At 46.5% G+C, this 574,910-nt stretch overlaps 1 protein-coding gene across 1 annotated transcript; it reads left to right on the forward strand.

Annotated features, from left to right (window-relative positions):
- Positions 1–15,016: 15,016 nt before the first annotated feature.
- On the forward strand, positions 15,017–351,422 carry AGBL1 (AGBL carboxypeptidase 1). The gene is made up of 23 exons (XM_068143395.1): positions 15,017–15,217; positions 39,769–39,832; positions 41,228–41,374; positions 42,718–42,849; positions 45,529–45,622; positions 70,483–70,520; positions 83,156–83,364; positions 87,596–87,761; positions 88,920–88,990; positions 92,608–92,724; positions 93,662–94,263; positions 95,800–95,883; positions 97,435–97,521; positions 98,161–98,309; positions 102,036–102,123; positions 109,114–109,258; positions 114,208–114,361; positions 142,708–142,888; positions 192,815–192,944; positions 198,734–198,865; positions 201,993–202,169; positions 243,835–243,995; positions 347,852–351,422. Exons 1-23 carry the CDS (start codon positions 15,167–15,169, stop codon positions 348,156–348,158), a joined length of 3,486 nt encoding a protein of 1,161 aa, XP_067999496.1. The 5' UTR covers positions 15,017–15,166; the 3' UTR covers positions 348,159–351,422.
- Positions 351,423–574,910: the final 223,488 nt, after the last annotated feature.

Here is a 574,910-nt window from a genome sequence, read left to right on the forward strand (position 1 = left end):
GAGACCTGAGCGAGGGGAACATGAAATGGGCTTTAATCTGATCACAAATCTCGCTTCTAGCGAGGAGAGCTAAAGGCTGCCAAGTGCCCTAGATGGTAGAGACAAGTCCCCAATTATGGATGTGCAGCCTCAGGAGGATTAAAGGAAGGAGCTGGCAGGTGATGGCATTGTGCTGTTTTACTGATGCTGAAGCCAGCTCTGGCTGCCCTATTACCCACATCACTGCCAGGCCTCTTGCCTTTGCATCACCCTTTCTTCTCCCTGCTGTAGGTGCATGGAGAGGAACAGTCAGGCTGCTTTCTTGCTTTAATTTGCAGTTCCTCTGTGATGTGTTTGGACCAGCTTTGTTTAGCTCATGCCATGCAGCCTGCCAATGGGTATCAGGTGGCAGGGGCACACAGTACTCCAGAAATCCCATGGCCAAAATGTCCAGCTTCTGAGAGGTGGTTTCCCTTCTGAGTAACTGCAATGCCTCCAAGAATAAGGCTGGGGAAAGAAAAAAGGGGGGGATTCAAATGACATAGCAGGAAGGCAAGGAATATCATGGGTGGTCCAACATCACTTCTGGGACAGGATAGAGCACTCATACTGAGTGGGTGATTGGGATGCATGTCAATACAGGAGTCAAGGGACCAGATTCCTGGGTCTCTCACTGAAGGCAGAGGAGTCAAGCAGTGAAGCTGCCTTGCAGGATATAGCAGAAAAGAGAATCCTAGGTTGTTTAGATGGACAGGATGGCCTTTGGTAGCCATGGGCAAAGGAACACAGTGGAAGCTGTCTGAGGGGGAGATTTCAAAGCTTCTCTTAATAGAAGATAGTGGGCTTGTCTTTGGGGAGAAACGTGTTCAGGGGTAAAGTGTGCAGCACTGGAGTGTTATGCTGCCATACCTTCAATGGTGGGTTCCCCTGGGCAGGCTCCATCTGGGCTCTTGCTCTCCATAATGCTTGTTGTTCACTAGCTCTCCGGTTCCCAGACAAAATTAACTGAGCCAGCTCCTAGTTCAAAGGCTCTGTTTGGAGCAAAACCTGTTAGCAGACATCCAAAGAGCTCACCCTGCTGCTGCCACACACAGGCATCTGGAGAGGCTCACTTTGCTTTGAAAAGTGCCTGTGCAGCCCTGGCACAGCAGCAGACACCACAGTGGGTGGTTGCCTGCAATCTAGCAGTCCAAGTAGACTAATGATGATTAGCCTTGCAACCAGACTGCTACTGCAGGCATCTTTGGTTTCCTCCCCAAGTGGTGCTCTAGCAGTGGTGAAGGGAGCAGCAGTGAAGCTTTATGCAGCTGCAGTTTCCCTACCTCAGCTCTCTGTGCAGCAGCTCTCCAGCATTGCTCTCTTAGGCTCTGAGGGGGGAAAACTGCATTTCTCTTCCCTGACCTTTAGATCAGATTCTTCTCCCCATACTGAGCTTATTGCAGATCAATGAGTTTTAAGTGCTGACATAAACACAAATATTACAGCTGGAGAGTTGGCAACAGAGACTGTTTATTACAGCAGCATTCCTCAATAATATACAATTATGTTTACACTTCTATGGTTCCTTTCAGCTAAGGAGCTCAGAATTGCAAAGGCTCAGAAGCCCATGTGATGCAAGTCTAATGTTATTGATGAAGCCAAGAAAGCTGGAAAAGATTGAATGTAACAGCATAAGAACAGCTCCTATGGCTCTGCTGGCTCAGACTGAAAGTCTCACTAGTCTAGCATTGTTTCTTCTGTGTACATGGCCATAACAAACTCTCTGTGACGCTCCAAATGTTCTTTTCTTCCAACCCATGACCAATCTGTGGCTCTGTAGCTGGGTTTTATGATATTAATAGCTTTTAATGGGATCTATTCACAGAATCACAGAATGGCTCAGGTTGAACAGCCCTCAGACATCATCTGCTCCAACTGCCCCACCATGGGCAGGGACGCCTCTCAGCTAGACTGCCCAAGGCCTCATTCAACACCCCCAGGGAGGAGGCATCCACAATTTACCTGGGCAAACTATTCCAGAGTCTTGCCACCTTTGCATTGAAGAACTTCTTCCTAAGCTCCAGCCTAACCCTGCTCTCCTTCAGCTTCAGACCATTTCCCCTTGTCCTGTCTCTAGAAATCTTCATGCAAAATCCCTCTGCAGCCTTCCTGCAGGATCCCTTCAGGTGCTGGCAGGCAGCTCTAAGGTCCCCCTGGAGTCTTCTCTTCTCCAGGCTGAACACCCCCAGCTCCCTCAGCCTGTCCTCATAGCAGAGGTTTTCCAGCCCTTGGATCATCTTTGTGGCCTCCTCTGGACTCACTCCAACAGCTCTGTGTCCTTCTTGTGTTGGGGACACCAGAACTGAAGACACTATTCAAGGTCGGGTCTCACAAGAGGAAAGACCATGGAGCCAGGGGGCATTGTAGCATTAACAAGAAGTTTATGAGGTAAGGCTTGGCCAAGCCATGTGGAGAAGACAAGCAGGCAGAAGCCTTTCCATTTCACCATCATCCAGTACTCTCACACAGGTATCAGCATTGCTACCTGGTTTTCTCAAGGGCTGGCAGACTCCACAGGAACTCTGTGGTGATGTTGGAAATATGGAATGGAATGGAATGGAATGGAGTAGAATAAAATGGAATAGAATAAAATGGAATGGAGTGGAATGGAATGGAGTAGAATAAGAAAAGGGAATAGAATAGAATAGAATAGAATAAATAGAATAGGACAAGACTAGACTAGAATAGAATTAACCAAGTTGGAAAAGACCTTTGAGATCATCAAGTCCAACTTATCACCCAACACCATCTAATCAACTAAACCTTGGCACCAAGTGCCTCATCCAGGCTCTTCTTAAACACCTCCAGTAGCTCGACACAACCCCCAGGCATATCCAGGAAGAGATTTGAAATGAAAAATTACGAGATTGGATTTCCAGAAAGTACAAAAGAGATGTAAAAGCCTTTTGAAACAGCACATTCTGTTCCTGGCCCCCTCACTTGCGTTCTCAGCTAGCACTGCCGGGAGAGGGCTGGGTAAATGAAGGTCATTGCAGCTACCTGCAAAAGTGTCTGGAGGGTTACTTCGAAATGAGAGGCAGCTCCTTTCATTTCTCTCTGAGCTATGGCTGAAGAGATCTGAAGATTGCAAAAGCCTGGGAAGGCTTTGCCCAGCATTGCCCAGAAGCAGGAGCTGAAAATATTTGACATTCTCCATATTCCAACCCCCAGCCCCCACCCCTTTTTCTTTTCTTTTGGTTGTGACTATTTTGTGAGCAGCACTTACAGAGGGCCACACAGCTCTTTGAAAATCAATTCAGTGGTACAATGAGAAGAGTAATTACAAAAATACAATCAAAAAATCCAAAGCCCAGATGATTTGGGAATATAAGAGAGTCTAAATATTCCCCTCTCTGTCAGGAGGTCACATCAACTTTTACTGCTTGGATATCATCAGCCATTAACAGACTACTTGGTTCTCAGGGAACCCATGACTGCACTGGGACATCTCCTCCTAGTTTTTACGTGGTGATGTCTCTACTACCACAAGTACCTCCACCCCCTGCAGGGTGTTGCTCTCCCTTCTACCTCCTTTTCCATGGAACATTTGGAGATCTCTTCATACATGACTCAAGCCAAGTTTTCAGTGTGCTGTGCTGATCTTCCACTGTGTATAGGCTTTCCTTCCTGAGATGCTGAATCAGAGGACAGGGATGCTGGAGAAGTCATGGAGAGCAGAGAGGAGCACCGCTGTATTTTATATCTTTAAAATAACATAATAAGGCTCTTGCCTTTAAGTCATTCTGGGGCCAAAGGTTGCCCCAGTATGAAACTACAACTGGGCCACCCCTCTAGCTCTCAGTTTTAGTGGAGAAACTAGGGTCTGAGCATGCTTTGAGGTTATCTCCTGTGTCACAGCACAAGTTTCAGCAGTACAGGAGAACCTTGCCCTGGTGGCACTGCCTGTGGGAATAACAGGGCAAATGTCAGTCACACAAAGCTTGTACATCTGACCCAGCTCACCAAGACAAAATTTGTTTTACAGTGTGAATAAATTAAGAGAGAAATGAAAAGAAAAAAAAAAGCCTGGGTGAGGATTAATTAATCATTTGGAGAGTCCCATCAGCTCTCAGGGCTCCTAGAGCATCATCAGTATGTTCTGAAAGGCAGCCAATGAGCAGGATCTGATTCACTGCCTGAATTAATCCATATGAATGGCTGTGGGATCCATTTGAAAGCAGCATTGAGAATTGGCCTATAAAAAGGCAGCCCCTTTTTGTGTGTGTGTGTGTGTGTGGAAGCTACTTTGGGAAATGAATGAGGACTTTACAATCTCCTTCAGCCATAAAAAACCATGCACATCCCACACTGCTGCTTGCCTATTTTAATTAAACCAATAATTAAATTTTAATGAAATGAAGGTTTTCCTGAAAAAAGAATCACCAGTGATTGAGGAGTTTTCAGCTGAAGGAGGGAGGTGGAGTAGATACATCAGGCTCCCTCTCCTAATAAAATGTTGGAGGAAATACATGGAAACTGGGTTCATGTAATGAGCTGAACAAGAAACACATTAATGAAGTTGAGAGGCAGCTTGTTTCACATGCCTCTGCTTGGCTGTGTGTTTGTTTCCCTGCTTCCCCCAGGATAAGCCTTTATTCATAAGGTCCTGACTTCTACCTGAGAGGCCAAGCCTGTCTCGACGCCAGCACTGTCCCACCGGCAGCTCCAAGGATAATCAACGCTTGGCTCTGCATTGCAGTGAGAGAGGTGGAGATATGAACCTCTGCAGTCACTCTTAATTGGGGCTGGCCTCTGAGGTGAGTTATCACTAGCAATGAATTGAAAACCTCATGATTTCCCTGAGCCTGTCTCCAGAAACAAGGCAGAGTCACACACAAGCTTGCTGGGACAAGCCAGCAGCTCGCCAAATGCTGCCCAAAGGACAAAGGGGTGCAGATGTTCAGCTGAGCACTCAGGCATCGGTAGTAATGGCTGCCTGCCTGCAATGCTGACAAATGCACACCTGGCCACAGTCTCTTTGACTTAAGGGAGAAAGATTCAACAACTGAATGGATTATAAAGTTTTCTTCTTTCAATCCCAGATATAATCACTTGGAGTTTCTCTGTGGTGGCACTGGGGACAGCGTGACCTGTATTGCCCCCTCTGCCTCCTCCCCCACTGACGCTGTGCATGTCCTTGAGAGACTCCTCCTCAACTTCACAACGTTAAGGCTAGAAAAAAATGATTACCTCCCTCCCTGAGAGCGAGCTGTGGGACTGGATGGATGAATAGTTACTGCATGTTGCACATGTCAAGAGCTATTGATAAGCACACCAGGGAATGTACCAGGCACATCCAGGGCTAAAAGGATGAGCTGCCTCAGCTTGAACAAGAGGACTAGCCTGGGACTTGTTAGGAATTCTGTCATGCTCATAGCAAGCACCATAGCTCTGTGCAAGAGGAGCCTGTATCACATCTGCGTTAGTAGGTCACAAGTAAGCATTATTGATTTATTCAGAGAGCATGGGAAAATGGCATTGAATGATTATTCCTCACATAGCTGTTCTTTAGTTTGGTTTCCTTTTGGAAATGTAGTTATTAGAATCCTGCCCTTTCTGGGTTTGTTCCCCTCACCCTAAAAAGCTTAGGAACTCCTCGACCTGTTTCAAAATGAGTTGAACAGAGAAGCAGGAGTCCCAAAGATGATGTAGCTCATAGTGTTTTAAGTAAAAATAGGTGGTTTGGTAAGAATGAGACACAACTCTCTGAGCCACTGATGAGGCAAAGGCTTTTCTAGTAGACTCTGGAGGCTCTCTGGGCCAGGAAAGTGTGAAAAACATTGCCCTATCCACTTCAGTTGGAAAGCTTGTGCTCTCAGACACAGCTGGTCAGCTGTGAAACTGCATTCAATAGCTTCAGTAACTCTGTTGCTTCCAGAAATTGCTTTTGCCCAAGACAATTTCCACAGGGTTTGCCCTTTGACAAGAGGACTCTGTGGGAATTGTATCAAGCCATCTTTAGCAGTCTACAGGGGCTCCTCCAGGAAGGCAAAAGACATCACAGTAGGGAAAAAGCCCCTGTGATGGCTCGAGGAGGCAGAGCCTGGAATTACAGAGCAGATCTGTGGGCATACCTCATGCTGCTAGTTAGTATTTCCATCAGGTTCATGGATGTGCGTACCTGAGCCATGTCTTTGGAAGTGCTTTCTTTGCAAGAAGCCACTTTCCTGCACAACTGAAGGGCTAAGAGGTTGCCCTGGTTTTGCTGGGACAGAACCCCAAGCCAGCCCCCACCTGCAGGCTGTTAGCAATTTTGGCTCACCCAGGGCAGCTGACCTGAATTGGCTACAGGTGTATTCCAGACCATAAACATCCCACTCATTATAAATAGCAGCAGTTTGCTGCACTCAGCATTTCTTCCTGCTTCCACTGCTCCTCTTCCTTCTTGTCCTGCCCTGAGCTGGAAGGGAGAACTCCTTGGCAAGCAGCAGCTCTGAGGCAGCGTTGGTGCGGTCAAGAGGGACGGCAGCAGACTCAAACCTGGTGTAGCTGCTACTTTAGAGAAGACATCAAGGCAAAGGGCTCCAGAGCTGAGGGTCAACTTGCAGCCTCTTCCTGAGGTGGCATAAACCATGGTAAGAGGGCATGGGTGAAAGAGTGAGAGTGTGCCCTAACCCTGCTGCCCTGAGGGGGACAAGGGAGCTTCCTGATGAGTGGCCGCCATGAGCGGGGACAGGAGGGATGGTGGCAGTTCAAACCCTGCTGTCACCACCATGTCACCAAAGCCACTGAGGTGAAGGGCTCCAGGCCAGAGGATCACCCATGGACAGGGGAGGTAGGGCTGGGCAAAAACACAAAACCAAAAGGGGAGGGAGAGAGGAGGCTTCAGCCCTCTGGTCCTGAGCAGGAAGAGTGAGCTCCCTGACAAGGGGCAGCCATGAGCGGGGACAAGAGGGACAGTGGCGGTTCAAACTCCATTGTCACTGCTATTTTAGCAGAGCTTCTGAGGCAAAGGGCTCCAGGGCAGAGTCACCCCTCATAGCCTTCCTAACACAGCAGAGCTGCACAAACATGCAAAGCCAAAAGCAGAGGGAGAGAGAGGCCTTGGCACTCCAGTCCCGAGCAGGAAGAGCGGGCTCCCTGATAAGAGGCAGCTGTGCGCTAGCATGGAGTAATGGCGGCCAGCACCTCCTTGCTCCAGAGTAATCCCTGGCTGGTGTGAGCTGCTAGCAGAGTGGTGAGGAGGCCTGGGAATCAGCGTGTGACTCAGCAGTCTGTGTGCAGCGCTGAGGAGGGAAGGAACTTCAACTTGTGGTCATCACCCTCCCAGGAGAGGTCTGACCTATGGTTTTCACTCTGCAAGCCATTGGCAGAAGGAGAGTGGTGACCCAGATGAAACCTGCTCACAAGCATCCAGCTATCCTGGTTGCTGGCTTTTCATCCTTGAGGAGGTTTCCCTAGAAGCAGTTGTCTCACTAAGGTAGGCTGCATTAGCATCACTTTGTCAATTCCTCTTTCTTATCCTAAGGTAAGCAATGTCTGCATGGCTTTTAAACCATCAGTCACCAACATGGCATTTGGGGACATGGTTTGGTGGGCATGGTAGTCCTGGGTAATGGTTGGAGATGATGATTTGGAGGTTTATTTCCAACCTTAATGACTCTATGATCCTGCTTCCTTCTTGCTTGCTATTGGATTGGATGTGGCACTTGGAGCCATGGTTTAGTAGTCAGGAGGTGTTGGGTGAGAGGTTGGACTTGATGATCTCTGAGGTCTTTTCTAACCTCATTGATTCTCTGATTCTATTCTGCTCCTGAGGACTGCTTCCCCAACTATGGTGACCACCATGTATTTACTGGGCTGGGTACAACTATATGCTGGCATTGGCATTAGTTTGGCTATTTAATTTCAGCCTGGGGGGCTCCTTCCCTATTCCTGATGCCTCTGCTCTGGCTAGGGAGGGGTCACTGGGTGCTAGAACAACTGCTGTAGTTCAGCAGATTCTACCTCATCTTGCACTGACACTTTGTCCTCACACTTCTGCATACTTTTAAATTAGAATAGAGACAATTTTTACCTGACAAAACAGTCACATGAAGTGACAAAGAAAAGAGAACCATGCTGTCAGGGCAGGAGAAAAGAATGGTTTCCTTTCACAAGCCATCAAAAAGCTTGACCTGCCTGTGGGGAAAATGGGCAGGAAGTTTGTCCAGCAGAAACATTTACTGAGCTGTAAAGCATCAGAACAAGAGGTCTTGGTTGCCTAGGGACCTAATGAAGAGGATTAGAGCATCCATGCTACTAATTTAACTCTTTTGCTGTTATTTCATCCTCCTCCCCTGTTTGTTCAGTACGTCCCTACCGCTGTGCTTCAATGTGAGAGTGGCATTATGAGCTATTTGGGATAGGCAGCCCCACACTGCATGCTCTATCAACAGCCAAAAGACTCAGCACCCCTGCAAGGGACTGTACCTGCCTACATTTCACAGATTCAGCTGCATAGCAGGTGACTCCTCTCCCACTGGCCTGGGAGCAATCAGTAACACAACAGGTAGACCTGACTTGGATGTTACTTGGAACATTCAGTAGAAGAGCAGATATTGTCCACCTGCTGTATCTGGGGTATTGGACAGCACAGCAAGGGGCTCTGTGAGGAGAAAGTAGGAACACCTGACAGTAGGCAAGTGGTTAAATTCATCTTGCCCAAGAAAAGCTGTATATGTGTATTTAATGTGACTGGCTTTTCACAAACTCGATTTAAATAAGGAGCCCAACAAAGTACATGTCAGAATATCTGAGGATCTGTCAGGCTATGAGAAACACAACATTTTCATTTGCCAAGTGGAATGTTTCTTAAATGAAGGAAAAACCAGCATGGCACTGAGTCAGCACACTTCTGTTCTTGGTTTATGAAGCAGTTCATGGGTGAATTCATCAACAGATCAAAGCTTGATTTGCCAAAATATTGTCCATTGCTATTCCAAAAGAGATCCAAAATGCCTGGAGGTCATCTGAATGATGTTTGAGCTTAGCCTGCAAAATCAGTATCTGTGTTCAAGCCTGGGTTAGTGTTAGTACAGTGGGGCTCTTCATTTGCTTTTATTAATGCTCTTAATGGTATCTGCTTTGGGGACCTGGAGACAAGTGGGAGAGCCTTACAGCATCATGTCTCTCAGCATTAGAGAGAACAGTGAAGCAAGAAAATATCCTGTTTCATATCCTGACACAGCACACTATATATCTACTGTAGCCTCCAGAACACTAATGTTGTAACCTTTCCTATCCTATATGCTTGGCCATAACGCTGCTGAAAATATGAGCCACAGTTTGGCCCCCAAGCTGATGCTCCCCAGGCCATGCCACTGCACAGTGACAAAATGAAAGGATGGATGGGAAGGGAGGTCTCCAGAGAAGCAAAGCTCTGATTAAACCTGCCTGATCTTCTCTCTGCCCCAGGCACTCTGTGCAGCACCAGCCTCATGTTAAACCAGTGTAACACCAGCAGTTACAAATGGACCCAGAAGATGCTGTCTTGCCACCCAGTGGCTGTAGGGTCACTGCTGGTAGCAGCTGAAAATCAATTGCAGTGTGATAAATTGTCTTTTCCCTTCCTTTTTAACCATTTCCCTACTGTAGATGAGCAGATTGTTTTGAGGGGATGATGTTGTTCTGAAGGATATAAACCTCCACACAAATGGAAGATCATCTCCACGTCCATGATATATTAACTTAGGTTTGCCAATCATGCACGATAAGCATTGTGCCTGAAAGACAGACCAGGAAAAGGAAAGGTTTGTTAGAGGAAAAAGCATCCAAATGGGGGAGGAAAAAGCAATATCCTCTTATTAAAATATATACATTCCTTGGCTACACATAACTGTGACAGGGGAACTCATTCCTCTATTAAATATAAATGAAACATGGGCAGTTAACTGGCTATTTTACGCTGATATTTCAATTGCATTTCATAAAACTCAGGCTGGCTCTGCAATGAATAATTTATCCAATTAGAAACTTTTTTTTCCCCCCTACCCCTCCCCTCTATTTTTAATGGAACCTGGCTGTCCTCTTATCCATCTTACTGGTTTAAAAATGGAAATAATTCTGCTGGAAACCAGGTGTGCAATGTGAGTCTGAAACTGGGCTCATTTCTTTTTTGACAATCAGGAGGATTATTCACAGGTTTCCAAGTTGTAGTGGTTGGGGTTTGGTTTTTTTTTTTGTCATTTAGACTTCATTTAATGTTAATGCTGAAAATTGGAATGGAGATCTGCATTCATTGGCATCAGCTCTGGACAGGAAATGTAAAGCTTGGCTGTGGCTGGCCACATCATTCTGGTGATGGTTTCTGGTGCCACAGTTCATACAATCATTGAGTTGTTAGGGTTGGAAGGATCATCTAGTTCCAACCTCCCTGCCATGGGCCAGGGACACCTCACACTACAGCAGGTTGCTCAGAGCCTCATCCAGCCTGGCCTTAAAGACCTCTAGGCATGAGGCTTCCACCACCTCCCTGGGCAACCTGTGCCAATGTCTCACCACCCTCATGGGGAAGAACTTCTTCCTCACATGCAATCTGAATCTACCCATTTCTAATTTTGTTCCAGTCCTATCACTCCCTGACAGCCTCAAAAGTCCCTCCCCAGCTTTTTTGTAGCCCCCTTCAGATACTGGAAGGCCACAATTAGGTCTCCTCAGAGCCTTCTCTTCTTCAGACTGAATAATTGTGTTTAAGTTATCCCTGGGCTAATTTTGCTGTAGGTTGTAAATGACTTTCAAATGTCGTTCTGTGTGGGGGCATAGGGTGTTCAAATGCATAAGAACAGGTGGAATTCTGTTTTGGAGGTGTTGGAATCAGTGGAAATGTGAAAATAACCCAGGGAAGAGTTATTAAAATGTTAAAATTTAGTATGGGCTTCCTACTCTTTAATTCAGAAATCAGTCTGGGTGGAGGACTTCTGTCCCTGCCCATGGCAGGGGGGTTGGAACTAGCTGATCCTTGTGGTCCCTTCCAACCCTGAATGAAACTATGAAACTATGAAATGTCCAGATTAACTCATCTGGGGTGGATTTTTAACCTTATTGCATTGGAATGATGTAGCTGAAAATTCATTTCTTGTTGTTATTATTTTGGGAGGTATAATGCTTCTGGGTGAAGGCTTGCAAATTGTATAGCTGTGCAATTCCATGAGGAGAACTGCAAACTTTCGCAGATAGAGTAAACACAGGAAGAAGTTTGTGGTTAATATATTAGCCTCAGTTGATCCATGGTCGTGGATTCTGCGTGTGCATGTGGAATGTGGCAATAATTGGACCAAGTGCTCTTTTAATGCAGGGAAAATGATCCTAAATGATATTCCCTTTGCTATGGACTAGGACTGTGTACACATTTACTGGAGATCTGATGGCATCTCTGGATGACATCTCTGTGTCTGAGCCCTGGAGCACATGAATAGGAAAACTATTGGCCATGGGAATGTGCTGCCCAGGGAGGTGGTGGAGTTACCATCACTGGAGGTGTTTAGAAAGAGACTGAATGGGGCACTTGGTGCCATGGTTTAGTTGATTAGATGGTGTTGGGTGATAGGTTGGACTCCATGGTCTCTAAGGTCTTTTCCAACCTGGTTAATTCTATTATCAGCCTGAGCTTGTGCAGCATCTGTGGAGAGCTCATAGGTCCTGCCTTTGTGCTTCTAATCCCCTCTGTCCTCTCCACAAGAACATTGACTCTGGCACTAGAAGGAAGCTGGAGTCATGAGTTTAACTTGCATTAAGTTTAAGGATCACACCAACCTGAGGGCACAGGGGAAGCAGCAGTGACATCAATATAAACTAACAAGCTGATTTTCACCTGGGTTGGCAGTGTAATAAGGCTGGGAAGGGAGACTCTGTATGCTTTCCTTCTGGCATTTCTCTGTGCAGCTTGCCTAATTTATTCAGCCTCTGTGTTGAGGTGGGACACTTCCTATTCTGGGAAACTTAACAACAAAATCAGAAATTCAATAAAACCTGGGAGAAAGGGCTATGTACTGGTAAATAACTAGAAACCTCTTGGATTTATAGCTGAGATCCTGGTTTCCAAGGGGTTCTGGTGTACATCTTGCATTGATCTAAACATCACTGTCATGTTCGGGGTCTTTCTTTAGAATTTTATCTGTTAATCACTCTTCTCATTGGGTCTCCTTTTCAAATTCAATTCAAGGTCCATAATTTTGTTATGCAACATTTTCTTGTGCTCTCTGGGAAAAGGCTAAGCTAATTCCCCCAATATTTTAAAGAGTTCCCCCCCAGGCTTTGTTGTTGATGTTCCCTTCCTTTTGGGCTGGCATACTTACAGTGAAATTCTTGCAATTGTTTCTTAAACCTTCCTCACATGGAGAGGAGGAATAAGGTCTTGAAGAAGAGACAATCCTGTAAGAGGCCAATGTTGTGTTTTATGTAGGGCAGAAAGCTAAACACTCATCTATCACCTCACAATGCAACAGGGAGAGATCTGGTTGGTGTGGTGTGGTAGGGGAGGCATCCAGGCTGCCTGCAGCTCTTGCCTGCTTACATCCATCAGCTCTCACTGCCTCCTGAAAAATCCACAGAGGGAATTAATAGTTCCATACAGCTCTAGTGACAGGTACAATTGTCACAAGAATGAGAATGAAGTGACAATGTGGAAGAGCTCCTTTAAACAGATTCTAATTAGCGCTGAAGTCATTTTCTGTCACTGTACTAATTTGCAGAAGACATAGTGTGTTGGCACTGCTCATAAACCCCATTCCCCACCTTCTTCCTACCCAACACATTTGAGGACACTGTGCCTGCAATCCCTTGGTTCTCTTTTCCCTTTATATAAGGTCTGTTGCTAGGTTTTATTGAGTCCTGCTGATGTGAAAGAACCCCCAGATCTTCACTGGGTTTGCTTTTTTGGTAGCAGGACAGCTACAGGGGTGGTGAGGGGAAAAACAAGGAGCAAGGATGGGAGAGAAACAACTTTTCAGACACCAACATCAGTGAAGAAGGAGGGGGAAGAGATGTTCTGAGTTCTGGAGCAGAGATTCCTCTGCATCCAGGGATGAGGCAGGTTGTACCCCTGCAGCCCATGGAGGTTAAAGGTGGAGCAGATAGCCCCCTGCAGCCCATGGAGGACCCTAAGAAGATCAATCCAGCACAGAAGCCTTGCCACAGAGTCATTTATCAAATGTGTTAACTTTTGGAGAATTTAAGACTGCCATTGGATGTTTCCCTTACCTTTAGGGTGAACCTTTTTGCAAGGGAGAGATCCCTCTGCGTACTTCCTGCACCGTCGTTTTTTCTGGCTCCCATAGGCTGCCCAAAATGCAGTGCTCTAACAGCAGGACACCAACTCTCTAGCTCAAACACACTATTTCATGGGCAGAATTTTTAAGTTAAAACCAAACTTTTCCAAAGAAAGCTAGGATCTCTGAATTGTCCTGGGAAAGGAGTCCATACACCTTCCCTTCTTGCTCTGCTATTTGCCTGTAGACCATCTTGTCCATCAATCAGTGGTGCTTATGATAGTCTCTCTGACAGGTCTGGTGTGTCTCCATAAATGTTTTAATCTGGTTTACTTGATCACTTGGTATTGACATCCTGGGATGCTTCTGGCACACACAGAAACCAAGGAATGTCATGCTTGTGCCACTTGTTCACACATAGCTGGGCTGAGCTGAAGAGGATTCGTCTTACCATTTGCCTAAAGCACTTGATCAATGAAGCTTCTGCAGGGTGTAATGATCACCACATGAGAACAGTCCTTGACCAAGAGTGAAGTGTTTTTATTCTTCGTTTAGCTGCTGCTTAGAAGATTAGGGTTTTATCTTCAGCCTATGATTGCTTCATTGACATCAGCAAAGAAAAGTCTGTGCACACTATCTAGTATGTCTGCGTGGTACTGAGCTCTGTAAGCATTTGCTTTGTGCTTGAAGACCAAGATTCATGTTACTGCTTAAAAAAATCCTTAGTTAATCATTCAAAGGGAAAAGCTTCTAGTAAAAGGACCCATGCCAGAATAAAGGATTTGAGAGGCAAAAGGCTGAAATTGATGTCCCCATAGTGGAAAGGCAAGATCTAATATTTGTCTTCTTCATATCAAGTAATTATCTCCACTGTCCACATCTCCATTGCAGTGTAAAGAAGGCTGAAATGAAATCAGTGCACCCCTGAAAAAGTTTTTGTTGCATTAGCTGGCATCTTCACAGTGGAAGCACTTCACTGGAAAACCTTTACCTGACCCTCTGCTCAACTTCTTGACATGCTCCTTCTTTACCAAGTCTTTTGTTACTATTCAGCTGAAGCCCAAGGTGGATTCCATGCCCTCCTAGGAATTCCAGCTATGGCCCTGCTAGAATGTGTCTTGTGTAGTGGGGAGTGAACCAGGCTCTGAGTGACTAAACTAGAGACAGGTACATGTGAAGCACTATGGTGGCCTCTGGAGCATGTTCTCCCCCAAGCTGTGCTTTCCAGAGGTGGCTTTCCTCCCTGGCTTGTGCTGTGCAGCCATGAGATGCCTCTCTGTGGGCACCGCCCGTGGCCATAGAGGCTGCAGCTGGGGAGAAGTGTTGGGTTTGGAAGCTGAAACCCCTCTGCAGGCCGTAGTGGACCCGCTCCACCTGTCCCTCGTGCCTGGTGTATCTTCCGTTTGTTGTCAGCGCTCGTTAAGACTGAGGGCATCTCCCTTGCTCTCTGCCTTCTCCATGTCTCTGATTTCACTGGAACAGAGTCAAAGGGAGAGGACTCTACACAGGGTCTGGAACGGATCAGCAGGTCAGCTGGGAATGCCTGTCAGTTAGTCAGCGTGCTCCCTCCCTTCTCCCTGGCTTTCTTTGAGGTTTGTAGCTCTTCTGCTTTCTTGTTGCTATTGCCACCCTCCCCTCGCTCCCCCTGCCACACACCAAGCACCCAGACCTTTCCTGAGCACTTTACTTAATCCCCAGGATTCTTTATATAGGATTAATCTTCTCGGCACAGTGGGAGAGCTCGGAGGGAGGGGGTACATTTATCTCTCCTGCTGAGGTCTAGAGTTGCATTGCTGTGATTATTGGTGGGAACAGTGTGCATGTGTCTGGGGATCTCTGTTTAGCTTCTTCGTTTCTTAAACGGCACAGGGGCAGCAGCAGCAGCAAGGCAAGTTGGCAGCTTAGCTTTCTAGCTGCATTGTGTTTGCTGCTAGAAAGAGGGAGTGTCAGTGGGGAGCAGCATGGCAGAACAAGAAGCCAGTGGCTTGCAAGTCCTTCTCTCCACCCTCCAGGTAAGAACGGCTTGAACTAATGAGAGAGGCGCTTGGGCTTGTTTTCCTCTTTAACTCACCGGCAGCGACTCGTTGGGCTGCGCTTGCTCGTCCGAGCTCCCTGCTGGCTCGTCTCTAAAAGCATCAGTGTGCAGGAGTCCTGACCTGCGCCTCCCACCCTAAACCAGCCTTTATGAAACGACGTTTCACTAGTCGGAGACGGAGGCTGGCAATTGCTGCTATACATCGCTGACGGAGCCCGCTCTGAGGGCAGAGCCTCGGCTCCCTGGACGCCGCTGGGTCGAGCGGGGGAGCGCGGGAGGTGTGGAACCGGCCGCGGAGCAATGAATGGGAGCCGCCAGCGCTGTCAGTCTGCGAGCTCGGCGAGCCCCAGCCGCGCACGCCGCCGCTCCCGGCGCTCAGGGGGCGAGTAAACAGAGCAGATCTGCCTGAAGCAGCAAGTGCCTCCCTGTCAAATTGTCTTCAGCAGGACCTTTAAGCACTCACGGAGAAGTGACAGTAACTCTTGAGACCGAGATCAGTGAGGTGCTGCAGTTGGGTGTGCTCAGTAAATGCTTCCGAGGAGCTCGGGGAAGGCAAATGTCCTCGTTTGGGATCATACTTGTTGAGCAAGCTTGACCACGGGACAAAAAAAGAGGTGCCCCCTCCTATGGTGATCCCCTCCATTCTATTTTCCCCCAGCATGGAGGTACTCTTCCCAGTCTTGCAGGAGATGATGTCTAAGCTGAGGCTTGAGCCACCCTATGCAATGGGGTGTGTCCTGGGAGGGAACCCGTGCTTTCATGAGCCATCGTTTGATCCTGAGGAGTGGGTAGGAGCTCCTTTCCCAAGACAAGAAGCAGCTTTTAGGTAGGGTGAGATGCTTAACTGTCTGTGCTTCTCAGGTGCCCTCAGCCCCTGTGTGCAGCTGTGCTGATGTGGGTCAGAGCCCCAAGGGGATGGGAGTTTCACCTCTGAGGCATCAGCATCCTCTGACTGCTACATGTGTTGTCAAAGCCTCACACATTAAAGCAGCAGCAGATAAGGGGTAGGTTGTGTGAAACACACTTAATCTTCTGGATCAGCCTAAGGATTCTTGTCTCCTACCCCTGCATCTCAGAAGGATTCTGTGAGCATCTGCAAGTGTATAGAGAAGGTTATAAAGCCCCATGATACACAAATGACTTCAAAATAGCAGTTTTGGTGCTGATCAGCCTTGACATTTTAAGAGCAGTTTAGAGAACTCTCAACAACTTTCTTCTGTCATTGTCAAACCCTGGTTTGCCCTCTGTGGCACCCTGTTGCAGTGAGTTCTGCAGGTAAACTGGCACACTGGAGGACATATTCCTACTGGCTTCCCCTCCACCCCCACTGTAACTTGCTTGGCCTATGCTCTTACAGCTTGTTTTATACCTATTTTTTTTTGCTAGGTCATGTTTTAGTTGTATTGAAGTTCTACTCCTCTTCCTGTTACTTTGGATAATTGAGAGCTGAGTGTACATCTCCTGGGTTTTGGTTCTTTTTCCCCCCCTTATGCTCTCTAACATTGACACTCTTGGTGCTCTCTGCAAAATTTGGGAATAGGAGTGAACAAGGAGTAAATTGGAAGCTGTAGCTTAAAACCACATATGCAATTCATTGGCAAAGCTACGTGGAGAGCTAGATTAGGAACAGTTACGAACGCTGCAGGTGAAAGCAGGTGGTGGTATTGGTAAAACTGCAAGGTAGCACAGCATTCATCCCCAGGATTACAAACTGGAACCTTGGTACAAACCCTTTCTTTCCAAAATTTCTGTATTCACTTGGGGAAGTGCAAGGGAGGGAGCTGGGGTTGTTTAGCCTGGAGAAGAGGAGGCTCAGGGGTGACCTCATTGCCCTCTACAACTACCTGAAAGGTGGTTGTAGCCAGGAAGGGGTTGGTCTCTTCTCCCAGGCAACCAGCACCAGAACAAGAGGACACAGTCTCAAGCTGCACCAGGGGAAGTTTAGGCTCGAGGTGAGGAGAAAGTTCTTCACCGAGAGAGTCATTGGAATGTGCTGCCCGGGGAGGTGGTGGAGTCACCGTCCCTGGAGGTCTTCAAGAGGAGGTTGAATGTGGCACTTGGTGCCATGGTCTAGTCGAGGTCTGTGGTGACAGGTTGGACTCGATGATCCTTGAGGTCTCTTCCAACCTTAGTGATACTGTAAAAGGCTTTCTTGTTATATCTTCAGCTAGGTGCAGAGGTTTGAGTGCTGGAGGTCAGCAAATCTGTGGTTGATGCCAATTACAATACTGGTGTGTTCTGATTCACCTCCTGCCTCCAGCCAACACCTCACCATCAAAATACTGTAACAAAACCCAGGTGATTAAAACAAACAAAAAAGTCATTTGACACAGTTGGAAAGCACTGGCCTGGGAAATAATAACAACTTTTGTTGATGTTTGCATTTACTGATAACATCTCTCCACACTTTATTTTCTGCAACAGCTGTCCAAAACATGATTGCTTTGTTTTTGTGTCCTGCTGGATGGTCAGTGCTGGTTCATGTTCTCTTACTGGGCAGGAAGAATGTCTGCTGCATTATTCTGCAGGATCTTACTGTGTGGCTTTCCATTTCTGGTAGCACCCAATATTGCTTTGTGTGTAGAAAGCTTTCAGGTGAGGAATGAAGGAACATTCAGCCACCAAGCCAGTGTTTATGAACATCAGCATAAGAACATCCTTTCTTCTTCAGTCACTCACAGAGGGCTAAATTCCTGCCTTTCTTTTGAGCAAAGACACAGATTAAGAGCAATTCTTCCACCAGAGACAAGGTCTGTCACCTTCAGCTGAGGATGTGACCTACTCTGTCTCTTCCTGGCATGGACTCTTACTCCTAGCCTCGCAGCCTGGCTGTGGTAAGGATGGGGTAACAAAAACAGAACACCATGCTCTTTGTAGCTGAAGCCCTGCTCTACTCAGGGCAAGAAACACGTTTGGTTTCTGAGTTCCTCAAAGCTGTTTCCAGTGTGATGGAGCATGATCCTCCAAAGACAGCTCAAGCCCCTGAAAATGCAGCATGTTGCAGATGCTCTGAAAAGTGACAAGGTGGAAAGCAAAAAAAAAAAACCCCACAAAACCCAACCAAGCAAAAAACCACCTCTGCCTTTGAAGTGCAGCTGCATTTTGTCACCAAAATGTCACTGCAGGGAAGATGTGACATTTCAGATCTCTAGGTAAAAAGTGCTTCATTGCTTACAGGGTGCAGCTTCAAGAAGTGAATTCTGGAATTCAGTAAAATATTTGTCTCCCAGGTTTTGTGGCAGTATGGCAGAGCCAAGCTCACAGGAGTTTGCTGGAATTCCTCATTCTGTTTCTACCATTGCTCTCCCTTCTTGGCTCTTCCCTTCCAATGTGCTCCTACAACTGTCATCTTCCACCCCTCTGGCTTTGATAGGGTTACCTCATCCTCTCTTATCTCTTACTGCATGACATGGAGGTCCTCATTTCACATCCAGATCTGCTCTGCCTTTCATACATGGACAATGCACTACTTAGTAACCAGCCCAGCCTTGGTCTGCTCCTCACTCTGCTCCCTGGCCACAGGGTGTAAGAATTAAACATCAGCTGCATGTGCAGCTTCCAACCAGGTAAAAACGCCTGACATGCCCCTTCACAGGCAGGCTTCCTAATGCAAAATCCCAAAGAGATTTGGGATTATATTTCTTGTTTCTTTTAATGCCAGGAGGAGGGATCTGGGCAGTAGTTAAAACCAGCTGTTTGTTGCTAAGAACAACAATAGAAGACCAAAGCCAGCCATTGTGGCCCATCTTACTAAATCCCTTGAGACTGTTCCTGCTCCTGGTTGTCCTGGCTCTGCTCTCACTCCATCTTCAAACCAATTACCTAAATAAGAAGCATTTCAATTCTTCCCCTGCTTCTTCTCTCTTCCTCACTTGCCTGGCCTGCTTGGTTAGCCCTGAGCACATCTCTTTATTCCATGGCAGTGTACATCGTGTTGCCTGAGGAGTCACAGATTTCCTGTTGGCTCTCGGCATGCTTTTCACATGCTTCCTGAAGCCACAGTCCCCGTTCACATAGCCTCCAAAGCTGGCAACCCCTGGAGCCGTTGGCAGATTTTTGGCTCAAACTGTGTGCTACTATGTTGGACTCTACAGGTTCCCAAATGCTCTTTCCCAAGGTAAGAGGTGACAATCTTAGGTATCAATGGAGGATGTTTGTGTAAAGGGATTCCTCTCTAATGGTGCCCAGCAGGGAACAGATACAGGATCCACTGTTTGCTAACTTGAACCTCTCTGCTCTGTTGCACTGCCTCTTTCAAGCTGTTCTGCTGGCTGGTTGACAAGGCAGTTCTATTGTTATCCTAAAGACAAGTGGGAAGCTATCTCTGCTGCTCCAGTGACAGTGAATATAAACGTATTTTGCAAAACACTCTTGTCTCCTCTGCATCCTGGCACTTATTCTGTCAGCAGAGCTGCCGAGGCTCCTGCCTTTGAGCAAAACAAATGCAAAAATCCCAGCAAGCACTCAGCAAGCAGAGTGCCCACTGCTTTGGCTTGGGGAATCTAGGAGCTCAGGGTCTAAAGCTGTGTTTTTGGGAGGAAGCTTGGCAGGCAGGGCTTAGTGGAATTGCTTTAGAGGGAGCAAAAAATCAATTCAAAACCAGATGGCCGTTTTTATGTGGTTCATTAACTGAGTTTTTACTGAGCTTGTTGTACCTAAAGTGAGCAGCGGTGGACTTAGTGTCCTCCTATTCCTTACAGTGAATATTCCAGCCTTGGAATGGTGAAAATAGTGCACTTAAGGCAGTGAGACATTCAGCTGCGGGGCTCAAGGGAAAACCCTTCATGGCCACACTGAGTGCTCCAGCAGCTCTCCTGTCTCTGCTGCCAAGGCTGCTGAGGCTGTGTGAGCCTGGTTTTTGCTTTAACTATGCAAGAAAAGGATTAATTCTCTGCTAATAGCCCTGCAGAGTTAGCGCAGGTCCCACTTCAGCTTTCAGGGTCATTGCCTACTCTTCCCATCTCAGTTGTCATCTCTTGCCTGTCCAAGCAGAAGCTAAAGGTAACCTACGGCTCTTTCCTATAATCCTGGGCTCACCACCACGGGGCACTGCTAAGCAAGGAAGGAGAAAGGAAGCTAACATCCATGCATTAACCCCAAATCCCTGCCACCGACCAAAGATTGAAGTTTGGTGCTCTCGTGAACCAGCACAGAGCACTAAAAGCCCTCAGAGGAAGCTGAGGCACATCTTGGATGCTGCTGAAACCCTTCCATCAACTAAGCTGGGACCTGAATTTCACTCTCTGTTCCTGGGCTGGCTGCAGCTGTTTCTGTGAGTGCACTGCCAGCTCCTCAGATAATGCCTCCAGTTGGGCTATCCAGAATTTCCTGTGCCTGCATTAATGAGAATTCAGGACCTCAGGGTGCAAAATGTACCCAGAGACTGATCTGAGTGGCAGCAGCTACAGCTGGGCTGAGCAAAAACCTGTGTGGCACTGAGTCTCAGCAAACCCTTCTCTGTGGAACAAGCAAAGTGGGCTTCAGCCTGTTTCCTGCTGTCCCTATTTCTTGCCTAGGGTGGCTGCTGCTTTGAGACAAATGAGGCAGTGTCAGGAATGTTCCTGGAGATCCTTTTATCCTTTCCTGCAGAAGTACAGATGTGACAGGATAGGCACGTTGTTAAATGAATGCATGTCTGGAGAAATGGATTATAGCACACTGCATTTGAGTTAATCATGTGTAAAATGGCTAATAAGCCCACCATCCCTCACATCACTGTTTGAGAAAGCAGACAATAAACACTAGGGGGGTGGAAAAAAAACCCCAACAAACCAACCCCAAAAACCCAGAAGCTGAAGCTGTGGTGACAGCACAGTAAAAAAAGTAAAAATATAAATTGCAGACTAAATTAATAATTTGTTTTCAGTGCAGGTCTTGGATTCTGCACAATAAATAATGCACAGAAGCACGTGATAAAGGATGAAGACAAAAAGCTCTACGGAGTGATTTTTCCAGACAGCAGGCACTGTTCATCCTGAAGCAGAGGTTTTGTGAAAGAGAATGAGTTGTCATGAAATTTCCAAGTGCAGTTACTTCAGGGGGGCAAGCAGAACAGCAGGAATGCCTTAAAGCTGCTGCATCTTAGCTGCTGAGGGCCTGACTTGGTCCTCAGGGCCAGGCTCTTTCACTTAGATTATTTGGATGCACTCTAGTTGCACATTATCCCATGTGAAGCAGCTTTATATTGTGTGGTTTTGGACAAGTAGAATAGAATTAATCAAGTTGGAAAAGACCTTTGAGATTGTGGAGTCCAACCTATCACCTACCACTGTCTAATCAGCCAAACCATGGCAGCATCCCATCCAGTCTCTTCCTAAACACTTCCAGTGATGGTGACTCCACCACCTCCCTGGGCAGCACATTCCAATGGCCAATCTCTCTTTCTGTGAAGAATTTCTTCTTAACATCCAGCCCAAACCTCCCCTGGTGCAGCTTGAAACTGTGTCCTCTTGTTCTGGTGCTGGGTGCCTGGGAGATGTTTGCCTTTGCAAACATCAACACCAGTTCTTGACACCAGAGTAGAATGAGGCAATGAAGAGCCCCTTTCTAATCAGTGTTTGGGCACCTGCCCTTGGCCAGCAACAAGTTGGGCACCACCTGCAAGCCTTTCTGCTGGTGCTGTTATGCTCCTGGGCTGGGCAGTTTCCAGGATCAGAAGGAAAAGGGTTGGAGGGATGGCTAAAGACTCTGTTTGGAGGGCACCATGTGTGTGGTCCTGTGGATTAATACCTCCCCGCTTCTCTGCCTGCCTCCTCACTCCTCACCACCTCCTTTCAAATCACTTGGAAACAGGACACTCAAGAAGGGAGACTGATTGAAATCCAATGGCTTTGAGCAGCCTGCTCCAGGGCAGCCCCAGGCAGGGACAGATACTACTCATGGTGGCAGTGTCCTGGCTGAAGTACCCAGAGTGGCTTCCTGTCCCATAGAGGATGGCAAACTCGGTGCCATTCTCCACATAGGTGCTGGATTTAGTGCCATCATACTTGTGGTGCAGGGAAGGAGAGACAAGGGGACACACAGCATTAGTGCTCCTTGGTGCCTAGGGCTCCCCAAGACCCCACTCCACACCAGCCAGCAAACAGACACTCAGCCACGTGAAGATGGCCCTGGACCCAGTGTTTGCCAAGCCCAAACTGCTCAACAAAGCATTTCCAACATCTGGGGGATTAGGTGGGCAGATCCCATTTGGCTGTTAAACATAAATACAAATAAACTTGCAAATTTAGTGATACAAGACATCAATATTTTTATGTCAGTGGAAAAAATTCTTCCTTCTCCTTGTCTCAGGCTTCAGTAATTTCCCTCTGTGAGATATATGAAGAGATGTTTTCACACAGGCAGGTGTTTGCTTGAATAGCTCTGGCTTGTGTTGCTTTGTGCAACACAATCTTGTTTTCAGTATATTATCCTGCATTTTCCTGTGGTGGCTCAGAGGTCTTTGCAGCACATTTTTCTGCTTGATGCTTGAGTCCAGACCTCTTGGCTTTTCTGTATAATGGGGGAAAAAATTATGTCTTTGGTGGAGAATATATTCATGGGCATCTTTCAGTTGAAGGTTGTTGTTATTAAGGTTATTTAGCAAAAAGAGAAGGGGGGTGGAAAAAAAAGTTCCTGGCATTAAAATATGTGCTTGCTGATAAGAGTTAACTTTAGAATTGTCTGTTGATACCAGCAGAGCTTTTACTGATGTGTATTAGCAGGGAGAAAACCATTTCATAAATGTACTAGGAATTTAAGACATGGGAAGGGATTTTGTGTCACTTGGCCTGGGATAGCAGGGTTGAAAAATTGCCTCTGGGGTTGTTGCTATCATAGGGATGCTGCCTTTGTGTGTGACCATTGCTGTTTGTGCCAGCACAGGTGACCAAACAAGTATCATCACTACTCTTGTGATGAACTCTGGGGAGGATATATGCTTTTGGAAGAGCAGGTAAAAGCACCTGCTTCCATAGGGCTCCAGGAGGGGTCAGTGGGAAGAGCAGAAGTAAGGCAGTGTTGGTTAGTAGCTCTTGATGGATTGAGTCGTGATTCTGGGAGAGGTGGCCTGCTTCTGTGCATGTTGGGGTTGGTGTAAGCACACCTGAGGCTTTCACATGTGTTTGAAAACCCAAAATGCACAGCCATACCATGTGCCCACATCTGTCACTGGGCTCTGTCAGACTCCAGCCTCGTGACTATGTTATTCTCACCAGACCAGGATAGAAAATAATTCCCTCTTGCCTTTCCCTGTTCTTTTAATAAGCACTTGTCTCACAGACAGTCTATTTGCACCTGTTTGCCCACAAGCCTCAATGGGCCATAGGGTAGAAGAGCTGATCCATCAGCCTGGGCCATTCTGCATGCTGCTCATCTCCACAGGAATGGATGAGGATCTGTGATTCTCGGGCAAAGCAGGCTGAGTTTTTGTCTCCAGGGGACTGTGAAGCCAGAATGCCAAGGGAGGTGATTCTCCCCATCTATTCCATTCTGGTGAGGCCCACCTGGAGCCCCTATTACAGGAAGGATCTGGAGGTGCTGGAAGGTGATCAGAGAAGGGCCACAAGCATGATTACAGGGCTGGAGCTGCTCTGCTATGAGGACAGACTGAGGGAGTTGGGGCTGTTCAGCCTGGAGAAGAGAAGGCTCTGAGGAGACCTTATTGTGGCCTTCCAGTATCTGAAGGGAGCTACAAAAAAGCTGGGGAGAGACTTTTTAGGGTGCCAAGGAGTGATAGGACTGGGGGGAATGGAAAAAAAAAACCACACCTAGAACTGGGTAGCTTCAGATTGGATGTGAGGAAGAAGTTCTTCTCCATGAGGGTGGTGAGACACTGGCACAGGTTGCTCAGGGAGGTGGTGGAAACCTCATCCCTGGAGGTTTTTGCAGCCAGGCTGGATGTGGCTGTGAGCAACCTGCTGTAGTGTGAGTAGTCTCTGTCCATGGCAGGGGGGTTGGAACTAGGTGATCCTTGGGGTCCCTTCCAACCCTGACAATTCTGTGATTCTATAATGTGGCTGGAAATTTGCTTGGCGTGCTTCTTGAAAGGGAGCTACAACCATCCTCATGGACAACAGGAGCAGTGCAAAGTAATCTTATGAGACAGCCTCAGTTTTCCCTATTGCCAAACCTGCTGCAGGAGGTGAGGAGTGTTGGGGGGAGAAAGCCATAAGGTTTATTCTTGTACAACTGAATTGCCCAGCTCAGGTGCTGTGCCGGTGGGTCATCGGTGCTTGCAACCCCGGAAGCTGTGTGTGTGCCAAAGCAAGCACTGTTGTGCTGCTGGTTTAGAAGAGACAGGTTAACTCCAGGCAAAGTCAATTAAAAATGGCTTTGAACAGGCTCACGAGTCCAAACCACCCTCCAATATCTGTAGGTGTTTCCTGCTATAATAATAACAAAGCCAATGATTTAGAAATCTGCCTTTTCCAACCCCCGATTGCTTCACCTTTGTGAGAAGCTGACACAAACACAGTCTAGAGACATGCTTTGGGTGAAGACTCGAATCTCCAAGAAGTGGATAATCTTCTGCCTTTTCATACAGGGAAAGCAATTTATCTTAGTACAGTTTTGGGAAGGAAAGTCTGATATGATGAAGGTGGCCCCTTAAAATAAGAGAAACCTGCTCACTCTCTTCCACAGGTCAGTGGAGAGCCCTTCATATCCATGACATAGTAAGTCCTTTGATCTCTGGTGGTGTTATGCCCTCTGTTTTACTGAGACCCACCCTCTGCAGAAACCAGTGCTTCAGAAATCAAGACTTTGTCATTGATTTCCTAAGATGTCTTCCAAAGAGAGCAAAGATAACACAGCAGTGATTCTACTGGCCAGAGGCACCTACGAAGCTATAAAAAACAAAGAGAATGAATGTTTTAGACTGGCCATCGACGGATAGAGTAACACCTACTTGACAAGAGATTCCATGGCCAAAGCTCAGTTCCCTTTAGGGGGTTTAGAGGGCAAAGCTGTTGTTTTCTTTCTTTCTTTCTTTCTTTTTTTCCCCCTTCTCCTCATTGTCTGTTCTCCTGGCAGAACAGAAGCATCTATTTTCAAAAGATGCTGTAGGCTGAGGTGGAATTAATGAGAGCAGCAAAACTTTCATGATGATTCTTATTAGAAACTGAGTAATTTTCTGACACAGAAGTCCTGTGGGGGAAATAACTGCTCTATCAAAGAAATCTTGGCTTCCCCCCTCCACCCCTCCCACCCCCTTTTCAACAAGGGATGCTTTGAAACCGAAACAGGCATTTTCTGACACTGCAAACACGGAAGCACCACAGCATTGTGTTTTACTGTGATCAACTTCTGTGAAGCCTTTTATGCACATTAATTTTTGGTGTAATTTACAGGCAGAGGCTTCCCACTGGGCCCAGTGGGAATTTGATCCTTGTAGTAAACAGAGCCAGACTCTCCTCCCCTGGGCCCATCTGCTCCACTGCACTCTCTGCTACCTATTCCCTTCCTTTCAAAGGAGGGAATGGTGGTGTGTTAATGATTAAAGCAGGAGTTCCTGGGCTTTATTCTAGGACTGTTACAGATTCCATCAAAATTCTTTAATGTCTGTGCCTCCAGATTTCTCCATGTGGTCAGTAAATGGAGATAAAGCTCATCTGTCAAGCTAGGGCAAAGGCAGTCTCCATTCACATGGCTTCCCAAAGCAAGGGGCAGTAAAACTCGCTCTCTGAGCAGACAACGCTCACACAGCCTGAGTGAAATCAGTGCAATGTCTGTTGTCCTCTGCCATCCTCTGGTGTTTTGGGTGGGTTTTTTGTGGAATACCTGCTGAAAGGCCAAAGCAGCTGATTTGCAGTAAAGTTGGCTCTCCATTTTATTCAGGGCTAACCTGGCACGCAGGGGTTTGACAGGGAGAATAAGAGATCCTTCCAAAGCAGTTTGCTTGGCATGGTGAATGCCCACCTGTCTGCACTGCAAAGGAAGGGAGGAGGGAGGATGGTGCACCTGACCTTTCCCTACGATTAAAATTCTGATCTGATGAAGTCAGAGGGACAAACTGAACTGCCTCTCTCAACCTTCGGTTTTTCCAGGAATAAATCAGAGCCATCCACATGGAGACAATCTCTGGGGAGGCTAGAGGAAGGCAGCACTGCTACCCTGATTTATCTGGCCTCCTCTTTGGGAAAACCTTCTGTGTTTTGAGTGGCTTTTTGCCCCATGCTGAAGTTCTTCAAGTTGGGGAGAGAGCTGGAGGTGACAAATGAGAAAGCAAATATTTGTCTGATTGGCTTCGACAGTCTCTCTTCCAATAGGGCTAAGGGCATTTGATCTCCCCACAATGCACAGGGATTTCAAAGGGGCAGCTGGAAGCAGAGATGCATTAAAATGATTTGCTCTCTCAGGAAAAAAAAACCCATGCTTATTAGCAGTTTGTTCCAAAAGTTTCCAGAGCAGCAGCTGTACCTCACTGCCTGCAAACTCAGGAGGGTTTTGCCTAATAGGTGATCATCTGAGTGGTTGGATGATCAAACAGTTGGAAATCTTCCTAGCTGAGTTCTCCTGCTACATCCTAGCACAACCTTATTACACCAATAAGTCTCTTTGAGAAGACACTTAACTAAAAAGGGACATAATAAGTTTGTGGTAGTTTCTCCAGGCTGGCAGTGGATAGAGGTAGCCTGACACAGAAAGGTCTCTAGTAGGTATCCACTGAAGAATTCATCTTTCTCCCAGAGGCTGGCCCACTGTGACACCAAGACTGCATTTGCTCATGTCTCAGTGAGAGATGAATGGATCTATAGAAAGAGCAGAGGTCCCTTCCTATCGCTGTGCCAGCAGCAGAGGAACACATGGCTCCTGCCCAAGGTCCTCTCTTTTCACAAGACTCACATGCCAGCACATGCTGAGCCTGTTGCCTGTGACAGTGTCTTGGGAAGGACAGCCCTATGAGTTTGCTTCGGGGAACCCCACAGGAGATCTCAGTGGAGTGAAGCTAAGCAGTGTGTAGAGGGTGGCACGTGAGGGGACACCATGCTCCTTGGGTTAGGATGTCCTGGGTCAATGCTGTCCCTCAGACACTTGAGGGCACAGCGAGTGTCCAAGCTTGCTCTGCTACAGAAGCACCAGAGTCTGGCTGCTCAGAGAAGGGTATCAGCGGGAGCAAGAACACCCAATCACCTCCCACTTTGCAATGCTCCTGATCTACATTAGCCTGGATCTCAGCTCAGAAGCTTCTGAGAGGACAGTGAACTCATTTTTTCAAATTTAGCTCCTGTCACATTTTCTTGGAGGAAAAAAAAGCTGCAGTGGGCTCATTTACCGAGTTAATAAAATGCCTTTTAGCTTGACTGACCAGCACTTAGTTTGCAAGTGCTTCTGAGCTTCTGAATCGAAATAACAAGGGCTGAATAAAGCCCCAAACATATCTCTCTTTAATATGATAGCATTGGCTTGCTGGGTGTCTTGCACAGGGTGTAGACTAAAGGTAATAAAAAACTTTGTTACATCCAGGATGGAAAATGACAGAGCCCTGTCACACCTTTTAAAAACTTGGCAGCCTTCTCTGAGGACTGAGGGCTTTGCTTTGAAGAGATTGCTGTTCAAATCTAGACAGATGGGTCCCAGCAATGCAGTTAAACAGATATTCTGCTTTACATTAGAAGTAATAATACTTAGAATCATTAATAATCCTGAAGCAGTGTTTGCTATTCATTGTGGCTGCCGGGTTTTGTTTGTTGTTTGATTTTTCACTTAGGCTGGGTGGTAAAAATAGGTTCATCATTTCAACTTTCAGCTTCTATCTCTCAAGAAAATAAGCTGTGACTAACAATAGTCATTAGTGTTTTTTTTTTCTCCACTACCCCTACCTCAATCATCATTATTAAGAATTGACTGATTAAGGGCATTTTCACTGCTACTCTAGAAAGCATTTTTGAAGGTGGGGTAGAGTGACACCATAAGGACATTTGTCCTGGCAAGAGAAAGGGCTGGTGTTCTTCTAAACAGGCAGAGAGGGACCTGGAGGTGCTGGTTGATGGTAGGATGAACATGAGCCTGCAGTGTGCCCAGGTGGCCAGGAGGGCCAATGGCATCCTGGCCTGCATTAAGAACAGTGTGGCCAGCAGGAGCAGGGAGGTCATTCTGCCCCTGTACTCAGCACTGGTTAGGTCACACCTCGAGTACTGTGTCCAGTTCTGGGCTCCTCAGTTTAGGAAGGAGGTTGACTTGCTGGAATGAGTCCAGAGAAGGGCAACAAAGTTAGTGAGGGGCTTGGAACACAGCCCTGTGAGGAGAGACTGAGGGAGCTGGGGCTGCTTAGCCTGCAGAGGAGGAGACTCAGGGGTGACCTTATTGCTCTCTACAACTACCTGAATGGAGGTTGTAAACAGGCAGAGGTTGGTCTCTTCTCCCAGGCAGCCAGCACCAGAACAAGAGGACACAGTCTCAGGCTGCGCCAGGGGAAGTTCAGGCTGGAGGTCAGGAGGAAGTTTTACACAGAGAGAGTGATTGCCCATTGGAATGGACTGCCCGGGGAGGTGGTGGAGTCACCATCACTGGAGGTGTTCAGGAGGAGACTTGACAGGGTGCTTGGTGCCATGGGTTAGTTGATTAGGTGGTGGTGGGTGATAGGTTGGACGTGATGATCTTGAAGGTCTCTTCCAACCTGGTCTGGTCTGGTCTGGTCTGGTCTGGTCTGGTCTGGTCTGGTCTATTCTATTCTATTCTATTCTATTCTATTCTATTCTATTCTATTCTATTCTATTCTATTCTATTCCAGAATATACCTTACAGTGATCTTTTTGTGCAGCCTCTCTAAGTCAATGTCAAAGTGATGTGTAGCAAATGGGAGTGTTAGCAGTGGAATATAGATAGAAGCTCAGACACAGCATTATCCTAGGCAAGTGCCTGACCAGTCCCTCTGAGACCTAGGGAATTTTGTGGCTTTGCCAGGCCAAGCCCAAGCAGGAACATCACAGAAAATGGTTCCAGGCTGTGGCAGGGGAGGTTTAGATTGGATATTAGGAAAAATTTCTGTGCTGAAAGAGTGGTCAGGCATTGGAACAGGCTGCCCAGGGAAGTGATGGAGTTGCCATCACTGAAGGTGTTCAAAAAACAAGCAGCTGTGTGGCTTTGGGACATAGTCTACCCGTCATGAAGGTGATGAGCAGATGGTTGGACTTGATGATCTCAGAGGTCTTTTCCAACCTTAATCATTCTCTGCTTCTATGAAGCAGCATCTTCATTACAGCTATTTCCACATGCACACACTCACATGGCATTCCAACCCCGTGGTTTTATTAAACAAAACCAGTACACATGGAAGCCTTCCAAAGATCTTCCACACTTCTGCTTTGAAAAATGCTATTGCTTGGGAAAAAAAACACCCCAACAACTTTGTTAATTACCAAATGCACTTCTTCTTTGAAAGACAGAGTGTTCTCTGGATTGACACCCATAAAATCCCACCAAGAAAGATAGAAGCGTGCTTCATGCCGCTCCTCCACCATCAGTGGGAAAGAGAACTACGGCAGATGGGGAAAAATAGATCCTTCCCTATTAAGTCTGGGTGGCAGTTGTGTTAAGTAACTGTAACTGAGTGGCATTTGAATGAAACATTAATGTTTTCAAATAGTTCAGTAACACCCAAAGTAATATAAAACACAGGAATAAAGCCAAGAAACAGTAATGAACAGTAGGTGCTAAGATGCCTACAGAGACCATTGTGCAAGAATGGTTAATGCCTTGCAGAAATTTATGAAGAACTTGTGAAAGCTGTGTGCTGGCATAATTTTGGCATTAAAACAAAAATAGATTGAAAAGGGGGGGGGGGGGAGGGGGAAAGAGAACAATGTAACATTAAACCCAGGCAAAAATCTCTTGGTGTCACAGGTAACTTATTGTGAAACAAGAGCTAAAACCTGGGAGAATCTATCTGCAGTAGAAATTACAGCAAGAACATTAGAAACATTCAGAGGGAAGTCTAAAAGCCTTCTGCAGAGCATCACGTGTTTTGATTTATCTCAAAGTTTCCTCCTTCTCTTAACACTTCCAATTTGACAGAGGCATTTTAAGGTTGTATAATAGTGTGTTTTACCACGGGTTCTGCATAATGAAGTAATCACCCTATTACAGGTGCATTAGCAAGAGAAGCAAGTGACACAAAGGAACTCTGTAGCATGAGGAACTAGTGCACAAGGACAATCTTTTCTTGGAGAACACAGAACTTTGGCATGAAATAAAGAAATGAAAGAGAGAGGTTAAAAATAAAAAAGAAAGAAAAGAGAAAATTCATCAAGAGGGGGAAAAAGAAATGAAAGAGAAAAAGAAAGGAGAAAATAAATGAAAAGGGAAAAAATAAAGGAGAGAGAGAAAGAAAGAAAAGAGAAGCTAAATGAAAAGGGGAAAAGATATGAGAGAGGGAAAAAAAAGAAAATAAATGAGAAGGGGAAAAAGATATGAGAGAGAGAAAAAAAGAAATGAGAAACTAAATGAAAAGGGGAGAAAGATATGAGAGAGTAAAAGAAAACAGAAACTAAATGAAAAGGGAAAAAAGATAGGAGAAAGAGAAAAAGAAAGGAAAGAGAAAATAAACAGGGAAAAAAGAAATGAGGGAAAAAGACAAGAAAAAATAGATGCAAAGGGAAAAATATGAGAGAGAAAAAGAGAAAGGAAAGAAAAAAAGGGAAAAAAAAGATAGAGAGAAAAATAAAGAGAAAATGAAGAGGGAAAAAGAAATGAGAGAAAAAGAAAGAAAAGAGAAAATACATGAAAAGGGAAAGAGAGAAAAGCAAAGCAATTTGCTTTGCCAGCCCTCCCCAAGGTGTTGCATTTATCAGGGCATAATCCCTTCAGACATCTGGATGTGACTATGTTTTACAGTGTGGCACTACTGGTGTGCCACAGACATGTTGAGCAACCTTGCCCTGAAGTCAGCCAAGAAAGGAGCAGGTCATGGTCGATGTGCTGCTTAATTCCCATATGGATGAATTAAGTGGAGCGCCTCCCTCCTCCTTGGGCACAGGGATGAACTGCTTCATGAACAGGGCTAGGACCCACTAGCCCTGGAGGTGAGTAACCCTCCTTAGGACTCCTTGCAGAGCTTAGGTCTTTTCTGCTCCATGAGCTCCTGGGAAGCTGTGAGAAGAAGGCTGATCTCAGGGAAGGAAACCTCTGAACACCTCGCTCCCCAAAGCAGTGAGAGCTAGAGTTCTGTGCAGGCAGTGTTTCTGCTTCCTTCTGTTGGAACAACTCTCTGGGCTCTGCCACCAAGCTTCTTAGGTATTGGCTAAGTGAATTTCCCACCACAGGGTGATATTTCCCACCATGAAAAGTGAAGGACAAAGAATCTGAGCTTGGTGAGGGATGCAGTGGGGCAGGTGTTAATTAGTATTTGTGAAGAAATCTGTGATCCTGTGATGAAAGGTGTTATGTTAGTGCAATTTATTGCATTAAATATAGTAAGATTCCTTGGCACAGATGATTTCCACCATGTTATTCACCAAGTTATTTTGGCTAGGGATCAGCTCATGCCAAGCTGTTACATCTCAACACCTTCAGTGTTTTGAAGACATTCAGATGGAAGTTTGGGATTTGCCAGTCTCTGCTTTGAAGCAGTTTAGCCCCATAGAGCCTAGTACAAATCCTTTGAGAAGAAACCCTGACCTTCAGTGCACTGGACCAAAGTCCTGTACAAAAGCATTGGTAGAAGGTGGCTTTGAGATGCTACCTCTGCCCAGTCACCTGCACAAGCTGGCATCCACTGTGAAGGGTATGTGCTCTGCACACCCAGCAGCGGTCTAGGGTGCTATTGAAAAGGACCCTGCAGGTTATCACCCCCAACTGCAAACCAGGATGAGAAAAATCATACCTTCAGGTCACTGCAGGCCATGAGAAAAGCCACTCATCTGGTCACAGCTGACCAGGCAGAGGGACATTTTTGTGACTGCTTGCTATATTCCCTGCTACAGAACCCACAACTGCTGCTTTGGGCTGATGCGTTCGAGTTTGGCTTGGGTTTGGGCACCAGAAGGAATGAAAATGGCTGGTGCTTGGGTAAATGGGGTGCCAGCCATTAGAGGGCTGCACAGGAGCCAGCAGGAAGGACTCATCTCTGAGGTTGGGAACAAGATCAAGAACTTGTTGGACCACGTGTCTTGCTCTGGGAGGCCCCTTGGCTGCCCTGTGTACAGTTTGAGGGCTATGTGATCCCACACAGCTGCGAACGCCTTTCTTGCAGGATTAAAGAGGTCATGCAGGACACTACCCAAGCCTCAGGGTCCTCTTCTCTGAGTCTTTAAATAGCCCCTCTCCTTTCTATCTCTCCTTGGAGTTTCCTGACTTGCCCAGACCTATCTGATTCCTCAGCAGAGGAAACCCAGATTAGGCTAAAGAAATGCACTTATTGTTGACCACAGAGCATGGTGACACCTGCAGTGGTGCTGAGGATGTTTGGATGGGTGTTTTGGGAGCAGGGGCAATAGGACCATAACTTCTTGGGACCCTTCTAATGCTGGATAGTGGTAGCACTGCAACAAGGTTCTTCTGTAATGCAGGCATTTGGGCTGTAATCACTTCAATTTGAATACTCCCTATTCTGAGGCTGCCTAGTGACATTTCAGAGATCCCTCAACCCCTTTTCCCCTCTCAGAAATAACACTTTTTCCCCCCCTAAACTGCCATGTATCCAATTCTTTGGATAATAACCTTCCAAGGAGAAGAAATCACAGTTAGCCGGCTGGATATTGAGGCTGAGGATGGGAGCACACAGAAAAGAAGCTCTCCAGGGTATTTTGCTCTCTTATTTAAGTGTGAATTTTTAGCTCCACTTAAATTAGAAAAAACAATTTGCTCTGACAAGGCACAGAACATAAGGCACCAAACCTGGCTTCACAGTTATTGTAAAGCTGGATAATCAGCTGTGGGAAGAAGATCTCCAGCTGGCAAGTCCACAATGCCAGTGCCCAACAGTTGGGGCTGGTATGCACCTCTGCCTCACCAGCAGCAGAATGTCAGGTGGGGGGGTGGGGTGGGGTGGGGGTGAGCCTCTGATTTAAGCATTAAAACAGTTATTAGCAGCCCAATAGTTTCTAGAGGTCTCAGGAATGAGTGAGAACTAATGCTGCTCAGCTCCTACCCTAGTCTTGATTTTAGCTGGTGTGCATTTGCACCAGGATTTCTCTTCAGCAGGCTCGGAGTGCAGGGTGTGAAATCTTACTTGCAGATGCAAGACTCATTACACAGACAGTTAGCTTCTGACTGCTGCTATTTGTGTAAGCAAACTTACTAAGGGCAAGAGAAGAAAGGAGGATATATCCTGAACCCGTCAAACCCTGATTCCCTATTTAGAAACAGGCTATTTAGAAGCAAGCAAGCAACCAACCAGCTCCTGGAACTGGACATCCTAATCCTTGGTCTCCCTAAAAAACCCCAAACAACCAGGTGTGGAAGTTTGTTAGCCAAGTGCAGCTAAAGCTTTCCTTTCCAACCAGGCTGGGTTATGCAGTGCGTGGTTTTGGGTTTGTTTTCCTGAGCAGTCAGTTATGAGGCTGCCCTCCAAAACTAATTTAACAGGAGTATGGGTAGAAATCATGTTCTGCATTGTCTTGCAGGAATGACTTCTTTAATTTTGTATTGATTATTTTGTGTGTGTGAGTGGAATAACTGCTTCATATTTCTTTCCCCAAATCAAATATTTATTAGCAAATATCGTGCCGCACAAATTAATCCTCTTGGATTTCTTTCTTCCTGGGCGGCCTCCTTCCTTTCCTTCCTTTCCTTCCTTTCCTTCCTTTCCTTCCTTTCCTTCCTTTCCTTCCTTTCCTTCCTTTCCTTCCTTTCCTTCCTTTCCTTCCTTTCCTTCCTTTCCTTCCTTTCCTTCCTTTCCTTCCTTTCCTTCCTTTCCTTCCTTTCCTTCCTTTCCTTCCTTTCCTTCCCTCCGTTCCCTCCCTTCCCTCCCTTCCCTCCCCCCCCTTCCTCCCTTCCTTTTCTTCTTTAGCATCAATATTTAGACTCACAGCAAACCCTCCCAGTAGTTTGCATGTCTCATCTGAAGAAATACCTGCCCGTGGGCAAAAGACATGAAGGCCCAAGAGCTATATACAAGACTGGGTTTATGGGAAGTCTCCACATGGTGGTTTCAGGCTATGCCTTTAAAATTTAGTTACAGCTTTTGAGCAGAAAAGTCAAAAAAGATGAATCAGTCATCATTGGGGGTAAAAAGGAAAACAAAGGATTATTCTAAACGAATTCATTGGATAAATGTACCATAACAATTCTCTCTCTCCTGATCTCTGCTGTCTTGCTTCGCTCATGCTTTGGCTGGCCTTGGCTGAGCTGTTTAGTTAAGTCTAACCCCTGCTCTCTCTCTGCTCCTGTCCTCTCTTGGGACTGAGAGGTAAAGGGGGGCAGTGGAACAGCGTCCCTGGTCTCTGAGCAGGGGGATTTTGGTGCTGTTTGCTAATTGTAACTATCTGTATAATATTGTAAATCCTGCATGTTTTGTACACATTCATTGCACTCCATTGTAGAGTGCAGTTCCTGCTTGTAAATACAGCCTCCATTTGCTTCTAACTGAGTTGATCTGGCAAAGTTAATGCTGGGGGGAAACTTCAAGCCAGCGCACTTCATTTTAAGCCAGGGCTAAAAGGGGAGCTGCATGGATAGCTGCTGTTCTTCAGGTGGGGCCAGAGATAATCCCACCTGTGCTGGGTCCTCAGCTCTTGCATAAAACCTCCCAGGAGACTTCCCTGACCAAACAAGATTACTGTTACTGAGGCTTAGTTGCAATTTTATAATCTTCTCTGGAGTAAATAACAGCTTGTCTTGGCATTTTCCCAGGAGCAGGACAAGGAGGCAGAAATTCCTTCCCTGCTTAATCGTGGGTCAGCAAAATAACCTGAGCTGCCAGTCAGGAGGGTCTTGGGCTCAAGCTGTTGTCCTCCAAACCCAAAGGCACCAGCTAAGCACTTGTATATGATGTATCAATGGCTGTGTGCTGGGGTATACTTTTTTGTTTATTCCTGGCTCTCTCTGCCTCCTGCTGTTTATCTGTGAGGAGCTTCAGCCAAGCTAACTACAGCTCCAGAGTTTCAGGGATTAATTTCCAAAAAAAGCTCAGAGAGGAACTATCAGCTGGGGAGCTGATTAAACGCATCTGAACTCAGCCCTGTGATACTCTTGGCTGGGTGAGAAAGACAGCAGGCTTTGCTGAAGGGAGGCTAAGAAGGGGGGGGCTCTGGCCAAAGAGTACAGCCACGCTTGATATTTTAAGTGATGGGTTTTGCTGCCTTAGCCTTTGTCCAGCTGCAAGCCCTGAAAAGCAGCTCCAGGCTCTTGCTAATAGGTAACAATTTGGCTCTCGCTTTAAATGCTTTCAGCGAAGCCCTGCAGGAGGGTGGTGGTTTTGTAATCTAACTGGAGCCTCTGGGAACTTTGCGCTGCTCTCATAGCACCCATTTACCATGAATGCATCTTCATTAGCCTGTGAGCAGGGGGGATGTTCGCATCTAACATCCCTAAGTGCTGGCAGGAAGGGAAAATATTTAGCATGAGAAATTTTACATCCCTCCTTGCTTGGGGTTTGTTCTTGAGCCATCAAACACATCTTTCAATAAAAATAACTAATGTGTTTATTTTAACCAGAGCTGGGTAAGTAATTTGCATTAAAGAAATTACTCTATTCATCTTTTTTAGATCAGGCACAGGTTGTGATTTTCTCATTTCTACTTACTGTTCACCAAAAGATTTACTGAATGTTTCTTATGAATGAATTCATTGGTAATTCATCTGCAAACACTTTGCTATAAGTATTAATTTAAACAATTGCTGCTAGTAGAATTCAGTGTCCCAGTGTCTTTGATGACTTTGAAAATCTCAAGCTAATTAGTCAAGATCAGAGTTGTTTCAACAGGCAACAACAGCAAGACAACAGCAACTTTAGGGTTGGTTTCCCTCCCACCTTCCCTGCATTGTCTTACTGCTACAAGCTGGAGCTGTGTTCTTCTGCAGCATTCTCTATTACTCAGTGGTGCCACAAAAGTTTGTGGGGAATATGTTAGAATTTGTAATGGCATCAGAGTTTCATCCACTGGTTCAGCAAACACACAAGTCATCCAATTCCTTCACTTGGTGTGCTGGAGGAAGGGGAGCGATGGGGCACCAATGCAGGCAGGGGTTTGGAGTCAACATACCCACAGTAAACACTCAGGTAAAATATTTGGCAATATCAGCCAGCTCTAATTTACACATTCTAAAGGTTGATCTTTCCTGTCCCCTCAAGTCCTTTGTTTGCCCGAGCCCCTGGATAAAGCTCATGGAAAGTCAGAGGATATCTTATGTCATCACTATTTGTGTTAATGGCTTAGGAAACCCACAATCCAATCAGTTAAAATAAACAACCCGGTGTAATAGGAGCATAAATCAATGAAGACTTCATTACTGAAACCTTAATGTGTAATCCATCCACCTACAGAGGAAAGGGATACTGGGAGGCCGCAAGACAAAACCAGAGGACAGTCTGATTTAGGCAACTCTGATATTTGAAAAGGTGCTGAGAACAGTAACTCTTCCTGGAGTCACTAAATTTGCTGGATACTTGTCATTCTTGACAAGCCTGCCCCTGACTATTCAGTCCCTTTACTACAAAATGCCAAGGATCTCTCGGGAAGAGAGCTCTGATTGTGCTTTGCTTGCTCTGGGAGACTTGAGACAGTTCAGGACTGTGAAGTAGTGACCAAAGGCCTGAATTATCAAGATCAGCATATGGCCAAAATTCTCTGTGTGACCTAGGAGTAACAGGATGCAGAGCTGCTCTGACCCTGCTGCAGACTTTCAGCTCTGTGTGGTCCCTTGAGCCGGTAGTAAGATGAATCTGGACCCTTCTCCAAGGTGAGGATGGCAGTGCCTGCTGAACCCAGAATTACTGGATTTCATTAAAGCCACATATTCTGTTTTTCTTGGCTCTGAAAGGAGCAGTAATCCTACCACCCTGAACCTTTCCATTTCAGCACGGTTCATAAAAGGGCTGAACTTTTATGTTCAGCGCAGAGATCTCTGCTCGTTGAGTTAATACAGTAATGAATAGACACAGCAGGCTCCTGCTCTGGGCATGGGCCAGCTCTGAGATGGGAAGGAGACATGTGGATTTTAGCTGACAGCAAAAGCAAGGTGAGTCTTTAGAGAGGCAGCAGTGCTCACAGACCCTCATCCCCTGAGTCCCTTGCTTCAGAAGTGATTCTCTGTTTGCTCCAATCTCTCATCCTCACCTGAATCCTCTTTCTTCCTTCCCCTGACCACATTTTGTTCTTTTGTCTCACTCCCCTGCTGATACTCCTGTCCCTGTTGCTCACTTATACCAGCATGGAATGTGTATTGAGCAGTTAAAGTTTGGTAGCAGTGGGGACTGACCAAAAATGGATATGATGGGAGTTCTGGTTCTCAGAGATTTGGAATTTGGTTTTGGTAATAATTATGATGAAAGAATAATTAACTCTAAGAATATCTGATGTTAAGGATACAGAAGTGAGGAAACACCGGCACTGATGTAGTTCATGTGTGCAGAAGGTGGCACATACAAATTGCCAAAACAGAAGAAGGTTGGAAGGGACCTCCAGGGATCATGGGGTCCAACCCCCCTGCCAAAGCAGAACCAGCTGGGGGCAGGTCACACAGGAATGCATCCAGGTGGGTTTGGAAAGTGTCCAGAGAAGGAGACACTACAACATCTCTGCCACCCTCACCATACAGAAGTGTCTCCTCATGCTGAGGTGGAAACTCCCGTGGTCCAGCTTGTACCTGTTGTTCCTTGTCCTATCACTGGGCACCACCAAAAAGAGCCTGGCAGCTTCATCCTGACACCCACCCCTCAGATATTTTTAGATGTTGAAGGGAGCTGCCAAACATCCTGTGGGAATTGTGAGATGGAGGTGGAAACTTGATCCTCCAGGTTGACAGGCACCTGCTCTGACTGGGAGGATTGACCATTTTCCTGCTTCTTTCCCATGTCTCACTCAATGCATAACCCTCCCCCCACCCCCAACTATAAGAAAGGAGGAGGAGGTGTGATACACAGCTCCCTAACGAGCTACACAATCCTCAGCACTATGAAAGCTTGTGCTCTGACTTCAGCAGGGATCTACTGGGGGGGGTGGGGGTGGGGGTGGAAATAGGCACTAATAGCCATTATTACAGATCTGAATTCAATTTCCCTAATATTCTTTCTAGAGTTTCTTTTTCTTTGCTGGGTGTTACTCCTCAGTTCCTTATCCTAAATATTCAGCTGCATGATGTGAAACATATCAGAGAATGGTTGAATAAATTTGGCTGGTAAAATGATCTCATCTAGCCAGAATACAAACAAGTGGGCAAAGTTTCTGAAGCAGTTCAGCATTCTGCAATGGAGGAGCCATGAGATATTATCCTATTCTAATAATTTAATGGCAGGTAAAGTGGTTCTGTTAGGAGCTTCTGTGATCCTGAGGATCTTCAGGAGCAAGGAAACTTGTGCTTGCTTGTGTTGTATCTGTCTAAAAAATTAAGAAACCTAGAAGTTAACCCAGTTCCCTCATACAGGAGCACAGACTGGTGAATAATTCTTTGGTCTCAGCAGTGAAGTCTGGTTGTGGGAAGATTAAAGAAGGGGTCTAGCGTACCACAGAGATGGATGGTAGACACTATGTGCTTCCTTCTCAAGCACAGTTTGTCTTACTTCATCCAATGCAAAGCTTAAAGTGAACGTAAAGCAGAATGTGGCAGGTTAAAGTGTGGTGACTAAACCCAGGTTTAGGGCATGTTTCTGTTCCCCAAATTCCAGGCTTCCATGTGGTTGTAGATGCAAAGCTGCAAAAGCCTGCAAGAAGGATGCAGAGGGTCTGTCTCTAAAGGTCTGCAGAGACAGGATGAGGGGCAAAGGCTTCAAACTAGAGAAGAGCAGATGTAGATTGGATGTTAGGAGGAAACTCTTCACCATGAGAGTGGTGAAACACCAGAACAGGTTGCCCAGGGTGGTAGTTGAGGCCCCATCCTTGGACACAATCAAGGTCAGGCTTGACAGGGCTCTGAGCAACCTGATCTAGTGGATGATGTCCCTGCTTTCTTCAGGGGGTTTGGACTAGATGACCTTTAGAGGTCCTTTCCAACCCAAACTGTTCTATGACTCTGTGAAAGACAGAGGAATTTTCTTGTAAATGAGATGACTATAATTTAAAGCTATTCTTCTATGACTGCCAGTAATAAGGGGTGCTGTCATGGAAAACCATTGCACAGTTACCACTTCAGTGTGACAGAAAATGTCCTCATCTTTGAGGTAGCCAGACCAAGCCAAAAGAGAGAGATGTAATTTAGGATTGAGATGTAAAATCTGCAGAGATGCTACTGTCTGTTAAATATTGTGTAGTGTGATGAGGATGTCTGTCAGAGGCTTTAAAAAATATGTTAGCAGTATGGTTCCACATATTCACTGGCCAGATGGCACCAAAGGTACTCAGTATCCAAACAAGGATTTCAGTGCCTCTGGGCCACATGATGGACTGCAGCTCTCTGTGGCATGGTGTTCCTTGTTCTAAACTGACCCCTAAATTTGGTGTGTTTCCATTTCAGAGCTCCTGTGACAAGGATGTCATCCTGAATATCCTTGGTGTCCTCACTGACTTGCTCTCTCTGGGTAAGGAAACAAAGCCCTGGGGCAATGCATGGGAGCTAGGGCCAGGTAGGGAGTCCTCAAGTAGGCTGGGGAATTCATACCTTCCTAAACCTGACTAGGTGTTTGCAGGGTGAGCAATAACGTGGCTTGTGTCTGTAGATCAACAGTCCTTCTCCCTGTGTTTGGAAAACGGAGCTTTTCCAGTAAGTTAAAGAAAAAATAAAGAAAAAGGGAGGAGAAAGACAAGAGAGAGGAAAAAAAAAAACCATGTCCATTTCTTCCCCTTGTTTAAAAGATGCCTCTGAATTTCAAAGCACTTCATAATCTCTGGCAGGCAACCAGAATGCCTCCTGCATCCCCAACTCCTTGAGGCCCCGCCACAGACGTCACCTCTCCAGCTGGGCTTCTCTTTTGAAGCACTGCATTGTCATTCCTCAGCTAGATGAAGGATTGACAACCTGGAGGACAGGAGGTACTGTAAGCCCTCCAGGAACTGAACATGTGGCTTTCTCCAGCCACGGAGCCTGAAGTCGCTGCTGAAGTTGCCCACAGATCAATATTTGTTGACACAGCAGGGCTCCCATGATTAGAATGTGGTTTCTTTGGAGACCTAGATTTGTTTCAAAGCTGTCTCTGAAGCTTCCCTAGGATTCCTTCTCATTTGGCAGAAGCCCATTGCTTGTTTATTTTCCAGTATCTAAGAAAAGATCACTAAGCCTTCTGCTCCTTTGAAACCTGTTGATGTCTCTGCCTCTTCCTCTCTACCACATTTCAATGCACAACTAAAACCTCCTGCAGTATGTGGGTTGGTGAAGATAATGACTGCTGGAGGAAGAGGCAGCAGAGTGCATAGTTTCACATTGCAGCCAATAGCCATGTCTCCAGGCCACCTGAGATCCAAGATGAGTTCTGCAAATGTCTTGGGTTTTGTAGCAATACAACTGTACTCCATGCAGGGTGAGGGTCTGTGGTAGCTGTGGCTCAGGGAAGGGATCACAGAATCCAGAAACATTCAGGTTGGAAGAGACCCTCAGGATCGCCATGTCCAACCCAGAACCCTACTCTCCAAGGCTCACCTCTAAACCATATCCCCAAGCACCACTTCCAAACCACCTTAAACACATCCAGGGTTGGTGACTCAACCACCTCCCTGGACAGCACATTCCAATGCCTGACCACTCTTGCTGGGAAAAAATGTTTCCTAATGTCCAGTCTAAACCTACCCAGTCGTAGCTTGAGGCCATTCCCTCTTGTTCTATCATGAATAGACCAGCACCAGCCTCTCTACACTGTCCTTTCAGGTAGTTGCAGAGAGCAATGAGGTCTCCCCTCAGCCTCCTCTTTTCCAAACTAAATAGCTCCAGATCCTTCCATCCCTCTTCATGTTCTGAGCAGAGTCTCTCCTCTCTTTCCCAGGGACTGGCCGGAGAATCCAGTATGTGATCAGCAAAGGGGGCAGCGAGGCTCTGCTGCAGGCTCTCACCATTGCTGCCCAGGCCAAGCCCCCTGACCACAGCACCCTCCTGCCCCTGCTTCGGCTGCTGGCCAGGGTTGGCCAACGAGGTACTGCTCAGTGTGGGGGGGAAATTCTTGGGTTGGGAGAGTCAAAACTAATAGGAAGCCGCTGCAATAATCAGCCCAGGGATATGCCTGATAGACAGCTGAGAGTTTCTGTGTGGAGTGTGTTCATGTCTGTGGTTTGGCCAGATAGAGATTCTGCAGCAAGGCAGGGAAGGTGTGCATGCACTTAGAGCTGCTTCTGAAACAGGTCTCATCCTTGCACTTGGCCTTCTTGAAGTTCACTTCTTATGTTTGTTCAGGTCCCTTTGGAAGACATCCCCTCCCTCAGGTGGCAGCTGCACCACTCAGCTTGGTGTCACCTGCAAACTTGCTGAGAGTGCCCTTGATGCCACTGTTTATGTCATTGATGAGGACACTAAATGGCATTGATCCAGTATGGACCCCTGAGGGACAGCACTTATCACTCCATGTTGACATCAAGTCCTGGATCAGGGCAATCCACAATACAGGCTTGGGGATAAAGTGATTGAGAACAACCCTATGGAGAAGGGCTTGGGGGTACTGGGAGATGAAAAGCTGGACATGAGCAGGCAATACATGTCTGCAACCCAGGAGGCCAACCATATCCTGGGCTGGATCCAAAGCAGCATGACAGGCAGGTCAAGGGAGGTGGTTCTGCTTCTCTGCACCATTCCAGCAAGACCCCACCTGCAGTGCTGTGTCTAGCTCTGGAGTCCTCAGGAGAAGAAAGGCAGGGACCTGTTGGAGCTGGTTCAGAGAAGGGTCACAAAAGTGACTGAAGAACTGGAACACCTCTCCTATGAAAAGAGTTGAGAGTTGTTCAGCCTTGAGAAGAGAAGGTTCTTGGCAGACCTTACTGAGGTCTTTCGGTACTTGAAAGTGACAGTGAAGATGGGGACAATCTTTTTAGATGCGTCAGGACAGGGGGTGATGATTTTAAACTGAAAGAGGGGAGATTTAGGCTAGATAGAAGGCAGAAATTGTTCACAATGAGGGTAGTGAAACACTGGCACAGGTTTCCCAGAGCAGTGGTAGATGCCCCAGCCCTGAAAACATTCCAGGTGAGGCTGGATGGGGCTCTGAGCAACCTGATCTAGCTAAAGATGTCCCAGCTCCCTTCAAAGGGATTGGACAGGGTGACCTTTAAAAATTCCTTCCAAACTAAGCCACTCTATGATTCTGTGATTTATAAGGGATGACATTCACCTGTTTCCTGCGAGAATAGTGCTGATCTGACTCATGGATACATTTGAAAGCCTTTGTTCTGTGGCCTTGAGTTACAAGATTTGGTGCAAATACATTTATCAGCACTGCTGCAGAGCCCTGGTCTTTGTAATAGCTTGGCTCTTGCTTGCTTTGCACAGATAGGAAGTTTGGGCTGAAAGTGCAGAAGTCAGAAGCAACTGATATAATACTGAGCTTGGCAAGAAGAAACTTGGGCCACCACCTGCACCTCATCCATTGCCTCTGGGTCCTGAGGGTTTGTGCTTCTAATGGTAAGCATCTGGCTTTTTCTCTTTTCTTCTTTGTGACAGCCTCCAGAGCTGATCTTTTGGGGGGTCATTTCAGCACAAAGAAACATCATTCCTGATTCAGGCCAGCGCCTGCATGCACTGTTAATATACAGCATTAGGCCCAAAGGCCAGGGTGACCACAGGAGGAGGTCATTCCCCAAGGGATCCATCCAGCCTTTACAGTGAATGTCATGTGTGGGCTGTGGGAACAAACACATTCACAGCACAGGTCTCCTATTCTGGAATATAGCCAGGCAAGCCCTTTGCTTCAGACTTAGGTACCTAAGCATCCCTGCAGTTCCCACTGACATAACAGCCAGATATCTCTCTATTGTTGATTGTATTGATCCTCAGAACAGCTCCATGAGGAAGGAAAATACAGGTGGAGAAACACAGGGAGAGAAATCATTTACTTATTCATGGCCCCTCAGGAAGTACATATTAGATCCTGATCCAAGGTTTTCTTGCTCGACAGTGCCCTCATATTAAATGATTCAAACAGTGGGATTTTCACTGCCCTCTCCCAGGATCATTGCAGATCCATACACTCTTTCTCTGCTAGAGAGGACTAAGTTGCCAGCATAAACTTGCCTTTGCTCATCCTAACCCTTTCCTGTCCTTCCTCACTTCCCTCTCCTGGTGGATAATTCTTGATGGTCATTCTGTCTGCAGTGTGCTATATGCATCCTAAGATTTAGCACTCTTGGTGCCCAGCCCTGCAGGTCCCTTCTATCTGTACAGGAGCTAGCTTCATGCAATGAGCTTTCTCAGGCAAGCAGCCAAGCTTCAACATTCAACCCCTCTCCCTGTGATAAGCTGCATTTGAAAGGCTGAGTGGGACTGAAAATGCAGCCAAGGCCAGAAGCTGAAACGTGCCTTTATTTGGGTTTCACAGCTGTGCAGTGACTCTGTGCTGCCTCCCACCCAAAACGATGGGTTACACATTTCCCTGCTCCCTGCTTCAGTGCACCTGCACCTCCATTCAGCTGCAGCGTTTGCAGAGGTTTTAGGAAGCACACCACAGCCTGGGCTCCTTTCTGTTCATGTCAGACCCCAGAACCCCACCTCTGTGGCTTTGCTGGAGCATTCCCCAGATGTGCTTCCTCCTTCCAAGAGCAACTTGGACTTTGTGGGCTCTGTGGCCCAGCCGGACAGCTGCCGTGAGGTTAGGTGAAGGCCTGTGTGGATGTGGCACCAAACCAGGAGATTACATGCTCCCAGCCCTAAAAAATCATTTCTATGGAGTGGAACTAAAGAGGATCCAGAAGCACATAAACCTCTGAGAGTGCTTGGGAATGAAAGCAGAAAAGATGAGCCTTTGTCACAATCTCATGCACCAGTTCTTTGCTCTGGGTCGTTCCCTTCACAATCTCTGCCACCGCTTGTGCGTGGCAGCCCACGCCTCACCCCGGGGAAGGATGAGTTCAAGCAGCCTTGTACACCACCCTGTCTCTAATGAATTACCAGCTAGTGTGAAAGTAGCTGGCAAGTCTTGCAAAGCTTTCCATCACAGGACAAATTGGCAGGGACAGGGGTAGGATGCAGGAGATGATGGGTCCTCTGGCAGCTCCCTGAGAACCACTGGAAGGTATTTATAAAATAACCAAACTCCAGCAGTGGGCAAGCAGCCAGGCCTCCCTCTGCCTGCTGTTGATTAATTGATCCTTTCACCCTGTTTGCTTGCATTTAATATTTCAGGGCTGTGTTTGTCCCTTCTCTTCACAGAGATCCTGTCTCCTGATGGGGAGGTCTGGCTAAACACCCAGTTTATGCATAGGGCATTTTTGAAATGGATTGCATGATCTGGCTGTAAAAGTTCCCACTGCTTTAGGGAGTGAGGAATTAAAGATAAACTTGGCATAGCTGAAGTTAAGCTGCATTCAGAAGCACCCCTGCCCCTAAAACAGGGGCAGGCGGATGTTGGTCTCTTCTGCCAGCCAGCCAGTACCAGAACAAGAGGTCACAGTCTCAGGCTGCACCAGGGGAGGTTTAGGTTGGATATTAGGAAGAAGTTCTATGCAGAGAGAGTGATTGCCCATTGGCATGGGCTGCCTGGGGAGGTGGTGGAGTCACCATCATTGGAGGTGTTCAGGAGGAGACTTGATGGGGTGCTTGGTGCCATGGGTTAGTTGTTTAGGTGGGTTGGATTGGTTGATGGGTTGGACGCGATGATCTTGAAGGTCTCTTCCAACCTGGTCTGGTCTATTCTATTCTATTCTTTCTATTCTATTCTATTCTAAAAAGCACTCCCATAGTGACAAATAACAGCACAGAAAGAAAACTCTGACCTCCATGCACCTGTGAAATAAACTGTCCTCATGGAATTGCCCTTGGGAAATGTGGAATGAAATTAAGCCCTGTCATTTTGCTTGGAGATGACCCTCTTTAGCTGTGTTTTGTCCTCTGGAGAGTACAATACTTACAGAAAAAGGGGCTTTGGGGAACTCAGAGAAGAACTGCAGGACTGTTTTTGTGTCCACAGACAGCTTTGTGCTTCAGATTCTGTGGTTATAAAATGACCTGTGAAGTCCAGTTGGGAGACCAGAGAAATCTGCTCATAGCCCCAGGGGCAGCCACTCTCTTCCCTGCATCAACTCTATAAACACAGTGCTGCAGACCTCCTGCCTCAGATCTGATTGCTTTTTCTCTTTGTTGGCTTAGTTACCACAGGAGCTACCCTTGGCATCAATGGAGCCATGGAGCTGCTTTTCAAAGTCATCAGCCCCTACAGCAAGAGACACGTCAGGACGGTCAGGTAGGCAGCAGCCCCAGGGGAGCTCATCTTTCCAGGCCAGTATGAAAGAAATAAAATCTTGGTTCCACTTGAAGAGGCAATGAAATCAGAAATGGATGCACGATTTCCACTCATTGCAAATATCTGCAGGGTTTTTTAAGAGGCAGAAATAGTTCCCTGAGGGACATGGTAATGCTATGATTCATCAGATGATTCATGCTAGTGGCCTTTTATTTCTAGTGTACCCTATACTGCAATGGCAGCTTGATTGAGAGGTATTGTCCTTCAGTTCCCAGTCAGAACTGCCTTTTGAGGAGCATCTATCGGCAGCAGACAAACTGCTCCCATCTACCCCTTAGCAAGAACCTCCTGACACCACTGGTCCTGGAGCAGGTACAGCGGAGCGGTGGCAGTGCTGCTTCATCCTCCTTTTGCAGACAGTTGTGACCAGGTCATGATGATATTTTTGAAGTGTGACAGTTCTTGCTACTATGAATCTGGGTCTGTTTTCAATCCCATGCCAAATATTTCAGATAGCTTTTTTCTGAAGACAGCAAGTCCATTTTACACCTCCATCTCAATGCTGAACTTCACTCCCCAAGCTGTCCTTTCTGAACCCTTTGTCAGGTGCCTTTCAAGGCAAGATTTGCAATGTGGAAAATGTCCACAGGGGGACATAAAACATTTCTGTTGCTTGCTCATTACAAGAGGAGGAAGAATTTACTGCTGTGAGCTGTGTCCACACAATCATATTTGCTTAAGCAACACTGCCAGGGTGGTTGAACGTTGGAACAGGCTGCCCAGGGATGTGGTGGAGTCACCATCCTTGGAGGTGTTCAAAAAATGTGCAGACATGGCATTTGGGGAGGTGGTTTAATGAGCATGGTGGTGGTGGGTTGATGGTTGGATCACAGGACATTAGGTTATGGAAGGGATGTACGAGGATCATCGAGTCCAACCCTCCTGCCAGAGCAGGACCAGAGAATCCAGCACAGGTCACACAGGAACGCATCCAGATGGGGCTGGAAAGTCTCCAGAGAAGGAGACTCCACCACCTCTCTGGGGAGCCTGCTGCAGGGCTCTGTGACCCTCACAGTGAAGAAGTTCCTTCTCATGTCGAGGTGGAACCTCCTGTGCTGTAGTTTCTATCCATTGCCCCTTGTCCTATCACAGGGTGCAACTGAGCAGAGCCTGTTGGACTTGATGACCTTACAGGTGTTTTCCACCCTTAATGATTCTATAAGACACGCAGTGCTTTGGGGAGCACAGAGTCCCTACTTGTCCACACACACCTTAGCTTGGACATGGCAACATTCAGTCAGCTTTGGCTTCTGCACAGACCTGACATGGGTGCAGATCATGGCTGGTGATTGCTGTGGAAGTGGCTTTAGGCTAAGTACGGCGTGTAGGTGGGAAATGGGTGGACAGACATGGCACTATAGGTTGACCACAACTTGTTTAGCTGTGCTTAAAGTGGGTGCCAGTCATTGTGGACTGGTAAATAATGTCCGCTCTGCTGTAAACGTCAAAGGCTGGTGCCAGTTCTTGCAGTTACACAACGCATGGCATGGGTAGGAATGCGAAATGATTTCCATCAGCCGCAAGTTATGGACCTGCACACTGACTCATGGGACTGTTGGCTAAATGCAGCATCCTTCCAGCTCTGCTAGGATGTCTAGGGCTATAAAAAAAACCAGCTCTGAGCAGTTTGCTTTGCTAAATCAGATTCTGAGTGGGCCCAGCAGACACCCAGCTTCCTGCAGGTGCCTCGTTAATGGTAACCAGCTCAACGTTGCCTGCATTTTTGGCTTTCTAGCATAGTGCTAAGTACCTGGAGTTGCTTCACAGCTTCAGTTCTCTCTTAGCCAGGGCACCTGTGATTCCTCTACAGGGTCTGTCCAAAAGTATTGTCCTAGGATGTTTCCTACATAATGGATTGGAAATAATCCAACTGAGAGAATATCAGCACTAGGATGTTATTCCTAGGATACCTGAGCACCCTCCAAGATTCTCCCTCACATGATAAGTTCGGTCATTAAAACTCAGAGACCCTGGAGAACTGCTTTCTGCTTGACAGGGGTGCCCAGGGTTATTCAGACAGAGAGATGGTCTTGACTTCTGAAGCAACCAGAAGTGCCTGATGGATCCATGTCCTGTGCTTAAGTCAGTAAGCAAATTCCATTCACTTCTCTAGTTTGCTTCCTATGGAAACCTCGGCTGTGATCAGCCTGGTGCTAGTTCTACTGCTGTGATAGCCTTGCTGGACAGGATCTGTGCATGATGGAAGTTGAGCCTGTAGCTGTTAAGCAACAGGACTGGCTGCATAAAGGACTTCAATTTTGTGCAAAGCTGCCCTTTTGAAAAATTTTATTTTCCATTCACTTTTTTCCTCTGAGTAATGTGGAAATGTTGGTGTCTGACACACATTTCCAGCCTGGCTTTTTGCTGAGATTCATTTGGAGATGCAGCTTGTGCTGCTGAGGGTGGTAATGTAGGCTGTGAAGTAGACTAGAATACTCCCTTTTAAGCAGAAAGGGTAAGAAATAGCCTTCAGAGAAACGCACTGCTTTTGATTTCAATTATTCCAGATTGTCAGCCTGCCACATTTGTGCTTCTCTTACTTTTATCTGACGTGCAAGAATTGTTTTGAACTCTTCTGTGAGCTGCTGTTTCCACTTGGGACACGCACACACCTCCCCACCAGAAAATGGAAGCACAAAATTTCCCTCAGCAGATTTCAACTTTTATTGCTAATGAGGCATTCTGTTTATTGCTAAAAAGCCTGGGCTTATTTTCCCTTTGCAGAAAACATACACATTAATTGTTGTCTGCTTGAGCTTCTGCATTGCTAGCTCAGTTTCCTACTATTTTTCCTTCTTTTTCCCCTAAAAGATTTGTACTCTTCTTAAAACTTATTTGTCAGTGTGTAAATGGAGGTTAAAATCTTCCCTGGGACCTAGCTCACAGAAAAAGGTGATTTGGCTCCCACCTACACCTGGTTTAATGAACAAGAACCATAAATCAGCTGAAGCCTGGTAGCCACCGGGCTGGCCTGCCTAGGGCTCAGAGCTGCTTGTTTCATTTAATAACAAGGAGCAGCTGAGAAGGTCAGTGGCTCACTGGAGACAGCCTGTTTTACATCAGAAGCAGCACACAAACCTGTTTTGGTTTAAAAATCATTTGTAACCTATTTAAAGGCACTAGTTTCGCTTCAGCAGGGATTGGACTTGCTCGCAGTCTCTGTGGAAATGTTGCTCTCGCTGGGGAAAGCAGCTTCAAGAGATGGTGACAAGAATGCAGGTCCCCAGGAGCCCAGACTGTAGGGTGAGTTACAGCTCTTCATTCCCAGCATTGGTGAATGCCTGGGATAGTGATGGTCTGCAAATGCCAGGCATCTTTCCAGTTCATCAGAAGATGGAGGTGGGTACATGTGAAAGTGTCCTTGTATGGGTTTGAGCCGTCCCAGTTAAAAATTTGTGGGGTGAATGGGGGAAGAAGCTTCTGGATGAGTTTTCTGAGATGAGTACAAAGAACAAAAAGGAGTCATGTGCTTTGTCTAGCCCAGCATGTGCTCTTGATCATCTGACGCTGCTGTGGCTCTACTGAAATCTGGAGTAGGTTATTTTGGTGTAGTTAGTTGGTCCCCAAAACATCTGCTTCATTTTGGTGGTCAGTATGGAACTTGAAGAGAGCACTGCTCTGCAACCTGCCTATAGGGGAATGTCCTCCCAGCCAGTCTCCAGTCCTCCCTTTGCCTTTGCTCTAGATATCTCCTCTCCACTTCATAATTATGTGCCACCATGATTTGCCTTGCTGCTGGGAAGGAACAGCTGGCAACTGTGGGGGCTGGGATTATTCTTGTTCTTTGATCAGCTGCCAGGAATGCAGCATTGAAAATGCACCACATCTCTTGTGGATCCACCCGTATTGTCCTGTCTTGTCCTGGGCAGCAGCAGCACCAAGGTCACTTTAAGAATCTGCCCTGGAGAGTGCACTATGAGAGCTATTTATTTAGCCAGCTAAGATGTGGAAACAAGATACATAGTTCTATTTATTTTTCCCAGTGCTAAAGCTCTGGGTTATTTAGAAATAGTCTCCCATGCTCCAATTGACCTTCTCTGGGTGCATGCCAAGTATCTCTGATTCCCCTGGGACTGTGACTCATGGACTTTATTGGTCTTAGTTAGGCATTTGAAGTCTTCAGGTTGCTGGTGCCATAACTGTGTGGAGCTCTCCACAACTACCAATGTCTGAAGGAAAAGCCAGGCGAAAAAAATGTGAAACTTGCTGAGGTGTAGAGAAATCTTGAGCTAAGCACTGTGAAATCCAAGCACGATGGAGGCTCTAGGCTGTCTTGACCACCTCTCATGATGCTGTGCTGCAGAGAAAGTTTTCTGACACCTTTTATAGGGGCAGTTTAAAATAAAGCCAGATGATGTTCTGGTTTTCTGAGTTCTGTTTGTGTCAGTGGCTGGGATATCTGACACGAGCGTGCGTGGGATGCTCAAATCTTCACTCCATCAACACCTTCTCTAATGCAGCATCCCTGATGTCCCACGCAGTGCAGTGACCCCTGCTCCTCTCACCTTCCACCTTGTTTATTCCTCATATCTTCTATCCCTCTCCTACTTTTCATCATCCCTTTCACTACCCTTGCTCATTTTCCCAACTTAACTGTTTTGAGAGATCCTTGGATATGTTGTGGGCAGCTGGATGTGGAATGTGGCAGTGGCAGATGTTTGTTCTCTGGCCAACCAGCAGCTGGGTCTCGTTTGCCAAGTAGCCAAGCATCAGATATCTTCCCAAGGCTTCTAGCATGTCAGGCCAATGGCTTTGGAGGCTGTTTGTTGTTTGTGGTTACGTGTTGTTGTGCAAGACTCCTCAGGTTAGAGAATTTGGCCAGGGAGGTGGTGGAAGCCTCATCCCTGGAAGTTTTTAAGGCCAGGCTGGATGTGGCTCTGAGCAACCTGATGTAGTGTGAGGTGTCCCTGCCCAAGGCAGGGGAGTTGGAACTGGATGATCCTTGAGGTCCTTTTCCACCCTAACAATTCTATGATTCTATAATCTCTTCAAGGTAGTCATCAAAGTGACTTAAACTAGCAAACTGATTCTTTCAGGTGGGGAGGATCTGTGTTTTGGGGGATGGCAAAAGATGGTGTGACTTGTGCCTGAGTCCTTCCTTCAGTCAAATTGCTTTTTGCTGTTGGTAGGTGTTGGCAGGCAGTCTGACTTCTGCAGTTTGACTGAAATCAATTTAGAGAGTCTTTCCAAATGTCTTTGTTTCTCAAAGCTCTTTGTGAGCACATCTATTTACCAGACAGAGCAGAGCTGCCTAATGGGAAGTGTCTGCATAAAACTCATGCAAGAGATTGCATCAAGAATGAATATGTGTCAGAATTAAGCTGTTTCTGTGAATATTCACAAAACTTGGCTGCCTTCATTGGGCTGTTCCAGGAAAGTTTGACTACTTAATTAAAAGTGGAAAGTGAATAAAAGAGGTCTGGGAACGGTGCCAAATTAATTCACTAGAAAATGTGATATGCAGAAATTATCTGCCTTTGCCATGTCCAGCATTGCCCACTTCTGACACTTGATCACCAGTCTTCTTATGTTTGGTGCTTGCTGAATGGCCCCAGCTCTTCAAACACTTGTCAAGTAATCTCCTTTTCCATTAAAGGGAGGAAATCCTCTCATGTAACTCTCTCCCATCTGGGGTGGATATCTGGACTCTTCACATGCTAACAGAAAGAGAGGCAAGTTCACTTGTGTCAAATGTCTGCTTCTAGAAACTTGAGGTTGCTTGAAAGTGGTTTTTTTTCTCTCTGCTGAGTAGAGGATGAGTCTGGAGTGGGTGAGTTGAAAGTAGCCTGATGGGCATTTAAGATTGGGTCAGGGAGGTGACTGTTGAGAGAGATTTGGATAAATGCAGTTCTCTCCAGCAAGTGCCAGGGCTCAAAATCCAGGGGTAAATGGCAGCACCACACATGTCTGTCTTATCTTTGGTGATGTGAGCTCAGGGGTGATTTGAGGTGGAGAGTGACTTCTGAATCTGAAACGTGCAAGAACAACAATGACACTGTTGCTATGGTCGGGAAGTGATTCCTGTATCACATACTTCTCTCACAATGTAAGCTGAGGAAAATATTTTACTGGAGTACTGAAAGCAGAGCTCATGCAAGTGAAGAAAAGAATGTCCAGGTGATCAAGAGAGCAGTCCAAGTCTGAAGGGTCTGCAGTAGGCATTGTGATGATTTGACCAAAAAGAATACGAAAGCCCTGGAAACAGTGGTAGTGTAAGGTAAGAGGCTGCCTATGGCTTAGAACTAAACTTAGGATATAGGAATATTTATTACTTTTGTTTTCCATAAAACCTGTTTTGTTTGCCTACAACTGAGATGGTTTCCTCATCTTGGAACTGGTGCTTTTGATGCAAGATAAAATGTAAGTGTTGAGCCCGTGGTGTTGAAAAGTGACCGAGCTACCATATCGACAAATGCTTGTGAAAGTAATCTCCTGTGACCTTAACAACAGAAGAAACCAAACAGCAGTGGGCTGTGTCTCTTTTAGACTCAGAGGAGATGTGTAGCAAGGGTGACCTGAATGCTAGAATTATCTCCTCTGTTAAGAATGATGGAGAGATGTGTGGAAGAGAGCCAACTGCAAAGCCATCCAGGACCCAGAGCAGGCAGTTAGTTTCCCAAGCTTTTAATCCTGGATAACTTCTTGCTAGTAGGCCACCATAAATATTTGTTGCAGTCCCATCACCTGGATAGTCCTAAATTTTCAGCTGCCCTCTGTTTAAGCAGAAGAATGTGTTGCACAGCCTTAGCCACCACCAACATGGTGATTAGTTTCTCTGCAAGTTGATATTGGTAGCTGCTGTGGCTGGCTCTGAGGAATGCTCTACGTACAGCTTTATCCCTTTGTTTATTTGGCAGTGGTTCCTGATAGGAGATCAAAAGCAAATCATCCTTAATTCCTCTTGTTAGTCTGTGTATTGCCATTAATTGTGTTGAGCAGTTTTGGATCTTTAATTGGAAAGCCATACATGATTCTATTGGAATGTGGTCAGAACTCATCAATGCTCAGTGCCTGCTTGTTCTCAAATTGCTGTTTGGTTCATTTGATCTCTGCAGAAAATTCACAGGAGGAGCTGAAATATTTCTTCTGAGCTATGCCATGACTAAATGACATGTTTCCCATCTGGCCTTGATCTACATGGGATTTGCCTAGAATTCCTGCTAAATAAAACTGATTAATAATCTTCTGAATGAGATGATGCCAAGCTGGGGCAGAGAAGGTTCCATGTGAACATAAGGAAAAACTTTTTGACTGTGAGGGTGACAGAGCCCTGGAGCAGGCTGCTCAGAGAGCTTGGAAACACTCAAAACCCACCTGGATGTGCTCCTGTCTGACGTGCTCCAGGTGGCCCTGCTCTAGCAGGGGGGTTGGACTGGATGATCTTTTGAGGTCCCTTCCAACCCCTGTGATTCTGTGAAAAGGAGGGAAAGGGTTGTCTTTGCAATGCCTGTTCATACCAAATGTCTTTCCAACTTGACTAAACCAGCAGGTAACAGAGGGCAGAGATGGGTGCATCCCTGAGATAAGTGAATAAACCCTGGTGTTCAAACTTCATGCAATGAGCCATTGCAACAGCAGACATTATCTTGGAGCCAAAGGTGCCCCAGTTTTATGCAGTTCCTTCTTCTCTGTTCTTTTCTCTATTTTTTTTCTGCTCTGTGTGGTTTCTCTCAAAGAACAACCCTGTTGTAATATTAATAATAAGTTCTAAAAAAAACCAACCCTCTCTCATTTCATACTGCTGGTTTCTCAGTGCTGCTTTGCAGAGTAAACAGAGTTGCATTGCAGAGCTGAGGCTCCGGTGGCATTGTACCGTTAATAGCGGCAGATGAGGGAAACTGACAAATTAAGAGGTAGAGGCAAGGGGGAAAAGAGATGCTTTCAGATGAGACTTTCAAATAGATGAAGAATTGATGAGGCAGAGAAGAAGCCCCTCCACCCACACCAAGGATGCTCCAGATGGTTGGGCAAACGTCTTGCATCCAGAAACCCTGGCGCCATCTCTTGGTAGCCTCTGGTATGGCAAGATTGAGCGCAGCCTCCTCGGGGTGTCAAAAACCTGGACAAAGAGCACCACAGAAAGCAAAATCCATTTTCAGCTGTGCCTCGATGTGTCATGGGAAGGGAGGAACTGGTCTGTAAATGGGTTCACTTAGTGAGGCTTATTTTCAAAGAGATATTTGCTTTTTCCCCCCTTTCTTCTAGGTTTAGCTTGTGTTTCACATCCACTTCAGGTAGAAGTAAGAGTTTGGAAAAGAAGTGATGCTTTCAGCTGAAGGCCTTCCTTTGCTTGTGCATCATTTCTTCTCTCTAAGTGAGCTAGTGGGGTTATATTTGGAAAGATGGAATGAGGGCAAGCTGCTGCTGTTTTCAAGCTCTTGACTTTTTGCACCCAGTGGCTATGGCAGATGTGGTTTATGGCTGACCTCACATGAGGGCTTTGGGTCTGTCTCTACTGCAGGCAACTCTGTGCTTGTTGGGTGGGAGATTGTCTCTGTCCTAGCTTTAATTTACCTCATTCTACTAGCAACTGCTAAGGCTCACAGCAGGGCCTCTGGTGAGGGCTACCCAAGCTTCTTAGGACATATTATCCAGTCTGGGAATATTATTCATGTTGCCATTTCTGTCTCACTGTTGGTCTTTGTGCTAACTAGATTCAAGCTAGCACTTGGGTGCCTCATTCCTTTGCAGTCACATTGCCTCTTAGAAGCTCTCTGATGTGTATCGCTCATAGCTGGGGAAATCACTGTCACTCTCATCCAGATGGGAGGTGGGACTTGATTTCATACATCAGTTACATCTCAGAGTGTTTCCAGAGCTAACTGAATTGTTAATGTTAACAATGCTTCCTTGTAGCTGAGTATGACAGTCCTACAGGATAGGTCAAGGCTGGTGTGGACTGGTTCTGTTCTGCATTGTGTGAATGGCACAGAAGGATCAGAGTGGAATAAAATCAAGGTTTTTGAAGGGGGAAAAAAACCAAACAGAGCTAGGAGGATTATAAAGTATTTTGCAATCTAGGAAGCAATGAAGGGCTTGGGATATCTTCTGGAAGTGGACAGGTGGTCTGAGAGCTGTGGAGTAGGCAAACTGCTCCTGGAGGTGCAGTGGTGGAAGGGGTATAAAAGTAAAGAAGGCAAAAAACCCCTAAGGATAGAAAATATCTCTCATGTCTTAAGTGCTAATTTGAGGCTGTGTTGCTGTGGGCAAGCCACTTGATCAGACTTCTCATATGCTCAGTGTGTTCACTTAAAACCATGCCTTTGTAAAGATAGTGAAGGGGACAGTCAGTTGTCTGAAGCATTCAGTGAGGACAGGGAGGGGAGAGAAAAGCAGGAGTGAATTTGTGAAAGGTTTTATGCTTGAGCAGGATGCACTAGAAGTGGGCTGTGGAGTGAATGCAGAGCTGGCAGCATGAGGAGAGGGCTGCCCAGTGTGGTTTTGTGACCTTGTAAATATGTTTGAGGTGGACATGAAGGGGCTAAGGCTGTCAAAAATTATTAGCCAGACAGCACTGGGGACTGGGGCTGGAGGGAAGGGATCTCTAAGGAAAAACTGAGTTTACTCCTAGAGGTGGTGAACAGGTGCCCACCCAGCCCTGTTTGCATCCATTTTCCTGTGTCAAGGATACAAATAATCCCTTCTGAGAAGTCAATGATGTAGGTAATGACAAGAATGTCTAGGAGAGGCCAGAAAGTGAGGAGGTAAAGCTGAGGGCACTCACTTGTGTGGCAGCGCACATGAGAGCCCAGGAATTTCCTCTGCTTTGCCTTTCACTTGATTTATTGCCATGTCTCCTCCCACACCCAAGCCTCTTATCCTTATGAAGGGGGTAGAAAGTAGCTGTCAAATTCTCCCCACAAAAGCTTTCAGTCCAAAGGTAGATAAGGAAAATCGGATGGGAACAAGACTGAAAGGAAGCCTCAGTGCACAGCTCCTACAGCAACAGTTGTGGAAAAGGCTGGCTCCAAGCAGGTGCTGTCCATGAGGAAAACAACCATAAGAGTTTCCTGGGGTTGCTGTGGCTTTTTTCCAGCTCCACCAGTGCTGGCAGATGAAGTGTAAGCCAGTCTCTGGAACTATCAGTGGTTTTAAAGCACAGCAGTGATTAGACCTGCCCTGAGCAGAGTTATATCACACAGTGTCAAAGCCCTTAGCAACAGCCTTTCTACACCAGGATTCCCTGTTCTGATAGCCCTGCTGGAGCTGCACCAGCTGCAGCAGCAGCAGGGGAGCTTGGTTTAGCAATACAGAAGCAACACAGCTAACTCATTTCCAGTGGGCAGGAGGGAGAGAGATCCAAAATCTTCATGGCCTTTCAGGCTCTTTTGGGTAGTTATCAAACACTGGTTATAGAGAATGGAGGAGAAATCATAAATACCAGAGTATTTAGCAAGCACAGGTGGGATGAGTTTGTCTTAGGGTGAGAAGGTTTTGTAATAGCAGTGCTACAGATGCAGTGCAGATCTCTGGCTTGCTACCATTGGCAGGGCTCTTCTTGGTCTCTTTATCTGCAGGACAACACTTGGAATGGCAGCAATGCCAGTAAAATCTGTAAATAAACCTGGAGCTGAGCTGCTCTGGGATGTGTTCAGAGACAGGGCTTGGAAAACCTGAAAACTTGAGGAAGTGGCTGGTGAGGAAGAGCAGGGCTGCTGACTCCTAATATGGCTGCAGCTCCGGGGTTGGGAGTGGAAACTCTCCCTGGAGTGTAACCCTTGAGAAAGGTCATGGCTCAGAGGCCAAGCTTTTACTGTCAGCCTGCTGCAGAGCAGACAAGAGAAAAATCACCTCTCATCTGTGACACATCTAGTCCAGGTGTCTCTCTCCTCTGCTGTTTGAAATGGGTGTAACTGGGGCCTTTTGGGGACCGCAGGAGAGGCATTGCTGCGGCAGCACAGCTCGCGCTCTCTGCTCAACAGCTTCATTTCCTGCTTGTTTTCCACTGTCATTTGAAACCCACACTTCAATATTTGTGTGTGTTTTATCCAGCTTGCACCATCTTCCAGATTTTTCTGTGCAGGAAGGGGAAAAAAAAAAACAAACAGCAAGGGCACATGGAAGAACCATCCTGCTAATGATCAGAAGATTTTACTGCGCTCTTTAATTATTTATCCTCATCGCTTCAGTCTTATATTTACAGCTCAAGTTTTACCAGCCTTGGCTTTGATATGGTCTGTTTCCAAATGCCACAGTTTGGCTTGATTATATCAGATGGAATTTTTCCAATGAAAGGAGGGGGTTGGAATGTACTAAGCTTTATTACTTGGGCTTCTGCTTCACAAAGCCCTTGCAGTTATGCCAGTGTGGCACTGCAGCTTTCAAATAGCAAATATCAGGAGAATTTGAGTATTTGCTGCATTTTGGCTTTTTACAGGCTTTGCCTTCCTCCCAAATCCTCTAGCTAAATGTTGTGAAGATCAGGCACCAGTGCTAGGGTGTGACCAGATCGGGCACTGGTGCTAGGATGTGACCAGGTTATTGCTTAATAAGGAATTACGGATGAGTAACTGAAGGAGATCATTAGCTTATGGGTGGCTGGCTCAGCTGCAACAGCCAGGTGATGGCTTTCAACCAGTCTTGCAGGCTTGGTGGTGCAGTGACCTGTGTTGCACTGAGAAGTCATGTGTATGCTGCCTGCTCTCTCAAACCCCCTTGCTTGTGGATGCAGGGATGAAATGTGAGGCTGTGCTTCAGCTGCCCCTGGCTGTCCTGCTCATCCTCTCTCACATTTAATGCATCCTGCTTGTTGAATCTCAGTCACCAGCTGGGCCAGGTGCTGTGTGGAAGGCAGCATGGGTGGTCTGACAGAGAATACTTTCTCCAATTCTTGGGCCTGGTGCTTGGTTGCATGGTTTAGTTGATTAGGTGGTGTTGGATGATAGGTTGGACACGATGATCTTGAAGGTCTCTTCCAACCTGGTTTATTCTAGTCTTGTCTAAAGAAGACATGCTTCTTTCTTTCTTAGGACCCCTACCTATGCCATCTTATGTTTGTTCTTTGACATGCTAAGTAATGTGGTACTGTGGTGGCAGAAGCTCGCTTCTGACCTGTAGCTTGTAGGTTGCCTTCCCTGCTGCAAGATGTCCAACTTCTGTGCTGCCTGAGCTGCAGAGGTGAGGCACAGGGCAAGGACAAATTCACAGTGGGTGCTGGAGTGGTGGTTCATCCCCTGCTGTTTGAGCCTGTGGCCTTTGTGCTGGTGGCTCAACCTCCTTGCACAGCTACCTTCTGCAGAAGATGTGTCCTCGTTTGCAACATCTGTCCTATTTAGTTTGAATGTGATCACATGTCCTCAGGTGACTCTTCTGCCTTTCCAATCACAGCTTGGAGATTTTCTGTGCAGCAAGCTGCTGCAGGGCAGTGTGAAATCTGTTCCCTTTCTACACCTTGGCTCTTTATCCTGCAAAGATGTATCTCTGAGTTCAATGTACAACACTGCACTATCCTCATTTCCCTCTCCCACCTCTCAAGTGAGACAAACCACAGAATGGCAGAGGGAGGTGAGCAGCAGGGTGGCCTTTGCTCTGCTAACCCTTTATTGACAATCCCAGGCATGTTAATAAGCTTTCCTCCCTGCTCTGCAATTGCAACATCTGTGTTCTCAGAAGCTTTGTGCTTGGTGTACTTGCCTGCTGCAAAACCAGACAGTGTTTTGTTTCTGGCGTAATGCTACAGGTGTCTCTCAGCCCTCTGTTTCGACAGCACACAGTGGTTAAATCTGACATTCCTTTTGCATGCACTCTGGAAAACTGCTGATGAACTGGATGTTGGTGTGGACAGAAGGGGACCTGGGTCAGTGGCAACTGAGTTCTCTGAAATAATGTCCAGATTTTCAGAGCTGTTTAGATGTGTGATGATGAAAAGGAAGGCAACCACAACAGCAAGCCTCACAGCAGGTTAAAGGCTTCACTCCTGCAGTTAAAAGGTAATACTGGACTTAGTATATACAAAGCAGCTCTAGAAGAATTGAGTGCTAGCTGTGTGTTTAGACACCAAAAAAACCCATGCCTTTTAAATGCAGGTCAAGATATATAATGTGAATCTGCAGGAGAATGTTGCTTTGTTTCTCAAGAGTGTTTATGCATTGTTCTCAATTTGAGCCTGATTTAATAGTACCAATTAAGCTCAGTGATGTATACGCCGCGGCTTGCAAACAAACGTTCCAGTATTTCCACTCTTGTTGGTGTTTGGCAGCATCAGTTAGGAGCACTGTACTGAGAAGTGCCCAATTCACAAGAAATTCAGTGCTGAAGGCCAAATTATCTGTGTGAGGGAACAGAGTCATGGAAAGAGATAAAAAGTGGGGGTGGCTGGGAAACAGGAGAGAATTGGTGACAGCTTCTGCATGTGTTCTTCTACAAATGCTGTTGGAATTCACAGGAGGTTAGGGGTTGGAAGGGACCTCTGGAGATCATCAAATCCAACCCCCCTGCCAGAGCAGGAGCATAGAATATAGTGCAGGTTGCACAGGAATGCATCCAGATTGGTCTTGTAAGTCTCCAAAGAAGGAGACAACCCCTCTGGGAGCCTGTTCCAGTGCCCCATGACCCTCAGAGTGAAGAAGTTCCTCCTCATGTTGAGGTGGAATCTCCTGTGCTGAAGTTTATATCCATTGCCCCTTGTCCTATCACAGAGAGCAAGTGAGCAGAGCCTGTCCCCTCCCTCCTGACACCCAGCCCTCAGGTATTTATAAACACTTATTAAATCCCCTCTCAATCTTCTCTTCTCCAGAATAAACAGCCCCAGGGCTCTCAACCTCTCCTCATAGGGCAGTGCTCCAGTCCCTTTATCATCCTGGTAGCTCCCTGTTGGACTCTCTTGAGCAGATCCCTGTCCCTCTTGAATTGGGGAGTCCAGAACTGGGTGCAATATTCCAGGTGTGGCCTCAACAGGGCAGAGTAGGGGGAGAGGAGCACCTCCCTCGATCTGCTGGACACAATCCTCTTAGTGCACCCCAGGATCCCATTGGCCTTCTTGGCCACCAGGGCACATTGCTGTCCCATGGATAACTTGTTATCCACCAGGACTCCCGGGTCCTTCTCCACAGGGCTGCTCTCTGGCAGATCACCTCCTCTTGTATGTGAGCTTTTCAGGCAGCTCTAACTGACCACCCTCCTTTGGGAAACAGAAACCACCTAACCTGTGTCATAGCTAGGGGAGTGATGCTTTACTTACTTGGGGAGAGCAGGGGATTGATAAATGAGAAGTGTTGCATGCAAGAAGATTAACTGGCATTATTACCTTTCTGCCTAATGCAGATGTGATGCTATGTGCTGTCTGCTGCAGCTGGTGTGTGAACAGCTACTCTCCCGTTCAAACCATGGCCTGGGTCATGCAGGCAGACTGTAACTGGACACTTGCAAAAGGCAGAACTTAGTGGGGCTGTAGGGTTGTGTTAGGACATTGTTGCCAGTTCAGAGCCACCCAAGCTGCAGCTTGTCATGGAGCACAGAGAGTGATTCCAGTAGCTATGCTTGTGGGGAAACAGCTTCTTGCTCTGGCATAGTCAAAGTCTGCAAGCCAGCAATGTTCCCTTGGGGTTTTAGGCTTTAAGTTTCCTTCAGCTGGACTTTATGGATGTGCTTCATGTGAATAGGGCCAGAGGGGAAAGTGAAGTGCCATATAAACTCACCCTGATGGATCTATTTCCAAAGCTCTGTGATATGGGAAGGGTGCCATTAGATTAAGAAGAACAAACACCTTGTTTCATCTTGCATTCAATATCAGTCGTTCCTTCTTTCCTCCTGAAGCATCTCACTTGCTCCAAGGAGAGGCTGTCACACAAATCAGCCTTGCTTTTTGGTAGGGATCAAGGAAGGTGGCACTTCCTCAGTCCTTCAGCTTCACAGTACAGGTTGAGGCTTTTAAATTGTGCACATCTTTAAAAATTACTTTCCCTGGAAGACAACTTCTGTTCTGTTTTGTTTTAAAAAGGCCAAATAATCAAAGCCCCCAAGCAAATCAAACCCCAACCTGCTAAGCAGTGAAACTTAAGGAATGGCTGAAATGAGAACTCCAATTTCCCCTCCAGTGCAGCATCCCAGTTGCATGCTGTAAAGGTTTCATTTCAAACACTGCTGCCTTATGCTCAAGAGCACCTTTCATTACAAAGTGCTTTTTAAAGATGATGTACCCTGAGATTGCTGCTGCCGTAGAGATGGTTTGTGCTAACCAGTAGCCAGGGAGAACTACAGCTCTTAGCCTTGATTACTTTGAAACCAGCCTTCCTTTTGTGCTCTCAAATAGCTCTGGGCACAAGCAGTGACACGTTGGGTACCTGGCTGCCTGGGCTGTCAGCAGCACGAGCTGCCCTTGGGTATCTCAGTGCCAGAAATTGATAGTATCCATGAAATAAAAGTTTTGCAGTTGTTTGCAGGCAATATACTGTGAGTGCAGGCTCATTTTCTGGTGGCATAAAGTCCTGGATCACCCTCCCCCTCCCCCCCCCCCAAGCTCTACCTCCTCTCTTATAGTTCACCAATTGGGAGGTGATTGTCCCCTTGTACTCGGCTCTGGGGAGGCCAGACCTTGAGTATTGTGTCCAGTTTGGGGCACCTCAATACAGGAGAGATGTGAAGGTGCTGGGGCAAGGGCAGAGGAGGGCAAGGAAGCTATGAAGGGCCTGGAGAATAAATCTGATGAAGAGTGACTGAAGGAGCTGGGGCTAATTAGTATGAAAAAGAGGAGGCTGAGGGGAGACCTCATTGCTCTCTACAACTGCCTGAGAGGGCATTTTAGAGAGGTTGGTGCTGGTCTTTTCTCACGGGTAATTAGTGATAGAACAAATAGAACAAGAGGGAATGGTCTCAAGCTGTGTCTGGGTAGTAGGTTGAGTCACCAGTCCTGGATGTGTTTAAGGGTGGTTTGGATGTGGGTTAGGGGTAAACCCTGTAAATTAGGCTTCTGGGTTGGACTTGGTGATCCTGAGGGTCTCTTCCAACCTGAATGTTTCTGTGATTTTGTGAACTGGCACTCCCCAGTGGGAAAGCCCCTGCAGCTCCACTTCTCCTTGTGAGCACAGCAGCCATGGTTGCCCTGCTGAGATTTGAGCTGAGGGTTCTTGGGCATGTCACTAGCAGTGCACTTTGCCTTCATCATGCTGCAGGCAGGGTTCCAGCAGGCATGTGTCTATCTCCCTGCCTTATGAGCAGCATTCAGCAATGTTTGAGGCACAGCAACCCAGAAGCAACCAGAATGGGGCTGAGTCTCCCCTGTGTTCTGAGCGCCTACCTTGCTATGAGCAGGATGTACCTGGCAGTCCCTGGGGTCTCCAGAGGAAAAGCTGCTGGGGATGATGAACTTGATATGCTACGACTAAACTGAGAGTTAAGGAGTGAGCCAACAGACCACTGGATTCTTTCTAGTAACTGAACTGGGATTGGAAGACAGCTGTCTGGGGAAAGGAGAAGGATTTAACCTCACTCATTGACATGCTTGAACTTTGTACAAGGTGTTTGGTAGGGCTGTGCTGGGGCTTGTTAGCAGATGTGGCCTCTGAGGATCCTCACCACTCATCTTAATTAATCAAGGATAGCATGAGGCTCCTTTGTCAGTCCTACTATGTGTGTCCCTTGGGTGGGAGAGCTGGATTCTCACACTGTCAATGTGAAGCTGCCTGGGTGATGAATCTGTTAAGAATCCTCTTCCAGCCCCTTCAGCTTGATGTGAATGACAAGCTGTCACAGCCTGCCTCAGCCATACTGGTGACATCTGACCCTGGAGAGGGAGCTGACAGGAATGGGAAGTCTTCTGAGGTATGGCTTCTGCCTGAGGAAGCAGTGCCAGCTCTCTCCCATGCTGTAAGGAATGCCTGGGCGTTTTTTTTTGGGTGAGGATTTAAGTGCATTTCGTGTATCTTGTTCCCCTTTGTTACTCCTTTTGAGCTAATTTAATTTAGAGCTGCAAAGAATAGGTTGAATTTTTAGGACACAGCTGTCTCTCCTTCTGTACTTGTACACAGGAGAGCAGGATACTTGTAAGGATGCCTGGAGGATAACCCTGGAGTGACTTTTCTTTCTGGGAGGCAGAGATGAAAGAGGCTGGGAGGCTAAACCTTTTCATTGATTGTAACCTAACAGGCTCCAGGGCAAGCAGGGCTGTTTGGAAGATGCTTACACTGAAAGCTTTGAGCTGAACCTGGGAACTGAGATATGCTTATTATATCAGCCAGAGGAGCACGAGAGGACCTCACACTGGGGTTTCTGCATCACAGCTACAACTTCTCTACAAGTAGCAACATGTCCTCTGGAGAACACATTGACTTCAGCTCATCAAAATGGAAGACAGGGGAAAATGTTTGCTCCTGGATCTCTTTTAGAGTTAAACCCCAGGGAATCATTGCTCATTTTGCTGGCATTGACCTTGGCACCTGTGCACACTCCTCCAACCCCCCCATCTCCCCCCAACCTTTTTTAGAGTTAATAGTGACATAAATCTTTAAATATGGGAAATATTACTCATTAATTCTAGTCAGTGAAATTAATGGAGTCACAGAGAATAGGTTCCATAGGTGATGCTGATTTGTATTGAGGACTGGGGGGTTTTCCAGGGAGGGGGAGGAAAAGTCAGACTGGTAGCTGGACTTGAGGTAATTAGTGGAAAAGTGTGTGATTTGTACTTCTTTTCATTCCCTTTCTTTCATCAGTTATGTTGATAAAGATGTGCAGGGCAGTGTCAGGAGGATGGAGCCATGATCTGCTCAGTGATGCCTAATAACAGGGACAGGACTAGGGGCAAGCTGGAGCAGAGGAGGTGCCACAGGAACAGAAGGGAAAACTTTGTCACTGTGAGGGTGACAGAGCCTTGGAGCAGGCTGCCCAGGGAGGTTGTGGAGTCTTTTTCTCTGGCGACTTTCAAAATCCACCTGGATGTGTTCCTGTGTGACCTGCCCTAGAGGATGCTGCTCTGGCAGGAGGGTTGGACTGGATGATCTTTCAAGGTCCCTCCCAACCCCTAGCATTCTCTGGTTCTGTGATTCCATGGAAAGCACATCTGTGCTCAACAGGTGGATCTCCAAACCACCTGTTGGCAGGGCATGGAACGTGGCAGACTGAGCAGACTCTGCCTTTAGCCTGAGTTTTAATGCCTAGCTAGCAGTCTGGAATTAAAGTGGGCATGATGATGAGTGTTCTTGTGTAACTCCTAGACCAGCAGTGCTATGAAAATGCCAGCAGCCCAAGCAGCTTTTATCCACCCATATTTCTGAGACCTGTGAAGCTTCTGGTTTTAAACATTTAGAAGAAATTGCTGTGCAAGTGCCTGCATGTGTAAGATCTGTATTTCTGGGCCACAAGGGAAATGGCTATTCCAGGCATCTGTTTTGGATGAGCTCTGCCTTCTGCTAGGATTTCTAAAGCACCTATTGCTCTGGTGCATACATGTTGTCTCTAAATGTGTTTCACTTGTCAGATGTGAAGTTGTCTGTTGAATGAGTTGCTCTGGGAATGCTTAAACTGCAGTAGTTAAATACAGGTCCCAGGGGTTGGAGGCAAAATGCAGGCAGACAATATGTACACTCAAGGGCACTTAATTCCTCTCAGAGACAGGGGCTGTGGAAGCTTAGGAGCTTTAAGCCCTTAAGCTCCAATAATGGGGACCCTGACTTGAGGGTTCAAGGTGTGCTAGATGCTGTCCAAATATATATTGCGTGGTCCCTGCACTGCCTGTGGTATAAATAAACATGACAGCCACAAGGCAGTGCACTGAGACATGGCAGGGTGAAGGGCAAAAGGAGGCAGCATGGGCTGAAGCACTGGAGGTTGCCAGGCAGGGCCAGAACCTTTTCTTGCATGTCTAAAAATAGTGTTTTACATCTTTATTATCCAGGTGTGAGTGTCTCTTGGCATTAGTTCAGGCATCAAGCTGAAGTATTTAATGAAGCACTAAGTTATTAGCTTTCAATCAATAACTTGAAGAAGATGTTTTGTGTTTGTGCCTTTCACATGCTTAATCTCACAGGGGGAAGGAAAACTGGTTCAAATATTGGGGGGGGGGGGGGCTGATTTTTTTTAGATCATTTATTGGCTCAGCTGTTGGCTTCTCTGTTGTTCCTAGTCCCTGGTTCCAAGCTAGTCCTCAATGTCAATGTGACTGAGTCTTATCTTTCATGTAGTCCACCTTGCATCTCTGCTTTAGTCAGGTGTTTCAGAAGTTTGCTTGTGGTTTTTGTTTAGTGGTGGTGGTGGTTTGGTTTAATTACTGGCTTTGAACAGAAAACAATTATCTAGTCAAAAGGCAGACAGAGAGGCACATCATTGTCCAGCATACTGCCCAGCACTAAACCCTGTGAGGTGAGATTAGAGTAGGGAAGAAAGCCTGAGAGATCCTGACGCTTGGTCCCCTCTGTGATGGTTTCCTGCTAACACTGTCCAAGTAGCTTAGATGTCAATGTGTGGTCTAGGTCTAAGACTTCTTTGTCTATGGTTATTTTTTTTTTAGCAGCCCAGTTTTGGTGGCTAATCCAATTGTCTTTGGCTTGGGAAGCAGAGTTTTTCTTTGTTGCTGCTCCTGGTTCCTAAGCGCAGGAGCTGGAAGTTGCATTTGCCTGTCTGCTAGTTGTACTCCTGCCCTGTTATCCAAGCTGCTGACTTGGAAACACTTCAAAGATTTCCATTCTGCAGAGTGGCTGTCTCAACTGCTGCTATAGTACTACAGGGAGTGTTGAATGTGTTCTGATTATGGAGGAGCATAGGACAACTTATACATTTATTATTACCAAACCCAAACACAACATAAATGAGTCTCCTTTGAGACCAACCAGGACTGAAAAAAATCACCCAAGATTTTACTCATGTATTACCATGAAGAACAAAAAAAAAATCAGAGGAAGGCATCTGGACAGACTTAGCAGGTTTTTAAATGGTATCTTCCCCTCTCCCCCCTTTCCTTCTTGAGACAAGTGCAGAGTTCCACACTGGGCACCCTGTCAAATTCTGTGGTCTAACATATGGCTCATCAAGTCATCCTTCTTGTGCTCTTCAATTCTTCTTCCTCTTCTCATCTTCCCCCACTCCCTCATCCATGCTCTCATGCACAGTTTATGTCCTTTGTCTCTCCTCTTATCCCAGGTTTGCTCATCTTGTTATATCTTCTAATGCCAGAACATGCTGTAGCTTTGTCATGTGGGGTTGAGTTGCTGATGCTATCACAAACACATCTTGGCTTGCTGTAAGCCTGTTGCTGCACCCATCAGCTTGCTGCTGTGTCCAGTGCAAGTCCATCCTGCATTTTCTTCTGTGACTATTTGTTCCAGAGGGTGTTTTGTGCCACTGAATTTGTTCGACATCAAAGGGAGGGAATATTCTGGGGATACTTGTTGACAGCTGACTTGAAGTGTAAATTGCAGTGCTGATTTCAAGGCCAAAGTTAAAACGAGTGCAGGTAGACGACTACAAAGCGTAGGTGTGAACTCCATTCCCATGGACACTGAGAGTTTGCATAAGTTCAGAAGTGCCCAGGGAGCATTTTTAGCTCAGAGCTGATTTTTGCTTCCTGAAGGCACCATTGCAAGCTTAGGAAATCTCTGGACTGCAAATTGCTGGGGTCTGTTCTGGAAGTGCTAGCACCATGTACCTGCTGTGGTCTGACAGAATTCTCTTGGCCACTGCTGGCCACAGGGTACTAGAGCAGCTGGATTTTTAAGCTTGTGCAGCTACTCTTTTCCGGCCTGGCTAACCAACTTTGCACTTAAAATACCTCTTCCTCATTTCCCTTTTTATCAGTGATTAAAATGTAGTGACATAAGACCACAGCCATTCCTACTTCACTTTTTCCCAGACCCTTTCCTCTTTGGCGCTGAGCTTAACAGCCCCATTTACAGGCAATTCAAGCTCCCTTTTCAAAGTGGTTAAGCTGTTCAACCCATGGCTGCCAAGAGGATGTTTCAGAGCTCTTTTTTTTTTTTTCCCCAGTGCTTAAAACCTCTCCTTTAATTCCCAGTTTAAACTTATTCATGGCCATTTTACTGTTTGTTTGTCCTTGTGCCAACTTTTGTTCCTTTAGTTCAAGTAGCTTTATGCCTTCCTCTGTGTTCACTTCTCCCCCAACCAGTGTGTCTATAGGAATAAAAACCACTAGGCACTTCTCAAGCATTTTGCCAAAGTGATAAGAATGTGATCTTTGAGACTTCTAATAAGTTTCCTTTACCATGCATAGTTTCTTCTGAGTACTGCACAAGCCATTCAGGTGAAGCCTTGTATGAAAACAGGGAAGTGGCTCAGTTGGTAGTGCATCAGACCCTTAATGGGAAGGTTGTGAGTTCAAGACTGCAGTGGGCAGTAGTGTCCTCCCTGAGGAGGTCATGAGGTTTGTGGTGACAGGTTGGACTCGATGATCTTTGAGGTCCCTTCCAACCTTAGGAATACTGAACTAAAACACTCATGCTTTCCCTTCTCTGCTGGCAGTGGCTTTTCTAAGGCCTGATCTGTGCTTTTCATGGTTGCCACCCTGTGGGTCATGCTTGTCCTCATCCTCTAATGGGCTTGTCTATCCGGAGTGTCCTTCTACTCATTTCCAAACGATGAGCCCCTGCTCAAAGCAGCAATCCTTGTTAAACCCTTAATGTGTAACCTTGCACTTTGACTATTACATTTCATTGCACTTCTGTTGCTTTAGAACCCAAGAATATCCTCTTGCTCCTGAAAGATACTCTGAACTCTCTGCTATTGGCAGCAGCTCCTGACTTCACATGGTCAGCACATTTTATTAGTATACTCTGACTTTTTGTGCCAAGGTCGTTAATGAAAAGATAAAATAAGATCAGTCTCCACACATCCCTGAGGGCTTCCACACAATAGCTTCCCTCCAGATGGGTAATTCCTTTTTCAGCACAACTCCTGTCATTGCCTCTTTAACCACTTCCTTCCCCAGGTTGCAAATCTTACATTAATCTCCAGCTTGCCTAACAATTTCCAGTGTGGCACTGCACCAAATGCTGGAGCTACAGAGAAATCAGATCAACCACATTTCCCTTCTTACAAAAAAGGTAAATTCAGTTGTCTTCTTGAAGGAAGACATCAAGTTAGGCTGGCTTGATCTACTTGTGGTAAATCCATTTTAGACCTTAAACCTGTTCTATCTGTTTTGCAGTTCATCCTCATGTCTTTCCCTTCAAAATTTGTCCTAAAGCAATGAACATCATCAAAACCAGCCTGCTGGCTCTGCAGCTACTCATGAATAACTGTGGAGAAGCTGATGGAGGACATACAGAACACAGCATATTCATAGAGCCATAAAATGGTTTGGGTTGGAAGGGACCTCCAAAGGTCTAGTCCAAGCCCCTGCAGTAAGCAGGGACATCTTCCACTAGACCAGCTTGCTCAGAGCCTTGTTGAGCTTGATCTTGCATATCCCTGAGGATGGGGCCTCAACTACCTCCCTGGGCAATGTGTTCCAGGGTTCCACTACCCTCATGGTAAATAACTTCCTCCTAATGTCCAACCTAAACCTTATTGCTGTCTACAACTGCCTGAAGGGAGGCTGTAGCCAGGTGGGGGTTGGTCTCTTTTCCCAAGCAACCAGCACCAGAACAAGAGGTCAGAGTCTCAAGCTGTGCCAAGGGAGGTTTAGGCTGGATGTTAGGAAGAAGCTCTTCCCAGAGAGAGAGATTGGCCACTGGAATGTGCTGCTCAGGGAGGTGGTGGAGTCACCATCACTGGAGGTGTTTAGGAAGAGATTGGATGAGGCACTTGGTGCCATGGTTTAGTTGATTAGATGGTGTTGGGTGATAGGTTGGACTGGATGAACTCAAAGGTCTTTTCAAACCTGGTTAATTCTATTCTATTCTACTCCAAGCCTGGAAAAGAGGAGTGACCAGGGGTGGTTAAAGATGGTGAAGGATCAGCTATGGCATGGTCAGGAAGAATTTAGGTCCTCTAGGGCAAGTGTGATGAGGAATTGGAGGGAATGGGGACTCAAAGGTAGTAGGAATAGAAATTACACTATCTGAGACAATGGTCTGGGAGGCCCTGTGAGGACACATGAAGTTTGTGTACAGTGGGGTATACAGAACCCCCCAGGAAAGTATTGGAGAATCCTGATCTGCTGACTGTTTGGAAAGTTGGCTATCAGTGTTGCTATGACAGTGGCATAGTTCTATTTAAACTCTCTGCAATGTTCATAAGCACCCCCAAAATAAATCAGCTGCCTGCAGAAAATCCTTAGGTCTCCTCTGCTCAGAGCCAGGAACACTCTGGTCCTTTTGCTCTGCTGTTCTGGTATGTGATTAAGACATCATGTTAAGCCTGCAAGTGTAGGTATGAAATGCAATATCCTTTACAAGAGACATACTTGGGTGTGAGCTTTGGGAGATGCTCTGGATGGAATTTTTAACTTGCTTAGGGCTGTCTGCTTTGTTCCAAACTTTAAATTCAGGGAATGACTGAGTGATCAGTGCTTGCAGCAGATCCCTTCCCTGAGTATGCAGAGTAGCTGGCAGATGATGGTGTTCCTCCCACCAGCTGAACGATTGCTGTTGAGGTGGATTTAAAGCAGCAATGGCAGCAAGACTCTGCTTCCACTGCTGAGATTTTTTTTAGCTGCTGATTTTCCTGCTCTCCCTGTGCTTGTGTGCATGTCTTTTGCACTTTGGTTGCGATGCTGTTGAACTCTGACGTTAGGGATCTTGCCCCAGTGTCAGCAAGAACCAGCTTTGGGGCCTTTCTTAGTCTAAGGCACCGTTAAGACACACAATGAACAGCAGCTTAATGACAAAAAAAGTGTTTATTTCTTTTTGCTGCAGGATGATAATTGCCTCAGTGTGGAAGTTAATAAGATTTTATTTGGGGATTGCTTTATAAAGAGATTACATTTTAAGGAATCCTCGAGCATGGAGGCTTTCGTAGCTGTATTCATTTAATCAGCTGTGGGAACTTGAAACTTCACAGCTGTAAGCCACATTAGAACATGGATCTTCTTGCTTCAGCACAACATGACTGGAAAAGGAAGTCTTCTGTGGAGCTAATGGGGTGGAGATTATGACACACAAGGAAGAATCTTGCCTTCAGATGGTGGGGAGCGAGGATGACTCAGTTCAGCCTTTCAAGCTGCAAATGTCACTGACCAGCGCCCATTCAAACCAGTGCTCTGCTGATTTGGGCAGGTTGAGTTGCTGGCCTGCACATTGTAATGACACAGAAGGCCAAACTGAATCTCTCTGCTTATCTCTCCCCTTTAGCTACTTAGTCACTAAGCTCCAATGGGCAAGAAACCTTACCAGAGAGCTTTAGCATCTATCTTTCTTACAAGTCCTGATCTGAATGGGGATGCTTACATGCCACTGCATGTGATAATTGAATTACATTTTCTGCTGTTAGAGCTGGTGGGAGGGAGGACAGAGGTGAAGCTCATCTGGGGAAAAGGGAGGAAAAGGTGGAATTCAGATGGAAATACTGATGTGGATGTCCCAGCTCAATGGAGAAGCTATCATCTACTGATGCAGACAGAAGCACCAGTGTCTGGAGCGGGCATGTGCCGAGTCTCTGATCCGAAGATGTAGCTCTTGGGCAGCACTTTAAACACTTGCTTCATTACTTTGGTTATGTGGGTGTTGCTTTAAATTTAATGGTCACTACAAATCAGTGTAACACTAAAGCTAGAGGGCTAATGGTCCTTTAGAATAACTGAGTCAGCTGCAGAGACTGGATCCTCTGCTGGTATAAAACACTGCTGTTCTGTCGAAGTCCATCAGAAGCTGTCAATTTAGACCAGCTGGGGAGCCTGACCCAGAAGACTGAAAATGAAGGTTACAAAAATTATCAGAGAAACTGACATTATTTCTCCATCTCTCTTCTTTCCCCAGGGCAGCCATTGAGGCTCTGGCAGCTTTGCTGAAATCAAGTAAGCTTTTTTTCCCTTCATATTCTCTTTGACTTTCTGTCTGTGCTGTGCTGCTGGACAGAATGATCCTGTTGAACCTCCTTCTCCCTTGGTATTACCTCTTCCCCCAGTACCAAAAAGCATTGCATAGAAAACATGGTACTTTTCTGTATGTCCAGCCTCACAGCTCTATGGGAGATGCTGTTCTAAGTCCCTTGCTTTGAGTATTCAGGGAACAGTCGTAGAATCAATAAGGTTGGAAAAGACCTCAGAGATCATCAAGTCCAATGTATCATCCAACACCTCCTGACTAACTAAACCATGGCCCCAAGTGCCACATCCAATCCTTTTTTGAACACCTCCAGGGATGGTGACTCCACCACCTCCCTATGCAGCACATTCCCACAGCCAATTACTCTTTCTGGGAAGAACTTTCTTCTCACCTCGAGCCTAAACTTCCCCTGGAAGTCATTGTCCTGCAGCTTGGTACTGTGGAAACAATGAGGAACCTCTCCAGCCAGTGACAAATACTTGTTGCTTTGTCCCAGCATCACTTGAGCGTGGGGCCAGGACCTGTCTGTCCTGAGGGGCTGTTGTTTTCTGAGCTTACCTGGTAACAGTGCAGCTGTTGGCAGAGGCTTGGAAAACTTCAGTAGTCTGTAAGTGACCTTCTTCTCCCTTGCAAACTTGTCAGATCTGATAATGTGCAGACAGGGCTGAGACCTCCTGATTGCCAGGGTACAGCCCTGCTATGGCAGACAGTGCTTAACACTTGCACCAGCTGACTGGGGGTGTTAAAGACCTTAATGTGAGTTCTCAGTCACACACTGCTGGTGTGACTGTTCCTGAAATGAAAGTGCTACCCTTTCTTTTTTGCCTTTATCCTATCCAAAACCACTTAGCTTTTTATTACCAGAATTTAATAAAGCTTTGATGAAGAAAGAGCGCTCGAGTACCGCAGACAATACACTCGATAATAAATCACAACGCTGTATTGTCCTTCTCCTCACCCCTCCCCCTCTTTTTCTTCCCCTCCCCCTTCTCCTTTACTGACTATTAGGAATAAATGCATTTGTGAAAAATGGTAGCCCTGGAAGCAGTGCTTAAATGAATCTGCTGCAATGGGATTGTGCCTGAGATGCAGCAGCTGAAGTGATGAATCCTCAGATAATGCCTCAGTTTTAACCTTGCTACTTATATTTAAAGGTCACATTACTGCAACAAGGAAAGCACTTCTGGTTTGAGCATTAAATTTTACAAAGGGGGTTGTGGGGCAAGGCAGAGCTGCTTGCAAAACAAAAGCCCAACTAGAGAGAAATCAACAGGTGGGAAAGTGAAGCAAGAGCGGAAAGTTCATCTGGCAGCCTGAGCTTTTCTCCTGTGCTTCTGTTTTGTGGTAAATACCAGGAATGGAAAGTGAAATCCTGTTGTCCCAAGATATTTACAGGGTAGGTTTTCTACTTGGAGGCTTGTTCTGGGTCTGAAAATGAGAGCAGTGTATAGAAGTGGAGGACTAATTACCAAGAGAAGCTGTGAAATGTAGTCTCCTGGGGAGCTGTAAACATGTGTTGTGAAATTCTGGGGAGGAAGCGGAGAGTGATCTGGGGAATCTAAAAAGATTGGATACAGCTCAAAATTCTCCCAGCCCTTTTCATGCTGGAGTGTGGTAAGGTTTTTTCAAAGCCATTTAGACTCAGAAATGTACTGTGTGACTTCTCAGCCAGTTTAGGTAGCAAAGGCATCTTGGTTTGCTCTTCCTTTTATACTTTAGGAAGTGCTTGGAAGGCTTCCAGTGTTAGAAAAGCACACCTATGATTCTGCCTGTTTGGTTCAGGTGCTTTCACAGAAGGCACAAACCATGAACTCCAATGCACGTGTCTATTAAGTAAAGCAGTCCCTATCCTGTCACTCTGGTTGGTCACTGATGTGTAGATCAAGGTTCTCATGGTCATTTGTACCTCTGACCATTGCAAACCAAGGCATCACTGGGGAGAGGCACTTCTTTCTTTTGAGATACCCTTCCCAGTTTCCTGTTGTGTGCTTTCTCCTTTGCTTACAGTGGAACAACATTGTTGCAACACCATCAGCTACTGCTTCCCTGGAAAAGTGATTTTTAGGGAAACACATGGTCTGCTTCCATTCCCCCCAGTCCTTTCACTCCCTGACACCCTACAAAGTCCTTCCCCAGCTTTCTTGCAGCCCCCTTCAGATACTGGAAGGCCACAATTAGGTCTCCTCAGAGCCTTCTCTTCTCCAGGCTGAACAGCCCCAACTCCCTCAGACTGTCCTCATAGGAGAGGAGCTCCAGCCCTCTGCTCATCCTCATGGCCCTTCTCTGGGCATGTCCCAGCAACCAAGCAGAGTGCCACAGCCTGCTGGTCAGCCTCAGCTGTGGTTTAGACGCTTTCTGCAGTCTGATTCCGAGTGGTCAAGAATCTCTCTTACTTTGTCTCCTTGTCCTGTGGCTCAGGACACAAGAAGCTCCAGGCTTCTGGAGCTGACTGCTCTGGTAGCTGCATACAAATGAGCAGGCTGTGTCTTTTGGGAGGTGTGGGTTAGGAGATTTGAAGCCAGCTCTATTTCTTCTAAATTCTCTATGGCTGGAAGAGAGAGGAGTTGGGTGTTTTTTCTTTCATGATTGCATCAGGAGAGCTTTCTCTGTCACAGTTTATGCCCATGACCTTAGTCCTTTGAATGATTCAGGGCTTCTTAGAAAGCTCAAACCAGAATCTGGTGAATGCTACAGCACTTGAAAATTGCTTATGAAATCGAGGAGTAAAACTGTACATGGCAAAGCACCCAGAAGCCTGTTAAGCATGTTTTGGATGGGATGCAAATGAAGTGGGAGGCAGGAAGCCTGGAATGTGCTGCAATACTGAACTGGTGCACTGATTATCGAGATTTATTTTTCTTTTAGGAGCCTTGCAGTAGCTCCCTTGCTGGGAAACAATGGTGAGATTCAGTGTTGCTGGGAGTGAAGACTACAAAACACACAGGGCAAGGGCCCACCCATTCCTGAGGGTCTCCCTGTAGGGCTGTCTGCAGTCTGCATGTCCTTAAATGCTCCAGGCCAAAGGATTAGTGTTGTCACTGAACGTTAGGGGCCGGAAGGGACCTCGAAAGGTCATCTAGTCCAACCCCGCTGAGGTCTGCTAGAGGGTGAACGTCCCTCCTGCTTTTGGCAGCGGCAGCTGCAGCAGCAGGGAAGCAGGCAGTAGTGTTACCGGGAGCAGGCAGATGGCAGTGTGTCTCCCTGATGGACTCCAAATCAGCCGGCTCCAGCTCCTCAGGCGTCCAGCAGCTCTACTTGAGCCTGGCTGGCTAGCAGCTTTTTGGCTTCTGTCTTTTTTTTCCCCCTTAACAGAAGCTGATACTAAATGCCCTCCTAACAGGTGCATAACTTCTTTTCTGGCAGATCTTATTTCTTGAGGGCATCAGTGTGGGGAACAATTACTGCTCCCGGGAAATTGCTGCTATTGTTTCAGAGGGGGAAGTATAAGATGGTCCAAAGAAACAAGTGAATGGGCCAATACAAACCTGTGCTTCATCCATGACAGAGAAGAAATACTTGGAAAGCCAGTGCAACACAAGAGTGGCCTTGGCTGTTCTGTTCCCCTGTGTGCAGTAGAAATCAGAGATGGTCATAGGGATGATGAATAATAGAAGAAGAGAAGTTCAGGTCCCTTCTAAAGGCAGTGCTTAATCTTTCTATCAGTGGATTACCAAGAGAGAAGGTGTTTCTTGCCTGACCATCAGCCACGCTTATCCCTCACCTATATCTCTTTCCAAGTACTCTACCAATCCTTGCATGCTACTCTCATAATTGTTGTTTTCCACCTGCCATATTCAAACAGCAGCCTGTAGCAGGCCCTTCCTTCATTGCTTTGGTTGTCTTTGGGTTTTATTTTTACATCATGTCTCTCCACCATGCTGCTGACTCCCTCTGACTGAGCTACATTATTATACAGCCTGAATATGTTGCTTGGTGAGTACCTACAATGATGCTGAAGAGTCATGAAAGCATCAGGAGTTGTTTAACAGTTAAAAGCAAGCAAGCTTCCCCATGTTATACCTGTCCAGCCTTCCTCCTTGAGTTTCTAGGTGCTTACTGCAGTCCAGGGTGGGGATGTGTTGGTACATACTGTTAGCTATGGATAAACTCAGGTGGGATGAGGAACATCATCCTTCCCAGAGTCTCTTTCTCTCTGTCCCAAGATACATCTACTACTCTTTTTCTCAGCCTTCATCTTGCTCTAGTACTGTCTGAGGGTCCAGGAGGCTCACCACTAAGTCTTTCATTGCCTGCAAGAAGCCCAGGAAGGGAAGACAACCGGACATGTGCTCTGTAAGCACAGTTAGGTGCATCTCCTGGTGTGATGGAGCAGATTGGCCAGGGCCGCTCAGCCGCCTGAGCCATACGATGGCGATGCTGTCATAGGGATCCCTGCTCCTGCTGGTGTTTCACCTAATATTTATTTCTGATGAGTAATTTGTTTATCAGCAGGTTATTTGAATCTAATTTTGGTTGCATTTGTTATTCCTGGCTATCTGTACTTCTGAGAATTAGCAGCTTGCGTGCCTTTATGGGAGTTAGCTAGAGCTGGTCTCAGAGGCATTCGCTCCGTGGATGCTGGGGAAAGGGGCAGGGTCCTCCTTGCAATGCTTGCTTAGAAGAACTGTAATGAGCAATTTAAAGAGACAGGCTGTGGTGACCTCCTGATCATGCTTATTTCATCAAGACAATCCCGTGTGCTAACAGCAGTTATTGCTGATGGCCTTTCCCCTCTCTTTCTATATCTTTTCCTTCCTCCTTTTGTCTTCCTTATCCTTTTGCCTTCTCTTTTCACCCCCAGCATTTCATCTCTTATTTCCTGCTCTTTCCTCATCATTTTCTGTCAACTAACCTTTATTTAACCTTTCACCCACTCTCATTTTTTTTCCTCAAAGCATAAGGATTATGCCTTGTGACTGGTGGGATAAAATAATCAGTGTCATTCTCTTCCTTTTATGCTGGCATCAAGGAGGGGTAAGTAACTCTGTGAGAAACAGAAAGCAATGTTCTAGCACATAAGCAGATTATGGTTTCTGAAAGGCCTGCACCCTCTATGGCTGAATTCATTATACTCTGCACCACATCTTCCCATGTAGGTCTTTGATCTTGTGTCAAAGTAGCTCCATGGCTAAACCATGTCAGTTCCTGCAGCTGACATCATAACGTCTAAGATCTGCCTAATATTTCATCAGCTACTCATTTCTCACAATCAGTTTAAGACTTCATTAAACTGATTCAACTGCCCCTAGATTCAAACTGCACTACCACTCTGCCCCCAAATTGATGATAGCATGCTTGAAAGGGACCTCAGAGATATCTACTGCATCCTCCCTGCCATGGGCAGGGGCATCTCTCAACTAGACTCAGCTGCTCAAGACCTCATCCAGCATGGCCTTGAACACCCCCAGGAAGGAGGCAGCCACAACCTCCCTGGGCAGCCTATTCCAGAGACTCACCAACCTTCTACTGAGGAACTTCTTCCTTAGATCCACTCTAAGCCTGCTCTCCCTCAGCTTCAAACCATTCCCCCTTGTCCTGTCTCTAGATACCTTTACAGGAAGTCCCTTTCCGGCTGAATTTTGCAACCATCTAAACCAATTTCCTTTTTCTATTCCTTCTTCATGGACTTCAGCGTGCAGATAGTCTTGATTCTGTATTTCAGTTCTCTTTGAGAAGAGCCAAATTCTGTGGAAAAACAAAACAACCACTTGCAGTATCCTTTAGACGTTCTTCCCCCCAAACTGTTCTTTGTTCACAGACCTGTTCTAAACTTGAAGTTGTTGAGGTGGGTTGGATTGGTTGATGGGTTGGACACAATGATCTTGAAGGTCTCATCCAACCTGGTCTGGTTTATTCTATTCTAATCTATTCTAACTTGGTGCTGGAGAGAAAAAAGTTGCTTTCATTCCCTGGGGCATGGCAGTTTTCCACTGTCTTGCTCCTCAGGGTGGGTCTAACAAAACCAAAGTGTTGAGGAACTGCCCTAATCTGTTGACACCTTCAGCAGGGATTTCTTGGTGCCTTTCTCTTGGCATGGGCAGTGTTTGTGCCTCCAATGACGATGTGGCTGAATCTCTGAGGAAGTCTTCCTGTTCCAGTACATCCTCATTGGAACTCTTTCAAACCACTTTGGTCAGAAAAATCAAGCTGGAAATGCTGTGCTGGTGATTATTTTTTAAGTGTGTGTATGTGGATTTCCAGCTTTCTGTGGGGTTACAACCGAGGGGATGCTGTGAAGCTGAAAAACAAAGAAGGAAAAAGGAAATGGTTTTGGAAATCAGTCTCCTCCTGGAGTTGTTTCAGAAGTCTTGGAATGGGGTTGAGTTGCTTGCTTTTAATAGTTGTGGCAAGGGTGAATTAGAGAAGAACCATCACATTATAATGCAGTTTGTGTGACTGCCACTGAATGGGCCAACACCTGGAACCAAAACAAATATTTTGGAGTAGAAAGGATAAGTTGTGCTGAAAGTAATCTTGTGGGTGATTCCTAGTCAAGAAGCAAAACACAGCACTTGTAGTTGCTAGGAAATCCTGCCTGTGTTCTCTGTCTCTTGTGCCAGCCTTATTCATCTACCTTAAATGATTCAATAAATGCCTGGGCTCTGAATTTTACAGAGCACAATTACAAGAGTCTTCTGGCTTCCAACAAGAGTTGAGCTAATACCAGCTTCTTGTTGGAGCTGATAGAGCCCACTGGGTCTGAATTAACTCCAGTGCTTGATGGGTGACTGGGTACATCTATGGGGACAATTCATTTTGTTTCTACAGAGAAGCCTCATGCTTATTTCTAGCAAAAATAGGTTCCCAGTGACTGACTAAAGTAACAGTTTTCTCTTTGCTTTAGGACATATCTTGCATCTTTTATTCCCAAGAGGCAATCACCAGAGCTGAGTGGGGAAGTTGGAGATTTTCTCACTCCTTGTGCTGCCACAGGGTTAATTTAGCAGAGCATTCTTATCTCCAAACTGGAGCAATGGATGTTCTTGGCATAATGAATCAGCTGAATGGCATCAACAAAGAGATTTACGCAGATAGAAAGATAAATATCTCTTTGTTCTCTCTGCTAAACAGTGCATTGCTCATCACATTTCAGCTTGACTGTAACTCAGTTTTGTGATTAAATATGCTGCATGTTTTCCAGTGGTCCTTGTGCCCCTGGCAAACACTTCCAAGGGGACTGGAGTGTGAAGATGGCTTCAGAAATGTCCACAGAAACACTGGCAGCCATGAGACTTTTATCTACTAGACTGAAACCTTGGCTTTAGAGTTTGTCCTTGTCCTTCAACACAGAATCAGAATTCTGTAAGAGCTGAGGCTGTCTCTGCAGTGTGACCACTTGCTAATTTAATGCATCTTTAACCACTTGATGCTTCTGTGTATCCATGTCAAACGTTTCTGGTTAACTACACACATTACTCAGGCCAGATATTCCATGGTACAATGCTTAAACTTTCACTAGTTTAGCAGCACTGCCCAAAGGAGAGGGTCAGCTCTAAAAGTGTGAGGCACAAAGGTGACATTGAGCACTTCCTTGTTGCCCATCATCAGGCAGAAGGGGAACTCTTAGCTAAAACAAATAAATAGTGTGCCAGCAACAGGTTTGAGGAAGGGAGGGTGAAGGCAGTGGTTCCCTGTCAGAGATGCCAGAGTAAAATTAGAAAGACAAGCTATTGCAGAGATGGCTCAGATCTGACCTAGTAGTTAGTTTACTGAGTTTTTAGTCAGTAAATTAAGGCATGTAAAATAGTTATGAAGTGCAGGTGGATTGGTGGGCAATGTTCTACTATTTCCTGCTCTTAAAGTTAGTATGGGATACAAAGGTTATTGTTGAAGCTTACTGTATGTATATTAAATGTTACATGCATGCAACAAAACGTTACCAGCCCACCAATGCCTGCTGTCAGGGATCTCTCACCCTTGAGGGGTAATCATTGGAGATGTCCCTGCCCAGGGGGAGATCACTGCCACACATGGAGGGAGAGCTCAACAGCCCCTGATGCCTGCAGGCATTTATAGCATGAAGTGGTTGGTTTGTAGCTGTATTTTTCAGCTGTTAATGTGGTTTTGGTTGCTTATCAGCCCAGTCTCCAGCTCAGCTGTTGTTGTGGGGGTTTGGTGCAGTGTTCTCACTGCTGTGCTCACACACTAGGATTGACTTTGTTTTGGTTTGCTTGCTGAGCATCTGCCTACACCAAAGGTCAGTTAGTTCAGATGGAAGGGCTGCATCTGCCACACAGACCAAGCATGAATTGAAATAGGAAGGAAACACCATGCCTGGGCACTTCTGAAAGCTGTGTAGAAGAGGAACTTCCATTTCCCCTGGCTGCTATCCTGGGAAAGGGAACTGAAGAAATAATAGCAGGAAAAGGGTCAAAAGACTGAGGACGTTGTACCTCTTGCTACCACAGATCATGCATGCTCACTCCAGGAGGGGTGAGTTCTTGCTGCCTACAAATCTGTGCAGTGCTGCTTGTACCTGTATGATTCATTTCCACCATCTGTATTTATGCCAACATATAGATAGCTACCCATGCAGGTGCATCCCTAGATGGAGAGACCAACAGACACAGGCAGGTGGGGAGGCCTCCTTTTTCTCTTCTGCCTTCTGGAAATGTTGGCATGTTTCCTCCTTCATTTTATTCACTACTTTATTGACTATGCAACTGAAAAAAAATGGAAGGGGAAAAAAAAAAGACATAAGAACCCCCCTGACAAGACAGTAGATCAGAGAGGAATCAATGAAATCAGACAGAAGAAGGAAAATGAATGTTGGGGTTTTTTTTGCCCCTTCAGCAAGTAATTCTCATAGCTTCAGATCAAAGAGCTGAGGGAGCTATAGTCTTGCCTCTCCCATCTCCTCACAGAACAGACTGTTTTGGCCTCACTTCTCAGAGAAACAGTTTTGATATTAAAGGGGATAGGTTGCCCCCCAAATGAGGGGGAACCTACTGTGGTTCTTTATTCAGCTTCCTCCATGCTTATCCAGTGATAAAACTGTGAAGTGGACCAGTTGTGTGCTCTGGTCCCTATGGAGCTGGGATCCCAATGTGGTAGTCTGTCTTGAAAGACCTAAGGAAAACATCACAGACATTTGATGAAGATTCTTTTGTTAACCTTTTTCTCCCCCTCTGTAGATTCCCCAAGAAGCTTTACCTGCAGAGCTCTCCAATATTTCTTTTGTCTTATTCACACTGTCACAGACTTTAAGCACTCAATGCTAGGGGCTATAAATCCCTAAATCTAGTCCAATTTCTTCTACTTCTGAACAGTTCAAGGAAGCTCTGAGTCAGATCCAAATTGTCCCTACCTTGCATCCTCTGACTGTCGTCTTGTCATGTTTTACATACTTATTGACTTTTACAGAGCTTCCTGAGTCATTCTTCAAGGGAGATTGACTGATTTAAGGGGTTAGTCATCCTGCAGGTTGGTAAACATGACAGCTGGTTGAGGATTAACAGGAAATCATGAATAAAATCATTGGAATTGATAAGGGATTCTCAAGCAATTAAAGTTTTCTTGCTAGAAGACCAATAGTAAAACAAAACAAAGCAGCTGTGAAGGTCAAAGGAGTAAGGTGACCTTCTGCATGTTGGCAGCCACTAAGACCAGGAATGCAAGGTGACAGAGTTAGCATCAAATGGTTAACTACAAGGGGATTAAGTGCTAGAGAGAACTGCAGCTCAAGGTGTAGATCGGGCAGAGCTGTGTAGGACTGGAAGGGCTGTGGGGCCAGTCAGTGTGGACTGTGTCAGAGTGGTGTGAAGATGCAGAGCAGAATTAAAGTGAGTTAGTAAACTGATCTGGGGGTGCTGTTTGTTGCCTGCCTTGTGTTGCCTATAGCAGAAAACACTACAGAACTATCTTCTAACGCTTCTCCAGGAGAGAGTTTCCTCATGTACTGCAGAGAGCAGGCTGAAGTCATCCAAAGTGACTTCCTTCCCTTTGCAGCACCTTCACCTACATCATTGCTGGGATCGAGGCTTGGTGCCTGCTATCTCCTTCCTGCTTACACTCTCCATGGCTTCCCTTGTTTCTGCTATTCCTCATGCAGCACCTTTCTGTTCCCTTGTAACCTCTAGCTGCTTCTACTGTCCTGTAAATCCCTACTGATGACTTTAATGTTCCAGGTGTGAGGGGCTCTGGTGCTTTGTTTAATGAACTGGAAATGAATTGGAACCTACTAGCTCTGGAGAAGCCATACCAAGAGCCATCTGTTGTGAGCTGCAAGTGCTGATTGGTATTCAGGGAGCTGAGCTCCAGCCTTGCATATGCTGCCTGGCCCTTTGGTTGGTTATGGGCTTCCTGACAGCTTCTGCTGTGAATCACAGCAAGGAGTGTCAGGACCAGTCAGGAGGATGTTTAGGAAGGGGTGGTTTGAATGGAGGGAGCCTAAAGTCTGGTATGGCTTCGTGTTTGCCCTATGGGACAGGGTAAGAAGTGGAGCTGGGTGAAGGGAAGTGTTGAGGAACATTCAGCACAATTTGTATTTAATCACAAGTTTTATGATCTTCTCTTTTTAGTCTCATATCCAGGAGCTATGTGATTAGGGGATGTCAAGGGTTAGGGTTGGGCTGGCCCCTGTAAGAGTGACAGATGCTCTCTATTAACCTCTCTCCCTTCCCAAAGGGGAACAGAAAAGGAATAAGGCAGAGACACTTAATGAACTGGAAAAGCAAACTGAAGTGCATGAAAACAATAATAAAATACATACAAATAGATACAAGGCCAACACTGAACCCAGCCCCTGATGGCAATTAGTCACTGTCACCAGGCTGGACTCAGCAGTAGGTGGAAACGGGATTCAGGGCATGGTTTCTGGAGCTCATAGATTCAGGAACTTGCAGATGAGCAGAGGAATCCTCAGATGCTGGGCACTGAAGAAGAGCAGCTTGACCCTGGTGATCCTTTAGCTTTGCACTGAATATGCCATACATGGAATAAATCATTCATCAGTTTAGGGTCCCCTGTCCCAATGCTCCCCGCTGCTGGCATGGCCTCTTGCTCTGCACCCTCAGATAGCACACAGGGTGTAGCAGTGACCTTGGTCTGCCTAGCAGTCCTTGGCACTAACTGCACACCTGGAGCATTAGCCCTGCTAGAAGCAGGCTGTGTGAAAGCAAGCTGTTAATTTCAGAGCCTGCAGTTACTTAAACTGAGCTGAAAAGTAACACCACCGAAGGAAATGAATTCTGTTCTAACTCAAACCAGGGCAAGGCAACGTTGTAACTTTCCTTTTATGTTTCCGTGCCTCTTACTTTAAAAAACAAACAAATATACTTTCTTGTCTCTGCAGGAAAGCCTTTAAACATTACCTGAATGTGACCTTTAAACATCTCAGAGCTGGAAAACAACAGCAAAGCCCAAACTTCTGCTGCTCCTGTTGGTGTTTTGCTAATTTTTAAGTGCTGTGGGGTTCCAGACTCACTTGATGCATGACTTTGATTATATTGCTATGCGCAGGAGCACGTTCAGAGGTTAAACATAATTTCACTGGCTGTGACAGGATTGGACAGCTGCAAGGCTTCTGGATATGTTGATCTCAGCAAGGTGTTCTCTCAGCACCCCGATATAGCACTATGTGGTGATTGCATGAGCTGCTGTTGACTGATCTCACAGCTCTTTTGCTTTTCTCACTCATCAGGGGCTGCTTTAGTTTCAGGAATGTTCAGCACCATGAGCTGCTGCAAAGGGAATTAAGCTTACTAGCACTTGGAAGGAAGTTTAGGCTCTGCTTTTCTCACCACCCATGGTGTGGTTTATCTGGAAGGTTCTAGAGCAGTTGTTTCTACCTAGAAAGCAGAGAGTTTGCTTCATTAATTTTAGTTAGTTAATTTTATGTGCTGAGATCTTAGCTCGTGTGTAGTAAACACCACTCTAAATTGTTGCTTCCTTGGTATATTTTTTTGTTGTTCATTTGTTTTTCCCCCCCTTTAATTTCAGTTTGTTTTTTTTTTTTTGTTTGTTTGTTTTTAATTGAGTGTCACAGAAGGGTTTAGGTTGGGAGAGACGTCAGAGATCATCTACCCCAACCTCCCTGCTATGAGCAGTGACACCTCTCAACTAGACTCAGCTGCTCAAGGCTTCATCCAACCTGGCCTTGAGCACCCCCAAGGAGGAGGAAGCCACAACCTCCCTAAGCAGCCCATTCCAGAGTCTCACCAGCCTTATACTCAGGACCTTCTTCCTGTGATCTGGCCTATATCCCACCTTCCCTCAGCTTCAAGCCATTCCCCCTTGTCCTGTCTCTAGACACCCTCATGAAAAGTCCCTCTGCAGCCTTCCTGTAGAATGTCTTCAGATACTGGAAAGCACCTCTTAGGTCACTTTGAAGTCTTCTCCAGGCTGAACAACCCCAGCCCCCTCAGCCTATCCTCATAGCAGAGGTGTTCAAGCCCTTAGATGATCACTGGTCCTCCTCTGGACTCACTTCACCAGCTCTGTGTCCTTCTTGTGGTGGGGGCACCACAACTGGATGCAGTATGGGACTATTAAAGAAGGTGGTGTTAAAGCAGGTGTTAAAGTCTGAGCACTGAGCAGCCACGTGGCTATCTCACAGTGTGAGCAGGGGGGAGAGTTTAACTCAGCTTTTTCTCTTTGTTTCCAGAGTCTAACAGCCGCCGGGCAGTGCACAAAGGCTACCTGGATGAGTTGCTGAGGCTCTATCAAGACTGGCATCGCAACGACCTCTCCAACAACTACGTTTATATTCGTAGGGGTCTCCTGCTCTGCCTGAAGCACATCACCAACATCCAGCTGGGCAGAGAGACTTTCCTTGGATCCCGTGGTATGGAGATTCTCTTCACAAGCGTACAGGTGAGTGGTGCTTTTGTGCTGAAGTGAGAGGCGTTAGGAGTTAGTGTCGGCTTCTGCCTCACGCTGCAGGCAATGCCATGGTTTTGAACTGAATTTGTAACACATCAGTGAAAGAAACCTGATCATGTTAAAACAACTCCCCTGGGAGTCCCACTGTCTGCTTGGACTTCCTTTCCCAAGAAACAATGCAGTGTCTCCAGAGAAGAGCTGCTTAAGTGCTTCATGAGATGTTTTCTGTTGGGTAGCCAGATGGATAATTCAACCCAAGGATAATTCCACCTGATCAGTCTTTTACAGAATAAAAGGAAATGTTAATTTAGCCAGGCCTTTGCTCATGAGAAACCCCCAAGTATTTATCAGGAGGCCCCCTTTTAATCTTGTGAAGCACTGATGTGGGTTAATCAGGAAAGATGACATGGTCCAGAGGATGGAGTCCCGGTAAGATATAGAAAGAAGCAGGTACAGAACAGTAATGGTTTCCTCAGAGTGTCTCACCAAGGCTTCCTTAGCCTTGAGAAGTCACTTATGGAGAAACCTTCAGTCCTTGACCCATGTGATTCTACAAGCACTGTTTCCCAGTGTCACTTTTACTGCCTAGTGCATGATCTCATGCTAGCACGATCACAGAGAGAAAGGAAAAGCTGGCACCTTCTCTTCCAAAACACCTATTGCCCTATGATCCAGCATGTTTGCATCTTCACCTTCCCCACTGCTGGCCTGAACAATTTTCTTGCAATTGAAAGGTATTCTGCACTTCATTTCCCTTCTGAGGAGCTGCCCACTCTTTCAGGTGGGATGGGGTGGCCAGGACCAGCAGATCTTTCAAGGGAGTGTGGTCTTTGTTAATGAGAAGTCCCTGGTCTGTAGAAACTTGAATAGGGTGGATGACAACAGCTCCTTGAGGGTAGATGTCAGCTCCTTCCCTCTCAAAAGCCTTCTACAACCCATGCAGCTTTCTGAGATAACATCTCTTGATAGCTCAGCCTGGAAGCAACCCCATGGAAAGTGCAAGCATGGGGTCACCTTGGGTGAGCAAACAGGAAATGACACAGTAAGGCTGCAGTGAGCACTGATAATGCTAATCCTTCCAAAGGTTGGCAGTGGAGCAGAAATGACAGCTTCAGGGGCCTCCAGTTTGCTTTTGTTTTTCTACTGTGTGCTACTGGGGAGATCTTGGAAGGGGAGTTACCAAGGTTAACAACATCAAGGCTGAGCATTCCCTTAGTGCTGCTTTGGGATGCTGTCAGTCTTACAGTGCCCTTCCGAGACCCAGCGTCAGGAGGTATCTGACAGCCCTAGGAGGTCTCTCATGCTCTTTCCTTACTCCATCCTGAGGGAGAGGCTGCTGCTTCTACTAAATTCTTCATACTCTTCATGGTAGACAGAAATAGGAAATCTATTCTCCATCCATCCTCCTGAGAGGAACTGCAGGCTGTAGTAAGAGAGAGACTGAGACAGAACAAGGCAAACAACTCCTGCTTGAGAGAGCAATCCCTCTGTGATTTAGTGCCTTTAGGAATTTGCTGGCTGGGATGATTAGCCTTGACCAGACTCTGAGCAGCTAATGGTATTTTAAAGGTGCTAACAGCTGGCTGGAAAAGCTCTGCTGAAACCTCTTTTTTTTTTTCTTTTTCCCCCTTTTTCCTTTACATTTTATTTCAATCTTTTGAAATGGAAACAGTTTTGCCAAGATGGATTTGTTTGAAGAGCAAACAGTGGAACTTGTTTTTCTGAGGCTGGTTTTCAGATGAAACCTCTTCAGATGCTGATTGTAAGGGCTGATGGGCAGCTGAAATATCTGAGCTTTTAACAGCCCTTAAGCTTATATCTTTGCCCAGAGAGGTGGTTGGGGTCCCATCCCTGGAGATATTCAAGGTGAGGCTTGAAAGGGCTTTGGGCAACCTGATCTAGTTGAGGATGCCCCTGCAGGATGACGGCAGAGGGGGTTGAATTAGGTGACCTTTGGAAGTCCCTTCCAGCCCAGACCACTCTGTGATCCATACAGCAAGAGCCAGCAGTTCAGATGCTGTCTCCTTACATAGATTAGGAGTGACTGAGACTTTAGGGAGAATTTAGCAATGTTTTGGGTTTTGTTTCTACTTGGGATGAAAAATACTTGTAGGTAAGTATTTAATTTGTGGAAAGGGTGCTCTGTCAGCTCCCATTTCTTTTCCCTAGCCTCACTTAGACTTCCATGGTAGTCAGATGGTACAGTCATGTTAGCAACTGGCCAGCTTTGTGTGCAGTGATGGAGAGCTGCCTACTCACAGACAAGCAAACTTGTTTGTATCCCCTTCAGGAGAGCCTGGTGCAGAGAACATTATTTTGCTATCTCACTTATCCATCCAATGTCTTAAATCTCACCTGGTTTCAGCCTTCCTCTGTGTTCTACTCTAGGATAATATTATCTTATATTCTCTCTTTCCCAGTGGTAGCATCCATTACCATCACTATTTTTTTTGCCTTGCTGCTGTAGTGAAACCTTCTTTCTTTGTATGCATCACATACATCATCATACCCAGACCATTCCAGTTTCTGCAGAGAAAAGACTGAGTGTGGAGGCTAAAAAGCTGATCCCCTCAATTCAGGTTTGCTTTACAGGGGATTTTTGAGCTAAGGAGTCACTTTCTTCCTTAATTCATAATATGCCACCATAAAAATAAATGGGACAGTTTCCACACAGACAAAGCAGGCCAGTGGCACTTAAAAAGGCTTTTCCAATGCAGTGATGGAACATTTTCCAGCCACCTGTAAACTGTGTTGTCTTGGAATCTGAGAGCACTTTATGAACAGTAATGAAAACAGTCCCACACGTTCCCTGTAAGGGATCTGAAGGCTTGTTTGCACTTCTAATGTAATTTGCTCCAAGGAAAAGTGACTTTCAAACAGCATCATTGAACAAGTTCGCCTGTGGAAGTTCTTTGTCTGGATGAACCTGCCTTGTTCTTGACTGTCTCAGTTCACTTGGCAGTGGATTCAGAGGTCTGTCCCAAGGTGGGCATTTATGCAGTCCTGTGTTCACTGTTCTAATAAAACCAGAATAGCTTTACTAGACTGTTCAGGAACATTATTCTGTTCCCACTGTAGAAAAACTTTCCTTGTCTTTCCTTTAATAACAAGCAAACAAAAGTGACCACACACCATGTGAAAGAGAGAATAAATTGAAATCCTGAGAACAGAAACCAGTTCTCCTTGGTGTTTGCTCCAACCACAAGAAAACCTTCCTTGGAGATGCTTTCAAAATCATCTTTTCTCTCCTCCTTGTTCCTAACAGCCAGGGATCTAGGAATACACATTAAGATTCTTGTAGTGAGGCTTGTAAGTATGTCAGCTTTAGGTGATGTTTCTAGTCTCCCTACAGGAATCCTGGCTAATCCCACTGAATCTTATAATGCCATTCAATCACATGTAAGAAAACAGAATACAGTCTTGTACAGCCACAAAACTCCCAGTACAGCCTTCTGCCTGACTGCAATTAAGGACTTTCTTAATGTTCCTTGGTCATCTTCCTGCTTCTGCTGAGCACTTGTGTTGATATTTGTTTGTGGGGGTGGTTGGTTGGTTGTGGGGGTTATTTTGGTTTGGGTTTTAGCTTTTAGCCCAAATCCTAACCATGAGATGTGAGAAAATGGCACAAAGTTTCCATCCTGCTCTCTGGTCTGCTCCTCATCCTCTGTGCTGCAGGAATGCAGAAATCCTAGAATCACAGAAGGGCCTAGGTCCCACCATGGGCAGGGACCTGTGCAGAAGCACAGCTTTTGGCATATGGTGGCAGTCCAAAACTCTGCACCAGCTCTCTGCAGGACCTTTTAAATCCATGTTAAAGAACATATCTTTGCAGTGCTGCTGTTATCTGTGTTAGCCAGGATATTTTAGCTTATGCTGCTATCAGCAAGTCCAAGTGTCAGGTGCAGCACTTTAGCCACAACAACCCCATGCAGTGCTACAGGCATCTGGGTTTTGTTGGGTTGTGTTGGGGTTTTTTTGTGCATGTGGTGTGTTTTTTGTTTGTTTGGGGTTTCTGTTTTGTTTGTGTGTGTTTGGGGTGTTTTTAGTGTTAAAAAGGAGGAGACAAAACTGAGGGAGGAGCAGGGGGGAAAGAAATAGCACCCCATAAATCTGAAAACTTCACATTCCATTCAGAAGAGTGGCTCTGCTCTGGGGGACTGTGCATAATAGGCAGGACAACTGTAAAACACAGTTCTTACCATCGTGCTCCTTTGGTTCCTAGGACTGTTTACCTTGCAAAAATCTGGATCCTATCATAACCACAGCAATTCAGATTCTGAGAAAATGCTACCCCAAGGAGTCTCTGCCTCTGAGGAGTGTCACAAGTTCCTATGGCTTCCCTCTTCCTGGAAATGCAAAAGCTGAACCTCCATATGAGGGATCTGAAAGTAAGTGGCTGAAGGGTGAACTCAGTAGAAGGCAAAGGAGCATGACATGAGAATTGAATGGAAGGCTGGGGAAGGGAGGCTTGGCAGCCTCCTCCTCAGGTTTCACAGTTAAAATTAATCTTGTCCTACAGCAGAAAGAAAACTACTCCTAGGTGGTCTTGGAGTTTAGGCAATTCTGTTTGGAGAAGAAATGAGAGAAGATTAAAACAAGCAAGAAAAAGATGCTTGTGGGGATGGGAGGGAAGAATCCTTCTAGTATCCAAAAAATAATGGAGGAGAATGGGCATGGCAGAGGCTGAAGATGCCACTGCTACACAACAACAACAAAGAGATCATTGTGCCTGTGCATGACTGTTTGTAGGGGGAGCACTGCCCTGCTGCTTTGCCAGTTAAGAACTGTAGGAGGTGTTGTCCTTTTTGCTTTCTAAAAGAAAAGTGGCTAGCAGTCACTGCAGTATGAGGGCGGTGAGACCCTGGAATAGGCTGCCCAGGGAGGCTGTGGCTGCCTCCTCCCTGGTGCTGTTCAAGGCCAGGTTGGATGAGGCCTTGAGCAGTTGAGTCTAGTTGAGAGGTGTCCCTGCTCGTGGTGGGGAGGTTGGAGCAGATGATCTCTGAGGCTCCTTTCAACCTAAGCTATTCTGTGATGACTCTGAGTGAGAGACAGGAGCACCTACTGAGAAGCAGAACAGGAGCACATGTAGGATGGCAGGAAGGGGGAATGTCAGACTCCATGATACATACAAGTAATTTCTCTGTTGCTTTCCACTCCATATGGGAGATGCTCAAGTACTTTAATGATGATAGTGCAGTAAAACACCATAATTTGGATAATATAGATTAAGTGCATCCTCTAATATTATTGCAGCCAAGCAGAAAATCTCTGTATTGCTTTGTAATAGGAGCTGGATCTGTATTGTGGTGACATTTGTCATGGTTTTGATAGGCAATGCCCGAGTCCAAGAGCACAGAGCTTTGAAAAGGGAGAGCTTTTCTGCCAATTCACTTATATTAGATTAACAAATGGGATCTGCTGTAATCAGAGTTGTGGTGGGTTGCAGTTTGAAGGTGTGTGGCATGCAAGGAAGAGGGCCTGAGGAAAGGCATTAGTTTGAACATGTTTGCTTCTGCCTCCTTTTTCTTTTCTTCCTACTTTTTCAGGTGATGAAAGTGATGGAGAGGAAGAGGTTGAAAAATACTTGGATAACGAAGATGTGGAGAATAAGTATGAAGTAGGTATATGAGCCATAGACTCCTTAATCATCCACCTTCTGGAAAGTGAGCTTTTCTTTGTCCATTTTAAGTTGCTGATAAACTAAGCAGAGAATGTAGATGAGCATGTGGTCCCACACAAATACACTACATGAAGAGTGGGAGGATACTTGAAAGAAGTAAATGAGAATGGTTTGTCTGTCACTGAAGAGACTTCCTTGCACTTTTTCTTCTTAATTGCCCTGTCTGTTGCCCAGGATGGTGCTGGTTTGGTGGCTTTTCTGTTCTGCAGACTGACCAGTGGCTGCACAGCTGGGGATAAAGGATGCTTTTCTGATTCCTCCACATGTAGAGCAGAAATGGCACTCAGTAGTTGAAAAGTGAATTATCACCTGGGGAAGACTAATTCTCCTTGTTTTCATTCCCCATATTGGAGCATATTTGGGCTGTGTGCCTGCCTTAGGAAAAAGGTTGGTTCTCAGCCCCAGCTGGGTCATTTGAAGCTGTAGTCCTCCTTCATTTGCTGCTGCACATAAATAAGGCAATGAATTATTCATACTCTTCCAACTTCTCCCTTTTGCACTCTTCCTGTCACTACCTAAGTGGCAAAGCCCCCTGCCAGCTGAGGATGAACGCAGACCCTTTTGTTGTGGAAGGACATGTAAGCCCATAAACAAATGTGAAGCACTGGATGCTGCTGATTTAAGTTTTAGCCACAGGAAGTAGTTTGGGAATGCAAATTCCAGGAATGAAGTTGCAAGTATAGTCTAATTAGATATGATGGAGACTTCTGTGGAAGAGTGTTCTCATCACTTGCCCTCTCTTTTTCTTCTCAAGCATTAAACTGAAGCTGCCCAGTTAAAAAAATGAAGTTAAAAAGCCCCATGTGGGCTCAGTGTCCCAACTTGCCCCTGTCTGGATCTTTTTATCTGTATATTACAGCTTGTCAAGATGCTTATTAGCAATAAAATTCATAGTGAATTTATCTTGTTCTTTAATTAGTTATTCACTTGGAAACAGATCCTATATTCCTCTGAACTATTTCATTATTCATAAGGATTTACCAAGTAGATGTGAGCAAGGGGCTTTTTTTGTTGTTGTCTTTTTGCCCAAGAGCTTGCTCTGAATATGAGTTTTAACTATTGTTTGTCTGGTGTGCTGGTCACCTATCTCACATGACAAATCTTTCTACAATGCAAAAGGTTTCCTGGTATTGATGTGATTTGCAAACATAGACTGGATGTTAGGAGTGAGTCCTGCACCATGAGAGTGCTGGAACACTGGAACAAGTTGCCCAAGAAGGTAGTTGAGGCCTCATACCTGGAGATCATAGAATAAATAAGGTTGGAAAAGACCTCAAAGATCATCAAGTCCAACCTGTCACCACAGACCTCATGACTACTAAACCATGGCACTAAGCCTAAACTTTCCCTAGCACAACTTGAGGCTGTGTCCTCTTGTTCTGGTGCTGGTTGCCTGGGAGAAGAGACCAACCCCCACCTGGCTGCAACCTCACTTCAGGTAGTTGTAGACAGCAATAAGATCACAGTGTCACAGTATAACTTAGGTTGGAAAGGACCTCGAGGATCATCGAGTCCAGCCTATCAACACAGACCCCATGACTAGACCATGGCACCAAGTGCCATGTCCAATCTCCTCTTGAACACCTCCAGGGTCGATGACTCCACCACCTCCCTGGGCAGCCCGTTCCAATGCCGAATGACTCGCTCGGTGAAGAACTTCCTCCTCACCTCCAGCCTAAACTTCCCCTGGCACAGCTTGAGACTGTGTCCTCTTGTTCTGGTGCTGGTTGCCTGGGAGAAGAGACCAACTCCTTCCCAGCTACAACCACCTTTCAGGTAGTTGTAGAGGGCAAAAAAGATAGTCAAGGCGAGGCTAAACAGAGCTCTGGGCAACCTGATCTAGTTGAGGTTGCCTCTGCTGGCTGCAGAGGGGTTGAGACTAGATAATCTCTAGAGGTCACTTCCAACGCAGACCACTCTGATTGTCTCAGTTAGACAACACACAGCCATACCTATCAGTAATACCAGCTAAAATGAAAATGGGATCTTTGCTTCCATCAGGAACTTTGCAGAGTTCTATGAAAATCAAAATCCCTACATCAACTATCTGTCCTTCTCAGCCTGAAACTTCAGCAAGTTTGAGGCTGCTTATGGACTGTGATGCTAGTAGTGGCGAATCCTTTTAAACTGATCTCCTATTCTTTTGTATCTCTCCATAGTCTTCTCAAATAGGTCCTAGCAGCAGTTCAGACTCTGCTTTGCAACACAAGTGTGCCTCAGGGTTGGAAGTGCCATGGGCCCTTTTGCATTCAGGCAATTTTAGCTTTTTTGTTTTGATAAGGACTCGGAAATTAGTCTGTTTATCAGCTGCAAATCACTCCTTTGGTGTTTTCTTGAGCGTAATTACTACTGACATGTTGAATGACTTAAATGATGCTATAGCATAATGCCCAATCATCAATGCCACATCTTCAGCCTTCTCTCTTGCCCCATATTTTCCTGGTTTCTTATGCAATGAATGCTTGACACAGTTTGGCTTCGGTTCTCCTATCTGATATGGAGAATGCTGCACATCGGTGCACAACTGCCTTCAGTTGAGCATTTCAGATAGGGTTCTTACTCCTGATTCATTGATAGATGAGATCTGAAAACTGTTGTTTTGGGTTTTTTTAATAGATATATATAAAAATAGGAAGGAATTTGAAGAGTGTAGAAGATGGTTTGGGCAAAGTTTCACAGGTTTTTATAAGTAGCTTTGGGAGATAAAATACAAGCAATTGGTGTCTTACAAGTTTAATGATATGGACATGGGCCTTTCATGATTGGTAGGTCCTCAGAAACCATGTGCTTGCCTAAATCAAAGGCAGGAGTGTTAAGCTTTCTGCTTTTGTGAGGACAATTTTGGCTGCAAAATAGTTTGAGGATTTTCTTGCCAAATATGCATTGGTTTGGTTATTGTGCCAGGGGATATTTAGGCTTGAGGTGAGGAGAAAGTTCTTCCCAGAGAGAGTTGTTAGCCATTGCAATATGCTGCCCAAGGAGGTGGTGGAGTCACCGTCCCTGGAGGTGTTCAAGAGGGGATTGGATGTGGCACTTGGTGCCATGGTTTAGCCATGAGGTATGTGGTGACAGGTTGGACTCGATGATCTTTGAGGTCTCTTCCCACCTTAGTGATTCTGTGAATCTGAATGAGAACCAGCTGCATCTGGAGGAGCTGTGCCTTCTGGCTGACACAACACAAGCAAGGAGAGGGATGATGCACTCAGAAATAACTACTGGTTGTTGATGTCTCTTACTTTGAAACCTCCCAAGCTGAGGTGCTTATGAAAAGGTTCAAGTTTCAGCCTTGATGCTTTTCTTGGAAGCCATCTTTTCATGGTGTCTCTCCTTGCATCCTCAGACACCTAAACATCAAGCTTTCCTCTTGTGCCTCTCTATTTCCATTCCATAATATAAATTCCCCAGCCTTCATGAGTGCAGTGAGAACAGTTATATGGCTCATTAAAAATGTATGATGTCATTAGAAATCAAGGCTATTATGCAGAATGTTTACTTTAACAGTCATCTTGTGGGGAATGTTTGCTCTGCATGCTTTCCTAATTCTGCTTTTGTAGGATTACGACTTGGAGACAGATGTGAACAAATTGAGGTCACAACCAGGGCTTGACCGGCCGGAGGAGGAGCTTGGACAATATGAAGCTATGTGTCCAGAACTTTCCCAGAAGTTTCAGGTACTATCATAGTGTTGGTCTGCAAAACAGTCAGGAGTTTAAGTAGCACTTGAAAGGCAGCAACTGGATAGTGTTTGGAAAAGCAAACCTGGATGTTTCATAGGACTGGAAAAAACAAGACTAATACTTTATGCTGTAGTTTACCGGCATGGATCAAGAGTGCTAAGGCAGGGAGTGATGTAGTTTGGTGCACATTTGGCTGGATAGGGATTAACTGAGCGTTGCTGAATCAATTGCTACATGAGAAGGCTGTCAGGCAATAATTTATGTCTTTTCTGGCAATTTCAATGGCAATATCAAGATCAGAATGAGATGTGGAGAATAAATACTGTCAGGGAGCGGTTTGAAGGAAGGGGAGGAGATTGCATTGCTGCTGAGTGAAATGCACAGCTCAAATCACTGCTCTATTGCAGGGTGAGGCATGAAATGGACTATTGGGCTTATTGCATGTCTTGGAACTTAGAAGAGCTGAAAATAGGAGTCTGGAGAGGACCACTGACTTAGTACAGCTCCTGTACACACAATGCTGTGGCATTTATGATGGCCATGAGTAGACAAATGGGATTAAATTACACGCTTGGATGAAGAGGGGGTGGAGTTTTGCATGGCAGGTTGGCCTCCTTTGCTGTAATAGTTTTACTTTTAAATGCCTTGCAGATTATTCTCTCTAACTTGTTCAAGCAGTCAGTTGTGGTTGGAGATGACTCACCCAGATGACTTGATCTGATCCTTGTGGTTTCTGAGGACAGCTTTGTGGATAGAAAAATTCTGGCAGATGGTCCACGGGCTGATTTTACTCTGACAGTCTTGTTGGAGTAGTAGGGTTTGGGGAGACTTGTAAATATTTCTGTTCTTCCTTGAAAGGTTTCCTCTGGAAGGAGGCACAAATGGCATACAGTTTCCTTTTTAATTTCTTCTGCTTTTTTGAAATTTCAAGGTGCTTGAATTTGAGTCTGAGGAAGAGAACTGCTTGGAGAATAGGACTGAGAGCGTTCCCTCTATTCCCTCTAATTTCATTCCAAGTGCTGCTTCTGTCAAACAGTCAAATTGCAAGTGGAGAAACCAAAGTGGCACAGAGATGGGACCAGATCCAGGGAAAAAGAATTTCAAAGTCTCTCTTCAGTGCTGGATGAAGGAGGAGAAATGCAGATGGGATCAGACTGATGAAAAGAGAGACAGTGAAGAAGCAGCCCAAGAAGCAGACTCCTGTGAAGAGGAACATCCAGCCGGGAGCCACGTGCTTGCTTTGCGTCCTCTCCCAACAGATGCTGCTTGGTACAGAAAGATGTTTTACCCTGAGTGTGAGGCCTCAGTGAGCTCTAATCCTGGAGAGAGGCTGGAGAGCTCAGACTTGGTGACCAAACTTCTAGAGAAACACCAGGGAGATATCCCATTCCACAGCCCTAGTGTCTACATGGCTAGGGCCAGGAGTGTTAAGTCCATACCGTCCTACAAAGACTTGGCCTTCCCTGAATTCTGGGGTCACCAGCCACCTCCTCACAGCAAGCCCCTGCTGGAGCGCAAGCATGGGGTGCAAAGGTGATTGTGCTTGAGTATAATTGCCACCCTGAGAGCCCTTGGGCTCAAAACTGGTTTGTGTAGCTTCTGACTAAAGCACCTCTCTCTGTTTTGGGCAATTATAGAAGGAATTTTTGTTTATCAACTGAATGACTCCAAGGCCACACAGCAGTCTGGGCTTTCCTCCTGTGGAAAGGAAAATGTTCTCTATTTGGCTTATGAAGAGTCTTAGGATTCTCTCTGAGATGTACTTTCTGTGTCAGTGGAGAAGTTGTGAAGTTAGCATTGCTTGCTTTGTCTCATAGGTTGCAGTGACAGCCACTTCCAGTGCTTGCAACACTGGATCCCACCTGGCTTTTTGAGGGAGAATCCTTTCTGTCCTCTCTGTGGGAGGTTCTCAGGACTCTCCCTGTCTACTTTTCTGCTGTGTGCCTTGCTGTGCCTCTCACTCTTGGTCTGTTCCATGGGGTCCTCCAGAAGCTTCCTTCCTTAGCATGTACCTCTGCTTCTGGGATATCTGTTAGGAGGTAGCAGCAGTGGGTCAGAGTAAGTCCCTGCTGCCCAGCATACTTGGAGAGGACAGCATACACGGCATGCAACATGTAGAAAGGAATAAACCCAAGATCCCACTCTGGCACACTGCTAGAGGCTGCTGTTTTTCTCATGTTATTCCAGGTGTTGAGATGAGAGGAAAGCTGTCTTTTGAAGCTGTGCTAGGAGTAGAAGCTGCTCTTGCAACCGCAGCATGGCTGTGTGCAATGACTATGTTTCTTCCGTGGTACAGCAGATACCAAAGAGGATGGATTAAAGCTGATCCATGCTTATCAAATGGCATTTCTGAAAACCAACTAATTGCTGACCTCTAGAGAGACAATGGTTCTCTCTTTTTGCAGCAAATATAAAAGCTAAAAATCTGATTTAGAGGCAAAAATCACTCTACCATCTTCTCTTGCACTGTTGCTCTGAAAGCTTTGCTTTTATGACTCTAATAACACGTGTAACCATACAGCTAAAATGGGAATAATCACATCATGCTTCAGGGCATAACATGATTGCTGCAAAGGTCAGGAAGAATATCTGATATTTCCCATTTGATCATCTTTGGGGATCAGAGAACTTCAGTTTAATCATGAGGTGAAATTAGCTTGATTTAGAACCAAGATTCGCTATGAGAGACTAGCAGGTTGATAAGTTATGGCAGGTATTTCCTCACAGGGCAAGGCTGGCCATTTGGGAGACTGACATTGACTGGGAAGAACTGGGGATAAATCAAACTTGACAGAACACTGCAGAGAGAACACAAATTTTACACAATCAATTGTTTAACCTAAAAGGCAACTTCCTGTAATGGGAAGGGAGCAGGAGCTTTCCCATGGCAAAGTGTACACAAATTAAGCTCGCCTGGAATTGGCACGTGGAAGTCCTCTTTCTTCCCAGTCCTGCACAAGAATGTCTTGAGCTTGTTCATGTTGCTTCTACAACACCAGCCTGTACAAGGTTTCTTATTGTGACTACAACTTGCTTTATTTCTGTGTTGTTTTTTTTTTCCTCTCCTAGGGACAAGGTACTGGATGACATTCGCCGCCTAATCCAGCCAAGTGATGTGATAGGCAGAACTGTTTTTGATATAGATGAGCCCAGGTGAGTAACTTCTGTAATCAGGGGCAATGCCAGTGCTGGGTTAGGTAGAGAGATGTCTGCTTTTTTTACCTCTGATATAGAGAATAAAGAACCTAGAAGGTAACGGTTCGACAGGAAAAGAAGTACAAGAGGAGAAGATAATTTGTATGTGGCTCTGGGGAAAGGATTTACTGTGGAAGACACTGGAGCAAGAAAGCCTCTAAACCTTTTAGACAAAAAGAGAATCTATAGATCAGAGGCACTTTATTATGGCCCTGGATACATCTGAATTGCACGTGGTGACTTGGAACGTGTAGGTCGACTCTGGGATTTATAGCTCTGAATCCAGATGGAGCCTCTCTGCCCTGAAGCTGTGTTTCCCAGTGTGCACCTCAGTGTCTCAGGCTGTACTTGTCCCCTGAAAAGTGTGCCACTTAGAAAAGCCTTCTGAAAACAAGCATCTGCTTTTGTGAGCAGCTCTAAGTCCTCAACTATGGCCAGCAATTACAGGCTTTGGGAAGATGTAGTACACAGGAGTTGAGAGGGTCCTGAATATGAAGAGACTGAATTTAGAGGGAGAATGAGTGACTCAGGGAACATTCTTTTGGGGGGAGGGGGGGAAGTGAGGGACAGTTTGAGGTAGGAGAAAATTGTGAAGTTGTTTAAGGTGAAATTAAGGGGGTTTAAGTTTCAGGGAAAATAGCAGTTGTATAAAGCTGCCTCGTGCAATGGCTGATCTAGTGGGAATAATTTAGTGGGGAAAGCAACAGGAATCAAGAAGGTAAATGTGAATCATAGAATGGCTTAGTGTGGAAAGGACCTTAGAAATAACTTACTATGTCTTCCCTGCCATGCCAGGGATGCCTCTCAACTAGGCTCAGCTGCTCAAGGCCTCATCCAACCTGACCTGTAACACCCCCAGGGAGGGAGGCAGCCACAACCTCCCTGGGCAGCCTATTCCAGAATCTCACTACTCTCATACTGAAGAATGTCTTCCTTGGACTCAGTCTAACCCTACTCCCCCTCTGCTTCAAACCATTCTCCCATCTTTTGCTAGACACCCTTGTGGAAAATCCCTCTCCAGCTTTCCTGTAGGATCCCTTCAGGTACTGGAAGGCAGCTCTAAGATCCGCCCCCAGGAAACTGGAACAGAAAGGAGTATTGGGGGGAAAAAAAGATGAGGTTTCAAATCACTAAGCATGAGTAGAGAAGAATGTTGCATTGGATAGGAACAAGTTCTTTACCATGATTGTTCTGGAACAGGTTGCCCAGTGAGGTAGTTGAGACACCGCCCCTGGAGATATTCAAGATGAGGCTCAACAGGGCTCTGGGCAACCTGATCTAGTCAAGGATGTCCCTGCTGACTGCAGAGGGAGTAGGACCTTTGGAGTCCCTTTCCAACCCAGATCATGCTCTGACTATGGATTTGCTCACCTCTTGATGCTTTTCTGGACTTTTCTTACTTAAAGAAGTAATAAAAGTTGAAAAGCTATTTGAATGTACAGGAGGTGCTGGGGAAGGCTTGTCTTTGAAGCACCCTGCTGTAGCTATCCTTGCTTTGATCTCCTGCAGTCCCCCAAGCCCAGGTGTTCCAGGCTGCCTGACGTTCTTCTCCCAGTTTGAATCAGGAAACCTTCGCAAAGCCATCCAAGTGCGTGAGTAAGTACCCTTGGGGGGCGCTGTGTCCCAGCCTGCCTTCCTGCTCTGACCACAGTGTCACATGGGGGCCTTCCCCTGGCTTTGGAAGGGCTCCTTCAGGGAAGCAGGTTGTATGATGCAGAGCTTGTCATGCTTTTCAACAGCCAGGGGCTGGCTGCTCGAAGACACATCAAGTAAGTGATACCAATGGGAAGACTGGAAAGGGGGGGGGGGGGATTTGGGATGGGAAGACTGGAGGGGGGGGGGATTTGGGATGGGAAGACTGGAAGGGGGGGGGCATTTGGGATGGGAAGACTGAAACGGAGGGGATGAAAGGACAGAGTGTAGCCCTCATAGACTTAGATAATGGTTGGACTTGATGATCTTGGAGGTCTTTTCCAACCTAAATGATTCTGTGATTCTATGTCATGATAATAAACAGGAGTGAGAAAACGGCTCCAAGTGTTTTGAGGTGGCTAAGGCAGTGTTTGGTGAGTCTGGGCACTGCTGCTTTGGGCTCCTTTGGCTTTCACTGGATATTAAAGAATTTACTCATGGAGCTTGGTCCCCTCAGCAGGGTCAGTGGCAGACTATCAAGGTGTTCATGGCCATTGGTTATATTTTTGCTTTGATTTCTTTTCCTGTGGTCTTCCCTTCTAGGTTTGAGTATGACTTAATTATGAATGCAGATGTGAACAGCAACCAGCATCACCAGTGGTTCTACTTTGAAGTCCGTGGCATGAAGCTAGCAGTTTCCTATCGCTTCAACATTATCAACTGTGAGAAGTTCAACAGCCAGTTTAATTATGGTATGAGTCTGGGGGGAATTGGGGTAGCCTTCAATTCACAAGGATGTCTCTTTAATGTTGTAAAGGTCTTGGACTTTTCATATCTAGAAGTATAAGGGAGACTGCAAGTTTAATCTTATCTAGCCTAAAATCCACTGAAAGAGTTACTTTAGGTTTGTCAGAGGACCTTTCTCTATCCTCAGGAGGGCTTGAGGTGTAAGCTGAATATTAAGACCTTGGGGAGGATTTTTGAGGAGGAAAATAATAAATCATTTTTATGTGTTTAGAGAGCAGAACAGAGGGAGAATGGCACTGGGGTTGGGAGATGGGGGAAGGAGGGGGAAAAAAAAGATATTGGAATTGAATGAGCAGCGCAGAATTGGAAAGTGCTAAGATTTAAATAAATGTAGATAATCCTCAAGCAAATATTCATGATTCTTTGGCTTTATCCAGAAAGATATCTCTGCCTTCAGACCTGCTGAGACTTCTGCAGATATTAATGATTAAAGAAATTTCTGTTGCTTGCTGTCTTTGAGCTCTTGTCATAGTCTGTGGTTCAGGAGGAAGGCAGCATTACTCAGAAATAGGCAGGGCAAATCCTAGCTTTCAATGCCCATTTTAGAAGACAAATTATCTCTCCTGTGTAGAGACTGGGGGTTGAATTCTTAGCTGGCATGGGCTGGGTTTTTGATTTGTTTCCATGGAGCTGTGCTAATTTACACCAGCTTAAGACCTGACTCAGAATGTTTAATAAGCCCCTAATATCAGACTTTGCATTCTCCTCAAGCCCTGTGGATACAGCCTTCAACATCATCAGGAGAACACTCTCAGGATCAATGTACCTAAACAAATAGCACTAGGAGCTTGAATGGCTTGTCACTTGGATCTGTAAAGCTGGCCACAAATGAGGGGCAGAATGAATTATACAGCATTTGCTCTTGAACTCTGAGGGCTGGAGTTCAAGTATCTTACAGATGCCAAATGAAAGCAACTCTTGTGTTGTTCTCTTGGTTGTTTTGGGGGGGGTGGGGTGGGTTTTTTTCTTTGGTGGTTGATGTTTTGGTGTGTGGTGTTTTGGTTTTTTTTGTTTGGCTGTTTTTTTCCTCTTATTCTACTACCCTGAATTACCAAACAACTCAGTGTGCTGTGTCTGCTCAGAGCCTGAAAATGAAGTATGTCAGGCTGCTGCTGTAAACCCCAATACAACCTCTGATAACAGCCACCAGTAGCTTCATGGCTAGCGATTCCGGCTGTTGTTGGTGGAAAATTGCTTGTTATCTGCTGGTTTGGCTGTTGTTAGCATTTATAATCTCATTTTGTGCACCTGAAATTGTCCATGACTCATGTTCAAGCATGCAATGAAAAACATATTTGGAAGGCAAAAAAGACCAAGTGTCACCCAGCGTAAGGAGGGAGGCTGAGCCACGGCTTGCTTTGGCATGGCTTGTAGGTGGGATTGGCTGGTAAAACAATTCTTCTGTGGGTTACTTCTGCTCTGTGAGGGCAGTGGAGCTGTGGCTAATGTAGCTTGGCTGAGTGAGGCTCATTACCCCTTCCAGCACATGCATAATGTTTACACAGGCTGTCGGTGAGAAGCGCTGTGTGTTTGCTGCATCCCCTCTGTGCCTTCCTGGGCTAATGCCTGTGCTTATAATGCTGAAAGCTTCCAGTTGTGATGCAGTGCCAAAGTGCCATGGGTGGCAACACTTTGCAGCTCCTGGGTACTGATCTGGTTTTGCTTTTTGCCCTTCCCTTTTGCTCTTGGTTAGGTGGCACCCTGTAACTTTCAAATCAGCCAAAATGCTGTTCACTGCAAAAGCTGTGACTGGGAGCAGAGCAAGGCAGTAGGTGCAGCCTCCACCTCTCTCCTTTCCTCTTTCTGGAGGGCATCATTCAAAGAGCAGCTAAGGAAGCTGGCATTGTTTAGCCTGGAGAAGAGGCGGCTCAGAGGAGACCTTATTGCACTCTACAATTACCTGGAAGGAGGTTGTAGCCAGGTGGGGGTTGGTCTCTTCTCCCAGGCAACCAGCACCAGAACAAGAGGACACAGTCTCAAGCTGCACCAGGGGAGGTTTAGGCTCAAGGTGAGGACCAAGTTCTTCACAGAAAGAGTAGTTGGCCATTGGAATGTGCTGCCCAGGGAGGTGGTGGAGTCACCCTCCCTGGAGGTGTTCAAAAAAGGCTTGGATGTGGCAGTTGAATCCATTGTTTAGTTAGTCATGAGGTGTTAGGTATTGGTAATAGGCTGGACTTGATGATCTCTGAGGTCTTTTCCAGCCTGGTTGATCCTATGATTCCAACTTACTCTTCCATGAGAGATAAGGGGATTTCATCTGAAGCCTGGGTTCTGTTTGTTTTCTGAAACTGATTGTTTCCATGGGGGAGAGGTAGAAAGGAAAAGCTTCATATGTGTATTTATTGATAATTCAGGTGATGGCAGACCAGCATCAACCATTGCTCCCAGGTGGGTTGGGGGTGTGTGTCCCCTTTGGGCAGGCCTCTCAACTCAGTGTGGTCCACGACCTGGAACCAAACACAGAATTGCTGCTTGTGTGTGGTTTCTGGTGCTGGTGCAGGAAACAGCAACATTGAGATTCCTTCTGGCTGTACTCTAGTTAGCAGTTACCCCACACCACAGCCACAGGGGAGCTGGAAATGCTGTTCTGCTGTGACACTTGCCAGCTCTTAAGCAGCTCTTTAGTTTCAAACTCTCCAGTGCATTAGGGAAGTATTTCAGGAGTATTAATGATTTTCAAGCATTCCTTCTTGCAGCACAGGAACAGCCAAGAGGAGGCTCAGGGGGGCAAAACTAACATGCACAAATACTTGAGAGGGCATTTTCCCCTTTCTTAAGTAGGACTTTATAGACATTCTGCCTGCACCATTTGTGAGCTGAGCTGTGAGTGTGCTGTGTCCACTGGAGCTGTCTGGAACCACCTCGAATCAGAGGTCATCCCTGCAGCCCCCAGCTGCCAGCACCTTGCAAGGGGCACCCTGAACAGAGAACTTTGCTGGTGAGGACAGGATCCTTCCTGGGCCTGTGACAGAGCAGGCAGGTGTGGAGAGCAGAGGAATTTGGTACAAAAACTGCCTGCATTTGGACTGGCTTTGTGTAGCTGTGAGTAATGTACAGGCAGCTCCGTTCAGAGAGAGCCTCATACCTCGAGGCATAAAATGGTAGTATTTTGGAGGCCAGGAAGGAGTCATCTTCTGATATAAAACAGTACAAAGAAAGCTGCTATTGTTATCAGCATTTAGGACACACAGGTATTGGTTAGGTCTAATGACATACTTCAAACCCACCAGTTTGCCTTGCTGCTTTCTGAAGGCACTGGGCTGGATACACTGCACATCTCTAACCCTGTGGTAGGATTAAAGTTTCAATAATGGTGCAGTGAAGCATGAAATATTGGATTAAACAAATTACTGATCTCTTCTTATACCTTGACTCCTCTTCTTTTGTTTACCTTTCCTCTACTTGTGAACAGGGCAGCTTTAAGTCCTCCTTTGCAGAGGCCAGTAGGGATTTTTGTTTGTTTTCCTAATGAGCTCCATTCAGCTCATTTCTTCTTGGAGGTGCTTCTTGCACAGACGTGGCTGTAGCAGAGGCTTTGGGGAGTGTATTTACTTTGCTCTCCCTGCAGATAATTTATTCACAGATGAAACAAGGATGCTTCTTGTTTAGCCTTTACCCCCTCACCCCTGTCTTTTCCAGCCAGTCACTGGGAACTGTTGTGTTTCATGCAGGCATGCAGCCGGTCATGTACTCAGTGAAGGAAGCGCTCCAGGGCAGGCCCCGCTGGCTACGGGCAGGCCATGATATCTGCTACTACAAGTAAGTGCATTTCTTGGTGACTAATTTGTGGCCTCCCAGTCTCCTCCTGCTAACCACCTTGCTATTGCTGACCTCTGATCATCTCTTTCAAATGTTTCTGAATGGAGGCTGGCTCAATGTGCTTCCACCTTCAGCAAACGGCTACAAGGGAGACCTTAGAGAAGACAAGCATAGAGCTTGGGGTTTCAGCAGGTTGAATGAACCCTGGGTTTGTGTTCTCAAGGCTTCCCAAATGTTATCCATGGCTTTTATGAGTTGTTCTAAAGATGAGGATTGGAGGAGTTTCCAAGGCCCAGGGTAATTGGTATGTGCTGGATTAGAAAAATCTGTGCAGAGCTGAAGTCTGAGGGATAGAATCAAGAAGGTTGGAAAAGACCTCGGAGATAGAATAGAATTAAACAGGTTGGAAGAGACCTTTGAGATCATAGAGTCCAACCTATTACTTAACACCACCTGACAACTAAACCATGGCACCAAGTGCCATGTCCAATCCCCTCTTGAACATCTCCAGAGATGGGGACTCCACCACCTACCTGAGCAGCATGTTCCAATGGCCAATCTCTCTTTCTGTGAAGAACTTTCTCCTCACCTCCAGACTAAACCTCCCCTGGCACAGCTTGAGACTGTGTCCTCTTGTTCTGATGCTGGGTGCCTGGGAGAAGAGACCAACACCCTCCTGGCTACAACCTGCTGGATGACAGGGGGTACCATCTTAACTTGGGGAGACACTTCTGTGTGGTAAGGGTGACAGAGCCCTGGAACAGCCTGCCCAGAGAGAATGTGGAGTCTTCTTCTCTGAAGACTTTCCAAACCCACCTGGATGCATTCCTGTGTGACCATCCCTGGCTGATCCTGCTTTGGAAGGGGGTTGGACTGGGTGGTCTCTAGAGGTCCATTCCAACCTGTAATATTCTGTAATCTTGAATAAAACCTCATCTAATTACTTTTATCAGGAGTTATTGATGAACATGAGAAAAGAACACTCCCTAACTGCTTTTGCAGCAGGGCTTTTAGTGAGAACAACCTCAGAGCTGAAGGACAGTGGGTGGAAAGCAACATCCCTAAGGTGGCTGGGTGAGGCACATTGGCTGATCTTTGCTGCCATTCATCTTCACTGAGCATGGACAGCTCACTCACAGAGATGAACACTGTGGCACAGTTGTGTCATCACCCACCTTTCCCACGTGTCTCAGGAGAGGTTTTATGTTGAGGAGGATATTAGCAGTGCTCTTGTCAGAAGGAAGCTGAGTGACACTTCTGCTCTATTTTATTGTGAGGTGACAGGATGCCCCCATGATAAACAGAGCTGCAGTTACTATAAGATCATCTAATTCACTTGCCATCTTGGCAGCTTTCATGCACTGAATAATATTCCCTTCCCCAGCAAATTATTTAAGGAACAATAGGAGCATTCTGAATTGGTGACAGTGTGCTTGTGCCTTTGGTTTCATGGCTTGTTCTAAGCACATTACCTAACCTCCAGCTTTTGCAGACAATAGTCAGCTCACAGCTATTAATGAGGTACATGGAGTGCTTTGTTCTCACATCACCACTGAAGACTCTGCTGCTTGGTGATCATAGTGGTGTCAGAACAAGGTCTTGTCTATTCAGTGTCATTATAATCATACTGGATGAAATAATCATCACAGCACTAGCAGGCCACATTTCACTTGTAATGAAATCCACAAGAGGGCTGAGACACCAGTCTCACCTTAACAGTACCTGACCTTTACAATACACCTGAAGACCTTATTAGCAATATGGCTGTGGGAATATGCTGCTTCAGCTGCACCCTGTGATAGGACAAAGGGTAAAGTTATAAACTACAACACAGGAGGTTCCACCTCAACATGAGGAGGAACTTCGTCATAGAGCACTGGAACAGGCTCCCCAGAGGGGTTGTGGAGTCTCCTTCTCTGGAGACTTTCAAGCCCCATCTGGATGTGTTCCTGTGTGACCTGTGCTAGATTGTATGGTCCTGCTCTGACAGGGGGATTGAACTCGATCTTGAGAGGTCCCTTCCAACCCCTAACATCCTGTGATCCTGTGTACTGGGAATCTGTCTGCAGTCCTGACAATAAAGATGCTTTTACATGGATTTGGTCTTTGAAAAGGAAGTTGTTGTGCATCTTCCAATTTCCAATATGGAAGACCCCAAAATAACAGCAATGCCCCCATAAATTGTTCCATACTTCTTGCTTTATTGTATGAAGCAGAGTGTTGCTAAGGTTTATTGCACTTAGCTGCCTCGCTTAGAGATCACCAAATCAGGGAAAACATCTGGTTGGAAGAGACCTCAAAGCTCATCCAGTCCAACCTTTCACCCAGTTTAGGGTCAATCCTAAACCATGTCCCTAAGCACCAGGTCCACAACTGCTTAATCACCTCCAGGGATCATGACTCCACCAGATGTAAGAGGATCAAGACATGTAAAATGAGAGCATCATACTCCAGGTACTATGACCTTGGGCAAAGGGAGTGCCTCAGTAGATCAGAAGCAATAAATGGTTGACTTAATTTTGAACTCTGTTTTAAAATGGGCTGGGAATCTTGGATATGGTGAAGTTCTTTGGTCATTTCAGTCCAAGCTGATTCAACACCAGTTTCCATCATCTACCAATGTTTTGTGCTGCACTATGTGCTGCAGACAGGAGCTCTAAAGCTGAGATGACCAAGGAATGTTGTTCTTGAATCACTTGGTGCTTTTGAATTCCTGAGTTACAATCCAGCTTTACTGACCTGCCTGTATCTTTGCCTAAATGGCTTCAGCTATCTGTGTCTCTGCATCCTCACCTATAAAGGATGGAAAATTAGAGTCACTTATCTGCTACCCAAAGAATGGGAATAGATAAATGAGGAGCAAATTTTAATTAGATAATGCTTGCAGAGGCATTTAAGCTCAAAAAATTACCGTGCAGTGTAAGTGATAAGTAGCATTGTAATTATTATTAATTAACTTTCTAGCACAGCTGTGCTAGAAATACACTACCTGCACATTATTGCTGAAGGAGAACAGCAAGTCAAAGGATTTCACCATTACAAAGTGATTGAAAGGCACAGTAGGTTCAAGCTTGCATGCTGATTAAAAACCCCACACCTTGGTCTCTCATTCTCTTTCCAATAATCAGTGTATGAGTTTCTAGAGAGCATGTGAGCCTTTGAACTTTTAAAGAGAGAGAGAACACAAACATGGCAGTGAGGACTAAATGCTTCTGGGCTCTTTTATTCTTTTCCCCCTTCTTTGCTTGTTAATTTATGCTTCATGCTGGTGTGGTAGAATGTTGTGATGAAAGAGGAGGGAGAGAGCTTGGTGCAGGAGCTGAGGAGGTGAAGAGCCATCTTGGGGTGACAGCAGCAGAAGGAAAGAGAGGCAAAGAGGAATAATGCTTTTAATATGACTTCTTTCTAAAAGATTCAGAGCTGCTGCCTTGTGAGATGGCTTGTGAGAAGACTACATGGCTTGTGCAGTAAGACTACATCACCTCTCAGACTCTGTTTTCTCTTACAAGTGTTTCTTTTTCATGCATGAGTAAATACATTGAAGCCTCACATGAAAACTTCCTGTGACTACCAGATAGTTTGCTAAAGGTTGAAGCAGGTGTCAAGAAGTGATTTGAAAGTCTGGGAAATGCCTGTTCTGGAAGGGTGGTTTGCTGGAGCAGCAGAGGTGCTCACAGCAGGAGCACTGTGATCATGCTCTTCAGCGCTGTCATCATGAGATTTGAGCACTGTCAGGAGTAAGAACCATTGACTGCCATCAAGGTCAGAGGTGTCTGGTGCTGTAAAAGCTGTGGGTTAAGTGGCCATTTTAGAGAGGAGAGATGTTTTTGACTGCAGAATTACAGACTAGAGAGAGAACCTTTTACTGGAGCATCAGGGGCAGGTGGGAATAATGTGCATGTAAGATATTTAGGCAGTATCTATCTGCAAAGACCTGCTGCCTCCCACGCCGTTAACTACGGATGTGAATTTGGAGGGGAGGACTGAGATCTCAGCATTTTGTGACTGTTCTTTATGAAGAAGCTCATCTAACCACCTAAGTGACAGTGAATATAAAAGAGGCCATGGAGATGAGTGCTTTCCTTATGCCCCAGACAAGAAACGGTTCTTAATTATCTTTCACTGTCAGAATTGCCAGGAACTAGATCAAATGTCATTGTTATGACTCAAAGAGAGACTCAGATCCTGAATCCACTGAGATGCATAGAAGAGTTAAGTGGCTCTTTCTATATCTGAGGGTTCATTGCAAATTTTTTTCCCCCTTTTTGTCTGTGTCTTTGTCCAATGCTAAGGTGGTTTATTCACCAAATGAATGCTGGGGTGAAGGGTTCAGCTGAGAATAAAACTGCTAAGTTTTTCAGCTTGCCACTGGGACTCAGGGTTCCTGGACTATCTATTGATCCAGTTAGCATCATTCACCCTACGTGTTCCTGACTGTTAAATTGAGGTGAAAACCCAGCAGTGCTGTATTGTGCCTGCCTTATGAAAAAGAGATGATGATTTTGGAGGATTTGACAAGAATAATTATCTTTTCTCTCCACTCCTCTGAATAAAAATGAACAGCAGCAAAATAAACCAGTACTGTAAATTTCAGGAGCTGAAATGGCATTTTTTGGTTGCCTCTTCTGTTTTGCATTTTAATGCAACATTGATGATAACATTTGTCAAAGAAACCTCCCAGTCCTTCAGAATCAGGAGGTTCAGCAACAGCATGATTGGTGCACTGTGGGGGGAAAATATTGTTTGAGACGTACTTATGGATTCAAGTTGCTGTGAGGCTTCTTCCTACAGTGTCTCTTCATCTCCATGCTGAAAAGAAACAAACTTTCTTGCTCAACCTGAAGTGATCACTTCAACAGAGACAGTATCCTGCAAGAGATCTAGTTCTGGGACTAGACTAAGATGTTTGCTTCAAGGCTTTGTAGTTTTAATGTGGAGAGTGTCAAGGCCAGAATGGCAATAGGAGACCTTGATGATTCTAACCAGCTTCACCCAGGGTCTCCACCCTTACTCACTGTCCATTTTCTGTGCTTCGCTATCCACTCTGGTGATTTGGACCCTGACCCATCAGGTGGCCAGCAGGAGCAGGGAGGTCATTGTGCCCCTGTACTCTGCTTTGGTTAGGCTGCACCTTGAGTACTGTGTCCAGTTCTGGGCCCCTCAGTTTAAGAAGGACATCGAAACACTTGAGCGTGTCCAGAGAAGGGCAACAAGGCTGGGGAGAGGCCTTGAACACAAGCCCTATGAGGAGAGGCTGAGGGAGCTGGGGTTGCTTAGCCTGGAGAAGAGGAGGCTCAGGGGTGACCTCATTGCCCTCTACAACTACCTGAAGGGTGGGTGTAGCCAGGAAGGGGTTGGCCTCTTCTCCCAGGCAACCAGCACCAGAACAAGGGGACACAGTCTCAAGCTGCGCCAGGGGAGGTTTAGACTCAAGGTGAGGAGAAAGTTCTTCACCGAGCGAGTCATTTGTCATTGGAACGGGCTGCCCAGGGAGGTGGTTGAGTCATCGACCCTGGAGGCGTTCAAGGGGAGATTGGACGTGGCACTTGGTGCCATGGTCTAGTCATGGGGTCTGTGTTGATAGGTTGGACTCGATGATCCTCGAGGTCCTTTCCAACCTTGGTGATACTGTGATACTGTGATCTGGCTTGGCACAGAGCTGCTTCATCACTACAAGCTTGTCTGATGATCTGGTTGTGGTGTTGTCTGTCACCCTGGGCATGGCCTTTTCCAGTACTGTGGAGAGGAAACCTGGCTGGTGAAGCTTCTCTCCTGCTGGCTTCTATATTGAGCTTAGCCCTGCCATCTTTTAGGAGCATCTGGTCCTTGCTGCTCCCTGGCAGGAAGAGGCTAAAGTCTCCAAATACAAGGAACCCAAAAAAGGGATTTCATTTTAGTAGCTTACAAACCTGCAAATCTGTATGTGGTTGCTTTTTCTCTGTGTTCACTCTCTCCCCAAACCCACTCTTCCCCTCTTCCTACTCTGCAAAAAGCCTTTCAAGAGATTGGAAATATTTGTATGTGTGTCCTATTTATTTACTTCTATTATCCTTGGAATTTCTCTTTTTTTTGACTGATTGATTTGGTAGAGAATTCATGTCTTCTAAATCTCCAGGCTTTCACAGAATATTTTCAGGTGCCATTGTTCAGGGCTGTGAATAGGTACCTGCATCTCTGAGCAAGAGCATTTAGATGTTGGAAGCAATACAGCAGCGTCTGCTGAATCCATCAGTTTAAATATGTGCTATCTGAGCTAGTACTAGCTGGATTCTTTCTTGCTTGCACCTTCACAAACTGAAACTATTTTCTTATAAGCATGCTCCCATCCATCAGCAGTGACTAGCTGCACCTAGCTGTCCCCTGTGCTGCCACACAATTCTGCCTCTTTGCTCCCTGCTGATCTTTGTATACTGCACAGATCCCAAGCCCCCTTGGATATGGTGCAGCACCTTGGTCAGAGGTACCTGCCATCATAGAACTGTAAGGGTTGGAAGGGACCTCAAGGATCATCTATTTCCAACACCCCTGCCATGAGCAGGGACACCTCACACTACAGCAGGTTGCTCACAGCCACATCCAGCCTGGCCTTAAAAACCTCCAGGGATGAGGCTTCCACCACCTCCCTGGGCAACCTATTCCAGTGTCTCACCACCCTCATGGGGAAGAACGTCTTCCTAACATCCAATCATCATCTTATTCACATCACTGTCAAGTGGAGCTGTGGTTTCTCTAACCTTCCTTTCATAGAGCCCCAGGGTGTGCTGGATGTTGTTTAGCTCTGTTATGTTTTTGTACCTGTTCACTGCTGACATTGGATCGATTGTACATGCACCAGGGCCTTCCTGCTCTCGGTACAATGACTGCTTGATCTTGGAGCCCATGAAAGCTCATTAAGGGTGGATGTATCTCTGAATGCTTAGCTTTCTCCTGGCTGCTCTAAATGTCCATCCAGAAGTGAAAATTACCTGTTCCCTTTTCTTCTCTTTCCAGAAACCACTACCGCTGCCGGGCAGCTACCGGAGGAGGCATGAGAGGGAAATTCTACTACACGCTCACCTTCAGCATCAAGTTCCCTCACAAAGATGATGTCTGCTACCTGGCCTACCATTACCCCTATACCTACTCTACAATGATGGTAATACTGATATGTCTACCTAGCTGAGCTATGGGGCTGGACAGTTTGGAGCCGCTTGAGTGTGTGTAGATACTGAGATAGCTAGAGGAACGTTTTCACAGGCAGGTAATGATTGTGATGCTGCTTTTGCCTTGTTTGCAACTTCAGTCCCTGCCAGCCCTGAGGCCCAGAATGCTGTAGGGGAAAAAAAGTTCCTGTGTACAGTAAGATGAGGTGCAAACCATTAGGGCTTATGCCAGTCATAACATGAACCAAAGATGTCTCCATTTGTTTAGAGATGTAGGATACTTCTGAAGGGATGGGGAAGCAGGGAGCTAAAGCTAATGGCTACTCAGAAGTGAAAGCTGCCTGCTTTGTCCTCTGACAGGGTAACAGCTCAGCTTTCAGAGCTGAACCCAGCAATAGCACAGTGCTGGACCTCTGTTTGAGCGCTTTGTCAGCTGTTTTCTCTGTGCCAGCTGGAGTCTCAGTAGGCATTTGTGACACCCCTACCACTGTGTTCGGTACAGAAGCTTAAAAAGGATAAAATCTAAAGTGTAGATTGTATTTTAGTTTGAGTGGGGCCACACTTGATTCCTGGGGAAGGATTTGTTCCCTACAGCCTTTTCTGGTCAGGGGTAGATGGTGAGGAAATTTTCTGGGAAATGTGCTTTCTCTGTGACTAATGTAGGAAACCTCAAGGTCTGAAAGGAAGGGTGGATAAAAGAAGGAAAATTAATAGTTCTGGGAATAGCTTTGCTTTGTTGTTAAAGATTATAAAGGTGTTACTGAAAGCAGAGACACACTTCCAGTAGATCAGTTTCTCTTCCTTTTCCATGCAGTTTCCATTGCCAACCCTTTTTCTTCTGGGCAGTAGAGGCTGGTGTGGGTTGGTGGAGTTTGGGCTCACTTCTTAATGGTATCAGGTTGCCATTAGCAGATCTGAAAGGCTTCAAAGGAGACAGTGACCTCTTCCACTTGCTACCCATACTGCTCAGCATGCCAACACGGGCTTAGATTAATTCCCACTCAGACAACAGTCTCTTGTCAACTGCTTTGCATCCCATTATAGATGTTCAAAGAAAGTGCTCCCAGTATCTGGTAGAAAGCCAGTCCAGCCTTCACTGTCCAGAATAAGCTTGCCAGCTCACTTGTCATTTGGTTTATGGGTGCTATCTACTCCTCAAAATGAATGAGCAAAAGAGCATGCTCCAGTAGTGGGTCTGACCCCTAGCCTTGAAGGGATGTATATGCTAATGTCTGCAGGAGAAAAGACAAATGCAGTACTGAAGTGTTGGGTGGACTTCACCACCACCATACTTTATTACTGAAATGCAGTGCCTCATCATTCTTTTACTGGTATTGATTCCCATCTTCTGGCACAAAGCAAGACAGACTTGGAGAGTTTGTATGCTCTGGGAATTCCTGAATATCTCACCTACACCTGAATGAATAGAATAGAGATGAAAAAGATGTTATTCCTACTCTCCCAGGGCCAGGTCTTGAGGTATTTCACTGCCTTTTCAAATAAAATGCTCCTGGAAGTTAAAGGGAATTTTGCCCAAGGAAAAGTTTCATAGAATCAGTCAGGGTTGGAAGGGACCACAAGGATCATCTAGTTCCAACCTCCCTGCCATGGGCTGGGAAACCTCATACTAGATCAGCCTGGCCAGAGCCTCATCCAGCCTGGGCTTAAACACCTCCAGGGAGTTGTTTTAACCACCTCCCTGGACAACCCATCCCAGGGCTTCATGGGGAAGAACTTCCTCCTCACATCCAGCCTGAATCTCCCCACCTCCAGCTTCATTCCATTCCCCCTAGTCCTATCACTATCTGAGATCCTGAGCAGTCCCTCCCCAGCCTTCCTGTAGGCCCCCTTCAGATACTGGAAGGCCACAATAAAGTCACCTCAGAGCCTTCTCTTCTCCAGCCCCAACTCTTTCAGTCTGTCCTCATAGGAGAGGTTTAAATGAACTCAGATTCAGTGAGGAGCATGGGGTTTGGAAAATGGGAATTAGGGATGGAAAATACTGCTAGATTGTCATGGCCAGCTCTTCAGTCAAAGCAAAAAAATTATTGCAGGTAATAATTCTGAAGGGCTTCTTTGCTTAGAGTAATTTCAGATGTCCAGTGATGCAACTGGCACATTTCCAGGTGACTTCAATTTCCACAGTAAACAAACTAAATCAGGTTTGTGCACCGGTAGATTTCATTTTAAAAGCATTTGTCCACTGCTGAAGCAGCTTGGTTTTGCATATCAGTAATAAATTAAAAGTGATTACAAACCCAAGGGCTCAATTAAATACGTGGGGCTTTGGGGAAGAAGCTCAACTTGGATATGGAGTCAGTAATTTGGAGCTGTTTTTAAATATCATATATATTTAATAGTTGCAGGCATATTTATTGGAAATGCACATTGCAGCATCCTCTTTGAACTGGATGCACTCTGCAGTTCATTACTTTTTGTCCATTAGTAATTACAATCGTTTTATGAGCAGTAATTTGTCTGTTTTTACATCACAGCGTTAATTGTTTGGATATCTAGCTGAAATCTCTGTGGCAGCTCTTCACAATTAAGTTTTGCTGGGTCCCAGGAACATAAGTAAATGATGAGATTGAATTCTCTGTATTTATGAGAGATCATTAGATGTGGCTAATAATTGAATTTACTTTATAGAGCAGTATGTTAATTGTTTTATGACAGAGATGGCTGTAAATCTCAGTTCTGTGCTCGCAGTCAAATGGATACTGGGGAGAGCAGACTGAGAGATGGCAAGCTCCAAGGTTTGAGGAGCAGGGTGTAGAGTGGGTTGAGAGTAGCTCTGAAGAAGGAGGCTTGGGAGTATTGATGGCTGAGAAGCTCCCCAGGAGCCAGCAGTGCTCTTATGCAACCCAGAAGGCAGCTCTGTGCTGGGCTGCAGCCAGAGGAGTGTAGCCAGCAGGGAAGGAGAGGGGATTGTGCCCCTGTGCTCTGCTGAGACCCCACCTTGAATACTGCCTCCAGTCCTGGTGTCCCCAGCATAAGAAGGACGCAGAGCTGTTGGAATGAGTCCAGGGGAAGCCACAAAGATGATCCAAGGGCTGGAACATCTCTACTATGAGGCTAGGATGAGGGAGCTGGGGGCGTTCAGTCTAGAGAAGACTCTGGGGGAACCTAAGGGCTGCCTTCCAATAGCTGAAAGGATCCTGCAGGAAGGCTGGAGAGGGACTTTTCATGAGGGTGTCTAGGGACTCGACAAAGGGGAATGTTTTGAAGCTGAGGGAGAGTAGGGTTATACTGGACCTTAGGAAGAAGCTCTTCAGTACAACGTGAGATGCTGCAGTAAGTTACTCAGGGAAGTGGTGGCTGCCTCCTCCCTGGGGGTGTTGAAGGCCAGGTTGGATCAGGATTTGAGCAGCTGAATCTAGTTGAGAGGAGTCCCTGCCCATGGCAGCGGGATTGGAGTAGATGATCTCTGAGCTCCCTTCCACCCTAAGCCATTCTGTGGGTTTTGTTTACAGTTTTGCCCTGACTTATAAAGACAAAGTTACCATGGAAAGGTTGTGCAGTGAATTGGTTTGTTTCAGTTTGTTTCACTTGTTGTTAGGACAAGTGTATCTGCTCTACCATACCCATTTCTACCAACTGAGAGACAACTGGTGTTCCATGACACTTAGTAAAGCCTGTGCTGGGATTACTGACATAAATCTTGCCACTAGCAATGACAATGTAAACAGAGAACTGCAAAGTGGTCTGGTGTGTGGGTGAGAAGTGGCTCTGTGTCTAATGAGGCGATTGGAATTTGGGGGTTTCTTAGCTGCCAATTCCTTTTCTCAAACTCCTGAAGAAGCTGTTAGACTTGAGAATTGCTTAAAACTGCAGTAAACTTTGTCAGAGGAAGGAAGGCAGAAAAATCTTCTTCTTTTAAAATAACACTCTTCAAATTCCCCACTCCTGATGGTACAAAACGTTTCCTGCCAACTTTTTGGGTGCCTCTAGGGGGGAGTGGTCCCTGAATTTTGCTGGCATGTGCTTGACAGTGAACCAGCCAGCTCTATAAATACTCCAAAATGATGTTTGCTCATGTTTCTACAGAGTCTCTGTGAAAATACAAGGAGTAGGCAGGGCTCCACTTCATTCTCTTTGTGGAACTTTTTATCCAGGACAAGTAAATTCTTGCTGTAACTCTTTGAAAGGCTGAGATAAACTTGCTTGTGGATGATCCTCTGCCATGAGGACAGGCTGAGAGAGATGGGGTCGTGCAGCCTGGAGAGGAGAAGAGTCCAGGGGGATCTTAGAGCTGCCTTCCAGTACCTGAAGGGATCCTACAGGAGGGCTGCAGAGGGACTTTTTATCAGGGTGTCCAGAGACAGAACAAGGGGAATGGTTTGAAGAGGGAGAGCACATTTAGAGTTGACCTTAGGAAGAAGTTATTTAGTACAAGGGTGGTGAGACTCTGGGACAGGCTGCCCAGGGAGGTTGTGGATGCCTCCTCCCTGGAGGTGTTCAAGGCCAGGTTGGATGAGGCCTTGAGCAGCTGAGAGGTGTCCCTGCCCATGGCAGGGAGGTTGGAGGAAATGATCTCTGAGGTCCTTTCCAACCTAAGCCATTCTCTCTGATGTATGCACAGAAATTCCTTCATGCTGATAAACAAAACACCTAGGAACTGCCCAGGTAAAATCATCGGAGCAGAATGGTTTGGGTTGGAAGTGATCTTTCAAGGTGCCTTGAAGAGGAATACAATGAAATGAGCAGGGGCATCTTCAACTAGATCCTGATATGAGTAAATAGTCCTGTGCAGCTTCAGTGACCTGGGACCTTGTGCATATTTGGGATGGAGAAGGTGGTGACGTTAGCTTGCAGAGGAGAGGGGCTGGAAAACTAGCAAGAGGTGAAATGAGTGCAAATAGTAACATGCAGCTAGTGGATCAAAATCAGATCTTGCAGATCATGAGCTCATTTATAAGCCTGCTTCCTTCTTTTTCCTCAGTCCCATCTCGATCTCCTGGAACAAAACAGGAATCCCAAGAAGGTTTACTGGAGGCAGCAGACGCTCTGTCAGACGCTGGGAGGAAATGGGTGCCCGGTGCTCACAGTCACTGCCATGCCAGAATCTAAAACGGGAGAAGACTTGGAGCAGTTCTGTAAGTAGTCAAATGAAGCGTTAAAAAAAGACACTCTAGAGCTGTGCTCATGTCAGCAGTGGTAACCACAACCTGATTTGTGAATATGTTGATTTTTCTTGCCTTTCTCCCTTTGGGTGCTTAGTTAAAACCCACAGATCTGCACAGGAAGAGGAGAGAGCTGACACCATTTAGGACTTCAATGTTTTTCTTTAATCAGCTAAAGCAATTACAAAGTCCTCTATCAAATACCTCCCAACAGCAAGAAGCTGTGTTCAAATAACCCACAAAAAACAAAATAGATTTGACTTTTTATTTATTTATTTGGGGTGGGTGGGTGGAGGGGGTGTGCATATTGATGTGCCCTGTGATTTAAGGAGGACATTGAGACACTTGAACGTGTCCAGAGAAGGGCATTGAGGCTGGGGAGAGGTCTGGAGCACAGCCCTGTGAGGAGAGGCTGAGGGAGCTGGGGTTGCTTAGCCTGGAGAAGAGGAGGCTCAGGGGAGACCTTCTTGCTCTCTACAACTACCTGAAAAGAGGTTGTAGCCAGGTGTGGGTTGGTCTCTTCTCCCAGGAAGCCAGCAACAGAACAAGAGGACACAGTCTCAAGCTGTACCAGGGGGAATTTAGGCTGGAGGTGAGGAGAAAGTTCTTCCCAGAAAGAGTAACTGGTCATTGGGATGTGCTGCCCAGGGAGGTGATGGAGTCACCATCCCTTGAGGTGTTCAAAAAAGGATTAGACGTGGCACTTGGTGCCATGGTTTAGTTGTCATGAGGTGTTGGGTCATAGGTTGGACTTGATGATCTCTGAGGTCTTTTCCTACCTTATCGATTCTGATTTGTGCATTTTGAGGGCTTAAATTTACAAGGGGAGGGGAGGGGGAATCAAGATTATATTTTTTATCTCTTTTGGTGAAATTCTAGTGAAATTCCAGCTCCTCCAACGTGGTCAGTAGATCCACCTGGACACAGTATAGCTCCTTGTATTCTGACTCCTTACTGATGGTGCACTATCTGATAGTAAACATTCTAACTGCTGTGTTATATCTGGAGGTGGTTATTTTTCATTGTGAAAGCTAGATTTAGACTTTCAGTGGGCTTGATGCACAAGATTAAGATATGTAAGTTGTTCTAATGAACATCAAATGATAGATTTAGGAAGAAGTTCTTCACAGAAAGAGTTATTGCCATTGGAAGGTGCTGCCCAGGGAGGTGGTGGAGTCACCATCACTGGAGGTGTTTAGGAGGATGTTAAGCAAATCTCTATCATTATCTCAGTGAGATTAGGCTAGAAGTATCCATAGGGATTTATAGAATCATAGAATGGCTCAAGTTGGAAGTGACCCTAGAGATCATCTGTTTATAAAGTCCTGTAGTGATAGGACAAGGGAAAATGGTTCAAACTAGAGAAGAGCAGATTTAGAGTGGATGTGAGGAACACCATGAAGGTGGTGGAACACTGGAGCAGGTTGCCCAGGGAGGTAGTTGAGGCCACATCCCTGGAGATAGTCAAGATGAAGCTTGACAGGGGTCTGAACAACTTGATCTAGTTGAGGATGTCCCTGCTGCCTGCAGAGGGTGTTGGACTGGGTGACCTTTGGAGGTCCCTTCCAACTCAAACCATTCTATGATTCTCTGATCACCTACTCCAACCTCTCTGCCATGGGCAGGGATGCCTCTCAACTAGACTTGGCTGCACCTTTGGCTTTAAAAGGACTTTCCAAAAGATGTGTTTTGTCATAGGAAAGTAAAAAGACAGCTTTAATATCTCCATTGTAAAGCAGCATTCTTGCTTTCTGAGCAACCCTACAACATGCTCAGGTCTGCTGTCATCAGTGATCAGGAATAAAGAGTCTGGAAGAAAATCTCAGGCCTGCACCAGTAGAATTAAAGCAGGGGAGAGTTAAGAATGTGTTCATCTTTGGCACCAGAGACATCATTATTGTGCCAGGTATGGTACAGCACGAGAGGAACGATGGAGGACTTACATGCTGTATTGAAGGCAATTGGCAGGCACAGGTGTTGAAATGAGGATCCTGGGGAAAATTCAACACAGTACTGGCCAGTGAAATAATAGGGAGTATCATGATAGAAATGTGACAATATTAGGAGGCATTGCCATTTTCTGGAACACTGTATCCTCAGAGTGCAGCAGAATGCATCTTGGAGTGTTAAAAGAGAGTCTGACAGGCTTTCAAAGGTTGTTAGCCTGTCTGTGAAGTCAAGGCTTGGCTTCCTTATTCACCACAGAACTGCTGAAAGATTCATAAAGGATCTGGGAACAGTTTGGACAGATACTTGTTTTGAATGCTCCAGGCTGATGTAATATTCAGCATTTGGGTTCAGATTCTTTCTTCTTCTTCTTTTTTTTTCCTCACCAGAAATACTCTCTGGTTTGTGATATTACATGAATTCAGTGGGAGCTTGTAGTGCTGACCCAAATGTCATGAAATCATGTGCCACTAAACAACTCTTCCTCTGAAGCTTAGCAATGCAGTAAGATTAAGGACTGCCTAGATCTATCCACAAGCCAGTTGAATTCAATCAAAACAGAACATGAAGAAAACTCAATTGTCTGAACTGAGATAGAAACTGCTTGGGGAAAAGGCGGTGTCAAGGCAAGGCAACACAGTTTCAGGTTTCCAAGACTGTAGAAGTAAACACCAATACTCTTAGGTGATGAAAATATTTGTTGTTCTATCAAGAACAACAACAGCAGCGAGACAGCAGACCATGTTTTGTGCTGTGGGGATGCCTCTAGGCAGATTTGAATAATCACATGTGTGCTTATTTTGTTTAAGCAGCTTGGATAATTATGGCTTTTAGGGAGACAGCCTAATTGGTGCTGCTTTGTGAGGCTTTGATCAGCAGTTACTTCTCAGTTTCCTCATGTTGTATGACATGCCATCCTCTCTGTGAAGTGGTTTGGCTGGTGGAAGGACCTATTTGTCAATGTACTCCATGCTGAAAACGTAACTTAAAAGGAAAATCTTAGACCTAAATATGAAGGGAGCAGAAGGGGGAGGTTTCCCCAGCAAGAACTCAAACTGGTTTGTACAGCCTCCAGTTTGAGAAGTGATGTGGAGCTCTAGCATTGGGATCCTTGGCAATTAATTCATAGCCTTTTTTCTTTCCTCCTGGTTCTGGCCAATTCATAGTTTTGCTGAGCTAAAGTCATTTTACTTTCCCATCAGATGTATTTTTTTTTCTCTCCTCTGTGCATTTGCTAATCTGTACCTTGAGAGATTCTTTTCACCAGCAGGTAAAGCACAAAGCTCACCAGGACCTGTAGCTGTTGCACATGATAGTATTTCAGTAGTCTAAATCCTTCCCTAGTATAGACACATGGGAAATAGGAAACATCATTGATAAAGAGGTACTGGGTGAAATAGGAGCATGGGGAGGACAGCATGAACAGCTCAGTAGGAGTGCAGTGGGAAGGAGTTATTGTAGTACTGGAGGTGCTGATAGGGTGGGAGAGGCCCAGAGACAACGAGGGCATGGCATCCACTCTGTCAGCTGTGCTTTATTTTCCTTGCTCAACTCTTTCAGCTCAGTCTTGTCAGGCTGTTGATTAATGGGGCCCTAGGATGGCTAAATTTGTCTGAGTTAAATTTATTAACGTGCCCCTTACTAATAGGAAGCACAAGGTGTGCATGCTCACAGGCACTGCACACTCACCAGGTACTGGAGGGAAGAAAAATGGGCTGCTGCTTTCCTTCATTACCCCTTGTTTATGTCAGGCTTCACTGCACCTTAGGCTCCCTTCTCCTTCCTCTTTCTGTCACCCCTTCTTGTGCTGGTGGTGTACTGAATAACTTTTATTAAATGCTCAATTCTGAAATTGGTAAGAAGAGGAGGGAAAAAGGAGCCAGGAGCTCTTTGGTACCCTGTGCTTCGCATCTCGGCCGTGCAACAGCTCAGCTACAAACAGCACCGTTTCCAGTCACGTTTGATTGATGTCTTTGGGTACCTGAAGACTGTAACAAAGTCCAAGTCTGGTCAGAGGTCCTGCTGGACTTGTACAAACAGAAAGTGGGTGGGTCTCCACTGTTGTCTTCTGTTAAACCTGCTTTTTCTGCAATCATATGAAGACAGCATCCAGTAGGTAGAGATGTCTTTGCTACTCATTCTAACTGCAGTACCCTCCATAGGCTTGTGGTAAGAGACAGTCATTAATTTCCCATCCTCACTGTGTGGGATGCATCAATGACTGCCTTTTTTTGGTCTTTACCATGTTCCTCCTTATCCCTTATGACAAAGAGTTAGGGGATTTAACCTTCCATATTATGCACAATGCTTTTCCTCAAAACTGTAGTTCTTCTCAGAATTAAACTCCCCATCCCACTTCAAAATACCCCAACCTTTCTGCAAGCTTGTGTGTGATGTGCTTGCATGCTCCACCTGCCCTGGATGCTTAATCAATGCATCTGAGCCTTTGAAAAAGAAAAGTCAGGGAGTGGAGAAGAAAGAATGGTTGGGCACACATTTGCTCTTTGGTGGCTTTGTTCCTGGCTGTGTTAGATCTAATCTTGGGCACCACCAGAGGAGACCTGAAGCGGCTTTTGAAGAGAGAGCATTTCCCAACACCTCCCGGAGCATTCTTGAATGCAGAAACAGTGAGCATGATAAAGCTTGTGATCCTGGGGCCAGCAACCTGCTCAGTGAAGCTAATAGGGGATTGCAGAGCTCGAATATTCTAGAGCTTGCCATGCCCAGCTCTGAAGGCAGTGTTAGCTGCACACACGTGTGCTTAGTAAGAGTTTGCAAAGCCTTAACTCGTAGTGTTAGGCCGGCAAGTGTGCTGCCTGTGCCTGACAGACAGCTCACTAGACCCTGCAAAAGCTGTAGGATACTGCTTTAAGTGGCAGAACAAATGGACAGATTAACTCTTCAAAGAAGTGTGAGTAAAAGCTCCAAACACATGTACCCAGGCGATGATGAGATTGTCTTCCAGTTAAGAAGGCAGAGGATACTGATACCTTGCTAATGTCAACAGAGGGGTGGAGTTAAAACCAGCAAATGCAAAATGACTGCTCAGAAAGGGACAGTTTACACTGTGCTGTTCTGAGCTTGCCACGTGAGCCTTCCTCAGGAGCTGTTTCCTGGCTGTGCACTGCGTTTGGGGTGGATTAGCTCCTGCTTTTTAGTCAGAGAAGGGAAAGAGGAGGATCTCGCTGAAGTGATGTTGAGTAGGTCCCAATCTGGTTAGTGTTAGCAGAGGAATTACTGAACCAGTCCCAAAGGAATTCCTTGCAGAAATGGAGAAATCAATGGGTCTAGGGTGGTGCAGCTGAGGAGCATCAGCACTGCTACCTTCTCAGCTGAAAGACATGAGCACCTGCCATGGGGGTTAATGCAGCATCCCCTGAGAACAATGTCCCTGTGCAGAATGGGGTGGGATGCTTTCTGTTTATGGTATCACAAAGTAGTAATTATAAAGCTCTCTTCATGGCTGGCTGTTCTGTTGTAACTCCCATTAGTAATGCTGGTTGTGTTGGGAGTATTTCCTCCCATTCAACACACCTGATGAGTGTCTCTGTTTAAGCACCGTGTAGCATTGTGTGGCTGCATTGTGTGGCTGCATTGTGAGGTTTAAAGTTAAAGCTAAATGCCCCAGCTAATTAGCAGCAGTGGTGAGGGAAATGAAACAAAATAAGGCACTAGCAAAGAGATCTACACCTGTAATAGCTGTCACTTTGAGTTGCTTTTTCTGTCATCACATCTCTTTATGCAAGGTTAGGGGAATGCATTATGAATATTATTCTAAAGAGATAATGACATCTGCTGATCTTAAATGCAGATTGTTGGGGAGTTGAAATGCAGCTTCTCTGTGAGTCTAAGCATGATTCTAAAGATGGAAAGGGGCATGGTTTTGGGGTAGGTACGGTGGGATGCTTGTGCCCTTTGAATCTGCAGATGCTCCTAGAATGAGGGATAAAGCAAAACCAATCAAGTGTGTTTACTTGGACTCATCCTAAACCTTCAGAATCAAAAGGAGACAGTTGCTGGGAGAAATATTCCAGCATCTCTCAATTTGCTTGTGTAAGCTGTTCAGGTGGTTGTTCTGCAGCTTTGATCTTGCCTCAGAAAGAAGCCATCCCTTTACCTTTAAACATAATTTGGAGCAAAGAGCCATTCCTGAGGACAGGACAGGAGAGGATGTAAATTTCAGAGGCCACTTATGCAGGGTACTGGGAAATAATGATCATGTGGAAAATGTACACAGTTTAATTAGGCACATTGATTAAATCAATATGATTCAAACAGCTTAGTTCTCCAATCAGCTTAATCTCATTAAATGTAATTCAGGCCTTGATAATTGATTAATAATGCATTATAGTTTATGAATTATTGACTTCCAGTTATAATAACTGCCTGCTCCCTGCGTGGTAACCAGTGTTGCATGTTAATTATGAGAGGTTCAAGCTCTCTTCTCTTGAATAATTTTTCCAAAGCCGGAGATGACATGTCTCCTAGAGAAACTGGGACCAAATTAGATCAACACTTTATTGCAGTAAGTCCACCCCAAAGGAAAGTGCAGGCTTTAAAGGAAGCTCTCATCTGATGGTGTTGAAACAGGGAGGTAGAATGTCCTGCTTTGATTGGTAATGATCTCTCAAGCAGCCAGCAGAACTGCCTGTAGCAATCTAGCTGGAGTGCTAACCTGGCATTGTGCTGGTTGCAAACAGCTGACAATATCTGTATCTGTTGTTGTTCTAGCACTGCTGCTTCTATACATCCTCCAGCACACATGCAGAGGGCATAGCCAATGCTTCTGGACTCGTAGGTCACATTTGTATGCCAAATGTCCCACACGTTTGTCTGGATCTTGAGTGGTTGCAGTGGAAAGGACCAGTAGTTTTTTCTAATGGCATTTCTGTATTGCCAGTGCCATCCAAGAGGAAAGAACCATTGCTGCTATGGATGAAAGCCTGAGGAGAGAAGCCAAGAGCTGAAGAAAGCCTCTGCTTCTCAGGTGGTCCCCTGTTATACTTCCACTCAGTGTAAACACAGGATGATGTCCCAGATTGTTTGTGTGTTCTTTTTCTGGCTGTCTAGGTACTTATCATGATCCACATTGCAGAAAGGGTCCACTAGCATTATGTTTCCTTGAAATATTCCATTTAAAGAACCTGTTCTGCTTTTTCCTTTCATCCTTTCTGTATCTCTACTCCTTATTTGTTATTGTGATTAAAAGTGAACAGATTTTAGTGAGTATTGAAATCGAAGAGATGATGATTGCAGCAAACCGTGGAGGGAAAAAGAGGTTTTGCTTTATTCTTGCACCTGCAATAGTGAGTTTTCTGTCTGTGTGCTCCCTTGGATTGAAAATTTGCTCCTAATTTGTAGGGGTGCCAGACAGGTGCTGGCTCCTCTCTTGCTTTGTACCAAACACTTTGGGTTTAGTGACAGGAAAAATCAGGTGTTGTGGAAACCGTGATCCTCTTTTAATGCAGTAGTGAAGAAAGACTGAATAAAGTTGTCATCTATTGTACAGTGCTAAATAATTACAGTCCTGAGAATCCTTTTTATTCTTTCCCCCCCTCCACCCTGCTTCAATAGGCACCTTATTGAACCTCTGAAGCCAAATCAATGGTCTCCAGATATGCTACACTGATTGCGTGTGCTCTACATTTCTCAAGATGTTCTTTCCATTTCAAGCATCCCTTCTCACTTTCTGATATCTCAATCACAAAGAAAAGAAAACAAAAACCCTACAACCAACCAACCAAAAAAAACCCCACACCCAAACAAACAGCAACCAAAAACCCCAGAGAAATTCCTTCAAAAATGTGTTCCCATTGGAGTATGCAGTGTGCTGCCATCATCATGAAATCATCATGGAATGGCCTGGGTTGGAAGGGACCTCTAAAGTTCATCCAGTCCAACCCTCCTGCAGTCAGCAGGCACATCCTCCACTAGATCAAGTGGCTCAGAGCCTTGTCAAGCCTCACCTTGAATATTTCCAGGAATGGGGCCTCAATCACCTCCCTGGGCAACACGTTCCCGTGTTCCAGCACTGTAATGGGGAAGAACTTGCTCCTCACATCCAATCTGAATCTCCTCTAATTTCAAACCATTGTCCCTCATCCTATCACTGCAGGCCTTTGGAAATTGTCCCTCTGCAGCCTTCTTGTAGTCCCCTTCAGTTACTGGAAGGCTGGTATTAAGTCTCCCTGGAGCCTTCTCTTCTCCAGACTGAACAATCCCAGCTCCCTCAGCCTGTCCTTGTAGTTGAGGGGCTCCAGCCCCTCGATCACTTTTGTGGCCTTCTCTGGACCCACTCCATCAGGTCCATATCCTTTCTGTGTTGAGGGCTCCTGAGCTGGACACAGCACTCCAGGTGAGGTCTCACCAGAGCAAACCTCTCTGCATCTGCTGGCCATGCTGCTTTTGATGCAGCCCAGGCTGCTATTTGCCTTCTGGGCTGCAAGTACACACTGTGTGCCCACGTCCAGCTTCTCATCCACCAGCACTCCCGAGTCCCTTTGTTTTCTGCAATAATCTTCCTTCTGGCATTTGGAAATTTGCTTTAAGCCCTCCTCTCCTTCAGGGATAGAATCTCCTGCTGTCTCTTTCTTCTACTCTTGTTCTGTTGCCCTGCCTTCTTCAAATGATAACAATCTTATCTCTGTCTCAAGAGACCTGCAACCTTTGCATGTTCTTCCCAGGGAAGAAATATTGTGATCAACAACAGCATTTTCTGAAGCACAAATTGGCCATGCCATCTTGCTTGGTAGGGACCTGGGATAGAACATAAGGAGTGCTTAACATAGGCTACCTGTCAGACTTCCACAACCATTTTCTGATACTTCAATGAATTAAACATCTCCAAATATCTAAACCAGCACCTATCTTAGCCCATAATTATTTTCATTTGTGGTTAATTTGTCAAGTGCCTCAGAAGTGTCTTCTCACAGGAGTGTGGTGCTACTTGTGTTTTTGTGATATGGCTTTGAAACTTATGAATGAAACAGAAAACAGTTTGATTTAATGCATTTCTTGTATTGCTTTGGAAACCTATAGCCAGCTGCTTGAAACATGCCTCTCACAACACCCCAGTGCCCTAGCCTTGGTGCAGTGGAGCTACAAGCTTCTGTAGGAGTGATAGGTTGCCCAAATTCTTGCCCTAGCAGGAAGGGGAATAAAGACATTAATCTTCTCTCCCTTAGATGGTGACAGGTCAGGAAAGACCTGCAGATGCTGTGCTTCCAGTGGCCAATCTGCCTATCTGCTAGGGGTATTGAAATACTGCCTGCTGGAGCCCCCAGGCAGCTTTTTCTCCCTCAAATGGTGACCAAGCTTTGAACTGCTACCAGGCTTCTGTTATCAACTTCAAATCAGGCCATGGAAAAAGCCCCTGTGTTGCAGTGAGCTGAACATTTCCCGTGCCTGGCCATAAATTCCAGTCACACTTGGTCCTGTGGGGCATCTGCTAAAAGGTCAATGTGGTACTGTATAAATTAGCTGCAGGAGCATCTGAATTGAATGAAATCTGCTCTCAGTGTGACAGAGATAGGCTCTGTGAGGGAGGACATAATTTTTAGGGTCAGATTGACTGTGGAGACTGAATATTATGAGCAATGTACTTGCTAAAGGATGAAGACTTAATGTTTGTGCCTTGAGACAAAAGCAGAGGTCAGGAAAAGGTTTCTTCCAGCTGGTCACATTATTGCCCAATTGCTCATGTGTCTCACTGCACAGGTTATTGTTTGTCCCACGTTGTAAGGTCTGGAGCTTCTGTTCATGAAGGGGACAAAGTGGTTGGCCTGAAGGTAGGTAGGTTTGCCCCTCAATGCCTGGGTTAGATCAGGTGCTTCTAGTTGGTAGAGCTGAAGTTCTGGGTGACAATGAGCCAGCAATGTGGCCTTGTGGCAAAGAAGGCTGATGGCATCCTGGGGTGTATTAGAAGGGCTGGGATTTGTAGGTTAGAGAGAGGTTCTCCTCCCCTTCTATTCTGCCTTGGTGTGTCCAGTTCTGGGGCCCACAGTTCAAGGGCAGGGAACTGGTTGAGAGTCCAGCACAGAACCACAAAGCTGCTGAAGGCAGTTGAACATCTTCCTGCTGAGGACAGGCTGAGGGAGCTGGGGCTTTTGAGCCTGGAGCAGAGGAGCCTGAGAGGTGCCCTCATTCCTGTTGATAAAGATGGGCAGGGCAGTGTCAGGAGGATGGAGCCAGGCTCTGCTCAGGGATGTCCAGTGACAGGACAAGGGGCACTGGGGGCAAGCTAGAGCAGAGGAGGTGTCATGGGAACAGAAGGAAAAGCTTTGGGTAGCAAGGTTGGGAGGGTAACCCAAAAGTGGACTCTGCCACTCTTCCAGTGCTCTCTTCATTGCTTTCAGTTTGGGAACTCTGCCTGGATTCACTTTTAGGGGAAAATAGTCAAGTCTTGCACAGATTGTGTTAAAGAGCTTCCAGAGAAGCCAGACTGCATCCTGCTAACAGAGAAGCTTGCCACTTCTAGGCATGCTTTTTACTTCTTTATCAAGATCTTAGGAATCTTGCACTCCCAGAAGAGGCTTCTGCTATGCACAGGCAAAACCTTCCCCAGTACCCAGAACTAACAGACTGGAAGCAGCGTGGGTGGCATTATAAGGCTCATGTTGGTTTCACCTTTATGCCTTTAAATTGGGAAGTTTCTTGGTGCTTCTAAACCTTGGCTGCCTGCTTTGGTGAGACTCTCTGTTGCAGCTCACTTTTAAAACAGAAAAGTCATTCACCTGATACCTCAAGGCTTTGAAAACTCTCTGGAAAACATTGATCCAATTTCTGAATTTAATGTTCCAAGCTACACATTCTTTTTTGTCTAATAAAGGCTGACCTAGCTAGCCATGCACTACAAATGAGCCGTTGTTTGGATTGTGTGGAACAGCTTTACTGCAAGCAGAAAGTTTGTTCAGCTACTCTGCCCTGCTGAGACCACACCTGCAATACTGAGTCCAGTTCTGGGCTCCTCAGTTGAAGAGAGACAGTGATCTGCTGGAGGGAGTCCAACAAAGACCTATGAAAATGACTGGGGGACTGGAACGTCTCTGCTATGAAAAGACAGAGAGCCCTGGGGCTGTTTAGTGTGGAGAAGTGAAGGCTGAGAGGGAACCTGATCAATGTCTATAAACATCTGAGGGGAGGATGTCAGGATGAAGGTGCCCAGGTTCTTTTTGGTAGTGCCCAGTGACAGGACAAAGAGTAACAGATACAAGCTGGAATACAGGGGGTTCCACCTCAACATGAGGAGACACTTCTGTGTGGTGAGGATGACAGAGCACTGGAACAGGCTGCTCAGACAGGCTGTGGAGTCTCCTTCCCTGGAGACTTTTCAAACCTGCTTGGATGCATTTCCATGTGACCTGCCCTTGGTGATCTTGCTTTGACAGGAGGGTTGGAGCTGATGGTCTCTGGAGGTCCCTTCCAACCCCTAACATTCTGTGATGCTGCCCATAGGCATGTGAAAGGGTCTGCACTGGTGTAAAACGTAGCAAAGGGTGTTCTTCAGTGCTGGTCTTCATATTAATCTGCCTGAGAGCATTAGTGAGGGAGGAGGCCTGCTTGTAATAGACTGTGCAGTGTGTTTTGTATCTGTAATTCTGAACACCTGCCTTTTCCAATCCCCACCTGCAAGGTCATTTTGCTGGGAGGGTTTGGGCAGATTTCTGCCTGACCTGTTTAAGTGAGTTTAATTTCTCTAATTGGAGAACAGGATCCATTGCTGCATAACTCAGGCAGCCACTTTTATACCATTGAAACAAGTAGAGCAGTACATTGAAACCAGTAGTTTGCAGATGCCACAGGCTGACACTTCTTGTTGCTTGTAACTGGCAGATTCTAGAAACAAGCATTAATGTCATTAATGGCCTGCAATTACAGAGCAATGTTAAAATAGCACTAAATACACCTTGCAATGATTGGGTTTTTTAAATGCTGTTGAGCTAGGAGGAAGATTTGTCCATCTCTACATCAAAGAGGAACTCGTTAGGCTCTGAGCTTGCCCACCTGTTTCTAAGGCAGAAATAGCAATTGCTAATAAACAAGTGGAGACAGCTGCTATGTTCTGCCTGCAAATGTGCTGATAAGATCAACTAGTTGATGAGTGACACAGTGCAAAGTGCACCCGAGCTAAACTTGGATGTCTGTATCATTTCAGGACATCTATTATGTGGCTGTTGGACGTGGGTTTCTAGCTGACAGAAAAATATGTGCGTTGGGTGTCTCATTTTAGGTCATTTTGTGGTGGTTTTCTCCTTCCCCCTCCCCCCCCCCCCCCCCCCCCCCGACTTTTCCCTGCTTTATTTTGATATATGATTTCACAGAACTAGGTAGCAGAAGGAATAGTACTAGTCAGAGGAACTCTTCTGCCTTCTGAACAGAAGGCTGGGAGGGAAAGCTGTATTTTGGAAGTCACCAGCTACCCATTCTCTCTGTGAACAGACCTTCTAATGAATTGCTTTGCTAGCTGTATCAGGAAAGGGAGCTTTTTTTCTTCATAAGGCATGTGGCATCCTAAAGAAGCTCCATGCCTTTTCTGCTTGCTCCATCTTAACTTTGATGCTAATGAACTTTGCATAATCAAATCAGGCCCTGGAACCAACAGGCCTCGTTCCAGATCTTAACTCTGCTTCCTGAGGAAGGCAGGGTTTTTTTTTTCAGCCACATTCAGAAAATTCTATCTATCAAATCACCAGTGCATTTCAACTTTAATTTGCTCTATCAGTTGCAATTGTCTTCCTACTTAGCTGGGGGGGGTGGGGGTGGAAATTGCAATTTTCCTTGCCACTTGATAATTCTCCTTACAAGCTTTTTCTCTTCATTCTTCACTGAATTTAACAAACTGTTCTTCTGTCTTAGCCTGGCTGATGCTGCTGTGTCTTTGAAATAGGTGAGGCTAAATAAAATAGACAGAGGTTCTTTATTAAAACATGAACAGGAGACAGCAGGGTGCCCAGGTGGCCAAGAAGGCAAATGGACTCCTGGCCTGGAGCAAAACCAAACCAGTGTGGCCAGCAGGAGTAGGGCAGTGATGGTGCTCCTGTACTTGGCCCTGGTGAAGCCACAGCTTGAGCACTGGGTTAATTTCTGGATGCTACAGGATAGGGAAGACATTGAGATGCTAGAGAGTGTCCACAGAAGAACAGGGAGGCTGGTGAGGCATTTGGAGAGCATCAGATGAGGAGCAGCTGAGGGAGCTGGGATTGTTTAGTCTAAAGAAAAGAAGGCTGAGAGGAGATCTTATTGCTCTCTCCAGCTGCCTGAAAGGAGGTTGGAGTGAGGCTGATGTTGGTCTCTTCTCCAAAGTAATAGGTGATAGGGTGAAAGGAAATGGGTTTGAGTTGTGCCAGGGGTTGGACATTAGGAAAACTTCTTCAATGAGAGTGGTGAGGGGTTGGAACAGGCTGCCCAGGGAGGTACTGGAGTCCCCATCCCTGGAGGTGCTCAAGAAGCTGTAGATGTGGTGCTTCAGGGTATGGTTGAGTGGTTGTGGTAGTTGGGTTGTGGTTGGACACAATGATCTTAAAGGTCTTTTCCAGCTTTATGATGGGGACAGATGTGATACATACAAGTGAACAAGGAAGTCAAAATGGGTTGGAAGTCTGTATTAACCCACAGACAAAGAAGGACTTTTGGATGCCCCTTAAAGGCATTATGGAGTTTTCCTTCTGTCCTTCCAAAGGTTCTGGACTTTTAGTTTTCATGTCTCTCTTTCAAGAAACCCAGAGACCTACTGAAACACCCCACTTCCTTTCACTCCTCCCTCACTGCTTTCATATCATCTTTCACTTTCCCTGTGAGTCTGGAAGCATGACATAAATTGATGGATGCAGGAATATCACAGCAGTCTGCAAATGTGTGTGTGTGTGCTAATTCTAAGAAGGATAGATGGGTTTTAGAATGAAAATGACAGCTGTGTCATAGCATCATGGTATGGGACAACTAACAGAGAGAAGACTCTACTGATGATGTTTAAGTGCAGGATTCAATTCCTTCTCATGGCTAATGAGAAGAGAAGGAAGTGCTTTGAGGTAATGGATTGTGCAAAAAATCACTTAGGTGAATGTAGATGGCACAGGACTTCATGACTGGGGCTAGGGAAACAGACATTGAGCTGCTAACTCTGTCACTGATTTGTATTTTATCCCTGGGCAGCTTCCCTGATTCTTCTGTAAATCCCTGCTTTCTTAATTTGGAACACATGGAAACATATACTCTTTGGTCTGTGAAGTGTTTTAGGTGAAGAGAAGTGAGATGGAATTTATTGTTGATGGCATCAGACTGACATGGCTCCCAAAGGATGTTCAGGTCTCATGGTGAACACCTAGTAGTTAGTGATTAAAGTGGAGATGTAGAAGAGAGGTGGATGGATAGGAGAGCAGGCAGTCCTTAAATTTCTTTTTGGGTCAGGCTGTGCCAGACAGAAATATAAATCCAGGGAGGATTTTACAGTAAACAAAAAAAGCTGCAATGGATAGCACAGGGCCATGAACATGATCCAAGGGCTGGAACACCTCTGCTATGAGGACAGGCTGAGGGAGCTGGGGCTGTTCAGCCTGGAGAAGGGAAGACTCCAGGGGGGACCTTAGAGCTTTCTTCCAATAGCTGAAGGGATCCTACAGAAAGGCTGCAGGGGAACTTTTCTTGAGGGTGTCTAGAGACAGCACAAGGGGGAATGGTTTGAAGCTGAAGGAGAGCAGGGTTAGGCTGGATCTGAGGAAGAAATACTTCAGTATGAGGGTGGTGAGACCCTAGAATAGGCTGCCCAGGGAGGCTGTGGATGCCTCCTCCCTGGGGGTTTTTGAGGCCAGGTTGGATGAGCCTAGTTGAGAAATGTCCCTGCCTGTGGAGAGGAGGTTGGAGTAGTTGATGTCTGAGGTCCCTTCCAACATGAACCATTCTATGAAAATATTTATGACCTCATTTTTCCTTTGTGCCTGTTACACTGGAGGAACTTCTGAGAAATTGTGCTGTGCCCTCTACCTAGCCCTGTGTATCCTGTCACAAAAGGTGAGAGCAGAGCTGAGGTCATTCCTTCCTCTTCCTCTCCAGCAGTGGACGGGGTAGGCTCTAACAAGATTAGTGTCTCAGCTGTTTTGTCACTTCTTAGTGCCATGTAGGTCACCCTAACACAGCTTGGGAATTTGTATTGTGGCAGAGCAGCAAAGTGCATTTAGTGGAGCAGGCATTGAAGGCCGTTCCTGCAATGCAGCCCTGTAAATCCTGGCCTCTGGCAGCCCAAGCTGTTTAGTTATGTTTTATGAATCAGGTCATATCGTGTCTGTCACAGCTTCCAGATGCCAAGCTCCTTCTGTGACAGTTTAGTCGAGCATTTCGAAAGGGCACACAAACAACAGCTAGAGGGTCACCATGAGGCACAACTTAACACATGGGAATAGTTCTTCACAAAGAGCAAATGGCTAGAGGCAAAAGAGAAAGCCAGAGACAGATGAAAGACTCTGGGGTGTCAGTGGCTGTGGTGCTTCTTCTACCCCTGTTCTCCCTGTGTTTAGCACTTGCTGTGAACAAGCAATAAGAATGTAGTCAGTGTGGAGTAGAGAAGATTCCAGAGGGCACTTAGAGCTGCCTTCCAATACCTGAAGAGATCCTAGGGGAAGGCTGCAGAGGGACTTTTCATCAGGGTGTCTAGCAATAGGGCAAGGGCAAATGGTGTGAAGCTCAGGAAGAGTAGCTTTAGACTGGATCTGAGGAAGCTTTTTGGTACTAGGGTGGTGAGAGTCAGGAATAGGCTGCCCAGGGAGGCTGTGGCTGCCTCCTGTCTGGGGGTGTTCAAGTCCAGTCTGGGTGAGGCCTTGAGCAGCTGAGTCTAGCTGACAGGTGTCCCTGTCCATGGTGTTGGAGTAGGTGATCTCTGAGGTCCCTTCCAACCTAGGCCGTTCTATGATGATTCAATGATTCTGACTTGCTTCTGATCTCTGTGCATAGGTTATGAGCCTGAAAGCTACATGGACTGTCTGTAGACAGACTTGAAATAATACTCCTGCTCATAAGTCATGACTTGCTGCTTGATTTCATATACCCTATCATAACCTTTTAATCAGAACACTCCCAGGACCCACCTTCTAGCTTGTCAAAGGTCTTTCCCACCAGCTGGAGTATCACTTGCAATGCAGATGCTGTGACCTTATTTGTCAGCCTATCATGGTTTAACTTGAAATTAGGCTCAGCCCAGATAAAACAATCTTTGTTTGCACAAAGGGTTGTGCTGGTGAAATGCTCCCTATGAGGCCATCAAACCTGCCTCAAATAAAACTTAATAGACAGAAATCAAATCAAATCAAATTAAAGCATGCAGCTAATGCATGCAAACTGTAAAATGGATTTGGATTACAAAGAGGCAGTGAGAATGAATAGTTGGCTTCTTTATCCATGACAGAAGCAGAGTAAATAATAGAGAGAGAGAGAGAGAAATCATTTAAGGAGATCTTTTGATTTTGAGAGTTGATGGGCATGCTAGATGGCAGGTGAAGGTTATTTTTGATGTAAGGTGCTTCTCATTACCTGTATATTTTCACAGTTAGAAAACATCAGTTAGGAGTCTCTTCATATTTTGAAAACAAGGTATTAGCATAAGAGGCTTTGTTAGATAGAGCAGGGAGATAAATCATCTTTGCAGTGCTAGCCATTAGCCTGTCATGACCATGATTTACAGGGATTTTCTTTTATTTAAATAAGTGTTTATTTCTAAAGCAGGCTGAGAGTTGGCTGAATAGAAGATGAAGTGGTGGTGAATGCTCTGAAATACAATGGTTTTGATGTGAGTGTGTCTTGTGGCAGGTAAGAGAGAGCAGCTTGTGCCGTGGATTGTGCAGGCTGCAAAGGGTGGCTGAGCTGCAACAAAAGGGTTTTGTGGCAGGGCTGATTGGAATAGTTCTGCTGGGGAAAGGTTGGGAGGCAAAAAATGCAGGAAGGCAGTGGCATTGAGGAAAACATTGCATTGTCAGCTTCAGGAAGCTGGTCTGCATACCACACATTAGGAATTCAAACTGATTGGCATCCGTCGCTCGTGCCGTTAAATCATTTGCCTCAAAGAGCCTGCTGGAGAAGTTAGTTGGTTTTAATAAACTGGGTATCATTTAGGAAAGTGCAGTGAAGAACAAAAAACTCTGGTGTACAAACTGCTACTTGTGCAGTGATCCATGGAAAGATTAGGAAGGACATCACATGTTCCACATCTAATTTTGTTCTTCCTGGGACTACAAAATTGGTTTTGTGGCCTGACTCCTGTACTTACAAATACCTTTTGCTGTGCTTTGTATAGCAGCTTGAGGGGGGGAAACCAAACCAGACCATTTTTCCTTCCTATAGCCTCCCTACCACCTCATTTCTATGAAGGAGCAGTTTTCCACAGACTTGTAGGCATCCTAGCTTGCTGTTCTGCTGCCTGTAGTGCTTGACATAAGAAGAATCCTAGAATGACTCAGGTTGGAAGGGACCTCAGAGATCACCTACTCCAACACCATGGACAGGGACACCTGTCAGCTAGACTCAGCTGCTCAATGCCTCATCCAGCCTGGCCTTCAACACACTCAGACAGGAGGCAGCCACAAGCTCCCTGGGCAGCCTATTCCAGAGTCTCACCTCCTTCATACTGAAGAAATTCTTCCTCAAATCCAGTCTAAACCTTTTCTTTCATCTCAAAACCATTCTCCATTGTCCTGTTGCCAGACACCCTTATGTAAAGTCCCTCTGCAGCCTTCCTGTAGGATTCCTTCAGGTACTAGAAAATAGTGCTGCATATACCATGGTACAAGATCATTTTGCCTACACCACTTTTGTTGTCACAATGATCTGATTGAAAGACTTTTATGTTGCTCCCTTATTGGCATTCTCTTGCTGAGTTGTTTGGGAAGTTCATATAAGAATTGTCCGAGACAAAAAAATCACTATTCAAAACAGGGAGACAGTTTTGCCTTATCAATTTCCTGTCTGTAGAAAGTAAGAATTTCCTGTGAGATCAGCTCTGGGAGGTGGTGGAGTCACCATCCCTGGAGGTGTTCAAGAGGGGATTGGATGTGGCACTCGGTGCCATGGTCTAGTCATGAGGTCTGTGGTGACAGGTTGGACTTGATGATCTTTGAGGTCTCTTGGTGATACTGTACTGGACAGATAGGCAGTGTCCAACACGATGGCATTCAACAAATCAATGCAGTCCTAAAATTTAGGATAGGCTTGGACAGCAATGACCTAAGGGTTGGTGTAGTGATGTATGTATGTATGGCCAGCAGGAGCAGGGAGGTCATTCTGCCCCTGTACACTGCACTGGTGAGGCCACACCTCGAGTACTGTGTCCAGTTCTGGGCCCCTCAGTTTAGGAAGGAGGTTGACTTGCTGGAACGAGTCCAGAGAAGGGCAACAAAGTTGGTGAGGGGTTTGGAACACAGCCCTGTGAGGAGAGGCTGAGGGAGCTGGGGCTGCTTAGCCTGGAGAAGAGGAGACTCAGGGGTGACCTTATTGCTCTCTACAATTACCTGAAGGGAGGTTGTAGACAGGCAGAGGTTGGTCTCTTCTCCCAGGCAACCAGTACCAGAACAAGAGGACACAGTCTCAGGCTGTGCCAGGGGAGGTTTAGGCTGGAGGTTAGGAGGAAGTTTTATACAGAGAGAGTGATTGCCCATTGGAATGGGCTTCCTGGGGAGGTGGTAGAGTCAGCATCACTGGAGGTGTTCAGGAGGAGACTTGATGGGGTGCTTGGTTGCATGGTTTAGTTAGTTGGGTGGTGTTGGATCATAGGTTGGACATGATGATCTTGAAGGTCTGGTCTATTCCATTCCATTCCATTCTATTCCATTCCATTCCATTCCATTCCATTCCATTCCATTCCATTCCATTCCATTCCATTCCATTCCATTCCATTCCATTCCATTCCATTCCATTCCATTCCATTCCATTCCAAATGAGGAGAAGCTGCAGAAGGTCCTGCACCGTGAAGCTGCTGCTGGAGTGAAATGTGCGAAGATGCCTTTTGTAAACTTTTCTCTTTCCTTTTTGTCTGAGTTTTTAGCATGTAACAAAACACACAAGCTAAAGCTCTCATGGCTTGCTTACTGCAGGAGAAATATAGGGCAATATTTTCAAGAAGCATTCCCTGCCAGGATGTTTGTGGAGCGCTGGAGTGATAAATATCAAATCAAGTGAAGACCAAGAATTTATTTTCCCCTTTAGAGTCAATCTGTGCAGCTTTTATCTTAACAAAAATTGATATTTTATCCCTTTGATAATGAGAAGCTCTGATTGCACTTCCTCTTAATATATTTCATTTCTTACAAATCATTCCCTTAGGAAGACCTCAAGTTGGAGGCAGAGATGGATCTGTGCCTCTTAAAGGCACAACACGCGTTTAAGAATAACCATTGCTTTATGCTGTAGGTAGCATTAGGTGGGGTTTAAATCTCTGCTCTTTATAGAGAGTTTATGGGAGAAAAGCTCTTTACTATAGAATCTGTCTTTTGCAGAGCAGAATAGCTTGAAGGACTGCACAACAGCTAACTTATTTTCCTGTTACATTTGGTTGTTATTTCCAGTGGTGACAGGAACACTGTCAGGTGCTCCATTTTTCCATACCTATTTCAGGGTTAACAGACCCCAGCACAGGTCTTTAGGTTGATCTTCTCATGCCACAGTCAGAGAGACTAGACAAAATACTAAGATTTTCACACAGCTTTGCACCATTCCTCTCCTGTCTGCGTTCCCAGAAGGTGATTTTCTTCCCTTTTTTTCCCCAGAAAAATAAGGGCTTTGGAACAGGATCCATCAAAATTAGTAAAGAAAACAAACGCCTCTTGGGTTACTTCTGTCCCCAGCTACTGCAAGATTGTTGTGTACAGATTGGAGCCTTCTGCTCTGGGCAATGTGGTTTTAATGCTAACTTCTGCCTCTCCACAGGGGGGACTCTTCAGTGTAACTCACTGACACTCAGCCTAAATGTTCCTTTGTGAAGTTTCAGCCCATTAACCCTGGCTTCACCCCAGTTTAGTACTCCCAGCAATCCCTCTTGCTGCTGTGCCTGCTCACAAAGTGATGGCAGGAAGGTCATGGGGTGTTGTGGTGGGGTAAAGGCTGTGTGTCTCTCCTAAGCAGGAGATGGGGGTTGAGGCATTACTTGAAGTGTGAAAGCCATTTACTCCTGGAGTGTGCTCCGAGGGCAACCCTCCCGCAAGTGACTCCTGCTGCAGACAGTCCATCTGCCTCCCTTCACTTCTGCAGAGAAGGCATCAATGCCATCCATGGAGCTGGGGGGCAGCCTATGCCTCTGAGTTCACAGCTCACTGATGCTCTGCCCTCTAGGTGCACAGGCAGCTTGATCCCTTCAGGGGTCAGACACTCGGAGGCCTCTCTGGCTGGGGATGCAAGCAGAAAGTGCAGAGTTTTTGCTCTCACTGTTGAAATGTACCTTGCAAATGAGATATATGGGCTGGGAGTGAGTAGTAGATATATAGAATGAAATGTAAAAGTAAGGGGTGAGAATATTGCTGGTTTGCAGCTGAAGTCTTATTAAAGTTCTGTCTGTCTTATTTGGGCAAATTCTTCCTAAAGTATCATGTGTCACCAAAATCCCATTAAACTGTCACATAAATTATCAGAGTTTCTTTTTTCCATCACTGTGGATTACCCAGGGAGATATTTTTATGACAATTGAAGCTTTTTCAGACTGCTCCTCCTGCCTGATTTCATTTCAGATGAAATCCTTCTCTCGGAAAACAGCCCATGGATTTCATGGCTCTATGGATCTCTGCACTCTGCCTGTGCAGCAGTTATCCTGTAGGTCTCTGATGCATTTATCTCCTGCCTGCACCTTCTTTTGGGCATATGGAACAGTTTAGGGCAATGCTGCCACGTCTCCAGTCGAACTGAAGGGGAAAACTGTCCAGTCTGTTTTGATGGAACCCTGCTCCAGTGCCTTCTGAGCAGTCACTGCCTGGTTCTTCTCTCAGTCTGGTTTTGTCCTCACACACACAAAACCAAAACAGGAGGTGAAAGTCACACATACTTGAAAACCTTTCTTTTTTCTACCTGCCAGGTCTCGGAGGTCTTGCATCTCTGTAAGAAAATCTGTGTTTCCCCATGCTGGCTGGAAAACATATGGGTTGATGGTCAGGCTATGGCAGTACAAAACACTTGAGTATCTGAAATTGCCTGCTGCTGTGGAACACATTGAGGCTGTAATGTGTGTGTTATAGAAGCAGGGGATAACAGATCCTTGCCTGCCTTTGACAGATAATCTGGAGCTCCCCACATCAGATAGCTGGCTAACCTGTCGGGAGGACTCTTGGGGATGATTGCAGAGTTTTTCTTGTCCCTTTCAAAGACTACAGACACAGAAGTTGGGAACCAGTAGACCTAAGGATAACAGAGAGGCTTTGGAAGATCACTACTAATGAGAGGAAACCCAGTAATGATATTACTACAATCTTGAAGTGCTGAGATTGTCACTAGCAGAGCAGGCAAGACAGTATTTCCCATAAGTACTACCAATGTGTATGTGGGGAAGAAGCCCAAATGAAGGCAAAATATCAAGATGATTAAATATTTCTGAATAGTTGCTAATTAGTGGCCCCCATCTTGATTTTTCCTCCTGTGGAATCTGGCTGAAGGGAGCAGGGAGACCTGCTGAGAGCTGGCAGCCCTCATGAGAGCCAATGACGAGACCTGGGCTGGACTAGAAGCCGTGGTGGTAAACCTCAGCATTGTGTAGCTGGCACCAGCCCTTAGCCATCACATTGAGTGGCTCCAGCACAATTTGCCACAGAGCCCTCCAGCATGGTGCACAGGGAAATAGGAACCTCTGGGGAGCAGTTCATGGGCTGTCAGGAGTGGTGGTGGCCACTCAGCAGAAATCCCTTGCCTCTCTGAGCTCTGCACCTGCCACAACTACCACATCTGCCTTGCCAGAACTCTTGTGGGAACATGCTGCCACCACAGTGCCAGGCTACAGGGTGGGCTCAGCTCTTGGCACAGCACTGGCCAGCGGCAGGAAGCACTGCTGTGGGGAAGTGAGTTCAGCTGGAGGCACTCCTCTGCTTACTGACACAGCTCCATGAGGGAGCTTGGTTGTCATCACTCTAATAAGGCAGCTGCACTAGAGGGGTTTCAGTTTTGAAGCTCACTCTTACTCTTGCAGCTCAGAGGGTGTGCAGAGTGAGGCAGGATGTGCAAGTGGATGTGGAGTTGGCATATCCAAAACTGGATCATAATACAGTGGTTGGAAATCCCAGCTAGCCTGGTTCAGATCCACACACTTAGGATGGGGATGTTAGGAAGTGAAACAATTGACCAAGGGTGGCTGCAGGTTTTCCAGGAGTACCAATTCTGAAAACAAGATTTGGGTGCTCCTCCATCTTTCTCAAGAGGTACACTTTGGTTGGAACAGGAATTAGTTCAGATGGGTTTCTTTTTGGCTTCAGTTGTACAGAAGGTCACAGTAATATGAGGGCAATGAAGCTGACCAGAGGTCTTGCACACAGCCCTGTGAGGAGAGGCTGAGGGAGCTGGGGTTGCTGGGGTTGGAGAAGAGGAGGCTCAGGGGAGACCTTATTGCTGTCTACAGCTCCCTGAAGGGAGGTTGGAGCCAGGTGGGGATTGGTCTCTTCTCCCAGGCAACCACCAACAGAACAAGAGGACACAGTCTCAAGCTTCAGCAGGGGAAGTTTAGGCTGGAGGCGAGGAGAAAGTTCTTCCCAGAAAGAGAGATTGGCCATTGGAATGTGCTGCCCAGGGAGGTGGTGGAGTCACCATCCCTGGAAGTGTTCAAAAAAGGATTGCATGTGGCACTTGGAGCCATGGTTTAGTTAGTCATGAGATGGTGGGTGACGGGTTGGACTTGATCATCTCTGAGGTCATGATTCTAAATCATGACAGTGGTTCCTGCTACCTAGAGAGCTTGAGGTTTTGCAGTGTGTCCCCCAAACAGACTCAACAACTCACCTCACCGATTTCCTGGAGTTCAGCAGGGAGAGTAGGCTGTCAGGGCTTACCAAAGCTGGGTAGTCCATGCCCATATTCAGCTCTGTGATCATCTCTGATTCAGAGGTGAATGAATTCATAAAACACACGCACAAAAGGAGGTTGCCAGGCAACTTGGAGCCTGAAACTCCCCCACCAAGCTATGCAAGTAGGGAACAGGCAGCGGATGTGATTTGCAATGTTTACTTCTTTGCCATAGGTAAGAGTAATAACACATCTAATATAGACCTACTTAAGAAATGAATAGCTCGTTGATAATCCTGGAAAACAACAGCTGGTCCTGCCAAACAGGGTCCTTTCCCTCTGTCTTAAGATGTGTCTGATTTTTTGGAGCATTTAGCCAATAGCAGTGTCAGCAAGCAGACAGCATGTCGTGGGGAGAGGAGATAGGGAGGAAAGAAACATTCTGTCTTGAGGCATCTGGAAGACTGACTACTACTGGAAAAGTTTTAGGAGGGGTGTAAAGTATCTGACACAGATTCTGCCTCAGATCAGTTTCATCTTTTCTCTCATCTCAGTGTTTGATGCTTCTTACCAATATGCTTTAATATATTCGTTGTACACCACACCATATCCTGTCTTGTCTCCAGCTTTGGGTATCTATGCAGCCTTGGGCTTATCAGATGTATCCAGGACAGGCTGCAGCTGTGACATGCGTGGAAGTGCTGTGTCATGGTGCTCCTGCTTACCCAGCATTTGACTCAGGATAACCCACAGAGGCCACAGCTAATTAAGTTGGGAGAGTTTAGGTTTCTTGGGTTCTGTCTACTGTGCCCTGGGGTAAACCTGGCCCTTTGATTTGTGCAGTGCTGGTGGTAAAGCCATGCTGTATTTAGACACAGGGGAAAAAAAAGATATAATTCTTAATAGCCCTAGGCTTGGGGTAAAGACAAGAGAGGTATGCAAAAGCACAGGCAGAAAAATTACAGCAAAGCCCTGGATCTAGGTTGAATTTCTCACATGCTGTGTAAATAATTCCCACTGCTTCCTTGTACAATCCTAGCCCTGTGTTTCAGTGCCCTGTCCCTTTACAAATGGCATGACTCCAAACTCAGCATGAAATAATTTACAGCATCAGTCCAGGGCAGGGCATCTGGAACTGCAAATGCAGTTCTTTCTGTGCTCCTCTTGATGAGGGACACTGCTGTGTTAATGGGGTTCTGTTCCTTTCTTTCAGGCTGCTCTTTCCCCAACTGATGCCACAATTAGTGACATCAAAGTCACCTCCGGGTGAACTCAGCTGAAGATATGATTGGGGGAGGATCCTTATAAGAGGCAGGAGATTTAGCAGCAAGTTAGCAGTGCTGGAAGAACAAAGCTCTTATTTTAATGAATATATGCACACTCAAAATGAGTGAAGAAAAGGGGAGATGGGAAGTAAGTCATACGTTAGTAGAGTTACTACTCAAAGGGGGTTTACTCCAAATTTTGCAGGAGGAATCAGTGATACTTTCCCAGGTGGCCAAGAAGGCCAATGGCATCCTGGCCTGCCTCAGGAATAGAGTGGCCAGCAGGAGCAGGGAGGTCATTCTGCCCTGTGCTCAGCACTGGTTAGCCCACACCTTGAGTCCTGTGTCCAGTTCTGAGCCCCTCGGTTTAGGAAAGATGTTGAGATGCTGGAAGGTGTCCAGAGAAGGGCAACAAAGCTGGGGAGGGGTTTGGAACACAGCCTTGTGAGGAGAGGCTGAGGGAGCTGGGGTTGCTTAGCCTGGAGAAGAGGAGGCTCAGAGGAGACCTTCTTGCTCTCTACAACTCCCTGAAGGGAGGTTGTAGCCAGGAGGGGGCTGGTCTCTTCTCCCAGGCAACCACCAACAGAACAAGAGGACACAGGTTTAGGCTGGATGTTAGGAAGAAGTTCTTCCCAGAAAGAGAGATTGGCCATTGGAATGTGCTGCCCAGGGAGGTGGTGGAGTCACCATCTCTAGAAGTGTTCAAAAAGAGCCTGGATGAGGCACTTGGTGCCATGGCTTAGTTGATTAGATGGTGTTGGGTTGGACTGGATGATCTCAAAGGTCTTTTCCAATCTGGTTAATTCTATTCTATTCTATTCTCTCACCTAAGGTATTGATGGTGCCATGCTGTATCCTGGGCATATCAAGATTGAGCACAGAGTAATGAGATGTGATCTGTTGGGTTAAGGCTTCATACAGTATGAAAGGGTTCCACTGCTTTGGTTTTTTGTTATTTGCATTCCCAGAGAAGCTTGTGTGCCACATGGGCTTTGCAAAGATTAATGGCTAACCTGAGCTTTTTGGCAGCTTCCCCAGAACTTGAGGAGGATGTGCTGAAGTGTTGGCCTGAGGATTTGGAAGATAAGCTCAGCTCTGGACCTGGAAGGATGTATACGATGAGGTCCTGAAGATAGGTTTAGTGGAGCAGAGGCAGTAGTACAAGGGGCTCATAAATAGCACAGAGAGAAGAGTAGGAAGGCATCAGTGTAAATCAGTAAACTGTGCTGGGTAGTCCTGGGGTGATCTGGTCAGGACTGCAGCCATGGGGTTGTTAGAAGTCAGGAATGAAGTCAAGCAGCTGAGCTGAGTGCAGAAATCTTGACTGGTGCCTGCCAGCTGGGGTGCTGAGTATGGCTGTCAGTGCTGCTGTCCCCTGCTTCCATGAGCTTTAATGTCTGTCATGTTATCACAACATCAAGGCATGGGAGTAACTGCATATGCTGTAAGACACAGGACTGAGTGCCTCCTGCTAGCCACAGAGTTCACTCTTTGTTTCCCAGATGTTTCAAGGGTAGAAAGTTTTATGGCCATGTCCTCAGCTCCTTGTTCTATTTGCTGCTTCAGGAGTCTTCATACTGGGTGCAGTCTGGGGGGGCACTGTTTGGATATGGGATGTGGATATGGGTTTTGGCTGTGGTGGCCTCCATGAAGAGAGCAGGCAGCCAGCAAGCTCTGTGGTTTCTGTGCTGGCACATACCTTTGTTACGAGTCTCTTGTGGATAGGATGTCAGAGCTGGGGATGTGCTTGTCAGGAAGGGAGCTTTGAAAGGAAACTTTAACTGGAATAGAGAGATTTCCTTGGCTGGACCTCCAGCGTGTGGGGCCCTCCATTGCTGCCCACAGGGAAACCACGTGGATGATTTCTGTCTGGTCTCTTCCCCCACTTCCCACTCCTGCTATTTCCTGGGGTTTGAGATCTGGAAACTCCAGAAGCTTTTCTGACATTGAATCTCAGTAAGGCAAGCTCGACTTTGATCATCCTTGAGAGGAAGAACAGAAGTCAGGTCTCTGCTGGTCCCATGCTATTTGTAATTAGCAGAATCATAGCAGAATTTCCTTTGCTTCTGAGATGAGAAAATCCTTGCTCGGTTTCTCTGTTTTCTTGCTTCAGCTGAGGAAATAAGCTCCCAATTCAGATGCTGTGCTCACTCTCTCAATATACAGAGGAGATAAGAGTTGTTAAAGCTGTATTCATCAATCGCAAAAGAGAGCACGTTTTGTTTTGCTTCGTGCTATTTACAGCTGTTGTCCATTAGGAGTCCTCAAGAGCCTCATTCTCGGCTGCAACAGCACAGCCCTGTAAGTTCAGCTCAGCAACGAGCCTGCGAAACGGCACTAAATCATGGTGATGGGAGAGAGGAGAAAATGGTTGGAAATGGCAAAATGCAGCTGATGTCTTTGTGAAAGCTAGTTTTGGCTTGTGGCTATTTGAAAGCATTGCTTAGGTAGGCTTATAATGCACAGCTAGCTGGAGCAGAATAGAAATGGTGTGCTCTGAGCTTTTTGTGTTTGGCTGGGAGTTCTGCAGGAGCCAAAGGCATCTTCTGCAGACCATAAGTGCCTTATGCACTTGTGTTTATGCATTGATCAAAATATACTAACCTCACAGTAAGGGAAGGTGCAAGAATGGTGAAGGACAAATATATGGCTGTTAAGAAAAATAAGGGTTCCAGTGGCTTTACTGGACCTGATGATGATTGCTCTGTATGAGCTCTTTGAGCTGAGAGTGCAGTTCACTCTCCTAGTGCCCACCAGCTGCTCAAGAGAAGTGTGGAGAATAGGAGGGGGTGTTTGTGTCCAGGTCTGAGTGCATCCCTGGAAGGTGTAAATAAATTGCACTGTAATGTACCTAGTGAGCAGAAAAATGAGGGATTAGTCTTTACCTGAGCGTTTTTCAACACAGTGTTCTGCCTCCCCGAGTCATGTTAATTGATTAATGAATTGCAAAACATTAGGGAGCTGAGTGAAGGTATAGAACTTGTTCATTCAGCATTTGTTTACCAAGGCACTCATCTGATGCTTTTGGTTGTGTTTTCTGTCCTGTTGCCACTCCCGAGCCTGTCAGCTGGGGTCTCTCACTTCACACAAGGGAGCAGAGCCTGAGCTCTGACGTTTCAGGACAAACCTATCCTGGCATCGCCCTGATGGGCTGACAGATAATGGTTTCCACTAAAGTAAATCTGTCAGGTTGACTTGTGACAATGGCCTGAGATTGTGACTGCTCACAAAAGGATCATTTTAAGACAGATAATTGCTTTGTCCTTTCCCTTTATGTTCCGTGCCTGGCAGGTGTCTCCCTCTGCCTTCTCCCATTTCCTGGGCCCATCCGTGGAGTACGCTCAGCACAGATGGGATTCTCAAAGAATCTGCTGTCAGGTTTGGTCATTTCCAAGCATATGTACACTGAGAGCTTCTGGAGACTTAGCTAGACCAACTGCTGGTGCTTTTTCACAGGAATAGCAAATAACATACCTAAAGACAAGGAAACTTCTCCTCTTTACATTGCAAGTCTGCTTTGAACCAATGTCAGTAGAGCTCATCAATGAAGTGCTTGGCAAGGCTTTGATTTCACTGAGTTTTGGGGTTTTTTTAAATGATATAATTAGCTTTTTCTTTTAAGAAGCAATCCCCTGAACTCTCTCCCCTACCCCAAATTCCCACTTCACCTCTCACATGTCAATAGTATTGCTTGAAACTGCTGAACTCTTCTAGTTACAACTCCTGAAAATCAGTTTCACAAACCTGAGTGTGGCTCTGTGTTATGCAAAGAAGAAAACTCCTCCAAAAGCAACAGTCCCTCTTAGCTATTTCATAGAATCAATAAAGTTGAAAAAGACCTCAAAGATCATCAAGTCCAACCTATCACCCAAGACCTCATGACTACTAAACCATGGCACCAAGTGCCACATCCAGTCCCCGCTTGAACACCTCCAGGGATGGTGACTCCACCACCTCCCTGGGCAGCACATTCCAAAGGCTAACAACTCTCTCTGGGAAGAACTTTCTCCTCACCTCGAGCCTAAACCTCCCCTGGCACAGCTTGAGACTGTGTCCTCTTGTTCTGGTGCTGGTTGCCTGGGAGAAGAGACCAACCCCACCTGGCTACAACCTCCCTACAGGTAGATGTAGAGAGCAATAAGGTCTTCTTGCTTTGTTTCACAGCCAACCGTCCCTATGTGTTCCTGATGGCTCGTGTTCACCCTGGGGAGAGCAATGCCAGCTGGGTAATGAAGGGCACCCTGGAGTTCCTGGTGAGCAGCGATCCCATTGCTGAGCTCCTGAGGAAATGTTTCATTTTCAAGATCATCCCCATGCTGAATCCTGATGGAGTCATCAATGGCAAGTGAGTTGTGACATGTACTTGTTCTGGGGCTTTGCTGGGTCTGTCTGGAGGTTTTTTAACCTGTGCACCAGGCAGGGCTTGTGTTCGGTGGTTTGGGTGAGCAGAACTCCCTTTGTCTGGTGTTTTGTTCACCCTATTTTTGATCCTGTGTGGGAAATGTGAGCCTAAGGCCCAGCACGGTGTGCTGGCTTGCATTTGTCAGAGGCATGTGATTTCTGTGCTACATGTGGCCATAAGATCTCTCAGCTGCCTGGGTGGAGTATTAGTGGTGCTAGAGAAACAGGATCTCTCTTGATAAATGGTCTTATCTATTCTGCTGCAGCAGCAGGGCCGGCTTCACCTGCGAGGCAGATATGCTTGGGAATAACTGGCTTTAATTAATGCTTTGTGTAGCCTAGTGGAGGGTAAGATGAGTAAGGATCTATTCAATTTTCATTTTTTCATGGAAATATTTCCAGATAGTAAAGCTCCCTCCTTCTCCCACCTCCTTTTCAATCTTCTCTCCCACGTTTCCTAAGAGATACTGAACCTGAGCTTGGAAAATACTGACTCTCTTTTTCTGCATTCTTTGCCTTTACATCATCCCTGCCCACCCACAGTAACTTGCCTGCCTTCTCACTGTACATGAGTGGAGAAAATGCAACTCTGCTCCTAATATGTTAACATGAAATAAATATTACTGTGCAGCCAGTGAGAGGAGTTCCTTTTGAAGGCTTGAAGAGTGCACTATAAGGCAGGCTGGTACTGTGCTGGAAAATGTCTCTGGAAATGGTGGAGTTTGCTCACTTTGTGTGTTTGTGGAGTGACTGTAGGTTCACAGGATCACAGGATGTCAAGGGTTGGAAGAGACCCAAAGAGATCATCAAGTCCAACCCCCCTGTCAGAGCAGGACCATACAATCTAGCTCAGGTCACAAAGGAATGCATCCAGACAGACCTTGAAAGTCTCCAGAGAAGGAGACTCCACAACCCCTCTGGGCAGCCTGTTCCAGTGCTCTGTGACCCTTACAGTAAAGAAGTTTCCCCTTGTGTTGAGGTGGAACCTCCTGTGCTGCAGCTTATATCTATTGCTCCTTGTCCTATCACAGGGAGCAAGTGAGCAGAGCCTGGCCCCTGCCTCCTGACCCCCAGCCCTCAGATATTTACAAACATTTATTAAATCCCCTCTACATCTTCTCTTTTTCAGACTAGATTAATAACTGGCAGTTAATGACTGTTTCTGATGCAAGACATTATGGTCATATCCCACAGGGAGCTGCTAAGTTATCTGTTCTGATCAGAAGGTCTTGCAGGTTTGGGCAATACCTGCATCCCCTGGCTTGTTGCAATGTAACATACAACAGGTCTTGAAGCTGGAAGCTGGGGTTAGACAAATACTGAAACACAGAGCAGAGTGTGGAGGAACAGTTTTCCTTAAGCTAGATTCTTTCATCTGCTTTTGTGTCAGGTTGTACAGATCGAATGCTGCAGAAGCAGAGGAACAATCCTGAGCAACAAGTGAGCTGAGCTGGGTTCTGAACTAATTCATTGCAGTTTGGGGTGAGGTGTTCAGCAGAGAGCAGCTTGGGCTTCTCTGCCAGTCTGCAGTCTGGACCTAAGAACAGTGATAGCTTTTGTGCTGCTACGCTCCTCAGGACTTAGGCACATCAGCAGTCTGGGAGGACCATTCAGGGTAGCTGGCTGCTTCCCCAGAGTATGTGAATGCTCTGGCTGAGGCTTCCCTAAATTCTTCCCTGATCTTTCCAGACAACAGAATTGAGAAGGAAAGGTTGTGGCTTTCCCCCAGTTTCTTGTTTCTTTTGTTTTGTTTTGTTTTTCTTTCTTTTTTTCCCCTTTCACTGCACTTAATTGAAGTTTCCAGCAGATGGAGGACTGGAGGGAATGTCTGACCTTTTTTCCTCCAGCTGTCAGGAGCAAGTATAGAAGAGGAGAAGCCCTCAGGAGGGAGGACACGGCTCTTGGTGGCACCTGCATGAAGTGCACTGCCTGAGCTCATGTCACATGGGAAGGTGTTTTGCCTGGCGCAGATGAGCTTAAAATGCACCTAAATCCAGTGGGAGTGAAAGTTTAGTGTGCCTGGCAGATGGGACAGGAGCACGGGAGCAGGGACCTGGCCATGGTTCTGTTACGGATCATGAGGCCTGGAGCAGGGAGAGAACCATTTCTTTATGCTTAAATCTAAAGAGGTTTGTCCCATGAAGCCTCCTGTGGCCCTCCCATTCTTCATTTCTTCTCATGTGCTTTTTTAGTAGACCTGGATCCTTTCCCACTGCCAGAAATGCTTTTGTTCTGGGCTTCAGCTTTAGTGGTGGTCTGAAGACAACCACGTACATTGCAGGAGGAAAGTGTCTTTCAGGCCCTTAATGTCTATAAGTGCACATGCAGATTTATTTGGCTACTTCGTGTTCCACCTTGTCCAGGTTTAAATGCTGTAGTAAACACTGCTGACTTTCAAGTTAATGTTGGGAGGGAATCTGTTTTCTGAGGGATCTGGTCTACAGCCCAGTATCGACCACAGCACTTGTAAGAAGATACTTGCAAAGTATTTCTTACATCTGTAGAATCCATTTCACAACTCATTTCATGGAGCAATCTGTTTAGCCTGGGATTCACAATCCCTTTTGTGGAAGTCCCACCAGGCATCCCCGAGCAGACTGCTGGAGTGTCTGGTGCTCCCTCTGCCAGCATCCCAACTGTTCTGTTCTCGTTTTATACAAGTTGCTGTGCTCTCACACCTTCCCCCCACCCCGCATGAGGGCTGGACATACTGAGTGCATCAAATCCACTAACCAAGCCAGCAAGTATCTTGGCTCTGTCTTCTTGACACTGAGAACACCTACATGTGGTAACCATCGATCTTATCTCTCACTGTGAAACAAAGATTCCTTCTCTTTCAGCACCTCTGCTTTTGTCTTGCTAGCTCAGTATCTATCTTTATTTAAGAAAGAGGTGGATTCTTCTTTTGTTGCTGTTGGCAGTTCTTTGACTCTCCTTCCTCTCCCTGCTCCTCAGCCCTGTGTGCTGGTGTGTGGATAACACTTCCCTGCCTGTCAGACACAAATGCCAGTGTGTGGTTACGAAGCTTTTCTTCCAGCAGCCCAGCTGTGTCCCTTCCCCTGCTGCCTCCCTCCCTGCCTCAGGCACAGCTCAGCAGAAGATGCTCATGCCAGCAGGGTACCAAACCATCACACTTTTGGAGCCTGCACACAGCAACAAAGATGATCAGGGCCTTGGTGTTTGCTTTGGTTAATGTGATCTGAAAGTTGCATGTGGAGAGTGTTCCTCTGACACAGATAGCATCGCAGTAATGTGATTACGCTCCGGCTGCGTGTGGCTGAGCTGGGAAGCAGCTCTCCACCCTCCCTTACGCTTCTGTCACTGCTTGAGAATCTGTTCCTGTCTGTCAGGCAGCAATGGAGGGACTTGCAGCCCTGTCACTGATGCAAAACAAAGGTAGTGGTGATGCCAGCGTGCGTGTACGAGTGGGGTTGTCGTCACGTAACAATCTAGATCACTGCTTTGGTGTTTGTACTGCAGCCAGTTGGACTCTCTTCAGTCCAGAGGGACTTGGTGAATGTTTGGCTTGCTGTGTGTGGCTGAGTGTTTAGCTCCTTCCTGAACAGCTCTCAGCTGTAGGGTTTATCAAATAACATTCAGTTGATCTGATAATTGCTGTGTATTTTAAATGAAATCATAGGCACTGCTTTTCAGGAAGCTCATCTTACACTTGCTCTAGATGCTGGCTTTTGACCACCACTGGTGACAGGATGTCAGACCTGTGGTCTGACCTGATAGGGTTATTTGCATATTTTAATTTCCTTGTTTTCCTATGTAAATGACAAGGGGGGAAAAATGGTATTAATCTCCAAGACTTGTAGTGTAAGTCAGTTTGAAGTGACAGCCATAAAATTATTAGGAGGTGCCCTTGCAGCCTGACTTTATTCTGCACAAGTTGTTCTGTGAGAATCCAAAGCAGTAACTGTTGCTTGGTCTTATGGCTCTCTACCTGCACCTACACTTCTAGCCTCTGAATCACAGTAAAATAGGAAATACTTAGAGGGAGAGGAGACCTCATTGCTCTCTACAACTCCCTGAAGGGAGGTTGCAGCCAGGTGGGGGTTGGTCTCTTCTTTCTAGTATTAGGTGATAGAGCAAGAGGAAACAGCCTGAAATTGTGCCAGGGAGTTCACATTTGGATATCAAGAACAAATTCTTTACTGTAAGAGTGATCAGGCACTGGAACAGGCTGCCCAGGGAGATGGTAGAGTCACTGTCTCTGGAGATGTTTGGGAAATGTGTGGACATGGCACTTTGGGATGTGATTTAATGGCCATAGTGGTCTTAGGTTGATGGTTGGACTCAGTCCTAGATGCCAGTGACATCCTGGCTTGTATCAGAAACACTGTGGCCAGCAGGAACATGGAGGTGATCATTCGTCTGTATCCAGTACTGCTGAGGCCATACCTTGAGTGTTGTGTTCAGATCTGGGCCCCTCACTACAGGAAGGACATTGAGGTGATGGAGTGTGTCCAGAGAAGGGCCTGAAGCACCTGGGCTATGAGGAGGGGCTGAGGGAGCTGGGGGTGTTCAGCCTGGAGAAGAGGAAGCTGAGGGGAGACCTCATTGCTCTATACAACTACCTGAAAGTGGGTTGGAGTGAGGAGGGGGCAGCCTCTTCTGCTTGGTGTCAAGCAACAGGACAAGAAGAAGTGGCTTCAAGCTGTGCCAGGGGAGGTTCAGGCTGGATGTTAGGAAATGTTTCTTCACTGAAAAGGTTCTCAAACCCTGGAATGGTCTGCCCAGGGCAGTGCTGGAGTCACCATCCCTGGGGGTGTTCAAGCAGCTGTGGACCTGGTGCTTAGGTACACAGTTTAGTGGTGACCGTGCAGTGCTGGGGTGAGGGTTGGACTGGATGAGCTCTGAAGTCTCTTCCAATCAGATAGATACTGTGGAACTTGTAAAAAACCTAAGTACAGCAGCACAGCAAGGGGTTTTTACGAAGCAGCAGGGCACTTTGCTGTCTGCACTGTTCCACACACACTCAGCAGCAGCAGCTGGAGCACTGCTCTGTGTGTGCTCACACATGCCTGTGCAGCTGCATGGGAACTTGAGATGTGCTCATAGACTGTCTTCAGGTGTACCTGCTGTGTACCCTCCTGTCAGCAGCCTGCTCAAGCAGCTGTTCCCCAGCATCTGCTCAGACCTGTGAACCATCCCCACATACACACCTGGCACTTCTGCTCACAGTTACAGCATGGTAGGCAGCACTTTGTGGTCTTGGCTGGACTCCTCCAGACGCTGCAGTTCTGGATAAATATTGCTATTTATTACACCTAAATGTAGGGTTATTAATTCTATCAGTACAACCTAATTTACACCACCATAAACAGCAGTAATAAATGATGCCAAATGCTAACACTTGATATTTGCCAACTGTGCCTGTTTGATGAGGGTTCCCCCCTCCCCAGTTCCCAGAAGTGTTAGATTAAAAATGATTGGCCTTGCAAGACCATTGATCAAGCAAGAAGTGGAAGTTCCTGGGGAAGTGATTTTTTTTGTTTTAAAAAACACTTCATGTGCAGACTGCTCCTGGGATGGCTTTGTAATTTGTGCTCAGAAATTCTTTTCCCACTGACAAATTCCCTGCATGGCCAATACTGCAGCTCACAGAGTTCATATCTCACTCCTGCATTGCCACCTTCTTTCTTTCCCTTCACTTCCACTTAATTTTTCTCTCACTCTCCTCTCCCTCCTTCTGAATCAAAGAAGATTTTCACTGAAAAAAAAAACTTGATGCATTTGATTGGTTCAATTCTTTTGCAAGAGATTGAAAGTCACCATCTCCGGAGACTTTCAAAACCTCCCTGGATATCATAGAATCACCAGGTTGGAAGAGACCTCCAAGATCACCCAGTCCAACCTATCACCCAGCCCTGTCTATGGCACTAGACCATGGCACTAAGTGCCTCACGTAGTCTTTTCCTGAAGATCTCCAGGGATGGCAACTCCTCCACCTCCCTGGGCAGCACATTCCCATGGCCAATCTCTCTCTCTGGGAGGAACTTCTTCCTAATATCCAGCCTGAACCTCCCCTGGCACAACTTGAGACTGTGTCACAACTTGAGACTGTCCCCCCTCATTCTGTTTCTGGTTGCTGTTCTGTTGTGGCCTGCCCTAGGTGAATCCTGCTTTGGCAGGGGGTTAGACTCCATCTCTGGAGGTCCCTTCCAACCCCAAACATTCTGTGATTCTATGAGATGGGGAGCTGGTGAGTCTCTTCTTGGTAAAGGAAGATGAGTTGTTTTTGGAAGCTGCATGAGTTCTTCGAAGCCATGGAGTAACCATAGTAGCAGTTATGAAGGGGAAATCCTGATTTGCATTTTGGATTGTAGCCATGGACTCTTCTTTCTCTGTTCCCTCCTGCTCCTGCCCTCCCACAGCATGGGCTGAGTAAGCTTTGCTGCTGCTCAAAAGTAAGGCAGGTGAGGTGATGGGTTTCTTGCCTCTCCATTGATATTCACTCCCACTTAATTTAGCCTGTTTACTTTATTCTGTTTTATTTCTGGTTCTTTCTCCACCACCTCCTCAGTCCAGCAGTGAAAAGCTTTACTCTGACAGTTTCTGAAATGGAGAGACAGAAATGTCCACTACCATCCCTCCTAGAACAGGTGCCCTCTGCATGCTCTTACCATGTGCAAAGGTGAAACTGAGGGTGCTCCCACTTATTCCTGGGAACCTGGTCCTTTGTTTTATGAAGGAGGAGCAGGAGCACATTGGTCTCTTTATGCCAAACACAGTGTTTTTCTACATGTGGGGTTTTTCCCCTCTTGATATTAATGCTTACTCTTTTTCATTGAGACATTATGCTCTGCGGACAATAAGAGGCAGAACTGATCAGGGACAGGAAAAAAAGGCTAATGGCCAGTCTAAGGAATCACTTTATGATCCAGACCTGCATCTTCAAGGATTAAATATTGAGGTGATGTCACACAAATCTGTACAACTGCAGACATCCCTCTTGTCTTGTCCTCTTTCTCTCTCTTCTTTGTGGTCAGAGGCTAGAGGAGGAGTTGAATTCTGAGATTCTAGCATGCATAACTAAATTGTTGCCACACACTGCACAAACACTCCAAAGGCTCTCTCTGGAGCAGGTAATCTGTGATGTGTGTTTCCCTAAGGATAGTGCAGGGATGTGGGAAGGCTGGAAGAGGAGTTTATTTTTCTCCCCAATTAATCATAGAGTTGCTTCTGTTGGAAGAGACCTTTTAAGATCATGGTCAGATCAGGTCACCACTAAGCTGTGGCCCTCAGCACCACATCTACACATTTTTTTTTTAACTACCTCTCCACCACCTCCCTGGGCAGCCTGTTCTAGTGCTTGACAACCCTGTCAGTGAAGAAATCTTTCCTAATATTCAACCTAAACTTCCCCTGACACAATGTGAGAACACTTGGTCTTTTCCTATTGCTTGTTACTTAGCAGAACCCTGACCTGCACCTCACTCCAACCTCCTTTCAGGCAGGGGATAGGAGAGAAGGTCTGGTGAGGAACAGCTGAGGGGACTGGGCTTGTTCAGCCTGGAGAAAAGGAGACTGAGGGGAGACCTCATTGCTCTCTGCAACTCCCCCAAAAGAGGTTGGAGTTAGGTGGGGGGCAGTCTCTTCTCCCTAATAACAAGAGATAAGACAAGAAGAAATGGCCTGAAATTGTTCCAGGGGGCATTCTTCACTGAAATGGTTCTCAAAGGCTGGAACAGGCTCCTCAGTTTGGTTGAATCCCCATCCCCAGAGGTGTTTAAAAGCAGATGTGTTGCTGAGGGACATGGTTTAGTGCCATCCCTGGTAGAGTTAAAGAATAGTTGGACACAATGATCTTAGAGGGCTTTTCCAACCAAAACCATTTTATGATGCTATAAAATATGAGCTGCCATCCTCCTCACCTCTCAGCTCTGCAAGCTCTTCCCTGCTGTAGCCAGAAGCAGGGGCTGGCCCTGCACTGTGCCCTTCTCCGAGTACCTCAGTGCTGTGGAAGGTGCCTCAGTTTCAACCAAGGCCCTGTGTGTTGAAGTGACAGCCCATCCTTGGTTCTCCTGCTGTGATAAACATCCATCTGCATCTGCACCCCGGGACTCTCCCTTCTGACAGAGCTTCCAACGCAGCGTTGTTTATTCCTTCCTTTATCAGCCAGAGCTGCTGGGCCCCTTGAGTTATTAGCTTTCCTCATTCATTGTCAGTGTTTCCTCCTTGGTAAATATACCCCTGTACATCTCTGCTCCTGAGGAATATTCGTTCTCTTCTATTTACTGCTTTTTCCCAGGCCCCCACCTCCTCATCTCTCTCTCCACCCAGTGGCCCAATAACAGCCAAGGAGATAAATAAGCTCCATAACTCTTCCCAGCCATTATTCTGTTGTTGTTGTTGCCCTGCATGGTAATATATATAATAACAAGGAAACAAATCTTATTACTAAAGTAATTACAATAAATAAAAAGCCGAGAGGGGAGATGAAGGAAAGGTCTATCGGGGGAGTGATTGCAGCAGGGATTTTTTTATCAATTTAATTTACTTGAGATGTTCTCTGCCACTTTGTTGCTACCCTGCTGAGGGGGGGCTGTGACTAATTAGCAGCCAGCTGTTGTTCCAACACCCTCACCTAATTTATGGTGTGGCTGAGGCTCTAAACCAGGAGCTGGCGTGATCGCGTTGTCTGTGGAACCTCGGCATCGGCCTCGTGTCAGCGGTTGGCTTTATTGCTTGGTGCTTTTGTTTCCCAGCAGGTGATCAGCTGAAATTTTTGGTGCTTTGCTGTCATTCCTTTTATCTTCCAGCATAGCCCACATGTTTCCAGGGTTTGGGACCGGAGAGCACACTCAATCTATTGCATTGTAACTGCTTGTCTCGGTGTCCAGCTTAATAACAAACCAACTCAACTGCGAGCTTTTGACAAATTGCCCAGAGACCTGCACTGCTGTCTGTGTGCCTTGGTAGAGGACAAAAAAGAGGCAGCAGTAGAAAGCCTGCTATGGGCATGGTCCAGGCTTTTTTATTAAACACTGAAGTCTGGGACCACATCCTCCTCTTTGCAGGTTTCTGCTGGAACTACCATGTTGTCGGTGCTCTCCAGCAGAGTGGAGATTACTGTGCCTTCTGTCTTCTGAATGGCCACGAAGTCTAATTAGTTAATGGCCGTATTAGGGACTGGAAAGATCTAATGCATTGTCCCCTGTTTCATCAGTCTTCCAGCTGCAAAAGGCCTGTGCTGCCTTTGTAAGGCTCTTAAACAGTAAAGGTACCCCAAGAGTTGAATGCATCTCCCTCAGCTCTTTCAGACCAAATTTGCGCCGGTGATGCAAGGTCACCTGGGAATTTCACTGCAAAACCCACTCCATGTGGCCTCAGAGGTATCCCTCTTTTGGACTACTAAACACTTCAGCTTTTAGCCTTGAAATTATTTCATTTCAGATAGGTAGTACATTTTCCAGTGAGCATGAATATTAGATATGAACATGGTGTTCCATAGGCTGGGAAAGGAATCGTTTTGTTCTGCAGTTGTGTCTCTTCTCCTGACTGATGATGGGTGTTCATAATCAGATGTGTGCTCTCCTTTGAAGAAGTTTTTAGGTGCCAGGAGCCTGGGGTACAAAGCTAGCTTTTAGTAAAGTTAATGAGATGATTGAATTATACTATTATTCTTGTTAGCTTGATTGTGTATCATTATCCCTTTTGTTTGTTGTTATGCTTATTTGAATCCCCTTCATGCTGTATTATTCCCAGAACAATTGTGCCTGTGCTAGGCTCTGTGTAGAGACAAGCAAGGAGCAGCTGGTCCCTTGTTAGGAGCTGGTGCATTAGCGGTACAGCCTGTGCATTAGGATTGGAGAGAATCAAAAGCATTCCGGGCTGCTGGCTCTCATTCAGTCTCATCCACCTTAGTCCTGGCCACACAAGGAGAGTAGGTCCTGTAGTTACAGCTCTTAATAATTATGTCCTGGGATAGGGAAAGGATCCTGTTGCAATGACTTCCACAGTCACCTGATGAAGGTTTGTGAAGGATACCTCAGTAGCATCAATGCAGGAATCAAAGAACTGTATTAAAAATCAGGAGTGTCTTCCTTCTTGGAATGTGCAGGAGGTATCTGCAAACCTTGATCCAGCTGGCCACAGAGATAAACCTCCACTGGGAAAGGTTATCAATTACTATTGAACTTGGATTTTACTTCTCACTTGGTTGTGGTAGGCATCCAATGCTGGCACCAGCGTTGACTGTTTTGGAGATGAGCTGATGTCATGAGTAAAGAGGCTGTTTTGGTGGCCCACGCCAAGATCAAGCCTACTATCCATGTTAATGACTATTGGAAGTTACAGATTCAGAGATGGAGCTGTTATTCATGGGACTGGAAGGGAGAAGTCTACAAAATGAAATTGTAAAAACTTCACTTTTATAGATGCCATGAAGAATGTCCAATACTTTACTGCAATATCCACACTACCTGGAAAGCTGAAATTGCCTGGGAATGAAGGTTATTGTCTCTTGTAATATACCTTCCGATATTACACGGTGTAATAAATCAGGCAGTATTTCTTTTGCCCTGAAAGCTGGACATCCCTGGAGTTCCAAGTGACATTTCATGTTTTATATGACCACTCACTCCCTTTTAAGTATTAAAACACATCATGTCTTGTGAAATATGCACAGAAATCCTTTTTGAAAACCTATAAATAAAAACCTCCGGAGCTTAGTTGTGCAAGGGTAAAATGTGCGAGATCAGCTCTGTGTTTTGGCTAATGCTGGGCTTTAACATTTCTATTTATGTCTGTAGTACCTCTCACTTTTCCCTCCCCTCTCTTTGGAAGCTGTTCTCAAGTGTAGCAATCATAGAATCCTAGAATGGCTCAGGTTGGAAGGGACCTCTGAGATCATCTCCTCCAACCTCCCCACCATGGGCAGGGACACCTCTCAACTAGACTCAGCTGCTCAAGGCCTCATCCAACCAGGTCTTCAACACCCCCAGTGAGGAGGTATTCCCTGGGCAACCTATTCCAGAGTCTCACCACCCTCCTATTGAAGAACTTCTTCCTCACATTCTGTCTAAACCTCCTCTCCCTCAGCTTCAAAACGTTCCCCCTTGTCCTGTCTCTAAACACCCTTCTGAAAAGTTTCTCTGCAGCCTTCCTACAGGATCCCTTCAGGTACTGGCAAGCTGCTTTAAGGTCCCCCTGGAGTCTTCTCTTCTCCAGGCTGAACAACCCCAGCTCCCTCAGCCTGACTCATAGCAGAGGTGCTCCAGCCATTGGATCATCTTTGATGGCCTCCTCTGGACTCTCTCCAACAGCTCTGTGTCCTTCTTATGCTGGCAACACCAGAAATTGATGCAGTATTCCTATGTCTATAAGCTGGTGAAGTACTGTGATAGGAGAGGAGATATATTGCGGCCTTGTGCTGGAGGAATGGGCTGGCAATTGAAAATGGTGTTTATAGAAATGGAATGAAGAGACTTATCCCTAAAAATAAGCTTCATTTCAAGGCTTGTGTCTTCAAAATTGCTTGTGCAAAAATGTGCCTGCAGAGGACCAGCTGAAGTTGAATTGTTCACCTGTGCTCATGGCGCTCATGATTGCACATGCAATTGGGGTAATTACACGGGCAAATTTTGCTCCAGTGATTTCAGTAAATTGCCATCCCTAATTTTTAAACCCACCTAAACATCCTGCAGAAGCATCAAGAAAATGAAAACCAGAAAATTGAGTCAATGCTGGAATGACAGAGAGTGATAAATCAAGACCTCTTCTGCAACCTAAGAGGCAGCCCTGCCAGGAGGCAGGAAGGAAAAAGAGGAAAAAGTGCAGCACAGTTTTAGTGCTGCAAAGCAGCCCCGAGTCTTCAAGGGGTAGAAAAACTGAAGAGCTTTTGAAGTTGTATAGCCTAGGAGGTGGGAGGGAAAGCAAAGAGTGAAACTGAGGGGAAAGGGCTGTAGTGATGGTGCACCCTGGGTGTCTGCTCACTACAGTTAGTATTTGAACACACCCAAGGTCAGCGATAGAAGAACCCATGGGGACTCTCACGGAACTGTGAGGACATTTTACTGCCTGGGGATGGTGATGGTTCATACTGTAAAATCTACACAAATCATGCTGGGGAGAGAACTGTGCAGAGCTCAGCAATTTTTCCTTGGCCTTTTAGAACAAACTGGCTTGTTGAATGTCACAAGTGGATTGGTCCTCCTATAAAATGTTTCCATGTTCCATTGTATCCCTTAGGGCTTCTCCATGTGTGGGGAAGCAGGATACAGAAGTGGTAGTGAACAGCATAGGCTCAATCCTAATTCACCTTTTGGTTTGCTTTCAATTGTCTGTCACAAATGACAGGGACCTCAGGACTAAGATTTTTAAGAGTTGGAGAAGAGCTGCTCTATTCCACTGTGAATGCATTAGAGCATGGAAGCAGGGGCAGAGGATTTATTGCTGAATATGTAGACATAATCCAATCAGAGCAGTATCTTCGTAGAAGGCTACTTTATATGATTTGTTTTTAGGGCACTTATTTTTTTTTAATCTCTTTTTTTCCTCAGGTTGGTGAGGTGGATTTTTTGTGTTGGGTTTTTTTGAGGTGTTTTTTTTTTTTTGTGTGTGCGTGTTGTTGCTTCAGTTTATTTTTGAAGTTACAAGGTAGTATCACAGAATGTTTGGGGATTGGAAGGGAATCTCTAGAGATCACCTAGAGCAGGTCACACAGCAATGCATCCAGGTGGGTTTGGAAAGCCTCCAAAGAAAGAGATTCCACCACCTCTCTGTTGTTCCAGTGCTCTGTCACCCTCACCGTTTAAGGGAGAGGGAAGTATCAGTTCTCCCAGGGACACCTAAAGCCAAACTTTGCTTCCCAGTTCTAGCTCTGCTTCGTGGTGTCTTCTACTAGCAGCACCAGTGGTGATGCTAATGGGAACTTCTTTCTTGAGGACTGTTTCCTCTATTCATTGTCTGTTAGGTAACAGAAGATCATTAACATAAAAACAAAAGTCAAGGATTAGAAAAGTGATGATTTTTCTGTCTTCCCCCCAACATTTATGACACATAAGAGGATGTAAAGTGCAGAGCAGCTGAACACTCATAAACTATTTTAATACCACTTAGAAATAAGAAGAAGCAGGGGAAGAGGCTTATATAGCAGTGTAGTTTATTGCACTAATCAGTCACTTCTGCAGAGCACTATCATGGTTTTAAATCCTTGCTTCAGTGATGTTAAAAAAAAATTGGTGGTCTCTTATCCAAGCCTCTAGTAGATCTTGGTCTGTAGCTTACAAATCTGTCTGAGCCAAGAATGAATTCTGTGCTTGGATATAGTGTTAGGCAAAGCAGGTCTGGCTTACACCTGTGATAGCAGAGCAGAACCACAAGACAGAAGGAGCTGTGGTAGGTTAAGACTAAGCTGTGTTTTACTTGGCTATTTTTAGGGGAAATGAAGAGCATCTTTGGGGTTAGGCTGGAAAGGCAGCTGACCCTTTGTTGGTTGGGTGATCTGCCTGGAATAGCAAACACCTCTGTTGATGTCTCTGTCTAGTGTCTATGAACACATGTAAACACTGTATGTGAAAATCCCAAGAGTAAAGGCAGTGGGAGAATAGTTGTTCCTTGCCTCCAGAACATGCACATTACATAAAGAGTTTCATAGACTCAGAGAATGGTTTGGATTAGAAGGGACCTCCAAAGGTCATCTAGTCCAAACCCCCTGCATTCAGCAGAGACATCCTCCACTCAATTGTTTGGAGCCTGACCTTGAATATCTCCAGGGATGAGGCCTCAACCACCTTCCTGGGTGACCTGTTGCAGTGTTCCACCACCCCCATGGTGCAGAACTAGTTCCTGACATCCTGTTTAATTTCCTTCTCTCATTTCAAACTATCGCCCCAAATCCTATCACTCCAGGCCTTTGTAGATAGTCCCTCTCCATTCCCCTGGCAGAACTTCATGTTCCCCTGGAATAACTTCATGCTCCCCTGGAATAACTTCATACTTGAGGAGTAAGTTGTCTGGTCTTGTGCAGCAGATGCTAGTTTCCAAGAGAAGAGAAGAGAGAAAAGTGCTTTAAGTCACAGTAATTTCTGTCTCTTTCCCTGACATGCAGGTGAGGGCACCCTTGAACTGTGCAACTTCTCTCTCTCTCTTTAGACAGGTTTAAATGATCTATAATCCCATCCAGCACACAGTCTGCTCAAAATCAAATAGTGGCCATTTCAATGGCTTTGAGCTTTCAGATTCATAACAGTAATACAGCTGGGAATGTAAATAAAAAGGAGAATATGAAGAGAGAGCCTCAGTCGCTGTAAACAGCAGAAATGATCCAAGTCAAGTGTATCTTTCCATTACAGAGTTTCTCATCAAAACAAAAGCCCTGCTCAGGGCTGTTAGTTATAATGAACTTTGCTAGTGCTCAGACCTCTCCCTTCCTTAACTGGTGTCAGTTCTTGTTGCGTGTACTGAGGACAGCAGTTTGTTTTCTCCCCGAAGGTTTCAAAGTGCCATAACAAACCATTTACTTGACTCTCAGGCATTGCTCACTGTACCATCTTCGAGCTAGGACAAAGCAGGTTTTTCATACGCTCTGAACCTGTTGCCTCTGCATGCTGGGAGGTGCTGGTTTTAAGCCACTGGACTGAAGTTCAGGAAGGCTGCAGAGGGACTTTTCATGAGGGTGTCTAGCCACAGGACAAGGGGGTGGTGTGGTTTGAAGCTGAGGGAGAGCAGGGTTTGGATCTGAGGAAGAAGTTCTTCAGTAGGAGGGTGGTGAGACTCTGGAATAGGCTGCCCAGGGAGGTTCTGGATGCCTTCTCCCTGGGGGTGTTGAAAGCCAGGTTGGATGAGGCATTGCGCAGCTGAGTCTAGTTGAGAGATGTCCCTGCCCATGGTGGGGAGGTGGGAGAAGATGATCTCTGAGGTCCCTTGTAAGTTAAGCTGATCTATGAAAAGTTGTGGTAGTTTAGGGTTGCAGCAGATGTGTTAAATCACAGGGTGACTTGAAAAGAAATCCACCAAGCTATCAAACCCCTTCTCTTTTGTGTTTTTCCTGAAGCATTTTATTAATCTTTGTGAAGCAGAAGTGGCAGCTCTCAAACCATTGTTTGCCTCTCACAGACTCAGATGGGATTACTGGTCCCTCAAGAACTTGCATCTACATGGCACCAATTCTCCACAGGCTAGCTCTAAGTTGGACATACTAGGTGCTCATGAAGCAGCTTGGCAATGCTTGAGGGTGGTGCAGCAGCACCTGGAGTTTTCAGACTTCCCTTTCCTCTTGTGCTGCAGTTTCCAGCTGTGGGGTGCTTAGGTTGGAGCTTTTCCTGGGGCACACCGAGGTCAGGACTGTGGCTGGAAATCTCAACAGTTCCAATGGATAGGGGCTGTAGGACAAGTGGGAGTGTTTTGAGGCTTGAGATGGGTTGGGAATTGGGCTGGATATTATAGGAAGGCTCTTTGCAATGAGGGTGGTGGGACACTGAAGCAGAATGCCCAGCAAAGTTGTGGGTTGTCCCTTCCCTGGAGGTGTTCAGGGTTGGGTTGACAGGGCCTTGGGTCACCTGGTTTTGTGTGGGTGTCCCTGCCTGTGGCAGGGGGCTCAGAACTGGATGATCTTTGGGGTCCCTTCCAGCCCAAACTATTCTATGAATCTATGACTCTGTCATTGCTAATTCTTGTTTAAACTCGATGTGAGCCTAAATAAGGAGCTTGCTTTGAGGTTTGCCAAAAGCTCTGTGGTCCAAATGGTCCAGCATTCTGTGTGTGTAAATGCAGATACAATCATGGTAATAGAAGCCAGATTTGATCCAGATTGTCAGGAGTGAAAGGATGCAGTTGTACTCAAAAAAGACATCTGCATTTGCATGGACAATTACTCGAGTTGGGGTTTAGACTCTTAACTGGCCATTTGTGCTCTCATTTTGGGTTATTACACTCATCCTACAGGAATGGATTTGTGCAAATCAGCAGCATAAATATGCATATGTTTTGTTCTGTGCTATTCTGAAAACATGCTGCCTTACATGGACATAAACTTGGATTGATTTATCTCTTTTCTTCACACACCCCCCACCCCCCCCACCCCCCTCTTGAAATTTGGATTCTAATCTGAGGAATGAGAACTGTGGTGGTTGAACAGCATTTCTTCAGCAGCATGTTTTCCTTTTCCAAATGGTTAACTCTCATAATTGTTTCTGTAATGTAAGCTAGTATTTCTAGCTAACAGTTATTTAGGGTACTGTCACGGCAAGCTGTAATTCAACCCTGTTGCCTAGTGGTCCAAATAATGACCAAGGCTTGCCCCTAGCTGAATTATTGTTCTTTTGCTTCTTATTTCCCCCTCATACACATAAACAAGTCTGTCTTCATGCCAGACTGAAATACAAAGGAAAGCAGAAGTGATGTTGTTGATTCAGAGCTCCATCCCGGCAGCCTCAGGGAGAAAACTGCTTGCAGGGGAGTGAAGGCCTTTGAAAGGCTTCATAGTGACTTGCCCATAGGCTTCTTGGAGGATCTTATTCTGTTGCATCTTTAATATGTCTCTACAGGACACAGCCTCAAGCTGTGCCGGGGAAGTTTAGGCTTGAGGTGAGGAGAAAGTTCTTCACAGAAAGAGTTGTTGGCCATTGGAATGTGCTGCCCAGGGAGGTGGTGGAGTCACCATCACTGGAGGTGTTCAAGAAGGGATTGGACGTGGCACTTGGAGCCATGGTTTAGTTGTCATGAGGTGTTGGGTGACAGGTTGGACTTGATGATGTCTGAGGTCTTTTCCAACCTTATTGATTCTATGATTCTACTGCAAATACTGAACAGAGGGGATTAAGAAGTCCAAACTGATTTGGGACTAAAAGACTGTTGGTAAACTGCTGCTCAAGGGCCTTGGTTACACCAAAACTTGCACCACAACTAGAAAGCTTTCACTTGGCTGGATTATGAGAGGTTATGGAAATCACACCTGTCAAGATTGTGTTTAATGTATCTTCTGTGATTCTCCTTCAAGAAAGTAGACCTTAGGAAAGGACAGCAGTGATGTGACACCAGAAAAGGATGAAGTTTTGTCAGTAAACCTTTGCTAAGGAAGAAGTTGATTTTTGTATTCCTTCATATTAATAATCTTAATAAGGGTTAGTATAATAACTGTTGGTTGATTCATCTTCAAGCTCTAATTTGCCTGTGATTCTTTTGAAAGCAAATTCTCTTTTTTATGGAATGGAAATCATAAAATCATGGAAGTATTGAGGTTGGAAGAGACTTTGAGATCACTGAGTCTAGCAGCTCCCATAGAGCTCACAGTCCCACTACTGCTGCTAAAATACTGCTACTAAACCGTGTTCCTCAGCACCACATCCACTCCTCTTTTCAATACCTCCAGGGATGGTGACTCCACCACCTCCCTGGGCAGCCTGATCTAGGGCTTGACAACCCTTTCTGTGAAGAAATTGTTCCTCATGCCTGACCTAAACCTCTCTTGGCACAACTTGAGGCTGTTTCCTCTGGTCCTGTCACTTCTTCCTTTGGAGAAGAGACCAACCTTCACCTGGCTGGGTGATAGGTTGGACTGGATGATCTTGGAGGTCTTTTCCAACCTGCTTGCTTCTGTGATTCTATGGCTTCAGCTTCCTTTTAGGAAGTTTTAGGGAGCAAGAAAGTCTCCTCTCAGCCTCCTTTTCTCTAGGCTAAACAACCCTAGTTCCCCTCACCAGACCTGCTGAATGACAAAGGGCACATGAAAAAGGCAGAAAAACTTGCAATCAAAAATGCCAGGAGCAAATCTGGCTGAAATAATAGAAGCTGATCAAGTTATTGCAAAATCCTTTGGAACAATCACTACAGCATGTCAGAGTTTTGATGAGAAAGCAAAAGAATCTGCATTGTAGGAGACAAAACCTTGTCCCTTATAGAATCACAGTGTGGTTTGGGTGAGAAGGGACCTTTAAAGCCCATCCAGTCCAAATACACAAGACTGCTTGACAAGCAACTGATGAAGGGGCAAAGCATATGTTTTAAAATCACTCATGATCCAAACTGGGACCTTAATTAGAATCATAGAATCAATAAGGTTAGAAAGGACCTTGGAGATCATCAAGTCCAACCTATCACCCAACACTTCATAACTAAACCATGGCTTCAAGTGTCATGTCCAGTCCTTTCTTGAACACCTCCAGGGGCAGTGACTCCACCACCTCCCTGGGCAGCACATTCCAATGGCCAATCTCTCTTGCTGGGAAGAACTTTCTCCTCACCTTGAGCCTAAACCTCCCCTGGCACAGCTTGAGACTGTGTCCTCTTGTTCTGGTGCTGGTTGCCTGGGAGAAGAGACCAAGCCCCACCTGGCTACAACCTCCCTTCAGTAGAGAGCAAATTCTTGGAATGTAACACTGACGATCTTTGAGGCCTTTTCCAACCTTGTTGATTCTATGCCTCACACTGGGGAAGTCTGAAAGTCACTCCAAATAATAAAGAAGTTTCTGTAACCTGGGAGATGCTAGCAAGTGCAAAATGTGTCTCTGAAAAGGTTCATACAAGTATGGGCCAGGAATGATGGTGGGAACCTTTGTAAATTGCCCAAAGAACATGAGAGGCAGGGTTATAACTTTCTAAATGGTGATTCATAGGCACACAAGGTGGCTGGTATGACAGTTTGCCTCTATAGATGTTGGAGCTATGCTCAGCCATGGGTTCTTCAAGGATATTGATCAAAATGAGTCTGCTCTGTGCTTCTCTGGAGAGTTATGGATGCCCAGGTGGTGCTGGGGTTGCTCTGCAGACACAGGACTCTGAGCAAGGCTGAATATTTGTAAGAGTAAGTGGTTGCATGAATGCTTTGGAGACTGGAAAAGCAGATGGAGAGCCACAGCCTTGGCTATATCACACTGGAGGAGAGAAGGTAATTCAGGAAGCAAAGAAAGAGGCATGAGTGCTACCGGCTGCTTCTGTCTGTATTCAGCCTAAACACACTGAAGTAATAAATTAATCAGAGGCAGCACTGTGGTCAGGCTGCATTCCTGCAGGCTAATGGCAAAAGAGCCTGGATGGATGGTGGTTTGATTGCCATCTGTGCTAACACCTGGGAGACAGTACAGAGGCTTGTGGATTTATGGTAGTGTAAGCAGAGCAGAGCTGATGTCCAAGCAGTGGCTCCAGCCTCCTCTTGTTTGAGTTTTCAGGTGTCACCTGGGATCTGACTTGCTGAAATTTTTGCATTAGGGAGTGATTTCTGATTACTTTAGGTGGCTCAAACCAGGGCCTGCTGGATAATCTCAAGAGGCTTGCCTTGAAGCCTTAGCTCCATTTTGTAACCTTGAGAGGGCTGAAGAGATGAGATATGTCTGCATTAGGCAGCCAAGTTCAGGAGCTTATCTGCATTGCTTTAAGCTTGTTAGCTTCACATCAGCCCATTAGAGAACCACTTTCCCAGACTGGGAAGGTGGGAAGACTCTTAATTCTCTGATACCTGGTGCTCATAGGCTGCCTTTTCTTTTTCAACTTCAAAATGCCACTTTGGATTCCTGATGGAATTAGAGAGATTTTGATCTTCCTTCTCTCTGCTTGACCTCTGACTTTTCTCTGGTTTTCTTCTACACTGAAGACTTAATTTCTCACATGTGAGATGGTGAAAATTAAACAAACAAGCTGGCAGATAGACAGAATGGTTCTTCATGTCTGGAAAGCTGCAATGAGCTGTGACTTAGGAATTACAGGGCTCCATATTCAAACTTTTCTTTTTGATGCATTGGGGTGGCACAGGAGCTGACAGTGACATATGGAGAAGGCCCTCTTAGCAGGATTGAGGCTGTTATGTGATAAACGACACAGTATGTCAAAGGACTTCTGTTATCCATCATGGTGGCTTCCTCTGAACACATTCTCACTAAAAAGAGAAGTAGCTACACAAAGAGCTGGGAGATGCTGTAGGTAGGGTCAATGGTGTATTCAAAAGAGAAAAGAAGGCAGCTGGAAAGTGCATGTTCTCATGGGAATTCATCACCTCTGAGGTCACAATTTTAAAGTCAGTTTTTGCTTAAACATCTGAGGTACCTCACTTTTATGACTTTGCCAGGAATGAACATTAGCTTCAACAGTTGTCTCAAAAGCTGTTCAGTCATCCCAGGCAACCAGCAACAGAATGAGGGGACACAGTCTCAAGTTGTGCCAGGGGAGGTTCAGGCTGGATATTAGGAAGAAATTCTTCCCAGAGAGAGAGATTGGCCATGGGAATGTGCTGCCTAGGGAGTTGGTGGAGTTGCCATCCCTGGAGATCTTCAGGAAAAGACTACATGAGGCACTTAGTGCCATAGTCTAGTTGATTGGATAGGGCTGGATGATAAGGAGCTTGGAGTGGATGATCCCTGAGGCCTCTTCCAACCTGGCTGATTCTATGATAAGGTTTCAAATCCCCAAGTTCTCAGTGCTGGACAGCTAAGCTTTCCCTAAAGAAAGGCTGTTTAGGATCAAGTTTTGGACTGAAAGCATGATCCTGTGCCTGATACAAACCCAGACTTTCCCTCTCCCTTCCTTTCACCTCTGTTTGGTAGTTTGAATCTGAACTGCAGTGCAGCGAAAGTCATGATCTATACTCTCCTATACATGAGAGGCAAAGAGAGCAGCAGAGTGGCACAGCTGCTGTTATAGCTGCTGTTATAAATGTAAATATCAAAATATTTTGAGGGGAGGAACAGACCTTTGGCTCACAACACACCTGAAACAGGAATACCTTCTGTAAGGCACCTTCCACTACTGTTGACCATTCAAGTTAGGAAGTCATGATGCAGGCTGGGATGTGTGGCACAACAATGACACCTCTCCATTGCAACCTTTTTTAGTCCATCTCTTTTCTTCATCAGTCTAATGGCTTCCCCCCCCACACACTTGATTAATGGACCCTCAATAACAATGTAGTCTATAAACCTAGACAAGACAAGTAGTCTGCTTCTTTTGATCCCTGAACTCCTAAAAGGCTGATTCTGAGTCTGCTTAAGTGGTGTTTGTGTGCCCACATGCAGAGTAGTAATTGGTGCAGAATATCAAATGTCACTACTTGACATTTCATTCCTAACAGTAGTATTTAAAGTGATGATTCACCAGTGGCCAGTGTCAAGCCATCTGGGGTGGTCTGCATGTTACAAGTGTCAGTCAACAAATGGATTAGTCTGAAGATAATTTAATCAGAGCCCATGAGGGAAGTGGCTTAAGAAAATCTCCTTGCCTCCAGATTATTACTGCAGAATTATTACATGTGAGATGAGAGACGAGCATAGACCTGGCTGAAGAATGGCTGCAACTTCCCTAGCCCCTCTGACAAACCCATTTCTGGGAGGATGGAATTGCAAGTCCCTCGGGTGCATCTGTTCTGTAGTTCAATACAGAGCCTCAGGTTCCTTGGGTTTTGAGCTGGAAGTTCCTCTCCAGAATAAAATTTGCTAAATACAAGCCAAGCTAAATATATAGATAACAGCCCCCTCCAACTCCCAGCACCGCTGTGCTCTACTTTATTTGACACTCCAGCTTTGCCTTCACAAACTCCTCATGTGATGAGACACTTATTTCAGCTGTTGACCCCTATCAATGACCCCTCACTGGGAGATCAGGTGTAGAGAGCCAGGCTATTATCTGCCTTCCACTCACACATTTCTAATCAAAGCAGCCAATTTTGCTAACGCCTACAGCTGAAGTCACAGTGAGGGAGACCCGGCTGAGTACAGAGGAAAGAAGTGCTTGGAGTGGCAGAGCCAGGGGTAAGAAATCTTAAGGGTAAGGCTAAAAAAGAAAAGTCAAGCTGGGAGAAAAGATGAAGCAGAGCAGGGAGACATTCTGAATTCCGGTTTCATATTTAATATAGGGAGTCCTGGGAACCAGTCAGTGAGGAAAATCATCTCTCCATCCTCTGTGAAGCTCTCCATGGACCTTTAGCTTTCTCACAGTAATGAGTGTTGCTGGCAAGCTACAGTTGTACTTTGTTTTCAGGGTGCATGCTTAAGAAAAAACAGGCTTCAAAAAACATCAAATTCAACACCATCTAAAGCAACTTTGACAGGAAGATATCTGTTCAGGTGTTAGAAAGGTTAATGTTTGCTCCAATTATAACACCTGTTGAGTCTTTCCTGGCTGTTGAATTCTTCTTAGGCACAGAGATGAGACAAAAATTTGAGGACTGCCATGTAGCAACTCCTCCTTTGGTCTTTAAAGCTACAGTTCAAGCTGCCAGCCATCACTGTTGTCATTATCTATACCCAGAGAAACCTTGTGAAATAGGGCAATAGTCCTTGCTGAGGGGTCAAATGGAACCACGGAATCATTCAGATCATTGAGTCCAACCATAACCCAACTACCATGGCCACTAAACCATGTCCTGAAACACCTCCAGGGGTGGGGACTCTACCACCTTGCTGGGCAGCCTGTTCCATCCCCTCTCCACTCTCTCACTGAAGAATTTTTTCCTAATGTCCAACCTAAACCACCTCTGGCACAACTCAAACCTATTTCCTCTTGTCCTGTTACTGGTTACTTGGGAGAAGAGACCAACACCAGCCTCATTCCAACCTGCTGTAGAGAGCAATGAGATCTTCCCTCGGTCTTCTCTTCTGCAGACTAAACAGCCCCAGCTCCCTCAGCTGCTCCTAGAATGATGCCCTCCAAACCCCTCACCAGCCTCCTTGCTCTTCTCTGGCCACTCTCCTCAATGTTTTTCCTATCCTGTGGTATCCAGAATTGGACCCAGTGCTCAAGCTGTGGCCTCACCAGATGCTGTAGGTTGAGGGCTGAGTACAGGGACACTATCAGCTCCCTAGTTCTACTCGACACACTGATTTTGGCACAGGCCAGGATGCCATTGGCCTTCTTGGCCACCTGGGCACACTGCTGGCTCCTGTTCAGCTGGTTGTGCTGTTGCTTCCCTTGGAGCACCGGTTTGATTTGCTAACCACGCTGCTTGCTCACTTTCAATGTGCTATAGAGGTATCACTTTATTGTATTTGAATGGTCTAACTGCACAGGTGAACAATACCAGTATCTTATAACCTGGCAGAGCAGGTTGTCAATAATTTGCTATCACAAATGATGGGCTGGCATCTCAGACTGGATGCCAAGGTTCTGCCTTTGTCTTTGATTTTCATGTTGTTTTTTTCTGTTTTAAAGGTCCTGCAGACTGTAATTGCTCTTTGGGACTCCTGATGTTGTGTTGTTAGCCCAGGGTTTGAGAGCAGCTGTTGTGTTCAGTTCCTGCATGTTTCACTGTCTGCTTTATAATTATAGCCCATAAATTGTGTTTGGATTCTTGGTAACAAGGAGTGTGCTGGAGATGAGATCCTTTTCAGTGTCTCTGTCACTTTACACAGACAAAAAAAGGAGAAGAAATGTTGTGAAGTGATGAGAGAGTGCTGGCTTTCTCAGGGTTTGATGCAAGCAAGATTTTGCCTGGCATTTTTGCTGGGATCTCAATCAAAATGTTCTCCCAGCGCTACCTGGATTTGCAGCGTGAACTTTCAGCCAAAACCACCACACAGCAGAAGCTTCATAGCCATAGGAGACTTTTATCATCTCTTCCAGTGGGTGACTTGATTCCTCATTTGTAATTCTTGGCAGTTGAGCTAGTGGAAGATGCTCTAAGCAAAGTCCTGAGTCTCTCTGTGTAAACAAAACAGCATTGAGAAACCCCCTGAGGAGCAAGATGAGCTTTTTTCTGTTGTGCTTTCTACCTTTACAGTTATGTAAATAGAAATGTAAATGTTTTGGTTGTTTTCCCTTGCTATCCCATCATACAGTGTGGTGTGGTTTTTTCCCTTGCTGTACTCCCATAAGGATTTAGATCCCTTTTTTTCTTTTTTCAGTTCAGAATCTGTCTATCTCTAACTTCTGCCCCTTTCTTTCCCTGTGAATGTCTTTCTCTCCCCATGCAATTCTGCTTCTGCTTTTTGTCTGCCACTCTCCCACTTCTTTACTTGTTTTTGTTTTCTGGGCTCCTCAGTTTAAGAAGGACATTGAGACACTTGAACGTGTCCAGAGAAGGGCAACAAGGCTGGGGAGAGGCCTGGAGCACAGCCCTGTGAGGAGAGGCTGAGGGAGCTGGGGTTGCTTAGCCTGGAGAAGAGGAGGCTCAGGGGAGACCTCATTGCTCTCTACAACTACCTGAAAGGTGGTTGTAGCCAGGAAGGGGTTGGTCTCTTCTCTTTAGCAACCAGCACCAGAACAAGGGGACACAGTCTCAAGCTGTGCCAGGAGAAGTTTAGGCTGGAGATGAGGAGAAAGTTCTTCACCAAGAGAGTCATTCGTCATTGGAATGTGCTGCACAGGGAGGTGGTGGAGTCACTGTCCCTGGAGGTGTTCAAGAGGGAATTGGACGTGGCACTTCGTGCCCTGGTCTAGTCATGAGGTTGGTGGTGACAGGTTGGACTCGATGATCTTTGAGGTCTCTTCCAACCTTGGTGATACTGTGATACTGTTTTGGTACTCCACTGGGTTTATTTCAAGTTCCTATTTGGCATGGTGTGGACCAAGGACCACAAAAGTTCCAAAGCACCCTGTGTCATTCCTGGTGACAACCAGTCACAGAGCTTTCTTTCCTGTTAGCAGAGAGACTGTTTTTAAACCTCTCTGACAAAAATCACCTGTTTCCAAGGAGGACATCACAAAATACTCTAATTCAGAGGGGTCACTTTCCACATGCTATCTAGAAAAGTTTGTAAGCTGCTCTAGCTGCTCTCAGGTCTTTCAGATTATTCTATAGATTTGGTATCCAAGAGTCAAGGAATTATTTAAGGTATCATGAGGTTTAGGAGGTGTAGTTCTGGTTGAAAAGGTGTGTTCTTAATGTCAGCTCTCTTCACTGCTCCATGTTCTCCTTTGCTAAAATGTCTTGTTTCTCTTTCTGTCCTCCTTCTGGTTTTTTTTGGTATCACATGGGATGTAAAATGCTAATCCCCAGGAAGAAAGCTTCGCACGGAATCACTTCTCAGTATTTTATCCACAGCTGGTATAGGTTGCTCAGAGAGGTTGTGGATGCCTCCTCACTGGAGGTGTTCAAAGCCAGATTTAATGAGGTCTTAAGCAACCAAGTTTGGTTGAGAGTCTTCCCTGCCCATGGCAGGGAGGTTGGAGTAGATAATCTCTAGGTTGACAGAGAACTCACCTGGAATGCTGTGTCCAGGTCTGGAGCCCTCAACACAGGAAGGACATGGACCTGATGGAGTGGGTCAACAGTAGGGCTGTGGAAATGATCAGGAAGCTGGAGCATCTCTGTAATGAGGACAGGCTGAGGGAGCTGGGGTTTTTCAGTCTGGAGAAGAGAAGCCTCCAGGGAGACCTAACAGCAGCCTGCCAGTTCTTGAAGGGGGCCACAAGAAGGCTTCAGAGGGACTGCTTGCAAAAGCCTGCAGTGATAGGATGAGGAGCAATGATTTGAAACTAGAGAAGAGCAAATTTAGACTGGATGTTGGGAGCAAGTTCTGTGTCACGAGGGTGCTGGAACACATTGCCCAGGGAGGTAGTTGAGGCTCCACCTCTGGTGATGTTCAAGGTTAGGCTTGATAAGGTTCCCAGCAACCTGATCTAGTTGAGGATTCTCTTAGCACTGGGGGTGGGGGTGGGGGTTGAACAAGTTGACCTTTGGAGGTCCCTTCCATCCTAAATGATTTTATGATTCCATAGTCTGCCAGTATGCTTCACTAGTGACCTGTGGACACAGTTGTGTCACTGTGGAATCTGTTTGTGTTTTCATCTGAATAAACTCTGTCCTGGCAGTTCTCCTGCATTTGTGAAGCAATTCTTCCTTTCCTGTTCAAGCAAATGGGCTATATCACATTCCTTAAGTAGCTTTGATCCCCATTGGCCTGCACTATTACAGCATTTCCCCCTATTACTTATGTAGAACTGCTTTATATTAAATAACAGAGAGTGTTAAATGGTCTCATTATTAGCATTCAGAAATCTTTAGTGTAGCTGAAACTCTCTTCAGGTCTGGAGCAAGCTCAAATCCCATTAAAAAAATTCCTGGGTTTATATCTTCCAAACCATAGCTTTCATTTCTATGGCAATTTCCCTTCATCACCAAGAAATAAGAAGCAATGCTTGTAAATTATCTGGCTAGTAATTCAGTGATTACAGCACTAATGACATATTGTGCAAAACAGGTGGGGTGGTGCTGGGGAAGGAGTAGAAGAGAAGAGCAACTATCAGCCTTGAGAATGGCAAATCTCTCTGTTTCCCCTCCCTCAAATTAATGTGGCTGAGTGAAGTGGGATTGGGTTTGATCACTTGCTTGGGGGAAAAAAAAAACATGTTAGCAGTAATCCATTAATCTGCAGGATACATGGAAGGGCCTCTGGATTCCATGACGTGCTGTAAACATCTCTGGGGTTTCACTCTCAGTATCTGCCATTTGATGCCACTCATCCCAGATAGGTAAAATGTATCTCAGCAGGGGAGGAGAAGAACTTGAAATGATTTAAAAGCTACATTGTGGGGTTTTGTTTAGGGAGCAAATTAACTAGTGTGTGCTTTCTTTATTCTTTATTTTATTTTGTAGTTGTGTGATATGAATAAAACATTGACCTGTGTGGAGCTGATTGTAAGGTAATGCTCCTGTTGCTTCCAGTAGGGGTTTGTGAAGGGAGTTACTTTCACACACTGTCACACGTGGAGGTAAAAGAGACAGATGTCCAGTAGGGAAAAGAAGACTTCCTGTGTAAGTTCTGGATAATTCTGTGTCTTTAATATTCTGCCACAGTCTTTCTAGTGGATAAATTTGAGAGGAAGATAATCTTATTCACTTAGCATCATCTTTGAGATATCTGTGGTGCATCTTGTTATATGAAGGTCATTGATGGATCAACCCACTAGAGACAGGACTTCTCTCTTCCTTTCCCCCCCTCTTATCTCCCCTCCCCCCTTACTTTTTCTTTTCCATTTTTGAGTGGTGTTTTTCACAATTTCTACCCTTCCACCACTGCAATTTTCAAATATAATTGCAGAGTGGCTTAGGCTGGAGGGGACCTTAGAGATCATCTACTCCAACCTCCCTGCCACGGTCCTGGAAGCCTCTCATCTAGACTCAGCTGCTCCAGGCCTCTTCCAACCTGGCCTTAAACACCCCCAGGGAGGAGGCAGCCACAACCTCCCTGGGCAACCTATTCCAGAGTCTCACCATCCTCTTACTGAAGAACAACTTCTTCAGCTCCAGTCTAACCCTGCTCTGCCTCAGCTTCAAACAGTTTCCCCTTGTCCTGTCACTAGACATCCTCATGAAAAATCCCCCTGCAGCCTTCCTGTAGGATCCCTTCAGGTACTGGAAGATACACGATGCTTCCTCACTGTTGTAACTCTTGCTAGGACCTGTTGAGTATATGCACACACACACAGAGTCTCACAGGGGATATATATTTACTGTGCAGGAAACCTGGCTGGGGATTCATTAAAGTGATACCTCACATAAATGCAAAACACACCTTCTGCAAATGTTGCAGAAACATTTCCTGTGTGGACATTCTGGGCTGAGTTTGAGGCATAGAGAAGCGATCAGGTTAATGGAGCAGTGAAGGCATATTTGCAGCTGCAAGCAGACAGCTAAAGAATAATCATAAATCAGTGAGTGAATAAATAAAATTCAAGCAACTCCCTTCTCAGAATGCGATTAAGGGACTGTGTCCATTCAATCAGCCTCAGTCACTGTGCATTTGATGAAATCCTGAGAAGGGGATGTAAATAATATGTTGAGACTGGAGTTGACTCAGATGTCCCTTTGCAGTGACGGGAAACTTGTTTTGGAATGAGCTTCACCTCGGCTCGCTCAATCAGGGTACCCAGGGAAGCCACTCTTTCCTTCAGGGCTCTTGAGTTCTTTTATACATATGGAAGTAAAAACTATGTCCATCCATTTGTCTTAAGCTTTGCTCTTGACACTACCTCTGCTTCAGGAGGATTTACTAACCTGTAAGAAATACGATTTGGCTGAATTGATTCCCCTCGCAGTGGCATCTCCCAAAGTGCTGCTGCAGCCAGATTCCTTTTGCTTCTTAAGGGAGAGTTCTTGTCTTTAAGTTTTATATTCCTGGAGATTTTTGGTGAGATTCAAGTATAATTTATAGCAGAATTTGTGATGGATGCAAACTAATTTACCTTGGAATCTGTTCCAAAGCATTGTCATTGCTTCAAACAGCATCCCTGCTGAGATGGTAGATGTGAGTGGAAGTTGGCTCAGGAAAAAGCATGAGGAGACCCCCTGAGGCTCTCAGTTGAAACAGTGATGTAACCTGTCACTGAGTTTATGCAAGAAACTGTTAGGCAACTTGCTATGGCCTATGACAAATCATCCCTGGAGGAACCCCTGGGACAAGCAGAAGTAGCTGTGAAGGAATACCATGAAAACCCAAAGCTGTCGCTGTCTGTGAGGCCGAGTTGGCTTTGTGCACGTATCTTACTGACCCTGTTAGATGAGTAAGACCTGGTAATTATTTGTCCTCTGGAGTAAGGCAATAGCACGAGGATTTATTAGAGTAAACAGGGATCTTGGAATAAATGGTGACAGCAAATCACTCATGGACTACTGACTCATCCTATTCCATTTGTAGGCCAGTAACAAAAATCTTTAAATTAGGTTAATTCCTGCTTGTTCTCTTTCCCTTGCAAAGAGAAAATTTAAACTGTAAATCAGAGGATCACTCTAGCATGGCAAGAGGCACCTCTTCCCTTTCAGTATCTGTATTGATTGTTCTTTGTGATAGACTGAAAGGCTGTCTGGGGACAGTGGGGCCAAGCTCTGGCGCCTTGCTGCCAGTTCAAGACAGCAAGCGTAGTGCCAGTAGCATAAGTTAGGACAGCCCTGTGGCATCCTTTCATCTTCTCATTGCCAGGCCAAACATCCACTTTTGGCAGCGCTGGGCCTGAGTCTTCCCATTGCAGCGGGTTTTTGATGTCAGTGATAAATAGTTTGCTCATAAGAGTGGGGTTTGCCATTCTTCTCCCAGCTGTTGCAGCAGTAGAAAATGCGTCTTCTATGGTGTCTGGCAACAGTCTGTGACAACATGTGGGACTCTTCCTTGGTGCTTTACTGACAGACAGACCCATAAGAGGCAGGAAGGGAACCTACAGCTCCTCACATATTCTCTTTCATCTTGATCCAGGTCTCTTGACACAGTTAATGTCTTAAGCTACTTGGACATCAGCTTAGAGCAGAGCAGGCAATTCTAATGGAGCTTTACACTTGGAACAAACTAAAACAAAGGAAGCATATTTGGAGAGGATGATTGGTAGACTTTTATTGTCTTGTCTTTGATTTGTGATGGGTCTCAACTTTTTTTATTATTTCCTTTTTTTGAGGCTTCTTAATTCCTGAGGTGGTGCAGAGACAGTCTTCTCTACACCAGACTGAAGTGTGAAATTCCTGAGCAGTATGAGAAGCTCAGAAAGAAACACTGCAAGGGGAGGTTATATACTGTGTTGGTTTGCTGGTGTCCATGAGATCCATTTTAACTCTCAATACCTTGTTCTTCTCTACAGCAGACTGTTTCTATGCTGCTTAAGCTATTGTTTGCTTTTCTGCACAGTTGGACTTGTTGGTTAGGAGAGACTTTGCAGCTGATGGAAGTTAGCATGAGAGAGAATTCGTAGAAGGTTGAGTGATACTTGTTGTGAGTTCATAGAACAGATCTATTACTGGTACAAATGAGTCTAACCACCAAATGGGCTTGACTGGGAGAACAAAGAAGGGTGAGATGAGACAGCCAGATGCCACTGGTGAAGCAAACTCTCAAATACATGATGCTTCAAATGTGTGTTAAGCACTTTGAACGTTATCAGTGTCTTCTGATGGAGTTATCTTAGGCTTACAACCGTTTGAATGAGAGCTGTGCTTGTACCTCCAGAAGGTATATTCAGAAGCATTCACCAATGTGGAGCATATAGAGTGTAACTTTAATATTGAGGAAAACATAAGTTTGTGCTTTGGGATGTAAACCACCACGCTGTTAATTCATCCTGAGCACCTGTGAACCATTTGATGCAGTATTTCTTTTGGAAAGCAACCAGTACTGTATGCTACAGAAGACCTGGCAATCTCCTCCCAGATAAATGGGAGGAACAATCACCATCCTAACCTTTGATCACTGCAGAGTGGCTCACAGTCTGGAATGGTGAGGGGTTTGTACTTCCTCTTAAATGCTTCTACTTTGAAATTCAGTGGTTCTTTGGCTGTTTGAAGACTTAATGCTTAGGAGGTCACCTAATCACTTTTCCCTGCCTGCTGGTGTAAACACGTTCTGTGACTTCTTCCAAGCAAGTCACATTCCCTTAACTGAGCTGGGAAGTGCTAGAGAGAAACCAGACTATGAATTTCCAACCCATTTCCTCACCCCCCCAAATTTATCCTGTGCTAATGTTTACAGACAATTGCAGTTAGTGCCTCTCTGCCTGACAGCAGCTGGGGGCTGATGGCAGGGCAGCTGCAGCCTGCCACAGCCACTGCCGGAGCGCCTGCACGTATCCGAACGCTGAAACCTCCAGCCCTACAGTTACCTAATTGCAGCTGGGATTTTGCAGCTGTGGACTCACACCATGAGAAACACATTCAAGGCTGCAATTCAGTCAGCCTGCTTTTCAGGCCAACAAATTTGCCTTGTGAGCTGAAGAGAAATGAGCTCTGTAGACCTAATTCTTCCCTTTTTTTAGTATTTCCCTTTCTTTTCCTGCTTGCAATCCCTTTTTTTCCTCTCTGCCACTGGCAATTTTCAGTTCTCAGGAACAGAGATAAGCATCCATCACGGTGTCAACCTTTGAGGGCCACTAAGTAATTGCTTTCCTGGCTGTGAATAGGAAACAAAATATAATAAAACAATTATGAATGTTTTGTTCCTTTTGAATCATCGCTTTCCCACTTGCCCCTAGTGTTTCCTATGCAATCCCAGACAAGTCATTAAAGTGCTTGTAGTTGCTTTACCCATCTATGAAGTGATGGCAATAATACCTTGAAGCTCTCTGGGCTTAATTTAATGATAATAGAATTATTTGAAATGTTTGAGTGCTTGGGGAAAAAAACAAAAAGGTTGTGCTGTGGGCCTGGAGGTTTCACATTAGCCACACTCTGAGAGAGGGTAGGGAGAATTCAGTTGGGTTTATTTTGCTTTAAAAGGTAGATCTTTACTTTGGACATTCCAAAATGCTAGCAAGTGTGATTGATTTGCTCCACTTCTATAGTATGATTTTTTTTTGCCTAGCACACTGGCACTTTTTGGTGCCAGCTGGCCAGAAAATCAGAACAAAAACTTTATTAGCTTTGTGGAAAATGCTGACTGTTTTTCCCTGATGGAAAATATTGTTCTATCATCACAGAAACGACAACTGTTTAAAAAAAAAACACCACCCAGTTAATATGCAAACTATTAGACAAAAATATTGTGCTGCACTGTACAACATTCTTAACTACACAATGTTATTGCAATGAGGCTGGTCACGAAGGGTAGAAGGCTGCTAGGCTGAAGTTTTAATCCTCTCCTGCAAGCAGCAAGTGACTTCACCTGCTTAGAAATATTCCAGGCAATAGAATCATAGAATGGTTTGGGTTGGAAGGCACCTCCAAAGGTTGTCTAATCAACCTCCTTGCAGTCAGCAGGGACACCCTCCACAAGTTCAGCTTGCTCAGAGCCTTGTGGATCCTGACCTTGAATATCTCCAGGGATGGGTCCTCAAACACCTCCAAGATGTTTTCCACAGGGCTGCTCTCAATTTCATCATGCCACAGTCTCTACTGATCTCTAGGATTGCCTCAACCTAGGACCTTGCACTTTGCCTTATTGGACCTGATGACATGGGCCACTACTCTTTGGATGAGAACATCCAACCACTTCCTTAGCCACTGGGCAGTCCCTCCACACAATCCAAAGGCTTTACTGTGTCAAAGGCTTTACAAAAGTCCAGAGAGATGATCATAGAATTGTTAGGGTTGGAAGGGATCTCAAGGATCATCTAGTTCCAACCCCCCTGCCATGGGCAGGGACACCTCCCACTACATCAGGTTGCTCACAGCCACATCCAGCCTGGCCTTAAAATCCTCCAGGGATAGAGCTTCTACCACCTCCCTAAGCAACCTGTTGCAGTGTTTTCCCTTGCCCACCGATGTAGTTACACCTGTTTGCCCATGCTAAGGTCTTTCCTACACTATTCTTTTTCCCCCTCAGTGTTTTCAGCCCTGAAGAAAATAATTGGCAGCATTGTGCAACCTTTATTGCAGCTGATCAGAACGGCTCTCTTGAATCTGCACATTGATTTTTGTAGGGGATATTTCTGTGAGCTTATCTATATTGACTAAATGCTATGCAGCTGAGTCTTTAATCTCTCTTGGGTCTGTGAGCAGTTGGAGAGCTCTAAGAACAAGGAGTCCAGAAGAAATTTAAAAAGGGAAAACATTCTTTATCAGGTCTCATCAGAAATATTCTAGAGACTTGTTAGCCCTCCTGCCTATTGTTAGGATTCTAAACAAACACCAGGCTTGTTTCTCTTCTAAGCAAACACCATGCTTGTTTCTCTTTCAAATCCATCTTGGAATAGCGGGGGGGGGGGGGGGGGGAAATCCTTTCTTTGTGCTTCATTTCCATATCATTCTATTGAGACACACTACAGGGACATCTCCACTGAAAACAATGGCTTGAAGTTTCTTCTAGGGTTGTTTCTCAGCAGTGGCAGAATATTGCTCTTCTCTTCAGAAACCAGGATGGAAGAGCTGTTGGGCTCAAAGTTGGAGCTTAGCATAATCTCTCCTTAGAGGCAAATGTTGTGTTGCTCCCTGCGATGGGCTTTGCCGTGCATCGGTGCTGCCATTCAGCTTTTGAGTCTGAATGGGTGTTGGCAGTTGAAATGTGCTCAGCAATTTTATAGAGAGATGCAGAATCTTTCCCCATGAGGAGGTCCCAAAGGCTTTGTCACTTAGGGAAGAGCTGCAGCCCCTCAGTCAGTGGTTTCTGTAAATATAGACACCGTGGCCCTGTGCTTTGGTTAGTCTCTGTGTGTGCTGAGTTAGATCAGCCAGGAGATATAAATTGCTTTCAATGGCACTGACTCAATTTTTAGCCCTGAGCCTTCAAAGTGGAAGAGCTATAGCTGTAAATTACCCTTCTATATGTCTTACAGTAAGTGATGGAGAGGTTGTAGTAGAGCTCTCTTCTTCACTCCTTTTCTCCATGTCTAAATAAGGAATTCTGTCAGCCTTGTACTTTGTCATCTACTTTCCTATGAAGTATTTCAGCTTTTGATCAGGACCTGATAATCTTAACTCCCCCAAAAAGGACACTGCCACTTATCTGACAGATTTTTAAGCATCCTGTTACCAAGCTGGGATGCTGATCATCAGTTTTATTCCTGGGTGTCTTCACTCTTACCCATCAATCCCCAAATATTCACAATTTGTTCCCCTGGAAGAGAGAATTCTTCTACTATATTGCATTAAAAACAAACGTGGGGAAGGGGTGGCAGGGAAGAGCTAAGGGGAAAAAAGAAGCCCCAAACGTTTGGATAAAGCACTGCCTCCTCCATAATGGAGTGCTGCTGATCTCTTCTGATGCTTCAAGCTTCCTGATTCCATTTAAGAGGAGAGTTAAAAAATGAACAGTAAGGGCCATAAATTAGTTGCCCCAATCCATTTGTTACTATTATTTCTTTTTTAAGGAAGCTAGTTCAGAGTTTCCTGACTTTGGAAGATGCTGAGTGCTTGCAACTCTATTGAACTTCAAGAGGCAGGGATGAGTAGCTCCATGTCTGGAAAAATCAGGTCATTTATTTCAGTATTCAAGCAACTTCCCTTCTACAAATCAGTTTCAAGAGGGAATGTTTTGATCGTAGCAGGCCTCAATTAAAAATTGCCAATTGCTATGCAAAAAGAGCTTAGATTCTCTTTTTTTTTTTGCTCACACAAGTATGTATGAACTACTTTTATATGTTTGTTCCTATCCAGTGCCCTAGTTTTCCTTCACTGGGAACTTTCAGCAAGACATCTGCAGTTAATATGTGAGGCATGGTGTCTAATGTAATTCCCACAGCTTCCCTGAGGTTCTGATAGCGCCTCCTAGGAAGCTGAAGTCTCTTTGTAGAATCATAGGATGGCTCTGGTTGGAAGGGACCTCAGAGATCATCTACTTCAACATCCCTGACATGGGAAGGGACACCTCTCAGCTGCTCAAGGCCTCATCCAACCTGGCCTTGAATATCCCTAGGAAGGAGGCAGGTACAACCTTCCTGGGCAACCTATTCCAGCATTTCACCACCCTCCTACTGAAAAACGTCTTCCTCAGATCCAGTCTAACCGTGCTGTCCCTCAGCTTCAATCATTCTCCTTTGTCCTTCTGCTAGACAACCTTACAAGAAGTTCTTCTGCAGCCTTCCTAGAGGATCCCTTCAGGTGTTGGAAAGCAGCTCTGAGTTCCTACTGGAATCATCTTTTCTCCAGGCTGAACACCCCCAGCTCCCTCAGCCTGTCCTCACAGCAGAGGTGCTCCAGCCCTTGGATCATCTTTGTGGCCTCCTCCAAGAGCTCTGTTTCCTTCTTATGATGCAGCCTGATTTTTTGTTTTTAGTGCCAGCTTGGTTTAGCCCTTAAATTAATTCTCTTAAACCTTTGCCCAAGTCCTGCCAGGGTTTTTGTACTCTCTGCACAATTTGGTGCCTTTTTTTTTTCGCTTTTGCAGTAATTTTGTCTCTTCCTGCCTGTTTTCTGGCTTATATTATTAATATTTCTTCCCCCTACATGTTTTGCAGAGCTCTGCAAGCCCATCAGGTTTCTCTAGTGGATACTTTATTTTAATAAGTGTGTATTGAATGCTTCGTTTAACTTTACTGTTGTGAAGTGCCCAGAGACACTGTGCTTGGATGAGCAGTTATGTAAGTGTGATTTGTTTTAGGGTTGGTGTGTTGGGTTGTTTTTTTTAGCATCAGAATTAACATTCAGCTGAGGTTTGGAGGCTCGTGGTGCATGTGCAAGGAGGAAAGTCAACAAATAAAACAGAGCTTAGTGCATCTACAGACATAACCCCAAAGTGCTTTCCTTCTCCATGACTGCTTGCTCTCCTGACTGGCAGATCCATCCCCCCAATGCCCTTCTAGCAATGCTAGAGTGGCTGGTGCCCTGTCTCTGAGGATACACTGAAGGATTAGCTTCATGATAGCAGAGGACTGGATTTGCTTCACTGAGAACTGCAGGATGCAGGAATAGACTAGACTAGACTAGACCAGACCAGGTTGGAAGAGACCTTCAAGATCATCATGTCCACCCCATCAACCAATCCAACCCACCTAAACAACTAAACCATGGCCCCAAGTGCCCCATCAGGTCTCCTCCTGAAGACCTCCAATGATGGTGACCCTTCCTTCTCCTTTATCATTATTAAATAATTATTGTTGGTGGAGATATATTGTTGGTAAAACTTTGCTGCCTAAAGGCTGGATGTGGTTTTCAGTGCAGCTTTCTTTCCTATATTTTTGTTACAGTTTAAGGAGATGCAATAGAATAGAAGAGAATTAACCAGGCTGGAAAAGACCTTTGAGATCATCCAGTCCAACTTATCACCCAACACCATCTAATCAACTAAACCATGGCACCAAGTGCCTCATCCAGGCTCTTCTTAAACACCTCCAGTGATGGGGATTCCACCACCTCCCTGGGCAGCACATTCCAATGGCCAATCTCTCTTTCTGGGAAGAACTTCTTCCTAACATCCAGCCTAAACCTCCCCTGGTGTATTTTGAGACTGTGTCCTCTTGTTCTGATGTTGGTTGCCTGGGAGAAGAGGCCAACCCCCACCTGGCTGAAGCCTCCCTTCAGGTAGTTGTAGAGAGCAATAAAGTCTCCCCTGAGCCTCCTCTTCTCCAGGCTGAGCAACCCCAGCTCCCTCAGCCTCTCCTCACAGGGCTGTGCTCCAAACTCCTCCCCAGAATTGTTGCCCTTCTCTGGACACCTTCCAGCAACTCAACATCTTTCCTAAACTGAGCTGCTGGGTTTCAGAGAGGAGTGAGTCAAATTCATCAGTTCTTTGACAGCATTAAGACCTAGTTTCCCTGGCCTGTGCCCAGGAAGAACTCAATCTTTTTTTCACTTTACCTGAGAGTCATAAAATAGCTCAGGTTGGGACCTTAGAGGTCATCTACTCCAACCTCCCCACCATGGGCAGTGACACCTCTCAAGCAGACTCAGCTGTTCAAGACCACATCCAACCTGGCCTTGAACACCTCCAAGGAGGACACATCCATGATTATTATGTAGAGGTTGAACATTTATGAGGAAGATGTCATGTTCTGGCAAAGAAAGAACACAGGACTATGTGTCTGGTTAAACAGAAAATGGTCACAGCCCCTCAGAGTTAGGTGGAGTGTATAATAAAATAAGAGAAGGTGGTTTGGTTGGGATTTTTTGCCCTTCTTTTTTACTGGTGTTGGTGTGTTGTTGTGGGAGGTTCTTTGTTTCTCTTTTGCCTTGGAAGTGTATTGCAAACAGGTCTGATCCATAAATATTGTTCACCTCCACAGAATGGAGCATTTATTGCAAAGAAAACAAACAGTATTTTTACAGGAGCTCCTGCCTGTTCAGTGCAATTCACAAGCAGTTAGAAATCCCATGTCAGAAAGGAGAAATAGAACCAGCCTGGATTCATAAGTATCAGTGCTGGAGTAACCTGCAAGCAAATAATCAAAAGAGATTCTACTTGCCATGCAAGTGGCCTGGGAAGTTAGTAGAGCTCGAGTCTGGTAAGAATACAGCTCACTGAAGTGGGAATTTCTAGTGATGTTGTAGATGTCAGCTCTTATATATTCATAACCAGATTGGATTTACAAGGCTGTAGGAAAAAACAAGAAAAGGAAAAAGGTAGAAAGAAGATGGGGGGAAAAGAGGAAAGTAACAGAGCAAGTAACAGAGTCTAGGATTACTTTCCTTAGCTAGGTTTCCTGGCTTGCAGAGGAAAGCAGCTGGCAAGCTGTGCACTTGGGTTTGTGCTGTTTTGTAAGCTACCACTCAGCATATTCCAACGAATGCTGCTTTATCAGAACTATAATTTACTAATGCAGGAAGTGCAGTGTCTCTGTGCATGTCAGCCTGTGGCCAGTTCCATTGTAAATCACATCACAGCCCCAAGTTCAGTGAGGTCCCTTTTGTGCCTCTGCGCTGAGCTGGGCAGCTTGGTGACTGAATAAAACTACCCTGTCCAGTTCTTTTTCAGAGAAGAAAAGCAACATCTCATATAGGCTGGGCAGCAACTGGCTTGAGAGCAGCCCTGAAGAAAAGGACTTGGGGGTGCTGGGGGAGGAGAAGCTCAACAGGAGCCAGCAGTGTGCACTTGCAGCCCAGGAAGCCAATCACACCCTGGGCTGCATCAAGAGAAGCACAGCCAGCAGGGCAAGGGAGGTGATTCTCCCCATCTACTCTGCTCTGGTGAAACCCCACCTGGAACTCTGTGTCCAGTTCTGGAGCCCCTAATTACAGGAAGGATCTGGAGGTGCTGGAAGGTGTCCAGAGAAGGGCTATGAGGATGAGCAGAGGACTGGAGCTGCTCTGCTATGAGGACAAACTGAGGGAATTGAGGCTGGAGAAGAGAAGGTTGAGAGGAGACCTAATTGTGGCCTTCAAGTATCTGAAGGGGGCTACAAGAAAGCTGGGGAGGGACTTTCTAGGGTGTCAGGGAGTGATAGGACTGGGGTGAATGGAAAATAACTAGGAATAAGTAGATTCAGCTTGGATGTGAGGAAGAAGTTCTTCCCCATGAGGGTGCTGAGACACTGGCACAGGTTGCCCAGGGAGGTGGTGGAAGCCTCATCCCTGGAGGTTTTGAGGCCAGGCTGGATGTGGCTGTAAGCAACCTGCTGTAGTGTGAGGTGTCCCTGCCCCACGGCAGGGGGGTTGGAACTCGATGACCCTTGAGGTCCCTTCCAACCCTAACAATTCTGTGATTTAAGGAATGGGAATTCAAGGATGCATGTGTGAGCCCACTCAGCAGTACAGGGGGAGCAACCAACTCTGCCTAATTGAGAGCCACCCTGTTTCAAATGTTTATGTTGAGGGAAACTTTCTTCACAGAATCAGGGAGATCATCCAGGCCACCTCTTCAGCAAACAACAGAGCAAGTTCGGCAAAACAACCTCCAGCCTCCTACAGGGCCAAAAATATCTGTGCTTAAAAGCATCTTATTTTGGATCACCACCACCTCATTGCTGTGCAGGTGCAACTCACAGAGACTTCTGCTGCTTGTTTTTGGTGAGGAAGATGGCTGAGGTGATGGAGAATGGGCACATGATGCATCTCAGCTTGGAGTGACTTCAGCCTCCCTCGCCTTCACCTCTTTCTTCTTCTTGCCCTATTTCTTTCTTCTCTCCTTTTCTATGTCTTTGTTACTAGGTGGCAGGTCATTGTTCTGCTTTGCTGTGAGGTGTTAGCTTGCTGAAATAGGTCTGATTCCCACATAAAGCTTTGTAGACCCCAGACTGGAAAGAGGCTCCAGGTTTACAAGCAGAGTCTCTTCTAGGATAGGAGGAAAGGACCCTAATCAGTGCCTGATCCATGAATCCTAAACAGAACAAAACTTTCTAGATGGTGCTGGAGAGGGTTAAGTCAAAATGATCTAATAATGGTACAGGATGGAGCTGTATCTTGCAGGATGTTGCTTGCCTCATTGTTAAAAAGCCAAGTGCAGGACTTCTTTTCTGTTGGATTCATCCAATTGTTCTGCAATTCACTAGCAAAATATCTGGAGGAATCCAAACTTTCTGATCCAAAGCAACTGCTTTGAAATTTTTATTCCTTCCATTCTAGCTTTTCAGTTCCACAGGAGTAGGGGGCACCAAAAAGCCTACCTCCTGGCCCAGAAGGCAAATATTATCCTGGGCTGCAGCCAGAGGAGTGTGGCCAGCAGGGCAAGAGGGAGGATTCTACCCCTTGGCTCTGCTCTGCTGAGACCCCACCTCCAATACTGCCTCCAGTTCTGGTGTCTGCTGCATAAGAAGGACACAGAACTGTTGGAGGAAGTCTAGAGGAGGCCACAAAGATGATCCAAGGGCTGGAGCACCTCCGCTATGAGGACAGGCTGAGGGAACTGGGGATGTTCAGCCTGGAGAAAAAGAAGACTCCAGGGAGACCTTAGAGCTGCTTTCCAATAACTGCAGAGGGACTTTTCATGAGGGTGTCTAGGGAGAGGACAAAGGGAAATGGTTTGAAGCTGAGGGAGAGCAGGGTTAGGCTGGAGCTTAGGAAGAAGTTCTTCAGTACAGGGGTGTGTGTACTGAACAAGTAGGAAAGAGGGAATGGTTTGAAGCCTTGTTTTTTGGCTTTTGGTTTTGTTTTTACCGGGCTTCTGCAGGCCTCCTGTGCTTGTGGTTCCCTCTGCTCATCTATGATACCACACCTTGCCCTTCTGTGTTTTATTTGGTTTGGTTTGAGAACAATCATCTGCAAATTGCAATTCTTAGCGCTCATTTGTATGCAGAGATTGCACCGATTCAACTAACAGCTTTTAAATCAACTCAGTTAATTCAATGCCACCCATATGTGAGCAATTAGCTTAAGTCAGGAATCCTTCAGCTCTGTGGATACAAGCCACGTTTAAAATAAGAAAGTCAGAACACAGGCAGTGGAAACAGGCTAAAGTACATTAATTTAAAAGTAAAGTTTTGGTTAATTTGATATGCTTTCATTGGATCTCAGCTTCTATTTCTGGCTTTGCACTGATCTCCTGCTTTCTTGCATGAATGCCTTCTCAATACCCCTCTCTGCGAAATTAGGATGTGCTGACGCTGCTTATAGGAGGATATAAGTAGGGCTGTTTGTGAAAATGTGCTTTTCCCCCTATGGAAAGCTTAAGCTTTTCTGTGGCTGTTGGGTAGGCAGAAGTGGAGCCCAATCTTTGCGTTTAAAAATAGGCTTTTCATTGGAAAGTGTCATCCTGGCGCCATTTGGGAGTTGTTTGGCTGTCCTGATGCCTTGGCTGCCCCAGCAGAACTGCAGCTCCTGTGCTGCATCAGAATTCTACCCCTTGCTGAACTGCTGTCATGGTATTTTGATGCTGCATTAAGGGGATGTGGCCCTGCCTAAGAGAGCTTCTGACAGAGCATAGTGGGTGCCTGAGAAACCTCGTTACATGCTGAGACGTCTCTCTCAAACAGAGAAGTACTCTTTGTTCTGGTGTTTTGGATGGCAGAGTGTGGAGTTTTGACTGAAAAGTCAAAGTTTTGAGAGGAACAGGCTGTTTGATTGGTGAGGAAAAGTCAATGCTTCTTGCAGAAGGCAGAGACTTGTTACAAGGAACTTCATGAGTTGAAAATTGACTTTTCCATCCAGGCTCAGTACTAAAAATGCTGGTTTAAGGATTTTTATTTTTATTTTATAATCAATAATGTATGAATTATTGTAAGATTCTGAGAAGAGGCTCTGGAGGTTGGCCAATGTCAAGAAAGTGAAACCCCAGTTTGTGTTTGCTCCTCAAGTCCTTATTTGCTTCTTCACAGAACAGTACAAAACACGATTAGCTGAATTTCTCTCTTAAAGGATGGTGCAAAACCTGGGCAACTGCAGGTGAATGAATTATCTGGTCTTTAATAGTTCCTGTTGCTACAGCTAGAGGAAATAAAAAGCTGATGGGCATCCTTTGATGTGGAACTGGGAGGGAGTTCAGCTCTCTGTGCCAGTGCTGTTAACTCACCTTTGCAGCAGCCCGTATGAATGCCTTGTCTTGTTTGATTATGACATGGGCAGCATTAGCTGGGGTGATGCAGGTGTCACTCTGCATCTCTAACTGCTTTGTGTCCAAGTGTGACTTCATGAAATGTGTCCACAGAGGGAAAATGAACCCTGGGAATCGAGGGAGCAAAGACAGGGACACCGTTAGGTGCACTAGACAGGAAGAGCACATCATTTGTCTCGGGAAGCAAGGGTTGGCCATTATGACAAAATCAGTCAGATGCAGCAAATGGAATGCTGAAGGCTCGTTATGCTAATTAGTATCAGTGCTCAGCTCTAGGGAGGCAAGAGGAAGCTGGCAGAGTGATACTTCAGGCCAGCATTTGTCCAAAAAGAAACATCTTGCATCATGGCTTCATTAGTCAGTGCTGGGAGGGAAGGGTCATACAGGAGCCACAAAGTGCAATGGATCCTTTCAGTGGCATCCTTCAACTGACTAGCATCCAGACAGCACAGGTGTCACTCAGGAGATAAGTTTGGCATTGTGTGGAAGGTGCAATAAAAAAAGAGTAGCAAAACCCCCAAAATTTCCTCTTAAAGGCTTAGAAATAAAATGAGCTGGGTAGTAAGGGACCACAGTGCAATTGAAACATCACCATTGCTTAGTACTTTGTGGGGATCTCTCAGAAGGAGCTGACTTTCTGCCCTTGGTTTTCATCATCCAGTGCTCTAATGCGAACTGTGGCTTTTACTCAGGATGAAAGCAGATATGGTAGCAAGATGTGATGCAAATGAGACTTGATGGCAATCAGCATGGCAGCAGCAGGGCCTAAAAGGGGAAGGGAGTGGAAATATAATTTAGGAATGCAAGGCACACTTGAACAAGAAGAGATATGGAGTAGGGGTTGTGGCTTCTGAAGTCCCAGCTACTTTGCTTGTGCTGGGAAAGCAAAACTGCTGGTGTGCCTGGTTGTGCACAGGCATTTTAGCCTTTATGTTGCTGGCATCAGAAGGAAAGAGTGAATAATCACAAGTGAGTTGCTAGCTGCAGTAGGGCTGGTGGGAACTGTTTCATTCATCAGTGTCTGTGTGAATGCCTTCCAGCCACTCACCTGTACCTCACTGGAAGCAAGGGCTTCTTGCAGAAGCCACCCCTGTAGTCCCTGTGCTACCAAACCCTTGCCATGCCAATTCAGTCACATAAGCAGGCTGTTTCATTGCCTTGCCTTCAGTGTAAAGCCTCCAATATCTGCATTGGTTTTGGTGATATTCTCTTTACTGGCATCCCAGGGCAACACCAGGATGCAGTGCCTGACTGGTATTGGATGAGCATCTCTGTGTAATGGACACATGATGGAGACAGTCATCATGGTTTAGAATCATAGAATCAATAAGGTTGGAAAAGACCTCAGAGATCATCAAACCCAACTTATCACCCAACAACTCCTGACTAACTAAACCATGGCTTCAAGTGTCACATCCAATCCCCTTTTAAACACCTCCAGGGATGACGACTCCACCACCTCCCTGGGCAGCACATTCCAGTGGCAAATTACTCTTTCTGGGAAGAACTTTTTTCTCACCTCAAGCCTAAACTTCCCCTGGCACAGCTTGAGACTGTGTCCTCTTGTTCTGGTGCTGGGTGCCTAGGAGAAGAGACCATCCCCCACCTGTCTACGACCTCCCTTCAGGTAGTTGTAGAGAGCAATAAGGTCTCCCCTGAGCCTCCTCTTCTCCAGGCTAAGCAACCCCAGCTCCCTCAGCCTCTCCTCACAGGGCTGTGCTCCAGACCTCTCCCCAGCCTCATGGACTTGAACAAAGCCAAGGACAGAAAATAATGGCTATATTTCTGACACTTTCCTTTAAGTGATGAGGGAGAGCTTTGCTGGTGCTGCTGCTTCCTCACATCACTGAATTTTGCTTGCTGCAAAGATTGAAAATCAAGGGGAGTTAAGGATTTCCCTGCCTCCTTTCTATTTATTCTTCTTTTTTTCCTCCAGATTGCTCTGAGCTTTTTCTGAATGTCAGGACCAAACCACCTTAATGCAAATATTCCTGCTTCCATCCTAGGCAGTGGGTATTGACAAAGTTCAGCGTGCTGGGACTGCATCCTGATGCTTAGTCGTGCCTGTGACTGTTTGTATGAATATTATCCTACATTAGTACTGCTGTCTGCTTTTAAGATGCACAGTGAATGATGATGCTGCTCTCTACATATCAAACACAATATGTCCCTTTAGATTTCATAGTTCCATGTGCCCCAGGTGCTGTTATTATCAGTCCTGACATCATCCATTCAATATGATGGGCCCTGTCTTTCCATGTAGAAGTAATGGACAGGAGATTTGGAGTCATTTTATCTTCCAAGCACAGCTACACCCTTTCTTTAAAAAGTGTCTTTTCTCTCTCTCCATTTCATGGTTTTTCACTTGCCTGATACCTTGTGCATTATATTTATCATCCCAATCTCTTTGCTCTTCCCCCCTTGTCCCCTTTTGCTTTGTTTTTCCTGTGTATCTACATTTTCCTCTCTATTTTCCCCACGTTCTTCCCATTTTGTACCTCTGCAGGGCACTGAATCAGACCTGTTGCAATCAACTAAAAGGTTCTGTTGACCTTATCAAGCTTTTGGTTAGGACCAGGTAGCATCTCTCCATCCATACAGGTGGCTCATGGAGAATTTACTGCAGTTCAGTTATCTTGCCCTCCATGCCAACAAGCTTAAGGGGAAGGCAACAAAGCAAGCACATCTTTGTAAAATATATTGTCAGGCTTTGAGGTACAAGATTAAAAGAAAAGTCCTAAAAGAGCAAACAGATCTAAAATGCAATTTCATCTTAAACAGAACAAATCTGTTCTTTAGCTACTTAACCACTTTCTCATTAACTCCCTGTGAGGTGTCCTTGCCTTCAGAGCAAGAATCTAATGCTTCAGTTAAAGCTGTTACCTCCTGTGGGATCAGAACCTGATCTTTCTGCTTGTGGTGTATGAACTTCAGATGCCAGGGATCCAGTTTTCATAAGTAGTTTCCTTTCATCCCTGCCTCCATTTATACATCTTTAGACCTGAGGATTACATAGAGATAGGAATATTTTTGCTGGCATATAGTGATGGGATTTGAAGCTGGAGCTCAGCAACTAATTCACCTAAGGATGAAGTTACTCTGCTTGGAACCAATCAGGAGTTACCTTTGGCTAGGGACTGGATGGCTTGAATGCTTTGTGTTTATGCCTCTTACTGGCCTATGTGCCCCTGAAGGACATACTGCCCATGTGCTTCTTTCCCTGGGCAATAGTAAGAAGTGAATACCTTGCCCTGAGTGATTGTGACAGTCAGTGCTTTCTGGCCAAGTTTACTTAGTAAGGATTGGGGAATCTCTTCTTCCACCAGCTCCAGACCTTCCCTTGAGTCATTCTACAGATATCTACAGAAACTCTACTCATTTTGTTGTGCTCCACTTGGTAGCCATGCACTGCTCTGAGACCCCCACCAGCTACCCCATCAGGGAGTATCCTGGCTGTATCAAGCTAAAAGAGGAGGCAGGGCTACAACACGAGCATCAGGCTCGTGAACAAGAGAAACACAGTTCAATTGTTGCAAGTTATGGTTGTGGGTAATGCATCTAGGCTGAAGATACAGAGCAAATAGAATTCCAGGTAATCTGGATAGAGACACAGAGCTGGGGCTTCCTTTACTGATTGGCATTGTTCTTGGCAAATGTTGTCACAGTTTCCTTTGAGCTGCCAGCAGTCCCTTCCAAGGTGGCAGGCAGTCTTGCTAGCGCTGCAAAGGAGAAGAGACACACAAGGCACTTAAAGCTTGGAACTGTGTTGCAAGAAATGCTTTTGATTTGAGCAGTGAATTTCATTAAATCCTACCAAACATGCAAAGCCATTCTCAGCTTCCCAGACCCTTTATTTGCTATCAGCACTTGAAATCAGCTTAATATTTTACCTTCACCCTTGGCCGCAGAGCATAACGGACAGAACCTTTAGCTGTGAATGGCAATGCTGTTAGGCAAGAGAGAGAAGAAAGGATAAGGGGGGGTGGGGGAGTGGGACAGGGCTGGCAGGGTGCTGGTGTCTACAAAAGCAAACAGACATGAACTGTATGATGGGAGGAGGGAGTGGGATGGGAAGAATCAGCCTCTTGTAATTTAAAGTTCTGTATCTCCTTAAGAGCTGTGGATACAATCTGCCAGGCTGAGGGATCATATTTAAAGGTTAATTGTTGAAGGGATAAAGCTGAACTTTGTCTCCCAGCTCTTGCCTATATGCAAAAATGTTGCCTACCTCCCTTTCCTGCAGAAAATAAGAGCTTTCAAACCATTGTTTTGGAGCTGGGTTGCACTTACTAAATACTAAGCAAGCAGCAGCACCTGTGAACTGCAGGGGGTGGGATTGGCTTCTCATAGGGTCACCCTGAAGGTGTTTAAGCCCAGGCTGGATGAGGCTCTGGCCAGCCTGATCTAGTGTGGGGTGTCCCTGCCCATGGCAGGGGGGTTGGAACTAGCTGATCCTTGTGGTCCCTTCCAACCCTGACTGATACTCTGATACCTCTGAGGACTCACCATTTGTATCAGAGCAGCAGAGTTGGTCAACTGCATTATGGAGAGCAAAACCTGTCGAAGAGGTAAGGTACTGTGCACCACAGAGGTGTTGGCAGGCTGTGTGGTAGCTGTGCTCATGTATGAGTGCCCTGCAGTCCAAGGGCCGGAGGGGAACCAGAGTCTGCAGCAGGGAACGCTGGTGCCTTGGTGTGTCTACGCTGCCTTCGTGTGTGTGAATAACTTCATTAGGAGCTTTCTCTTTCAAGCTTTTCTAGCAGATCATGGGATTTCTCTGTATGTCCTGAAGGAAGAAGGGAATTTATTCTTCTGTTGTTGTTTTTTTCAGAAGCTTTTAGTTTACTCTAGGAAGTAATGAAATAAGAACTGGCCTGGGGTTGGCTTGATGTTCACTTCTGTATTCACTGACTCTTCTGTATTCACTGACAAGCCCTATGAGGAGAGGCTGAGGGTGCTGGGATTGTTTAGCCTGGAGAAGCGGAGGCTCAGAGGAGACCTCATTGCTCTCTACAACTACCTGAAAGGTGGCTGTAGCCAGAGGGAGGTCGGTCTCTTCTCTTTAGCAACCAGCACCAGAACAAGAGGACAGAGTCTCAAGCTGCACCAGGGGAAGTTTAGGCTCGAGGTGAGGAGAAAGCTCTTCACTGAGAGAGTCATTGGTCATTGGAATGTGCTGCCCAGGGAGGTGGTGAAGTCACCATCCCTGGAAGTGTTCAAGAGGGGATTGGATGTGGCACTTGGTGCCATGGTCTAGTCATGAGGTCTGTGGTGACAGGTTGGGCTTGATGATCTTTGAGATCTCTTCCAACCTTGGTGATACTGTGATACTGTGACTCCTTTTAGGAGTAACTTTCAGTTGTGATGCTCCTGCTCCTCTGCATGTTTAGCTTTGTGTGCTGGACTCTTCTTCAATGTGCACCAAGGCATTTTAGCAGAGGGCCATGGGCAGATGGTTTGAGTAGACATTAGGGTCAATCACAAGAGGGAAGGTGGGGAGGGTCAGTTTTTCCTGTGAGCAATGATAATATTGGGAAAGCATTTCTATAGGTCTGAAATAGCAAGGCTTTTTAGAACTAACTGTTTCCTTCATCATGTGAATTGAAGTACAAAACTGAAAGTCCAGCTCTCATTCTTTCCCTCAGCATAGAAGTTCTGTTGTTCTTTACAATTGGTTGTGTTCCACCATATAACTGTGTCACACACTCATGTCAGGGCAGTGTTTGGGTCTTGGGTTTTTACCAGTCATAGAATCATAGAACCATTTGGGTTGGAAAAGACCTTTAAGATCATCAAGTCCAACCATTATCCAACCCTACCTGCTAAGCTGTGTCCCTCAGCATCCCAGAACAACTCTCTTTGTCCCTGGCTTCCATCCCCTCCCCAGCACAGTAATGGAGCATTGATCTTCCCCTTGACACTGCCAAACACCCCCAAGTTCCCAAGCACCTCAGGGTGATGCTTGCAGCACTGCCTCCTCTCCCCTCTCCACACTGACCTGCCCCATCTCACCCCATTTCACTAACCTCACAAATAAGTAATTTTAACCAGCATTCTGAAGTCCCTGGGCCTTGTCCTGACAGCAGCATCACCTAACCCTCCCTCTTCCCCCCACCATTGAGGGATAGAATTTCTGAATGCAGCCCAATGACTCTTTATGTGGAATTGTCCCTATTGGAAGGAAAACATGGGAACTGACAAGTTCTGGGTACAAATACAGCTGCTAACCTCAGCTGAGCAGCTGTTGTCTTGAAGATCAGGAAAGGTGAGCCTAAGCATAACTTTCAGCTGAAGAGCCTTTAGGAAACATAACAGCTGCTGTGGTTTTGTTGGCAGAAGCATCACAGCAGCATTTGCTGACTTCTCATGTGTTAGCCATTGCTAAGGCTTTCTGATTTGCTACAGGAGTAATATGGGAACTATGGACTATGAGGACAGGAGGAATTCAGATAAGAGGGAAACTAGAGCAGACTTGGAATGGATCTTGTGATGTTGCCAGAAACCCCAAGATGGCATTAGAGACCTGTTTTTTTTTCTCCATTAAATATGTATTAAATATTCTTAGGGACTCTTATTATTTATCTTCTGTTCCTAACTGGCTCTCAGATGTTTATACTTTTGATTTGAAAGCATTCCTGCTTTATGACCTTTTTTTCCCTTCAAGCATCAGTTGCAAGGGCATTGAGAATGTCACAGATGCTGCACACAACACACTCTAGCCTCAGTGCAAAGCTCTGCCACTACAGCAGCCCATGTCCCCATGAATGCATTTGTGTTTTGTCCTAGGAGACTGGGCCAGCAAACCTGCATGCACCTCCATAGGTGGAAATGCAGCCAGCACTTAGGATTTAATTCCATTTCATTCTTTTAAAGCCCAAGTTAGCAGTGCCACCGGGAGCATTCCAGTGCTGAACTGGATAGCAGTGTGCTCCTGCAGCCCATAAGGCAAACCGTCTCCTAGGCTGCATCAGCAGGAGTGTGGCCAGCAGGGCAAGCAGAGGGGATTCTGCCCCTTGACTCTGCTCTCCTAGGACCCCACCTCCAATCCTGTGTCCAGCTCTGGTGTCCCCACCATAAGAAGGACACAGAGCTGTTGGAGCAAGTCCAGAGGAGAGACACAAAAAAGATCCAAGGACTAGAACACCTCTGCTATAAGGATAGGCTGAGAGAGCTGGGGTTGTTCAGCCTGGAATAGAGAAGACTCTGGTGGATCTCAGAGCTGCCTTCCAATAGCTGAAGGGAACCTACAAGAAGGTTGCAAAGAGACTTTTCATGAGGGTGTCTAGAGACAGGACAAGGGGGAATGGTTTGAAGTTGAGGGAGAGCAGGGTTAGACTGAAGCTGAGGAAGAAGTTCTTCAGTATGAGGGTGGTGAGACTCTGTTGCCCAGGAAGGTTGTGGATACCTCCTCCTGGGGATGTTTAAGACCAGGTTGGATAAGACCTTGAGTAGCTAACTCTAGTTGAGAGGCATCTCTTCCCATGGTGGGGAGATTGGAGTAGATGATCTGTAAGGTCCCTTCCAACCTAAGCCATTCTATGGTAAGGACCTACTCCAGTCTCTCATCTGCTGCAGGGCTGTTTTCCAACCTTGATCAGCACCCCGGGATTTGAAAATCCTGACCCAAACTGCAGCAAATCCTTCGAGGAGTGTGAGGAGGCCGAGATCTCCACACTGAGTAAGGAGGGAGACGGATTTTGCAGAGCTGTACAAGTGATGTGCTGCTCCACACGGTCAAGCATCCTGCACAATCTTCCGCTGATCACTGAGTCAATAACAGAAGATGTTCAAACCAACTGAGGGAAACGTTTCCGTGGTGCAGCTTTGGGATCCTTATTTAGCTTTTTATTCAGGCTTTGCAGTGAAGCTAGGTAATTGTTCTACATAATGATGTAGCATGCATCAAGATCTTCTTGATGTGCTTTAGATAGCTGCATTTCTTGTGAGTGGAGCAGCTTAAATGAGATATCCAGCTCATCTCATTTAAGTGCATTCATATTTCAGGCTAGTCGAAGAGATTCAAGTGCCTGTCTTCAATTAGAATGAGTGGGAGTTGGATGCACTTGTTTGCTGTGGAGGCTTTGAGAAGCCTGTGCTCTGTGTAAGCTGGGTGAATTTCATAGCTAGCACAGAATTTAGAACATTCTGAAGGCTTGTGGTTTGTAAGTAGCTTTTTGATTCCTACTCACTTAGGCAAAGGGAGAACTGCATTTATTTTCAGGGCTGCAACTGTGGGAACCTTGAGGGAAAGGAAATGATAAAATTTATATATCAAAGTTTTGATATTGATTGCTGAGGAGCTCACCATGAGCTGGGGGCATTCATGCAGCCCAGAAGGAAAATTGTGTCCTTGGCTAGAGTGTGGAGCTCCATTTCTCAGGCTCACTGTATTACCTAGAGCCTGTGGTACTGAGATTCCATCAACTACCTGGATGTGTGCAGCACAGAGGGCAAATCATATCCTGGGCTGCATCAGGAGGAGTAGGGCAAGAGAGGGGATTCTGCCCCTTGACTCTGCTCTGCTGAGACCCTGCATCCAACACTGTGTCCAGTTCTGGTGTCCCCAGCATAAGAAGGACACAGAGCTGGTGGAGTGAGTCCAGAGGAGGCCACAAAGATGATCCAAGGGCTGGAGTACCTCTGCTATAAGGACAGGCTGAGGGAGCTGGGGGTGTTCAGCCTGGAAAAGAGGTAACTCCAAGGGGGACCTCAGAGCTTCCTTCCAACACCTGAAGGGATCCTGCAGGAAGGCTGCAGAGAGACTTTTCCTGAGGGCATCTAGAGAGAGGACAAGGGGGAATGGTTTGAAGCTGAGGGAGAGTAGGGTTAGACTGGATCTTAGTAAGAAGTTCTTCAGTATGAGGAAGAGCTGGAAATAGGCTGCCCAGGGAGGTTGTGGCTGCCTCCTGCCTGGCTGTGTTGAAGGCCAGGTTGGATGAGGCTTTGAACAGCCGAGTCTAGATGAGAGCTGTCCCTGCCCGTGGTGGGAAGGTTGGAGTAGATGAACTCTGAGGTCCCTTCCAGCCTGAGCCATACTGTGATTCTATGAAAAGCACCTTTGCAATACCACAGGGACTGTTGGTTCATTCCAGCTCGAAGTTCAAAGCCTTTATCTTTGTGTTCTAATTAACAATCTCTGTCCTTGTGCCAGGGCTTTCTGGAGTCAGGAACATCTTGCAGTCAGCTGTGGTGTTGCTAGTTTGTGATGTGTTGCTTTCTGATTTCAGCCAACGTTGTTCACTGAGTGGGGATGATCTGAACAGACAGTGGCTGACACCTAATTCCCAGCTCCATCCAACTATTTACCATGCCAAAGGTCTTCTCTATTACCTGCGCAGCCTTGGCCGGGCTCCTCTGGTGAGTCTCTTTCGGGGTCTTTTGTGAGTTACTGTGCATGGATTGCTTGCTGCTGTTCTGTCAACTGTCTCATTTTAGAGCTAAAGTAATGTGGAAAGCAGCATGTGCTCTTATGCTTTCCTCTTACAGAACTGTTTTGAAAGTCTTGGGTGGTGTTTGTTATTTCCTAAATAGAATGGAATAGAATTAACCAGGTTGGGAAAGACCTTTGAGATCATCCAGTCCAACCTGTCACCCAGCACCATTTAATCAACTAAACCATGGCACCAAGTGCCTCATCCAGTCTCTTCCTAAACACCTCCAGTGATGGGGACTCTACCACCTCCCTGGGCAGCACATTCCAATGGCCAATCTCTCTTTCTGGGAAGAACTTCTTCCTAACATCCAGCTTAAACTTCCCCTGGCACAGCTTGAGACTGTGTCCTCTTGTTCTGGTGCTGGTTGCCTGGGAGGAGAGACCAACCCCCACCTGGCTATAACCTCCTTTCAGGTAGTAGTAGAGAGCAAGAAGGTCTCCCCTGAGCCTCCTCTTCTCCAGGCTAAGCAACCCCAGCTCCCTCAGCCTCTCCTCACAGGGCTGTGCTCCAGACCCCTCCCCAGCTTTGCTGCCCTTCTCTGGACGTGTTCCAGCATCTCAACATCTTTCCTAAACTGAGTGGCCCATGTTCTAACCAACAACTCCAAATTTCCAAACCTCTGCATACCTGGAATGTAAACATGAAAATGAACTCCTCAGAGCTCTTTCATATCCTTGAAGTACTCCAACTCATTGAAATATTATGAGTAGGTTATTGTTATCTTCATGGCAATGATAAGAGAATTCCACAAAGATTTAGTCTGAAGGGACTGTGCAGAAAGCCATGCTGGAACAACCCAAAAATACAAAACACAAGTACAAACCAACACAAAAATACAGGAAGCAGCCCTCAAAAGATCTGACCTACCTCACTGCTTTGGTGATGGGAAGGAAATGGGTGGCTTTGGTGGGTACCAGGACTTCATGAGATGGGTCTCACCTGAAGTTACAACTGGGATGGGGCTGGGATCCATCCCATCTCTTCAGTCATGTCACTTCACAGAATGGAAAGATCTGAGACCTCAGGAGGGAAACCACGAGGAGGTTCAAATGTTAATGAACAGATGTGGGTGTACAGCCCAGCAGGTTGGCTGATGATAGCTACAGTCAGGCAGGAAATGTCCACAACCATCGAATTCCTTCTGGGTTTCAGGAGAAAAGCCCCAGGCAAGATGAAAATGTCTGTAAACTTTTCAAAGTGAATTCTTGTGGGAGTGTGGGGTTTGGCTAAGACAACAGCCCTGAAATTTGACTCTTCAAGCTGAGGAAAAGTGTGGATAACTCAACTCACAGTTGGGAGTTTACTCACCAACCTTTCCCTTTGGTTCAGAGCAGTCTTATTTCTACCTTGCTCTTTGCTCTCTGGCTTTTTTTTTTACTGCACAGCCCTCCTTGTCATATCCAGGTGCACAAAGTTGAACACTCAGTGCAAGTTTTCATCCTTGCTGAGTGAAGGCAGACTATTGATCGTATCATCTCCCTCACTCAAAGGCTGCATGTCAGACTTGGTAAACTGATTTTTCTGTGCCTTTGAAGAGTACATTGATTTTAGTTTATACCTGCTCAAAAATGCCTTTTCCTTGCTTGAAAAGAAAGCTGGGATTCTTCTTTTTAGGTTTTTTTTCCCCTTCCTTTTTTTTTTCCCCCCTTCCATTTATTTTTTTTTACCTCCAAGCCAAGTTTATTCATAGCCAAATGATATCTGTGAAGTGATTTAGTTTCATTTATCCTGGGGATGTGCAAGCAGTTTCTTCAAAGCAAAGAAAGGAGAAAAGGAAAGAACTTGAAAGCTAACAGCCTTTCAAACCAAAGCCATTTTAATTGGTAAGTTCTAGAGACAACAGCCCACTAAGTCCTTTTTCTTTTGTCACAAAGGACTGGATGCTCTGTGGCGTTGCAATCCTCTGTGATATGGCATCTCCTTTCAATTAACAGAAAGCAGGAAGGCTGGAGGCCTTTTGTCTGGGACGTCTGATGGGAAGAGGAAAGTTGCTCTCTACTTGAGCATTTGTGATGAGAAGCTGGTCTAGAAGTTACAGCTGACAGCACAGTTGCAGCATGCAGCAGGGAACCTGCAGCTTGCACAGAGTCTGAGCTGCAGTGAACACAGGATGCTGTTGGAGAGGACAGGGAACTTCAAAGGGAGCAGGAGGCACTGAGCAGTTTGCTGCCTTTCAAAGGCATTATATCATGCTTGGAACCAAACATCTGCCTGCAAGGATGTAGCTCATCATGAGGGAGAAACCCTAGGCGTAGCTGCTTCAGAAGTCTGAGATTCAAAGTCCTGTCATAATGTTATTAAAGGGGGGAATAAAATGAGACTTCAGACACACAGAGGAAAAATGCATTCCAAAATGTTCTGTTTTCCAACAGATCTCCTTGCTTTCCATTTTGCTTTGCTTTTGTTTTAAAAGGTGCTTGGTTCTGTGACTCATGAGGGGGTTGTTTTTTGAGTTACAAAGCAGCCCTTACCTTTAGGATAATCAGTGCTGGCAGAAAAAACAACACCTTTAAATAGATGTAAATTTGCATGTGGTCTTGAGTCATACCCCAGGGAGTGCAAGCCTTGGGATTTTGACTGGTTTGTGTGTACTAATGTCCCAGTCATGGGGAAGGACAGGCTGGAGAAAAAAACACTGGTAGGTCTCAGGTTTGCTTAGTGTTTGTTCAGACATATTCCACGAAGATTTCTGTGTTGGATGCTCAAACTGCAAAGTATTGCTTTGCCTTGGCTGAATGGTGAGCCATCAGCTCTCCTCCAGGGTGACACCGAGGCAGAAGAACACAGGATAAAAAAGAATTGGGTGTAAACACTGGGAGTGACTGCAGTGTTCACAAACTCAGCTGAAACATAGCTCTGTGCAGCTTTGCAAGCAGGAGTACTTCCAGCAGCACTGTGGGGAGAATCAGTGAAAGATCCCATGGCCTGAAACAGCAACCGTGCTGCAGAACCTGGCTATGAGAATCCTTTGCCAATAAAGAAGCCTCATTCTAGACCTGTCACTGAGGGCTCAGCCACAGAGTTCTTGAGGTGAAGGATTACAGACCTGCTACCGAGCAGGCAGCCCTGCTAGCTGACTCTCTGAGCATCCCTGCCTGGCTTCTGATACATAAGATCATATTTTAGGCAGATAATATATTGTGGGGTCTGTGTGTCAGTAATTCTGTAAATTGGTAGGCAGTTGATACCCAGTTGAGCTGGGTTCTCTGCCTTGAAACCAGGCAGAATCCATAAAATCCTCTTTGGTATTCATAAGAATAAGTTTTAGGTGGTACCTGTGGTTAACCTAAGCTATGGCAGTGTATTGCTGATGCCTTAGATGAAACACTGGCTGGAGAAATCTCTGTCATTGAGAGAGCCAATAAATGCAGCTCTTTGGAGACGGTACAGGATAATTGCACGTGGTTCAGACAGAGTAACTTCAAGTACAGGGGGTACAGAAGCCCTGCAAAATATGTACACAGCTGGGCAGGGCTGAATCTCTGGGGTGTGTGCCATTGGAAGTGATACTGGTTGTAGGCTTGCACCAAAGGGCAGCTTTCAATCTTCCCTCTTTGCCTTCCCCTTGCTGCCTTTGCTTGGTGGCAAGGGAATCGGGAAAGCAGGGAAGGAGGAGAAATTGTCTCAGGGTAGGTCACTGCTCGCAGGCTTCGGGTGTGGAAAGTGTGCGCTGCAGGGCTGGAGGTGTACAGATCCAGAGTCCTGCAAAGAGAGCCGGAGGTGAGTGGTGGTGCAGGAAGGAAAGCTGATGGGTCAGAAGCTGAAGAAAGAAGCAGCTGTGAGCTATGAGATATATTTAAGTGTTCACCTAACTAGGATCAGTGAAATGACTTTTCATGCATGTGTCTTAGCTTCTCCAGTGTGTCAGCTTACTGTCTGTGAGGGAAGCTGAAAGAATGCACATGCACAGTTCCTAGATAATTAAACTCCCTGGCTTGCTGCAGCTAAACTTAGTTACAGTATAGCTGGTAAATAAACATGCTAGGGTAGATCTTGCCCTAACAGTTGGAGGAAGAAGCTCCTCTACTCCATCTGTTTCTCCCCTCTTGCATAAGTATTTATGTAAGAATATCTGTATTCCTTTGCCCCATAGTTCTTCCCCAGGAGAGAGGTTCCCCTCCCCCTCTACTCTGCCCTGGTGAGCCTGCATCTGGGATATTATGTCCAGTTCTGGGCCCCTCACTTCAAGAAGGACCTCAGGGAACTGCTTAAAAGAGTCCAGTGCAGAGCCACAAAAATGATTAAGGGAGTGGAACATCTTAATTATGAAGAGAGACTGAGGGAGCTGAGGGCTCTGTAGCTTGGAGAGGAGGAACTGACCTTGTGCATGTTTATAAAGATGTACAGAATGAGTGCCCAGAGGATGGAGCCAGGCTCTACTCAGTGATGCCCAGTGACAGGACAAGGGGCACTGGGTGGAAGGTGAGACATAGGAAGTTCCATGGAAAGAGGAGGCAAAATGGTTTTGCTGTGAGGGTGATGGAACAGTGGAGCAGGCTGCCCAGGGGGTTGTGGAATCTCCCTCTCTGGAGTAATTTAAAACCTGCCTGGATGCCTTCCTGTGTGACCTGCTCTAGGTGCTCCTGCTCTGGCAGGGGGATTGGACTGGATGATCTTTCGAGGTCACTTCCAAACCCCAGTATTCTGTGATTCTCTCTTTATACTGATCTAGAATTCTTCCCTAACTTCCTACACCCATTCCTTTGTCTCCAGTGTAAGCCCTGGAAAACTGTTTCAAAGAGATCTCGAAGCTCCTCTCTGCTTGTTGGTGAATACTGCTTTAAAAGGAACCAATTCCTCCTCTTTAGAAATGTTTGTCTCTTCATTGACAGATTTCTGAATATTCTTAATAAAGACATGGAGAATATATGTAACATCAGTGTGTATATTGACTCCATCTCCCAGAGGGCCCCGAGATTGATTATCCTTTAAGGCTTGGTTCAATATTTACCTCTTGGGTCATTAAACTGTGATTTTCACTTCTATAGGAGTCGATACCTGCCTATAGAGGCAATCAAAACTTCCTCTGGAGCTGGGAATGGGCCTTGTGCCTGGTTTATGTGACAGCTGACACAGGAGAGGTGGATTAGATTGACAGCTTGGTGTGGAGCTGGATTATTTACCATGAAGAAAGGTCATGCTCTGCACTTGGCTCCCAGGAATTAATGTAAAGCTCAGCCAGCATCGTGCCACACAATTGCACAATTGCATTTCCCTGAAAATTATGAGGCAGAGGTTTGGAATGTAAAGGTGACAAAGTGATGATTAATTGCTCAGGAAGGCACAGGCTTCAAAGGTCATGAGGCTAAAGCGGGAGCTTAGGAGTTTAAAAGTAGAAGGAGTGTGACAAGTCGCTGTGGTGTTGTGTCACAAGCTGCCACCAACCCTTGTGTTTTGGAGTTGCCATGGATTCTTGCACAGGTGTCATATTTATTTCTGCTGCAGCCAGAAGTGTGCCAGGCCTGACTCTGGATCCCTGAGATCATGTGTCACAGCAAATAAATAAAGCAAGGTACAACTGACTAACAAAGATTGACGCAGGCTATAGGCATAGCCCTGAGTCCAAGCTACACTGAAAGACCTGAAAAAAAGAGAATACATCCCACACCTCCCCTCCACCCCCAAACACACACTTTTAGAGTGGTTACTATGAAAACCCAGGAAGCTTTATTCTTCAGTGTCCAAGACTTTGTCTTTTTGTTTTCTCCCCAGGTGTTCTGTGATTACCATGGACACTCCCAGAAAAAGAATGTGTTTCTTTATGGCTGCAGCATCAAGGAGACCTTGTGGCAAGCAGGCTGCACGGTTGACACAGCGGTTATCTCAGAAGATGTTGGCTACAGGGTAGGTCCAACTTTGCTCCTTCCTGCAGTTACTGGTGTTCATGTGCATCTATGCCACCAGTTAAGACAAGGCCAGATCACAAATCTTGGATATAGGCATGAGTTTTTCTTACTCCAGAGGAGCAATGGTCTAGAGATAACATAACATCTGCCTTATGAGGAAAGGCTGAGGGAGCTGAGTCTCTTTAGCCTGGAGAAGAGAAGACTCAGGGGAGCCTTAGAGCTGCCTTCCAATAGCTGAAGGGATCCTACAGGAAGGCTGCAGAGAGACTTTTCATGAAGGTGTCCAGAGACAGGACAAGGGGGAATGGTTTGAAGGTGAGGGAGAGCAGGTTTAGACTGGATGTGAGGAAGAGGCTCTTCAGTATGAGAGTGCTAAGACTGGAATAGGCTGGCCAGAGTGCTTGTGGCTGCCTCCTCCCTGGGGGTGTTCAAAGCCAGGTCATATGAGGTCTTGAGCAGCTGAGTCTAGTTGAGAGGTGTCCCTGCCCATGGTGGGGAAGTTGGAGTAGATGGTCTCTGAGCTGTCTTCCAAGCTGAGCCATTCCATGATTTTGTCTTCCTGTAAGGATGCCACATCTTCCATGTTCATGTGGTGTTACACACAGTGGATTGTAACTTCACTGAAGAAAGTGCTCCAGCCCATGGAGAAGGGTCTCTGTGGCAAACTCTGCTTCACAAAGCAAGCAGTCAGGACCTCTTTTGCTGTGTTTGAATTCAGAGGGCTTGAAGAGGCTGAGGAGGGTTCACTGTTACCCAAACAAAATCCAAATGCTGCTGTCAGCATCTGGAGTCTGTCTTGAATCTGCAATGAAGAGAGGCTCTGAAACTGTCCAACAGTACTCTGCATTGGCTTGTAGGAAAGATTTCGTGGTTCAAGTCCTCAGTTTGGAGCAAAATGGGAGATGGGTGATTGCTGCAGCTCCTACCAATAGATCACCCTCTTACTTCTTAGATATGTTGGAGGACACCACTGCAATTGCAAACTGCAGCAGAACATCACCCCTGCCTCAGACTTGCACTGCTTACATTTCTTGCACAGCTTTTCTCTCCTGCATTCTGTAGCTAGCTGGGGATTGACCCAGTCTCCATGACTTATTTTTCTCCCCAAGAACAGGCATCAAGTACCTCAAGATAATGTTGGCCATAGATTCAGCTGTAGCCCCTGGCACAATATACAGGACTGAGAGTCCTCATTAGCTTCTAATATTTGGTGGCCTTGGGTAGCTTGTGCAGCACTGGCATCACAAAGCCCAGCTTGAAGGTTTCTTCTTTTGATAGCCATTGCAGGCTCCTTTTACAGCAATCTGTGCCAGGACATCAGTCAAGAAATATAATTCCATTCTCTCCTAATGGGATTGGAAGTTTATGGAGAGGGTCCTGTGTGAGAAGAGCAGCTCCCTTTGTTGTTGTAGTGCTTGCTAAATCCAGCTGTGCACGAGAAAGGGAAGAGCCACACTGCTGCATTATCATAAAAGGATCCCTTAAAAGACTGTGTTTTCACTTTGCCAAGGTATACTATTGAAAGATAATTAATGAGGAGAATAAGTAGAGAAGAAAGAACCATTAGTGTGAGACCCAGTGATGGCTGCTGAAATGAAAAGAATATTAAATTCAGATTTGTTAATGCTCCTAAATAAGTTCTGCACACAGAGACATTTCTGTTACCTGGCAGAGTTTTTATTTAATTAAATGCAAGAGATTGATTGTGAATCTAATGTCAATTGTTTTAAAAAGCACAAGTGGATTAGGGAGTGGGGCTGTTGGTATTGCTGGTGTGTACGTACAGGAAAATCTGTGTGCTGGTGCAGAGCTAGAGGCTGGAGTCAGAGTGGCTGAGAGCAGCCAAGCAGAGAGGTACCTGGGGGTAGTGGTTGACAGTAGGCTGAACATGAGCCAGCAGTGTGCCCAGGTGGCCAAGAAGGCCAATGGCATCCTGGCCTGGATCAGGAATAGTGTGGCCAGCAGGAGCAGGGAGGTCATTCTGCCCCTGTACACTGCACTGGTTAACCCACACCTTGAGTGCTGTGTCCAGTTCTGGGCTCCTCAGTTTCAGAAAGATGTTGAGATGCTGGAAGGTGTCCAGAGAAGGGCAACAAAGCTGGGGAGGGGTTTGGAGCACAGCCCTGTGAGGAGAGGCTGAGGGAGCTGGGGTTGCTTAGCCTGGAGAAGAGGAGGCTCGGGAGGTTGTAGACAGGCAGGGGCTGATCTCTTCTTGCAGGCAACCAGCACTAGAACAAGAGGACACAGTCTCAAGCTGCACCAAGGGAGGTTTAAGCTGGATGTTAGTATCATAGTATCTAGGAGGAAATTCTTCATAGAGAGAGAGATTGGCCATTGGGATGTGCTGCCCAGGGAGGTGGTGGAGTCACCATCACTGGAGGTGTTTAGGAGGAGACTTGGAGTGCTTGGTGCCATGGTTTAGTTGATTAGATGGTGTTGGGTGATAGGTTGGACACAATGATCTTGAAGGTCTCTTCCAGACCGGTCTGGTCTGGTCTATTCTATTCTAATCAGAATGAAAGCTGTCTGACCCTTCAGACACAGTCTAACTGCATCTCAGGATTGTTCTGAGGCTTGTAAGCGTCTGGGGGATATGGGTCTGGTGTATTTTGTTTAATTCCTGTTCAACCCATAGCCAGGAAAACCTGGAAGTGCTACATGAAAGCATACTTCCATAGCTGAAACCCTTGTCAAACTGTGGCTGCATAATGGGAGGAGATGTAGTGTAGCTGGAGAGGAGAACATGGGAATATCAGTGACTGATCCACGGCTGCAGCCCTCTGGGCAGCGCAACAGGAAGCTGTAGGTTAACATTTCAAAACAAAACTCTTGTCAGTGACTACAGCTGTCCCAAGCTCTTGGGTGTGCAAGTAATTGATGGTGAGTGAGGTACAGCAAGTGTGCTGGATCTTTGACATTTTACTCTTTGGGCTGTGAAGCAAAGATTAGAATCTGAGGGTTTCACACAAGCTGGACACGATGCGCTGGCTGGAGCCTTCGGTATCTGCAGATAGATCTGATTATATCCACATTAAAACCCACAGGTCTCTCTCTCTCAATGTGTGTATAATATAAACACATGCACATCTGGTCATTTTCTCATCATTGCTGCTATTTTCTCATAGACTCTCCCTAAAATTCTGGATAAAGTGGCCCCTGCATTTGTCATGAACAGCTGCAGCTTCCTGGTGGAGAAGTCCCGGGAGTCGACGGCCCGGGTGGTGGTGTGGAAGGAAATGGGTGTGTTGAGGAGCTACACCATGGAGAGCACATACTGCAGCTGCAGCCATGGACTCTACAAAGTGAGTAAAGCTTTCAAAGAAACCCATGCCATCTTCCTCCTAATGTGTATCTCATGGGCTTGGAAGGGTAAAGTGAAGGAGATAGTTGTTGCTTTGATGTTTGGCACTTTCTGGTTGTCTGCTTTCTCCAGACCCATGTAGCCATGCTCCTGAGTGTCTCCTCACTGTTATCTAACCACAGAATCACAGAATTAACCAGGTTGGAAAAGACCTTTGAGATCATCCAGTCCAACCTATCACCCAACACCATCTCATCAACTAAACCATGGCACCAAGTGCCTCACCCAGGCTCTTCTTAAACACTTCTGGGGATGGTGACTCAACCACCTCCCTGGGCAGCACATTCCAATGGCCAAGCTCTCTTTCTGGGAAGAATTCTTCCTAACATCCAGCCTAAACCTCCCCTGGTGCACCTGTGTCCTTTCATTCCCCAGCTCCCTCAGCCTCTTCTCACAGGGCTGTGCTCCAGACCATCTTTGTTGCCCTTCTCTGGACACGTTCCAGCATCTCAACATCCTTCTTGAATTGAGGGGTCCAGAACTGGCCACTGCTCAAGGTGTGGCCTAACCAGTGCTGTGTAGGGGGCAGAATGACTTCCCTTATCCTGCTGGACACACTATTCCTGATACTGGCCAGGATGCCATTGGCCTTCTCGGCCACCATGACCCATTGATCTTTTACCTTCCATGCCACAAAAGTGAGTACTTGCTCTGAGGTTTCACTCAACAGTGAACTAAAAAGAAACTCCAATCTGGAGCTGAAAACATTTCCCTGAGGGAAGCAATGTTGTTGATATGATACAGGGCACTTAGCCTGATAAAGGCTATCACAACATTGTGAAAAATGTGGTGGCAGATCACATGGACATCTTTGAGCCTAGTTCTGAGGTAATTAACTTGAATACTGATGCACCAAGCTCTTTGGTAGAGGCCAGCAATGTGAGCATTTGTCTGGCTAAATTTAAGAGCCTGCAGTGAGAATCCTGCATTTGAAGTTGCCTGTTTCTGACAGCCAAAGGTAGATAATCTAAAGCTGTTCTTGACAGCTGTCCACAAGCTCAGAGATATGGCTGTGACTGATCTAGACAGACCTGAATTCCTTATCAAGTGAGATTCCAGTCTCGATAGGAAGGGCTGGGCTTGTACCAAATGCATCACAGACATCACTCTGTGAGATCTCCTGGCAGTTTTTAAGCATATAGAATGAACCCTGGTAATTGCATTTGAGTGATCATGATTCTCCATTCACTCAAGTGGTGAATTCTGCCTCTTGTTTATTCCCCAAACCTGTTGCTTTCAGTGCAGAGCTTCCACATTCCACCTCATTTTTCCCCCACTAGGGAGCAATCCTTATCTCTACAGCATTAATAAGCAGTTAAGGATCCTGAAAGACCCTTAAGGAGAGAGTCATTATTACAAATAACAATTAATTAATAAGACATTCAAATTATTATCTTTGGAAGCTCTATACTAATCCTTTTACCTCTCTGTAAATTGCAGCCAGGAAATACTCAGCTGCTGTTCTAACCATGCCCTGCTATACACACATCAATTCCAGGGCAGGAAAGGGAGGAGAGGAAAAACGGCAGACAGTTTAAAGAAAGAGAATATAATTGCCCTGGGCATTACATCTAACACTCCCTACTCCTGAGAAGTGCTAATGGGTTTTTAATAGGCACCAGAGGTCAAAACAGTGGCTTTGAATCTTTTTTTGAGACAGTGGGGGGTAAAAAATCTGCCTCGACTGAAGTCCACGACAAAACTCCTGGTGATTTGCATAGAGGAGGATTGCACTGATTGCCTAGATAACCACAGCAAGACCTAAAACCAGGGACACATCAGGTTGTATCAATATCTAATGATTCATTCTCTTGCAGCATCTGTGAGGTATTTAACCCAAATTTAGCTTAATTTGTGCCATTAGGGGCTTGAAATAATAGGAAGAGAACTTTAAATGCCACGTTCAGATGCTGCATTGAAGCACTGTGCTGTCCACAGGGGCTCTGTGTTATATAGTTCAGCTACCAAAGAAAGGCAGAAAGGCCTAACAGAGATGGTTCAGGATCCTTTTGTTTGTTTTAAAGAAACCTTTTACAGTTTTTTGGGATGATTTCTACATTCTTCTCTTTTATCACTGATCAGGACCACAGGCAAACCACTCAGGACAAAAGCAGCTTGAAATGTGAGGGCTTGTGACTGGTGGCAGAATCCAATTTCCTCCTGGTCCATAAGGATGCCTGCAAGCTGTAAAGCAGCTCTGAAATTTCCATTCTGAGCACCCTGAAAAGCTCAGTCCCTGTTGGGTCATTGAGCTGTTTGTCTGAGGACATAGCTCCTCTTTACATGGCTTTTTTTATTGGTTCAGGATTATCATTCATCTCAAAGACGGAGGGCAGGAAAATATTCCCAGGAGGGGACATTTCTTCATCATAAGGATAAATCAAACACTCTTTTTTTGTGGTTCCTCTGATTCAGGCAGCTTTCAAATATTTTTTTTCCAAGTGCCCAACATAATGGAGTAGAATTTCTTATGCTGACATTTACACTGGGGCTGCATCTAAATACCTAAACTGTCTCTTTCAGGTAATTGATATTAATAGGCTATTTCCTCTTCCTCTCTGTGGTATTTAGAGCTGGGTCTTCCTTGCTCCCTCCTACAAGTGGATTATTTATGCTATGGACTTAATGGGATGACTGAAGCTTCCATCTGTAAAGCCAAGACTACTTCATTAATGTCTGGAAGCCCTGAAATTATTCCTGTAAACTGCAAACTAATCACTTAAGAGGTCACTTCTTTTCTAGAGACTTCAATCTGAGTTCTTCCCTCTTGGACCTTCAGATTGATGTGTGTGTGTGTAAACAGTGCACTGAGGCTAATACTCAGGCAGGAGATGCCAGCATCCTAGATTTAGAGCTTTGTGACATTTGGATTAGTAGATTTGTGTTTAACTGCGAGCAAAATCAGTCTGTTAATTGCACAGGATTGATCTCCCTGTAGGTATCTATCCAGGAAGTGCTCTGGACAAGCATGCCCTTATGTTTTGGAGACTATTGTACCTTGAAAGACAGTACAAACAGCAGCTAAGATTTAAAACCTCTCATTATATGCAGCAGAGGGACCCAAGTCCAGCATTATTCAGTGAATCAGTAGTCAAACTTCTAGTAGAGTGCAGCAGATCTGGATCCTGCTCTTTAGCTTTATTCCTGCTTCTCAGTGATGAAAGTAAATCATTCAAGTATGTGCTCCGCTGCCTGTGAGCACAGATACAGTGCTTGGAGATGCACAAAGACACCTAATAGGGTTTGGGCAAAGGATTTAAGAAGAGCCAGAAAGCCTTATGGAGCCAGCAAGAGATCAAAATATTAACTGACTAAGCCTGGTAAATGTGTTCCTTGTCACTGTATGTAGTGGAAGGGCTGAGGTAAACCAGAACCATTCCCCTCCCCTCCCCCCCCCCATCCCCTTTCTTCTGATAGTCCAGAAAGATGCTGCCAGAGTATTCCCAAGGAGTGTCCTCTCTGGGGTTTGAAATGTAGTCCTTTAAATGTAGCCATTTAAAGATAGTTTAGTGACTGGAAGAAAAGGCAGGAATCTGGTACTATTGATATGTAAATGAGGAAGAATAGTGACCCCCGGCCTCATTTAAAAGCAATTTGATTTCAAATGGAGAAGAGGGCAGGAAAGAAAGGAGGAAAGAGATGGTTTGTCTGTGTTGCACCTCCCTGTCTGTGTGATCAATGGAAAAGCAAGAAGCCAACTACCCTTAATGAAGTGAAACATAAAACTGAAGAAACTATTGATCTTATCTAAGGTGTTGTTCAGTCTAAGAAAGAAGAAAAGAAATGTCCAAACTATTTTTCCTTTGGCCTGGATTGCCCGATTCAGGCTTGTAGGAGAAATGTCTCCATTTGAAAGTTGCTAAAAACAAAGCAGTTCCTTTCCACAGAGAGTTCTCCCTCCTGCTTCTGCCAGTTTACAATTGTAGGGTCATAGAATGGTCTGGGTTGGAAGGGACCTTCAAAGGTCATCCAGTCCAACCCCCTCTGCAGTCAGCAGGGACATCCTTAACTAGATCAGGTTGCCCAGAGCCCTGCCCAGCCTCACCTTGAATATCTCCAGGGGTGGGGTCTCCACCACCTCCCTGTTTCAGTGTTCCACCACCTTCATGGTAAAGAACTTGTTCATAACATCCAATCTAAATCTTCTCTTCTCCAGTTTGAAGCCATTGCCCCATTCTTTTTGATTCCTCATTACATAGCCTACTAATTATGACCCTTCTGTAGCATCCTGCCCTGTGCTGTTCCATTCATTGCTGTATCTATCACCCTGCAATCTTGTGTGTGTACAGCTGAGTTCCAAACCATATCATCACAGAACCGTAGAATGGCTCAGGTTGGAAGGAACCTTAGAGACCATCTATTCCAACCTCCTTACCATGGGAGGGGACATCTCTCAACTAGACTCAGCTGCTCAAGGCCTCATCCAACCTGACCTTGAATAACCCTAGGGAGGAGGCAGCCACAACCTCCCTGTACAGCCTATTCTGGAGTCTCACCACCCTCCTACTGAAGAACTTCTTCCTCAACTCCAGTCTAACCCTGCTCTCCCTCAGCTTCAAACCATTCCTCTTTGTCCTCTCTCTAGACACCCTCAGGAAAAGTCCCTCTGCAGCCTTCCTGCAGGATCCCTTCAGCTATTGGAAGGCAGCTCTGAGCTCCCCTGAAGTCTTCTCTTCTCCAGGCTGAACACCCCCAGCTCCCTCAGCCTGTCCTTATAGCAGAGGTGCACCAGCCCTTGGATCATCTTTGTGGCCTCCTCTGGACTCATTGCAATAGCTCTGTGTCCTCCTTATGCTGGGGACACCAGAACTGGACACAGTGTTGGAGGTGGGGTCTCAGCAGAGCAGAGTTAAGGGGCAGAATCCCCTCTCTCTGACCACACTCCCCTTGCTGCAGCCCAGCACATGACTTGTCTTCTGTGTTCCACGTGTCCAGGTAATAGATGGCATCTCAGTACCACTGCATCTAGGTAATGCAGCAAGCCTGAGTGCATGGGGGTGCTGCAAAGGCCTTTCTTTCCTCAGCACATTGTGCCTGGCACTGACAGAAATAGATTTTAGCTTCTTGCTTGGAAGGGATTATAAGCAACAAGGAGTAACAAATGAGTTTGAAAATTATTGCAGATATCTTGACAATGCCCTTTGAAGGAGATTTTACTGGTGATATGGATCCCTTATTGAAGAAAGCCCTTGGGAGAGCAGAGGGACAAAAAAGATGTATCTTTTTTTCTGCCCACTTTAATGCTTCTAAGCCAGAGGAATTGAACAGTCCAAATTTGCTCATTGGACTTGATTAGAGAGAAAAGCCATCCCACTGCAGGGACACTAGAAGCAGCATGGCCATGCAGTTCATAAGACTTTCCTGGTACTTGTTCAAAATGCCTTTGTGGGACAAAAGTGGTGAGAGTCAGTCTAATTGGAAGATCTGATATTATTGATCCCCTTTAACCTGGCTGACTTATTTCCTGAGTGATGGAGCAGTGATTTATCATGGAAGTGTGGCTGAACTAAAGCAATATGTCAAGGTCACAGAATCACTGAATGCTAAGGGTTGGAAGGGACCTCAAAAGACCACCAAATCCAACCCCCTCTGTCAGAGCAGGGTCATCCAGGGCAGGTCACACAGGAACACATCCAGGTTTGGATGGGTTTGGAACGTCTCCAGAGAAGGAGACTCCACAGCCTCTCTGGGCAGCCTGGTCCAGAGTCTCACCAACTTTGTACTGAAGAACTTCTTGCTCAGATCCAGTCTAACCCTGCTTTCCCTCAGCTTCAAACCATTCCCCCCTTGTCCTCTCCCTAGAAAAATCCCTCTGCAACCCTCCTGTAGGATCCCTTCAGCTGTTGGAAGGCATGAGGACTTTTCATAAGTGTGGGTAAATCTCCAAAGCTGCTTCTTAACAAGAAAATGACATTGGAAAGAAGTGTCTTGAGCTGACCCTCAGTGCTCTGGGGATCTGATTCGAAAGCAGATGCTGAGAATAAGAAAGCAAGCTTTTCTTTCTGATAGTTTCTGCTTCCAGTTGTGGTCCAAAGTATCTCAAATTGGAAGCAGCTGTAACAGCAAGAGAGGTTTAGAAAAAAAAACCACCCCAACCAGTTATCTCAGAGTCATCTAAGGCCTGAAGGCTCACATTAAGGGTTTTGTTTGGTCTGTTGCCTTAAGTTGGAACCCAAGGGAAAAGTTTGCATCCTATTAGCTTTATTTTCCTGCTTCTATTATGTCTGCCAACCCCTTGTAATTGATGAATTTTGTAAGATGTTTTAATGGTACCTTTAAGTACCTTTTAGGCTTTTGAACCTCATTGCATTCAACTACCTGAGGATAAATGGCATTTAGAAGGCGGGGGAAGAGGAGAGAAAGGCTTTCAGAGCCTAGTTTCCTTCTCCTTCAACATCTCCACTGTATATCTGCAGAATCGGGAGTGTTAAAGGCAACATTAGCATAAGAAATTAACAAAAGGAATAAAGAAAAGGCTGTAGATAGAAGGACATGGAATCTTAGCTCTCATTTCAGGACCTAAGTCATGCAAATAACATTTCTCTCTTCTGCTTAGTCATTCAGGGTAAGAAACAGGATGCAAATCATGGCTTGGCAGAAAATATTGTTGCTACATATCCTAACCTGGATTGTGTTGGTGAAAACATGGAATCATAGAATGGTTTGGGTTAGAAGGGACCTTTAAAGATCATTTAGTCCAGCCCTCATGCAGCAGTCAGGGACATCAGCTAGATCAGGTTGCACAGTGTCCCATCAAGCCTGGCCTTCAATGTCTCCAGGGACAGAGCCTCCACCACCTCCTTGAGCAACCTGTTCCAGTCTTCCTCAACATGAGAAGATGCTTCCTTATGGTGAGGGTGATGGAGCACTGGAGCAGGCTGCCCAGAGAAGTTGTGTAATCCTCTGGAGACTTTCCAAACCCACCTGGGTGTGTTCCTATGTGACCTGCCTTGGGTGATCTTACTTTGGCAGGAGAGTTGCACTTCATCTCTGAAGGTCCCTTCCAATTCCTATCACTCTGTGTGTGTGTGTGAAACAGAAAACTACAGAAGGGAAGCAAATTAGAGGCTTAAAGATGAATTTTAATTTCCTGTTCTAACTGTTCTAGTGGTGTGACAAATCAGCCATTGCAGTCACACACACGTGTGTGTGATTCCTCTGGATGAAATGGTACTGTTCTCTTTGAAGCCAACTAAGCAATCTTGGATGGCATGACCTTGAATACCCATGGGATCTCAGCCTGCTGAAGAAAAAGCTCTTGGGAAGGCTAAGGAATAGAAAAGCAACATTCCTAATGAAAACTAACTGCAGCATTTCAATGGTGCCCCTTTTAAAGTCCAAATATCGTTGCAGATCACCCTTTCAAGTGTTCTGTGGAATTACAGCAGCTAGCTTTTTGATTTCTGATGTCTCTCTTGCTTGTTAATCCTGCCCCGTGTGGATTTATTGTACAAATCTATTTGGCAGCTGAAAATTGCCCTTTGATGAAGCTCCTAGTCTAATCATGAACTCCTCAGGCATGGAAAATAAGAATGGGGAGGTGGCAAAAGCACAGGCTGAGAGAGTCATGTTTGTCTTTCTCTCTGCATGGATTTTAGAAGCATCTAAATTTCAAAGTCTTTCACACACAGGATTTTCTGCAAAGATTGATTTTGCTCCTCTTAGGATCATAACATTTGCCATGCTGGATCAGACCATTGGTCCATATAATCAGGCATCCTGCCTCATAGAGAGGCTGGGTCCTCACGGCTCAGAGGAAAACAAAACCATCCTCTAATGCAACTGATTCAATTACACTAAGACATGGCAAGGAAATAATCCTGCCAGCCTGACCTGCCTCTCCTCCAGGCTGCAGCTTGAGGCCTGATTATCGTTATCAAACCCCTGAAATAATGAACTCCATTCCCTGCGAATAATTATGGCACTTTCTCGTCCCTCTTCATAATCTTTTCTCAGCCAGGGCTTCCCACAGCACTGAATCTCACTAGTTGATGCCTGTGGTATGTAGATGCTGGCTATCATTAAATGTAAACTCTGGTCTGAAATGTGATCTCTTCTTTCTGCCTTCTGTCACTTTGCTGCTTTCTGTAGCCCTATAAGATGCACTTCTCACAGCTGCATTAGCTCCCAGTCTGTCTTAGTCATCTTTCTATCCATGCTCTCTGCCATTATTGCTTCTGTTATCTATCCCTAGGTCCTCTGTTATCATCTCCTCTAAAACCAAATTAGATTCATTCTCTCTAGTCTCAGAATCTGTAGATCCACCCAGCTTTTGGCTCTTTGGTCAACCTCTTTGCTTTGTTTCTAATCCAGTTTTATCTTTTCCATGTTGTGCTAAACTCTTGTACTAATTATGTTAGTTTTTTTCTCACTCTCTCTCTCTTTTTTTTCCCCCTACCACAAAATTTGTTTCAAATTACCTAATATACCAGGACTGATTGCTATTGCTCTGCACTGAAAGCATTCAATTCCCTCTTCACTGACAGAGTGCTGACATTTCTTTTTACTGTGTGCCCTTGCCTGGCATTCTGAACACCATAACTAACACATGCCTGGCTGCAGACTGTGCCATGTGGTGGGTCTGGCCTTGAGTAGAGTCAGGTCCTCCAGCTGCAGAAGGTCAGTATTACAGTCTCCACACCTGGAGACTCTTCTTCTGCCGCAGTTCAGAGAGTGCAATAACAGTGCCCTTCCTGTGCAGCACAGCTCCAGAGCCTCTCTGGCTTTTTTGTGACTTTAGACACTGGAAGAAGGTGGTAGGGAAAGCCACACCAACAACAGCAGAGAGGCCAGCATGTTGTGCTGCACATGTATGAGGTACATGCACATGGTAGTGTACAAAGAAAGACTTGGAAGAAGAAGTCTCAGGATAGAATGAGGGAGCTGGGGCTGCTCAGCTCAGCTCAGAGAAGAGAAGGCTCCAGGGGGACCTTAGAGCTGCCTTCCAGTACCTGAAGGGATCCTGCAGGAAGGCTGCAGAGGGACTTTTCATCAGAGTGTCTAGAGACAGGATAAGGGGGAAGGGTTTGAAGCTGAGGGAGAGTAGGGTTAGACTGGATCTTAGAAAGAAGCTCTTCAGTAGGAGGGTGGTGAGACTCTGAAATATGTTGCCCAGGGAGGTTTTGGATGCCTCCTCCTTGTAGGTGCTGAAGGCCAGGTTGGATGAGGCCTTGAGCAGCTGAGTCTAGTTGAGAATCATTCCTGCCCATAACAGAGAGGTTGGAGGAGATGATCTCCAAGATCCTTTCCAACCTAAGTCATTCTGTGGTTCTATTCCACTGTCACAGTAAAGGCAAAAAGGGTCAGTTCTGTGGTCTGTGATACCCAGAGGCAGCCTGCATTGTAGCAGGGACTGCTGCAGTTGGTGGGAAAGGTATTAAGCACTGGAAACAGAATCTTGGAGGTGAGAAGGGACCATTAGCTCTTCTGGTTTCACCTGTTAGACACTGTAGGTCTTTGGGCTTCACCAGCCAGATTTCTACTAAGCCTGGTAACTTTTATTTGTGTGAATAGAATGTTTTGTAGGAAAACATTCAGACTGGATATGAGAACATCAGATGATTGGAAATCCATCTGGGCCTTTGGTATTTTGTTCCAGGGGTCAGTAACTGTTAAACTTTATTGCCTTATTCCAATCTGAATTCAGCTGCCTGCTGGTTTCAGCTGCATTCTGTGTTGGTTTGGGTTTCTTTTTCTCCTCTGCTTGTTGAGAAAGACTCTTAGCAACTTGCAGGTGGTTCTCTTAAAGGTACTTGCACAATGCAACCAAGTCACCTCTCAGTGTTTTTTGGATAATTAATTGAACAGGCTGAACTCTTTAATAATTTTTCTCTGTCAGAACATGCAGGAAAGTGGCTCTGAATTAGCTGGAGGTGCAAGTGGAAAGTCCTGTGCTAAACCACATTAAGCTACATGTCAACACTCTGAGGCAGAATTAAGGTGGCCTTAATTAAATTTGGCTTAACTCATTTCTAAAGTAAATTAAGCCAAACTGAATTGCAAACACTTTAATTCTGAACAGCAGAGGAGAAAGATGGGCTTCTGCAGGTGAGAAACTTGTAAAGCAAGTGTATGCTTGTGCTGGTTGAACTCTGAGCCAGAACCTGATGTGCCCAACCGAAGAGTTTTGGATGGAATTTGGGGTTTCATGGTTTCTCTTTAGGTAAGACCCCAGACTGCATACTGCATAGTGGTGATGAACCAAACAAACCCCACAAAACCCTGCTGTGGTCTGCCTTGGGTGTGCTATATTCTGATTTTTCTCTAAGGAATGGAAAGAGTAATTTGCCATTGGAAAGTGCTGCCCAGGCAGGTGGTGGAGTCACCATCCCTGGAGGTGTTCAAAAAAAGCTTGGATGTGGAACTTGGAGCCATGGTTTAGCTGTCAGGAGGTGTTAGGTATTAGGTAATAGGTTGGACTTGATGATCTCTGAGGTCTTTTCCAACCTGGCTGATTCTGTGGTTTATTGATGCATATACTGCCAGATGGTGAGAGATCCACAAGTGAAGATATGTGGTCTAGAAAGGGACATTTGAGCACAGCATAAACCCTGGGGAAATGTAGCTATCGGGGACAACGCAGAGGTCATTTGCATGTTTGTCATAAGTGGGGAAGGATCAGGCAAGAGAAAGCTAAACATAGTAGAAATCAAAAAAGACCTTGGTTAGTGATAGCCAAGAGAAGACAGAGAATTTGGAGAAGTTCAGCACTGATATTGTGTGGTAGTCTCCTCTCAGATACTGATTAAAACAGCTGCTGGCACATAGGCAACTAGAAAGATGTGTCTGGATGCTTTTTGCTGTTAGAGCAAAACACCACCCATTGTTGGGCATTGGTCTTTTCTCCCTAGTACCAGGTGACAGAACGAGAGGAAATGGGCTGAATTTGCATCAGGGGAGGGTTAGATTGCAGATTAGGAAAATTTCTTTGCTGCAAGAGTGCTGCTCAGGGAGGTGGTGAAGTCACCATCCCTGGAGGGGTTCAAGAAGTCTATGGATGTGGTGCTTCAGGATGTGGTTTAGTGCCCAAGGTGGTGTTAGGTTGATAGTTGGACTCCATGATCTTACAGATGTTTTCCAACAGATATAGTTCTGTGATTCTATTTTCAACCAAGTAGTTGTCATAAGTGAGCCTCAATCAGGAAAAGCGAACAGAGGAGTTGTCTTGGTTTTAACTCAGCAGGCAACTGAGTCCCAGCAGTCCACTCGCAACAGAGCAGTTTTCTCCTTCCCCTGACCCCCACCCCTGTCTGGGTGGGCAAGGAGGAAAAGAGATGGGAAAGCCAAAGTGTCAGTTGAGACAAGGACAATTTAATACTCAGTTGCAGGGAATTCAGATTACAGAAAGGGAAACCTGAAAAACCAGGAGAAAGGGTATCAGTGACCACAGCAGAGGAAACCACAGAAACTGCTGCTGCTGTGCAAGAACCAAAACCAGAACAAAAGGGATGAACCCCAGATCAGTAACTGGGGAAGAAACATAACAGGCCCTGGAACAGGAAACTTTACAAGCTATAGAATATATTACAAGTCCCATAAACCCTGGCCAACCCCTTTCCTGTCACGTATGACGTGAGCATGATATAGAATATCCATCTTGCTCTGTGTCTCTTGGGGGTAGCCCTCTCCCCCAAGTCTCCTATCCCTCCATCCTTTCTAGGGGGAACATTCAGCTTAAACCAATACAGAAGTAAACAAAAGTATAATGTGGCACTTCATTGTCTGGCTAGAGCAAAAGAATAAGATGCAAAGGCAGGTTTGGATGATGCCAGTTGGGAACACATGGCAGAGAACTGTGTGGAGTGGTGTACCATAGGGTTCTTCAAGGCTCATAGTGAAAAGGGAAGACAAAAATCTTGGTGATTTTGTTAGAGAGGGTTTTAAAGCTGTAAATAACAGAGGAAAGGAAAAATAGAAAGATAACCTTTGGTTGCATAACTGATGTGAAGCAGAAGGCCTATTGTTTGGACAAGGAAGCCAAGTGATCAAAGAGATCACGTGGATGAGGGATCCTTGTGCTTCAGAGGAAGAAAACTAGCCTTTCATGAAACAAAAGCAAACAATGCTGAAGTAGAGGGGGAAAAATGAAAGAAAGAAAGCAGGCTTTATGAAAACAAATGTAGTTCAAACTCAAATAGCTTGTCAGGAAGAAATTGAACCAGTGTGGGAAAGACTGCAGAAGAAACATGCTTCTTAGTTGTCTCTCCACTGCTGCTACACATCTGAGTAATTCTCAAAGCAGCTCAAAGATCTGGCTGATAAAGTGTAATGTAAATGGTTGTACTGCAGCCTGTTAGGAAAAGTCTGCAGTTTCATGTTTTGGCTTTTGGAGTCCCTGGATGATGGTCTGTACCCTGCTTGGGGAAGGCAGAAAGGGTAGTAAGCATTCCTGGCTGGGATGGAGGGCAGTGGCAGTGTGTTACATCCTCATTTACTGATAATTCAGGTCTATGCATTGCAGGGATGTTGACAGAGTCTAGGAAAGGAACCTGCTTGGCACGCTGAATCAGACTAGAAAATAGGATAAGCTGCCTCATAAGGACTTGCATTCCATGCACTAAAGGTAAATGTGTAAGTGGGGATCTCAGTTTGGGTGAGATATACCTGAGATTTCACACTGCAGCAGTAAATAGTATTAAAACCTCCAAACATCACAGATTACTATTTTCTACCAGCAAAGATTTAGTGTCCAGTGTAATTCTGCTCTGGACTACATTATAAATCAAAAGGATAAATTGATCTTTGGTGTGGGAGTTTGTGGTTACCTAGACACAGTGATCATGACCCAGTTGTATTTAATACAGGTAGAGGACAATGCTCCTAGTAACCTGTGTATTTATTGTTGTCCTTACTAAGGTCTGATATTCTCTCATCTAGATTTGGCTGTTCAAGGCTTCATCCAACCTGTCCTTGAACACCCCCAGGGAAGAGGCAGCCACAGCCTCCCTGGGCAGTCTTTTTCAGAGTCTCACCAGCCTCCTACTGAAGAACTTCTTCCTAAGATCCAGTCCAAACCTCCTCTGCCTCAGCTTCAAACCATTCCCCCCTGTCCTGTCTCTGGACACCCTTCTAAAAAGTCCCTCTGCAGCCTTCCTGTAGGATCCCTTCAGCTACTGGAAGGCAGATCTAAGGTCTCCCTCCCCCAAGTCTTCTCTTCTCTGGGTTGAACAGCCCCAGCTCCCTCTGCCTATCCTCATACCAGAGGTATTGCAGCCCTTGGATCATCTTTGTGGCTTCCTGTGGTCTCACTCCAACTGTGTCCTTCTTACGCTGAGGACACCAGAACTGGACTCAGTATTCAAGGTGGTGTCTGGGCAGAGCAAAGGTGCAGAATGCCTTCTCCTGCCCTGCTGGCCACACTTCTCTTGCAGCAGCCCAGGATGTTATGAATAAAATTGCACTCTTCTTCTTTATCTTTTTTCAATAATAAATACCCAGAAAGGCAGAGTTCTGAAGACCTATTCAGTTAAACCCAATCCTGATTAAGCAGCAAGGGAAGGCAATAATTGGGCAGTGAAACATCACACTGATGACAAATCTCCATGAGAGATTGATTATAATAAGGGAGATTTCTGTTGGTTTGGCCTGGGTTTCTTGATTGTTAGCACTAATTGTTTACTACCCATTTCTGAATGTAATGAGTAAACAACAGTAGAGGTCATTTTCCTTAATGTGCCTGATGAAAATAATCCTGGGAAGGATAATAGCATAGATTTATCGTTGCTGAAGAAAGAAAACAGGGAAAAGAGATGCCAGACAATGTAATGAGGGAAAGGGGTGTAAGAAGCTAGAAAGTAAAAAAATCATGGCAAGTGAAAATTCAGTCCTAAGAACAGCAAGAAAGCATTTGACACCTGGAGCAGAGGACATGCTCTAGAACACTGTTACAGGAATTATTGCAGTAGCAGCTTTGTTTTGTTAGAGGTTTCTTTTTCCACTCATGCTGTTGTTTGTCTTTCCAAAGTTGCTCTAGTCTGGGGGTTCTCAGTGAGGGTGATGCTAACATTGACCATCATCCACAGAATCCTAGAATGGCTCAGGCTGGAAGGGACCTTAGAGATCCTCTTCTCCAACCTCCCCACCGTGGGCAGGAACACCTCTCAACTAGACTCAAATGCTCAAGGCCTCATCCAGCCTGGCCTTGAACACCCCTCCCAGGGAGGTGGCATCCAAAACCTCCCTGGGCAGCCTATTCCAGAGTCTCACCACCCTCCTACTGAAGAACTTCTTCCTCAGCTCCAGTCTAACCCTGCTCTCCCTCAGCTTCAAACCATTCCCCTTTGTCCTGTCTCTAGAAATCCTCATGAGAAGTCCCTCTGCAGCCTTTCTGTAGGATCCCTTCAAGTATTGCAAGGCAGCTCTAAGGTTCCCCTGGAATTTTTTCTTCTCCAGGCTGAAGAATCCCAGCTCCCTCAACCTGTCATAGCAGAGGTGTTCCAGCCCTTGGATCCTCTTTGTGGCCTTACTCTCCCTCCAACAGTTCTGTGTCCTTTTTATGCTGGGAACACCAGAACTGGAGGCAGTATTTGAGGTGGGGTGTCAGCCGAGCAAAGGGGCAGAATTCCTCCTCTTGCCCTGCTGGCCACACTCCTCTGGATGCAGCCAAGTACACAGCTGCCTGCTGGGGTGCATGAGAGCACTGCTGGCTCCTGGAGAGCTTCTCAGCAATGAAAACCCCCAAGCCCCGTTCTTTAGAGCTGCTCTCACCCCACTCTACACTCAGCCTGGATTTGTGCCTGGGATTTACCCTTATCACTTCTTCCTCTGGCATTTAGTAGGTCACTGGACTGGGTGCAGAGGGAACATGTTGTTTCTTCAGGATCCTTTGTATGTGCCATGGGTTGGCTCCTGTAAGACAAATCTGTTCAGTTTGTTCCCTCTGCCCCAGAAATAAGGAATCTTCCCCTCTGATTGCCCACTTAGTTGTAGCAATATTTTTGCTTTAGGGATCAGATTTAAAGAGACCAATGGCTTACTGAGCTTATGCTAGGACTTACACACACCTCCCAAGATGGTTTGCCTCATTTTCTGTTGTCATCCTCATCACTATAGTTAACACCTCCTTAGCACCTTTCACCTCAGGAGAGAAAAACACCAATATATATTTCTGGAAAGCAGGTGTTGTCTTTGGAACCTTCTGATGCTTCAAGCTGATGTTCCCATTTTGCACCAGGATGAAAACACAGCCTTTGAAAGTAACTTGTGAAAACTGAAAACAGGGTGGTGGGTTTTTTTGGGCTAAAGAATGCTCAGATTTTAGTCAACCTGATTTAAAGCAAGGACTTAGGTCACCAGGAGGTTCTTTGCTGAACTTGTCCCTGCTTTTCCTGTGAGTTGTTCTATTTTGTGTAAGAAATGGGATATTCCTTGAGCCAGAAAGAGATTCATTGTTTAACTCAGTAGCAGTGGTAGCTAAAATGGAGCAGCCTCAGTCTAAACCAGCATTCCAATTAATATTTAACTGTTCATGGGGAAAAGAGGAGCTCAGCTGGAAAGGGTTTCTTTCTTGTGATGTCTGATGGAAAATGTCTCCCAGGAGCTGAGCAGCTTGTCCTAGGAAAAGTCTCTAACCTGTTGTGCTCTCACAAAGAAGTTTTGGCTTAGATACAGAAGCAAACAGCTTTCTGAAAACACTTCTGACCACATCTCTTACCATGTCCCATCTCCTCTTAGCTTCTGGAATAAAGAAGGAAGTTTCTATTGGGGGTTGCTGGAAAGAATGACTGAACCCCCACAGTAAAACTCCAGAGAGATTCCTACCAAGCAACAGCAAGGATAAAGATCATTTTTAATGAGTTTGAGGAAGGTGCCACAAACGAGTTGGAAAGAGAAGTACAGCTGTGTGCAGCCAGGCCTACAATGCCCCCAAATGTCATCCATTTTACAGAGGCTTATTCCTTATCAGCTGTGCTTTTAAAAATGGAGTTTCAAATAGATATATGGATTTGCTTGTGCCACAGGATCAGGAGGGCAGTTTGCATTTTGTGGGAGGCACAGGGTTCTTTTAAGCTGTTCCTTTAAAAGCTGTTGGGTCAGCAGATCCCAATTGCAGAAGCTTGTTGCTCTGATTTGAAGGGGAAGCTGGTAGTTTAGAAGATGATTTTATCTTGCAAGATAATAGAAAGCTGAGTGAGAAGAAATTTGGCTTGAAATGCTGGCTCTGTGTGAACACAGTGGAGGAAGAACCTTACACTGTTGAAGGTATTTACTTTGCCAGTCTCTTTTTACCTTATAGTAGGACCTTCAATACCATTTATGTGGCTTTTCTTCCTAGCTCTGAGAAGGAAGAGGCTTGGATCTGGCTCTAGTCTGAGTTAGGGAGAAGGGCTGTATAATCATGCCATGATGGCACAGAGCATGCAGGCTGGCAGTGATGGGGGAGAAGAGACACAACTCTGTAACAGTGTGTAAACCAGCATGGGTAACTTGGCACCTCACTCACACCCACCAGTTGTCCTCTACCCAGCTGATCAGGCACCTGAAGTCAGCACTGTAGCCTATGACTGAGAAGGAATCTTTCCACCAAAGGCTGGATGTTAGGAAGTAATTCTTCACAGAAGGAGACCTTGGCCATTGGAATGTGCTGCCCAGGGAGGTGGTGGAGTCACCATCACTGGAGGTGTTTAACAAGAGACTGGATGTGGCACTTGGTGCCATGGTTTAGTTGATTAGATGCTGTTGAGTGATAGGTTGGACTTGATGACCTCAAAGGTCTTTTCCAACCTGGTTAATTCTCTATTCTGAAAGCAATCAGTGTGCTGTGATGGGCTTTATGATTCCTGCAATCTGAAGGCCCATATGGATTTGTGGTAGGCAGCTGGACACCAATTTGGAAATGACCTCTTGCAGGGAGGGAGAAAGAAATAAATGGGATCTAAAAGCAGAACTCAGGTTGGCTCTTTGAGAGCACCAGATAGGTCACTTTGTTGATCAAGTCAATGTGTTTAGTGTTTGGAAGAGCTTGCAAGGGTCAAAGTATTGAAGCTTTTCCTAGGTCAAGCACAACCCCACTAACCGCTACCTGCACCAAAACTACTTGGATATGTGCCTAGTGATAGGACAAGTGGGAATGGTTTGAAGCTGAGGGAGAGCAGGGTTAGGCTGGACCTGAGGAAGAAGTTCTTCAGTAGGAGGGTGGTGAGACTCTGGAATAGGCTGCCCAGGGAGGTTTTGGATGCCACCTCCTTAGGGGTGTTCAAGGCTAGGTTAGATGAGGCCTTGAGCATTTGAATCTAGTTGAGAGGTGTCCCTGCCCATGGTGGGGAGGTTGGAGTAGATGATCTCTAAGGTCCCTTCCAGCCTGAGCCATTCTGTGATCCTATTAATTTCTTACCTGAGTGATCAGCTTTAGGCAATTGTGTTGCATAGTCTGGATACTTGCAGTAAGCCAAAACCTGCTTCTATGGCTTTGCACATTCAGTCCTCACAGTCTCTCACCAAACCCTTTGATTTGTGCACACTGCAGAGTGATTTGTACCAGAGCCTGCTATTTAATGTCAACTCTGAAAATGGGCCTTGTCACAACCAATGCAGAATGCAGTCCTGTGGTTAATTTAGTGACATAGATTGGCAGACATCATACATTAATTGCACAGCAATCATTGCGTTGATATTAATGCTGGTTGCTGCCCAGGAGAGATTGAGGCCTGGCATAATGGGATTTATTCATGATGCAGAAGTGAGATCTCTGATTATAGATACAGTGAGAAACTCAGGAGTGTGAGAATGAGGCCAAGTTGTAAGCTGAGACTGAGGAGCTTTGAGATGTTCTGCTGCTGGTTGTGCAGATGAGGCTGTGGGCTGTGACAAAGGTACATGATCAGAGCTCGTGTCAGGCTTTGGGAGTACTGACAGCTTTTTGCTTATTCTGGATGCTGCAAAGTTGGTTGAAATTCACTGGCACAGGCATTGGTCATTCTCAGGTGCACTGCATTTGCATGCTCATTCCCTTCAAAAGGTCAGCAAAGCACCCTGACAGTTTTAAAGGCAGCCTGCTGTGCTTGAAGTGTATTTAATTTAATGCTGTCTACACTGCAGGATATGGTATCGAGTTGTTTTGGTGTGATACTGATCATGTAGAATATCTTTATGTTGCCAAGAGTATTGCTTAGGCTCTGGAAACAGTCAGGAATTTGTTTCTTTATGAATTTTCCTGTGCACAGTGATATTATTTCAGGAAAAATTTCCATTGTTATTGCTCTTTTTCTGTTCTGTTTGGTTGCACTGATGGCCTGGGGTTAAAGCAGAAGGTTTCTGGGCCAGTGGCAGTTCTGCTCAGTTGGTTGCAAGAGGCAAGAGCAGCCTCTTCTGGATTCAGCAGCATCTGCCTACTCATGCTGACAGTGCCCACCTCTCCTCCTCTGCATACTGATGGGCCATAGCTTTACTTTGCCTGTCTGTCACCATCAACAGGGGAGAGCAAGGTTGACAGTGTTGGATTGAAGGGCTGTAAGTGGTTATTGATTCCCAGACTTCTTGCATTGCCAGAGGTGGGGGTCAGGAAGGGGTGTGTTTGAGCACAGGCATGGGCATGCAAGTCTGCAGTGGTGTGCTAGCACCATGGAGCAACGGGATGCACCTGGCTGTGCTTTCCAAGGGGATTTCTGTGGGCTTGTACCCACAGGAGGGGATGCACAAGGGGGTGTGTAGGTGTGAGTGTGCATTTATCTGTGCTTATAGGCAGAACACAAAGGGTATGTAATGGGCTTGAAACCGATGAGTGCCTTGTGTGTAGTTGTGTAACTGCACATGGGGCTCCTTGTGGGTTTGTATTGGGCTAGGTGCAGCTAAAATGATGATGCACTGTGCAGCATTCCACTGTTGGGTGATGCTGTCACAGCTTCTACTGCTGGTAGGATGGAGAGGAGGCAGAAAGGCATAACCCTCAGCCTCACTGCTAAAGCCTTTTTGCACATGAGGGAGCTGGCAGTAGCTTGTGAAGCAGAAAGGGAGCTCGTTTCTAAATGAAAACTGAAAAGAAAATGCACACAGCAATGATGGAATTCAGATTTCATTAGCTTCTGATATCTCTGTTCTTGGGGGGGGGGGGGTGGGAATCACACTTCCTTGATGACCTTTTAGTAAATGCAAAGCTAGAAGGGAATTCTGTCTTCCAGTTCCTTTATGTTTGTAACTAGTTGGAGTGGAGGTGTGGAGGGCAGTGTAGAGGATTGCAAAGGACAGCACACTCATAACACTGACATCAGTGCAGATGTTGCTTGCCCATGTCAGCCCACAGGACAGCAGAGGAGATGAATGCTCTCTGTCCCATCCCTTCTTCCAGCTGAGATTGGGTCAGAATGGCAGGGCAGCTTCCTCACAGCGTGCAGTCCAGTTCAGTGACACCTTACTGACATGAGGGGTGCCAGGGCTGTGGAAAGCAAACCAGAACAGGTAATTCCTCCCAGCACTGCTTCTTTAAGCTGAGGTTACCTGCTGCATTGTAAAGCAAGGGGAAACTGCTTCTCCCTTGTAATGTTTTCTCCCCACTGTTCATCCAGTGTTCATCAAAAAGTTGGAAGTAACACAGCTTAGCTTCCTTAACTCTCCTCAGCTTGCTTCAGGATCTTCTACAACAACTCAGAAGTGTCCTTCTGAGCATAAATGTTTGGGGAATTAAAACATTATGGGTGAATTTTTGTGGCAGGGGAGAACAGGACACAGTAGGGCCAATTTGACTGCAAATGTGGAGTCAGATCCCATTTAAGTACCCTCAACCTGCTGATTGAGAGCCAGTACCCCACAGATGTGTAAATGATAACTTGTTAGTCATGCCTTTGATGCCAATTACAAGGGCAGCATCTTAGTGTCTGCTGTTGACTGATGTAGCCTGAATGATACCTTCTGTGAGAGCATTGCTAGGGAGGAGGGGAAAGTTTATCAGTATTTTCTATGTTTCTTTGGAATAATCTTTTGAGAGAAAAGGCTCAGGTAGATTCATGTGAAAAGGCTCTGGAAAGAGGGACAGCCTGAAGAGAGATCAAATTCATTGTGGTACAGGTTTGGCTATATTGTCTGCTCATACATGCCAAGAATGAGAAGCATGTGGCCCCTCTGGGCCTGCCCAGAATACCTAAGTGCAGTCTAGATGGCATTTAAGGTCAGGCTGGCATTGCTGGAGATCCTGACTCATTGAAATGAGGGGCAGTAAAACTCTGAACAGCAGATTATTCCATGAGCATTGAATAACACACATTTCAGTCCCCAAGGTGCTTCATTAAGTATCCTACCCTTTCCAGTCAGTTCCAGTGATTTCACTTTGAGAGTGTACAGCTGTGATAAACTGAATTCAATGTGGAATCTTTTAACTCCTCATCCAGAATCTAAACTTTAAAATGCTTCCTAAAAAGGCAGAATCAGAAATTGAAGACCTTCTCTCTGAGACAGTCAAAATGCTCCCAAGACAACCAGAGGTACTTTACCCATAATATTTGTGCCAGTACTACAGAGGCTTGGCATCTCGTTTTTCATATGTGCTTGAATTTAAAAGGAGAGGGGGAGGTGGGGGAAGGAAAGAAAAGAATCTTTAAGTCCTTTTTTACATCCATGCACGTGGCACTTTTGTGCACAACAGCACAATATGACTTGTTACACAAGCAGAACTCAGCCTAAAAGATGTATAAAACTGGCTTGTCCTTTGGAAGGGAAATCAACAGTGGTGTAGATGGAGAGGATAATTCCATGTACAACTCTCTTGTCCTGCCTCTAAGAGCTTACTATTTGCCTATGAGTGAGTGTTTGGCCCCTGTGCATTGATGTGCTTACAGGTGGTACAGAGAGAATCACAGGACTATTGAGGCTGGAAAAGACTTCTGAGATCATCAGGCCTAGCCTATGACTTAACACCATGACATCAGCTAAACCATGCCAGCAAGTGCCACATCCAGTCTTTTCTTAAAGACCTCCAATGATGGTGACTCCACCACCTCCCTGGGCGCTCCATCCCAGTGCCCAATCAGCCTTTCTGTGAGGAAGTGCTTCCTAACATTTAGCTTAAACCTCTCCTGGCACAGCTCCATGCCATGCCCTCTTGTCCTGTCACTAGTTGCCTGGGAGAAGAGCCTGACCCCCACCTGACTACAACTTCCTTTTAGGTAGTTGTAGAGAGTAGCAAGGCCCCCTCTAAGTCTCTTCTTCTCCTCTTCTCCAGACCTTGTAAGAGAACCTGTAGGGATTGAATGAGGACTTTTTCTTTGCTGACAGCACTTAATCCTTTTTGGGGTTTGGATGCAGAAGAGAGCCTACAGAGGTGGACAGAACAGGAGAGGACATGTTCAACTATGGGTAGATTTGAGTGGTTTCAGTAGCTGAATATTTGGCTTTTCCATTCTGACACCAGACTAATCTGCTTTAGGGGAACTGCAGGGGGAGACTCTAAGTGGTGGAGCCGAGTGGGAAAGTGAGATCTGTTGCATTTTGCAGTCTGAAAGTGGAGTGGCAGAGACTGCAAGGTGGAGGAGCATGAACAGGACAGGGGTCACAGAAAGCACAAGTTGGTGCTCATCAGGACTGTAGGCTGCATAACCCATTGCCTGCCACCAAGTGCACTCTGCTCATGTACAAAGAAGTGAAAAAGCTCAGGGTGCATTTTTTCTAAATCACTTGCCAATCACTTTTGATTTTCCTAAGCACTGCTCAGCTTGGCCCTCTGTCAAAGGGGTTAATTTTTGTGTTCCCATCACTTTCATTGTGTTGTTTCTTAGCTCTCTGCTGAGCAAATCCTGGCTACGCTCAGCAAACGCCTGGGAAGCAGAAAAACAATTCTGAGCTATCCCATTTGCATGTATTGGGGGTGACAAGTATTGCAGGGTGTAATTAATTCATTTATAAAGGGGAGAGAGCTGCATTCTTGTGTTTTCCTATTCTAACACTAATTACTAGAAATTATTAGTGTGGTGCAAACAAATGCATGGAGACTCTGTGCACAATTTACAAGAGAAAGAGATATGAATCTCTGTGCCTGTTCAGTTAGCTGCCTGCCCTGAATCACACATTAGCTGAGGGGCTGTGCTGGTGGTGTGTTTCTCTGCAGTGAATATTTGGGAGTGCAAACTGGGAAGTGTGTTGGGAGAATCACAGAATCATAGAAAGGTTTAGATTGAAAAGGATCATAGGATCATAAAATGGTTTGGGTTGGAAGGCACCTCAGAGATCATCTACCACAACCTGACCACCACAGGCAGGGACACCTCAGAGATCATCTCCTCCAACCTCCCTGCTATGGGCAGGAATGATTCTCAACTAGACTCAGCTGCTCAAGGCCTCATCCAACCTGGCCTTCAACACCCCCAAGGAGGAAGCATCCACAACCTCCCTGGGTGACTTATTCCAGGTTCCTACCACCCTCATACTGAAGAACTTCCTCCTAAGATCCAGTCTAACCCTACTCTCCCTCTGCTTCAAACCATTCCTCCTTGGCCTGTTGTTAGACAGCCTTATGAAAAGTCCCTCTCCAGCTTTCCTGTAAGATCCCTTCAGGTACTGGAAGGCAGCTCTAAGGTCCTCCTCCCCCAAGTCTTCTCCAGGCTGAACAACCCCAGCTCCCTCGGTCTATCTTCGTAGCAGAGGTGCTCCAGCCCTTGGATCTTCTTTGTGGCCCTCTGGACTTGCTCCAACAGCTCTGTGTGGGATCTAGACCTGAACATGTTCTGTCAGACCTTGAAGCATGCAGATGTGCACTGGTGTCCCTGATGAACACATCATCTTAATCGTGTCATTATTAGAATAGACTAGAATAAACCAGGTTGGAAGAGACCTTCAAGATCATCGCATCCAACCCATCATCCAACACCACCCACCCAACTAAACTATGCAACCAAGCACCCTGTCAAGGTGTTCTGGTACCTGTGCCTTAGAAATGTGTCCTTGTCCATCTGTGTTCGTGTGTACTGTAGAATCTCAGCCTTGTTTTGGTTGGGTGAGACCTCTAAGTTCATCAAATATGTGTCTGCTAAGTGCACATCAGCCCAAGCAGAAGATAGTATAATGGACACAGATTTAGACACTAATGTCTGTCGTGTTTAGCAATCATTTTGCACTAAGTAGGGGACTTGCCTCTGGAAGAGAAGAGGCACAAATGAAATCAGAGGGTATCTGTGACAGAGGCCATGCAGCTGATTCTCAGTCTGGGGCAGAGAAATTCCCATACATGACTTCCCCTCTCAATTATCCTCACAGATGTGACCTCTACCAGTAGAATTTAATCAAGTCTTTGGGGTTTTTGTTGCTTTTGTTTTCAGAGAAACCTGCACAAGAGCTTGGCAGAACCTGGCATTACTTGAAAGTCATGCCTCGTGGTTTTTTCCACTGTCAGCTAGTTCCTTCCTTTAGTCTCTGAACACAACACTTGCCAATAAAAGTCCAGAAATAGCTTCTCTCACTAGAACTAATGTTTGCCAACAATAGCTGGGGAAGAGGGAAAGCAATCTATTTTTGTAGCTGGATTCTAGCATGCAGTAACCCTGTCAGCTTTGACAGAAATTAATTTGGCACCTAGAGTTAAAAGGTTTCTTTGTGCTGAAAAGCTTTTTAGCCATATTCAAATGTGATGGCTGAGAGGTTTTGCCTACTTATGGACAGGAAGGTGTCAGACAAGTGAGCTGCTGCTCTGCATAAGAAGTCTAAGGGAAAGGATCCTGCTGATGAGGGGGAGAGAGTCTGTCTCAAAGCTCTAGCTAACTTAGTGAAGCCACCAATGGATGATGAGGATGCAGAACAGGGCATGAGTCCTAGTAGACAGGGAACCCAGGGAGGTTCTTCTGAACTTGAGAGGATCATAGGCATCAGTGTAGTGCAGGGAAGCTGGACTTGATCTAGCTGTAGTTTAGGATTTTGTAAGTTCTATATTGAGGAGTGTGGGAGAAAGCTGGGTGTGCACCAGCCCAGCATCAAGGCTGAATGTCAAGGAGTGTGCAGAATACAGAATTAACTAAGTTGGAAAAGACTGTAGAGCTGAAGGCGAAGGAGCAGGTGGATTCATCTCAGCTAGTGTTAGACAGGCTGAGGGAAGAGTTTCTCTTGTCCAAGCTACAACCTCTGCACTGTTGCTTATCTAGGGTTGAGATGGACAGTTTGGAGTGCCTGCACTGAGAACATAATTAAGGCCAGTGATGGCAGTGGGAGAAATGGAGTTAGCACCAGACCTCTCTCCTTGCCAGCCAAGGCCCTATCCCATCACTGCTGAGCAAGGTGAGCAGAGCAGGTCCATGAAGGACAGTCCCTCAGCAGCTCTCTGTCACTTTGTCCCAGGCAGCTTCATGCATTGCTGTTTTATTACAAAACCAGGCACAAGTTCTTTCTCTTTTTTTGAACTCTCTTTGGTCTTTTGGGGTAAGGCTTTTTTGAAACTTAATCTCTGCTCCTTGTTAGTCTTTGATTTATTTACTTTAAGTGTGGCAAAATAGCTACCGCTTAAAGCCAAATAGCCTTAAACTGTTCAGTTCCTAGCAGTGAAAGTTGCACGAGAGGTGAAGAGAATTGTAGTCTCTCCTTGTGGCTCTGTCAATGCCCTTGGTGAGGTGCCTTTGGCTAGGTTACTCCTCCTCTGATTCAGCATCTCATCTTGCAGCTTGCAGTTCTGCTTTCCTATCTCCCAGAGGGCATCCTGCGATTAATTGGGGGATGTATCTAAATGGCTTTAGCACGCAAAGCGAAAGTCACCAGGGACAAAGCTGTTACTAGGGCAGGAATAAAGGTCAGGCCCTTGATGACATCGTTGTCTTGATTAATTAGCACACTAATCTCTATAACTCCACTTCAGCAAATATAATTTGGCCTCATCCGTTGTTTTGCTCATTTTTCTGTGACTTAGCTTTGAGAGAATTAATGGAGAGACCTAAATGGGAAATGCTGCTTCTTGCTGTCTCCTGTCCCCTCAGTCAGCCCTGTCTTGCTCCCTCCTTGGCATCCTTTGCCCTTGCCTGTCTGAGGGCTTTGCTGCAAAGTCCCCAGGCCAGTTAAATGACTCTTCACTGGATACCAGAACAGACTTACCCCTCTGTAAGGGATTTGATGGGCGTCACCTGATTGATTGAATTATTAACAGCATGTGGAATTGACCTAAGGGGAGAGTTAGATTTGCTGTTATTTCTATGGATAGTTCCACTGGGAAAGTGCAAGACCAATGCTGGAAAATGTTAGGAAGTCTGTGTCCCCTTGGTGAAGTCTGCTGAAGGGTTGGGTCACCATCCATGACAGCGGGAAGGAGATGCCAGTAACTGATACAGACCTGGGGCTCAGTGTTTTGGGATGGCCACTTTCAAATGCTGAGACCATCCAGGGTCTATAAGGGATTGCTTCCAGCAGCAGAAGCAACAGCAGGGCTCAGAGAGGATCAAGTTGCTCATGGAGATAGTTGAGGCCCCTTCCTTGGAGATATGCGAGGTGAGGCTCAACAGGGCTCTGAGCAACCTGATCTAGTGGAGGATGTCCCTGCTGACTGCAGAGGGGGTTGGACTGGATGACCTTTGGAGGTTCCTTCCATCTCAAACCACGCTATGACTCTATGAACCAATGTGTGTTCTGAAGCTCAGTGAAGCAAACCATTCTTGGATGAGCACGAGGGACTATTCCCTCCAGGTTGTTACCCAGTGGGAAATCAAAGAAATGAAGAAAATGTCTCCTCATCTTCTCTTCAGCTCTTAGTTCAGGGTTGTTGTACTTTCCATTCCTGTGTGATTACATCCGTTTCTCAGTCAGGTATTGTTTTCTGCTTGACTTGGGAACGTTTCCTGAAGCTGTTCTGAGTTCACAACGCTCTCATTTTCTTTCCCAGGCCAATTTTAGACTGAATTTTGACAGATTACACAAGTGCAGAATTTTTCCTGTCCTGTCTTACATCATCATTTCCCTGTATCATTTATTTTCCCTTTGACAGATTTTTAACACTGTCAGTCTAATATGCATCGGAGGGTGTAGTGCATTACCATAAGGCAGTGCATTGTGGGTAGTCCCATGCAAATTGTTCTGGGGAGAGTCATGCTAAATTATGTTCTTGCTATAAAAAAGTAAAGGCAGGAAAACAAAGGCTTGCTTTACTTATTTGTTTATTTATTTAATGTTTTACTGTTTGTTCTTTGGCTTCAGAGCAGCTGCCAGGGGCAGAGGTTTAAGCCAACTGTTTGACATTCGGTGATACTCCTTCTGACAGGACACTGCTGAAAGGGTGAAGGCCAATGGCATCTTGGGCTGCATCCAAAGATGTGTGGCCAGCAGATTGAGTGAGGGGATTCTGCCCCTCTGCTCTGGTGAGACCTCACCTGGAATACTGTGTCCAGCTCTAGAACCCTCAATACAGGAAGGACCTGGACCTGATGGAGCAGGTCCAGAGGAGGGCCACAATAATGATCAGGGGATTGGAGCAGCTCTGCTAGGAGGACAGGCTGAGGGAGCTGGGGTTGCTTAGCCTGGAGAAGAGGAGGCTCTGGGGAAACCTAATAGCAGCTTTCCAATACCCTAAGGGGGCTTTCATGAAGGCTGGAGAGAGTCTGTATACAAAAGCCTCATGTGACAGGATGAGGGGCAATGGCTTCAAACTAGAGGAGAACAGATTTAGATTGGAAGTTAGGTACAATTTCTTTTTCATGAGGGTAGTGGAATACTGGAATATGTTGCCCAGGGTGGTGGCTGGGGTCCTATCCCTGGAGAAATATTCAGGGTGAGGCTGGACAGGGCTCTGGGCAACCTGATCTAGTTAAGGATGTCCCTGCTGACTGCAGAGGGGTTTTGACTAGATGCCCTTTGGAGGTCCCTTCCAATCCAGACCATTCTGTGCACTGCAGTAGGTTTTCTCTACATGTCTCTGATGTTGGCTTTTAAAATGTGGCCAAAGGAAAAAGCTGAGCAAATGTTGGAGCGGCACAGGAAAGAGAATTCCAGCTCCATTGTACAAGCACCTTTAGGAAACATCAGGTTTATGAACTTAAAGGGCATCAGATGCCTCTTGGAAGTAGCAGATCTGATGATAGGTGGTTTTGGTTTTATATCTCTGTCTTCTTTTGTTCTCTGTTACCAAGGTTATTTGCCTGGAAACTGGCTGCTTTGTTCCTCTGAAAGTCCCTCCATGTACTTCCCCAAACCCAGGCAGTAATCCTCCTTTTGGGCAGAGCACTTGATTGTAGTAGAAATGATTGCAATGTCACAAACAGAGGATTAACATTTTCAGTGGAAATCATAAAAGCAGGCTGAAAAGGGACTCCTCAGAAAAAGGCAGCTTGCTGTTATGCAAATTCTCTCAGGTGGTATGGCTGCAAGATGAGAAATGCTGAAAGCCTATAATCTGGAGTCAGCATCTTCTCTGCTTTGTTGTGAACGGTCAGTAGCTTTTCAAAGACTTGGAGACTTGTAGTTTGTTTTTGCAAGGCCTGTGTTCTTCTCACCTGATGCCTTAGGAGGCGAAGCATTTGTCAGCTGCTATGTGTTTGCTTCCTGCTGGTCCCCCTCTGAAATAAACACCGTGGAATATCCGCTGCAGAACAAGGGGAAACATAAACTGCTTTTGTGAGAGTCACATCAGTTATCCCACTTGCTAGAGAGAACTGCTTGCCTCCCCCTCACCCCACCTCTGTCTCTCTGATCATGTCTTCCTTTCTTCAGTCTGTTCCTTACAGTCTTCAAAAGCCTGGATTCTTTTTCTCTCCAAAAGCATAGTAAGTGGAGATGTTAAGCTGAGCCTGTACTGGTGAGATTGTCTAGAAGAAGAGGCTTAGAGGTGGTTTGCAAAAGTCTACAGCCAACTGCCAGGCCTAACTGATATACCTCCTTGGGAAGCAAGCCCAATTATCTAAAATGACCTGCATGCCACTGATGAATAGAATAGAATAGAATAGACCAGACCAGACCAGACCAGGTTGGAAGAGACCTTCAAGATCATCGTGTCCAACCTATCATCCAACACCACCCAACCAACTAAACCATGGCACCAAGCACCCCATCAAGTCTCCTCCTGAACACCTCCAGTGATGATGACTCCACCACCTCCCCAGGCAGCCCATTCCACTAGGCAATCACTCTCTCTGTGTAAAACTTGCTCCTAACCTCCAGCCTGAGCCTCCCCTGGCTCAGCCTGAGACTGTGTCCTCTTGTTCTGGTGCTGGCTGCCTGGGAGAGTTCCCCATAGACAAGCACCACAGGTTCATCTCTCCTGTAATAAAATAGAAGCTTCAGTTCTGATCTCTGTTTTTCTTTTAATAGGATTTTCTTCCACCCAAAATGTAGGTAGAAATATCCCTCAGTCATCTTAGTGACTGTCACTTTGTGCCCCTGGGCAAGTGGGCCGGTGATAAAATGAGTCTCTGCACTCTGCCAAACTCTAAGCTCTGGTGAGCAGATCATGGCAGCTGTTCCACCTCAGAAACTCCTCCTGATGTTTAATTTTCAGCTGTGGAGTCCATGGTCCTGGGATTCATTATGGGATGTCCTTCCTAACCCAGCTTCTTAATGAAGTGATCAATAACTTACCCTTGGGCTGTCTGGTAAAATCTCCCTCTGACTCAGCTTTCTCATCTGTTCTTTACCTCTTAATGCTGTATTATTGCATGACTTGGTTTTTTACATGAACCTAGATTAAATCAGAGCAGACATCAAAGAGGGTCCAGCAGTGCTGTTGCCTGAGTTGCCCTCAGTGTTATCAGCTCTCCTCTTGGTGGTTAGTGCAGAGCATTCAAAAGAAAGAGAGAAAAAAGAACTGCCACACTTGTGCTGCTGTTGCCCATTTTGCTGTTCTGTGTGACAAGCAGCAAGAAGGGTCTCATGTCACAATGATTATGCTGACACCTCTAAGAAAACAGCCAAAAAGCTCCTTGGTTGTACTCCCATCCTTCAGCTTCAAAGGGAGCAGTTACCAGGCTGGGGGAAGCCCTCTCCTAGGCAGTGTCTCTTACCTCTCTGATGTGAGCTGAGCATGGATGGTTTTTGTGCTTTTGGCTTCAATGCTTCCTTTATTGTTTCAGAAGCACTAATACACCAAATTGTTTAATCATAGAGTGATGTCAGTGATGCTGAGGTGGTAGGGAGTGATAGGTGGGGAGGGCAGCTTCAATGGGGTTTGACCAAAGAGAATTTGTCATATGACCAAACAAGATTTAAAGGAGCCTGGAGGGAGTCATTTATCACTTAGGGGGGGAAAAACCCCAAACAATCTCAGGTAGCTCTTGAGTATTATTGATCTATCCTATCCTATCCTATCCTATCCTATCTTATCCTATCCTATCCTATCCTATCCTATCCTATCCTATCCTATCCTATCCTATCCTATCCTATCCTATCCTATCCTATCCTATCCTATCCTATCCTATCCTATCCTATCCTATCCTATCCACCTACAGTGCATGAAAGGTTAGAATACTGCAAATTGAAATGAGAGAGGAAGGTGCAATAGATGACCTTGTGTCCTTGCCTCTCACCTGTGGATCACTGTGCCAGGACCTACTGAAGTTTTTCAGGGGAGCCACACACCGTATCAGGATAATACCTTCTAAACATCTGCACATAATTATTCCATCATGGAAGCTGCCATGTGGTCTGGGCAGGAAAACTACCACCAGGTGGGAGCTCCCAGGCCACTGGCAGAAGGTTTTGGAGGAAATGAATGATTTTGTGAGAGCAGGGTTAGACATGGAGAAAAAAAAAGAAGTATGCTTCAGGGCATGAGCAAAAATCTCTGGAAGAAAATATGGGACCCTCAGGACTGGAACAATAAGAAATTGTGTAGGCTGAGATTTGGATTCATTCTGGAGCTATTTGTGCTGCCTTGGAGCCACAAGAACGCTGGCAGAGCTGGTAGACAGCCAGGATGGGAACAGAGCAGGATGCTGTGGGACCATGCTGGCTGGTTTATACATGGAGATGATGCTTGCCTGCTGCCTGCTGTGTTATTTTATGTCTGGCTAAGGTTATCACTCACAGAATCAGATGCATCCCAGGTTGTGGTCCTATAGGAGTTGTGAGGAAACCAAGGAACAGAGGATTTGAACTGCTAAAAAGAAATCATTAAAAATGACCTGCTGACTAGACAGCAGAGTGTCTAACATGTTTAACAAGGTGCTAATTATGAACCCTCAAGTTTAAAAACTTACTCCATGGGATAAGAGAACCACTAGCACTGGGATACAGGCATGAATAATCACAACAACTGAGAGTGTTAACATCCTACAGGAAGGCTGCAGAGGGACTTTTTAGAAGGGTGTCTAGAGACAGGACAAGGGGGAATGTTTTGAAGCAGAAGAAGAGTAGGTTTGGACTGGATCTTAGGAAGAAGTTCTTCAGTAGGAGGGTAGTGAGACTCTGGAAAAGACTGCCCAGGGAGGCTGTGGCTGCCTCTTCCCTGGAGGTGTTCAGGGTCAGGTTGGATGAGGCTTTGAGCAACCGTGTCTAGTTGAGAGATGTCCCTGCCCATGGTGGGGAGGTTGGAGCAGATGATCTCTGAGGTGCTTTCCAACCTAAGCCATTCTGTGATAGTTTTGCCCACGGCTTTCACGTCTGGATCAAGACAACAAGATTAATTTTCATGCAGATTTTGGTTTGCTGGCCACCCTAGATGAGTCAGAACTGATAAAAAGAAATGTTGGGAGTTATGGAGTGAGAAGCAGAAGGACTGTTTGTGCAGTCAGAACCTAGTTAAAAGGCTGGCAGAAATAAGTAGGGCACATAAAGCATCTTTAGGGTGGAAAGAAATTGATAGCAACTTGACAGCAGGTACCACTCTGTGAATTGGTGCTGGCCAATATTAATAATTACAATGACTGAAAGGAAAGGCAAACAGTAAGATATTAAGATTTACTGTTTGCAGCTGATACAAATTACACAGGAGGAAGAAGGGTTGCAAGACTGTGGCTACTGGAATGGAAGATGAAACATAGGCAGTGGCAGGGTAAAGCATCTTTGAAAGAATAGTTTAAGGCATTCAGACACATGGTTGGCCTCTGAATTAGTTCTAGCCTTTCAAGAAAACATAAGTAGCTATTACAAAGACAGCTTGATAAAGATGTCTGTGCCATGTGTAGCAGCAGCAATAAAGAACAAAGTGAATAAGGTGTCTGCATGTGGGAAGAAAGAAGCAGACTTGGAAGATGTTCTAATATCCTTACAGACAGGAATGACAATGCCTCCTGTGGAGCAGTGTTTGTCATGGGTCATTTCTTTTGTAAGAGAGAAAGCAGTGATAAAGACGGGCTAGAAGGAGCACACCAAAGTGTTTAGTGGCCTGGAAGGCAGCTTCAGTATGGGGAAAACATAAGGGGTGGTAGGGCTGTTGAGTTATAAAGGGAAGGAATAGAGCCTTAGAGTGCAGAGACCGCAGCAGTGTGCAGAAGTAATGTTGAGCGCTGTGGTGGGGAGAGGCTTTGTGGGGGTTTGGTGGCAATGTGGCAGGATACAGGCTCTCCACTCTGTTGGTTCTCATCTCCATACCATTGCTGTAAGGCCAAGATACAGTTCCATTAGTCTGCCAGTCTCCATGAGGCAGAACACAGAATTAACCAGGCTGGAAAAGACCTTTGAGGTCATCAAGTCCAACCTATCATCCAACACCATCTAATCAACTAAACCATGGCACTAAGTGCCTCATCCCATCTCTTTCTGAACACCTCCAGTGATGGTGACTCCACTACCTCCCTGTGTAGCCCGTTCCAATGGCCAATCTCTCTTTCTGTGAAGAACTTCTTCCTAACATCCAGCCTTTGGTGGAAAGATTGCTTCTCAATCACAGGCTACAGTGCTGACTTCCTCCCTGGGCAGCACATTCCAATGGCCAATCTCTCTGCGGTAGTGTGGGAGCAGAGTGCCAGAGAGAGAGTGAGGCAATGTGTTATCAGGCTGGAGGAACCAGGACAGCATCAGAGTTGTCTTCCCCTGAATCTACTCGAGTGTCTCAGTCCCTGTGTTGGTGAAGGATGAGAGGTACCATGATCCTGGGGTCTCATTTTGGCTGGGGCATAAAATGTTGTGTTCTTTTGGTCAATACATACTCTCATCACCCTTGTGACGGGAAGCACAGCACCTGTTCTGCTGGAGAGGGAAAGGCTGTAAGGGTTTCCTCCCTTGCAGTTTACAGTGTGGTGAATTTTAAGGTACAAACGACTGTGGAAATCCCCAGTAGTGTTACTTTAAATACTTGAAAGGCAGACAGCAAAATAGCAAGGTGTGCAATGTAATAGAAGGATATGTGGCCACTGCATGAAATGAAGATGCAACAATTGATTCTTTATGGAACTCATAATTAACCTGAGGATCCCCACCATGGATGGCAGTGAGAAGACAAATACCTTACTAAGGCTTCTCAATGTGTATTAGACATCTTATGAATAGCTCCTGCATTTAGATTAGTCAGACTAAAATTAGAAGTATCCTAAATGCTTGTTGTTCCAAGACATGTTGTGATCACTAGCCAGGATTAGAAACTTGGTTTTCACACCCTTGGTGAAATGTGGGCCAAGAGAGGTAAATTCGTAGCTGGAAATAAGGCTTGGGTGGGCCAAGAGTCGTTTCTCTGTACACTGAAGTTCTTTGTACAGGCAAACTTCTAAGTGGAAGCAAGAGAGGGAGGAAAAGCGATCCAGGGATTAGGCTGCCAATTTAGGACTTGCAAAACTTCAGCTTCTTGCTTTCCCAGACTGCTTTTAAGAGCTAATTCATTTGACACAGGTTCTGAGACAGACTCAAAACCCCACCTCAGACTTAATCTGCAGACACCTCAGGCTATAACCTGTCTGTGACTTATTCCAGGTTTCACAGTGTTCACCTAGTAGGAAAAAGTATGGATGTGAGAGAAAGTCAAGGGTAGAGTGCTGATGAATTTTCCAGGCACTGTGAGATGGGGTTAAACCAGTTAACCTGTTGAAAATACAGGAAGAAAGGTAGAATAAAGCACTTGATTGTCACCAGTGGAAGGTAATTGCTTGCTTTCCTCACACTGCCACAGAATCTGTCTGTGCCTTGAACAGTTCCCTAATTTTGTTCCCTGTCTGCCAAATAGGACAATTAATTGTCCCAGAGCAGTGTTTGCTTTCCTTCAGGAATTTGAACTTATTTTTATTTAATGTTTCTTGTTTATTTTAATTGTGAAAGAATAATTAGCATTGCCCATGACTCTTGCTTGTGAAATCAGAAGCTTGCCCTCTGTCATTTTCAAGAGTCATAGAAACTTAGAATCATAGAATGGCTCAGGTTGGAAGGGATCTCAGAGATCATCTACTCCAACCTCCCCACCATGGGCAGGGACACCTTCTCAACTAGACTCAGCTGCTCGAGGCCTCATCCAACCTGGCCTTCAACAGCCCCAGGCAGGAGGTAGCCACAGCCTCCCTGGGCAGCCTATTCTAGAGTCTCACCAGCCTCCTACTGAAGAACCTCTTCCTAAGAGATCTTCCAGTCTAAACCTCCTCTCCCTCAGCTTCAATCCATTCCCCCTTGTCCGGCCTCTGGACACCCTCATGGAAAGTCCCTCTGCAGCCTTCCTGTAGGATCCCTTCAGGTACTGGAAGGCAGCTCTAAGGTCCCCTTGGAATCTTCTCATCCCTAGGCTCTTCATCACATAGGGCAGACACCTTTCTTTCCAGAAGGGTCCACAGTCCTTAGGTTGGAACTCAAGACACTCTTGACCCCATCACTCTGAATCAATGCAGATTCCTCCAAGGTGGCCTGTCTTTCACCCAGCATCTTCAGCTCTGTTTGGAAAGATACTGTAGGACAAGGAGAAAGATTGCTTGATGTCTACAGAGAGAGGGACAATCTGTTGATAGTGCTCCAGGTCCATCCAGAACAAAAAATAAGTCTCTGGCAGGCGACATGGTGATGAGTGAGACAGAAAACTAGTGTGCCACTCAACTGTAGTTGAAGCAAGAACTCTGCAAAGAGCAGCATCTTCCTACATGCTTTGCTTGCATGGGGGGGTGGGGGGGATTCTCTCAGTTCTCTTTCTCTTTTTGTTCATCATCTTGACTACCCTTCACAATTATGGTCCACATTAAAAACAGAGCAGTCTATGTCTGTGCTATGCATGCAGCTGTCTGGCAAAGCTGGGCTTTCTGATACCCTCTGCCACCCTCAGTCTTGTACAGTAGTATGGAACAGGGGTAACAGCATCCAGGGGACATGGAAGCATTCCCTTTTCAACTAGTAGCCTGTCTGAATGTGTGCAGTCTTTGAAAAAGTGGGAAGTTAAAGCCACCCTTGTCCCCATCCTGGATAGTTTGCAACCTCTTAACATAAAACATGAGGTGGTAGTATTGTGTGGGAGAGACTTGCCAAGCAAAGCTGCCAGCTGAGGTTGACAAATGCAACCCTAACTGCTTCAGCTCTTCCAGCAGGATGAGCTTGCCATATCATGAGAATGGAGTCACTCCTGGGAGCTGATTAAGAAAGGAAGGACACCAAGGGAGGACCAGAGGAGAAGCTGGGGAGGGAGAGAAGGGTGGAAAGGTGTGGAGGTAGAAATGTCAGATAAATAGCTAATCAGCCCAGGAGAAGGCATGCCACCAGCAAACCTGAAGGATTCATTGTTTTGATGGAGAGCCTGGCCACCATTTCTGTTCATCAAATTTCCAGCTCTCCTATGAGCTGGTGGTTCAGGACTCCTTCTTCATCAGATTGAAGGGAGAAGGTATTCAATAGGAATAGTATTGCCTGTAACAGATCTCTAACCATGGACAGCATCCATTTGAATGATGATAAAACCCAAGAACGCCTCTTTGTTCTGAACCCAAGAAGTCTGCTTGGCCAAAACACCATCTGAGTTCAGCAAAAGTTTTGTGAGGGATTCCAAGCAAGCTGGGCCTGCTTTCCTCACCACATGGCCATAGCACCAGATGTAATGAGGACAGGCATGCAGAGCCAGACACACCTCTCCAAGGGTGAGGATAGGGTAGAGGTTTCCATTAGCTTTCTTCTTGTTATCATTCCTCTGTATCAGCATCCACTGACCTCAGCAACCTCTCCTTCTTTCTCATCCTTTTATCTCTCCCATCCTTTTATCTTCTGTCTCTAACTCCAACCCCTCTCATCTTTCTTTCTAGAAATTCCTGTAGCCTATTTTTTTCCCCTTGCATCTTCAGCCTTTTCTGCTTGCTTAATCCTCTTGAAATCTTTTGGCCCAAATTCCCAGCCCCATCCCTTCCACTTCATCTGTTCTGCATGCCATACCTGCTGCTTAGGGATCTCTGGGGCATGAGAAAACCTGGTTTATTCCCTACTGTCCTACTTGTCCAAATAGGCAGCTCCCCAGCTTGTGTCTGCATATTTTCATTCCCAGGGGTTGAAAGGACAGTGCCCTTCAAGGCAGGCCCAAGCTAAAATTAAGGCTGCGGACACCAGGCACAAATGTTTCATTCAGCTCCCTGGTTTATCCTCTAAGGCCTCCAAATGATTTCTATTAGTATTCCGAGGGAGAGCTCACTGATGGAATTAGTGAGAAACCAGACTGTCAATTTATTTATACCCAGCCTTAGGGCATAACCATTGTGCATGTGTAGAGCTATTGAGATGCAGAGAATATTCTGTAAGTGTGTATGTATTGTATTGACTGCGAGCGTGTTTGCAGGGGAAAGCTATTGCCCCAAGGCTTAGGCAGTGACCAGAAGTGGGAGAGGCTGCTGAAGTGCTTGTGCTGTGTGCCAAAGACCCCTTTTAGGAAGCCACAAATCACTCTGCAATCCTCTGTCTCCCTGTGTTTATTAGTACCTCCTAACTCTAATTTTCCTGTATCTCTAGTTACCCTCATGGAGAAATTTCTAATTATACTCCTGGAGCCCTTCCATCATGTTCAGCAATATCTGTGTTATGAAACCATTGCTGCCTTTGGCTACAGGAGTATTTAAAACAATGAATAACAAAGTTTTTCCATCTCATTGTCATTTAGCCTGTGAAGCATTTTGAGGGCAAGTTGAGAGATATTGGAAACATTTAGTTGTGGATCTTTATTTGATGCATCACTGGTGACTATGAAGGAACTGGTTTTCCACTATGATTGGAACAATTTTGTTTAGAAACAAAATGTGTTGGCCAGGTCCTAGACAGTTGATAAGGGAGGGAATGGCTTTTTGAGCTTCCAGTGTCACTGTACAGTAATTGACAGGGTCAATTAGGAGATGCAGATGAGCATCGAGGGAGCTGATTCTCCCCCTCTGCTCAGCTCTGGTGAGACCCCACCTGGAGTAGTGCATCCAGTTCTGGAGCCCCTATTACAAGAGGGATATGGAGGTGCTGGAAGGTGTCCAGAGAAGGGCTATGAGAATGAGCAGAGGGCTGGAGCTGCTCTGCTATGAGGACAGACTGAGGGAGTTGTGGCTGTTCAGTCTGGAGAAGAGAAGGCTCAGAGGTGACCTAATTGTGGCCTTCCAGTATCTGAAGGGGGCTACAAGAAGGCTGGGGAAGGACTTCTCAGGATCTCAGGCAGTGATAGGACTAGGGGGAATGGGATGAAGCTGGAGGTGGGGAGATTCAGGCTGAACGTGAGGAGGAAGTTCTTCCCCATGAGAGTGGTGCAACCCTGGAATGGGTTGTCCAGGGAGGTGGTTGGGGTGCCGTCCTTGGAGGTATTTAAGCCCAGGCTGGACGAGGCTCTGTCCAGCCTGATCTAGTGTGGGGTGTCCCTGCCCATGGCAGGGGTTTGGAACTAGCTGATCCTTGTGGTCCCTTCCAACCCTGACTGATACAATGAGACTATGATCCTACCGTCCCAGCAAGAGTTTGGCAGAAAAGGCAAGAAATGAATTGGTGTAACCAGACCAAGAGCTGTTAGACTGAAGTGTCTGTTTCATTCATCTGACTGGCCCTGTCACCTGCCTCTGGGATTTGTTTTTTCCCATGAGAAATAACTGTATCCAGAATCTGGGCTGTTATTAGGCAGCACCTCCCATGCTGTCAGTTGCATTATGAAAATGTGGACAGGGATTAGATCAAAGTTGTTTAGCTCCATTATTTTCTGTAATAGCCAGAAAACAATTAACCTGTTAGCCCTTAACATGATGCCTGCAGAAGACAACGAGTCAGGGCCCATGGGACCAATTTGTGCTATGCAGTGGAGCATGATGCATCAAGATGATGCCTGTTCCACACTGCTTCTTTTGTGCAACTGAGAGCAGAAGCTGTGGGGAGTTGTGAGCAGATAGCCAAAGCAGGGTAGTTCTGTTAGCATGTTTCTGAGGCTGCACTAACCAGGTCTGATGAGCTTGTCTGGAGCTTTCCAGTGCAGTGATAACTGTTTCCTGCTTCAGAATTTGTTTAGATTCTCCTGGCTCAGAAGTTTTTGCCTCATGCTTCACTGCTCACATTGTCATGTCCCAAGCAGGACAGAGCTGTACAGCATTGTGCTAAAGATGGGGTCACTGAGAATCCCGACTGGCAGGGGAGGTGACATCAGGCAGAGCTCCTGTACAGCTGTGGCTAACAGACCTTGTGCTGTCACTACATGTGTAAGCAAGGCAGCTTCACTGACATGGAGGTGTGCTCCTACCAGCCTCTTAGCCAGACCAAGATGTGCCTCCTACCAGCCTCTTAGCCAGACCAAGGTGTGCCTCCTACCAGCCTCTTAGCCAGACCAAGGTGTGCCTCCTACCAGCCTCTTAGCCAGACCAAGGTGTGCCTCTTGCCAGCCTCTTAGCCAGACCAAGGTGTGCCTCCTACCAGCTTCTTAGCCAGACCGAGGTGTGCCTCCTCCTGGCTCCTTAGCCAGACCAAGTGGCACCACTTCCAGTATTGTTTTCTTTCTTGAGTTTCTTGTAGAGTCTTTTCACAACTCTGATTTGTAAGCACAATCTAAACATTTTTTACAACTGTGTGCGCTGCAGAGCTGCAAGGGAATTGCCTGGAGACCAGGCTTCCCTTTCAGCAATGCAAGTGGGACCAATTATTATCCACTACAGCAGCTCCTGGCATTGCTGACAGATGTCATCAATAACATTAGCCTGCTATGTCGGTTCTGTCAACAGCTTCAGTTCAGTGGCAGTCATGCTACGCACCTCCAGCTCCTCCCTCTGCTGAGAGCTGAGGAAGGAGAGGGAGAGAATTATCTGAGTTAAGAAAATGGAAGTGTGTCTGTGTTTGAAGAGAATAAAGTATGTTAGCAAGTAATCCTCTGGCTGAGGTTTCCAGCTGCTACTCCCGAGCTGTCTGGTAGCTCAGCAATATGGGTCCATCGTAGAGCAGCTAACTTCAGAGCATGAGCAATTACTGTCTGGAGCTTCTGAGCTATATTGTAGTTTTATTATTATTATTTCTCTGCTCATAGTTTCTTAAGGCCTTTTCATATCCTGAATAAAGCTCCAGGGAATCATAAAGCCACAGGGCTGAGTTTTAGAACAGTCACTATTCGCATCTCCTGGATTGATAGGTATTTAGTATGTTGCCTTGATCTTGGAAGCAAGACCCTGAGGTGCACCCCAGGGAAAGCCATGAGATGTTCTTTGTACTTTTTTGCCCCTGAGAAAATAACTCTTTTGCTGTGGAAATGACATATTTTAGCTCAGAAATGTCACCCCTTCTGCCTGCCGATCGTAACTCTGCCACAGCGAAATACCTTCAGTCTTCCCAAGCAAAACAATAAACCATTTAGGAATGTATGCAGAGCTGCTAAGCACCCTCATTGCTTTGCACTAATGACCCTTGGTGCCCATAAGCATCTCCCTCTGTTTTTCTTACTATTATTAATTATTGCTGTAGTTCGTTCTACCCAGATCTTGCTTGGCAAAGTTTGCACTGGAGGTGAGTGGGATAGAGAGAAGCAATGGTGTCAGAGGTTTGCCACTGTGATAACAACGCTTAGGAGACCACCCTGAGAGCAGAGTTTAGTTCCCCAGAGAACCTAGACCTTGCCTAGCACTGAGGTTATGTTTTTGTCAGGCTGTCTATGTGCTTTAGTGGGCAGGTCCTGTGCTTATTTAGTTGTCCAGCCACTCAGTACATGTCTGAGCTCTGTAGCAGTTTGTGGTGTTCATCATCACAACTACAGATTTCATGCTTTGCTCTCACAGTCTCAGAAAGGAAGCTGAATTACAAATCTTTGCTATGGGAAAATGTATTTGTTATCAGAGAGGGTATTTGCAATGCCAGATAGTACCTGCACATGCTGGACCCCTGAGAGATTAAGTGGTGGGTTTCATCCTGTCCAGGTATTTTGTGTCCTCCATCAGAAATGCACAGAAAAAGCTTTACAGGAAAGCTGCAAAGGTTAATTTGAGAAATCTCTTCTTCCTTCCCTCCCCCTGCATGTTTTGGACTCAGGAAAGAAATAATCTTTTTACTCTGCAGAGCTGCTCAGGCCCAAGGATCACTTTACAAACACAACTTTATGCAGGGGTGGAGGGAAAGAGTTAAAAAATCAACCTGAGACAAGACTCAGCCTCCTGTCACAGACTACCAGAACACACAGAGCTCCATTACCCATAATGAAGTAGCTAGTAGAGAGTCAAGTGCAGGCCATACTGGCATGGGACTCACACCATGAAGATAGCTAATGCCATGGCTGTGGGAATGGGCTCCTGAGAGTTGCTAAGGAAACAGTCTTGGAAATGGAGCTGGAGGTGTCATCAGAAGGTTGTCTGCAGAGATGCTTTGTGCTGCCAAGGCACATAGGGCTGGTATCGGCAGACACCAGCAATTGCTCAGCAATTGATTCCACCCCTGATGTGTTAGTGTTAAGGAGAACATGTGACATGGTCTCTAAATGCCAGAGATGAGAGATTTTGCAGTTTCTTGGCTTCTTTTTAGTATCTCTGAGCTTTGTTTGTCTCCTGCCCTCTCACCACTTGCATGAAACTGCCATTGATTGCATTGACTCACTCCTATGCAGGCCCTTGGTGTGCTCTTTCTTGGCTGGATATTCATTTCATTTTGTTAATTAGCAAAAAACCCAAACACAGACCATCCACAATCAGAGGTTTTCTTCCAAGTGAGGATCCACAGCTTGGAGGGAGACCTCCCTTGAAAGAGGATGATGATAATCCAAACCCTGCTTCCCTGTCTCTGCTTGCCTCTGCTAGAAAGACATCAGCTTTTAATAGACTGAGAAATTCCTTAGAGGTGTTTGTTGTTTTGCAATTACTTTGCAATTGATTTCCTTAAAAAAGGATTCATAAGTTGTTAAAGATCCCTTCCCCACTTCATTTTGCCCCCCAGCTTTCTTTTTATCTTTGCCACTGCCCAGTGTTTACAATCATGGGAATGATTTTTCTCCCCCTCCCCCATTACTTAGGGAGATGACTTCTCTGCAGAGAGAAAAGAAAATGTGTATCCTAATGCTCTGTAAAAGTGGATTCAGAGGCAGCTCCTCCTGGGCTCTGAGTCTAATGCTTACAGTGACTTCTTCTGCAGCTCTAGCTGAGGCAGTTAAACTATTTGCTTCCTTTTTACACAATACAGAATTAACCAGGTTGGAAAAGACCTTTGAGATCATCGAGGCCAACCTATCAACCAACACCATCTCATCAACTAAACCATGGCACCAAGTGCCTCATCCAGTCTCTTCCTAGACACCTTCAGTGATGGTGACTCCACCACCTCCCTGGGCAGCACATTCCAATGGATAATTTCTCTTTCTGTGAAGAATTTATTCCTAACCTCCAGCCTAAACCTCCCCTGGCACAGCTTGAGACTGTGTCCTCTTGTTCTGGTGCTGGTTGCCTGGGAGAAGAGACTAATCCCCACCTGGCTACAGCCTCCCTTCAGGGAGTTGTAGACAGCAATAAGGTCTCCCCTGAGCCTCTTCTTCTCCAGGATAAACAACCCCAGCTCCCTCAGCCTCTCCTCATAGGGCTTGTGGTGAAGCCCTCCCCACCTCCCCTGCTTTGTTGACCTTCTCTGGACGTGTTCCAGCATCTCAATATCTTTCTTAAACTGAGGGGCCCAGAACTGGACACAGGACTCAAGGTTTTCCACATGTGTAAAATAGAGGTTAAGGTAGAAGACCTCCTGTAGACCAAATGATTTACAAATGATTCTGTAAGGGAAATTTCCATCTGTAGCAAACACCAACAAAGCTCCAGTTCAGAGTGGAAGAATGAATGCTAAGAGTTGTCCTTCTGGAAAACAACCCTGCCCTGGTCAGGCAACACTTTGAGTCCTGTGTCCAGTTCTGGGCCCCTCAACTTAAGGGGGGCATTGAGACACTGGAATCTGTCCAGACAAGGGCAACAAAGATGGGAAGGGGTTTGGAGCACAGCCCTGTGAGGAGAGGCTGAGAGAGTTGGGGTTGCTTAGCCTGGAGAAGAGGAGGTTCAGAAGAGACCTTATTGATGTCTACAACTACCTGAAGGGAGGCTGTAGCCAGGTGGGGGTTGGTCTCTTCTCCCAGGCAACCAGCACCAGAACAAGAGGACACAGTCTCAAGCTGTACCAGGGGAGGTTTAGGCTTGAGGTGAGGAGAAAGTTCTTCCCAGAAAGAGAGACTGGCCGTTGGAATGTGCTGCCCAGGGAGGTGGTGGAGTCCCCATCACTGGAGGTGTTCAAAAAGGGATTGGACATGGCACTTGGAGGATAGTTTAGTTGCCATGAGGTGTTGGGTGAAAGGTTGGACTTGATGATCGCTGAGGTCTTTTCCAACCTTATTGATCCTGTTCTATGACTCTCTGTACCTGTGAAATGCACACTCAGCCCTGAAGCTTTCTGCTTTTCTCCATCAGGGTGTGCAGCTGGGAACTCAAGAGCTGGAGGAGATGGGAAGTAAGTTTTGCCTGGCTTTGCTCATCCTGCACCTCAAATCCCTGCCCTGCAGCCAGAAGGTGATGGCTCAGGCAGCGCTGCTGCTAGATCTGGAGGAGGAGATAACAGACCGGGCACAAAGGTCAGTGACTGCGGTATGCAGAGTGCTCCTGGGGGGATATGGTTTGGGTTTAAATCTGTTGAAATGAGTTCTCCTTCTGGCTGAGATTTGCATCATGGCAACTGGAGTGTGTTGTAAGTAATTGGAAATGAAGCCACAATTGACACTTAAAGAAGCTTCTTGTACCAGTGGTTCTGTGCCCTGCAGCCATCTGTGAGGATAAAAAACCAAGGTGACAGAAATGAACGTGATTTCTGTTTGCCAGTGGATTGCCATTTTCCTATCAAAACTGATTACTGGAGGATAAGGATGGTATTCCCCCAGAAAAATGTATCAGCAGGAAACCTTTTTCTACTCATTGGAGTGTCAGGCAGGGTTTTGTCCTCTTTAGATCCCTCATGGAGAGGATCTCAACAAGGGAGGCATTCTCTAAGCGCTGCAGGGCAGGGAACAAACATTGCAGATTGGAAGAGGACTTTGCTTTAGACAGTGTGTGCCTGATTCTGCAAGGATACTTCCAAAAATTCCTCTTTTCCTCACTGAACTGAGTACTGCAGACATTTAGAGCATAGATTTGTGACTTATTGATGCACAGGATGAAGTAATGATCCCAGTTATTATTTAGGAGGTGTGTTTCCCAAAGTGAAAATGCAGTTTATTTGCTTCCTACATTCCATGGGATGTATTTTAGTGAGGTTATCCCATTATAAATAGATGGGCAGTTTGACCTGGGAAATGTCAGAACAGCTGAGGGACCTGGGGTTGTTTAGTCTGGAGAAGAGGAGGCTGAGGGGAGATCTTATTGCTCTCTACAGTTACCTGAAAGGAGGTTGGAGTGAGGTGGGGGTTGATCTCTTCTCCCCAGTGATGGGAGATGAGACAAGAGGAAATGTCCTCAGATTGCCTGAGGTTTAGGTTGGAGATTAAAGGAAGATTCTTCACTGAAAGGGTTCTCAAACCCTGGAACAGGCTGCCCAGGGAAGTGGTTGTATCCCCATCGTTGGAAGGGTTTAAAAGATTCAGAGATGTGGTGTGAAGGGACATGGTTTAGCACCAGCCACAGTAGGGTTAGACAATGGTTGAGCTGGATGATTGTAAAGGTCTTTCCCCACCCAATTCTGTGACTCTATCATTTGTGATGAAGCAGGAAAACAAATTCTTCCTAGGCCACCATCACCTGTGGTGCTATGTACAAGCACATCTACTTGCGATAATGTTTTCCCAAGACAAATGGGGAAAGAAAACTTAGTGATGTGATAGGATTTGAAGCTCCCCAATGGCTTTGCCATCAAAGAGCTCTCTCAGCTTCACCAAGGAAAAGCAAGTCTCTCAGTTGCAGAAATGCTCCCATGATTTATAGCAGGCTTCCAGGCTTCTCCCTGCAGGAATACTTAACTGACATCACCACCACCTGTTCCTCATGCCAAAAACTATCCTTACAAGCTTGTTCACAGCTCTTAATGTTTACCAGGAATGATGAAAAAAATAGAGAGGGCTAAAAAACGCTGAGACATTGCTTTGGATTAGCTGTGCTCACTTGTATGTGTAAACATACAAATGAGGCAATTAAAGGGTGTGCTAAACACCATGCAGGCTGTGGACGGCCACAGACAAGTGATTGGTGTGTCATTAGAGAGAGCTGCTGAAGCCTGGCTGGGTGGATGGCTTTGGGATATAAATCAAGCTCTCCCTTTTGAAATGGAGCTAGAAGGACCTTTGCATGAAAACAGCAGGTCAAGAGAGGATGAAAGGTTTGCAGTTTAAAACTCCTGCAGCTAACTCCAAAATGCACAACACCCTTGAATGCTCTCTGTGCTCTCTGCTTCTGAAAGTGTGAGTAGATGTGAATGAAAATACCTTGCCAAAGCAGAGTCAGACTTGGAGACCCTTCAGGTACAGCACAGGAAATCCTGGCAATTAACCTCATGCTATTTTCCCCTTCTGTTCTTTACATCATGAGCAGTGGTGGCTTCAGAGAGCTTGCAGCCCACCTCTGCTCCAGGAGTCTGCACTGTCCTGCTCCAGGGAAAGGATATCCATGGCAGATATCTAAGTGGGGAGCAATGGCTCTGACTAGCTAGTATTTTCTGGCAAAGCAAAGCGTGTCCCCAAAGGCATGTCCAGAAAAGGTGCAAATACTGTGTGGCTCTTTTCTGAGTGCTATCAAAAGGGAAACATAAATGCTGTGCAACCTCGATGAAAACACCACCTTTGGTTGGCGGTTGGTGTTTTCTTTTGCAGAAAGCAAGCTGCAATTAAGCTGTGAGCAGTGAGATGCATTGCACAGTGCTTATGTTGTAGACATCCATCTCCATCAGATCTGTTGCCTAAATATGCATTTCTGAGTGCCCGTCTCTGTAGTACTCTGGCTGACAGGTCAGGCCACGGAACAAGAAGTTAATCCAGCACTGGATATAGCTGTCTCCCAGATGAAATGTCTCGTTGCAAAGGTACACAGATCAAAAGCTGTGGTGCCAGAGGTCTTTTCTGCTGTGAAGTCCCTGCAGTTCATGTCCTACATTTGTCTCTCTTTGCCCTGGTGTCTGGTGTGCGTGGCATTGACTTGACATCTCAGCGTCTTCCTCCGACAGCAAACGTTTTCACCTGTCAAGGTTTGTAGCTGCATGTGTCTTTTAATTTTCCTTTTCAGCCTCTCTCTTCTCTGGCTATTTTGCAGCCTTATTCTTTCACCACTGCTGTGAAAGGGATGAGGAAGCAAGCTGGACACTGCCTGCTTCACTGGGATAAACTATTTGCTGTACACTTTATAGAGCTCAGTCAGAATCAGTGGTTAGCAAATTGGAGCAAGGTAATAGCTGTCAGGGAAGTGACTGGTCTAATGGAGGCATCCTGTGTGGATGGGGGATTTCTCACACCAGTTCAGGTCCATTGAGTTCAGTGTCGTGTCTCAAATGAGTCAAAGAAAGATGGAAGAAGCCTTTAGCAGATTTAAGTAAATAGGGTTTGGTACACAGGCAAGAATTTCTTCCTGGGGTTGGTCTGCAGCCTGCCTTTCCCCTGAAGTGTGAGCTGGAAACAGAGCACGAGAGTATAACTCTTGGATAAGCTGGCAGCAGAGGCAGAACAGCAAAAAGCTGCATCTGGGAATAAGTGTGGGTGGCTGAACCCTTCATCAGTGGGGCTGTGCTGCTAGTAGGACAGGAGAAGGTTTCCCCTAAAGCCAGGAGGAAATCCCTGAGCATCATGAAGTTGGCCCAACAGCTCTGTGCCACTGGTCCTCAATGTGCCTAATGGAAGCTGTCACATGAACGTGCCAAAAGGTAGAGAAAAATCTGAGAGGCCACAAGGTACTTGAGAGCCACAGTGTGTGATGGTGAGAAGGATGGATTCAACTGCTCTGGATGTCAGCTGATGTCTGAATTAGCAACCTGTGCTCCTGAACACTTGGTGCTCACTCTCACATCAACACCTTCCTATTGCACAAGACTTACTGAGGCCTTCATTGTTTGTGGCTTTTCTTTTCACAAGTGATATGTAGGTGTTTGGTCTGCACCAAATAGCCCAGCACTGAGCAGGGTTGCTCTTATGGACCACTTTGCCAAGGTCAAAAGCCAAACATGTGGAGAATTTTCTGGGGCTTTGCAGCCACCTTCAAAGAGCAGAGCAGTATGTCAGGTGCTCATACAAACACTTTATTCTGCCCTCACTCAAACCTGACCTCAGCACCTCAGAAGCATGCTGTTGCCATGCCCCAGGAAGAATCACTCATTTTGTGTTTCCAGCATCCTGCTGTGCCTTGCAGCCACTGCTGGCATTCAGGAGCTCTCTGCTAGGAAAATGAAATGCCAGCTTGTGCTTTGGACACCACGGGTTTTGATAATAGGTTTCATGCCTCATTTGGTGTAAAAGCAATTAGGTTTTAAGTCAACACTGTCCAGGTAGCTTCACATTTGTCATGACCACAAAGAGGGTGGGAAGCAACTGTATGTTCACCTAAATCAGGTTTCAGAGACAGGTAGAGGAAGAGCAGCCCCCCCACTATAGGTGTCCTTCCCTTCTTCCTCTTTGAACTGCTGGCACATTCCTTAGTTTTCTTTTTCTCTGCCCACCAGCTTGTGTTAGGCAAGGTTTTGCATAGGCAGCAGCAGCTGTGGCCTTTTGTTCCTGAGATCCCTCTTAGGTGGTGTGAGACAGGCTTTTGAGGACTGGCTCTGCATGTTCTGCTGACTCAGCGGTTATTAACCTCATGTGTTTCTTTGTAATTCCTTACCTTACTTGAGCAGAGCCAAATCTCTCTCCATCCCAGATGCTAAATGTGTCTAGCACTGCCATTAATCAAAAGCAGAAGGCTTAATCTCTACTCTGGTCCTTTGTCCAGATGTAATCTTTTCATCTTCTGTGCACTGAGCAGAGTTGGATTGGTCAGTGCATGCCTCACAAACCCAGGAACTGGCCAGAAGGACCTGCAGACCTTTTGGAACCATGCTTGCTCTTCTGCTTCACATTAATGCACCAGAGTCATCAGTACTGAACTGCTGGATTTCCCAGCTTCTCACTGTGATGCACCCTCCCCTGAGAGTGAGGGAGCTGGGGTTGCTTAGCCTGGAGAAGAGGAGACTCAGGGGTGACCTTCTTGCTCTCTACAACTCCCTGAAGGGAGGTTGTAGCCAGGTGGGGGTTGGTCTCTTCTCCCAGGCACCCAGCACCAGAACAAGAGGACACAGTCTCAAGCTGTGCCAGGGGAGGTTTAGGCTGGATGTTAGGAAGAAGTTCTTCCCAGAAAGAGAGATTGGCCATTGGAATGTGCTGCCCAGGGGGGTGGTGGAGTCACCGTCACTGGATGTGGTGCTTCAGGACATGGTTTAGTGGCCATGGTAGTTGGGTCATGGTTGGGCTCAATGGTCTTCAAGATCTTGTCCAGCCTTAGTGATTCTGTGATTCTACACAGGTGAAGATCAAAGTGCTCTTTCATCACTTAGTGAATGTAACCTCATGGAGGAAATATTCAGCAGGAATCATGAGAGCATTTTGATTCAGATTCCTATTTGATTGCAGATTCATTTTTCTGTGAGTAAAGACTTGGTGCATTTTTAACCTTGATCATCTGTAGACATTAAATACCTTGTGGCAGCTTTCAGATGAGGAAGTTGTTTATTGATTCTGCTTTTTAGCTTAGTCACAGGTTTCACTGCTGGTAAATGAATCTGAAACTTCCACTGCTTGCTGTGCCTCTCTGGATGTGGCATTTCTGTGTTTGGATGCTGGAGAGAAAGGTGCTGTGGGAATTCATTTACCTAAGTATGCCAGACTAGCACATCACTTTGGTGGTGCAGAACATGGGGACAAAAGCAGTTCCTAATCTGTTTCATGTAACACTGGTGAGAGCACAGCCTAGCATTAATGCAATGTGACAGGTGTGAGAGCAGCAGAAGCTGGGCTCTGACTTTGGAGTGGTCTCATGTTGCTGTAGCCATTTAGGATCTGCTCAGCAAATGCCTTAACTCCAGTGATCTTTCACACTGAAGTTGCAAGAGAATGATCTCTCCCTGCCCCTCTGGGTCTGACTTAAAGAATTGCTGCCTCTGCTGTTGAGACGAGAAGACAAAAATAACCCAAGCAACCAAATCTCAGATTTTGAGTTTGATCTATTACAGGCTTTAGATTTTATTGCCATTATATGCCTGGATAATCATGTTTTCTAAATAAGAAGGTAAACCTCCTTCCATCCACCCCTTCATCCTTCTTATCCTGCACTCTTCAGTGCCTCTCCTTTGTTATTGCCTAGAAAACAAGCCCAGTGAATTCTTTGGAGCTTCAGCCAAGCAATACAGCAGCCTATAATGAATATATTTGGTATTCAGGAGGCTTTCAGGTAGCTTTTCACAGGTGAGCCACTGTAATTCAGCAACTTTTCATTAACGCTTTCTGGAGCTGTCCTTGTTTTCCTCCTATTGATTTCTGTGATTATTATTATGAAATACCTTAGGAGCAGCAGAGCTTCTGTTGGTTGTTAGCAAATTCCAGCCCCAGCTATGCCAGGCTGGGTCCAATTATTCATGCTTATTTCAGAGGTAATTAATTTATCACTTAATAGCTAATAATAGCCATTTAAAAGGCAGCAGAAAGGAAGGAGAGGAAAAGAGCAAACAGAAAAGAGCAAATGGAAGAGAAAGAGATCGTAGAAGGAGCTTGGAGTGTGCACAGAAGCACTGCTGGCTATCATAGCTGAGGATATTCAAATTGCTCTACACATACAGATCTGACTGGACTACAGATAATGGACTTGTATACATCCAGCAGAACAAATGGGCTCTGCACTGCCCTTTCTGTGAGGCACATTGCCATGGTGCTGTCTGGGATTGGACATTTTCCTATTGATTAGGAGCATCTGTATTTTGCTGGTGCAGTCCTTTTCCCTTCAGATCTGTCCTGAAATATGAAAGCCACTAAGGCTCTTCACGTGCTGGGGTAGCAAAACCAAAGCTGATTGTTGTCAAGAGCTCAGAAATTATTCCCATTTATGAAGTGTCCCCTAAAGGAAAGCATTCTGAGGGACTCACTTGTTCCTCTGAGGTGGCCTTTATAGAGACCAGGACAGTGCTGAGGTTGGAGCAACTGGATGCTCCCAGGCAACCAGTGGCAAAACAAGAGGACACAGCCTCAAGCTGTGCCAGGGGAAGTTTAGGCTTGAGGTGAGGAGAAAGCTCTTCCCAGAAAGAGTAATTGGCCATTGGAATCTGCTGCCCAGGGAGGTGGTGGAGTCACCATCACTGGAGGTGTTCAAAAGGGGATTGGATGTGGCAGTTGGAGCCATGGTTTAGTTGTCAGGAGGTGTTAGGTATTAGGTAATAGGTTGGACTTGATGATCTTTGAGGTCTTTTTCAACCTGGTTGATTCTATGATTGTTTTGTTCTAAAGGGATCCTCTGAGGTGGCCTCTATATAGACCAGGACAGTGCTGGTGGTGGAGCAACTGGATGCTCTTTTGTTCTAAAGGAATATAAAGGGTGATGGGAGGATCAGCCTGTGTAGACTGTCTTGAATGCTGGCCATGGTAGGATTTCAGACTGATCATATCACAGGTCTAGTGCTTAAAAAGCAGGTTCAGAGGAGCATATATAGCCTTATATAGACTGGATGTATATGGGAGCAGTAGCTGAAACACCAGTTGCTTTAGATTTGGGGCTCTGGCAAGACAGCAGGAGGAGACAGCTTTGTCAGTGCAACTCCACTCATTATCTCTGTCCTTTGCTTCTTGGCATTGTTAAGAGGGGATATAGGAACAAGGCCTAACTGTGGTGGGAGACCTCGTGTCTTCAGGCTGGTGGGAGCCATGGCTAAATGGTAAGGTTATGTCAAGGTTCTTGGTGATTTAGTGTTTCCTTGCAGGGCTTTACCCAGAAGATTTTGAGACTTGTGAGAAGCAGAGAGCAGACTGATCTGTCACACTGATGCGTGCTGCCTGCTTCCTTCAGGCAGGAGAAGCAATGGGATGAGTGAGTAAGATGGCAGCTAGGTGAAATGCACTTCCAACCCTTTGGAAGGAAGCACATTTTTGTTTTGGAAGGAGTGTATTTTGCTTCTGATGAGTTGTTCTTTTTATTGCAATTGTCCTGTGCAGTGACCTGTCATTAATCTGCCCACCACTCCCAGCAGAGCCTCTTCAGTAACGTGCTCAAGTAGGCAAAAACAAGATTGGTTGAGGGTCAAAACAGGCTTCACTCTCCTGTGTGTTAGAGTTCATCATGGGGTGTAGATTGCAGGAACAAGAGGCTTTTTGATCTGGATTACCTGGATCAAATGCCTCACCATATGGAGTTCTCACCACTCAGATCCAGCACAGGGGCCCAGATGTCCGAGCATGACAGAATTTAGAAGCAAGCCAAAATGAATGCCAGTGGTCTGTGAGACTGTACAAAGCAGATTGTCTCCCCACCCATCCGCAGGCTCAGAGCCTCACAGTCCTGCTCAGCAGTGGTGGTGACAGCAGTGCATACATTGCCAGTGTCTAAAGGACATTTCCTGCCATGGGCTGGAAGGAGCTGAATCCCCTGGAACACCACCAGTGAGATCCAGTTTTCACCAGATGTGTGTACCTGTGGAAGTTATTCGGACAAAAAGAGTCAGGGAGAACCAAATGACTTCGATACAGCAGTGCTCTGAGGCACATTGTGTCCCTGTTGCTGAGTCCTTCCTCTGCAAAGGCGACACAAGAGCTGCAGTTTCTGCTTTCAAGGCAAACAGCGTATGCAAGCCCTTTTGGTCTGGTGCCCAGCCTGCAAATGAGTCTGAGCAAGCCTCTTGTACTGTGGTGACAGTGTACAGCTGCTATCTAGGAGCATATCAAAAAACTTAGCAAGACAAATGAGAGACTAAATAGTTAAAGGGGTAGAGAAGGCAGAGAAATTCATAACTAAAGCTGTGGAGTTGCAGTACAAGGAGCACAGAGCCTGGAAGAGAAGCAGGGGGGCAAGCAAAGTGTCACATTTGGAGGTGAAAGTTGGCACTTGAACAACATTTTAAAGTACTCCAAAGCCACCTCCACTGACATCTCAGCTGTATTGTACATTCTGTCAGAGACTCTGGCTGCTCAGTGCATTGTGGCTGTGACTCACACACAGACCTGCCTCTTGCTGCCGTGCTAGATGCTGTAACAAGAGACACGGGTTTGTGAGTGACAGGAGGTAAATGTGTGCAGGTTGTGCTTTCAGAGCCCAGCACACCACACATGTACCAATGTGGATGAGTGTTTGTGGGTAGAGGTACAAGCCAGTCCCTGTGGCCTCTGACAGTTCATGGTATTGTCTCAGCAACCATCTGGACGGTTATTAGGATGTGTAGCTTAAGTGTGGTGTTGGCAAAAACAACTTGTGAGAATTAGGCTGGAACTGAGACTAGAAGGATGTGAGGGGGTAGATCCACATGAAATTAAGACTCAGCCTTTTACTTTTTGTCTGCAGAGCAGAGATATCAAGTTTAAAACCCCAGATCCAACTCTCATGAATGGGGGAAAAGTTTGCTTGCAAGTACAAGATGAAGGCAGATCCCTTTCTGGCCCTGACCAGTCTGTAGCAGCCCAGCTCTAAGGGGTCTTCTCTAGAAGTCCAGGACAGAGCACTGCCTCTTTCTCATGACTGTCACAGTACAATGTGAGTGGTGTGAGATTGATTCTGGCTTGGAACAGTGCAGAAGAACCTGTGGTGTGCTGGAAGAGGGTGGGGGATGTTTGTAAAGAAGAGAAAAAGGGATGCTGAGATACACTGGCAGAACTCTGTGGAAAACTGTAACTCTGAATTTGGCATCCAATGGCCAAACCAAACAAAACCCACCCCTGTTCTTGCAAACTTTCCTTTCCCAAGGAATGGTTGTGGCTTCCTTCTGTCCTTGTAGGTGCTGAGAGTTCAGGCAGCCGCTGTCTGGACCACGAATGCTGAGCAAAGCCAAGGTGCCAGGGCAAGGTCTGCTGCCAGAGCAGGAGGGAGAGCCAGACTCAGCACATTGCAAGAGGGGAAAAAGATAAAGCTCTTCCTTGGAACACAAGCCCTATGAGGAGAGACTGAGGGAGCTGGGGTTGCTTAGCCTGGAGAAGAGGAGGCTCAGGGGTGACCTTACTGCTGTCTACAACTACCTTAAGGGAGGTTGTAGACAGGCAGAGGTTGGTCTCTTCTCCCAGGCAACCAGCACCAGAACAAGAGGACACAGTCTCAGGCTGCTCCAGGGCAGGTTTAGGCTGGAGGTTAGGAGGAAGTTCTATACAAAGAGAGTGATTGCCCATTGGAATGGGCTGCCCAAGGAGGTGGTGGAGTCACCGTCCCTGGAGGTGTTCAGGAGGAGACTTGATAGGGTGCTTGGTTGCATGTTTTAGTTGGTTGGGTGGTGTTGGATGATAGGCTGGACACGATGATCTTGAAGGTCTCTTGCAACCTGGTTTATTCTATTCTTTGCATGTGTTTGGGGATGTTCTCTCTAGCTTCTCCCTCTTCCACCTCCCGTTATTATTTCCAGTTGTTCCTGTTAAAACTTGTGGGGTTTAAATGAAGGAGAAGCTAATTTCTGGATGGTTTCATTTCATTTTTAAGGTAGCAGTAGCATGCTGCCCGGCTACACTTCCCAACATATCTTCAACCATTTAAAAAGACATAATCAGCAGCTTTATCTGTGGCACATTATTCACCATTTAAGCTGGAGTGGCTTCCTTTGAAGTGTTAACAGCTTCTTGCGACCTTAAATCCCTCTTTCGACATGAATTGGAGGATTTGGACTTGGAAGATGGAATAAGCAATAGAAGCAACTGAGTGCTGGAAAAAAATTCTGCTGTCAGGCCAGGATCAGAAATTAAGGATGAGGGGAAGAGTAGAAAGCATCTGTTCTCCATCTATTTCTCTGTCTAATCTCTTTGTCCTGTCTAGTCTACCAAACAAATTTTTACATCATGTTCCCTACTTCAGAATTGTTTCTGAAGATGCCATTTTCTAGCATCCTCCAAAGGGCACCAGCATCTCATTAAAAGATGAAAGTCCAATGCATTCAAAGAGAAAAGCAAACACCCATCCCAAAGAATAAAGCAGAGTTTCATCTTCCATCGAGCTGCAGGGGGCAGCCAAGAATTTGGGCAAAGTTTTGCTACCTGGGTTTATCTTGGCAGGCTTTCCCTGCTACTAAGACTTGTTGTTGTTGTTGTTTTTTCCTTGGAGCACACAGCCTGTGTTTTCATCTGTGAATATGTGAATCATAAGAAGAGAGGATCCACTGTAGTACATTAATACTGTCAAGTGTCCTTTCTGACAGTGCTCAGCATTGGGGATTGCAAATAAGGATGCAAGAAATGGCCATGGTGGAAAATTAGAATATTCCTGTCCTTGGGGGGTGCCTTTCCAGCTTCAGACAGTGATGTATTTACAGCAGGATCCACGAGAATGTGTAGTGTTCTGAGTAATTCTAATAGCAACCATTGTGTCTAATGAAATGTTCCACTGCTCTCACTCTCTGCTTTTAAAGCACCTAATGCTTTTTGCATCTTACATTGCTCCTGGCTGCATCCTGCTACCTCATGACTTTTATAGATCAGGTGTGTGGTGTGCAGAAAGAGAAACTCTTTCCTTTCTCCTTTGCAAGTGTACCTTTGTCCTTTGCTGTATAATTGGGAGTGCCTAAACTGGCAGTTATTTTGTCAACAGCTGTCACCTCCCTTCTCCTGCATCTGCTCAGGAAAGACGCTCCATTTTTTCAATCTTCCTATGCCTCTAACTACTTTCATCACCTGCTTTGGAACCCTGCTTATTTATGTGGTGTCATTTAAGATCTAGGAAGACAAGAATTCAAGATGGCTTTGCTAGAGAAGGTGTAGCATCTCTTAAAGTAACAGTTTGCTAATATGTTGAGTATTGTCCTCATGCCTTGTTCACACAATCCTAGAAGGGCTCAGGTTGGAAGGGACCTCAGAGATCATCTACTCCAACCTCTCCACTGTGGGCAGGGGCACCTCTCAACTAGACTCAGCTGCTCAAGGTTTCATCCAACCTGGCCTTCAATACTCCCAGGGAGGAGGCAGCCACAACCTCTCTGGGCAACTTCTTCAAGAGTCTCACTATCCTTGTACTGAAGAACTTCTTCCTCAGCTCCAGTCTAACCCTACTCTCCCTCAGCTTCAAACCATTCCCTCTTGGCTTGTCTCCAGACACCCTCATGAAAAGTCCCTCTGCAGCCTTCCTGTAGGATCCCTTCAGCTACTGGCAGGCAGCTCTAAGGTGCACTTGGAGTCTACTCTTCTCCAGGCTGAACAACCCCAGCTCCCTCAGCTTGTCATTATAGCAGAGGTGCTCCAGCCCTTGGATCATCTAGTTTGAAGAAGGATGGTATGTTCCTAGATTAATCAAGCCTGTCCTCACCTGATTTGATGAAGTAAAACTGTTTTCTCTTTAAGCAATTATCTTAGAAGTCTGTCTGGGCCACAAAGGAGGGAAGTGAAGGAACCAGAGTGTCTTGTCTGAAAGGGCATGGCCATAAAAAATCATCTCTTTGAAAAGGTCTAAAAGGTTTTGAACAAAAAGAAGTAAAAATCAGAGTACATGTCCGGCCTGCAGACAGTGCTTATTGTTACTGAAATAGCCCCAAACAGCCCCAGATGGATCAAGTAGAAAAAAAGGCAAATGAATTTATGAGGATATAGAATAGAATAGAATAGAATAGAATAGAATAGAATAGAATAGAATAGAATAGAATAGAATAGAATAGAATAGAATAGAATAGAATAGACCAGGTTGGAAGAGACCTTCGAGATCATCGAGTCCAACCTATCACCCAACACCACCTAATCAACTAACCCATGTAACCAAGCACCCTGTCAAGTCTCCTCCTGAACACCTCCAGTGACGGCGACTCCACCACCTCCCCGGGCAGTCCATTCCAATGGGCAATCACTCTCTCCGTGTAAAACTTCCTCCTGACCTCCAGCCTGAACTTCCCCTGGTGCAGCCTGAGACTGTGTCCTCTTGTTCTGGTGCTGGCTGCCTGGGAGAAGAGACCAACCTCTGCCTGTTTACAACCCCCCTTCAGGTAGTTGTAGAGAGCAATAAGGTCACCCCTGAGTCTCCTCCTCTCCAGGCTAAGCAGCCCCAGCTCCCTCAGTCTCTCCTCACAGGGCTGTGTTCCAAGCCCCTCACTAACTTTGTTGCCCTTCTCTGGACTCGTTCCAGCAAGTCAACCTCCTTCCTAAACTGAGGGGCCCAGAACTGGACACAGTACTCGAGGTGTGGCCTAACCAGTGCAGTGTACAGGGGCAGAATGACCTCCCTGCTCCTGCTGGCCACACTGTTCTTAATGCAGGCCAGGATGCCATTGGCCCTCCTGGCCACCTGGGCACACTGCAGGCTCATGTTCATCCTACCATCAACCAGCACCCCCAGGTCCCTCTCTGCCTGGCTGCTCTCCAGCCACTCTGACCCCAGCCTGTAGCACTGCATGGGGTTGCATATGATGCTGGCAGTTTGTGCAGGGTAGAGGCCAAGGAGGAAAAGACAAAGGAAGGGTCCCTGTGGGAGATGCATATGGAAGGGTATGGGCAGGGCAAGACTCTCCCTTGCAGCTCATGGAGGTGATTCTCAATACCACAAGAGCCTGATGCCTTAATTTCAGGAGCTCAGGATTGAAAAAGAAAAAAAAAAAAAAAGAAAATCTACAACTGTGTGGAAATATAAATAATGGATTAGGCTGAACAATTGGTTTAGCCATTTTTGACAGTGTCTCTGAGCTGTCTTTGCCCCTTTCAAGGAGGAGCAGATTGAAGACAGGAGATGCAGAAACGCAGCTTTTGTTCACTTCTTCTCTCTTGCTTTTAAAATCATACCCAAGCTCTTATTGTGCAAATGTACTGCTCAGGATCAAAGACTCAGCTCCAAGAAAAGAAACTCCCTGGAGAGCAAGGCCTGAAGGCTAAGCCCACACCACTGCTGCTGCTGGCTGCACACCAGTCTATTTAGGAAATCACTCGACCCAGCACCTGGTGATATAGCAAGTCAGGAGCAGTGCACTTCATGTCCTTGCATCACTTTTAATCTGTCTTATCTTTGCCAGCTCAGGTTCCTCTGGTGGCAAGGTCCATCAGGAATTTATCCTCAGCAGTGCCAGATGTCTGTGAGGTTCTCCTGTAATGCAGCATCCTTAATTCTGTGAATTTGTCAGAAGTGGAATAGCCTGGAGTTTATCTGGGAAGGGGAACTGGATAGGAGCACTTGAGGCCTCTGCCCTATACAGAGTACTTTTCCTCATTTAGACTGGAGCTTAGGAAGAAGTTCTTCAGTAGGAGGGTGGTGAGACTCTGGAATAGGCTGCCCAGGGAGGCTGTGGCTGCCTCCTGCCTGGGGGTGTTGAAGGCCAGGTTGGATGAGGTTTTGAGCAGCTGAGTTGAGAGGTGTCCCTGCCCATGCAGGGGAGGTCGGAGTAGATGAGCTCTGAGTTCTCTTCCAACCTAAGTCATTCTAGGATTCTATGTCTCATTTCTGGCAATCCCACCCCCTCACAGAGTGATTGGAGGCAATCAGCTATTGGAAAAGCAGTAAAGAGATGTTTAGTGAAGCTTCAGAGATGATTTCCCCTGCAGGTGTGACAGGAACAGCCATGAAAACAGCAAACCTGCTTGCACTGAGATCTCTCCTGCCTCCTGGTGCTTTCCTGCCTTCACTTGCATCCCTTGTGGGATGCTGAATTTGTGTGCTAGGAAAGCTGCTGTGAACACAGCTTAAACACAACGCCTCACAAACAGCACTGCCCTTGACTCATCGTTAAAAGTGTCCTTGACACACTGTGGCATCTGAAGGAGGTTTTGTGATGCTAATTGCTGGCAGCACCGTTCTGCTGCCATGCATTTGATGCAGGAAGCCCCAGGACATTTTGGGTTAATTTTTGGGAGGGGGATGGTTTGGTTTTGCTGCTTTTTTCTCTTTTCTTCATTGTTGTTTTGTGGGGTTTAAAAATGTTTCCCTGAAAGGTAAATGAGAGCTGTGGGGGTTGGTCTGTGATCCTGGGAAGGTAACATTTCCCATCCTTGCAGTTTCATCTCTGGGCAGTCTGTTCCAGTGTTCTGTCACCCTCAAGGTAAAGAGGTTGCCCCTCCTTGCCCATGGCAGGGGGTTTGAAACTAGATGATCCTTGAGATCCCTTCCAACTAACAATTCCATGTTTTGGTGGAACTTCCTGCGTGTTAGTTTGTGCCCACTGCTCCTTGCCCTTTGACTGGACACCACTGGTGGCCTCATGCTCTTGGCACCTGTACTTTAAATATTTATCAGCATTGATAAGATCCCTTCTCAGTCTTCTCTTTTCCCCATTAGGCTGGGCTGCACTTCAGACCCAGGGTTAATCTAGGAACTGTGCAGTCATCTTCTTGTCAAAGCAAGATCTACAGTCCCTAGCTTGTTCACTGCACTTTACCACAAGCTTGCTTGCTGTGCAAGTGAACTCTCTCCCTTCATGCTGCCAAGCACTGATATGCTTGTGAAGGAAACAGGAGGAAAGAGAAGGGCTCATTTTCCAGCTCCCTGTTGCTCTGTGCTGCAAAAGGGCCCTGCCATCACCCTCCAGGCTCTGCAGAGCCTTTGGAGTGAGACCTGCTGCTGCCCAGACAGATGCCAGCAGGTCCCTTTTGCTGAGTGGTGGGTTGTAGCACATGGCATGCAGTTGCACAGCAGAGCTGGTGATCGGTGCTTTGAGTCTGGGTTTTGTAGCATGTTTTTAATGAACTAACAACCCAGAACTTCAGCACTGCTTCAAATGAGAGGGGATCCACGTGAGGAAGGTCCCCTGCTTTATGACTTACCCTTTCTCATCTCCTGGTTTTGCTGCTACTCAGCAGGAATGCAATCAAGCTGTACTTGGGAGCGTCTGAGCTGCCTATTTGCCACTTAGGACTCTCTGGGCAGTGAAGTTGCCGCATTGTTTATTTAGAGTTAAGTGTTCTGCTGGGTCTCTTACGGCTTTCTGTAAATAACAACTGTCCTCCAAACTCTTCAGGCTGATTACTGAGTCTGACAGTCTGTGTGGTTTGAGTTGCTGAGCCGTATTAATCCCTAATATACTCTGGTCTGTGGATGGAAAAGCTAATGCATTGAGGATGTCACCAGAGGTAAAAGCCAAAGGACTGACTCTGGTGGGGCTTTTTTTTTGACACATAAAGTGCTTTGGTTGTGACAGGAATAAATCTCCCAGCAGCAGCAGTGCATATTTCTGCTGTGCATCAAGTGTTAGAGGAGTCTGTCTTTGACTCAAACATGATGGAGATTTTATAGCACCAGAGGTAATTCATTTGTAGAAAGGACAAGGCACACTTTATTTTTCCTTACCTGTAGCTTGTCATGGTAAAGTTGATTTCACTTGTTGCTGGAGCCCACATCTGCACTAATTAAAACTACACCAGAGTCCTTCAGCCCCACCAGATGGGATTCATTGTTAACCATCTAAAAGTTCGGAGTCTGGCCACCTCAGTTCTCTGAAGCTTTTTTTTGCAGTCATTGAGAGCAGTGCTATATCTCTCTTACACATCTTTCATAGGTTCCACTTGAATTTAGCAGCAGAATTACTAAAAAGGGAAAGCTATTTCACCAGAGGACAGGAAAAATGAAAGATAATGACACAAGAGGAGGCAGAGTCTATGGCTGTAATCTGCTGTCTTTTCTATTTTGGAGTCTCTTCCTCTCCGAGCATGGAAGCTGGAAATGCATCTCCTCAGACCCTATTGAAAGACACCTACTAGCTAGCAGCCCTTGATAAAATGCAGATGGGGAAATGCAAGGAGGTATCAGGTCCATAGGCTATATAAAATCCCATGCAGAGTTTATGCTGTGATAATTCAGTCCTGTATAATCCACACCGGACTGATGAAACACATCATCTTGTACAGAAGATGTGACTCAAGGCAACTGAAGACTTTGCTGTGCTTTGGATCAAGAGAGTCAAGGATGCAGAGTACACATTCAGTGAGCAAGGCATTTCTTCTTTCTGCTTTTAATACAGCAAAATGCTTTGCCACTTCTTTTGTTTCCTCCCTTCAGTCACAACAAAGGAATGTTGCCAGTGGCTCCAGAGAAACAAAGCCTAGAACAGAGAAGGGATTTAGAGGGAAGAGGTTAGATGAAATTGGTAAGAAAAAGAATTCCCAGTACTGCATTCCCAGCTCAGCCTTCTGAAGGGAAGCTCTCTGCTCCCGATCTGTTACGATTCACTTGGCAGCTCTGCCCAGAGCAGCCTCTCTCCTTCATCTCTACTGCTATAAACTAATACTCAGTGATAACAGCCCTGCCAAGCCTGGTCAGTGCTGATGCATTGTACACAGCTTTCATTAATCCATTTATGCCTAACAGCTCATCAGAGAAAGCCCATTCTAATTCCCTCCCTTCTGATCTCCTATGGACTGTTTGTGAGGAGGGATGAGTTTGCAAGGAAGGTGTGACCTGCGATGCTCCTTAGGTTTAGCTGGAGCACAGGCAAGTTGTATTCAAGCTTGCACAGTTTAATTAGTGCACATTGATATAGACTTGCACCTCCTCATCTTCCTGCTTTTGACCTTGCAGTGATTTCCCTTTAAACACAGATGTCTCTGGTAGCAATTGATTTTCCTGGTTTGGGTGCCATCTGCAATCTTACCAGCACATCCCATTTCTGATAAGCAGCTGCTCCTGCTATGGTTGGTTGGACAGGATGAAAACCATCCCTCACCCTTCTAGCAGATCTGACCTCTTAAAGTCCTGCTGCTCCTTTAGCTCTGCTCTGCCAGTTAGCATGGAAATTATCCTTCTTGCTTTAACGCTGTGGGAATGAACTTTTTAGCTTTATTTGTGTTGACACAATATCAGAGATGTTAAAGTCTGGCAGAGATCTCCACAGGAGTCTCTTTCCCCAGTGAGGATCAGCTTTACCTGTATCATTCCTGCTAGGTTAGTCTCATCTTGTCTTAAAGAGCTCTAATAATGAAATTATCAGTCTCTCACCAAATAATATCACAGTATCATAGTATCACTAAGGTTGGAAGAGACCTGGAGGATCATCGAGTCCAACCTGTCACCACAGACCTCATGACTAGACCATGGCACCAATCTCTCAGCTCCTCCTACTCTTGTTTTCCAGGTAGCTTGCTTGAGCCCTGTCTTGCCACAGGAAGTCCTTCACAGTTCTTTTTTCACTCTGCCCAGTCCAGACACAAAGAACTGATTATTTACTTTCCACTGTGTCCTCTGGCCCCTCCTCACCTATGCCAAATCCTCCCGTGCTGGATCAGGAGAGGACAGATTCATTTATGTCTCACCAGCTTACATTCTTGAAGCCCAGAGCCAGGACTGTATTTGCATTTTTGTCACAGAGCAGAGTGGGTGACTCAGGTTCAGGCTGCAATCTTCAATAATGCCAATTATTTTTTCTTCCAGCAGAAATGCTGCCTTGTCATTGCTCCTCATTTGTGTGTTTGTACCATTGATTATGCCTGGCTAATAGTAGCAACTGCTGCTTGACCCTATTGAATTGCAACCCTTCTCTGCAGGCTACAGCTCCAGTTTGTCAGGATTGTTTTGAATGTTAATGCAATCTTTGTCTTCCTTTGGTTTCATCTGCAAATGGAATTAGCATGCTTCATATTTCATCTAAATCTTCAAGGAAAATACTGAAAGGTACCAAACCCATGACTGAGTCATGTCAGAGCTTTTGAAGCAATCCCAGAAGAGGGCCACAAAGATGATCCAAGGGTTGAAGCTCCTCTGCTGTGAGGACAGGCTGAGGGAGCTGGGGGTGTTCAGCCTGGAGAAGACTCCAGGAGGGACCTTAGAGCTGCCTTCCAATAGCTGAAGGGATCCTACAGGAAGGCTGCAGAGGAACTTTTCCTCAGGATGTCTGGAGACAGGACAAGGGGGAATGGTTTGAAGCTGAGGGAGAGCAGGCTTAGACTGGATCTGAGGAAGAAGTTCTTCATGAAGAGTGTGGTGAGACTCTGCAATAAGTTGAGCAGGGAGCTTGTGGTTGCCTCCTGCCTGTCCTGCCTGGGGGTGTTCAAGGCCACATTGGATAGACCTCGAGCAGCTGATTTTAGCTGAGAGGTGTCCCTGCCCACAGTGGGGAGGTTGCAGTAAATGTGGCAAGGTGCCTGCCAACCTGATCCATTCTCTGAGCCTATCAATCCTGCAGAAGCTCATTCAGCACACATCTACCCATTTTGACAGGAAAACACTAACAGCTGCTTTCTGAGTACAGTTCATGAATTTGCTGTAATTCAGCTAGACCTTGCTGCTTATTTGCTCTGAGACTTTGAAACAGCTTCAAAAAACTTTACTATATGGCATCTTCTCCACAGGGTATTCCTCTGGTACCTTCTCACTGAAGTAAATTAAGAGTGGGTCATCATAAGTTGTTCCTGACAAAGCTGTGTTGACTTCTATCCACTTCTTTTCTCTTAGGTACTTCCAAATGTTTCCTTTGTTGTGAGGCCCTGGAGTTAAGGTCTATTGTTTGTTGCCTTCTCCTTTTTCTTTCTGCCTTCAAAAGACAGTTCCCATGTTGTGTCAGTTATCTAGTTCATTGCCAGTCCTTCCTAAGTTCCACAAAGGCAATCATTAACAGGTTGGAGATTGATTGAGCCCGTTTCTTAGAGCTGCAGAAGGGATGTGGCAGACTCAGCTCATTTGGTTAGATCTAAGCTCTGCAGCTTCTCTAACCCATCCCTTTTGTATTCTAGGCCTTCCCCCCTTTGTGAGTTCCTAACAATGTTAATTCATCACAGTTGACCTTCTTATGAAAATTGATGCCCCAAAAAAATCACTTTTCTCAGCCTTATTGTCAATAGATTTTCCTTCTCTGGGAAGTGAACTACCAATTTATGCTGCCTAATAAACACAAAGAGTGATACCCTTGCCTGCATGGTGTTTTTGCCAGCCTCAACACACTTTGCCCTTTCACTTTTTTGAGCTTTATTTCTAGCTGTTTCTTCACTACTTTTGCACTCATCAGCATTGACCAATTAATTTTAATCCCTTTCTCAACTTACTTTGTACTTGTGCCATAGATTTGAAGTCAATTAAGACTTTGTGATAAGACCAAGTTTGTCTCTTAACCGTCCTTCTTTGTGATAGCCTAGTTTGTGTGTTATGCCATTTTTCACTCAGGAATCACAGAATGTTAGGGGTTGGAAGGGACCTCAAGAGGTTAAGTCCAACCCTCTGTCAGAGCAGGATCACTCAGGGAAGGTCACACAGGAATGCATCCAGGTGGGATTTGAAAGTGTCCAGGGAAGAAGACTCCAGAACCTCTCTGGGCAGCCTGCTCCAGGGCTCTGTCACCTTAGCCCTAAAGAAGTGTCTCCTTGTGTTGAGGTGGGACCTCCTGTGTTCTAGGAGTGTATGGTTCTTAAGTGTCTTATAGAAAGAAAACTCTTAAGGATCTCTACTCATCCACTCACTCATTCACCCATCTCCACTGAGTTCTTGATCTCACTCTTTCACTAAACCTCAGTGGACCCCTTCCATGGAAGCACCTCTTACGGCTCTGGAATTTGTCTTGCCTTTGTCTTCTGACACCGCTTTCAAGAGGAATGTGAGTTTGTTCTTCAATGCCTGTCTTGTGCTGGGTTGACAAGGTCTTTGACAGTGAGAAAATCTGCTAGGAATCAAGGTTCATTGCCTTTGAAGGGAATGGAATTCCTGTTCAGAGTCAGCTTTGCCTGGAAATCGTACTCCCAGTCAGACAAATTCACAAGATGAATAAACCCACATTGTTCTGCTGAAGCACAGCTCAAACACAGATTGCAGATTTCATCACAGGCTTGTTCCAAAATGACAAGCAAAACCTTTGCTGGTTTTATGTAAAGACCTTGGCTTTATCTCTCCTTTTGCAAGTTCCCTTTCCCAAAGCCTTTTCATTCTTTGAAGGTATTGACAGGTGGTTTTCATCGATTGAAGGTATTTAAAAGTAGATTGGAGGTAGGCTCTGGGGTATTGATGCTCCTCTATTCCTCCTGATGCTCTGTAATAATCCAGACCAGCCTACTGAATCATCTGATTACACCAGCTGGATGTCTGATGGCTGTAAAGCCACGAAGATTTGCTTTCAGATCTCTTGCTTGGTGCCCTTGGTTTGCTTTCAGATCTCTTGCTTGGTGCCCTTGGTTTGCTTTCAGATCTCTTGCTTGGTACCCTTGGTTTGCTTTCAGATCTCTTGCTTGGTACCCTTGGTTTACATTGTAGAATCTGGGGGAATCCAGTAAGTTCAGCAGCCTTGATACTAGTCTGTGTCAGTAAATTCTTTTCTTCTGACTGAAGTGTAGGTAATTCTTTTTCATCTGTTACTGCCTCTTGCCTACCTGGTGCTGGAGTGAGGGTCTACCCCGCTCAGCTGTTTCATTATTGTATCCTATTAGTTCTGGGCTGTAAACATTTAAAGCTTTCCTCATATGATTTTATTGGCGTTCTGCACTGCTCAGAGCCTAAGGATGACATATTCAAATGCAATCAGCTGTATTGGCAGGTCCTCACGATGGATCTCACTGGTGATAGAGGGTACCACTATTGTCACAACACTCATTTGCTCACTGTCCTTGATCATCATGCCAGTGCTGTCAGCAAATCTATTTCCCACTCTAATCAGTGTTTCAGAGGAAGTGGATGGACACCTCAACATTCCAGCCTCTAATTCCCCTGCCTGCCCATTCTTAAATATCTGCACCTTCCTATTCATGTGCTACACATTAATTTTCCCCCTGCTTGCCTCTAAAGACTATTAGACAACTAATTTCCTGTCCAATCATTGGTTTGTCCTCAGCAAGCTTCTCTCTCCTAGGAACTGTGCATAAATGTTATGCTGAAGACATAATTACTGATTCTTCTTCTGGTGGAGGCTGCCCAGGGATATGATTGAGGCCCAATCCCTGGAGACATTTAGACTAGATGTGGCCCTGGGTAGCTTGATCTAGTTGGTGTCCCTGCTCACTGCAGTGGGGATTGGACAAGATGACCTTTGAGGGTCCCTTCCAGCCTGAAGCAATCTGTGGAAATGTTTGGTCACATTGAACACTTGGAGAATGGCTGTAGAAAGAAGAGTTTTGAACAGTGATCAGTCAGGGAGTATCCCAAGTCCACAAAGCCTGTTTGGTCACAGAATCACAGAATGTTAGGGGTTGGAAGGGAACTTGAAAGCTCATCAAGTCCAGTCCCCCTGCCAGAGCAGGATTGCCTAGAGAAGGTCCCACAGGAAAGCATCCAGCAGGGTTTTGAGTGTCTGCAGAGAGGGAGAGTCCACAACCTCTCTGGCCAGCCTGTTTCAGGACTCTGTCACCCTCATGGCAAAAAAGTTTTTCCTTCTGTTCCTGTGGCTCCTCCTCGGCTCCAGCTTGTCCCTGTTGCTCCTTGTCCTGTCACTGAACATCCCTGAGCAGAGCCTGCCTCCATCCTCCTGACACTGCCCTGCACATCTTTATCAACATGAATTAGGTCAGCTCTCAGGCTCCTCTGCTCCAAGCTAGAGTCCCAGCTCCCTCAGCCTGCCCTCACAGGGAGATGTTCCACTGCCTTCAGCAGCTTTGTGCCTCTGCGCTGGACTCTTTCAAGCTGTTCCTTGTTCTTCTTGAAATGATCTCTCCAGTGAAGGCTTCTTAGACTCCTTAGAAGAATTCTTTGGTGCAGCACACCCTTTAATCAAGAAATTTGAGCTTTTAAAGTTTCTTAGAAAACTATAGGCTTAGTGGGATAGAGCAGAGAGTATCTCTCTGTGTGCATATGGAGGTGGGTGTCTTTAGGTGTAGGAGTGTGCATGCCTCAGTGTTTTGGAGCCTATTATCAATTTTCCCTTGTATTTATTACCTGAAGATTGAAATCTGAAGATTGAAATCTGTAGCTGCACTCTGTTGGGTCCTGTGTCTGCTTTAATTACAGCAGCTCCTAGCTCATATTGATTTATAGCCTGCTGAAAGTAAGTATCCCAAAGGGTAGGAAGCAGTAGAGAGAAGAGGAGGCTGAGAGATCTTATTGCTCTCTACAGCTACTTGAAAGGAGGTTGGAGTGAGGTTGGTGTTGGCCTCTTCTCCAAAGTAACTACAGATAGGAAGAGAGGAAATGGGTTTGCATTATGCCAGGGGAGGTTAAGGTTGGACATTAGGAAAAACTTCTTTAGTGAGAGAGTGGTGAGGGGATGGAACAGGCTGCCCAGGGAGGTGGTGGAGTCCCCATCCCTGGAGGTGTTCAAGAAGCTGTAGGTGTGGTGCTTTGGGACATAGTTTACTGGTCATGGTAATTGGGTTATGGTTGGACTCAATGATCTTAAAGGTGTTTACCAGCCTTAGTGATTCTATGAGCTTAAGCATGAGTATGTGTCATGTTGAATAAGCACAGCTTTATACGAGGCTCAGTTTGGCTTACATCAGTTGACATCTTTGGCTCAAATGCAGCTCATTTCTGACATAAACCCCAAAGCTTCTGGCTGCTTCACTCCCACAAAACTTGGAGGCCAAGTGCATTTAATTCATGCCATGTAGAACTACTTAATTTAGGTGGAATTTTGTGAGCCAGGGACTTGTCCTTTTCAGTCTTGTTTAGCGCTTGACCAGCAGGATTGCACCGCAGCTACCTTGGTAAAAAGAAGAAGGCCTTGAGCAGCTGAATCTGGTTGAGAGGCATCCCTGTCCTAGGCAGGGAGGTTGGAATAAATGATGTCTGAAGCCCCTTCCAAACTAAGCCATTCTATGGTTCTAAGAACAGGAGCTTCCACCTTTTCTAAATGCTATTGTTTACAGGAAGAGATGAAAACTGCTCTGTGAATACAGACTTGGACTGAGGTGGACAGGAGGTGAAAGCTGCTGATGCAGAGCCCACTGGATATGAATCTGTTGAAGATAGTGAGCTTAGGATCTGCCCCCAAGTGCCCAATGTGTGAGAGAATGCAGGCTTCAGCAAGACAATTCCAATGCTTGCTTTCTTCTTCTTCCTTTTCATCACATTTTTCTCTTATCATGTTTTGTATCTCTTGTGGAGCAAAAGGCACTCTGATGGCCTGCCTGCAATCTGGAGAATAACAATTATTTCTGAGCTGCAGCCCTTTAGCTGCATGTTAAGAGGGAGGCAATGATAATGGGGGGGAGGGGAAAGACAGTTTCCTTGGGCTCTAATTCTTTAGACCTTCAGAGGAGTAGTAGACATATTTGTAGGTTGAGTGTTTAAAAGCAAAGACAGAGAGGAGAGAAGAGAAGGACACAGAGAATAAAAAACAACCAGCCACCCACCCAAGGCAAAACAAAAAAAGAACAAAGGAAAAGGAAAGAACAAGGTTTTTTTGTATGGATTTCTGATTTCTTCCTCCTGTTCCTCCTCTTCTGCTCACAAGAAAGGCTGGGTGTTCAATAAGGGCTAAGGTTAGATAGGGAGTATGATACCAAGTTAGAAGTACTCTCCTTACATTGCAAGCTCCATCAGATAGCCTGGGAAGTGGGTTTGCTTCTTTTCACAATTGATGGGTGAGATCCTCCACCTTGCATACCCTCCAAGACTATTTTGAGGCTGAGCTTTCATGTGACTCACAGAGAGCTGCAGTGGGGCTGGGGATTGAGTGCTGGAGATAGAACGTTAGGCAGGACTGAAAAACCAGGAGATGAGAAAGCTGAAGCCTGAGTGCATTAGCAGAGTTATTGGACAGCCTGAGACTAGAATCACAGTATGTGCTCCAGGCCCCTCTTGTCACACATTGATTATATTTAGGCATCTTCCTGCCCCTGAAAGCATAAACAGGGACTGTGATTCATTCAGAACCCTGTGCCATTGTAAGGGCTGAGTTCCTAGTGAGGGAACAAAGAATGCATCCAATAGTGATGAGAAAGGAGGGCTTGGCTGCTGGTCTGAATCCCTGTGTCTGTGAGAACCTGCCTTCTCTGCCCAGCACTTGTGTTCTTGGAGAATCTGTATGAAAACTAAGATAAACTCTGAGCATAAGTGTTTGGAAAGCCCTGGAGAACGTGGCTTAGAAGCTCCTGGAGAGTTTGTTTTCTTTATTTCCATCTCAACAGCTTTCTATTTCCAGTGGTTTCTTCTCCTCGTATGGCTTTGGCCTCTTCTTTTCCTCTCTTCTGGCCACATTATATGAAGCCAAGGTTTTCTAATCTGCATTTGTAATACAAACCAAAGAGGAGATTAGTTTTAAAATGGGAATAGAAAACAGTACCTGGTTCTTTCAGATAAGCCTGAGACAAAGCCAGAACAGTGCTGATCTCCGTGGAGTCATGGTTACCGCATTGGCTTCTCCTTGCCTTTTACCCCCCGCATTAAAATGTAGTTATAGTTCAGAGCAGCAGTAGCAAAGGTTACCTGGTGGGACATCCTAAACAGCCTCTGTCAGTGGCACCCAAATCCAGTTTGTCCACATCACAAATCAGAGAATGATTTTTCTTTCCCTCATGTAGGTACCTCTGGCACCAAGAGGACTACTTTAGATCTTTCAGGTCAAACTGGCTACTTTCTTAGCTGCTATACCAATAGAGAGTATGGAAACAAAACCTCTAAGCAGAATTTCCTGGGTTTACAGAGCAATTAGTTTCTGTATGTGAGAGATCATGGCAGCAGCAACAAAATTCAGTGACTTCAATTAGCTCTTTTCATCCTGTGTGCAATATGATGCAAAGGAAATAGTATTTGCCTTTGAGTTTTTGGTGTAAAGGACAACAACCAAAGAATACATTTCCACTGTTTTGATTCTATTAGTATCATAATGCCTAATATTGACATTCAACAAGTCCAAGTGCCAGGTGCTGCACTTTGGCCACAACAACCCCAGGCAGTGCTACAGGTTGGGGTCAGAATGGCTGGAGAACAGCCAGGCAGAAAGGGACCTGGGGGTACTGGTTGGCAGCAGCTGAACATGAGCCAGCAGTGTGCCCAGGTGGCCAAGAAGGCCAATGGCATCCTGGTCTGCATCAGGAATAGTGTGGCCAGCAGGAGCAGGGAGATCATTCTGCCCCTGTACTCAGCACTGGTTAGGCCACACCTTGAGTCCTGTGTCCAGTTCTGGGCTCCACAATTTAATAAGGACATTGAGAGTCTTGAATGTTTCCAGAGAAAGACAACGAGGCTGGGGAGGGGTCTGGAGCACAGCCCTGTGAGGAGAGGCTGAAAGAGCTGGGGTTGCTTAGCCTGGAGGAGAGGAGGCTCAGGGGAGACCTTCTTGCTCTCTGCAACTACCTGAAGGGAGGTTGTAACCAGGTGGGGGTTGGTCTCTTCTCCCAGGCAAGCAGCACCAGAACAAGAGGACACAGTCTCAAGCTGTGCCAGGGGAAGAGGTGAGGAGAAAGTTCTTCCCAGAAAGAGTAATTGGCTGTCCCTGGAGGTGTTCAAGAGTTGATTGGATGTGGCACTTGAAGCCATGGTTTACTTGTCATGAGGTGTTAGGTATTGGTAATAGGTTGGACTTGATGGTCTCTGAGGTCTTTTCCAACCTTATTGATTCTATGATTCTGTGATTCTATTTTTCTGCCAGTGTCCAGGGCTTTGAGTCCTGGCTATGAAGAGAAGGAAGCTAAACGCTGGAAAACATTTCCAAGAAATGCTAGGTTTAGTTTTTTTTGTGTTTGGTTTGGTCACATTTGAGTTTTTTCCTGTCTTGCTTTCTGCCAGCATCCTGACTAGGGGTGATCTGGCACATAGGGAGGTGGAAGAACAGGTTATAGAACAGTCACAGGAAGGAGGTGTAGAGCATTGTTGATTTTGAAAGCTGAGCTTCTCCAGCAATGACTCAGAAACACCCTGCATGACTGAAGTGCACGTGGCAAAACACTGAAGAAAAATCATCCTCTGGCATCCAGATTTCCACAAGCAGGAAAAGAGGTGAAAGTTGCAGAACAAACTATTACTCATGGTAATTTTTCTGGCTATAGAAAGAGTCATTAGAGAAAGAATGGTTTAAATGTGGAACGGTGATGGTGAGTGATGTGATAACAGTCTGTGTCCCGTGTCCTGACAAGTGCTGTGTGGAGGGATTGTCCCCATGCCTGAGTTACAAATGAAGCTATGAAGTTCTTCCTTTCCTGGGGTCCTGAGGTTTAGAAGGTGCTGTTTAGTGACCTAAAGTAATTTCTTCTATCATAACCACTCAGCTTTGTAGAAGTATATCCCTGCCCTACCTCTGACAGGAGTTAAAGAAATAAAAAGGCTGGATTCTAGCCGGCTTGGGAGTACGGGCACACTGCAGATCCTTGACTATCAGTGATCTAAATTACATGAGCTGATATTGAACATCTCCCAGTTCAGCTTGTAGTCCAGTAGACTGCCTGCATGTATGACTGCACTTAGGGGCACCTTAGAGCTGCCTTCTAGTACCTGAAGGGATCCTACAGCAAGGCTGCAGAGGGACTTTTCATGAGGGTGTCTAGAGACAGGACAAGGGGGAATGGTTTGAAGCTGAGGCAGAGCAGGCTTGGATTGGAGCTCAGGAAGAAGTTCTTCGGTATGAGGGTGGTGAGACTCTGGAGTAGGCTGCCCAGGGAAGTTGTGGCTGCCTCCTGCCTGGGGGTGTTGAAGGCCAGGTTGGATGAGGTTTTGAGCAGCTGAGTTCAGAGGTGCCCATGGCAAGGAGGTTGGAGTAGATGATCTCTATGGTGCTTTCTGACCTGAGCCATTCTATGAAAGTAGCTCAGCAGAACTTAGGCAGCAGAATCATTATGTGTTCGTAACTGAACTCAACATCTCTCTTGATGAATGCCAGGGAGAGACATCCTCTCATATGCAGAGGGTATGTAGAACAGGTTGGGTAGATCAGGAATGTTTCTAGCTTGATCTTCAAAGGTGAAAGTTTCAGGCAATTAGAGAGAGCAGACTAACGAGAAGGGATCTTTCCCTACATCCATCTGTTACCATCTTAGTTAATGTCTTTTCTTTCAGCAAAGAATTAGATCAAGAAACTGCAAGAATGTGGTTTTTTTCCAGGAAAAGAGTGTCTGCAGGGAAGCAAATTGTTAAAGGTACTCTGAACACCTCTCTAAAATGACAAGCAGTTGACATCTTCTCTTAGTGTCATCAATGCTAGAGCATTCTTGTTCCCACAACATGGGACTTCACTGAAGGACAATCAAAGTAAAGCACAAAGCCTTTTTTCTTCTTGCTACCACTCTTTCCCACTCGAGGTGTAGGGCGGAGCGATTGAGTGCCCTGAGATAACAACACTGAAAGCAGAAGCGAAGGCATAGAAGCTGCCTGCCTTCATCCTGCTCAGCATCACCCTGCTCTGATGGAGTGCTGCTGTAGCTTTGCATTTTGCTCACACTGAGCATACTGATGCTGAGCTTTCTGTGAAATGAGGCTACAGTGTCTTGGCTTCTAATTAGATTAACCCTGCAACGTGAAACACTTTCTTTGGAGTCCTCTTAGGAGAAGCAAAAATGAACTATAGGGGAAAGTATCACAGTAGTGGAGGGAGGAGAGAAACAGGGAGTCAGAGAAGGGATGCCTGCAGGAAAGTAGGGATGAAGTCCTGTCCCTCCAGGAATATCTTCTGCTTCCTGCAGTGTGTCCTGATTCTTCTAGGCTGCCAAGTGAGAAAGGACAAGCATCAGTTTTCAGGGACATATCAAAATCTGATGAATCCTGTATTTTATCACCTTTGAGGGCAATTTTCCAGTCATGCTGCTGCTATATTTGCTCACAAGGGCTGAAGCCAGAGAGCAGGAAAACAGTGCAACACCCATCCACACTTTGAGCCAGGCCTAGGAACCTTATTTCATGGAGGCAGTTGAGATTCATTGTTTCAGTGTCAAAGGTAATGATTTGATCTGCCAATTTCTTTGTGAAGTTAGAATTTGTTCCTGTGTGTTTCCCTCTCTGTATGGATACATTTTAATTACAGGACTCTGGCAATGTACCACTTGTGGGTTTGCTTGTATCACCCCTCTTGTTTCTGTAAATCCGTGAGGAAGGGATGGAATGAAGCCTTGTCCCTGAAGAGTGCCTGATCTGGGAGGCTGATGAACTGCAGGCAATGCACCTGCCATGGCAGTCTCCTGACAGCTTCCATTGTTTAGAGGCAAGGGAGAGTTTCAATAAGCTAAAATGATTCTCAGCTTTGCTTTGGGGATAGCTGCTTTAATCCTGCACAGTGAAGACATGAATGAGTGTGCAAAGTCATCCTTCCTAGTGCCAGGGAATTGTTTGTCATTTGATGTGTAAAAATGAATCATTTGCCTCACAAGAATCTGACTTATACAAGATTTAGGGAAAGTGACAATTAACAATAATAAAAGGAGGGGGGAAAAGGGGGAGGAAAATGGTGAATATTTTGTTCTTGAAAGTATCCTGGCTGTAAACTCTGTTTTTCATTCTTGGAAGTGTCCTGGCTGTAAACTCTGCTTCTTTGGCCCTTCTACAACAAGGAAGAAGCCCAGCCAGCCCCAGGGCAAAGTTGAGACGTTCCTTTTCGCAGTAACAGAGCTCCTGACTGGGGCTGTGAAAGTTCTCACCGGTTTAACACTACAGGTGTTAACCCTGGGATCTTGTGCACAAGAAAGGGTGATGGAAAAATTCCACTTGTCAGAGAAAGGAGTCGACACACTTGCGACTTTTACTGCAGTTGCACTGGAGTGAGAGTAGGGATGGTGGAAATAGCCTTGACAAAGAAGGTGTATCAGGCAAAGTGCAGGTGACAGTGCAATTTATCACATAGCTGTGAAATGTATTAGCTGCCTATCACCCTCAGTTATGTAAAACAAAGAGAGAGAGAATTGATTAAACTATGACCTCTTCCATCTACCTGCTGTCATTTTCGTTGTCGTGACAGAGGCTAGTGTCTAGTCCTTAAACACACAGACTTCTCAGTTTCAGGTTTCAGCACTAGATTAATAGTTCATGTTGTGTGATTCCTTTTCCTTCAGATGGGTGGAAGCTCTCTTCTGGGGTTAGCTGATCACCCGTCACAGAGTCATGGTGGATCCCTCGCTCCCATTCCTCTTTTGGCTGTGTGTTCTTGTAGGTGGCTCAGAATCTCTGTCTGCCCCTGGTTTCTTCTGAACAGCTTGATATCAAAGCCCACCAGGAGGGCAGACATGGTCCCTTCTAAGTTCCCAGTCCTAGGGGAAGATAGGAAACTATCTTCAAAAGTTTAATTAGACAAAGAATTATGGTTGAGCCTAGGACAAAAGAACTTGAAGTGGCAAATAATTTAGCACCACGCTTAAGAGCAAGTTTTACAGGTTTCTGTTATAGTCTCTGTTTCCATCTGGTTAGTCCAGATAAGGCTTTAAAAGAAGCTCTTCTCCATAGAAGCTTAATGCTTCCACCTCCTATTTGCTATTTGGGGAGATGGATAGCTGTAAAGGTAAAACCAACCTTAAAATCCTAGCTTCTAATTATGAAAATTAATTAGTGAAGTTGCACAGGCTCTTACACCAATATAGATAACTACCTGACCTGAGTGAGGAACTGAGCTGCAGGCAGGATCATTGGAGTAAGAACTGCAGTGTTGGGGTATTGCTTCTCTGGCAAGGTTCTGTAAGTGATCTTAGAAACCTTTACATCCACCAGACCTTTGAGCAGCATTCTAGCGTTTCAGTAGCCCAGAGTATTCCACCCCAGGGTTTCCACTTAGGTGTCTATGCATATCTTTATTGACACCTGTGTTGTCAAGGGCTGGAGCACCTCTGCTATGAGGACAGGCTGAGGGAGCTGGGGTTGTTCAGCATAGAGAAGAGAAGACTCTGAGAGGACCTTAGAGCTGCCTTCCAGTAGCTGAAGGGATCCCACAGGAAGGCTGCAGAGGGAGTTTTCCTCAGGGTGGCTGGGGACAGGACAAGGGAGGATGGTTTGAAGCTGAGAGAGGGCAGGGTTAGACTGGAGCTTAGGAAGAAGCTCTTCAGTAGAAGGGTGGCGAGACACTGCAATAGGCTGCCCAGGGAGGTTGTGGATGGCTGCTCCCTGAGGGTGTTGAAGGCCAGGTTGGATGAGGCCTTGAGCAGCTGAGTCTAGTTGAGGGGCATCCTTGCCCTTGGCATGGAGCTTGGAGCAGATGATCTCTAAGTTCCCTTCCAACCTGAGACCTTTTAGGATCCTGTGTGAGCATCTAATGTAAAAGGGCAAGTCATCCTTGGATTATTAATGTGGATTTGTGTGGAACCTCTGGATTATCACAAGGTGCTTGAGTGAGGATCCAAACAGACAGACTCAGTCAGCAAGGCTTAGTGTTTGGGGGTAGGAATGCATCAGGTAGCAGAAGACTTATTTTCCTTAAAGTTTGGTCTTGTGATTCTCTGGTAAGTAACCTGATCTGATAGTTCCCCTCCTCAGCAGCTGCTCTTGGTGTCCTTTCTCCTTGGGACAGAATAGATTTCTTGTCTGAAAATGTCATATTACCCTGCTGTAGTATTCAGCTGAATTCTGCCAATCTTCCTACAGTCAGAGGAACACTTCTGGGCTAGGCATGAAATAGGTGGGAAAGGATGACTACCCAGGCTATGGCAGAAGGCACTGTTGAATCTCCATTTATCTGATCCCACTAGGAAACAAAGAAACAACCAAACACTTCGTTGCTCTGCTTTGGGAACATTTCTTTGCTAAGACAAGGTGTGAGAAGTGGTGTGAACATGATACCTCCCTGCCCACACTCTCAACTCCTCTCCTGAAGAACTAAGCAGCAGAAGCAGGTTGGATGGCTTTTTGGATGGTCTGAAAGACTGCAGCCTCTACAGCCGGATCTGAGCTATCTGTGGTTACATTTTCTACTGCCTTGCATTTGAGAACTGGAGCAAGGGAGAGGAGTGAGGAGTAAGGCTCTGGTGAGACTTCACCTGGAGTACTGTGTACAGGTCTCTATATAGGAAGGACATGGACCTGATGGAGCAGGTCCAGAGGAGGGCCACGAGAAAGTTCAGGGGGTTGGAGCACCTCTGCTACAAGGACAGGCTGAAGGAGCTGACATTGTTCAGCCTGGAGAAGAGGAGGCTCTGGGGAAACCTAATAGCAGCTTTCCAATACCTTAAGGGGGCTTTCATGATGGCTGGAGAGAGACTGTGTACAAAAGCCTTATGTGACAGGATGAGGGGCAATGGCTTCAAACTAGAGAAGAGCAGATTTAGATCAGATGTTAGGAATAAATTCTTCACTATGAGGGTCACCACCCTGCAACAGGTTGCCCAGGGAGGTGGTTGAGGCCCCTTCCCTGGAGGTATTCAAGGTGAGGCTCAACAACAGCCTGATCTGGTTGGGGATGTCCCTGCTGACGGCGGGGAGGTTGGAATGAGTGACCTTTGGAGGTCCCTTCGGTCCCAGACTCTGCTATTATTCTATGATTCTATGAAATATAAATAAAACACCAGTGGAGTGAAGAACAGATCCAGCAGCTCTGCAGTGCAATGAAAAGCATTGTCAAGCTGCTCATATTTGTGCCAGCTATCAGTAGCCATGTAGGACCTTTCTGGTAGCTAAGCAACAGAGTCCAAAAGAGACATCGTGGCTGCATCAGCTAAGTCTTTAGGCTTTTTTTCCTTATGGGCAAGCTGTAAGAGCATGCAGCCAGGTGTTAAGAGAAGCCAGCAGTGATTTTCTTAGGGCAACGAGGCTGGGGAGAGGTCTGGAGCACAAGCCCTACAAGGAGAGGCTGAGGGAGCTGGGGTTGCTTAGCCTGGAGAAGAGGAGGCTCAGGGGAGACCTTACTGCTGTCTACAGCTACCTGAAGTGAGGTTGTAGCCAGGTGGGGGTTGGTCTCTTCTCCCAGGCAAGCAGCACCAGAACAAGAGGACACAGTCTCAAGCTGTGCCAGGGGAGGCTTAGACTGGAGTTGAGGAGAAAATTGTTCATAGGAAGAATAATTTGCCATTGGAATGTGCTGCCCAGGGAGGTGGTGGAGTGACCGTCCCTGGAGGTGTTCAAAAAATGACTGGATGTGGCACTTGAAGCCATGGTTTAGCTGATTAGGTGGTGTTGGGTGATAGGTTGGACTTGATGATCTCTGAGGTCTTTTCCAACCTTATTGATTCTCTTCTATGACTTTTCCTGCATTTCCAAGGAAGAAAGCCAAAGCAAGGAGTAAGCTCTAGCCAGGTAAACGTGAGTTACAGAAGAGGAAAAGTTCTGTGAATTCAGATGAGCCTTGGGAACCTTGCAAAAGCCCAGCAGGCAATCTGGAAATTTCATAGAACCTTTGTGTCCCTGGGAGTCCTCAGTTGCTACCTAATAAATACAAGTCTCCTTATGTTGATTATCGAGTTCTGCCTGCTTTAGTTGTCTGGGTCTATTAGTCACCAAATTAAATTTTGTATAAGTAATAGTGAAGCACTTTCAGGTAGTTTTGTTCAGGAAATAATGAAGAGCAGCCTGAAAATCAACTTACTTATCCATTTGTTCTGTGGATAAATGCTGGAGAAAGTCATAATAGCAATAACTGAGATTTATTTAGCTCCTTTCATTCGAAAGAATCCCAGAGGGCTTTTCTCACAGCATACAAAGAGATTGCTCACTCCCTGCTGAAATGCAACACTTCTGGGGTGGAACACAGCAACTGCTCTACTCCTTCAAGAACTACATCAAACTTATTAACAGGTGGAGCGAGAAATAGCAGTAGTATTTTATGGAGACAGAGTAGGATCTTCGTAACTGGAATTGGCCAGAATCTGGGATTTGAAGAGTTCTGTGCTTTGCCAGACAGGACAGGGTTATAAAGCCCTGGAGTTTATGACTGATCCAAAAGCCAGCTACACACTGGGCAATGGTTCAGTGCAGACTAACAAGCAAGACCATCCTGTATTAATTACCAATTCTCTACAGCATGTGGGTTTTCCTCAGAGAGCATTCCATCACCCAGGCTCAGACTGGCCTGGTTTGTACAAAATCATGAGATCATGCTTTTAAGGAGGTGCAAGTCCTGGTTTACTACTCTTAATCAAAACTGGATTTTCTTTGTCTGTGTTCACTTGCCAAAAACTAAATTAGATATATGGTGCTCAGAAGATCTCTTGGGGAGCTTGATAAGAGATGCTGCATGTTATTATTTGACAGGAAGACAGCAGAGCTGATTACAACACAACATGGGATCACAGGATGCTAGGGGTCAGAAGGGACCTCTGAAGATCATCAAGTCCAACCCCCCTGCCAGAGCAGGACTATAGAATTTAGCACAAGTCAGACAGGAACACATCCAGATGGGTCTTGAAGGACTCCACAGCCTCTCTGGGGAGCCTGTTCCAGTGCTCTGTGACCTTCACAGTGAAGAAGTTCCTCTTCCTGTTGAGGTGGAACCTCCTGTGCTGTGCATATCCATTACCCCTTGTCCTGTCACATCCACTGCTCCATGATGACCACATTGTGTTGGTGAGGTGAGATCATATGAAATGACCTGCTGGAAGAGGGGGAGAGTGCCTTGTGTGTGCCAACAAGTGTTAACCATGCACACCCAGGCAGAACACTGATCATGTGTCAAAGGTCTCCATGTCTTAACATTATCTACCTTAGTGGTTTCCATTGCTTTCTTAGGCTTCAAAGCTCTACTGCAAAATAAAATGAGGAATAAAATACCATTCTGTGTCTGCCTCTACCTGGTAATTATCAGAGACAAGTAACTGAAGACTAGGCTGACTTTCTAGTGCTAGGAGGACTCAGAGTTGATACACAGTGGAAGCTGGCAGAAGAAAAGCTCTTTTCTAAGTGACCTTCCTAATTAATGAGCAGCTGAGGGTCACAACCACAGAACAGATAAATCAGGGAGCAGTCTGAGAAAAACTAAGCTGTAAATTATGGCAGAACACAAGAACATCAATCACTCTCCTTTGGCTTTAATATCACAACCTGTAGATAGAGACAAGAACACCCAAGTGCCAAATCCAAAAGCAGTGAGAGCAACCCTGGGGCTGGCTGTGTGATGGGAGGTAGAGAGGTGCAAGCATCAGGCTGTCCTCCTCATTCTACTGCCCTCCAGTTTTTCCTGATGCATTCCTCTTTCCCTGCTGTATTTTAGCAGGCATATTCTAGCTATGTAAATGAAGCAGCAGCTTGGAGTTCTGTATGTTTCCCTAAATTGAGGAAAATGTTGATGAATCTCTTATTAGCTGAATCTGTTGCTAATGGTTGAACAAATGGTAATGAAAGTGAAGATAGCACGAGGTATCTCATGCATCAGCTGCTGCCTAAGAGAGCTAAATCAGGGAGGCAGCACCTTCTTCTTCTTCTTCAGATATGATTCTTATTATCCAGCTTCAGACATCAGAATACAACTGGTGCTTTCTTGTACACTGGCTCCTCACTTTATCTAACCAACAGGGCTGCTGGTGAATGTCAGTAGTATTACTGATCTCTTGGCTTGATTAAAAAAAAACCCTTAGTCACAATGCTGTTTGTCTTCCTTGACATTTGAATGCATCATCCAGTTGCAACTGAATGTGGAAGAGAGGGTAAAAATAAAAATGGAGAGCCTAAACCTGTATTGCTATACAGGTGTTAAAACAGGGCAGGGAGGGCTCTGAACAGACCCCACTGGTGAGGGCAGGCAGAACTTGGCTGGGACATATCCTTCTTGCCAGTTGGCATATGGGTGTTAGTCAGCCTACAGATCGTTGTGGACTTGCTCGTGGGCTTTGGTGTTTGTGGAGGATTTTACTGGGGGGCTGGGGCTGCTGCAGGGTGAGGAAATGCCTTAGATGAACCCAGAGGAGCCTGGGCTTTGCTAGGCCTCCTTCTTCAGAAACTTGTTTGAAATCTCATCCATTTAGAAACTGCTGCTAAGCCTTCTTGACAGCCACAGTTTATGAAACTCATGGGCTGTTCTAGGCTGAGCTTTCCCCCATGTCCAATGGCTGGCAGCCAGCAGCTTGGGCATTTGTCATGAAGTGACCAAAGAAATGGCTCTTAATATCTTTGTACTTTGGTTTTGCTGTCTGTAGGAATGCTAACAATAAATCCTGGCCTACACATCCTGGGCTGCATCAAAAGAATAGCCAGCAGGTCGAAGGAGGTGATTCTCCCCCTCTACTCCACTTTGGTGAGACCCCCACCTGGAGTACTGTGTCAGGTTCTGGCGCCCCTATTACAGGAAGGATCTGGAAGTGCTGGAAGGCGTCCAGGGAAGGGTGACGAGGATAAGCAGAGGGCTGGAGCTGCTCCGCTGTGAGGACAGAATGAGGGAGTTGAGGCTGTCTAGTCTGGAGAAGAGAAGGTTCAGAGGAGAGCTTATTGTGGCCTTCCAGTATCTTAGGGGGCTCCAAGAAAGCTGAGGAGGGACTTTTTAGGGTGTCAGGGAGTGATAGGACTGGGGGGAATGGAGCAAAACTAGAAGTGGGTAGATTCAGATTGGATGTTAGGAAGATGTTCTTCCCCTTGAGGGTGGTGAGAGACTGGAACAGGTTGTCCAGGGAGGTAGTGGAAGCCTCATCCCTGGAGGTTTTTGCAGCCAGGCTGGATGTGGCTGTGAGCAACCTGCTGTAGTGTGAGGTGTCCCTGCCCATGGCTGGGAGGTTGGAACTGGCTGCTCCTTGAGGTCCCTTCCAACCCTAACAATTCTATGATACTCTCCAAAGAGATAACAGCAGAGTGCTGCTTGTATATGCTCAGCTCCAGCCACACCTGAGTTTCCTCCATGCTCTACCAGTTGGCTCTGAAACTTTCCCAGGAGCTAAGTGATTACGGACTGCTGTGCTGAGATGAAGGAGGAGAAAGGGGAGCAGAAAGATCTGTTCCAAAGGTAATGCTTGCAAGAGAAATAGGAACACATGCAGTGTTTCTGCTGGAGAGCCTGACTCAGCTGTCAGTGCATCACAAACCAGGTCAGCAGAAACCTGCTGACTGCAACAGAGACCTTTAATACCCTTGCAAGGCACATGCACACGGAAGGGCAGCACTCACTTCTCAACATGGTGTTTTCTGAAACCTCAGGAAGTAATTAGCATTAGCATTGTGTTTCTTGGAAGTTTTACTCAAGGAATGATTTGGATGTTTGCAGACTTTTCTCTGTGTAACTCAGGCTTGCAAGAACACCTGGTGCAGGATCTCGGAGGACAAGGGAAGGCAACACTGAATTGACCTTTGAACTGACAGAGCTTTGTGAAAGCAATAGCATGTTTCTTTTTAAACCATGTGAAGGATATATGATGATAAAATACTTTCCAAGGAGCTCTGCTATGAGGACAGGCTGAGGGAGCTGGGGTTGTTCAGCCTGGAGAAGACTCCAGCAGGCCCTTGCAATACCTGAAGGGATCCTACAGGAAGGCTGCAGAGGGACTTTTCATGACGGGATCTAGTGACAGGACAAGAGGGAATGGTTTGAAACTGAGAGAAAATAGGGTTAGACTGGAGCTTGGGAAGAAGTTCTTCAGTAGGAGGGTGGTGAGACTCCTGGGAGAGGCTTCCCAGGGAGGTTGTGGCTGCCTCCTGCCTGGGAGCGTTGAAGATGAGGCTGGATGAGGCACTGAACAACTAGGTCTAGTTGAGAGGTGTCCCTGTCCATGGTAGAGAGGTTAGAGTGGATGATCACTGAGGTCCCTTCCAACCTAAGCCATTCCATGATTCTCTGTTGGAATACTAGGCCAGGATTTATCTAGGCTTGCTTTGTTGAATTGGCTTTTGACACAATGGATATTTGTCATCTCCATCACAGGAGATGTTTTGAGGTACAGATTAGCCCTGTGATCCTAATGACTATTGGCAACCCTGTGCAGCATGCAGATCTGAGGAAGCAAAGCAGCCAGGTGGTTGAAAAACATCCTAAAAAGGTGCTAGGTGTAAGCACAGACTACCTCAGGTCTGTCATTTGTCAGCTGTCTGGGCCCCGTTGCTCCGTACCGAGCGAACGGAGTCAAAATATTTCTCCCCATGGTGGAGCAGCTATAAATGATGCCATAAATAGCTAAGCAAAGATGGGAATCAACTAGCACTCAGCTGTAGCTTGCATATGGGATATGACATATTGGTGCTCAGGAAAATTTAATTGAAACCATTTTCCATGAGAAAACACAGCTTGAGTAAAATGGATCTTTTAGAGGGAATCAAAGACTTCCCAACAGCCTGCCTAGGACTGATGGCTTTCTTGACAAGAATCCTCTCCAAAAATCCTTTGATTTAGGAAGAATGTTGAACTAATTTGTGGGGTCTTTAATTATTCTCTTTTTTTTGTTGTTGTTATCCTTTTCTTTCTCAGTATGAGTCAGGCACGATGTGTAACTTGGTATGAAATAGCTGTTTCAGGAGAGAAAATCGGAGTAGCTGTTTGTTTGCATTTGGTGAGATTCTGAGCAGGGGAAGTTTTGACTACCTCTCTTAAACCTGCACACAATTTACATGACAAAGTAGGCTGCCAGTACCTGAAGGGATCCTACAGGAGGGCTGCAGAGGGACTTTTCATCAGGGTGTCTGGGGGAAGGAGAAGGGGGGAATGGTTTGAAGCTGAGGCAGAGCAGGGTGAGACTGGAGCTTAGGAAGAAGTTCTTCAGTAGGAGGGTGGTGAGACTCTGGAGCAGGCTACCCAGGGAGGTTGTGGATGTATCATTCCTGGGGGTGTTCAAGGCCAGGTTGGATGAGGCCTTGAGCAGCTGAATCTAGTTGAGAGGTGTTCCTGTGATGGGCAGGTTGCAGTAGATGATCTCTGAGGTCCCTTCTGACCTGAGCTGTTCTAGGATTCTATGATTTCCTACCTTATTAGCCCATGAAATTTTGCTGGTGCAAATTTGGTTTGGCCCCTGTCATTTGATCTGTCCCTTGTAAATAAACTGAATTGTGGCTTGTGCCACTCTGTGTCAGAGCTGGGTCACCTGTCTTGCACAGACTGCACATCCAAGAATTGCATTTTCTGGGCACCAGGGTAAAAGGCATTAGGAGAGAACAGAAAGCTTTTATTTATGGCATTGCCCAAAGAGTGAACTGTCAACAGGGAAATAATACTTCTTCCTTCTAAACACTGTTATGATGTAAGTGAAGTCAACAAGAGTTCTGCTGCTGGCCTCAGTGGGAGCAAGACTGGATCCAGGAGAGTATATCATGCATTCCTTCCTTTTACCTTTGCACACACAGCCTGTTGATACAGAGCTGAGAGGGCTTTTGATTGTCTTACACTAATGTACCTTATTTGAACTGAGTTAAATAGCTGCTGCTATTATTATTAGAATAGAATAAACCAGGTTGGAAGAGACCCTCAAGATCATCGTGTCCAACCTATCATCCAACACCACCTAATCAATAATAATAATATTATTGTTGCTGTTGTTGTTGTTGCTGCTGCTGCTGCTGTTGTTTCAGGGCCTGCAGACCCCAGTCATGATCTGGGGACAGTGCAGTTTGACAATGTATAACTGTAAACAGAAATGTGACTCTGAATTCATGAATCCCTGAAGCTGTGAGCACACTGTGCACAAAGCAAGAGCCTTTTGCTGCAGAATAGTTTTGCAGCTTTTATTTCCTTTCATGCAAAGCAATTTCTTTGTTGCCCTTCCTCCTGGAACTTTTCAGTTTCCCTTCAAGGCCAAGATGACTTTTGTTGGTCAACACGAGTGTTTGAACTCCAGGGAAATCTGCCTGTGCCCTTTCTGCTGTTTAAATCATTCTCTCTTCTCCACACATACACATTCTTTTCTCTCTTGGCTTTCACTCTGATCTAGCATATTCTCATTGCACAAGTCAGGCAGAATGGGAGGGACAAACACCTTGGCAATCTGAGATTTATCAAAAGCTTTTCATTCTGAACTGATGGCAGGGGAAATTGCATCACCTGGATATCTGTCTGGGGAAGTGAAAGCAGACTGGGAAATACTTCTGCAGAATGATGGACTCTGGTGTCAGTCCCTGTTCCAAGGGAAGAAAACATCTATGTGGAGAGCTAGAAGAATTAACTAATGTTTGTGGGTATAGGTGACTACTTTTTGGCATCCATAATTGAGGCAGTAGCTTGGGCCAGCTTTGTTCCTCTTCCTTTTGAGAGTTCAAATACATAGATTCAATTGATCTCCAGAGGAGAATCAGGAGAAAAGTCTACTTCTCTTCCCCTTGAATTGGTCTTCAATTACAGCTCAATATTGGTCTTAGGATATTATTAGTCTCATGTCTGGTTTAAACAGATGCAGCTCTGTGGGTTTGTCATGGAATTCCCTGATTTCTCTCTGTTGAGGGTCTGGCTCGTTGTTGTAGCCATAGCAGCTCAAGGCCTGGCCAAGATGAAGTCATTGTCCTGGGTGTAATCCAGATACAAAGACATTCTCCAGGAAACTGCATGGCTTAGAATGAAAGTCCCCAATTAGCACAATTGGGAAGGAGCTCAAATGATTCCTGGGTTTAATACTTCCTTTTTTCCCCTAGTGCATATGCCAACTGCCAGTAATGGAGTTAAAGGGAAGAAACTGAACAGGGTTGATCAAAGAATCTTTTACTCAAGGAGATACCTAGGATATGTGTGGGTTTGAGACACTTTATAAGTCATACCTGGATGGTTCTCACTCTGCTGTGCATCTCTGCTTCTCCTCCTTCACTGGCTCTGGCTTTTGTCTCATTCTCACAACCACTTTGGTGTGTCAGGCCAGCAGAAAATCCAACCAAATAAAAGATAGTGAAGAGTTATCTGTGCCTGCTGCGTGCTCTGAACTGTCTGAGCACTTGATCCACTGAGATCAGCAGGAGGACCCAGTCTGAGATGGGATCAATCTCCCTGTTTGCAATAGAGGATGCCTAACTGACCACCTTAGATTAAGCATCCTATTTTAAGGTGCCAAATGGTTGGCTGAGCAAACAGCCCCTGAACTACTCTGAGTTCCTTGATAATGCACAGCTAGTTCTTCCTAGAAGGCAGAAACCTGTGGCAGCTCCTTTTCTATTGAGTCTCACTATGAAAATCTCTTCCCCAAGCCTGGGATCCTGGGGGAGCCTTAGATTGAATATTAGGGGAAAATTCTTCATTACAAGAGTGGTCAGGTATTGGAACAGGCTGCTCAGGGAGGTGGTGGAGCCACCAGCACTGGAGGTGCTCAAGGAATGTGCAGACATGGCACTTTGGCCAGAGTTCAGTGGGCATGGTGGTGTGGGGTGTATGGGTGGGCTTGATCTTAGAGGTCTTTTCCAAACTTAATGATGTGTGGTGCTTATCCCCAATGCCTCGTGGTCTCCTGCAGTTACAGGATGTGGTGCAAAGGATGCCCCATGTATGCTCCTCCAGGGAACACAACTACCTGTTGCAGGGCTTTCCATAGGCACTGCCTGTGTGCTTCTCCTTCTAGAACTTGGAGGAGAGAAGGCTCTGAGGTGACCTAATTGTGGCCTTCCAGTATCTGAAGGAGGCCTGCAAGAAGGCTGGGGAGGGACTGCTCAGGATCTCAGGTAGTGATAGGACTAGGGGGAATGGAATGAAGCTGGAGGTGGGGAGATTCAGGCTGGAGGTGAGGAGGAAGTTCTTCCCCATGAGAGTGGTGAAGCCCTGGAATGGGTTGTCCAGGGAGGTGGTTGAGGCCCCGTCCCTGAAGGTGTTTAAGCCCAGGCTGGATGAGGCTCTGGCCAGCCTGATCTAGTGTGGGGTGTCCCTACCCATGGCAGGGGGGGTTGGAACTAGATGATCCTTGTGGTCCCTTCCAACCCTGACTGATACTATGATACTAAAGATCAGCTTACAAAAGTCATAAAAAGCAGTAAGTTTTCCCCTGTCCTCTCTGCTTGTCTTATCAAGAAATGTCATGAATCTTTCCCTGGAAAGGGCCTAGCAGCAGGCATTGCAGGATTAGGGAAAATGAGGTGTAGAGCTATTTTTAAACCCACTGAAATAGCACCAGACAGATTCCATTTATAGGAACTTGCACTTGCCTTCTGTGCCTTGAAAAGGATAATGATTTCTGTGAAGTAATGATCCTCTCATCATAAACAGGAGCCCAAGTGGTGAACCTGGTGCCCTCCTTGGTCTTTCTATTAGGGTTTTTTGGACTAACTTCCCTCACTTCCTTTCCCCATAGCCTTTAAGTAAAGACACTGCAATGATTATTTTTTTTTTTAGCTCATCCTCTTTTCTTTTTCTTTTTTTCTTTTTTTTTCTTTTTTTCCCTCCATTACAATAAAATTAGAAGCTGGGAAAAAAACCCTCTTGTGGTGCTAAATTGTTACCTGCTAATAAAACCACAGGAGCCATACATGGTGAGGCTTTGGGTTTTTTTTTTTCCCCCCCTCCATAAATCAGCAGTGGAGGGAATTAGGTGGCAAGAGATGGAAGGGCAATGTTTAATCAGCTCGTGTAGGAAATCATTAGCTGCACACCCTCATTCCTTCCCTGGCTCATTCTTCATTCCCAATGGCTGCTTTGCCACCAGACCATTAACATTTTTCAATGACTTTCTAAATGCAGTGAAAAACCAGAGAAGTGGTGAGCTAAGGGTGGATATTATGGAAACAAAAGGCTGAACGATGTGTCTGTCTCTCCTTTGTTTTCTTTCTGTTGTTGTTGTTGTTGTTGTTTCTCTTCCTTTCTTTACCTCTTTGATTGGAAATGTACCAAGTTAAAAGCCAAGTGACCTCTAGCCTGGGAGTCTATCTCCTCCACCAAATAAAAAGAGACAGGAGATTTAGTGGCAGCACGGACAAGAATAAGGTTTTTTATTAGCTTTACAGTATGTTCTCATTTATGGTTTTGTCGATTTCATGGCCTTTTGCACAATCTACCACTGTGATTCAATTCCTGCAAAACTGATCAGAGATTAAGTTTTTCACTTAAGTGGCACCAAGGTAAAAAAAAACCAACCCACCACCACATTTTATTTGTTACAAAATCGGGTCAGACCAAACTAGTGCCAGCCAGCCAGCACCTCAGAGCTCATAAAGGTCCCAGAACTCAACTGTGTGTCTTGCTTGCAAGGGCTAACCCAAAACTTCATCCTCCACTGCCAGTTCTTTATTTGATCTGAAAGAAACCAGCTTACAGACTCAACTGAGATCAAACCCTCACCCTCAGGAGTCACTGTGATTTTTCTTAGGACTAAAGTGGAGCTAAAATCAAGAGTTGGACTGGATAATCTTCAAGGTCCCTTCCAAGCAGACAGGTTCTGTGATTCCTGCTCTGGGTTGTTAATCTGCTGTCTTCTACTAGCCACCTTTTGCACTGACTGATATATTTGGTGTGGTAGTTTCCTAGACACACATAGAGCCATGTAGAGTGTCCACACCTGAGGATCTGTGTTATTCATGTGAAGGACATTGAGACGCTTGAACATGTCCAGAGAAGGGCAACAATGCTGGGGAGAGGCCTTGAGCACAGCCCTGTGAGGAGAGGCTGAGGGAGCTGGGGTTGTTTAGCCTGGAGGAGTCTCAGGGGTGACCTCATTGCTCTCTACAACTACCTGAAGGGAGGTTGTAGCCAGGAAGGGGTTGGTCTCTTCTTCCAGGCAACCAGCACCAGAACAAGGGGACACAGTCTCAAGCTGTGCCAGGGGAAGTTTAGGCTGGAGGTGAGGAGAAAGTTCTTCACCGAGAGAGTCATTGGTCATTGGAATGTGCTGCCCAGGGAGGTGGTGGAGTCACCATCCCTGGAGGTGTTCAAGAGGGGCTTGGATGTGGCACTTGGTGCCATGGTCTAGTCATGAGATCTGTGCTGACAGGTTGGACTCAATGATCCTCAATGTCTCTTCCAACCTTAGTGATACTGTGAGACTGTAAATTGCAGTCTCTCTGTGATAAACCTCTCTGCATTTCTCTCTTCATCACTTGCCCAGCAGTCCACCACAGAAGCTCTGTGTAATCCCAGCCTCTGCACAGATTCCCACAGTTGCCATGGCTTGAAAGGCAAGAGGCAGCTTTAAAAAATGAGTCCCAGTGCATTTCCCAGAACTGTATTTAAAGCTTCTTGAGTTTTTTGGTTTATTGTTTTCCTTCCATGCCTTCTGGCTGTAGAAGATGTTAAGGTTCAGTAGAGTGGTTTTGGTATTTCTTACCTATCCACATGAGATTATCTGCTCACATACATATCTGCAGCTTGTAAGAAATGTTCCCTTGCCAGACTCCTGTTGCTTTCTAGACACAGCATCTGTCACTTTCTGCCTGTAGAGTTAATCACATTAACTGGTGGTCAGCATGACTGCCTCTGGCATGGAATTTCCTACAGCAACCTATGGCAGAGGAAGGTGTCAGCAAAGGTGTGAGCTGGCTACTGATGGAGCTGGAAGTGGTGAGTTCTCTACAATCACAGAGTCTTAGCTGCAGATAAAGTCTTAAGATCTTGGCAGACATCAGATCTACAGTGTTGTGTTTTACTGGAAGTGTGTGCTGGACCAGTCTGCCCCCTGTTGCAGAGGCAACAGTCCAATCCCTGGTCTGCTTTTCCTAAGCTGGTAACTTCATGAATACAAGCTGCTGGTTAACTGGTCAGCTCAGAATTGACAGGAAAGGGGTGTCCAGCTCCCTAGCATGTATCCCTGGGAGTTTTCTTTGCCACACTCCCATCCCAGTCTGGACATATCAGCAGGGGATGGTTTAGGAGTACCTCTGAATGAAGAAGGCAGGACACCATAAACTGTGTGTGGATCTGCACTACATGATCTGGTGCTCTTCTGGGAGATTATGGACTATGTCTTTCTATCTCCCACGAAGCTCACACGAAACCCATGACAGAGCTATGTAAGAAAACACATTTCTTCCTCAGCAGGGTGTCCAGTCAGTGGTGGGAAGAAAGGGACTTCCAGTGAACAATTTGGATCTCAGGTAGGATTAATTGAATTCAGAGAGAATGCTGATATGAAAGCATTATAGGGTGAGTAGTTCCAGAAATAGACTTCTAAAACAAGGAGAGAGAGATAAATTCAAGCCCTACTTTACAGTTACTTCAAGGAATTTTGGTATGTTTTGAAAATGCAGTAACAGAAGGTGCTCCTTTTAGGAAAGATAAGTGGAGAGCTGATTCAAAGTACCAAGAGATAGACATTTCCCTTGCTTCTTGATGGGTGAACTCATGCCTGGAGAGAAAAGCTAGAGTGGTAACCTCTTCCTCTTGTGAGCAGCACAGATTGAAGCTTCTTTTAAATGGATTCTAGCTGCATCCCAGAAGGAAGTATGCCACTTTGAGGATAAAGTGTGACTATATCTGTCCAAGACTTTCTTTGCTTTCTCCACTTTGTCATTGAATTCAGAGACTCTTTTATTCAAGCATTAGCTGGCACTCCATCATCCTCTGACTCCTTAGAGTGTAGTGTCTGCAAAGCCCAATGTGAAACAAGAAACCAGACTGATAAGTAGAGAATATACTTGAGGTAACATCTTGTTTGTCAGGCAGTGAAAGAAATGTAGACCAGAATGATCAAAATGTGTCTGTGCCTTAGCTCTGATGCTAGTGTGCTTTGGTGAACTGAAAGGGCTCTTTGAGCAAGAGAAGGTAAGGACAGCCTACACCTGACTTTTATCAGGTGTTGCAAGAAGAGTGCTTCTGTCCTCAGGAACCTCTTCCCTAATTCCCTTTATCTTGGACCTGTGCTAGAAGTGTGAGATTCTGGGGTAAAAGTGGCCATAAATCAAGGTTGCACTTCTTGTTCTTCAACAGATGCAGATTAGCTTTAGATTTGCCCTGACTCTTGTTTTTCACCTCTCTTGAGCTGTGAGAAGCAAAACACAGCTCTTGTCTGTCTTGTCAGGTGTGCAAAGGCCATACAACAGAGGCCATGCAAGGAGAAGCAAAAACTCTTCTTGAAAGGTTCAGAATTTCTGGGGACAGTCTGGTACTCCAAGGATCATCCAGTTCCAACCCACCTGCCTCAGGCAGGGACAACTCACATTAGAGCAGGTTGCTCTCAGCCACATCCAACCTGGCCTTAAAACCTTCCAGGGATGAGGCTTCCACCACCTCCCTGGGCAACCTGTTCCAGTGTTTCACCACCCCCATGGGGAAGAATTTCATCCTCACATCCAATCTAAATCTGTCCATTTCTATTTTTGCTCCATTTCCCCTAGTCCTATCACTCCCTGACACCCTAAAAAGCCTCTCACCAAATCACAAACAACAAGCAGACAAACCCAACATTGAGCAAAATACAAAGCAAGGGAACACTGGTGTGTCATGAATTAAAAAGCTGATGGTAATAAAGGCTCAGAGAGCTCCAGTCTCTGGCACATAAACGGGAGAGTGAAAAGTCATTCTAAAACAAGAAGAAAGGTTGAAGTGGTTTTGTAAGGAGAAATGGCTTTGCCAACTCTTCTTGGGAGAAGTGGAATTGCATCTGGAAAGATCCAAATTCAGAGGTGTTAAGTAAGACAGTACATTAAATACTCCATAATTCTACTTATCAACAGCAGAGCAGAAAGTCAGCTTGTTTGGGGGGGTGTCAAAAGAAAGTTAAAGCAGCAACAATCTTATGAACTGGTGAGAACTAAGTGAGTGGCTTTGTATGCTTTTGGAAGTTCAACTGCAGATGTCAGGTTTCTCCTGCCACACTGAGAGTCCCAGTGCTGTGCAGGGAAATATGGTTGGATAAAACCAGAGTCTGAAGCACTTCTTTCTGACGGCAGATTGGCACGTGTGCTGTAATGGTTTCCTCTCTCAGGCCATTGGTTTAAATTCAGCCCCTGTCATCTGTGACTCGAATGTGTTAGCCTGCAGTGGCTCTTTGACCTACTTGAGGTTAATTGGTGGTTTCATTCCAACCCTTCTTACATGCCTCTTCATATCTGACTGCCCTAGTTCTAGCTGGTCCCAGAGAATCTCTTTGCTTCTCACCTGGCTTTTTGCAGTGCCCTTATTTTACAGAGACATAACAGTTGCCAGCTGGCATCAAACCGGTGGCACATCTGGTCTTTGACTGGTGAAGAGCAGCCAGGATCTGCTGCCATGGGGCAATGGGCAGGGTAAAGAGATATCTCATCCCTGCAGATGAGAGATGACTCTTGCCCTTAGGTTTCCTGTAAAATGAGATTTGGACAGCTGTGCCAGCTACATACTGACACTCAGTCCAGATGCAAGTGAGCAGGAGCACAAATGGGTTGTGTTGGCCGTTGTTAGTAGCTCTATCTACAGCATCAGAGCTGTGAACTGGGACCCTGCTGTGTTAGGCAATGTGCAAACCTGTGACAGAAGGGCTGTTTCTTCCCCAAGGAGCTCACAGCTTATGGGTAAGGCACGAGAGCACAGATGGGTGGGTCCAAGCAGAGGAGAGAGGAAATGATTTGCCAATGCTAATCAACAGAATAGTCAGAAATTACAGCCTGTCATTTCCATATTTTTACAGGCAACACAGCAAATGAGAATGCTAATGAGGGATTTGAAGGATGTCTGTAATATCCTTGTGAGTGTGAGGTGAGTCTCAGAGATGCTTGCTCGAAAATGCAGCAGGCCTGTGATGAAGCTGATGTGATGTGGTGCTTGGAGAAAATAACCTCTTACTTCTGAGAGAAGGGTCTGATAGCATCAAGGCAGAAGACAGAGTGCCCTGGTATAAATAGAAAGGACTGGAAGACAGGAAGAGATGTTGCTTTTGCCACCTAAAGCACAGTTACTCAGTCTCACAAGGGTGTTGGATCCTTGGCATGTGAAGCTATAGCAGCCCACTGAGAGATTGCAGCTAGGTTATTGTTAGATGGCTGTTCTCATGAGTTATTATCTGGCTTGGGGTTTTCTCCTTCAGTGAGAGCTTGCTGCAGGCCCCCCCTGGTCAAAGAGTATAATCAGTATTGGTGCAGAAGGTATTGCTTTTAAGACAGCCCCTATCATCTGTGCTCTGAGACCCTGGAGTTCATCTCAAAGGTGACTTCTCACCTGAAGTCTCATCTGAAATGTCCTAGCTGAGAAGAGAGAGAGGCACTCTTTTTGCACTTTGTTACCTGAGCTGTATTCAGTGGAGGCATTTGAGCTCCTGTGAAAAGCCTTCTCTGCAAAGAGTCCTTGGCAGTGGAATAAACTCCCATCCCTGGTCACAGAATCACAGGTTGTTAGGGGCTGGAAGGGACCTTGAAAGATCATCTAGTCCAGCTCCTCTGCCAGCCCAGAATCACCTGGAGTAGGTTGTGCAGGAACACATCCAGGCAAGTTTTGAATGTCCCCATAGAAGGACACTCCACAAACTCTCTGGGCAGCCTGCTTCAGTGTTCTGTCACCTTCTCACTGAAGTATTTTTTCCTTATGTTTACATGGAGCCTTCTATGCTCCAGCTTGCAGCCCCTTGTCCTACTGTCATATGGCTTTAGCATCCAAAGTGCATTCAGTTAAGATTGCTTCTCACTGTCTTTTGGGTAGGTGATTGCCCAAAAGAAAGATGCATTCACAGGCCTCAAATGTTCAATATAGTGCAAGACAATTTAATAGTGGCAGCAGTTACAGTCACATTTGATGGTCTTAAACCACATTCCACCACCATTCCACCATTCCATTCCACCTCCAGTTTCATTCCATTAGCTTCATTCCATCAACCTGATCTACTTGGGGATGTCCCTGCTTACTCCATGGGGATTGGACTAGATGACCTTTCAAGGTCTCTTCCAACTCAGTGCATTCTATAGCTGGATTTAGGTCCAGAGAAGCTGTCAGAAGGCAAGGCACACAGCACATCTGCCTGGGAGGGCAGGAGGGGGTTGCTCATGAAATTACATTTATGTTTTGCTTGGGAAGACCTGTACCCCTTTGGCTCTTGGGACATGCTGCTGCTCTATTTCTGTTTTGATAGCTGGAGTGAGGGGCAGCCAGTTTTGTTGTTGTTTGGGTTTGTTTTTTTATGGGAGAAATCCAAACAGAACTCAGTAAATGAACACCGGCTGTGGGCTGCATTCGAGAAGGTCTGAAGAAGGGCAAGAGGCCATAGAGAGGATGGAGATGGTTTCTGTGAACTCTGCACATTACCTGGGGCCACGGAGCAGGACACTTGAGATTTGTAAAGGAGAAATCTGATACTCAGCCACTCGAAATTGCTGTCACAGAAAAGATTTTTTTCACCTTTGTTTCAGCGAGCCAAAAGTCTTTTTTGTTCTAACCTAGATTTGCCTGAGCTGGCCTTGTCTTGGAGGTCATTGCAGCTTTTAAGAGCCAAATACTCCTACTGCCCTGAAAAAAAAACACCCCACCAACATATTAAAAGACTTAGACTCCCAAAATCCCATTTGTTCAGGCTGATGGAGTGATGACCATGGAGCAGATTGTAATAAGTGCTGAGATCTGTTGAAACTGCACTCAACAGCACTAAAGGAAATGTTCTCCTCCCACTGGAGGTCAGCAGTGAAATGTTTTATCAGCTGAAGGCAGTGAGGACATCTCTGCTGAATGTGACAAGCAGCATGACTTAACCATTTTTTCATTCCCCTGCCAGCTTCTGATTAAAGTGAAATTAGTTCAAAGCTGGATTAAGAAAATCATTTTGTCTTCCTGCTCTTTATCTTTGCAATTTTCAGTGTTGGGGGTTATTTTAGTCATTCTATCTCTTTACCAACATGTCTAATTAATTAGGAGTCTCAGGAAAGCAATAAACTCCTGAGGGACTGTGCTGAGCAACTGCCTGGTGTTGCCTCCGTGGCTTCCAGACTTTGTGGTTGGTTATTTTTATTTGAAGAAGAAAAAGAATATTACCTCACATTAAGTTATTTTTTATGGCATTTTTCCTCCCTCCCCTTTGTGCAGTCTCTTTGGATGCATGTTCCACTTGAGCTCAGCAGGACTTGCATGATCCCAGAGCATTTTGAGAAATAGAGGTTTGTAATGGCACTCTTCAGATGCCTGCTTGCTCCTCCTTTCCCTCATCTCATCATTCAGCCTCCTCCAGCAGGCAAGAAGTCTGGAGTTTAAGAAGAAAATGAAGGAAATCCACCTGTCCATGAAAAAACAAAACTAAACTCAAAACTGAGCCCTTACTCTAAATCCTGTAGCTCTTTTTGCCCCCTTTTGCAACTGCTAGGGGATATCCTGCTGCTGGAAGGCACACCCTTGCGAAGTAAGGGAATGGAAGGGCTTTGTGCATTCCCAGGGTTGCCATTGGAATGGAATGGAATGGAATGGAATGGAATGGAATGGAATGGAATGGAATGGAATAGAATGGAATAGAATAGACCAGACCAGACCAGACCAGACCGGAAAAGACCTTTGAGATCATCAAGTCCAACCTTATTATAAATTACAGTAGAGAGGAATGGAATGGAATGGAATGGAATGGAATGGAATGGAATGGAATGGAATGGAATGGAATGGAATGGAATGGAATGGAATGGAATGGAAAGGAATTAACCAGGGTGGAAAAGACCTTCAAGATCATCAAGTCCAACCTATCACCCAACACCATCTAATCAACTAAACCATGGCACCAAGGGCCTCACCCATGCTCTTCTTAAACCCCTTCAGTGATGGTGACTCCACCACCTCCCTGGGCAGCACATTCCAATGGCCAATCTCTCTTTCTGGGAAGAATTTCTTCCTAACATCCAGCCTAAACCTCCCCTGGCACAGCTTGAGACTGTGGCCTCTTGTTCAGGTGCTGGTTGCCTGGGAGAAGAGACCAACCCCCAGCTGGCTACAACCTCCCTTCAGGTAGTTGTAGAGAGCAAGAAGGTCTCCCCTGAGCCTCCTCTTCTCCAGGCTAAGCAATTCCAGCTCCCTCAGCCTCTCCTCATAAGACTGCCCTCCAAACCCCTCCCCAGCCTCGTTGCCCTTCTCTGGACATGTTCCAGCAACTTTCCAGTGTGGACAACAGGCAGGGCTAGCACCTCTGCTGTGGCCCAGGCTACTGCAAGCCCCTGATTGCTTCTGAGAACGCTTGCCACTGCAAGCCATAAAATGAATTACCTGCCCTAGCAGTCAAGGTATCACTTTCCTGCCTTTCTCTCTGGAGAGAAGGAAATGAATCTCACTCTGCACTGTGCTGGTGGAATATACTTCAAGGTTCCTGGGCTGGGTTTTGAATCAGAGAAAGACAAAGTGAGCTGGGGCAAGATGCAAAGAGCTTTCTTGGTGCCCTGTGGATACTCATCAACCCAAACTGGATTTCAAGTGCTCACTGAATTTACAAATGATCACCAAGTTTGGGACATGCAAACAGATTTTCTGTAGGAAATGGATGATAACTGTCTCTGCATGTGAAATCCATTGACTCAGGGTTTAATTGATGGCTGTGGGACTCAACCTACTCCTTATGACTGAGGATAGTTTTCTTTCACTCAATGCAGTAGCTTTCCTGGTGGCCAGGCTGTAGATCTGTTTAAAGCTTGAAGTCTTTTTAGGTGGTCTGCAGCTTCCTGCTCAAGGCATCTGACAGCAGTGAATGAAAAAAAAGGGCTGAGGGATTAAAAAGACAAGAACATAAACAGCAATGTGACAGAGGCTAGCAGGCAGATCCTGGGTGTTTTGGGCACTGAGACATGGAAACTAGTCAGAATAAAAATTGTCTCCCTCTTTAGCAGGAGCTTCATCAGCAAAACCAAAGCAAACACCTCAAACCCACTCATCACAACCTGGTGGGGAATTACATTTTCAAGGCAAACCCCAAGCCCCCCACTGCCTTGTGATATGTTGGTTGGTCTCTTCTGCCAGGCAACCAGCACCAAAAAAGAGGACACATTCTCAAGCTGCACCAGGGGAGGTTTAGGCTGGGTGTTAAGAAAGAATTGGCCATTGGAATGTTCTGCCCAGGGAGGTGGTGGAGTCACCATCCCTGGAGGTGTTTAGGAGGAGACTGGATGAGGCACTTGGTGCTATGGTTTAGTTGATTAGGTGGTGTTGGATGATAGGTTGGACTTGATGATCTTGAAGGTCTTTTCCTACTTGGTTTGGTCTATTCTATCCTATCCTATCCTATCCTATCCTATCCTATCCTATCCTATCCTATCCTATCCTATCCTATCCTATCCTATCCTATCCTATCCCATCCCATCCCATCCTATCCCATCCTATCCTATTGGGACCGCTGACCCCGACGTGAAAGCTCAGCAAGCCTGAATCAGCTGCTCGGCTCCCTGTCTGGGTCAGAATTGATCTGCCATCTAAGCTAATAAGACAAACATGGTCTGCCAGTCCTAGCTGCTGTGTCTGAATGAGTTTGCTCCTAAGTAACAGAGCAGAGCCAGAAACAAGGGTCATTATGGAAATAAGAACTGCTTCTCTCCAGCCTCTATCTTGCAGCGGCAGAAGGTGACATTCATTTTCCTAATCCAGTTCTGGTTTATAGGGATCTTGTATTGCAAGACATGTGTGCACTAGGGGTAGCTGTGCAGGGCAGAAAATGGGGAAACACAGAGGAAAATAGCTGATTCTCTTCAGGAAAGTGAGAGCAACAAAATGCAGGGGGGCTGCAAAAGGCAAATAGCAGGGAACGTTCCATCCATCCCAGCTCTACTTTTTCCAATTGCTGGCTGATCACTCTGAAGCAATTCAGCCTGAGCCAAGCATTTTCATTACTTAGTATTTCATGAGGTTTTGGTGGGCTATTCCTTAGCAGAACACAAACAGGTGATTTCAGAAGGAGCAGGCTCCAGCAGTTTTTCCCTTCTCGCACAGCGCCGGCTGGGAAGCGAGCAATGAGCCTTTAAATTACACTTCTTCAGAGGTGCCCTTATGCTATGCAAAACTGTAATCAGACCTCAGCCAGTCTTAATGGCTCCAGTGCCTATGCTGGCAGTCTCCCATAATCCATCACCCTCACAGGTCACCCCTCAAAGGGAAAAAAAAAGGGGGGAAAAAAATGTGTGTTTTAGGCACTCTCCAGATAACTTAACCGCCTCTGCCTAAGCGAAGGAGGCGCTGGTGTGACAAGATAATCACTGCTCAGAGATGAGCAGCTGCTCTTATGCAAAAGCACCGGATCCTGCAGTGTCTCTGGTGAGCCTGTTGCTGTCACTGCTTGCAGCCCTGTGCCTGTGCAGATGGGTGAAGGGCTTGGAATGAAGGAACAAGCCATTCCCAAACTCAAAGGGCGTGCTTTGGCCCTTTCAAGCTAAGGTTCCGACCTGCAAGTCGGTGCCCTTTGAGCAAAGATCATCTTGCTGTTCTCAGCAATGAAGGACTATGACACACAGCACCTCTTGATGCTAATGGCTCAGACCTAGTCTATGCCAGTGAGAGCACTCAAACCTGCATTTTGTCATTAGAAGTAATTTCACATTTCAGTGTGTGCCAATCCCAGATAAAGAGATTTTATTGTTTCCAGAAGCCTGGTAGGTAGTGTAGCTGTGGGGGGGGAAAAGCAAGGGCTGTGTGGTTTGCCAATACCACCAACTATGTAGACAGAGAACAAGTGCTTTTCAGATCTATTACTGTTATTTTGAGCAGGTTTCTTCTCATTTTGTGTTTTGTCCTTTACCCAGAACGCAGTCACAGTGCTCCAAAGTTCTCTTCCCTGCTCTCAGAGCCTGACTCTGCTGAAAGGAGTAAGGCAGTCAGTGCTTCCTCATGGCTGAACAATTAATTTGCTAGTCTCCAAGATGAATTATGGGAGCTTTCATGGTTTGGAGCATTAAAGCTGAAACTGGGGTCTTTGCACTTCGAGACAATTGTCTCAGCTGCATCCCAGGCCCCCATTAATACAAAGTCCTTGCTGTCTTGGAGCTCCTGGATGGGCTGTAGGAAATGATCTGTCAGTTTCTGCTTGCTTCAAGCAGCCCACTGTCTGCATTCACTATTAACTGACATTTGTGGCTTTAGAGAGTTAGGAAGGGTGAGCTGTGTTGGGACCTAAGGCTTGATTTTCAGCTGTGCTAAACCTCTCTACTGGTAGCACTAGATCCTGGGGTTAGCTACAGTCTGGCCAGAGCTCCTTTCAGTGAGCTGAAGTGTGCCCTGAAGGGACAGTCAAACAGGCCAGCATGTCTGGAGCACACTTTCACAGCCTCTCCTCCTGCCTCTGAGCAGATCTTTACTGCAACCCTGCCTCTTGGAAAGTATCAGATGTACTCTTTGACTGCAGGGAGAAGCTGTTTGTGTGGAGGATGGATGCTCAGAGTAGGCAAAAGCGACAACTATAAATGCCCTCTTCGAGTCCAGGAGAAATTTCAAGAGCTTTTTGCAAACAGGATTGGAAAAGGAAACTGCAGAATCAATGAAATATTTGGAACATTTGGTCCTGTGGGCTTTGAAAAAGGGATGAGATCCTTGATTCCATCAGAAAACAGGAGGGGGGGAAAAACCCAACAAAACAAACCCCCCACCAAACCCAACCATCTTGTTAATTCCTTTAAAGCTTTAGCTGTTTGCTCTCTAAACACATAGGAAAGGCTTTCTGATTAGTGTTCCACCTGTAGCAGAGCAAGGGTGAAAGGAAGGTGTAGAGAATTTGGCACTCCAAAGAATGTTAATTGATTTCTGTTGCTTCCTCAGGCCAAGGGTGCTTAGCACAAGGTTGATGCAAGGGCACATCTATTGGCAGCTGGAGCGTTTGTGTCTGCTCTTGTGGTAGCCAGAATCCAGCACTGTCAGTTCAGTTGATATTAGACTTGCTGGGTCTGTAGATCCATGTGTCACATTGTCAATGGCCATTGACTTGCAATGTCCAGTTCTTGGGTATAAATAAGGGAGGCAGAGGTGGAGGCTTAGTTGGGATTGACTTGAAATAGCCTACTGCAATTGCCTCAAGTCACTACACAATAGACTCTCTATCAGCCATGGAAGTAGAGCTGAAATTACCCCCAAGGACTCAAAGGTTATGTATTTGCTCTAATGACAGCATCCTAAATGATTCCTTCTGGCCAGTTATTGGGACTGAGGTTTCTTGCTGAGCTTGGCTGAACTTGGGTTAATTCAGTCAGGGCAGACTGAAGCCAAGCTTCTCCAGCTGGGTGAAGTAGCAGAGAGGCAGGGAGCTACAGCTGGGATATAGGATGTGCCTACTGCTCCCTTTCATGGCTGAGCTCTTACAGCTATATGTGAAGTGCAGAGTAGAAGTAAAACACCCTTCAGGCTGAGTTGGATCAGCAGTGCCAGCAGGGAGGTGTTCCTGTGAGCAAGAACAGTAACTGCTAGTGTAAAAATAACAACACTAACTGGCTCTTTTAAAAATTCACCTTGCTTCTCTCCTGTAGGAGGGTTCCTAAAGCTGAGCTGAACACTAATGCATTCCAAACCTGGGAGCAATCATGCCTCAAGAAAAAGCTAATATCAAGAGAGCTCAAACAAAAGGGGTAGGGTGTACAGCTAGAACAGTATTTAACCAAACTGCTCTTGCTCTCAGCTGTTTTGTTTCACTGGTGAAATGTTGGCTGTTTTCTCTCTTGTTTATGAAGGTGAAGGAAAGCTGTGATATTGGTGGTCAGAGGCCACAGCAGTTTTCTAACTCCTGGTTCTCGCTGGCAGCTGCTCCTAGTCCCAGGCCATCACAAAGCTACCTTCAGTTTTTTCTCCTCAGTATCAATTTAGATATTTCCAATGATTCTCATCACAACCTTTTCCTGTAGCTTTGCTAATGCACCCAAATCTGTGATTTATATCTTTGTGGTGAGCCCAGAGGAGGGCCACAAAGATGATCCAAGGGCTGGAACACCTCTGCTATGAGGACAGGCTGAGGGAGCTGGGGTTGTTCAGCCTGGAGAAGACTCCAGGGGGACCTTAGAGCTGCCTTCCAATACTTGAAGGGATCCTACAGGAAGGCTGCAGAGGGACTTTTCATCAGGGTGTCTACAGGCAGGAGAAGGGGGAATGGTTTGAAGCTGAGGGAGTGCAGGGTTAGACTGGAGCTGAGGAAGTTCTTCAGTAGGAGGGTGGTGAGACTCTGGAATAGGCTGCCCAGGGAGGTTGTGGCTGCCTTCTCCCTGGGGATGTTGAAGGCCAGGCTGGATGGGGCCTTGAGCATCTGAGTCTAGTTGAGAGGCATTCCTGGGCATGGCAGGGAGGTTGAAGGAGACGATCTCTGAGGTCCCTTCCAACCTGAGCCATTCTGTGACTCACTGCAATGGGGAATGCATGAGCAGCTGGACAGCATTGTTTGTAGTGGTCATGGAAGTGTTGGGTTGAAGGTTGGACTTGATTCATCTTTTCCACCCTTAATGATTCTATAATCCTATGTTTTAGTCCAGCTCATGTATGGTTTCACCCAGGTGGAACTGCCATTGGTATCTCCAGGATTGCTGTTCCTGCTCTGTACACAAGCAAACTTTGACCAAAACAGCATTCCCTTTCTAGAAGCCTTAAAATGCAGCACCAAATCCCCTCCATACACTAAAGCCATTCCCCCAGGAGGATGGCTTGGAAGCTGGAGAACATAATACCACTTCAAAGCTTAGAGGCCAGCCTCTTTTTCCTAGCTACCACAGCTGTGATTAGATGAAAGTATCACTGTAATCAGAGCGGCCAAATGGACAGATCAATAGAGAGCTATCAGCAATTAGCACCCTTGTGACTGCCTGGCACATTTGTTGTTTATTGAAGCAGCTGAGTCAGGATGCCTGGGGGGGTAAGCAGCTCCTAGCAAATAAAGACATAAGGAAGAAGGGAAGAAAAGGGATAGCATTGTGCACATTTGAGACTCCTCCCTTGCCTTCCCTTTACTGCTCTCCCAGCTTCGAGGCATGTGCAGAAACATCTGATCCACAGCAGAGGCCAGGTTTGATATAATGCAGCTATCTTTGGAGTCAGAGATGGAGTGAGTTTGCCAATCTCACAGCATTCCCATGTGGGTCTTTATTTGACCTAGCCCTGCACGTTCAATTTCTTCACCAAAAGTTTCCGTGGCAGCGTCACCAGCCAGGATTTAGTAGAAATGAGATTTGCTAGAGGGGTGGAACTGGGGAGAACAGATCATAGAGTCATAGAATGTCCTGTCTCTAGATACCCTCATAAAAAGTCCCTCTCCAGCCTTCCTGGAGGATCCCTTCAGGTGTTGGAAGGCAGCTCTAAGGACCCCCCAGAGTCTTTGCTAGGCTGAACACCCCCAGCTCCCTCAGCCTATCCTTGTAGCAGAGGTGCTCCAGCCCTTGGATAGTCTTTGTGGCCTCCTTTGTACTCAGTCCAGCAGTTCTGTGTCCTGTTGATGCTGGGGACAGCAGAACTGGCTGCAGTATTCGAGGTGGAGCCTCAGGGGAGCAGAGCAGAGGGGCAGAATCCCCTCTCTTGCCCTGATGGCTACACTGATTTGCTGGAGATCAGCTTCCTAAAGACCTAGAATTCCTTAGAGGCCTCTTCAAACAGCATGGTGCAGCTCCTGCAGGGTCATATATTGGAGAAGCTTCTTAGCTTACTTCAGATGAAGCTGTCATAGCAGGTGGCATGGAAGGAGGCATTCAGAAACATTTTGAAGGTGTTGTGAGTTATGGAGATTAAAAGCAACTCTTTGGCTGAGGTGTGCTTGACCTTTGGGCACTATCTGACATTCAAAGCATGCCCTGCTGCTCTCTTCCTGTTGCATTTCTCCACAGCACTGATGGGTCCCTTGGCTGCTGTTGGCCTAAGGTCTGAGCAGAGGCGTTCTCATTGCAGACACAGACAGATTAGGTTTAGCCCTAGAGGCCTGCAATACCTAACTAGAGCTGGTTGACATTAGCTGGGTGGGAAACCTTGTCTTTGGAAAATGGCCTTTGCAGAAAATGAATATTTTTTGTGAAACTGGCAAAGGTTACCTGCTTTTGTTTCCTTTTATTACTTTTTTTCTTCCCCAAAATGTTGTTTGAGGGTTTGGGGTTTTATTTAATGGAGGTTTTAAACAGTTCCCCTACCTCATTTCTTGCCTTTGATTTGTGTTTGTTTTCTACATGTTGCCTTGGAAATCCATCTGTGACTGGGGTTATTTTTCCTTGCCCATGTGTTCTATCATTGGACACTTTCCTTTTCTCCCCCCCTCCTGTGTGTTTAAGACCACGTTGTCATTGTGCTGCTGCTTTTGCTTTGGCCCTTTCTTTTACCTGCTCTGAAAGCTCTCCCTTTTTTAACACACCCCTCCTCCTTTCTTGGTTATTCAGCATTTCAGCCTTTTCACATTGGCTTGGTAGGCAGCTGCTGCATTTTTTTCCCCCTTCCTCCTTTGTGCTGAGCCATTGTGCTTCGCTGGGCTTTGTGTCACACCTTTAGCCATTTGCCACACCTTTCTACTTTGGCTGCTTTGAGTTTCTTTTCCTTTCTGAATGGCTGGAGAGTGGTCACCATTCTTTTCTTATTCGGGTATTAAACTCCTCAAAGCACCACCTTTATTTCAAAATCTGTGATGAAAAAGGCAATTAAGATCCTGTAGGGGGGGAAAAAAATAAGAGACAGAGAGAAAAGAATGAAAGAAACAAAGCCCAGACACCTCAGCCTTTCCTCAAAAAGACAAGTATGGCAGTTCTGAGTTAGGTTTTAAATGCTCATGGCTGCTAAATGGAGACTGCCCTGGGAGATAGAATCCCAAAGGTGGCTGAGAAAAATGAAAGGCAAAGATGGAGTGAGCAGAATTGCTCAAAATCTCTGCAGAAAATGGGAGGGAAAACCCCACCAATATTCAAAATGACTCTTTTTTGCCTCCTGTTGATCAAGAGAGGATTTTCACATGCTGAAACTGTGTTTGACTTAATGAGACACATTCAGAACTGAATTCAACTGAATTCTATGAGTTTGAGCCTGTTAATTTCTCTGGCTTCCTCAACATATTGGTGTAGTGTATTCTAGGGTCAGATTCTCTCTCACTTACAACCTGGGAGCTCACAACTACTTAGTTGGTTACCATAAGGTTTTACCTGGAAGAAAGTCTAACTTAGTGCTGACAAAGCAGCTCCTGTAAGCTGAAAAGCAGCTGAGGGCAGAAACACTTCCACTGGCACAACTCTATTTTGAGCTTCTGCTTTAGGTTTGCTTTCCAATTTAGGACCAGATATTTGCCTGTACAAGCATCTAGAGGTGTGAGGAGGGCCACAAAAATGATCAGAGGGCTGGAACACCTCCTACAAAGGCTGAGAGTGAGGGTTGTCCATCCTGCAGAAGAGAAGGCTTTGGGATGACCTTATAGAAACCTTCCAGACCTACAAGAAAGCTGTGGAAGGACTGTTTAGAAGGGCTAGTAGCACTTGGGCAAGGGGCAGTGGATTTAAACTAGAGAAGAGTAGACTTAAAGTGGACATTAGGAAGTTCTTTACTGTGAGGGTGGTGGAATAGGTTTCCTAGGAAGACATTGGAGACCCCATGTCTGGAGATATACGTGGTCAGGCTTGCTTGGCTCTGAGCAACTTGATTTAGTTGGGGATGTCCCTGCTGAATGCAGGGAAGTTGGACTAGATGACCTGCACAGGTCCCTCCCAACCCAGTGCATTCTATGATTTTACAGCTCTAGAGATGTGATTTAGGGAGGTATTCAAATTACTGACATTCCTAACTTACAGTGGCCAGGGAAAGGGGAACAGGGAAGAAGGAGAAGGGTGAAAAGTGCTGAGAAACAAAGTGAGAGCGCGGCAGGAGTTCCGTTTCCACTAGCCTGTAAATTATTCACACGTGCCAGCTGGTAATTACTTCTAATGAACGTCTCTAAAGCACTTTGATATGCTCAGATGAGCAGTGCTAGGGGAAGTGTGTCTGCTGTTTAGATCTAAGGGATAAGCCACCAGGAGAAAGGCAAGAACTACCCATACAATTATCCTCTTATGAGATGTTGGCTGACTGGTGCTGTACCTAAATGTGTTATTAAAGAACCAGATGACTTTTTGAGAATATAAACTGCAGAGGTAATAATCTAATGATGATTCCTGCTAAGGAGTAATGTGGAACACTGACAATTTCTGGCAGTGGTGCTGAGCATGGAATTCAAGGCCTTGCTTTCCCAAAGGAGTGATGTCATAATTATCCTTGAATCCATCCGTCCAGCTGCACAGCTCAGCTGTGCATCTCTTGTGCCCATCAAGCCAATGATCAAGCAATCTGTTCCTTGCCTTTTCCTGTGGAATGTGCTTAATTAGATTTTTTTGTTTGTTTGTTTTTGATCTCTTGATTTGCAACAAGATCCCTTAATGAAGAACTTTTTCTACTGACTTTTTTGGCTGTAGCATCCTGAGCTGGAACTTTGCTGGTTTGATGCTTCCTTTGTGTGACGTGTGTCCCAATCCTCTGTGTTACTAGCCTTTGGAAATTTCCTGTGCAGTGAAGTTACATGATGTTTAATGCTGTATCAGTGATATAGACAGCAGGACTGAGGGCACCACCAGCAAGTTTGCAGGTGACACCAAGCTGAGTTTGTGTCCTAGAGGGGTAGGATGTCATCCAGGGGGACCTGGACAGGCTGGAGAGGTGGGCTGAGGAGAATCTCACAAGGTTCAATAAGACCAAATGCAGTCTTGCACATGGGCTGGAACAATCCTCATTATCAGTCCAGGCTGGGGGATGAGGTGATAGAAAGCAGCCCTGCAGAAAAGGACTTCAGAGTGCTGGTGAATGAAAAGCTGGAGATGAGCCAGCAGTGGGCACTTGCAGCCCAGAAGGCAAACGGCAGCCTGGGCTGCATCAAAAGCAGCGTGGCCAGCAGATTGAGAGAGGGGATTCTGCCACTTTACCCTGCTCTGGTGACACCTCACCTGGAGTGCTGTGTCCAGTTCTGGAGCCCTCAATATAGGAAGGATGTGGACCTGATGGAGAAGGTCCAGAGAAGGCCACAAAAATTTTCAGAGGGTTGAAGCACCTCTGCTATGAGGACAGGCTGAGGGAGCTGGGGGTGTTCAGCCTGGAGAAGAGAAGGCTCCAGGGAGACCTAATAGCTGCCTTCTAGTACCTGAAGGGGGCTATGAGAAGGCTGCAGAGGGACTGTTTGCAAAGGCCTGCAGTGATAGGACAAGGAGCAATGGTTTGAAATGAGAGAAGAGCAGATTTAGACTTGATATGAGGAACGGTTCTTTACCATGAGGCTAGTGGAACACTGGAACAGGCTGCCCAGGGAGGTATTTGACACCCCATCCTTGGAGATATTCAAGGTGAGGCTGGGCAGGGCTCTGGGCAGCCTGATCTAGTTGGAGATGTCCCTTCTGACTGCAGTGGGGTTGGACTGGATGACATTTGGAGGTTCCTTCCAACCCAAACCATTCTGTGGTTCTATATGCCTGGCCAGGGCACGTGCAGTCTAAGTGACAAGGGGTTTGTGTTTCTGGTAACATTTCAGTATAGAACTTCAGGTTGCACTGGAACCAGTGACCTCAAAACTGTTCATTGTTAGTCTTTGTGAGCAGCTGCTTTTCCCTGCATCTCCCATGTCTTTGTATTTCTATAGAAGCACCTTCCTCACCTGTGCAGAGCACTGCTGGCATCTGTTCTGGATCCACTGTTCAGCTCAGAAAAGTTGGCTGTGGCTCTGATAAAGTAGGAGAGTCTTATTACAAGCTAAATTTGATTAAAATCATGTGCTGCATCAGATGAAGGGGAAAAAAAATGTGTTACTTTAAAGGGGTCTCAGCCAAATTAAGAGGGAGGGAGGGAGGAAGGGAAAGGAAAACACTTGATTAAAGTAGAGCTCTTCCTTTTACAGATATGTAAGTTAGGTCTTTCTGCAGTACCAGTGGAAAGCTGGTGACATTTGAGAGTTCAGGAGAAGTGAAACACCAGCTGGAGATTAGTATCAAGGAACAGGTTTTTTTTAAACAAGAGTTTTGCAAGAGGCCAAAGGTAGCAAAGAAAACCAAAAAGAAAAGGCAAAAAAAACTTCCAATCTTTCCTCCATCCATGCTTATCACTTGAGAAGGAAATGGTGTGTCTTTCTGTTTTATTCTCAGCATGACCTGTGTATTCATAGTAGCACAGCTTCAAAGGGGACTCTCTTATTCAGCAGAGATCATGGTGGAGCTTTTTAAGTTTCCATCTCAGGGCAAAACTGCTCTGAGGAAAGGAAAAAGTGTAAAGAACAGGAGAGAAATAAGAACCTTGTGCAAGGGATGCTGTAGGTTTCTTGTCGTCAGAGGCTGCCTGATAAATCCCTTTCCTCGTTAAATATATATTAAAAGTAAATATAAAAGGTGGCACAGAGGTATGGTGCAGGGAAAGGAGGTGTGTGCTAGATCTCCTGGTGGAAAATCAGAGCTTTCTGCACAGGTCTCCTTTTAAAACACTGCCAGATTGTGAAGCCCCTGGGAGTAACTCTGTTGGACTCACTGGGGCTGCTTAGGGGGAAAAAAAGTCAGGCAGCAGCTGCATGGCCTGACCCTAAGTGGGCTGCATGTACTAAAAGCTGCAGAGATAAGTCACAGCAGGAGGAAACATCACAGGCTAAGAGACCTTATGCCATCCAGCACTGCCAGCTGGAATGCATCCCAAAGGACAAACCAGCTGCTGGGGTAGTGCTGGGGGTCAGCAAGGTCAGAGAAACCTGCTGGAATGTACTACCTGAGGACTGGGTCCCTTGGGTTGGGCTTGATGATCTCAAAGGTCTTTTCCAACCTGGTTAAATCTATTCTATCCCAACAGTGGTTGCTGTTTGGCTGATGCAAATGACTGTGCTGGTCCTGCTAGGGTTCTGTGTAATTAAAATACCAGTGTGCTTAGTGCTGGGACATCTGTGTCTGAAAGGGACTTGGGAATGGATCTACTGTCTCCTTTTCCAGCCAGCTCTTTGATCTGGGATGCAGTAAGCTTCAGTGTTCAGGATGGATGCATAGAGAACGTGTTCTGTGTCACGCAGTGCTCTGCTCCCTTCTCCTGCCTGACCTCCAGCACATCCCCAAGTCTCTTTGTTCACAGCCTGTACAATAGGGAGAAAAGCTCTTCTGTTCCTTCTGAGGCTATTGTGATGATGAATATGTTACTGATTGTAATGAACTCACACACTGAAACTGTGGGAGCCATACAAGCACCTGAGAGAAGTAACAAGGAGCACGTAGGAAAGGGCAGTGCGCTAAAGCTTTCATTGGCAGAACTGCATCTTTCACATCCTGCTGAGCTTCACCTGCTGCTGATCACAATGAACAACTTAGGCCCTGAAGCAGTGAGGATTGATATGCTTTGTATTGTATTTTTATCCATGCTGGTGCAACCCAAAAAATGCTGTCTTACCTCTTCTTAGTAGTGTCTAATCCTTCCTGGGCTCTGTCTGAGCTCTTTGTCCACGGAATACCATGTGGGAGTGAGTTCCACAGGTTAATTACATGCTAAACAGTGTTTCATTTTCCTCTGTTTTCAATAGGTGGCCCTTAATTGCAAATTGCCCTCCAGGTCTTGTGTTATGGGAAGGAGTAGAGAGAATGGGAGCAAGCAATTGCCCTTCTAGACATTATCTGCAGTGCTTCCTCATATGTCTACTCTCCCTCCTTTACTTTCTACCCCTCATCATCCCAAAGCTTTTCATTTTCCTTCTAATGGATTTACCTTCTTCCCCCCTGTATAATAGTGCAATCTGCTTTTGCTGCCCTCCACTGTTTCTCTTTCTGCTTGGCCTTTTCTGTGACTAAACCTGAGCACACTGTGCCAGCAGAGGATGACACCTCCTTTTAGACAGAAGGGCAGAATATTGTCTGTGTTGCTGACATGTATCTTTTTCATGATCTTCTTTTTGGGGTCTTCTTTGGTGTTGCAATCCTCAGGAGCTCCTGAAAGATGGGAGTGATTTCTAGGCAAGGAGGGAGGTGCAGTGCCAGGAAAGTGATGCCTGGATCTCTAGATGTCATGAGTCTTCTGGAGACAGACTCAGCAAACTTTCAGGTGACTATAAAGACTCTGGAGCTCATTGCTGAGCTTTGTGGCAGGATGAAATGAATGCCTACAAAGCAGAGTCTGAACCTGCTCAGCTTATGCAGCAGAAGCAGAATGGCAAAAAGATGTGGGTAGTTTATGGATGTTATGAAATAGAGGAAAGAATTAAAATTTATCTTCTTTTGAGATTAAACAGCTCTCTAGCCAGTAGAAATAAATCCTGAAAAGCATCTTTATTGATTGGAAGGAATTGGAGTTTGCTGTTTCCTTTTCAGAAAAGCAAATGCACCTAAGAAGGACTGCACTGGGTAATGCCCATTGGGAACTGGTGATGCTCACCAGCTCTATCATAGAAGCATAGAATCAACCAGGTTGGAAAAGACCTCAGAGATCAAGTCCAACCTATTAGCTAATGCCTAACACCTCCTGACAACTAAACCACAGCTCCAAGTGCCACATCCAAGCCTTTCTTGAACACCTCCAGGGATGGTGACTCCACCACCTCCCTGGGCAGCACATTCCAATGGCAAATTACTCTTTCTGGGAGCAACTTTCTCCTCACCTTGAGCCTAAACTTCCCCTGGCACAGCTTGAGACTGTGTCCTCTTGTTTTGTTGTTGGTTGCCTGGGAGAAGAGACCAACCCCCACCTGGCTACAACCTCCCTTCGGGTAGTTGTAGAGTGCAAGAAGGTCTCCCCTGAGCCTCCTCTTCTCCAGGCTAAGCAACCCCAGCTCCCTCAGTCTCTCCTTGTAGGGCTTGTGCTCCAGACCTCTCACTAGCCTCACTGCATCCTCCTGCATGTCTGCCTGGCCTCCTTTTAGCAGTCTGTTCACAGCCAGAGGTGGCATTTTGTGAAGTCCTGCTGGCAAACTCCTGAAGCAGTATCATTTTTATAGATGCAGCTTTCAGTTTATCAGGTGAACAACCACTTAGATCTCATTCATCATAGCAAACATGACTCAAAACTGGGGGTTGCCAGCTCTACATCACTTCAGAAAGTCAAGTGTTGATATGAAGACTGGAATCCTGTCACGCAGCATTAGGTTCCTCCATGAATCATAGAATGGCTTAGTTTGGAAGGGACCTCAGGGATCACCTGCTCCAACCTCCCTGCCATGAGCAGGGATGTCCTTCAGCTAGACTCAGCTGCTCAAGGCCTCCAACCTGTCCTTGAACACCCTCAGGGGTGAAAATGGTGACAAAAATACACAGACTCTGTTATAATTCAAAGCATTTTTACCCTGGGGGGGGTAGAAAAAAATCTAGCTTGGACTTTCCTGTTCTCCTGTCTGTTGGACAGAGTCTCAGGCTGTGCCAGGGGAGGTTTAGGCTGGATGTTAGGAAGAAGTTCTTCACAGCAAGAGAGATTGGCCATTACAATGTGCTGCCCAGAGAGGTGGTGGAGTCACCATCCCTGGAGGTGTTTAAGAGGAGTCTGGATGAGGTTTGGCTTGGTGCCATGGTTTAGTTGATTAGATGGTGTCGGGTGATAGGTTGGACTTGAAGGTCTTTTCCACGCTGGTCTGGTCTATTCCATTCCATTCCATTCCATTCCATTCCATTCCATTCCATTCCATTCCATTCCATTCCTCTCTACTGTAATTTATAATAAGACATTGCCATGAATTCACTCAAATCCTCAGTAAACCATAGGATGGAACTTTCTGTGGATGCACAAAGATGTACATATGACCAGATCTTCCTCTGATATATACAGCAAGAAAGGTTGTGTAGAGTTTTCAGGGCTGGGCTGCTTTATGCCACTGCAATACCTTGCCTTTTGGGTTTGCTGTTTTCAGACTATCCTAAACATAGACATGCTGTGAGCTGCTCTGCTTTTCTTTGTAGCAGTTAATAATAGTGTGTGATTCCCACCTTCCACAGTTTCTGAGAGTTACAAATAAAAAACAATCCAAGGAAAAAAACACATTAAAAATGCCATGCCCTGGAGGGAATGAGGGGGGAAAAGTGAGGAGCTAAAGGTATGTAGTCTAAAAAAGAGAAGACTCAGGGGATGTGATCAAAGTCTGTAAACACCTACCAAGGAACAACAACAAATTGTTTGGGAATGGAAATCATTTATTCTATAAGTGTGGGAACTATTTGCTGTATAAATGTAGGAATTATTTACTATGTAAATGTAGTAACACAAGCAGCAATGACTTGGATGGATGAAGCAGAAGTCTGAGTTAGCCTGAAAAGCTTTTCAATAGTGGGAACTAGGATGTCAATGCCCAATGTCAATGGGTAGAATCATAGAATCAACCAGGTTGGAAAAGACCTCAGAGATCAAGTCCAACCTATTAGCTAATACCTAACACCTCCTGACAAGTAAACCATGGCTCCAAGTGCCACATCCAATCCTTTTTTTGAACACCTCCAGGGATGGTGACTCCACCACCTCCCTGGGCAGCACATTCCAATGGCCAAGTACTCTTCCTGGGAAGAACTTTCTCCTCACCTCCAGCCTAAACGTCCCCTGGCACAGCTTGAGACTGTGTCCTCTTGTTCTGGTGCTGCTTGCCTGGGAGAAGAGACCAACCTTCACCTGGCTACACCCTCCTTTCAGGGAGTTGTAGAGAGCAATAAGGTCTCCCCTGAGCCTCCTCTTCTCTAGGCTGAACACCCCCAGCTCCCTCAGCCTCTCCTCATAGGAGACCTCTAAACCTCTCCCCATTGTTGTTGTCCTTCTCTGGAAACATTCAAGTGTCTCAGTGTCCTCCTTGAATTGAAGAGCCCAGAACTAGACACAGTACTCAAGTTATGGCCCAACCAGTGCTGAGATAGAGGTACCCCTGAGACATATTGTAATGTGGTGGTGTTTGGGGAGTGGTGTCTGCTGGACGCTTCTACTGACAATCTTGAACCCAGATGAATAAACTGAGGTTCCTACTTCATTTTTAAATACTAACCATAAAGGTGAGATGACTTTCATGCTTAAGGTGTTTTAAAATTAACAGCTTAGTCAAGAGCACCAATACCAGTTTCTGAGCCTATCTGTAGGGACAATCCTCTGAAAGCTTGGCTCCAGTAGAATTCTATCAGTAGCCAATAGGCAGCTGGAGAGCTGAGAAATGGCAAGAGTATTTGTTTGCTAAAGACAAAAGTTGATTTCATCCTGTGATCTGCAGGCAGAAAGCTCTGTTTCCCTAATGTTAATTCTGTAGAGCTTCTTCCACCAACCCATAATTTTCCAAAGCATATTTGTTTGATTACATTGAGCAGAAGGTTTGTAATTACAGCCATGGGAAAGCTTGTTGGAGGGGGTTGATGTGTTGACCTTTAAAACACAAAGAACTTTGACATAATCTCAGCATCCCCTCATCATGACAATCAGACTGTGCTCTTTTTTTAACTGCTTTTGAGGTGTCATAAGCAGAACTCTTGGCCGAAGGATCCATCAGGAGCAGTTCACAGAGTGACGCTTTACAGGAGCCAGGCAGACATCAGAGCATGACCTAGAAAGAGTAACACTCCAGTCTGGGGAGACACGGGGTCACCTTCAGCAGAAATGCAGTGCTGTGAAACAAAGCATAAATCAATAAACATGGCCAAGGTCTTGAAAACAAAAGTGAAAGGCAGTGTAAAATTATCCCAGAACAGTCTCTGAGGGACCCAAAGGAGTGTTAGAGATTTAAGAAAGACTCGTGAGGTCACCCGGAAAGCAGCGGCGGAGTTTACCTACTCCACAAATGGATCCTTGGCACTGTGATTTTCCAGGATCCTGAAACAGAGAGGCCAGGGATAGTCCAGGGTGTTGAAATGGTCTGGGAGCCCCAGAGGTCTGTCTCTGTGCTATAGTTTTATCTTTCAGTGCTCAGTACATACTGCTCAGCTGCTTTAGATTCCTCCTGGTGCCTTACCGAACTCACAGGACCCTTTCTTGCACCCCTTGCAATCTGACTGGGTGAATAAGATTCTACCAAGCAAACAGGACAGTGGATACTGAACACAAGTGTGTCAAGGTACTTCCTGTGTACTTCCTCTTACCCTTAATTGAACATAAGGTATTTTCTTCCTGTCTACTCCTGTAAAGTCAGAAAAAAAGAAGGCTTCCAGAAGTTTCTGTACAGAAGGTGGTAGCAGATGAATTTTATAGGTTAGGAGGCTGTTGGGAGCTTACTTTGAGAACTGTGTTGATATTATTCAGCATAACAGGGCTAAGAATTCAGAGAGCACCTTGAAATTGTCACCCTTGAAGGCAGCCTGTAGGCAGAAAGCTTTCCACTCAGTGCTAGGAAGGCTATTTCCAGATGGAAATGACTAAAGCCACTTGTTTTTTTGCCTCACATCTGGTCTTGCAGAAAGCACTGCTGAGTCCAGAGTATGGATTGGTTGATGCAGCTCATCATTCCTCGTGGCAAAGGAATAGTTCACCCTCATTCTTGCTAAAAAAACCTCATTCCTCTAAACTGTCCCTGGAGCTAGCATCCCTCTTCTAAACACATTGCTCCAACCATCTAGAAGTAGCAGCCTTTAAATCAAGTTGGCTTGGTTTTCCCCCCCCGCCCTCGACACAGGTTGGTTGACAGGCAAACCTCTGCTCAGATCACTACTGGCAAAATAAGTTAATAATAAATAATAGATTTATACATATTAAGGCCAAGCTTCAGAAGCTGCAGAGGGACCAAGCCAGTCCATTAAAGCATCACATTAATTCAAGTCTGTAGCCACCCTTCAAGCAGGGCAGTTGGCCGAGTTGCTCGGTGTGTCTCCGCTGAGTTGCAAAGCGTGTCAGTTGTGCAAACAGCTCAGATCTTGCTTGTGTGCAGTAAGCTGCCTGTGCTGGGATGAAGTTTACCCCCCAGCACTAACTTTGCCAGACCAACTCAGTTAGAAGCAATTGAAGCTGTATTTACAAGCAAGAACTACACTCTGCAATGGAATGCAATGAATAGGTACAAAATAGACAGGATTTACAATATCACACAGATATTTACAGTTAGCAAACAACAGGAAACCCCCCTGGTCAGTGACTTAACCAAGCAATTTCAGCCAAGGCCAGACACCAAGCAGGTTAATCTCTCCTGAGCAAAGCAAACCAGCAGAGATCAGGAAAGAAGAGAGAGAATTGTTATGGCACAGCCTGTCTTATTCCAGTATCTGAAGGGGGCCTACAGGAAGGCTGGGGAAGGACTTCTCAGGATCTCAGGTAGTGATAGGACTAGGGGGAATGGAATGAAGCTGGAGGTGGGGAGATTCAGGCTAGATGTGAGGAGGAGGTTCTTCACCATGAGAGTGGTGAGACCCTGGAATGTGTTGTCCAGGGAGGTGGTCGAGGCCCTGTCCCTGGGGGTGTTTAAGCCCAGGCTGGATGAGGCTCTGTCCAGCCTGATCTAGTGTGGGGTGTCCCTGCCCATGGCAGGGAGGTTGGAACTAGATGATCCTTGTGGTCCCTTCCAACCCTGAATGAAACTATGAAACTATATTTATCCAAAGAATTTGTTTGGAATGATCTTTTGTTTTTCCTTTTTACACCCAATAGTGATTTATTTATCTTTTTCTACTTTTCTGCTCAAAAACCTGTAACTAAATGTTAAAGGCATAGCCTAAACCCAGCACACTGCACTTCTGCTGGCTTCAGGAATTTCTGAGAGAGACAGCAAGCCTACCTGTAGCAACTCCCTACAGCTCACTTCAGAGTGAACACTCTTCTTGACTGGAAACACATCTTTGGAGGGAAGAATGAAGCTGGATGGAGACAAAGAGGTGAAAATCCACCCTCCCTGTTCCTCCTTCCACCTTCTACTTTTCTTATATTTTCTACTTGATGCCTTAAGCAAAGCCCCTGTGCTTGAGAAGGGTCTTGCCTGTTCATCAGATCTGAAATTGTGCTTTTTTTTCCCTTCCCCAAGTTGTCAGAGATGTTTTGCTGTTCCGTACACAACTGCTTCAGTGAGTTAGTATTTCCAGAAACCTCGTCACTGGAGACACCAAGCAGTGTCCTGAGTAGCTCGGTGGGAATTGGGCTGCAGTCTGAAGGATGGAGCTCATGACTTAATGGGCTCTGCAGAGCTTCAATGGTGCTACAATTAATTAAGCTTTTCTTCTTCAGAGCTCTCCAGGGGAAGAGTCTGGTAGACTAAGAGAAGCTTTCACTCATTCTCACCCTATTTCTTCACATTCCTTCTTCCCAGCAGGACAATTTTTTATGTCCTTGGTTTGAACCTTCCTTGTTTGTAAAAGAGGAGCTTAGTGGTACCATGGTTAGTTACAACACCCGCAGGCTTCACAGGAGTTGGAGGTTAAACAGCATTCAACCACCAGAAAGTTTTGTATGCTGGCAAATCCCTTCTGCAAACCAAGCCAAGGCCAGGATTTCCCTCTTCTGCTAACTCCCATTCTGGTTGAACGAAGCAGTCCCTTCCCATCACGCTTTTCATTTCATTTCCTGATCAGTTTTCTAGGCTACACATAGTTGGTGCAATATTGGCTTTTAGACTTCTTCTCAGCATCTCTGTCACCATCCTATTGCTTTTTATCGTCCTGAATGCTCTCATTCCAGCCTGGCCTGACACCTTCAGCAGCTTAGTCTAGCCCTTCTCTTTAGAGATAGAAAATAGAGGTGTCAGATAAGAAAAACCCAGCCTGACAAAAGAAAGGGTGACTGACTTCCCTGCCCTCTTGAGCTTAGTCGTGATGGCTTAATCTTGGAGGAGTCGCTGAAGAGAAAGGAGTTGAGTGAAGGTTTGGAAGATCAAGAGCTGTGGCATGATGACCTGGCCGAGCTCTGGAGCTATCTTGAAGAACTTAGATCAAAATATTACCTTTTGGTTGAACAGAAGTGAAGTTCCTTTTTCTGGTGCTCTTTGCAGTGCAGCATGTGCCATGAAAGCATCTGCAGCAGCTGAGAAATCAGCAGAGGGCACAGATGCTGCTGGTGTCTAAACATTTCTGGAGGAGCTGCCAGTTGGCAAAGCAACTGCACCTTTCTTTCAGGTACTAACTGCTTTGAGAACATCAAAAGCAGTTTGTCACCATTATGAAGATGACACCGAAAGCACCTGCAGCTGAGGGGTAGGCAAGAGAAAACAACAAGAGGAGAAAATATTAGAGAGACAAGAAATCAAAGGTGGAAGAAGAGAGTTGGGTTTGAATGCGTTCCAAAGCATCACTGACACTCAGGCTGTGAGCGTTTCTGATGTGTGCTGTTAACCACTGGGAGCTGAGGAATTAAGAATAATTAGGCAGAAAAACAAACAAACAAACATATATAATTTATTAGAGCTCTTTTCTTGTGGGGAGAAGGTTCTTCTTTTCCCTAGGTCAGTCATGGACCTCATGTGAGTTTCTCTCCAAGATGCTCCAATCCCAGTTTGTGTTAGCCACTAAATCCTACAGCCTCTTTTGTTGGCAACTTATCCGAGCAGAGCCTGGAAATGAGAGAATGTTGCCATCTCCATGATTAATGATTTCCTCCATTGAATTGCAATTACAGGTTTTAATCAGTTCATTATTCCACCTAGGGTTTTTTTTTTGGGTCTTGACAGTTTTTGCTGTGGAAACTAATTGAATTGGCTTCACCTCAAGGCTTTCCCGCAAAAAGATTTTGTCTTGCCTTTGGGGATTGTGGGAGCTAATTGGCCAACTCTGCTTTAATTTTCTCTTTTTCCTATGTGAAAAAAAGGGAAAAGAAGAAGAAAAACTGGAGATTCCTGTTTTCTGTTTCCCTTCCCAAACTCTGTTTCCTTTCCCAAGCTCTGTTTCCTTTAAAGAGCAAAGTGGGTCCATGCTGAAAAGTTCAACTTCACATAGCAGTTGGAAAGTCTTTGCTTCAGTCAAAATTGTTAGCATGCTTTTCTCTTCCTCAGAGGGTGGTTGCACACAGAGACTGCAACACCTCCCTGCTGAGGACAGGCTGAGGGAGCTGGGGCTTAGAGAAGAGCAACCTGAGTGGTGCCTCAGTCATGGTGATAAAGATCATGTGAAGGGCAGTGTCAGGAGGCTGCAGCCAGGTTCTGCTTGGTGATGTCCAGCAATAGGACACGGGGCAAAGGTGCAAGCTGGAGCAGAGGAGGTGCCATGGGAACGTAAGGGAAAACTTTTTCACTGTGAGGATACCAGAGTCCTGGAGCAGGCTGCCCAGAGAGTTTGTGGAGTCTCCTTCTCTGGAGGCATTCAAAACCCACCTGGGTCTGTCCCTGTGACCTACTCTAGTTAGACCTTCTCTAGCAGAGAGGTTGGAGTGGATGATCTCTTGAGGTCCCTTCCAACCCCCAACATTCTGTAATCTGTGAACTCTTTCACCCTGGCTACTTTTTCCCCTTCAGCTGGTCTAATGGATCCTGTTTGTAAGGAGAGGCCCTGTGACCAGCAAAATTATTGCTTGCAGCTTCTGCTATAAGTCAGCCTTCAATTTTGTTTTTGCTTGTGCCATATTAGATGAATTCAGAGATGAGCAAGCAGTGAATTCCCCTGAGATGCACACTGTCAGAGAAGAATTCAAATTAGTGGATACTTAGTACTCTGTACAGCTGCCCAAACGCTCATGATTGCACCCCATCATCCAACACAGATGTGATCCAAAAGGAATTTCAGCATCCACTGCAGGCAGGCTGAGTTGTTAGCACAGTGTGAGATGTGTAGTCAGTAGCTGCAACAGCCCTCCCAGGCAGAACAACCTGCTAAGCTTCCACTCTGATGGAAATGCTGCCTTTCATGTTTCTATTCCCTTCCTTATCTGACAGTGGTTGTTTAGGTCACACGAGACAGATTTCCAGAAGCACCCTCTGAATGTCTCTTCCTTTCCCTGGATCTGACTGTGAGTCTGCCTTCTTAGAATCTGCCTTCCTCACACTGTGAACTTCAATTGAGAAATGGGTTGCAGAACAGCCATGGTGGAAGCCAAAAAAGGTAAAAGAGAAAAGACAGCCACCTAACAAGTGGGGTTTCCAGAGCCCTGAATCTTGTGCATTTGGACTCAAGATGAGTTTCTTTGCCATCAATCCACGGATTTACTTGCAGGGTGTGTTTTAAAGGTCAGCATCCAAGCTGGAAGTTGGAGCCAGTCATTTCTCTTCCCTCTATGCAGCGCTGGAATCCTCTCTGCCAGGGCTTTCAGATTTTGTTTGAGGGAGAATAATCCTCTTCCTGGCTGGGATGCTTTGGAACGGGGGGTCAATCCAGATCACAGGAAGCTGAACATATTTGACTACCAGTTAGGTTTGGAGACAGAGAAGGAAATATGTCAGGGAAGCAAAGTCTGTTATTTTATGGGTCTTCTTTTTTTTCAAGTAATGTTTTTCTTTAATGAATTAAAGTGTTTCTGAACCTGCTTTTTCATCACAGTAGGAGTCTGCAGACAATCCAAGTATCAGAGGAGAGGGCACAGAGCCATCCCAGGCTCCATTTTCCATTGGTGCTTTGCTGTAATTAGAAGACTACTTTTTTTTTGCCTTGATGGGAAAGCTATAGGCTGCGAGGCACACACAGAAAGGAGGCAGAACCACACCATTCCCCTCAGGGTTGGGGTTGCTTTTATTAAATGATAAAACCCATAACTTTCCATTTCACAGCAAGAGTTTAAGGCTTCAGTGAGGAGTGAAAAGGTGCACCATGCTGGAAAGCTGTTAAAAAATACATGCTGCATATTAACAGAGAACAGATGGAATCAGGTTTTCTTCTTCTTCTCCTTCTTAATTCTTTCAGGTTATTAAGGTGCTCGAAAGGTAGATGGGGTTTGAAATCATGAAAGCACATCCTGGCCTTTCAGGCAAGGTGATTAGTGCTGTGGGTATCAATAATATCAATTAGTATCAGATCCTTTTGGTGGTGTTAACAGGGAATAACAGTCATCTGGCAACTCACAATGCAGTATCCAGGAGGGAGCTTATTAAAACATGACTCTCTTCCCTTTCCCTCACAACCCTTTGGTTTAATTACCTCACCAAAACTGAGGCAGGATCCAAAAAGTAACTTCCTCCCTGGTGCTTCCAAGATACATTGTGGAATTAGATAGCAGCAAGACAGAGGGAGATTGTGGAATTAGACAGCAGCAAGACAGAGAGGTATTTATGTGCTCTGACCTCACATGGGAAGAGGAGAGGTAAACCTGGGGAGCCCCAGGAACGCAGGAGAGGCTGGGAAGCGCAACGAGGCTGGTGACTGCGGCCACATCTGAAGGCACTTTGCAAGCAGAAAGAGAGCTTTGTGAGCCCGAGAGAAACAAACAATAACAGCTCCTCTAACGTGCAGAAATAAAGATCTGTTGTTTAAAGAGCACACAGCTGTATCTACCACCTCCTGATGCTTTTGACAGGAATCACAGAGCGAGCAGATTGGATCAGCAAAACTTCCCTCAGCCCTGACAGTTTGATTGCACTGCCGTGGAGGCTATGACAGATGTTGGAACAGCACGAGCAGCTTCCACAGAATGCAGCAGGCGCAAAGCTGGGGCTCAACCTTTCCTCCCCTCCATGTGATTTGCAGTCTCTGAGGGGTCAGGATGCGGGGGTGATGGTTTTGCACGTACAGAGAGGAAAGATGGGGGTAAAGGGAAGATTGAGACAGGTAGGGGGAAACAAAAATTGCCTCCAAATGGTGAAGTGCCCAGCAACATCAGACAAATGTGTGGAACTGGAAACATGCTGGTTGCCTTTCCTGAACTTATTCAGAGATGAATCATAGCCGGGGAACAGAGGAGGCTTTGGAGCCTCGCTGAGCAAGGGGAGAAGAGATGAGCAGGCTGTACAGCATGTGTGTGTAGAAAAACAGGAAGCGTGTGGGGCTGGGGTTTGGCAGCTCGCTCCTCCTTTAGGTATTTACCTGTCTGTGATATTGTTTGCAAATTTGCTGAGCACTCCTTGTGCTTGCTGCTTTTCCATCCTGTGCTCGGCGCTGCTGAGAAGCCAGACAAACAGAAGGAGAGGATTCAAGTCACGTAGCAGAGGATCTGATACAGGCAGCAGGCGTGTGCAGCGCTCACGCTTAGGTGACAGCATTTCAGAGCCAGTGCCTAGCATGCCACTGCCAGATGATGAAGTTAGCCTATACATGCAAGGAGTTCCTGCAAGTCATACCAGACTGCTTTCCACACCACAAGCGAGTTATTGATTTACCTCCTGTGCTTCATGGAAATCTCTTCTGCTCCCTATTCTGGGGACACAGGAGGTCCAGTCCTGCAGCCTCTATTACAAGAAAGATATAGATGTGCTAGAATGTGTCCAGAGAAGGGCCATGAGGGTGATCAGAGGGCTGGAGCACCTCTCCTGTGGGGACAGGCTGAGAGAGTTGGGGTTGTTCAGTCTGGAGACCTAATTGTGGCTTTCCAGTATCTGAAGGGGGCTACAAGAAAGCTGGGGAGGGACTTTTTAGGGTGTCAGGGAGTGATAGAACTAGGGGAAATGGAACCAAGCTAAAGGAGGGGAAATTTAGGTTAGACATTAGGAAGAAGTTCTTCTCCATGAGGGTGGTGTGACACTGGCACAGGTTGCCCAGGGAGGTGGTGGATGCTCTCTCCCTTGAAGTGTTCAAGGCCAGGTTGGATGAGGCTTTGAGCAATCTGGTCTAGTACAAAGTGTCCCTGCCCATGGCAGGTATGGGGGGAGGGTTGGAACTAGATGATTTTTAAGGTCTCTCTTCCAACCTAAATCATTCCATGACTCTATGAATCTAAGCAAAACACACTTTTGGAAAGAAATTTTGTCTGCTTATCTTTTCCATGCTCTACACCTTCCCTAGTTCAATGCCATATATGCAACATTCAGGGCACAGGATGTGCAGACAGCCCTGGTGCTGACCTTTACAGGATTATGTGGATTTAATAGTTTAGGTTCATCCTTTTCTGCACTGACCCTTTTAATAGCCTTCATCTATCTCTGCTCAGGCATCTCATTGGGGTGTCCCTTCCCAGCAGCATGGTGCTTTGCAAAATGTGCTTAAAATCTGTCTCTAAACAGAGCTGGTTATGTACCCTCTTCTCTAGTTCATGCTAAAAAGTGATTTGAAGGCTAAAACATTATCTAGCATGTCTCTCCATCTATTTGAAAGGTAGCCACAGAGTTTAGTTTAGACTGAAAGCCTAATTCTAAGTGGCTAAACTACCTGAAGGTAATTCTGCTCTTTCTTACCATGGTTTAGTACTCATTTTGTACAGGTCTCTTGGGATGGCAAGCCACAGTAGTTAGCAAATTGAGGACCAAGAACTGAAAATAGCAATAGGGGAAAAAAAAACCCAGAGATAGCTCATCTAAAATTTTCCCAGCCTTAATTCTCAGGGGAGGAACTAATTTGGATTGAAAACTGGAGTCTGGGGAGGGGAGAGGTGTTTGGGGTTGCTTTCTCTTTTGTTGTACCTCCAAAAGATTTTCTGATCTCTAGAAATCTTATGTAAATAAGCAATATTGCCAGTTCTCTGCTGTGCCTGCTTCCTTGGCTGGATATGAGTGGAGTAACCAGCAGCATAACAAGTACATGATGACATAAGGAAAACAGCCCTGCACAAATAGACTCTGTGCAAGAGAATCCAAATCACATTCAGCGCCTCAGCTAGGTGTGGCAAGCAGAATAAGGAGTTAGAAAAATAAGGTCATGCCTTTCAATGCTTTTCAGCTGAATTTAGGCTAAAAGAAAGCTGAGGATCAGAGCAATGAGACATGCAAGGCTAAAGGCTCTGAAATCCCTGCAGGCCTTATTATGTGTACGAGGCAGCACCTATCTCAGGGTTGGGGAAGCTATTGCACTTGATTTAAGGGTAATTAAAGCATGTGAGTGACAGCAGAGATGACATGTGGTGAATCAGACACCTTTTCTCCATTTCACTTCCTGCTTGGCAAGCTCATCTGAGTGCTGAATGAAGGATAATGTCTCAGGGCCTTCTGCCTCTGCCCTCATAGGCTTTCTGTTCTGCTCACCCTGGTCCCTCTCATAGCTTCTCTCTGCTCTGGGATTTCAGAGAGAATATCTGGGGCTTGCTAGGATCCAGATCCTTACCTTTCCCATGGCTAAGTCAACAACAAAACATGTATTCCTATCAATAGCTCTTGGTCATGCTCTGGGGTGTACAAATTATCAGCTTAGTGAGCCATTGGGAAGAAAATAGTCCCTGCACCACAACATTTTTGTTAGCTGCTGTCCACCACTCCAGTGTCAATGACTGCAGGAGGGAAAGGATGCTGTGCTCATTGGTATTTGTAATCTGCCCCATGGCCCATTTTGGTTCCAGGAGATCAATAGGAGTGAGGATTCGTTGTGAATATCCAGCTCAGGAAGTGAGTGAGCCAGCAGTTGTGCAGACAGCAGTCACAGTGCACAGCCTGGGGCTGATGGCTGTGTGACAAACAGGCACAGGATGGTCTTCTCTTGCACGAGCACAAGCAAGTCCATCCATGCTGCTGGACACTGGGTCCCAAGTGTTCAGGAGGCTGTTGTCTAATCTTCATTTCTAGAACTGGCTTGGGTATCTTGTAAGGGGGTTGAAGGACATCCATGATTGCAAGTAGATGTATTTACATTAAAATAGAGAGAGAAGGCATACAGAGCTGGTAATTGTTCACATTATTCCATCTGCCTAATCACAGAACAAAATTACTGCCAGAATGGAGTTCACTGCAAGTGAAACCAAAAAGCCTGAGGCACTCACAGAGCCATTACAGGGAAGGGAAGGTTTGGGCTTTGACCTGTGACAGTCATTTGCATCCTTTGACTGCACCTCTAAGTCGAGCTGAATCAAACTGAAAGCAATCATGGGCTCAATGGTATCTCTCTGCAGGCAGAAGGTTGCCAAGGGGAGAGAGGGCAGCAGTTCACATCCCTTATAAAGGTGACATTTCTTTCACTGGTTCCTGATTAAAAAGGGTTTGAGGGACAGAGTTATGTGAGGCAACCTTGGGTGATAACAATCTTGGGAGGTTTCACCCTAAAAGGGATGACGTCCTTTGGGTGGCTTTCATCTCTTTGATCTAGCAAGTGAGGATTCTAGCTGGGGAAAGGATACAGATCAGATTGTTGAGTGAATGATTGCTGAACAGGGTTTCTGGGCTAAGAGTCTACAGGGAAAGAAGTGCCCAGTCCTTCCTCTGGTAGATATTACTGCAGTGGTGTCTGCTGTTTCTGGAAGTAGAACTGAAGTTTGTAGGTTAAAGAAAGGTTTGGAAAGATGTTGAGAATCTCAGAGTTGAGATCTATATTCTTTGACATGACAGATCACACCAGATCAGTCTGACTACTGTCACATCACAAAATCAAGCTTAACATTCCTTTTCAGTTCCTTTTTTTCACTAGTGCCTGGCATAAAGATTTTCCTGAGACTGGGTGTGCAGGGAGAAAATAGAAATGTCTGAAGGAGAATAGGGAAGGATGGAGAGAATATGAAGATAGGAAGGCACTTCAGAGAGATCTGGACTGGTTAAATTGCTGGGCTGAGGTCAACAGAATGATGTTTAACAAGACCAAGTACTGGGTCCTGCACTTTGGTCACAACCCCAACCAATTCTCCAGGCTTGGGGCAGAGTGGCTGGAAAGCAGTCTGGAGGAAAAGGATCTAGGGGTGCTGGTGGACAGCTGAACATGAGCCAGCTGTGTGCCAAAAGGCCAGGGGCAGCCTGGCCTGGATCAAACCCAGTGTGGCCAGCAGGAGCAGGGCAGTGATGGTGTTCCTGTACTTGACCCTGGTGAAGCCACAGCTTGAGTACTGGATTCAGTTCTGGGCACTAAAGGATAGGAAAGACATTGAGGTGCTGGAAGGTGTCCAGAGAAGACTAATGTGGCTGGTGAGGGGTTTGGAGGGCATCATACAAGGAGCAGCTGAGGGAGCTGGGGCTGTTTAATCTGGAGAAGAGAGGGCTGAGAGGAGATCTCATTGCTCTCTACAACTGCCTGAAAGGAGGTTGGAGTGAGGCTGGTGTTGGTCTCTTCTCCCAAGTAACCAGCAACAGGACCAGAGGAAATGGGTTTGAGCTGTACCAGGGGAGGGTTAGGTTGGACATCAGGACGAACTTCTTTAGTGAGAGAGTGGTGAGGGGTTGGAACAGGTTGCCCAGGGAGGTGGTGGAGTCCCCATCCCTGGAAATGTTCAAGAAGCTGTAGATGTGGTGCTTCAGGATGTGGTGTAGTAGCCATGGTAGTTGGGTTATGATTGGGCTTGATGACCTTAAAGGTCTTTTCCAACCTTAATGTGATACTGATCCTATGACTCCATAATACAGCTTGTAACACATCAGTCAGCATGAAACTGCTGTAACCCAATAGATTTGGTTAACTACTTTTGGGTGACAAGGATGATTTTCACCATTAGATTACTTTGTGCCCATATGCACCTCTAGGCACCCCGTGTGCCCACATGGATTCTCTCCTTTGCTGTGTACCTTTTGAAGCTGCATTGTCTAGCGTGTTGCTGGCAAGTCTAGGATTCAGAGCCCTTATTCCCCCAGCTGTGATTTCCCACGATAAGGACTTCACAGCTCACCTCCCTCGAGTAACAGAAATGTAACAAGGGTCCTGTCTGAGGTGTTTAACTGCGGGCTCAATACTGGTGGTGGAAGGAGGGGTGCTCATACCAAGCTGTAATGACTAGCTGTCAGAGAGATGCATGGTGTCCTTTCAGCAGCTGAACACAAACAGATGAGGGTGACGGTGGTATTTCTCCAGTCCCTTAATTAGAGCTGTGTGATAGCAGAGGCACAAATGGAGATGTTTTCCATCATCTCTGGTAAGCAGGGAGGTAGGGCAGAGAAGCTGGTTTGTTTTTGTTAGCCCCAGGCATCCACTGTGCAGTGATGTGTGTTCACCTCCTCATTTTTATCACTCTCCCTTTGACTGTTTATTTCTCCTTTTGTTTCTGCCTGCATTTCTCTCCCTTCCTTACCTCCTTCAGACTCCTAACAGGAACTGGTTTCCATTTTGAATAGCTGGAGCCTTCTGGTTTTCCATACCAGACTTGCCTAACCCAATTGTTCAGAACTGCAGTAAACTTTAAAGACCACCTGTAGGGCTGTAACTGTAGAGAGAGCTCAGTGCTGCAAATAAAAGAAACTGAGACACAGAGTTAGCAAATACTCCTCAAAGGCTGAAAACAGAGCTCAGGAACTGCATTCTCAGCTCTGAACCCTCACCTGTGCTTACTGTGTAGCTAAGTGAGATCTTTTGCTCCATGTCATGCAGAGCGAGCACAAATGTGATGCAGCAAAAGTGGATCTGGGGCTTCAGAAAACATACTTGTGCCAAAGGTGCTCCAGGGAAAGGGAGCCCAAATGTGAGGAAATTCCCCCCAAAAGGAGAAATATTTACCTTTTCAAGTTCCTGTGAGAGGAAAAGAGACACCCAGCTCCCTTCACTCCTGTCTCTGCCCCTCGCAACCTTCCCCTCAGAGCTAGTTTATCTCTGCATCAGCTGCTCCTCCCTTCACCCACACAGCCTGGAACTGAAGCTCCTTTGAGCTGACTGCACTAGGGGAGCATGGGGAGGATCTCAGCCCTTGTCCCCCCCAAGCTTCTCCTCCAGGAAGTCCAAGGAAATGTAAAGTCTCTGGTGCTAAATTCAGAGGTTTTGGCAGGTAGACAGCAGCAACAGGAGGCGGAAACAGACAGCTGTGCAGGGGAGGAAATGGTGATATAAATACATGTTTAATTGCAGTTTAATTACAATTACTTACCAGGCAAAGTTTATTTAAATGCAGTGTAATTAGAGTGAGACCTTGATTTAATCACAGTCTTATCAGACGTGGTTACTACTATTTTCCTCTGCTTCCTTCTCTTTCGCCTCCTCACACATTCCCTCTCCTGGACTTGCCCAAGGAATAAAAGCCAAGGCTTGAAGTAAGCAGGAGGTGTCCATCTTGGAAAGTTTTCAGTTTCCTGAAAATTCACTTGCCAGGTGGCTACCAGCCCAGAAATTTCTCCCTGGAAATTGTGAATCCCCCATTCTGTCCTGGCAAGCCGTTCTTCTTCCTCAGCAGCTAATGATAATGGATCCTCATTAGCTGGGAATGACTTATCATGAATATAATTCATCACTGATGGCAGACCTCATAACCCATCTGCTCACAACGAGTAAATTATATAGCCCAGTCAGAGGAGATGGATTGTTCTTTCTGATCTACCTTTGGAGTGTCTCCACATCCTGTTCCAATCAGTACATACTTTGTCTTCTCTCCATGATCTAGGTGAACATGAAGAGAGACGTTTGGGCAAAACCTCTTGAGCAGCTGACTCCCAGTCTCATCATTCACCATTTTCCTTCTTCCACTGCTGCTTTCTCTGCTCCTTGCCATGAGTCTGGGCAGGGCAGTAGCTTACTTCTGTAAGAGACAATCACTAACATCAGAAATCTCTTGTGGACCTTTTATATGTTCATGGCTTGCTCCTGCAGGAAAATTTCCCCACTGTAATTATCCTAGCACTCAGCTCTTTCAGGGATGTTGTGTGGTTAAAATACTGTTAAGCAGTTCCAACCAGAATAGAATGGGGAAATTATAGGTTCTTCTCTGCCTTCTCATCTGGGGGCTGCATTGCCTTCTGTCACCTTCCTCCCTCAGGGTTAGTCATCGTGTGGCTGATAGCCGCTCCCAAGAACACAGTTGTTCCTATCTCTCACTGTGAAGCTGAGACACAGACTGGTAGTCATAGCTGGCACTCTGCATAGATGTGGTAGACTGTGATGGGAAGGGAAATAAGCAGAGCAGTTTGCCAAACCCCATGATAAACTGGTGGCCAGGCTGGGCTAGGAGTCTCTAAACCAGCGAGGATTCAAATACTTCTATTCTGCTCTGCTGCTTCTTCAGCCTCTCTTCCTATTGCCTGGGAATTTAAACAAATCTGGGTCTTTCCACTTGCTCCTCTGAAATGCAAATCACATACCTACATATTGCCATTAGCCCAGACATTTGTGAAAGAAATCCTTCAACTGTCTACAAAGACAGAGAGGAGAAAGTCTGCAGTGTACCAGGCAGAGGAGTGGTGCCAATACAGTGCCAGCCCATGGAAGACAATCCAAATTTCTACCACTGCCTCAGCTGGCAGCTACAACTGGGGCCCAAATGGGTTTGCTTCCATTTAGGAATATCTTGTTCCCTGCTCTTGGAGAATTCTTGAGAAAGTCTCCAGAGACTCTTTCCTGTCTCAGTAAAATCTGTTTCCCCTCTGAAGTCCTTCAGCAAGTTTGCTGACTTCAGCGAAACCATCATTTGCTCCTTCCACATCACTACCAGCTCATTCCTGTTGCCTTAGTTTGCACCTCTCAGTCTTTTGCCATAGAATCAACCAGGTTAGAAAAGACCTCAGAGACATCAAGTCCAACCTATTACCTAATACCTAACACCTCCTGACAACTAACCCGTGCCAAGTGCCATGTCCAAGCCTTTGTGAACACCTCCAGGGATGGTGACTCCACCACCTCCCTGGGCAGCACATTCCACTGGCCAACAACTCTCTCTGGGAAGAACTTTCTCCTCACCTCCAGCCTAAACCTCCCCTGGCACAGCTTGAGACTGTGTCCTCTTGTTCTGGTGCTGGTTGCCTGGGAGAAGAGACCAACTCCCACCTGGCTACAACCTCCTTTCAGGTAGTTGCAGACAGCAAGAAGGTCTTCCCTGAGTCTCCTCTTCTCCAGGCTAAGCAACCCCAGCTCCCTCAGCCTCTCCTCCCAGGGCTGTGCTCCAAACCCCTCCCCAGCTTTGTTGCCCTTCTCTGGATGCATTCAAGTATCTCAACGTCCTTCTTAAATTGAGGACAGCAGCTCTAAAGAAAGCAAAGAGTTATAAACCCATCCATGAAATGGTGAATCTGTTCAGTAATTACTGCATATTTTATTCTGCCACTGAACCACACTGGCCTTGCCTGAAGGAAAATTATGAGCTGCTGGGGTCCTTAGCTGTGGTTTGTGTGGGGGGAGAATTGAACTTTCTCACTACCACACTAGGGGAACCAAAACCAGAGACACAAAAACTTTTCCCTCCTTCCTTTTCTGTCATAGTGTGCTCTGCTTGCTTGCCTTTTCTTTCTTTTCTTTTTCTCCTTCCCTCTCTTCCCTCTCTTCCCTCTCTTCCCTCTCTTCCCTCTCTTCCCTCTCTTCCCTCTCTTCCCTCTCTTCCCTCTCTTCCCTCTCTTCCCTCTCTTCCCTCTCTTCCCTCTCTTCCCTCTCTTCCCTCTCTTCCCTCTCTTCCCTCTCTTCCCTCTCTTCCCTCTCTTCCCTCTCTTCCCTCTCTTCCCTTTCTCTCTTTCTTTCCCCCTCTTTCTTTCCCCTCCCCTTTCTTTCAAATGCTCCTGGCATTTTAACAGACTCTTTGATCACTTCTAGGTGACTTGACCATCTTTAGTTCTGTTCTTGTCATGATTCATCTGGATAAGGGAAAAAAAAAGGACAAAAAAAGAGCAAGAAAACGGTTTAGCTTTTACTGTCCTTCCTTTCCTGGCCTTGAGAGCATGTCTCTCTCCATCTCTACCTGATGTTCCTGGTGGGGAGGAAATCTCTTCTTATCTTAGGCTTTCTAAGAGCTGGGGGTCACTGAGTCCTTCATACCCCTGTGAAGTGGGTAAATAGGCTGTGAAACCCATTTAACCTGTTGTGCTGGGCCTCGCCTTGCAGATCACAGTAAATCACACAGAGCCAAATGGATTTTTCCCTCTGCTTTAATATTTATCTGGCAGTGAATTTTTAATAGGGAGGGACCTTCACTTGTCATCCTGAGAATGCCAAGTGGGGAACAGAAAGGAAGGGACAGACTTAGAGAAAGGGATGCAAAGTGTTGGAGGAGGGAAAAGAGGAAATGTGGGAGGAGAAAAAGGGAATGGGAAAGGGAGAGGAGAACAAGGAGGCAACAGTCACTGCAGCTGCTTTGTTTGAAGATGAGTTTCTCAGATAGCAGCAGCTTAATGCAGCTCCCTGCCCTCCAAGCAGTGAGCAGTTGATGCACAGCAGGGAAGCAAATGAGCTTGGGAAAGAATCTTTGACCCGAAGGTACTTGTAGCCTTCTGGAGTTCATTTCTCACATCTAGCCTTTGCATCAAAACAAATAAATTAATCAGTGATCTGTTTGCACAAATTGGCAGGGAAAAAAACCCAAACAGGAAACTGTGGTTGTGGTCCAATCTTTGTGATTACATTCTGGTGCTGTGTGTGACTGAGTTAAAGGGATAGAGAGTCGTTAGAGAGAGACAGATATCACTGACTAGATAAAGAGATGGTGTGAAGAGATACAGCAAGTGCTTCAGATAGATGATGAGCATTAGATGGAATGGACTTACAGTTAAAATTAAAGAGATGGATGCTGTGAGTGCAAGTGGGAAGGTACCTTGTGCAGACACACTGTGAATAGATGTTACAGCAAGAGGGATATTGTGAGACAGGCAGAGACTCTCTGGGAAAAATGGGGAAGGCAATGAGCAAAGCTGCTGCTGCTGCTTGGCACTGGAAGATTGAGTCTGTTGATAAATAAAGCCTATAAATAAATCCCACAGAAAGACATTTCAGTATCTTGCCATCTATGAATATTTGACACACATAGCTAAGGAACTGCTGAGCACCTCATCCCAAATAAACATAACCAAGCAGCTACTAGATGTGTGTGTGATCATCCTCTTCAAACTTTTAAGAGATGTTAGCAGCTGCAGCAAACCCAGTGATTTGTCACTTGATTCAAAGCTTGCTTCACCCTAATGGACACATCATTGATGGCCTGGCAACAGCATGGCAGAAAAAGCCAGGCCAGGAGGTAGACAATTATGCGCTGAGGCAACACTGGGGAAGTAAGTGAGGAAACGCAGCAGTGGAGAACATCCTGGTCTCTTGTAATAGTCTTTGGGCAGGAGTTGTCCTCTGCATGGATGCCTGCTTCTGCTGAGGCTGTCAGGCTTGCTTCTAATTCTGGTAGATGCTGACCAAGGAGCAGAGGGAGGCAGATCCTGTTGTTCCTGTGAGAAACATGGAGTACAAGATAGCTGAGGAGTGAATACACTTTCATACTTTACACCTTTCCACTCTGTGTCTGTCCTATCTCACTACCCCCACCCTTCCCCATGCCCCTCCCCCCCACACCCTGCCTTACAGGGGTGCTAATTTTGGGGCTATTAGTCTCTACTTAGCACATGTTAGCACACTGCCCTTGAAGCAGAGAAGTGGCTTCTCGAGGTGCTGATTTCCATCTTCCAGGCTGCTCCTAATGCTTCTTGTCCAGCACAGCTCTGCTGTGCTCTGAACCCTCTGAATGTCCTGGCATGTGCCAGAGTTGCTTTGCTTGGTTTCCTTCCTCTGTGACTTGAATGTGTGTAGTGGTTTGAGCTCCCTTTTATACCCTAGCTGGGCAGGGTTGAGCTCCCTTTTATACCCTACCTGGGCAGGGAGGGGGAGTGGAGCAGACTCAGTTTCCAGGGGGAAAAGGCCCTGCAGGGAGGGCAGAGCACTCACAAGCCCTCCCCACCCTGCTTCCAGGGTGGGCGTTAACCCATCACAACATGCAAGTCCACAGCAATGGCAAGAGATGCACAGTAACCAGCGTTCTTCTCCTGCAGCACCTCCTCCTCGCTACAGCTAATGCTTTAAAACAGTCTTCCCCACCAGCTGATTGAAATTCTTGCTCTCACAGACATTATATTGGGTATATGTTTTATAAATCACTTGATCAAATGCACGCTCATAAAGCCTCACAGAAAGAACTCCACCAACTGTCTTTCAGCTTGCTATGGATGCTGCCTTCAGGGCCAAACACTAGTTCATGGGGAGAGGAGGAGATTATATATATATTTAATGGCTTCAAACACCAAATTAAATTTTAAATTAGCATTGAACTCTATCATCCATTTCCAGTAATGATGCTTAATATTATCATGAGAGAATCAAGTGCTTTACGTGGTAGGTGTCATTTGAATCTTGTTCAGGAAGCTATCCAAGGGGTTTTGGGTATGACATGCTGGGAAAGTGATTGAAACCCCGTCAGGTGAAGTGAGAATGGTGTTTTTGGTTTCCCCCCTCTCCCCTTCCTTTCACTTTTTCCTAGCAGCCAGCTTCCATCTCCAAGGATATATCTGGTAATAATAATTTCTCATTATCAGTGGATATTTTCCCAGCACAGCAAAGATAGCTAAATCCAGCCTCCAACAGAGGAAATTGATAGGGCTGAGTTTAAGAAGTGTTAGGTTAATCCATCTCAGAGGAGACCCTCTGTAAGAAGTGAAACGTTAGGCATTTCCTGGCTGTAGGGAGTAGTGTGGGAGAAGGGGATGCCAGGCTTCTGAGGGGGCAGACCTTGAAAGCAGCAAGGCAATAGACAGGGCAGGAAATTTCCTTCTGTCTTCATTGTCTCCCAACAGACTACTTTTTTACTGTAAATATCTAGAAGAGCACAAGAAGGTGGAAGGAAACATCTCTCTGAAGCTAGAGCTATTAGTTTGTGATGTCTGGTTTGCTCCTCCATCATCACAGATCTTCAGACACACAGTTTGCTCATTTTGCTTAATGAATTCAACCTCAGCAGTTCAGGATAATATGACCCTAACTGAGTGTGTGTGTGTGTGTGTTTAATTCTGGGTTCTTTTCTCCTCACCTCCTAGGAGGCAGTTAGAGTAAGCACATGTGTGTCAGAGAAAGGCAACCAGCAGGATCTGTGCTTTCACTGGCACCTGTTGCGAGGAGCATGGCTGAAACAGGCTGCCTAAGGAATGCTCTGGATCAGCACGTACAGCCTCTCTGACCTTGCTGCACCACTTCCCAAGCCCCATGCTTCCCAGAACTATATAAGCAGGCATCACTCTTCCAGGAGTTCCTCCACTTGGCACTGTGCCTTGCCAGAGTCCTCTTCTGTGAAGTGTGTAAGCCTGGTGTGAAAAGTGCCACAGGGGCTCACTGCTGTTGCAATTATCATCACGTAATTGTCACTGCACAGCAATCCTGCCTCGCTAGCAAACAACAAATGCTCTAAGCACTGAGAATTAGGAATCCAGGCCATGCACCTTTGTCAAATTTCAGCACAGGGCATATTTCTTTCTATTCCTTAAACTGTTTGCATTGGCTCTTCACTGAATTGGTAGAATCACAGAACCTTAGAATCACTAAGGCTGGAATAGGACTAGGGGGAATGGAATGAAGCTGGAGGTGGGGAGATTCAGGCTGGATGTGAGGAGGAAGTTCTTCACCATGAGAGTGGTGAGACCCTGGAATGGGTTGTCCAGGGAGGTGGTCGAGGCCCCATCCCTGGGGGTGTTTAAGAGCAGGCTGGATGAGGCTCTGGGCAGCCTGATGTAGTGTGGGGTGTCCCTGCCCATGGCAGGGGGGTTGGAACTAGATGATCCTTGTGGTCCCTTCCAACCCTGAATGAAACTATGAAACTATGAAAGATCTTGAAGATCAAGTCCAGCCCTAACCCAACTATCATGACCACTAAACCATGTCCTGAAGCACCACATCTACAGCTTCTTGAACACCTCCAGGGATGGGGACTCCACCACCTCCTTGAGCAGCCTATTCCAACCCCTCACCCCTCTCTCACTGAAGAAGTTTTTCCTAATGTCCAATCCAGACCTCCCCTGGCACAACTCAAACCCATTTCCTCTTATTCTATCACTGCTTACTTGGGAGAGGAGACCAACACCAGCCTTACTTTAACCTCCTTTCAGGCAGTTATAGAGAGCAATAAGATCTCCTCCAAGCCTTCTCTTCTCCAGACTAAACAACCCCATCCCCCTCAGCTGCTCCTAGTATGATGCCCTCACCAGCCTCATTGCTCTTCCCTGGACACCCTCCAGCCCCTCAATGTCTTCCCTATCCTGTGGCACCCAGAACTGAACCCAGTGCTCAAGCTGTGGCCTCACCAGGGCTGGGTAGAGGAATAGAATTCAGAATTCTTTGCTTTCTGTTCTGAAACAGGACAAGATTTAAAGCAGTGTTGTTCTCTTCCTCAGAAATGGCTGCAAAATTAGTGATGAATGCTGCTGCTGAGGAGTTCAGCAGCTCAGCTGGGACATGCCGGAGCAGCTCCCTGCGCATCAGCAACCCTGTTTCCTGATCAATCACCCTTTTCAGGCAGCAGTATGGGGTGTTTCAGGCTGCAAAGCTTGTATGTAAAGTAAATTCATTGTTATTTAAAAGTGATTCATATTGTTGGGGCGCCCAGAGAGGTGAAGCTGATTGGTGGGTAAGCAATGGAGTATAATAGCCCTGAGAAAACTGCTGTGTAATAACAGCTTTGATTCCTTGCAGGATAAAACTGTATAATGTTGCCATCCTTCCCATGCCTTTCATGTGCACAGCACTTCACATGCACTAAGTGTATTACTTTGTCATCTGGACTGATAGCTGTGCTGATCCTCCTGGGCTTTGCTAGGCTGCATATGAGAGGGACAGAGAGAGAGGAAGTTTTCAAAGTTTTAGGCTTAAGCTAACATCTAAATTATAGCTTTCTGAAATTGCCTGGGCAGTGCTTCTTGATAGGCTGCTTTTGGAGCTGAGCTGATCACCCATCTAGCCTCAGAGATGCCTTGGGTTTATTTTTTGTCCTCCTTGATACTGAATTGCCTGTATCATGCACCATTAAATCTGACACAGTTTATGTGCAGGTTGGCTGTGCAGAAAAGGAGAAAGTCCTAGCCTGCATCAGGAATAGTGTGGCCAGCAGGAGCAGGGAAGCCATTCTGCCCCTGTACTCAGCACTGGTTAGGCCACACCTTGAGTCTTGTGTCCAGTTCTGGGCCCCTCAATTTAAGAAGGACATTGAGACACTTGAATGTGTCCAGAGAAGAGCAACGAAGCTGGGCAGAGGCCTTGAGCACAGCCCTGTGAGGAGAGGCTGAGGGAGCTGGGGTTGCTTAGCCTGGAGAAGAGGAGGCTCAGGGAAGACCTTATTGCTGTTTACAGCTACCTGAAGGGAGGTTGTAGCCAGGTGGGGGTTGGTCTCTTCTCCCAGGCAACCAGCACCAGAACAAGAGGACACAGTCTCAAGCTGTGCCAGGGGAGGTTTAGGCTGGAGGTGAGGAGAAAGTTCTTCCCAGAGAGAGTTGTTGGCCATTGGAATGTGCTGCCCAGGGAGGTGGTGGAGTCACCATCCCTGGAGGTGTTAAAGAGGGGATTTGATGTGGCACTTGGAACCATGTTTTAGTAGTCAGGAGGTGTTGGGTGACAGGTTGCACTTGATGATCTCTGAGGTCTTTTCCAAACTTATTGATTCTATGAAAGTCCAACCTAAGCCTGGTAAACTCAGTGGCAGTCTGACTTGGCTACACCTGCTCTACCATCTTCTGCTCTCCACCATTCCCAGCGCCTGAGCTCTTCAGCAGCATGCAGTGGGTTGTTTTTAAGGGGTTGTGTGTTACTGACACTAGAAAGGTTAATGCACAGAGACCTCAGTAAACTAATGCAGGGGGGAAAAAAGTGTATAGAAAAAAATGTTAGGAAGAAGCTCTGCCTCATGAGGGTGGTGAGAGACTGGCACAGGTTGCCTGGGGTGGGGGGTGGAAGCCTTGTGCCTGGAGGTTTTTAAGGCCAGGCTGGATGTGGCTCTGGGCAACCTTCTCTAGTGTGAGGTGTTCCTGCCCATGGTAGGTGGGTTTAGGATGATCCTGGAGGTCCCTTCCAACCCTGACAATTCTGTGATGCCACCATGGTTTTAAGAGAAGAGGGAACAAGAAAAGAGATTCTGTCACAGCACACAGCAGTCAGGGATGCTGCATGCATTCATGCATATAACTTCCCTGAATGCATCCCCTCTCTATAGTGTCTATGTATATCCTAGCAGTTGGATTTCTGCTGTTTGTACTGGCAAATAGAACTTTTGTGGGCTTTTTCAGTGCCTTAGGGGACAATTCATGAGCCAGAACAACTCACTGTCTAGTCTTTTCCTAGTGTTTCAGTTCCTGGAAGACAGAATCCAACATGAGAAGAGCAGATGTCACTTTATTTTGGTGCAATAAGCAGCTTCCTGAAGCAAAGAGCCAAAATGAGAAGCTGGGAAAATGTAAATACAAAGGGAAATGCCAGGAAGTACAAGATTTCCTGACTAATGAGGTTTTCAGGTCCAGTGGAACCAGCATGCAAGAGTCCTCAGTCTTTGTTTCCTTGTGCTGGCTGGCTGGCTTTTTCTGCTAGACTGGCTAGCTGGACAGCCTCAAATTAGAAGCCAGGCTAGGTAAAGAAATGCTGGCAGCTTGCAGCACTTGCTTTCCCATCTGAATAATCTCCTCTTTGCTTTTATGACTTTGGTTGTTTTCAGTACTGCATGAATTAGAGTGTTGCTCTTTGAAATACAACCTGGCACCTAATCCTTGGTATTAGTGAGCACCCTTCTCTCCTCCTGATCTCAGCAGGAGTCCTACAGCCACATCATTCCTCCAGCTAAACTCTTTCTTCTTGCCTGGCAGAATCATGAACTGTCACTTCTTTCCTTAATAGGTCTGGAAACTTGTGATTTTCTTTACTGAAGCCTTGGTTTGCTCCGAGGTTTTAGACCAGCCCCAGCAAGGTTATGAAGCACCTATTTTCATATGGCTTGCAGTACAGAGAAAGGCACTTCCACAGAAGAGGCAATTAAATAGCTTTGCACTCTCATTCAGACTAGGCAGGTGATGGAAGGCTCTGCTACCATACCATAAGCTTGCCTACCAGGTAGAGTGATGGAGCCTTCTGTGTCCATGTTGATGGGGAGTTGGGGCAAAGAGGAAAAAGGCAGTGACCATGAGCCCACTGAGTGTAGAGCCCATGTCTTTCAAGCCCCAGTGTTCTAATATCAGGATTCAAATTTCCCTTGATGAAGACAGTCTGAGAGAGTTGGGGTTATTCAGTCTGGAGAGAAGCCTTCCAGTATCTTCCAGACACTGACACAGGTTGCCCAGGGAGGTGGTGGAAGCCTCATCCCTGGAGGCTTTTAAGGCTAGGCTGGATGTGGCTCTGAGCAACCTGCTCTAGTGTGAGGTGACCCTGCCTGTGGCAGGGGGATTGGAACTAGATGATCCTTGAGTCCCCTTCCAACCCTAACAATTCTATGACACAGGACACAGTCTGATGTAATGAATCTGATATAGGGCACAGTGTGATACAGAGAGTACTGGAGGGACCTGCAAGTGAGAGCTGCCTTTGCTCAGGGCTGACCCAGTGCCTGCTTCCCTAGAGCCATGCTGTGCTCATTGGGGCCTCTTCTTTTCCTTCTGCTCATGACCCTATGCCAACAAGGGTTTCAGTGACATGTTTATTTCTTGGTCACTTCATGAACCTCTTCTAATTTCCAACAGGCTGCCCAGAGCAGTGCTGGAGTCACCATCCCTGGGGGTGTTCAAGCAGCCTGTGGACTTGGCGCTTAGGGATATGGCTTAGCATTGACCCTTCAGTACTGGGTAAAAGGTTGGACTGGATGATCTTGGAGGTCTCTTCCAACCAGCTCTGTTCTGTTATTGGAGGTCACTTCCAACCCCTAGCACTCTGTGATTCATCTCTTCAGTCACTTGCTCTGCACACAAGAAGTTCCCTTTCCCTCGCTCGGGGTTGTAAATCAGTGAGCGACGTTAAACGCTTAGGGTGGTTCTCCACACTGTGATTACTTCCCTGCTCTGCAAGCTGTGCTGTAATTTGCCCCATCCATCCAAATCCAAGTCATATTTTGATTAAATGAGTCCTTTTTTTTTGTCAGTTTATGTTGCTTCAGCTTTCACTCAGGGTCCCCTCGCTCCTGTGACGCGGTAGTGTGCTTTTAAGGACTTTTAGTGGGAATTTATCTATGCACAGACAAATGTATACACACAGTCACTCACAGCTCGAGGAAGAGAATGTCATTGCAACTTTCAGAGCAAACACACAGAACATTTTGACAGGCATTTGAAAATTGATTTATTTTATTTGTGTGCTGGTGGTGGTTGGTGGTTGTTTTTTTTTCCTCCTCCCCTCCCATAAAATATTCAGGAAATAGTCATGTTAACAGCCATGTAAAAAAAATGGTCCCCTGCTGGGAACTGAGAGATGCTACAAGCACCAAATGGATTCAGCTGAAAACAGCATCCCCCTGTTCCACAGGTGAAATGTTATTAAATGCCTGCAACAGGAACACAGAAAGGTATTAGGGGATCTGTTGCACACCAAGCAGCGATGGCAGCTTTGCTGTGGGCTGGATTATGGTTGGGTGGGTTGGTGGTTTTTTGCAAGGTGATGCCATCTCCTTACAGCACAGCAAGTGGTGGTTGTTTTTTTTCCTTAGAGCACAGTAAATGATTCTTGTTTTCCCTCTTTCTTCTTGTTTTCCCTCTCTCTTCTTGTTTTCCCTCTCTCTTCTTGTTTTCCCTCTCTCTTCTTGTTTTCCCTCTCTCTTCTTGTTTTCCCTCTCTCTTCTTGTTTTCCCTCTTTCTTCTTGTTTTCCCTCTCTCTTCTTGTTTTCCCTCTCCTTCTTTTCCCTCTCTCTTCTTGTTTTCCCTCTCCTTGTTTTTCCTCTCTCTTCTTGTCTTCCCTCTCTCTTCTTGTTTTTCCTCTCTCTTCTTGTCTTCCCTCTCTCTTCTTGTTTTCCCTCTCTCTTCTTCTTTTCCCTCTCTCTTCTTCTTTTCCCTCTCTCTTCTTCTTTTCCCTCTCTCTTCTTCTTTTCCCTCTCTCTTCTTCTTTTCCCTCTCTCTTCTTCTTTTCCCTCTCTCTTCTTCTTTTCCCTCTCTCTTCTTCTTTTCCCTCTCTCTTCTTCTTTTCCCTCTCTCTTCTTCTTTTCCCTCCCTCTTCTGTTTACCCAGAATGAATGAATCATAGAATGGCTTAGGTTGGAAGGCACCTCAGAAATCATCTACTCTGATCTCCCCACCATGGGCAGGTATGGTAGTTTCAGGCTATGCCTTTCAAAAATTATCTGCATAGCCTCAAACTACCACAGCAGGGGAGTCCCAGCTAGACTCAGCTGCTCAAGGCTTTATCCAGCCTGGTCTTGAGCACCCCAATATAGGAGGCAGCCACCATCTCCCTGGACAGCCTATTCCAGAGTCTCACCACCCTCCTGCTGAAGAACTTCTTCCTCAGATCTAGTTTAACCCTGCTCCCCTCAGCTTCAAACCATTCCCCCTTGTGCTGTTTCTAGACACCCTCAGGAAAACTCCCTCTGTAGCCTTCCTGTAGGATCCCTTCAGCTATTGGAAGGCAGCTCTAAGGTCCTCCCCTGGAGTCTTCTCTTCTCCAGGCTGAGCACCCCCAGCTCCCTCAGCCTATCCTCATAGCAGAGGTGTTCTAACCCTTGGGTCATCTTTGTGGCCTCCTCTGGACTCCCTCCAACAGCTCTGTGTCCTTCTCGTGCTGGGGACACCAGAACTGGAGGCAGTATTTGAGGTGGGGTCTCAGCAGAGCAGACTAAAGGGGCAGAATCCCCCCTCTCAACCTGTTCCAATGCTCCTTGGTGCTTTTAACCTCTGCTTGAGTTCTGAAGTAGGATGGAGGTGGTGTTCATCTTTGTGTCAGCTCTCCATGCTGATGGTTTTTCATCTGTGGTAAACTACTAAAATCCATCCTTGCTCTTCCTGACAGACAAATTTCAGGAGGCAGGGAGAGCATAATGAAATATTTGCTGTTCTGCATGAAACATCTGGCAGGGCTTTGGCAAGATCAAAGAATTAGCAAGAGTTGCCACTGCTATGCTGTAGCTGACATTTTCCTGTGTCCTTAATGGAGTCCAAAGCATATGCAAATCAGCTGCATAATGAGTGAGGTTAAGCAAGGCTTTGGATTTAGTTCCATATGGTGTTAAAAACATAATTGATCAGACTGTTTTGAAATCTATCGAACACAAGCACTCAGAGTTGTTTCATCTGAGTCTCATTATGCCTGAGAGAAAAGATTTGGGGTGAGGGCAGCGCCTGAAGCTTGAACCCAGATCTATTATCAGTTACCTGTGATCACACATACTCCATCAGATGTTTCTGCTCTAAACCAGCCTCAATTTGCTTTAAAGGCAAGACAGATTTCTTTGACCTTGCCTTATCTGCCTTTTATTCTTATGGGTAGACACACACAAAGTCTCTCTCTCTCCTTCCTAATTGTGGTATCAACCAAACAGCCTTGTTCTCTGCAGGAAAGGATGAGAGAACCAAAGTTACATGTTAGCCTCAGAACTTCTCATGCTGCAGGAAGTTTCTTAGATCAGTTGTGGTGAACACCCCCAGGGTGAGATGTACAGATACCTATCAGAGGATTCATGCCAAGAGCTCTGTGATGGTATTACTATTATATGATTCTAGGGTCCTGCTCTGACAGGTGGGTTGCACCTGAAGATCTCCAGAGGTCCCTTCCAACCCTTAACATCCCTGTGATCCTTTGAGCACAGGACCTTGTAAGGATTAAGTTACTTTGACAGGTGGCCATGGTGACTGGTGGCCATCAGCTGGAACCTCTTAGGCTTCAGTGCTTTACTATCATGTTTGTCTTAAGTTAATGTGCTTCAGCGTGCTCCAGAAGCTGTTTTCACTGATCCTTAAGCTGAGATTTGCCTGAAGGCTTTTCTTACAAGTAGAATTTGGTGGCAAAGCAGCAGCTGTTGAACCCCCACACGGGTACCACACACACACTTCCACCTCTGGATGTTCAAGAGCTGGAATAATTCTTTTTACCAGAGCTCAGTACTCATAACCATGATCATTGTTTACCCATTTGAAGGCTCTTGATTGTGGGAGCAAAACCAGCTGTGCAGAAACCAGTCATTCCTTAGTTTAAAGGCACAAGAGTGAGTCAAGTTCATGTGGAATAAGAATATGTCCAAATTTTCCTACTGAGAATCGAAGAGCTTTACTTCTGACACAGTCCTGCTTGTAGCTTCTTGTTGAAGTTTTCCAATAGCTGAGAATCACAGAATCAAAGAATCACTGAGTGGCTTAGGCTGGAAGTGACCTCAGGGATCACCTACTCCAATCCTCTGGCCATGGGCCCGGCCATCTCTCAGCTAGACTCAGCTGCTAAGGGCCCCGTCCAACCTGGTCTGCCACAACCCCAGGCAGGAAGGAGGCAGCCACAACCTCCCTGGGCAGCCTATTCCAGAGTCTCACCACCCTCCTGCTGAAGAACTTCTTCCAAGATCAAGCCTAACCCTGCTCTCCCTCAGCTTCAAACTGTTCCCCCTTGCCCTATTGCTAGACACCTTGTTGACCATCCTAATATATCTCAAGTCAGATGGTCTAAGTTTCCCTTCAGGTAACCTGCTGCTTTGCCAGCTCTCACCTGAAGACTAGAGTCAAAGGACTGCCCAGGTCAGTAGGCAGCTCTTACCCTGAGATTGGTTCCACTTGAATGCAGCAGCATCAAGGTTCAGTGATCATCTATTGTTATCTTTCAGCTAGCTGTAGGAGTGTCTCCTGAGACCTTCTGTGCCTTGTAATGAAAGTTGTGCTCTGAATACAGAGCAAACCATGTAATTGTGTGCTGTGTGGGTGTCTGAGTGCATGCTTATACACCAATATGTGTATCTGTTATTTAGCTACCTGTGAGGGAAGATAAATAAGGGATGGTGATCTGCTTTGTGTGCTTGTATAGAGATATTTCTGTATTACCATACACACATCTATCACAGATAGGTTCTTAGAAACACCAGCCTGGTTATCAGCTAAAAATAGATTTCCACAAAGAAAAGTCAGCATCCAAGAGGATTCTTTCTCCTCCAAGGGTGGTTGGAATTTAATCATGTAGGGCAGCTATTAGTTGAAGCAGGTAGTTAGATGTCTGTCCCTCATCTGCCGTGCAGACAAATATTGGCATGCGCAGATGTCTGCCCTTGTGACAACCCCACCACGAATACTGCCTCCAGGGCTGGTGTCCCCAGCACAAGAAGGACACAGAGCTGGTGGAGTGAGTCCACAGGAGGCCACAAAGATGATCCAAGGGCTCGAGAACCTCTGCCATAAGGACAGGCTGAGGGAGCTGGGGGTGTTCAGCCTGGAGAAGAGAAGACTCCGGGGTACCTCAGATCTGCCTGTCAGTACCTGAAGGGATCCTCCAGGAAGGCTGCAGAGAGACTTTTCCTGAGGGTGCCTAGAGACAGGACAAGGGGGAGTGGTTTGAAGCTGAGGGGAGCAGGGTTAGACTGGAGCTTAGGAAGAAGGAGGGTGGTGAGACTCTGGAATAGGCTGCTCAGGGAGGCTGTGGCTGCCTCCTGCCTGGGGATGTTGAAGGCCAGGCTAGCTGAGGTGTTGAGCAGCTGAGTCTAGTGGAAAGGTCTCCCTGCCTGTGGTGGGGAGGTTGGAGTAGATGACCTCTGAGGTCCTTTCCAACCTGAGCCATTCCATGAGTTATCTGAGCCCAGCAATACCCTGTATGTGAAACTGCAATGCAACTGAAACACAGGCTAGACATTTCTTGGCCATCTTAAAACTCATTGCTTTCAAAGTCCCAAATCCTTAAGGATGCTAAGAGAGAAGTAAGGGATATGTACATATGGAATTTGGACTCTTGAAATTAAATATATAGAACCAATTACAAGCCTTGTATGAAGTCAGTGGAATTATGTGAAGGAGCACCGAGGGAAAGAGGAGCCCAGGAGAACCTGCCTGCCTTTACATTATTCATCCTCAGAAGTACAAATTCTCAGCATCTAAGCCAAAATCTTTCCCCATTTCTTTTCCCCCTGCAGTGCCAATGTCTCAATTACTGGAAAGACCCAAAAGCAATTACAGGGATTCCAATAATCACCCTGTGTTACTGTGGCTGGACTGCTAAGTATCATCAATAACATGATCACCATTTCCTGAAGGAATTGCTAGGGACACTGTGAGGAAAGCTCCCAAACACTTTCAGAATCATCTTTTTCAGCAGCTCTTACATTATTCAGTGTCCTGATGAGTTCCAGTAGTCTCAGGGAATACCTTCCCATCCAGGAGGGCTTGGCTGTTCCTCTTTCCACAGAGAGCTGATGTCCCATAGGGTCAGGAGGTGGAGTGTCATGGTAGGGCCAAGCAGCCCCTGCACAAACCCAGGCAGACATTAAGGTGTGCAGACATGGTCCCCCTTCTGCCCCCTCCTTCCTGCAGAAGGTTTAGTTGTCAGGAGGTGCTAGGTATTGGGTAATAGGTTGGACTTGATGATCTCTGAGGTCTTTTCCAACCTGGTTGATTCTATGATTCTATGTCTGTTTTGGAGGCATTCCTTTTGGTTCTTAGACTAAACCCCTTAGACAACCTCCCTTCAGGTAGTTGTAGAGTGCTGAGGCACCCAGGTCTCAAGTTTTCTTCAGGGATGTCTCATTGCCCAGGAGTTCACACACAAGACTGTGCTGCATGGCAGTTTTAGGTGACTGACTCTTCAAGCTAGTGCTTTTCCAACGGGAGAGCAATGCCTACTTGTCCTCCATGCAACCCATCTTTCCCAAAGAGGTCCAGGCTCTACCAGGGATGGTGTAATTCAACTCAGTGCAGTTCCTCATAGTCATACAAGGCTTTCCCGTTTCCCAGCCCCATGCAATGGGAGCTGTATGCTCCACATCTCCTCTGCTCCCACAGCAGTCATCAGCCATCTTCTCACCAGTACCAAGAATGGAAGCAGCCCTTCCTGAGAAGACTCTTGAAGAGAGTTTCTCCTGAATGCAAGTAAAATGCTGTCCAGGGCTGAATTGTTGCAAGCCTGTATGAACATTAGGGGACAGTGTTGGCCAGGAGTCAGCCTCTTTCTTGCTCTTCATGCTCTCCCTTTATCTGCAGGTTGTCTTCCATCCCCTCTAAACGATGGAGCCTGTCTTGCTCTTCACTTATCTAACTGCTGCACCGGACATCCATTTTTAATCTGGCCAAATCAATTATAAATATTACTGCCTACAGGTACCCTGGGAACTCCTGAAAATCTAATTAGGATGAGTCAAGCAATGAATTACACCTCTGTCTTGGCTGTTTGCAGCAGGAATAAAAACAACAACAAACAAGAACCTGCCCTCCAAATGAGACCAAGCATCTCTCAGGCACAGCAAAGAGAATTCTTCAAAGCAGTGTTTAATCATCTTCCTTTTGTTCATGAAAGGATGGAGCATGGTGGGCTGAAAGCCAGGCCAGCTGACATTCTCAGGAGATCATGGCAAGGTTTGGGTTGGAAGAGACCTCCAAAGGTCATCCAGTCCAACTCCCCTGCAGTCAGCTGGGACATCCTTCACTAGATCAGGTTGCCTTCTTGAGCCTGACCTTGAATATCTCTAGGGACTGGGGCTCAACCACCTCCCTGGGCAACCTGTTCCAGTGTTCTACCAACTTCATGGTGCAAAACTTACTCCTCACATCCAGTCTAAATCTTCTCTTCTGTAATTTGAAACCATTAGCCCTCTTCCTATCACTTCAGGCCTCCAGAAACAGTCCCTCTGCAGCCTTCTTCTAGGCCCTCTTCAGGTACTGGAAGGACTCAAAAGTCCTTGGCAGAGAGTCTTTGGAGAGGGTATCCTCATGGGAACCTGCAAAGTTCCTATCATCACTGTTTACTGCCCAGCAGCAAAGGAGGTGAATGCAAGAGTTCTTTAAGCTGGAGCCCTTTTGCATCAGTACATAACGGATCCCATCCTTTGGCAAGGTCAGGGACTAAACAGAGCCTTATCTGGCTTTCCTCAGGCAGCAGAGGAAGCCAGGCAGCAGCCTGGGGAGCACCTGAATTGCAGAAATGAAATTATAAAGTCATCACAAGGCACACACCACACCTTGTAACAAGGAAATCACGACACAAAGGGCAGACTAAAGGCCCTTTTTGTTGGCATCCTGTTGCTGTAGCATATTTCTTCCAGGTCTAAGTATCTGCAGGCGTCATAGCTGTTCCATTTATGTCCTGAAATACTCCTTTATGCAGCTATTAAAGGCAGAATTGTGCCCTGGGATAACTGCAAATGTGGCTACTTGAGATGCATTTCTGATCCATTAGGAGGCTTCAGAAGCAGAGTTCCTGTAAGATACTTTTAATAAAACATATGGATTCCTCAAAAGCAAAACTGCACACCAGACCACACACCCCCTTTGGATTTGGTGGTGTAGGTGGAATGTTAATGTCACCAAAGTAAAACTAAAAAAAGGCAATGCAATCCCAGTTCGCTGCAGAGAGGGCAGCAGATCTCTCAGTGCCGCAGGACACTTCACTTCTCAGCAGGTCTGTACCTGCTGGTGAAACTTTGCTGCACAAGAAGGAGAGGTTTCCCCCTCTCTGCAGGTGCTAACTGTGGTCAGGGGGCTTGCTGGGGGGTCCAATCCCTACACAAGTGGAAAAAAAAGCATCCTCCTCTCTAAACAGCTGTACAGTTCCTACAAAGAGATCCCAGGATGTTCCCACTACATAGCAACATACCAGCAATAGTGTGGCCAACAGGAGCAGGGAGGTCATTCTGCCCTGTGCTCAGCACTGGTTAGGCCACACCTTGAGTCCTGTATCCAGTTCTGGGCTCCTCAGTTTAGGAAAGATGTTGAAATCCTGGAAGGTGTCCAGAGAAGGGCAACAAAGCTGGGGAGGGGTTTGGAGCACAGCCCTGTGAGGAGAGGCTGAGGGAGCTGGGGTTGCTTAGCCTGCAGAAGAGGAGGCTCAGGAGTGACCTTCTTGCTCTCCACAACTACCTGAAGGGAGGTTGTAGCCAGGTGGAGGGTGGTCTCTTCTCCCAGGTAACCAGCACCACAACAAGAGGACACAGTCTCAAGCTGTGCCAGGGGAGGTTTAGATTGGATGTTAGGAAGAAATTCTTCCCATCAAGAGAGATTGGCCCCTGGAATGTGCTGCCCAGGGAGGTGGTGGAGTCACCATCATGGATGTGTTTAAAAAGAGCCTGGATGAGGCACTTGGTGCCATGGTTTAGTTGATGAGATGGTGTTGGGTGATAGGTTGGACTTGATGATCTCAAAGGTCTTTTCCAACCTGGCTTATTCTATTCTTATTCTTATTCTTATTCTTATTCTTATTCTTATTCTTATTCTTATTCTTATTCTTATTCTTATTCTTATTCTTATTCTTATTCTTATTCTTATTCTTACTTATTCTTATTCTTATTCTTATTCTTATTCTTATTCTTACTTATTCTTATTCTTATTCTTATTCTAATTCTTATTCTGTTCTTATTCTTAGTCTTAGTCTATTCTTAGTCTTATTCCTATTCTTATTCTTATTCTATTCTTATTCTAATCTTATTCTATTCTATTCTCTCAGGAGAATGCTGTGACTGCTGAGAGCTTGGCCTGTTTCCGTTGGACATAGAACTTTTTGTTTTCTTTGCTGGGGAAAAGGACCTGGGTGGACAACAGGATGACCATGAGCCAGCAATGTGCCCTTGTGGCCAAGGAGGCAAATGGTGTCCTGGAGTGGATTGGAAAGGCTGTGGTTAGTAGGTGCAGTGATGTTCTCCTTCCCCTCTACTCTGCCCTGGTGAGGCCACATCTGGAATATTGTGTCCAGTTCTAGGACCCTCAGTTCAAGAAGGACCTCAGAGAACTGCTTGAGAGTCCAGCACAGAGCCACCAAGCTGCTGAAGGCAGTAGAACGTCTCCCTGTGAGGACAGGCTGAGGGAGCTGGGGCTCTAGCTTGGAGCAGAGGAGCCTGAGGGGTGACCTCATTAATGTGAGGACAGAGCCAGACTCTGCTCAGGGATGTCCAAGGACAGGGGACATTGGGGGCAAGCTAGAGCAGAGGAGGTACCACGGGAACAGAAGGTAAACTTTGTCACTGTGAGGGTGGCAGACCCTGGAGCAGGCTGCCCAGAGAGGTTGTGGAGTCTCCCTCTCTAGAGACTTTCAAAACCCTCCCGGATGCCTTCCTGTATGACTTGCTCTAGGTGATGCTGCTCTGACAGGGGGATTGGACTGCATGATCTTTCAAGGTCCTGTCCAACCCCTGCTGTTCTGCGATTCTGTGACTGTGACTCTCCCAGTGAAATGCCTGAAACCTTGACAATTTCAAGAAAGCCATTTGCTGCCTTCTGTAGTCTAAGAAGTACATCAGAGACACACTTGGCTCACTACACACAGCTGCATCCCTGCCTTGGGCATCTTGCAAAGGACTGGGACATATCATGATGGAGAGAAGGTGTAAGGAAAAGAGAAAAGAGGGTTTCAGACAGGGTGATTATGCAGCTATTGGGATGTTATTTATCACTGCAGAGAGATGAAGACATGTGTACCAGCTTGTTGACACATTCTTCACCAGGGAGCCATCAGCATGTCTGTGACCAGCAGTGGTCCCTAGACTTAACTGGTTTTCCTCCTTTTATTTTTGGTGTGAAGCATTTAACCACTCACTTGCAGGTTTCACTCTGGCAAGTCTGCAGCAAAAAAGGGTAAATGCTCCATTTCCTTCTCTGATGCACTGCAGCTGTGAGGCCTGTCAAGTGAAGGTCAAGCAGCAGCCCAGAACAATGGTCACAGATCCCCTAAGAGGGACAGTTGTCAGTGCCTGTTCTTTCCAGCAGAAAGGAAAAAAGAAGGGGGGAAAAGCACATTCTATTTTGAGCCAGCCAGTAGAACAGGGAGAGAGTGCCCTGCCACACAAGCAAAATGTGAGTGAAAAATAGCAAGAAATTGGTTAAGAAATCTCTGCTTTTTCTCCGTGCCCTGAGCACAAGGGAAGGAGAATTATGGATGGAAAACACCAACCATCCTCATGTGCAGCATGTAGCTAGAGATCACCAACCATAACCCAAGCCTGGCACAAAGTCAGAAAATTGTTTGGGTTGGAAAAGAACTCTTAATATCATGGAGTCCAACCACTGACCTAACACCACCTTGTCCTTTCTTATGTGCTGTTCACAGTACAGCTGCCTTCCAGGACATGAAAGGATCCTGCAGGAAGGCTGCAGAGGGACTTTGCATGAGGGTGTCCAGAGACAGGACAAGGGGGAAAGGTTTGAAGCTGAGGGAGAGCAGGGTTAGACTGGAGCTGAGGAAGAAGTTCCTCAGTAGGAGGCTGGTGAGACTCTGGAATAGGCTGCCCAGGGAGGTTGTGGGTGCCTCCTGCCTGGGGGTGTTGAAGGCCAGGCTGGATGAGGCCTTGAGCAGCTGAGTCTAGTTGAGAGATGTCCCTGCCCATGGTGGGGAGGTTGGAGGAGATATCTCCGAGGTCACTTCCAACCTGAGCCATTCTAGGATTCTATGGTTGGTAGCTTTTGGTAGTGCAATGAAAAGCCTTTGGGATTTTATGTCACTAGTGATTGCTGCCTGTGTTGGCAGCTAAAGGAAACTGGTTCCATCTCTTTGCTGTTTGGTAGCTCATTTGTGGTGGTGGCATTGATCCAGTGGCTATCAGTGCAAACAGGAGAAACTCCTACTAAAGTCACTGCTAATTGACTTGCTTGTTCACTGGCACAGCAAATGAGCAAAGGGCAGAACCAGCTATGGAGAGAAAGTCTTCTTTCCTGACCTCTAAGCATTCTCTAGGCACATCCTGAATTGTGAGGACTTCTCCCTACACTGTATCTGCCCAAGTGTTGTCATGGTCTTGGTATTTTGATGTATGTAGGCAACAAAGGAAAGCTTCTGAAGTCCATTACAGAGGTTTTATGCACAACCCCTTTTTCCTAGAGAGCATCCCTTCAGTGGTCAGTGTAAGGAAATGCAGTGAAGTTGGTTTCATTCTCTGCTTGTTGTGTCTTCTAGATTTCCCTGCTTTAGTAAAATGCTTTTGTGCTAGTTTCACCACCACCACCACCTTGTTTTTGGGGTCAGACATCCAATCTCAAAATCATCTGTGTTACCAAAAAACATAATGAAAATCAGGAAGTCTGCTACTGAGCTTCCCAGCTTTGAGCAATAGTAGAGACTTCACCTTCTTAGATTGTTGTCCTGTTAATCATAGAATCAATCAGGTTGGAAAAGACCTCAGAGATCATCAAGTCCAACCTATTGCCTAATACCCAACACCTCCTGACAACTAAACCATGGCTCCAAGTGCCACATCCAAGCCTTTTTTTGAACACCTCCAGGGATGGTGACTCCACCACCTCCCCAGGCAGTGTATTCCAATGGCAAATTACTCTTTCTGGGAAGAACTTTCTCCTCACCAGTCTAAACTTCTCCTGGCACAGCTTGAGACTGTGTCCTCTTGTTCTGGTGCTGGTTGCCTGGGAGAAGAGATCAACCCCCACCTGGCGACAACCTCCCTTCAGGTAGCTGTAGACAGCAATAAGGTCTCCCCTGAGCCTCCTCTTCTCCAGGCTAAAGAACCCCAGCTCCCTCAGCCATGCAAACGTTTGACCTTCAGTCTCTTGGTTGCAAACTGAATCATTCCATCAGTGGAGTATCAGCGAGCAGGGCAGCAGCTATGCCCTGTCCCAGTGCTGTTGGCAGCCCCTCCCAAACACACAAGTGCAATATGTAAAGTAGGAATGCTTTGGTCCTTTTATTGTGTGTGTGTGATTGCAAAGCCTCAAGAGCAGAGCATATAAAAGGGAAAAAAATATCTAGTTCCCTTGAGTTCAGTCAGCTTTGATCATCATCACAGGGCCTTGGTATCATGGTAATTCATGGGCCTGTGTGGAAGGAAACCTAGAAATCAAACCCACTGGTCAGGCTCAGCAGAGACCACTGCTGCTTGTTGTTGTTGTGGTTTGTGCTGGGAGGATTGTCCTGCTCGGTTTGTTTTGTTTCATGTCACATACTCAATTTCAGCACGAGCTCTTCTTGACCCAGATTTCTGAGCAGACTGGAGCACAGCAGCCAGAAACTGTAAAAGTGCATAATTATGATTTTATTTATTTTTTAAGCTGTACAACTCTATTAAGCTCTCAGAGAATCCTTTATACCCAGGCTTTGAAGTAAACTGAGCCCAGAGATCAGCCAGAGAAGGCGCAGTGAGTTGACACCCCTTGTTTCTGCTTGCAGCAGCCTGTATACAGTTCAGATCTGCAGTCTCCAAGCTAGGAAAATCTTACTCCTCCTTCTTTTTTTTGGAGTGCAGGAGAGAAAAGGGATCAATACATCCAAAAGCAATACTTTACACCTTTGGTATGTGCTGAAACCTCAGCTGCTGGCAGTGCTGTGAAACAGCTGAGAGCTGGAAGATTATTCCGGTTACTGACATGTAAATGAGCAGACCACACATTAAAGCTGTGTATGCTCCATCTGCCAAGCCATTCCTTCCTCCCAACTTGGGACAAATTAGAAGCTCTGGCCCAGAGGTGGAAGATTATTATTCCTTTCCCAGTTCCCCAAAGCAATACATTTGAGTCTGATTGAAAACATTGACCTGGAGTTGGAAAACAGTGTCATCCATCCTCTGGCCCAGGCAGCACTGAAACCACAGGCTTCTTTCTGGTCTCAGAACATTACCCAGCTGCCCTGCTGGGCTAGAGGCCAAACAAGACCTAGGCAGCTAGGTAGGAGAAAGACCCTGTCCCCTAGGGCCAGCTAGCCTAGTGGTTACAATACTGCTGTAAATACTGCATTAGGCTGAGCTAACCCAGTGGGTATTGAAAGTGGGCATGTCGTGAAAGCCTAAAACCATTCCTGGCAGGAAATGGTAGGAGGCTAAGGTGGCATAACCCAGCTTTTTGAGTTCCAGAGTGTAACTGTAAAGTATCTCCTCAGCCATTCAGCCTTGCCTCTCAATTTGGCCCCTCCTTGGGAAGCCAGCTTTGTCCAAGCCTTTCCATGTTCCTTCCCGGACCAACCACTCCTTGCATTTCTGCTGTCCTTGGTGACAGCCTACTTGAAACCTCAAGAGCCTCCACTTTTTGTTTGTGCTGCCTCATGTTAGCAGTGCTCTGAGCTTGCACAGAACAGGAGGAAAAGATGCCAAAGCCCTTCAACCACCTGGATTAAGCAGGTCTTACACTAAATGTGGAACTGCAGTGAGGTGGATGATGGTTAAACCAGCAGCCTTCTGGAAACAGAATACCTCCTCCTCTACTATATTTCAGCTCTCTAGGCTTGTGAGTGCCTCAGGGTGGTGTCTGCATATGAAGCACTCTGTTTCTGTGTAAGCAGCAGCAATGCCAGTGCTAACAATCAAACCAGGTTTCTCCTGTCAAGTGGATGAGTATCACTCCGCGGTTTACAGCTGGCAAAACAGACACAAAGCAGACAGGATCTCGCTTAGTGCCATCTTGTGCCTTATTAGCAAAGGCAGGATTGATCCCAGGAAACACATTTCCCTGTTGCTTCTCCTACCCCTAGAGAGCACAGCCTCCTTTGATGACATCCAGTGTCTCTTGTGATTTCTCTGCAGACGCTGCAGCAGCAGCAGCCTGGAGACCGACGATGAGCCTCCTTGTGCGGAAGAAATCGATTATAATGCTGACAGTTGCTCTGATGGTGAAGAGGACTTCTCAGAGCTGGACCAAGAGATCCAGGAGTGCCTTTCATGGGTGGAAGAAGAGAGAGAAGATGAGGGTGCAACCATGGGACAGACATGCAGCTCCAAGGCTCTCAGGGGGATCTACATTTCCGGCCAGCCAGCATCCAGCAGTGCAGCTCTGCCTCTGCATTCGACAGCACTTGGGGTGTACAGTGGGTTTGAGAGCAGCCCTGTCTGAATGTGGCTTTAAACAAATGGGTTGCTGCTCATGTTTGCCTGTTTGCCAGCTTCAGCATCCTTCCCAGATGTGTTGCTCTGGTTCTGAACAGAGCACTGACCATATGTTTGTGTAATTTGCATACATGCAGGTGTTGAGAATGGCTCCTTATGCTTTGTACACAAGGCAGGGCGAGGGGCCACTGGCCCAGATGGTGCTTGGTGAGAACATCATCCACTCTAAGACATAATTCCATCCCACTGCTGCCTCTGGTATGTGGATCCACACAAACTGACCCAAGGAATGGTATTCTGAGATCTAGGAAGCAGAGCTAATTCTCCTTATCCTAGTTTAGGTTCTTACTTTGGGAAGCAGCCTCTGCCTGGAGGAGTGACAGTTACTGATGCCTTTGACCAGAGATCTCCTTTGGCACTCATTTCTCTCGAGCTGCAGAGCACCTGTCTGGTTTCTGTGCAAGCAGAATTTTTGCCCTGGATTCAGCAGGATGAGTCAGGCTGTGCATGCTTCTGAGCTGGTCAGATCTCAGCACCACTGTGGGAAAACCAATGTGCCATAGTAAGGAAAGTGTCAGTGAGAACAGAGAGTGGTCCTCTGGCAATCTGGTCTAATTCTTCCCCTTGCTGCACTGGGATGAAGCAGTCCAGCACAATCTCAGTTATGTCACTTCATGCTTCAGCTGATGAGCTCAAGTGTAAATATTTTCTTTGTCAGACATCCTTCCAACTAGGAGACTACAAATGAAACCATTCATCCTGGGGAACTACAGCTACTGCTTAAAGGGATTTGGGTCATTTTAAGGAGCAAAAGCATGTTCTTTTGAGGTAGTCAAGGGTCCTCCAGTATGCTGCCAACAGATTAGTGATGGTGGCAATACCCAAGAGTGAATTTAGTCTAAGGATCAGTCCAGTGACTGCTTAATCTTTCTTAGCTTTACTCTGATGCCACTGATGAAACCTGGCTCATGGGACAGGACCCCATTGTGCCAGACAGTAATACAGCAGCAGACATTACTGGTAGGTTATGTATGGGACATGTTCTACCAGTGACCCCCATAAGGCAGTCAGGGCAGCTCCTCCTTTGATCCTCCATTTAAAAAATTCATCAGATTTCTTCTCAAACTGCCTGCAAACACAGATGCCTGGGAATCCAACACAGGCTGAGAGCCCAAGAGTGTGCCTGACATCCCTGAATCATGAAGCCCTCATCACCGCACCTCACATCTCGTAGGGGCTGAGTTCTGCTGCTGCAAATAGAGAACTGCCTTGAACCCAAATGAAATTAATTGCAGGAGAAAAGAGGCTCCCAACCCTGTCACTCCTTCAGGAGCCTCAAGGAGAGCTATGAATGTATAGTGTGTCTATAAGGCCTCCATTACCAGTGAGGTAATTAATTGGGATTAATCTTGATGTGTGACTAAAAGCACCATGTCATCCTCTCAGCTTTGTGCTGTTTGTGCAGAGAATTCCTGATGCAGAAAGAGTTTTCCTCTGATGCATTTCTGAACACCTTTCTCCAGGCTACCAAGCTGTGTTTGCCAGCAGGAGCTTGCTCTTTGGAGATAGCTTCTCTCTCTGTCCTGCTGGGTTTTCAGTGCCCAGGTGTTTTCAAGCCTTCACCAGCACAGCAGAGTTCTCTGTGTCCCTAGCTCTAGCTTTATGCTACTGCTCAAAAGACAGGCACCTTGGTCCCTAGAAGCTGTGCTTCTTAGACCAAACTAATTGATTAGGTCTCTGTACAGGTGCTGTGTTCTTCTTGCTGTGGTGTGCAGCTCATTGCACACAATGCTGGATTTTCACAAGAGGCTGACTCCCAGGAATGGACACCAAAGAGGCAGAGCAGATGTTCCCATTGTGATGGTTTGTATACCATGGCTTCAAAGCTTATTAGTAAAACAGGACTTATGTGCAGAGCTAACTTCAAACTCCAGCATTTGCATACATAACACAAAGCTCACACTGTGCTAGGTCCAGTCTGCAGCTTGCTGTGATCTTCAGCATTCAGCTCAGGACCCAGGGTAGAAAATGCTGTTGTACATATATAGGACTGTAGGTGTGCATGTGAGGCCCCACCTCAAATACTGCCTCCAGATCTGGTGTCCCCAGCATAAGAAGGACACAGAGATGTTGGAGCGAGTCCAGAGGAGGTCACAAAGATGATCCAAGTCCTGGAGCACCTCTGCTATGAGGATAGACTGAGAGAGCTGGCGTTGTTCAGCCTGGAGAAGACTCTGAGGAACCTTAGAGCTGCCTTCCAATACCTAAAGAGATCCTACAGGAAGGCTGGAGGGAGGCTTTCCATAAGGGTGTCTAGCAGTAGGACAAGGGGGAATGGTTTGAAGCTGAGGGAGAGCAGGGTTAGATTGGATCTGAGGAAGGATTTCTTTGGTAGGAGGGTGGTGAGACTCTGGAATAGGCTGCCCAGGGAGGCTGTGGCTGCCTTCTCCCTGGGGTTGTTTAGGCCAAGTTGGATGAGGACTTGAGCAGCTAAGTCTCGTTGAGAGATGTCCCTGCCCATGGTGGGGAAGGTTGGAGCAGATGATCTCTGAGGTCCCTTCCGACCTGAGCCGTTCTATGGTTGTATGATCCTGTGCTGCTCTTCTCTCCCCTTCTGTGCTCTGTACCAATCCTCTGTCACAACAGTAACTGAGCAATGCTTACCAGGGCTTGATGCTGATACAGCTCATTGAAAGGGGATTACAAAAAAATCTCCAATCAGCACTTCCCTTAATGAGACACCAACATTTTACTATAAATACTATAGGCCACTCTCAGCCTTCTAGCTGTTTCATTCTGAATTTCTTACTCCAGGGACAATTCAGTTCAGTGGGAAACCTCTGTCCTGGTTGTGATTCATTGAATTAATAAACTGTGGGAGAGTTGTCCTGATAGAATAAGAGCAGAGATGTAGCTTCCATGCTTGCTTAGAGCCGAATATATATGAGCAGTACCTCTGCTTCCTAGATCCCTGAGCTAGGAGGTGTAGGAGAGATGGCAAAGGGAGCGTGTGGGATTCGAGTGTCCATGCACATCAACTACACCTGCAAATACTCCGCTGTGCAACACGCAAAAGCCTGACCAAGTTCTCTCCCTTTGGCACCTCCGCTGTCGACAGACCTCTAGAGGTCAGGAGAGGGCCTCCGCTGTGCGCTGCTCGCTCCGTGCCATTAAAATTCTCCCTGAGTCATGGTAATTAAGCAGAGCTAGGCTCTGCACAGAGGAACGGAAGTGCATTGACTTTAATAAAACGGAGTGTAAAACAACTTTAGATTAACTCCAGCCTTGTTTATTCTTGCACACTTGTAATGCTGGCTCGGTATTTCCCCAGTGAATGGAGCCCTTGTCCCCCGAGCTGAGGAGCATCACCTCACTTCAGCCCGCTAAGTGCCGAGGAGTGAGGCCAGTGCCTTTTCTGGCTGTCGCTGGCTAATCCCAAAGAATTTGGAAACAGCCGATGGAGAAGGAGAGGGAGGAGAGGGAAGTCACCCTGGTCCCCATCGTTGCCGTTCTTCTCGAGTCAGCAAGGCTGTCAGACTGAGACGTGTGCCAAATATATCCCATCGCGGCCAAAAGGGACTGTGTCCTAGAGCCACTGGCATAGTCCCCACTGCTAAAGCAGTCTGGGGCTCTTGCCTGGCACATTAACTTTTTTAGTGGTGCCTTTTGTCTCCCTGACTCTCTTGGTGGCTGTGAATAGCTGGGCTCTCCGTCCCCCCTCCGCGGCTTACATGTCATGGGTAGAAGATGCAGCGCTCACACTGCACCCTCTGTTCAGCCTCTTGCCAGCTCTCAAGCCTGCCTGGCTACAGTAGTCCTTTCCTATCAGAGATGATCCAAAGGATGCCTTGTCAGTGCCTAGGGAAATACAGGAGTGTGTGTAAACCTCTGGGCTAAAAATAAATAATGGAAAAATAAAATAATAGTAATAATAATAATAAAATTAGGAAAGAGTCAAGTCAGCAGACTAAACGAAGGACAAAAGCTAATTAGTTTTATCTGCTGTTTGTTATGAGGCTGTCAGAGTGCTCTATCCCCTGGTTTTACAGCACTCTGGAAAATAACAGCGATAATAATAACAAACAGCCCTGCACTGGGCTGCTTTGGAGGCAAGCAGGAAGCAGATTAGGGAGAGGGAAAGCCGGCAGCCCCTCTCTGCTGCTTTGCTCCTCCTGCCAGAGAGCAGAGATGCAGCCGATAGCACTATCTCCTGTTGGATCTGGCCTTGGACTCGATCCACTGCCCCTCTCCATCACTTAGCGGCACAGCGAATGAGTGGCAGACTGCTTGGCAGCCAGTCCGGGACACTCGGGTTGTATTTCTTGCTCTGCCACAGATCCTTTGCGTGCTCTTGACCGAGCTGCTCATCTTTGGCTCCCAGCTGATGGGAGGTGTAAACAAGGCTCAAGACACAGCACGGTGTGCGCGAAGGTGGGTGTGTGTTTTAGGGGGAAGATAAGGAGATCTATCCGTATTGATTTCAGCTGGTGCCAGCTGAGAGGGCACCTGGGATGACTCTGCGCAGGAGTATGGTGGGAGCTGCCGTCACTGCTTTCCATTTCAATGAGGTGTGGTGATGGTTCATTAGGCTGTACCTCTTCAGTCTGTGCATCAAAAGTCTCTCCTTGCAGGTTGTTTTCAGCCTATCCTGTCCCATGGCCTGCCCCTCACAGCGTGGAAGTGTTTACACCTGCTTTAGGAGGAGCAGGATTTAACCTTGTGCTTGGAAACTCTTGTGTGGTTTTCCAGGCAGAGGGCTGGACACGAGGTTCCAGCTGGAGATAAGCTGCAAAACACTGGAGAACAGGAAACTCTGTACAACTAATCACATCAGGAAAAGATGGAGGAGAAGGTTAAAGAAAGAAGAAATATTGGAGAGGAGAGGAAGGAGGGGACTCAGTGCAGGGAGACAGGCAGGAATAGGAGTAGGGGGCACTTGGAGGAGAGGCAGGCAGAGAAATGGGAGGATTGTTCCTATTTATGCATCCTCTTCCGTCCCCAGATAATGTGTCAGTATCAGTGCTAGCAAGAAGCAACCCTCTCTGCTGTAGAATGAATCTGCCACTGTATTCCCCACTCCACAAACAGCAGCCAAGTCTGTATCCTCAGCGCTGCATTGTGTGCTCAGTGCTGGCCTTTGAGAGTGCTTTTCATGGTGGCTAAGCCTGTATCATTTCTGGCCTTAGGCTTCCTCACCAGGAGCTCACATCCTCAGAGAGGTTCTGAAAGGTCTATGGGCTTCAAACTAGAGAAGAGCAGATTTAGAGTAGAATTAGACTGGATGTTAGGAGCAGATTCTTTACCATGAGGGTGGTGGAATGCTGGAACAGGTTGCCTGGGGAGGTCATTCGGGGCCCATCCCTGGAGGTATTCAAGGTGAGGCTCAACAGGGCTCTGGGCAACCTGATCTAGTTGAGGATGTCCCTGCTGTCTGCAGATGGGGTTGGACTGGATGACCTTTGGAGGTCCACCCAGACCATTGTGTGATTCTGTGATGCTATTGACCGTGCAGCACTTTGTGGCTACTTTCCTCATCTTTATTTTCTATTTTTTTTTCCTCCTTCCCCCTCTGCTACTTTTATTTCACTTTTTTAAAGTGCAAGGGAGAGCAGTGATGGAGGTGAACAGGAAGGAGTGAGAGAGGAAAGTAGAGAGTGCCTTCCTATCAGTCCACTAATACCTCTGCAAGGTGGTGTGGCAACTGTTTTGGCACCAAGGGCTTTTTTCTAGCCTTTGATTAAGCTGCCAGAAGCTCATGCAGGAACCAGCAAGAGAAGAAGACAAATCTACCACTAAAACAAATCACCCATCAGATGCCCTGGCAATAACTCCAGTCCCAGTAAACTGCCATAGCCTTTGGCTAACTGAGCTCTGGGCACCGAGGGCTGGCTCCTCACCAGCTGATATAATTGCAATCACAACCCTGTTTCTTGCCCCCTGGCTTCTAAATGCCTGACTGAAAGCTCTTCCTGAATGTTTTCCAGTGTGTGCTCTGGCAGCTCCTGCACAAATCTGCAAGGGTTCCCTGCCTTTGCCTCAGCACTTCCATGAAAACAACATTTGGCTTTTCTCTGCTTGTTTCCCCATCGATGAAGTGGGGCTATTGACATTTATTTTGGGGTGAAAAGAGTCAAAATGAGGCTTGAATCAGCAGTGTTTGCAGCACAGTTTGATATCCTCAGAGAAGGCAATGCACAGGATATCAGACAGGATGAGAGGAAACAGCCTCCAGTCATGCAAGGGGAGGTTTAGATTGGATACAAGGCAACATTTCTTTAGGGAAAGGGTGGTCAGGCATTGGAACAGGCTGCCCAGGGAGGTGGTGGAGTCACCATCCCTGGAGGTGTTCAAAAAACATATAGATGTAGCACTTTGGAATGTGGTTTACTGGCCATGGTGGTGCTGGGTTGGTGGTGGGATTTGATGACCTTTTCCAACTGCAATGATTCTATGATCTGCCATCAAGAACAGAAAAATACTACCCATCACTCTGACCATTGCTAGCTCCTTTCCAAGGGCAGTTGTGCTTCCTTTGCTCTCCATGGAAGGTGGTGCAGGCAGATCACAGAATCAACAAGGTTGAAAAAGACCTCAGAGATCATCAAGTCCAACCTATTACCTAGTCCCTAACACCTCCTGATGACTAAACCATGGCAACAAGTGCCACATCCAAGCCTCTTTTGAACACCTCCAGAGATGGTGACTCCACCACCTCCCTGGGCAGCACATTCCAGTGGCAAATTACTCCTTCTATGAATAACTTTCTCCTCACCTTGAACCCAAACTTCTCCTGGCACAGCTTGAGACTGTGTCCTCTTGTTCTGGTGCTGCTTGCCTGGGAGAAGAGACCAATCCCCACCTGGCTACAACCTCCTGTCAGGTAGTTATAGAAAGCAAGAAGGTCTCCCCTGAGCCTCCTCTTCTGCAGACTAAGCAACCCCAGCTCCCTCAGCCTCTCCTCACAGGGCTGTGCTCCAGACCCCTCCCCAGCCTCATTGCCCTTCTCTGGACACATTCAAGAGTCTCAGTGTCCTTCTTAAATTGAGGAGCCCAGAACTGGACACAGGACTCAAAGTGTTGCCTAACCAGTGCTGAGTCCAGGGTGAGAATCTGAGCACTGGGTGAGATACCTTAAGATCCTCAAGGTAAAATCTTCGACAGCACTGGAAAAAAGGCTTTGGAGTTTTTGACAGCACAATGGTCTTCCAAGATCCAGACAATGTGCTGGTTAGTGAGTTGGGAAAGTAGGGAATTCAACAGAGGTGAAAATGAGACGCTTGGGAGAACAATGGAGCAGTCTGGTAAACATCTGAAATGTCTCTGCCCAAGGGTCAGGAGTATCAGGGCTAAGCAGGAAGAATATAAAGCCTTAGTACATATACCAAGCTATGAGTTAATCAGCTTCCCAGACACATGGAAAAGAGAAAGCAGGAACAGCAGAAGAAGGATTAATTGGCTGTGAAACATGAGGGAATTGGCAGGTTGGGTCAAGGGAGGGGGAATACAAGGCCAGCAAGCACTGACTTTGAGATTAGAGCAGAGGTGCTGTGGCAAGATCTTAAAAGGCAAGGAGAAGAATAGAAGTGAAACGCTCAAGGTGTGTGAGGACCTCATTAAGGCCTTGAAATGAAGAATTAATTGTTTAAAAAAAAGGAAGTGGGAGCAGCAGCAGATGACTGGGAGTGAGAACAGAACTCTATCAAAGCCTGCATGGATGAAATCAGAAAGGTCCTGGCACAGAATGAGCTAGAAGGGGCTAGGAAGACACAAGGGAAGAAAAAGAAGTGCTATAAATACACTGGAAGGAAGGGAGTGTGCTCTGTGTACCACAGAGGGAGAGCACATGCAGAGGGTTGGAATCATCATTGCCTTCTAAGTCTCATCACCAAACCAGCTGCTATTAGATATATGTTAAACAAGTCCTCCTGGTTAGGGGATGGGAACAGACCAAAGGAAATTCAAAAGCCCTTACACCGAGTAGGTGACTTCAGACTGATGGACCTGAGGGAATTCCCCTGCAGGTTGTTGAAGGAGAGCTGTCTGGGAACAGTTAGGAGACAATTTGCAATCACAAGCACCGATATAGGCTGGGCAGGGACTGGCTTGAGAGCAGCCTTGAAGGAAAGGACCTGGGGGGTGCTGGTGGATGAGAAGCTCAACAGGAGTCAGCAGTGTGCACTTGCAGCCCAGAAAGCAAATCACATCCTGGGCTGCATCAAGAGAAGCACAGCCAGCAGGGCAAGGGAGGTGATTCTCCCCCTCTACTCCACTCTGGTGAGACCTCCCCTGGAGTACTGTGTCCAGTTCCTATTACAGGAAAGATCTGGATGTGCTGGAAGGTGTCCAGAGAAGGGCCACGAGGGTGAGCAGAAGGCTGGAGCTGCTCTCCTATGAGGACAGACTGAGGGAGTTGGGGCTGTTCAGTCTGGAGAAGAGAAGGCTCCAAGGAGATCTTATTGTGGCCTTCCAGTGTCTGAAGGGAGCTACAAGAAAGCTGGGGAAGAACCATTTAGGGTGTCAGGGAGTGATAGGACTGGGGGGAATGGAGCAAAGCTAGAAGTGGGTAGATTCAGATTGGATGTGAGGAAGAAGTTCTTCCCCACGAGGGTGTTGAGTCACTGGAACAGGTTGTCCAAGGAGGTGGTGGAAGCCTCATCCCTGAAGGTTTTTGCAGCCAGGCTGGATGTGGCTGTGAGCAACCTGCTGCAGTGTGAGGTGTCCCTGCCCATGGCAGGTGGATTGAAACTGGCTGATCCTTGAGGTCCCTTCCAACCATGACAGCTCTCTGATTCTGTGACTTCAAGAGCTTCTCCTATACTGAATTTGTTTGTGAAGGTGGGAAAAAGAGGAGCCAGAACCTTGGAATCAGGCAGCTAGGCTGAGTGACTACAGAGAAACCCTGACAAATTACAAAACAAACAACTCATTAGCAGCTATAGGATAAGAAGGTGGTAAAAGACAGTCAACATGGATTTGCCAGGCTGATCTGAGTCCCTTCTTTTATTGGCTAATTGGCTTAGAGGATCAGGCAGAAGTAACATATGTCTTTGCTTCAGGAAAGCTCTCAGTGCTTTCTGATATTACATTTTCATAAGGAACCTCAGAAAGGCAGTTTCTATGAAATCCTTGCAAGGTAGGTGCACAGCAGCTGAGAAATTATTCATGAAGGACAAGTTTCATCTCCACCAATATTAGCCTTCTAGAAGTTAGGCATCTAGTCTAACTGATTCTGTACAGAGCAAATGTAGAGAGACAGGCACCTCCAGAGGGTAGAAACCTCTACATCCTCTCACAAGATATGTGGAAAGGATCCTTTGCTGAGATATTTCCTTGCCTCATTAACTTCCCAGGGAAGCAAACCAACCTAGCTTTAAACCCACCCCAAGAAGACAGACCATGATCATCCTTGCAGGTATAATTTTGCTTAAGTAAGAAGGACAACACCATGGAAAATCCATTTATTACTTTTTCTTATTAGAAAATCCCAAAATCCTTTTGCTGAAAGTCAGGTGCCTGTTAGCACACCTCTATTTCTGTCAACACAGCGAGAGCGGTGGTCAGGGATTGGAATGTGATGCCCAGGGAGGTGGTTGAGTCACCAAGCCTGGATGTGTTTAAAGGTGCTTTGGATGTGGTGCTTGGGACTATGGTTTAGGGATGAGCCTTGTAGTGTCGGGCTGTGGGTTGGGTTTGGTGATCCTGAGGGTCTTTTCCAACCTGAATACTTCTGTGACTCAGTAACACACCTGCCAGCCTCCCCTCCAGCCTCCCCTCCAGCCTCCCCTGCACAGGGCTCTACTTCAGAGCTTCTCCCCCTCTTCTGGAGAAGAGGAGACTCAGGGGTGACCTTATTGCTCTCTACAACTACCTTAAGGGAGGTTGTAGACAGGCAGAGGTTGGTCTCTTCTCCCAGGCAACCAGCACTAGAACAAGAGGACACAGTCTCAGGCTGCACCAGGGGAGGTTTAGGCTGGAGGTTAGGAGGAAGTTCTACACAGAAAGAGAGACTGGCCATTGGAATGGGCTGCTCAGGGAGGTGGTGGAGTCACCATCACTGAAGGTGTTCAGGAGGAGACTTGATAGGGTGCTTGGTTGCATGGTTTAGTTGATTAGGTGGTGTTGGATGATAGGTTGGACACGATGATCTTGAGGGTCTCTTCCAACCTGGTTTGGTCTGGTCTATTCCCTATTCTATTCTATTCTATTCTATTCTATTCTATTCTATTCTATTCTATTCTATTCTATTCTATTCTATTCCCACCCAACTCTGGAGCCCCACCCTTTGCCCTGCCATCCTCACACTAAACACTGTTGACCCTGGGAGGAGGGGCAGGGGGCTGCATCCCAGATGGAACCAGGGGCAGGGCACACACTTTGATTGGCAGCTGGCAGGCAGGTAGATGCCAAGAGCCCCGGAGCAGGGAGTGCACACTGGAGCCACGATGCCAGATGGCCTGGCTGCTCTCGGTTGTAAGGGCTGCTTTGTACTTTTTAGCTTTACTGATGCGGAGAGAACATTTTGAACTGCCTAAGCCTTCTAACCTCGTATCATTGGCACATGAACAGCAGCAGCACACTGTTGAACGTAATGACAAGAGGGAAGGAGCTGTGGAATTAAAGGAGAATTTGAATCTTAGGGTTTGCAGCTCAGAGCAAGAGGCTTTAGCTGTGTTATTTCCAGGAACTGGTTGAGTCATGTTTGAGAATAAAGGAGGAGATTAATTCCTTCGTGACTGTGGCTGAATACATTTTTTTTTTGGCCAATAATTTTATCTATGATTTGGCCACTTTCCAGCTGCTTGCTCTAATGTGGGAGCATTAGCTGCATTCTTTGTGTGTGTGTGTGTGTGTGTGCTGGGCACGGAGCTCCAGCCCTTGGCATCTAGCAGTGAATTTATTCCCCAAAGACAATTTTCCAGTGAGATTTACCCTGGAGCAACTGAACGCAGGATTTGATCTGTCATACCCAGAATGATTCATTTTTCACCTCATCAAGTAGGGAGAGAGGAGGTAGAAAAAGAGAGGGAGAAAGTTGTTTCACTCTTCACAACCAAGCCTTGCCTTCAGCGTCTGTGCTGGCACAGGCTGGCAAGCGACAGCCCACCGAGGGACACGACAAATGTTGCTTGGCAACTCCATGCCATGGAGGGGAAGTGCTCAGCAGGCTCAGCCTTGCAGAGGGGCTGAAAGGGAGATGCTGGCACATCAGGCTGCTAGCTCCTGTCTGGCCCTGTTAGAAATGATGCTGCTCATCAGAGAATCATGGAATGGCTCAGGTTGGAAAGGACCTCAGAGATCATCCCCTCCAACATCCCCACCATGGGCTGGGACACCTCTCAACTAGACTCAGCTGTTCATGGCCTCATCCAGTTTGGCCTAAACAATCCCAGGGAGGAGGCAGCTGCAACCTCCCTGGGCAGCCTATTCCAGAGTCTCACCACCCTCCTACTGAAAAAGAACTTTCTAAGACCCAGTCTAACCCTGCTGTCTCTCAGCTTCACATCATTCCCTTTTCTCCTGTCTCTAGACACCCTCATGCAAAGTCCCTCTGCAGCCTTCCTGTAGGATCTCTTCAAGTACCAGAAGGCAGATCTAAGATCTCCCTGGAGTCTTCTCTTCTCCAGGCTGAACACCCCCAGCTCCCTCAGCCTGTCCTTACAGCAGAGGTGCTGCAGCCCTTGGATCATCTTTGTGGCCTCCTCTGGACTCACTCCACCAGCTCTGTGTCCTTCTCGTGCTGGGGACACCAGAACTGGCGGCAGTATTTGAGGTGGGGTCTCAGCAGAGCAGAGTCAAGAGGCAGAATCCTCTCTCTTGCCTTGCTAGCCACATTCCTCTGGCTGCTGCCTTCTGGGCTGCAAGAGCACCCTGCTGGCTCCTGATGAAATCCCCCCTGCTGTTTTTGAGTGGCACCTGCATGGGTTTAAGTAAAATAGGCAATGAGTTTCTAATGTCTATTAAAAGCCAGATTTGATCTTTTCCAAGCTGTTTTCTGCCTCTTACCACCTGCAGGAATGTACCTTTTTATTTTTACTTATTTTTAGGAAGGGCTGCTTGAATATTTTGCTCTCCAGGTGGCAGCTGCCCTACCCAAATGTAATGTCTCCTCATTCCCTCACTGCCTAAACCCAGGCCTTGGTAGATTGAGAAGCCTAACCCAGGTGCAGGTGCTTCTGGCCTTCGTGGGTGTTGTGCCACTGTGGACATTTTTGCAGAACCACACAGGCTGTGGCTGCCTGTGGCATGGCTCTGGAATAGCCATGAGAAATTTCAGCTTCTGCCTGCAGCTACAGCCACCATTTTTGTCTCTGCTTTATGTAAATAGAGTGCTTCATAAATTGCTCTCCTGTCTTTGTCTGTTGTTGGAGGCTTAGCCTTTGTAAACCCTTCTCCTTTTTTTCCACTGTCTCTTCTCTTACACTAATTGGAACAATTACATCTTGTTTCCTGACAACAGCTCCTTCATCCCGTGACATGGACAGCCTTGTTCTCATCTTCCACTCGGGTTTTGTGCCGCTCAGATTCCTCTCTTTTTCCATGTGTCCCCTTCCTTTAAAAATACACCCTGGGAAACAACACCCCAGCAGAGACCCCAGCACTCCTAATCCCAGTTAAAGGCTTGCTTTGGCCTCCACCCAACCTTCTTGTGGAGACCACTTGCCCCACTAGCTGCAGACAGGCATTTGGTCTGGCCCTAGCAGTGGAGACAAAGATTTCTTCACTGCATGGAGGGCAAGAATTAGAGAGTTATGGTTTTGAGGAGGTCATGCTTACCATCTCTAGCCTTTCTGTCACATACACATGGAGAGAGAGGGAGATGATAGAGATGGACATAGAAATAGAGATGGAGATGGTAGAGATACAGATGAGAGATAGAGATAAGAAGTAGAGATGAGGGAGAGAGATGGGGAGAGAGATAAAGATATATATATATATAAAGAGAGAGATAAAGAGGGAGATAGAGAGATAAGGAAACAGGGAGGTAGGGAGACAGAGGTAGGGAGGCAGACACAGCCCCAACATCAACACTTGGATCTACCCAGGTAGGTGCCACTCTCTGCCCCAGTGCCCCCTGGTTGCCAGCCTGCTGCCTTCTGATGCTGCTTCAGCTGGCTTTTGATTTCAAGTTGACATCCTACAGGCAGTATTCACACAGAGGCCAGCCAGAGGAAGCTGGAATTAAGATTTCAGTCATGTTTCCTGTTTCTTTGGTTTCCTGTAGCTTCCAGTCTTCTCCCCCAGAGGCATTACTCCTGGAGCACTCGCTCACTCTTGCTTGCCTTTCACTGACGTTCACAAGCAGTGAAGAAAGAAGGTGGCTAAGGAGCCCTTTGTTTCTGCTTGCCAGCCAGCCATGCCAACACCTCTGGGGGTAGGGGACCAGAATCAAGTCTGCTTCTGCATGACAGAGTTACAATACTTCAGAAACAACCCAAAACAAAACCAAAATTGCCTTTGATTAACATGTAAAGGTTCCATCTTCTTTTTGTTGTTGTCATTAATGTGGGCTGCAGGCTGTGGACCTTTGAAGTGTTTCTTTTTGGCTCATCTCCCTGTTCTTTCTCCCCCTGCCCCCAAATTCCCCCCATTTTTTTTTAATTAGAAAAAAATCCAATCAAATCACATTTAGCTCTCTCAGTTCTCTGCCCTTTCCAGCTCAGAGTGAGATTTGTTCATTTTCACAGGCTTGCAAAATCCTGGCTGGCACACTCCAGCTACCTGGCAGCCTCTAAATGGGCAGCCAGTCCCAGGAGCAAGCAAAGAGGCAGCACATCTCTCTCATTAGCTGCCCTGACCCCTGCTTGGATGCTCCAGAGGGGAAGAGGAGGGAATGGAACAGTTACTCACCTCGCCAGAATGCCTCATCCCCTCTGCAGAAACACCACTCAGCAAGGCATGAATGAATATACTGCTGTGCTTTAATTAAGGCTATCCAGAACTACTTTATTTGTCATCTCCAGCCCTTAGAGGCTGGTGGACTCCTTTACATCACCTAACCTTCAAGGTAGCATTTTGTTTCCCAGCCTGTGAGTGGAATAATAGGACACCAGGCTGAACCTGAATGGCCCCTCAGATGCTTCCATCACTGCTAGTGGCTAGCTTGGGTTAGTCCAGACAATAAATAGGAAATGTTGAAAGTGATTTCTCTTTCCTCTGCTCAGAGCTATGGTCTGGGCAATGGAAGTGACTGGGGTGTTCATCTCTTGGGTGCAGAGGGCTTGAGCAAGATGTAATACGGCTCAGTGACGCTACAAGTCAATTGGAGACCCAGGGGAAAACTCAGCTACCCTCAGAAAATGACCAGGGTATATTGGAGCACACTCAGCACTCGCCTGCAGGCTGTCCTTCATCAATGTCACATAGAGGTCAGGCACTTGGTGCCATGGTTTAGTCATGGGGTCTGTGGTGACAGGTTGGACTTGATGATCTTTGAGGTCTCTTCCAACCTTGGTGATTCTGTGATTCTGTGTGATTCTGTATCCAAGAAACCACCTTGACCTTTGTCACCTTTAACTCCTAGTTTCTTCCTCATAAAAACACATCAGCAGCATCTCTCCCTCTCCTGGAAGCCTGCCTGCCTGCCTGAGGTTTCTGCCTGCTCTTTAAAAAAGGAAGAGGTTCCTCCAAACATGGGCAGCCTCTTGCTCCAGTTACAGGTGTGAATCTGAACCCTGCACTGCTGGGCCAGCTAAACTGCTCAGGGAGGGAAAACCAAACCAAATGAAAACCAAACTGGCAAGCAAAGGTAAAGGATTAGTAGCAAGTTCATGAAGGGTTTGGATTTGAGAGTTCTTGAAATGCCCCCTGCCCCTAAGTGTCAAGAGCTCTTTCCCACTGAGCTGCACTGATTTATGAAACTAGATCATGCAAATATTGTCTCTTGCTGGAGACAGCCTTGAGCATGGGGATGTGAAGGCAGTGGAGTGTTAAAATCACTTATTCCTGTCTTATTGGGAGATTCCATAGCACTGCCATTCTCTTCCACACTTCCCTTTCTCCTCTCAAGCACAGGCATGATCTTCCTTGGCAGGCAGATGCTTTTTTAAGGTCTCTTCTTTCTGTTCTTCAGGCTGGAAGTTCCTCTTACTTTTTGAATTCTTTTTATTATTATTATTATTTTCTCCCCTAGCAGAAAACTACTAATTGGGGGAACTGATTGTAAAGTGATTGAAATGAATCTTCCAGCCTTAGATCTTCCCGTGCCTCAAGCAAGAACACACCAGAGAGCTTCAAAAGTGTCCAGTGGTGCATCTTTAGACTCCCTTTTGTAGCATGTTTGTCTTAGAACTGAAAGGTGAGCTCCCTCCTGTACAAATCTGCATTGCAATGCTGCAGTTGTTGCTGTGTAGTCCCAGCAGACAACCTTACACAGATTCCTGCTAATGGAAATGTCAGAGCCCAGCTGGGTCTGGTTTCTGGGACACAGATAGAAGCAGAGCAGTGTGGGACAGTGAGGTGGTGGCAGTTCATTGAGTCTAGGAGGGGGGCTTGATGCACAAAAGGGTCTCTGCTGCTTTGGGCAGACCAACTCCAGCTTCAACTACATCATGCAATTGTTGTGGTTCAATAGGTCACCAATGTGCCACTGAGCAAAGATTCCTGAGAGCAGTCACTCTTGGTCACGCCAAAGATGAGACAGGAGGGGAGAAACTTAAACCTCTTCTGCTAACATAGAATCATAAAACAGGTTGGATTGGAAGTGACCTTAAATATCACCTAGTTCCACTAGGCCAGGTTGCTCCAAATGCCCTCCAGTCTTGAACACCTCCAGGGAGAAGGCATCCTGGTGACAGAAGCCTCATCCCTGGAGGTTTTTAAGGCCAGGCTGGATGTGGCTCTGAGCAACCTGCTGTAGAGTGAGGTGTCCCTGCCCATGGCAGAGGGGGGTAGGAAGTAGATGATCCTTGAGGTCCCTTCCAGTCTTGACAATTCTATGATTCTATGATCCATGACCTCACTGGGCAACCAGTTCCAGTGTCTCACCACCCTCACTATAAAGAATTTCTTCCTAATTTCCAGTCTGAATCTCCCCTCCTCAAGCTCCAATAACTACAAGCCCTTGCCAAAAGTCCCTTCCTGACTGTCTTGTGGGCCCCCTTCAGGTACTGGGAGGTCTCCTCAGAGCTGAGCAGCCCCAACTCTCTCAGCCTGTCCCATAGATGCTCCAGCTACATCTGGTAACTTCTCCAGCTGTGGCAATTTGATCATGTGTCCCTATCTTCAAAGGGACACAGAGCAGTGAGACATGGACTGTATGAATCTGCCTGGATGCATTCTAATCCCAGCCAGCCTCCTGCTCCAACCCATGTGTCTGAACACCAAGATGGGTGCTGAGCTCCCCAGCAGTCCTTGGCGTGAACAGTGAGAGCAAAGATGTTAAAAATCTGCCCAGCCTCACCAAAGCCCTTTGGGACTTCTGGGTTTTACATCATCAGACCTCTATCTTTTTCTCCCAGAAATGAGAGGATGATGAACGTGACACTTTGGTTGCCACGGGAACACAGCATGAGGTTTGTGTTAGCTGCGCTCCTTCTCTGCTGGCTCTGGAGCTGGGGGTGAGCAGCACTCATGGCACCCCTCCAGGCCTTGCTTGTGCTCCCTCTCAGGGGGTCTGGGACTGGGAGTGGGGAATCAGCCCTGTTTGTGTTACAAGAGGAAGGTCTAAAGGGAGCAGCCGCTGTAAGTCACTTCTGAGGCAAAATCTCACTGCAGATCACAAGAAGGGGGCCCACAAGCATCCCTCAACACCCTGCCTCTCCCCTGGGGAATAGATGAATAGTGTGTTGGAGGGGCAGGAAATGGAGCACGGGGGTAGCTGGGGCTGCTGTAGCATCACAGGGAGAGTGTGAGGGACCCCAGCATTTCTACCACTCCTCTTCTTCCTGCAGGTGTTTAGGTATTCCACACCTTCACATCCCTTTAGGCACGTCCTGTTCAGTTGCTGACATCCATGCTCTCCCCTTTCCCAGCCACCCTTAGGGCTTTCCTGAGCCTCAGCTTGAACATAATCAAGCAGCATTTTCATGCTGTTACAGAGCCATTTGGAGCTTTCAGAAAGACAGTTTGGGGGAGACTCCTCATTGTCTCTGCTGGTTTTCTCCTTGCACAGTTCCTCCTTTAAATTCTCACCTAACATCATTTAGGTATTTGCAAAGATCCTACAGAAGTCGGTTTTGCTGAGGCAAAGGGAGGGGGTGAGGCTGCAGTCCTGTTTAGGAGACAGGTGGAAGCCATTGTCTGTCTGTCACATTAGTGTGATGAGTTGAATGAGCATCAGAAAGGCTGGGAGCTCCCCAGGTGATAAAAGGAGACCCAATTAAGGGCAGCTGAGATGATGCTTTGGGGGGTGGGGAAGGTCGGGGGGAAGAGGGAAGAAGGGTGTGTGGAAGATGAAGGCTATGGTGCAGTCAATCTAGATACTTACAGGGGCTACACGAAAGTGAAAAACACCACCTGGGGAATCTATCCAGGTGGTTATAAACCATGATAAAAGAGGATTTAGGAGAACAGCTTGCCACATGGTAAGTGTTAGTCTCTAAGACCTGTCAGAACTTTAGTAGAGGGTAGCAAAGAACAGCAGAAATAGATTAGGAATGTGAAGCTTGTTGCTAGAAAAGAAAATTCCTGTTCTGTCTGTCATAAATCTTTGCCTCCTCACCACTTTAGCCACTTCCTGCATTCCCTAAGCAGGCTTAGTGATCATGCCTGGCCAGAGAGTTTCAATTTGAGCTGCAAACAATAATGATAAATTCCACCAAGTGATTCCAGGTGGAGACTGGAGATAATGGGGGCTCATGATTACACAGTAGGATCCATGAGGCTTTGGGGCAGGCAGTTCCTCACCTGCAGCTTGTTCTGGGGTGATGCACTGCACCTGCTCTGGGAACTGCCCCAGGAGTGTGGTGAGGGAAGAACTTCTGTGGCTGAAGCTGTGGAGTGAGGGCTAGGCAGAGAAAGAAAATGCAGTTGTCCACACTGGATTTTAGCCAGGATGTTGAAGTTAAACATCTGGCTAATTAATGAAACAAGCTTCAACAGCACTCTGCTCCTTACAGCCACGCTGAGGTGCTGGAGCCTGTGGTGTTTTGTGAAGACAAGCCTAGCTCCTCCACCATGGCTGCATTGCCATGAGTCCCAGGACTTTGATTGGAAGGGGCTCAGCTGAGGACTGAACAGTAGCTGCTGCTTCTCCTGAGGAGTCAAAACCCAGCCTGCCTCTACAGCAGACTCCAGGTCTGTTTCACCCTGTGCTGCACCCAGACCAAGGTATGTCCTCATGTTTTATCCAGTGTAAGGCAAGCAAAGAGCTGCTTAATGGCTCCACTGAGACCTCTCATCCTTCTGCTAGCAGGAGGATCATGTGCTCAGGCAGAGCAGAGAGGAATGTATTTGTTGTCACCTCTTTCTCTGTGTTTGACTTGAGATGTCTCATGCTTGCTTCCACTTGTAAAGGTCATCACAGCTGCTCTGTCCTCAGCCTGATTTGTAAACAAGGAGTGTTGGGACTTGGTTCTTATGGATGATAAGGATCTCTTTGTTGGGGTAGGAGGACTCTATGAGGGCCCTCCAGTGTAATTTTGGGGGTGTGGGGGGGGGGTGGATTATGTTATTAAGAGGAACTTAGAGGTTTTAGCTTACTGGAAACCATGGCTTTGGGTTTGCAAACCTCCTTTTTGCTTTTACCATGTCAGTCCCTCAAAATGGAAGTTCTCCCTTACAGTCTGTGCTTTACCCAGCTCCAGTGGGGGAAGGTCTCTAGTGTTGCTGTTCTAATTGTGGAGGATTATGCTTAGCCATGTGTTGGTTTTCTGCAGGGACAGAGGGAAATGTGTCTTTTTCCTTACAGTACCATTGTTTGCTTGGGCTGATCCCCCACACAAACTGCCTTGGCTTCTGGCTGCCCCATTTGCACCCCTGTTTCAGTAGGTTGTTCCAAATATACAGGCATGAGCTCAAAGCCTCAAATATCTTCTCTCTTTTTGCTTCCTCCTACAAAAGCACCATGGTAGTAGAATTAACTCTGCTTGCCAAACAGATGAGCATCACTTGGTTTGCCGAGTTCTATGTCACAGGCATGGGACTTTATCCTTCCAGTCCTCTGATAGGAACACAGAGTACTCTGCAAACACAAGCTGGGGCTGTGGTTTCCTCATCAAACTTTGAATCAAATCCACTTTAAAGAGAAAGGCCTTGATAGGCTTCCTGTATCCAGGCCTCTGGGAATTCCTCTCGCCTGGTTTACACAAGATTGCACAAGGGAGAGATTTAATGCTGGAGATATATCTTCTAAGGGAGGACTCAAAGCATTTTATTGCACTATCTTGGACCCATGCCACTTTTTCAGGCAAAACAGCTGAGTGCCCACAGACAAGGGGCCTGGGCAAGGGAGTTCCATGAAGACAAAAGCAGAGGTCTGTCCCTTGCGTATTGGCAGGAGGAGACACCGTTCATTTTGTGCCTCTAAAGCAATTGAGCTCCATGTCCTGGCTGAAACCCAGCTAAAATAGGTCTAGAATATAACCCTCGATGACATGCCCTCTGAGGTGCTCTCTTGATTGTCTTTCTACTTGTTCACAGATGAGTGTTCTGCCATGGAGCAGGAGAGGGCTTGAAATAATGCACTGGGGGGATGTCTGTGCTGGTGGCTTGGTTGCTTCATGACTGGAAGTGGACAGAACGTAGGGGTTTTGTTGTCCTTAAGGAGGGGCTGGCTCCATGTGGCTTTTCAAGGTGCTAAAGGGAGCATTGGTGTGGTTTGCAGAAACAAAGTTGGGGCATGAACCACATTCTCCCCTGACTCCTTTCACCCTTGTTAAACTTGGGGGTGGTTAAGCTGGAGGGGTAGGATGCTTTTCTCTTTCCTCTTGATCTTTCAGGCTTTCCACCATCATCTTTTTCAATGCTTAACAGACCCAAAGCTTTCTGCTTCCTAGGAACCATCTGGCTGGAGTGTTTCTGGTTAGATAAAGCTTTGTAGCTCAACCAAGTTCAGGGTCATTAAATTATTCCAAACAAACCTTCCTCTTGTGATTTCAAGTGGATACAACCACTACCTTTGCTTCCTGTCTGAAGCTGTCTAATTGACAGTGTTGGTGGGACACCTGTTGTCCACTGAGGCTCCTGTTGCTCTCCCAGCATCAAGGCACAGCTCTTTCCCTCAGTTCTGCAAGCATCAAAGCGCTCGCACAGCCCTCCCATATGCCTCATACACTGAGCTTTCTACCTCTGAGAAAGCCTCCACATCCCCAGTGTGGAGAACTTTTGTTCCTGTAGCCTTCAGTTGAATTTTTGCTTTGTGAAGTTGTTTTGGTTTGATTATTATTTTAAGGTGGGTTTTTTCCCCCTTTATTTGATTCCATCCCTTTTGCTCCTAATCCCACCACCTGGGATGGCTCACACTGCAGAACCTCTCTGCCTCCTTGGTGTATACACCCTTGCAGATATTTGCTGACATTTATCACTTCCCCCCCACTCCTCCACCCCATGCTTAGTCATCTCTCTTCCAAGCTGGACATATCTAGTTCCTCTAATCTTTCCTTGGGAGTGAGTCCTTCCAGCACTCACAATTCATTTCTCTTTGCTCTTCTTTGAATGCTTTCCTGTTTGTCAGCACTTAAAAAGAGATGTGCTGTTTGGGGTGTGTCACTGTGGGCAGGCACCAAAAATAAAGATGAAATTATGGACAAGAGAAAGTTCATTTGGTTTGGGTTGGAATTTTTTTTGGCTTTAAGCCACTGGGATTAGATAAGAATGGGGAGGTCTGGGAATTCCTGCTCTAAGTTCTAGGTGAGTGTCTGGGACACAAAAGAGTTGTCCCTTCTTCTCCTTTTGGGGAGTTGCCCTATCCCTCACCCCTGAAATCTGCACCAAAAGGTATCTGCTAATACATTTGTCATGTTTGTTCCTTCAGTTCTTCTCTTAAAGCAGGCTCCAAAGTGTCACTGGCTCAGCTTCCCCTTCCCTGTCTCTATCTCGGGGTGAAGGCTTTGCCTGTGAGCGATGTTTCTAGCATGCTGTGGGGTGCAAGTGGCTCAGAGAGAGTGGCTACATCATATCAGTGCTGAATCTTTGTTTCTCAGCTTTGTTCTTCTCAAATACAGGTAGGCATGGTGCCAAAGGATCAGCAGAGAGCAGCCAGCTCCTTTTTATCTTAGGAAGAATTTTCCCTTCTGGACATTTGTTTCTGCTGTGTCCAAGCTATAGAAAAAGGAATATAATTTTCAATAGTTCCTGTTTCTAGGAGCCCAGATGGACTTCTCCTCTTCTCTTTTTATTTCTTTTCAAATAACCAACTCAACACATTCTTTAGACAGAGCCTTGTTAATTAAACCTGTGTCCCAGAGGGACAGCCTAGAAGACGCTGCTCAGTCTCCACCTCTCGTACTGAACTCTGTGATGGCTTTTGAGGCATTCCTGGTATCTCACATGGATGGCAATTTGTGCTGTCTGAGATTACATGATGTGAGTAGAATTGAAAGGAATGGTGGGGAGCAGCAAATGCTCCTCCATTCATTAACTGCTGCAAGGTCTGCAGCTTCACTGCCTCCAGCAAGGGCTTTTTAAATATTCCCCGTCACCATCTAGTGACCTGCAAGGGAGCAGCAGTTTGTCTAGCCAAGAGAGACTGTCACATCTACTGGACTGAGAGGGGTGTCACTATCAAAATGCTTCCAAAACCAGAGCAAAGCCAGTTACAAACTAGCACTGTCTAGCATAGCTTCAAGACAAGGAGAGAAGGCTCCAAGGTGACCTAATTGTGGCCTTTCAGTATCTGAAGGGGGCCTACAGGAAGGCTGGGGAGGAACTGCTCAGGATCTCAGGTAGTGATAGGACTAGGGGGAATGGAATGAAGCTGGAGGTGGGGAGATTCAGGCTGGAGGTGAGGAGGAGGTTCTTCCCCATGAGAGTGGTGAAACCCTGGAATGGGTTGTCCAGGGAGGTGGTTGGGGCGCTGTCCCTGGAGGTGTTTAAGCCCAGGCTGGATGAGGCTCTGGCCAGCCTGATCTAGTGTGGGGTGTCCCTGCCCATGGCAGGGGGGTTGGAACTAGATAATCCTTGTGGTCCCTTCCAACCCTGAATGATACTATGATAATAAGATGAGGAGACTTGATAGGGTGTTTGGTTGCATGGTTTAGTCTATTAGGTGGTTTGGATAATAGGTTGGACATGATGATCTTGGAGGTCTCTTCCAACCTGGTTTATTCTAGTCTATAATCTAGACTTCAACTGCAAATGTGAGAACAACATGTTTTTTCACCTAGGAAAACAGAATCTTTTTGCTCCTCCTTCCTTACATATCACAACCTTCCACTCCTGCCCCTCAGGCTGATACTTGACAAATATCTATCTTCTGGTTTGATTTTGTCCCAGGCACACTGAGCTCTGCTGATTGGACAGGAAGTGTTTCTCTGCTGTGGTGTGATGTCTGTTTGGATCTGTGAGGCCAAGCTACAGAATGGAAGGGAAAACAAGGGCAAACAAAAGCAGCATTGGTTGGAGAGAAGGAACTACTTCATTTTTAGACACCTCTGCCCATGTCAGGGAGGTTGGAGCAGATGGTCTCTAAGGTTCCTTTCAACCTAAGCCATTCTGTGGGGTTTTATTTGTGCATCCAGCCCATGACAAGCTGTGCCACCAGCTAATCATAGAATTGTCAGGGTTGGAAGGGACCTCAAGGATCATCTAGTTCTAACCCCTCTGCCATGGGCAGGGACACCTCTCACTGGATGATGTTGCTCAGAGTCACATCCAGCCTGGCCTTGAAAACCTCCAGGGATGGGGCTTCCACCATCTCTTTGGGCAGCCTGTTCCAGCGTCTCACCAATGCCGCTATACCCTCACCAAATATAGAGACAAAGAGCCCAAACCATGTTGAGTGAAGAGCAAAAGCTGCTATTGTTTTGACAATAGATGATTGACTCTTCCAGCTGTCAGTTGAAGCCGCCTTGGAGAATCATGCTGAATGGTGTATTAGAGAGACACACACTAGATATTAAAAAGGAGAGAGAATGCATTCACCATCACTTGCAGGTTGCCTTTCACCCTTCTAGTTGTCATAGCATTCAGAAGCACTGAACAATGGGTCTTTGTCTACAGAAAGTGAAATACTGCCTGCGTTGGAGGCTGCGGCAGGAGCCATGCAGTCACTCTGCAAGATGGCTAGAAAGGGAAGCAGCAGGATCCTGGGTCAGCCTGTCCTACTACTCATTATGGGGCCTGCTTCTTGAAACAGCTCCATGTCATCTGCTTTAGCCCTTCCAAGCTGTCCATCAGCATCATCACTCCAGCAACAGGCTGGGCTGGTGGTCTGCTGTCTTTGATGCTGTTGCAAACAGGTGTCTCTCCCAGGGGAGTCAGCAGTCTAGCTTTGGGCTGTGGGCTGTCACGTTTGCCTACTGCCATCCACATTCAGCAAGTGTGTGTGTGTGTGGTGGGGGGGGAGGTGTTTGTGGGGTTTTTTGCTTTAAGAACATGCAGTTGCTTAAGAACCATTTGGTTGACAAAGTGTTTTACAAACAAACTGTGCATGGGAATCTCTTTTTTTTTTCCCCCCCTCCTGCTGCTGAAATGCAAAACAATAATTTGTAGTGCAGAGTCTCAGGAGGCAGAGGAGATATGGTTCAGCACAGCGTGACTTGAAGGATTTGGTTGAGTAGAGGTGGGATTAGTACCATATTTAAAGCAAAGCATCCATTCAAATGCTCTGAAGGGAGGTTTATTCTGTGTAAATATTTGACAAGTGGCCTCTCATTTGAGCACAAATAAAAGTATTGAAGCTTGCGCCATTGCTAGCTATTGGCACCAGAAAATTGTTTCTAAACAAGTATCCATGAAGTTTAATGGCTCTTTCTCCCTGTCTTGAGTTCCCTTGATAGCTTGCCTGCTCCATTGACTGTTAGGGGGGAAAAAAACCAAGAAGTCTGAGGGAATTTACTTTACCAAGTCCCCCTTTGGATGTTTTCTGAGCTTCTGATCTTTGGTGTTTATTAGTTTTTATGTCTTGCTGTTTGAAATCAGCCCTGTATCAGTTCAAGTTCTCTGAACTTCAAGAACTAGTGCAAGGGCAGGTCAGGCTTTTCCCTTCTCCTGTTCCCGAGGTGTTCCTGAGAGGAGACGTTCAACCCCTGGCCTCATTTCCATTCATTGTAATGGAGGGATAACAAAACGCATGGTCGACTTCTCTAATTAGTCTCCTGTTCCTCAAGGTCTTTTGCTGTTGCCTGCTACTCTCTCTTGTAGTTTAGCTACTTGGGCTTTGTTGGGCTTTTCCCTAAACACTCTTAATAGTTCTCCCCTCTTCCCTGTGATCTCTTTGGGCACGAACTGAGATGTGGCAAACACAGAGCAATGCAATATTCAGCGTTAATTGATCGTGATCTTCCCTAGTTTTGTTGTTGCTGTCCGAGGGGGGTATTTTAATTCACTCTCTGTTTAGGGGGAAAAGGTTTAACTTTATTTAATACCCTAACTTTTCAATTTTTACTACATGAAAATGCACACACACACATTTGGTGTAGCTTCCCTGAGTGTGTTTTGTTGTAGATTTGTTTGTCTCACTTCAATTAAAATGGGGCAAGCGTGGGAGGGAATAGAATAGAATAAACCAGGTTAGAAGAGACCTTCAAGATCATCCAACACCATCTAATCAACTAAACCATGGCATCAAGCACCCCGTCAGGTCTCCTCCTAAACACCCTCAATGATGGTGACTCCACCACCTCCCCAGTCTAAACCTCCCCCGGCACAGCTTGAGACTGTGTCCTCTTGTTCTCGTGCTGGGTGCCCAGGAGAAGAGACCAACCCTTCCTGGCTACAACCACCCTTCAGGTAGTTGTAGAGAGCAAGAAGGTCTCCCCTGAGCCTCCTCTTCTCCAGGCTAAGCAACCCCAGCTCCCTCAGCCTCTCCTCATAGGGCTTGTGCTCCAAACCCCTCACCAACTTTGTTGCCCTTGGAAATGAGATCAGGAGTTCGCAGGATTACAGATCTGTTGAGGCTGGAATAGACCTCTGAGACCATCGAGTCCAGTTGGTTGTCCCACAGCTCCTAATATCAGAAAACATATGGGACAGATAATTTTTTTCCTTTTTAGAGGCAATATATGGTTCCTCTGCTTTCCAGTAAGCATTAATGACAGGTGAAGAAGAAAAAGGACCAGTGCCAGTAGATGATGGAAAGCTGAAGCTCTTCTCCTCACCATGAATCAGGCTCCTAGGAGATACTGTCTCAGACCAGATTTGTTCAAGGGAAGGCTTATAATGTAGAATTGTGTCAAATGGTGAGGAGTGGTACAAAGAGATAATCAGAGTCCTCTAGCACTAATTACCTGTGCTCTATAGAAATCCCTAGCTCCATTCAGATCCTTTTTAAAGGAAAATCTCAGAGGAAACAAATGAAGTCTAGTTCTGCAAGTGCCAATTGAGATGGTAGAGAACAGGGAAGTCATGGATTAAAGCAATCACTTTGCTGAGGCCTACCAGACAATTTGAGTGGATTCTTCCCGCCCTCTCTTCTTCTCTTTTGCATTCAGGCATTGAAACTCAACGAGGAATCTCTGCATTTCTCATTCCTCCTTTATTCTGAAATCTCTAGGCTCTTTGCAAATATGAACTGGTAAAATTCACAGCTACCTATCCACCTAGCTAATCTCCAAGCATTTGAGATTTCCCCATCACAATTCAGAGGACAGCGATGAAGGGAGTTATTGTATCAAAACAGTTTTCAGCTAAAGGGAATCGTTCCATCTGCTAGCAAATGATTGAAGGTCTTGTGCCTTACCACTGATAGCAATTCAAGGCAGCAGATGCCAGGGAAAAAAAAATAAGGGGGGAGGGAATTGCTGTTTGTCCAACGATAAGATTGTTGTTAACCAAGGTTGTTAGTATGGTGCAATTCAGGTTTGCAAACAATTGGGTTTGCAACTTGTTCTTGCAGCTGCGGAGGAAGAGAGCAGGGAAGTCGTGGGGGCAAAGCAGTGAGATCCTGAAAGAGAACATTCTGGAATAGCAAACCAGAAGAACATTTTCCTACCCAGCAGGAGGGAAGGATAAAAGCAATTTGAATCAGCATTAACCTTTACGTCAGAAATATCACTCGGTGCGTGTTTGTGCTTGAGGATTCTCTATCACTGGTGCTGAATGCCCTATCCAGCTTCATTAGAGGTACACACACAAAGTACTCCATTTGAGTGAGCACAGATAAGAGGCAGGGTTTGCCACTTTGATTCGTGCCACGCAGAGTACTCCAAGAGCACAGTACTGCTCCTTGCAGTTAGGGTGGGACAGCCCATTCCTGCAGTTATGGAGCAGTCTTACTGCTCTGTAGAGCATCTTTCAGTCATTAGACTCCTGCATGCATCTGTCAGTGGTTTTGCTTCTGTGCAACAGTGTAAAAAGCAGCATGGGAGGTTAGCAGCCAAGTTTCTTATACTCAGTGTTGTCCCTTGGTGTAGACTGAATCAAAAGGCTTTACTCGTGGAAGGAACCAGAGAGACAGCAGCTGGCTGTTCCAAGCCTTGACTATCTCCATTTTCAGTTCACTGTCATGGAGTCTTAAGCACTGTTTTCCACACAACCTCTGTTAGAGCAGGTTCACCATGCTCCATGTCTTTCGTGACATTGCCAGCAAGGAGACCGATCTGATCCACAGAAGTTAGCACATTACTTTGCTTCTCAGTCTGTGATTTCTGTCTTGCCTAGCCCTGGAAGTTTTATTCAAGCCTATGTCTCTCTCAAGAAGCCTGCTATAATCAGTGTTAAAACCACAGAATTGTTCTGCTTGGCAAAGCCTCCCCGAGAGCAAGCCCAACCATTGCCCCAACTCTACAAAGTTCGTCCCTAAGCATCACATCTAAACAACCTTTAAACACCTCCAGGGCTGGTGACTCAACCACCTCCCTGGGCAGCACATTCCAATCCCTGACCACTCATACTGTGGGACAAAATTTCCCTATTGTCCAGCCTAAACCTGCCTTCCTGCAGGTTGAGGCTGCTCCCTCTTGCCCTTTCACTAATGACCTGTGAGCAGAGACCAGCACCAAGCTCAGATCCAGCTGTTCACGAGCATACTGATGCAGCCTGACCCAGCAGCACTGGTGTAGCACCACTGACTGCTGAACTTTGCTTCTCTGCTGTTTTTTTGTCCTTAAATCCCCTGCAACCCTAACATGCACTGCCTCCAACACCTGCCAGCCAAAATCCTTATCACCAAGGCAAATGCAAACATCTGCCAAGGGTCATGAGGTAAATGAGGAATCATCCCAACAGGACTAAGGCAAAGCATTACAAATGATCAAGAGTTCATCGAGTAAATCTGCACAATAATCTCTGTTTCCCATCTCAGGGAAGCAGCTGTGTAATTTCTGCCTGTAGATTCACCACTGTGATGTTCATTATCTGATTATCACTATCTACAACCTTCCTAGTGCTAATGCACATTGTCTTCCTGGCTCTTGAATTAGTGAGATGTCTGACACCGAATTTGCAAGTAATTGCTATGGCTCCCTTCAACCAAGCATCTCTCAGGACAGTCGTGGAAATTAAATGTTCCTTCTGAAGCTATTATTTGCTTACTCCATCCCTATCTTATTTAATAATTATCAAGTAAAAATGTGTAATTTGAAATGTGCTTGTCATGTCTAGGAAATTGCAGAACCAGAGATGACAGAATTCTCAGCAGATTAATGCTAGCAGAATATTGCCTTCCCTTCTCTCCTCTCATCAGCAGGACCATCTCCCAGGTTACTGCCAGGACCTAACCAGAATCAGCTAAGTACCTTTGCAGATGATCCCATTCATGGAGATTTCTGTCTTGAGTCCATTTCAAGGGGTTAAGTGATCACAACATGCTAGGGATTGGTAGGGGCCTCTAGAGATCATTGAGTCCAACCCCGTTGCCAGAGCAGGACCATAGAGTCTAGTGCAGGTCATACAGGAATGCATCCAGCTGGGTCTTGAAAGTCTCCAGAGAAGGAGACTCCACAGTCTCTCTGGGGAGCCTGTTCCAGTGCTCTGTGACCTTCACAGTAAAGAAGTTCTTCCTCATGCTGAAGTGAAATGTCCTATTCTGTAGTTTACATTCATTGCCCCTTGTCCTGTCGCAGGGTGCAAGCGAGTAGAGGCTGTCCCTTCCTTCCTGACACCCAGCCCTCAGATACTTATAGACATTTATTAGATCTTCTTCCAGTCTTCTCTCCAGACTAAACAGCCCCAGGTATTTCAGCCTTTCCTCATCAGGCAGCGCTCCAGCCCCTTCATCATCCTTGTAGCCCTCCGTTGGATTCTCTCAAGCACATCCCTGTCCCTCTTGAACTGGGTTGCCCAGAATTGGATGCAGTATTCTAGGTGGAGCATCACTCAAAGTGATGCCCTTTGAGTCTTGCCTGAAGGAACTGGAGTTGTATCACACCAGCAAGTGCTGTTCAGGGGCAGATTTCAACGGTTGCAAGCCCAAACCCTACCTTTCCAGTATTTAAACCATCTTGTGCTCTGTGAAGCTTGATCCCACTCCAATTCTCAGTGTTTACAATGAACCATAAATATGCATAGCAGTGTGAGTGTGGTGGAGTTACTTGAGATTTACACAGCCATAAACCAGTCCATTGTCCCTTCACTGAAGGGTTTTATAGGGTAGGGATCAAACCTTTAAAAAAAATCATCTTTCATTGTTAGTAACTAAACCAGACAAATTAGCAATTCTGCTGCTGCAGTCGGGTTTTGGCACAAGGTTGGTCTGCTATATATTAATTTTCTGCTTAAAAAACAGCCCTTGTTTTTTTTTGGTTCATTATGAGTGGTTTACTTGAGCTCAGCTCGTTCTCCTTCCTCAACTCAATGGTGCTTTGATGGCTCAGCCTTCATTTTAATAGCCCTAGCTTGAAGAAATTGAGTATGACTGAAGAAGAAATAGAGGTCTCTGTTTCTCCTGTAATCTCTGCCTGGGAACAGCTCTGCCTGATGTTAAACATGTGCCTGCTAAAGGAGGACTTTTTTTTGCCATTCTCTGGCAAATCTAATTTCTTCTTCAGAAACAAAAACTTCATTGCAGGAGCCAAAACCAAATCCTCTGTTTCAGTATCTTATCTGTGTTTGTGAATGCTGGAAAACAGATTTCCAGCTGTCACTCCTGTATTTGTTTGGTTTTCCCTTCAACCAAGGGAAACCTCCCTTGGTTGGTTTTGTTGCTTGTGGAAGTGTTTGTTTCTACTGCAGGAGGTAGTTTGTCTGCTTGCATTCTGATATGTGCAAAGGTAAAGCTTGTTGCCATCTGCAGAAGCAGCTGTGGACTGGAAACCCATCCCCGTGGTGGCATGGCATGCCTCCGTGAGAGATGCTCGGTTACATTCAACCACAGAACATCTCACCTTCCATGTTCTGAGTCTCTTGTTCCTTGGAAGAGAGTTGGGGGGAAAAAAAAGGCAAGGCATGGGAAGTGTGAATGGGAAACTTGATCTTTATTCCAACTGGCATCACTTCTTACAAGAGCAAGAAAAAAGCCTCTTTTATTTTTTTCCTTACTTCACTGCTAGCTGTTCCTTTCATGTGTTTTTCTTCTCTTTGGCTTTTGTGTTTTTCACACTTACTCATGTTGTGAGAGTTGTTCCTCTGTGGCTGTGCTGTTGTAGCACTCAGAGCAACATTTTTATTCATGTCTTGCAGCTGATGGTTTCACGTGGTGGGAGAGGTTGGAAAGCAGATGTTTGAACCAAATTGGTTTGGAATTTTTGTCTTCATAGGTGGGCATCTGTTATTTACACCAGCACACTAAGGGCCCTTTTGGTCATTGGAGTGTGTTGGCAATAAACAGTAAGGGTGGGTTCATTACCCACAGAGCCAGCTCACACACTATGGCACTAGCACAGCAAAACCAAGATGCAGTGAATAAGAGTGGCTCAGGATGGAAGGGGCCTTAGGGATCATCTACTCCAATCTCCCCCACCATGGGCAGGGACATCTCTCAACTAGACTCAGCTGCTCAAAGCCTCATTCAACCTGGCCATGAACATCTGTGTGGGGAGGAGGCAGCCACAACCTCCCTGGGCAGGCTATTCCAGAGTCTCACCACCCTCCTGCTGAGGAGCTTCTTCCTAAAATCCAATCTAGCCCTGCCCTCCCTCAGCTTCAAACCATTCCCTCTTGGCCTGTCTCTAGACACCCTGATGAAAAGTCCCTCTGCAGCCTTCCTGCAGGACCCCTTCAGCCATTGGAAGGCAGCTCTAAGGTCCTCCTGGAGCATTCTCTTGTCCAGGCTGAGCACCCCCAGCTCCCTCAGCCTGTGCTCATAGCAGAGGTGCTCCAGCCCTTGGATCATCTTTGTGGCTGTCCTCTGGGCTTCTTGGTTAATAGGAGGAGAGATGCACATCACTGTGTGGTTAATGTTGGACAGTTTTCTTTTTGGCTGAAGCTTTTCCTGTTGCTCATGCAATTGTTTTTCTCTGTAGATAAACAACTTACTGAAGATAATTATGAATCTGGTCATATTTCATTCTTCTCTCTACTGTGGCTGTTTTGCAAGTGAAAACTGAGATTTACTTCTCTTCTAGGTGTGTATATATATATTTATATATACATACAACTGCTTGTGTTTAGTTATATATAGCCATGAGTGTGTGTCTATATGTGGAGGGGGAGAAGAATACAGAAATCAAAGTATAGAAACATTTACCTTCTACATAAAGCTGTCACTTCCTCCAGGGGATGTGAAGTATATTCATTTAGTGGAACCCACAGTGAAAAATAGTCCTGATCTGTGTGAGGGGGGGAAGAGAATCCCCAACAGAGAGAACAAAGACTCAAAAACCTCTGGAGCTGTAGTGCCAGAGCTGGGAATGACATCAGGCATCCCATTTCCACCCCGGTGACCTGTCCACTGCAGGACCTGATCTCTCTGTGGTCTGTAGTACAGCAGTAAATAAGGAAGCATTTGAGTTAGTAAAGGACAGGAGGAAAATGTGTTTGCTCTTGTACACTAGGGAGTGATCTATTGTTTGTAAGCAGATTGTAACTGAAGAGGTGTAGAACAGCCTTTCTGGCTTTGTGCTCCACTTAATCATGGAACAGAGCAGACCCTGAGGCCCTGTGCAAATTCTAGGACCTATGAAAGCTAAACAACAAGCCAACATAAATTAACAGGTCCTAAAAAGCCAGGCTCATTATTTTCTTTTTCATTCTGCTAAGAGGGCCAGTTTCAAGCAAGAATTATAGGAAAAAAAAACCCTACAGCTCTATCTGAGGCAATTTGCTACCAGTTGCAATACCTGGTGTGCCTCCAAGTGTTAGGGAGCATCATCCAGTCTTGAGCATAATAAACTTCACGGATCACAGCAGGAATCTCTTGCCCTTGGGTCTTTTACTAAGAGCATTAATCTAGCTGGTGTATGCCAGAAGGGAGGTGGAGCCCAGAAAGGGAGGAGGGGAAGGTTTCCTCCATGCTTGATAGACTGTACGCTTCAGGAAAATGGATTGAACATCTGGGCACAATCTATGTGGCAATATAAAACCCCTTGGTTCCAGACATCTCAAAAGTGGCCCTTTTCCATGTGGCTCTATCTAGCATGTGTTGGTGTGTATGGCACAACCCTCTGAACATGTCCTCCTATATTCAGAGCTCAATGAGCAAGATCCATCAGAAGGAAAGCAACATTACCCAGGTGGTCAAGAAGGCAAATTGCATCCTGGCCTGCATCAGAAATAGTGTGACCAGTAGGAGCAGGGAGGTCATTCTGCCCTGTACTCAGCACTGGACAGGCCACACCTTGAGTCCTGTGTCCAGTTCTGGGCTCCTCAATTTAAGAAGGACATTGACACACTTGAACATGTCCAGAGAAAGGCAATGAGGCTGGGGAAAGGTCTGGAGCACAGCCCTGTGAGGAGAGGCTGAGGGAGCTGTGGGGGTTTTAAGCCTGGAGAAGAGGAGGCTCAGGGGAGACCTTATTGCTCTCTACAACTACCTGAAGGGATGTTGTAGCCAGGAGGGGGTTGGTCTCTTCTCCCAGGCAACCAGCACCAGAACAAGAGGACATAGTTTCAACCTATGCCAGGGAAGGTTTAGGCTGGAGGTGAGGAGAAAGTTCTTCCCAGAAAGAGTAATTTGCCATTGGAATGTGCTGCCCAGGGAGGTGGTGCAGTCACCATCACTGGAGGTGTTCAAAAAAGGCTTGGATGTGGCACTTGTTGCCATGGTTTAGTTGTCATGAGGTGTTGAGTGACAGGTTGGACTCGATGATCTCTGAGGTCTTTTCCAACCTTATTGATTCTATGGTTTTCCATGTCAGCAATTCTAAGGAATAAAAGGTATGACATTGCTGTGCTGTTTGCTGATATTGTTTGGGGCTTGGGTTTTTTACAGTCCAACTGGCCAGCTGAATTATTTCTTGGTGGATTTTTGTGTTTGTAGATGAGGTTTCTGGTTTACCTAATAGCTGTTTGGAGACCAGCCTTGAAAGAGGTGGAATATTGTTCTGCTTCACAGTGGGCAGGTGTCTGTGCTAACAGCTCTGCAGTCAGCTTGACTGGTTTGTGCAGTGTTGTCATCACTGGAGTTAGCTGCAGGTCAAGGGTGCAAGGCAGAGGATTGCTCTGCATTAGCAGATAGTGTGAACCACAGAACAAAACAGTTGTCACTGAGGATTTTGTGTCCATGCTGTATGCATTTCAAAGGGTTTCCCTGAGGTGGCTCTGCTCTGGCCTGACAGACTGAATCCTCATTTATGGTCAAAGCATTTAAATGCTGTTGGAACACATCTTGAAGTTGAGTGTCACTCAAAAGGAAACAGTGGAACTCCTCCAACAGAAATTCAGCTAAGATGACTCCACAGCAAGAGTCAAAACATAGTAAGTGGAAACTTCAGATGCAGTCTAAGGGCGCAGTCCCGATGCAAAATGAAATATGAAGGCAGGTGGATCAGATGTCAGAAAGGAGAACTGCTTCACCAGCTACTGAAAAAGTAAGAAATAACTCTCACTACCTAAAAATGAGTCAGCTGCATTGTTAGAGCACAGCCACAAAGATGCTGAAGGCAGTGGAACACCTCCCTGCTGAGGAAAGGCTGAGGGAGCTGGGGCTCTTCAGCTTGGAGAAGAGGAGCCTGAGGGATGACCTCATTCCTGGTGATAAACATGTGAAGGATGGAGCCAGGCTCTGCTCAGTGAGGTCTGAGGTTAGGGACAAGGGGTAATGGGGGCAAGCTGGAGCAGAGGAGGTGCCACAGGAACAGAAGGACAAGCTTTTCCACAGTGAGGGTGCTGGAGCCCTGGAGCAGGCTGCCCAGAAAGGTGGTGGAATCTCCTGTTCTGGAGACATTCCAAACCCACCTGGATGTGTTTCTGTGGATCCTGCTCTGCTCTAGGTGATCCTGCTCTGCTCTAGGTGATCCTGCTCTAGGTGATCCTGCTCTGGCAGGGGCTTGGACTGGATGATCTTCTGAGGTCCCTTCCAACCCCAAACATTCTGTGACTGTGTGAGACACTAGTGGAGCATGCTGCCTGCACTCCTCTTGCATGTCTGCTTCAATGCTTTAGGTTTTCTTGGCTTTCCCTCTTCCTTTTCTCTTTGTGTAGACAAAGGTGTCTTCCCAAAAGGAGGATTAGTCGCTTAAATGTCTCCCAGTTAGGGTCAATGCAAACAGATTCTTTTCTTTCTTCAACGGTTGCCAGCTCAAACCGAATATTGCAAGCACTGTTTCCAACTGGGTGGCCACAGCAGGGGGTGAATGGTTCTTTGAGCCAATTGTCCTACTGACAGACGATGAGTTTTCAGGGCAGTGGAATTTGGTGTGGGCATTGGGGTCTCTGCCAGCATGTTCTATTACAGGATCAGGACCCTTGACAATAAACGGCTCACATTCTTGGAACTAACGTCTGTAATGGGAATAGCAGAAGTCGAGGCAATATATTACCTTGACCACAGAAGTGTATTGAAGGATTGATTGAATAATGGACCAAATTCATCTCTGCTGTAACTGTGCTGATCTGACCAGCCAGATTCTGCCTTCATGTTAATGAAACACATTAAAGTAAAAAAAAAAAAATCACCTTAGGATTCTCAGTTTGCTGCTATCATTAATAATTGTCTTCCAGAGCTAGAATGCAGCTTGCAAGTCTGGTTTGCTTCAGATAAGTCTGATGGCTTAGCTGGAAGCTTTCCCCAAAGTTTTGTCTAAAATGCTGATTAGCAACCTCAGGGGAATGAAATTCCTTGCAGGGTTTCAGGGCTGCTGCCTCGTTTGGGGCAGGGCAGAAGCAGTGGAAGACGAGGACCTCTCTAAGGATTCTCTCTGTATCTGGTTTCAGCAAAGAGGTAACACAGAAAACTAAAGAAACTTGTATTTTCTACAGCAATCAGGAGAATGTCTTCCAAGCATCATCTTTGGAGCACAAGCCCTATGAGGAGAGGCTGAGGGAGCTGGGGTTGCTTAGCCTGGAGAAGAGGAAGCTCAGGGGAGACCTTACTGCCATCTACAACTCCCTGAAGGGAGGTTGTAGCCAGGTGGGGGTTGGTCTCCTCTCCCAGACAACCAGCACCAGAACAAGAGGACACAGTTTCAAGCTGTGCCAGGGGAGGTTTAGGCTGGATGTTAGGAAGAAATTCTTCATAGAAAGAGAGCTTGGCCATTGGAATGTGCTGCCCAGGGAGGTGGTGGAGTCTCCATCACTGGAGGTGTTTAGGAAGAGCCTGGATAAGGCACTTGGTGCCATGGTTTAGTTGATTAGATGGTGTTGGGTGGTAGGTTGGACTCAACCTCAAAGGTCTTTTCCAACCTGCTCTGGTTCTATTCCATTCACTTTTACTGAATTATGCCCCAATCCCTAATTTCTCATTCCTCTTTCATTACCCACAGAGTAGTATTTCTTTTATACATATATGCACATACACACTCGCACACCCCCCTCCTAACACTAGAAGACTCTGGCTTTAGGAGTAACCTAGTCAAGTCATGGTGGTTTTGCCACCTCTCTACCACATGCTTACCTCAGGAATAACCAGCTGACATCTGATGACTCTTCCAGGGATATGGGAACAAGCAAATGTTGACTTTTTGAATCCATGAAGTTGCATTTTGGAGCTGGAGAGCCCTTGAAGCACGCTAGATTTTTTGAAGGAGGGGGTGGGGGAATGCATCTCACTGCTTTTCTCTGAACTGCTGCTTTTCAGCTGAGGTTGTCATCATCTGAGCCCTACTGACACGTTTTTAAGTGCACAGGCTGGAGGTGTTAATGCACAGCAATCTGTCCATTGGCAAAAGCAGGAGAATGAAAATGCAGGCAGAAATTGCAGGGTCTTGTTGTAGGGGATGGATGAGGACTGCTGAGGGCCCCAGAAAGTTTCACTTGGAAGGTTTTTGGAGCAGAGGCTGATAAGGACTAGAAAAGCGAATATTGCTGGCACTGTCTCCCTGTGGTTTCATGTAACACTTAGAGGAAAAAGTACTGAGAATTATTTTTATCATCTGTTGCCTAAACATCTTCTGAAACCTTATTTCCTCCAGAACTCCAGTGTCTATCACTGACTTTGGCTTTAATTGAATAGGCAAAAAAAGCCTGGCCAGCACGCTGTGTGTGAGGCTGGTGAGCCAGGGAAGCAGCCACACAAGGTCTGACAGAGAGGACAGACATGCTCTGGAGGTGACAAAGTGGTTTAATCCAATTTATCCAGAACCCATCTGCTAAACCCAAGCTGACAAGGTCACATCTGTTTGCAGTGTCTCCATCTCTCCCTTGACCTAGAGTTGACCACCAGGTTTACAGGAGAAATGAGAGGAGGAGCTGGGACAGGGGATAGGAGGGGAGCTCTATGATCAGAAACAGCAAACGCCAGCAAAGGGAAGGTAAAGCCTCTTTCTCCAGCTATGTCAAATCATCAGACATCTTAATGGCAACTTTGACATCTGTCAGTTCAGAACTGCAGTTAAATAGTCTCCAAGTCTCCATGGGATGGTGAAGAGAAACAAACAGCAGCAACCAACACTTTGCTTTGATATTTCCCTGTCATGAGGCAAGGGGTGGGAAGAGGCAGTTAAATGTTTAGGCTCACTGCCCAACAAAGGTCACTAAGAAGTAGTCTGGAAATGATGGCAGCTGCACACTGGGAGCACTGTCTTGGATGCAGACTCCTCCTGCAAACTCAGGGCTTGCACAGGCCTACACATCTTAGTAACAGCCACGCTTTACATCCTGTATTTTAATGTCCAGGAGTGTCTAATCCAGGCATTGTTAGCAAAGCCTTTCTAAAGAGAGCTGGACTGAAACTTGGTATGCAAATATCTGCTGTAGAGCAGTGCTTTCTGGGTGCTTTTTACAAATTCCCTGGTCACTGAGGATTTCCAGTGGCTTTTTTTGCACCCTTCCTTCCCTAAACCACAGCACTCTGGGCTGATGGTCCTGCTATGTGGGCAAGAGTCTGTAGCAGTCAGGAAATGGGAAGAAATTGCTACATTACTTAAGAGAAAAAGATTGCTCTGGGATAGCTACAGGAAGGGGAGGGCGGGCACCTCAACATAAGTTACAAGCTGACAAAGCAAGGGGGTCCCTGGAACATCCAGATTTTAGCTTTGAGGGCACTGTTGAAACCTGTGCCCATGAGCCTTGGTTAAATTGCCTCAGTTGAGGCCATTTCCATGAGTTCTGCCCCAAGTCACAAAGCTAGAGCTGGTACACAGGAGAGTAAACGTGCTGCTTCTCTCTCACTCTTTTGTTGTCCAGACTGAATCTTCAGGCCATGGTGGGAGCTACTGTTGATTGGGGTGACTTACCAGTGGAGCAAGAGCCCCTGTTTGGTGTCCTGAGTAGGAATGCTTGAAATGCAAATCCAGCAACATATTTTGACCAGTCCTGCACATCTTTGTATTCTCTCTTCTCATAATCTCAGTGACTCCCTCTAAACCCCAGCTCCATGAGCTCTGTCATCTGCTAGCTCTGCAAGACAAGGAAAGATTGCTTCATAAGGCAACTGTTTCCCAGCAGCTCCTCTCCCTGATAACCCAGTTTTGCTGGTCACTCCACGAGGTGGTGGTGCCTAGTGAAAGGAGACTGCTCTCAGATTTACTAGAGCCTCAGGAATTTTGAACCAGACCTTCACAGGGAATAATCTCAGACAGGTGCAAACCCTGAAACACCGATGTCATAATTCACCTACTTGTTACCACACAGCCTGAAAGGCACAGGGGCTCGATGTGTTTAAACCCTGAGCATGCTGCAGTAATTGACTCTGTGTCCTTCCCTGCCCCTGGCACGAGCAGAGCGGCTGTGCATGTGTCTCCCACATGTGAGAGTGCTCTGCAGGATGCTTAAATTGGAGCAAGCAGAAGTGATACGCCTGTATCAACACCACATTAAAATGATTTAAGCCATTATGCATGATCCATGAGCCCCTGGGCACGTTGTCCTCGTTTCAAACTCCTGCTTACCTTTGACAAGGACTTCTCTAGAGCAGGAGCTCCTTAGGTCTCATTTTGTCGGTTTGCAGACCCCACAGCATGAACAGCTTCTCTAAATATTTTTGCTGCTCTTTTTGGTGCCTAAGGTCAGGCTTCCAAGAAACTTCCTCTGTGCCTGCTGCATGTGTGTATATAAGCATTTAGCAAGTTGACTCAGTTCCTAGCTATTTCAAGCTCAGCAGGTCAAGAAGCTGCCCTGGAAGACCAAATTCCTCTAACTTAATCAGACCTACATAGCTTGCTTGCTGTGCTTGGCTCAACAGCTGTTGCTCATCGGGTTAGCTCAAGGCTGAAGGCAGGGTGGACTGCAGAGGGTCATTGCCCTGGACAGAAATGAGGTGAAACCTAGTGTCTGCTGCTTGCTCACAGGGGTGCAACGACAGCAGGGTCTTGTGTGATGGTTGTCCAGTCTCAGGGAGAAGACAGAAGATATGTCTATGGCAGGATATAATATGTGACAGCTTCCAGTTCTGGTGTCCCCAGCATAAGAGTTGTGGGGGTGAGTCCAGAGGAGGCCACAAAAAGATGATCCAAGGGCTGGAGCACCTCTGCTATGAGCACAGGTTGAGGGAGCTGGGGGTGTTGAACCTGCAGAAGAGAAGACTCCAGGGGCACCATAGAGCTCCCTTCCAATAGCTGAAGGAAGGCTGCAGAGGGACTCTATCATGAGATAGGATAAAGGGGATGATTTGAAGCTGAGGGAGAGCAGGGTTAGACTGGATCTTAGGAAGAAGTTCTTTAGCAGGAGGCTGGTGAAACTCTGGAATAGGCTGCCCAGGGAGGCTGTGGCTGCCTCCTCCCTGGAGGTTTTGAAGGCCAGGTTGGATGAGGCCTTGAGCAGCTGAGTATAGATGAGAGGTTGCAGTAGATGACTTCTTAGGTCCTTTCCAACCTGAGCCATTTTCTGATTCTATGATGTTGTTCCTATGGTAGGTGGTGCATAGAACAGGCATGCTGGGGAAAAAAAATCCTGTGTTGTTCCAGATGGAAGGTGAAGCTCATGTGTCTGCTTTTCTCTCTTCTGGGAGGGGAGGACATCCCCAGCACAGAATAGCAGAAATTATTCTCTTCCATTATTTCTTTGGCTTTCTAGCAAATCCTAGCCAGAATTGTGCTGCTTATGGCTGAACATTCCATCCCCAGCTTATTTTCCCTTTCATTCTCCTGCCAGTATAAGCAGAGGGTAGATGAGAAGTGCAGTGTTTAATTGCCATAGGAGCTGTGACCTTATCCCTGTGTATGGCCCACACATCTGCAGTGACCTCTGTCAAATCACTGAGTCTCTCTAGATTCTGTATTTAGGCTGCTAAGTTTTATCAAGTTACCAAGTCTCTGGTTAATGTGAGCATGCCTGGGTCTTAAAATTAAGAGAAGCTCATCTCAAAGAGGGCCTTCAGGCACAACTGCAGCCTACATCAATAATAGATATGTATTTTTACAAGCAATCTGGCCATTAAAGGTTTATTACATGCCAACAACGTATCAATGACTGTAACTAACTGTTTATAGGGCAGTGAAAAGCCCCAGGACAGTTCAGATTTGGCTCTGAGCCTTTCTTTGCCTCCTACCAAAAAACAAAAGGCTTGTAAATATCTTCTGAGGAGGATGAACCAATTCTGTTTTATCCACTGACTGAGCAGCAGAAGGTGGTGGTGGTGGTGTTCCAGAAGAGCTGCTGCTACCTCTATGCTAGCAATAGTTTATGGTATAGAGTGGTGTTATTAATTCCTTGTTGCATTCATGAGGGCTTAACAGCACAGCAGTGCCAGTGCAGGGTACTATAAAAGATCTCCAGGGCCCTGTGAAAGAACAGGGGTAGGCAGCAGCGTTAGTATTGTTAGGAAGGATAAAACAATTGCTCTTCCTTGGGTGTCCCAGGGGGACTCCAGCAGGGACACAGGCAGCCAGTAACACATTTTAAACAGGGTTCTTTAAACACTCAGTCTCTTCCTAAGTCCACACACACTAACACAGTTAGGAAGTCTCATATGATCAATGCAATGCATGTGCAGATGGTGACAGTAAAAGTACAGGAGAGCTGGGGGTGGGTGGGGGGAAGGCATTTAGTTAATCTTTTCTTGTTGTTATCAATGTGGTTCCAGTGGTAATCATGGGAAATGAGACACCCCCCCAAAAAAATATTATCATAAAGAAACTGTGACATGAAATCATTTGGGGAGGGGAGTGATTACAATAGAAACAGCACTAATTTAGAGAACTAATTAGCAAATAGGCTTCACACCAGCCAAAAAACAACCTGGAAGCCATTAGCTACACACCCCCTGTGGTTTTGCTCCAGCAAGGGGATTAATGGTGCTAGCTTCAGGAAGGCAACAGTGGTAATGAATCTCCAGTCCTTATCTGGTAATGATCTCTGTGGCAGAGAGCTCAGCACCACATTGCCATCCCTTCTATGACCATCTTGCTCTTCAGCTCTGAAATTGCCTTGGAGGGAAGAATTGAGGTCTCCTCTGCAGCTCCATGTGTAGCTTTTCCCTGTCTGTGGCCAAACGAGGAAATGTTTTATGGCTGGATAGTCATGATGGATCCAAGACCTTTTGTCATGGGAATGAGGTAATGCTGCCTTGCAGTTCTGTGGGGAGCTGTGTTTTGGAGCACAGAGCAATCTCTCCCTGACACAGCCTGGGCACAAATGCTCTCCCTGCTGCAGAGCATTGCATAGATTCTAAGTTTCTTCTTCATCTCACAGCATCGTAGGAGGCCCTATGCTGACCTAGTTTTAGCTTGCAAGGCACTGGCTGATCTCCAAGGTGAGTGAGGAGATGCCCATAAGAGGGTCTGCCTCTCTGAGGCTGGCCACAGTGAAGAGTGATTGCTTGTCTGGCCTGACTGTCCCTCCCCATGGGATGAAATGAACCTTCTGAGCTGTTTGCCTCACACTTCCATCAGCACTAAATTCACTTTAAAGAAAACTTTGCTAAATATACCATGTGTGGGTGCCATTCATGCTAAACAGTGCCTCTGACTGCATCTGCTTTGGATTACATTCACTTATGATTACCTGAACAGGCTCTGTTTATGCTGGCTTTCTCAGTCTGTTATTGGCAAGCATCTCAGAGTGGAAGAGTTTCCTTTCCAGTTTAATCTGTGTTTAAGTTTCAGCAATACACTTCTCAGAGATCTGGTTATTTACTGTTCTTGTTGCTGCTATCAGAGTGTGCTGCTCTTCCCTTTTAACGCACTCCTACCCCCTTCGGTCATCTACTCTGCAGTTTTTAAACCAAGCTGACTTGTGTGGTTGGAAACAGGCTCATGGGAACAAAAGAGACTCAGTGAATAGTTTAATCCACAATGAACCTGCCTGTCACCTATTATTATTTTCTTCTGAGGGGTGATTAAGAGGAAAAATGTTTTGGTTGGGGTAAGAAAACCAGCCTGTTGTTTGTAGTTGTGATAGTCTAAGGATCTGGATAAGGCATTTATCAGCCGAACTGATACAGCTGAAGAACAGAGACACAAGTGTCAGGCTGGAGAGCTAAGGATAATTTAAGAAATCATCAGAGTTTTGTTGGATGAGTAATACAATCTCTGTGGGAAAATGCAGTTGGCAGAGTAAAGAGTGTTAGCAGAGGAAGAGAAAGGTGAAGAGGTAATTATCTCCTAGGAGAATGCCACAGACACTCGGCTCAGGCAAGCCTGGGAAGGGAGAGGGGAATATCATGCGCTGTAAAACCAACATGACAACTGGTATTTTGGAGCTTCTGGAAGGCATAAAGAGCTGCTGTCTCTAAGGGAAAACCTCACCAAAAAAAAAAAAGGAAAGCTACAACCCATGTTAAAAAAAAAAAAGACAGAGAATAGGTGCTAAACAGGGCTTTTACCTAAAGAGGATGCTCCCTACTGAAGGAAATTGCTTCCTGAAAGAGAAACCTAAACCCTGTGACAAGAAGGGCTTGGACTGATGAGGCAAACCTCCTGTAGCTGTCATGTACTCTGCTGCTCTGCAACCTGTGTGGAAATGCATCAAGCAGTTGCAAGCCACAGTGGAAAGAGATCTTGTCTTGGTTTTAAAAAAAGCCATTCCTCTTGATCCCAGAATCAAATCAGTCAGGGAAAGGCCAGAAAGCTCTCCTACAGCCCCAGCCTCTCCTCAGCTCAGCAGTGCTGCTTAATGACGTTTTAAGCACTTCGAGCTCCATTATTCTATGTGGAAGAACAGCTCAGTGCCTCAAATCTCAGTTTAGGACATGAGAACTAGATTTAAGCCTTTCTCTTCCCAGGCTTCCTGTCTGGCTTTTAGATGGGCTTCGTCCTTCTCTCATTTTAGCTGTCAGATCTAAGCTCTGAGGTGGATGGGATGAATGGCTCTCCCGAGAGCCCGATCTCTGGCTGTTGACAGCAGGAGGAGCTTGCAGCAAGAAGCAGCAGCCTGGGTTTTGGAGCTTTGATTTGGCCAGATAGATGAGAGCAATCCCAGCCTTCATCGATTGTCTGAATTTATTTGTCTTAATTCCTCCTTGCTCCTCAGAAAGGAAGTGCAATACCCAACTTCCTCACGGTAAAGAAATAAATGCGTTGAGGCTTCCAGTGTAGCAAGATCCTCCCCTAAGCTGTGCACCATATGTGAGTTAGGAAGAGGCATTTTTATTCTCTTTATGCTGTGGCATGAGTGGTTCAGTTTCAGGCTGATTTCCCTTTTCAAAGCAATATTCTAAATCCCTTTCCTTTTTTTTTTATGCTGCCCTCGCTGCTAGTCACAAAAAGCACAAAATCTCACACTGAAAATGCTGTAGAAATCATCCCTCCCTCCTCCCCCCCCCCTTAATTGTTATGTTCACACTTTAGATGAAGTGTCTGAGTGGAGGGTTTAATTTAGATTTAATAGGATAATTATTGCATGACAAATTAATGCCAAACAATTATTAAGTACATCTCTACCGAGGCTTCTGGAGTTTGTAATAGGATAGCTATCAGCTACCTGGTGGTTCACCTTCAAGAAGTCTGCTCCCAATAATCACAGCATTTATTTAACATGCAATTGAAATCCTAATTTAGGTATAGTATTGTCAGAAAATTACTTAATTTCCCTGACATCTAAAAGCCAGTGGTGCCAAATTCTTAGCAGGGAGCTCAGGTGTGGCCCTCGGGGAGGGAGATGTAAGCCCTGCTGGGGTATTATCACTGCTGCCTGCACTACAGCTTTGGAAACAATGATTAAAACCCCAGGCCTTCAGTCCTGCATGCCAGATCATCTGCAGTCAGCAGCATTACCCCGGGGGAAAACTGATTGCACAGGTCCAGGTTTGCTAATGTTGGTCTTCATTTGATGAGACATGCAATTAATTTGGGGTGCTGCAAGGTATTTTTAAAAGCAAACCACTTGGAGCTCTGAGAAATTAACTTAATGCTAAGGGTCAGTTTCCATCTGTTTGTGGATTTAAACTACTCCTTCCCAGCTTCCCAGTACAGGCAGAACTTGATGTCTGTGGGTGTCTTGGGTGTTGGAGTCCTGGTGCCCTTCTGTCCTGCTTTGGCAAGTTGGCTCTGGCAATTACTGCAACCAGAGAAGAGTGGTGGCCTCTCCCTTCTGCAGAGGGTGGGAAGACAAAGGCTATTGTCCTTCTTAGGGGCACAAGCCATCTAGAAGAGATCACTCTTCACATGGAGTGAACCAAATGAATCACCCTGGGCAGGTCATGGTAGCTTTGATGTACCTAGTGCAGGTGTTTATGGCAGGTCCAGCGCTGCTCACTGATGGCAACATAAAACCAGGTGCTGGTAGAGTCTGCAGAAATAGCAGATATGGCAGAGACTGCAGAAATAACAGTTATTTCCTGCTGATCTCCTGCTGAAACTTCCTTCCATGCTTGACCTAAACTGTGCCATAACTTTCTGACCTTCAAAGCTCTTATTTTAGGGACTGGGGGCTTTGTTTGTTTATTTATGTTCTTTTGTACTGCCTGTTCCCAAAGGATTAGGACAGGGTGAATGGTAGGAGGATAGGTGTGTTGCTTCTTTTTGTGGCTGGCAAGTTTAGCTGGTTATCAGCAGTCTGGATAGTGAAGCTGGCTGCCAGCCTGCCATTACAGTTTGGTTTTTTAGTGATGACTCCAAAAGAAAAAGGGGGGAAAAAACCCCAAAACAACCAAAAAAAACCCCAACAAAACCAAACCAAACAAGTGCCCAGAGCTGCTAGTTATTTATTTACAACAGGCTTCCATTTGTGAAGGAATAAATAACGTAAACCTCCCCATGAGCTGGGGAAGGGAGCTTAATGCAAGGCACCCAGGGTGAAGGCAAGTGCAAGAGATCAGACCAAAAGTGCCTCTCCCTTCCACACAGTAAAATGAACCTAGTGCTGTGTGCATCTCTCTTTGCATGTGTGTGGGGAAGAGATTTGCAAGGAACTGAAACAAAAGGTTGCCTTGAGGACTTGCCCCTTTGCCTGCCTGCTGCCACCAGCTGTTACCACAGCTTCATTTAAAAGCAGCAAGACAGCATCTCCTCTCCCTGTCGCACAGTGTGGCTTGCCCCACCTTGGAAGGCAGCCAGCCTCTGATGCAGGGCTTGGTGCTGATCAGGTATTTAGAACAAACACCCTGTAGAGGTTTGAACTCTTCCTTTTGGGGTGGGGAGAGAATTTGCCTTTTCCAGGGCTGCCTGGCATACCCGTAAGATGTGAACTAGATTTGAACTCAGTTCTTTGCAGATTAATCTGTTCCTATAAAGATTCCTTTTCAGATCCTGTTATTTATGAGAGAAGATTGTTTCTCCCCTCCTCCTTCCTCCCTGCCCCTCTCCCAGGCTTCAAATCTCATGGCTGTGCTATCTAGTTTAATTTAACCCACAGCAATTAATGTCCTTGACTGGCAGTGTTTAAACAGCAAACAATTTCATCCTGTAAATGGTAGTTTGCTGCCTGGAATACGATCAGCTCTTTAACAATTACATCAGCCTATATTTCCTCATGGCAGTTGTAAATATAACACTTGCTGTATTCTGCTGCTCCATGGAGCAAAAGCTACCTGTGTCATGCACATAATTAATGCAATCACCTAAGGGATTGCCAAAATCGGGTTCTCCAGTGCCTGATGCTTGGCTTGATGTTCCTGTGCCTGGTTTTGCTTCTTCAGCGGAGTGTAGTGTAGTGATGGGGGTTTAACTACTCCCTTCTTGTTGCCAAGGGTCATGTCAAGGCAAAACTGAGCTGCTGAGAGGGACATGTATATGGCAAGGGTTTCCCTACTTGGAGCATCCACAGCACATGGAAACTGTCCACAGACTGTTTGGCTTGCTACTTTAGTCCCTACCCTGAGGGGTTAAAGGAGGAGAAAGGTTAGTGTTAGCACTCAGCTTATGGTTTCCCAGCAGAGGTCCTTAGTCCAGGGGCTAAGAGCATTGCTGCTGCTGCTCAGGGGTTTTGTTTTGGGTACCTACCTGAGGCTGTGCTGGTTTGTGCTCACTGGCATCACCTGGATCACAGCAGTGAGCATGCTGTAACAACCTTCAGATGTAATCAACTGCAAAATGGTTTGAGCTACCATTTCCACTTCTCTCACTGCACCAGTAGCTCCCAAGCCTTTTTCCTTCAAGATCTTCTAGGAATTAATCTGTAAAACCTTTTAGAACCTTGTTTTTATTGCTCATCTTCCAGCTAAAATAAAGATGAGGAAGAGGTTCCAGCTGCTTCAGGTGTCTGAAGGGTCTGAGAGGCTTTTACAGAGGGTGCTGGTTTGAGGAATACTGACAGAAGATCCAGCAGTGTTTCCTAATGTCTTGCAAAAAGCATAGAATCTGAGTCCCAAGATGCTAAATGCAGTTCAGGAATACTAATTATCAGCCCCAAGGGAGCCTATTTTAGTACAGGGCTGTGAGAAAGCCCTTGAGAAATGACAGTGCCTTCAGAACCTTGACTTGAGGGGAAAAAGCCAAGGCTTGAAGCTATCAGAGAGAGGTTGCTTCAAGCTCACAGGTAGGAGATTTTTAGGGTTTGGAAGCTCCATTCTGCAGATGAATGGTTAACATTTTCTGACATCAGATTAAAAACTATAGGTTCATTTATTATTTATTCTCTTGCTCGTCTGATATTTCACCTGCTGCCACGGCTGATAAGTGCAGCAGAGCTTCCCATGGGGGTTTTCCTCACAGGAGCAGATGATACCCATATTGCTGTAAAGGGATAGGAAGCTAGATGAATAATCTTTCATAGTCTGTCTTTCAGGATGGTGAAGTTATGGCTGAAATCTCAGGATAGCCTCCTCAAGAGTAAAAGGTGCATTTTTTCTATCCTTTGATAGCACTTCTTAACTCCTCCTTGAGACATAGCAGACATCAAAAGAAAAGGTTTTAACCAATCATAAAATCTTTAGCATATTTTTGAACTAACCTGCAGCCCAGAAGGTAAATCATATCTTGGGCTGCGTCAACAGGAGTGTGGCCAGCAGGGCAAGAGAGGGGATTCTGCCCCTTGACTCTGCTCTGCTGAGACCCCACCTCCAGTCCTGCCTCCAGTTCTGGTGTCCTCAGCATAAGAAGGACACAGAGCTGTTGGAGTGAGTCCAGAGGAGGCTACAAAGATGATCTAAGGGCTGTGAGGATAGGCTGAGGGAGCTGGGGTTGTTCAGCCTGGAGAAGATTCTGGGAGCATTAGAGCTGCCTTCCAGTACCTGAAAAGATCCTACAGGAAGGCTGCAGAGGGACTTTGCATGAGGATGTCTAGGGACAGGACAAGGGGGAATGGTTTGAAGCTGAGGGAGAGCAGGATTAGAGTGGATCGGAGGAAGAAGTTCTTCAGTAGGAGGTTGGTGAGACTCTGGAATAGGCTGCCCAGGGAGGCTGTGGCTATCTCCTGCTTGGGCATGTTCAAGGCCAGTTTGGATGAGGCCTTGAGCAGCTGAGTCTAGTTGAGAGATGTCCCTGCCCAAGGTGGGGAGGTTGGAGTGGATGCCCTCTGAGGTCCCTTCCAACCTGAGCCATTCTATGATCTTTGAAAAGCAGGGGTACTTCCCCCCTTCCCCCTAACCACACAGCTGCAGCAACAGTGCTGTTTGAAGTCCCACCATGTGTTTGTAGCATGTTAAAGGCTCTTGTGCACTGCCACTTATTTCTTGGCAAGCTGACAAATGGCCATTTTGAAACTGATTAAGTTTGGGGTTGGTTTGTTTGGGGTTTTGTTTGTTTGGTTTGGGCTTTTTTTCTGCTGTTGTTGGTTGGTTGGTTTTGGTTTGGTTTTAATCTGCTATGAGCCAAACACACATTTGAAAATCAATTGCTAAAAACAAATATCTAATGCAATGTATTTGAAGCATTCAGATTTGGGTTACAGGGAATTATAGGAGCAATCCAGGGAGCTCCTATTGCTGCTGATTATTTCCTCATTCAAATGCTAGAGGGGCCAAGCCTGGCTCAATGCTTTAGACTACAATAGAATTAATCAGGTTGGAAAAGACCTTTGAGATCCTGGAGTCCAATCTATTACCCAAGACCATCTAATCAACTAAACCATGGCACCAAGCACCCCATCCAGTCTCTTCCTAAACACCTCCAGTGATGGTGACTCCACCACCTCCATGGGCAGCACATTCCAATGGCCAGTCTGTTTTGCTGGGAAGAACTTCTTCCTAACATCCAGCCTAAACCTCCTCTGGCACAGCTTGAGACTGTGTCCTCTTGTTGTGGTGCTGGTTGCCTGGGAGAAGAGACCAAGCCCCACCTGGCTACAACCTCCCTTCAGGGAGTTGTAGACAGCTTCCATGACTGAGCCCTCACCAGCAGAGGAGGATTGGTGGTAAAACTCTCAAAGACACAGGTTTCTGTTAAGAGGATCAAAAAAGAGCAAGCATGGAACTGAAGATGGGACTTTGGCAAGTGAATCTTCAGTGCTCAGCCTAATTTTCATGTGATTACAGATAATTAACACTGCAGAAAAGTGACAATACTGCAAAAGCCAGGCCACAGAATGATTATTTTATTCTCATAAGGTCAAGTGGATTGAAAAATATAAAGAGAGTGGGATAAAAAAAAGGCATCATGAAGGCAACACTTTGGGTTCTGATGAATAGGTTGATGAGGAAAGGGCTATTTGTTTTTCCAACACCTCTGCCTAAACTGGGTTGTCCACTCCAGTTCCAGTGAAACCATGACAGGTCTGCATGTTTCACAGTGAAGCATCTTGCATTAGGGTTTTCTGAGTGGGGTCAGGGTTAGGGCCATGTGTGTTCCCCTGGATAGGGCTGGAGAACCTGTGGAAGCTGCTGAGCCAGGAGGAATGCTACAGCCCTGGTGTCTCCTGCTTCCTGTGCATGCAGCAGGAGATCAAGCCCTACATGAGGAAGATGTTGGCTTCCTGGGGGGACTGAGTGCTGAGGCTCTGCTGCTCCAACTGCTGCAGCTCTTGCAGAGCCTGCTGCTTGGTTGTTTTTTCTCACGGCACAGCCTGGCTCTGCAGAAATGTTCCTCCTCTGCCATGCCACAGCAGGAAGCCACAGTTTTGGCCACCCTGAAAGCTGCTGAACTTTGAAACCTGGCAGCGTGTACCTGGTCACAGTGCCAGAAGCTCAACAGCTTAATGCCTCTCCACACCACTGAACACCATCATTCCTCTCCTAATTATGACCTGGTCATTGTAGAGAGAAAGAAAGCACAGTCAGACACAGTTGAGTTGTAATCCTTAAACTGCTGCTCAGATGAGCTGTCCTTGCAGTGTGTGGGGGTGCCAGATTGTGGTGGGCAGGCAAAGCCTGGAGAGAATGATCAATCTCTCTGTGTCCCACAGAAAAATACTGTGTGCTTAAATGCCCCCATGGGGTAACTCAGCTCACTCAAAATGGATCAGGCACACCATTTTTGGGAAGTGGGCAGGCCAGTCTCTTGATGTGCTGCTCTCTTGCTAGAACTCACAGGTTTATAAGCTCCAGCACTTTGCATGGGATGGCACAGGGTGAGCAGATGCTGCTTGCGCTGTCTTGGAGCGTGCTAGCACAGGGAAGATGCAGTGTAGTAGCACAGCTCTCAGGGAAGGGCTGCTGGATATTGGTGCATCAGCACCTGAGACTTGGGTATAATCACCAGCAGGCAATTTAGATGGTGACCTCCATAGCAGTGCTGATGCTACAGGCTTTCACAGTCTCCTCAAGTGAGCCAGAAGTAAAGCCTTGCTTAGAAAAGTGGAGCACAGCATGATTTTTATACCCAAGAATCTCTCATCTTACACTTTCTTTGCCACCATGAACATTTCTGAAGTGCTTTCTCTCTCCCAAGCACCCTCAGCTCACATGACAGTTGACAAAATGGGTTAAAGAGCCTGAATCTCCCTGACAGTTAAAATACAAGAACCTGAATAATTTATGTATCTCTACCCCCATGTTAAGAGGCAATCATCAGCCAGTGTGCAGCAGGCACTGAGCTCCTCGAAACACTCCCTCAGCTTTGGGTGTTAGGATTATTTCATTCGAGGAGCATGGGAAGAGAGGAAGAAGGATGAGCCAGCAGAGCTGAAATCTCTTCTAATCGAAGCTGACACGAGCTGAAATAATCATGAATTCCAGCACCTGTGTGGATGCATTAGTCCTGTGTATGCCTAAGGTGTTCTGCACAGACACCAAACTCCTGCTAAAGCACTTTCAGTCCATGTTTCTTTACCAGAAGAATTAAAACCTCTGTTGTACCTTGCAAATTACTCCCCAGTGTGATCTTAAATATTAATCTGCTTCAGGTTATTAATCATCCAGAAGGCAAGAAATCTATTTAGGCCAGGCAGCAGAATGGGGACTCTCTTTTGTCATCTGTGACAGAGGTGGGATAACACATCTTGGAGCAGTGGCAGAGGGCCTAAGGCAGTTGTCTTGCACCATGTCTCCTTTGCACCGCTCTGCCTGCAGCTAGAGCGCTTCTGAAGGTGCTGAGCACGCTGCCTGAGATGGAATAGCCAGGGGCAGAACCAGGGCCAGAGTTAGCAGGTAACGGCACGTTGTGGATTTTGCTTCTAGGGTACAGGGGAAAGCCCCATCAGGCCTGCAGCAAGGTGAGCCTCGGGAAGCCTCCTGTGAGCCTGCCTTCCCCTGCCTGCTGCTGCGGAGCTCTGCAAGCCCCACTCGTGCCAGACATGCAATAGGCTCACATCACATTCTGCATCCCTGCAACTCTTGGAGATGAAAAATGTAGCAAACCATAAATATTTGAAACCCCCTGGAGCTGGCATGTGTACTGTCTTTAAGCAGACCTTTTTGATCTGGTATCTGTTTTTTCTGTAACAGCAACATGCCTCTCACAAGGTCCTCTTTCACCCACCCCCCACTTCTCTTCTTTAGCAGCAGAAACTTTCAGGTTGCTCTGGCACAGACAGATGGGAGGTGAGACAACAGCCTTTCCCAGTCCTCTCACCTCCTCTTTCTCCTTTCCTTCCTTTCTAGATTCTGCTCAAATGGGTAGTGATCTGATGGCACAAAGGACTGTGAAGTAGTGGGGTCATGATCTGCATCTGAGCAGGAACAGGTCTAAAAATGGGGAGACTTCTTTTTGTTAAGCACTGGGGAGATGTAGGACAGCTTGCAGTACCTACAGGGCAAGAACAAGGCCAGATTCTGTCATGTTGATGTGCTCTGAACTAGAAACTACATCTGCTGGTCTACTCTATCTAGTCTGTTCCAGTGTCCTGATGAAGGATGTGGGAAACTCTGACCTTGGATAGTGTTTAATGTGAGGAATTCTGGGCTGGGGTGGAAGAGGCAGTGCCTAAATCTGCCATTCATGAGACTGAGGGAGACTGGCATTACTCAGTGCAAGTGTTACCCAAAGTACTGTTTGAGCTTCAGTTGTTCTTGAACAGCCTGGGAAGACTGGCAAAGGCTTGACTGCAGGGTGGACAGACATTTAGTTGAGTTTTCTCTAACACTGGGAATGTGATCAGGCTTCTCTCGTGTTCTGTGCATCTGCTTTAATAAGCACTCTCTCGTCTGTCAAAGAGAAGAGCCAGGAACAGCACCACAAAGAAATTCCTGCTTGCATCCAAATGAGTGTTGCTGGGAGGGGGAGGAAGGAAGGATATATTCCTTCCCTTGACTTGAAACAAGTCAGAGTTTTGCAGTGAAGCAATACAACTTCTATCAGCAGAGGATTCCTTCAGTCACCCTGTGTGACTGCATCCAACGTGTCCTCAGGGTGTCCCAGCATTGCCCCCACGCCCTGTGCTGGTTCTCCCTTGAGTTCTGCACACTTTGCTCTGCAAGATGTCTCTCTGGAGCTGGAGATTGATTGGCAGCTGTATAATCCTCATTACCAGGCTCATTAGCCTCTGATATGGATCACTCTGTAGGGGGAGACAGTGGTTCTCCCTGGTAAAACATCCTACGTGATCAGAGACAGGGAGTGGCTCACCCTCTTCTTGCAGTGAAGATGGAATGCAATTATGTCCTTCCTGAGGCCAGGGAATAGCTAGATAATAGCAAGCACTCACTTTCCCCTGATGAACTTCCTTTCTGAGCAGTTTTTCAGAAGGATTTCCCCACCCACCTTTGCTTCAGTGATGCTGCAGACAGACCTCTTCAGGGCATCATTCAGGGCAGCTCATAGTCTGGTGCTTTCTCAGTCTACTGCTATTTTTAGTCTGGTTTCCCAAGAAGCTAAGAATTACTAATCATCTCCTCTGTCACCTTTGGTCTGTCAGTCCCTCAGTCTTCCTCTAATGGTTTTTGAATTATCTGACCAGTTTCAGCCATTCTGGACAGAAGAAATTCTGTTCCTTGGGGTAAAATAAGCGAAGGAGTGAGATTTACATGGCTTCTGCTAAACAACATCATTGCCTGTCCTGCATTTATCCTGCCAGCACATACACAGGACTCACACAGGCTTTTCCTTGCCTCATACAAGTGGCATGGAAAAGAAATACAGAACAAAGACATCAGGGCTGAGCTTAGGATTGCCTGTGAGGGGCAATCCTGATTGGCCTTCTCAAGGCCAGCAGAGATGTAGGATTCTGAGCCACTGGAGTACTGTTTCCAAGCTCAGTTGCACTGCTGATGGTAGGCAGTAAAAAGATTTCTGCTGTTAGAGATATCTAAAGGATTTTGTTCAATGTCACTTTGGGCACCCAAACCACCAGAGATACTCCCCTTTTAACTCTCCCAGCAAGAAAAAAGACTTCTCACTAGCTCAGCTCCCTCCAAGGCTTACCTAAACTTCATCTCCTATAATTCCCAAACTTTCCTTGCAGACACCTACTGAGAAGATCTTCAAATGCCTCCTGTTTAGCCATGTGCAGCCCTGCACTTCCCTTGCCTTGCTAGCAGAGACAGCTCTCACTTGCAGACCACAGAATTGCCTTCACCCACTCTTCTCACCAATGAGAAATGAATTCCCTTTCTTGTCTCCTTAGAAAGCTAGAGCTGTACCTTCAACTATGGCTTCTGTTCAACTTGCACTCTTTTTAATGTTCTAATAGTTTTGTAATCAAGACCCAGTTTGGGCTCAGAGCTTGTTTGAAGTTGCAAACAAAGTTGTGGTCGTTCAGGGAGGCAAGTGTTGCTGTTTCTTTGGCCTTTTTGAAGTACTTCTATCAGGAGAGCTATCTGACTCCATCAGAGGGAGTTAATTGGAAACCTGGCTGGCTGCACTTGGCCATTATGACTGGCTGAATAGCATGTCATCCAGCCCCAGCATCCTGAACCTTCCTCTGATGCTTCTTACCCCCCTACCAGTTTGGGTTTCTGATATAGCAATGGAGGGAAGATGAAAATTTCATGTCTCTGGGCACCCAATGCAATATTCATTTTGCTTAGATTTATTATGTGTCTGGCAAACACATTGCTCTTATGCTCCCTGTGTATCAGGGCTGGCCAGTATTGATGGGAGGCACTGGTGATAGTCACTGGGAGCAGAACTGTCAGGTTTCCTGGCAGAAAAGCAGCTGCTCTCTCTTAAGTAGCCAAATGGTCTGACTTGCACGCTGCACTGCAGTGTGTTGATGTTGTTGAGTAACCACAAGATGTTCCATTGCAACAGCATCAGCAGCTGCTGCCTCCCAGGTGACCAGAAGGTGCTTAAGTCAGGGCATTGAAATTCTATATTGTGGTTCATAACAATGAACTGTATTGATCCTGTCTACACTGAGGGCCTGATCTGGTGAAGCATCTGAGCATTGTGTTGCTGTGAGGCAGGAGTGTGTGCTTTCTCTGCTCTGCTATGAGGACAGGCTGAGGGGCTTGGGGGTGTTCAGCCTGGAGAACAGAACACTCCAGGGGTACCTTCCCCTGAAGGGATCCTACAGGAAAGCTGGAGAGGGACTTTTCATGAGGGTGTCTAGCAATAGGACAAGGGGCAATGGTTTGAAGCTGAGGGAGAGCAGGGTTAGACTGGAACATGGAGAGAAGTTTTTTTCAGTAGGAGGGTGGTGAGACTCTGGAATTGGCTGCTGAGGGAGGCTGTGGCTGCCTTCTCCCTGGGGGTATTGAAGGCCAGGCTGGATGGAGCCTTGAGCAGCTGAGTCTAGTTGAGAGGCATTCCTGGGCATGGCAGGGAGGTTGGAGGCAATGATCTGTGAGGTCCCTTCCAACCTGAGTCATTCTCTGGTTCTCTTTGCCTTGCTCCAATCTGAAATGAGAAGTCTGTTCTCAGTACAAATCTCAGGGAATTGCATTCCACTGCCAGCTGCAGCAACATGCTGTGGTGTGATACAGCATCGATGTATCCCAAGGGCAGGGGCTGGAAGCGGGCAGGCTGACTGCCCTGCAGGCACTGAGGAGCGGCTGCACAATCTGCTGCAGCAGTTCAGTCAGAGGGAGGTGGGGGTGTGGAAGAAGCCAGCTTCAGCTACTGGCGATCATTTCTGCTCTACAGGGATGTGCTGATTGTGCTGGAAGCAGCTCCCTGGCTGTCCTGATTCAGCTAGGCTGTTACTTGTAGCCAGCAAGCATCATTTTTTTGCCACACTGATACAGTTGACAATGGGATTGGCAGCATCCTGAACCTTTTTCCTCACCTCCCTCTGCAGCAGTGTGGGTAATCAGAAGCCTCCATTAATTTATTCTAATTTACAGCCCTTTAGGGGGTAGTTGTAGATCATTTTGGAGCACATGACAAGCCAGCAAGGTTTCCTGCAAGTGTGAGAAAGTACTCAATTTACAGCTGCATGGGATATCTACAAGGCTGCACATAGCTTTTGAATGTTACTTCAGTGGACATTTTAATTAGGCTAAATCTATCTGGGAACCTTCTGCTGAGACACTCCTGTCACTGCAGGTTAGGCTCTCTGTCATTAACCACAGCTGGGATAGGAAGAAATAACACAGTGAAGAAAACCAGTTCATTTTAGAAGAGTATGTGACAATACCTGAGAGGTGAGGAGGTGAGCAGACACATCTAAACCTCCCTGTGTTTCTAGCAGCAGAATCCAACCTAATATACTACTGGGCAAGCAACTGTGTTCGGGCATATTAGCTACAGGAGGGTATGTGTTTTGGTGGCCTCTAATCCAAAGTGTCACAGGACACAGCACCTCTGCACTGTTGACAAGTGCATGTTGCTCTGGCTTTCTCCCAGGCTGCATTTGGAATTGCAGTGCAGGTTGGGGACTGACCTGTTGCAGAGCAGGGAAAGGGACCTGGGGGGTCCTAGTGGATGGAAGGATGGCCATGAGCCAGCAATGTGCTCTTGAGGCCAAGGTGGTCCATGGCATCCTGGGGTGTATTAGAAAGGCTGTGGTTAGTAGACCAAAAGAGGTCCTCCTTTCCCTCTATTCTGCCCTGCTGAGGCCGCATCTGGAATATTGGGTCCAGTTGTGGGACCCCCAGTTTAAGAAAGGCAAGGAGCTGCTTGAAAAAATCCACCTCAGAGCCACAAATATGATCAAGGGAGTGGAACATCTTCCTTACAAGGAGAGACTGAGGGAGCTGGGCTCCGTAGGTTGGAGAAGAGACTAAGGGGTGACCTCACAGTCTCAAGCTGTGCCAGGGGAAGTTTAGGCTGGAGGTGAGGAGAAAGTTCTTCACTGAGAGAGCTGTTAGCCATTGGAATGTGCTGCCCAGGGAGGTGGTGGAGTCACCATCCCTGGAGGTGTTCAAGAGGGGATTGGATGTGGCACTTGGAGCCATGGTTTAGTCATGAGGTCTGTGGTGACAGGTTGGACTCAATGATCTTTGAGGTCTCTACCAACCTTGGTGATTCTGTGAAATGGGTAAAGGGTGAGTGCCAAGAGGATGGAGCCAGTGATGCCCAACGAGAGGACAAGGGGCAATGGGTGGAAGTCGAGGCATAAGAAGTTCCGTGGAAACAGGAGGAAATGTTTTTTTCCCCTTGAGGGTGATGGAGCAGTGGAACAGGCTGCCCGGGGGGGGTTGTGGAGTGTCCTCCTCTGGGGATATTCAAAACCTGCCTGGATGCATTCCTGTGGGACATGCTCTAGGTGATCCTGCTCTGAGATTTATGGGGATCCATGTGTTGCATTGTGCCCTCTCCACATGTAGGCTTCCCAGCTCTGAGGCTCTTGCTTTCCCTGGCCCCTATTCCACTCTTTGTCACACCTGCTTTGATGTACGAAGCCCTCACTTGTTGTGTGCGTGCTTTTGCAGCCTTTACATTCTTTTGATTGCTGGGTGTTGAAAGACAAAAGGAATAAATAACTGGAACAAAGACTGAAATGTGTGCTTGGAGTGAATTTTTCTCCTCCTCTAGTCTAGGCTGGTTTTGCTTTTACTCACAGAATTATTCCTGTTCACTTAGTCTTTCATTTTGTTAATGGGAGATGCACAAAAGGTGGGATTGTGTTAAGTGAGGTCTGGCAGCTGAGGTGGTTAGACTCTTCCTTGCTTTAAACTTCTTAATCTACTTGGTAATTAAAAGAGTCTAAAAGCACTCCTCCCCAAAATCAAATCAGATTTTAGCCTTTATATTGAGGGCAAAGCCCTTTTCCATTTGTTGAAGGAAACCAATCTGGGTAGTTATTTCTTTGAATACTGACTAGAGACTCTCTCTCATCCAAGTGTTAGACACGTTCAAGAGCCAGCATTATTTTAATCAGCCACCTCCTCTTCCCTCTCAATCACATCCCCAGCAGGTCCCTGTGATCCCTTGCTGCCTTACTTTCCTTGAATGTTTCTCTCAGCTCCTTCTGCTTCTGAATCCTTCCTTGCCTTCCTCAGCAGGTCACAGAATCACTTCTCTCAGACCCTTGTCACTGATCCATTCATATTATCATGAAGAAATTTGAGACGTTCATGCTGAGCTCATGGGGCTCGTTGTGCTCCCAGTCCTTGGGGCAAGGCTGTCACTGATTTCCCCAGGTCCTTTTTGATAGCTGACCAGCCAGGAAAGCAAAAGAGCCTCCAGCTTCATGTCCTTCCCACTGCCTTCCTTACCTCTTTGCTCTGATGCTACCAAGGGGCTCTGGCTGGAAAGTGACTTGCACTCGGACATTTCCAGAGACCTTCTGACTAGCCCAAGCTGGAAGAATGTGGTGTAATTGAGGTGAATTTGTGATGTTCCACACAGACTGAGGGGTGTGGGACCAGAACAGGCCCAAACCTCAGGAAGAAGAATAGCTTTCTGGTTCTAGAGCTCCAGCTGATCAGCAAGTTTTACTGACTGCTGTCAATCCGAAGCCAATGATTGTCAGATTAACAACACGCTGCTAATGAGATACTCATTGCCCAAGTGTGGTTTGGGCTGGTTTTGCCCTTTCCCCCCCATCCCCAAAGGCCCAGGTACCCTCAGCAGGGCACTGCACACTGCCACAGCTTCCCTGCATCTCTGAAAATGGCATCTCTTTCTCAGTGGAAAATGGAAAGAATGGTGTGGTGCTGCCCGGTAAAGAGGGCCTTAAACCTCAGCTGAAGCTGTTTTCAATCCTATCTTGTAACTGTGCTGTGCACAAATGATGGCACTCATGACCTATCCTAACCTTCAGAGAAATAGGACATCAGGTCTTTCATTCAAAACCCATGTTGGGTCCTGCCAGGAGAAGGAAGGCATTTCTCAACCGTGGGCAGACAGAAACCATTAGTGGAATGTTGGATTAAGAACAGTAAACACACACTCATAAACCAGTAGTTCCCTTCATAAAAGATAATTTGTTTCTCAGCATTTGAGTCAGGAATGCTAAACATCTCCTGTGAGGGGAAGAGATGGCTCTTTTCTTTGGCAGGCAGGGGGTTGGGTTGGGTTGTTTGGGTTTTCTTGCAGTGCTGGGCCGTGGGACGAGGAAGGACATCAAGAATGATGTCTTTCTCATCTCTCTGACAGAGCAGCGCTCTGCCTCTGTTTGGATGCAAGAACTCCTGCAGCCTTTGGCCTAAATGTCACAAGGGGGAGAAAGGATTGTGCTTTGTGTGAGGCAAGTGAGACATTTCCATTTGCTACTGGAAATGTGACAAATATTTTTCTGAAGAGCAATTCATTAGGAGGAAAGGTCATAATTGTTGGCTCTATCCCCAAAGTAATTTCCATCACTGCCAGACACATCCTGTTACTCCATCTTGTCACAGCACTGCCATGTGGCTTTGCATAGCAAATATTAGGATTGTGTGCAGGAGGGGAAAACCAAAGCCCTTTCAGGTGAGAAGACAGGCTGAGGGAGTTGGGGTTGTTCAGCCTGGAGAAGAGAGGGCTCCAAGGAGACCTTATTGTGGCTTCCCAGTATCTGAAGGGGGCCTGCAAGAAAGCTGGGGAGGGACTTTTTAGGGTGTCAGGCAGTGATAGAACTAGGGGGAAGGGATCCAAGCTAGAGGAGGGGAGATTTGGATTAGGCATTAGGAAGAAATTCTTCCCCATGAGGGTGCTGAGACACTGGCACAGGTTGCCCGAAGAGGTGGTGGGAGCCTCATCCCTGGAAGTTTGTGAGGGCAGCCTGGATGTGGCTCTGGGCAACCTGCTCTAGTGTGAGGTGTTCTTGCCCAAGGCAGGGTGGTTGGGACTAGATGATCCTTGAGTTGCCTTCCAAGCCTGGTAATTCTGTGACTCTGAGACTGCAGTCTAGCCTCCCAGCTGGTCTCACAGTTGTCTTGTTCAGAAGTATCCTGACCATGTCTCCTACCCAGCCTGGTGGAAGCAATGAGAATCAATATCAGTTCTCTAAGTCTGCAAGCACAAGCTGGAAAACTGCTTTTGCAGTTTGTTTTTACCTTGAAGCAGGACCTTTCTCAGGTGCATGCAGAAGGCAGAACACTTGCTAGACAAGCTCATCTCCCTGATTCCTCTTCTCATGCTGGTGTTTTGTTTCAAGCCACAAGGTACAATTAATGCAGGCTATCAGCCTTGCTCCTTCAGGGCAGTCAGTGGCCTGGATGACAGGCATGGAAACCTGATCTTTGTGTAGTTCTGGAGGCTAAGGCTTGGTTCTAGGGGTAAATATTTAATGTCTTGGTTTGTTTAGTGATAATTCATTAGGTAAACGCCAACATCAAAGGAATAATCTCATCTTTGATATCAGAATGAATTAGTGCAGTCTGTCTAGTAAAGACATAAACACTTTTAATTAATAAAGTGTTCTTCAAAAATGCATTATTTACTCATTTGAATAGTCATGAGGAAACAATTTATCTCATTTAATGAACCATTTGAAACCATTTTTGGCAGAGAGCAACAGCCTCTTCCTTTGGCATGATTTTCTCCTCTTCTTGATACTCAAATTGCGTACAAACCCCAGCACATTGAATAGAAGAGAATAGAATAGACCAGGTTGGAAGAGACCTTCAAGATCATCGCGTCCAACCTATCACCCAACACCACCTAATCAACTAACCCATGGCACCAAGCACCCTGTCAAGTCTCCTCCTGAACACCTCCAGTGACGGCGACTCCACCACCTCCCCGGGCAGCACATTCCAATGGGCAATCACTCTCTCTGTGTAACACTTCCTCCTGACCTCCAGCCTGAACTTCCCCTGGTGCAGCCTGAGACTGTGTCCTCTTGTTCTGGTGCTGGCTGCCTGGGAGAAGAGACCAACCTCTGCCTGTTTACAACCCCCCTTCAGGTAGTTGTAGAGAGCAATAAGGTCACCCCTGAGTCTCCTCCTATCCAGGCTAAGCAGCCCCAGCTCCCTCAGCCTCTCCTCACAGGGCTGTGTTCCAAGCCCCTCACCAACTTTGTTGCCCTTCTCTGGACTCGTTCCAGCAAGTCAACCTCCTTCCTAAACTGAGGGGCCCAGAACTGGACACAGGACTCGAGGTGTGGCCTAACCAATGCAGTGTACAGAGGCAGAATGATCTCCCTGCTCATTGCCCTCATTCATGCTGAGGAGGATGTGCAGGGTGGTGTTAGGAGGATGGAGCCAGGACAAGGGGCACCAGGTGTAAGTTAGAACATAGAAGGTTCCATGTGAACAGAAGGAAACACTTTTTCTCTGTGAGGGTGACAAAGCCCTGGAACAGACTGCCCAGAGAGGTTGTGGACTCTCCACTGGAGACATTTCAAACTCACCTGTTTGTGTTTCTGTGTGACCTGCTCTAGGTGAACCTGCTCTGGCAGGGGTGCTGGACTGGGTGATCTTTTGAGGTCCCTTCCAACCCCTAACACTGTGAAAAACAATAGTGTGATGAAAGTGCAAGACTAAAGACTCTAGAGCTCATTCCAGACTTGGAGCCACCTCAGTATCAGCTGCTGTTACTAGCTCTGGGTGTATCTGGGGGATGCATTAGAACATCCAAGACCAGGCTCTACCTAAGTGCATTCCTGAAGAAACAAGTGCAGTTGCCATTGTTGAAGTGTCACCTCTTGGTAACCTTGGTTTATTCAGGGAACAAAATGATCTCTAAGTACAAATCTGGCCTGATAGTCTCTGGGGAAATCCTTCCATGAGATTATTTAAAGGTTATCTGAAATCTGGCTGCAGAATGGAGTCCAAGCTGTTAATGTGAGTCTGTCATTGTGCAATCCCAGAAAGTTCAGTGTGTTTTTTTCAGTTGTCAAGCAGAGAGGTTTTGGCCTGCTTAGAGCTGTGGCAAATACTCCTGAGGATTCATGCCAGAATTGAGAAATGTATTGATCAAAAAGGGTAAGAGGAAAAGAATAAAAACACAACATGAAGCCTCCTGGAACTGAACCACAAAGATCAAGCACACAGAAAAAATATAATCACAGCTTATCAAAGACCTTTTCTGACACCAAGAATATATTAATTAGTGCACATTAGTTCTAGCAAGTGTTCCCTTGCACTGAAGAGGAATAGGTTAGGTTGTTGCAGAATTTGGACTGATTGTTGGGCTTTCATGTCTTGCTTTTGATGAAGAATGTGTCTATAAAGTGGAACAAAGCTGAGGCAGTAAACTGGGGAAGATGTGAGTTTTCTCAATGCTTGCTGAGCAGTCAGCAGTCAGTTGGTCCTCAGTGAGTGTTCAGATGGATGCAGGGGGGCCATGGGGACTGTTTTCCTTGTCTGGACACTTGTGTTGAGGTTTGGTTCAGATCTGCCTCATGCATCTTTCCTTCTCATCCTCTATGTGATGGGCTTGCTCAGCCTGGTTGTACTGGGATGTGTATGAAGGCAAAGATAAAGGGGGAAGCTGGGCTGAAGATGTGAACAGAATGAGGTGTGGGAGGAAGGGAGAACAGAGCAGACCCCCATGTGTGAGGCTGGGAGATTCTTGCATCTTCAGGGTGACCACTGAGTGCCTGGACCTTAGGAACTGTGATTACAGAAAAGACAGGGCAAAACTCTTCTCAGAGGTGTACAATAAGTGGGCAAGAGCCAGTAGGTGCAGCAAAAGAATTTCTGACTGGGTATAAGGGGAGAGGGGAAAAAAAAAAGGTGAGGTTTTTTGAAGTAGTGAAAGATGAGCTGAGAGAGGTGTGGCTCTCCATCCTTGGGGCTTTGGAGATTTGACTACAAACGACCTTCAGCAGCCTGACCTTGCTTTGAAGTGAGCTCTGCAGGCAGCTCTACTGGGTGACCTCCAGAGGTCCCCTTCCAACCTAAATTATTCCACAATTCCCAGCAAATGAAGCTTCTGTTGTATGAACAGGACACTGTGTGGTACAGCAAACAAATGTAACACAGAGAGGGGAAAAAAACAAACCCAAAACACAAAAGTTATTTTTTTTATGTCTTTTAAATTAAGCATTTCATTTCCCTTGCCAAGATCTGAGTGCAAGATTTCCTTGGCAACAAAAGAATGTGTGTTTTAGCAGGGAAGGGGTGCTGCTAAAGTGCTGCTCCAGCACACTGTGGGTGCTTGGACCATCAACAGGTGCAGTGTGGAAAATAAAAGAAGGAGGAAAAAAAAGATCTCTGAAGCCTAAGTTTGGCAGGTTTCTGTTTAGAAAACTAAAAGGAAGCCATCTGTAGCCCAAGCTCTGCTGAAGCAGGAGTTGGAGTTAAGCAATGAAAGAAGATTCTCTTTGCAATAGTCACCTGAGTTTTTCCTTTTCCTTTGCACACTGCCAGGGACTAAGCATAATGCTGTGCACTTAGAATCATAGAATCAGTCAGGGTTGGAAGGGACCACAAGGATCATCTAGAACCAACCCCCCTGCCATGGGCAGGGACACCCCACACTAGATCAGCCTGGCCAGAGCCTCATCCAGCCTGCTCTTAAACACCTCCGGGGATGGCACCCCAACCGACTCCCTGGACAACCCATTCCAGGGCTTCACCACTCTCATGGGGAAGAACTTCCTCCTCACCTCCAGCCTGAATCTCCCCATCTCCAGCTTCATTCCATTCCCCCTAGTCCTATCACTACCTGAGATCCTGAGAAGTCTTTCCCCAGCTTTCTTGTAGCCCCCTTCAGATACTGGAAGACCACAATGAGGTCACCTTGGAGCCTTCTCTTCTCCAGACTGAACAGCCACAACTCCCTCAGTCTGTCCTCATAGGAGAGGTGCTCCAGCCCTCTGCTCATCCTCATGGCCCTTCTCTGGACACCTTCCAGCATGTCCCTTTCACTTGTGAAAATGAAGGAAATAGCTGTGGCTGAGCACTGCAAAGCACCTGGCCAGCATTTTGAATGCACCTTCTTCCCCTTCCTCCTTTGGTCAGCAGCCTCTAGGAGATGAGAAACAGTCACTTTCATCTGGGTTTCCCCAGTGGGCAGCCTTGCCTGTAAGCAATTTGTCATTTAGCACAGTTAAAAGAGAGATCATGTTGTTGGTTGGTTGCTTGCTTCTTTTTTTCCCCTCTGCTACCCAAGCTGTGAGCCTGCTGCTGCTGCTGCAGTCAGTGTTCTTCCCTCCCCTTCTTCTCTGTACCTGCCAAACACACACAGAGGGACAGGAGATCTGTCTGGCTGCACGTGGTGGTGTGGAGCCCTGCTGTAGTTTACAGCCTGAAATAGTGTGGTGGGTTTTCTCCAGTGAGTTTGTCCAGAATAATCTTTAGTTTTCCTTTTTACACCCAATTCAGTGATTTATTCCTACTTTTCTGCTCAGCATCTGTAGCCAAATTCTAATGGCATAGCCTAAACCCACCACAATTAGCCAGGGAATAATTGAGCCTTGGGAACAGCTCCAGCTTTGGCTGAGCTGAAAAGAATGTTGGAGACTAGGAAAATGACACAAAGATAAACCCAACAGCCCAGCTGGTGGTCTGGAGTCCTGTAGTGCCTATGTCTACATCTCCTCTGAAATAACTTCTTCCTCTCTTCCTTGAGGTAGGGGTGAATTGCACCAGTCCTCCTCCCTCAGGAAGGGTTGCATGGTGCTGTGAGTTGGCTGCCTAAGGAATGATTAGATCAGATTTGAGGGATGGCTTCTTTGAGCCTCTCAGGAGAGGCAGAGAAGCCAAAATGGAGCGAGTAGATGCCCTACATTTGGGATAGTGCCTCTGGTGATGGCTGGAACCAAGAGATAACTGCCTAGCCCTTGCTGGTGGCTTTTGTCTGGGATGAGAAGTAAAGCCAGCTGATGACTACTCTCCCTTGATGTGAAGCCCAGGAGAGGTTCTGCATGTGGGAACAGCAGAGAGGCAGTTTGATGTTGCACAGAGGCCTGAATTACTCTGGGAAATATGCATACATAACTGTAAACCTGCATGGTCCTCTTTTCCTGTGGAAAAGGATTGTTGTCACTGTGGAAGTCTACCTGAAGGTAGAGAATGTAGCTCTTTAGTAGATACTTCAGGCAAATCACAAGCCTGTTTTTTCTCTTTCTGTCACCATATGCCTGCAAATGGAGAGGGGGGAAGGAGGAAAGAAGCCTGTTAGTCAAAAGAAAGCATCAAAAAGGTGAGGACATCTCTCTCCAGAATGACTACAGCATGGAAAATGAGCCTTGAGGTGAAAGGGGGGGTGGGGGGTGGGGGTGTGGGGTGTGGAGAAAAAAAGGAAGGGAAGCCATGGAAATGAACAACAGGAGAATGCTGCAAAAGGTTGTTGCTTCTCAGTAGAGTTTCCCCCATCAGCTTTGACATAAGTACCATATTCTGGCTGTAAAACATAATTAGAGCAGTGAATCAGAAAGGAGCTGTCCATCGAGTAGCACAGTGTGTTCTCAGCCAAGGAGAGGGATGTGAACCTCATGCAAATGAGGCTGAGGTCCCCTGCTTCCTCCTTAGGAAACTGAGTGTGACACAATCAGCAAGGAAAAAAACCAGCCAAACAACAGACCAAACCTGTTTGCAGCAAGCTGCACATTTCACTGCTCTTTGGAGCTGGAACTTGCCTTTGAGCTCTGCATTCAGACATGCCAGCTGCCTCCCTGCATCAGCTCCTGCTCTTGGAGCTCCCATTGCAAGGTGCAACTGTTTCACACAGCTGCTCCTCAGCTCTTTTGTGGGGGAAAGCAAAGGCCAAACCCAACAGATCTGGGTGTAATCTTGAAGCCTGGCTGATTGCTACTCTAGGATGTGGCAGGGCAAGCCTTCCAGCTCAGTGGTGTTAGGTTCACCAGGCTTGATCCAATAATCCATCATTTTATCAGCTCTGCTGGCTCAGAGCACAGAGGGCTCTAAAAGAGGGTCATTTAAAAGGCCTTTCCAGAAGAAGCAGGCTTGCTTCTTTTTTTTTCCTGTTTCCTTCAGAGTTCTATCTGTGCTTTTTTCATGCATATCAGAGGCATGAGTTGACATCTGGAGTTCCAAGGTGTCCTAAACCTGGCTGCAATGTACATAGCAGCTTCCATGTATTCTTCCATCTGCTGCCTTTTACCACAGAAAGCCATGAGCAGTAGCTTCAGATCAGCCCTCTGTTGGCCTTCAAAGTAGGAAAGAACAGCTATGGGCAGGGCAGGCCAAGGATGATCTGTTTGCCAGGAGCTGGTTGTTCAGTCGCTTCCCAGCAAGAGAGATTGGCCATTGGAATGTGCTGCCCAGGGCGGTGGTGGAGTCACCATCCCTGGAGGTGTTTAGGAAGAAACTGGATGAGGCACTTGGTGCCATGGTTGAGTTGATTAGATGGTGTTGGGTGATAGGTTTTACTGGATGATAGGATAGAATAGAATAGACCAGACCAGACCAGGTTGGAAAAGACCTTTGAGGTCATCGAGTTCAACCTAGCACCACGGCACCAAGAGCCCCATCCAGTCTCTTCTTAAACACCTCCAGGGATGGTGACTCCACCACCTCCCTGGGCAGCACATTCCAATGGGCAATCTCTCTTCCTGTGAAGAATTTCTTCTTGACATCTAGCCTAAAGCTCCCCTGGCACAGCTTGAGACTGTGGCCTCTTGTTCTGGTGCTGCTTGCCTGGGGGATGAGACCAAACCCCACCTGGCTACAACCTCCCTTCAGGTAGTTGTAGAGAACAAGGAGGTCTCTCCTGAGCCTCCTCTTCTCCAGGCTAAGCAACCCCAGCTCCCTCAGCCTCTCCTCACAGGGCTGTGCTCCAAACATCTCTCCAGCTTTGCTGCCCTTGTCTGGGCAAGTTCCAGCAAGTCAACATCTTTCCTAAACTGAGGGGCAATGCTGTGTCTTGCTCTGCTATTCTACAACCTTGCAATCTGTTTCTGTCCTATTATGTGCTGTAGTGTTAGTTGGTGCTCTGTTACTGGTTACAGAATGGTTTGGGTTGGAAGGAACCTCCAAAGCTCATCTAGTCCTACCCCCTACAGTCAGCAGGGACATCCTTCACTACATCAGGTTGCCCAGAATCATTTGAGCCTAGCTTTGGAGATCTTCAAGGCCTCAACTACCTCCTACTGGCAACCTGTTCCACTACCCTCACGGTAAAGAACTTGCTCCTCACTTCCCATCTAAATCTGCTCTTCTCTAATTTCAAACCATTTCCCCTCACCCTAGTCACACCCCACTTGCCTGGACCTACCAAATCTGTTCTGTTGGCTGGGAAGTTGGGACACTGAGAGGTACACATGGCTTATGCCCAGCCAGTTTGCACACAAATGGCTCAGGTCACATTCTTCTGCAAGCCAAACCTCCCTTTGGTTCTGGTTGTTTGCAGCAGAGCAGACCTGACCATAAGTTCAAGTGCATTATGCATCCAACTAAACAGACTGAGCCTTATGATGGCTTTGGCCTGCTTAATGTTGTGTTGACTTTGGAGGCACAGCAGTGCAGTGATGTAAATCAAACAGCCACCCAGCCCTGAAAGGGGAGGAATTTCACTGCTTGCACATTCCCTCCAACTAGGACTTTCTCCCTGAGGAGTTTCTGGAATCCAGCAAAAAAACCACCAGAAAGTGCTTATGCCAGTTAATACTTGAAATGAAATCCACCCTCCCTGCCCCAGCCTGACCCAGAATCTGTGATGAGGAACATCTCCTGCCCAGAGGGCAAGCTCTCAGGGATGCTTGTTCCTGAGGAATTCAACTCTCCTTTCATTTGGGCACGGGAAACATTAATTATGTGCTAAATGCAAAATTCATCTCAGAGAAGCACAGCTGGTAGCAGTGGCCTCTTCAGATGCATTCAGCTCTCCAAAGGCAGCTGATTCAGAGCTGCACATGCTGCTTGCTATCTCATACTGTAAGGATCTGTACTTCAACTCACTTGTAAAGCCCCTTCTTCCCCCCCCCCCAACCCCCCCGCTTAGGTACTTCCAGAGTGTGTGGGCAGCACTTAGCAGTGGTGTGTAACAAGCAGGACTTGCCTACCAACTTCATGTCATTTTGGCAGCCCAGGAAGGATCATTATTTGATATAGAACAGCCAAGGCTTTGCTGACTGGTGCTAACCCAGTTGGGCTGTGCAGCTGTGCAAAACTCTTGCACAGTTCAGCTGTGCCTCATCAGATTCTTCTGTGTCTTCAGGTTTCTTGGCTCAAGAATTAAGTTTTCCCCTGGAAAACCAAAATTCCTTTTACATAACTGACAGAAAGTCACTGACATTTTGAAGCAAACCCAGATATCTGGCATTTGAGGTGCCCAGGGGTAGCAAAGACAGGTGGATATGGCCAGGGCCCAGTGGAGACCCTTGATCTTTTGAATCCATTAGCTGAATGCCAGGCTGCAGGTGTTTGAAGGCATTTTGGACATGGGTTTTTTTGCAGCTGGATCTTTCCCTTTCATCCTCATGAGCCTTCCCACAAGGTATTGAGGTCCCTGTGAAAGGATTGCTTGACTTGGTCCTCACTAATTTGCTTCACAGTATAATCAATAAATATCATCAGGTCTTTGCTGAGGGCCAAAATATTGGGGGATCTTCAATTGCTGTTATCCATGTCAGTGTAAATTGGCAAGCATCAGAGAGAGGCAAAAAGCTCTCTTCTGCAGCAAACACAACTTGGAGAGATGCCACTGAAAGTAGTAAGAATCACTGCTGGGCCTCATGTGCCCAGGAACATCTCCCAAAGCTTCTGCCTGAACTGAGTTTATTGTAGAGAATGTATTGCAACAAGTGAGCTTTCCTCTGCTTTCATCATGCCCCTCTCTTTTGCTTCTGATGGCTTCTTTGTTTCTGTGAAGTTAGAGATCATAGACTCATAGAATGGTTTAGGTTGGAAGAGATCTCAGAGATCATCCACTCCAACCTCTCCACCATGGGCAGGGACACCTCTCAACTGGACTCAGCTGCTCAAAGCCTCATGCAGCCTGGCCTTGAACACCCCCAGAAAGGAGGCATCCACAGCCTCCCTGGGCAACCTATTACAGAGTTTCACCACCCTTGCACAGAAGAACTTCTTCCTAAGCTCCAGCCCAACCCTGCTCTCCCTCAGCTTCAGACCATTCCCCTGGTCCTTTTTCCAGACACCCTGATGAAAAGTCCCTCTGCAGCCTTCCTGGAGGATCCCTTCAGCTATTGGAAGACAGCTCTAAGGTCGCCCTGGAATCTTCTCCAGGCTGAACACCCGCAGTTCCCTCAGCCTGTCCTCATAGCAGAAGTGCTCCAACGCTTGGACCATCTTTGTGGCCTCCTCTGGACTCGCTCCCACATCACTCAGTTTTTCCCAAGCAACTTTTACTCTCTGCTCTCACTCAATAGAATAGAATAGAGAGAATAGAATAGAGAGAATAGAATAGACCAAACCAGGTTGGAAGAGACCTTGGCTGACCAGCAGCAATGTTGCATTGCTGTTGTGTTACCCTTAGAGGTTCATTTCACAGCCTCAGACTCCTGGGTTGTTAACAGGCAGTTGTTAGAGCACATAATGAAGAGTTGCTCTTTCTGCCCTTCTCTTTCAATCTAACAAATGAAGGAAGATTTGTCCTGGCCAAGTGGAGCATCCCTGAGCCTCACTGAGTGAATGAATTGAAGCAATGAAAGCATTGCTAGGTTTCAGCATCACACAATTGTATAATTTTCAGGGTAATGGGATCCCTGCTATTAACATAGCAAGAGAAGCAGGTCCTGCTGGGAATCATTTTTCCACTTTTATTTTAATCAAGAAATCAGTAAATTAACAGCAGCTTGATGAAAGCAGCACAGCCTTTATTATTTTCTTGTTTGTTTGTTTTCCCTGATGAGTATTTTTTCCAGTTTCAAACCAAGTTCCCATCATTCATTTCCTGTGTTTTCCACAAATTCTGGGCTTTACTTGCCAGTAAGGTTCAACTAGAGATGAAAGCAGTGTTGCTTGAAGGCCCTGTGAGGAGAGACTGAGGGAGCTGGGGTTGCTTAGCCTGGAGAAGAGGAGACTCAGGGGAGACCTTCTTGCTCTCTAAAACTCCCTGAAGGGAGGTTGTAGCCAGGCAGAGGTTGGTCTCTTCTCCCAGGCAACCAGCACCAGAACAAGAGGACACAGTCTCAGGCTGCACCAGGGGAGGTTTAGGCTGGAGGTTAGGAGGAAGTTTTACACAGAGAGAGTGATTGCCCATTGGAATGGGCTGCCCGGGGAGGCGGTGGAGTCACCATCACTGGAGGTGTTTAGGAGGAGACTTGACAGGGTGCTTGGTGCCATGGGTTAGTTGATTAGGTGGTGTTGGATGATAGGTTGGACACAATGATCTTGAAGGTCTCTTCCAACCTATTCTATTCTATTCTATTCTATTCTCAGAAGTGTCCTGATCCATTTTATGCTGGGAAGTAAGGAAACCTTAGCTGTCTTAGCCATGCAGGCAAAAGTGGAGAGATGCAATAAAGCAAAATCCAGCCAAAAAAAGAAAGGCAAAAAAGGTGAAATTCACTCTTCAACTTGTTTTCCAAAAGCCAACCCAAACCCTTCAATCAACAGCAAGACTTAAATCACCTTCCATGTAGAAATGTAGAACCTTGCACCTAGGAAAGGGCAACCCTGTGTACCAGGATAGGTTGGGGACTGACCTGCTGGAGAGCAGTGAAGTGGAAAGGGAGCTGGGGGTCCTGGTGGTTGGAAGGATGACCATGAGCCAGCAATGTGCTCTTGTGGCCAGGAAGGGCAATGCCATTCTGGGATGGATTAGAAATGGTGTGACCAGTATAGAATAGAATAGAATTAACCAGGTTGGAAGAGACCTTTGAGATCAAGTCCAACCTATCACCCAACACCATCTAATCAACTAAACCATGGCACCAAGCACCCCATCCAGACTCTTCCTAAACACCTCCAGTGATGGTGACTCCACCACCTCCCTGGGCAGTAGGCTGAGAGAAGCTCTCCTTCCCCTCTACTAGGCACTGGTGAGGCTGCATCTGGAATATTGTGTTCAGTTCTGGGTCCCTCATTTCAAGCAAGACAGTGAGCTGCTTGAGAGAGTCCAGCACAGAGCTAGGAGGATGATTAAGGGAGTGGAACACTTTCTGTGTGAGGAGAGACTGAGGGAGCTGAGGACTCTTTAGCTTAGAGGAGGCTGAGAGGTGACCTCATCAATGTTTATAAATACGTGCAGGGTGAGTGCCCAGAGGCTGGAGCCAGGCTCTGCTGCGTGGTGCCCAGTGAGAGCACAAGGGGCAGTGGGTGGAAGCTGAGGCATAGGAACCTCCATGGAAACAGGAGAAAGAATTATTTCCCTGTGAGGGTGACAGAGCACTGGAGCAGGCTGCCCAGGGGGGTTGTGGAGTCTCCCTCTCTGGAGACATTCAAAACCCGCCTGGATGTGTTCCTGTGTGATCTGGTGCAGGTGCTCCTGCTCTGGCAGGGGATTTGGACTAGATGATCTTTTGAGGTCCCCTCCAGCCCCTGAAATTCTGTGATTCTTTCTTTTATTTTTCCTACCACAATGTGCTTGCAGTGTCTGCTCCAAGAACTTTTTCCATCCTATGATAACTGAGAGTTAATATTCAAAATCACCAAATCTTTATGCAAGCAGAAGATTGAAAAGACTAAGATGGCAAAGCAGCTTTTCCAAGGCTCTGCAATAAAGCCAGGACTAATGTGTGGTCCTCTTCAGTGTCAGTGGATAGCAGGAGTCATTGGCTCAGTAACCAACTTTCATCACAAACACAGCTCTGACAATGTTGTTCTGCTTGCTGCTCAGTACACAAATCTTCAGTCAGGATGCTTTCTGGTTGGTTCTGCTTGCTCTGACAGCTGCCTCCATTCCAGCCTCATAGAATGGTTCAGGTTGGAAGAGACCTCAGAGATCAACATCCCCAACATGGGCAGGGAGACCTCTCAACTAGACTCAGCTGCTCAAAGCCTCATCCAACCTGACGTTGAACACTGCTAGGAAGGAGGCAGCCACAGCCTCCCTGGGCAGCCTATTCGAGAGTCTCACCACCCTCCTGCTGAAGAACTTCTTCCTCAGATCTAGTTTAACCCTGCTCCCCTCAGCTTCAAACCATTCCCCCTTGTCCTGTCTCTAGACACCCTCAGGAAAAGTTCCTCTGCAGCCTTCCTGTAGGATCCCTTTAGGTACTGGCAGGCAGCTCTAAAGTGCCCCTGGAGCCTTTTTTTCTCCAGGCTGAACACCCCCAGCTCCCTCAGCCTATCCTCATAGCAGAGATGTTCCAGAACTTTGTTCATCTTTGTGGCCTTCTCTGGACTCACTCCAACAGCTCTGTCTCCTTCTTATGATGTTTCTGAGATTATTATTTCTTCCTGTTTAAGATTAAACACCACAAATAAATATCTCCCTAGAAAATGAATGCTTTGCTTTAAACCTGCATCAAACATCTTCCCTTGATTTAAAAGGGGATGTAAAGGGGAAAAATTGTTCCTAGAGCTTGTGATGTGTTAATCAATATTTATATGGTTTACACTGCTCATGATGAAGTCAGCACTACCTAATAAATTTCTCCCCCCCCAGCCTGAAGTACTAAGCTCTTGACTTGGATGAGGCAGTTTGTGTAGCAAAGCAGCAGCTGGAGTCCCCTCTCCAGCCAGGTAATGAGCATTTGGTGCCATGCTACTGTTCCTTTGTTTTCCTTTTTAATTACAATGCTGGGGACTGACTGCTGTGGTTGAGCTGAAGAACAGAGCCTCCCATCCCTCTGCCCCTCTTCTCACTCCCTGAGTCCCCTCCAAGGTACATAAATCATAGGCAATGATAATTCCCAGGAGAATTATTCAAGGCCAGGCTTGACAAGGCTCTGAGCAACTCAATCTAGTGGAGGATGTCCCTTGCAGGGGGGTTGGACTAGGTGACCTTTGGAGGCCCCTTCCAACCCTAGCCATTCTCTGATTCTGTGGCCATGCACAAAGCTCAGTCCTTTTGTGACACAGTCTTTGCAGGTAGATCATGCATGACAAACACAGAATCATAGAATCAATAAGGTTGGAAAAGACCTCAGAGATCATCAAGTCCAACCTGTCACCCAACACCTCATGACTACTAAACCATGGCTCCAAGTGCCACATCCAATCCCCTCTTGAGCGCCTCCAGGGATGGTGACTCCACCACCTCCCTGGGCAGCACATTCCAACAGCTAACAACTCTCTCAGTCAAGAACTTTCTCCTCACCTCGAGTCTAAACCTCCCTTGGTGCAGCTTGAGGCTGTGTCCTCTTGTTCTGGTGCTGCTTGCCTGGGAGAAGAGACCAACCCACACCTGGTTACAGCCTCCCTTCAGGGAGTTGTAGGGAGCAAGAAGGTCTCCCCTGAGCCTCCTCTTCTCCAGGCTAAGCAACCCCAGCTCCCTCAGCCTCTCCTCACAGGGCTGTGCTCCAGACCCCTCCCCAGCCTCATTACCCTTCTCTGGACACATTCAAGAGCCTCAATGTCCTTCTATGCAAGGTCTGATCCATCTCTCTCTTCAAGATCATAACCATCATGTTCTTGAAGATATATAGATCACAAAGGATGCTGAGAAACAGCTGCACAGAACTGAGGCCAGGGAGACATTGTATTTGAATGCAGATGTAAGAAACTGAGCTATCTGTCCCACTTTCTGTCCATCTTGGCATTCATAACTGCAGATGTATTCTGCTGAGGTCTGTGAAGCTTCATGTGTCACTTGGTCAGCCCTGCTCATGTCTGCATCAGGGATTTCTTCCCCTGGTAGCAGAAGCAGCTTCCCTTGCAGTGTTTTTCTGGACATCACACTACACTGGGAACTGTCTGAGGGCTTTTCTAGTCTGTGACAAAAATCTCTGTCTTTGTTAGTAGCAAATACCACAGAATGGCTCAGGTTGGACAGGACCTCAGAGATGATCTACTCTAACCACCCTGCCATGGGCAGGGACTCCTCTCTGCTAGACCCAGCTGCTCAAGGCCTCATCCAGCCTGTCCTTGAATGCCCCCAGGGAGGAGGCATCGACAAGCTTTGTACTGAAGAACTTCATAGGCAAGCTGTATGATGCTGAAGGGAGAGGAAGGAAAGACAACTCTGTATGTGGGTAGGTCTGGCAGAATCTTGCTGGGGAAAAAAAGGCTCTCACACAGGCAGAGTTTTCAAAAGAGCCAGAGGAGGTTTCAGATCTTTTGATTTCAGAATTGAAATTGGGGACATGGGAACTGCACTGGGCTCTCAGCATGAGCTCCACAGTTAGCCATCAATCTCTGCCTTTGCCTGGAAAGAGATGGACACTGTGTGAATCTTGCTAATTCCCAGCTCACCTGATCAGATTATTTCATCATCTGAATGAGAAGCGACAAGGGGAAGGTAGAACAGGAAAGCCTCATCTCTCTTGGCCATGGCTCCTTTGCCTCTGTCAGAGCTGTGGAGATGAGGAGGAAGAGGATATCCTGGATTTGAAGAGTTTCTGGTGTATCCCAATAGGCAGGGAATTCTCCTGGGAGACAGAAAACATCTGTTTTATTCTCAATTTTCCTTCATCCTCTGGGTGACTTCATGTGTTGAATGTCTCCATCCTTGAGAATCCTTTCTGTGATGTTAGAAGAAAAGAGCAGCACAGATGACACTGTGACAAGTCTGGCCTTTGCCAGCTTGCTCAGGGAGAGCAAACTCACTGCAGTGAACTGCAAGCTCAAGCAAGAGTGTTGTCTCCAATGTCTTTGCCAAACTGCTGGCAGTTTGTAGGTAGCTGGGTTCCTCTCCCTCCTCTCCCTCCTCTCCCTCCTCTCCCTCCTCTCCCTCCTCTCCCTCCTCTCCCTCCTCTCCCTCCTCTCCCTCCTCTCCCTCCTCTCCCTCCTCTCCCTCCTCTCCCTCCTCTCCCTCCTCTCCCTCCTCTCCCTCCTCTCCCTCCTCTCCCTCCTCTCCCTCCTCTCCCTCCTCTCCCTCCTCTCCCTCCTCTCCCTCCTCTCCCTCCTCTCCCTCCTCTCCCTCCTCTCCCTCCTCTCCCTCCTCTCCCTCCTCTCCCTCCTCTCCCTCCTCTCCCTCCTCTCCCTCCTCTCCCTCCTCTCCCTCCTCTCCCTCCTCTCCCTCCTCTCCCTCCTCTCCCTCCTCTCCCTCCTCTCCCTCCTCTCCCTCCTCTCCCTCCTCTCCCTCCTCTCCCTCCTCTCCCTCCTCTCCCTCCTCTCCCTCCTCTCCCTCCTCTCCCTCCTCTCCCTCCTCTCCCTCCTCTCCCTCCTCTCCCTCCTCTCCCTCCTCTCCCTCCTCTCCCTCTTCTTGTTTAAAAAAGATTTAACCAACTAAGCCAACATCTCTGCCCCAACACCACAAATCAAGGACAGAGAAAGGCAGATGAAAGCTGTCATTTCAAACCCCAGCAGTGTTATGCTCTCCTCACCCTGCTTCTGAGCACTTCAGGTGACCAAGAATTCACCTGCCCTTTCCCAGCACCGGGGCCTCGTTATTTAGCACCTTTCTTCCTCTTTTCTCTTTCCCTGTGTTTCCTGATTTGCTTGACCTTGTTTTGTTTTGAGGGGGAAAAAACAAGCAAACAACCAACCAACCTGTAAAAAGAAAGGCAAGAGCATGATTTCCCCCAGACTTTTTTTCCCCCCCTTTTCCCTGTAAATACCATCTCTAAATCTATCAATAAGATTGTCTAGAGAGGTCATCTCATGCAGCTGAAGCAGTTGCTACAGAAATAGGGAATCAGAGATCCAGCAAAAGGAAAGCTTTACATAATTTTCCCCACCACAAAGGCTCCTGGGCTGAGATTTCTATGCTTTTTTTCTTTGTAGATAGCCAATATAAAAATTAAATGGTTTTTAACTGTGATTTATTGCCACTAGATCTTGTCATTGCTTGCTCAACTCTTTGTAACAGCCAGAAGAAAAAAAAAAGGCCTCTGAACTTCATTTAAGACTTTCTAATGTTTTACTCTCTTTGGATGTGTTGTTATCTTTGATCTTTGGTGCACATGTATTCCATCCAAATTAGCACAGCCACTTCTTAGCAGGGAAACAAAACCATATTTATCCCTGTCTGCTGTTTGTATTGCTGCAGGAGTGAAAGGCAGAGCTCTGGTGTCTCTCTCCTGCTTTGCAGGGCTGGTGTAGTGCAACCATAAAAGTAGAGGGGTTTGGCCCATGAAATGACTTGAGCCTTTGGTATGTGTTTCTATCTCAACTTTGTTGTTCTCTACAACTACCTTAAGGGTGGTAGACAGGCAGAGGTTGGTCTCTTCTCCCAGGCAATCAGCACCAGAACAAGAGGACACAGTCTCAGGGTGCGCCAGGGGAGATGTAGGCTGGATGTTAGGAAGAAATTCTATACAGAGAGAGTGATTGCCCATTGGAATGTGCTGCCTGAGGAGGTGGTGGAGTCACCATCCCTGGAGGTGTTCAGGAGGAGACTTGATAGGGTGCTTGGTTGCATGGTTTAGTTCATTAGGTGGTGTTGGATGATAGGCTGGACACGATGATCTTGAAGGTCTATTCTATTCTATTCTATTCTATTCTATTCTATTCTATTCTATTCTATTCTATTCTATTCTATTCTATTCTATTCTATTCTATTCTATTCTATTCTATTCTATTCTATTCTATCCCTGTCTGCTGTTTGTGTTGCTGCAGGAGTGAAAGGCAGAGCTCTGTTGTCCTCTCCTGCTTTGCAGGGCTGGTGTAGTGCAGCCATAAAATAGGGGTTTGGCCCATGAAATGCCTCGAGCCTTTGGAATGTGTTTCTATCTCAACATTGTTAGATGTAGAATCACGTCTCTCAGTGTGTTGCTTGTGAAAACAAACCAGAAAGTCTTGCTTGGATAATGTGAACACTTTGTTGCAGTAGGCTGAAATGTCCTTTTTTAGGCACAGATGTGATTTGTTTTCTACCTTTCCTAACTCGCTAGCTAACTAAGGAGAACTGGGGCTGTGCAGGAAAGAACAAGCAATCAAAACCAAATGAAAACCAAACCCAAACTCCAAGAAAACCTTCATGTTTCTTCTGAAATACTTTGAACCAAGAAACAAATCAAACCCAATCCTTTTCTGGTGAAGAGCTCAATTATTTGTTTTCCTTTTAAATATGAAAAGAGGCAATAAATGATGTTAGGAAGAAGTTCTTCATAGAAAAAGGGATTGGCCATTGGAATGTGCTGCCAGGGAGGTGGTGGAGTCACCATCCCTGGAGGTGTTTATGAAGAGACTAGATGAGGCACTTGGTAACATGGTTTAGTTGTTTAGATGGTGTTGGGTGATAGGTTGGACTGGATGATCTCAAAGGTCTATTCTATTCTATTCTATTCTATTCTATTCTATTCTATTCTATTCTATTCTAACTTCCCAGCCCTAAATCAAAGTGCTGAGCATACAAAACCTGGGAAGGAGAGGCTTTCAGTCTGCAGCCTTCTGCAGCAGACTCATTGACACATAAGCACCTCAATGAGATAGAAAGTTGGTCCCTCAAATTCGACCTAAATCCTTTGCCTGACTGGGTGATGAACCAGGCACCTTAACCAACCTTTCCTCTTTTGACCATATTTTGTAGGCTCTGCCTTTGTCTTGAAGGGTTATGGCAGGGGTCTTGTACTCATCTAGGGTGAGAAGTTGCAAGGATTTAATACATCTGTGACTGTAGCCTGCAGCACTCTGAAGTGTAGCTTTGCTATGGCAACTGAAAGAGCAAATTTCAGTTGTGCAGGTTGTGTGATACTGAAGCCACATCTCTGTGTCACAGTAACTGCCTACTGTGGTGAAGGATGCTCCATGTGCTTTGTTGTGAGGTAGGATGGAACCCACCTGCAACATTCATAGAATCCTAGAATGGCTCAGGTTGGAAAGGACCTCAGAGATCATCCACTCCAACCTCCCCACCATGGGCAGGGACATTTCTCAACTAGACTCAGCTGCTCAAGGCCTCATTCAACCTGGCCCTGAACATGCCCAGGGAGGAAGCATCCACAGCTTCCCTGGACAACCTGTCCCAGAGTCTCACCACCCTTATACTGAAGAGCTTCTTCCTCAGATCCAGTCTAACCCTACTCTTCCTCAGCTTCAAACCACTCCCCCTTGTCCTGTCTCTAGACACCCTGATGAAAAGTCCCTCTGCAGCCTTCTTGTAGGATCCCTTCAGGTGTTGGAAGGGAGCTCTAAAGTCTCCCTGGAGTCTTCTCTAGGCTGAACAACCCCAGCTCCCTCAGTCTATCCTCAAAGCAGAGGTGCTCCAGCCCTTGGATCATCTTTGTGGCCTCCCCTGGACTCTGTCCAACAGCTCTATGTCCTTCTTATGCTGGGGACACCAGAACTAGAGGCAATATTGGAGGTGGGGTCTCAACAGAGCAAAGCAAAGGGGCAAAACCCCCTCTCTTGACCTGCTTCTCACTTCTCCAAAGCTTCTCATTCTCAAAAGCTCCTCACTTTTCAGAGCTTCTCACTTAATCTGATTGATAAACCAAGGAAGGCAGTCTTTTAGGCCTGGAAAGCACTCTAATAATGCTCTAATAATGTCTAATAATGCTCTTACAAGCTCAGGTACCCTCTCCAGTCTGAGGGAGGACCCTGAGTGCCACCCACCAATGTTCATGTGCTTGCTGTGCACATGCTCCACTTATTTTACTGGCAAAGGGCAAATGGCTTGAGTCCATGCAGCAAATCCAATCCTCTGGGCAGGGTGCACTAGCAGAGACCCTTTGACATCTGTGCAGTGAGCCATGGGCTCCTTGCATGCTCTCTCCAGAGCTGCCCAGCGTAGGCTGCTCCCTGCCGTAGCCGGCTCCTGCAGCAGCACGTACCAGACTTTCAATCTCAGGCTCTCAGAAACAGACCCATCTTCAAAATCTATAATGCAATCCACAGAGTCAATTTTTCATCTACTGTTCCATGTCTAGGGCGAGCCAAGTTTGCAGGAGTTGCAGTCTGCAGGCTTTTTTTTTGCCTGCTTTGTTTGATTTGGGGTTGGTGGTGGTGGTTTGTTGTTGGTTTGGGTTTTTTTCCTTCCTTTACTCTCTCAGATGATTAATGTGAGTCATTGACTGACTTTTCTGCCTCTCTGCTGATTTGATTGGCTTTGTAAGGCCAAAATGAAGCCAGTCCCTTGTGGAAGTGTTTGAAGGCCTTTGCTAATTCAATTAACTCTAAACTAAATTTTTTATCTGGGAGGACGTTGGTGCAAACTGGCTGGTGGGGAAGGAATTCTGCTCACTGAAACCTTTGGTTGGCTGTGCCACTGCACTGACCACTTTGACAAACATCCCTGAGAACAGCAGAGCCCAGGAGAGATGCAAGGGCTTGTTTCTCAGACCAGTAAAGACTATTTAGCTGTTTGAGGCATAGGACTGGTAAGAACCATTTCAAGCCGAGTCCTGTCCTTTCCACCAGAGGCTGCCACAGAGTAGATCTATGTCTGTGTGAGAGTTTTAGGTTCATACTTCCACAGTCTAAGAACTATTTGCAGAACAGCTGCTCTGTCTACCATCAAAGAACATCTCCCACTGTCCTCCACCCCACACCAATGACCTGGAGTAAAAGACTTTAAAAAACCAAACAACTCACAGCTCGTCTTCATAAGAGAAGACAGCAGGAGAGGCAGAGGATGTCTCTCATGTCCCAGATTTTCCAGCTGTTACGTAAAGCTTCTAGGTGAGCTGATGAAGCATAGTAGGCAGCACACCAGAAGGGACAGGAAAGCTTAGCTGACATCAGGGAAAAATTCCTCCTAGCCTCACACAAAGCAAAATAACCAAAACCATGCATCTGGCAAAAAATAACCCCTCCAGAGCAGAGAACAAGCCTCAGCTCTCCCCACTGAGTTCAGCAGTTGTCTGCAGAGAAATACGTGGCTGGTCTGGTATGTTGCTCAGTTCAGTGGTGGATGAAGAAGCTGAGCAGAGAGCTCTGGATATAATCATTTGATTTCCAGGAGGAAAACCCTCATTTCAAACTTTTGCTCCCTGTCTGGCAGAGGGAAGCCAAGGGGCTCAGCGGCAGCCCTGGGCTGGAACGCTGCCTGCCATTTTCACACTGCTGAACTGAGGAAATGGGCAGCAGAGGGAAATGCTCCCAGATCAGATGACCCATTTTACTTCAGTTGAAGCAATTTGCATTTCATTTCTAGCTGTGGTTTAACCTTTACAAAAAAAACAACAACAACAACAAAAATCCGGCAGCTTCCAAAACAGGACCTCAAAAGGCTTTGTTTCAAAGGAGGCAAGAAATGAAACACTGAGAATCTCCCTGATTTCTTTCTTTGTTCATGCCACCTCCCCAGAAAAAGCTGTTTGCCACCTCACAGCTTGGGTGAGGGCAAACTGCTCACAGAATCATTTTTGGGTTGTTTGGGTTTTTTTTTGCCTGACTTTGAGCCATTTTATTATGAGCACCAAATGCTGAAGAGTCACCGTCTAGCAATGCAGTCAGCTCCTGTTCCTCCTCTCCAGCTAAACCTCTCATATCTGTTAAAGCAGGGGGTTCAAAGAAGCAGCTCTTTGTTTTAACTGGCTCCCTTCAAACTGATGCATCCTCTCCTGACACCTGGGAAGCCTTTGCTGTGCAAGTTCATTGTCTATTTGCCTCCCACGTGGTTCTGCCATCGGTCAACCCACTGAGATCTGAGTTTCAACCAGAATCATTCATGAAGGGACAGCAGAAGCACTGGTGGATTAAAAGATGCCTCTCTGTTGGTTTAGATCTGATGCCTTTACAAAGGGAAAACAGTTCCAGGGGTGAGTTTGTAGTGTTAATGAAGATCTGAGACAAGGAAAGGTAGAGGGAAGGTTTTGAAAACACTTGTGGAGGGAGTGGGAGGGAAGGCAGCCTGAATTGGAAGTTAAGATGAGAGCGCAATGGTTTGAGCAACGACGCTCAGCTGCTTTCACTCTCTCCTTGCTCTCCCTGTCTTCCCTGACAAACATATGGATGGTGGAGTTGAAAGAGATTTAGAGTAGAAATGCAAATGAAGTTTACATGTAGCAGCAGCAGCAGCATCTTGTCCGTTGCTTGCTGGAGGAACCTGGCTCGCTCGCAGGCAGCGGTTTGCTAAGGTACAGCAGAAGCAGCAGGTGCCTCCAGGCTGCGCACACGTGGACCAGCCCTTCACACTGCAAGGGTTTGGCTGGGCCAGGTGGAGTGGATTAGGAAGCAGGAAAATGGGCCTGATCCAGACTTGTGCTTGATGTGCTTAGTGATCCTTGAGGGTGCCTGGCTGATCTTCTGCTGTGCTCAGCATCTGACAGAAAAAGGCTAAGGCTGGATGAAGCCTTGACATTTCTCCATCAGCCTCTGCCTTGCTTCTCCTGGCATGGTCTGCCATACAAACCAGACATCCAAAATGTATATTAAAGAGGCTCTAAACTCTGTTACTCCACACCTAAAAACATGTGCATAATTTGTGGTAGAATGGTTGTAGTGTCTGAGTTTCAGTAGGCTGAATAGCATCTACAGAATTAACTAGATTAGAAAAGACCTTTGAGATCTTCAAGTCCAACCTATCACCCAACACCATCTAATCAACTAAACCATGGCACCAAGTGCCTCATCCAGTCTCTTTTTAAACACTTCCAGTGATGGTGACTCCACCACCTCCCTGGGCAGCACATTCCAATGGCCAATCTCTCTTGCTGTGAAGAATTTCTTCCTAACATCCAGCCTAAACCTCTCCTGGTGCAGCTTGAGACTGTGTCCTCTCCTTCTGTCACAGGCTGTCTCAAATCTGTGTGCAAGCTCATCTTCCTCTCAATGTTTAATGTCTAACTGGGGCAGACAGCCTCAAACACACAAAACAGGGCAAGAGGTACTGCTGTGTTCTCACTGTACTGTCTGATATGAGAGTGGGAATTGCACTGGGGAGCAGTGGTAAATGTCCAAAAGCTTTTCCTTCCCAACTCTTGGCAATCCACACCATTGTCTAGATGAAGTACCCAGCTGAGGTGCTTATCTATCCTGGGCTAACTCACTGAGAGATATGAGCACCTCTAGAAGGTAGCTAAGTAAATCTTTCCACTGACAACACAGGAGGTTGCAGTCAGGGGTCAGAGTAATTTGGTTGACTTGGATAAATCTGGGCTAATCTTTACTCACAAACCTGCTCTTGGCAGCATCTTTTCCTTTCTAGCATGCCATGCACCCCTTCCAATGAATCCTGCCTTCATGCCTTTGAATGAAGGAGAGATCAAAAAAAATAGGTGGGGAAGAAACCAAACTTGACAGCTGGAAGCTTTTATGTTTAGGGGCTTGAAAGCAGTCAAATGAGCCTGACTTTGTTCCCCCAGGCTGAAAACATTGTGAGCTGGTATTTGGCACAATTCTGTCTGCTGGGTGAATAAATCCCTCATTGCTTTGGGATGGGGGGGTGGAAGGTGGTTGTCAAAATGAAGCATTATGGAGCAGGTAGATCTCAGGATGAAGGCTTAAAATGTCTGTATAACTTGTTGACATTCCTTCTTCCCTCTCAGAAAAACTAGATTTGATGATACATTTATCTGTTGTGTGCTTGATCTCCTGTCTGGTCTCCCCAGGAAGGCTCTCCTCCCCCAGGAAAAAGAACTTAATGGCAAGATTTTAATCAGCCCTAATAAGTTTGTGGAAGAGAATAATGTACCCAGCCCCCTTCTTGTATGCTTTTGCACCGTGGCTCCAATTGATTGTTTGTGCCAATTATTAGCTCTGAATCAGGATTGGAGGGAAGATCATCTGTGCTTGGTTCAACTTTCTTCTTTCTGAGGTTTTCAGATGATAACATCAGCTGCCTGCTCTGCCCCTTATCCTTCTGTTGCACTGTTTAATTGCTATGTTTCCCTTCTAAATTATCTGTGGTGATTTTTTTTCCCCCCTCTACTCCATGAAAAGTAAAGTGAAAACATAGAGTGGTTGGAGGAAACAAAAGGTCCCTTGTTAATTATGACTCCAAGCAACTTCAGCCCAGACTTGGGGGCTTAGAAAGCACCTTAAATGATTTGTGCATAGATTAGAAGCAGCTTCCACACACAGCCATGCCCTTCTGAAGTCAGCAATTTAAAAACAAAACCTTAAACCCCCCAAAAACTCAGTGTGTTACACAACTCTGGGAATTATTGAATATAAAAAGGTCCATCTGGGCTCTGCTGAAAGCTAGCAATTAGCTTGTGCTGTAAGAAGTGGAAGGCAGACAAGCAGTAACACCTTAGCGGCTCTTTGGTGTTTCACTGCTGTTGGGTCCATCAGAAAGAATCATAGAATCAATAAGGTTGGAAAAGACCTTAGAGATCATCAAGTCCAGCCTTTTACTTAATACATAACCCCTCATGACAACTAAACCATGGCTTCAATCCCCCCTTGAGCATCTCCAGAGATGGGGACTCCACCACCTCTCTGGGCAGCACATGCCAATGGTCAATTGCTCTTTCTATGAAAAACTTTCTCCTCATCTCGAGCCTAAACCTCCCCTGGCACAGTTTGAGATTGTGTCCTCTTGTTCTGGTGCTGATCACCTGGGAGAAGAGACCAACCCACACCTGGCTACAACCTCCTTTCAGGTAGTTGTAGAGAGCAAGAAGGTCTCCCCTGAGCCTCCTCTTCTCCAGGCTAAGCAACCCCAGCTCCCTCAGCCTCTCCTCACAGGGCTGTGCTCTAGACCTCTCCCCAGCCTCATTACCCTTCTCTGGACACATTCAAGTGTCCAAGGTCCACTTTCAAGTGTCAAAGTTGTCACTGACCGTGACAGGTACCAAAAAAATCAAACCCTTCCTGAGAAAGAGCAGCCTTAGCTCTTCAGCTGTGTGCTTAGCAGAGGGCAAGCTTGGTAGAGGTGCTTAATTAAGTCTCACTTTCTTCCTTTTATACGGTAATTACCTCAATTACAAGTCAGATCCCAATGTTGCTGGCTGGTTTTGGAAGGGAGATTTCTGAGAGCTGAAGTCCTTGAGACTGACAATATGAGAAAGAGGCACGAGGTGGAAGAGTTGGCTTTGTTTCAGGGTGCTCCATGGCTGCCAATTGCAAAGAAACCTTCTCTACTGGGTTTCCAGTGTGCAGAGGATGTACAGTCTGGCTGCACAGACTGGGGCTCTTAATGGCCTTGCATTCCAGGCTGAGGAAGGCAAACCTAGCACTGGCTTCTGCAAATCTTTTGCCTCTAAAGAACCTCTGGGACCTAGTAGCAGACTCTATCCTGTGCAGGTCTCCTAAATAGCCATTTTTTAGGGAGGAGATAATAGCAACGAATGATGCTAACAATAATAAACTTTGGCTCTGCAGCTCCTGGGAGGCAGCACAGCAGGCTCAAGCCATAGAAGAATTACTGAGACTCTATTAGGGTAGCACTCAGTAATCTCAGTCCTCCTAAAGTTGTTATGGCAAGTGTGGCCAAAGGGCTTCTGTGTGCTCCCACCCTACAGGTGGAACTCTGCCTTGTGCTGAAATGGAAACAAAAAATACTGCTTGTGTAAGGGGTTAGGCCGCTGCCATTTTTCTTAGGCTGGCAGCATTTCTAAACCAGGAAACCCTCCCAAATTTCTCACACCCTTCCAGTTCCCTGTGGTCTTGCTTTGGAGCTTTCTCTTTCCACAGGCAAGATTTCTCATTTCTCCCTGCTCCCCTGGTCACTTAGCTGAATGCTCCTCTCCAAATGTTGAGGAGATGGTGAGAAAGAGGAGGCTGGACATGACAGTTTCTCAGTAAGCTGAATCTTTCCAGCTAGCTTGAAAGCAGGAGCTACTGTGGCAGACTTCAGCCCCTGGTGATGCTTAGAAACACAGGCTGTACATCCGAGAGCTCTCAGGTACCAACAGTGACGTGCCCATCTGGAACCATGAGGGATGATGGTGATTCCAGACCAGCAGAGAGAGCTCTTGATATACACTCACAGCCAAAGACATTGTGAAAGCACATCACAACCATTTCCATGGCAACTAGCTTTGATGGACTTCAGGGCAGCAGGAAACCAAAGAATAAGTTGGCTTAGGGCAGGGGAAGGAAAAAAAACTAGTTATAAATATTGTGCAAGTGCATGTGGACCATTTGTCTGTGCTGGGTGTATGTGGGGGAGTATTCACATGTGTGAGGGTAACAAGGTGGAGCCTGACCTCAGCCACTGGATATTCATCTCAGTCAGGACCCAGCTATTGCCTGCTGCCAAACATATGAGGCTTTATTTTCACTGATGGCTGCTGATTCACTGCTTCTATCACTTTAGGAAGATGAGCAATTATAATCCATTAAAAAAAAATAAAGAAGGGGGAGGAAAAGACTGTGGGCCAGGAGACTCCTACCTCAGCACAGCCTTGGAGTCTTCTGGGAGCAGTGGATCTTGGGAAGCCAACAGGCCTGTTCAGCATAGCGATGAGCTTTGGAGACTACAGGTCAGGCAGGCACTGTCAATGGGCTGGCCTAAAAACAAGCCCCAAGTAAAACCATCTCTGTGAATCTGTGTCAAAATCTATGTACTAGCAACGCAGAGCCATGCCAAGTGACTGGGTCAGGTGCTGAGAGAGAGGATTGTGTTCATTTGTTTTCCTGTACACATCCCATTCAAGAGGGAGAAGCGGTGCCACATGGCCACCAAGCCTGGATTAAACACAGCTTCTCTTCCGTTCCTGAAAGCAGCTCTGGGGGTACTGGTGGTTTGTGGCTGATTGCAGAGGGCTTGTGGTGGTCCCATCAGAGGCAGAGGAATGATTCAGTTGCTTCTGCTGAGGGGAGTTGAACGCTTCCAGCTTTTGGGTTATGCTCCAAGAGATGGGCTGCTTGGCCAGGATTGGTAGCTGTAGTGTGAGCATCGGGGAGCAAAGAGGAACAGGGAAGCTTGTTGCTCCAAGTGAGCGAGTTTCTCACCGGCAGTTTTTGAAAAGCAGCTGCTCAGGATGGAGCATGGTCCAGGCAAGCTTTGTTCTTGCCTTGCCTTCTCCATCAAGATCAGCCTAACCCCCAGAGCTCCTGCACAAACACGTGTGCTGCTCTGAGCCAAGCCTGAATGCGCACAACTTGGAGGCTGAGAGTTATCCTCAGGTGTGTAGCAGGAGCTGATTTTTCTAACTAACAATTCAGGAATGAAAAAGTGAGCCAGAGACACGGAGCCTGTGAACTCACACAGCACCTTGAACACCTGGTTTTCATCAGGCAGGACCTATGCTACCAACATGAGCTTGTTGGAGACCCTTTCTGTCGGGGCTCATTAGCACCACTAAATCACAGCCCCAGCCCTGCCGCTCTCCTCCTGCGGCCGCCCCTGGCTTGGGATTTATCATTCCCATCCCCACCCCTCTCTGCTTGGCATTCTGGAGTTATTTATTTAGATCAGGATGAGACAACTGCGGTGTGTCACAGGTGGTGGCAGTGGAATGCTAAACAGGCAGGCCCAGGTCCCACAGGTACCACGGGCTGTGGAGTTGATTTGGCCAGTCCTACGTGACCAATATTAAATATCACCATATGGAGCTGAAGCCTTCCCCAGGAGTTTATCACTAATTCATCTAAGGGTGACTTTTGTTGTCAGTGCTAAAGTTAACACTGGGCTTTTCTTACTTTTTTATTCCTTTTTCCTGTTTTGCTCCACTCTTTCTTTATTTCAGTTTCTGTGAACTACTCAAGGCAAACAGAAATATTAATTAAACTGCTAAAAGAATAATGTCTGCAGAAAGGTTGTTCTTGCACCTGGGTGTTGGGAATGGGATGTGTGTGGTTTGGTCACAGGAGAGGGGGAAAAAACAACTCCCTTCCCACCCTTCTCTTGTGAAATCACTTGCTTAGCTCTGAACCTTTATTCTTTGCAGAGGTGGAGAATTTATTCTGTGTAAACACTGTCATCTATCAAGTGATTTACTTATTCATTTATCTATCTCCCCTTCCTGTTTGCAAAAGTATTTAGTGAGTTTCTAGCTGCCAGCTGGACTGTTTAGGTGGTGGTTTTATGGGAACCAATTCGAGCCTTCGGCGCATGGTGGAAATTAGTCACCTTGACCCTTCTCTTCTTATAAGCAATTACTGAATGCACCAAGTTGTGTACACACACTTCAGAGCCCTGATCAAATGGCTGCTGGGCCTGACCAGCAATAATTAACCAAACTGCTTTCTCAGCTCAGGGTCTCCTGACACGCAGAGGAATAATGGCTCTCCGCCTTGTTCTTCCCGTTGAGCTCCTTTGCTTGCTCCTTCCTCCAATCAACCACTTTCAGTGCTGTTTGTTTCCAGCATCTCACTGTGCTGGATACTGTGAAGAAGCAGAACTGATCCCTGAATGCTTACAGCCAAAACATGTCTCTAATGAATCAGATTAGCCTTTTAAATCAAGAGCTGTCTCCTGCTGAAAACCTGTAGATTCTTCTGCTTTCTCTGCTGCTCTCCTACAGACAGTTCTGTTCTCTGACGTCCAGCCCAGGATCACTTCCTCCACCTTACCTGTTCCCTAGGTGAAAAATACTTGCCAAAGCACCCTCCCTCTTTGAGGAAACCCCTTCTCTGAGCATGGGAGAGGTAGTCTAGGGTCAGGAATTACAGCCAGGGCCAGCAGCTCCACTCGATGTTTGTTGCTCTCGATTGCTGCGTAGCGTGAGAGTGATGAGGGGAAGATTGATGTAGTGGTGAGCACAGCTCAGGTTGCACGCTGCTTGCTCCCTGAGAGCCCATTAAAAGGAAGATTTAGATGCAGCAGTAGTTGTTGGGATGACTGGAGAGTTAATTCCACGTGGAGGACAATTAGCAGTTCCTAGAGAAGCAGAACCCGCTGTGCGGTGCACGCTGTCGTGCACAGGAGTTTCTTTCCCTGCCCTTTGGAGGTTTTTGCCTCATCCGAGCCACCTTCTTCCTTCCTGCCTTCTGCAAAACAAGGAGGTAAATGTCAGGCAGGGAAAGAGGTCTGACACTGTGCAGCCTGTTAGATCTGACTGCCTGCTCCAGCCCTGCATGCAAGATTGCACTGGATAAAGGCAGCTTATTTTTAGGTGGGCACTGCTTGTCCATCATCTAAGTGTGTGTTGAGAAAAAAGCTGAGGGAGCTGGGGTTGCTTAGCCTGGAGAGGAGGAGACTCAGGGGTGACCTTATTGCTCTCTACAACTACCTGAAGGGAGGTTGTAGCCAAGTGGGAGTTAGTCTCTTCTCCCAGGCAACCAGTACTAGAACAAGAGGACACAGTCTCAGGCTGCACCAGGGATGGTTTAGGCTGGATGTCAGGAAGAAGTTCTATACAGAGAGAGTGATTGCCCATTGGAATGGGCTGCCCAGGGAGGTGGTGGAGCCACCATCCCTGGAGGTGTTCAGGAGGAGGCTTGATGGGGTGCTTGGTGCCATGGGTTAGTTGTTTAGGTGGGTTGGATTGGTTGATGGGTTGGACACGATGATCTTGAAGGTCTCTTCCAACCTGATTTATTCTATTCCATTCTATTCTAAGATATGAGGGGAAATGGATTCAATGCGAGATCCTCCTTTACTTGTGCTCCTTTTCACCATCATGGACCTTTAAAGCTCTCTTGCTTCAGTGCTCAGGTACCACCTGACCAAGCATTGAGCCATCCAAGCCTGACCACTGCCATATCATGAAATACAAAGGTGCCTACACTTACAGATCTTCAATATCATCAGCTTCTAAGTGATGGTTGTTAAAGACTCACGCAATTACATTTCACACCCCAGCATCAGCACTGAAGGCAGAGTTCAGATCACTTATCTTTCTTCTTCCTACTTAAATGTAAAATGACTTTTATTTGTTCACTCTTTTTTTTTCCCCAGTGAAATAATTCTGAACTAAGTTTTGCAAGATTTGGTTTGGGAGCTAATTGCAGCCTCTCTCAAAAAGCCTTCACCTCTTCGCTCTGCCCAGGCTGCAATTCAAACTCCACTTTAACTTTGGGTTCTGTCTAGGAAAGCTTTGCAATTTCTCTTCTGTTTTCCTGCAGCTATCAAAAGTGTCATACAAGACTGGTAAAGAAACCCAAGGAGACTGATATTAGATGACAGTGCTACAGATTACCAGTCACAGGGAACCTGCCTTAAACTGTAGCTTTCAAAACTCATTTTAAAGGCAGATTTTCATAGTGAGGCTCAGTCCTTAAAAATCTTCACATTTAGTGCTGAAACTAAACTAAAAAAAAACAACTCTCTGCAACCCAGAAGGCAAATTGTGTCCTAGGCTGCATCCTCTTATTCCATTCCATTCCATTCCATTCCATTCCATTCCATTCCATTCCATTCCATTCCATTCCATTCCATTCCATTCCATTCCATTCCATTCCATTCCATTCCATTCTTCTCTGCATTCCAAGGCAACAAGGGGACACAGTCTCAAGCTGTGCCAGGGGAAGTTTAGGCTGGAGGTGAGGAGAAAGTTCTTCCCAGCAAGAGAGATTGGCCATTGGAATGTGCTGCCCAGGGAGGTGGTGGAGTCACTATCACTGGAGGTGTTCAAGAGGGGAGTGGACGTGGCACTTGGTGCCATGGTTTGGTCATGAGGTCTGTGGTGACAGGTTGGACTCAATGATCTTTGAGGTCTCTTCCAACCTTGGTGATTCTGTGAAAAGGAGTGTGGCCAGCATGGCAAGAGAGGGAATTCTGCCCCCTTACCCTGGTCTGGTCTGTGGATGGGTCCAAAACACAGCTTAGTACAGAGAGCGGGATCATTCAGTATCACAGTATCAGTCAGGGTTGGAAGGGACCACAAGGATCATCTAGTTCCAACCCCCCTGCCATGGGCAGGGACACCCCACACTAGATCAGCCTGGCCAGAGCCTCAGCCAGCCTGGGCTTAAATACCTCCAGGGACGGTGCTCCAACCACCTCCCTGGACAACACATTCCAGGGCTTCACCACTCTCATGGGGGAGAACTTCCTCCTCACCTCCAGCCTGAATCTCCCCACCTCCAGCTTCATTCCATTCCCCCTAGTCCTATCACTACCTGAGATCCTGAGCAGTCCCTCCCCAGCTTTCTTGTAGCCCCCTTCAGACACTGGAAGGCCACAATTAGGTCACCTTGGAGCCTTCTCTTCTCCAGACTGAGTTTACTTGAAAATTGGTTATCCCAGATGTCAAGCAGTAACTGGGGAGCTGACTAAAGGGAATCAATTTGTTCAACTCTGGAAATCTAACCTTTTTCCAATTGTGGTATCCTATTCCCAGGCAAAAATCACAAGCCCATCACTCTCTTCTCTGCCTAAGCAGGATTTAATGTCCTAAAGGCGCATGAAGGGCAGAACATTTCATCCTTAAAATGCAGAGGCTCTGAGTGTGCAGTGAAGTTCTTGAAGATGTACAAGTAAATGCATGAATTTGTTGATGAAATATAATGAATCATGAATCAGGTCCCTTCAAAGAAAAGCAGCATCTAAGGCAATTTCTTCTTTGTCCCAAATGATTTGAAAGGGCTGCAAATACACACTCATGGAAATCAGGAACTTGCAGAGTGGTTATACTGAAACAAATTAGGGTTGATCACTCTGTTTGAGTTTGTGGAAGTCTCTGAGGTGAGCAGCTCATTCTTCTGGTGCACAAGCAAGGGAAATCTGGTTTCAAACAAACAGGGAAACTCTAAACGTTGGGGTAAGTTCCCTGGTGTCTCCTGGTAGCTTTGCCAGTGGCTGTTGTATAGTGAGTGCCAGCTGCTGGTGTTTGCTGGCTGGTATCTCAGAGCAGGGGTTCACAACCTGTAAAGCCTATGGACAAGATGTGCCAGTGAAAGACAACAAATCAAGCAAGTTCCTACAATGTGATTTATTTATAAGCTGGCTCAGGTTGGAAGGGACCTCAGAGATCATCTACTCCAACCTCCCCACGGTGGGCAGGGACACCTCTCAACTAGACTCAGCTGCTTGAGGTCTCAGCCAACCTGGCTTTGAACATCCTCCGCAGAGGCAGCAGCCACAGCCTATTCCAGAGTCTCCCCAGCCTCATACTAAAGAATTTCTTCCTCAGCTCCAGTCTAACCCTGCTCTTCCTCAGCTTCAAACCATTCCCCCTCGGCTTATCTCTAGACATCCTCCTGGAAAGTCTTTCTGCAGCCTTCCTGTGGGATCCCTTCAGGTGTTGGAAGGCAGCTCTTAAGTCCGCCCAGAGTCTTCACTAGGCTGAACACCCCTAGCTCCCTCAGCCTGTCCTCATAGCAGAGGTGCTCCAGCCCTTGGATCACCTTTGAGGCCTCCTCTGGACTCAGCCCAGCAATTCTGTGTCCTTTTTATGCTGGGGACAGCAGAATTGGCTGCAGTATTTGAGGTGGGGTCTCAGCAGAGCAGAGTCAAGGGGCAGACTCCCCTCTCTTGCCCTGCTGGCCGCACTCCTCTTGATGCAGCCCAGGACATGATTTGCCTTCTGGGCTGCATGTGCTCAGTGCCAGGTTTACCTTAAGCTGGCCAATAGCAGCTCTGCACAGATGTTGTTTTATTTCTCTGACATTTCGATTATGCCTGAGACCAATTTTTTTTCTGTCCTTGTGACTAGGGTTAATATTCAACTGAAATGTTCTGTTGCTTAGGAACCACCTTGTAATGCTGAATTCATTAATGCTTTTTCCAGTTTGCTCCCAAGAACCTTGTTAGGTAGTGTTTCCCACTTTTATCCTAATTAACAGGTACCTATTAGGGGGGAAAAAAAAAGTGCTTCAGTAGAAAGCATTTCTGCTTATCCTGTGCCAGTCATTTTCCTCCAGCCTGTAAAGAAACTGTGGCATTTCTGACCTCAAGCTCCTAATTCTCTTCCAGTAAATTACAATGTCCTTTGAGCAAAGCAAACACAGTTCTCAGATGAGTGCTGAAATCACCCATCAGGATGGCTGGGTGGGATCTTCCCCCAGACAGTGGGTGAAGTCAGCAGTTGTTTCCAATCCAGGCTAGTGTCTCACCCAGCGTTGATGTGGGGGCTGTTTTTTGGCAGCCCTGCACAGAGTATGGCAGGCTGGGCTTCATGGCACTGAGCATGGCTGCTAGAAAGGCTGAGGGGTGGCATGCAGAAAGCTAGCAGGCTCTAGAAACCCAGCAGCTCACACAGGAGAGAATAAGTATGTCTGGAAGTTGGCCAGATGGCCCCATCTTCAGGTGTTCTCCTGGACACCTCTGAAGTTATCCATAAGGGTCTCACCTCCTGCCTCATAGACATCTTTTGGTTGTTCCATGCTGCAGTATGGGTCCAGTTTTCCTCTGCTGATGAGTGCCCAAAAGCTGAAGGGGAGCATGGTCAGGTGTTTGTGTTAAGAAATGGGATATTCCTGGACCAAGTTGCCATCTCAGTCGCATCACCAGCCAAAGCAGGACAAACTCTGTTGAAGCCCTTAAACCTTCTGCACATTGTGAGTCAAGAGTGAGAGCTCTGAAGTCTTTGTGATGTTGTTGATGCTCTGCTTTCAACAGGCTTATTTCTTGAAGGTTTGCTGATCAAGTGGTTGGTTGCTTGGTTTTTCTCCTGTGCTGACTCCCCAGCAGCAGTCACCCCAGTGGTGTGCAAAATTTCAGTGGCTGGGAAAGGATGCAAGGTGAATCTCCTTGGTTTGGTTTGGTTTTCCCCTCAATCCTTTAACTTAACTTCAGAAGCAAAAATCTCCTCTGATTCAAAAGAGGGGGCAGAGGAGAGTATGGATAGCTTAAAATACATGTGTGGATTGCTGCAGCTCCTCCCACTCCCATTCTGCATGCAAAGTGCAGCAATGCCAAGGCAAAGGTGTTTCCATGGTGTTTACCACTTAGACCTCTAGAGTCAATATCCTGCCCTGATAATAGCAAAGAGCATGTTAGCATGTGATTTTTCAGGCAAGATCTGCAAACCCAGAAGTGCTGAGGATATTAGCCCAGGATCTGAAGAAAGGACTGAATTCCTGGATGCTTATGCAAGCCTCCCATGCCCCTGAGATACCAATGTCTCCACTTTATTGATAAAGAGCCTTCCTTTTTCCATGCTGAGTGTTCAGGCAGAACTGTTGATGTCACAAACATTTTATTCATTGCCAACCCTGATTAGATTTACCAATATTTAGCAGCCAGACAGAGAATTAAGAGATCTTAAGTGGTCAGGTCCTATTAGCAATTTGTCTTTGACATTACCCTGTTAATTGCTTTGTTCTGCTTTAAGAAGCTGATCCAAATTCCTTTAAAGTTCTCTTAAATAAGGGAGACAGCGTGCTGCCTGGTTTGGAGAGGCTGACAGCAGTGTTCAGGTGCAATAAAGGCAAATTCAAGGGAGTTATTTATGTTGCAAACTCAACTCCAGCCAATTTTGGCCAATCATTCACTTGAGTTATTTTAAGGGCAGTCTGAATGAAACAGTAAGACTTGAAAGTGGTGGTGAACAGTGCCACATCCAGCTGGCAGCCAGTCACCAATGGTGCTCCCCAGGGATCAGTGCTGGGCCCCATTCTCTTTAATATCTTCATTGATGATCTGGATGAGGGCATTGAGTCAGTCATCAGCAAATTTGCAGATGACACCAAGTTGGGAGCAGGTGTTGATCTGTTAGAGGGCAGAAGGTCTCTGCAGAGGGACCTCAACTGAGTGGACAGATGGGCAGAGTCCAATGGGATGACATTCAACAAGTCCAAGCGCCAGGTGCTGCACTTTGGCCACAACCCCTCCATGCAGAGCTACAGTCTGAGGTCAGAGTGGCTGAAGAGCAGCCAAACAAAAAGGGACCTAGGGGTGCTGATTGACAGCCAGCTGAACATGAGCCAGCAGTGTGCCCAGGTGGCCAAGAAGGCCAATGGCATCCTGGCCTGCATCAAGAATAGTGTGGCCAGCAGGAGCAGGGAAGTCATTGTGCCCTGTACTCTGCATTGGTTAGGTCACCCCTTGAGTCCTGTGTCCAGTTCTGGGCCCCTGAGTTTAAGAAGGACATTGAGACACTTGAATGTGTCCAGAGAAGGGCAACAAGGCTGGGGAGGGGTCTGGAGCACAGCCCTGTGAGGAGAGACTGAGGGAGCTGGGGTTGCTTAGCCTGGATTAGGCTAAGGGGAGACCACATTGCTCTCTACAACTACCTGAAGGGTGGTTGTAGCCAGGAGGGGGGTTGGTTTCTTCTCTCAAGCAACCAGCACCAGAACAAAAGGACGCAGTCTCAAGCTGTGCCAGGAGAAGTTTAGGCTCGAGGTGAGGAGAAAGTTCTTCACTGAGAGAGCTGTTGGCCATTGGAATGTGCTGCCCAGGGAGGTGGTGGAGTCACCATCCCTGGAGGTGTTCAAGAGGGGATTGGATGTGGCACTTGGTGCCATGGTCTAGTCATGGGGTCTGTGGTGACAGGTTGGACTCAATGATCTTTGAGGTCTCTACCAACCTTGGTGATACTGTGAAATGCCAGCAGAAAGTTGTTTGGGTTTTGTCCTGATGAGGCTGAATTTCTGAATGAGATAAGCAGTCAAAACAGTTTGGTCAAGTCAGTCTGGATGCTTCATTAATGTAGGTCAAGTCAGTTGGTTGTTTTAAGTCAAGAAAGTGACTGTTTTGGAGCGGGAGGGGGGAGAAAAACAAAAGGCATTATTTAGGGATACAGAAAAGAAAAGAGAGAAGCTTTGGCTCTGGTTCTGAGAAACATCTTTCTATTGAACAGCTGCAATTTGCAAACAAACAAGCATCTTCTGTTTGTTGAAAATGAGCTGGGGTTTGTTGTTTGGGGTATTTTTGTGTGCTTTTGTTGTTTGGTTACTTTTAAATGGCTGTTTTGAATTAGCCTGAAATCAATCTCTTTCCTGATCTTCCCCAACTGCAAACAAACAAGATATCACCTGTCTGTGTGCCTCTGCTCACGAGAGTCTCTCTCTCTCTCTGAAAGCCTTCCAGCACACTTTCATAGATGCTAGAAGTTCAGATTGCTCTGCCAGGATTCTGAGATGTCTTCACAGCTAGATCTTCACCAGTACATTCTGAGCTTAGTTATCAGTAGCATGTCTTCACTAGATGCTCTTTTCACACTATTAGCACCCTCAAAGCAAACCTGCAACTTTACTGCTCTGGTGGGACCTCACCTGGAGTATTGTGTCCAGCTCTGGAGCCCTCAACACAGGAAGGACATAGACCTGACGGAGTGGGTCCGGAGGAGGGCCATGAAAATGATCAGAGGGCTGGGGTACCTCTGCTATCAGGACAGGCTGAGGGAGCTGGGAGTGTTCAGCCTGGGAGAGAAGGTTCCAGGGAGACCTTTGAGCTGCCTTACAGTACCTGAAGGGGGCTACAGGAAGGCTGCAGAGGGACTGCTTGAAAACACCTGCAGTGATAGGATGAGGGGCAGTGGTCTGAAATTATGGAAGAGCAGATTTAGATTGGATGTGAGGAACAAATTCTGCACTATGAGGGTAGGGGAACACTGGAACAGGTTGCCCAAGGAGGTGGTTGGGGCCCCATCCCTGGAGATATTCAAGGTGAGACTCAAAAAGGCTCTGAGCCACCTGACCTAGTAGAGGATGTTCCAGCTTACTGCAGTGGGGTTGGACTAGATAACCTTTGGAGGTCTGTTGACAAAACCACACACATGAAAGCTTGCAGCAAGGATACATTTAATATCTGACTGTGTGCTCCTTGCCATTTCCTCAAAATGTGGTTTGCAAGTGAGAAACAGGAAAAGCAGGAGCAAGGGTCAGATGTCTGGATTTATACCTGCTCAAAAGCCCACTTATATCCACAGTCTCAATAAATGATCAGCAGGTAGAATGATGGAGTAACCCTGCTCTGCATTTGCTTGGACTCCAGGAAACAGCTCAGATCTATCAGGCACCATGCTCTAAAGACAGCCTCAGTCTGTCCTGCCCTGACCTTAGGCTGCTTTTCTCATCCAAGGGAAATAAGAAGAGGGACAAAAGTGTGACAGGAAAGATGGAGAGAAAGAATGAGAATAAATCCACCCCTTGGCATGGAGGGAGGGATATGAGTATGTCTGACTAAGCCACCTCACATGGATGGAGGGCAGGGAGCCCTGGTATGGAGCTTCTGCCATGTGTGACTCATATTAAAAGAAGTGTGGCTGACTTGTGTGGCTCAAGTGGAAAGCCACCATGTAGGTGAAGTGGAAGATGAAACCTGAGGGATTAACTGCCATTTTTTCCAAGGACCCTCCCTGACTTTCCAGCATGCTGGAGGCATTTCTGAGTGAGCAGCACTGAGAGCCTTATGAGCAAGGCTGATCCTGTGAACTGGCCACCTCGGTTTTGAGAACAGCAAAACACTGGTTGAGCATTTGTACAGGGGAGGAAGCCAGTCCACAGGGAAAGAAGCTGCTTTTGTGGTTCAAGTATTGCAAGAGGCCCCAGGAGATGCAGATTGAAGACCAGTTTCTATTGTAGAGGTGTGAGTTAGTTGCCTGCCTCAGCTGCCTATCAGTAACACTGGGAGAAAAAAATACTTGGTATTACTTCTTTCCTGTCTTGTTCAGATCCTATTCCCTCCTGGGCAGGAAGCATGGAGTGTCTCAGTTGGCAGTGATGTAATGCTGAAAAACAAGAAGCTCCAGTCATAAGTGATGCTGCCACATGTTTATGTTACCAGCACAAGGGGCTCACAGTGCCTGGGGCTGAGCTAGTGAAATCAGGAGATGATTCAGTTTGGATCCCATCTCTCCTTTTGCTCTTCCAGAATTGCCACCTAATTCTCAGTTTCTGGCTACTTCTGGAACCTGACGGGAGCCTGTCTGGAAACAAGTCCCTAGGACAGTCTGCTGGTCTGAGGAAAGGTAGGAAAAAACCCAATTGTTGTCAGGTTTTCAGAGGTAAAAGTACAAGCCTACAAAAAGTCTCCTTGAAAAGATGAGCAGTGCTTCACTTGACACCTCTGGCAGGCATTTGGATTGCTGCAGCAGCACTGCTCCAGCCAAGAGACTATCGAGTGACTCACGCCTGTCTCTCTATTTATGGAAGTGGGGAACTGCTGCTGACCCAGCTCACACACGAGCTGCAGAGCTCAGGAAACAGCCTTACACTTTCTAGGCACAAGCCATTGTAGGCAAGAGCAAAAAGGCAGTGGCAGAAAATCGAGGAACCCCCAGAGGAGGTGTCACGGTTAGAGGGACCTTGCTTCGCGATTCAGTTTTGCCCCTGCCCTGTCAATGCTCAAGCTTTCACTTTGTTTAATAACTGCACTAAGGATTCCAAAGCAGCTTGAAGGGACACCACAGAGCCAGAAGTGGGTCCAGGGGACAGAAGAAAGCCACTTCCCTGTAAGGCAAGTGCTCAGTTTCTGACAGCCTTGCCCAGGGCACAGAGGTCAGGCCTTGCTAATCCAGTTCCTTCAGTGAATTTCCTATCTCTGCTCCCTTGGCAATCCTGCTGCTTGCTCACCTTCCCTTCCTCCAGCCCAGATGTGTCTTGCTCTGGTTTAGAGGGATGATTCCTCCAAAGGCAGATGTATGACCAGGCAGAGCCATAGCTGATCTCAGATAGCAGGTGACTGGTGCTCTGCTACCTGAATGATGTAGAGAAGCACAATCAGCAGGTACTTGATGGAGCTGCCACATAATGAGGGGACTGAAGGCATGCAGCACACACAATTCTTGTTTGTGAGCTGCTCTACAGCCCTCCCCAGCCATCTGCAGATGTGATACCCACCAGATCACAACAAAAGGGCTTTACAGTGTTCCCAGAACCCAGAGACTTGAGCTCTGTGCTAAACCTGCAGCTTGCTGCACTTCATACATTCTGAAGCCTTCCTTCACCATCGACTCTCTCTGCTGACAATGACACTCAGGGGAGGCTTGCTGTTGCATTGCTGATGGTTGTGGACCCAAGCAGAATGGGGTTAGGGAAAATTGTTTTATGTCCTGTCTGAGTGTTTGGGAGCTGGTTGGGTGTCAGCTGTGGTACCAGGGCAGAGTCACTGCTGAGCAAGGCAGTGTGAATTGTCCCATGCTCAGATCCCCCTCTGAATACTCTTACCCTGACCCATCTCTGATGATGATTGCTGTTGTGTGTCTGGTGTTTGTGGCCCCGTGGCAACAGGTGTTATAAGAGGAAGACTCAGTATGCATCCTGTGCCTTATTTACATGAGTGATTAACTGGCAGCTCACAACTCTAAACAATAAGCCTGTTCCAAACACAGCAATCAGAAAGGAAAAAAAGGGGGAGAAAAGGGTTATCAAAAAATTAGGCTACAGAGATTGAATTATGGGAGCAAATACATCCATGATGGGAACATTTGGACTCAGGACTTCAGTCTGGAGAGGAGGAGGCTCAGGGGAGACCTTCTTGCTCTCAACCACCTGAAAGGAGGTTGTAGCCAGGTGGGGGTTGGTCTCTTCTCCCAGGCACCCAGCACCAGAACAAGAGGACACAGTCTCAAGCTGTGCCAGGGGAGGTTCAAGCTGGTTGTTAGGAAGGAGTTCTTCCCAGAAAGAGAGATTGGCCATTGGAATGTGCTGTCCAGGGAGGTGGTGGAGTCACCATCACTGGAGGTGTTTAGGAAGAGACTGGATGGGGATGCTTGGTGCCATGGTTGAGTTGGTGTTGGGTGAGAGGTTGGACTTGATCTCAAAGGTCTTTTCCAATTTGGTCTATGCTATGCTATTCTCATGATACAAATCCCCATGGAATGAACCTTTGTTACAAATAGGGTGAGGATTTATTAATTTACTGGTAGGATCCATTTGTGTTCTTCCATTGGGAAGAACCAAAAGGCACAATGGCTCATGCATGGACCTGCACACTGGGCCTGTCACACACAGCTCTCTGCATTTCCCTTAGCAGTTTCTAGCCAGTCCTCCTCTCTCTGCACTGCCACTTGCACAGCACGTTGCCTCACCCCGACCTACGCAGTCAGTCCTTGTGATTAAATATTTCCCAGCTCCTCCATTTCTGCCTTGTGCTATAGATCTGCTGGACATCCCTGTGTGTACACACAGACATAGAGATGTGATTTATGGAAACTGTAATGACCTTCAACAAGATAATCTTACCTGCCCCCAGAGTGTTAATCTTCATTTCCTACAGCCACTTTCTCTTAAATCTGACTAAAGGCTATGGGGTCTGGCAGGAGAACAGCAGTGGCCTTCTCCTGCTCTGAGATAACAGGAGTGGTGCCCACAAAGGCAGAATGCTGCTTGCCAAGCCAGAGAATCCTGTATAAACTGCACACCCATCGTTAAGATTTCATGGAAGCTAATCCTATTTGTGTTCCTCAGTTGCCAGGCTCCTGCCACAGCTGCACCTGGAACCTTTTCTTTCACCAGCTGGTTTTACTTTAGTGTTCAGGGGCCCAGGTCACGCCCCAAAGCTCCAGGTTAACCAAGCTGTGTCTTGGGATTTTAAGTGCAACAAGTTCTCATGTGTTTTTTTTCTGTACATGGGTGCACAGGAATTATTATTTGAATGGATTTGCAAGAAATATAATATCATGGCTGAGTGTGCTGATAAGACTGAAAGGAAATCATTTCAGAGTACTTTGGCTCATGAAAGGAAAAAACTTAAACTCCTTGTCCTAGTTCAGGATTAAAGCAGCCAGAGGCCTCTTGTCCTTTTCCACAAGATGGAAATGCCAGGTTTGGATGAGTCCAGGGGATCATTCCCAGGGTGCTGAGTGGGCAGAAGCTGCATTCCTGCCACAGTGCAGCCCTGTGTCCCTCTGAGATGAGCACAAACCAGGACACCCATACTCCATCCCCAGATCCACTCTAGCCTTATTAAACCCCCCCTGCACCTTTGTGACACCAGATGGACAGTGCCTTAGGGAAAGCTTGCCTCAGGGTAATCACAGCCTTGATATATTTATGGGCTGATGTGTGAACCACGTCTTTAACTCCTGGGTGGAAAGGTGCTACTTAAGCACGTTTGTGTGTGCAAAGTATTATAGATGTTAAATAGGGAGGCCAGTGGAAAGGCACCTCATTGATCCCAGAAATCATTTATCATCATGAATAAGAGAACCCAAGAGTTTCTTCTGTTAGAAGCCTTGATGAGGAAATAAACAGCACTTTTGATGGAGTATCCAAGCCTGCTCCCCAGTGTCTGCAGACATATTACCTGCAAGGCTCCAATCTCACCATGAAGCCACTCAGTCAGCAGAGTAAATCTTCCTTCTCCTCAGGTCATCACAGAACACTCCAGCTTCCTTTTTTTTTTTTGTACCTCTTTGTCTTTTGCATTGTTTATAAACCTGCCAGCATCTGAGGAAGGGACTTGTGTTTGTCCCAGAGGTCAGGTATTATACAACTAATTTGCTGGGTGAGTTACAGACACTACAAGCTGTCTGCCTTCAGTTTGCACACTGGAACCACTTTCCTTCTGTAATTGAACCAGACTCATCCCTGTGTGTGCAGTGGGACTTGTTAGGCACTGTGTCTTTGTCTGACTATGCTCAAGTGGTACAGAAACAAGGCTGGATTTTAGGAAGGAGTTCTTCATAGAAAGAGAGATTGGCCATTGGGATGTGCTGCCCAGGGAGGTGGTGGAGTCACCATCCCTGGAGGTGTTTAGGAAGAGACTGGATGGGGTGCTTGGTGCCATGGTTTAGTTGATGAGATTGAATTATAGGAGCAAATACATCCATGAAGGGAGTATTTGGACTCAGGACTTCAGTCTGGAGAGGAGGAGGCTCAGGGGAGACCTTCTTGCTCTCTACAACTACCTGAAGGGAGGTTGTAGCCAGGTGGGGGTTGGTCTCTTCTCCCAGGCAATCAGCACCACAACAAGAGGACACAGTCTCAAGCTGAACAAGGGGATGTTTAGGCTGGAGGTTAGGAAGAAGTTCTTCACAGCAAGAGAGATTGGCCATTGGAATGTGCTGCCCAGGGAGGTGGTGGAGTCACCATCCCTGGAGGTGTTTAAGAGGAGACATGATGGGGTGCTTGGTGCCATGGTTTAGTTGATTAGATGGTGTTGGGTGATAGGTTGGACTTGATCTCTGAGGTCTTTTCCAACCTGGTCTGGTCTGGTCAGGTCTATTCTATTATACTCTATTCTACTCTACTCTACTCTACTCTACTCTAGATATCTAGAAGAGAAGTTTGGTTTGTAAGGAGCTGGCCAGATCCCAGGCCAGATTTTGTTCTGAGATTTCCACACCCAGAGAGCTTTCCAGGGATTGATGTTCAGTAGAGGGGAAAGAAAAAGAGGAGCTTGGGAACATCTTTTCAGTCTTTTACAGAAACTGATGTGGACACAATGACATAATGGCTCATGCCCAGTTTCCTAAAGAGATGATGTTGTTAATAAAAAAGAAAGCAACAAACAAAAAACCCCTCTAAAACAGAAAGAAAATCCCCCCTGGAGCTGCTGAATCAGAGCAGGGCACACAGCCATGGAAGCATTTAGCTGTGGTTAGTATCTTCAGCCTGGTGTGCAGCAATGCATGTGGGGATGATTGTCATGAAACCCCAGAATGAGTTGCTGATGGATAAAGCATGAAAGGCCCAGAGTGGATAAGGAGCTTAACACAAGCCTGGGAAGGGTTTTCTGGCCTTTATGCTACCTCAGGGACAAGTGTTAAACCTAAGGGGGACTGAGAAAAGAAAAGACAAAAGAGGGAAGGTGGCATACAACAGCTTCAAAGTGCAAGAAGGGATGAGACTGGCCCTTTCTCAAGAGCTTAGAAGCAAAATTGGCTTCCTGGAGAGAGAACATAAGAAATCTGGCAACCTAAATATATTTAAAGGGCTTAGAGCTCTCCAGGGAAAATTTTCAGGCTATTGAAGTGGAAAAAAAACCATTTGCTAAGATTAAACAGGCTTTTTTTTTTTGTTTTAACACCCCCCCCCCCCCCCAAAAAAAAAAAGAAAACAAATAAATAACTAGAAAAGCCTGACAAAGCAGACAAATGTTTGGCAGGAGACCCAGAAAAGGAGAGGGAAGAATACCAAAGCCAACCTGGCAATACAAATAACACCACGATGTGGAAGATCTGGGTAGGGGCTAGATCCAGCCTGCTTCCCCACAAAGGCTGAGAGGAGCAAGTGAGGTTTTAGTCCTTGCAGAGCTTCCCGAAGTGCCAACTTCCCCCAAAAGAGAAATTAAAAAGGGAAAAAAAAAAAGAAAACCAGACAGAAGAGAGCCTTTCCAAGCAGAAATTTGAACACTGGAGGCTAAGGAGAGCCCTTGCAGGGTTAACGTTGAACAAGCCTTCAGCACCTGGTGTGTGATAGGGAATGATGACTGCTGCTCGACCTTGGGCTTGAGCCTAATGTGGAGAGCAGGCCTGGTCACAGTGAGTGACTGGTGTGATGAATGGCAGGTGCTGAAGGGGGTTTTGGCTAATTTGATTGCTCATTTTGAAGAAATTGGCTGTGGAAATGTTAGTGTGAAGCAGTGGCTGCTCAGGGCCTCTGTACCTCCATCCCTGAAGCAAGGCTCATGCCGTGGAAATGAAGCTTGGCTTCTCAGCATCTCCATCCTTGCAGCCATGGAAAGCTGGAGAATACAACGAGCGACATCTCAGCTCTTGCTGTGGCAGTCATTGACCTGGGATTGGAGCTTTGCTCCGGGGAGGAGTGAAATCAGGGAGGGAGCAAAGTTCCTGTTGAAGCTGTCCATAAATCTTGGGGATATTTGTGAAGTGGGTGGCAGGTCGTGGAGAACATTGATGTACTTACAGTGAGGTAGAGATGAAAACCCTCCACTCACATCACTGCAGTTATACTACCGAGTCCAAAGTTAAAAATCAGGCTTATGGGAGAAATGTCCTTGCGTTTCCATGGCCAGCTAGGTGTGAAGGGCCCTAGCAAAAGGTCAGTATTAACTTGCCTTGTTAATACTGTGAGCTGAGATGTCAGGTTTATCAGCCCTTCCCTCCCACAAGCACATAAGATGGATGTAGGTCCTCTTAGAGTCTATTCCCCCAAGATCAATGGCCTGGTTAAGGCTAATTACCACACACTCTCACTCTAAATTAAAAAGGACCTTAGTAACTGAAAGCCCTGTATGATTAAGTGGCTCCAAAAATTAACTGTGGGAAGAGTGGTATGGTGAGTCCAGGTTTCCTCAGTGCTACATATTTGTCAGTCTCTGGACCCACCACACGGACCTCAGAGCTCTATTTCAAAAGGTCTGTAAGGTGAATTAGTGGTCATTTGTCAGCTGGGAGTGGACACACCAAAGAATGCTTTTGAACACAAGCTTGGTCTGAGCAGCAGAGGGGTGATCTCTGGGGTTTTAGCTGGGCTAGTGAGCCTGGTGCTCTCCCAGCAACATCCTCCTTGGCTGTCACCCAGGCACTGATCCCAGGGCAACCTTTAGGAGGTTCTTCTCCAGACTCTGACTTCATGTGGTTGCTGAAGGCACTGATGACTCCTGGCTTATCCACCACGCAGGTGCAGAATGCAGCCACCAGTGAGACACCCTGCTGCCTCCCTTTGTGCTTTGGTCCTAATGCATGCAGGAGGTTTCCCCCAGAGGCAGCAGCTTTCTGCCCCTGTGAAAGGAAGGGATTTGGCAGACTTGGGGCTGACAGATCTAAGAGCAACCCTCCAGACTCAGAGCAAACATCCAGCTGGAGCAGCATAGTCTCTGTCCATGACTCGTAGTGGGTGCTTAGAAATGAGTATCAGAAAGAGAAAAAGCAGAGAAAGAAATTTCCCTGCCTGCCAACTCCCCTCCTCGTTCCTCAGTAATCTGCAGCTTAAAGAGTCCCAGACTGGAGCTTGGATCCACTTCACTGTGTTTAATAAGCCCTTGATGTACTTTTCTTCCATGTATTTGTCTAATTGCTTTTTGAACCCATTTATACTTTGGGCAATGAGCTCTGTGCATTAATTATGCTTTGTGTGTGGAAAAGGACTTCCCTTTGTTTGTTTATGTCTCTGCTCTGATCAGTTTATTTGGCACCTCTTATTTCTACCTTACAAGAAACAGTGAAGAGCTGCTTACAGCCGCTTCCCCCCATGCTACTTTGGTTTTATATAGCCATACCTACGACCCTCACTCATCTGTTTTCCCAAACTGATGTGCCCTAGCTTTTGAGTTCTCTGTGCAGGACCTGCTCTGTACCCATCTGCTTGTACTTAGAATAGAACAGAATTAACCAGGTTGGAAAAGACCTTTGAGATCATTGAGTCCAACCTATCACCCAACACCATCTAATCAACTAAACCATGGCACCAAGCACCACATCCAGTCCCTTCCTAAACACCTCCAGTGATGGTGACTCCACCACCTCCCTGGGCAGCACATCCCAATGGCCAATCTCTCTTTCTGTAAAGAACTTCTTCCTAACCTCCAGCCTAAACCTCCCCTGGCACAGCTTGAGACTGTGTCCTCTTGTTGTGGTGCTGGTTGCCTGGGAGAAGAGACCAACCCCCACCTGGCTACAACCTCCCTTCAGATACCCATCTGCTCATACTTGTCAGCCACCCCTGTGCCACTTCTGCTTCCTCAGAACTTTTGTCTGAGGTGTCTCAGCCAGAACAGTCAGGATGTGAACTGCTTTCCCCCACCCCTTTCCTGTGTAATCTAGCTCTTTGCTAATTGTTACCAAGGTGCTGTGTGTGCCTCTTTGACCTCTGCTGAGCACTGCTCTGCCTTTCTCAGAGAAATCCATAGCGATTCCAAGATAACTCCTTCGAGGCCCCAGCTAATTTGGAACCTGTTTCCATGTGTTTGCAATGCAAATCGATTTTCCTCATGTGCATCACGGTTACATTTACCTTCACAGAATACCTTCTGGGCCGGAAGGGTTGGTACCATTCACTCGGTAAAGATCCTGGCAGTTGTTCTCCTTGCTTTTGGAATAGAGAATGCTCCAGGTTAAGAGGGGTTCATCTACTGACCTCCCCCCTTCTGAACCTTGAGAAAAGAATCTATTAGGCTTTTTCTACAGTAGCTTTTTCTTCCTTGAGCACCCATTACACCCTAATCACCACCAGCTAGTGGAAAATACCTGACAAGTTTCTTGTTTCTGATGTGCTCGAATTGTTCCTTCAATTGCCTTTCAGGACTTGTTTCTGAAAGCCTTTTTTTGGGTTTTGGGATCTTTTTTTATGGCCTTCCACACGACAAATTGTCCATTGAACTTGTCCAACTGTGTTCCTTTCCTCTTTTGGGACCAATTCCTGCTCTTCAGTGAATATCTCCTACTCGAAGCATCATTGTCAGATCTGCAGCTGAAGCAAAGACCTCTTTCCCCTGTATTTGCTCCTCCTGCACTTTTTGATGATATCAATTTCCATGAGCATCTAATGTGATCTTTTCCATAATTTTCATGCCACAGGAAAAGTTTCTGCCCTCTTAGCTGTTGATTTTTCTGCCTCATTTTTCTATGAAGTTGGCTTTCCTCAGGAAAAATGTTAATGCTACCGAAGCCAATGGTTTATTTGTTTCTCAGACTGTTGAATTGAATTAGATTTGTGCTTCTTGTCAGAGGCTGATACTTAAATAGCTCTGTCTCGAATCCAGCAATGGTTAGGAGGAGCTGTTTTTCCTGCTGCAGGAACTTAGAACTGTGTATCAAGGCTGTTGGAGTGAGTCCAGAGGAAGCCACAAAGATGATCCAAGGGCTGGAGCGCCTCTGCTGTGAGGACAGGCTGAGGGAGCTGGGGGTGTTCAGCCTGGGGAAGAGAAGACTCCAGGGAGACTTTAGAGCTGCCTTGTAATAGCTGAAGGGATCCTACAGGAAGGCTGCAAAGGGAGTTTCCATGAGGGTGTCTGGAGACAGGACAAGGGGGAATGGTTTGAAGCTGAGGGAGAGCAGAGTTAGATTGGAGCTTAGGAAGAACTCCTTCAGTAGCAGGGTGGTGAGACTCTGGAATAGCCTGCCCAGGAAGGTTGTGGATACCTCCTCCTGGGGGATGTCCAAGTCCTTGAGCAGCTGAGCCTAGTTGAGAGATGTCCCTGCCCATGGTGGGGAGTTTGGAGTAGATGATCTCTGAGGTCCCTTCCAACCTGATCCATTCTGGGATTCTATGATCCATATTTTCTATATTCACCAGGCTCAGTACATAGATTTTTATTGACAGGGGCTGCAGAAATATACCTGCCTGGGCTGTGATTGCTTTGCAGGATGACACGACTTGTATGTCAAATATCTGGGCTAACATACCAACAGCTAGAGATATTCTTCAGGGTGAGGTTTTTATCACTTGTGTTTGTTTATTAATGATCCACAAGGTTAGATTTCCAGAAGTCAGTGCATAGATACTGTGCATCTCCATGCTGTGCTCCTGTCCTCTTCTACATGAACTGTGGCAGATCTCCAGTGTGCTAAGGCCCAGCTTCTTCTGAGTGTAACTGCAGTAGCATTTCTTGTGACACTCAGAGAGCCACTGACTGCTTCTGTCAGTAGTTGCATTGTCCATGCCCTCCCTTCCTTCTCCCCCACATTTCTGCCACTCTATAAATGCTACTTTAAAAACCCCTAAATGCACAAGCCTCGTGTCATCTAGACCAGTGCTCCCTAAAAGTTGGCTCTACTATCTGATGCAATAAATATTGCTTAGGACATCCAAGGCTACAAATCACCAGGGGAATAGCTTGAACCCAGCAGCAAACTACCATGGGCAAACTTACAAATCTGTAGAGGCTTTCATATTTCACTTGAGCTCAAACTCAAGTGCTTAATATGAGGGCCCTGTACAGGAGATCAGCTGGAAAGCAGAACCTCTCCCTGTAACCCTTTAATAAATCCATTCCTTTATTTTTAGTAGCAGCTTTAACTGCCAGCAGTTATCTGTCATGTCTGGCCCTGTCTGGTCTTCTTCACTGTCATATCAGAGTGCCCATATTAAATAATATACTGGCATCATGTTTTTGCAAGAGGATTTTGATAAGCAATAAAGGAAGAGTCTGGTAGCACTGCCAAGAAACTCCCCCAAGGAGACCTGAAGCTGCCCATTAGGTATCAGAATTAGCTCTGCCAGTGTGTTTCCAATACCAGCTGCCCTTGCTGGCCATCCCAGCCCTACATTTCTGTAGCATCCAGCAAAAGCTCCTTCCCTCTGCACTGCAGCCCTGCCTGCCATTCAGGTGATGAGTCCTCACAAGGAGGTCGAGCAGCACTGGACACCATTGTATTCCTGCTATCTCCTGTGCACAGGGTGCCAAGTGAGACAAATGGTGGCATGTTCCATGCTATTGACAAATGGTGACAGGATTCAGATGGCTGAGCTCGTTTTCACTCTAGCCTTGAGCAGGTCTGAACCTCTATCTCCAACACTGAGAGGTTTAGCATATCATCTGCTCCCATTTGCTCCCAGCTTCAAGGTTAGACCTCCTAAAGAAAGGATCTGCATTAATTGTCATGGAAAAGAGGGGATTTCAAGGTAACTGTCAAGAGTTGAAAACACTGGAACCAGAAAGCAAATAAATTAGACTATTTTCACTGACCTACTTAAGGCTTCTGCACTGCCCACGTTCTGAAGAAAGGTGCCTGGGCTGTGCTTTAGCCACCCCTGGGCTGTGCTTTAGCCACCCCTGGGCTGTGCTTTAGCCACCCCTGGGCTCTGCAAGGCCAGAGGGTGTGATACACAGAAGCACACCAAGCCAGACATGGTTCCAGTTTTCTCTTTCCAAGTGAAATGTTATGGCCAGGGTGCAGGATGATCAGCAAGACAAGCTGGCAGAGGTTGTGGGCCAAACATAATTTGGGAATGCTGCCCCTGAAATCCTGGAAGCAGAGGAGAGTCATAAAAATGCTCAGTGGCTCAGTGTGCAGGTTGGAAGAGAAGTAGAAGGTTTGTTATGATGTCTGTCTGAGTCTGGCAGGATGCTGGGCTAAACACAAGGTGGGGATGCAGTGTTCCTGCTGTTGGTGCAGAGTGATGAGCTGTTGTGGTGTTTTTTTCCCTAGAACATGCCTCTTTAGAGGAGGTGTATAAAATTGCCAAAGGTAATCCCTTGTGTTCCCAGCAAAGGTCTGCAAAACTATGGGCTGCAGTCTAAAAGGTGGCATGGCAGAGATGCAGTGGGGTCAGCAGTAGCCCAGAAGGTCAGTGGCAGCCTGGGCTGCAACAAAAGATGTGAGGCCAGCAGATTGAGAGAGGTGATCCTGCCACTTTGCTCTGGTGAGACCTCACCTAGAGTGCTGTGTCCAGTTCTGGAGCCCTCAATACAGGCAGGACATGGAGCAGGTCCAGAGGAGGGCCATGAAAATGATCAGGGGGGTTGAGAATCTCTACTACAAGGATAGGCTGAGGGAGCTGGGAGTCTTCAGCCTGGAAAAGAGAAGACTCTGAGGAGACCTAATAACAACCTTCCAGTATCTGAAGGGGGCTACAAGAAGGCTGCTGAGGAACTGTTTGCAAAGGCCTGCAGCGACAGGACAAGGGCAATGGCTTCAAACTAGAGCAGAGCAGATTTAGATTGGATGTGACAAGTAAATTCTGCACCATGAGGGCAGTGAAGCACTGGAACAGGTTGCCCAGGGAGGTGGTTGTGGTCCCATCCTTGGAGATATTCAAAGTGAGGTTTGGCAGGGCTCTGGGCAACCTGATCTAGTTGGGGATGTCCCTGCTGACTGCAGAGGGGATTGGACTGGATGAGCTTTGGAGGTCCCTTCCAACCCAGACCATTCTATGATTCTATGATCAGCTCTAGTAGTGACTTATCCTTTCCCTCCAGCTGAGCAGGAGTGGGTGAGCAGGCCAGGAGGGAGGATGCAATGCCTAGGGGAGAGAGCTGCTGGTTGTGTACAAATACACTGATAATCAACAGCAATGAGAGATGAAACAGAAAACTCTCATGGCAGCTTAATAGGATTTTGGTATCATCTGATACACTTAGGATGTTCTGCAGGATTCTGACAGGGACTCCCACAAATTCCTTCCCCCTCCTCCCCCCCCATTTTAATGGAGGTTAAATAGATTGATGCAAATCTTAGGGCAGGGTTATTAAATATGATGTAGATTGTTTTATAAGCTTGCTGGAGATTCAATGCCAGTTATTTTTGAGTGTAGCAAACCTTTCCTTGTGCTTGTTAGGGATCTTGGTAGACCAAACAAGGGCCCAGGTCTGGCAAATGCTGAATAAACCAGGGCCGAATAAACCAGGGGTGGGTTTTGCAAGCGACCTGTCCAAGAGTTAACAAATATTGGGCTTATCTCAAGCAAATAAATGTTACATAGGGAGGAAGCTAATAAGGTTGAGGGAGGCAAGAGCTCCATTTGCAAACCTTTTATGGAGTTAATAAATACATGTATTAAATGCAGTGCAGAGCTCGTCAGAGATCGTATCGGCACAAGGAATTCATCTCCGGTATGACTTACTCAGACTAATTCCCCATTTGTTGAATGTTCTGGAGATTCAGGGAGGCCACATCAAGCCTGATGTGGAGCATCAGGGAGGCTCTGTAAAGCAGTTGTGAAATTACAGAAGAGAGTACAGAATTAAACACGTTGGAAAAGACCTCTGAGATCATTGAGTCCAACCTATCACCCAACACCATCTAATCAACTAAACCATGGCACCAAGTGTCCCATCCACTCTCCTCCCAAACACCTCCAGGGATGGTGACTCCACCACCTCCCTGGGCAGCACATCCCAATGGCCAATCTCTCTTGCTGGGAAGAACTTTTTCCTAACATCCAGCCTAAACTGTTAGTACCCTGATACTAAGCAGCATAAAGAAATCCACATAGACTGCAAGGTACATCCCATAGTCCTCAAAACTCCTGTGCATATTTCTTCCTAACATCCAGCCCAAAATGGCAGCCAATGACAGCCTTGGGGTTAAGAGGCATTTTTTCAGGTTGTGCTTCACTCTGTGGAAAGGACATCTGAAGGAAGAGAAAGTAATTTTGGAAGTGGAAGTGTTTCTGTCTGGAGAGCAGCCCTGAAGAAAAGGATTTGAGGGTGCTGGTGGATGAGAAGCTCAACAGGAGTCAGCAGTGTGCACTTGCAGCCCAGAAAGCAAATCACATCCTGGGCTGCATCAAGAGAAGCACAGCCAGCAGGGCAAGGGAGGTGATTCTCCTCCTCTGCTCTGCTCTGGTGAGACCTCCCCTGGAGTACTGTGACCAGTTCTGGGGCCTCTGTTACAGGAAGGATCTGGAGGTGCTGGAAGGTGTCCAGAGAAAAGCCATGAGGATGGGCAGAGGGCTGGAGCTGCTCTGCTATGAGGACAGACTGAAGGAGTTGGGGCTGTTCAGTCTGGAGAAGAGAAGGCTCCGAGGAGACCTAATTGTGGCCTTCCAGTGTCTGAAGGGGGCTCCAAGAAAGCTGGGGAGGGACTTTTGAGGGTGTCAGGGAGTGATAGGACTGGGGGGAATGGAACAAAACCAGAAATGGGTAGATTCAGATTGGATGTTAGGAAGAAGTTCTTCCCCATGAGGGTGGTGAGAGCCTGGCACAGGTTGCCCAGGGAGGTGGTGGAAGCCTCATCCCTGGAGGTGTTTGCAGCCAGGCTGGATGTGGCTGTGAGCAACCTGCTGTGGTGTGAGGTGTCCCTGCCCATGGCAGGAGGGGTGGAACTGGATGCTCCTTGAGGTCTCTTCCAACCCTGACAATTCTATGATAGCACCAAATGATTGTGGGAGAGAAACTTGTGGAGTTTGTCATGGAGGAAAGGGAAGCTCACAGCCCAAAGTAGGAGGACAATGACAATGACTGGGTTGTAGTAGTTGTAAGATTATATAGACAAGGCACACTGGGACAGCCACCAGCAAGTATCTAGGACACTGAATATTCAGCATTTTTAGCATGAGGGAAAAGATGTATCCTGCAGATTGCAGTGGAGTTGACCCCTCAGCCATAGTGCAGGTGGAATAGCAGGGCAAGCATCTGTTAGTCATTTGTCTTTCTCCTGCTCTACCTGTGACTTCTGTTCCTGGCCAGCTCGGCTCCTGGCTGCCTTGCTGAGTCCAACAGAGAGGTGATGAGTTGTTCTGGTCACTTTAAGTGCAGATATCTGTCCCTAGGGAGCTGAAACAAGGCTCTCATGACATGCCTGGTGCCCCTGGAGTGCTGCTGGATGGCCTCAGGGCTCAGCTGCTGCTGCTCTGGAGCATGTCATGCTAAGTAGTGCTCCCTGAAGGATGTGCATAAATTAGAGCTACAGTTCCACTGATGATCCCAAATGTGGTTTGGTGACTGGAGAATCGTGCTGCTCAGTGTCAGCATGCTCTTCCTGATGGCCTTGCAGCAGTATGCTCACTGATCCCAGAGCTGTAACGCTTGTGTGAACTCCTGCTGCATGCAGTGCCTAAAGATTGGCCACACAGAGACATTGATATTTGAAGTGTGATCTGATAGGCCTTGGGAAAAAAAATGCATTTGCCTTGTTTTCACATCTAGCAAACCTCCTTTAGAGCAAAATCTCTTTTCTGTGATGGGGTTTGCAAAGTCAAGATCTTGAATTCCACTTGGCATAGGTAGCTCAAAAGATAGTGCAAATGAAACGTGGCAGAGAACCAACAGCACAAACCCTCAGCATTTGCCATCAGCTCTTAAGTGGCTTAAGGAACAACAGTTTAAATCACTTGGATTCCCCTTGCCTGTGCCCACATCCAATCTCAGCATGCATGCAGCCAGCCTCACCACTTCCCAGTCCTGCACAGTGTCCACCTGGCAGAGGAGGTGCTGTGCCTGGTTGTTCCATGAGAGAGGGTTTATGGCAGAGAGGGAAATCCTTGCTGCTTGCATCTTGAGAGCCTCCAATCATCTCTCAGTGAGAGGCACAAAACAAGGGGACCTCACCAAGGCATGGGGAGTGAGACAGGAAAGCACACTTAATACAAACAGGATTATTTACCTCTGTCTGCTGCTGTTTCAGAGCAGATCAGCTAAAGAGATTTCCCAACAGCAGAGAAAAAGACATCTCTCAGTGGAGATAATAATCATAATTGAAATCAGAAAACCATCAAGTATCTTTGTGCATGCAGTGATAGCACAACATTTAGAATCACTGTGAGATAAATAATGGGCAGCATCCTTCTGCCTCTCCTGCTCTGCTTAGTTTGGTGTGGAGGCCATAAGCTGCACTGCTGCTGTGGCAGTCCCCAGGGAAGGCTCCTGCCAGGCTTGTCCCCTAGATCCTTGCTGAGGGTAGGGAGGTGGCATCTGGTTTGCCATTCAGTGGAGGAATGGCTAGAGATCATGCTTGTAAGCCCTGGCACGACGGCAATGAATCTATTTAGCAGCCTGCTGCTTGACTTGGGAAGAAAAGCAAAAGCACAAGAAAGCTGAGATGAGATTCAGCTCACACAAAACCTTTGGAGGAACAATTATAAAATGCAAATACTATGGACACCTCCTTAACAAAGCAAATCTATCCATTACCTACCTCGTGCTCTTTTATCAAGCTTTCATTTAAAGAGAAAGTTCTTCTCTCTTTCTTCCCCCCTCCCAAAATCCCATGCCCCATGATGATAATGGCAGTTGCCATCAGATCTCTCATTACATCACTATGCCAAGCTGACTCCTAAATGCTTGCTGTGTCACATCAGATAACTGTAACACTTCTGGGCATCTCCATGTTGTACAAAGCTGCTCAACACAAGAAGGTTTATGGCAGGTGAGCAGCAGGAGCAGAGGGGAAAGCCACACTTTTGGCCAGAGCAACTCCCACGTGTTGGCAGTGAACCCCCAGCCAGATTAACCCACACCCACTCAACGAGCAAGCAAGATGTGCCAAAGGGCCAACCCTTGCTCGAGATGATCACCTTGATTTCTCAACCAGCCTTGCCTTGGATCAGCACTAGAACAAGAGGACACAGTCTCAGGCTGTGACAGGGGAGGTTTAGGCTGGATGTTAGGAAGAAGTTCTACACAGAGAGAGTGATTGCCCATTGGAATGGGCTGCCTGGGGAGGTGGTGGAGTCACCATCACTGGAGGTGTTCAGCAGGAGACTTGATAGGGTGCTTGGTTGCATGGTTTAGTTGATTAGGTGGGTTGGATTAGTTGATAGGTTGGATGCAATGATCTTGAAGGTCTCTTCCAACCTGGTCCATTCCATTCCATCCCATCCCATCCCATCCCAGGCTACAACATCTCCTGCTGATGATCTTCTCTTGGCCAGGGTCTAAGGGCAGCTCAGTCCCATCCAGTTCAGAGGCTGAGATAGTGAATAAAGCTCAGGTTCCCAAGATGCCAAACAAATACTGAAAACTAGGCAAGAGCCCTGAATACTGGGGGAAAGGAGGAAATCGGTATGAGGCTGGAAAAAGCCTCTTCTCCCCGAAGCAGACAGCTGGGTTTTGTCTTGCTGTTAAACCTGCTGCATTCATCACACTGTGTGGACAAGCTTGGCACGGTGACCCTCTTGCTATAAAAGCAGAGCCTCCCTTTAAGGAAGCAGAGGAGCCAGTTCTTGCCCTGTGTTGGGAGGATGGCTGAGCCAGGCAGCCACGCAGCAGGTGTCAGCACTGATGTGTAAAAGCAGACGAGTGTGTCTCAGCCTCCCCTGCCTGCCGGCCCTTCTCCTTCTCTGCCATTTACACGGTGTGCCAATTGTCAGAGCATTTTCCTGCCTTCAAGAGGATTTTGCAAATAGATCATCCAAAATTAAGGTCACTGTTCTCCCTTTCTGATTAGCACTGAGCTGCTTCCCTATCTCAGGGGTGGGGGAAGAAAATTTAAATGAGGTTCAACGTTTATTAGGAAATTTTCTTTCAGGTGCTGTTACCTTCTGGCTTCTAAGATCTATTTCCTTGCAGCAATCAGGTTTAAGAGTCCCTGTTTAATTCAGGTGACAGGTCCAGTGGAGTGAAACGTGGGTAAATCTGAGGCTGAAAGTTAGAATAAAAGAGAACTCTCAGGGAATTGGGTTTTACTCTCTGCCTTTCACGCTGGGCACATTGTTATTCACATTTATCACCATCTATAAAAGATGCAAGAAGATGAGGGGAAAAAGCAGGAAATGAAATGCCAAAAAAATCACTGTCTTGAAAGGGTGAGCAGCTGAAGAAAGACAGAGAATTCAAACCAGAAAGGACACCATGAGATAAGGCCCAAAGTTGGATCTGTTATAGGGAGAGGGGACCTGGGAGATACAAAGGGCAATGTGGGAATTCACAGAACTCTTCCCAGTGAGAACTCAGCTAGTTCCTAACTCACTTCTTCTGCACACTCAATTATCTTAGAATCATAGAATCAACAAGGTTGGAAAAGACCTCAGAGATCATCAAGTCCAACCTATCACCCAACACCTCATGACTGCTAAACCATGGCTTCAAGTGTTACATCCAGTCCCCTCTTGAACACCTCCAGGGATGGGGACTCCACCACCTCCCTGGGCAGCACATTCCAATGGCTAACAACTCTCTCTGGGAAGAACTTTCTCCTCACCTCCAGCCTAAGCCTCCCTTGGTGCACTTTGAGACTGTGTCCTCTTGTTGTGGTGTTGGTTGCCTGGGAGAAGAGACCAACTCCCACCTGGCTACAACCTCCCTTCAGGTAGTTGCAGGCAGCAAGAAGGTCTCCCCTGAGCCTCCTCTTCTCCAGATTAAGCAACCCCAGCTCCCTCAGCCTCTCCCTGTAGGGCTTGTGCTTGAGGCTTCTCCCCAGCCTTGTTTCCCTTCTCTGGACATGTTCAAGAGTCTCAGCATCCTTCTTAAATTGAGGGGCCCAGAACTGGACACAGGACTCAAGGTGTGGCCTAAGCAGTGCTGAGTACAGGGGCAGAATGACCTCCCTGCTCCTGCTGGCCATACTATCAAAAAGTCCTCCACACCAAACGAAGAAAAAGAAAGAAAAACCAACACCCAAACCCAACTAGAAAGCAACCCACTGTTACATTTCCTCCCTAGCTTTTTCTGTGTGTGTCAGTGTTTAATAGCAGAGTGCTCTGCTGAGGTTTTCCCCGCTAAGAACCCATTCCTTTTAACTCTCTGTGCCACAGCACTTTTCTGAGTGTGCTAACCAGCACTGTAAATAATTGAAAATAAGTGATACTTGTTAAAATAAATGAACAAAGTGCAGTTTGTAATGCAGTGTCTTTGATAGGGTGGGTTGGGTTTTTTTTTTCCTTCATCTTCATTGTGTTTGATTGCTAATTTGCAGAATTCTGCACTCCCAAATACATCTCTTAGTCATTAGTGGAACTTGTTCTGATCTGCTTCATGAATAGAAATGACTGCGTGGTCTTGATATCAGTGAAAGAGAGGATTGCACGGCTCTGTTAAAGAAGAGGAAGGCACAGGAGTTGCTGTTGTAGTGTAGGAATTCAGCCTGCACACAGTCTCAAGCTGTGCCAGGGGAAGTTTAGGTTCAAGGTGAGGAGAAAGTTCTTCACAGAGAGAGTAATTTGCCACTGGAATGTGCTGCCCAGGGAGGTGGTGGAGGTGTTCAAGAGGGGATTGGATGTGGCACTTGGTGCCATGGTTTAGTAGTCATGAGGTCATGGGTGACAGGTTGGTCTTGGTGATCTTTGAGGTCTCTTCCAACCTTGGTGATTCTGTGATTCCTCATCCTCCTGAAGCTGGAGTGCTTGGCAAGTGATTGGCCATTGGAATGGGCTGCCCAGGGAGGTGCTGGACTCACCATCACTGAAAATAGAATAGAATAGAATTAACCAGGTTCTCAAAGACCTTTGAGATCATCAAGTCCAACCTATCACCCAACACCATCCAATTCATCTAATTAGGCTGGAGGTGAGGAGAAAGTTCTTCACAGAGAGAGTCATTGGTCATTGGAATGTGCTGCCCAGGGAGGTGGTGGAGTCCCCATCCCTGGAGGTGTTCAAAAAAGGATAGGATGTGGCACTTGGAGCCATGGTTTAGTTGTCAGGAAGTGTTAGGTATTAGGTTATAGGTTGGACTTGATGAACTCTGAAGTCTTCTTCCAACCTGGTTGATTCTATGACCCCCTGCAGTGGACTGCACAAGCAGACACCATGCTACAACCAGCAGCTCCTGGCTGGGGTAAAGGATCTGCAAATATTGACTCAGTTGCTCAAGCACTGTTTGTTTCTTTTTTTTTTTCCCTCTTTCTTTGTTCTTTTGTGCCTGCATTTATATCCCATGGCCATTGCTGCTCATTTTGTGTATGCCCAATGTCTGTCTTCTGTTTCAAACCCTGCTCGTTACTTGGGAGCCTTATCTAGTACCGCTGATACCAAACAGGAGTGTTTCCTCTTTTATACAATTAGGGACATCACATGTGGAAGAGACTCCAGCACAGCAGCAGATCCATTTCCCTGCCCCAGGGCAGGAAGAACTGTCCTCATGTCAGCCCTGACAGATGTTTGTCCCATTTAAAGACTGCCAGAGACAAGGACTCTGCTGCATTCCTGGCGCCCTGCTCACTTCATCACTTGAAAGCTTTTCTTGATATCTTTACTGAGTCTTTCCTGCTGCAATTTATTCCTGTTTCTACTTAACCTACTAACTCTGAAAGCAGAGGGCAGATTGTAGCCTTTCTAAGTGGGGTTTTTTTTAATGTTATTCAAAACTTAAGTTCTTCACAGAATTCTCTCTTCTCTCAGCAGAACAGTCCCAGCCTGTTCAGTCTTTGCTTGCAGGTCATGCTCTGGAAAGATTTGATCTTCCTGCTTCCCTTTGGTCTCTCTCCAATCTCTCTGCCTGTCCCTTGAAGTGTGCATTAAAACCTTCTGTCCATTGCCTAAGAAAGCCTTCAGTACCTTAGGTTTTGGTGGTGTTTAAAAGAGAGCACAACGGGCTCTCATGGGCTAGGATCTCTCTTCACAGGCTTCCTCATCTCAGGCAAGCAGGTACAATGAAAAAGCCTCCACAAGACTCAGCCTGGCCACCTGCAGTTGCTCACCATTCAGTCAGAGTAAAAGTTGGTTATGCTCAATTGAGCCAAATTCACAACTGGCTGGAGCAGAAGGTGTTAGTAGGGACTCCAAGATTCAACCCTGTGTTGTAGATCACAGGAGTGAACACAAGAGATAGCAGAAAACAGCCTGCTAGCAAAATTGCCTCCTTTCTAATAAAGGGCAGCTTCAAAGAGAAAGAAGTCTAGCAGTGGTTTTACCCTGTGAAGGCATTTCTGTGGCAAGATGGAAATGAAGGAGAGGCTGAAAGAATTGGGGCTGTTCAGTCTGGAGAAGAGAAGGCTCCAAAGAGACATAATTGTGGCCTTCCAGTATCTGAAGGGGGCTACAAGAAAGCTGGGGAGGAACCTTTTAGGGTGTCAGGGAGTGATAGGATGGAGGGATGGATCCAAGCAGAAGGAGGTGAGGTTTAGATTAAACATTAGGAAGTTCTTCCCCATGAGGGTATCACAGTATAACTTAGGTTGGAAAGGACCTCGAGGATCATTGAGTCCAACCTATCAACACAGACCCCATGACTAGACCATGGCACCAAGTGCCACGTCCAATCTCCTCTTGAATGCCTCCAGGGACAGTGACTCCACCACCTCCCTGGGCAGCCCGTTCCAATGACGAATGACTCACTCGGTGAAGAACTTCCTCCTCACCTCAAGTCTAAACCTCCCCTGGCGCAGCTTGAGACTGTGTCCCAGGGTAGTGAGACACTGGCACAGCTTGCCCAAAGAGGTGGGGGAAGCCTCATCCCTGGAGGTTTTTGCAGCCAGGCTGGATGTGGCTGTGAGCAACCTGCTGTAGTGTGAGGTGTCCCTGCTCATGGCAGGGGGTTTGGAGCTGGATGCTCCCTGAGTTCCCTTCCAACCCTAACAATTCTGTGATTATGTGAAAGAGGAGGAGAAGGGCACCAGATCTCCACATAAACCCTCTTTGCTGCAGTACCAAGGCCTCAAAATCCCCTTTCCAGGCAGAATCTAAGAGGTTAAAGATGTGCCAGTGGAGCTGCCACTGTCACCATCCTTATTTTCTCCCCCATAACCAGCTCTTTTTTTTCCCTCTCTCTCTCTCTCTTTTTTTTTTTGTCCCTGTTTTTTTTTGACAAAGCCAATTATCTGCAAATGACAGGAAATGATTAGTCATGTTAATTAAAAATAATTTTCTTTCCCACTCCTAAAAAGGTCAGATTGTCAGCTGTATGGAAAATTGAGCCTTCATGCACTTTCATTTGATTTCCCATTCAAAGTCTAATTAGTTGCAATTTGTTGCTAGAAGAGATCCTCTTCTTTCTTGTGAAGCCCATCTTTGTCTTTTTGCAGCCCCTCCCGAGCCCTTAGCAGGTTAATATCATTCTTGTCCTTTATGTGGATAGGATTTCATCACGGCTAGCCCAGAAAAAAACACCCACTGACTAAAAGCTCCTCCAGAGAGGTGTACTGGGGGACTGTTTCGGTGCCTTTGTGGTCTCACCCGGCTTGAAAGGTTTCTCCAGCTGGAGCTGCACCAAGAGGCTTGATGTGCTTTAGCAACTGGAGGAACACAGGGCTCTTGTGGACACTCAGCAGCTTCTCCCTGTTGTGAACTTGCAGAGGAGTTAGAAGATTGAGATCATGCTACAAACCAGAGTTCATCCTCCAGAAAGCCAGATGGGGAAGAGCAACATCTGGGGGGCAAAGCGTGTTCTAGTCCTGACTTCATTTTCCATGTGTCACCACTGGTGAGAAATATTTTTAAGCATGAAGAGTTCAGCCAATTTTTGAGGTTATTGCCCAGCAGCTGCCTGCTGCCATAGCACAACAATTCCATCCTCTCCTGTTATTTCTCAGTGTCTTGTCTCAGCGACAAGAGCTGTGTGGTTCCAGCAGGCTTTTGGCTTGCACGTTTGCTCACGCAGGAGGACTCAAAGTGCATCATCTGCAGGCAGATTTCTTGTCATCAGCTTTTCTTATTCCCCCTGCACTAACAACCTCACTGGCAAATGCCAGTGTTGGTTATTTTAACTAAGTCTTGCAGAGGGTTCAGCCTCCAGGCAAGGAAAATTGGCAGCCCCATCCTCATCCCAGCTGGGTGATCGTTACTAGCCCGTTGCCGCTGTGCCTGAGGACATCAGACTGGGAGCATCATCATGCTAAAGCTGTGCCGGCACATAAAGCCAGCCTCAGATTATGGGCACGGAGGGAAAAGACAAGGTGGAACTGGTGAATGAGTGAGGGAAGAAAGTGCTTGAACAACACAAGGTATTTGCATCAAAGCTCTCACAGGCAGAGAGTTTCCTCACCTGATCTCTAACTATGCTTGCTTCCAAAAAACAAAGGTTTGGAAATACCCTTAGGGCTGTCCCTGCTGCTTTGTTTCAAGGCTTCTGAATGCAGAGCTGAGGCAAGAGACAGAGTGGATAAAGCAGCAGTGGAGAACCGTGGCAATTATTCATTTCAATTTCTCAGGTAGAGGAAGGGGCCAGGCAAATTCCTGGGCTGACTGAGCACATCTGCCATTCGCTCATTCAGTCCAGATCCTTAGGGAGCCCAAGCTGGGGGAGCTAACTGGTGGCTTTGGCATCTGCATGTGAGACACATGACCTGGCTGTTCCCATCATGGAATCACAGAATGGTCTGAGTTGGAAGGGACATCCAAAGATCATCCAGTCCTAGCCCTTCTGCAGTCAGCAAGGACATTCTCAACTAGATCAGGTTGCCCAGAGCCCTGTTGAGCCTCACTTTGAATATCTCCAAGGATGGCACCCCAGCCACCTCCCTGGGCAACCTCTTCCAGTGTTCCATCACCCTCATGGTGCAGAACTTGTTCCTCACATCCAATCTAAATCTGCTCTTCTCTAGTTTGAAGCCCTTGCACTTGTCCTGTTGCTGCAGGCCTCTGCAAACAGTCCCTCTTCATCTTTCCTGTAGCCCCTTTCAGGTACTGGAAGTCCTGGAAGGTCTCCCCTGAGCCTTCTCTTCTCCAGGCTGAACAAGCCCAGCTCCCTCATGCTGTCTTTGTAGCAGAGGTGTTCCAGGTCCCTGATCATTTCTGTGGCCCTCCTCTGCATCACTCCATCTTTCTGTGACAGAGGAACAAGTCCAGTGAAGAACACATATCCTTCTGTCTTCTGTGGGGAGCTTTCTTAAGGTCTGTCTTGGGGTTTATTTTCCCTTCTAAGAGAAATGACTGGCAACTTGCACAGGAAAAAGAGCACTGAAAAATTAGCCCTCTCAGTTGATGATTCAAACTCCACACAGAGAGGCAGTGCTGACAGGAGGGAGCATTTGCAGCATCCAGCTGTAAAACACTGAGACACTCTCTAGTCTCCCAGAGGCTACCTGACAGGCTGTAAGTGCTAAGTATCATTTGGAGAGCCTCCTCCATAGGCGAATTGATTCATGTAAAGATTTCCAGCCTCAGCTTGCCTTGGACTGGAACCAGTGCTCTGTCCCCTTCCCGTTGCCTAGAGTTGACTCCCAAAGAAAATTGCTTCTTTCTTTTAATGAGAATTTGTGACTCCCCATCTCCTCCCACCTCCTGTGGGTGTGGTGAACCTGGGGAACAAATAGGAGTGTTATTACTGCAAATAACAGCCTAGGAGAGCCTCAGACTAACTCCCAGTGACTTAATAGAGCCCGTCAACATGGAAAGACCATTGAGTAGCACAAGTCAAATGAGAAACCACTTAGCAGCACAGCAGTGTGGGAGATTAAAATACCTCTCTGCAGAATATAAAGGTCAGTGAGGCAGTAAACTCCTTAAAGGGGAAGACAATACATTTCATGCATCAAGCACCAAGGCTGGAAGGACAGGAGTAAGCCATGTGTCTCAGTAATCTCTTCTGAAGGAAAATACATTTGTAGACAGCATTTGGGGACTTAATGGGATGCAAATGCAGTGACAGCCTGGTGACCAGCCACAGGCTCCCTAGCTGGGATGAAAAGCCTCAGACAGAGTTATGCCTCCTTTCCTGTGCCCTGCTACAAACCCACTGCTGATGCCTGAGACACCAGCCCAACCAGCTCCACTCTCACCACTGTTCTCTGCCGTCCAGGCTTGGCCACATAGAACCATAGAATTTTTGGGGTTAGAAGGGACCTCAAGGAGCATCTAGTTGCAGCCTCCCTGCCTTGGGCAAGGACACCTCACACTACAACAGGCTGCTCACAGCCACATCAAGTCTGGCTGCAAACACCTCCAGGGATGAGGCTTCCACCACCTCCCTGGGCAACCTGTGCCAGGCTCTCACCACTCTCATGGGGAAGAACTTCTTCCTGACATCCAGTCTGAATCTACCCATTTTTAGTTTTGTTCCATTCCCCCCAGTCCTATCACTCCCTGACACCCTAGAAAGTCCCTCCCCAGCTTTCTTGGAGCCCCCTTCAGATACTGGAAGGCCACAATTAGGTCTCCTCAGAGCCTTCTCTTCTCCAGACTGAACAGCCCCAACTCCCTCAGTCTGTCCTCATAGCAGAGCAGCTCCAGCCCTCTGCTCATCCTTGTGGCCCTTCTCTGGACACCTTCCAGCACCTCCAGATCCTTCCTGTAATAGAGGCCCCAGAACTGGTCACAGTACTCCCGGTGTGGTCTCATCAGAGCAGAGCAGAGGGGGAGAATCACCTCCCTTGCCCTGCTGGCTCTGCTTCTCTTGATGCAGCCCAGGATGTGATTGGCTTTCTGGGCTGCAAGTGCACACTAGTGGCTCATGTTGAGTATAACGGGATTGCTCACCAACCAGGGACACAACCATGCATGTGTGCACTAACATACATCTTAAAGGCTTTTAAATTGCTTTTGCCAACCAGATATTTGAATGAATCTGTGAAGCCAGCAAGCAGCAATGGTGTACGAGGCCACTTGCTTGGCTAATTGGAGCATTATTGAGTTCACCTCAGTCCAAAGACCTCACTCTCCTGCACATTGGAGTTACCTTTCTATTCTATACAGTTAGCAAACATCTGGAGGGCCACAAAGATGATTCAAGGACTGAAGAACCTCTGCTGTGACGACAGGCTGAGGGAGCTTCAGGGAGACCTCAGAGCTGCCTTCCAGTACCTGAAGGGATCCTCCAGGAAGGCTGCAGAGAGACTTTTCATCAGGGTGTCTAGAGACAGGACAAGGGGGAATGGTTTGAAGCTGAGGGAGAGCAGGGTTACACTGGAGCTGAGGAAGAAGTTCTTTAGAAGGAGGGTATAGAGAATCTGGAACAGGTTGCCCGGGGAGGTTGTGGCTACCTCCTCCCTGGGGCTGTTGAAGGCCAGGTTGGATGAAGCCTTGAGCAGCTGAGTCTAGTTGAGAGGTGTCCCTGCCCATCGTGGGGAGGTTGGAGCAGATGGTCTCTGAGGTCCCTTTCACTCCAAAAATAAAGATAAAGTAAAAATCATGGGGAGAGGCACAAAAGGAGTCAGTTTTGATGCTGTACCAGTCAATGGTAGCATGTGAAGGACTGCAACAAGGAGTGGAGGAATGCACTGAGCGTCCTTGAAGTACCCACAGATGGAAACACAGAGACCACAAAGCCTGGAGGCTGTTTTGCAGAGGTGAATCCTCTCCTCCTTTGTGACCCTGGGAATCCAAACCATTATTACTAGTGAATGGAGAAAGCTGCAGCAGGATCTATCCTCCTGACTCCAATTTCCAGCTCCATTTCCCCTTCACGTTATTGATTATAATAATAACAATAATAATAGCCAGCATTTAAAGCTTTTCCAGAAAAAAAAGCTAATGTCTCTGAGCCTGCTGCCAGCAGGGGACATGGAACAGCCTGCTATGAGAAACTGCTGATTCTGAGAATCTGAATCTTTCAGGGGACAGTATCAATTTCATCTGACTTTCATTTAACATTCTGCTTGGGTAAGGTTGGAGCACTTTGTTTCAGCCTCATCGCGTTGCCTCTCATATGAATTATATTGCACACCCCCAAACATGGCAGTGAGGTAGCTGGAAAAGCAAAAACCACCAAAGCAAACAGTTTTAGGAAGGGAAACTTTGTGAGACATTTCAAAAGTAGGATCCTTTTAGTTTGGTTTGTTTCTTTCCCCAGAGGTTGCTTAGACTTTTCTGAGGTAGTGCTGGGCTCCTCAGTTCAGGAAAGATGTTGAGTTGCTGGAAGGTGTCCAGAGAAGGACAACAAAGCTGGGGAGGGGTTTGGAGCACAGCCCTGTGAGGAGAGGCTGAGGGAGCTGGGGTTGCTTAGCCTGGAGGAGAGGAGGCTCAGGGGAGGCATTATTGCCATCTACAACTACCTGAAGGGAGGTTGTAGCCAGGTGAGTGTTGGTCTCTTCTCCCAGGCAAGCAACACCAGAACAAGAGGACACAGTCTCAAGCTGTGCCAAGGGAGGTTCAGGCTGGATGTTAGGAAGAAGTTCTTCACAGAGAGAGTGATTGCCCATTGGGATGTGCTGCCCAGGGAGGTGGTGGAGTCACCATCACTGGAGGTGTTTAGGAAGAGAGTGGATGAAGCACTTGGTGCCATGGTTTAGTTGATTAGATGGTTTTGGATGATGGGTTGGACTCAATGATCTCGAAGGTCTCTTCCAACCTGGTTTGGTCTATTCTATTCTATTCTATTCTATTCTATTCTATTCTATTCTATTCTATTCTATTCTATTCTATTCTACTCTATTCTACTCTATTCTTTCTACATTCCTGTAGGATGGAAAGAAAACCTCTGATGTTTGGAGAGCACTGGAAACCAGCAGCGGAATGACAGTGATTTTGATAGTGAAGTAACCCAGAATGCCCTCCCTGCTCCTGCTGGCCACACTGTGCCTGATCCAGGCCAGGATGCCATTGGCCTTCTTGGCCACCTGGGCACACTGCTGCTGCCTGCCTCCACCCAAGCTGTGGTTTGAATCTCAAACCCTGTGGAGTCTTCACACCCATTGTAAATACAGTAGGGCAGCAAAGCCAGCCAGAAAAAAACCCCAACATCTCGAGGAAATGGTAAACAGGGGAAAAGCTTCTGAGTTTTCTTGCTAACACATGCTCTGTTTGAAGGGTTTGTTGAGGATCTTGTTTATAACCCTGCTGCAAGGAAAGTACTCTGAAATGAAAGCTGTTTGGTCCTTTCAAGCTAACAGCCCTTTGTCTGTAGCACATTAGTGGAACAATTTTTAAATAATGACTTAATTTTTTTGCTTTTCTCCTGAAAGAGGCTTTGCTCTCTTTTTTCTTGCAGTCAGAGGCTGGCACTCTGCTGTCCCAGGCTGCGCCCTGATTCATTAACACTGGTTGCATCCAGCTTGTAGAGGTTTATTTGTTCAGCTAGAAACGGGACATTAATGCTTTAAGAGAGTAATGCAGAGCTTTTAGAGACAATATTCACAGATCATAGAATCCTGGGATGGCTCAGGTTGGAAAGGACCTCAGAGGTCACCTATTCCAACCTCCCTTCCATGGGCAAAGACACCTCTCCTCTGGATGCAGCTGCTCATCCAACCTGGCCTTCAAAACCACCAGGGAGGAGCCATCCACCACCTCCCTGGGCAGCCTATTCCAGAGTCTCACCACCCTCCTACTGAGGAACTTCTTCCTCAGCTCCACTCTAACCCTGCTCTCCCTCAGCTTCAAGCTATTCCCCCTTGTCCTGTTGCTAGACACCCTCATGAAAAATCCCTCTCTCTGCCCTGTTCTGCTGATCCTCTCATAGAAAGTGCAGAAAGCCACATTCTAGCCCTCCAAAATGATGACTCTGTTGTATACAGTTTATCACTTAACATTTTCTGATTGCATTTATTGGTTTGAAAAGCTGGAGGCTGGCAGCATTATTCAGACTTAAGAAAAAGGCAGGAAGGTCTTGAGCCTTATTGTCCAGTTCCTGGAGCCTAAGGGCAAGCCAGAGTTCCTCCACCACAGGCTGTGCTCAGGGCTGTCCAATGAGAAGGGGCAATGGGTGCAAGCTGGAGCAGAGGAGGCTCCAAGAGAACAGAAGGAAAAACTTTTTCACTGTGAGGGAGCCACAGCCCTGGAGCAGGCTGCCCAGAGAGGCTGTGGAGTCTCCTTCTCTGTAGACATTCAAAACCTGCCTGGATGTGTTCCTGTGTGACCTGCCCTGGGTGATCCTGCTCTGGCAGGGGGTTGGACTGGATGAGTTTTTGAGGTCCCTTCCAACCCCAAACATTCTGTGGTTCTGTGACTCTCTGTGCCATGGTCTGGAGCTTATGGCCAGGTCTGACATCCCACACCTGATTGTCAGCAGTCACTGTAAATCTGGGACATTTCAGGAGGAACTAAGCCCCTGAATCATTCTAAGTTTCTGCCCCACTGAGGAAAGAATTCAGGCCTGCATTACATGCAAAACACTGCACTGCAAGGCTGTTAAGGCTGTAAAACTGGCTTGTAAATTAAGCCATGCCATAATTGCAATTTCCTACACTCTCTGCAAAACAGAAGCCCTGCCACATTCCAGGTGCTTTGTGTTGTCTCTTTGGCTGCCTCTTAGCTAAAAGAGGGCAGGTGAGACACAGGGAAAACCTCCTGTTTCAGGTGCAGGATGATCTCCTCACCAGCAGATTCCACTCCTGCAGCTGTTACAGAGAACATGGACTATAGGAAAGTGCTGTTAGAGTCTCTTAACATCAGCAGTGTGAAGACTTTCTACCACTCCAGATACTAGCAGATGGCTGAATAATAGGACAAATAGTTAAAGCACACATATCTAAAATGCTTAAAGAAAACCTAACAATCCAATCCAGAAAAAGGCAAAGTCATCTGGCAGGAAATCAGGTGCCTACATGATTTGCACTAAGCCATGTCCCCATGCCATAAGCCAGCTGCTTATGAGGCAGTTGCTGGAGCTACCTGTGCCTTTGCAGCTTCAATATATACCAGCATATAAGTATTTGTAGCTCCTCTTGTCCTCTCTCAGGAATACATTTTCATGTTGCCTCCAGCTGCAGCCCAGACACCAACTCAAGCCCTGGGAACCTGCTGGCAGTGGCAAATTCTCATCTCCTTCCCACTACCCACGCTGCAGTCGTGCTAACCCAAACCAAGCTGCATGGTCCAAGACCTTTGCTTCCATCTTCCAGGCACTGGCTTTCCATCTTCCAGCTTTTCAATCTCAAATACATGGTTACAGGGAATCATAGAGTCAATAAGGTTGGAAAAGACCTCGGAGATCATCAAGTCCAACCTGTCGCCCATGACCTCATGACTGCTAAACCATGGCTCCAAGTGCCACATCCAATCCCCTCTTGAACACCTCCAGGGATGGTGACTCCACCACCTCCCTGGGCAGCACATTCCAATGGTCAATCTCTCTTGCTGTGAAGAATTTCTTCCTAACATCCAGCCTAAACCTCCCCTGGCACAGCTTGAGACTGTGTCCTCTTGTTCTGGTGCTGGTTGCCTGGGAGAAGAGACCAACCCCCACTTGGCTACAACCTCCCTTCAGGTAGTTGTAGAGAGCAATAACATCTTCCAAGGTTAATTTTTCCAGCACCTACAACCATGCACTGCAAGAGGGGAAGCAGGGGGCTGCTAAAACAAGAGGCAATTTAGATGTGAGAATTGAACCTAAACTGAGCCTGCAATTGGGGTTGAGAGACATTAACTCTACAACCTGAGCTGCCAGCACGAGCTTGAACGTTCCTGGGTCAACCACACATTTTTCTGTGACATCTTCCCCTTAGCACTTAAGTCATGGGGTAGCATCCATGTGCCTTTGAAACACACTGGAAAACAAGATGCTGTCTTTCCTAACGCAAGAGCCAGAGACACGTTTCAACTATTCTGTGACTGTACTTCCCATCCAGAAGTCACAGGATGAGCCTATTTCAAAATCAAAGCGTCTGAGGGCTGTACTTGAGAATGATGTGGGCTAGAAGGAGGATCATGGCATCATTTCTGTGAGTAAATGCAGCATTTAAATGCCTGCTTACTCAACGTGGTTCAACAGCAGCCCTAACAGGATGCACCAGCTACCTGGCAACAACAGGACACTGAAGGTACGTGGGGAACAGATTTGTCAGGCTAGACAGCTTCAGGCAGAGTTAGAAGAGGAAAAATGTGTCTCTCATGAAATTTCCTGGCTGTTATCAGCTTGTGCCATGCATAGTTCTGTTATTAACTGAGTCTACATTTGTATCTGTTCCCATCTCTTTGGGCGACCGAGGCTAGCAATTAATAACAACAGAAACGGGAACGATGCTGCCTTCTGAGCTGAGGACTATCTGACACTGATTAAACTGCAAATATAAATAATTGATATTAATTACACCAAGTTTTTAGCAACAATCTGCACGAAAGAACTCTGAAATTAGAGGATTAGACACCAGAGATAATGCTCAACAGCTGCTCCAGAGGCGTTACGCAGACACGTAGGTGACATGAACCCCAGGGCCGTGATTCATAGAGCTCTTCATCATCCTTTATCCATGTTCAGATGGCATTTGCTCAAGTAAGATGTCCAGGCTGGCAGAAAAGAGATTGCTTGGGCCCTGGCTTGTTGAAAAGAAAATAATGTGCTGCCCAGGGAGGTGGTGGAGTCACTGTCCCTGGAGGTGTTTAAGAGGAGACTGGATGAGGCACTCCACCACCTCCCTGGGCAGCACATTCCAATGGCCAATGCCTCTTTCTGGGAAGAACTTTCTCCTCTCATCAAGCCTAAACTTCCCCTGGCACAGCTTGGGACTGTGTCCTCTTGTTCTGGTGCTGGTTGCCTGGGAGAAGACCAACCCCCTCCTGGCTACAACCTCCCTTCAGGTAGTTGTAGACAGCAATAAGATCTCCCCTCAGCCTCCTCTCCTCCAAGCTAAGCAACCCCAGCTCCCTCAGCCTCTCCTCACAAGGCTGTGCTCCAGACCCCTCCCCAGCCTCGTTGCCCTTCTCTGGACACCTTCAAGTGTCTCAATGTCCTTCCTAAACTGAGGAGCCCAGAACTGGACACAGGACTCAAGGTGTTGAAAAATCTACTTCCAAACTGACTCTTTTTTTTGGTAGATCCACCTTCCTCCCTTTTCCCTACCCCTTGTTTTCTTTCCCTTTCCTTATCAGGGAAAGTGGGGGGGGAAGGCAGGGGAGGAATATTTGCTATCATCTGAGCTCTTAAACTCCAGTTAAGGCTCAAACCACAACAAGAAAGGTCGGTCTTATTTTATTAGCTTGGACTCTTCTTCCACTCCTTGTTTGCCATCTCACACAAAGCATACATAAACAGCATCCCATAGAGATGTGATCAGACAGGGAATCCAGATGTCATGGATTGGATAGCTTGGATCTCAAAATCAACACCATTTGTTGTCTCCACATTTCTCTTCCCTGGAAAGACAGTGACTTATCCTAAAGCTGCAGCAGTGGGAAGGTGGTGGATAGATGTCAGACAGCAGCTAAGCATCTGGCTCCTTATTGTATTTTAAATGATCCACATTTATAACTGTAAGGCAGCCCGACAAGCGATACTGTCTAACATCACCATCACTAATAGCTCTAATAGCTCATGCATCCACAGCCTGCTTCATCCTGTCCCATCTCAAAGCAATTTTTGAGACAATAGGCCCAGCTCTTCCCAGATAGATATAAATGAGATGTATAGAAAAGGCACAGTTCTCTCTACAACAATGCAATGACTCTGATCTCCCTGCCAGGCTGAGCCACCAGCCACCTAGATGCACCTCAGAGAGGCAAAAGCCAGATGCAGGTCTAGGGGGGGTACACTTCTTTTTAACTCATTGGTCTCCACAGAGTCACAGAATTGTTGGAGTTGGAAGGGACCCCAAGGATCACCTAGTTCCAGCCCTCCTGCCATGGTCAGGGACAGTTTCCACTAGATCAAATTGCTCACAGCCACATCCAGCCTGGTCTTAACTTGCAGGCATGAGGCTTCCATCACCTCCCTGGGCGACCTGTCCCAGTGTCTTCCCACCGTATGGTGAAGAACTTCTTCCTGATGTTTGATCTAAATCTCCTCTCCTCTCGCTTGGATCCATTCCCCCCAGTCCTATCACTCCCTGACACCCTCAAAAGTCCCTCCCCAGCTTTTTTGGAGCCCCTTTCAGATACTGGAAGGCCACAATTAGGTCACCTCGGAGCCTTCTCTTCTGCAGACTGCACAGCCCCAACTCCTTCAGTCTGTCCTCATAGCAGAGCAGCTCCAGCCCTCTGCTCATCCTTGTGGCCCTTCTCTGGACATTTTCCAGCACCTCCAGATTCTTCCTGTAACAGAGGCTCCAGAACTGGACACAGGACTCCAGGTGGGGTCTCACCAGAGCAGAGCAGAGGGGGAGAATCACGCCCCTTGACCTGCTGGCTCTGCTTCTCTTGATGCAGCCCAGGTTGTGATTGGCTTTCTGGGCTGCAAGTGCACACTGCTGGCTCCTGTTGAGCTTCTCATCCACCAGCACCCTCAAATCCTTTTCTTCAGGGCTGCTCTCAAGCCAGCAACCTCTTAGCAAATGCTTTGACAGTTTTTTTAATGTAATTTTTTGTGTGTGATGTAGTCTTTGTAAGGGAAAATAAAACACTGCAATGTGCACATAGAGAGTAGAAGCCTGGCTTGGTTTGGCCAGGACAGAATCCCAGGCCAGCCACAATCTGCAGGCTGTTAGCAGTTTGAAGTCAGCCAAGGCAGCTGATCTGAGTTGGCCACAGGTGGGTCTCAGACCATAAACATCCCACTCACTATAAAGAGGGAAGTTTGCAGATGCCATGGCTTCTTCCTGATCCTTCTCGAGTGGACTGCTTCCAATTTTTCTGACTGCTGTGCACCCACTGAGCTAAGTACAATTTTATATTGGTATTGGTTTTGTTGTCCCATGCAATCCAGTTTTGTTTGAACCCCTTGGTTAGCTCTCCTTTTCCTGTACCCCCTTCCTAGCCGAGGAGGGACTCATCAGGGGGTGGAGCAACTGCTGTAGTTCAGCCTTGGACGTGGGCTAAATGTAGACAGTTTAGTTGGTGCTCAGTGTTTATCTGGGGCTTGGCTGGAATAGCTCACCTGAGAGAATCAGACTTCAAATTGAGAGCTTCAAAGGATTACAGGAAGGATCTGGAGGTGCTGGAAGGTGTCCAGAGAAGGGCCACAAGGATGAGCAGAGGGCTGGAGCTGCTCTGCTATGAGGACAGACTGAGGGAGTGTGGGCTGCTCAGTCTGGAGAAGAGAAGGCTCTGAGGAGACCTAATTGTGGCCTTCCAGTATCTGAAGGGGGCTCCAAGAAAGCTGGGGAGGGACTTTTGAGGGTGTCAGGGAGTGATAGGACTGGGGGGGATGGAGCAAAACTAGAAATGGGTAGATTCAGATTGGATATGAGGAAGAAGTTCTTCCCCATGAGGGTGGTGAGAGACTGGCACAGGTTGCCCAGGGAGGTGGTGGAAGCCTCATCCCTGGAGGTTTTTGCAGCCAGACTGGATGTGGCTGTGAGAAACCTAATGTAGTGTGGGAGGGTCCCTGCCTGTGACAGGGGAGTTTCAACTATATGATCCTTGAGTTCCCTTCCAACCCTAACAGTTCTCTGATTCTATGATTGAAGTATGAATGGATTTGACAGAGTTGTTACAAGCATTCACTATGTTGGTGATCTGGGTTGGACGGTCACATTTCTCTGGTGTTTGTTCCTTGAGCTGCTTTTGAAGTCCTGCACAGCTTTGCCACTCTTGGTTAGTGGTTTTTGAGCATTTGCTGTTTCTGGGAAGGGGAGCAGAGGTGCTGCTCTGCTGTGGTCTTTGTTGCTAGGTTATGGTATTACAAATTCTTTCATAATGAGGTCTGTGGACTGATAAGGGGCAGAGAGAATTTGATATGCTCTTGGGATGCTTCCCCCATTTTGCTCCTATTGTCAGGGACTTTGGAGTGTCATTTAGCTCTTGATCTCACTAAGAGTAAAACATTAGTACAGTGGTGGATATGATGCAGCTACTGCAACCCCTACAATGGGCCCTGAAGCTGGCTTAGTCCCTGTGACAATCACTGCACAGAGCCTATGCAAATCCATCGTCTTCTAAGCCTTCCTGCTTGAGGGTGCAGTTTTTCCTGAAGGTCTCTTCCAACCTGGTCTGGTCTGGTCTGGTCTATTCTATTCTATTCTATTCTTCTTGAAGTCAGCATCAAGAACTGCCCTTCTCCTGGGGAAGGTCCTAGGGTGTGGGCAGCATTGCCATGTCTTAACCAAATACCTGCTGTGGCTGCTTTAATGTTTATCACAGAACTTCAGGGGTGGAAGGGACCTTGAAACTTCCCCCTCTGCCAGAGCAAAATCACCTAGGGGAGGTCACACAGGAACACATCCAGGTAGATTTTGAATGCCTCCAGAGAAGGAGACTCCACAACCTCTCTGGGAAACCCATCGCGGTGTTTTGTCACCCTCACAGTGAAAAAGTTTATCCTTATGATTTTGAAAGCCACCTTGTAGCTCATGAAGGGAGGTGTGAAGGCTTTGGGTTTGCCAGCTGCTGAAAAACCTGAGCTCTGCCAGCATCTGGCTCAGTACCTGCACGTGTGCCCCTTTCTCCCTAGGCTACGAGTGATGGAACACTGCAACTGGCCTCCTCCCAGCAAAGCAGAGGCTCAGAAAGGCTCCTCTGGAAGGGAAAGGGAAGAAAGAGAAATGGGTCTGAAGTAATAAGCACTGAGAACTCATGAAATGACATGTTTTGGCTATTCCCAAACTTAATGTGGTTTTTATATGTAGACATAAAAGAGCACATTTTCTAACTCCCCTCCTAATTACCTGATAAACCCCCACTTTTGGAGCCGGTCCGAGCCATCCATTACACTGCTGCCATGAACTTTATTTCATCCCACACCAGGGAGGACACAGAGCAGTTGGAGTGCTCAGACAGTACATGGCCATAAAAATCAATGTAAAATTTAATGCAAAAGGTCTGTGGGCACCCAACCATTGGAACCCAGTGATAAGGCAGATGGAGAGCAGCGCTCTGCTTTCCAGCAAGTAGTATATTTCCTTTAACATTCCCCTATTACATGGAGTGCTGTTGCTGTTTTGGCCATCTCCATATGAGTCAAATGTGCTGCAGCCACAGTGTTTATATCTCAGGGTGGTTTTTTGGTTGCAGTTTCCTGGACACAGGGTGTGTTTTGTATTCTGGATGGATCTCAGGACCTGGGAGGGAGAGAAGAAATCTCTTACTGCTGTTTTCTCTCGTGCTCCCTGATTGATATTCAGCTAAAAGTCCTGCTGTGCTTGACTCTTCTGTGAGGGACTTGGAACAAAGTCGTTGTGAACCATGTGTGCCTGGCCTAGATAGTCCTAAAGAGCAAAGGTTGCATTTACATGCAAGCTCAGGGTGATGGGGATCTCTCAGGTGAAGTTATGGTGCTCAGATGAATAATTGCATTTTAAATAATAGTTCTTGTCAGCCAGAGGATGCTTCCTGCCTGCTTCTCAACATACATGAGAGAAGTGAGGGGAATGGAGCTTTGAGCCCACAAGTAGGAAAAGGAAAGAAAATAAAATAGAGGGCAATTGACCTTTGCTTTCAGCCTCACATGAACAGGCAATCAGATTCTGAAGCCTTGGGACATGGCTCTGCAGTTCCTCTTGGCCTTGGTTTTCAGCACACCACTTAGAATTGTAGAATCAGTAAGGTTGGAAAAGACTTCAGAGATCATCAAGTCCAACCTGTCACCCAACACCTCATGACAACTAAACCACGGCACCAAGTGCCACATCCAATCCCTTTTTGAACACCTCCAGTGATGATGACTCCACCACCTCCCTGGGCAGCACATTCCAATGGCAAATTACTCTTTCTGGGAAGATGAGCCCAAACTTCCCCTGGTGTAGCTCAGAGGCTTTCCCAGAGGACCAAAAAGGAAGGAGGAGATAGTTTGGTTGTATCTCTTTTAGCAAGCACAGGTGCTCAGGTATGATGAACTGAGACCACAGAGATCAGTAGATTTCCATCTATAGAATAGAATTAACAGGTTGGAAAAGAGCTTCTAGATGATCAAGTCCAACCTATCACCCAACACCATCTAACCAACTAAACCATGGCACTAAGTGTCCAATGCACTCTCCTCTTACACACCTCCAGGGATGGTGACTCCACCACCTCCCTGGGCAGCACATTCCAATGGCAAATTACTCTTTCTATGAACAACTTTCTCCTTCAGCTCAAGCCTAAACCTCCCCTGGCACAGCTTGAGACTGTGTCCTCTTGTTCTGGTGCTGGTTGCCTGGGAGAAGAGACCAACCCCCACCTGGCTACAACCTCCCTTCAGGTAGTTGTAGACAGCAATAAGGTCTCCCCTAAGTCTCCTCTTCTCCACACTAAGCAACCCCAGCTCCCTCAGCCTCTCCTCACAGGGCTGTGCTCCAGACCTCTCCCCAGCTTTGCTGCCCTGTTCTTCATCTGCAAAGGCAAGGAAGCAGGAGCCCTCCTTTGGTTGTAGTGCTAAGGGTTATGTTGTTCCTAACCATTTTAGCAGTGGGATTACTGGAACATCAGCACCCTGTAGAACAAGTCCCTCTATTTAGCTGCCTTTTAGATCCACAGCTGCAGTGGCTTTGCATGAAGTGTATTAAGCCTGGGACATTTTCTCTTAGTTCTGGGAGCTGGTATTGATTTGTTGGTGGGTTTTTTTTCCCCCCCGATAGATACTTGGCTCCAGCACATGATGAAAACCCATTTAAAAGAGAAAGATAAGAAATTCTTAACTCCTCATATTTGTGATTCAAAACACCCTTATTTGGATGTCACAGCAGATTTCAAGGTGGGAAGTGGGGGGAGAGTAGGAGAAAATAAGGAGCTGGAAGAAGGGGAGTCATTGCTGACAGGCTGGAAAAGCTGAAACAGGACTTTATGAAGGCATTTTACAGGCCAGCTAAAGTGCTCTGAAGTATTTATTAAAGCAAACAATTATGCCATTCTAGGCTGGTTAAGGTTATTATAGAACTTGTATTAAAAGAGTAATTGCCTCTGGATGAAGCCATGGCTGCTGCTGCTGGGAAGAAAGAGGCTTTCCCTGTGCTACTGGTTTCTGTGTAGGAACTGGGCTGCAGTGCTTCAGGGAATGCCATAGCTGAGTTTTCAGACCCGGTCAGGAAGTGATTAGATAAAGGTCTGCCTCATGCAGAAGTGAGTGTGAAATGACCAACAGCATTTGCTCTTGAATGCAGCACGTGAGGGTGTCACACCGGTTCATACACATCTGCACTGATGCTGCCAGTGTACAGCTCACCACTACACCAAGCAATGCTCCAGGCTTGGAGAAAAGCAGCCTGGTGGAAAAGGATCTGCAGGTGGACAGCTGAACATGAGCCAGCAGTGTGCCCTGGTAGCCAAGAAGGCCAGGGGCATCCTGGCCTGCATCAAAACCTGTATGGTCAGCAGGAGAAGGGCAGTGATGGTGCCCTTGTACTGGGCACTGGCAAGGCCACAGCTTGAGCACTGGGTTCAATTCTGGGCACCACAGAGTGGGAAAGACATTGAGGTGCTGGAGAAGAGCAATGAGGCTGGTGAGGGGTTTGGAGGCATTGTACAAGGAGCAGCTGAGGGAGCTGGGGTTGTTTAGTCTGGAGAAGAGAAGGCTGAGGGGAAATCTCATTGTTCTCTACAGCTACCTGAAAGGAGGTTGGAGTGAGGCTGGTGCTGTTCTCTTCTCCCAAGTAACCAGTGACAGGACCAGAGCAAAAGGTGCCAGGGGAGGGTTAGGTTGGACATGAGGAAAAACTTCTTCAGTGAGAGAGTGGTGAGGGGTTGGAACAGGCTGCCATGATAGGTAGTGAAGTCCCCATCCCTGGAGGTGTTCAAGAAGCTGTAGATGTGGTGCTTCAGGATATGGTTTAGTGGCCATGGTAGTTGAGTTATGGTTTGATTGGATGACCTTAAAGGTCTTTTCCAGCCTTAGTGATTCTGTGGTTCTGTGTGCATCAATGAAGAGCACCTTTCCTGTGGGTGCAAACACCTACCAGGCTTTGCCCACAAACACCCAGGTGAAATAAGTACAGTGCTTTGGAAGAAGTGAGCTGCTCAGCTGCTCCCCCCAGCACAGCCTCCTGCTGCTTGTGGGAAAAACCAAAACAAGACCAAAAAACCCCAAAGAATACCAGACCAAAACAACAAAAGGAAAGCAAAGGCAAAGCTCAGTTCAGTAAGTTCCACCCTACTATAATAATGTTTTGCACTCTGCAATGGGTCAATACCTCTTGGAAGATACCTCTGAAATCCCAAGACTGGTTCAGACCACCTCCTTTGACTGATGCAGGGCTCAGCAGAGGCATTGGAGATTCTCCCAAACTCTCATTCCACCAACTGGAAATGCTTGGGACTTTGGGGTGCCAGGATGCTTGACACTAAAGCAAGCTGCCATAGTTCCATATGAAAGCTGATGTGGTTCCCTTCCATTGCTCCACAGCTGACAACAGGCAAGGGAGCGGTTAAGCTGGTGAGAAGTCAGCTGAGTGGTAATGGAGAAGGGGATAAAAGGAAGCATCTGGTGCAAGCGGTATTGAAACTCCCTTCTGAGGTGTTTTAAACATGATTTAACAACTGGAGGCACTGAGCCTGGAGCTGTCTTGGAGAATAAGCAAACGATACCCCCGATTCACAGGAGGAGGAGCTGCCTGGGCTGCTGCTCATTTCACAGTAACTTAGTAGTAGAGCTAGAAAAGCGTGTGAAGAGCTGCCCACAGCCTCATCCAAGGCTCCTGTGGATGGAGCAGTGGAAAGGGAGGAAGAGTGCCACAGGGAGAGGCAGCAGAGGGATGGTAAGGAAAGCGAAGTGCAATCTAACTTCCCAGATTGTGCTTGGCACTTGAGCACGTTGCTAAGTGTCATGGCTATCTTGAGAGCACTGTGTGACAAGTACATTGGGGTCACTGCCTTGGAAGAGGCTGAAGTGATGAAAACTTGCTGGAGGGCTGCAGATAGAGGGAAGTGCTGGGAAGGAAGCCAGCACCTCAGGCACTGGAAAGCTGGAGGCCATCCAAGTGACGTGTAGAGTGAGACCCAGTGGGTGTTCTGTTCGTGGGGCTATTTGTCACACTAAACTAGATTATCAGAAAATAAAAGTCCAGCCTGCATGCTTATAAATCCTGCCACAGCCCAGCCACAGGGCTCTAGAGGTGAGTGTGCAGGTAGCTGGCAGTGAGGCTTCAGATTCACAAACATTTGGGCTCTAGCTACTCCCCATCCAGAGAAGGGAAAGTAGTTTGGGGGGGGGGGGGCTGAACTCTCCTTGTGACTTGAGCTCTCCTTTGTCCAACTTTCCCCCTCTCTTGTCTGCCAAGCAGTGCTCATCTTGTTGGCTGCATCATTTCATACCTGCAAGAAAGCTGGGGAGGGACTTTTGAAGGTGTCAGGGAGTGATAGGACAGGGGGGAATGGATCCAAGCTAGAGGAGGGGAGACTTAGATTAAGCATCAGGAAGAGGCTCTTCACCACATGGTGGTGAGACACTGGCACAGGTTGCCCAGGGAGGTGGTGGAAGCCTCATCCCTGGAGGTTTTTGCAGCCAGGCTGGATGTGGCTGTGAGCAACCTGCTGTGGTGTGAGGTGTCCCTGCCCATTTCAAGACAGTTGCATCTACAGGGATATCTGAGGTGGCTGGGGTTGGTCTGAATCCATGAGTCCTGGGCATCAGAAGGAGTTGCTGAGCTCCCTCTCACACAAATTTGCACTTCAAAGCTAGCCAAAACCAAAAGCAGGTCAAGACTTGGCAGTTTTGCAATGGGAGGTTAAAACCTGTATTCTCCACCAGTTTCTCCAGATAGCTCCTTAGAGGATCAGTCACTCCATCTGCTCCTTCATTTACTCCTCTGTCCATTCCCCTCCTCACCCCTTTGACTCCCCCCATTTGCTGCTCTCCACAGGGACTGTTCTTCTGTTCTATCCCTTCTTTGCTTTAGGTCTAGCATCTAAATGATAAAAAATGGCATGCAGCAAAAAAAAAAGTGCTGTATCCAGAGGCTAGAGGATGGTTAAGGTCTAAATGAAACCAATTTGTAATAAAAGCTCCAAATCTGCTGCCATTTAACAAAAAGTTGAAACAAATGATCCCCATAAATCACCCTCAGGTTTATTAAGGATTTTTATTTTCAAGCCACTTGGATTGCTTAATTACAGAACAACAATATGCAAGGGAAGTGCTGAGGCTAACTCTTCCCAGATAGACTCTTGAATGTCACAGCAGCCTTCCTGAGGGGAGTTTCCAGCACCTAAATACTCCTGCAGGGTGAAGGGGAGGTAAAAATCAGCCCTGTGGTTAAGGGCTGGAGTGCTCAGGACGAACTGCAGGCTAAAATAAGGTATTGAACCACTAACAGATTGTCACCAGCAGACCAATAGCTTCACAGGCTAAGCACTGGGTGACTCAGGATTTTCAAGCTTTGAAAGGAGCTAGAGAGCTGATTGTCCATATAACCCTGGCCAGAGATACTAGACAGACAGCTTGGTATGAAGTTCATCCTGCAGCAGGTAATCACTGAGGGGCTCTGAAGTGGACAAGGAGTTTAAAGTAGGGGAATAGAATAGAATTAACCAGGCTGGAAAAGACCTTTGAGATCATTGAGTCCAACCTATCGCCCAACACCATCTCATCAACTAAACCATGGCACCAAGTGCCTCAGCCAGTCTCTTCTTAAACATCTCCAGTGATGGTGACTGCACCACCTCCCTGGGCAGCCCAGGAAGAAGAGGTGGGATACCAAGTGAGCTCAGAGTGAAGATCCAAAGAGTTTAGAGCAAGTGGAGAGTCTTGCATCTGGGAACCCTAGATGAGCCAATATAGGTTTAGAGGCTGACCTGTTGGAGAGAGCTCTGGGAGAAAGGATCTGTGAGTCCTGGTGGACAACAGGATGGCCACGAGCCAGTATGTGTCCTTGTAGCCAAAAAGCCCAATGGCATCCTGGAGTGGATTGGGAAGGCTGTGATAAGTAGGTCCAGAGAGGTTTTCTTCCCCCTTTAGTCTGCCTTGGTGAGGCCACATCTGGAATATTGTGACCAGTTCTAGGCCCCCCCAGTTCAAGAAGGACCTCAGGGAACTGCTTGAGAGAGGCCAGCACAGAGCCACAAAGATGCTGAAGGCAGTAGAACATTTCCCTGCTGAGGGAGCTGTGGCTCTTTAGCTTGGAGAAGAGGAGCTTCATTCATGTTTATAAAGACATGAAGGATGAAGAAAGGTTCTGCTCAGTGATGTCTGCTGACAAGACAAGGGGCAATGGGTGTAAGCTGGAGTAGAGGAGGTACCATGGGAACAGGAGGAGAAACTTTCACTGTAAAGGTGCCAGGGCCCTGGAGCAGGCTGCCCAGAGAGGTTGTGAAGTCTCCTTTGCTGGAGGTATTCAAAACCTGCCTGGATGCCTTCCTGGGTGACCTGCACTGGGTGGCCCTGCTCTAGCAGGGGTGTTGGACTGGATGATCTTTTGAGCTCCTTTCCAGTCCCTAACACGCTGTGATGTGTTTCCAAAGCTAGTGCCTGGGTTATAAAGGGAGGCAAAGTCTGCCAGTAAAGATGGAAGCCTAACCCCCCTACCATGAGCAGCAATGACTGAGGATGCTGTGGCAACTTGCTTGAGCTTTACCTGCAGAGAGGTTCTGTTTTCATACAGAGCCCCACGTGGTGTTCTCTTGTCCTCAGTGCAGATGGGACATTTCACTGCTCTGGCTGCAGAGCTTTTGCTTGCTTAGGGTGGGTTTGGGGTCTTTATAGTTGTCTTTCTGCCTACTGCATTCAGGTTTGGAGCTTGGGAACAGGTAAACCAGAGCTTGTTTGAGACAGAAACAGAAGATTTTGACTCAGTGATGGGATGGGTGATAGCATAAGGCAAAGACTGTTGAAAGCTTCCATTGCAAAGGACTATGTTATGCCTGAGTTGGCAAGAGGACTTCCATTTTCAGACTAGATTGAACTTCTCCCAACCCCAAGTCTTCCTGAAATGAGGAAAGAAATAAACAAATTAGCTAATGTGAGGATTTATCTTGTAGCATTTGGAATTTGCCCCCTTGAGCAAGCCAATTCATCAGCCAAACCTCAGGGGTGAACGGTGCAGCTTAAAGGTCACTACAAATCTTGTGCTTCAGCACACCCAGAATGAACCTTCAGGCTTCCAAACCTCTGTGAAATAATCCCAGCAAAGCCAGCTGACCTGTCAGGGGCTGTGCAGATAATAATGAAATACCTGATAGTAATGAAGTAGTGGAACTGTCAGAAGGAGTGGGGATCACTGTAAAAAGAAGCAGTGAGGAACTGATCTGTTGCATTGCAGTTGTAAAAGTAGCTGGATTTCATTCCTACCATTTAATTTCTTCATGTAAATCAGCAGCTGTTGAGGTCTCCAGCTCAGATCTGAAGCAGAGGAACTCAGGAGAGCCCCCCCACTGCCTGATGTAACAGCCCTGAAGAGGCAGCTGTGAAAACCACAACAGCCAGAGAAATCTGGCAGCACAGCCTTGGAGGGTCTGGAGGAGGCTGTTCCACAGGCCTGACAAGGAGACACAAAAGTGAAGTTTCAGATTCTTGCTTTGGCTTGCAACACTGCAAAGCAAACTGTCCTCAAGCCCTCTGGAGAGGCTTTCTGTGCTGCAATTAGAGTACACAGTACAGAATTAACCAGGATGGACCGTTGAGATCATCAAGTCCAACCTGTCACCCAACACCATCTCATCAACTAAACCATGGCACCGAGTGCCCTATCCAGGCTCTTCTTAAACACCTCCAGTGATGGTGACTCCACCACCTCCCTGGGCAGCACATCCCAATGGCCAATCTCTCTTCCTGTGAAGAATTTCTTCTTGACATTGAGCCTAAACCTCCCCTGGCACAGCTTGAGACTGTGTCCTCTCCTTCTGTCACAGATTGCCTGGGAGAAGAGACCAACCCCCACCTGGCTACAACCTCTCTTCAGGTAGTTGTAGAGAGCAAGAAGGTCCCCCCTGAGCCTCCTCTTCTCCAGGCTAAGCAACCCCAGCTCCCTCAGCCTCTCCTCACAGGGCTGTGCTCCAAACCCCTCCCCAGCCTCGTTATCCAGCTCTTGTCTGACACAGGATTAGTCACCCAAGCCTGGCAAGGTTCAGAGATGCATTCAACAATTTTGCCTTTCAAGACTTCAAAACATGTTCTTGCAATTGCCAGAGACCAGCTAGCACCAGAAGCAGGGCAAGCTACCCTCCACATGCTGCTTCATGTTGGGTGAACTTGCTCCCCTCAGCTTCCCTCACCATTCCCTTTCCAGCTGCAGAAAATAAGCTTCTTATCCCGTTCCAGTTGTGGAACTGCATTGCATTGGTCATCTTGAGAGCCAGACTAATCCAAGTGTATTTCATTCTCACAGGGATGCTCTGTTAGTCTGTAGCACAAACCAGTTGTCACAGAAAATGTTAGCTAGTAACACCTGCTGTGCTCAAGGCTGCAGCCCTGATGATGATCTCTATCATGTGCCCTTCTTATGTCAAAATGCCACCCAGCTGATAGAAAACCATTACTTCTTCTCCCACTCCCAGAGCACCATGAGCCTTTGAAGAACTGTCCAAGTGGCTGGTGCTCACTGGGCAGTCAGAGGGTAGTGCTCTTCACAGCAGGCACACCTAGGATGATGTTTGGTGCCACCTGAGCAATGCACTCACAGTCCAGTCCTGCAGGGTCTTGGATGGCTTTTGACAGTGGTAGTGCAGTAAGAGTCTCTTCTTCTCATACCTTGAGGCCTTCTGCTTGGTTTCTGAGCCAGAAGTGAATTCAACTTCTCTCATGACCCCACACAAAGCTGCCTCCCAGTGCAACCCTGGCACTGTTTTCCCATATTTCATTCCACTAGCTTCACTTCCAAACACCAAGTCCTGGCTTGTGCCATCATGAGTAGTCTGATGAAGGCAAGGGAGAAAAAAGATGGCATGGTACCTGTTCAGAATGGTGAAATGAGTAGAAAATTATCAGAAGGAAGAAAAGATTGAAATGAAGCTTCCAATGATGCAGTTTCCATGGCAACTACCCTTCCACCTACAGTTGTAATCCACTTTTTAAGCAGCCATTCCAGGAAGTGCAGGGAACCACACCACAGCTGCAGAGAGCCTATTTCTAACCCAGCTCCTGATTAAAATAATTATTCCATTTATAGGATGGCCCTGACTGGCAGTGGCTGAAGGTTTTGGATAGCCTGGGGGAGGTGCTCTCACAGCACTGGATGCTTTCTGTAGATCCCAGTCCCAGTAACTGCTGCAGGCAGAGTGAAGGAAGCCCATCCTAAAGCTATTGCAATGGGATATGTCCCACTGTGTCCTGTGTATGGCACCCTGTTTTGGATGCATTCAAAAGTAGTCTTTCCTGTGTCACAGCCTCTAAGGTGCTGGTTGTTGAGACTTTACTTTAGCAGAAGTAGCAGGGATCAAGTTGAAAGCCCAAGCACAGGACTTGCTGTCACACTCCCACACTGTCAACCTCTGTTGAGATCTGTGACAGCTCCAGAGCCACCCTGGCACTCAGATCATCATCTCAGAAGTGCTAAGTGATGAAGTTTTGGGGGGTTTTAGGTGAATCATTTCTGTAATCCCAGTGGCACCACATGGTGATTGCAGCACTTTGATTCTCTGTGGGAATGCTGTGGCCTGAAATCAGAAGATGGAATCACATTTGAGGTCTTGAGGATGTTATTTCCTACTGTCATTGTGTTACTGGTATCTCCACTCTGGTTTCTAAAGGCCCTTGCAGAGCTCCCTGATCCCTTTTGCTAAGTAACATAACAAAGTGAGATGGAGACTGTATCTACGAGCTTGTAACTCACACCAATGTGGCAGAAGAAGAGTTGAAAGAGTAAAACCTTGACAGGTAGAGAACTAAGGGACAGAGAGATGAAATGGTTTTCTTAAGGTCATGCAGTGAGTTTGTGGCCAGAGCTGAGTGCAGATCCCTGGAGTCCCACCCAGGGCTTTGATCAACGTGATGCCTCTTCCTTTCCTGCTCTCCCAGGCTGTCACTCTCATCTGTCCTATAGAAATATTGAGAGAGCTCTGGCAGATGCATTACCTAAAGAGGGAAATGTCTGAAATTATCCTTTCTTCACTCCAAGGAGTGCCAGGGGAAATCTACATTTCCACACAATAACTATGTTAACCACTTCAGTCCAAAGGAAGCAGATAGGAGGAAGACAGTGTGGGAACGAGCAAGCAAATAACAGAATATTTCTCCCCAGTAAAGCTCAGTTCTCTGGGAATTAGCTTTAAAGTCTACAAAGTTACATTGCAGAGAAGTCTGCCAGAACAGGTAATGAGTGTACTCAAGGGAGAGGCAATTGTCCTAGAAACCTTCATGTACTGTGGCTACACTGCTGGGAACAGGAATTCAGCCAATAGAAGAGGGTCTCTGGGTACCAGCCTGTCTACCCAGGACTGCAGGACAAACTCTGGTACTTCTCAGAGTTTAAGATCTAAACAGGAAGGGCAAGATCATGAGTTCTGGACTCTTGTTTTGGCTTAGGAGCTACGCACACAAGTAGTTTCAGTGGCTTCTCTGTTCTGCCCTGGTGAGGCCACATCTGGAATATTGTGACCAGTTGTGGGTCCCCCAGTTCAAGAAGGACCTCAGGGAACTGCTTGAGAGAGGCCAGCACAGAGCCACAAAGATGCTGAAGGCAGAGGAACATCTTCCTGCTGAGGACAGGCTGAGGGAGCTGGGGCTCTTTAGCTTGGAGAAGAGGAGCTTCATTCATGTTTATAAAGACATGAAGGGTGAAGCCAGGTTCTTCTCAGTGATGTCTGATGACAGGACAAGGGACAATAGGTGCAAGCTGGAGTAGAGGAGGTGCTGTGGGAGCAGAAGGAGAAGCCAGTTCACTGTGAGGGTGCCAAAGCCCTGGAGCAGGCTGCCCAGAGAGGTTGTGGAGTCTCCTTCTCTGGAGATGTTCCAAACTCACCTGGATGCATTGCTGTGTGACCTGCTCTAGGTGGTCCTGCTCTGGCAAGGAGCTTGCATTAGATGCTCTTTCAAGGTCCCTCTCAACATTCTGTCTTTCTGTGGTTTAAGAGGCCAGGAAGGGCTGAAAGACCTGACTCTAAAATCCAATTCATCGAATCAATAAGGTTGGAAAAAACCTCAGAGATCATCAAGTCCAACCTATTACCTAATACCTAACACCTCCTGACAACTAAATCATGGCTCTAAGTGCCACATCCAATCCTTTTTTGAACACCTCCGAGGATGGGGACTCCCTGGGCAGCACATTCCAATGGCAAATTACTCTTGATTGATGTGGAAATGTAACGTTAATAGAGATAAGCCATCTCCCTTTCTCCGAGGTCACTTAGTTTCACACCCACTGTTTGGAGACAGTGGCTGTTAGTACAACGCTGATTTCAGCAGAGCTGGTCCGTGTTCATGAGGCTTCCTGGCTTGGTGGGGACGAGCAAGGCTGTACAAGGTGGGGCATGTTTGATTGATGTCAGTAATGACCAAGAAGGAGCTTGTGGGTAGGGGCTGCCAGAGATGCAGCAGTGTCTGTTGCTGGGTCACAGACAGAGGGAACTTTGGGTGCCTTTGTTTAGCAGCCATTCAGCTGTGTCTGAGGCAGAGGTGTGCAGGACAGCTGCTGGGTGAACGTGACTCCACGAAGTGTTATTTGCCAAGCACAGTGCACAGCGAAGGAAAACTTACCTTGCACTTTTCAGTGTCCCCATTTCATACACATGAGACATTAAAATTCATTCCACCTCATGCATTACCCTTTTGGAGGAAGATTACTAAGGAGTCACTATTTTCTTTCCATCATCTTTTCCAATTAGGATCCCCTCTTTTGCACCAGCATAAAGCTTTTTCCTTGCCAGAGGCTTTGCAGCAAAAGCTCCAGTCAGGGTTTTGGAGCTCTGCTCAGCCTCCATTTAAGAAAGAAGTGCAAATTGAAGAACAATTATATTGTTTTTAATGACAGGTTAATCTTGCTGTGCTAGAGGTGATTAGAGAGTCACCTGGCTAGTGTCAGAGAGCACAAGAGCTGGCAGATGTTGTTTCCAAAAAGCTCCAGGGGGGTAGGGGTGGGTGAGGATAAATCCTTACAAGTGCACTGCTGAGTCAACAGGCTGCTGAAACAAACTGTCAGGCTCTGGGCTTCTTGAAGGACAGGCAAAAGGGTAAGAGAAGAGTACAATGGCAAAGAAAAAGGAGTAGCCTGAGTCTTTGTTCTCTACAACATGAACAATTCTCTTGGGTCTGTGGTTTGCTCCCATGAGCAAAGCAAGAAAGGTGGCTGAGGATGGGTTTGATGTACACTGCTGGCCTGTGCTGAGCAGGGGAAGACCAGGACATCAATTTGGGTGAGTTGCTTCAGGTTCTTCTGGACCTGAAGCCCTTGACTTTGGCTCCTCTGAACAGAAGAGGCAGACCCAAGCACTTTCCTTCTTCAAAGCAGGGAGAAATGGTGAGGGAAAATGAAATAAAGACTCTTGGATAGTTAAACAGCAAAAGCCTGGAGACTAGAGAAATGCTTGAGATCCCACCTAAGGCCACTGTGTGCCTGTGTGTGCAGCCAGCAGGGCACCATGTGTCTGGAGAGTGCATTAGGGGTAAAGGGGAAGAGGAGAGAATGGAAATGCTTCTCAAAGTGCACAGGAATATCAGCAAAGCCTTTTCCTTCCTCTTCCTCCATTGCTTCTCCTCTCTGTTCAATTTTTGTTGTGTTGCTTGTTGGTTTCTTTCCCCTGATTCATGTGTGGTGTAAAGAAGTGTCCTCAGGCCACCCTGCTCTCAAGCAGCCACGAGAGGTGTGTACAACTCTTCGCACCCATGCAGACTAGATGCAAAATGCTCTAACCTCATGGGCTGCAATTAGCTGGGCTCTAGGTTTCCCCTTCAATTGCCACATTAAGAAAGAGGAGGGGGTGGGGAAACGCAGAAATTCCACTGGGGTGGGGGAACCTAGAAATTCCACCAGGGGAAAGAAAAAGCAAACCCACAAGAAACACAAATTTAGAGTCAGCCCTCTGAGAGCCTGACTATTCCCCACACACCCATGCACCTGCTAGTAAAACAGCCCTTTGAAGTTGTTGGTGTTGTCAGTTACAAGAGCAGCATTTAACATTTAATGGTTGTTTTTGGTCAGAGCTGTTACTTTTCATTGTTTGCGAGATTTGTTCCTTGAATTTGCTTGGCTCTGTGCCATGCACTTCCTCCAGTTTTGCTTTATATTGTGCCTGGGATTTAAGGATCGTGTTTTGGTTGTGGTTTGGTTTTTTCTTCCCCTCTCTGAAGACCTATTACAAAAGTATTTTCATCTTTTCTTGCTCAGTGCATTGTCTTGTCACGTCTGACATTTATCTAGAGGGCACAGATGTCTCCTTACAAGCCCTCTAAAAGTGCCAACTTGTTCTCAGGCTCCTCCTAGTCTGAAGTCACCAGCAGCAGCAATCACAAGGATCCCTAAGAAAGTTGTTGGGTTAATTAGATTGGGCAGAAGGCTTCAGGAAAAAAGAAAAACAACAGTGCTTGGTCTGGCAGTGCTGTAGAGGTCGTGGGGAAAAGCAGGGATATGAAGAAGGTGACTCAAGTGTTTTACTTCCACTTGTTTTTCCGTCGTGATGGACTGGATTAGCTGCTCACTTAAAACCAATGCAAAGCAAGGAAACGTTGCTGCACACCTTGACCTTCTTTATAACCTGGCATTCATTCCTCTGTGCAGACCTGCTGTTTGCCAGCTCTGTTTTAACCAAGAGAGGTTTTCATAGAATCATCAGTCAGGGTTGGAAGGGACCACAAGGATCATCTAGTTCCAACCCCCCTGCCATTGGCAGGGACACCTCACACTAGATCAGGCTGGCCAGTTTTCCACAGAAGCTTGCCAGAGCCCCTCTGCAGCTTACAAATTGTGACCAGTCATCAGGACAACCAGGATGAATAGAATAGAATAGAATAGACCACACCAGGCTGGAAGAGACCTTCAAGATCATCATGTCCAACCCATCATCCAACCTACCCAATCAACTAAACCAATCAACCAAGCACTCTACCAAGTCTTCTCCTGAACTCTTGACTCCACCACAGTATCACTAAGGTTGGAAGAGACCTCAAAGATCGAGTCCAACCTGTCACCACAGACCTCATGACTAGACCCTGGCACCAAGTGCCATGTCCAATCTCCTCTTGAACACCTTCAGGGACGATGACTCCACCACCTCCCTGGGCAGCACATTCCAATGGGCAATCACTCTCTCTGTGTAGAACTTCTTCCTAACCTCCAGCATAAACCTGGCGTAGCTTGAGACTCGGTCCTCTTGTTCTGGTGCTGGTTGTCCCCAAGGTCCTTAATTCCTGATGTGGGTGAGATAAATCTCTAAGGCAGGATTTTTTCCAGGCAGGGTAAGACAACTTAGTTGTTAGGGCTCATTTCCAGCAGAGAAAACACGCACCTGATTTCCATGAAGGCCCTCAGCAGCTTGCAGAAGGGCACTCAGCAAAATGACCCTGCCAACACTGAGGTCACAAACTACCTTCCCATAGACTGAGTCTTTCCTCAGGCTAGCCAGATACTTCCTCAGCTAACCAATATTGACCTATAGGCTTTTGGAGTCCAGCTTCTACTCCCGTTACATGTTTCCTGGCATGTTTGTACTGCTTCTAATTAATTATTTGTAATTGTCTGTGTTTTTCTCCTCATTTTTCTTTTTTGTCTGGTGCCTTTGTTTCTTGTTTCTCTCCCAGCCTTGGTAACAAGATGTTGCCTCTCATGAGGCTACAAGGGTAAAAGCCTATTAATAAATAATTAAGTGGTGAGGCTCTGGCGGCGTGGAGTCACGTCTTGCCATCACGCGGCTGTGGTCTCCATGGCGACTCACCAGTGTGCTCTGCAATGATCTCTCTGAGAGGAGCCAAGAGGAGGTTACACAGGGCAAAATCAAATGTGTGTGTGGAGAGACACTGTATTTTCAAAAATTAAAGGTCCCTCCCCACACACACACTGGCTAAAGCAACCTGGAAAGATGGAAACCTCTTGTCAGCCCTGCTCTTCTGGCATCCCTCGCTTCTGTCTGCTGCTGCCATGTGTTTTCACTCTCATCCAGTGTGCCCAGGCAACCAAGAAAGCCAATGGCATCCTGGCCTGCATCAGGAACAGTGTGGCCAGCAGGAGCAGGGAGGTCATTCTGCCCCTGTACACTGCACTGGTGAGGCCACACCTCGAGTCCTGTGTCCAGTTCTGGGCCCCACAGTTTAGGAAGGAGGTTGACTTGCTGGAAGGTGTCCAGAGAAGGGCAACAAAGTTGGTGAGGGGTTTGGAACACAGCCCTGTGAGGAGAGGCTGAGGGAGCTGGGGTTGCTTAGCCTGGAGAGGAGGACACTCAGGGTTGACCTCCTTGCTCTCTACAACTACCTGAAGGGAGGTTGTAGACAGGCGGATATTGGTCTCTTCTCCCAGGCAGCCAGTACTAGAACAAGAGGACACAGTCTCAAGCTGTGCCAGGGGAGGTTTAGGCTGAATGTTAGGAGGAAGTTCTATACAGAGAGAGTGATTGCCCATTGGAATGGGCTGCCCAGGGAGGTGGTGGAGTCACTGTCCTTGGAGGTGTTCAGGAGGAGATTTGATAGAGTGCTTGGTGCCATGGGTTAGTTGTTTAGGTGGGTTGGATTGGCTGATGGGTTGGACACCATGATCTTGAAGGTCTCTTCCAATCTGGTCTGGTCTATTCTATTCTATTCTTTTCTATTCTATACCTCCAGCACTGAGTCTTCTCCATCCTAGCAGTGCTTTCTCTCTACCCAGTTGCTCCTCCAACTTTCCTGATCTGCAGCAGTCCTGCCACCAAACTGTGTGCAGTCTTAGTCCTGATAGTGAGAGTGACTGATCTCTGGGAGCAGCAAGCAGTGACTAGTTTGTCATATGGCACCAAATTAAATCTGAAGACCCCGAGGCCAGAGGTTCCCACTTCTCTGCTCCTCTGTGTTCTTATTCCCTACCACCACAGCATGTTTCCTTTCTCCTGGAGTCACCCTGCAGGCTGTGTGTGCACTGAATTGACACCTGCTCGTCATTAGGGCCACATTTTTGAGAAGCTCTCACTGTGCTCTTCTCCTTTTCTGGCAGTCCTCAGAGGCAGTTTCATGTGCTGGCACATGAAGTGGCCCTTTTATTTTATTCCCCACCCCCCCATCCCCCCCATTTCATAATCCACCTCTAAGTATAGCAAAGACATTTCTTGCCCGTTCAAAGCAGAAGTTTTCCAGTGAAAAGCAGTGAGCTCAGCAGTTCCAGCATCTGTAAAAGCACGTCCTTGCTCGGCAGCGTGATCTGAAACCCCCTCAGCCTGTTATCAGCTTTCCATCTGCCTTAGCAGCTCCACCAGTCAGGCATCCTGATCCATGTGCTTCAGCCAAGACAATTTTCCCAAACCCTCACCTCTCCCATTGTGTTTTCATGGGAACATGAGAAATTTTCAGCTCCTTGTAATGCCAAGGATGTAAATCACACTAATTGTCTCCCAGATTTTGGAAACATCCTGGGCTTTCATTTCCTCTGCAAACTTCTGGAGCTTTCACATTAACTTTTTGGCAGGTAAATGGTTGGGGGACCAAAGCATCCATCATGCAAACCTGCATTGAAAAGACATCAAGCTGGGAGTTGTGACAGGTAGATGTGTCTCTGCTCTGAGGGAATGAAGGGTTTGATATCACAGATGCCTTCTCCTCGCTGGAGGAACATGATGTGTAAGCCCAAGGTCCTCGCTCTTTCCACCCACCCCAGGGACCACCATTGGCTGTCTGCTCAGCATCCACAGCCCAGCATGGAAGCAACACCTCATAACAGCACTGTAAGCTTTACTATCAGTTTTCTTTAAGCTTCTAGGACAGGATCAGGTGGCCTTGGAGAGCTCAACTCTGGTGCAAATAGGGTCTTCATAAAGACTTTTCACAAGAGTATCCACTGAGAGGACAAGGGGAAATGGATTTAAATTGAAGGAGAGTAGGTTTAGATCAGATCTTAGGAAGTAATTCTTCACTTCGAGGTGGCAAGACTCTGAAAGAGGTTGTCCAGAGAGGTTGTAGATGTCCCCTCCTTGGAGATGTTCAAGGCCAGGTTGGATGAGGCCTTGAGTAGCCTGATCTAGCTGAGATGTGTCCCTGCCCATGGCAGGGTGGTTGAAGTAGATAATCTCTGAGGTCTCTTCCTGCCTAAAGCCATTCTGCTTCATAAAGTGATATGGCCCTAAGTTCATCCTGGGAAGGGATCCATTCCTTTTTGTTACTACCAAATTTCTGGGAAAGGTTGTGAAATAGAAAACTCTTCCCTCCCCCTTCTTCACTGGCCTGTTTTCTCTCCTTTCTTCTGGTGGTGCTGGTTTTAGGCTATGCCTTTAAAATTTAGGTACAGATTTTGAGCCGAAGCTTCATTTGCTTCTAACTGAGTTGGTCTGGCAAAGTTAATGCTGGGGAGGAAACTTCAACCCACCACACTTGTGCAGCAGAGTCTAAGGAGGAGGCAAAATGATTGTTTGAGTGAGGTTATCCCATAGGGATAACACAACACCTTAAGGAGTTTCAGACCTGTTTTCATGCTGTTCTCCTGTAGCCACTGAGCAGGCTTTCAGAAATTGTTTCCTTACCCTTTTCACCTTCATACCCCTCTCCTCCTGACAGGCTGAGGCCAGAGCAGAAGAAAAAAGTGGATTAATTTATTCCTTTTCTCTAGCAATCTGACATTCTGTGTTTGCTTCCACACCTTTGAAATTCACCAGCACTGCTGGAGGTAAAAAAACAAAACCAGTAGCAATCTGAAATTCAGGGTTTGTAAGGTTAAACAAAGAATAACTTTGGCAATTATGCTGATTTTAGAATAGAACAGAATAGACCAAGTTGGAAGAGACCTCAAAGATCATCAAGTCCAACCTATCACCCAACACCATCTAATCAGCTAAACCATGGCACCAAGTGACTCATTCGGTCTCCTCCTAAACACCTCCAGTGATGGTGACTCCACCACCTCCCTGGGCAGCACATTCCAATGGCCAATCTCTCTCTCTGTATAGAACTTCTTCCTGACATCCAGCCTAAACCTCTTGAGACTGTGTCCTCTTGTTGTGGTGCTGCTTGCCTGGGAGAAGAGACCAACCCCCACCTGTCTACAACCTCCCTTCAGGTAGTTGTAGAGAGCAAGAAGGTCTCCCCTGAGCCTCCTCTTCTCCAGGCTAAGCAACCCCAACTCCCTCAGCCTCTCCTCACAGGGCTGTGCTCCAGACCTCTCCCCAGCCTCATTGCCCTTCTCTGGACACCTTCAAGTGTCTCAATGTCCTTCTTAAATTGAGGAGCCCAGAACTGGACATAGGACTCAAGGTGTGGCCTGACCAGTGCTGAGTACAGGGTGGAATGACCTCCCTGCTCCTGCTGGCCACACTGTTCCTGATACAGACCAAGATGCCATTGGCTTTCTTGGCCACCTGGGCACACTGCTGGCTCATGTTCAGCCTGCTATTCACCACTACCCCCAGGTCCCTTTCTGCCTGGCAGCTCTCAGCCACTCTGTCCCCAGCCTGTAGCTCTGCATGGGGTTGCTGTGGCCAAAGTGCAGCACCTGGCACTTGGACTTGTTGAATGTCATCCTGTTGGACGGTGGTTCGGAGGGAGATGGAGTCCCTGGAAGTGGAACCAAAGGCCTTTCTTTTGGGTCAGTGCCATCCCCCCTGTGAGGAAACCTGCTCAACTTTCCCCCATTCAAAAAATTTGATTTTTTAATTTCTTTATGGGGAAGCCTTCCCTGTACTGCCAGCATGGAAATAATTCTAATCAAAGTTCATTTTCCCCTTGGTGTCTATTTTTTGCTGCAGCCAGATGAAACGGCTTGGGTCGGCTTCCCATTGGTTCGTAGGCAGATTCCCTTTCTGATTTCTCAGTCACGCACAACTCAGCAAGAAAACAGCTCACAGGGGTGATCAAAACACCACACTGAAACCATTTCTGCTTATTTTGTGGTTTTCCATTAGTCTTTTGCTTTTTTTCCCCCCCCTTCCTCCCCCCCTCTATTTTTCCTTCAGCGTCACGGAACTACCGAGTCAAATTTAGGTTGCCAACATCACTTAAAAACAGATGAACTGCTTTAACTCTTTAGTCAGTGTGAGAATCCATAGGCTGGAGAGTGGCCAGGCAGAGAGGGAGCTGGGGGTACTGGTTGACAGTAGGATGAACATGAGCCAGGAGTGTGCCCAGGTGGCCAAGAAGGCCAATGGTGAGGTATCACAGTATCATAGTATCAGTCAGGGCTGGAAAGGACCACAAGGATCATCTAGTTCCAACCCCCCTGCCGTGGGCAGGGACACCCCACTCTAGATCAGGCTGGCCAGAGCCTCATCCAGCCTGCTCTTAAACACCTCCAGGGACGGGGCTTCAACCACCTCCCTGGACAACCCATTCCAGGGTTTCACCACTCTCATGGTGAAGAACCTCCTCCTCACATCCAGCCTGAATTTCCCACCTCCAGAGGTGAGGAGAAAGTTCTTCCCAGGGAGAGTTGTTAGCCACTGAAACGTGCTGCCCCGGGAGGTGGTGGAGTCACCATCCCTGGAGGTATCACAGTATCACAGTATCACTTAGGTTGGAAAGGACCTCGAGGATCATCGAGTCTAACCTATCAACGCAGACCCCATGACTAGACCATGGCACCAAGTGCCATGTCCAATCTCCCCTTGAACACCTCCAGGGTCAATGACTCAACCACCTCCCTGGGCAACCCGTTCCAATGTCGAATGACTCGCTCGGTGAAGAACTTCCTCCTCACCTCGAGTCTAAACCTCCCCTGGCGCAGCTTGAGACTGTGTCCCCTTGTTCTGGTGCTGGTGTTCAAGAGGGGATTGAATGTGGCACTTCGTGCCATGGTTTAGTTGTGATGAGGTGTTGGGTGACAGGTTGGACTCGATGACCTCTGAGGTCTTTTCCAACCTTATAGATTCTATGATCTGGGCTCTCTGGGTGCTGCTGCTTGCGTTTGGAGTCAGTGGCAAACCTGCACAAGGAGTTGAATAAACAAATGACTGCCTGTGCATGCGTGTTCATTAGAAGGAGAAAGAAAAGCGTAAACCACCCCATGCTGATTACTTGGCAGCCTGGCATTTCATAACAGCACAAAGCATTCTGAGAGATGAACAGCTCCAGCAAACCCTCCTTAGAAAGCAATATCTCCACCTGTGGGAAATGCAACGATAACAAGCAATTGTGGCTGGAACAAAAAAAAAGAGAGAAATGCAATTACAACTAGAGAAAGAGATTCACTTTTCCCCCTCTATGTGCATAAAACATCATGAAAAGGTGTTTTCAGCCGAAATCAAGAGGGCCTGAAGCTGAGTTTTATTCTGCACTTCGAATCAGTAATGATCTCTTTCATCTGGTATGCATCTCTCTGGGAGGGAAGGGGAAAATAAAACCCAAACAAACGTGTTCTTCTCCAGCTCCCCTCGAAGGGTCTCCACTTCTAGGCAATAATTTTCTCAGATGCAGAGAAATAAGCTGGAGAAGGTAAATATTTTACTTTGAGCATCTAAAATTCCTTTTAGAAGCACAGAATCAACCAGGTTGGAAGAGACCTCCGAGATCACCAAGTCCAAGCTATTGCCTACTAGCTAACCCCTCCTGACAACTAAACCATGGCTCCGAGTGCCACATCCAAGCCTTTCTTGAACACCTCCAGGGATGATGACTCCACCACCTCCCTGGGCAGCACATTCCTGAAGGGAGGTTGTAGCCAGGTGGGGGTTGGTCTCTTCTCCCAGGCAAGCAGCACCACAACAAGAGGACACAGTCTCAAGCTGTGCCAGGGGAGATTTAGGCTGGAGGTGAGGAGAAAGTTCTTCCCAGAGAGAGTTGTTAGCCATTGGAATGTGCTGCCCAGGCAGGTGGTGGAGTTACCATCCCTGGAGGTGTTTAGGAAGAGACTGGTTGGTTGAGGCACTTGGTGCCATGGTTTAGTTGATGAGTTGGTGTTGGGTGATAGGTTGGACTGGATGATCCTTGAGGTCTTTTCCAACCTTATTGATTCTATGATTCCAATGGCCAGTTACTCTTTCTCTTCTCTCTCTTTCTCCCTTCCTGTCTTCTCTTGAGAGAGGAGTGTGGACAAGGCAGACCTTTCCAAGATTTGACAAGAAAAATCCAATTCCATATTTTAACCACAGACAAAAATTTAAGGGAAGCACAACACCACCCAGTGTGGCAAACAAGGATCCTGCACATTGTGGGATGGTTGGAGCTGGCAAAACACTATGCACACCTCAGCAAGCTGTCTTGGTTGTCATGCTGCATTTGCTGTTGTGTGCTTTGACCTGGCAGCTGGTTGCTTGCTCTTTAGGGAGAGAAGCTCAACCTTCTTTAAGGGAGTGCATTTCCTGCTGTTGCCCAACCAGAGACCAAAATACTCAGATGCAGGACTCACACCCCTGGGGTGAACTGAATGCAAAGGAGCTTCTGGGGTGATGTGCAATGATTTTGTGTTTTTCACTTTGCTCTGCTCTGGTGAGACCTCACCTGGAGTACTGTGTCCAGGTCGGGAGCTCTCAGTACAGGAAGGACATGGACCTGATGGAGTGGGTCCAGAAGAGGGCCATGAAAATGATCAGGGGGTTGGAGCACCTCTGCTATGAGGACAGGATGAGGGAGCTGGGGTTGTTCAGCCTGGAGAAGAGAAGACTCTAAGGAGACTGAATAGCAGCCTTCCAGTACCTGAAGGGGGCTGCAAGAAGGATGCACAAAGATTGTTTCTAAAGGCCTGCAGTGATAGGACAAAGGGCAGTGGCTTCAAACTAGAGAAGAGCAGACTGATATTGGATGTTAGGAACAAGTTCTTTACCATGAGGGTGGTGAAACACTGGAACAGGTTGCTCATAGAGGTGGTTAGGGCTCTTTCTCTGGCGATATTCAAGGTGAGGCTCAACAGGGCTCTGGGCAACCTGATCTAGTTGAGAATGCTGACTGCAGAGAGGTTTAGACTAGATGAGGTCCCTTCCAACCCAGACCATTCTATGACTGATGTTCTGCTGGGCTCCTCTGCTACAGGATGAGGCAGCTGCCTCTTCAGAGAGAGGCCAGTGAAGATAGATGGCTTGTGATCCACAAGGAGCTGAAGAGCCACAGGTGTGGCCACCATTGCCACCTTAGCCAGCCTTTTACTCCCATGTATCACCCATTCAGTTTCAGCCTTTCACTAGTAGCTCCAAACCCACAGACTGCATTTAGTCTCATTTGCAGCAAGTCTGAATCAATCTCTGCTTCACCCAAATTCCATCTGCACCCAGCATTTGGAATTGCAAAGTTTTATCCTTTGGAAGCATGCCCAGCAACAGAGATGATTCAAAGCAGGGGGGAGAGGAGGAAAATCTTAGGATTAGTTACTAATTCAGGGGTGGTGACCGTGAAAAACATGACCATAAATCACAGAGTTTTGCAGTCAGACCTCTGTAGGTAGATTCTCTGCACCATGCACAGTTTTAATGGCTTGGAGGGAAATTGCACAGCAATGATGAGCCATCTTCATAGCCCTAGGTCTAGCATGGAAGCCTGAGGGCTCTCTTGTGTTATCTTCTTTGCTGCAGCTCCTCTGAATTCAACATACTGACCTCCAAATACAGCGTGCTGGCCTGCTGTCTGCAAGGCAGGGTACATGTTGACCTCCTGTGGCTGTTCTGAGAGCGGGGTCAGGTAAGGAACATCTCCTTCAGGTTAAGTGGCTGGAAGGCCCTGATTTGGACAGGGACTCAGTGCAGCACACGTGTTCTTGTCACATAGAACATTGCTCCTGCACAAGAGAGACAGAAAGTGCTTCAGTGTTCCTGAAAAGCCTTTTTGTTAAGAAGAAAATGGCTTCAGAATTGAAACTATTGCCTGGGTCTGTCACTGACTCAAATGCAGAGAATGAAACTATTGAAAAAGAGATGATTTTTTTTCTTCTTCTTTCATTGAGTCTTCCGGTGTGAGGCTGAGCTGCACCAGAGGAGAGGAGCACCAGCAGTGTGTGAATCAGCCAGTAGCCAGGATCAGCACCCCAAGGTTTCTTCAGGATGCTTTCTGGGGTCAGCAGTGGCCAGAGCAGAGAGGACAGCAAGGCTAGGGCACAGCAGGAGAGCTCAAAGAACAGATTTCCCAGTGTATTTTTAAGGCATTATATTACCTTAGGGAGTAGGTGCAGCTCAGCCAAAAGCCCATGAGCATACCTGTGGTGGGTTGTGGATAACAGATTATCATCACTTTACAACAGCCACAACTCATGGCTGTGCCATTGCATCTAGTGGGAAAACACAGCTGCTTTCTGAGCAAATAATGGCCCATTGATAGGCAGCTCTCTGACTTAGCAGAGGCTTGACAGTGTATAAAGCCTCTCAGCAAGGAAACTGCTGTAAATCTTGCCCAGGCAGGCTGAAGTACCTGCAGAAATATTGATACCTCACTGATCACCGAGCCTTAGATTTGTGATAAGACAGAAATCATTGCTCATCCCATCTGCTAGCCTGTGAGATGGGAACCAGAGAGGCTATGCCCTGTCTGGAGCTGATAAGATGTATCAACCTAATGGAGAACACCATCGGTGTGATGCCTCCGTTGGCTGTCCCAGGAGAAAATAAGAAAGGCTGAGACAGTTGAGGCTGCCCTCTGGTTCCTCCAGAGCAAAGCTGAACCGTGCTGGCAAGGTGAGGAAGGCCCTGCCACTGCTACCCTGCTGAAATGCAGGTCTTCAGTGACAATTTAGATTGGACATTAGGAAAAACTTCTTTAGTGAGAGAGGGGTGAGGGGTTGGAACAGGCTGCCCAGGGAGTGGTGGAGTCTCCATCCCTGGAGGGGTTCAAGAAGCTGTAGATGTGGTGCTTTGGGCTATGGTTTAGTGGTCATGGTAGTTGGGTTAGGGTTGGACTTCTCCAGCCTTGTTGCCCTTCTCTGGACACACTCTGTCCCCTCAGTGTCCTTCCTGTAGTGAGGTGCTCAGAACTGAACACAGCACTCAAGGTGTGGACTCAGCAGTGGCGAGCACGGGGGGATGATCACCTCCCTGTTCCTGTTGCCACGCTGAACTGTACAAAATCTCCTCTAGCCCTTGGTGTCCCTGTCCTGCCAGACACAGCCACCTCCCAAATTATCCTGACCTTCCACACAGTGACACAGAAATGCCTTGCAGAGAGCTTTCTCTCTGAGGTGCTGCGCGTTCACGCGGCACACACAAAATGATGTCAGGCAGTTAAGTAATCCTTGCTTGGCTGTCTTTGAAAATGCCTCTTTTTTTTCTTTTCCCCCTCCTGTAACCAAGGGCTTTAATATTTAAATGTTCATCAGCACCAGCTTTATTAAAATTAGGGCTTGGGGAAATGGTTCCAAAAAGGAGAAGCGAATATTACCCGAGCAGTTAAAAGATGCTAATTAATGGAGTTCTAAAGCCCAGGGAGGCCATTTGAAGGAGCAGAGATTCTTCTACTAGACAGATTTGTAACTTAGCAGTTGGAGTGGCAGAGGCAGAAATAAGAGGGGAGGAAAATAAAATGCAAGTAGGTTAAGAAGAACAATCCTCCAGGTATTTTGAGGACTCGAGAGTTTAGTTCTGTGCCAGCAATTTGAGTTGTCTGCCTACGAGCTCTAGGCGTGAAGATTTCTTTCTCCTGGCCTTGACACAAAACAGTTTTTTGTCTCTTCCCTGCTGGATCTGCCCTGTGCTGGAAACAAGAAAGCAGAAGCCACACAGTGCTCAGCTATGGCCAGCTGAGAGCGGCGCCTGCCAGCTGACATCCTGCTGCAGGAGTCAGCAGGGAGCGATTTGAAGATAAACCCAGTCTGGAGGGTACAGAGGCATAGCCAATGGCATCCTGGTCTGCATCAGGAACAGTGTGGCCAGCAGGAGCAGGGAGGTCATTCTGCCCCTGTACACTGCACTGGTGAGGCCACACCTTGAGTCCTGTGTCCAGTTCTGGGCCCCTCAGTTTAGGAAGGAGGTTGACTTGCTGGAACGAGTCCAGAGAAGGGCAACAAAGTTGGTGAGGGGCTTGGAACCCAGCCCTGTGAGGAGAGACTGAGGGAGCTGGGATTGCTTAGCCTGGAGAAGAGGAGACTCAGGGGTGACCTTATTGCTCTCTACAACTACCTGAAGGGAGGTTGTAGACAGGCAGAGGTTGGTCTCTTCTCCCAGGCAACCAGTACCAGAACAAGAGGACACAGTCTCAGGCTGCACCAGGGGAGGTTTAGGCTGGAGGTTAGGAGGAAGTTTTACACAGAGAGAGTGATTGCCCATTGGAATGGGCTGCCTGGGGAGGTGGTGGAGTCACCATCACTGGAGGTGTTCAGGAGGAGACTTGATAAGGTGCTTGGTTGCATGGTTTAGTTGATTAGATGGTGTTGGATGATAGGTTGGACATGATCTTTGAGGTCTCTTCCAACCTGGTCTATTCTTATTCTTATTCTTATTCTTATTCTTATTCTTATTCTTATTCTTATTCTTATTCTTATTCTTATTCTTATTCTTATTCTTATTCTTATTCTTATTCTTATTCTTATTCTTCTTATTCTTATTCTTCTTATTCTTATTCTTCTTATTCTTATTCTTATTCTTATTATTCTTATTCTTATTATTCTTATTCTTATTATTCTTATTCTTATTCTTATTCTTATTCTTATTCTTATTCTTATTCTTCTTTTCTATCAACCAGTACCCCCAGGTCCCTCTCTGCCTGGCCACTCTCCAGCCACTCTGACCCCAGCCCGTAGCACTGCATGGGGTTGTTGTGGCCAATGTTTAGAACCCAGCACTTGGATGTGTTAAATCTCACGCCCTTGGACTCTGCCCATCTGTCCAGTCCATCAAGGTATTTCCCTTAGATCCTGCCTATCACTTCTTCTCTCAGTAGCATAACTGAACTCCTATCTGTACTACTGAGCACAAGTACCAGTGTCCTAGTTTTGTCTCTCTCTCTCTCTCTCTCTCTCCTCTTCTCCCACCTCCTTTCCTGCTCTTCTCACTGTGCACAGATATAACCCTGGGTCAAGAGCTGAAAATACTCTGTGGACTAGAGGAATAGATTCTTTTGCTGGGCCTGTGTACATACACATCTACTCCAGCTCTGTAGTAGAAAAGGCACCTCTGAAGTCTGACAGTGATTTGTAGCTGGAATTTCAGTCAGAGGATCTTTTTGACTGATGCAGTTCTTTTCCAGGTCAGTTGTAAAAAAAGCAGGGTGGACTGGTGACTTGAAACCCATGATCCAAGAAGGAAAGTGAAAGGAAAGGTAGCAAAAGGGATGGATGCTGGGCAAAACCTTCTCTGCAGCCTACCCCAGCATGCAGGATGTCTTGGGAGAATGGAGGACTGCATCCTAGAAGCACAGCAGCCCTCTGCAGCAATTGCTGAACTGAGTGATGAATTTTACAGGGTGAGTTTGCTGACCCTGTTCTGATGTATTTAATCCATCACTTGGACCTCAGAGCTCCAAGATATGCCAACTCAGCAAGATGGTGAGGGAAACTACCTGTATTTTGTTTCTCCCAGGTAGAAGCGCTGTCCTTGTCCTCCTTGCCTACTGCTTTTCTCCCATGAACCTGCTTGCTGAGCCAGGCGGGTCACACTGCACTTGGCCTTCCCACACCTCCTGGTAGCTGTTACAGTAGTGCCAGGAGATGCTGTGGGGAGTAACACCTTTGAAAGCCACTCACCAGGCAACTTTAGAAGAAAAAAAAGACAATTTATTTTCCAGATCAAATCCCAGCCTGGAGAAAAATAATAGGAAGGAAGAGTACAAATGAAGGAATGAATAAGGAGGAGGCCATAACCTCAACCAAACTAGACAGTCACATGCTGTGCTTGCCTTGTTCTTTCATTTGCTGTACTAGAAATAATACAGACAGCAAATACCAGCATTTGCCTTCCCAGTTCCATCATCTTCCCATAGATGGCTGTTTCAGTGGCCATTGATATTTCCCCCAGCCCAGCTGACTTCCAGTCCTTGGGCTGAAGCTTGACAACTTCACCCCTTGCTGGCCCCAGACCCCATCAGGGATGGGAAAGAAAAGTTCCAAAAGGGTCCTGAGAAGCAGGAGCCTGGTTACAGCTTCCAGAAGGCTGTTTGGGATGTAGCTATCAGAAATCTTCCCAGCATTAACTCCATCCCTGGCAACTGCTGAGTGCTGTTAGCATTGTGACAAAAGCAGAAGGTAACTCCAAGTGGTAGCAGAGACACGAGTGGCTTTCTGGCTATACAATAGATAAAGCCTTCCCTGTTGCTTCCTCTACTCAACAAATGCTCAAGTTCTTGCCTCACACAACTTAGCCCTCTAAGGTGATCTCTAATCCCACTCTCCTAACCTGTCTGCAGGAAGACTCCAGACTCTGAGGTCCAACCTGGCTTTCTGGAGGAAATTAGGGCAACAACCACCACAACACAGCAATCTATAGCAATGCAGAAATGGAGCTCAGAGGGGCTTGACCCTCTCAGCTGAGACTGTGGCTGCCCTTACAAACTCCTTCATGATTGAATTTCCATTTTAAAGCTCTGATTCTCTCTCATTTTCTTTTTAATTCCCTAACCAAATATTCCTGGTTTGAAGTAAGTTCCCTGCATTTTTCTGGTTGGTCTTTGAAAGCCTCCAGAGTGCCATTTGCTGGAGAGGGCACCCCAAACAAGCACAGGGAAAGGCCGTTTGAGTCTGAAAAAATAAGAGAAAGCCTTAATGTTTGTGAGGAGTCTGAAACAGAGGCATTTCAGTCGTGCAGCTGAGGCCACTTTCTCTTAATGGGACCCTATTGACCTGAGTCTGAATTAGGGTTGGGATGTTTGACCTCAGCCTGAAGACTCGAGGCTGTCCTGTGGCACGTTGTCTCTCTGTATGGGTGAAACAGAGACCGCAGACCTCGTATTAGCTGAGTGCAATCAGTTTGCATTCCATTAATCTGCACAGGGGGTGGTGTGCCACTGCTGCTTTCCCCTGATGAACCTCAGCTCAAGAATCCCCTTTGGCTGATGTGCTAAAAGCTTGAGGTATTTAAAGCAAGGAGATCTGAGGGTTTGGATAAAAACACCAGGTCATGGAAGCTCAATATGCTGTTGCACATCAGCAGAGCAGACCTACCTGTCCGTATCTGTGCTCTTTGCCTGGAGCTAATGCAAAATAATCTGATGTAGCTCGCTTTGTTTCACTGGCAGCTGAGTTAAATTGCATTGTTATGTCTTTGTCACAAGCCAAGAACCTGTGCCCAGGCTGCTACCTCAGCTCTTCTGATGGTTGGGAACTTGTTAAGCTGCTCTTGCTTGATCATATGTCAGAGCCTGGAGTCCTTCACAGCTGTCATGAAGTCCTTGGGAGTCCTGGGTTTGTGGCTCTGGGATGCATTCTTATCTGCAAGGGCTTGTGGTTGTGTATAGCACAGAAATATTTTACTCAGGTGGTTTTTTTTTCACGTGGATTGTGACAGATTGGATGCTTTTCATCCAGCAGGGAAAGCAGAGCAGACCTCCCAAGAGGCCAGAACGTTCTGATTCAAACCCTTCCAAGTCCTTTGGCAACCACTAGAAATCAACATGAAAATTATGGAAATTAAGATTAGATTAAAATTTAAAAACTTTAAAATTAAATGAAATTTAAATTAAATTCTAATTGAATAACTTAAAAGCAAAAAGCAAACTTAAATTCAAACCCAAAAATCATCATTAAATTAAAAGTAGAAATTAAATTGCAATAACAGTAAACATTAAATTAAAAGAAAAGTAAAAATTAAATTAAAAGCCAAAATTGGAATAAAAACCCCAAATTAAATTGGGATTAAAACCCCAAGTTGAATTGGATTAAAACCCCAAGTTGAATTGGATTAAAACCCCAAGTTGAATTGGAATAAAACCCCAAGTTGAATTGGAATAAAAACCCCAAGTTGAATTGGAATAAAAACCCCAAGTTGAATTGGAATAAAACCCCCAAGTTGAATTGGAATAAAACCCCCAAATTGAATTGGAATAAACCCCCCAAATTGAATTGGAATAAAACCCCCAAATTGAATTGGAATAAAACCCCCAAATTGAATTGGAATAAAACCCCCAAATTGAATTGGAATAAAACCCCCAAATTGAATTGGAATAAAACCCCCAAATTGAATTGGAATAAAACCCCCAAATTGAATTGGAATAAAACCCCCAAATTGAATTGGAATAAAACCCCCAAATTGAATTGGAATAAAAACCCCAAATTGAATTGGAATAAAAACCCCAAATTGAATTGGAATAAAAACCCCAAATTAAATTAAAAACCCCTATTAAATTAAATTAAAAACCCAAATTAAATTAAATTAAAAACCCAAATTAAATTAAATAAAACCCCCAAATTAAATTGGAATAAAACCCTAAATTAAATTGGAATGAAACCCCAAATTAAAATAAAAACCCATATTAAATTAAATTTAAAACCCCAATTAAATTAAAAACCCCAATTAAATTGAATAAAAAACCCAGATTAAATTGAATTAAACCCCCAAATTAAATAGGAATGAAACCCCAAATTAAATAGGAATAAACCCGAAAATTAAATAGGAATGAAACCCCAAATTAAATAGGAATAAACCCTAAAATTAAATAGGAATGAAACCCCAAATTAAATAGGAATAAACCCTAAAATTAAATAGGAATGAAACCCCAAATTAAATAGGAATGAAACCCCAAATTAAATTAAACCCCCAAATGAAATAGGAATGAAACCCCAAATGAAATAGGAATGAAACCCCAAATGAAATAGGAATGAAACCCCAAATGAAATAGGAATGAAACCCCAAATGAAATAGGAATGAAACCCCAAATTGAATAGGAATAAAAACCCCAAATTGAATAGAAATTAAAACCCAAATTGAATAGGAATAAAAACCCAAATTAAATTAAATAAAACACGCAAATTAAATTGGAATAAAACACGCAAATTAAATTGGAATAAAACACCCAAATTAAATTGGAATAAAAAACCCAAATTAAATTTAAAAAGCCAAATTAAATACCCAAATTAAATTAGAATAGAAACCCAAACTATAATAGAAACCCAAATTCAATGAAATTAGAAACCCAAATTCAATGAAATTAGAAACCCAAATTCAATGAAATTAGAAACCCAAATTCAATGAAATTAGAAACCCAAATTCAATTAAAATAAAACCCCAAATTAAATAAGAAACCCAAATTAAATGCATTAAAATTAAATCATTAAAAATACAAATCAAAATTAACATTAAGTTAACATTAAAAAAATTAAAACCCAAAATTACTTTAAATTAACATTAAATTAAAAATCAAAATTAAATTAAAATTAACATCCAAAAATTGAAAAGCTTAAGTCAGTGTCTAGAGATGAAATCAGTGCATGGCAATGAAATCAGTGTCTGGAAATGGACTGAATATAGCTGTGTATAAATATAAGGTTTTAAGATAAGGTTTTAAGTTTAGCAAACTCTGTTATTTTCAAGAGAGCGTTGGGAGGACTGGATGAAAAAAGAAATGCTGCTTCTCTGGCAGGCTGCAGGTTGACCTTCCTGAATGAACACAGTTGCAAAGGTGACAGGAGCTGAGGCAGAAGAGCAGCAAAACAAACCCAGAGTTTGTATACATCTCTCTTTTTTGGCCTTGTGTCTCAGCTCCAGCAGCCTGCCATAGAGAAAACGAAAGGCAAACTCCTAATAAATGCACAGGGAAGCAGGAAAGGAACAACTCTATTGGTTTCCCTGCTACTCCTTCTTCGTTATAGGACAGGGCTGTTTTGCTTAATGGTCACAAATGAATCCAGTATGAACTCCAACCAAAGGAGGCTTCCTTTCTGCTTATGGGTGAAATCGTTGGTAAAGCTATTTCAAGTGCAGCTGGCAGCAAGAAAGTGAAACAAAACCTCTGTCTCACCCGAGCAGGAGTTCACCACAGAGACTGTCGTTCTGGGACAAGTGGTAAGAGGGTTTTTTTTCCCCTGGAGACAGCTTCCCTCGGCTCAGTGGTGCTCCAGTCTGCAGCAGAGGGTTTGTGTTAGGATGGGTGCACAAACACACATTAGAGTGAATCACTCCCCACGCTGATTTAGTAAACCAGGAGGTTTTATTAACTCGACAATGAGATTAAAATGGATTAAAACCAAGGAGGGGCTCTATCCCTGTGCTAGTAATTTACCCCTGATTCTACAGCAAGTGCAGTTCACTTTGGTTTCAATGCCTGATGAGACTCCTCTCAGGACTGCAAAAGTGTTTCCTTCTTGGAGAACTACATAGAGGATATAGGCAACTCCTATAGCCATGCAGAACTACAGAGAGGGCAAGCAAACAAGCCAGCTTTAATCAGAGTTGAGACTTTTTTAGTGTTAACCTGGACAAAGAAGTCAACAACTGTTCTTGCCAGGAAGTTCTGAAGCCTCTTGTGCTGAGACACATGAAAGAGGCACAAGGGGCTGCAGGGGAAACACCAGCTCAGCCCTGATGTCTGCCATGCCCTCCCCACCCTAACACTTGCTATGTGGCAGAGGTGGCTGAGTGGTTGGGGGATGAGGTGTTAGAAAGCAGCCCTGTGGAAAAGGATTTGGGGGTGGTAATGGACAAGAAGCTGGACATGAGGAGGCAGTGTGAGCTTGCAGCCCAGATGGCCAATGGCATCCTGGGCTGCATCAAAAGATGCGCTGCCAGCAGATCTGGAGAGGTGATTCTGTCAGTTTGCTCTGGCGAGACCTCCCCTGGAGTGCTGTGTCCAGCTCTGGAGCCCTTCATATGGGAAGGACATGGACCTGATGGAGAGGGTCCAGAGAAGGGCTATGAAAATGATCAGGGGCTTGGAGCACCTCTGCTATGAGGACAGGCTGAGGGAGCTGGGAGTGTCAGCATGGAGAAGAGGAGGCTCTGGGGAGACCTAATAGCAGCCTGCCAGTAGCTGAAGAGAGAATAAACTTTAGTATTAGAATAAACCAAACAAGGTTGGAAGAGACCTTCAAGATCATCGTGTCCAACCCATCAACCAATCCAACCCACCCAAACAGCTAACCCATGGCACCAAGCACCCCATCAAGTCTCCTTCTGAATACCTTCAATGACGGCGACTCCACCACCTCCCCGGGCAACCCATTCCATAGCGCAATCACTCTTTCTGTATAGAACTTCTTCCTAAAAGAGCCTACAGGAAGGATGGAGAGAGACTGTTTGCAAAGACCTGTGGTAACAGGACGAGGGGCAGTGGTTTCAAACTAGAGAAGGGCAGATTTAGATTGTGTATCAGGAAGAAGTTCTTCACTGTAAGGGTGGTGGAACACTGGAACAGGTTACCCAGGGAGATGGTTGAGGCACCATCCCTGGAGATATCCAAGGTGAGGCTCGACAAGGGGATGTCCCTGCTGACTGCAAGGAGGTTGGTCTGGATGACCTTTGGGGGTCCCTTCTGGCCTGGACCATTCTATGGCTTTAAACTGCATAGCTCTGGCAGTGCCATGGCACTGAGCTGCAGCACAGAGCTGTAAGATCTGCCTCACCATAAAGTAAATTAGGTCAAGCACAGCTGCACTGCTAGTGGTACCCAAATGGGCAGTTCCACAGCCATGAATGCTTCTCCACCCCATTATCTCTAGCTGAGGTTTGTGCCTGTCCCATTAGTTTCAGCACATTTAGGATGCTACACCACCCTTCTGTTGGACCTCTTTGGTGCAAACCAGTTGCTTTCATCCTACTGACCCAAGGGTGCCTGGGAGAGTCCATGGACTGTTTCTAAAGGATCTGTGGTGGGCTGCTATAAATCTAGCAGAAGTGTTGAGCTGTTGGTGGTAGGCTCAGAACTGCTGGACACAGGGAAAGCAGGCAGGATGCAGAGGCCAGCAAACTGAAAAAGGTTGATAAATAGCCACGTGTAACAATCTGGAGGCAGGGAGACTCCCATTCTGCTTGGCCAAACCCCCTCCCCAAATGCTCTTTGGACTCAAAATGGAAATTCCTTTTGCTGCCCAGGTGGCTCTGAGCCCAGCCCAGTAAAGACCAGTTTTATAAGGGTTTGCCTATGGGGTAAGAAGACAGAGCTGAAAGAGACCCCAAGGAAGTATCTAGTCCTCTTCCTGAGCTGAGAAAACTGACATAATCAGTATTCAATTACTTCAGTTTGGTATAAATTGTGACTAACCATTGAGTTATGCCATACATAAGCAATAAAATTAAGCAAATACTCCATGTCTTTTCACAGATACAGCTAAAATAAATCCAGCTGTCCCCTCCTGAGTTAATCCACCATGAACAACTCAATCAATAACCACCCTTCTAAGCCATCATCCACCCACATTAGTCCCTCTCACCTCCTGTTTTCTGGGAGAGGTTTGATTTAAACTGTCAATAACTCTCCTCCCAATCACTGTAACTATGATATTCATTATTCTTGCTCTTTGGTATTAGCTCTGTCCAGGAAATACTTCTGCCTAGGGGAATTTGCAAGGTTTTGGAATTGCTTTCCCCATTTTCTGGATTCAGCACTGCTTGTGAACCAATAATCCTGAGAGCAACTCAAAGTGCAGGTCAGATGGATACACAATTCATTTGGATACCTTGAAAATGATCCCTTTAGATTCTGAAATAAGAGCCCTAATTAACTTAGCTGTTGAATAGGAGGAGAGAGGACATTTATTTTCTTGCCATTAAAAAGAAAAATAATAATTGATGGTTTCTTCAAATATTAAAATTCATTTGACGAGGGCTCCTCTGCAAACAGTTTGCATTGACCTGCTGCCATTCAGCCACAGAAGAAAACATGTCATCTGGAACTTGTCAGCTTCCCATTTGCTGTTGAAAGTTTATATAACACGGTCAAAGTTGCATAAGGAGTTGTTGCTGGTGCTCTCAGGAAGGAAAAAAAATGATGGCCCAAAGGAGTCAGCCCATGGTCAGCCTGAAACTTCTTGGAGATCAGGAGAAGGGGATTCTGCCTCTTTACTCTGCTCTGTTGACACCCCCACCACAAATACTGCCTCCAGTTCTGGTGTGCCCAGCATAAGAAGGACACAGAGCTGGTGGAGTGAGTCCAGAGGAGGACCACAAAGATGATCCAAGGGCTGGAGCACCTCTGCTATGAGGACAGGCTGAGGGAGCTGGGGTTGTTCAGCCTGGAGAAGAGAAGACTCCAGGGGGACCTAAGAGCTGCCTTCCAATAGCTGAAGGCTGCAGAGGGACTTTTCATCAGGGTGTCTAGAGACAGAACAAGGTGGAATGGTTTGAAGCTGAGGCAGAGCAGGGTTAGACTGGAGCTGAGGAAGAAGTTCTTCAGCAGGAGGGTGGTAAGACTCCGGAATAGGCTGCCCAGCGAGGCTGTGGCTGCCTCCTGCCTTGGGGTGCTGAAGGCCAGACTGGATGAAGCCTTGAGCAGCTGAGTCTAGCTGAGAGGCATCCCTGGCTGTGGTGGGGAGGTTGGAGTAGATGATCTCTGTGGTTTCTTCCAATCCAAGCCATTCCATGATTTTTGAGGCCACCACAGCCTTGAGGTCACACAGAAACATCCTCTAATTCTGCAGCTGTAAGAGTGCTCTGCAGAGCTCTCCAGACTTGCATTCCAGGGTGCATGAGTCTGTTTTTATACAATTATTATACAGTAATCCCCAAACCCTTACCCATCCTTTGAGCTCTCTGAAGGTGTTTGCTTAGAGTGACTCTGATTGTATTACCTTTAACCCAGTTTTGTCACTTTTAGTCAGGTGCTGTTCCTCTCAGTTCAACCCCAGCCTCTCAAGCTTGGGCAGATGATGCAGACTTGGCTTTCCACTGAGATCAATCTGTAAACTTGGCAACTGCAAGAGCAAATGACTCATGCCCCAGTTCGTTTTCATCTCTTAGCTCAGACACATTCATCTTGAGAAGAGCTGTAGGAATAATTGTTTCTTGGGGGCTGGTGGCAATTCTGGTTGTGTAAGAATACCATAAATCACATTCAAAACCTGATTCTTGGCTTCCCTTACCATCCTGCTTTAAAAAGGTTACATCCAAAGAGGTTTTCTGCTCCTTTCTGGCATCTTGAACTTCTCTGACCCTTTTTTGCTTTGTCTTTTCTCCCTAAAACCTTGGGGCATGCAAAGTCTTCCTGTCATTAACTGTCACCCTTCCACGAATGCTTTGACTCTGGTACCTTTGTCTGGTAAAGTTCCAGCCAGATGATTTTCATAGTTTCATAGTTTCATTCAGGGTTGGAAGGGACCACAAGGATCATCTAGTTCCAACCCCCCTGCCATGGCCAGGGACACCCCACACTAGATCAGGCTGGACAGAGCCTCATCCAGCCTGGGCTTAAACACCCCCAGGGACGGGGCCTCGACCACCTCCCTGGACAACACATTCCAGGGTTTCACCACTCTCGTGGGGAAGAACCTCCTCCTCACATCCAGCCTGAATCTCCCCACCTTCAGCTTCATTCCATTCCCCCTAGTCCTATCACTACCTGAGATCATGAGAAGTCCTTCCCCAGCCTTCCTGTAGCCCCCTTCAGATACTGGAAGGCCACAATGAGGTCACCTCAGAGCCTTCTCTTCTGCAGACTGAACAGACCCAACTCCTTCAGTCTGTCCTCATAGGAGAGGTGCTCCAGCCCTCTGATCATCCTTGAGGCCCTTCTCTGGACACCTTCCAGCACCTCCACATCCCTCTTGTAATAGGGGCTCCAAAACTGGACACAGTACTCCAGGTGGGGTCTCACCAGGGCTGAGTAGAGGGGGAGGATCACCTCCCTCGACCTGCTGGCCACACTTCTCCTGGTGCAGCCCAGGATCTGATTGGCTTTGCGGGCTGCAAGTGCACACTGAGAGCTCATGTTGAGCTTTTTGTCCACCAGCACCCCCAAGTCTCTCTCCTCAGGGCTACTTTCCAGCCAGTCACTGTCTGTGTAAAGCAGTGATGCTGAGGACCTTACTGTGAGCCTCAGAAACAGCAGCAGCTCTAGAAGGAGAGTGTGTAACCCATTTGTTCAACCACCCACAGAGGTATTTAGTGATGGCTGCACCAGCAGCTCCAAAAAGCAGCAAAAATCCTCTGTCTCAAAGAGTATTTACAAACCCTGGAGACTTAAGGATGCCTGTGGCAAATTGCCTCAGTTCCTGGCTTTGGTAAAAGGAAGTGATCCACCAAACTCCACCAAAGAAAGCGTGGAGATCAGCTGATATATGTCCTGCTGGACTTGTCCTCTGTTGAATAAAAAAGGCCAATCATATACAAAGGTCTTTGACCCTGCTCCAAGCAACAGGAGGCAAGGGGAATATTTCTGAGCATACCCACAAAGTTTTTGGGGACAGCCTGGGGAAAATCAGCCCAACAAGCCTCTGGTTCATAGCTAGGCTCTCCAGATGGCATCAGTATATCATAAAGAGTCAAAGAGAGCCTTCCTGAATGCAAATTGCTATTCACATTTTACCTAATTTATGCAAATTAGCTCATTCAGTCTTCCACCTAATCCTCTCTGGAGTTACTCCAAGGTTTGAAAGGAAAAGATATTCTTCTTGCAAAATATATATAATCCATATTAATTGCTTCTGATGGAGATGAGTGGGATGGGCAGCTATTCCAGCAGCTAATACTTTAATCACTTCACCTCAGCAGCAGCCCTGCCTCAGGTGAGCAGCCCCTGACTCTCTGTCCCCACTGCTAATGTAAACCATGAACGGCTGCGGATCAGAGTGCTCCCGATGGGGGCTGGCAGGCAGGCAGATCTCAAGAAGGAGCTGATCAGTGTTGAGGAGGTTTGAGGAGAGAGCTGGTGTGTGGGCAGCAGCCCAAATCAATTTGGCTACCCAAGATGGGATAGAGTGCTGCACGAGGGCGAAGGAGCTTAGTGATGGAGTTGCACAGGTTGCCCCAGGGATGGTGTGCTCTGCACAGGAGTGAAGTGACAGAACTGTGAGGGAGCGTCAGACTGAACCATGATGAGAGATGCTGAAATGCAACTTCTCGCCCCTCTGGGGAAGGTGGAGAGTCAGAAACGTCAGCAGAGAAGGGAAGAGCTCAGCACAGCATCTCTATGGGGCTAAGCCACATACATGAGAACAGACTGGGATGACTGACAGATGGGCTTCAAGGCACCCTGAGCACAAACAGCATCAGCAAGAGTCGTTGAAGTGCTCTACCACCTTTCCCCACTCCATCCTGAGCCACGAGAAGAGGATTTGTAGAAGAATGACTGGAAAAAGGAGAGAATGATTGAGCTGGGGAAGCCTCTCAAAATTATCTCTTTACTAAGAAGCTATTAAACTGTATTTGGGCATATTGACTTCAGCCTGTCCTGCTTTTAATGGCTGTGTGTTATCCTGAATAGCTGTTTGTGACCACACACTGGTGCTTATGGATTTCTTATCCCTGTCCCTCGTGTCTAGATGGCTGTGATCAGATACAGAGATGAACCAGAGAGATTAATCCTGAAATCAATGAATTAGGCATTTAATACATTGATATTTCATCACTTAGCTCTGTAGAGAGAAGAGATTAATATGGAAGCAGTAAAATGTTCTGTGCCACTTTGTTGTACCTGACAGGGCTCAAAATAGCTCCCTCACAGACTGGGTTTTGCCAGGATCATCTCAGAGCAGGTGGCAAACCTATTGCACCTGTACCAAAGCCCACCCATACCCAAGTGGCACAGGTTAGATGCAACAGGGAAGGATTTGGCCTGGTTTAGATGTTTTTTACTGATACCACTCAAGCCTGTAATACACTTAGTCCTGCAGTGCACCTGAATCAGATCACACAATCCTGTGGCCTGTTTTGCTTCCCTGGCCAAGGCCAGGACATTGGCAGATGGTTTGCAGCAGATCATTTTTCCCTTCTAGTACTGTCAGTAACAAGCCTGCTTTTGCCAGTCAGGAAAACTTGTCTCTGAAGCATTTTCACCTGATATTCCAAATGTTTTGTGTTTGTGTTTGTGTAAGGTCTGCAGGAAAGCACTGAAATGATTGATTGATTGATGACTTTCAAGGAATATATACCTCTTTTATTCTTCTTTGTAGGGTAGACCTGGGATTTTCTGCCTACTCCTAGGGATGGGTATATCCCTGCACTCTGTGGCTGTATTTATATACCTTGGCTGATGCCTCCTGCTATGTTTCAGAGGGATCCATAAGGTTAAAAAGTGTAAGAAGATGGGAACAACCTTCTTTGCCCCCCAGCTACACATAGACACACAGTAGGGTAAGTAATAATAATAACAACAGTACATTACAGTAATTTCCAGGTTATATTATCTGAAATGGAGGTTTGATCACAACAGGTTGCTCAGTTGGATGTAAAAGAGTGGCTACAGGTTGGGTGCAACAGGTGAGAACTGGCCCTGGTTTAGATGTACTTTACTGACATCACTCAAGCCTGTAATACTCTTGGCCCAGCCGTGGTCCTGCATGAAATCACACAATCCTCTGGCATTTTTTACTCTGCTAGTTCAGACCTCCTCTTCAGCAAGGTAATTACTTATGGGTGTCCAGGAACAGATCTCACACTTATCAGAACAAGCTGTTACTCATTGCAGATGTTTACAGGAGCTCAGGAAATCATTCACAGGCTGAACTTGGGCAGTCAGAGCAAGCCCTGCTCTTGAACTGCTCAGAGAGCATCTCTCATCAAATTAGCTTTAAGGCAACTTAGAAAGGAGCCTGGGAAGGAAGATGCTTAAGTGGATCTTCATCAGTTTCTAAACTGATTACTTGAATCAATGCAGCTCTTGACCACCACCAAGCCACAGTGCTCTAGAAGCTGCGGACACTTGCACAAAACAGATCTCAGCACCTCCCTTTTCAGGGGTTAGGACTCCATCCAACAAATCACTTTAGCTTGGGCTTAACTTTAAGTACATGAATACCTCATTAGCATCAAGGAGAGGATGTTAACTAATGAACGTGTAAAGTGCTTTGCCGGATTTGGGCTGCAGATACTGCACTCATCCTTGCTAGGTAGAAATAGAAGCCAGACAGTGTTTCAGCGAGAGGCCAGAGTGATCTTGAGAATCACTCCACAGCAGCACACTGTGAGAACAGGAAGATGATTGACTGATTATTTTTCCAATTCATGGGAACCCGGGGGAGCATCTAAATCAACTCCTCCTGAAGGCTGCAGGGTGATTTCAGACCACCGATTAGAGCTGAGTGAAATGTTTTGATTGAGAATAAATTAGTTCCAAAGTACTGTTTTGGCTAACTGGAAATCTTTTCCTGACCTCTTTTGATTTCCTCTCCTTTTTCCATTTCTGAAGTGGGGGGGGGGACACAAAAAAAAACTCCCAAATGAGTTTGTTTGTTTGTTTGTTTGTTTTTAAGCTTTATGGAAGGTTTTCAGAATCCCTACTTAAATGAAAACCTCATGGCAAAGAAAACCAAATTCAAGCAGAACAAATGCTTTCATTTCTGACAACATCCCCCTAAGAAAACAGCAATGGTGGGGTTTAAGTGAAAGATTTGGGAGGTGTTTGGCTTTTGTTTTGTTGTGGGGTTTGGTTATTGTTTGTTTGTTTGTTTTGGGCTTTTTGGGTTTTTCTTTTACTCTTGGGAAATGCTGTCACTTTTTTTTTTAAATAAAAAAATGAAGACTTTGCTTTGAGTGGGGCAAGTTCTTGTCAAGGAAAAAGAAAGAAAAAGAAAGAAGGAATAGAAAGAAAGGAGAAAGAGAGAGAGAAATAAAGGAAGGAAGGAAAAAAAGAAAGAAGGAAGGAAAGAAAGATAAAGAAAGGAAAGCAAGAAAGAAGGATGGAAGAAAAGAGAAGGAAAGGGAAGGGAAAGGAAGGAAGGAAGGAAGAAAAAAAGAAAGAAAGGAAGAAAGAAAGGAAGGAAGAAAGGAAGAAAGAAAAAGAAAGAAAGAAAGAGAGAGAGAGAGAAAGAGAGAGAAAAAGAAAGAAAGAGAGAGAAAGAGAGAAAGAAAGAAAGAAAGAAAGAAAGAAAGAAAGAAAGAAAGAAAGAAAGAAAGAAAGAAAGAAAGAAAGAAAGAAAGAAAGAAAGAAAGAAAGAAAGAAAAAGAGAAAGAAAGAAAAAGAAAGAGAGAGAAAGAAAGAAAGAAGGAAGGAAGGAAATAAAGAGAGAGGAAGGAAGGAAGGAAAGCAAGATAGAAGGAAGGAAGGAAAGAAGGAAGTAAGGAAAGAGAAAGAAAGGGAAAACAAGGGAGGAAAGAAAAAGAGAGAAAGAGAGGAAGAAAGAAAGAAATTAAAAAGAAGGAATAAAGCAAAGAGAGAAAGAAAGGAAAGAGAAAGAAAGAAAGGAAAGAAAGAGAGAAAAAGAAATAAAGGAAGAGAAAAAGAAAAATAAGGAAAGAATAAAAGAAAGAAAGATTAGGAGAGAAAGAAAGAAAATGAAGGAAAGAGAGAGAAAAAAAGGAAGACATTGAGAGGAATGAAGGACAAAGTGCCTCTGCTCTCCACAAAATAAACTTGTTTTATTCCCTCCTAGCTCTCGCAGTTATGCAAAGCTCTTGAACTGAGAACTCGCCTTCAAAGAGCTGCAAGGAGAGAACAATTTGCACACAAAGGTTTGTGGGGTTTGGGGTTTTTTTTACTGTCCCACGTTGAACAGAAAGTTCCTTTCATTAGATTCAAATAGCCTTATGATCAAACATGTTGGTTGGTTTGGGTTTGCTTTTTTTTCCTTCACAATCACAGGATAACTCATTCCTGTTATCAGGATAACTCATTCCTGTTATCAGGACATGATTAGATTCCATGATACAAAGAAATGAGATAACAATGTATGGGCTAGCATCATCTGCAGCATGTCTTAGGGAAGTTCTTTCCTTTTTTGCCTTTTCCCCACAAAGCCAATGAACCAAAGAATGGTCACACCCCACAGTATTCCTGGTTTCCTCTAGTGTTATTACCTAGTGGAGAGGGTCCAGAGGAGGGCCATGAAGATGATCAGGGGGTTGAAGCACCTCTGCTGTGAGGACAGGCTGAGGGAGCTGGGGTTGTTCAGCCTGGGGAAGAGAAGACTCCAAGGAGACTGAATAGCAGCCTTCCAATGTGTGAAGGGGGCTACAAGAAGGATAGAGAGGGACTGTTTCCAAAGGCCTGAAATGAAAGGATGAAGGGAAATGGCTTCAAACTAGAGAAGAGAAGATTTAGATTGGATGTTGGGAACAAATTCTGCACCATGAGGGTAGTGGAATAATAGAACAGGTTGCACAGAAAGGTATTGAAGCCCCATCCCTGGAGATGTTCAAAGTGAGGTTCAACAGGGCTCTGGGCAACCTGCTCTAGTGGAGGATGTCCCTGCTGACTGCAGTGGGGTTGGATTGGATGACCTCTGCAGGCCCCTTCCAACCCAGACCATTCTATGATTCTGTGATTATTCCCCTTGCTTGCCTTGTCCTCATGTTCACATCTGAAGCCTCTGCTGATGGCAGCTCCCTCATTTCCTAGAGATGGAGCTCACCCTCACCCCAGTGGCTTCTGCTTAGCTCCAAGTACCCCAGCACCATTGAACCAACCAGGAATGTATCTTGTTGCCTGTAATTGAATCATATTGATTTTTAATGAGTTTAATTGATTGTGATTATCTCAGGGGCTGCCCTGACAGCTTTTGTTTTGTTAGAGGCTCACTTGTGTTGTAGAGCTGGAGGGCACATAAGGGGTTAATGAAAGGCTACACAAGTTAATAGAGAGCTGGAAAAGCAAAGGGAGACCCCAAATGAATACCTATGGAAGAAGGCAGGGCTGGATAAAGGCAATTTATTTGACTGGAAAAGGGGTTCTAAAGGACAATAATTGTTTTAAATAGAAAGCTGTTGAATTATAATTGGAAGTAATTGAAACTCCCTGAAATATTGAATAAAACATTAGGTATTTTAAATGCTGTTATCTTTACAATTATCTTTGGAAATAATTGCAGTGAAGCCCACAGAGCTGTTGGGAGAGGAAGGGAGTCACCCAGGGCCCATCGTTTCCTGCAGTCATCATGCAGTGTTTTTAATGGAGAGGTATTTATAAACAGGTGACAGCACTTGTCCCTCATCTGGCACCTCAGGAGTGAATGCCAGTCCTGCTAAGGGTGGCAAGGGAGGTAAGCAAGGAGGAAGAAGTAAGAATCTGCTCTTATCAGGAGCTATTACTTTACAGACTAGCCAAGGAGATGCACCTCCCTGCAAGTCTTCTTGCCTTGTTTATTGGGTTTGGGCATTTAAAACCACGTTTTCATGGCTGTGCATTGTCATTCTGAGATGTGCTTTCCTGAGTCTTTTCAGGACAGCATGTTCACATTGTCCTTTTTGAACTAGCAGAGCTGCTTGAAAACAAGGAACACCTTTCAGCTGTAGAAAACAGCGTTCATTCGTCACAGCGCTCAGAGGCTGCCACATCAACACAGCTACCTATTTCTGCTTTGGTGTCAGGAGCTGTAACTGCTTTTACTTGCCAGCTTTAACTACTGGTGATTCACAGCAGAATTCATGGAAAACACATCACACATCCCAGCTCTGACCTGGACGTCTGCCCAGCTGTGGCGAGGTGCTGTCATAAAGCCATAGAACAGCTTGGGGTGGAAGGGACCACAGGGACCATTTGCTCCAACCTCCCTGCCATGGCCAGGGGTGCCTCTCAACTAGACTCAGCTGCTCAAAGCATCATCCAACCTGGCCTTCAAAGCCCCCAGGCAGGAGGCAGCCACAACCTCCCTGGGCAGCTTATTCCAGAGTCTCACCACCCTCCTACTGAAGAACTTCCTCCTGAGCTCCAGTCTAACCCTGCTCTCCCTCAGCTTCAAACCATTCCCCCTTGTCCTGTCTCTAGACACCCTCATGAAAAGTCCCTCTGCAGCCTTCCTGTAGGATCCCTTCAGGTATTGGAAAGCAGCTCTAAGGTTCCTCAGGAGTGTTCTCTTCTCCAGGCTGAACACCCCCAGCTCCCTCAGTCTATCCTCATAGCAGAGGTGCTCCAGCCCTTGGGTCATCGTTATGGCACTCCCCTGGGCTTGCTCCTACAGGAGGAGGAAGATATGAACAACCATTTTGTAGCAGGCTGTGGCTTTATAGAACCATAGAATGGTTTAAATTGGAAAAGACCTTAAAGATCATCCACTCCAAACCCCCCTGCCATGGGCAGGGACACCTTCCACCAGACCAGGTTGCTGAAGGTCTCATTCAAATTGGCCTGGAACACCTCCAGGGAGGGGCCATCTGCAACCTCCTTTATGATGCATGACATCCTGCCAGAGTTTCAGGGTGATTAATGCAACCATTACATTGGAGCTGATGATTTTTGAGGCATCAGCCATGACAGGAGCAAAGCAGCAGAGACTCCTCCACAGATTCTGTTGCTCTCATACACAGAAATTAGTTTGCAGCATTCTCTTTCTAATTGCAACGGGCCAAATCTTCTCAAGTGGGCACAAAGCAGGCAAGGAGTTGAATTGCAATGATTTCAGGTTATTTTTGGTCCCCTGGAAGAACCATTTCCCCTCCTCTTGGTATAGATATTAGATATTAGTCCATTAATTTCCTATGGGCTAAATTGAGGAAAGAGGAGGAACAGCATTGAAGCATCAGTTGGGGAAAATTGCTGCCATGGAGTGGCAGATGAAGTGGATCTGAATGATGGTTTTATCTACAAGGAGAGAAAGAGAAGGGTGAATATGGAGCACGTACAGAGGAGAAAGCAGCTTAGCTTCAAGAGACTAACATAAGCTGTAGCAAGCTGCTAATATTCCCCCAAAATGTATTAAGCATGAGATGATTTCTTCCCAGATGATCATCTGTTCTGTCTTAGACTAATATCTACCAAAGTCATATGCTGGGCATCTGGCTTCTCCCTGCTTCTTCTCTGGAAGGGCAAATTAGAAGGGAGATTTTGCTTTCTAACACAGCTTACGGAGATTTTCATGTCTGCATGGGCAGAGGGAGCAGCTGAAAGTCAGCTCAAGGGGAAAGGATTGATCCTTCAATGCCCTGGGTCATGCCTGCACTCCACTGCATGGCAGGAGAGTGGCTGAGCAGGGTGCTGGTGATGCTTGGGCATAGCTGGGCAACTCCAGGTGCACTTTTAGGCACAGTGATGTGTCAGTAAGTGACTGTGAGCTTGAAGTCTGTGCTCCGTACAACACCCTGATGCAATACCTCCTAGGAAGGTCAAACACTGAAGTGAGGCCAGCAGATCCCCTTTCTGTCACAGACCCTTCCCTTGACACACTGTCACAGGTCTTTGTCTGTAGGTGGATCCCTTCCCACAACCCCACCTTGGCAGTTTAGTCTGGGGCAGCTGACCCACTTATTGCTGGTAAGAATAAGCTGCATTCACATGATGTGATGGCTTCTCAACAGGAGCTCTCAGTGTGCACTTGCAGCCCAGAGAGCCAATCACATCCTGGGCTGCATCAAGAGAAGCAGAGCCAGCAGGGCAAGGGAGGTGATTCTCCCCCTCTGCTCTGCTCTGGTGAGCCCCCGCCTAGAGTACTGTGTCCAGTTCTGGAGCCCCTAATGCAGGAAGGATCTGGAGGTGCTGGAAGGTCTCCAGAGAAGGGCCATGAGGATGAGCAGAGGGCTGGAGCTGTGATGCTATAAGGACAGACTGAAGGAGTTGGGGCTGTTCAGTCTGGAGAAGAGAAGGCTCCAAGGAGACCTAATTGTGGCCTTCCAGGGTCTGAAGGGGGCTAAAGGAAAGCTGGGAGGGACTTTTGAGGGTGTCAGGGAGTGATAGGACTGGGGGGAATGGAACAAAACTAGAAATGGGTAGATTCAGATTGGATGTTAGGAAGAAGTTCTTCCCCATGAGGGTGGTGAGAGCCTGGCACAGGTTGCCCAGGGAGGTGGTGGAAGCCTCATCCCTGGAGGTGTTTGCAGCCAGACTGGATGTGGCTGTGAGCAACCTGCTGTAATGTGAAGTGTCTCTACCTGTGACAGGGGGATTGGAACTAGATGATCCTTGAGGTCCCTTCTGACTCTAACAATTCTCTGATTCTCTAAAAGAAGGAGGGGGAGGACACTGTGCTCATCACTGGAGCTCTTCCAGCGTGACACAAAAATAACAGTGAGTGGGCAAGCTGCTGATGCCATTAGTCTGGATCTACAGTGATTTTTGCAATGAAAAGTCAGGATTATCTTCCTTGGGACACCAGAATCTGCTGCAAGTTGTGCTGGCTGCTGCAGCTGAAGCAAAACTGGTTCAAGGATCTGCCAGTAACTGGAGAAGCTGGGGTATCATGGGTGATTGTCACGGTGAAGTGTTCAGATTCCTCCCAGCTTGTCTTCCTTCCTCTTCCTTCTTTTTTTCCCCCTTTGGAGTGTGAAGTGCTCTGTGATGTGTCTATCTAGGGATTGTGCAGGGTGAATGGGGGGCGGGGAGCAAATGTAAATGATAAGCAGTAGTAGGAAAGGGAAGAAGCACTTGTTAAAGATGTCTAGACACCACAAAGAGCAATTAGCCAGGTTTTAAATTCTGCCAGCAAGAACACACGGCAGGAAACACAAACAGAAGGAGAGTAAGAGCCACCAGGCTTCACTTGGCTCCTGCCACTTCATCAGGGCTAATTAAAGTGTTCTTCCCCGAGTCCTTAAAGAGATCAATGATGACAGCAAACAATTTCGAGTGAGATGCACTAGTCTAAAGTGAGGGGGAAGAAAGCGACAGGGAGGTAGCAATCTGCATTGTCAAATCCCATGCCAGTAGTCACAGCTAAGTGACAAAAGGCCAAAGACAAGGCAAATGGCTGCTCTCAAGTTAATTTGTGTTGCCATCCCATTTGCTACATCAGGTCTGAAGTGTCTGAGAGGTTCTAGCCATGCTCCTCATGCATATGTCACAGCTCCCACGCTAGAGTTTGACAGCCACACGATGCCATCACTGCTTGCATTTGCCACATGTTCCTCAGCCAGCCTGGATGTAAGCAGCTGCATGCGCTGCAGCCAGGAAAGAAAAGTGGTAGCAGCACTTCAGAGTAAGCACATGCACGTCTGTAGAGGCACTGAAGGTGAAGGCATCTTCTCCAGTCACCCTCATTGCCCTGTTTGTCTTCCCATCATTTCCACAGTCAAGTTTATGCACACTGGTGGGTTGGAAGTTATGATTGTGATAGGACAAGAGCACCAAGCTGCACCAAGGAAAGTTTAGGTTGGACAGCAGGAAAAATTCCTTTACTGAATGAGTGGTCAGGCATTGGGACAGGCTGCCCAGGGAAGTGGTGGAGTCACCACACTTGAAGATGTTCAAAAACTGTGTAGACAAGGCCCTTGGAAGTGGTTTAATGAGCATGATGGTGTTGGGTTGGTGCTTGGACTTGCTGATCTTAGAGATCTTTTCCAACCTCAATGATTCCACAATTCTGTGTCATTAAATACCACTCTCCTGGTTACACTGGGACCAGCCATGGCCTGCAGGCAGTTTCAGGGCAGCTGACCTTAGCTGGCCACAGGTGTATCCCATACCATAAACCATGTGTGGCTCATTATAAAGGGAGAAGTTTGGGGAGGGTGGAGGCTTTTCCTGCTCCTGTTCATACTCTTCCTCCTGAGGACTGCTTTCCACATCACTGGGGTTGCTGTGCATTTGTGGGGGGTGAGTATAATTTTATGTACTTTATATTGACATTAGTGTTGGTTTTGCTGTTTTACTAAGTCTGCTCTCATCACCACCTGTGGCTTTTCCCTCCTTCCTCCATTTCCTGAACCCCCTTCTCTGCTTGGGGAGGGGTCATGGGGTGGTAGAGCAAGTGCTGTAGTTCAGTCCCAGGTAAGGGTTGAAAGTGGATGATGCTTTACAAAGCTGGGTGCATAACAGAGGCAAAGGAACTCTGCACAGCTAATCCTACCCTTCCTGAACTTTCCCCTTTGCAGCCAGAAAATGCAAATGTGCATAATTAAGACACATCAAAACCAAAGACACAGGTTGGGCCAAAATCAGGTTGGCAGCTTCCCTTTAAACAGTTTTATGGATCATTAAGTACCCCACAGGAGGCTGACTACACCAACTACACTTTATTGATGGTCAAGGGTTTCTAGCCTGAAACAAAACAATTACTCATGTTAACTAGAGGCTGGAATAATCTGCACCAGAGCAAGGTCCCCTCAGAACACATGCAGGCTCAAAAATCCAGGCTCAGAATCCTTTCTTGATGCATTGTTCTGTTCACCTAGGATTATAATCTCCTGGTGGAGGCCTCCTCTAAACAGGGTAGCACAACTGTTTTGCTGGGAAGGTCCTTGGCAAGGAAAGAGGATTTTTTTCCCCCCACATGTGCTCCAACAAAATGTCAGTGTTTTCATATAACTAATAGAGACTCCACGAAGAAAATCAATGACAATGAGCTTAGCTTAGCAGCAGAGTCAGCCTTCCTGGTCCTGGGTGTCACGTTTTCCCATGAAGTTCTGTGTTTGGGGGGCAAGGTGAGTCATGGTGTGCAGGATCTTCCATTACTGCCTTCCACCTCAGATGACTAATACACCAGAGGGACTTTGGAGATTCAAGGCTGCACATTCCCAATAAGCCTTTTAAGTGTTGCAAATGCTTTCAAGGGAAACAAATGAGAGTTAGTGCAAATAACAAGTGTTAATTCACTCGGTACTTATCACCATCTCCCACGGGCCCCACCGCCCTTAGGCTGCTGGGCAATCCTATTTATCCCCGTTTCACAGATGAGGTACACCATGCTGGAGGACCAGTGGTTTTCCAGAGATTCCACTAGCCTCAGGCAGCACTAGCTTCCCAGAAAATTCCTGCTTTATTCATGGGGAGAGTCTGCCTTGAAGTTCTGCAGTGGGAGCTAAGCTCTGCTGAATGTGGTTCTCACGTGCAAGGCTCCCCAAAAACCCTGCAAGATTTGGCCACTATTGCACAGGAAAGCAAGGTAGCTGCAGAGCAGAGTGGGTAGCTGAACCCAGCTCTGCCAAAATCCATGACCTCACCATTAGGCTAGCAGATGACCAAATAATTTTAGCACTCACTGCAGCAGCTCATATTAAAACCAAACCCAACCCTGCTCTTGTCATTCAGCCAATGCTAATCTGCTACCTCCAAAATGAAAGTAGTCATCCAGCTCAAAAAATTTCACTGATAAGTGCACTGCAGTTTGTTTTTTTTCCCAGTGAAAGACATGTGGGATTTATTGCATCATTGCCACATTCCTCACAAATCCAGGGTAAAATCAGAGGGGGGGAAAAATAAACCTCCTGAGCAGTTAAATGTGCACAAAGCTCCCCTCAAATCAGCCACATCTTTGTGCTTTTAGTTTGGCATGGGAGTCTCCAGGCAAAGAAGCTAAATCTGGGATGCTCCTGAAATGATCAATCAGTTATGAAATGGGAGCCTCCATTGCAAGTTGTCTACTTAATTATTTGACAGGTTAATTAATCTCCTAAGGAACTGCAGAACTGCTGTCTCCTTGGTAAGTGATGGAAACAAACTTTGGCAGATCCCCTAGGCCCTGGCACTATGGCATCAATAAGACTCTAGAACGTTGCATATAACAGACAGTGAGTGAGGTCAAACTGCCTCCACAGAAACAAATGGAGTTTGCCTGAAGGTGTTTATGTTGCTAATTATTCTGCTGCAGCTAATTATGGCTTGCCCATTTTAGTTGCAGCAAAGTTTTCAAGGGATGCCCTTATTCCCTTCAGAAAGCTATGGAGTTGTGATAGGAAAGGACAGAGCCTCCTGCCCTGGTGGAACAGTGGCATTGTCTGCCTCTCCTCAGCAGACAACACAATTACAGCTGACACAATAATTGATGCTGACGTTTTGCAGGGAGGAAGATGGACACACGTTATTATCCCATCAATCTTCTTCCACACGGTGTCTTGTAGCCCTGCTTTTTCCTACCATCCTGGCAAATTGACTGAGGCAGGGCAAGCAGTCTGGTTGTGTTCCCAAGGGCATCCTGTGGCAGAGTCAGGGCACAAGGAGAAAGGTGAGCCCAGAGGAGAGGTGACTCAGTGCAAAGTGAAGCCAAACTTACTTCTACTACCTTAGAATCATAGAATCAATAAGGTTGGAAAAGACCTCAAAGATCATCAAGTCCAACCTGTCAAACCTCCTACCTACCTCCTTTGCCTACTTCTGTCTCCATTGCATAGTGTTCATGCCAAAGGAGACATGAGCATGGCCAGCATCTGCTTGTTGGACATGTATTGCTTTACACTCAGCAGCTGTTTGAGCATTCACAGCAACTCTCCTCCCCCTCTACTCTGCCCTATTGAGGACCTACCTGGAATATTGCATCCACTTGTGGGCTGCCCAGTGCAGGTGGGACAGGGTTCTGCTTGACAGAGTCCAACAGAAGGCTACAAGGATGGTTAAGGGACTGGAGCACTGCCTTGTGAGGAAAGGCTGAGGGACCTGGGGCTGTTCAGTCTGGAGAGGAGAAGATTGAGAGGAGCTGATCAACATCTATAAATATCTGAGGATGTCAGGAAGGAAGGGACAGGGACAGCCTTTGCTCACTTGTGCCCTGTGGTAGGACAAGGGACAATAGATGTAAACTACAGCACAGGAGGTTCCACCTCAATATGAGGAGGAACTTCTTCACTGTTAGGGTCACAGAACCCTGGAATAGGCTCCCCAGAGGGGTTGTGGAGTCTACTTCCCTGGAGACTTTCCAGACCCATCTGGATGTGTTGCTGTGTGACCTGTTCTAGATTCTATGGCTGTGCTCTGCCGGGGGGGTTGAACTCCAAGATCTCCAGAGGTCCCTTCCAACCCCTAACATCTTGTGAACTCTTCCCTCATTCATACCCAGTTTAATCTGTGCTCAAACACAGGCTGATGAGGAGTCTGCCTGGCCTGTATGTACATGGAACCCCCAATGTGAACAAGTTATGTACCTATTTGGCAGCTTCCCAGTCATCTAAGCTTTAGTTCTGCCCTGTTGTTAATATTTGCCACTTGTCCATGTGTGTGCTAACCTCATCTCAGGTGCCTCATGATCTCTACATCCAAATCATAGAGTTGAGCTTAGTCCAAACCCTACATCAAGAGAGGATTGGACGTGGCACTTGGTGCCATGGTCTAGTCATGAGGTCTGTGGTGACAGGTTGGACTCAATGATCTTTGAGGTCTCTTCCAATCTTGGTGATTCTGTGATCTACAGTTTTCTCTCTCCTCTTGAAACCACCTTCTGTTTATACCTGAGAGATGCCTGAATTCTGCCTCTCCACTTATTTTTCCCAACAGCTGAGGAGCAAATTCTTTACTCCAGGTAGTGACAATAATACAATTAGCCTACAAATAAAACCAAGCATTCTGCCTTATAAAAAAACCAACCCACCAACCCCCCTTCCCCCCCCAAAAAAAGCCATTGCAATACAATGTTTGTCAGAGCTCTATTATTCCTGTAATGAATAATCACTAAAGATATTGTTGTGGATGCAGTTACCATGTGGCAACGTGAACAAAACTTGTGCTTCAGGAGGCTGTAGGCAGTGGTACAAATGTATTACTGCCCATTAATATGTATTAATGCAATGAAAAATGCCTGACTGAGCTGCTTTACATAGATTAGGATGGCAGGCAGTGAAAAGGGAGCACTTGGACTTGGTTAAATGGGCTGTGAAGATAGGAGGGACTCCAATCCAAAGCATAGGAGCCAGCCCCCAAGATAGGCTGTCCGGTTGTGCTGCTGTGGTTTGTGCCTTCTCTCTTTCATGTCAGTGGCTTTATGATGATGAAGCAGCAGCATTCAGTGCTCCTCATGCATTAGCTCTACTCAGCCCTCTTGGATCTCTAAAAGCTTTTTATTTAAAACAAATTAAAATAAAAGAAGAAAAATAAGACAATTGTCCCCAAAGTAGCTGCTTAGCAGGAATCATCTCATTTGCTGTAGTGTCTGCAGGATGCAGAATCTGAGCTCCTGATGTGTGTGGTGTTGTCATCACAAGCTGATCTGGATGAGGGGATTGAGTCCACTATTAGTTAGTTTGCAGATGACACCAAGTTGGGAGCAGGAGTTGATCTGTTAGAGCATAGGAGGGCTCTGCAGAGGGAGCTTGCCAGGCTGGACAGATGGATGGAGTCCAACAGGATGGCATTCAACAAGTCCAAGTGCCAGGTGCTGCACTTGGGCCACAACAACCCCAGGCAGTGCTACAGGGGGCAGAGTGGTTGGAGAGCAGCCAGGCAGAAAGGGAGTTGGGGAAGTGGTTGACAGCTGGCTGAACATGAGCCAGCAGTGTGCCCAGGTGGCCAAGAAGGCCAATGGCATCCTGGCCTGCATCAGGAACAATGTGGCCAGCAGGAGCAGGGAGGTCATTGTGCCCTGTACTCAGCACTGGTGAGGCCACACCTTGAGTCCTGTGTCCAGTTCTGGGCTCCCCAGTTTATGAAGGACATTGAGACAGTTCAATGTGTCCAGAGGAGGGCAACAAAGCTGGGGAGGGGTTTGGTGAACAGCCCTGTGAGGAGAGGCTGAGGGAGCTGGGGCTGCTCAGCCTGGAGAAGAGGAGGCTCAGGGGAGACCTTATTGCTGTCTACAACTCCCTGAAGGGAGGTTGTAGCCAGGTGGGGGTTGGTCTCTTCTCCCAGGCAAGCAGCACCAGAACAAGAGGACACAGTCTCAAGCTGTGCCAGGGGAGGTTTAGGCTTGAGGTGCAGAGAAAGTTCTTCCCAGCAAGAGAGATTGGCCATTGGAATGTGCTGCCCAGGGAGGTGGTGGAGTCACCATCCCTGGAGGTGTTCACAAAAGGATAGGACATGGCACTTGGTGCCATGGTTTAGTTAGTCATGAGGTGTTGGGTGGCAGGTTGGACTCAATGATCTCTGAGGTCTTTTCCAGCCTTAAGGATTCTGTGAAGTACTCAGGTAATTCACTTGTCACTCCAACTCACGTGCACGACAAGCAGGGTTTGCCAGCTCCTCAGACTTCTCCAAGTGGAGGATTCTCCCAGCCTTGAGGGGAGTTTTCCACTGAGACACATCAGTGTTATGAATGATGCCAAATGCACCCTTCTGTCCGGGCATGCTTAGTTACACATCTGAAAAAAACCCCAACACACACAACCATTTTGTTCTCCCTTCTGGCTAACAATCTTGTTAGGAGACAAACTATTACAGTAGTCATATGCTCAGCATAAGATGTAGTCTTGCCTGAGTTTATTTAAAGCACATACACACACACAGCACAATCCAGAAAATAAGCCATCAGTCTGGCAGCTCTGCTCTGCTGCCTGCACAGAGTCTCATTTTTTTCATAGACTCAGCCAGGTTGGAAGAGACCTCCAAGATCATCCAGTCCAACCTATCACCCAGCCCTGTCCAATCAACCAGACCCTGGCACTGAGTGCCTCATCCAGGCTTTGCTTGAAGGTCTGCTGTCTACAACTACCTGAAGGGAGGTTGTAGCCAGGTGGGGGTTGGTATCAGAGTATCACTAAGGTTGGAAGAGACCTCAAAGATCATTGAGTCCAACCTGTCACCACAGACCTCATGACTAGACCATGGCACCAAGTGCCACATCCAATCCCCTCTTGAACAGCTCCAGGGATGGGGACTCCACCACCTCCCTGGGCAGCACATTCCAATGACGAATGATTCTCTCAGTGAAGAACTTTCTCCTCACCTCAAGCCTAAACCTCCCCTGGCACAGCTTGAGACTGTGTCCTCTTGTTGTGGTGATGATTGCTAGAGAGAAGAGACCAACCCCCACCTGGCTACAACCACCTTTCTGGTAGTTGTAGAGAGCAATGGTCTCTCCTCCCAGGCAACCAGCACCAGAACAAGAGGACACAGTCTCAAGCTGTGCCAGGGGAGGTTTAGGCTGAATGTTAGGAAGAAGTTCTTCCCAGAAAGAGAGATTGGCCATGGGAATGTGCTGCCCAGGCAAGTGGTGGAGTCACCATCAGTGGAGGTGTTTAGGAAGATGAGACACTTGGTTGCATGGTTTAGTTGATCAGATGATGTTGGGTGATAGGTTGGACTTGATGATCTGGAAGGTCTTTTCCAACCTGGTTAATTCTTTTCTATTCTAATACGAGCATCCCTTGGATATTTTTACTACCAAAGTAAGAAACATCCCAAGCAAAACTGTTTTCAAAGCAGGCTTAAGTTAGGGCTGTGCAAGAATCTAGGAGTGAAACTCTGGTGTACCAGTTCCTGAATGGGCAAAGTGACACAGCTCTAAGGTTCACTTTAGACACCTCTGTTACAGTGATAATATTTGTCCTAAGGGACATCTATTGCTCTTCCATGCTCTGGATAAAGGTTTAGGACAAGAGATATGTTGGTGGCCTACAAAGTGGGGCTGAGCACACTGAAGCTGGCCTGCTGTCAATACCTGTGTGTCTCCAACAACTTTAGTGGAGCCCTTCCTCCAAAAGGAGGATGAATATCAGCATGTGAAACCATGTGAGACCACTCAGCCTTTGTGAAAGCAATCAGAACAGGTCCATCAGAGGGCTGGAGCACCTCTCCTATGAGGACAGGCTGAGAGAGTTGGGGTTGTTCAATCTGGAGAAGAGAAAGCTCCAAGGAGACCTTATTGTGACCTTCCAGTATCTGAAGGGGACCTACAAGAAGGCTGGGGAGGGACATTTTAGGGCTGTGGGGAATGGATCCAAGCTAGAGGAGGGGATACTTGGATTAGATGTTAGGAAGAAGTTCTTCCCCCTGAGAGTGGTGAGACACTGGAGCAGGCTGCCCATGGACATGGGGGAAGCCTCATCCCTGGAGGTTTTTAAGGCCAGGCTGGATGTGGCTCTGAGCAGCCTGCTCTAGTGGAAGTATCCCTGCCCATGGCAGGGGTGCTGAAACTAGATGGTCCTTGAGGTCCCTTCCAGCTCTGACAATTCTGATTCTCTCTCTTGCATGCATGATAGTTCCTAATTCTGCACAGACAAGGCTGATGAAGTTAAAAATATGAAGCAGCCCTGCCTTCAAACAGTACTTGAGATTCTTACTTTGGAACACAGTAAATTAAGTGAAAGTTGTGAAATAAGAGGACAAATTCCCCAAATGGCCTTCAGTTAGCTATGCTTCTCTGTGCTCTGATGCTATTCATAGGCAGGTTATGACACTGTCAACAAATCAGTGAAACTTAAGCTCCTGTTATTAGCATCCTCAAGCTAAAAAGTATAGATTTCTTGTGCATCTGCCTTGTTGCCTGTGCAGTGGGAGCTTCAGCCAATATGGTCAGAAATAGCACTGCTATGGAACACCTGCAAGTCAAACTGGCATTGTAAAACAGATCAGTCTCAGAATAAGGCTGGGAAGTGGAGGGAAAGGAATAAAAGCAGCAAATGCAAGGCCTTTGAAATGTCCTAATTTCTGCCATCCTACTGTTCCAACTGTGAGGCAAAGGAAAATCTGTGACCCACAGCTATGCCCTCAAAGCCAGAGCATGTCATGGTCAGAATTAGATTCTTGTGGACACAAGGAGAAACTTTCCTTCTGCTGTTATTTTGCTGTGGAAAATATAAATCACTGAATAGCTGTGGTTGAAATGGACCTCAGAGATCATCTCCTCCAACCTCCCCACCATAGACAGAGACATCTCTCAACTAGACTCAGCTGCTCAAGGCCTCATCCAACCTGAGCACCCCCAGGGAGGAGACATCCACAACCTCCTTGGGCAGCCTATTCCAGAGTCTCACCACCCTCCTACTGAAGAACTGCTTCCTAAAATCCAGTCAGATTTTATCAGCAAAGAGTATACAAATCTGGAGGGTCTGCAAGTGTAGGACCTAAGTTATGCTGATGTTTTCTCATTAATTCTCCGCTCACCTCAGCTCCAGTCTAACCCTGCTCTCCCTCAGCTTCAAACCATTCCCCCTTGTGCCATCTCCAGACACCCTGATGAAAAGCTCCTTTGCAGCCTTCCTGGAGGATCCTTTCAGCTATTGGAAGGCAGCTCTAAGGTCCTCCCAGAGTCTTCTCTTCTCCAGGCTGAACAACCCCAGCTCCCTCAGCCTGTTTCAACAAAAGAATGTGGGGCTGTCAAACAAATTCAGTTGCTGGCAAGTTTAAAACAGACACCAGGAGATCACTCTGCACACAATACATTGGGTTTTTTTGAACCCCTTGCCAGAGGATGTTGTGGATGTTGAATTTTTAGATGGGTTTAAGAAGTGGCTGGGTAAGTAAGGAGAGAGAGTTCTGTAAGGGATTATTAAATATAAAGATGTCACCTCCAGTTCAGGAAGTCCCTCACCTGTAAGCTGCCTTTCAGAATGAGAGGTGTTCTGACACTCTTCACAGCCAATTTGCTGCTAATGGCCAAGCTTAGAGGGCTCGATAGAAAGAACATCTCAGCTAATCTTTAAATGACTTCTGAGTCCCTAATAGCAGAGACTGGCAGTAGAGAAGTCTTATGTCTTTGCTGATGAGAAGCTGAAGTTGCTCCAAAACACAGATGTGTTGACACAACCACAACGTCTGGATCTGTCGATGTTCATGACAGGGCAGTGCAGTGTGAGAGCCCTGCCACAGTCCTGCTGCTCCCAAGGGTGCAGCAGCCCAGCTTGATTTGGCTCTTCTTGGCCCTAGTCTGGGTCTGAGCTTACCCTGCTCCCTTTGCATTATCATAGAATCAATAAGGTTGGAAAAGACCTTAGAGATCATCAAGCCCAGCCTATCATCCAGCACCTCAGGACAACTAAACCATGGCTTTAAGTACCATGTCCAAGGATAGTGACTCTACCACCTCCCTGGGCAGCACATTCCAATGGCAAATTACTCTTTCTGTGAAGAACTTTCTCCTCACCTCAAGCCTAAACCTGCTGCAGCTTGAGACTCTGTCCTCTTGTTCTAATGCTGGTTGCCTGGAGAAGAGACCAACCCCCACCTGTCTGTACAGACTCCTTTCAGGTAGTTGTAGAGAGCAAGAAGGTCTCCCCTGAGCCTCCTCTTCTCCAGGCTAAGCAACCCCAGCTCCCTCATGTTTGCCAAAGGGATTCCCACTCCAGGGTGGTGAACTTGTGCTTCACAGATGAGAGGGTGAATTCTTGGAGTCTAATCCCACGTAGTCATCATTCTTCATCTTGCTGATGCCAGCCTCACCTCTTGTCACCTACCACTCAAAACACCCTTTGCCTTTTAAGGCTTTTTATCCTGTTTTGAAATGGTTTGTGGCTATTCAAAGATTATTCCTCTTTGCCTTGTCTTTTGTTTTTCTTCTTCAACTCGTGGCTGAGCATCTGCAGCACCGTGAGACTTCAGAGCACCCTGCTGCTGTGCTCTGAAACCAAACAATCTGTACTTAAACCAATTTGCTTGGAAACTCCTGCCTCCAGCCTGCTAAACTCTTCATGCCCATCATGTCAGTCTGGTTTTTTCAATGCAGAGATCACTCTGTCAGTGCCAGCTAACCCACTAAAAAAACCAGACCCAAACCCCTAAGTCTGCAGGCTATGCCTAGTGTGGGAAACATAATGTCTCTGACCTCATCAGCTAACTACATTCTGTTGGAGCAACACAATTTAGATTGACCACCGAGGTCTGGATGAAAGGCAAGGCCATTTGAAAAGGTGAGTAATGCATTCCTGTCATTGGGGTGCAGGATTTACCTCTGGAATCCATATTAAAGGAAATCTCACAGCTATCAAGGAGCTGTGAACATCCTCTTTGAGTCTGAGCCCAACCTGCCTCGCTGCAATGCAATAAAATATGTGCTAGGAATCGACTTGAACTGGTAAGATATGAGACACTGAGGATGAACACACATCATTCTGAGCCAAGGGAGCAGCAGGGGACTGATAGGACATAGAACCAGGAGAGATTGGCTGCATGTTTCCTTATTCATACTGGGTTATGATTTCATTTCTCTGTGCTGATTAAAAGGAACTAAAATATATATATATATATATATATATATGCTGGAGACTAAATTGGGGGGGGTGTGTGGAAATGTGCTGTTCAAGTCTCCCCAAAAACAGCTCTGCCACAACTAATCCCTTTCCATCTTTAAATTAGCAGGTTTCTCCTACCTGATGTGCAGTAGTCTGGTCAAATGAGATTGTCCTAAGCTGAATGAGTGTATAAGTATCTGTTGCTAACAGGTAGCCTCTTGTCCTGTAGGTTAATGTGCTTTTGCCCTCTCCTGGTGTTTACAACACTGCATAGCTATCCCAGCCTTCAAATGTTTAGGCCAAGTGACATATCCATACATCATAGCAAAAAAAACCCCATTGCTGCTGTTCCCTAAGTACATGAGACAGCAGACTGTACAAGCAGATCCCATCCTCTTTCTGCTCTTCCAGCTTTCAAAATCATCTAGCTCTTCTTACAGCATTCATCATGCATGTGCTTGTTAGAATATTCATGGAAGTTTAAGTCAAATGAGATTCCAGACCTCACCTGGAGTACTGCCTCCAGCTCTGGAGTACTGCCTCCAGCTCTGGAGTACTGCCTCCAGCTCTGGAGTACTGCCTCCAGCTCTGGAGTACTGCCTCCAGCTCTGGAGTACTGCCTCCAGCTCTGGAGCACTCAATACATGGACCTGATGGAGCAGGTCCAGAGAAGAGCCATGAAAATGATCAGGGGGCTGGAGCTGTTCAGCCTGGAGAAAGCTTTAGGGAGATCTTAGAGCTACCTTCCAGTACCTGAAGGGAACCTACAAGGAGGATGGAGAGGGATTGTTTACAACAGCCTGCAATGACAGGATGGGGGGCAATAGCTTCAAACTAGAGAAGAGCAGTTTTAGATTGGATGTTAGGAACAAACTCTACACTATGAGGGTAGTGGACCACTGGGACAGGTTGCCCAGGGAGGTAGCTGAGGCCCCATCCCTGGAGATATTCAAGGTGAGGTTCAACAGGGCTCTGGGCAGCCTGCTCTAGTGGAGGATGTCCCTGCTGACTGCAGGGTGAACTTTGGAGGTCCTTTCCAGCCCAGACCATTCTATGTTTCTGTGAAGCTCCCTCAGGACTGCTGTTACTTTCCTTCCTTCCACCTGATGCTTCTCTCTTTAAAGGAACCTCTTGTTGTTTCCCCCTTCAGCTGTTTCCTTGTTTCCCTTGCAGCTGCTGTGCTGAACTCCATATTCAGCAAGGAAAGGAATCAGATCTGCTGCAGCACCGTATCGAATGCTTTGCTGAAACCCAGCTAGATTAGATCTGCTGCACTTCCTTTGTCTAGAAAATCAATTACCTTATCAAAGGAGGATATCAAGTTAGTCTGGCACTTTCTCTGTCTTTTTGGTAAACCTAGCTAACATTGTATCCCAATTTGCATTTACTTCCATGTCTCCAATTATTCTCTCCTTCAGGATTAACTCTGTAGTCGTCTCTATTTGTCATCCAAGTGGCTCTCACCTTGGTTTGGCAGGCACCTGACAGAAAGTGGTTTGTTGTTTGGGTTCAAGATGTAGGTATAATTGCCTGCACAGTATCATGATGTGCCCTCAGAAGTTATCTGTGCACAGGGAGTGCAACAGGGAAACTAGAGCAGCGAAGGGCTGAAGCCATATGGAAGTTGGGAGGAGGTAAAGAAAGCCTCATAAATTCTTACCCTGTTCTTAAGCTCCTGTTTTAAACCCCTGCTGAGACAGCTGCCCCTGTGCAGCTATTTTAATGGTCTTCTGACGAGGATGCTTTGAGTTTACCCGGCTTCCACCCCCTTGCATTAACAGACAAGGGTCTCAACAGGTGAAGGTTCTGGCACAAACAAGCATCTGCAAATCTGCAGGGACCGACTGAGTTATGTCCTTTAATCTGTTCTGTCTACGGTGTCCTATCCAGGGCCCAAAGGGAAATTGAGCTGCGACAAAAGCACCTCTTGCACAATTGCCTGGTATTTTGCTAGCCCATTTCCCATCCTTCAGAAGAACAGGACCAGTAATTGATTTTGCTGGGGGAACACCTCAGAGATAAATATTTTCTTTTGCTCTTTTCTCTTGTCTGTCTCCCCTGTCCCATAAAATATGCTATCCTTGTCCTCCTGAAGGTGCTATAAATGAAAGTCTGTCAGTGCTGCCATTAGAAGCCCTATTTTTAAACAGTTTATCATTCAAAGGCAGAGATTCATTTTCTCTCCTTGCTGCAACTGATGCCGAGTGGAAAAGTTCAGGCACAGGCTACTGCCTAAAATATGCTTCCTCTGAATCTTTAAAGCATAGCCATAAGCCTTGTTGAACAGAGATGGACCACCAAGACCCCAATATAAAGAAACACCTGCACCTCACCCTGTGAAGCCAGGTGCAACACTGGAGTGAAAACCTGAGTCTGAATTGATGAATATTGCAATTATCCTTTAACCTAGAAACCTCTTTAACCAGATTCCCACCGTCAGGCTCCTTCAGAGTCTGAGAGATACAAGAACCAGATCTGCTTTTGTAATCTGTGCTTATAGAAAGAGAAATTATCTGAGCTCTTTCTAAAGCAAGCAGAAATAGCAGAATTTCCAGGAACCACAGGGAGACAAAGAGCAGAACACGGTGTCAATAACTCCACATAAATTTAAACCCCTGCCTAAGCTGCTGCCTTCTGTGGGGATGAACAAGGAAGAGAGAGAGTGATCCAGGAATGAAAGGGAGAAATTTGACCTGCATCCTAGACAGATGATCTGTTGGTAGAAAAGTAAGTGTAGGGCTAGTCCAATGGCACTTAACCCTCCCTGTGTCCTGATTTCTCATCCATAGAATGATAACAATAATGTTTGCCTTTGTGAAGTAGTTGGAGATCCGTGGTGGAAAAGCGATGCATAAAGGCAGACATTGTTCTGTCAAAGGGGCAGTGCAGAGCAGGTGCCACAGATCTGGAATTACACAATGGGCAAATACCACAGGGAGAACAGTGGGAGCCAGCAGCACCTTACAGTTTGTCGTGGCTTTAATAGTGTTGGTGGCTCTCTGGTTTAAGTGCAGCGTTTCAGGTAATTGCTTCATCGTTGGCTGATCAGGAAGGGGAGGGAAAAGAGTTCATTTTGCTGGAAGGACGTAGCTGGCATCAATGGTGCCACATCCAGCTGGTGGCCAGTCACCAGTGGCGTGCCCCAGGGATCAGTGCTGGGCCCTATCCTCTTGAACATCTTCTCTGATGATCTGGATGAGGGGATTGAGTCAGTCATCAGCAAATTTGCAGATGACACCAAGTTAGGAGCAGATGTTGGTCAGTTAGAGGCTCGAGGTGAGGAGAAAGTTCTTCACAGAGAGAGTTGTTAGTCATTGGGATGTGCTGCCCAGGGAGGTGGTGGAGTCTCCATCCCTGGAGGTGTTCAAGAGGAGGTTGGACATGGCACTTGAGGTCTGTGGTGACAGGTTGGACTCGATGATCCTCAAGGTCTCTTGGTGATACTCTGATACCTGGTGTAGAACAATTAGAAAATTCACTTCTTGAATGCAATTTTCCTAGAGAAATTCCCAAGCACTCTTGTCCAGTTGGAAGATGTAGTCATTTACTCAGGCACCAGGGGCTGCAACACCGAGGTGAGTTGCCCTTTGGAGAAACATCTTTTCTTGCTAAAAACACCTACTTATTTCCCTCTTGAGGCTGGTACTTCTTGTGTGATTCCTCATCAGGCTGAGCGTTTGTACCTGTAATGCCTCTCACACATCACTCCCAGCCTGGCCCAGGACACAGCCTCAGGGGGGAACCACAGTCCCATCCTCGGTGAACCCCTGCCACTTCCAGGGGTTGTGCCTGACTTTGCACAATGCCTCCCTGTGCTCCAGCCCGGTGCCTACTGAAGAGAAACCAAGTGAAATACAGCTGAGAAGATGAGATGATTAATATCCATCATGAATGGAATATGCAATCATACAACCTGGATGCTTGGCAGCTCTGTGTACAACAGGAGAGGCAAATCAAAGTGCAAAGTGCATGCATCAGAGTGACAGCAGCCAGGTGCCTTTGATTAGTCTGTACAGAGGATGCCTGGAAAAAAATCAGAGGGGATTCTTCTGTGAACTCTGATGCTAGGGTCAGGCCACAGCTCCCACCAGCACCAACCCCAAGCAAAGTGCATTTCTTGTGCATCAGCTAAGCAAAGGTCTTGGTAGCTGCCAAGCTGATGGCCTGATGTACAAACACCTCTCCCTGCAGGCTGCATAGGGATGGAAAAACCAGTGCAATGTGTTCAGTGCACTGATGTAAGTCCAGAGGAACTTCACCAGTGGTAATGCACAGTTGTCTTTATATCCCTGACCTCATGGCTCAAAAACCATTTCAGATGTTGAGACATCTAAAAGCAGGCAAAGATTTCACCCTCTGAAGCTCTCGAGTTCATCTACAAAAGAGAGAAATTACTCGAGCAAACCTATTCAGGGAGGCTTGGAGGAAAGACTGTGGCAAGCCTGCTCTGCCACAGGCTGCTCTCTGGTGCAGAAGTGAGAAACCTACGGAGCAGCAGCGAGGAGGCGAAGGAGGAGCATGCAGCCACACCCCCCCTGCCTGCCCAAGGTGAGCAGCAGTCCTGCGGGCTGCGACGTGGGGCCCCAGCTGGCAAATTGCCGCTTAACGCATGCACAATCATGGCCATTTCAAGTAGCTTTTGAAATCCCTGTCTGGATAATGACTGAGCAGGTGCATCAGGCCGGGACGTCCAGCTGAGCTAAGTACACGTCTGAAGAATGGTGCTGAGGCCGCTGAGGCAGCTGAGAAAAGTGCTTCTGCCGGCGCCGCTCAATCACCTGCGAATTGGCCGCCTCGCAGCAGGCAGCGGCTCCTGCCTTTTGTGCCCTCTCAAATCCCGACCCGGAGAGGCGATGTGAGGTGTCTGTGATGATGCATGAGTCAGAGGATATTGAGGGACTGGCTTCTTGCTGTGTGCCCATAGGTCTCTTGAAGTGAGCTCTGGTGAGACCCGACCTGGAGTACTGCATCAGGTTCCAGAAAGATCTGGAGGTGCTGGTGCGTGTCCAGAGCAGGGCCATGAGGATGAGCAGGGGGCTGGAGCTGCTCTGCTATGAGGACAGACTGAGGGAGTTGGGGCTGTTCAGTCTGGAGAAGAGAAGGCTACGAGGAGACCTCATTGTGGCCTTCCAGGATCTGAAGTGGGCTCCAAGAAAGCTGGGGAGGGACTTTTGAGGCTGTCAGGGAGTGATAGGACTGGGGGGATTGGAACAAAACTAGAAATGGGTAGATTCAGATTGGATGTTAGGAAGAAGCTCTTCCCCATGAGGGTGGTGAGACACTGGCACAGGTTGCCCAGGGAGGTGGTGGAAGCCTCATGCCTGGAGGTTTTTGCAGCCGGGCTGGATGTGGCTGTGAGCAACCTGCTGTAGTGTGAGGTGTCCCTGCCCATGGCAGGGGGGTTGGGACTGGCTGAGCCTTGAGCTCCCTTCCAACCCTAACAATCCTATGATTCTAAGTACCCATCTCCAAGCTTCTCTCAGCCATACTCACCTGCCAGAGTGTTACATACCCAGATAGGATCTTGCTGCTCACCAGTGGTGCTCCTCCACCCTGCCAGCTGGGAGATCAACATCTGCCATGGCTTTTTAACTCATCCCCCGTCCTCCTCCACAAAACTCATGTCCCCTCCATTTGCACAACTCCTCTAGTATGGGAAACCATTATTTTCCCCCCATCTGCTGCATTCACTCAGGTTTTGCATGAGGGAGAAACACCTGGGATAAAATGCAAAACATTCCCATAAAATGTGAATGGCTCCCTCCAGCCCTTCTCCCCAGATTGGAACTAAATATAGCAAAAGGCAGTCTACTGGCTTGGAGCACATACAAATAGCTGAGAGGTACAGTAAATCAAGGCCAGGTTGTGCTCACGCTGCAGCCTGGATGAGGTGAGTGTCCTCTGTCCGTGATGGCACTGGCAGGACTTTTTAAAGCACCACATTAGAAAGGATTTGTGACCACTGAACAGGGATGGTACTGTAAAGCCTGGGGGTGACTTGCTGAAACTTTAGCTACACCACCTCTGTGCTGTGTCCAAGAAGCAGCTGCCTGATCTCTTGCCTTTGCAGAATCATTTTGAGATCAGAAAGACATTTGGGGATTATCCCCTTTCAGAGGGCAGTGCAGATTGGGTAACAGCAGCTTTGTGCACATGTATATTTGCTTCCCTGCATCCTGCTCAGAGGCTGGAGTGGGGATTTAGAAACTTCCTTTTGCCAGTGAGTTTGCTGTTTGAATCAGAATGTTTTGTCTGGCCAGATTCAAACAAAATGTTTTGATTGTTTTTCCTTTGTGGATGTAGCTTGCTTAGAATTTGTCTTCCATGTGGAAGGGTGTGCTCAAAAGTGATGTTTTGCTAGCCTAAGATGTTTGGGGTTGATTTGTGGGTTTCCTTTTGGCTTGAAAATCACTGGGCAAAGACAATGGAGGAAGTTATTCTTGCTAGTGAATGGAAAATTCACTGACTTGGAGAGCTCTGATTCTCATTTCAGGGCCTGCAGAGGGAGGTGTCTGTGCAATGCACTGCAGTACACATTTGCAGCCCAACCTCTTGCATAATACCTCCCCCAGTGGATGCCCTCTGCTGAGGACAAGGTTAGACCACTAGAAGATGTTTTCCTGACTAAAGGCAGAAGGAAGCTTGGTCCCAACCCACTTTCCTTAGCTCACCCAAGGTCTGAATTGCCATCTACACATGCCTGTTTCTCTTCAGTGCTTACCCAGGGATTCTGGGCCAGCCTTATACCAACTCAGACACCCTGGTGAAGAAGCTAGAATAGGATAGAAGAGAATTAACCAGGTTGGAAAAGACCTTTGAGATCGAGTCCAACCTATCACCCAACACCATCTAATCAACTAAACCATGGCACCAAGTGCCTCATCCAGGCTCTTCTTAAACACCTCCAGGGATGGTGACTCCACCACCTCCCTGGGCAGCACATTCCAATGGCCAATCTCTCTTGCTGGGAAGAACTTCTTCCTAACATCCAGCCTAAACCTCCCCTGGTGCAGCTTGAGACTGTGTCCGCTTGTTGTGGTGCTGGTTGCCTGGGAGAAGAGACCAACCCCCACCTGGCTACAGCCTCCCTTCAGGGAGTTGTAGAGAGCAAGAAGGTCTCCCCTGAGCCTCCTCTTCTCCAGGCTAAGCAACCCCAGCTCCCTCAGCCTCTCCTCACAGGGCTGTGCTCCAAACCCTTCCCCATCTTAGAAAGGAGGAATCTCAGGCTCAGGTGCCCAAGAAGAGCATCCTCTCAGGGCTGGATGGCTAAGTGACTATCTTTTGCCCAACTGCTGGAGAATCAGTGACCCTAGCAAAAACACACACAAAAAACCATCAGTAGATTCTTGCATCACACCTTTCCTGTGATGTAGGCTGCTTCATGAAGGCTGGGGAATAGCTTCCCCTCTAGCTCCTCCTCAGACAGTTCTACCAAACGAGGGGGTCTGTGGAGAAGGTTCAAACAAACATCCATGTGCCCAGGCCTGTACCTGATTTGGGCAAGGTCTTGCTCTCTTGCAGCAGGCTGAGAAAAGACTCTGAGGAAAATGCCCTGGTTCAAAGGCTGCTGTCATGACCTGGGGAATTCTGTGAGCCCAAATCATGACCCTAGACTTCCCATGGGGGTCAGAGTACTTCTTCTGTAGTAGAAGAAATGTGATATTGCACCTCAGAATTTAAGAGTCCCAGGAAATTAGTTTCTTAATCCACAGGCTAAGCAATTCCTCTTTATGCCTGAAACATTCCTGCCTCTGACTCATCTCCTTTCATGCTGCACCTTGTTTAAGGGATGAAACCTTAGACCCATCAACTCCTGTCATCCAAAATGTTATCTGACAGTGACTGCAGAACCTCCCTGGGGAGACTGTGAGTGCAGGCAGCTGCTAAAGCTGCACGGAGGGGGCCGTGTGGCAGCCCCCAGAGCTGACCTGCACGCTGCCATCACAGCACCCTTCTGAGCACACGTGTGATGTTCTTTTGTTGGCCTGGCTGATGCCCCATCACCATCCATCTCTAGCACAGCTTGGTGCACAGGGGGAAGGCAGGCAAGGCAGGTGCAGAGCTGCTTTCCTCCTCATTCACCACCCTGCCCAGATCCTGTTTCTCCACTGACAGGAGACTCTGTAGGAGTCAAGGTTGGAAGCTCTCTTCCGTGGGGTGTTATGCTGCTGCATCTTCCCCATCAGGCTCAGATGTCAGCGAGCCACAAGGGATCAGCACTTCTACTACTGTGATAGGAGTTTAACCTTTGTCTCTCCAGTAGCTTGATCTGTTTTATCCAGGGAAATCACAGCAAGTGCACTGTGCCAAGCCCTGATCCCACTGAAGTTAGTGACGCAGCTCCAGCTGACCTCGGTGGGACTGGGATTTAAGGAGCGCCGTAAAATTCCTGTAGGCTTCTTGTGCAGTTGATGAAACATATGTGCTCTGCCTCTCTGCATGCTTATTTGACTTTCACACTCTCGATGGAGACGTGTCTCCATAAATTTACAAACAGCACAACAGCTGTGTGTTTGTGTAACCTCACTGGAGGGCTGCATTCCACCCCTCTGCCATTAATATTTATACTGTCACAACCACATCCACACAGAAATACTCCTGTGTGCTGTGGAACAATAAGGGAAATAAATTAAAAGCCCTCCTGAGTTGTTCAAGCCTTTGAAAGGCAAAAGAAAACAGCTGTGGAAAGGCAGATCTGTGTTCCTGAAGGCCACCCGTGTCCTGGGCTGCAGCAACAGCAGGGTGACCAAGCAGGACAAGGGAGGTGACTTTCCCCCTCTGCTCTGGTGAGACATCACCTGGAGCACTGTGTCAAGTTCTGGTGCCCTCAGCGTAAGAGGGACATAGAACTGCTGGAGTGGGTCCAGAGAAGGGCTACAAAGGGCTATGGAATCTCCCCTGTGAGGACAGACTGAGAGAGCGGAGGCTGTTCAGCCTGGAGAGGAGAGGGCTCCAGAGAGACCTTAGAGCAGCCTTACAGTACCTGAAGGAGGCTACAAGAGAGCCAGGAAGGGACTTTTGATAAGGTCTTGTAGTGACAGGACAAGGGGCAATGGATTGAAGCTTGAGGATAGCAAATTTACACTGGAGATTAGGAAGAAATTCTTACCAGTGAGGGTGGTGAGACACTGCAACTGGTGGCCTAGGGATGCTCCCTCCCTGGAGGTGTTCAAGGCCATGGTAGTTGAGCAACCTGGTCTAATGGGAGGTGTCCCTGCCCACAGCAGGGGGTTTGGAGCTAGAAGACCTTTAGCATCCCTTCAAACCCAAACCATCCTATGAACCTATGAAAGACATTGAGGTAGAATGTTTCACAGGCCCCTGGTGACTCTGTGGTAGCCTCTGTGCTTTTGCACCCTTGGTTTCTGCTCAGCAATGCCTCTTCTTAGTTGGAACTGACCTGAGTCCAAACTGTTTTACAGAGAGCAAAGTCAGATTTTAGCCAGTCAGGAGAGAGAGAGAGAGACAATTTATAGGACAGCCAGGACTTCAAGTGCTGGAAGCTATTGATGGCAGGGCAAGCAACTCCAGCTGCTGCTGCTGCTGCTTCCCAGCCAGGGTAAAGAGCAGTGCTCAGAAGGCCACGATGGAGCTGGGTAACAGCTCTTCACCAAACTATCTTATGTTTTTTTGTGGGGGGTGTGGAAATGCAGAATCAAAGCTGCTTTAGTCTATCTGCAAATTACTCAGCTTCCTTCAAATGCAAAGAGGGTGGTGGTGGAGGGGGGGAAAACCCTGCAAAACATACAGCCTCGATGCTTTATTTTGACAACTGGGATGAAACATTTTGATTTCCTCGTGCTGAAAAGCTTAGCATTCTCCAATTTGTCTCCATTTGATTTTTTCTGTTCCAAAAGATGAAAGCTGTTTGTTCTGTCCCAGCTATTAATTATTATTTTTTTTTGGTAACTTCCCCCTTTGTGCAGGAAATTGGCTTAAATGAGCGTTTAAGGTTGGCCAAGTGCGATTTCTTCCCTTCCTTCCCTCCAAGCTGGTTTTTCCAGCTCACTGCAAGGAGCCTAGGCCAGCTGTTATTTTTGTCTCCAAGATCCTAAGACCAAAGAAGGATCATAGAGTTGTCAGGGTTGGAAGGGACCTCAAGGATCATCCAGTTCCAACCCCCCTGCCATGGGCAGGGACACCTCACACTACAGCAGGTTGCTCAGAGCCACATCCAGCCTGGCCTTAAAATCACAGTATCACTAAGGTTGGAAGAGACCTTGAGGATCATCGAGTCCAACCTGTCACCACAGACCTCACGACTAGACCATGGCACCAAGTGCCACATCCAGTCTCCTCTTGAACGCCTCCAGGGATGGGGACTCCACCACCTCCCTGGGCAGCACATCCCAATGACGAATGACTCTCTCGGTGAAGAACTTTCTCCTCACCTCCCTGGGCAACGTGTTCCAGGCTCTCACCACCCTCCTGGGGAAGAACTTCTTCCTACCACCCAATCTGAATCTACCCATGAAGGTGTGAGCAGCAGAGACTTTTTTGCACCCGTTTGCACGAGGGGGAGAGCAAGCAGCCTCACTGTGTCTCCTCCTTTGCTTTTACAAGGAAACTTTACATTGAGACCACATGGCTCTTCTGATGCCAGCAAGTTGCCTGCAGATGGAGAGAGCAAATAAAAATGTGCATATTTACATTATGCATGCAGATTAGATAGTGTGCATTCCTCACAGCCTGTCCCTGAAACACCCTCCAAAAGGAGCGTGGGGGAGAATGCAAGGAAAAAAAGTTGACTCCAACTCTATTCTCTTATTGCCTCCCTCCCACGCTGCTGCACTTGAACAATGTTGGCTGATTAACCCTTTCTGGTGACCTGGATCATGGATAAACTCTCAGTGCCTGATAATCTCTGTCTCAGTGGAAAAAAAATCAACCAAACTCACCCCCTCCCCGGCCTAAAAAGGTGGGTGGGGTGGAAATGGTTACTTTCAGAGAACTTCTAGGTTCAAAGTCAGCAGAAGCATCTGCAGGGTGGCAATGGCAGTGATGAGGAAATCAGTTACAGCATTTCTTAACTTTGCATTGTCTGAAAGAAGGGAGTGGAGGTGTGCCACCAGAATGACTTCCACAGGCCATGGAGCATGCAACCAACATGACTTCCACAGACCCCCTTGCCCTCTGTGTCCAGTTCTGTGTTCCTCAGTTTAGGAAAGGTGGTGAGTTGCTGGAAGGTGTCCAGAGAAGGGCAACAAAGCTGGGGAGGGGTCTGGAGCACAGCCCTGTGAGGAGAGGCTGAGGGAGCTGGGATTGCTCAGCCTGGAGAAGAGGAGGCTCAGGGCAGACCTTCTTGCTGTCTACAACTCCCTGAAGGGGAGGGTTGGTCTCTTCTCCTGGGCAACCAGCACCAGAACAAGAGGACACAGTCTCAAGTTGTGCCAGGGGAAGTTTAGGCTGGAGGTGAGGAGAAAGTTCTTCGTAGAAAGAGAGATTGGCCATTGGAATGTGCTGCCCAGGGAGGTGTTGGAGTCACCATCTCTGGAGGTGTTTAGGAAGAGACTGGATGAGGCACTTGGTGCCATGGTTTGGTTGATTAGATGGTGTTGGGTGATGGGTTGGACTTGATGATCTCAAAGGTCTTTTCCAACCTGGTTTATCCTATCCTATCCCATCCCATCCTATCCTATCCTATCCCATTCCATCCCACCCTATCCTATTCTAAAGTTCTGCCTACAGGCTGGGCTGCTCAGCTCCATCTGTGATGAGACCACTAAGGCAAGAGGCTGAGCCCATGGCAAAACCATCAAGCTTGTTCCAAGCACCTCTTTCTTCAAATGCCTGCAGCTAGACCCCCGCACATGAAAAAGAAAATGATACCTCAAAGCAAGAAGTCTGTGACTGTGCTTCACTGACAGAGTAGCAAGAGTGTGTGGAGTAGTCATAGACCATTGCTTGGGCCATGAGGAATCACCCTGCTGAGCACAAGGGCTCCCACACTCATCCATATCTCCTCTCTCACCCTGCAGCACTCACTTCTGTCCTCCCAAGCAAGGTTCCTTGGGGCACTTTTTCTTCTGGCCCTTCAGATGCTCACTCACACATGGTCCCCTCACCCTCCCACACAGCTCAGCATTGCAGCTCAATTAGGAAGCTATGCCCCATTTCTCTCCAGCAAATCCTTGCTGGGCTCTGCCAGCTGCCACCTCGCTGACAGATGTTCTGCTCAGGCACTCTCTATCAGCTTTACATAGTGGCAGCCTGGTAAAATACTTCACGCCTTGTGCCAAGCTTTTAGTGCTCCCAGTCAGAAGGAAAGGTGTAGCCAAGTCCAGCCTGGGCCATGAATGACTTCAGGGCTCTGATCTGTGGTCTTCACTGCAGGTGAGTCTCAGCACTGTTTGAGAAGAAGCTTCCTTCTGCAGTGAGGTTGCCTCCACCCTTTGGAGCTTCAAGGAAAACTGCCTGCACAGTACCAGCTGCAGGGAAAGAGCTTGGCTGAATATAAGCTATGGAGGAATGAGACTTTTCATGGCATCTCTCAGGCAGATGAATAAATTATCCTCTTTGATATATTTTTAAGGGTGCAGTTTTCCAATTTATATCCATGAGGTACAGATGCCATGAAAAAAAAAAACCCAGAGAAGCAAGAGGTTATTAAGCATTTCAGAGTGGAATCGATGAAGTGAATGGCAGAGACCCAACTGGTGGGTCCTGGGAAGGAGCACAGAGGCTGGTGGGATTTCTTGGGGTACCATGGGGTTCAGGGATTATGAAAAGCAAGCCTTTAGGTGTGGTGGTGTCAGAAACCTCCTCAGCTCCTTCTGGCAGGTTTTATAGTGCTCTGAAGCCGTGCAATAGCAATGACAGCAGGGCAAATCAAATGGGGCTTTAAAATGGTAAGGAAGCTAACACAATTTCCCTGTTTCATGATGCACATTTGCAGTCTCTTCTGCAGAGTCCTTGCACACAGCCTTTATGATTTTTTTTCCCCCCTCCTTGTTCTAAATTGGCTTTCACACCACTTCCACCACCATTACAGAGGGGTGCTTCCAGGATTACACCAAGGAATGTGACTAAGATCTCATACAGGGCATGACGATTCCTCTTTCTCAGGAAGGCTGGACCAGCACTGCCCTTTCTGATTACCTCATGGGGTTGTGTGAGATTAAAGATGTAGATTAAAAATAAACAGACCAAAAAACCAACTAAACATAATACACCCCACCCCCAACTAGACTAAAAATAAATAAAATGAAAATAAAGTGTCTGCCTGAGGTCCCAAATCAACCTCTACATCTAGCTGCAGACTTCAACTTAGGAAATTAGAATCGTAGAATCAGTCAGGGTTGGAAGGGACCATAAGGGTCATCTACTTCCAACCCCCCTGCCATGGGCAGGGACACCCCACACTAGATCAGGCTGGACAGAGCCTCATCCAGCCTGGGCTTAAACACCCCCAGGGACAAGGCTTCAACCACCTCCCTGGACAACCCATTCCAGGGCTTCACCACTCTCATGGGGAAGAACTTCCTCCTCACCTCCAGCCTGAATCTCCCCACCTCCAGCTTCATTCCATTCCCCCTAGTCCTATCACTGCCTGAGATCCTGAGCAGTCCCTCCCCAGCCTTCTTGTAGCCCCCTTCAGATACTGGAAGGCCACAATGAGGTCACCTCGGAGCCTTCTCTTCTCCAGACAGAACAGCCCCAACTCCCTCAGTATGTCCTCATAGGAGAGGTGCTCCAGCCCTCTGCTCCTCCTCGTGGCCCTTCATTTTGAAAGAAGCTGGTTGAACATCCAGCCCTCATCCCTTCAGTATCACCAAGGTTGGAAGAGACCTCAAAGATCATTGAGTCCAACCTGTCACCACAGACCTCATGACTACTAGACCATGGCACCAAGTGAAATCCCCTCTTGAACACTTCCAGGGACGGTGACTCCACCACCTCCCTGGTCAGCACATTCCAATGACCAATGACTCTCCCAGTGAAGAACTTTCTCCTCACCTCCAGCCTAAACTTCCCCTGGTGCAGCTTGAGACTGTGTCCTCTTGTTCTGGTGCTGGTTGCCTGGGAGAAGAGACCAACCCCTTCCTGGCTACAACCACACAACATTGCCCTTCAGAGCCCTGGAGCCCAGTTTAGTGTTTCATCAGCGTGGCTTTCAGGCACTGTAGGTCAATGCCAAGCCTGCTGTATTCTTTTGAGGGGGAGCACTTCAGTTCCCGGAGTGGCAGGCAAAGACTTAAGCAATTAATCCATCGGTGTCCTAGAGCATAGGAAAATGTGATGATGGCCCAAGATTTTATTGCAGCAAGGCTGATAGATCACCACATTTAAAGCATCTTCAATGCAGGTCTGGAGTAATTTTGGTTTAAGATTGGAGGGAAATAGTAGTCAATGTGGCACAAAATACCATGCAAACGTTGTGAATAAAAGCTTCAAAGGGCACTAAAGTGCCATTGATTACCTTTGAGAGGATCTTTAAGATCTAAAATCCCAGATAAAGGACTTACACACACACACTGTAATGTTAAACCATCATCTCTACATGCCTAATAATCTTCTCTTCCCCACCAGATGAATCCATCCATTAGCACCCTGTCAGGGGGTTCTCACCACAGACACACAAGGAATTCACAGCAAGTTGGATTCCTGTGAAGTTCAACAGCATGATGCCCTTCAAAAGCCATCAGCAGTCACCTCGACTTTGGCAGTGTCCTGGTTTTGCTGGGACAGACTCCCAGGCCAGCTGCAGGCCGTTAGCAGTGTTGAGCCAGCCAGGGCAATGGACCTGACTGGCTGCAGGTGTATCCCAAACCACAAGTGTCCTGTTTATCTCACAGGGGAAAGTTGGCTTAAGATGTGGAAGAGCTTTCTGCTTGCTTGGGCTCCTCCTGATACCTGCACCTCTTCCTTCTCCTGAGGACTGCCTTCCCATTTGTTGTGAGCACTGGGGTGAGTGTAACTTTAGATGTTTTATACTGGCATTGGAATTAGTTTGGTTGTTTCTTTAAATCCATTTTTGTTGCATCCTGTGGATGTTCTCTCCTTTTCCCAATGCCCCTTCTCTGCTGGGGAGGGATCACTGGGAGATAGGGCAGCTGCTGTGGTTTAGCCCTGGAGATGGACTACATGTATCAAAGAAACATAGAATGGCTTAGGTTGGAAGGGACCTCAGAGATCGTCTATTCCAACTGCCCTGCCCTGGGCAGGGATGTCTCTTAGATAGACCAAGTTGCTTAGAGCCTCATGTTGAGTTGCTGGAATGTGTCCAGAGAAAGGCAACAAAGCTGGGGAGAGGTCTGGAGCACAGCCCTGTGAGGAGAGGCTGAGGGAGCTGGGGTTGCTTAGCCTGGAGAAGAGGAGGCTCAGGGGAGACCTTCTTGCCCTCTGCAACTACCTGAAGGGAGGTTGTAGCCGGGTGGGGGTTGGTCTCTTCTAGACAACCAGCACCAGACAAGAGGACACAGTCTCAAGCTGTGCCAGGGGAGGTTTAGGCTGGAGGTGAGGAGAAAGTTCTTCATAGAAAGAGAGATTGGCCATTGGAATGTGCTGCCCAGGGAGGTGGTGGAGTCACCATCCCTGGAGGTGTTTAAGAAGAGCCTGGATGAGGCACTTGGTGCCATGGTTTATTTGATTAGATGGTGTTGGGTGATAGATTGGACTCAATGATCTCCAAGGTCTTTTCCAACGTGGTTAATTCTATTCTAGTCTCATCTAATCTGGCCTTAAACACTTCTAGAGGGGGAGTATCCACAGCCACCCTGGGCAGCCTGTTACAAATGCAGACAGGCAGCTAAGATTTTAAGGGAGGTTTATCATGTTTATGTTAAATGATGGCTTAATGTCTTGCATATCTGGAAAGTCAGTCAGAATCCAGAGGTGGCAACAAGATGCCTCATCACCTTTTTCTCTATTTCTATCCTACCTCCTCCCGTGGCTTACTGTATAGAAATAGAATCTAATAAGCTAAGCTCATAAACTTTGGGGGAGAGGAGGGGAAAATTACATGTTTGGTTGATAATGATAACAAGATTGCCATATGAAGCATTTGAATAGATCCTGAGTGTGGTTTTGAGGAGAAATTTAGAGCAATGCAGGATGAGCGTGGCATGAGTGGATTGAAACCTGCTGGTGTGCAAGATGGAGACAGGGAATGAAAAGGGAAGTCACTCAGTGTGTTTCCATGTGCAGCCTCAAAGGACTGGTATTTCTAGCTCTCTTGGAAAGCACTGACCCCCAGAAATCCATGCCCATGGATGGTTTCAAGCTGGAGAATGTGTTCAGTGTTCTCTAAAGTGATGATGAGCTGAAGACAGAGGGAGAGTGGGAAGAGGGAGCTGGTATTAACTACAGGCAGCTATCCACACTTGGAAGCTGTGTCCTTGCTGATCTCAGCAGTTCAAGAAAGCTGAATGAAAGGGACTTCAGAAAAACAGAAGCAGTAATTGCTTCAAAGACAAATGTCACCTTAGACTCAAATCTCCATCCGGGTACCAAAGACCTGAGCTGACTTGGATGTAATGGGGAAACTCTTGCCTAAGGAGCACTGAGGCAATAAGCTCAGCCTGGAAGGCAGAAGCAGGCAATTATAGTGGCTTGAAATAAGAACTAGACAACAGATTTTTAGAGCATTTGAGAGCATAAAGCTCATCTCCTCCTTCTTCACTAGTCCCTTTGTTACTGCTTCAACCTTTGAGCAGCTTCTTTCATCAGCTCTTGATGCTTTGGGCTTCTCCTAAGCCTGCTGAGTGATGACATTCCCTGAGCTGCTTTCCAGGGAGGTGGAGTGAGTGAGAATGGCAGCAAGGCATCATCTGGGAGCACCATCCTCTCCTTGCAAGATTCCCAGGAGCTTTTTTTAGCTTCAGACTACCTTCTAGGGAAGGAAGCCAGCACCAGAGCCCCACTCTTTCTGCCTGCATGGCCAGATCCTCTCTGCTATTGACAGAAGGGCTGAATGCACTGGGACAGGGCAGCTTGTGTTTGCAGGGACCTCCAAGGAGAGCAGCCTGGAAATGTCAGGACTCCTTTCCTTTACAGGCCCACTCTCAAAGAGCAAGAAGCTCAGTCCAGCCAGAGACTGCAGCAAGGAGGGTGCTGTCATGCAGAAAATCTTGGCAGAAGCCTGTGACTGCTGAACCCTCTCCCAGAACCACACAACCAACCCAGCCAAGCAAGTGACAGCTACTAACAGGCCATCTCCCAGCCTGGCCCAGCTCCGAGGCCGTGTCTGAGCCAAGGCTTGCTGTCGCTGCCTTGCTTTACCTAGACGGAGCCGGGCAGGTGGCACGGGCAAGAAACCAAAGAGAAGCAGTTCAGTCCTGGGGAGCAGTCTTCCATCTGAGGTGGCACGTGATAGGAGATGTGGTGTGTGTTGGCAGCAAGATCAGATGTGCCTTGTAACACTTTCTGAAGCCTTGGAACGAGCTCAGGCTTGAAATTCAGGGGAATTTGGTTAACTTGGTCTGTTTTGTCTGAAGAGCACTTTTGCTTTCTTTTTTGTATGTGGCTTCTGGTTTCAGCTCCTGTTGGGAGTGCTGAAACTCCATCACTAAAGCTGCCTCGTCACTCAGCCTTTTCTTATAGTCTTTCAGCACTCCATGCTTGCTCCTGAAGTCCCAGCCATGCCAGAACTGGGAAGGAGCAACCAACAGCTCCTTAGGTCAGTGCAAGAAGACCACATCTTGCTGCCAGTAGTCACCTTGGCTTGCATTTCCCCTCCAGCAACTGATGCCACCACAAGATGGGATTAACTGGAGGTCTCCTTTACCTGCAGGAAGATTATTTGCAGTGGGAAGTATTTTTCAGAGTGAGTGGCAGCACTGTGGAGGGAGGGAGGGAGAGAGATCCTTTGAGGGGTCTCTAATACCCCTCCTTGTGTTTCCCATTGCTTAGTGATCTCTCCTCTGCAGGCCTGTCCTACCCAACACTGCTTAGCTGGTAGTTGCTGCAGGATTCAAAATACAAGGTATGGCAGCTGCAGGCATCCAGTGGGGAAAAAAAACCTCCCCACATGCACAAGTCTAAGAGAGAGAGAAAGCACATTAAAGGAAAGACAACATTTGCAGCAGGCTGGTGTGTCCTTGACCGAAGGAGACATCAAAGACAGCTTCAGTGATTTACTCTTCCACAGGCTGGCATCTCTGTGATTCACAGAGCTAATCAATTAGGTGATACATTCCCCCTCCCTGCCACTCCTTCATTTTTTAACAGCTTCTTGCCAAGAGTGGGAAGTGCTCCAGAACTGAATGGGGACCAACATCCAGACCATTCTGTAAGAGCTGACAAATGCCATCCTAGGAGACCTGAAAGTGGGTCAGGACACTGTGGAAGGGGATTTGTCACAGGGACGAGGGTGGTTTAGCCCCATCGATAGAGGATGCCACTTATTCCTGAGTCATACAACACAGCTGATGTTATACAGTTGCACAGCCCCCTCTCCCCCAATTAAGTGGACTTAGGTCTACAGGTCTGCTCCTACATTGTTTTTTACATCACATGCAAGCTTTGCAAACCATCCAGCACCTGGATCCTTCAGCCACGTGCAAACAGAGCCTTGGCCTTCAGAAACACACTTCTGTGTATACTCCTGGGGGCAGTAATAGGGACAGTTTCTTAGAGCCAAAGTGACTCTTGATAATTGCTCCCTGCCCCATCCAGGTGCACAGACATGCAGACAAAACTGCAGCAGCAGTTTAGGCACCACAGGCACACACATACATCCTTTGATTGTCTGCATGTCGATGTTCATCTGCCTGATGCAGACACATGCAAGCACTCACCCCTGCTTCATGGATGCACCAACTTTCTGCCACTGATGGCTGCTAATTATTTGTGGAGAAGGTTGGAACTCACACAGGTTTTACCTCTGCTTTTTAGCATCATGAGACATAGCATAATTGCATGGTGAAAAAAAAAATGCTCTCTTCTGGGCTGAGGTTGGGGGTCTCTGGCACACTGGGTTCAGAAAATGCAGGCAGGAAAAAAATTAGTGAAAAGCAGCAGCACCCTCATTGTCTGCTTCCTCTGAGTTGATGCAGGAAAGCAGAGCAAGGTTTTGCATCCCAAACCAACAGCATCTGCAGCAGCAAAACCCCTTTGGAACTGTTCAGGTTTGAATGCTTGACATCTAGTGATCAAAAAACAAGACAAAGCAGTCCTGTGTTTGGCAAACCCTGCATCGAGGGCCAGCACAGCCCTCTTCATGTGCAAGCTTTGTGGCGGCTGTCACACTGCAGAATGAGAGGCACCGTCACAGCAGAGCGGTTCTTAGCGAGGAGCAAGTCCTGGGAGGCACAGAGGCTGGGAAATGCGCTGCAGCAGGCTTCTGGGACTGAGAGCTGCAGCTGGCCAAGCACTGCAGAGAGCAGCCTGTGTTTCATTCAATGTTTCCTCTCTCCCAATGAGCAGCTACAAAAACCTGGCCTCAGTTTATTACAGTTGGGGAGATGAGAGCAGTTTTGGGGGAAGGGTGTTGGAAGAAACCCCTCCACACATGGGACTTTCTGAAGCCCATGGTGTCATCCCAGGGTAGAGATCATCTCAGGGGTACACATAGGGGCTAAATCACTTTGAGCCATAGCCAGAGTCTGAAGGAGCCAGCAAGTTTTGGAATGCTGAGCCAGCCATGTCAGGGTCTGCAGTGGTTAACATTTCCTTGAAGATAACATCAGAAATCTGTGGTCTTTGTGGCTCCAAGGCTTAGCTTGAGAACATGGCCACTGTACTGCTACCCATAGGAATAGGTTTATGCACAGCTCAAAGCAGCTGGAATGAATCTGACCAGGTACAAAGCGTGAGGAGAAAGCAATCCTGGAGACCCTGATGTAAATCCAAGCTCAGAAAAGAGCACCTGAAGGAAAAGAGATTTTTCCCTCCTTGCCTCCAGACCCACAACCTGTCCTGGTGCTTGGTGGGAACTGCTTCAGGGTAATTCTTGGTGAATGGTTCATTGCTGAGAGATATGATGCTAGCAAAGATGAGAGGACAGTGTGGTGCCCTGGAAGAGCATCATCAGACAGATGTGTTGAGAAGGTTGGAACATGTTTTACCCCTGATTTGTAGCATCACGACATATAACAGAGTTGCATGGTGGAGAAAAAATAGTTTCATAGTTTCATTCAGGGTTGGAAGGGACCACACGGATCATCTAGTTCCAACCCCCCTGCCATGGGCAGGGACAACCCTCACTAGACCAGGCTGGACAGAGCCTCATCCAGCCTGCTCTTAAACACCTCCAGGGACGGGGCCTCAATATACTCTACTCCAGGACCCAGACTGGAGGTCTCTGGCACACTGGGTTCAGAAAATGCAGGTAAACCCAACAATTCCAGTATTGCCCTGTTCTTGCCCTCTAATAACACAAGGCTGTCTTAAGTGTCCTGGGTTGCACCCAGCTGAGTCCTGGCTCCTTCTTTCTGCTCAGATGAGACAACTTTGAAAACAGAGAGGTTGTTGGATATTCTCTGATTTGATCTGGATGAAATCTCTCATCAGATCCTGCTGCTCTTCGTGGCAAAATACCCACAGGCAACAGAGTCCAATTTTCCCCTGTTCAGCTTCAGGCATAAATTTGCTGTTTTCAAAGTGGAGACAGCATCAGATGGCAGAGTGAAGGGGGGAGAGTTAAAAAAAAGAAAGAGTCCTTCACCAGCTGTGCAAACTGCCCTTTTAATTTCCATGAAAAGATATGAGACAAGAACAAAAGAAATGTTCTGTTGGCTGTTTCATTGCTCATTGGTACTGTCGACAGCGAGCGTTTCCTCTCGCCATTCAACTCTTGGATGTCGTTAGCTGCTGGATCTCTTTTAGCTTCCTTCCTCTCCCCTTGGTGAATTACATCCTTCTAGATATCACCTCTTGAATTCACACTTGATTTAGGGAGTGTGTGTGTGGGGGGGAAGTTTTATCTGCTCTGCCTGTGCCATGAAAATGGGTGTATCCTCTTCTCCTACTCGGGTTTCTCTGGTGAGGTGAATCCTCTACCTGTTCCTCCTAGTCCACTTTGAGGTTTTGCTTCAGATGTTAGGCTTGCTGGTTTACATCTGTGCTGTACCTCGTTAAAACTGTGCATCAGTCCAGATTGCTCCTCATTACAACAGGCAGAGCTTATTGGAACACAGCTATAATGAGGGCAAAGAGCATGGCTCAAACCCAGCTTCTAATAGCTAATTAGCAAAAAAAACCCCGACCAGTCAGACACTGTTGTTGTTTCCTCATTTCTTCTAAAGATCTGAGAGCCAGCCCCTTTCCAACCCACAGAGGTTAGCAATGTTTAGTCTTCAAAACCAAGGCACAGCTCTCCTCTTCACTGTCTCACAGACTTAGAAGCGCCTCTGGACTACTGTGTCCAGTGAGAATGTCTGCAGGTGCTTGTGAGTCACTTACTGTGGTTGCTCAGTGCTCACTTACCACCTTCTCACTGCTCCTGCTACACCTGGGAAACAGGGAGGGAAGCAGCAACACCACACTGTCAGCTCTTTCCTCCCCTACTTCAAGGTGGATCCAGTGCTGTCTCTCCAATATTCTGCTGCTGCTCACTTGTAGTTTCTTGGTTTGTATGCTAGCCTGACCTGGATTTGGAGCACAGGTACAACTCCCAGGGTGTCAGGTGGTGATAGCACTGGGGGGAATGGAACAAAACTAGAGATGGATAGATTCAGTTTGGATGTTAGGAAGAAGTTCTTCCCCATGAGCGTGGTGAGACACTGGCACAGGTTGCCCAGGGAGGTGGTGGAAGCCTCATGCCTGGAGGTCAGGCTGGATGTGGCTGTGAGCAACCTGCTGTAGTGTGAGGTGTCCCTGCCCATGGCAGGGGTGTTGGAGCTGGCTGATCCTTGAGGTCCCTTCCAACCCTAACAATTCTGTGAGTCTGTTTGCCCAGGTCTTGGTGGTGGGATGCTAATCTGGGCTGGAGGTTTCTTGCACATGTGGAGAATGTCAGGTTTCCCCTTTGGTTTTGTTTTTAGTTTCAGTTTGGTTTGGTTTTACAGAAGTAGACAAAGCCAGAGGGAGCTGCTCAAACTTGCAAATAAGCTTTACAAGAACCCACCTTGCCTTTTGTCTTCTTTCCCTTCTGGGTAACACACAGCAGGAGCTGCTCTATATTTGGAAGTGTTATCAAGAGCTATCAGTTCTTTCAACTGTAAAGGAGCAGAACTAAAGTCATTGTCTAGACTTTACTCTGTTCTTGCTCAGGCAAGGTGGCTAAACACTAAGTAAAAGCTGTGAAAACTAGGGAAGGACCGTGGAATTTATGTGCTCACAGCAGCACTGGTTAGGACACACCTTGAGTCCTGTGTCCAGTTCTGGGCTCCTCAATTCAAGAAAGATGTTGAGTTGCTTGAATGTGTACAGAGAAGGGCAATAAAGCTGGGGAAGAGTTTGAAGCACAGCCCTGTGAGGAGAGGGTGAGGGAGCTGGGGTTGCTTAGCCTGGAGGAGGCTCAGAGGAGACCTTATTGCTCTCTGCAACTACCTGAAGGGAGTCTCTAGCCAGTTGGGGGTTGGTCTCTTCTCCCTGGCAATAAGCACCAGAACAAGAGGACACAGTCTCAAGCTGTGCCAGGGGAGGTTTAGGCTGGATGTTAGGAAGAAGTTCTTCATAGAAAGAGAGATTGGCCATTGGAATGTGCTGCCCAGGGAGGTGGTGGGATTGATGGCCCTGGAGGTGTTTAAGAAGACATTGGATGAGGCATTTAGTGCCATGGTCTACTTATTAGACAGGGTTGGCTGATCAGTTGGACTTGGTGATCTTGCAGGTCTCTTCCAATCCAACCTGGCTGATTTTGTGATTAGGTTGCTGGGACATCTCTCAGCAATTTACACTGCAAAATACCAGTGCACTAAAAAACTTAGGAGGAGATTCACTGCACTGTCAGCCTGGCTCATGTATTCTTATTAGCTACTCACAGACCTAGCAGAGGGAAAGACTGCCGTGGGTGATACTTAATGCTGCCCATTGGGCTCCATTCGGCATGGAACACTGAGAGTCTCCCAAGGTCCTCATTTTAAAGGGGAGTTGATTAGAAGGTTATCTCCTCTGAATGGGTGAAGTCTGGCCTTCAAATCATAGAATCATGGAATTGTCAGGGTTGGAAGGGACCGCAAGAGTCATCTAGTTCCAACTCCCCTGCCATGGGCAGGGACACCTCACACTACATCAGGTTGCTCACAGCCACATCCAGCCTGACCTTAAAAACCTCCAGGGCTGAGGCTTCCACCACCTCCCTGGGCAACCTGTGCCAGTCTCTCACCACCCTCATAGGGAAGAACTTCTTGCTAACATCCAACCTGAATCTTCAAATCACTGAAGAGTGATGATGCCACAACTGGAGTGTGCTCTGTCCTCTGGAAGAGTGAGGCTGGTGTCATCCAGCAGGCTCCAAGTCCTGCACCACAGCTGCAGGAACAATAGGGAGCTAACAGTGCTGCCCAGCTGAGATAGGAAGGTATCATCTCCCCTGGAGGAATATGCTCCTCAGTCAGAAGTAGGAGCACAACTCTATTTGAAAGCCTTTTATTTTTAGCTCATTATTCATGATTTCTCCTGTGTACGTCACGGTGACTCATGCTTTGTTCCTCTTTCCTCGAGCTGCTGCTCGCAGAGACAACATGATCCTTTGTTTAATGCATGGTCTCTCTACTTAAGGGCTTGTTGTTGCAGTGAGGGTTGGCAGGAACAAGGGCTCCTTCTCAACCAAACACTTTTTTTTCCTATTTGTGAGAGTTGGGGTGATTTTCTTCTTTCCCTCACTAAGAAATGTAGGATTTGGTCACATGCAGCTGGGATAAATGCACCTGCATTGGTCACAGCCATCTGAAACAGGAAAAGCCTCCAAATGGGGAAAGGAGCTCTTAAGACAATGAAGAAGAAGCCATCCCATGCATCAAATCCTGTTCCTCATATCCCTGCTAACCACTTAGCAGATGTTCAGTCCAGATGATCCCCCCAGAACATCTGTGCCGTATCCTCTCTACCTGCTGCAAGCTACAAAACACCTCCCTGCAAGACCTTGCAATAAACTTCAGACCCTGTACAGAAAAGACAAAGCCTTCAAATCTGCAGCACAGTGCAGAGAAAAATGGGAGAGATCAAAGGCAAAGAAAAGAGCAACCAGCTCCTAATAGCTAGCTCATGCTTTCTGCATGCACTGGGAGTGACTTTTCCCCATGTAAAGCCGTGGCACTCTGCTCTAACAACCAGCACCTTTTGTTACCCTCAAGCTCACAGCTCACCTAAGCTTTCTCTGATCCCCCCAGTGAGCTATTAGTGCACCAACTGTTGTGAGGTTGTTTTAGCAACAGTTTGAAAAGTGATTTTTTATGAACTGTTTATTACCTCCTCAGATTTATTGTGTTCTGTTCAGGCCAATTATGTGAAACGGGAGGGGGGGAAACCCCAACCCAAAGCTGCCCCTCTAACAAAAACCTGAACTGAACCAAAGCAAAGCAAAAAAACAGGAAGTTATTTGTGATTTCTTCCCCTTTTTTTGGTCTCCTCTACACTTTAGGAATAAATGTCAGCATGGATTTAAGTCAACATTGTCAAAAGCAATCATTGGTCTTGAATATTTCAAACCTGGAGTATCTAAGTGAAGGTTCCTGTGAGTGAGTTTAATTGCAGGAGAGGTGATGTGTGCATCCATCCCCACTGATTGCAAGGTGATCATCTGCTTCTTCCTCTCTCAGGTAGCTGCCTAGGGCTGGCCATGTGGAAGAGGCTACACCTTACAGAGCCAACCATTTGCAGACTTCCCAACGTTTTCAGAGGGTGCTGATGGCAACCTCTCCACAGCCCAGACTTGAAGGCCAGCCAGGTGTTGCACCAAGCACAGGTTGTGGGAGGGATTTTTGTCTCCCAAGAATGTGGGGCTGTGCAAACTGCTGTCAGAGCAGTCAAAAGCTTCTCATTTTGGTGCTGTTGTCAGAACTCTCCTTTATCACCTATCTCTGTGGTTGCCCTTTGGATAAAAGCTGATCTGGTGACAAATTAGGGTTTTCCATTTTTCCCCTTCTCTTGACCATGTATTTGCCTTTAGTGATTCCAGCTGGACATCAAAGCCACAAGTTTAAGGTATTTTCCCATTCCTTCTGTGTCTTTGGAGTGATTGTTCAAGTAAGTGCATGGGCAAAGTGGATACCTACCCAGCCAGACCCCAACAGAGCTTCACCAATCCCAGCAGCCCTTTTCTCCCAGCCTCAGCAGCAAGCAAGTTATCCCACCACCCAGTTACTGATTGTAAAATAAACCCTGGGAATTGCAAGGTGAGCCCTAGGAAATCCGGTGAGACTGAAAGTTGGACACCTGGCAGAGTATTTCCCCTGATAATCAAGGAGATGAAAGCTCTGGAGTATTCTCTGCCAGTTCCAGCATACGATGGGGATGTTCTCCCTGTGAAACAATGACCAGAGCTCATACAAGAGCTCCTGCAGCCAGGAGGTAGCAAGTCTTTGTAGCAGCAAACCTATCCCCTGGCTGGATGAGGCACCAACACGTCTCTTTGTGAGCTTTTTGCCTTTTTTCTGTCCATTGACTGAAGAGGCCAGAAAGAGCAACCTATTCAGGAGATCACACCTTGAGCACTGTGTCCAGTTCTGGGTACCTCAGTTTAAGAAAGATGCTGAGTTGCTGGAACATGTCCAGAGAAGGGCAACAAAGCTGGAGAGGGGTTTGGAGCACAGCCCTGTGAGGAGAGGCTGAGGGAGCTGGGGTTGTTTAGCCTGGAAAAGGGGAGGCTCAGGGGAGACCTTATTGCTCTTTACAACTACTTGAAGGGAGGTTGTAGCCAGGTGGGGCTTGGTCTCTTCTCCCAGGCAATCATCACCAGAACAAGAGGACACAGTCTCAAGCTGCACTAGGAGAGGTTTAGGCTGGATGTTAGGAAGAAGTTCTTCATAGAAAGAGAGATTGGCCATTGGAATGTGCTGCCCAGGGAGGTGGTGGAGTCACCATCACTGGAGGTGCTTAGGAAGAGACTGGTGGGGCACTTGGCACCATGGTTTAGTTGATTAGATGATGTTGGGTGATGGGTTGGACTTGATGATCTCAAAGGTCTTTTCCAACCTGGCCCATTCCATTCCATTCCATTCCATTCCATTCTCTCAGCTTTAGCTGTGGCATCAAGACAGAAATACAGCCTCCACAGTAATTAACACCCATCCATCAGCTTTAAAATCACCTGTGTATAATAAATGCAAGAAGCTAAACATCTTGCTGCTGAGCTGCCACCAGTTGTCATCCAGGCAAGACAATTTATGACACCTGTCCCGAGCATCATCCTGTCAAGGGCTGGTTGGTGTAGCTCCTCTAAAGGCCAGCTGCAGCCCTGAGAAGGTGAGAATTCAGAGCGCTGCCCTGCTGCCTTGTTCCCCTGCATGATCACTTCTGGTAAGTGTTCTTGGTTAATCATTTCCCTGCACAAGAGGCAGGGTCCTCTCGTGTCCCTCTGTGCCATATTAATAAAGGTCCATTTGGAAGGCCACTGGGGGTGGAAATTATCTGACCGAGGTTAAGTAACAATTGTACCAAATTGTTTTGACATTATGTTAATGTCTGCCCGTGTGTTATCCCCAATTGAAAGTTAATCACCAAAAATTACTGTTGCAGTTCCCAAAATCTAATGAAATAAGATTTGCTGAGGTGTGAATAATGCAGAAATTGAGAAGCACAGAGTCACCACAATAGGAAAAAACCAAACAACAAAACCAAACCCCAGTGGAGTAAACTGCTGGCTTTAACTCTCTGAATGCTTGCAGAAACTGAGGTGAGCTCACAAATCACAGCAGAGCTTTTGACACTTGGAAATTGTGCCTCTGACTGAGCAGGGTCTGGAGCAGTGCTCTGCCCATGCAGGGCTCTGTGCGGCAGGGTCTAGCTCTGCATCCCCCAGCTGCCGGGATGCAGCCAGATGCTTCAAGCTAATGAATAGGAATTGGTGCTTTAATGGTTCAGTGGGTTTGATCATGACTTGGATGGACATATCTGACCTGGGAAGATAGGATAGAACAGAATAGACCAGACCAGACCAAGTTGGAAGATACCTTTGAGATCATTGAGTCCAACCTATCACCCAACACCATCTAATCAACTAAACCATGGCACCAAGTGCCTCATCCAGTCTCTTCCTAAACACCTCCAGGGATGGTGACTCCACCACCTCCCTGGGCAGCACATTCCAATGGCCAATCTCTCTTTCTATGAAGAACTTCTTCCCAACATCCAGCCTAAACCTCCCCTGGTGCAGCTTGAGACTGTGTCCTCTTGTTCTGGTGCTGCTTGCCTGGGAGAAGAGACCAACCCCCACCTGGCTACAACCTCCCTTCAGGCAGTTGTAGAGAGCAAGAATGTCTCCCCTGAGCCTCCTCTTCTCCAGGCTAAACAACCCCAGCTCCCTCAGCCTCTCCTCACAGGGCTGTGCTCCAGACCTCTGACCCAGCCACGTTGCCCTTCTCTGGACACATTCAAGTGTCTCAATGTCCTTAAATTGAAGAGCCCAGAACTGGACACAGGACTCAAGGTGTTGAAAAAGACTTCACTAGACTGGTAGTTCAGTTTGGAATAGCCTAGCTCTTGCCCACTGGAGTTAGATTACACTGGAATGGTTATGGTGAAAATGTCTTGATTCAGATAAGAAATCTGCGAGACATCCCTTGATGTCTGTCTGTGGTCTCATGCTTGCACTTAAGTTATTTGTTTTGTTGTTTTGTTTTGCATTTGTGACCACAGCTCTCAGCTTGTGCCTTTGGAGCCTGCAAGTTCTCTCTTGTGCTCCCAGCTCAGTAGGGAGCAATTTGGCTTCCCAAATCTAGACTGACTGCAGCAGTCTGATATGACCCTAGGTGGTTGTGCTACTGCAAAGCTTACTCTTGCAGTTATTTTCCTAGCTACAAGAGGGTGACATTGTCACACAGAGCTTGACATTAATGCCACTTTAACCAGCAGATTACATGTTCCCTGTCTCAAGTTCTCCATGGTACTCACAAGGCAAGGGAGACTGGACAAATTCCACAAGGGCTGCAGGTGTTTGAGCCTGAATTTGAACATTCAGGGAGGAAGCATCCCTGGTTTGCATCTAAAATAGACCTCTTTCTCAACTGTCTTAGCAGTGAGTTTATTTCAAACTCCAATGCTACATGGAAGTTTGGACTTGATGTCCTTTGGAGGTCCCTTCCAACCTAGACCATTCCATAAATAATTTGGGCTGTTGGTTTTCCTTTGAAAATGCAGCTAGAGTTCACACGTGGAGTGGGTTGTGCTGGGACCATTTCCTCCTCTTTTTGAGAGCTGCTATCTGTTCTGTCCTGCTAGAAATTTGGCTCCCATGTACTGCAAAACAAACAAACAAAATATCACTTAAAAATGCAAAAGGAAAGGATCTTTAATTATTCACCTCTGTGAATCAACAGCTCCTCGTTTGAATCTCCCAGCAGAAGTCCCACCCCCCAAAGGGGCCAGAAGAAGGAGGGTCACTGGGAGGTGAAGCAGCCCAAGACAGGGTTTTGTGGAAGCACGTTAAAGAGGACATGAAATCCCCCATGGGGAATTTCTCACAGCCAAGAATGCAGCTATTATGTAGCTCTTTGAGGCATACAGAGGATCAGCCTCTTCCCAACTTGTTTCTGCCCTTTACATTGCACTGGTTCCTTGTTTCCCAAACCAGGCTGCAATTACCGCGCTGGAAGAGGTTGGGTTGTGACTGACTGCGTGGGGGCACGCCCAGCCTCGGGAAGCTAGATCTAAGGGCAGGCTGGTTTAATTTGCACATGAAAATTAGAATTTACTATCAAAAGGATGCAGTCCCTCCTGCCTCCCCCAGCAAGGCAGCCAGCCTGGAGTGTGAAGTGAGGATCAGAAAATGGATCACCTATGGCTGCTTCCAGTATCGGTTGTATGAGCACCTTCAGTGAGTCACTGCTGTCTTTCTTGTCCTTCACTCTGGACATAAGAATATGTTGCTAGCTCTGTAATTCATGGCAAGTTTTAGTTGTGCCTGGGGTGACTCTGAAGGAAAGCTACTGCAGTTGCCTGAATTTGATTTCTCCTCCACCCTTTCTTGGGTCCTTTACCTTTCTCTTTCTCTCCTTTTCTGGGCAGCTGGGTGCTTTGTTTTTTGCACCATTGCCAAAGCAATCACTTTCTGTGATGCTTTCCCGGCCCTGAAATAGCACAGGTGAAGCAGAGACCATCACTTTCCTTGCAAACTCACTATGAGCTACCCAGCCTTGATTGCAACTCCCCTCAACCAAGCCTGCATCCTAACACCCTTCCTATCCTTCCCATGACACCCCACTCCCGTACCTGTGTGGTGTTTGGATGGCCTTTCTCAGCCCTAACTGCTGGGTAGTTTTTCTGCTGTGGTTGAAAGACTGGTTCAGGTCTGCTCTCACTTTCCAGTTGCTGCAGAAGCAGCTGTTAAAATCCTCTTCCCAGCAGCCTCTCCTGTGACATCCTTTCCTTTGAATTCTTCCTGTATCAAGCTTCTCTGTTGAAAGGGATTTATTAGCTGACTTTTGACACAAGTTTCTGACTTTTTTCTATTTCTTCTATTATTATGATTTTAAACTCAGCTGTGGACCAGGCTCTCGGGTGGAATACAACACTGAGGTTTCCTCCTTCTTCCTCCTCTGCTTTCTCCATACCCATCCAGATTTAACATGAGAGGAAAACAGATTCCTCCATCTCTTTTGGTCCCTTTGCTCACACCTTTTTTGATTTGAATTCATAGAAATCCCTTTGTTGGTTCCCCCCTCCCCCACCCCCCACCCCCCCAAATGCTTCTCCATGGCAGCAGAACAAGAGGACACAGTGTCAAGCTCTGCCAGGGGAGGTTTAGGCTGAATGGTAGGAAGAAATTCTTCCCAGAAAGAGAGATTGGCCATTGGGATGGGCTGTCCAGAGAGGTGGTGGAGTCACCATCACTGGAGGTGTTTAGGAAGAGACTGGATGAGGCACTTGGTTTAGTTGATTTAGTTGAGGCTATGGTTTAGTTGATTAGATGGTGTTGGGTGATAGGTTGGACTCAATGATCCCAAAGGTCTTTTCCAACCTGGTCTGGTCTGGTCTATTCTATTCTATTCTGTTCTGTTCTGTTCTGTTCTATCTTCCTAGGTCGGATATGTCTACCCAAGTTATGATCACCATCACTGGAGGTGTTCAAGAAAGGCTTGGATGTGGTACTTGGAGCCATAGTTTAGTTGTCAGGAGCTGTTGGGTGACAGGTTGGGCTTGATGATCTCTGAGGTCTTTCCCAACCTTATTGGTTGTGTGATTCTATCCAGCAGACAGAGTGTTATTTAATTCACCACATTTATCTAGCATGCTTACAGCTGAAATTGCAAGCTCTACCTTCTCTGTACAGCTGATTGCTTTAAAGATTGTCAACAGACAGTCACAGCATTTGTCCGAGCAATCCCAAACTTGCCATGACTTCAAGCTCAGAGGGCTTGTTACAGCTTTGCCTTCACTCTAGCTGAGCAGCCAGTCCTCAGGTTTTGTGGGTGGGTTTGGCTAGCCACTTCCCACAGCCAGCAGATCATCTGCAAACTGGAACCCAGGCCAGGCTTGCTGAATGGTTCACAAAATGTTCACTTAGCCTGAAGCTGGGATTTGTGCTGCCTGAGCCAAGTTTCAAGAGAGGCAGCAAGGTTTCTAGTGTTGAGCAGATGCCAGGCAGGTTGTGGAAGTTCTGAGCAAGTGTTGAAGCCTGTTTCAAACCCAGCTTCCAGAGATGCAGGATTAGCAAAGGGGAAGCCCTGAGAGCTGCAGCTCTCACGTAGACCCCTTAGAGCTGAAACTACAGCTCTCACTGCTGGGAGCTGGCTATCATCTGGGGCCCATCTGCACACAACCTCAGATTTGCAGAGACGTCCCAGACTTCTGATCCAGGAGAAATTTCATTTCAGCTCGTGATGATGATGATGCTTTAAAAAACACAAGGAGAAACTCCTGCTCACAGGAGTTTCGCTCTTTAGCCATCTCTCCAAGTTACTTCCCAAGCTTTATGGCTTCTCCAGAGACACTGGGCTGCTTTACTAAGAGTTTCCACCAGCAGCCAGCCCAAGAGCTGCCTGAACCACCACAAACCACACAAGGATTAAATGATGCATTAAAGCTCTGGACCGTGGTGCATTTGCTCTGCCCAAGCACCGCAATGTTCTCTTGAGCTCTGATTGCTGTTCTCCACCCTGTCCTGGGCCCTCCTTGAAGCTCTGACTGCAGGATCAAGGTCCTTCTGAATCTGAAACTGTGAGGTATTGACCACCTTAAAAAACACAGGAACATAGGGGCCAGGGAAATTCATTGGTTTGATCCCTACAGAGTGAGCCAGAGACTTTGTGGCACAAACTGGTAAGGGGGAACTTGAAAACAATGGAATGGAATGGAATGGAATAGGATGGAATGGAATTGAATGGAATGGAATGGAATAAACCAGGTTGGAAGAGACCTTCAAGATCATCACATCCAACCTATCAAATGTCAGTCTTCAGGTGAGCCCTGCTCTGTGTCATTGGCTGAGTGCTCTGCTCAGGGAGGGGGGAAAACCTGATTCTTCCCAGGATAAATCTAGCACCACCCCTAAAAGGCTCTTCATGTTGGATTTATTCATCCATTTCCCCTTAGCCCTCTTGCTCCTGGCTCTCCAAAGAAGAGAGCTGTGTTGTTTGGCTGGTTGTGAGAGAAAGAGGTTAATAGTGAAGACTACACAAGGTTCTGCAGTTAGACAATTTCTTTGTAGCATAATGGAGGAGCTGAGGTGACCTCAGAGGCCTGGGGTTTTTTTTGCCATTGCAGGAACACATTGGAGAAGTTTGCTTAGCAGCTGTGCATTAGTGCTCTGTCCTAAATGGGCTGCTGATAAATCACAGCAGCTACCCCAGGATGTTCCCAGCACTTTGCATTTTCTTTGTCACAGCAACTTTCTTCCCTTCCTTCCCTCTTTTCCCCCTTGCTTCCAAGGGCTGCTTTGCAAATGTGTGTTATCTGATGGGAAAGCAGGTGGGGGGAGGAGATAATAAAGGCTCTGTTTTATCCATTTCTGTGAATAGAATAGAATTAATCAGGTTGGAAAAGACCTTTGAGATCATAGAGTCCAACCTATCACCAACACCATCTATCCAACTAAACCATGGCACCAAGTGCCTCATCCAGGCTCTTCTTAAACACCTCCAGTGATGGTGACTCCACCACCTCCCTGGGCAGCACATCCCAGTGGCCAATCTCTCTTGCTGGGAAGAATTTCTTCCTAACATCCAGTCTAAACCTCCCCTGGCACAGCTTGAGACTGTGTTCTCTTGTTCTGGTGCTGCTTGCCTGGGAGAAGAGACCAACCCCCTCCTGGCTACAACCTCCCTTCAGGGAGTTGTAGATGGCAAGAAGGTCTCCCCTGAGCCTCCTCTTTTCCAGGCTAAACAACCCCAGCTCCCTCAGCCTCTCCTCACAGGGCTGTGCTCCAGACCCCTCCCCAGCTTTGTTGCCCTTCTCTGGACACCTTCCAGCAACTCAACATCTTTCCTGAACTGCGGGGCCCAGAGTTAGATAGCTCTGTTCTTTTTCTATTATAATAATGGTAATAATAGAATCATCGTGCAGGTGGCGTGGATTCTATCTCCTGCCACACAAAAGCAAGTTCAATCCATGGTGTGTTTCTGCTTGCTGGAGTGAAGAGCTCAGAGAAGAAATCTGGGGGAGAAGGGGCCCATCACAGTCCTTTGGGCTGCCTGGGGGAGAGGGCACACAGCTGCAAAGTGGCCCAGCTGCTGGGCACCAGTTCATCTCTCACCTCAATTTCCTCTGCTCGCTGAAGATCCTCATGCAGGAGGATTTGTGGTGTAGAGTTGCTAGGGTTGGGAGCTTGTCTGACTGGGGATTTTTCGTAGATTTCCCCCTGGATTCCAGATGATTTTAGCTGTAAGCTGTGTTGCTGGCTTTGATTCCCTTTAAATAACTGTTTCTTCTCTGTTGCCTGTGGTTTGGTTTTGTCTGGTGGTGTTTTTGGTGGGTTTTTCCCCCCTCTTTTAGTCTTATTTCTGGGGGAAGTTGTGTGAGGGCTGCTGGTCTGGTGTGAGCAGCTAGCAAAAGCTGCATTCTGATTAGATACTTTCTGTTTCTTCAGTTGCTGTTTCTGGGGATAGCTGGAGCATCCATACTTTCTTAACTGAGGTGTGAGTTTTACATTGAGGTGAAGGTGGACAACAAGGAGCACAAGCTCCTCTTCAGCTGCATTGTTGTGCCCATGTCCTGTAATCAGTAGTTGGTCTTCTCCCTGCTTGCAGTGTTGGCCCCCAATTTTTTTCAAGTGGCATGATGAATTTTCTTGAGAGCCTTTATGGCTTCCTTAACTACCTGTTATGAACTCTTAGAAGTGGTCTGTGGATCCCAGGAGCCTTTAAGTGGCAGAGTGAAAATCTGGGATTCAATTGTTTGTGAGCTAAACTCAGAGCTTAAGTATTTTGGCTGACTTTGGAGCTTTGTTTCTTGCTCTTTTGTTCCCTTCTCCCCAAAGCATCCATCCATCCGGAGGGACCTGGAGGCTCTCAGTCTGATTTGAAGCAGCTAAACCAAACTGGATAGTTTTACAATGGTGTCACAAGCTTTGTGGACCCTGAAACACAGCAGGAGGTCTAGGCTAACACAAGCCAAAAGCACGTTTGTTAACCTGGTCTTCATGCTGAACGTGAGCAAGAGCGGAGGGGATGAGGTCAGTGGCATTCAGCATCCCTGAGCTGGCTGAGATGCAGGGGCATGGAAGCAGCCCCCAGGTCTTGGGGGCAGGCATGGGAATGGGTGTCTCCTAGCAGAGAAACGTTGAAAAGCCCAAGTTGCTTGGGCTGAGAGTGAGGATGAACTAGCACATTTTGGAGCTGCTGTGTATCTTTTATGTGCATTCTATGCTAAAGCTGGCACACCACCGGGGTGGTAGGAGTAGCTTGTTCTCAGTTCAGGGGAAAATACACAATACCAAATGTTAAGAGGCTTTTTAGACCAGTGGAGGAAAGGATGTAACAAGATCCAATGTCTGTGTTTGTCTAACATTGATTTCCAATTGGGAAATGAGGTGGATGTTTCTAACAATGGGATGATGAACCCCTGGAGTGATTGCCTAAGGGATGTGATGAGCTCTGTTACTTAAATCCAATACACCGAGTCCAGATCACTTTTCTGAAGGAGGCAATCCAGCTCAAGCAGCAGTTCCTGAGCTCAGTAATGGACCAGTGGGTGAATTTTTGCATCCACAAGGTAAGTGGGAGATCAGATCAGAGGATCATAGCAGTCTGGGGATATATTTTTGTACCTTCAGAGTTGAAATCCTTGAGCTTGTGCTTTATAAAAATGATACCAAGAAGATGAGAAAGGTCTTGAAGCCAACTATTGCCTGCCAAACCCAATTATCAGCACTGCAGCCAGAAGTGGTCTGTGCCCTTGCTGGGCCAGAAGCATTCACCCACTGATTACAGCAAAAGTATAAGTGCTAGAAGTGAGAAGGTTGCAAGAAAAGGGTTTCAAGTGCAGGAGACCTGCACTTTCCCCGTGCAGGGAAGAGACTGGAGAGAAATGTGAATTGCCTGGGGCTAAGCTAGTACCTGTTTTCAGAAGACAACTTCCCAGAAGGGTGCAGGACCCAGTGTGCCCAAGGTGCAGCTGCAGGGAACAGAAGCTGCAAGAAAGCCACAGTGCTGTCTCTGAACACGAGCAGGGATGAAATGGGACATGTGCAGCCAGTGCCAGCAATGTGCCTCAAAGCTTCCTTTCCTACTGCAGCAGCCACCACACAGGTCAGTAGGAAACAGCTAACCTCACACCTTCAGTGTTGCCCTGCAATCCCTTGTGACCCAGTGAGAAGAACCCCTGCTTCCCAGGGAAGGCAGGAGGGGGCTGGCAGCTCCATCAAGGAGCATTTGCAGCCCAGCCTGTCTCGTATCCGATGCACTGCATGCATGCAGGTTATGAATAATTTCTTCTCTATGAAGGAGGTTAAAAATAGCCTCTGCATTTAGCTGCTTGATGCCTCTTTCCTGCTCACTGAGGCTGGAGATCTGTTTGAAGTGCTGGAAGACATTTTTGATGTGGAAATGTTTAGAAGGCATCTCCTGGCAGTATGGAGAGCTCTGGGGACAGCTGTAGGGCAGATAGTGGAGTCTGGTTTTCTCTTTACCATGGCCTAGAAGGAGAAGGTAAGAAGTTCAGTCAGGAGGGAAGTTCTCCACTGCCTGTTCCAGCCCTGACCCTCTGCTGAGGCTGTGGATGAAGAGCAAATTAACAGTAGGTAGTTTTGGAATGTGATACCTGGGGGTGGCCTAAGAATAAATAGTTGAGAGCTGCTACACAGACAATCTCAGTTTGATACTCTGGGATATGGGGCAGGTCCCTGCATGTCACATCAGCTCCATGGTACTGTCTGTGGTGAGCTTCCAAATCAAGGCAAGTGTTTAGAAGGTTTGTGATGGCTCTTTCACTTGTCTAATACCTGATCCACTTCAGTGAGGTTATCACAGAATGGCTTAGGTTGGAATGGACCTCAGAGATCATCTACTCCAACCTCTCCACCATGGGCAAGGGCACCTCTCAACTAGACTCAGTTGCTCAAGGCCTCATCCAACCTGGCTTTGAACAACCCCAGGGAGGAGGCAGCCACAACCTTCCTGGGCAGCCTATTCCAGAGTCTCACCACCCTCCTGCTGAAGAACTTCTTAAAATCCAGTCAGATTTTATCAGCAAAGAGTGTGCAAATCTGGAGGGCCTGCAAGTGTAGGACCTACATTATGCTGATGTTTTCTCATTAATTCTTAGCTCAGAGCTTGAAGGAGTTTGTCACCATGTGAGAAGCAGTGGCACAGAAAGCTGGTAACACAAGAGGCTTCCCTCATGACCTGCTGACCTGAAGGACTGAGTAAAAGCCCAGAGTGGCACTGTAGGTAATGAATTACTCTTGCAGTTCACAGTGAAATCATTGGGATTAAGCTCAGAGGCATGATTAAAACTATGCAGCTCACACTGTGGTGGAGAGGATGAAAACACTCAGATATCTACTCTCTGAACTATTAATGCAGTGTGGTTTACTCTGTCTAATCAAAGCTCTTGGGGTGGGCAGGATTTGGCTAGATCTAGCCTGAAGGAGATGGCGACTCTGCTCCCTCTGCTTGGAAGGAGAGAAAGAAGGGGGAATGTGGGAATATAAAACATCTCCTGGTTCCTCAGATCTCTAAAACTCTGTGAGGGTTGCTCTATTTGAGTGTCTGGCATACAGATTCCCACACAGACAAGATCAGGCATTGATAGATAGTGCTAGAAGGGTGAGGAATCTGATTTCTACTGCCTCCAAAAAGGCCTCACCTAGGTGTCAGGTATAATTGGAGCTTGAAGGGAACTGAGAAGCTGTGATGTGTTTCTCTGTGACATACTCTAGGTGGTCCTGCTCTGGTCAGAGGGGTTGGACTAGATGATCTTTCAAGGTCTCTTCTAACCCCTAGCACTCTGTGATTCTGTGTGACCCTCCATCCATATAACCAAGATCATGGCCATGTAAAAATGCAGGGAAAAGATGCCATCGTTGTCTTGGGCTTGGACCCTTTGAGCCTGAAGTTTTTGCCACTCAATGCAAAACTAAATGGCTCCCAGCTCATCAAATGCCTTTGCTGTGGTGGCATCCTGGAGCACCCTTGCCATGGGTGCTCTCAAGTCCCGGCACTTCTTCCTCCCAGCTGCTAGAGCAGAGCACTCCCTCAGCTCTCGCTCAGCCCTTCTCTCTCTTGCTTTGTGGCTGCACCTTGTCTGCTCCCAGCCTCAGAGATTCATTATAAAAAATGATCCAGTTTTCAGAAATCAGAAGGTTCTGTGTCTTCCACTTAATTATTGTTTTATTTTAATAAGCAATTATGTTTCGAAGACACCTCAGGGCTGCAGGCGTTAACCACTTATCACCTGCCGAGTGATTTAAAACTGGTGAAGCATATCCCATTTGCAGGTTGGAAGAAGGCCTGAATCCTATCAGCAGACAAATGAGTTCAGAAATGCTCCATGTTTGTAACTCTGCTTGCAGCTTCATCTCTTGGGCCTCAGAGAGAGGCCAGCTGTGAGCTGGAGGGACTGGAGGGGTGGCTGTTCCCTTGCTGCTCTGATAAGAAGCTGAGGGCTCATTAAAGGCTGTGAAAGGGAGAAGTCTATCTGTTGGCTGTTCTGTATTGTTTACTTTGCCAGGTCTCTTTCACAAGCATCTCTCTGCTCCAGACCACAAAACTCTGCTGCTAAATCAACCCACAGCTCAGGTATCTTTCACATGAGAGATGGCAATGATGGTGCAGGGGCGGGAAGCCAGTGAGTCTCGGCTCTAGACTTGATATGGAGAATAAACACAGTCTCACTGGGCTGAGATATTAGGTCCAGTTATTGGTTTGTCTTCAGGACTTGTTATTCCCAAAAGGCAGCTATCAAGAGGCAATTTGCTGAGCTTCCTCCACGAGCAGGAAGCTCAGCAGCTGAAGCCATGTGGAAGAATAAAGCCTGAGCGTTGCCACAGATTGCAGGGCGTTCGGAGCACCAGCGCCTTGGGGGACAGAGACCTGGGCTATCAAATGCTGGTTGGCTTTCCGCTTGGCGCTTTTATGACCTAATGGTTCGGGGTTTTTTTGTCCTCCCTCATCTCCTTGACTTCCAGGTGGCACAGTTGGAAGCCTATTTGAAAACATAAACCCATTACGCTGCTTCTATTTTTATGTTGCACAGTAAAGCTACGACGCAGCAGCCAGGCCTGCATCAAACGCCTCGGCTGGAAGGCTGAGCAGCCCAGCTCCTGTGTGTGCCACAGAGCATTGTCAGTGACATTATCCACGCTGTTAGTTAGCATATGTGCCATATGCTCCAAGGTGTGTCCCCTCCATGTATTGACTGAGTCATTTAAAGGCTTGGAGCCTTCAGCTGCATTGAAATCTCAGAGGCGCTGGTGAAGGGGCTAGAGCACAAGTGTTGTGAGGAGCAGCTGAGGGGGCTGGTGCTGTTTAGTCTAAAGAAAAGGAGGTTCAAGGCAGACCTTATCACTCTCTACAACTGCTGAATCACAGAATGCATCAGTTGGAAGAGACCTCCAAGCTCATCCAGTCCAACCTTCCACCCAGCACTGCAGGGTCAACACTAAACCATGTCCCTGAGCACCAGGTCCACAGGCTGCTTGAACACCCCAGGGATGTTTATCTTTATTGACTTGCAATTTTCACCTCCCCTACCCATCTGACCTTCTATTGTCCTCTTTTTCTCTTTGCTCCTGTGTCTGCTCTGATTTGGTGATCAGTGGTTCCAGCACCTCTCTCAAGGGAGAGTGCAGCACTTCCAGATGAGTCTCTGGGACAGTGTTCAGAAGTGAGGAGCTTGCAGGGTCCGTTCCAGTCCTCCTTTCCCATGCAAGATCTGGGCAATGCTTGCTCTGTGCCTGTTTCATCCTTTTCAAGCCTCAGGCTCCGTGGAGCTGAGCTGGGATGTCTCAGCTCTTCTGGTATTCTCAGTTTGGATTTGGGGCACAGCTCAGCAAAGTTTACTTGTCACATCCCCCACCAAGCTGGGAACAGCAATGCTAATCTTACAACAAACTTAGCAGAGCTCAGTGATAGGATGTGACCCAAATTGCAGAGGGAAACAAGAAGCAGCTCTGTAAAAAGTGAAATTCCTCTGGCTGATAAATTCTATTAGAAGCAAATAAATAAAGCCAGGTATAAAAGGGGCACATTCTGTTTTTTCTCTTGTCTTAGTGTGATCCAAATATAATTTGAAAGGGCTCAGCTAAGCAAGCAATGCAGAGACCCTGAGGAATGGGGCTGTGTTTGCTGAGAAGTCAACATCATGCTTCCACAGCAGTAGGTGTGAATGAGACTGTGTAGAATCAGATCCCTTTCTCCCTGTTGGAAGCTTAAAGAGATTGGAGCTGCTCTTGAAACCAGACATAGCTGGACTTGCAAACTGTGTGCAATCTTCTTGCCCTTCTCCAGGGCAGGTCTTGACTTGTGAAGATAGGCCTGGTCTCTAAACCAGTGCACAGATCTGCCAGGGGAGATGTTCTGGGGCACAATGCTGGTTACAAACCAGTGGATAAACTCAGTTCAGGCTGCTAAGTACCAAGAGTTTCTGGGGTGAAGACATCCATGTGCTCATTATCAATACTCAGCACATATCACCCAACACCATCTAATCAACTAAACCATGGCACCAAGTGCCTCATCCAGTCTCCTTTTAAACACTTCCAGCGATGGTGACTCCACCACCTCCCTGGGCAGCACATTCCAATGGCCAATCTCTCTTGCTGGGAAGAATTTCTTCCTAACATCCAGCCTGAACCTCCCCTGGTGCAGCTTAAGGGTGACAAAGCTGGGGAGGGATTTGGAGCACAGCCCTATGAGGAGAGGCTGAGGGAGCTGGGGTTGCTTAGCCTGGAGAAGAGGAGGTTCAGGGGAGACCTTATTGCTCTCTACAAGTACCTGAAGGGAGGTTGTAGCCAGGGGGTTGGTCTCTTCTCCCAGGCAAGCAGCACCAGAACAAGAGATCACAGTCTCAAGCTGTGCCAGGGGAGGTTTAGGCTGGATGTTAGGATGTTCTACCCAGAAAGAGAGATTGGCCATTGGAATGTGCTGCCCAGGGAGGTGGTGGAGTCCCCATCACTGGAGGTGTTTAAGAAGAGCCTGGATGAAGCACTTGGTGCCATGGTTCAGTTGATCAGATGGTGTTGGATTGTAGGTTGAACTCGATGATCTCAAAGGTCTTTTCCAACCTGGTTAATTCTAGTAACTTCTAACTTCTGATAACTTAAGACTGTATCCTCTCCTTCTCTTACAGGTTGCCCAGGAGAAGAGACCAAGCCCCACCTGGCTACAACCTCCCTTCATGATCTATCGATATTTATGGACACATCTGTCCTTGATGTAAGTTCCGTGCATTCCCTCCAGGCTAGTTACTTAGCTTACCTGCAACTAGAAGTCAAGGCTTCTGTGAAACGACAGCTGAAGGGAGTCCTTTGCTGCCCAGCACTCAGGGTGAGAGTGAAACATTTGCATTTCAATTGGACACGCTTGTAGGGCTGCATTAAGGAGCAGCAACTGCTAAGTGTTAAGCAATTATACACATCTCAGCTTATGCCTGAAGAGCCTGAATTTACACATGTAAGCTAGACAGAGGTAGGGACAGGCCTGCCTGGTGATGGCAAAAGATGCATTTCTGAGCGGCACCAAAGCAGGCTTCAAAGGATGTCACCTTCTTGAGTTGGAAAATGCACATCTTGGAAAGGGAGGTAAATCTTTATAGGGTCTTATGGTGGTGGATCCATCCTCATTGCATTTGTCTTATGGAAGAAATACAAACAACTACCCTTCAGGGTGGTTATAGCCAGGTGGGGCTTGGTCTCTTCTCCCAGGCAACCTCAGAGAGAAGGAGTGTACAGAGTCTCAAGCTGTGCCAGGAGAGGTTTAGGCTGGATGCTAGGAAGAAGTTCTTCTCAGAAAGAGAGATTGGCCATTGGGATGTGCTGCCCAGGGAGGTGGTGGAGTCACTGTCCCTGGAGGTGTTCAAGAGGAGACTGGGTGAGACACTTGGTGCCATGGTTTAGTTGATTAGATGGTGTTGGGTGAGAGGTTGGACTTGATAATCTCGAAGGCCTTTTCCAACCTGGTTAATTCTGTATTCTGTAAATACATTTCCCAGGATGTTTTCTCAAGAGTGAGTTTGTTTGTCTTTTTCTGTTTGTTTAGGGGATGAAGGGGGGTGTTTGGGTTTTGGGGGATTGTTTGCTTGCTTTGAGGTTTCATTGTTGTTGTTTTGGGGTGGGTTTCTTGTTTGTTTTGCTGTTGCTGGTAAGTGAGGTGTCCTTTTTCACACATAGTTTTGGTGGATATGCCTGAGGCAATCACAGAATGGATCAGGTTGGAAGGGACCTTAGAAACCACCTACTCCAACCTCCCCAACACGGGCAGGGACAATTCTCCACTAGTCTCAGCTGCTCAAGGCCTCAAACTCAGCTGCTCAGTGCTGAAACTTCAGTTCTCCAGCTTGTCAGTCTCTATTGTGTCTGTACCAGGCTTGGGCTGGGGAATGATCAACTACTCAACAGTGTGTCCAAGCCACAGGGGAATGGCTGGTGAGACAGGAGGGACACCTTGATAGGAGAGCCATTTGAAGGAATATTAATTATCAGCCAGCTAGTTCTGGACAATTGAATCTGAACTCCAGATGTCCCCATTCTGACTAAGTGCTTCAGCAAAATGTTTAATTGATTACTATCTTGTGAGCTCTGTGTGTGTGTGTGTGATAAAACCCAAGGCTGCTGAGCCAGAGGGATTGCCTGTTGATAGCAACACAGTGCAGGGAGCGTTTCTTCATCTTTTCAAGCTTATGGTTTTGGGGTCTTTTTGTCTGTGTTTTTTTTTTTATCATAGGGAAACCAGACCAGGGTTCAAAAATGCTCTTTAATTCATAACCTTTATTGTGGTATCGTGTCCCTGATTAAAGTCACCAAAGGTTGTGCATGGATGAAATGAAATAAAGACACAT

This window comes from Melanerpes formicivorus, unplaced genomic scaffold, assembly GCF_026170545.1.
Source record: "Melanerpes formicivorus ecotype bairdi unplaced genomic scaffold, bMelFor1.0.p_v2 SCAF_10, whole genome shotgun sequence".
Lineage (NCBI taxonomy): Eukaryota > Metazoa > Chordata > Aves > Piciformes > Picidae > Melanerpes > Melanerpes formicivorus.

Bases quoted from the DNA above. Each gene is read 5' to 3' on its own strand.
- AGBL1 (XM_068143395.1), top strand. From the start codon at position 15,167: ATGGCAGAACAAGAAGCCAGTGGCTTGCAAGTCCTTCTCTCCACCCTC. The intron at 88,991-92,607 runs GTAGGTATATGA...CTGCTTTTGTAG, and splicing joins ATGTGGAGAATAAGTATGAA to GATTACGACTTGGAGACAGA. The intron at 109,259-114,207 runs GTAATACTGATA...CTTTTTCCTCAG, and splicing joins ATACCTACTCTACAATGATG to TCCCATCTCGATCTCCTGGA.